Genomic DNA, 576,716 nt, shown 5'->3' with positions numbered 1-576,716 from the left:
GTGCTGGTTCAGGGAGGAAGGAGAAGAAAGGGCAAAGGGCTTTATACCAGTATGTTTATAGTTAGGCAGGATTAACCATTGTCCTGTACATCTGCATTTTGTTTTCCTTAGCTGTGTATATAGTGTATATAAAGGACAAATGAGTCCTAATTTACAACATCTAGTCTTTCTAGATGTTAAAGAGGTTGCCAGTGTATGACAAAAATAGAGTAGTAAACTAATACATTGTGTACACTTTGTGTTTAAATTCATAGGAAAGACTATTCTGAAAACAACCAGAGGAAGTGAAATTGTTAAAATCCCCTCTAAGCATTACAGATGCTTATACTTTCCACTAGGTTGATAAGAGATGAGAAGAGGAAGGGTTCTAGGCCAGAATGTTCTTTCAGTGCTACTATATATGTAGTGGGCAAATTTTTAAATAAGTCCTTACTTGAAACATCTAGTGTTCTGGATGTTTGAAAGTGAACATGTTGGAAGTAGAGAATTAGAGTAACAACACCCTTTAAGTATTGTTAATTTACAGGAATGTCTGTATTTGGGGAATGGAATTGTTAAACTTGATGTCTTGGAGAGTATGCTGAGTGTTCACTGGGTTCACTGGGGGACGGGGCCAGGGCCAGGGCCAGGGAAGGAAGTGAGGAGAGAAGGGTTCTGTGCCCGTGAGTCTTTAAAGTTCCGTATGTGCATTTTAGTTAATATTGCTGTGTTCAAAGGATAAACAAGTCCTAATGCCCGAAGTATATTAAAAGTAGAGGTAGTAAAATAATCCCTTTATGAATGCCCTTTTGTTAGTTTTTAGGAAGGACTGTTTTGGGAGTGTCTGTTAATCCACCTCTTAGAGCTAGATGTAGTCCTATACTTAGTCATTAAAATGGTGGAGGGAGCAAAGGAGGGGTGAAGGGAAGGGCTTTTTGCTAGTATCTCCACATCTAGAAGACCGTTGTAGGTTATAACCATAGGTCTGTATGGGCGTTTTTATTAAGTACCTGTGTTTGTTGTGGACAAGTTTCATTATTTTGTAACATCTAAGCTTTTTGGATGTCCTGAGGTGACAGTGTATGATAAAATGTACAGCTAATGAATTAACCAATTTGTAAGTTTCTTTTTGTTATCATTGATAGGAAAGAAGCATCTTGGATGTGGAATTGTTAAGCTGTCTCTGAGAAATGTCAGGACTTTACTAGGTTGGCAGCAGAGGGGCAGAAGGAGGTATAGAGGGAGAGATGTATGTGGATGTGTTCATATTTACATTGTAATGATAACTGTTAAAGTATGTGCGTCTCTTTGGCTGTACTATAGGAATAAATTGATTCAATGGAAACGTAAAACAACAACAACAACAACAACAAACTTTCCGTCTCAAACCTTCTAAGCTTAGAGTGTTAAGACTGACAGCACTTCTTGAAACTATTCCCTTTTGTGGCTTCCGGATTCCTTCCTCTGGCTTTTCCTCCTACCTTTAGGACTATTTTGACTCAGGATTTCTCACCCGCTTCTCCTCCTTGGTGTGGCCCTCACTGGTTTAATGTTCACCACACTTCCCACTTCAGCTCTTTCTCTTCCTCTCTCCACATGCTCTTGGGGGTGATTCAGCAAGACTCAAGAATTAATTCTTCTTTCTTCTACCCTTTATTCCTCAATGTGTCTGCATGTGTAAAGACCGAAGAAGCACTACACTCAAAGCAGGGCAGGGTCTAGGGTAGGAGATGGAATGTTCAGATGGAAAAACAGATCGTAGAAAAACTTTTTGGTTTTTTAGATGCCCTTTATTACAGATTCATATACTTCTTTGCCCCCTTTGTAAACTGGGCCAAGAGTGGCATCCACTCCCAAGGGGGCTGTGAAGTGAAAGAAGGTGCTAGGTGCCTAGAACATGTAGTAAGGAAATGCTTGTCAGAGGTTAGCTGTTGTCATTAACTCAGTGGGCTCTAAGGGACATATTTGAAGGGGCATGTTTCTTTGGGTGGGGGAGTAGCAAAAGCTTCCCCTAAAGAAAATATTTCTCCTTTGAAGCAAGTTAAATGAAGGAATTCTGACTGGGCCAGAAGGTTTACTAATAAGTCTGAGGACAAAGAAAGTAAGTTATAACTACCCAGTAACATTTAAGCTAGTGATTGGTTCTGCAGAAATAAATCCTTAAAAAAAAAAAAAACCAAAAAACCCAAGAAACAAAACATTTTTTTTAATTTAAAAATTTTTAAATTAAAAAAAAATGGTTTCTATTTCTTAGCTGATCTTGAAGGTAGTTGAGCCGTTCCATGAAATGTACCAAATTCTGGAGTTAAATAGGCCCCTCCTTCTGCACTGATACTGTTCATCCAAGTTGCTCCCATGATTGATCCGATGGGTGGATGGATAACACCAGAGAGTTTATTTTTAAGTCCACCTGCTGAAGGGAACATTTGTTTTGCATTGGTATGCAGCTGAAAGAATTAAACCGATTAAATGATCATTTATCTGGTATCAGATAATGAAATCACATATATACATTCAAAGGAACTGCAGGCAAAGCTGGTGCCAATCTAGGCGTCCTGGGATCTTGAAGCAGGCTGACGGTACCCTATAGGATTGGTTAAATTGATCTTCCGGTTACTCCTGCAAAAAGTTTTTCTCCACTCAAGATATACAGGTGGAGTATCGTATAGGGCTACCCAGAGGATAAGGCCTTGAGACCCATTGCTAAGCACCAAAGTTTAAAGCTAAAAACATTTGTGGGTGAAAGAGAAATGGAGACAAAAGAGGGCTCCTCCCTCCCCCAATAAAGGCTGGGGGTGAGGAGTCTTAATAAGATTCCCTAAGGCAGGGGCGCCTGGGTGGCTCAGTCGGTTAAGCAACTGCCTTCGGCTCAGGTCATGATCCTGGAGTCCCGGGATCGAGTCCCGCATCGGGCTCCCTGCTCGGCAGGGAGTCTGCTTCGCCCTCTGACCCTGTCCCCTCTCATGCTCTCTCTATCTCATTCTCTCTCTCAAATAAATAAATAAAATCTTAAAAAAAAAAAAAAAGATTCCCTAAGGCAAACCATATGTGGAAAATACTCCAAATAAATATTTGGCAAGCCACAATTTTATAGAGCTGGAAGGAATTGCTCTCAAGATATCAAGATGTGATATTTCAGGGAAATTCTGAATGCTCCTTTGTCTTCGATATAATTTTTTTTTCATAATTGAGATCATATATGTAGTCTTCCAGTTTCCCTTAACTTAGAGTAATTTTCCATGGCACTAGGTATACTGTAAGAACATTCCACAATACCCCATCGTATGAATGTAAAAAAAAAAAAGTACACATTTATTTCTCTATCATTGGAGATTTATGTATTTTTACATTTCACCACAAGTAAGGATATGGACTAGCATTGCATTTATTTTTATTTTATTTTATTTTATTTTTTTAAAGATTTTATTTATTTATTTGAGAGAGAGAGAATGAGAGAGAGCACATGAGAGGGGGGAGGGTCAGGGGGAGAAGCAGACTCCCCGCCGAGCAGGGAGCCCGATGCGGGACTCGATCCTGGGACTCCAGGATCATGACCTGAGCCGAAGGCAGTCGCTTAACCAACTGAGCCACCCAGGCGCCCTAGCATTGCATTTAAATATGGATCCTGCTCTCTGATTATTCCCTTAGGATATTTTCCAAGAAGTGAACAAATGATCAAGGAATCTGAATGTTTTTAAGGGCTTTTCGTGGGGTCAAACTGCTTTTTCGGTAGATTTTAACACTCCTCCCTGCAGCGTGAGCATGTTTCTTAACATAGTCTCATAATTATGAGGGTGAATATTAAAACTCTCATTAAAAAAAACCCAAAAAACCTGCTAGTTTGGTGTATATATATAAAAGTTAAGTTGTTTTAATTTGGATTATTTGTATTGAATTTCAATATTTCATATTCAGCATTTGTACTTCACCTTCTATGGATTGTGACATCCTTTGTTAATTTTACTCTTGGCATCTTAATGCTTTTAAAAAATATATTAGTATAGGGGGCTGAGGGGTAATGAGGAGAGACCACACAAGGGTATATGGTTTCTTTTGGGGGTGATGAAAATGTTCTAAAGCCGATTGTGATGGTTCTATTAAAAACCATCGAAGGGTGCCTGGGTGGCTCAGTTGTTGAGCGTCTGCCTTCGGCTCAGGTCATGGTCCCAGGGTCCTGGGATTGAGCCCCATGTCAGGCTCCCAGCTCAGCGGGGAGTCTGCTTCTCCCTCTCCCCCCCCCCCCCCGCTTGTGTCCCCTCTCTACCTGTCTCTCTCTGTCAAATAAATAAAATTAAAACATCTTAAAAAAAAACAAACCATGGAGGGGCACCTGGGTGGCTCAGATGATAAAGCGTCTGCCTTCGGCTCAGGTCATAATCCCAGGGTCCTGGGATTGAGCCCCATGTCTGGCTCCCAGCTCAGCGGGGAGTCTGCTTTTCCCTCTCCCTCTGCCTCTCCCCCTGCTTATGCTCTCTCTGTCTCTCTCAAATGAATAAATAAAATCTTAAAAAAAACCCAAACCATCGAATTATAAACTTTATATGGGTGAATTGTATGGTATATGATTTCTATATCAATAAGGCTGTTTTTAAAACATTAGCATAAATTATTTCCATATTAAGGTATTCAGCCTCCCTCTTTCAAAACTTGTTAGCAAATTTTCCAATTCTGATTGCCTTTTGCTTTCTCATATTCAGAAGATACATACTTTTAGTTAAATCTATAATCTGTTCTGTAAAGAATATGCCCACTGGTTTTATTTGGAAAATCCCATCACATGTGGATAGTCACTGATACGTTCTTCTAGTTTATTTCATTCTTAATCCATCTGGACTTTGGTGTAGGTTATGAAGCTATAATCGATGTTCTCTAATACGTATTTGTTGAATAAAGTAAATTTGCCCTTCCCTTCCTGCGTTCGGATGGTTCTGTTTTCGAAAACGGACCTCAGTGCTTTGGAACCCAAATTTAACGTGAAGACAGTTTGGGATAAAGTGGAACAATAGCTTTATCACTTTGCCAGGCAAAGGAGGCTGCAGCAGGCTATGGCCTTCAAAAACTGCAAGCTGGTCCAGAGGAAAGGGCTGGGGGGGGGGGGCGGGGGCGGGGAGGGGTTATAGGGAAATACAGGATCTAACCAGTTTTGACAGGAATTGTGTACATGGTACCTGCCTCCTCCATCCTTAGGGAGGCTCCGGGTTCCCGAAAGAAAAGCCTAAGAAAGGAGGAGAGGTTGTTTGTGGAAGAGGGGAAGAAGGTTGCTGAAAAATCAAGCTTCACTGAAGCATGAATGCAGCCATTTTTTTTATTCTTATGTTAATCCCCATACATTACATCATTAGTTTTAGATGAAGTGTTCCATGATTCATTGTTTGTGCATAACACCCAGTGCTCCATGCAGAATGTGCCCTCCTCAATACCCACCACCAGGCTAACCCATCCTCCCATCCCCCTCCCCTCTAGAACCCTCAGTTTGTTTTTCAGAGTCCATCATCTCTCATGGTTCGTCTACCCCTCTGATTTCCCCCGCTTCATTCTTCCCCTCCCGCTACCTTCTTCTTCTTCTTTTTTTTTTCCTTAACATATATTGCATTATTTGTTTCAGAGGTACAGATCTGAGATTCAACAGTCTTGCACAATTCACAGCGCTTACCAGAGCACATACCCTCCCCAGTGTCTATCACCCAGTCACCCCATCCCTCCCACCCCACCCCCACTCCAGCAACCCTCAGTTTGTTTCCTGCAATTAAGAATTCCTCATATCAGTGAGATCATATGATACATGTCTTTCTCTGTTTGACTTATTTATGAGTGCAGCCATTTTGATTTTTGTTCAACTTTATGCTTTTAAGCAGTTTCAGTTCCTTTGCAATATTTTACATATACTAACATCTATTTCTGAGTTGTTATTGTATTGGTCTGAGAGTTCAAATGTAAACTAGTAATACACTTTTAAATTTTTAGTTTTAAAACATGGCTTCATATCTAGTATTACAAGAATTCAGGGGCACCTGGGTGGCTCAGTCAGTTAAGTGTCTGCCTTTGGCTCAGGTCATGATCTCAGGATCCTGGGATCGAGTCCCAGGGTGGGTTCCCTGCTCAGTGAGGAGCCTGCTTCTCCTTTTCCCTCTGCCGCTCCCCCTGCTGGTGCACTCTCCCTCTCTCTCAAATGAAATCTTTGAAAAACAAACAAACCCAAGGCTTCATTACTTTCTTTCTTTTTCTTTTTTTAAGATTTATTTATTTATTTATTTGAGAGATCGAGAATGAGAGAGAGAGAGAGAGTACATGAGAGGTGGGAGGGTCAGAGGGAGAAGCAGGCTCCTCGCTGAGCAGGGAGCCCGATGCGGGACTCAATCCCGGGACTCCGGGATCATGACCTGAGCCAAAGGCAGACGCTTAATCAACTGAGCCACCCAGGCGCCCCAAGACTTCATTACTTTCCTTTCTCAAAGTATTCCTAGCTATTCTTTTATTTTTCAAGATTTATTTGAGGGAAAGAGACAGACAGAGCACGAGTGGGAGGGGCAGTGGGAGAGGGAGAATCTGAAGCAGACTCTGTGCTGAGCAGGGAGCCTGACATGGGGCTCTATCCCATCCCCGAGATCATGACCTGAGCCGAAACCAAGAATTGGACACTTAACCAACTGTGCTACCCTGGCGCCCCTCCTAGTTATTCTTGCACATTTTTTCTTTCAGATGAAATTTAGAACAATTTTACTAATGTTTGAGAATACGGTTGGACTTTCATTTAACAGATAGACTGATTTGGGAAGGGCCACGTTTAAAATAATTGTTGTCTCTGAGCGCAATGTAGTTTTCCTCCACAGTCCCACACACATTTTAAGTTTGAACATTTTCTGAGCTTGTTGCCATAAATGCTCACATAATCCCATTATATTGTAAAAGTATTATTTTTTTGCTTGAATATGGAAACCCTATTAATTTTGAATATCTGGATCTATTGGTTAATTAAAAATCCTAAGAAAAGATTTTTTGGGCTTTCTATTTGGACAAACATACAATCTGCAGTAATGAAAAGTCTTCTCCTTCCCAACAGCTATGTCATTTCTAGTTTCAATCTTATTGCATCAAAAAATATTAAATCAGTATTCCGATGATAAGCCCTGAAAACTTTAAGAAAGCACATATTAAAAACTGAATCTTTGACAAGCAAGCTTATGAAGGATATATATTAAAAGTCTCAAGGGTTAGAGAAAGATCCAAGGTTAATCAACTTTGTCACTTTCTGGAGTGTGTTTCATCTAAACTGAAGCCAAAGAGCACCAGAAGGATTTAACAGATCAGGTGAGAGGACATTTGGAGCTGTACTTGATATTTTTGGCGGGGGTGGGGGGGGTGGTTCTTTTCCCTCCACTGCACCCTCCACAGACCACAGCAAATAACAGATCTTGTTAGTATTTGTGGCCATTGAGATGGGACTGACTGGGAAAGTGCCCTTCCCCCATCAACAGATACTGCATGCTTCTAAAGGCCTGGTCTGAATCTTTTTGCATAATCTGTGTTAAATTTTCTACCATTGCCACACCCTCTTCCTCTCAGACATCTCTGCCTGGAGAATTAATGTTTTCAGTCAATACTCATACACAACACTTCTTGGTTACAAAGTACCACACCAGCTACTAAATTTAAGTGCTGGTAGCTAAGGAAAAAAGAGTAATTTGTGGAGACAAGGCATTGATTTCTGAATGGCTGATTTTAATGGTGATAGGACTAGTTACAAATGCATTCAGTCCTGCCCACAATCAAGAGTTAAAACCTATGGTAGCCACATTTGCCACGAAACAGTGTTGCATTTGTTTTATATTTAACATAATGAGAAATAAGTTATTTTTCTAAGCAAACTACAAAAATCCAGTTTAATTGACCCTACAGATGAAATAAAATAAAACATGGAACACGGCTTCCTCCTCCCCTAAATACCTACAAGAGAACATCTACTTACGTTATTTGAGTGAATTGTATTTGATGAATGACACAAATTCATGTTTGGAGACAACAATGCTTCTGGAGAGGGAGCAAATTTTGCTGCCCCAAAATGTGCCTCTTTGGCATATTAATTGTTTCAAGCTGGTTATTTTTTTCCCCTCAAGATTTATTTATTTATTTTTGGGGGGGGGAGGGCGCATGAGTGAGCGGTGGGGCAGAGGGAGAGACAAGAATCTCAAGCAGAGGGGCGCCTGGGTGGCTCAGTTGGTTAAGCGACTGCCTTCGGCTCAGGTCATGATCCTGGAGTCCCGGGATCGAGTCCCGCATCGGGCTCCCTGCTCGGCGGGGAGTCTGCTTCTCCCTCTGACCCTCTCCCCTCTCATGTGCTCTCTCTCATTCTCTCTCAAATAAATAAATAAAATCTTTAAAAATAGGGCGCCTGGGTGGCTCAGTCGGTTAAGCGACTGCCTTCGGCTCGGGTCATGATCCTGGAGTCCCGGGATCGAGTCCCGCATCGGGCTCCCTGCTCGGCGGGGAGTCTGCTTCTCCCTCTCCCACTCCCCCTTTGTGTTCCCTCTCTCGCTGTGTCTTTCTCTGTCAAATAAATAAATAAAATCTTAAAAAAAAAAAACAAAAAAAAGAATCTCAAACAGACTCCCTGCCTAGCACAGAGCCCCAGCCTGATGTGGGCCTCGATCTCACGACCCTGAGAGCACAACCTGAGCCGAAATCAAGAGTCAGACGCTTACCTGACTGAGCCACCCAGGCACCCCAAAGCTGATTATTTTTAAGAGACTGCAGACTCAAAAACTCTGGAAACTGAGTAGAAGTTACCCTTTTATGAGACATTCACATATACAAGAGCAATCTCCATTTATAAGGGTGTCTCCTTCAGTACCAAGAAGAGGGAGAAGACTCTAAATCTCTAGAAACTGTTATCAATGGAAAAGGCATGGACTTCAATCTGTATAGTAACTTAAATCTTACCCTGGTTTATTATGCTTTTTCTGGTAACCTCCCATAACAGACTCCCCACCCCCAACACCTTTTGTCTTTAACTGGAGGTAATGGCTTCAGCCAGGGAGTTATTGCTTTCCTGGGTCTCTCCCATGTACACAGAAGGTATACATGTTATTTATTAGTTTGACTTTTTTTTTTTTTTAAGTAGGCTCCTCGTCCAATGTGGGGCTCAAACTCATAACCCCAAGATCAAGAGTCACATGCTCTACTGACTGAGCCAGCCAGGCATCCCTGTTTGATTTTCTCTTGTTAATTTCTCCTTACTCAGTCTCATGTCAATTTGATTCTTAGACCAGCTGGAAGAACCTTAATGGGTAGAGTAAAACTTTTTCCTGCCTAACGATTCACATTTGCAAAGTTTAACAGTTGTTTAGTATGGTGTGGAAGAGCCTGGGTAACTGCCTAAAAAAGTTTTTATTAACTCTTGCACTTAATAAGTAATGTTATTTGATGCATTACTTCATTAACTAAAATAAACCTTCCATCTCAAAATTGCAGTTTATGTTTTGTGAATGATTCCTAATAATTCCCTACATAAGACCCTAAGTGACAGTAAAAGCAGTGTTTAATAACTGACATATAGAGAACAATTTATATCTTTCTCAACTTGCATTTTTGCTTCCTTTTGAAACCGTCTTTTTGATTTTTCAAATTGCTTGTCCCAGTAGTATGAATTTTATTTTTTAAGAGTTCATTGTTAAGTAATCTCCACACCCAACATGGGGCTCAAACTTACAGCCCTGAGATCAAGAGTCGCATGCTCTGACTGAGCCAGCCAGTCACCCATGTCCCATAGTATGAATTTTATTTGCTTTAAGTTATGCTAAAATGTATAAAAGGAAGTCACAATAAACAGATTTTATATAATTCCTCTAACAGGCATTAGCAATAGGGTAATGTTCAGACATATCTCACCAAGTGCCATTCTAGAATACTGAGGTACCACAGCTATACAGAAGACAGTAGGTCCATAGTTTTAGTGTGGGACTTGGGGAGATGACACTCTAAAGTCTTATTTTTGTATCTATGGTGGAGAAAAATCTCCCAAAACCTAACAGTTTTAAATGTAAATCACTTGCCGTCACACTACAAAGTAGTGTTGAGGTAAATAACCTTGGATATTTGTAAATTAAAAAGATAGATTTAATCTTCAATTTTTGCTAAATTCCAAAATCCATATAATTTAAAGCAAGTGGGACACGATGTTAACAACCAGCGATTCCAGGTGAGGGTGATATGGTGTTCACTGTACTATTATTTTTAACTTTCCTGTAAATTTGCAAATTTTCAAAATAAGAAATGAAAATGCACATAAAACAAGACACCATGAATGAAGTAAAAATATAAGACAAAGTATTTGTCAATGAATACCACTAATTTTAGAGAAAAAAAAAGGACCCATCCACAGGTAAATCCTTCTGCTAAGAGCATGGGAGAAACATTTGACATGCATTAAAAGAACAAACTGATTTAGAAGGCGAGAGACAGCACTATCATCTTATGCCCTCATGGACATCATCTTTGAGTTTTCAGAGTATGTTTTCCTGGTCCAACATTGGCTGCCTTATCTAATTATGCAAAACAGCAATCTACTGACTTGCACGTTTACACATGATGACAAAGCTTTTAAAAATGTGAAAATTTCATTCAGGAGGGTCGGTAGAACAAAGCTCTCTCCATAAAATGAAAATGTTCTCTAACTTTAAGGAATAAAGAATATTTTCTCAGTTGAATGCCTGAAAACTGCTTGTATTATGAATTTCTTCTGTATCACTTAAATTTGCTATGCTTTATAATGAAGTACATAGTTTTGATCATTTAGAGCCTCAGCTAAATGATAAGGTGTCCCATTTCCTGTTACATCTCTGGCTGAACACTATCAGCTTAGCAAAAGAATGTTTTCTTTCTAATCTTCATTTACTTTGAGATATGAGATAGCACAATGGCAACCTGGAATCATCTGTCTTTTGGTGGAAAAGTAGAGCAGACAGACGCCATAGGCATGTGAAAAAACAGCTTATGCGTTCTAAGGAAGAAGGAAACCTACAATCCAAGGGCTAAGGAATAACTAAGGGGCAGGTAACCTGAAGAAACAAGGACAGCAGAAGCCAGCCAGTCCTTTGAAGTGGAGACACAGGTGACATTAAGATGCAAGTCCCTGGGAAGCTGGACCTAAGCGGATCCCAAGAGCAATAGCCTTACTATCTGGCTATAGTTAAGATGAATGACTGCTAGAACATTCATCATAGGCCTCAGAAACTGCCCAAATATGGCTGCCTCTTCTCCTACTCCCCATACCTACTACACCCTTTCTGTCTTAGATCCCCACTCCCCATACACACTACTCCCTTTCTGTCTTGGATCACGTGAAGGGAACTGAGACACTATGAAAACAAGTTTTTCTGTAGCTTGATAGCAGGGTCTGAGGAGACAGGGGCAGGGGTGAGTCGAGACAAGTATTTGGAAAATTGAGTTTCTCTGTAGAGACTATAATAATAAACAAAGATCTCTTAACTTTTTAAATAACTTAAGGTATCTTTTCTAATAAGCTAAGATGATTCATAGAATCAACAAAGCTAGACATTGCACTTCTTCTTTTGTTTTTAAAAACATATAGACATTGTTAGAAGCAAAAATTAGAAATATTCACGTTCAGTCAAGCCCATTTTTTCAAGTTCCCTGAGATGACACATACCGACATGCTACCAACACAATGTTACAGCAGAAAGTAAATTATTTACAAGCACCATTTAAAGTCAAATTTCTATTTCACCACATAAAACCTGCAAGATAAATTATATCCTTACAACTGGTTGTTGCTATAAATTTATTCAAATCAAGAAAATTGTCATAAGTAAAGCTCTCAAAGTAATTTTGGCACAGATGAAATCTTGGTCATTTTGTTAAGTCCCTGAGTTCTTTTAACAGGCTGGTTTTTGCATTCAGCTGCATCCCCAGCTACGTGGGCCACAGTGCCTCCCAACCTACCCTGACCCCAAGCTAACTCTAGGTCAACATTTAATGCTATAACCTTTCTAATCCATGGTGCTGGGCAGAAATCACACAGCTTCAAGGAGGTCCCTAACCCAAAGAGCACCCCCTATAGTTTCTCTGTTTATTACCAGGCAGAAGAATCAGGTAGGGTGCATCTCATGCACACGTCTTCTCATTTCTAAAGTTGACTAAAATGAACCATCAATGTTTTAATGTCTCCAGGGCTTTATGTCTCAGATGCTCATCCAAACACTGGATGGCAAAGAGGTCAATGTCTGTGTCAAACTTGTTGGCAAACAAGTGGTGCTTGCGTAGCATCCAGTTCAAGTCCCCTGCTCCGAACACGCACACAGAACGCACATGGACCCCACTGCAGGGTGGGTAGGGGGCACCCTTGGAAACATCCCCTTCGAAATACTGCCATTTGACAAACCTTGCAATTGCATGCATGTCAGACATGTCATACTTCTGGCTTAAGGACAGTGAGCCTGGGACATCAGGGATCCTCTGAATAGTGGCCCAGAGATACTCATCCGGGCTGTATGTATCTTTAGCCCACTCCATAAACTTTTGGATTTTTTCATTCTCTAGCACATACCCCACGTACATCCTACTGACCACAAAATAGGCACTGCCTGAAAACAGAGGCGTTTCGAGAGGAGGGTGCATTTTGTCAGTCCCCGTGTTTGTCAGCTTCCCATTAACAACTGTATAATGCTTTTTCCACCTTTCTTTTTTATTGGATGGCATTCTCTCAGTTTCTAGGTTGTTTTCACCCATTAGCGACTTGAGCTTCCGGACAATTTCCAGGTTGGTTTTAATGGGAAAATCCATACCGCAAAGATTTATCAAGTACTTCCAGTCTGCACTCATCCTGTAGAGGTCTTGCATGCAGTTGAGGTCGGCCTGAACCCGACTCCACGAGGCATACACCACACTCTCCAGCTGACTGGCCACAAAGACATTACTGAAGCAGGACGCAATGCCAATCACCGCGGCCAAAAAGGAATCCTCTGACTTTCTGTCCACGTGAATGCAGTAGAAATTCTGAGGCATATAGATGGCTCTCAGGAGCCTGTCAAGCATTTCAATTTTGTGATGAACCACTATAGAATATGCTATGGGAAACTCTTCCTCTTCTTTACTAAGGGGTTGCATGATATATTTCCGCCTCTTGATGAAAGAATTACAATCTCTGGTCATGTTTATATAGTCATTGGTTGTCCACCGAGGGCGCTGCCTAAATTTCACTGTGAGAATTTCAAGCTGTACCTTTTGGATTTCATCTACATCCCCCCGTAAAACTTTGGTACAATTAATATTACTACTAGGATTCTCTCCAACCAGCTCCAAATGTCCAACACTTATAAATTCGGGCTTTTGATGAATTCTTAAAACAGAGAAGGTGACTAGGGAAAAAACAAGAAGGAGGAAGAAGTATTTAGTGGGATAAGAGAAAAGTCTCCTCCGCAGCAACTTTCTCAGCATTTCAAACAACAATCAGGGATTTTCCTTAATTAAGGGCAGTCTTCCAGGCTTCAAGCAGTCATGGTTTCTCTACCGTCGTGGCCCTGAGAGTTGTCAGTTCACATGGAGAACAGCACTAAAAGAAAAATAGAAGGAATGTATATAAATACAGTCTTTTTACGACATCTCAGGTTTAAAAACCATCCTCTTTGTTATGAGGTCAGATGTTCAAAACAGAACAAAATTGGTCAATCAGCAGAAAAGGGTAGTGTTAGAGGAAACCCACAGTCTGTAATATTAATGCCAGATTCTTAAAAAAGAATAAAAGGGGGGACTCCTGGCTGGCTCAGTCGGTGGAGCATATGACCCCTGATCTTCAGGTTGTGAGTTTGAGCCCTACGTTGAGTATGGAGATTGTTTAAAAATAATATCTAAAAAAGCAAAGAAAAAAAATACAAGGATGTGCTAAAATATCCTACATTATACCTCTTAGGAAGTTACCTCTCAGGAAAATTGAGGTACAAATCACAGTTGAAGACCTAGGCTACAATTAACTCTCCACAGTTGGTGAGATAAGTTTTTCCTCCTGTGCCAGTTCTAAGGAGCACCCTTTGCCTTGAAATCATTACTAATCTGGGTTCCTCCTGATGCATCCATTAATGTCCATCAGTTGGCATCAGCAGCCCCAAATATTTGAAGCAAGCAGCTTCATTTTGCACTTCACCAACTTAGGACTGGAGGTGCTCTTAAGGAGAAATTCAAAAATAGCTGTGACTTCTAAGAATCTCTGAAGGAAAAGCAAGTCAAGTGAATTTTCAAACTAAACCAGGAAGACCCAGCTGAAACCAGGCCAGATTTGGGTCTGTTTTGAATCTCTCTTAGTTCAGTTCCATACCAGGTACCCCAGGAAGAGAAGACATACACAGTCCAAAATAGAGACATAGCCTTGCATTTCCTACACTGCTTTTACAGGTTATAATAATTAATGCTTGTGAGAAACAACAGTTGTATACAAATTATAATGTATGACACACCTGTTGTCTATATTCAAATGAGGAACCTGACCCATTTTTATTATGTTTACAAATATTACAAAATATATTTTGTTGTCAAAAATCAATTTTATAACTTGGCAATTGGTTCTATAACTAATAAGTGCTACTGTTCTTTTTTTTTTTTTTTTAAGACTTTATTTTAATCTCTATATCCAACTTGGGGCTCAAACTTACAACCCTAAGATCAAGAGTCCTATGCTCTACTGAGTTAGCCAGGCACCCCTAAGTGTTACTGTTCTAACAAATAAAGCCAAATACCATTGATCATCTCCATATCAGATTTATAGAGATTTGAAACTGGTTTTTAATACCAGGAAGGATTAGCACTAGAACTTTTAAATATTTAGTTAGGAAATAAATTGTGAATATTAATAATGCAAATACAAATAAATAATTGGACATTATTAGTATAGAATAATGTTATGAAAAGTACTTAGATTTTTTTTTTTACCATTTAGACTTAAAGAAAGTCTGGCTCATTTAGTTCTTGGATTCCAGGTAACATACTGTGTTTGGAAAATGCCTTTCATGCAGTCAAGTTTCTTATATGTACCAGGCATTCAGCAACAGTGCTGTCCCATGAGGCTTTTAAAAAAATCTGTGAAATGAAAAGGGAAATGTGTGAAGGGATGTAATGCCCATTAAGTATACACACACTCAGAAAGCATGCTGGTGAACTAATCCTAGGTATTCACTTTTTTTTCCTCAAAATTATGGCTGGTTCATTTCTTGCTTTTAAAATTTCCTTCTCTCCAATCTTAACTTGTTTTTCTAATGCTGGTTGTGTATTGTTAAAGGTTTGAAAATATTTACAATTTGGGTCAAGCTTTTCCAAAGAAAACTCTAGCAACATGTCCCAGAGTGGGTGCCAAGGAACCATGTAATGGTCCAGTACTACTGGAAAATCGAATATATTCTATCCCCACTGTGAAGATTCCTGGTGCTCACTGGCCCATTAAAACAATCTTGCAGTTGAGTTAGCTGCTTATCTCATCTTCTTCCAACTATCTTGTCTACCACCCAACTCCAAACCTGTATTAGCAAGAAACGTGGGGAGATTCTGCAAAAATAGTTCAGCATGGCAACCATTTAAACATCAGATCATCATAAACAAAATGATGCCACTAGGCAGCTCCTACTCCTTACTGGTTCAGACATTTGAAGAAATCTCTGTCCAATCATTAAGTGATCTGATCTCCAAGCTAACTGAACAGGGACTTAAGTGGCCTCACACTGCGAAGAAAATAAACTTTTGAAAATTAACCTGGAAAAATCACTAAACAAAGAGCAACACCACCAAACCCCCGGCAGGGTAGGAGCAAAGGTCTGACTTCCAGTTGACATATTATAAAATCTCCCTTTTCTTTCTTTTTTTTTAGAGAGAGCACGTGCGAGAGAGGGGGGGTGGGGGTGTAGGGGAAGGGCAAAGAGAGAGGGAGAGAGAGATTCTCAAGCAAGCTCCACGCTCGGCATGGAACCCAGTGCAGGGCTCGATCTCATGGCCCTGAGCTGAAATCAAGAGCCAGATGCCTAACTGACTGAACCACCCATATGCACCTAAAATGTCCCTTTGACAACAAAAAATTATAGAATATGTCAAGTAACACAAAAGTCTGGCCCGTATAAGGAAAAAAGCCGTCAATAAAAACTGTCCCTGAGGAAGCCCAGGCATTGGACTTAACCAAGACTTTAAGTCAGCTATTATAAATATTTTCAAAGAACTGAAGAACTGAAAGTATAAGAATCATATTTAACCACATTGAGAATTTCAATAAAGAGACAGAAAATGATAAAGAAAAAAACCCAACAGAAATCTGGAATTGAAAGTACAATAAAGTGAACTGAAAAATTATCTAGAGGGGCTCAACAGTAGGTTTAAACTGACAGAAGAAAGAATCAGTAGAATTGAGGACAGGTCAAGTGAGAGTATCCAGTTTAAGGAACAAAAAGAAAAAGAAAACGAAAACTAAGAAAAATGAACAGAGCCCCAGAGACATGTGAGATACCATTAAGTATTATCAACAGATGTATAATAGAATTTACAGAAGGAAAGGAAGCGGGGAGAGGGCTGTATACATGAGCATGGGAGGTAGAAAAAAATATCTGAATAATGCTGCAAATCTCCCCACGTTTGATTTTAAAGAATTAATCTACACATCCAAGAGGAGCGATGAGCTCCAAGTACGCAAAATGGTAGAATCGCTTTGGCGGTGTGGCAGTTTCTTACAAAGCTAAACAGAGGCTATCCTCTCAACACGGCAATCACACTCCTAGGTTTGTTTAATGGTCTAAGATATGGCCTATCGTGGAGAATGTTCTATGTGTTCTTGAGAAGAATGTGTATTTTGTTGATGTTGGGTGGAGTGTTCTACAGATGTCCACTAGCCTAGCTGGTTTATAGTGGAGTTCAAGTCTTCTGATTCCTTTTTGCCATTCCTTATGAAATGTCTTTGTCTCTAATAATTTTTGCCTTAAAGTCTATTTTGTTAGCTCTTAGTATAGTTACTCTAGCTCTTTTTGGGTATTTGTTTGCATGGCATATCTATTTGCATTCTTTTACTGCAATCTAACTGTGTCTCTAAATCTAAACCATTTCTCTTGTAGATATCCTATAGTTGGATCACTTTTTAAAAATCGATTCTGCCAATCCTTGCCTTGTGATTGGAAGTCTTAGTCCATTTACACATAATCTGCCATTTTGCTATGTGACCCAAACACACCGCCAAGCCTTCCCTGCCCAGAATGTACCACAGGACTGGGCAACTGTCTTAGCAAGTATCCTAGAGAAAGTCCCTCCCTTGAACACTGATGCCTTTCTTGAAAGAGAAGACTTTCATGTGGACCCCACCATGAATATTTTTAAGTAGAAAAACCCAACTTAAGGAGAAACGGAAGAAGAAAATAATTCTACCACGTGAAGAAAACAGGGAAAGCCAAGACTTAAAGGACATTCTTAATACGTGGCTTTTTGAAATTAAAACTAAGAAGCACAAGAATACTAAGTTCTATAAAAACTGAAAGTAAACTCTGATCTTTTCTAATTCTGGTACTAAGGAGGAGTCAAGGAAGGGGACAAGAAGAAAAGCATGGAACACACATAAGGTAACAATACAGTCTCTAGAAGTGTTCCAACATAAAATGAGCAATTCCAACTGGTCAGGACTAAGGTGCAGCTGAGTACTCACTGGAGTGGGCGGACAGACAAAATGTCCTCAGGTAGAGTGAGAGAAGAAGCAGCAAGTAATATTTGAAAAGCAGACAGACGAAAGGTAACTGATTAAGCAGACCCAAGAATCCCAGACTGACAGCAGGGAAAGAAAAAACCAGCTCTATTTTTGCTACAGGATCTTCAAAAGGTTCAGGGAAATGGTAGCACAGATTCCAGAGGAGGGATGAGAGTGTCTGAAACAAAAACAAAACGTTATTGACCGGCAGCTTTTTTAAAAGCAGTTGGGTCTCTACCCTGAAAACTGGCCATGACCCAAGATTTAGTCTCTGAAGGCTGGGGCACACCAGGCACAATGGAAAGCAGGGTTTCCAACCAGGAAACAGTGGAACCGAGTGAACCCAGAGACAATAGGTATTGAGGTCTCCTTCCCTATTTGCAGCTATGAGCTCCCAGAACTTCGACAGCCAAGCCAATGCAGGAGTTTATTTACTAGAGAATCAACCAGGCCAACACTTAAATACATTGCTTAAATTAGAAATTTCCCCAAATGTTCAAAGAAACAGATTGTGTACAGGGAGAAGAAAACTAATTATAATAACCTCAGAGAGAGAAGAAAAAATATTGCATTCAACCAATCAGTAAGATTATAGGGCCCAAAAAATAGGCAAGACAATACTCCCATCCCATATGCTCTTTTGCAATGTGACCTTGCCATTCACGAATAAAAAAATAGTCAAAATTTCTTTCCCCTTGAATTTGGACAACCTTATGACTACACTGACCAGTAGAGATCGGCTGAAGTGACGCGATGTGGCCACCAAGACTGGGTCATGGAAAACTAAGCAGCTTCCAACTGGTTGTCTTAGAAAATTTGCTCTCCAGAGGCTTCCTTTCGGAACCAGCTTCCATGATGTAATAAGCCACGCAGAGAGTCCAAGATACCCAAGTCAACAGTCCCAGATGAATCCAGCCTTCATTCATCCCAGCCCAGGTGCCAGACATGTAATTGAAGAAGTCACCAGATGACTCCAGCCGATAGTCACTCAAGTCTTCTCTGAATTCCTGACCCACAGAATGTGGGAGCAAAAAATAAAATGGAAATGTTCATGTTACTACATTTGGGGAGGTCTGCCTCACAGCAGGGACTCCAACTAATCTGAAACAGAACATTTAGCAAATAAAAAAAGCTATTAAAAATTAACGACATGATAGGAAAAACTACAAAACTCAATGGCAGTGTTGGAAAAGAAAGCTGAGGAAAACTCTCAGGGAGTTAGTTAGGCAAACAGGCAAACCAACTGATGGGGAAATTGGAGGGGGGAAAAATGTATCACAAAGAAGGAATAGTTTCCAGGTCGACACTCCTTGGAATATCAATACAATGGGTGAAAACAGATCCACAGCAAGACACATTCCTGAATCATGAAATATTGGAATACTGGTTAAGAGAGTATCCCATAGATCTCCAGAGGGGTAAAAATAAGCCCCACAGACAGGATTCAGAAGCACAGGGTCTTCACATTTCACAGAAACCATCCACAGAAGGCAGATAATGAAGATAATGGCAACAGCAGCATTAACAATGCTAAAGGAAACTGAATTCCAGAGAATTCTTTGAACCACATGAATTGCTAAGTCAATTAAGGGTAAAATAAAAACATTTTACATCTTAAGACAGGTAAAGTCTCAAAATATTTACCTTTGTGCACTTTACCTCAGGAAGCTACTAGAGGATGAACTCCATCAAAACTAAAGTATGGGGGCAGAATTTACTTAAAAAAAACAACAACAAAAAACAACTGAAGTATAAGCTAAGAAAGGGGAAAACATAACAATCAGAAAAGGCACATCCCAGGATGATGGTAAAGGAACATCCCAGACTATATCACAGGCCAACAGGTAACCGTAGCAGGCTGGGGCGGATGAGAAGGCCCCAGGAGAGGGTGGCTCTGTCGGGTCAGTGGGTGAAGTGACTGACTCTTGATTTCAGTTCAGGTCACGATCTCAGGGCTGTGAGGTCAAGCCCCGAGTCAGGCTCCGTGCTTAGCAAGGAGTCTGCAGGAGATTCTTTCCCTCGCCCTCTGCCCCTCCCCCGTCTTGCATGCGTGAGCCTGGGGGCATGCGTTCTCGCCCTCTCTCTAAAATAAATAAATAAACAAGCAAATAAATAAATAAAATATTTTTTAAAAAAAAAGGCCCCAGGAGAGATGTCTTCAAGATGAAACTGATGGGATAAATGATGGGAATAAGCATACTGAAAACTGATTTAAAAAACTGGCAGTTTGGGTGGTGAATTTATAACTACATTGAAAACAAAGCAGATGAGGGCGGGCTGGGGTGACAGTCATTGCCTCCAAAGAAATCAGAGACATGCAATGATGAAAAAAGCCATCACTGTGCTCTGTGGCTTAGCTCTGAAGAGCACTGGTCTTAAAAGCACGATTTTCCCAACAAGATTCACCGACACCTTATTAGGAGGACAGAGCAATGGGAGAGATGGTTGTTGAAAGAAATGGGTTGTGTGCTTTGCCCAGCATCACGTAACTGCCCATGGGAGAGGCTCTAAAGTACGTTACTGCTCCAAGTTAAGGCCTCTGCCTAATTTAATCCACCACCTCTCGTCTTCAACCGCTCACCATGGTAAGGATGGGACAGAAGTAGGGGACTGTTTTCACAAGGATAAATACATGAGGCGATCTGTTTAAGGAAGTCTAAAACCCTAGATTATCGAATCTAGATTGCAGTTTGGAATATGTCAGGACACAGAGGACCTTGCGATATAATAACTAAGACCTAGATAGAACTAGCACGAGCCTCAGTATTTTAAATAAACCGATGCCAAAAGATGACATTCATCCCAATCACACACTAGTTTCAGTGAATTTAGAGAAGTATCACTACAAAGAGAAGAAAATGAAAAAAGATTAAAGAAACGAGCTACCTGTGGCTCAGGCTGTATTTTCCTAAATTCCTTTTTTTTTTTTTTAAGATTTTATTTATTTATTTGAGAGAGAGAGTCAGAGAGAGAGAGCACAAGAGGGAGGAGCTGGAGAGGGAGAAGCAGACTCCCCGCCGAGCAGGCAGCCCGACGCGGGACTCGATCCAGGGACTCCAGGATCATGACCTGAGCCGAAGGCAGTTGCTTAACCAACTGAGCCAACCAGGTGCCCTAAATTCCTTTTTTAATAATAATTTTTAAGAAGGCAAAGCAGGAAGAGGGAGGGAGAAGGGATTAAGACATATTTTATTATAAATTAATAGGACATAAAATATTTAGACCTCAAACTAGGATTTACCCTATTTACATAAATTTGCATATAACGTACATACCCCTAAGAACAATCAGGATTTTCCTGTTCAGCCTCTAATTACTCTCAAGACTCCCAGACAAGGGGCAAGATAAAAAGGGCCCTGCACTGGTTAGCTTCATTAACCTTGGGGAAGGTTAGAGCAGACAGGTGAATCAACTGTAAGAATGAAAGGGTGGACTTCAAAGGGGTAAACTCTTTTCTCCTCAACCATTTCCACCGCAGTCATTCTGGCTTAAGTCCAAACAAAACTATTATACATGGGACTAATTCTCTCTCCCTAGTGCCTATTGTTTCATTTTTAATGGTGGAAATATTTTTTTCTTTAAAAAAAAAATAAATACAGGGGCACCTGGGTGGCTCAGTCGTTAAGCGTCTGCCTTTGGCTCAGGTCAATGGGATCGAGCCCCGCATTGGGCTCTCTGCTCAGCGGGGAGCCTGCTTCTCCCTCTCCCTTTGTGGCTCCCCCTGCTTGTGCTCTCTCTCTCTGTCAAATAAATAAATATAATCTTAAAAAAAAAAAAATACATGCGCACACACACACAGGCAAGCGTAACTGAACAGCCAGACGGCTAAGTCAGGGCTCCTCTGTGACTCAAGTTCACAGACTCCCAAGGACTATTATTCTGTGACCCAGAGGCTGCTGTGCCCGGAGCAGAATACCCACCACTGCGATTGATGCTAAAGCTGCCCAAGCATCTCAGGGGATCGGGACCCCAAAGCACCCTGAAGCAGCCGAGGGAGGGAAAAGGAAGTGGATGAGATCTCAAGGCGACTTCCTACCGTTTACCACCTGTGTGTCTCCATGGCCTCCCCTCATCTGGGGGAACCTGGTCGGTCGCCCGCCTGCTATCTGTGACTCACTGCAGCAAGGTGCCAAGATTTTCTGAGGTGTCACCTAACACAAGCTCCTGAGAGCCCCCCCAACAGTGTCTGCTCCTCCAGACTGGCCAGGAAAAGCGCTTGGAGTCCCCAAAACTTAGGACCGTGATTAAAAACACCGAGCTCCACAGTTTAGGTCACTGTGTCCCAGAGTTCATTCCAGAGTTCCCTTGGGCTCCAGCCACGGAAACAGGGGCGACAGGGAAAACCTTCTAGGACCGGCACTGGACCCTAGTTTCCCGTGCCCTCTTTGGAAAGGGGGCTTTCCACATGAAATAAGATATTACAACTAAAGCCAGATGGTGTGACCAAGGGAGTAGAGGGCTGAAAACACGTGCTCAGTACAAGGCAGACATGGAAATGAGGAAATGTAGGAATATAGCTGGTCACTCAAACAGGATTCCAGAATTATGTGCCCTTCAGACCAAAAATTGTGTTTTCCACAGCAAAAAAATGTCCCACTGATCCCACCCGTTAGTACCTATGCTTTCTTGATATCTTGAATCCTCTTCAAATTTATAATTCAGGGCTAGAAATGCATATGGGGGTGCCTGGGTGGCTCAGTCAGTTAAGCGGCTGATTCTTGGTTCCGGCTCAGGTCATGATCTCAGGGTCCTGCAATAAAGCCCCGAGTCGGGCTCTGTGCTCAGCATGGAGACTGCTGGGGGTTACCTCCCTCTCCCTCCCTTCACTCACACTCTCTTACACTCTCTCTAAAATAAATAAAATCTTTTAAAAAAAAGAATACATATGGATTTACAAGTTTTATACACTCCCTTGAAAGCCAAAAGAATGCCCATAATTGCACAAAAGTACCAGAATTAAGGCATTATATTAGTAGTCAGGAAAAGCAAATGATAAACATGGGGTATACATACAGAGGAATATTACTCAGCCTTGAAAAGGAATGACATTCTGCCGCAAGCTACAACACAGATGAGCCCTAAAGACGTGCTACATGAAGTCAGTCAGTCACAAAAACACAAATATCGCATGATTCCACTTAAATGCGGTACCTAGAGTCATCAAATTCATAAGAGATGGAAAGTACACCAGAGGTTATTAGGGGCTGGGGGCAGTATGTGTGCAGGGGGAGAAGTTACAGTTTATTGGGTACAGAGTTTGTTTGGGATGATGAGAAGTTCTGGAAATGGATAGTGGAGATGGATGTACTTAGTGCCACTGAGTTTTACATAGTTTTAACCTCAAGAGTTTTTTTAAAACCTCTTTATTATGATTTTTTAAAAAGATGCACCTGGCTTACAACTAGACTAGACCTTCAGAGTGGGTGACTACCGGTAGAAAATGTTACTTAGAAGAGGCTTTTGAAATTAAGAGAAGACAGACATTAAAGGGTATTTATTACAAGAGCATTGGGAGGAGTGAACCAGGTTGTCTGAACATGCAAAAAGGGGCCTTTTTTGAGCTTAGTGTCATGAAATTTTGGACATGAAGAACAAAGATCATCTGTCTGCCTCCCTCTCAAAGACTAGTTTCTTACTGCCTATGTAGGTTTCGTGTTATCTCCCGTTTTGTTAATGCACGAGCAATGGAAACCTTGAAGTGGGAAAAACCTGTCCTCTAGGGCAATAGAGTTCATTTGTAGAGGCAGACCTTTGTAGACTTGAATGAAATATATCTACTTCGCGCATACACACACACACACAGTTTTTTTGTTTTTTATTTTATAGATTTTATTTATTTGACAGAGAGAGAGAGAGCACAAGGAGGGGGAGAGCAGCAGAGGGAGAGGGAGAAGCAGGCTCTCTGCTGAGCAGGGAGCCCGATGCGGGCCTCGATCCCAGGACCCCGGGATCATGACCCGAGCTGAAGGCAGTTGCTTAACTGACTGAGCCACCCAGGTGTCCCTGTCTTTGTTTGTTTGGTTGTTTTGTTTTTAAGAAATCTTCAACCTCATTACCACTGCAGGCCAAAAGTGAGTATAAAAGATCTATTGTTCACTTCAAAATTCCAGACTTGAAGAGTAATAAACTTTTTCCTTTCATTTTTTTAAAAACCTATTACTAGGTGGTTTAGAATGCTAAATAGTGCACCACAGTTTTATGGAAACAAAATTTTAGATTTGAAAGGTACTTTCAAGTTTCTTTTGTCTGCTCTTAATTTTGAAGATGAGAATACTAGGGCTCAGAAGCCACGTGTCCAGAACAATTCTTTAGCAGAGACAGTTTAACAGCGGCCCTGGTTTCTGTCCCACCTGCTCATCACACAGCCCATAGGTCCTGGGTTTTCTGAACAACCCCAGTTTTAAATATTCCAGGCTTTAAATGCTTCCTATGTCCCAGAAATTCCAATCCAAAATACCGGATTCCTTTTTGTTTTTAAAGGAAGTCCTAAAATTCCAGGTCATAGCATGTGTCTGGATTTTTGGCTGGTTAAATATAATGGTCAGAGGACATCTTCTCTTTTATTATGCAAAAAATGATAAAGCTAACCATGAGCAAGAATGAGAGGGTGCCTGGGTGGCTCAGTTGGTTAAGCGACTGCCTCCGGCTCAGGTCATGATCCTGGAGTCCCGGGATCGAGTCCCGCATCGGGCTCCCTGCTCGGCGGGGAGTCTGCTTCTCCCTCTGACCCTTCTCTCTCTCATGTGTTCTCTCTCAATCTCTCTGTCTCAAATAAATAAATAAAATCTTTAAAAAAAAAAATGAGAAATGCTTTTTAACATATTAAAATCCGCCTCAACCTCTTGCAATGTGGTCCCTTTCCCGAACCACCCTCCGTGAGCTCAAACCTCACCGTCTAGTGGGAACCACAGCAACAGTGAAGTCAAACAGAAGAAACGATAAATCCTATGTCATGTTCTAATGTAGGATTTCAGCAAGCTTCCTCATCTCTCCGAGCTTTGGTTTCCCCATCTGAAAAGTGGAGCTCCCCGTTGGGATGGGGGTGACTCAAAAACCTGTCAAGCACCTGGCAGAGAGACTGGTATGCAGCAGTTGCTGGATAAACAGAACAGGTGTCCTCACCACCATCTCCCATTTCAGCACTGAATTCCACATAATCCTGTCTAAGCTGTTCCAAAGCACGTCCTCGGTGAGTTCCTGGTAATCTGACCTAGTCTCGGGCTCCTTGCCCACTCCCTCCCCTCACGCTGTTCCCTGGGCCGACCACGGGCGTATTCAACTTGAAAAATGGAAGAAAGAGAGAAACAAAGAGTCCGAGTTGTCCAAAATCCCTCCCTTCCCTCAAAGAAAGGCACAGCGGTACTGTGGTTGCTTTGGTTAAATGTGCCTTCAAGCTCAGAGTGTTTTCCAGCTAAGGAAACTAGAGTACAGTATTTAAATGCTCCCGATTACAGTGTGTTGGGGAGCATACCGTGAATTCTGAGCCCCCTGTGTCAGGTCGGACAGAACGAGTAGCTATCAAGAAACCCCAAACCACCGGCCTCGTACTAGATGGTGCTCCTCCTGTCTTCAGGACTGACCTTACCTTCCTGCGCTTGGGGCTCCTCACCTGTGCACAAGGGCAGTTGGGTTTGGGTCAGGGGTCCCCAACTCCCAACTCATACAGCACTCTGCTACTCCTCAGCGGGCGGATGAAGGACAGGGACGGGGAGGCTGAGCCCTGGTCAGGTTGATTGTCTGGAGTGGAGGACGACGGGGAGGACCCGCTGCAACAAGACAACATACTAATCAGGCTGTACTTGCCTAAGTCTGAGGACTGACTTTCTTACATAACCACTTCTGAAAATTGATAGGCACTTATGCACCATGTGTTCGCTACTATGGTGGGTTTTTTTTTTAATTTCCTTAAAAGCACCTATTAAAATTGATGGTGCTTTCACAATGGAAGTTCTTGTGGGATTAAGGAGATTGTTCAGGTGAAGGGTTAGCAAGAACTTCGCAACAAGCATTTTACATACATTGCTTCCAATTCTCGCAACCCTGGAAGTAGTTACTTTCTCTCTCACTTCACAGTCAAGGAAACTGGGGCTTTAGGCTGCTTTGAATTGGGTCATCTGCTCCTGTTTACCAGCAGGGAAGAGGTGGGAGGGGGTTCGGCCCAGGGTTGACTCCCCAGAGGGTAGAGGGAACAGAGCAGTCTCACTTTCTGGCCAAGAATACCGGGTCCAGTTATTATTAATAGCTTTGAATCATACCTTGCCTTACCTCCTAAACCTTCCAAGGGGCCCCAGAACCTTCCAAATATTCCTGTGGGTGTCAATATGACAAACTCTCCTCCTGAGGGCTTCAGTCCTAAGATACAGGGAACCATTTGTGATCTGAGACCTAACCATTCCCTTGAAGCGGATGCATAAACTTGAGTGGCAAACTTGATCCAACATTTTCATTGTATCTAGATTACATTTAGGTATATACGTTGAATTTCAAAGTACTGCCAAAGCCAAGAATGAAGGAATTCCCTACGTGATGACACACAAAAACGGTTTTTGAGGTGAAACTGCATCCACAGGAGCTGCACTCCAGCTTGTAGAGAATAAACCCATTAAAAAACAAGGCTCCAGGGTGCCTGGGTGGCTCAGTCGGTTGAGCGACTGCCTTCGGCTCAGGTCATGATCCCAGGGCCCTGGGATCGAGCCCTGCATCGGGCTTCCTGCTCGGCGGGAAGCCTGCTTCTCCCTCTCCTATTCCCCCTGCTTGTGTTCCCTCTCTCGCTATCTCTCTCTCTGTCAAATAAATAAATAAAATCTTAGGGCGCCTGGGTGGCTCAGTTGGTTAAGCGACTGCCTTCGGCTCAGGTCATGATCCCAGGGTCCTGGGATCGAGTCCCACATCGGGCTCCCTGCTCGGCGGGAAGCCTGCTTCTCCCTCTCCCACTCCCCCTGCTTGTGTTCCCTCTCTCGCTATCTCTCTGTCAAATAAATAAATAAAATCTTAGGGTGCCTGGGTGGCTCAGTTGGCTAAGCGACTGCCTTCGGCTCAGGTCATGATCCCAGGGTCCTGGGATGGAATCCCACATCGGGCTCCCTGCTCCGCGGGAAGCCTGCTTCTCCCTCTCCCACTCCCCCTGCTTGTGTTCCCTCTCTCACTGTGTCTCTCTCTGTCAAATAAATAAATAAAATCTTTAAAAAAAAACAAGGCTCCAAACATACTATCAATGTGCACTAGAAAAATTTGAGCATAGACATACCCAAAACTATTCAGTGATCATCTTTTTGTTTGGGGGTGGGGTATTGATTCAAGCACTTTTGAAATGTTTTTAATTTCACTTCAGGAATTTCTAAAATTGCAAAGTGAGATAAAATGGCCCCAGTTCTCCAGCATAAGCTCCAATTAAGCATGCTGGCAAAGCATTATTGTAAAGATAATTTCCAAACAAACAAAAAGCCACTTACAGTTCTAGTCCACTTACACATCATTTTCAAGTTCCCTTCTAATGCCTGTCCAGGGATGTTCCTGACTTAACGTTTGTGCAAAGATGTAATAGCAGCTGGGATTCAATTTTCTGTTCTGTTTTTTTCTATTAATGGACATCACAGAGTCTTTATTGTTTTTTACCAATGTTAGTATGTGTCTTGTGGCTGGATATGAAGGATATTTCCAAATTATATTGTTGTAAACATGAACTATGAACCCTTTTGAAGATACACATAATTTGTTTTCTCTTGGCTTTATAAAGGATTTCCAGGAGTAGGATTCTTGAATCAAAACTTATAAATTTCAGGGCACCTGGGTGGCTCAGGCATTAAGCATCTGCCTTTGGCTCAGGTCATGATCCTAGGGTCCTGGGATCAAGCCCCGCATCGGGCTCCCTGCTCAGCAGGAAGCCTGCTTCTCCCTCTCTCACTCCCCCTGCTTGTGTTTCCTCTTTTGCTGTGTCTCTGTCAAATAAATAAAATCTTAGAAAAAAAAACACATAAATGTCTATGGTTCTCGACTGCCTTCCAAATGGACCACATTCACTTATACTGCCAGTAGTAGTATCTGAGCACCATTTTTTCTACATTTACTATATGGTTATCTTAATTATGTACTACATGTTCATCCACTGTATAATTAATTTGTCATCACAACTGTATAATGGTACATCAATGAGGTTTCATTTTGTATTTCTTTGATTACCAGTGGCTCAATATTTTCTCTTGAGTATATTTACATGCAAGAAGGAGAGCTTAGTAGCAATGATTTTAGCTCTGGAACTAGACTGCTCAGCTCAAAAACTGGGCATCATCATCCACCAACTCAAGACTTCGGTACACCCTTAACTTCAAGCTTCAGCTTCTTTGCTGGTAAAAATAATAGTAAATAATAATAACAGGGCACCTGGGTGGCTCAGATGGTTAAGCGTCTGCCTTCGGCTCAGGTCATGATCCCAGCGTCCTGGGATCGAGTCCCGCATCGGGCTCCCTGCTCCTTGGGAGCCTGCTTCTCCCTCTGCCTCTCTCTCTCTCTCTCTCTGTCTCTCATGAATAAATAAATAAAATCTTTAAAAAAAATAAATAAATAAAAATAAAAAATAGTAAATAATAATAACAATAATAATTTTAGGCAGTTTGATTGAATTAGGGTCATGTGTGCCTTAGAGTTTTTATAAAGAATAAGTGAGCCAACCTGTCATATGCTTACACTGTATCTGACACATGGGCCCTTCATTAAGGTTAGCCATTTATTCACGATGATTTATATTTTCTCTTGTCTGGACATGTTCAAATCTTTAGTTCATACCTAGAGGGAACTTTTCTTAGACTTCCACAATCAGAAACTGTATTTCAAGTTTACTAACAAATTCGCTCAATTTAATTCCACACCTAGTAGCTATCATACAGAACAGAATCCTAGGGTCTGGGTTTTGGGGTGGGGGGGGCAAGTACAATCATAAATAAAGCATCTTCCTGATCTCAAGGAATCCACACATGCTTATTTGCTGAGCCTTCTGGGGGAAATTATAGGCTTGGTCAATATAGATAAAAACTATTTGGGGAACAGTGCATCCACTGTAGTGCTGAAAGGAACAGGTGAGAGCATCTAGCCAGACTGGCCAGAAACCATAGCTGAGGGTCCCCGTGGGGGCGGGGGAGGTTTACAGGGACTTCTTCCTGGGATGGCCACACTCCAGAGGCAGCTACGACACCACGTGCTTCGGGAATTCTCATTGTTAGCTAGGTGTTTTGTTAATTAGCAGTAGCGTTAGAAATGAATCTTCCTGAGTGAACTGAATGACTTCGATTAGCATAACATAGGGAAAGAGTAAACGAAGATGAGATCACTGTGCTCCAGATGGAACAGAAACATCCTACAGGCCTCTCAGGCACAAATACCTGAAGGACAAACACGCTGGCCAAGTCGAAAAGCCTAGGATGGTGCCTTAGGCACATTCCTGGGTCCAGCCACTGATTCCAGAAAATTCGTCATTACTTGATTCCAACCCATGATCAGCTGAATCTTACAGCCACCCCAAGTGAACTTTTTGTGGGGGATGCAGCCAGAGCCCCATGATAGAGCAGAGGTGACTCAAGACTTGCTTTTTAACCCTCACCTTTACCTGCAGAGGAGAATGTAGCCCTCTCCAATCTCCTTCCCCAAAAGATCCAAAATGGCTTGGGGCGGATCTCTGTCGACAGCACAGAGGTGGCTAGTGAAGGAAAGAATGAGAACCACAAGGCCTATGTAGAAATGACTTAAAAGCATTTACCTGTCCTGGAGCGGAGCACTGGGCACAACACCCCCAGGAGTTTCTTTTTTCTTTCTTTTTAAAGCATTTTAAAGTGGATTATTTAAAGGAAGTTTAAGGTGCACATTTCAAGAGAAACAACACACATACATTCTGTATTTGTTACTTTTCAGAGTAGAAGCTCTAGTAGCAATTTTATTTTCCAGGAATGAACTATAGGAGCACATCATGGGGAAGAGGCAGTTTTACAGTTTACAAGGAAATCTAGTTCTCAAATTGCTGTACAGGGAGGGGGACACTTTGACTCAGTTTTTAATGATAAGCTTGTAAATTTTTTAGTACAAACACCAAGAGTAAAAGCTTTGAGTAAGTCCCACCTAGACATGTATATTTCTTTAAAAATTCCATGTAATAACTTTTGCACATTATAAAACAAAAAGATGGGGAAAAGAGGAAATAACGCCTATTAGTGTAATCACTTATGGTACAAATACAAATGGTTATTAAATTTGTAACGAAAGCAATAGATTAAATACGCTTTATTTTTAAAAAAAGAGACTTCATTCATTTGAGAAAGAGGAAGAGAAAACATGAGCAGGGGGAGGAGCAGAGGAAGAGGGAGAAGCAGAGAGCAGGGAGCCAGACTCCGGGGTTCGATCCCCTGGGATCATGACCTGAGCCCTAGACACTCAACCGAGCCACGCAGGTGCCCCTAAATACGCTTTATTTTTGAAAACTCTTGGTTAATTATCTTGTCCTAGAGCCCTGTTAAGGGCTGCTTCCAAGTTTCCTGTATCCTAACATTTTGTTTTAATGGCTGTCTGGGGTGACAGGGATCCACTGGAGAAACAGTAGAACACTCTGGGCTCTGCTACCTAAATCTTGATACCTCGTTTTCAGTCCATTCACCAATTACACAAAGTCTTTTTTTGGTGAGATTCAGCTGGTAGTTCTCAATCAATTGTCCTTGCAAACTAGTCAGTAGGTGTCACATTTTTATGAATCTAACAGATGGATTCAAAACCCACTGATATCCTCACATAAAAGATTTTGTCAGACAACTATTTTTCCAAGTTCTTAGAGGTTTTCGGTTTTTTAAGTTTTGATCAGTCACAAATCTACCATATTTCTTGGCAACGTTTACATTACAGTGAAAACATTTCCAAATAGCTCTTTCCAAAATGCGTCTCTGTAGCATGAATTCTTCTAAAAAGCAGTCACCCCCTCTCACTGTGAAAAACATCACAATTACCTTGGATTGTTCTTGGTGTAAACATTTTCCCCAGCACCTCCGTGGGGTCAACCCAGAAGCTCTCCAAATAGTGTTGATCAAGTTTTTACAACCCAATCTCTAGGCATGCCCCTCCCCCCTTCCCAGAGGACAGTAGGTGGGGCTGAAAGCTCCAACCCTCTAATTACTGGTTCTTTCAGGTGACCTCCCCATCCTGAGGCTACCTAGGGCACCCCCCACACCTCAGCACCTCATTAGCATAAACAGGAGTGGAAAAGAGATCCTTCTATGAATAACAAAAGACATTCCTATCATCACAATCCCTCAGGAAATTCCAAGGGCTTCAGAGCTCAGTGTCAGGAACCAGAGACAAAGACCAAACATATATTTATTACTCTATCAGGGCTGAGCATAAGGGTCATCATCATTCATAATCTACCAGTGTTTGGCACTAGAAAATGCTTGAAGAATACTGGTTGACGAAGTAGCTGACTTCTGACAAGTAGCTGACACACCAAACTCGGCAGATGGTTTTGCCTCCACCTTCAGAGAGCTCAACTTTGAGTCATCTAATCCATCCTCTCCCTCCCTCTTTCCATCGAAGACCAATCCCCTCACCTGTGTAATGGAATCCAACCTCTTTCACCTTCCCTCAAAGCAGGCTCAGTCATGGATTTCTCACTCCCACGTTTCACTTCTCCCTCTACCAGAAACTCAGCAGCGGCATTAGAATTTGTTCAAGTCTCTCCAATCTCAAGTGGAAAAGGAGAGAAAGAGCGAAAGAAAGAGAAAGAGAGCGAGAGAGTAAGAGAAAAGAGAAAGAAAAGGAAACCACAGATCCCACATTTCCTCCCTATCCTGCATGTCTATCTGGTTTCTCAGTTGCCTGAACCAGCTGCTCTTCCTCTTCCAAACACAGTGGTCTTTTTCTCCAGGCCAGCCCCCTTCTCTTCTCACCCCACACCCCTCCTCAGATGATCTTTTGGTTATGTGATGATTATTTACATGCAACAGCTCCCAACATGGACTTCCTTCCACCTCACCACTTTCAAGAGTTCCAGATGCCAATTCCTTGGTCTTCACTTGGGTGTCTCCCAAGCAAAACCTATCCCAATGGATCACCTTCCCTCCCCGACCCCAGGGTTCGCTAACACCATAAATGGCCTCACCACCCCATCCCACTCAGTTATTTATGCCAGAAACTTGCACAACATCCTCCATATTGCCCTGTCCATCAACCACATCCAAATAATCACCACTTTCATGTTGACTTTAGCTACAGACTCACCCTCTCTCTTTCCCTCCTCCCCCCAACCCCTCTGCCTCTGGCTTCTACTCAGCATCACTGCACCATGCCCTGGTGATAGCAAAAACCTTTGCACTCTGCCCATACCGCATCCTGCCCCTCAGCAGAGTATGTGTGCAAAGCGACAGGCTGAGGGCCTGAGGCCTTTGGTCTGGCCCAGCTGGGACAAAGTAGTGCATCTTACCTAGTCTGTACAAAGACTTCACACATACCAGCCCACCCTAACCCTGCAAACCATTCTCCACACAGCAGTGATGATGATCTTTTCAAAAACCCAAACTTAGTCACTCATCTCATCTACCATTTAAGGTCCTTCAAAAGGTTCCCATTACCTTTCCGTCTAAGTCCAAAGTCCTGAAAATGACCTGAGAGGCCTCATCCCAAAGCTATATTCCTGGCCTTGGTCTCAACCCTTCTAACATGGAACTCAGGCCCCTAATTCACCTGACTACTTTCTATTCATTTTTCAGGCCTTATTTTAAATACCACTTTCTAGGGAGACCTACCCTGAGTAATCCCCTCCCCTCAGATTAAATGCTCTCTGGATCTTGGGCTCTTCTGGAGTCCCACTGACGACTGGGACAGCCTATGGGACTATGTACTCGTTTATCTCCACCCCCTCCTCTAGGCCCTAGGCTAGAAGGCTCAGCGAGGCAGGGACCCTCCATCCTTCACAGGCGTAGGGTCAGAGCTGACAATGTCTTGTCATGCACGGGTGCTCAGCTCAGTAAGTGGTGGTTCAATGAATGCCTGAAAAAACAGGTCGCTCAGGTACCCAGGCCCCTCATACATAATGTGGCTAACTCTTCAGCAAAAGAAAAAGTATTCATGGGAGTAACTTCTTTTTTATTCATGGGAGTAAATTTATTTTTATTTTTATTATTAAGTTTATTTATTTTTATTTTTTTAGTACTCTCCACACCCAACGTGGGCTTCTACTCATGATCCCGGGGTCAAGAGTCACATGCTCTTCTGACTGAGCTAGCCAGGTGCCCCTTCTTAGTAAATTTAGTGTACTAATTACCAAATACATGTGGACTCCTGATTGGAAATATTAGTACATCCGTGAATCGGAAACTCTCAGTGCTTTGGGGCACCAGTAATCTCGCCTCTGGATTTTCATTAGTGACTGCAATCCTCTTCTGAGCTATGGGCAAAGAGCCAGGGTCAGCTTCATGGGTATGCGACCTATATGCCTGCACGGGGCCCTGTGATGCACTTAATACTCAATCTGTCTGCCGCCATCTTGATATTCTTTTTTTTTCTTTTGAGTTGTATTTAAGTAATCTCTACACCTAATGTGGAACTCGAACTCACAACCCTGAGATCAAGAGTCATGTGCTCTTCCAACTGAGCCAGCCAGGCACCTGGCCATCTTGGTGTTCTTAAATCATTTTTAAACATGGGGCCCCACAAATTATATAGCCAATCCTGAGTCTTACAAATTAGTTTGATTTCTGGAAGGGATCCAAGGGGTAGCCAGTCTCTATCTAAGGATGCATCTTTCAATAACTAGGGCTGTGTTTTCAACCTCCTGAACTTAAGGTCTAAAAAGAGGGTTGGTTATATATTCAGGACATTTTCTTCTTCTGATATGCATTATATTTTATATTATGTAAGGCTCTCTTCCACAAAATTAGAATTTCTCAGACTAAAGAAATATATGGTTATCTTAGCTATTGCTGTTAGGTAAAAGCTTTTTATGTTTCCTAAAACTAAATTCTACTCTGAACATGATCTACATTGAGTCTCATTGTTAAAATTTTTGCTTAGAATTTTTGCTGTGGTTCTATTAGGGATTGTGTCAATTTTCACAAATCAGTAAGCATGGTTCATATTTTATCATCTTAAATTAAAAGACATCAAGTAAACTAAAAGGAGAAAAATGGGGGCCCCTGGGTGGCACAGTCAGTTAAGCATCTGACTCTTGATTTCGGCTCAGGTCATGATTTCAGGTTTGGGGGACCAGCCCTGAGTTGGGCTTCTTGCTCAGTGGGAAGTCTGCTGAATATTTTCTCCCTCTTCCTCTGCCCCTCTCCCAGCTTGCTCTTTCTCTCAAATAAAAATAAATAAATCTTTAAAAACATAAAATAAAAGGAGAAAAATGAAAACCACTCTAGAATTCCTTTTTATCTTCCACTATTTTAAACTTTAGAAATTCAACAACCACATCGAACACCTGAAATTTCCTTGGAGATAAAATCCTGGCAGGACACATGAGGCTGTGCACGAAGAACACTATTTAGTTACCTTTATTATAAAAGTATTTTAAAATGTAGATGTTTGTTTATACATTACAGATAGCTTCTCTAGTCACTAGAATTTTAAAAGTTTTTTTTTTTTTTTAAAGATTTTATTTATTTGACAGAGAGAGAGAGAGAGAGCGCGAGAGAGGGAACACAAGCAGGGGGAGTGGGAGAAGGAGAAGCAGGCTTTCCGCTGAGCAGGGAGCCCGATGCGGGGCTCGATCCCAGGACCCTGGGATCATGACCTGAGCCGAAGGCAGATGCTTAACGACTGAGCCACCCAAGCGCCCCAGGAAGTTTAAAAGTTAATTGTATTTACAGTTTAGTTCATAAACGTCCAGAGCATTTTAAGTGTGGGCTCATTCTTTTCCCCAACCAGGTGACTGTCCTCCAGGGAATGTGTGGCAACATCTGGAGACATCTGGGTTGTTGTAACTGTAGGGAGGGGACGACTGGCATTTACTGGGTAGGACCAGGATGCTGCTACACATCCCACAAAATGCAGGACAATTTCCACAACAAAAGCTTAACTGGCCCAAAATGTCAACATCCATAGCATCTGCCACAGATGAGCGACAAAGAAACAAGACAACCTTAAGCGTTGCATCCGGTGCCAAAGCCATGTGGTTAAGAATACAAATAGTCCCCATGAGAAACACATCTGATTTATATGAGCAGTCATTTGGGGAACTCCTCTTTTAAGTCAGGGAGTTAGGTATTCCACATCCTGATCTAGAACCATGAATATATTTTCATTAGAATGACCATTAGCTGCAGTGACACAATTCCTTGGTTGGCCCATAAAAGACTACTTTCCTCTATGCAGTGGAAGTACTGCATCCTTCATAGAACACAGGAATTGAGAATCAGAAGAAATCATTTTCAACAGCATTAATCTCGGCTTCCCACCACCTCACTTCATGACAAGTATATTATATCTACATCATAGGTCAGAATTTTTCATTCCCCTCGAGAATGCAATCACCAGGTATAGGAGTTTCTAAGACAGATCTGAAAATGAATGATGCGTGAACCAAATAGGATTGGTTCCTGTGTTTTAAAAAAGAAAAAAAAGAGTCAATATTTAAATCAGGTTTTACTTTGTAAAAGAAATGAAAAATTTTCAGCTATTTTGGGGGAGGGGAGAAAGATCTAGACACCCTGGGTCAGAATCCCTGCACGGTTATGGGGAGGGAATGGCCGATACCCACACAGATCATTTTAGCAGGTCCTCCGTAGGTCACCTGTGCCCAATCAGGCCCCCCTTAAATGCCCCATCCATTACCTGTTCAGTCCCTGTAACATAGTTGATTTTGTAGATTGTTGGTAATTCTCGAGGACATTTTTCTTAATGTTAAGCAACTAAGTTACAAATGGAAAAACCAACTTGTGGTTGGAAGTAGTCTTATAATCAGTAACAGTAATGAATTATAATTAGTGAAGGATGAAATCCACTAGAGATTTGGGGCCCAGGCTAAGGAGGTCCTCCCCAGGGCCAGTGAAGGAAGGGCAGATGAGCTGGGGGCAACCTTCAAACCCTCCCCATGAAATAGAAAAAAAAAAAAAAATCAACTTCTTCCATCTACCAATAAAACTTTGTAAAAGTAAATTTACAGTATATTACATTGTTTTTAAAAATTGCGAAGTCAGCCATTTCTAAGAACTCAGTTTCCCAAAACCGCATCTGGAAGGGCTGCGAAAAATCCATTAAGCAATAGCAGACATCCACCGAGCTCAGTGTTTTTTTTTCTTTTTGCCAGAAGTGAAATCTGTTACCCTATCTTCTGGCAGCCTGTCTGGAACTGCCTGGGCTCCTAGCAGGTAATTTACACTGGTCTTTAAAAACCATTCACCCCTCCTCCTCCCCTCTATAAAACAAATCTGCCTTTCAGAACAGCTCTGAAAGGGGGACAGAATGCCCAGAGCAGGGGACAAATCCCCGACCAAATGCCTCACCTACCACTAGCCAAATTCAGGCCACAGAAACTTGTCGCCTGTTCTCATCTCAAGGAACCAGTGCCTTCTGCGAACCTCGTATATCCTTCCCCGTTGGCCTCTTGTCTTACTAGCTGGAAAATGAAGCCTCTCTTCCCTCTAGAAAGGAATCAAGCAAAGGATGCCAGGGTTGCCGGGTGACTACAAAACTTACCTCCACCTGGGCAGCCCATAAGGTCCAGCCCGGATCTGCAGGCGACCTCATCCACCGTGAGAAAGAAGTGTGTGGCCGGCGAGGGTGCCTGGGGCTCGCTCGGCATCGAGAGAAAGCGCTGCAAGGAGACAAAGCTGTGAGCCTGGGAGGCTTTCACTTCAAAAAGCTAATAACCAAAAACTGGAAGAATTGGAGTCAGAAACTGGGTGCTAACAGAAAAGAAAACAAAAACAAAAAAAGTAACCTAGGAGGGAGTACAATCACCTGTTTTCCTAACAGACCCAGCAGCGCGAGTTTCCGACACCCGCGGGGGAAGGACAGAGAGGGAGCAGGAGGAGAGGGAGAAAAGGGGGGGGGGCTTCGAAGCCCCCTTCCAGTCGCTTGCCCCAAGGCGAGTCATTTCTCATCCTGGGGTCGGCTTCTTCATCAGTACAATGTGGGTAATAATGCCTCTTCGCGGGGCTACCGGGAGGAGTAAATGAAGTTAGAGCTGCTGGCACCCAAGGGACGGGTGTTCGCTCTTCCGCCTACCCACGCCCGCAGCCAACTCCTCTGATTTCTCAGTTCCTACTCGCTACCCGGACCAGGGGGAAAGAAGCCAGAAAAAGTGGCGTTCAGGTGACACTGGGCACCGGAGTCCCGGCCCCGGGCTCCACGGATCGGACCAGGAGTAAGGCCCAGGGAAGGCATCCAGAGCGCACACGCGCTCCCGGCTCACTCCCACCGCGCGTCCGCTCCCTCCGGCCCCGGCTCCGCTTCCTCAACCGCAGCGGAGCCCACCCCGCCCGGGGGCAGCGGAGCCCTGGCTGAGAGCCGGCTCCCTCCCTCGCATCCTTCCCATCCCTCCGCCCGCCACCGGGCGCCGTAGCAGGCGATCCGGGTTGCTGCGACCGGGTGCGACGGAGTGGAGGAGTCGGTTACCTGCAGCAAACCTCTGGCCGCCGGGGCGCAAAAGGGCGCGCTACCGCGCGGCACCCCAAACCGCCGCGCACTGGCTGCGCGGGCGGACCGCGCCTCTCGCCTCCAGGCCTCCTACCCGGCGGCCTCGCCCCTGGCCCCGCCCCGCGAGGCCCCGCCCCCAGCATCCCCGCCTCGCCCACCTCGGAGGTTTGCGGGCGGGGCGGGGTGAGGGGGGCGCGCACGCGGCTCCTGGCCGGGGACAGCGCGCCCTCTGGGTCTCACCGCGCTGCGGCCAGAGAGCCGGCGTCCGCGCGCTTCCTCTCCCCGGCTTCCTCAGGTTCGCCCTGGTCTTAGTTCCCCAAATTGCACAAGGGCTGGGTGCGTAAGTGCGGTCTTCTTCAATATTCTTTGTCCTCCTCCGCGGAGGCAGCAAAGGCGACAAGTACAGCGTTTTCTGATTTAAAAAAAAAAAAAAAGCAAATGCCAAGGTTCTTTATATAATGTAAAATTTAGAGATGACCATGCAGGTTTCTTTTTTCCTGATGAGCCTTTTTAAAAACTCACTGCATTCATGTGTTTTTACATAAAAACTAAGAAATTGTGAAACAATCCACAGTGCCGTGCAAAGTAGAAAACACCTCTTTCCCTACCTTATAGCACATCGTACTCTGTCACTTGTAAAAGTTGACACGGTGTTCTTGGTAGCGAGAGGAATACCGTGTGTACCCCCACTGGACTTCGACCTCCTGGGGAGCAGAACAGGTTCTTACTCATCTTCGTGTCCTGTGTTCATTCACCACACGTGTATTGAAGTAAGTGAAGGGTGGAAGTGGAACTAAGAACTCAGTTTCCCAAAACCGCATCTGGAAGGGCTGCGAAAAATCCATTAAGCAATAGCAGACATCCACCGAGCTCAGTGTTTTTTTTCTTTTTGCCAGAAGTGAAATCTGTTACCCGATCTTCTGGCAGCCTACCAGGTCTTGCTGGGGTCGTAGGGCAAATCGGAGGCCCTCTGAGTAGGTAGGTTTCCCTGCCACCGAAGGCTTGCCTGGTGTCCATCATTCTTCCGGAAGGTCATTGCTCAGGGGAGAGGCTTGAACGCGGAGAGCAGGGCCAGGCTGCTAAGTGAACCACCGAGTCTCCGAGGTTCATCTTCTGGGGCTTCGGACTCGAAGAGGTTAAAGACCCCGGTGGGGGGTGGGGCGGGGCCCGGAAGGTACGCGCAGATCCGTATCTTATCAGTGGGACAGAAATTAGCCTTGGTTTCACAGAAAGCAAATTGGTTTCAAGTTAACCCGCCTCTTTTGTGAAGATCCCAGCTTTCTCTTCAGGGCTTTGGAAAATTCTGGGAAGATTGCTCTGGACTCTTCAGCCCCCTTCCCACCCTTGTGCCGGAGTGTTATGGGTGAAGCAGCACGACGTGGGCCCGTTCTAGTGACAATGGCAGAGGGACTAATGAAATATTCCTGGGGGAAGGTAAATCTTGTCCCTTCCCCAAGGACATTCCTCCTCCATGGAGTGACAATCTTGGAACATACTGCTTTAATTTTATTTTAAAAAGTAATTTTCTGAGGCACCTGGCTGGCTCAGTCAGTAGAGCATGCAACTCTTCATCTCCGGTCATGAGTTTGAGCCCCAGGTTGGGGGTAGCGTTTACTTAATAATAATAAAAATATTTTTAAAGTAATTTTCTTATAGTCAATTTATGCAAGAGTGAGGACGATGGAACCACATGAGTTCCTTTTAAACTGTGGTTTATATTTTTATCATGAAAACAAAAGTGGAACCCGAAATATCTTGTGCAGAATTTGCATTTTGGTCAGAATTAGAAAAAAAAGTAATTGTAGTTTGTTTTCTCCATCGATTGCTAACCCAGATGACCTTTTTAACTAAAGAACTTGAATAAAGACATTGAGAAGGTAAATGAGCTGTGAAAACCCTCATAATGAATTATGAAATTAAATTCATAAATTTTAATGATTCAGTGTTTGAAGCTAAACCTGTCACTTCTTTCCACTGGACTAACCATACTTCTTTCATCCCCACTTGATTAGTTTTTGTTTTGTTTTGTTTTTCTGGGCTTATGTCAAGGATATTTTAAGGTCTCTCTCTCTCTTTTTTAAGATTTTATTGTTAAGCTCAAACTCACAACCCTCGGATCAGGAGTTGCATGCTCCACCAACTGAGCCTGCTAGGCACCCCCTAAGTTGTTTTTTAATCAACACTCCTTAGTATGCCTGAAAGAATAACTCCTTTTAGGGCGCCTGGGTGGCTCAGTTGGTTAAGCGACTGCCTTCGGCTCAGGTCATGATCCCAGGGTCCTGGGATCGAGTCCCACATCGGGCTCCCGGCTCAGCGGTGAGCCTGCTTCTCCCTCTGACCCTCTCCTCTCTCATGCTGTTTCTCTCTCGCTCGCTCTCTAATAAAAATAAATTAAGAAAAAAAAAGAATAACTCCTTTTAATTTCTAAAGGAGTAATCAAATTTGCTTGCTTTTGAGTTACCATTAAAGATTTATATCTTAAAAAAGAAAAGAAAATGTGCATATCTTATGACCCAGCAATTCTACTCTTTGGCATCAAATCAACAGTTGTATTGTCTAATGTAGTAGCCACAAGGCACACGTGGCCAGTGAGCCCTTGGAATTGTCCAGACTTCTTTGAAATGTGTGGTAAGTGTAAAATACACAATAGGTTCTGAAGATTTAATATGAAAGAAAAAAGAATTTAAAATATCTCTATGTTTAAATATTGATTATATGTTGAAATGATCATATTTTGGATATATTGATTTAAACATTCAAATAAAAAAATAAAAGGGTGAATAAAATTTGTTACTGGCTTAATAGTTGGAACATTGAATATATGTTGCCAAAGCAATGCTAGTTCTGTTCCCTAACATAACTTGTACAACATTGTGCTTCAGGTATATTATGTGCATTGATGGATTGATCTGATCATCTCAGTTTAATGTGTAATATTGTCTTGATAGGAAGATTGACTTCAAGATCCAACCAGTGGATTTGTAAATTAACTTTTAGAATGTCTTTTTGGTCAGTGGGGTACGGTGGGTATCCCATAAATGTGAGTACTTATTTTTAATGACAATAACATAAACCTATCATAAAGCTACACGTGTAGTCCACAAGGTCTTTCTGGATCTCTTCAGGGCATATCTGTCAGGGGCCTGTCAGAAAACAGGTATCACAGCAGAGATTTTTACAGAGAATTGAGGGAGTTGGTTAAACGGGCGTAAAGGGACACATTGCAGTAATGGGGAGGTAGCAAGGACAGGAAGCAGCTGTCTCAGGGAGAGTTGGAGAGAAGGAGCTAGTATTGGAAACTAAGAGCTGCCTGCCTGCTAGAAGGCCCCTGGGGTGCTGGGACTCTGGCCTCTAAGGAAGGGATGGTACCCAGCTGGTGGTGATATTTCTTGAAGGCAACTGTTGAGGCTGGATCTGAGAGGGTAGATTAATACTAGAAATCAGAACCAACTGCTGCAAGGGGGGGGGGGGGGGACCATTGCTTTGTGACAATGGCAGGCACGGCAAGCAAATGTCAAGGAGCAAGTCCCTTTTCCTTTCTCCTGCCTCCGGGTCTCCTCAAGCACCTGCTATCGGCAAAACCTTAACAGAAAACATGCAGAGCCATAGCCTCAGTGAACCGAGTACCTTAGACATAACTTAATAACTAGCAGAAGGAGCAAATTCATGATTATAAATATCAACTATCCTCATATTACAGATGTAGGGAAGTGGTAATAAATGGAGCTGTTACATTGATGATTAATATGATTGTTACACATTTTTAAAAAATATCATAGGGGCGCCTGGGTGGCTCAGTCCTTTGAGTGTCCGACTCTTGATTTCAGCTCAGGTCATGATCTTGGGATCATGGGATCAAGGCCCTCGTTGTGCTTGTGCTCAGCGGGGAGTCTGCTTGGGATTCTTCCTACCCACCCCCCGCCACTCTCTCTCTCTCTCTCAAATAAGTCTTTTTTAAAAATATATCAAAATAAAACTACAGTTAAAATTATACTCAAATAAGAGAACATTGAACGTGACCCAAAACCTGTGCTCCCAGAAGGCAGTGCTGGTTAAAGAAACTTCCACACCCATACTCCCTTGTGTTCCGGGAGACAGCTTTCTGCAAAGAACCACCACCTTTCCTCAAATGACTTTGGTGAGACTCACAGAGAGTTGTTTATCTATGACGAGGTCAAACACAGACCATTCAAATTCCCTTTGTGTCTCAGAAATGGTTAGCTGGGCCGTTTGTGCCCCCCTGACTAATCAGCACAAAGTGCCTGCTCGCTTTACTTGATGAAACTTTATTCAAGCTTCCCTCCTTCCCCACACCCTCGAGCTTTCATCCATCCTCAGCCTAAGCCAGCAGTGGGATGAGGAATACACCCCTAATGGACCCTACCAACAAACCCCTTCCTAGCTGATTTCAAAGAAACCTTTTTTGACCAATTGTCTGATCCTGGCACCTGCTCATTCCTACCCCTGAGACCTGTTTTTTCTAGCCTTGTTGGCTCCTCCTTATAAAAGAAAAGACTTTTACTGCCTGACCTTTCAGAAGCTTGAAGATCTTACAATCAAACCAGTCTCCCTATTATAATCCCTCTCCCCCAAGTGCAGTAAGCCCCTTCCCCTAGTTGCAATAATTTTTTTGAATGAAGTCTCTGCCTTCCCTAAGTCCAGGTTTGTTGTTTATTGGACAGTTTTCTGGTGCTACGACTTGGCTCAAGAGTAGAACTCACCTAGGGATCTCCACCATCCCCACCAGGTAATGATATACCCTGTCCTGCAATTTGAGGATCTGTCCCTGAGCTCGTGTCTCAAGCTAATGCTCTGGATGTCCTGTCTACTGAAGCACAGTATTGTTATTCTCGGGCTTTGAAGCAAAAAGAGAATCTTTTTCCAGCAAAGATTCTTTCTTTGGTCTTCTCATGAGGCCTCTTCTGTTTTTCCTGGGTTCCTCAACCCAGGTACTGTGGGAGAGTCTTCATCAAGTGACACTTTCAGTTTCTTTACAGTTTATTTCCTCAGGTTAATCCCACAGGTAACTCTCACTCTCTCAGGTACCTTCTCTTCTCTCCCGTGTCATCATGGCACTAGTTCAGTTTAATATCTTCAAGAATTGGCAAAATTTACTAAAGGCAATTTAGAACTTCAAAGGCTTCTTTGGGAAATTTGGGATCTCCCCAAACTGAATCATCTGAGACTTCTCTTTTCCCAGCGTCCCCTCCTCTTCCTTTTTAGCACCTTAACCTTCTCTTCAGCTGCCTTGAATCTTTTGCTCTAACGATGGACTCTGAGAAACAAACTGAGGGTTCTAGAGGGGAGGGGGGTGGGAGGATGGGTTAGCCTGGTGATGGGTATTAAAGAGGGCACGTTCTGCATGGAGCACTGGGTATTATGCACAAACAATGAATCATGGAACACTACATCAAAAACTAATGAGGTAATGTATGGTGATTAACGTAACAATAAAAAATTAAAAAAAATCTTTTGCTCTATCCACCTTCAACACGTCTACCTCCTCCACCCCCTATGCACTGCTGTCAGACCCTTCCCTACCCACTCCAGTCCTTCAGTGCATCATCATCACTTGAGATTTGGGCCCTTTCTGCTCTGCTCACCTCCTCTTCACCCCATTGAAGGAAGAATCTCCTACCCTTAATAGTACAAGATGGCCAAACACATGACATCCTGTACCCGACAGATGAGATTGATAGTTTATTAGTCATAGAGACTCACACCTTGGGAGTGGAGGACACTGCATGCCATTCAGAGCCACACAGGCCTAGAAGGCGAGATTCTGTGTCTTAGCAGAATGATTTCTTTTAAGAAGAAGAAGAAGAAGGTAGCGGGAGGGGAAGAATGAAGCGGGGGAAATCGGAGGGGTAGACGAATCATGAGAGACGATGGACTCTGAAAAACAAACAGGGCTCTAGAGGGGAGGGGAGTGGGAGGATGGGTTAGCCTGGTGGTGGGTATTGAGGAGGGCACGTTCTGCATGGAGCACTGGGTGTTGTGCACAAACAATGAATCATGGAACACTTCATCTAAAACTAATGATGTAATGTATGGGGATTAACATAAGAATAAAAAAAAAAAGAATGATTTCTTTTGCCTTATGTTGGTGGTATCGTGTTCTTGATTATTTAAAGTGAGAGTCTTCACGCTTTTGACAGAGCTCTCGTTCTTTTTTTTTTTTTTTCAGAGCTCTCGTTCTTTACAGTCATGTTACCTCCTGTGTTTACTTTTAAAATCTTTTATTGCCACTTTGATTTTAGGTTGACTTCATTTTTGCAGGTCACATAAACAAGCAAATTTTCTTGCCAGTTGCATTATTTTTGGAATGCGTTCTCAGCAGGTATTTTACTTCTGAAAATCATCAATAAGTTAACCCTGGCCATTCTAAGTGCTTCCTCATCTACTGATAGTTTTTTGTTTTACTTTGATGCTTCCCTGAAAGTGCGTGCAAATCAGCCACAGACAAGAGTACTTTGTTTTCAACAAAAAAGGACTATCTCAGGGTCCCGTGGAAAAGGACTCTGCCCACCAGGTACCCTTGGGCACAACTTCTGATGGCATCACTTAAATAACTTTGAGAACATACTGGTGCTATGAGTTGAGATTTTCTGAACTCTAGGGGGGAAACAGATGCATTCATGAGACCGCCAACCAAGATCAGAAATGAAGTACTTAGGGTGAATGAAGATCTGATGAAGGAGGATTATGAGCTTAGTTTGGCATATCGCTGATGCCTTAATGTTCTGTATTTTCTTGATGTACAAAACCCCTTACTCTTTTCCCTTTATCTATAACTCATGACAATTTAGTAGACTATGCTTTTGTAAACAGAAATGAAACTTATTTTTCTTCCTCTTGCTTTCCCCTTCAGAATTTAGAATCTCTTACTGAGAGGCACCTAGCTGGCTCAATCACTTAAGCACCCAACTCTTGATCTCGACTCAGGTCTTGATCTCACGGTTGTGAATTTGAGCCCCATGTTGGGCTCCATGCTGGGCACAAAGCCTACTTAAGAATATTCAGTAAGAGGGGCACCTGGGTGGCTCAGTCATTAAGCATCTGCCTTCAGCTCAGACCCTGGGATCGAGCCCCGCATTGGGCTCCCTGCTCAGTGGGAAACCTGCTTCTCCCTGTCCCACTCCCCCTGTTTATGTTCCCTCTCTCGCTGTCTCTCTCTCTCTGTCAAACAAAATCTTTAAAAAAAAAAAAAAAAAGAATATTCAGTAAGAGATTTTTTTAAAAAATTGTTATGGCAATATACTTATTTGCTTAGGTTCAGTAAGAGTCTGCCTTCCTTGTTAATAGGCTATAATTGGGAACATTGGTTATTAAACCAAGGCTTTGGCTGGAATGTCATATTTGCAAATACTGCTCATTTACTAGACACTTGTAAGAAGCTAATGTTGACTTTATTGTGGAGCTGATGCTTAAACCCTTTTGGGAAAAGTGGCCTGGTACTTCGCTTACAGGTTTCTAGCCTTACAGATGAGTAGAGAATGTCAATTCCTAGCAGGCGTAGGAACCCTTGAATGATCTGGGGACATTGAGAAGAGAAGGATTGGCCCAAATCTGTAGATACTGCTGGTGAAATGTGATGGCAAGTTTATGGTTTGGCTTTCTAGCCTTCACAAGTTTGTACAAATCCAACCTGAGATTCCTTATAACAAATTCCAGAGAAGCAAACTTACAAAGGTCTATATGCTAAATTAACATTCTTGCTGTACCCGGGTAAATAATCAGGTCAGTCCTAAAGAGGCCAGCCTTATTTTTTGATCAAGAATAATCTTTCTTTAAGGTTACCTTGGATCAAAAAGGATATGAATGTAGAGAGAAATTTTGTGTTTCAGTAAAAAACTACAGTACATCATTCTGGGTGATCAGATTCTGGTTCCATTCATTGAGCTATTTTTCACATCTTGTAAATTGCAGGTCCACTGATGGTTGTGCAAACTCTCTCATCAGGTAGAGATTTAATTGGTTTCTTTATCACTATGGAAAAGCCAGTTCCCTTGCCTACCTATAAATTGGACTAGATCCTGTCACCTTGCACAAAACGTCAACCCTTACAGACTTTCAATTCTTCCACTTTCCTGCAACATCTCCCTCCCTCTTGACCAAGAACTAAAACCTGACTGCCCAGGTGTTTATCAGGATGCTAGGTTGCCTTGTAGTTGGCTCCAGGATCTCAAGAAGCACTGGGAACTGAAGCCCAACAACTTGACTTGGGATGGATTCTTCCCGATATAAGCCATTGCCTGGGCCATGAGGAAGTCTGGCAAAATGCTCAGCTCATACATACCCTTATATGAGGGGAAACCAAGCCTGTGGTAACGTCACCAAGCACACTGTCATTGCAGCTTTCAGAAACTCAATAAGCAGTGCTTGTATAGTAAGAATTTCTCCTACTAATCTCTTAGGCCTTTAACATTAATATTTCTTTTTTCCCATTGTAAAGCATCCCTCTTTTAAGAGCCTGATCTTTGTAACTACCTCTCAACAGATTGTTCAACCGACTTTGCAGGTGTAATACCAACAAGAGGCCTCGAGAAACTATTTCTTAGTCCCTGACTTGCTCTGCTCAGGTTTATGATTGCCTGTGAGTTGTTCAGTGATAAATAATATTCATTCATCTTGAACCAAATGGTAGAATGACAATGCTGAACTTTCTCAGAGCTTGTGCTCCAGAGAAGCAGCGATGATTAAAGAAATCACCCCACAGTTTCGAAATAGTCCCCCTCTCCTTGCAATAATCCTTTTGAATAAAGTCTCTCCTTACCAAAATCTGGATTGTTTATTTTAACAAAAGCTACAAAATTAGTTTTGAATCATTTACAAAATTCAACAGAATTACCTTGGCTGGAACAGGAGAAAGGTGTAAAAGAGTACGGTGTCACTCTCAAAGCATGAAGATGGAGAAAGCAAATTCAATAATAAATGTACTGTTTAGGAAAAAAAGGTTGAGTCTCAAGCATACAAATTCCACACTGAATTAAAACTGAAATTTGTTTTTAAAACTCATAAAACCTATCTTAAAATTTAAAAGAAGAAGAGGAAGAAGGAGGAGAAAAGGAAGAAGAGGAAGAAAGAAAAATGATTTAGGAACAGGCAGCCTTTCTCAGAATGGTGATAAAACTAAAAACCACAAAAAAAAGCTTGATGGACTTCATAGATTAAAAATGTTAAATGTGGGGGCGCCTGGGTGGCTCAGTCCTTAAGCGTCTGCCTTCGGCTCAGGTCATGATCCCAGAGTCCTGGGATCGAGCCCTGCATCGGGCTCCCTGCTCCACAGGAAGTCTGCTTCTCCGTCTCCCATTCCCGCTGCTTGTGTTCCGCCTCTCGCTGTGTCTCTCTCTGTCAAATAAATAAATAAAATCTTAAAAAAAAAAAATGTTAAATGTGTGCCCAGCAAAGGATATAAACAATCTTAAGAGTCAAAAACAAAGGAGAAACTGTATGCAATGGTACACAAGCAAAGTTAATTTTCTTTTTTTATTTTATTTTTTTAAAGATTTTATTTATTAATTTGACAGAGAGATAGAGAGAACAGGTAGGCAGAGAGGCAGGCAGAGGGAGAGGGAGAGGCAGGCTCCCCGCCAAGCAGGGAGCCCGATGCGGGGCTCGATCCTGGGGACCCTGGGATCATGACCTGAGCCGAAGGCAGATGCTTAACCGACTGAGCCACCCAGGCGCCCCAAAAGTTAATTTTCTTAATGGAGACTTCTTTACAAATAAACTTTCCACATAAATAACAACATGCCCCAGGGGAAAGACGGGCAAAGGACATGATTGGAGAATTCACAAAAGAAGAAACCCGTATGTAAAGTTGCTCAACTTCAATCAAAGTCTATGAAATGCAAATTAAAACAAGAAATCATTTTTTAGCTAGCAGGTTGGCAAAGTTGAAAACTACTGATAAGCCTAATATTAATGAGGGCATAGGGATACAGACTTCTATAACTGCTGTTGGAAGGAGAACTTGCCCTCTACTATCCAGGGTTCCTTTGAATGGTTGGGGGGCCTGCAAATTAAGTGACAATAACTAGATTAATAGGAGACAGGATAACGTTCATTTCTAAGAGCCTGTGAGAGTTGTAATGAGTAACTGTCAGAGAGCTAAAGGTTCACCTAAAGAAGGGGCCACATAGGGCTTCAGCGGGAAGGTATGGAAGGTTCAGTTAAGCTTCTGGATGCTAATGCCACTGAATTCGCACTTCCACGTACTAAGAGTCATTCTTTTCCCAATCAGGAAACTCCCTCTGAGGGGGTTCGATGGCAGGTGTGTTTTCCAGAGGCTCTGCTTAAGTTTAGATAATATTTTCTTCTTCAGTTAATGATTGTTCAGATATGTTCAGTGTAAGGTAATTTTCATACCATTTTGAGGGCTGTTACCAATCACTGCTAATGTCACTGCTCTCAGTGGTACAAATTCCGACAAGCTGTCTGGAAGGGCTTTGGACACGGTGAAAACATATAACAATCATTGGTCTAGGAATTTACCCTCTGTGAGGAATTTCACAAGTGCACAAAGATTTCGTAATAAGGACGTTCATTGATTGTATTATAAATATTGGAAAAATTAAGGTTTGTTAAAAGATGATTTTCAGAAAAATTTACCACAGAAAAAGGTAAAATCATGACTCATACAGATATAAAAATGAGGGTGTGTTAAAGAGTTCATTTTACATATATGATGTGAGGGGATCGGGCAAATGTTGTAACGAAGGTCAAAGGAAGAGTCAAAACACAGATTTATTTAGAGTATAAGAATGCTGAGATGAATTACAAATGGAAGACAAAAGTGATTTTTCTATAGGAGTGGGGATAGGGAAGTCAATTAAATCACTACCACACAGGACAGAATTTACATATCTATCAGTTACCTACAACTTTATAAAGAGTAGCAAGTAGCTCAAAGATGATAAATAAATAGAGCTAGAATTTATAACCCAAAGTGGTATGCTATAGACAATGTATAGTGCTTCATAGAAACACTATTTCTTTTTAAGTAGACACCATGCCCAACGTGAAGCCTAACACGGGGCTTGAACCCATGACCCTGAGATCTAGACCTGAGCTGAAATCAAGAGTTAGCTGTCTAACTGAGCCACCCAGGTTCCCCAAAACAGAATTTCATTTTAAAACAAGTTTTGTTAATAGAAAACGGTTGTTAGGTTGCACTGATATCATTCAGTTGTAAAAAAAAATGGTAGGGATATCATGCTATATTGTCATACAAAGTAAAGTTACTGTATCATTAGATTAAAAATAAGAACAATCACTTTGTGTATAGTTATCTCTCATGATCAAAGATATAGACAAGGGGCGCCTGGGCGGCTCAGTCGGTTAAGTGTCTGCCTTCGCCTCAGGTCATGATCCTGGAGTCCCGGGATCTAGTCCCACATCGGGCTCCCTGCTCAGCGGGGAGTCTGCTTCTCCCTCTGACCCTCCCCCCTCTCATGCTCTCTCTCTCTCTCAAATAAATAAATAAAAATCTTAAAAAAAAAAAAAGATATAGACAAGTAATACATAAGCAGTCATTTCCAGGCATTTTTACTTTCTACTTCTTAATGTTTGGGTTAAAAAAAAAATTATGTATGTATATATATACATTTTTTACAACTATCATAGCTTTAAAAATATATTTCTCTTTTGAAAAATAATATAAATACATGATTAAATAAACTAGGCAATAGTACCTTTAACGTTTATGTAAAACAGAAAAAAAATTACAGTGAGAAGAAGCCTATCAGGATGTTTATCAGAAGAAAACAACTTGAAAGAAGTACTTGTCTAAATGGATAAACAAACTGTGGCATATTCATGCAATGGAATACTGCTCTGATCTGAAAATTAATGAAAGGAATCCTCATTTAGAATGAAGCTGGGAGGCCAGTAGAGGAAGCTCTCACAGTCTACCACTTGTGGTCAATTGTAGACACAACAGAAAGAGCCAGGCCTTGCAGGATGAATACCACTTTACCATCCCAGTAGGTGGAAGAAAGGCTTTCCTCCTCCCCTAGTCAATGAGAGATTCAGCCAATGAAAAGCCATCATACTTCCAACTCCCCCTTTACTCCAATGGACATTTTGTTTATAACAGCCTTCTCAACTTCCTCCCCCCACCCCCATAAAAGAGTGGTCATCTCCTTTGTTCTGTGCATCTGCCTGTGGTTTTGCTGTAACTTGCTTGTCCTGGATTTCAATTCTTGCTATTCTGCATAAACCCATTTTTGCTGGTAAAATAAAACTGGCAGTTTTATTTTTATGGTTTAACACCACTTAATTTAGCAGGGGAAATGGATTCACACAACAATATAGATGAATCTCACAGACCTTATGCTGTGATAAAGATGCCAGACACAAAAGAGTACATAGTGTTTGATTCATATTTATATATTTGAAAGCCTGAACAGGTAAATCTATAGTGATAGAAAGGGGAATAGTCTTTGCCTGGGGCTGAGGAGGGTGGGCTTTCTTTTTGAGATAACTGAAATGTTTTTTATTTTAATCATGGTAGTGACTACATGGATACATACATTTCTCAAAACTCATTGAACTATCCACTTAAAAGGGATGTATTTTATTGCCTATGTAGGGGAGGAAAAATAATTTCCTCTCTACCCTTCTAGATTCTTGGCTGAGACACCCCTATAATAAAAGATAGATTAACAGGAGGAAAACAAACAAGTTTAATACTATGTGTATCTCCTGTAGGAGCCATGGGCAGGCTACCCTAAGACAGACCATTTTGGCATGCAGATCATGCTGAGCTGAAAACAATCAAAGCCCAAAAGACTCAGAAAGAAACTTCCACCTACCCCCATACTGCCTAAAAGAATTTAGAGGACTTGCTCCAGGAAGAGAGCTATCATCATAGCTAACTACATGATAGTATGAGCTAGGTATTGCTAGGGAGGAACCTAGCAGGGCTTGTTTGGTCCAAGTTCTCCCCATGTCCCATTGTTTCTGAGGGGCCCAGCAAACATTTGCTTACCAAACATTTACTCTGTTTCATTTTCATGTGAATTCCAGTCCCTCCCTTTGAAGTATCAGATTCCTTTCCCCTTCTTCTTAGTTCAGGGTGACATATATACCTCATTTTGCCTATCTATGTCTATGTGGATTCCCCAGACATACAAATTTAAGTTTGATTTTCTCTGATCTGTCTCATGTCAATTTAATTTAGTCCAGTTAGAGGAACCTTGAAAGACAGAGGAAAAATTTTTCCTCCCTGACAGGAGATACCCAGGAAAATGGGGTAACTCCCTGAAATGGCCCAAGCCACCACTTTAAATGCCATCACCAGCAAAAGATAAAAAGATGTTGCAGGGATGGGGGGTGGTTATGGGAAGTTTCAGAAAAAGCACAGTAAATAGGTAAGGTTTTTAAGTAGATTTAAGTTGCTGCCTTCTCCGTTGCCAGGTTTCTATAGTTTTAGTCATTTTTCTCTTCCTGGTACAGAGAGGGAGAGACCCTTACAGATGGAGATTTCCTTTATAAATGTAAATATCTTTTACAAAAGATAGCTTCTACAGGGCTTTCAGAGCTACTACTGTATCTGCTGTTTCTCAAAAATAACCAGATCAAGATATAATCTTTATGTCTAAGAGGCATGTGTTGGGGTGACAAATTCTGCTCTCCTTCATATCTAAACTATGCCTCAATAAAATTGATTTAAAAAAAAATACCTGGGGGCGCCTGGGTGGCTCAGTCATTAAGCGTCAGCCTTCAGCTCAAGTCGTGATCCCAGGGTCCTGGGATCGAGCCCCACATCGGGCTCCCTGCATCGCCGGGAAGCCTGCTTCTTCCTCTCCTACTCCCCCTGCTTGTGTTCCCTCTCTCGCTATGTCTCTCTCTGTCAAATACATAAATAAAATCTTAAAAAAAAAAAAAACCTGTTTGAGAAAACTAGAAGGGGTAAACAAAGGGGAAAGCATATATTGGGGAGGATCTGAACACAATGAGTTTGCAATGATGATAAACTCTCAAGGAGCAGAGGGGTTCTAGGTTTCTGGAAATATGCCTGGACTCCAGAGTTTCCTACTTAGAAGCCACCTGGAAAAGGATGGTGCAGCCATGACACTAAATGTAATATTTTGGGGGTGAGAGGGCCCTAGGAGAAGTTGTGGGGAATTTTCTTTCTAAGATTTTATTTATTTACTTGACACAGAGAGAGAGCAGGGGGAGCTGCAGGCAGAGGGAGAAGCAGGCTCCTTGCCCAGCAAGGAGCCCAATGTGAGACTCCATCCCAGGACCCTGGGATCATGACCTGAGATGAAGGCAGACGCTTAACTGACTGAGCCACCCAAGCGCCCCAGTTGTGGGGAATTTTTACTATTATGAGGCCCTGGCACATAGGAAGAGGAAAGGGCTGGAGAGCATGTAGGAGAAACCCATGAATGCTGTATCCTGGACATCAGGGAACGGGCTGCTCTGTTAAAGGAGGCAAAAAAATCAGGTAGGCTCACAGCATATTTCAAGCCAAGCACTATAATTTTCATGCTAGATGAACAAGAATGTCCCAGATAAAAAAATTGTTTAATACTGACTTGCTAGTGGAGGTTGACATGTGGCCGAGGTGCCCTCTGGTGGTAGAATCTAAAACCAAAGGTGTAAACATAGAGTAGTTGAGAAATCTGATGAAAATCATCTCTAGTTTTTATGTGTATTAGATGTGAGAAGGAAATATAGTCGATTTTTACCATGGAAAAAAAATCTACACTCAGCTAGTATTATCTAAAATAAAGAGCTTGGTAGAATTCCATTTCCAGTCAAGAAGGAGTAACAGGGATCAGATTTACCTTCTGTTAAAAACACCAGGACCTGAATAGTCACTTATGCTAAGCTCCATGTCACCAAAACAAGACTTAATAACAGTTCTGGCTCTCTCAGAAATAGAATCTTAAACCAGTCAATCAGGAATCACCTGATCAGCCCTAGTTAGGTAATGTGCCTGATAGAGCCCTGACTTCCCCTAAAGGAAAGTAGCCTTGCAATGACCAACCTTTTTTTGTTTGTTTGTTTGTTTGCCTAGTATAACTTCCTTTTCCTGCTCCTTTCTGCCAGAAAAGTTTTTCATTTTGTACAGGTCCTCAGAGATCCTTTCTTTCTACTAGATTGGATACTGTCCTATTTATAAACCATTGAATGAAGCCAGTAAGATCTTTACAATTTACTCAGTTGAATTTTGTGTTTTAACACTTCCCATTTGAAATAAGAAATCATACAAAATATATTAAAATTATTTCTGAAATAATGGTTTTCAGAAATTGGACATCAGGCACCACAGGATAGCGATCTCTGAAAAATGGGCAACAAAGGTGAGGTAAGCCCAATGATTGCCCTGAGAATGTTTCCAGGCCACCACCCAAGGAAGGGTAACTCAGGCAGAGCTCAGCAGATCTCCTGAGATATAGAAATGGATCAAGGAGACCAGAGAAATCAAGGTAGCTAGACTCCACAGGGCATAATACTAGAAAGGGGAGAACAACAAACGGAGAGAACTGCAAAGATCTGCAGAGGGTTTTCTTCAAGTCTTCATCTGAGACTGCATGTTTATGAGAAAACTACCTGAGTACTAGGAAAGAACTATCTGGGGGTAGTAGAGGGAGCAATCTCTAGAGCTCACAAAGAGCAGAGAACAGTGCCTGCTTCCACCACCAGAGTGGAAATTGTTGTAATTCAAGAGACATTAGATAAAAAAAAAAGAGACATTAGATAAAGAACATGGTAGTAGGGCAAAACTATCCCTAGAATAATAGTTGTTCTGGTCCTGAATAGGAAAACTTAAGAGCGAACTTCAAAATCATCGAACTATTTCCAAGTAATTTATCTGTGTCCCAGAAAAAGGCCAAGAAAAAAAAATACATATGCATATATATATATATCTAACATGGGCCTTGAACTCAAAACCTCAAGATCAAGAGTCATATGCTCTACCATCTGAGCTAGCCAGGCATTCCTTGGCCAGGAATATTTGTAGGAGTCAAAATATAACCTAGCCCCCAACAAAGTAAAATTTACAATGCGTGGCCTTCAATCAAAATTTACTAGGCATGCAAAGAAGCCAGAAAATATGGGCAATAATAAGAAGGCGGAAAAATCAATTTATAGAAAGAGATCTTTCTAAATGATCATAGAAGGATATTAAAAGTTATTATAACTATATCCCATCTGTTCAAGAAGGTAGAAAGATTGAGCATGTTAAGAGCAATATGGATCATCTAAAATTGGACTTCTGGATATCAAAAATATCATATCTGAGATGAGAAAATACACTAGCTGGAATTCACAGAAGATTAGGGAGGAAAGAAGATTCGTGTACTTGAAGAAACAGCAATAGAAACTATAATAGGAATAGAAAACTAATCACAGAGAGAAAAAAGACTAAAGAAATGAACAAAGCATCAGTCGGCTGTGGGATCACTTAATAGAATAGTGTATGTGTAATTGGAGTCTTTACTATCTTTTCTATTAACCACTCTGTTTCCAAACTCTTTTTTTCTACTGTGTCCACTTTCACCATTAAAAAAAAAAAACAACACAACTCATCCCTCAAACTTCCACCCGCAAACTACTAAAACTACTCTTAAATAGATCTGCAATAACTGAACACAGTGAAGACTTCATGTAACTCCATCTTCCTATGAAAGCCAATGGCTCTCCAACCTCTTGGCAACAAATAACACTGTTTGCTACCCAATCTTTGAATCCTAATCCTTGTTTACTACCCTCATTCTTTGAAGTTGATAAATTTCCTGCCTTCCCCCAAAACTTCGGTGTCCCTCATCTGATTCCTTCCCTCCTCCGCCCCTGAATTTTGGGTATCCCTAAGCCTTTGTCATAAAGTCACGAAATTTCACGGTTGCGCAGAGATCGTAGACGCTATCTAGTCTGGCCCACTTACTGTTGAACATTTGATTTATGTTTACAATATTTTTATCATATAGTTGTCCAGCTTTTGTGTAAACACCATCATGATGGGTACTTTTCCCTCTCTATTCTATCATCAGCAGCTCTAATCTTTAGACCCCTCTTTCTCATATTAAGCTGAAACAGTTTTCTCTATAACTTCTGCCAAATGGTCTGGTCTTAGGCTCTTAACCTCCCTTCATTTCCACTCTAGTCTAGACCCATTAACACCTCAAGCATGGAATACTTCAATAACTTGATGATCTCCATTGTAATTCTTCTTTCAATTCACTCAGTGCATAGCAATTCCCACCTGACTAATCTTTAAAACAGTTTTGATCCGTAAATTCTTACTTAAGAACTTAATAAGGGCTCCCTTCATTTTTTCCCCTATCAAAACATGTATTTTTTTTCCAATATATTCTTTTTTTGAGTGCCATTCATGCACAGATACAGAATTCAAAAATATATAAAAGGGTATAGCCTCCAGCCCTCCACTTTCCCTACAGAGGCAATCACTGTTGGAAGTTTTGGGGGAGTTGGTTTGGTTTTTTTCCCTCTGATATCTTTCCAGAGATGTTCTGGACATTTTATCAAATGTATATCTTTTGCCTGCTTCTGACGATACCTTTCACCCTTGAACCATATAGAGGTCAATTTAGCAATACCTGTCTAACATCTGTTCTTTACCTACCTTTTTTTTTCACTTAACATAAAATTTTGGAAATCATTCTACATCAGTTTATGTAAAGCCTCTTTTTTTTTCCCCCCCAATGTCTGCACAGAGGAGGGGATGTATCATGATGTTTAAATATATCCTTAATGGGTATTTAGGTTGTTCCCAGTTTCTTGCTATTACAAAAAACGCTGCAATGCAGAGCCTCATACATGTGTGGAATATATGTGTAGGATAAATTGCCAGAAGTGGGATTGCTTGCTCAAAATGTATGCACATTTAAAAAGTTGATAGATACTACCCTCTGAGTTGTTACCTTCAAGGGTGAAGGTGACTGGCAAAAGATAGCATCAGACACAGCAGGGGAAACAAGTTTCTTATGCCTAGGTAAAAGAAGAGATCCCCACCCTTCTGTCGTACTTGAGAACATCCACCCACAATCCTCTCTGCTACAACTCCCTTCTCTTAAGACCTTTTCAAGAGCCCCTTCTTTCTTTAGCCCTTCCTCATGCCTTCATTCTCTCTCTCTCTCCCTTTCTACTTTAGAGCAAAGCTTGGCAAACTTTTCTTGGAAAGGCCAGGTAGTAAATATCGTAAGCACTGTGGGCTGTGTGGTCTCTGTCACAGAAGTGAACACGCGGGGGGCTGCCATTCCTCCGAGCTCCCTGACCTCACTTTCCTGAAGACCAGCATGAGTTCACCCTTGCTCCAGGCGATCCAGCAGGATGTAGCCGCAGCTGTTCCTGTGCCTTGCGCTCAGCAGGCTTCTAGCTGGGATCTCCAGAACAGTGCAGAGGGCCCTAGCGGACATAAACCTCCCCGGGGAAGATGGCAAAGGGAGTTTCTGGAAGAACCTGGCTGTGTGTGCCATCTCCAAACTCTGCGAAACTCTCCCTAATCCAGTTGCTTCCTCCGGTGCCCCTAGGGAAAACCATCCTTGTCAAAGTCAGGTCCAGGTTGTTCCTAAATCCAGGAGGCATTTATCCAACTCATCCGCTGGGTCCTCTCAGCAGCATTTCAGACAATCACTTTGTCCTTGAAATCACTTCTTCAACTGGGCACTGAATCTTCCCTGTTTCTCTCCTGTCACTCCTCCCAAGTCTGCGAGTTTCTCATCTCCCAGGCCTTCTGACACTGCAAAGCCTCCAGACTCAGGCCTCAAGTCTCTTCTCCTTTCTCTCCACGGTCCTTGCCTGTGAACTCACCCAGCCTCAGGCTGTTCAATATACCTGTATTTAACATGGCCATCTTCGGAATTTTGATCACCAGTCTGGACATCTCCTCTGAACTCCAGATGCTTATTTCCAGCTACTCAGTTGACACCTGCCCTTGGAGGCTAGATCAGCATCTCAAATATGTCCAACGTGCAGTCCCTAATCTTTCCCAACCTGCTTCTCTGCTGTCCCCTGACTCTGTTGTTCACAGCCCTATCCACCCAGTTGCTCAGGCCAAACACTGGGCAGTCATCCCTGCCCTGGCTCTCCGTCTCACATGGTGTAGATCCACTTCATCGACCGGTGCCTCCCCCACCCCCCTTCCTTGCTAGTTGTCCCTGCTTCCCCTCCTGGCCATAGCAGCCGGTTAGGTACACAGCAACAAGAGCGGTAGTTCTCAGATGCGGATCAGGGCTCCCGACTCACGGTAAATGCCAGAGGTTTCACAGTGTCCTCTATAAAGCCGGCTCCGCAAACTCTCTCCTGGACTGCCTGGTTTAAAATGACAACTCCCCTCCCCAGTTCTCTCTGTCCTCTTTCACCTTTTTATTCTTCCACAATAGCACCTCTAGCATCTACAATACATAATACGAGTAGGTTTCACTTAATTAAAAAAAACAAAAAACACCTTGCTCCACCTCCAATAAATAGAAAGCTTTTTGTCAGAGTGGAGGTTGTATTTTTTTTTTTAAGATTTTATTTATTTATTTGAGATAGAGCAAGCACGAGCTGGGGGTGGTGCAGAGGGAGAGGGAGAAGGAGGCTCCCCGCTGAGCAGGGAGCCCGATGCAGGGCTCCATCCCAGGACTCTGGGATCATGACCTGAGCAGAAGGCAGACATGTAACTGACTGAGCCACCCAGATGTTCCAAAGAGGTTGTTTTTCGTCTGTTTCATTCTTAGTGTATCCCCAACGTCTATAAAAGTGCTTGACTCAAAGCAAGCGCTCAATAATATTTGCTGAATGAATAAGGGAGTTCTCCAGGGCAGAAGTCTGACATGGGTCTCACTGGTCTAAAATCAAGCTGTGACCTGGGCTGCATTCCCTTCTAGAGGCCCTAGGGGAGAACCCATTACCTTGCCTTTTCCACCTTTGGAGGTCTCCCACATTTCTTAGCTTGCGGCCCCTTCTTCCGCCTTCAAACTAGCAATGGTCAGTCGCGTCTTACATCATTCCCACACCTGGTACCGTTTTCCCATCTTCTGATTTTCTGTCTCCCTCTTCTGCCTTCGTTTTCTTCTTTGAAGGACCCTGTGATGTCACTGGGCTCATCCAGATAATCCAGGATAATCTCCCTCTCCTAAAGTCCACTGATGAGCCACCTTAATTCCATCTGCTACCTTAATTCCCCTGGGCCATGTAATGTAATCTACTAACAGGTTCCAGGGATTAGGATGTGGGCATGGACGTTATTCTGCCCCCCACAGGTGGGAATCTACGAGAATTCCTCAGGATTCACAGCTCATTCCGGATCAACCAAGAGCCCTGTGGATCAGTGTTGCTTTGAGGCAGTGGCTCTGTGAAGGAATCTGTCCTGCCAGGCAGGATCTCCTCCACTGCTTTCTCTGGGAAGTACCTCCCGCTCCAAGCTGATGGTTCCTCTCAGTGACCACTCAATGAAATCTCCCTCTCAGCTGACCAATCATCAGTGCCAATAAATGACTTCACATCAAGGTATGCATAAAAAGGTTTCCTCTCCTCAGGTATTTGCATTCTTTAAGAGGGTTTTTCCAGCTGTAGTTACATTATGTAAACGTATGGTTTATATAATGAAGGGCTTGTCTTTCCTACAGGTAAGATCTCTGGAAGTAGCAGCCGCTGGCCTTGACTTTAAGGACTTGATGTCACCTGCACGGCTGTCTCTACAGTTGTCTTTGCTTGCCCTTATAACCAGGATGGGGCCGCTGCCACCAGGCAGCATCAGATTCGCATTCTGGGCAAGAAGGAAGAGCAAAGATGGCACCGCTAGTCATTCTCTTGCCAGAAAAAAAAAAAAAATCTCTTCAAATTGCACCCCACACATTCTCAGACTTCCCTTAATGTCTCAATGGCCAGAACTGATCACACAGACACTCCCAGCTGCAAGAAGTCGGGGAAAGCAAAGGATTGTATAATCACAGATTGATTTAGACTAATCATGGACGCTCGTATTGCTGCCACAAACAGAAGTTCCATTTGGTCAGCATCGAGGTGTCAGGCTTAGTAAATAAATATGAGATGCCTAGTTCCATTTGATTTTCTCATAAACCACGAAGCTTTTTTTTTTAAGTATCAGTATGTAGTATGTGGGACATAGTTATACTAAAAATCACTGGCTACTTATTTGCAATTGCAATTTAACTGGGCATTCTGTGCTTTCTCTGGCAACCCTAGGTTAGCAAGGAGAAGGAGGGGATGCCGAGTGGGGAACTCACAAGATCTGCTGTGAGAGCCCTGGCTTTTTTTTTTTTCAAGTTGAGTTGCTGGTGGAAGAATTTCAGGACTCAGTGGCAGGCTGGTGGGGGAACTCTTCTGCGACAAAGTCTAGGGGTTTCCATTTTGACCTTCCCTTCCTATAGTTGTAGGATATCCTACACAATGTCCAGATAAAACCGGTTTTCAGTGGGGTTGCAGGAGGTTTCCACTCTAATAATCCCAAATCGAATGGCTTCTCCTTTCCAGCAAGTGTCTTCTATCCTGCCTGTTCCAGTGCAGGAATTGTTCGACTGTGGAAAGAAAACAGGAAAGTGACAGAAGCAACCAAAATACAGGTCTGCTCAAATTAATCCATGGCCTTCTTTTTCACTGGTCCAATGATGGTAATGATGAGGTTAGTAATTTACAACTTAAGCACTCTATCAGAAAAAAAGGTTAATTAAAAGTATGAAATATGGGGCGCCTGGGTGGCTCGGTCGGTGGAGCATGCGATTCTTGATCTCAGGGTTATGAGTTTGAGCCCGGAGGTTGGATGTAGAGATTACTTAAAAACAAAATCTTTTTAAAATATATGAAATTAAATTTAAAACATTAATTTTTAGAATAAAAACTCTATCCCTATCAACCCATTTCCTCTCATACCGTCCCCACTATAATTTAAATATCCTATAACCACCAAGACATGGATTCTGTGGCCTGACAGTGCCTTTGGTCTGAATTTTATGACACTTATTTCAAGCCAGAGCCAGTGAACAAAAGTATCTCTGGAATCACATGGTGTGAATTGCTATGGAATAAGGTTAAATTATTTTGATGTTGAGTCTGACCATATGTGAGCATTTTCCATAGCTCTTTGTCAGATTGTACTACTAAAACCAAAACCAAACTGAGGGTTGCTGGAGGGGAGGTGGGTGGGGGGATGGGGTAACCGGGTGATGGGCATTAAGGAGAGCATGTGATGTGATGAGCACTGTGTGTTATAGGAAACTGATAAATTATTGAACACGACATCTGAAACTAATAATGTACTGTAAGTTGGTTAATTGAATTTAAATAAAAAAATAAAACCAAAACCATATTATTAATTAAAAAAAAATCATGTTTACTTAACCTCTTCAGGCATTAGGTTTCTAGGTATAAAGCCTTAATTCAGAAATTAATGCATGATGATTCCATTCAAATTTCCTGCATCAGCATTAAGATGCTACAGAGTCTTTTGGTCCCAGGAAACCTCAGAGAATAATAACAGCATTTCCCACATCTTATGCCTTAATGGGAACAATAACTGGTAGAAGGTCACACCTTCTGTACCTCCTTCAACAGTTCACCTGTGGCCTTTCTCTTATGAGTCATATTTTTTGCATGTGTCTCAAATTTTCCATGGGCGAAACAGTGTGACACCACTGTAACTCTCAGTTATTTAAAGTGCTTTGAACAAAATGGTTAGAACATCTGAGCATAGTGTGTGATTTTGTAAGCCATTTGGCCAGGGATCCCCAAACTCACTGTCCACAGGAATTCCCTAGGGAGCTTTAAAAATTTCCGGTGCCTGGAGTCTGTACCAAGGATTCTGATTTAAGTGGGGTCGAGTGTGGCCTGAGAATCAGCATTTTTAAAAGCTCCCCAGATTATTCTAATGTGCAACAAAGTCTGCACGTATAGGCATGGCCTTTATTCTCCCTGCTGGGCTTTGCTCCCAATAACCACCAGGAGGGTGCAGAACAGTGAAGCATAGGACCCGAACCACACTAAGGGAAGTGTAGTCTAGTGGAAATAACAGTCCTAGAGGGAACCTGGAATCTGACCCAAACAAACTGGAAACATGACACCATTGTAACTCAGAAATCCTCCCCACCCAGGTGGGGAAATGTAAAAATTGATATTATCCTCACTCAGCACAGCTTTGGTGAAGCCCTGGAACTGGAGAAGCCTTTGTTCACAAAGCAAAGAATGTCTTCAGCCTCAATAAAATTCCTTCTATTTCTTTAAAGTAGGTATTAACTTGTAAGTGCAGTAAATACTTACAAAACTTCTGTGGGAAATGAACTGAACTGCTCTTAGAAGTCAAGGTCAGAGAGAAGATGTGGAGTCAGGAGCAGGAAGAGAAAGGCCACCCAAGAGTTGCCAAGCCAATAAGAGAAGTTTGGGAGAAGAGACACCTTGGGGTGAGGGTGGGGGGATATATTATTTTAAAAACAAAATATGGGAGGTGCCTGAGTGGCTCAGTCGGTTAAGCATCCGACTCTTGATTTCAGCTCAGGTGATGATCTCAGGGTTCTGGGACTGAGTCCCGATTCAGGCTCTGCACTCAGCAGGAAGTTGGCTTCAGGATTCTCTCTCCCTCTGCCCCTCCCTCCACTCTACAATGACTGACTGACTGACTGAATGAATGAGTGGATGAATAAATAAGGTAAAAACAAAATCCTGCTACCATGGTATCCAGCCCCTGTCCTCCACGTCTGCTCTAAAATCTTGAGCAAGATTTTAGTGCACTGCTGCATTAATCCTTGTGCAAGGAGAGTATTGGTTTTTGAAGAGCTCAAAGAAGATGATAGAACATCAGAGTAGAAAGAAAGGGGCACACAGACTTGGGTTTGCCCCTCATCTCCACTAAGCTCATACAGACAAATATTCAAGGATTATTTCCTTGAAGGAATACCAGGTGTTAGCCTGCTTAACACCCTCATGTCTCTCGTCTGCACTGGGCAGAAAAATGAAAACAGAACAAGGAAGTCAAGGGTGAGAAGGTTTAGGGCATCAGTTCTCAAGCTTGAGCCCATATCAGAGTCACAGCAGGGTGATAAACACAGACTGCTGACCCCGCCCGCGGAGTTTCTGATTTAGTAGATGAGGCGTAGGTCTCACATGTTCCCAAGTGATGCTGACGCTGCTGGTCTGGGGATCCCCCTTTGAGAACCACTTGTTCGAAATGCTCTCATAGAAATTCTTTCCTGGTCTAGTGTTTATTATGGTCAGGTCTTTAAAATTTTGAACAGGTTTTAGGGTGCCTGGGTGGTTCAGTTGGTTAAGCGTCTAACTTGGTCTCACTCGTGTCATGATCTCAGGGTCCTGGGATCGAGCCCCGCATCAGGCTCCGTGCTCAACGGGGAGTCTGCTTCTCCCTCTCCCTCTGCCTTTCTCAAATACATAAAATCTTTAAAAAAAATTTTTAACAGGTTTCATGAGAAAGGAAGAGTGTCATTGTCAAATGAGTTGGGAAAATACTGGATTAAAAGAAGTTAAAAGAGGTTTCTTTTGAGAAATTGAAATAACTTACTGCCTACACAGGCAACAGCCTACTGTCTGCATTTGTCTGACTTTCCTATTCCAGGAAATTATTATTATTATTATTATTATTTTTTTAAGATTTTATTTATTTGACAGAGAGAGACACAGTGAGAGAGGGAACACAAGCAGGGGGAGTGGGAGAGGGAGAAGCAGGCTTCCCGCCGAGCAGGAAGCCCGATGCGGGGCTCGATCCCAGGACCCTGGGATCATGACCTGAGCCGAAGGCAGACGCTTAACGACTGAGCCACCCAGGCACCCCTCCAGGAAATTCTTAACCAGAAAAATGAAATGGGAAATAATTTTATTGTTTGTTCCAGGAACTGTCTGAAAACCCATTAATCCAAACATCAGATGATTCAATTTGCCCTCAAAGTAAATATACTTTCCCAGGAAGTTAGATAGCATGTAAAGATTGTTTACTCTTAACTCTCACCTTGGTGTATCCACTCTCTGAAACTATTATGTCACAGACTTGCCTCATCCTGATCAAGTTCTCCATCAAAATAGCCACCTTAATCCAGACCCCCAAAACCTCCTAAATATCCTGCCTTTGCCCTCAACCTCCTGAGAAACTACGAAGAGTCTGTAACAATAGTGAACTCCCTTACCTTGACAAGATTTCAGCTAAGCCTGGCTTTCTCCACAGCCTACTTAGATGGCATTTTGAGCCAGGATTCCACAACCTATTGCTTTTGAAAGTTGCTAAGAGAAAAATCTTAAACATTCTCCTCATGAGGAAAAAAAAATTGTTAAGTATGTGAGGTGATAGATGTTGTCTAAACTTACTGTGGTGATCATTTCACAACATATATGTGTATCAAATCGTTATGTTGTGCACCTGAAATTTACACAATGTTACATGTCAATTACATCTTGATAAAACCAGGAAAAAAAAATTGGTAAGAACAACAACAAAACCAACCTATTGCCTTAACTTCCTACACTAGTTTAGGTCCCCCTTGTTACTCCCTGAATTATTCACAGCCTGGAAAGGTGTCTAGAAGATAGTAGCCTACTAATATTATGTGAGTAAAAGAATGAAATCCTTAGTCTTTTAAAAATTTTTTTAGAGATTGTATTTATTTATTTATTATTTGAGAGATGGAGAGAGAAAGACAGAGCAGGGGGAGGAGCAGAGGGAGGGGGAGAAGCAGACTCCATGCTGAGTGCAGAGCCCAATGCGGAGCTCAATCCCACCACCCCGAGATCGTGACCTGAGCCGAAATCAAGAGTCCGACGCTTAAGCTGACTTAGCCACCCAGGAGCCCCTAGTCTCTCTCTTTTTAAATTAAACTTTTAAATATTAAGTAATCTTCTCTACCCCCAGTGTGGGGTTTGAACTCACAACCTGAGATCAAGAGTCGCATGCTCTACCGACTGAGCCAGCCAGGCGCCCCAAACTTTTTGTCTTTAGTATGCTATTGTGCATTGTGACTTTTTAAGGGGAAGCTGTGACTAACCCAACCTTTCTATTACTTATGGAAGGCTGTGCCTCAGGGACACCCTTTGGAGAACACTACCGTAATTTGTCTCACAGATATCTTTTTAAAAGGTGTAGGAACTACTGATGAGCACTTTGCCATTCTTATTACTAAAGGCAGGGATCTGGGGGCTGAATTTATTGATAAATTTAAGGTCCTCTTCTGTGACAACCCTGATCTTGGGGGCTCTTTCCCACTCATGGTTCCAGTCTTTATCACGGACTGAATGGATCATGGACTAAATGGTGTCTCCCCCCCCCCCCCAAATTAATATGTTGAAGTCCAACCCCACAACGTGACTGCATCTGGAGATATAACCTTTAAAAAGATCATTAAGATTACATGAGGTCAGAAGTTTGCGTCCCAAATCTGATAGGACCAGTGTCCTGCCAGAGCCCTTTCTCTCTCTCTGTACATGCACAGAGGAAAGGCCAGAAGGCAGCTATGTACGAGCCAGAAATGTCTCAGCAGAAACCAACTGTGCTGGTACCTTGATCTTGGCCCCCAAAACTGTGAGGAAATCAATTTCTGTTGTTTCAGGCACCTAGTCTGTAGTATCTTGTTGTGGCAACCCAAGTTGACTAATATAATTTTTTTTTTTCTTTTTTTGGGCTGAACTTGGAACCACTGGGTCATGAACATGACCCCTGACCTATGGCTCAGGGAACTCTCTCTAGCCTACTTATTCCTGACATCATAATTGTGCACTTCACAATGATTAAAGGATGTAAGTTTTATTGGAGGACTGGAAATGGAAGAGTCATAGCCATTAGAAAATAGGAGGGGATGTTTGGCTGGCTCAGTTGATAGAGGTCATGAGTTCAAGTCCCATGTGGGGTGTAGAGTTTACTTAAAAAAAAATAGAAGGGCCCCAGTCTTATGTTATTTAAATCTATCACATGTTATTCTGTCTGGTATGTGAAAGATATGAAAGTAGATACTAGACTTTTTAAAATTCAGTTACTGTTTTTTTCACTATTCAATTTTACTTTCGATCGCTCACATATTTTTTGGACTGATGTAATATATTTTATATTGCATAATAAAAAATTTGTCTGATTTTTGTCCCAGGTTCCTGGCCCAAAGCTTCTGAACCCTTTCCTGAAAGACAGGAGTGTCTTTGTTATGCTAATGAAATAACTCTGGGCAGGCCCTAGGTGACTTCAGGTTGGGGAAGGGTCACTAGAAAGACCAATCACTTGATTAGAGGGTTGGGATTTTGATATCCAGACCAACCTCCTGATCTCCGGAGGCGCTGCATATTGAGTTGAGTTATGTAGCCAGTGATTATACAAGCCATGTCTTCATAATGAAACCCCAGTGAGTACTCTGGCTACAGAAGCTCGTTGGAGCTTCATGCTTGGTGAACACATTGATGTGCAGAGAGGATGATGTGCCCTGATGATACAAGAAGAGGGTAAGGAAGCTCTGTGTTCCCTCCCAGACCTCACCTTATGTGAGTCCTATATAATAAATCTCTAATCATAAGTATAGCTACTTTTCTGAGTTTTATGAATTGATCTAACAAATCAACAAATGTGAGTGGGTTATAGGAACTCCCAAATCTGCATACAATAGGTCAGAAGTGCAAGTAGAACCCTGCTAGGTTTCCTGGGAACCCCACTTAGGGCTGGCGTATGAAGTGAGGGCAGTCTTGTGGAGGACTGAGTCCATTATCTGTGGAGTCGGATGATGCTAACTCTGGGTGGTTAAGTGTCAGAACGGAATTGCAGTACACCTAGTTGGTATTAGTTCATTGGGAATTTTCCCCAAATACTTTAACATGTAAGTTTACTTTCTTAATCTCTTTCTAATAGTAAATAATTTTAGAAAATACAGGCAAGAGGGGCGCCTGGCTGGCTCAGTTGGTGGAGCATGTGACTCTTGATCTGGGGATTGTGAGTTCAAGCCCCAGGTATAGAGATTACTTAAAAATAAAATCTTTAGGGCGCCTGGGTGGCTCAGATGGTTAAGCGTCTGCCTTCGGCTCAGGTCATGATCCCGGAGTCCTGGGATCGAGTCCCGCATCGGGCTCCCGGCTCTGCGGGAAGTCTGCTTCTCCCTCTGCCTCTCTCTCTCATGAATAAGTAAAATAAAATCTTTAAAAAAAAAAATAAATAAATAAAATAAAATCTTAAAAAAAAAATACAGACAAGAGGAAATAAAAATAACCTGTGAATTCCCTCCTCAAATTGAGCTATTCCAATATATGTTCTTCCAGTCTTTTTTCTATGTGTATGTATGTTATTTTAAAACATGAGTGCTGTCAGCAATGGAGACCTCCTTAAGGCAAGATGGAACCAAAGCTGGACACTCAGGTATATTCCACCTGGAGGAGGGGTGGCTTCTCCTGTCCTCAGTCCCTTGATAGATGCCATGGTACACCCCTCCCCCAGGCCCTTGGTTATCTGAGAAGCCTCTTGGGATTAAGTGAACAGCAATGGCAGATGGGGGACCATACTATAATGGGCACTAACAATCATATGTAATGGAGCTCAGTGGAATGTTGCCATTTTTCATCCCTCAGCCAAGATATTCCTAATAAAGGATGGGATCTGAGAAAGGATACACTTGGCCGAACTTCAGGTAGTCATCTTGGCATTGAATGCCTTGGCAAACAAATGATCCCATCTTCACATTTATTATAAACTATTTTTATTTATTTTATTTTTTTAAAGATTTATTTATTTTTTTGACAGAGGGAGACAGCGAGAGAGGGAACACAAGCAGGGGGAGTGGGAGAGGGAGAAGCAGGCTTCCCGTGGAGCAGAGAGCCTGATGCGGGGCTTGATCCCAGGATTCTGGGATCATGACCCGAACCGAAGGCGGACGCTTAACGACTGAGCCATCCAGGTGCCCCTTATTATAAACTATTAAACCATTACCTAAAAATATTCCCCTTCAAGGTAAAATAAAATAAAATAAAACTCTAGGAATCTCTTGCTTAACAAATTCCCACCATTTAAATCAAAAGTACTACTTATACTAACGCTATAATACAAGGTCTTGCCAGAATATGCCTTACTCCCTTCAGAGTTAAGATATTTCTAACGGTAACTAAGAAATACATTTCACTACTTGGCACAGGCAATGCAGGGCTCTTGGAAAAGGCATTTAATAACAAATGTTTGTTTTTTAAGCCACTGAGTTAAAGAATGGTTTATCATACAGCAAAAACTAACTGATACTCAATGGGAGTGTAACTTTAGTGCCACCACTTTGGAAAGCTTTGAAGCAATATAAATAAATATATATAAATTAAAGCGGCATCTATTTAGTGTCCCACAATTCAGATCTTAAATATATACCTTGGAGAAAACGTCACAAATATGCCCACAGAGATATGCACAAGAATGTTCTTTGCAGGGGCACCTGGGTGGCTCAGTCATTAAGCGTCTGCCTTCATCTCAGGTCATGATCCCAGGGTCCTGGGATCGAGCCCTGCATCGGGCTCCCTGCTCCGCGGGAAGCCTGCTTCTCCCTCTCCCACTCCCCCTGCTTGTGTTCCCTCTCGCTGTGTCTCTCTCTGTCAAATAAATAAATAAAATCTTTAAAAAAAAAAAAAGAATGTTCATTGCAGCCTTGCACATGTCATAGGAAAAAAATTGCAAAAACCCAAGTGACTCATCAAAAGAAGACAAATTTATATTATAGTGTATTCATATAATGTAATACTATGTCACAGTTGGAAGGAATGAACTAGAGCTACATGATACAAAATGAATGGATCTTTTTTTTTTTTAAGATTTTATTTATTTATTTGTCAGCGAGAGAGAGGGAGAGAGCACAAGCAGGGAGAGTGGCAGGCAGAGAGAGGGAGAAGCAGGTTTCCCGCTGAGCAGGGAGCCTGATGCGGGACTCAATCCCAGGACCCTGGGATCATGACCTGAGCCGAAGGCAGAAGCTTAACCGACTGAGTCACCCAGGTGTCCCCAAAATGAATGGATCTTGAAGATAAAATGTTGAGTGTTAATTTTTAAGAAAAGTTAACTTTTAGGAGATGAGGATGGTAGTAGAAGAAAAATACTGTTGAAGAAGGGCAAAAAGATCATTCAGTTGGATCTGTAATGTGTTATTTCTTTAATCAAAGCAAGTATGTCAAAATATTAACATTTTCAAAATATTATTCTGTTTATTTTTTGTGTTTTAAAGAGCTCTCAAAACAAACTAATAACTTTATATGTTTCTAATTCATCCACAAAAATAACATTTTAATGACTGCTTAATATTCCAGCTTCAGCAGCTAACATTTCTTAAACTAACCCTTTTATTCTTGTTGTCTAGGAGATTTACAATTTTTCACATGCTTAAAGTAGGCTGTAATGAACATCTCTGTGTAGCACTGATTATTTCCATATGACTCATTCTCAGAAGTATAATTGGTGGGTCAAAGTGTATTCACTTTTTAAAATTTCCAATACTTGTTTTTACATTGTCCTTCAGAAAGGAATACCAGTTTATACTACTGCTAGGGGTGTATGACTGTTTTATCAACACCGGCTAATATAGTTGGTAATTTCTCTTTACCAATCTGAGAGTTATAATTGGTGTTTGAATTTGCATTCTTTTGATTATGGTGATGGTGTATTAGTTTGCTGGGACAACCACAACAAACTACCACAGATTAGGTAGCTTAAACAACAGAAAATTATTTTCTCACGATTATGGAGGCCGGAAGTCTGACACCAAGGTGTCAGCAGAGTTGGTTTCTTCAAAGGCTTCTCTCCTTGACTTATGGATGGCTTTGTTCTGCCTGTGTCTTCATGTGGTTTTCCCTCTTTGTGTGTCTGTTCCAATTTTGTCATATAACGAAACCAGTCTTATTGGATTAGGGCTTACTCTAACGACCTCGTTTTAACTTAACTACCTCTTTAACGACCTTATCCCCACATAGTCATATTCTGAGATATTGAGGGTTACGAGTTCAACAGATGAATTTGGAGATGACGCAATTCAGCCCATAACAGACAGTGAACGTTTTTTCATAAATTTATTATCCAACTGAATTTTTCTCTTGCAAAATTCCGTCTTTGTGTCCTTTGTTTTTGTTTTTGTTTTTTTTTTTAAGTAAGCTCTATACCCAACGTAGGGCTTGAACTCATGATCCTGATGATGAGGGAGCAGAAGGCTAGCTGAGGACAAAGCACAAGCTGACATCCCACAACCCCCGCCTCCCACTCCCAGGTGGGATCTGTGACATTCCTCAAGCATTCCCGGCTGCCCTAAGGCTAAGGGAAGGAAAAAGAAATGGTTAAATAATAGAGATCATACTCCCGCAAGACAGGAGTCTCCCTCAGTTTACAAATGTCTTAGTGATTTACAAGGAAAAAAGCAATCTTATCAATAACCTAACTTCCAGAAGGAAACTCCCAACTGTCTTAATGTTAATGCTTTACTAGAGGGAAAAACAACCTTAACTTGACAATGGCAAGGCTCCAATATCTTGTAGGTCCTCTTTAGCATACAGAAAATCTTTTGAAAACTTCCCTTTCTCCTTAGCCCCAATTCCCAAGTATATAATCAGTCACCCTTCACAACCCCGGTGTAGCAACTCTTTCTGCCCACGGGTCCTGTCCCCGGGCTTTAATAAAGCCACCATTTTGCCCCAAAGATGTCTCAAGAATTCTTTCTTGGCCGTTGGCCCTAGACCTCACCCCACCAAACCTCACCTACATTCAAAACTACATCGGTGAGATCAAGAGTCGCATACTCTACTGACTGAGCCAGTCAGGAGCCCCTTTGCTTTTTTTAATTATCCTGTTATTGGGACATTTGCTTATTGATTTATAAGAATTTATTATATGTTAGACTACTTGTCATAAATCTGCATATTATTAAAAAATTATTAAAGAAGACAATTTAGGTGATGCAAACAAACTTTATTTGGCACTTCATGAAGTAGAATTCTTTTAGAAAACCACAGAATAAAGCAGAAGGCAGGAAGTGTTTATGGGATAAAGAATAAAAAGCAAGGAAGAGAAGAATAAAAAGAATATGTACTTGGCTGGGGCCATATAGTCAACCTTGTTTAGAGTGAGAAGGGACAAAAAGTAAGTACAGAGCACAAAGTTGGCTTGGCATTTGGTAATTGGTTGCCTGGCTATATACTCTGTTTCCGGTCCATCTGAGCATTTACAGGAAAGGTATTTAAGTTTTGACTTGCTGCCATGGCACTCTGGGCAGGACCCACACCCTCCATCTGTTGAAAGATACTTCAACAAAGTGTTTTTCCCAGTTTGTCAGTGGTTATTTAATTGTGAGGTGATAAGGATTTTGTTTCTGTGCAGAAGTTTTATGTAGTCAAATGAAACAATGTTTTCCTTTATAGTTTTCTGCATTGAGGGTCCCAAAAAGTTTTATGAATATCTAAATATCTAATACACACTAAGAAATTTTACTTATAATTTATAGATAAATTTTACCTATAATTTACATTACTTTTGCGGTATTTTTTTTTTTTACGTGTAAACACAACATTTTTTTTTTTACATTTAAATATTTAATCCAGGTTGAATTCATTTAGTGTATGTTATGAAGTCTAGAGCTAAGTTCATTTTTTTCCTAAATATTTAGCCAGTTGCCTAAACTTGATAGCCCATATTTTGGGTAAATATTAAGTATTTTAAAAATAAAATAAAAATAAAATTACTGTCCCTTATTAGCCTTTTGGTAATGTTTTTCGTGTGAACTTTTGTGGTGGTTCAATGAACATTTTTTACTGAAAATTCTAGAAAAGTACATTTGACTGTTGATTTGTCAAAATTTGTCAACTTGTGGGTTGGCTGATTCACTTTTACTGTTTTCTGAGGTAGGATAAATGAATCATGTTTGCCTTAACACCAAGATGTAACTTTTGGCCTTTCCACTTTGAATAGGGTAAAAAAAGAAAGATTTAGCTACCTATCACCCAGGTCTATATTACTCAGAGCACTCTGCAGCATACAAATGCTTTATTTTACAGGTTCTCTTTAGCTTTTGAAAAAAGAACAGACATTTTAAGTATTGAAGTACTGGATACTTTTCATAACACTCAACAAGAGAGTAGAGGCTGATTTTTGTCTTATCATGAGGATGGATATTCGTTTCACAAGACTGGGAAAGCAGCCTATTTTATTCCTTCCCCCACCCCTGGTGACTCCTTAGAAACCATCACAATTAAGAAAATGTTTACGTAGTCAACTGCCATTACCTTTGATTCAAAGGTAAACCACGCTTTGGAATCTGTACCACCTTGTGCCGAATGCAAGGTAGAAATGAAAAATGTCAAAACATAGTTCTAATAAGGTAAATTTCACCGTGAAGGAGCTTGGTCAGCTTGGCTTCGTGAAGCAAGAACAAGCCTTTGATCAGATTGTTTCAGAAAAACAAAAATATTCTATCTCAATAAACTCCTTGCCATTCCACATTGGAAAGTTTAACATTAACAGAGAAATGTCTCACTGACTCATTTCCGTGGATTTCATGTAATTATGTTATAGCTTATGCTATTCTTTTTTTTTTTTTTTTTAAGATTTTATTTATTTATTTGACAGAGAGAGACACAGTGAGAGAGGAACACAAGCAGGGGGAGTGGAAGAGGGAGAAGCAGGCCTCCCGCCGAGCAGGGAGCCCGATGAGGGGCTCAATCCCAGGACGCTGGGATCATGACCTGAGCCGAAGGCAGGCGCTTAATGACTGAGCCACCCAGGCGCCCCTAGCTTATGCTATTCTTAGGAGAGTTGTGGAATACCCATCTCATGGAGGCATGAAAAAAAATCAGGAGCTTTTCTTGTTGCAGATATGCAAGGAACATGTTATTTTGGGGAGACAAATCTAATGATTCTTTTATTCATTAAGTTCTTTTGGGGAGCACCTGGCTGGCTTGGTTGGTAGAGCATGTGACTCTTGACCTCAGGGTTGTGAGTTCAAGCCCCACATTGGGTATGAAGCCTACTTAAAAGAGAAAGAGAGAGAGAGAGGGAGAGAGATGTTTTTGAAACTGGTAATTGTGATGACTTGGAAAAGGAAAATTTGGTGGTGGTTAGAGGCCAGAGGACGGTGGTAATGGTGGAAGCTCACTTTTCACTCTGTATAATTTGTACCTTTCCAATTTTATACTATGTGCATGTATCACATATTCAAATGACTTAGTTCTTTTTAAGCGTTATTTCTAAACAGTAATTTTTACCTTAGGGCTAATTTACATTTGGAATAAATGCAAGTGAGAGTGTAACAATACGATCTGGACCAGATAGAAACAACTGATTTACATTTTAAACAATTTACACTTTAGACAATTTATTTTTTGTTTCATTTGTTCATTCAGCAAATATTTAAGTAACAACTCTGGCAGTCATCAACCAATGATTATGTAAGAAAGATGGTGAAGATCATGAACGGCACAGAGTGAAAAGAGAGATTGCTGGAGTTAGGCAGATTAAGCAGGAACCCACAAAACAGTCACACATGGGAATAACAGGTGAGATTTTTTATAATCTTGCTGGGTTGCGATGAGTTGCTGGGAAAATACTGGGATGAACACTGAGGTGCATGAAAAAGGATGAGGATGCATTTTGTTGAATATCCATCACACTTGACTGCTGCCAAGATGGCCTTTTTCATCCACATGCTACTTTTGCTGTCTCCGTAAATGATAACCCCTGCCTTATAGTTTAAAGAGGGAGCTGAGGGAGGATTCCTTTTATTTTACTTATAGTTATTAAGGCAAATAATTTTATAAACATCATAGTGGCAGAAGGTAAACTGAGGCATAATAAACATTTTAAGGGTTTACTTGAGCAAAAATCAGTTCGAATCAGGCAGCATCCAATCTTGCAGGTAGAAAGCTCTGAGGAGCTGTATGAAATGAAAGACTTTTATAGGCAGAAAGGAGAAGGAACAAGAAGTTATATTGGGCAAAAGGTTGGTTATTGCAAGGTCACTCTCCTTTAGGGGATGGCAAGGGTTTATCAGGCAGATGACCTGACTAGTAGTGCTGATCAGGTGATTCCTGATTGACTGGTTTAAGATCCTATTTCTTTGAGAGCCAAAATTATAATTAAATGAAGTCTTGGTTTTGTGACGTGGGGTTTAGCATAAGTGACTTCATTTGGGGCCTGTTGGCTTGCTTTTTAACAATAGCTAACTATAAATGGTTCCAAAGAAAATGATTTCTTACTTCGTTGTTTAGATTTAAGGCAAGTAAAGGACAAAGTCATGATCACATGTGGTTCATACCTTCGTAATTGCTAAGTATCACAAAAGAAGTGTTCTCATTCTCCTCAAAACTAAAAAGTCTTAATGGTGTCTACATTACAATGTAATCTTAAAAAAAATAAAATAAAAACAGGACACAGGCTTCCTTTTGTAAAGGAAATTTATATTTCTAAAAAAATTTCCATTTGTAAAGATGTCTCTCTCTCCTGTACTAGGAAGGAGAGGAAACTTAAGAACTCTTACCAGTGGGAAGTCATCTATATAACAAGCCTTACTAAACAACCATATATAACTAAACAACCATAGTTTGGAGCTCACCAGGGACTAATCACAGGACCATAGATTGCTTCCCTTCGTTCCACACCTTACCACATTACTAAAGGCCCATTTACAGTGTTTTCTTTTACTCAGTGTATCATGTCTGACTTCCGACAAAAAATTACAAGGAATACCGAAGGTAAAAAAAAAAACACACACACACAGTTTGAAGAGATAGAGCAGGTATTAGAACCAGACCCAGATATGGCAGGGATGTTGGAATTATCAGAAAGTGAATTTCAAACAACTAAGATTAATATGTAAGGGCTCTAATGGAAAAAGTAGACAGCATGCAAGGAAAGGTATGCAATGTAATTAGAGAGATGGGAATTCTAAGAAAGAATTAAGAAATGCTAGAGCTAAAAAATAAAAATCTGTAGCAGAACACCTCTGATGGGCTGAGGAATGACTCTCTGAACTTGAGGATATGTCTATACAGACTTCCAAAACTGAAAAACAGAGAGAAAAGAGGATGGAAAAAATTGGGACAGAATATCCAGTAACAATGGGGCAACCACAAAAGATGTAACATATGCATAATGGGATTACCAGAGAAGAAAGAGAGGAACAGCAGAAATATTTGAAGCAAAAATCACTGGGGGGGCGCCTGGGTGGCTCAGTCGTTAAGCGTCTGCTTTCGGCTCAGGTCATGGTCCCAGGGTCCCGGGATCAAGCCCCGCATCGGGCTCCCTGCTCCGCAGGAAGCCTGCTTCTCCCTCTCCCACTCCCATTGCTTGTGTTCCCTCTCTCACTGCCTCTCTCTGTCAAATAAATAAATAAAATCTTTAAAAAAAAAAAAAATCACTGGGAAGTTCCCCAGAATAATGTCAGACACCAAACCACAGGAAGCTCAGAGAACACCAGGTAAGATGAATGTCAAGAGAACTATGCCTAAGCATATCATATTTAAACTACAGAAAAATCAAAGACACACACACAAAAAAAAATTAAAAGAAGCCAGAGATAAAAACACCTTACCTAGGGGCGCCTGGGTGGCTCAGTCGTTTAAGCAACTGCCTTTGGCTCAGGTCATGGTCCCAGGGTCCTGGGATCGAGCCCCACGTCAGCCTCCCCGCTCAGTGAGAGCCTGCTTCTCCCTCTCCCTCTGCCTGCCGCTCTGCCTACTTGTGCTCTCTCTCTGTCAAATACATAAAAAAAATCTTTAAAAAAAAATAACAACAACAAAAAAACACCTTACCTGTAGAGAAGCAGAGGTAAGAGCTCCATCCAACTCCTCCTCAGAAACCACACAAGTTAGAAGAGAGTGGACTGAAATATTTCAAGTGTCAAAAAGAAAACATCACCAATAGAAGAAGAGTAAGTAAAGTAAAATAAAACGTAAAGACTTGGATTTTTCTTTTTTTTAAATTTATTCTTTTAAAGATTTTATTTTTAAGTAATCTCTGCACCAACTCGGGGCTTGATCTCACGACCCTGAGATCACAACCTGAGCCAAAACCAGAAGTTAGATGCTTAACCGATTGTGCCACCCAGGCACCCCAGAAACAAAGACTATTTTTTTTAAGATTTTATTTATTTATTTGTCAGAGAGAGAGACAGAGAGAGCACAAGCAGGGGGAGCGGCAGACAGAGGGAGAAGCAGGCTCCCCCCTGAGCAAGGAGCTGGATGTGGGACTTGATCCCAGGACCCTAGGATCATGACCTGAGCCCAAGGCAGACGCTTAACTGACTGAACTACCCAGGTGCCCCACTTTTTTTTCTCTTCAAAATACAGCTGTAGTCCAGACCGAAAACAACTCTAGAGAACTTTTCTGTGCAGCTGTTATTTTGTATACTGGGTAGAATAAAACGGTAGTGCCTAAAATTATGTATCTCAATTGTGAAAAAGGAAAAAGGAAACACCAGTAATTGCAGAGACAAACCAAAATGATTAAATATGTAATTCTTTTTGGTAACATGGGTACTTTTGTTATGGTTGTCATGTGGCAGAGGTTTCATGAAGGTGAGAGAACACGGAATAGGAGGTCTCACTGCAGCTGAAGAATGGCTAGTTTTTTGGATGAGTACATCCTGCCCTATGAGGGAGAAGTTTTCGGAGAAGTGGAAATTTACATCCAGAACCTGAAACGTATTTACTAATTATTGTGAAAATATTCCGGGGCCCTAAGAATAAGAAGTGTTTCTTATCCTCCTCTCAGAAATTTTTGGCATATCTTCTGGTTCTGTACCATCATCGTACCAAATACATAATTTCAAATATTTTGTTGATGGGAAAGAAATCTGAATTCTTTCACTGTATAATTTTGGCTTCTTTTCTCCACCTTATACTTCTTAATGAAACATAGATTCAAAGCAAGCTTCAAAAAGCATAACTTTTCAAATTAAAACAATCTGTTACCAGATACTTCTGTGACGGAGGAGACATTACCACGGCCATGACTCACTGAGGAACCAAGTCCAAGTGCGTGAAGCAGTGAGTAAGCCAAACTCTTCTACAGAGTATAGAATTTTTTTTTTTAAGATTTTATTTATTTGACATAGAGAGAGCGAGAGAGGGAACACAAGCAGGGGGATTGGGAGAGGGAACACCAGGTAAGATGAATTAGAGAGGAAGCAGGCTTCCCATATAGAATTCTCCAGGGCATAGTGCAGTTCCCTAACTTGAATTTTTTTGTTTGCATTTTTCATGGCAAACATCTGCGAAGGGAAAAACAAAGTGGTAACCTGCCACCTTGTGGATGCATGTGGAATGGAACTATTCTAGTTTTTGGTTTGGGTTTTTTTCCTCCTGGGGAGAATTTAATACTGTATTTTTGTTTTTCCCAATTACAGAAGGAATAATTATTGACTGAGAAAAATAAAGGAAAAGCGTAAAGAACAGTGGATACTCAAATATGAGTGGATTGTATTAAAAAAATTAGTAATCATCCCAATCTTGATTTGGAGTGTACCCTATTGAAGTAGCATAGTGAGTGAAGGAGTGAATTTTTCTAAGTCTGAGTTTTCAGGTCAGCTGTTGGCCCCCAGGCCTGGCCTGACATTAGGGTCTGACCTTCCAGAAATATTATTCATGTCCCATTTGGCTAGAAGATATAATTATGTTTATGTTCCACAGAGGTATAAAAACGATTTGTTAATACTATTGATAACTGTCCATTTCCACATGAGGGGTGTATTTTATTTTATTTTAGAGAGAGAGAGCAGGGGGAGGGGCTGAGGGAGAAGGAGAGAGAGAATCTCAAGCAGACTCCCCATTGAGCATGGAGCCTGTAAAAAAAGAGGGTGAGGGCTCGATCTCAAAACCCTGAGATCAGGACCCGAGCTGAAACCAAGAGTGGGACACTCAACCAACTGAGCTACCCAGGCACCCAGAGGGGTGTATTTATGAATCAACTAAACAAACATTTCATTATGGGTTGTTATGGGATAGATGGGTCTAGAAGACCAGGAGATGAGTTAACTCTCCCAGAAAGGGTGATCTTAGGTCCACCGTTGAAGACTGAATTCTGGGCTGGATGGCCCTCTGGTATTTCATAGATTCTTTACCTTCTTTCGGGTTTACCAAGTCCCAGGCTCAGGTCTCAGTTTCCCTTTCTACAAAATGATAGACTAGATTGGTTATTTGCAAACTATGTGTTTCAAGAGGTTTCAAAATGTTTCATCCAAATTTCTTTTTTTTTCAAATTTCAATATAAATATATATCTTATCAATTTCATTTCCACAGTGTTATTACAAAAATTTCTGAATTGATCATGTTACGAAAGTATATCCAGGGATACGACCCAAAGTTGAATGTGTTTGAGGCTCTCAGCATGTTTTTGTGCCCTCACTGAGGAAATTTATAGCATACAAAGGAAATTTTCCAAGTTCAAACTCCAAAATACATTTGAGGCAATAAAATATCACTTTTGTTTCTTTTTCATATAAGGATTCCGTGTGAGATTCTACATGTCTGTTTTCAAGGGGGGAATTCTGAAGACACGGTACCCCTCAGCTAGCTCATTTGTCTTATAGTCTGTTTATAATAAATTCTCTACAACAGACCAACAGGTAATCTTAATAGTACAGCTAATACCGAAGCCTTACTATCCATGAAACGCTGATTTACTGGCTTTTCCCCCATTAACTCTTTTCCAATGCTCTATGAGGTGGCCAGTGTTATTACTCTCATTTTACAGTCCGGAATTGGGGTACAAAGAGGTGAATTGAGGTGCCTAAGGAAGTGGTAAAGCTGGGGTCCCCCCTTTTACCTGCTACGGAGCTCTGTCACCTCACATAGAATCTTCCTGCCCTGGTGTGCACAGTGCACATTCCTGCCTCAGCAAGGAGACTAATGCAACTTGCCTCAGCTTGACACCATTCCTTCCTCCTCCCTGTTTAGCCAGTTCACAGCCATCCTGAGGGTCCAGCTCAAGCCTTACCTCCGGAAAGCATGTTCCAATTTGCCTGATTTGTGGGGCTCCCCCGCCTCCCCCGCCTCTCGGGTCCACTGTAGCATTGGTTCAAGCTAGGAAGCCTGTTTGTGCAAAGGCCCAAAAGTGTGTTAGAGGACCTGCAAAAGTTCAGGAGAGGCATGAAGGCAGAAGCAGGGGAGGGTGGTAGGGAGGGATAATGGTTTTGTTTAGACTTACCCTAGGGTAATGAGAAGCATGGAAGGGCCGTTGGTATGGCTTGATCAGAATGGCATTTGAGAAAGGTCACTGAACCTCAAATAACTGATTGGGGTTGACTGGGGTCAAATCTAAGGCTTAGGAGAATAGAAAAGAGGCTGCGTCTAGTGCGTAGGTGAGAGGAGGTGACCTGGATTCAGCTGGTGTGAGGGAGAAAGATGGGTCAGGAGACACTTGGTGACTGCTTAGATATGGAGGCTGTGACCTCTGATGTCAGACTTAAAGATCAGCAATTTTTAGATGCATTTCTTAAAAATAGACTTTATTTTTTAGAGCAGTTTTAGGGTTCCAAAAAAATGAATGGAAAGTAGAGAGAGTTCCCCTATGTGGCCCTTTCTCCACCTCCTCCTTGTCCCGCAGTTTCCCCTATTATTAACATCTTGCATTAGTGTGGGGCCTTTGTTATCACTGATAAGCTAATATTGATAATCATCTTAACTGAAGTTCATAGTTTACCTTAGGGCTCACTCTAAGTGCTGTACTCTTCTATGCATTTTGACACATATATAATGTCATGTACCCTTCATTAAAGTATTAAAGAGTTTCACTTCCGCAAAAAGTCCTCTGTGGCTCCGCCTACTTCTTGCTCCCTTCCTCCTAACCCCTGGGAACCACTGCTCTTTTTACTGTCTCTAGAGTTTAGTCCCCACCAGAATCACATATAATTGGAATCATGTCATACATAGCCTTTCCAGGTTGGCTTGTTTCACTTAGTCTGATATGCATTTAAAGTTCCTCCATGTCTTTTTGTGGCTTGATCCTTTCTTTTTTATTGCTGAGTAACATCACATTATATGGATGTACCACAAGCTTTTATGCATTTACCTACTGAAGGACATCTTAGTTGTTTCCAAATTTTGGCAAGCTGGAGCGGCTTTTTGTGCGAACATAAGTTTCTAACTCCTTTGGGTAAATACCAAGGAGTGTGACTGCTGGCTCATATGGTGGTTTTGTAAGAAACTGATGAACTGTCTTCCAGAATGACTGTATCATCTTACATCCCCCCCTCCCCGCACAAATGAGAGTTCCTGTTGCTCCACATCCTTGCCAGCATTTGGCGTTGTCAGTGTTCTGGATTTGGGCCATTCTTACAGATGTGTAGTGGCATCTCACTGTTTTCTGTTATTTTAAGTTTCATTTGTTTAAGTAATCTCTACACCCAACATGGGGCTCAAACTCAAAACCCCCGAGATCAAGAGTCACATGGTCTTCTGACTGAGCCAGCCAGGCGCCCCAGTATCTTATTGTTTTAATTTGTAATTCCCTGATGACACATGATGTGGAACATCTTTCATACACTCATTAGTCATCTTGATATCTTCTTTGGCGAGGTGTCTGTTCAGACCTTTTGACCATATTTTAATTGAGTTGTTTGTTTACTTATTGTCAAATTTTGAGTTCTTTAGACTCATTTCTTTATTGTTTACTTAGTGTGGGCCTTCTCTCTTCCCTTCACGTTTCCTCAGTTCTGCTCACTCCCGATTCCCACTTGTGATCTTTCTTCCTGCAGAGAGACAACTCACCATCAGAGAAGCAGGCTCTTTGCCCAGCAGCAGAAGAAAGGATGCTGTTAAAGCAGCTCAGACAGGGAAGTACAAGACATATTTTGAATACTTGGTTAAAAGCACTAAGTTTGATAAAGACACACACACACACACTCACACACTCACACTCTTTCAGCTGTAGATTTACACATACAATGGGAACTGTGAATGCCAGGTAGTGTATTTTTGTAGTCAAATGACTGGGAAAAGGGATGTATCCTACAAGGCTACAGAATAATCACCTGAATTGTTGCGAGCCTATCCTTTGGCCACTGAGGTGGAGTGCAGGGTGGGGTGTCAAAATATGGTGTTTCTCCCGATTGGATGGGGGCCCCAAAGGTGGGGCAATGATCCATTGGGTGGAAGCAAGCGGCGAGGGCAGTGAAAGGATTCACCAGAGGCAGAACAAAGGTGATAGAAGCTTACTGAATACACTGCAAGGTAGTGGTGAACAGGACAGCATAGGAGAGAGAGGCTGTCTACAAGGAGGCAGTGGGTTGGGGGCCTGCATTTAAAGGGGGAAGGTGAGGAGGTAAGGTGACATATGGAATTTTCCCTTTTTTGATAACTGTGCCTGGCTTTAAGTAAGTAGACCATCGGTCAGTTAGGGCCTATGGATATTCTGAGGTGGTTTCCTGAGGGGCCTGTCTTTATTCAGCCAGGTGGTCGCTGTGGGCCCTTTCTACATTCCACCATTCATGCCTATTTGTCTAAAAGTAGCCTCTACACAGAGGTCTGATTTAACTAGTAAAGTACTTTAGGGATAAAGCTCAGAATGGTCGATTGAAGGGAACCCTTGAGAGGCTATTTTATTTTAGAGTGACAGGGGAGCCACTGAGGGTTATTGAGCAGGAGTGGAAAAGGATCAGGCGGCTGCCTTCCGTAGCCTATGCTGATTAGACAGTAATTATGCATAGTCCCTGAAATGTCACCAGGGTTAAAAAAAACAATTGGAGCCTAAATGCTCCATCTTAGGAATTCCCCAACCCCCCCTTCCCTCTTTACAAATTGGGGTTAATTCTTTCCTCCAAAACTGATGTGAGGATTATAGGAGATAGTATGTAAAGTATCTAGCATTATCTCATTTAATTCTTTTTTTTTTTTTTAATTTATTTATCTGAGAGAGAGAATGGGAGACAGAGAGGATGAGAGGGGGAGGATCAGAGGGAGAAGCAGACTCCCTGCCGAGCAGGGAGTCCGATGCGGGACTCGATCCCGGGACTCCAGGATCATGACCTGAGCCGAAGGCAGTCGCTTAACCAACTGAGCCACCAAGGCGCCCTATCTCATTTAATTCTTAAGACCACCCTTCCTCATTTATTTCTCATGACTCATTTAATTATTTTATTTCATTTAATTCCGACCTCCTTGGAACTCTGGGGTGTGGAGGACTAGGACCCGGGGCTGCTTTACCAGGCTCTCACCTCCAGGCTTTTCTTATTTGGTCTATCACTGACGACAACCATGACGATAATAATTTTTAGGAGAGGCCAGGCAATTTGTTAAGTGCTGTACATGCATCAGCTCACTTAAACCCCACAAAATTAATATTCCCAATTAGCTGATACGGACACAGATTCAGACAGCGTACTTTGCCCAAGGTCACCCGGCAATTAAATGAGGCAAGCAAGGCTTGTATTCAAACCCTGGCTTATCTAGCTAACACCCGTGCTCCTAACCATTAACTATACAAGGGCGGCTTTCCAAGCACTTTGTCAGGTCTTCTATTGGAGTATGACAGCATAGCACTGGAATCAGGCTCACCAGTTAGTCTCTCCCACTAGACTGAGTCTCTGAGGCCAAGAACTTGTCTCAGTCCCCTTTGCTCCCCCAGCACCTTGCACGGTACTTGGCACACATTGGGCTCTTAAATCGGTCTTTCTGCAAATACTTAGGGCATGTTTGCTATGAACACGTGCTACACTAGTCCTAGGGAAATATGACAGTCTTGCCCACAAAGACCCCTTCAGTACCAATACAGAGAGAATATAATTTTACCATTGGGTAAGCATTATCATAGTTACATGCACGTAAGGTACAAGCGACTGCCAAGTCTGGACAGGATTTCACGCAGATGCATAGAGAAAAGCAAAGAGAACAATTAAAACTTCCTTCTCAAGAACAAGAGGATGCACCTTGTGACTGACCCTAGTGTTTCTCGCGAAAAAGACATTTCCCTTGAGTTACTTCCCTAGGTAATGTTTACAGCTCCAAGGGTTAGAAGGCCCACAAACTGCATTGCAGTAGAGATGACGCCTTTTGTCGGGTTTATTAAATTCTCAAGGTAACACTTCCCGGAAGGAGGGTTAGGTAGGCAGCTGCACCCCTCCTGAAAGAAAACTGCATTTCTGCAACCTTGCACTAGTCACCGGGGTCGCAGCATTAGACTAGGACTTGCTCCCTTGGCGCTGACATTCCCATATGATTTCAGACAGCGGCAGGTGGTCTGGGGGAGAGGAGGACCATTTCCGGCAGATAGTTAAAGCCTCTACGAAGTGTTGATCTTGAGCTGGAATTTGGGAACTTTAATGTTTAAAGAACGGATGAGTGACGAATGACCATCGAGCTCGCGGTTGCCCAGAAGCTAAAGAACGTCTATGGCGTCAGAATCGTAATGAAAAGGAGAAAGGGAAAAGAAACACTCAGGATTGTCGGAGAACGGCATTTTCGGAGCAACCAAGATCGAACAGGGATTCCCGCTCCAGTCTCCAGCGCCCAGGAGGGGCGGACCGGCGGCTCCGGGGCCACGGCTGGGGGCGGGGCCACGGCTGGGGGCGGGGCCACGGCTGGGGGCGGGGCCACGCGGGGGCGGGGCTACGGAAGCCGAGCGGGCTGCGAGGCGTTTGGCTGAGGAAGTGCGCGCAGGCCTGCGGCGCTGGGCGGGCTCAGGCCCTCCCCCGCTGACCCTCCGCTCTCCCCACCCACGCCCGCGCTTATATCCGCCCTCGCCGCCGTTCCCGGGGCGGAGACGCAAGCTTTTAGTCGCTCGGCGGCTCCGGTGGGTTCAGTGGCGTGAGGGGCTCACTGCGGCGTGTGGTCGGCGCCGCCTGGCCCGTTGCGCGCCCACCCCCGCGGCCGGCCGTTGGGGGGATTCGGGCTTCAGCCGAGCTCCTGCGGGTGTTCCCTGGCCGGTCCGGGGGATCCGGGCACCGCTTCGACGGCGGGTTCGCCGGCGCCGCGGACCGGGTGGCAGCCCGAGCCCCGGGCGGACGGCGTCATGAGGCACCTGCCGTACTTCTGCCGCGGCCAGGTGGTGCGGGGTTTCGGCCGCGGCTCCAAGCAGCTGGGCATCCCCACAGGTGAGCGCGGAAGGTCGCGGCCCCCCCCCCCCCCGGCGCACCCGCCTCCCCCCTCGGCTCCCGCGGTTGGGTCAGCTGGGAGCCGCGACGTCAGACGCGGGACTTGGGGCTGCGGGCGGAGGTGACGCCCTCTCCTCTGCGTGGTTCTTGCTTTGTTGAGGCGGAGGATCTTTGTTCGGATTGAGGAAGCGCGTCCTTATCCACCGCTCGGGGCTCACCGGGGACCCGGCTCGAGGGGCGGTGAGGGCAGAAAGCCGAGCAGAGTTCCGGGGATCTCCCTTTCCCGCCTCCCTCTCCAGCCAGGCTGGAGCTGCCAGGCATGGCACGCGTCATCCCGGTTAGGAAACGTAATGTGAACCAGATTGGTTGAATTTCCAAGCCAACTGTCACGGGTTTTTTGTTGTTGTTGTTCTCTTTGTATGTCTTGTTAGCAATTGGATGAGGATCAGATACCTTTTTTGGTCTGTCTGTATTCGGTTCAGTAGTCAGGACCTGACTGTGTGAATAATTCATCCTTAAAAATACATCCCAGGGTTGTCCCTATCTTTGAGTTTGGGACCCAGCCACGTATATTTTGAAAATAAGAATCGTTTCAAGAGATTCTGAATCTCCTTAAGAAAGACTAGGTCTAAAAAGCCCCCGCTGTTCATGCACCTGTTTTCATCTACCTCGAGAGTGTGTCTGTGTTTTTGTTTTTTGTTTTTTTGGAGAGCTTTATACATTTAATTGTTCTTAACCTAGCCACGTGAAGAGGAGAAGAAAAAACCCCAAAAAACCCAAGCCAGACTGTAGAATGGTGAGATTGATAATCATAGGTAGGATTCCGGGAAACTTACGAGCATAACAATTTAGGCTAGCCTTCATGCGATTTTTATAAATATTTGCTGTGAAACTGTTAACACTCGGAATATTTATTTCTGTTATTTAGCTAACTTTCCGGAACAAGTAGTTGATAATCTTCCAGGTGATGTATCCACTGGCATTTATTATGGCTGGGCCAGTGTTGGAAATGGAGAAGTTCATAAGATGGTGGTGAGCATAGGATGGAACCCATACTACAAGAATACAAAAAAGTCTATGGTAAGAATTATATTTAGCTCTATCACTGAAAATGGGATGGTAATTTAAGGTGATATTCAGTATTAGATGCACACAGAAATCATCAGTGGTACTCACAGATTGGCCAAATTACTAGAATTTTTGGCAGTTTTCTTGAAGGATTTTCAAGTCAAGGGTTTAGTTACTGTTTGGATTAACTCTTCATCCTTTCACTTTCAATGTGTTTGTGTCTTCAGATCTAAAGTGAATCTTAGAAAATAAAGTGAGTCTCTTGTAAAAGGGGAAGTATAATTGGATTGTGCTTTTTGATCATTGTTAATCTCTGCCTTTTCGTTGGAGAGTTCAGTCCATTTACATTTAAGCTAATGACTGGTAAGGAGGGACTTCTGCCATTTTGCTGTTTTCTATAGGCCTTACAGCTTGTTTGTTTGTTATTGCTTCCATTACTGCCTTTTGTTTTTTAACCTTTTTTTTTTGTAGTGACACATTCTGATTTCCTTATTTCCTTTTGTGTACTTTCTATAGAATTTTTTTGTGTGTGCGGTTACCATGAGGAGTGCATTTAACTTTCTACAGTTATAAAATCTAATTTGGATTTATGACAATTTTGATAGTACATAAAACTCACAAATTACATCCTTATACATTGTGTGCCCAGTAACATACAGTAATATTTTTATGCATATATCTTTTAAATCACGTAATAAATAAAAAGTGGAGTTTCAAGCCTAATTGTAATAATATTTTTTATAGCTGTCCATGTGTTTACCTCAACTGGAGATAAAAGTGAATTACCTGGGGCACCTGGGTAGCTCAGTTGGTTAAGCGTCTGCCTCTTGATTTCGGCTCAGGTCATGACCTCAGGGTGGTGAGATGGAGCCCCTCGTCAGTTCTGTGCTGGGCGTGGAGCCTGCTTAAGATTTTCTCTCTCCCTCTCCTCCCGCATTCCCCTTAAAAAAAAAAAAAGTGAAATACCTAAGAGCATGTTTGATAAAATTGAGCTTGCTACAGTTAATATAGTTCATTCACCCTTTAATTAATTGCTCATCCTGCTAAGATAGAAATGCTTTCTTCATAGATGGTGCTTTCTAATAAAATTGCGAGGTGATGCTTTTTTTTTTTCCTCGCAAACTACTTTGAGGGTGTACCCTTCTCTTTTCGTAGTACCCATGCCACTTAAGAGCTTAATCTGCTAGATAGGGCTGGATCTTGGTCAGGTTAAGTGTGTGGCAAAAACGAGTAGGTCTGGGGGCGCCTGGGTGGCTCAGTCGTTAAGCGTCTGCCTTCGGCTCAGGTGATGATCCCAGTGTCCTGGGATTGAGCCCCTCATCGGGCTCCCTGCTCGGCGGGAGGCCTGCTTCTCCCTCTCCCACTCCCCCTCCCCCTGCTTGTGTTGTTCCCTTTCTCGCTGTGTCTCTGTCAAATAAATAAAATCTTAAAAAAACAAAAACAAAAACGAGTCGATCTAAATTTCGTCCTTTTTGAAGGGTTTGTAGAAGTCTGTCACAGTTGGAAAACCACAGGGCTAAATCCTGGTACAAACAGAAACGGTGCAGAATTGCTTAACATTGTGTTCAGTATTTCTTAGTTTTGAGTATTAAGGATGTGGAAATTATTTGGAGTAGATAAGGAAAAGAACTAATAAAAGAACACAAAATAGTGTTCTGTAGATGGGGAGGAAATGAAGAGTAGAGGGAAAGCTATTCCGTGATAAATTTCAGGTAACAGGACTATTACTGTAGCGAGCCAGTGAAGGAATGCCTTCCAAGTCCTGCCAGAGTTAGAAGAAACTCAGTTTTCTATTGGTAGGAGGTTCATACTCTTGAGGTTTTCTTTTTCCTTTTCTTGCCAATATCAGATATCTATGATGTGCCTGTTGAAGTCTTTTCCCCTTGTAAAACAAATTGGATTGGCTGTTTTAATTGACTTAAAGAAGTTCTTTAGTATGTCCTAGATCCGCTTCCTTTGTTGGGATATGTATGCAGATATTGTCGCCTTCTGTGTTGCTTTTTTTGGTTTGTTTTAATGGAGTGGTGTCTTTTGAAGAGCAGAGGTTCTTAATGCTAATATAATCCAATTCATCATTTCTCTTTTATGGTTTAGTGCCTTTTATATCCTGTTTAAGGAATCTTTGCCTACTCCAAGTCATAAAGATACCTTTGTTTTCTTCTAAAAACTTGTCTTAAACTTTTCTCATCAAATTGATTTTTGAGTATGGTGCAAAGTAAGGGTCAAAATTCATTTTTTCCCATTTGGATACTGACTCAGCCCATTTCTTGAAATACCATTCTTTCATGACAGCACTGCACTGTCACCTTGGACATAAACCCTGTGACTTTATATGTGTGAGAGTCCAAAATGTGCTCATACAGACTTGGTCTCCTGATCTGTCTTTGGGCCATTACCACATTGTCTTTATTTTCATAGCTTTTGTAATAGGTCTTGATTTCTGACTGTGTAAGTCCTCTACTTTTATTTTCAAGATTTTGGGGGGATAATTTCAACCTTCTACATTTCCTTATAAATTTTGGAATCACTTGACAGTTTCTGTCATTAAAAAAAAAAACAACTAGGATTTTGACAGGGGTGGCATGGAATATGTAGATGAATTTAGGAAGAGTAGACATCTTTACCATTTTTCTCAGTAATGTTTTATAATGATCACTGTTGATGCTTCCGTCTTAAGTATCACTTCATATATTAGATTTTCTTAAGTCCTACACAAAATATGCCTCTATCACTAAGTTTCATGTTTCCAGATTGTTTAAACTTCTCAACATCCAGTGCCACCATCCTAGTCCAGTCTCAACCATCTTCTGTATTTGTTTGTTCTCTTAATTGGCTCTCCTGCTTTTGGACTTAGATTTCTTTGTAAAAGTCTACTAAAAATCAGATTGCAGAACATCATCTACCTCCTCCACCATTTTGCTTCGACATGTCCCGTACCCATTTGTCAACATTGTTCCTTGATCAGGATCCTGCGTTGGCTCTTCTGCCTACATGTCAGTCTTCACTTCTGCCTAACCCTAGGAGGTTTCTGTAATGTGGTGTGTGTCAGGGACACATGGATCCTGATTAACCTTAGAAATGGTTCTTTTTTTTTTTAAGATTTTTTATTTATTTGACAGACAGAGAGAGAACACAAGCAGGGGTAGTGGGAGAGGGAGAAGCAGGCTTCCCCCTGAGCATGGAGCCTGATGTGGGGCTCGATCCCAGGACCCTGGGATCATGACCTGAGCCGAAGGCAGACACTTAATGACTGAGCCACCCAGGCGCCCCTATTTCTTCTTTTTTTTTTATTATTATGTTACGTTAATCACCATCTATTTCTTCTTAAGCAAGTTTTGATAGTATGCCTTTTCAGAAATGTGTATTTTTTTTTTTAATTTTTAATTATTTGAGAGAGAGAGAGATCACGAGCAGGGGGGGGAAGGGCAGAGGGAGAAGCTGACTCCTCGCTGAGAGGGAGCCCAATGCAGGGCTCGATCCCAGGACCCTGGGATCATGACCTGAGCCGAAGGCAGACGCTTAACGATTGAGCCACCCAGGTGCCCCAGAAATGGTTCTTTTAATAGTAATCGCTCTTAATACTTTGCTCCTTACTTGGTGCTGTTTGTTTTTTGTGTTTTTTTTTTTTTTTTTTTGCCTTGATAAGACTTAATTACTCCGCATGTTAGTTTTTTTAAGGATTTTATTTTTAAGTAATCTCTGCACCCAACGTGGGGCTCAAACTCAGAACCCTGAGATCAAGAGATGCATGCTCTACCGACTGAGCCAGCCAGGTGCCCCTGCATGTTAGTTTTTTGGTTTTTTTTTTTAAGATTTTATATATTTGAGAAAGAGGGAGAACACAGAGGGAGAGCGAGAGGCATACTCCCCGCTGAACAGAGATCCTGACATGGGGCTCGATCCCAGGACCCTGGGATCATGACCTGAGCCAAAGGCAGATGCTTAACCAACTGAGCCACTCAGGTGCTCCCCCCCCCCTTTTTTTAATAAACAGCAAATCATACCAGATTTGTGGTATAACATCTGCCTTACTCAGTTACAATGTTTACATGTAAGGTCAGGGGCAAGAACAGGACTGATGGAAGAATTCAGGAAAAAACTGCACTTAGATTTTAACCTGTCTTTAAAAATTTTGTAAGGGTTGATTGTTTCATTTAAATTATCCCCACCATAAATGTGGAGACATATTTCAAATTTCAGGTATTCTTTAATTTGATGGTAACTTTTTTAACATTTCTTAATTCTAGGAAACTCATATCATGCATACCTTCAAAGAGGACTTCTATGGGGAGATCCTTAATGTGGCCATTGTTGGCTACCTCAGACCAGAAAAGAACTTTGATTCTTTAGGTAAGTTCTGTTTAGGTCTTAAATATTACTGCAGCTCCTTCTACTGCTTCTCCTAGTAACAGCGTGGCAGGAGAGCGAACATTTGAGCATTTACTGTGTGCCTTACATGCATTAAGTCCTTTCACCCCCACCAAAATATATGAGGAATTATTTTGCCCATTTCACAGATGAGGAAATTGGCAGAGAGGGATTAAGTAATTTGCTCAGGGTCACATCAGTATGTGATGGAGCCTAGATTCAAACCCAGCAGGCTGGCTGCTTCTCTCCCAACAGTGTGAAGTTAGTGAAATCTTTATTTCCTTTTCATATTTTAAGGAATAAGTGGGAATGAATGCTGAGATGAATAATGGATGCTTTGCAATGCTTAAAGTGTACGAAACTAAATCGATACTTGAAACTAATGGTATCAAGGATGTTAGTGTAGTGTGGTTGTGTCAGTTCTCTAGAATTTGACAAATGTGAATACTGAAGAGGCTTGGTCACGGGTATTTCTTCCATTTGGTATTTGTGACATACCTTTGTGCTAATGCCTTTCTCTAAGAAATCGCGAGAAGATCAGGGACATCTCTTGTGGACCGTTGACTTTTACTTAAGTCTGGAAGAAGGGATAGAACAAACATTTATCAGGCATCTGCCCTGCGCTGAAGACGCTGCCAGCCTTCGGGTTTTCAGGAGTCCGAACAAAGGCGTGGCAGCAGTTTTTCATCATTTCCCTGCTCTCTTCTCTCCACAGAGTCCCTTATTTCAGCAATTCAAGCTGATATTGAGGAAGCTAAGAGACGACTAGATTTACCAGAACATTTGAAATTCAAAGAAGACAATTTCTTCCAGGTTCCTAAAAACAAAATAATGAATGGCCACTGATAAAAAAATCATCTTATTTATTCATTCACGGTTTTCTAATATTTTACTGCTTATAACTCCTCAGTCGTTCTATTTTGAAAATCAAACATTTTCCTACAGCTGTGAATTAGTTTAAACAGTACAGTGTCTTTACCACATTATGTTTCACCCATTCAAATTAAACCCATCATGCTATAGTACTAAAGTGATCCATTTTGAAAATCAAGATTCTTTTTTATGTAATATGTTGATTAAAATGTACCACTAGAAAGGTCTTAGGTGTCTTAGAATGGAAATGAAAATGTATATAAGTATGGGTAAAAAGGCAAGTCACTAGATTTGAGATGAGAACTAATAATTCTCATGGTACATAGTAGTACATCTGTACTTGTGCAGTAAGTTCTGCTAAACAGAGGAGGCTTATGAAAGTAAATGTATTCCGCAGAGGTTTGAGAGTTGATTATAAACCTGAGGGGAAAAATCCAGACTTTATATTTTTGATAATTTGTGGGTTACTATATTATTGCAAACATGTAGACGTGTGAATTTTTTTTTTCCCCTCTCGTGTGAAGTTGCATTGTTGTTAGTCATTTCCTTTATGAGGTCAAATCATTGCACTGTGTTCCATTTTGTTTTACAGCTGCCTCAGTTCTAATTGGAGACTCCCCCTCCTGATCATTTTGTTTACCTCCTGAAGCGGTAAAATGAGTATTTTTCTAATCTCTAGGTCTCATTTTTATGTTGTATAGCACTTCTCCATTTTAGGGGTCGACGTTCATTATTTTTCTTGACTTTGGTTCTTTTTTTCCTTGAAACAATTGTCCGTGGTTTTTTTTATTCTATCCCATTTAGAATACCTTACAACTGTTCACTTAGACAAAAGATTGCATCTATAGCTACCATTCCATCCCTTCACTATATAAGCAGTGATTAAGTGTGTATCCATATTGCATTTTAGGAAAAATATCCCCAAAACTTCATTAGGTTTCCTCAAGTTTAAATGAGCACACAGCAGTTCATTTGTATATACCATTTTCTTAAAGAACACAAAACATTTGTTTTCCCCCTAGGGAAGCCATCTAAGAACCCATTAAGTTATGGAAGTTATTTATTTTTAATGCAATTACATGTTCCTGAGCAAATGTAAACTGTTGTAGCTGTGTACGCACAATGCTAAGCAGTGCTTTGTGGCTTGGGGGAAAGGCATAAATAATAAAGTTTTAGTTACATAATCCTCATACTACGCATTTTTTCTTCCTCCTGATTAAGAAGTAATTTTTGGCGACTTGAGACTCTTATTTGTATTGGCAGGAAGTTGAAATCTTTGGGTATTTAGGAAATTAAGATTACAGATTGTTTGGGTCTCCTGAAACAGTACCTTTCATTATTGTTCACTTAAGCACCAGATTTAGTGTGGGGAAAGGGAGCAGAAGTATAGAGAAGGTAATTTTAAAAGTAACTCATTATAAATCATTTTCCCTGATCTGCATACATAGAGAACAGATATTAAGAAAAATATAAAGTATTTAGAAAAACACCTAAAACATCTGGAGAAAGGGGAAGCATGAATAAATTCAGTTGGATTGTGTTTTACTTCTTGGTATATGAATTTATGGCATACAATGTAGTATGTGTCTTTCTTTTATAAAAAGACTTAGAAAATGTAATTTAATGTTAGAGATCCTATACTTGAAAGAAGCCGCGATTATTAGTGGCTTTTATAAAGCAAAGACAGAAACAGACATGGAAAGTGTAAAAACAGATTTGTGTGTGTTTGAATAGCCTGCTGCTAATTATGTCCTCATTAAGTGTGTGAAGTCTTGGATATTGTCACCTGACAACTTGAAAATCGTATATTGTGAGGTTTAAGAGTGAGTTAATAGTGTCTATACTTCTCTTAAAGTTTTGTATTAAGTATGTATTATAAGAAATGGCAGTAGTATCATTTTTGATTAATCTGATTTCAGGCCTTGAAATAAATCTAAATGATGTTTCTTTCCCTGTGTCAGTTTGAATCTTTTGCCCTGTCTGTGTGTAGGTTCCTCATGTGCCGGCTGGTGGTCCCTTGCCAGTGTGTTCGAGAGTCTGACTGGCAAGTTGCAGTTGGCCGCTCGAGGGGAACCTGCCGTGCAGTGGTAGTTCTAGAACCAGGGGCTTTGCCTTGACAAGCTCCTGTTGATGCCCTGCAGCACAGGTTTATTTGGAGAGCATTCTAATTTATTTTTTTTTAAGATTTTATTTATTTAGAGAGCACAAGCTGGGGGAGCACGGGGCTGGATCCCACGACCTGAGCCAAAATCGAGAGTCAGACCCTTAACCACCTGAGCCACCCCGCCGCCCCTGGAGAGCAATCTATTCACAGGGTTCCCAAAAGTCTACTTCTCTGAGGGTGAGCGTCCCCATTGTATTTTGAGTCCTAAGAGCCAGAGGAATAGAATCTGAGTTCCCTTCCGTAACTCCTGCTCCAAAACGATTCTGCAGTCTCAGTGACTAGCAGCCCCTGGGAAGGCCTGCTTGTGTCCGGCGTATGCAGAGGGACACGCTGCTCTTTCAGCACCTGTCCAGCACTATCCGCACTGGGGGCTTACACGTTTGCAGCTAGGGCTGCTATTGGAACAGCTGGGATCAGGGAGACGTAAGCCGGAAGTTTACCAGAACTCAGGAGGACAGTTTTGCTTTCCTTTTCCTCAAAAGTGCTAGCCTTTTCCTGTCTCCCCGCCCTGTAAATAATAAGTAAAGGTGCCCTGTAAAGAGATGCCATCAGAAGCAAGAGTTAGCAGCAAGGAATTCTAGAACAAGCTCTACAAAGATGACAGATACAGGGATTATCAGATAGAATTTGACATGACTTGAATATGTGTAAAGAAGTGAGTGTTAAAAATGGTAGAATGAGGGTCTATACAAATTGGATGGAGGGGAGGTAGGTGGGGGATGAAGAAATAAAGGGGATTAAGAGGTACAAACTTTCAGTGGTAAGATAAGTCACAGAGATGAAAAGTATAGCACAGGGAATATAATTAATAAAATATGAGGACAGATGGTGACTACACGTAACCGTGGAGAGCACTAGTAACGTACAGAATTGTTGAATCCGTATGCGGTACGCCTGAAACTAATATAACGCTATGTTAATTTAAATACATTATAGCTTTATTAGGGTATAACTGACATAACAAATTGCACGTATTTGAATTGTATGACTTGGTAAGTTTCGATATATGGATACATACTTGTAAAATCAATGTCAGGATAATAAATATCACTCCACCCCCCCCAAAAAAAACCTGGGGAGAATAAGCATGAATTTAAAGTGGTATTCATATCTTCAAATCTGGAATGTCCAGGTGAATTTAAATGTTTACTCTTTTAGTTGGAGGTGTAGATGATTACAAGATGCCAACGCTGGATGGGAAGTTAATTTTTGTGCCCCCCTCCCCAGCTTCATATGTTGAAGTCTTAACACCCAGTGTGTGAGCAGGTGGGACCTTTGGTGGAGGGTGGAGCTGTCATGAATGGGATTGCCCTTATAGAATGTTACCCCAGAGAACTTTTCGTTCTTTCTGGCCCGTGAGGACACAAGGAGAAGTCAGCAGTCTGCAACCTAGGAAGCATCTCATCAGAACTTGACCATGCTGGCTCAGACTTGCAGCCTCCAAAACTGCGAAAAATAAGTTTCTGTCCTCTTTAAGTCACCCAGTCTGGGGTATTTTGTTATAGAAGCCTGAACAGACAGAGGAAACCTGATGTGAAGCTTAAAATAGATGGCCTCCTCCTTCCCTGCACTCCTCTCCCTTCTCCCGTTCCTCCTCCCCCGCTCCTCCTCTGTCTCCCCCTCTCTTCTCTAATGGAAACAGGTGTGAGCCATTGGGTTGGGAGTGAAGCAGGTACAAAGGCATCATCTATAAAATATTTGTAATGTTTTGCTTTGGAACTAGATTTGAGATGTCAAATTGCCGTCCTCCAGGAGATTAGTCCTTATTGTGTTCTTAAAATCAGTGCTGTAAACCAGTACCAGTCCTGTGGGTTACCCAGCACAGTGGGAGAGCAGAGCTGCTGGAGGGTATGGGGAAGGGGTGGGTGCCAGTCCCTGTACAGTCTTGAGCTCTCACTATTGCTATCTGTGGGAGACCCTCATTTTTTTTGCTGGAACTTCCAAGTTTATTAAAGGCTCTCCAACCAGTACGGAATTGCTATCAAATGAAGTTTTTTGTTTTGTTTTCAAACCTCTCCCGAACCCAACAAAACCTAATACTACTACTCTGAGATTTCCACATATTTCAAAACTAGGACTTTCCCTGGCCCATAGCCTGACAAGCTGGGCCTGTTCTCTACCGTTTCGTATAGAACTCGTTTGAGTACTTCTTTCGAGGTTTTAGAAGATGGAAGGAAATGTTATCTTGGATTCCCTCCCCTTAAAATTTCTTTTCTTCATTCCTTTTTACAGTCTTGCAAAAGGATGGATGATAATGAAGTATCTGTTATTGTCACAGCTTCACTACACTGAGGATATCATGGTTTTTGTAAGAGCACAGTTTTAAAAGTCAAACGCAGGTAACTGGGTGCACATTGAGCGTTCAAAAGAAGAGTAAGGACCCAGTGTCTCACCATAGAGAGTCAAGATACGAGTGGTTACATTCCATCTAGGAACAGAGATAAATTTTAGCTCTTGTAGCAACAGGAACTTCAGTGTGCTTTTACTTATATCATTTCAAGGTTCTTCACGGTAAGTCTGAGCCATCTAGCTAGATATTGTTACCACTCTTCAAATGAAGAAATGAAAACATCAACTCAGTCCAACTCAAGCTGTGTAGGAAGAAAGTTTCAGAGCTGGGTGTTGCAGCCCAGCCTATTTCAAGAGGGAAACAGTCTTTACAGACTGAGCCTTATAGCAAGTTATTTTACTTCCCTGTGGCTTAGAGTCTTATCTGTGAAACAGGGGTAAAAACAGTGCCTGCCTCATAGGGTCGTTATGATGATTATAAGGTTTAAACAAACTGATCCATGCAAAGTGCTTCCAATAGTCCCGGAAACCCAGTGCTGGTTACTTTTGCAAGGTGGTTATTTCTTCCTCGGGCCAAAGATAACATTGCAACTTTAAGAACACAGCGAACTCTTCCCTAGATTATATGCAGAGAGTCTACTTTTGGTCAGCGGTAGACAATGCTTTCTGTGAGCAGAAAATGTATGCACAAATATTTATGGAGCGACTACTGTGTGTTGCCTACAGGCAGTCTCCCAGAGAAATTCCAGTTTATTTGACTTTATCATCCTCACCTCCGTGTGGCTCCTGGTATATTTTAGGTCTCTGGGAAATAGGGGATTTAAGTGCATTTCCCAGGAAGGAATCATGGACTCTCCTTACCTCACCCAGTTGCAGTAAATAAAGGAGCATCACGTTCCTTCATTTTTTCCAGTACCTTCCAAATGTGGAAGAAAAAGCAGCCCTGGAGACTTTCCTGCAGATGCCAAAGGTCTCCAAAAGCCAGCATTTCAGGAAAAGATGAATTTGCTCTTGTATACATCCTCTGGTGTTTTATTTCACAGTGTTTACTGAAAAGAGTTTTCAGGAAAAGAACGAGAAAGGAAACAGATGGTGCCAAATGAGAGTGGTGAGTCCGATTTCTCCACTCTGCTGGCTCAGAGCAGCTGAGAAGCCGGCAGGAAAAAGAGTGGGGGATGTGCTGTGCTCTCGGCTCTCCCTTCCAGCATTGCCAGCCCCTCGGCTCTGTAAACAGAGCTCTGATGTCACAAGCCCAGGGAGGTCACGCCAGGTGAGCACAGCCAGCCCTTCCTCCTGCCCTCTCCTGCCCTTCCAAGGGTGACCGAGACTTCTGAGCAGCTGGCAGAGGAAATGAACAAATTGACAGGGTGGGCTCTTTCTTGGTTTCATTTGTAGCCCAGAGGGAGTGAAACCAGGAGGGAAAAAAAAAAAAAAAAGGCTGAGTTGGGACCAAGTAAAGCCCTTCCCTACCCATTGCCTGGGAAGGAGTATATAGCCGCACCCAGGGGAGGCCCCAAGTCAGCATCACCCCCAAAGGGCCAAGAACCATCTTTAAAAACGGCACCAGGAGGAGTTTATACTTCAGCTGGTGCGCAGTTTACAAATACAATCCAGGAGGAACAGCCACGACCGAGACCTCAGATGACACGCCAGCGTCACACAGGCTAAGATAAGAACGCAGATAGCCTCGGAGGGGAGAGCGGCTCTCTTTCAATGCAGCTTCTCATGTCAGAAAAGAGATTCTCCTTCTACACCAAGCCACCTTCCTTGAGGGGTTTCCTTAAGGCTCCGTGTTCTGTAGCTCTTAAAGAGCTCTTCTTCCCTCTCCTCCGACCCTACCAGCCTTGTATCTAAATTCTTTGACCTCCTGGCAGGTGGAGGTAGATGCAGCAACTAATGCATCTGGCAAGCCTGGCATGGCTCTGAAGATACATGGAAATCAGGCTCAGCTTCAGGGGCGAGCCCCCTACGCAGTCACACAGGGCTTGCGGCTTAGTGGGGCAAGGGCCCCAGGCTCGGATTCCGTGCTCTCCTGCTCACTGGAATGCTTCGGTTTTACACCGGGCCCCACAGATTATGTGGCTGCCCAGTTTTGTGAGAAACCCCCTCCAGATGGTTGGCCTGAGGATATTGTTTGATTTCTCCCCGTTTCTACCATGTGACAGCACAGGTGAACAGAGGAACGATAACCTTGGTGTAGCACCTTCCAGCTTACAACAGACTTTCCCATGCATGAGGTCATTTCCTGCTCACCAGCAAATGTACGGAGACAAGCCTATGTAAGGCCACCGGAGATCCAGCTACAGGGGACGAAACTGATCGATTTCACAGGCAAACAGCTCTTTTTTTTTTTTTTTAAAGATTTTATTTATTTGAGAGAGAATGAGAGAGAGCACCTGAGAGGGGGGAGGGTCAGAGGGAGAAGCAGACTCCCCACCGAGCAGGGAGCCCGATACGGGACTCGATCCAGGGACTCCAGGATCATGACCTGAGCCGAAGGCAGTCGCTTAACCAACTGAGCCACCCAGGCGCCCCAAATAGCTCTTTAAAAGTGAAAATCAACAGAAAACCAGGACGGAGAAATTATCCAGATGTTCTACAGCTGTGTTGCAAAGGGAGGTCACGGAGGCAATAAAGGACTCAGCGTGGAGTTTGGCCACAGGGATCACAGGGAATAACAATTTCAATCCCAGGCTGAGAGAGAGAAAGACCGTGTCCGTAGAGCATCAGTCACCAAGATCCCTCAAGGTCCCTCACGGCTCAGGGATGTGCATCACCAAGTCTGGCTGAAAACTCCTTTGTCAAGGATTCTTTGATGAGCAATTAGGTTTGTTTTCTGTGTTCCTTTGTTCCAGGAACAAATCAATACTGACAACACTGCTCAAGCCCCCTTAGAAGCTAGCCGGCCCCAGACTAAATACAATTGACCTTGGGCAGCACTGGAGCTGGGGCGCCCATCTCCCATGCCTTCAGATCTCCGCCTCTGCCTTTTGACTCCCCTAAAACTTAACTACTAATTAGCCTACTGTTGATTGGAAGCCTAGCCCATAACACCAACAGTTGACGGACATGGTTTGTATGTTATATGTGTTATATGCTGTATTACAAGACAGCTCCAGAAAGGAAAACATCATTCAAAAAATCGTAAGAGAAAACCTCTGCACGATACTGCCCTGTACTTAGTGAAAACATCCACATGAAAGCTGGACCCACGCCGTCCAAACCCGTGTTGTTCAAGTATCAGCTGGAGCACCTGTGGACCACCTCACGGCCTGGGGGTCTTCACTGCTTCCACCTGCTTGCCTGACTTTATGATCCCCCGCCCTGGCCTGGCCTGTCACTACAGCCCCAGATGCAAGCTGACGTCTAAGGTCCACACCACTGCTCCTCGCTGCCGGGTGTCAGACGCTGGCCGCCTTCACTGGGGACCAGGATGCCCGCAAGGCCATTTTGGGGACCACAGAGGCAAAGGAGAGGATGCTGGCATGAGTTCTCAGCCCCACCAGCCGTCGGACAGGCCTGCTTTCCTGACTCTTCTCAGTCCACTCTCAAATCCTGTCACCTTTTCTACGTGGAGTCACAAAGTGACCCCAAAACAGACTGCATTGCTGTCCTTCCTGTCCATGTTCTCAGCACGTGCCAAAGATTCCCTGTGGCTTCGTAGGCAAACTCCAACGTGAGGTTTTTCATGACTTGGGGAGAAAGGAGGGGTTTATTGGAGAACCGTGGATTCTCTTGGATAGTCTAGGTATGCATAGGATTTCTTTTTTCTTATGTTTTTCCAAGTTTACTTCTTTTCTTTTTTTTTTTATTATGTTCCGTTAGCCACTGTATAGTACATCATTAGGTTCTGATGTAGTGTTCCATGATTCATTAGTTGCGTATAACCTTAAGAAACTATTCTGGGGCTCCTGCTGGCTCAGTCGGCAGAGCACCCGACTCTTGATCTTGGGCTCGTGAATTCAAGCCCCATGTTGGGTGTGGGGATTCCTAAATACAACAAGAACAGAACACTATTTTGCTGGCGGGGGGGACTGCGGTTGGTTTTTAGAGAGTGAGGAGGTGTGGAGAGATGAACAGATTTCATCAGAGGTCAAGCATTTGACCAACGTGTTTGTTGAATATATGGCCCTTTAACCAGAACTTTCATCACTTCAGTGAGGAAAGGATTTGATTTCCTCCTGGCTTTGGAGCAAATCACTGGATTTCTGAAAGAACAATCTCCTGTTTCCCTACCTGTTGAGAAACTGAGTAAGACAATGCAGTTAATGATATGCTTACTTAAAACCACTCATCCAACGTATTTGCTTTGCTGAGAAGGCATTGTTAAAAAAGTGCTGAGCCGTTGTGCCTTTGCTTCCAGATTAAGTATGTAGAGCAGGTTAAGTCTCCTTTTCTCTCCCTCATGTAATCTTTTTTTTTTAATTTTATTTTATTATGTTAATTACCATACATTCCATCATTAGTTTTTGATGTAGTGTTCCATGATTCATTGTTTACGTATAACACCCAGTGCTCCATGCAGAATGTGCCCTCTTTAATACCCATCACCAGGCTAACCCATCCCCCCGCCCCCTCCCCTCTAAAACCCTCAGTTTGTTTTTCAGAGTCCATACTCTCTCATGGTTCGTCTCCCCCTCCGATTCCCCCCCTTCATTTTTCCCTTCCTGCTATCTTTTTTTTTTTTTAAACATATAATGTATTATTTGTTTCAGAGGTACAGATCTGTGATTCAACAGTCTTGCACAATTCACAGTGCTCACCATAGCACATACCCTCCCCAGTGTCTATCACCCAGGCACCCCATCCCTCCCACCCCCACCACTCCAGCAACCCTCAGTTTGTTTTTCAGAGTCCATCGTCTCTCATGGTTCGTCTACCCCTCCGATTTCCCCCCTTCATTCTTCCCCTCCTGCTATCTTCTTCTTTTTTTTTTTCTTAACATATATTGCATTATTTGTTTCAGAGGTACAGATCTGAGATTCAACAGTCTTGCACAATTCACAGCGCTTACCAGAGCACATACCCTCCCCAGTGTCTATCACCCAGTCACCCCATCCCTCCCACCCCACCCCCCACTCCAGCATCCCTCAGTTTGTTTCCTGAGATTAAGAATTCCTCATATCAGTGAGATCATATGACACATGTCCTTCTCTGATTGACTTATTTCACTCAGCATAATACCCTCTAGTTCCATCCACGTTGTCTTGCTTCACAAATCCTTTCAAAATATAGGTTCGTGGGAGGGAGACTATTAACAAGCTTTCACTGCTACTAAAATGATATGGGAGGAAGTGGGGGGAGTTAGCATTTATAGAACCCCTTCTATATACCGGGCCCATTGCATACGTAATGTCATTCATTCCTCAGGGCAACCTTGCGAGGTCTGGAGTTCCAAGTTTCCCACACTTAGGAATCAGGACTTCAGTAATTTGTTCAAGATTCCAGACAAGGAAGGGTCGGTGCTGGAATTCTATCCCAGGAATCCTGAACTCTCAAACTCGTGGCATTTCTGTTATGCTGAATCATCTTTATAAAAATGAATACAGACATGGTGAGTCTAATCGGGGCATCACCCACCAAGATTTAAAAAAAAGGGGGGGCTTCCTACTTAGGAACAGTTTATGAATGGACAGGATGAGATGTAATTATTGAAACTGAGGTGAGGCCGTAGTTTGTGGAGCTGACACTGAGCCAAATGTGTGGACATTTGTGCAGCTTTCCCACTTAGGCTCGTTGGGTTCTCTGAGAAATAAGAACACGAGGGGGAAATGATGCGAAGGGAAGGTGGGGTCCCCCAAATACAGTGTCTGCTTGCCAGGTCTGCCTTACCTCTCTACTAACCCCTGGTTTGCAGGAGGACTGATACCCTTTATCATAAGTAGCTGAAATAGAGCTGTGAGTTCAAATTCATGTGAGAAGTGCTTATCATTCTATTTTACTTTTTATCATGTAATCTCGACACCCAACGTGGGGCTCAGACTCACCACCCCGAGATCAAGAGTCGCATGCTCTAGCGACTGAGCCAGCCAGGCCCCCCATTGTGCTTGTCATTTTAGAGAGGGCAGGAAAGTTGAGATAGAGACTTAGTACTCCCTCTTACTGAGCTTGGCAGACACTTATTCTCCCAAACACTTCCCTTAGCTTTTCTCCCAAAAAAGCACATAGAGGCATCAATTTTCTTTTTCTTTTTTTTAAAGATTTTTTTTTTATTTATTTGAGAGAGAGAATGAGAGACAGAGAGCACGAGAGGGAAGAGGGTCAGAGGGAGAAGCAGACCCCCTGCTGAGCAGGGAGCCCGATGCGGGACTCGATCCCGGGACTCCAGGATCATGACCTGAGCCGAAGGCAGTGGCTTAACCAACTGAGCCACCCAGGCGCCCCCAGTTTGCTTTTTCTCATAGTCTCTGTGTTCTAATGGTTTGTTTTTTCTTCCCCCTAATTGCATTGCTTGCATTGTCCCTCATTTTGTGGTTACCTGTACACACGTTTTTTGTTTTACCTTAATATTAAACTATTTGGGGGCAGATAATGTTGTTTGTTTGCTGCTACCATTTGTTTGTTACTACCATTCAGATTACATAATCCACATAGGTTTTTAATTTTAGAAATACACTTGAAATGGCAGTGTATATAAACTTTTATATCTTTTTATTTATTTATTTATTTTTAAGATTTTATTTATTTATTTGCGAGAGAGACAATGAGAGACAGAGAGCACGAGAGGGAGGAGGGTCAGAGGGAGAAGCAGGCTCCCCGCTGAGCAGGGAGCCCGATGCGGGACTCGATCCCGGGACTCCAGGATCATGACCTGAGCCGAAGGCGGTCGCCCAACCAACTGAGCCACCCAGGTGCCCCTAAACTTTTATATCTTGCTTATTATTACATGTAACTATTATAACATTTTGTATAGTCTTTTTTTTATTTTGGAAGGGTTTTTTTTTTTTTTTGTATAGTCTTTATAAACTTACTTTTAGAGTACTGTAAAGTAGTTTTAAATTACAAACAAAAGTGAAACTTTTTTTGTAAATGCTTTGGTACTGTTTATATTTCCTGGCAAGGACTCAGTGACTTCAAATAGAACAAATATTGAAAAGACTCAACACGGTTTTTGTTAAATTGATTCCCAAAAGAGTTTTATTGGTTATAGTAGGCAGAGTTGTAGAGTGGCCCCTCGAGATTTCCCATTCAGATCCCCAGGACTGTGCATATGATGAGATCTCATGCCTGTAATTATGCTATGTTAAGGCCAAAGGTAGATTCTCCACGTGGGCCTAATGTAATCACGCCAGCCTTTTAAAAGCAAAGAGTTTTTTCCAGCCGGTAGCAAGAGGGAAAGTCAGAATGATTCAAAGCGTGAGGATTCGGTGCGTGGTTGCTGGCCTTGAAAGAGGGCTGAGCACCATGCACAAGACCAGAGTGGCCTCCACGAGCTGAGAGTGATCCCCGGTCAACAGCCAGAAAAGTAAGCGCGGACCTCCATCCTAGAGCTACCAGAAACTGAATTCTGCCAGCAACCTGAGTACCTTGCAAAACAGTTTTTCTCCAAAGCCTCCAGGTAAGAGGCTTGCATCTTGATTTTGCCCTTGTGAGACCCTAAGCTGAGAACCCAGTCAAGCCTACTTGGACTTCTGGGTTATAAAACTGTGAAATAGGGGCGCCTGGGTGGCTCAGGCGGTTAAGCATCTGCCTTTGGCTTAGGTCATGGTTCCAGGGTCCTGGGATTGAGCCCCTCCTCCGGCTCTGTGCTTAGTAGGGGGTCTGCTTCTCCCTCTCCCTTTGCCCCTCTCCCCGTTCATGCTCTCTTTCTCCCAAATAAATTAACAAAATCTTAAAAAAAAAAACTGTGAAATAATAAATGCGTATTGTTTTAAGCTGCCATATTTGTGGTCGTTTGTCATGCAGTAATACAAATGAATACATTGGCTTACTCTTTACAAAGTAATACACGAGACTGTCCACATCTCTACGGGTAGCAGTGGACAGAACTCCGGAATCATGTGCTGCAATTAAAAGTCTTTGCTAAAACATTATTATTTGTTAAGTTTGTTTTTCTTTGACTGCTGGTGGAAATGAGGAAACAAGTCATTATTTTGTTGCCTTCTGATAGCATTGGAGTGAGGGAGCTAATAAAAAAAGAAGACAGGAATTTCTGGATAAGAGATTTGACAGAGAAAAATCACAGAGGGAGAGATTCTACCTAAAAAAAGTGGTGTGTTGAAGTTGGCTCGTCTGGGCTTATGGAAGCAGTTGTTAATTGTTCAGGAATCTTCTGAGTCAGTTGTTAGACATGGCAATTATTAAAAATTCAGTTATAAAACCTTCAATTGAAGATGTTATATCAGAAACACAGGTAACAAATACCCCAAACTCATCACTTCCTAATCATTTTACATTTTACTGTTAGTTACGCTCCTGAGGCTATTTTTGTCTCTCATGCATCTGTATGGCAGAAATATTGTAAGGGTTTGCTTCTTCACGTTTCTTCCAGGCTTCACATCACAGTCGAACCTTGAAATTGGCCACGTAATACACCATGTGGGTGTATTTACACCACGGAAACTGGCAAATGCCTTTTCCGAACCAATGAGATACCATGAACGTTTTTTTGAGACTTGCATTGTGGGTAAGGTGGTGCCTTTTTCCTATTGGATGTGGAACCCAAGCGAATGCAATGTCTGCCACTTTGAGGGCAGGTCTCCAGTTAGAAGTGGCCAACACAGCAAAAGACAGAGAGGGACAATGGGGATCAACCAGTACCTGGGGCCATGCTTTGAGCTCCATTTCCAGCAGTACCCGATCCCACCCTAGGCTTTTTGATTAAATGAGCCCCACTAAATTCCTTTGGTCTTGAACCCAGCTTGGGTTGACCTTTCTGTAATTTTTAACTAACAGCCGCCTCAAGGATACAGCAGAATTTCTATCAGGCACAGAATCCCACTCCTAGCTAGGGAGCAGACTTCACTGATAACCGTAACGTAGAGAGATGGGAATCCTCCTGACCTCCATCTTGTTCTGCGCTTGATTTATAATTCTCTGCTTTACAAACACATGTTTGCTCCATGGAATGGTTTCATTAGCCTTCTATCGTTTCCCTTGGCAGCAGGGATCAGCTCTTATCAATGAACTCCTTTGTTAGAGTGGGAGACATTCTTATTAGGTTATGTAACAGCTCCACTGCACTGTTCTCCTCTTCCTTGATAACAGAAAACTTTTACTGTGGGTGGCAAAGTCCCAGATGAGTCATGAGTTTTATAAACCCAATAAGGTAATCCATCTCATTACTCTTGATCAGATTTTTGCTTTCAAGCCTTCCTTACAGCTGAGTGTGGCCACAGGACCTAGTTCTGGTGTGTACTCTGAGCTCAGAAGCACAAACATGCGCAATTATTTTTATACCAGGAATTACTCAATGAATATTTGCTTTTGTACCATTGGATGTGTTAGTCACTAAGACAATAGAACTAAACAAGACAGACGCCATCCCTCTTATCTTTCTTCATCTTTATGACTGTTTTTTGGCTTCCCCCCCCCTTCCTTTTTTTTTTTTTTTTTTGGCCTGTGTTGAGAACAATGGAAGGTAGACATAGGTAGGGGCTAACAGATTGGATTGATTTTAGGAAGAAGCTTCATAACTGCTCTATAGCATTTGTGTTGTAAAGACTAAATAAGATCAAATGAAAAAAGTGCCTATGGGACCATGCCTGGCACATAGAAGGCATCAAAAATGATAGTTGTATGATAGTTGTATGGTTATGATTTATTTTTTTTCTCCCCAACTAGATCGCAAGTTCCTTAAGACCCAAGATCTGATTGGTTCCACTTGCTGGTGTTTCCCAGTATCTAGAACAATGTCGGGCAGATGGTCAATTCTGTTTTTCTTTTTTTTAAGATTTTATTTATTTATTTGACAGAGAGAGACACAGCAAGAGAGGGAACACAAGCAGGGGGAGTGGGAGAGGGAGAAGCAGGCCTCCCGCTGAGCAGGGAGCCCGATGTGGGACTCGATCCCAGGACCCTGGGATCATGACCTGAGGTGAAGGCAGACGCTTAAGACTGAGCAACCCAGGGGCCCCACGGGCAATTCTTAATACATACTTGATAAGTTAATATTATCACTACTATCATCATGAAAGTCAGACCAACTACTTATTAACTCCAGTGGGTATTTTGAGGAATACCTTCTATATCCTCTTTTTCAAATCAAGTCAAAGCACAAATCTCCCCCATGAAACCACCCCCTACAGGCTCTAATTTGCAGTTATCTTGTACTCCTCCTGCTTAACTGACACCACCCCTCCTCCCCCTTCCCACTTAACACTGCACTCAGGACCATTATCGTTGTCTAGTTGTTTCATATATGTGAGTCCTGTCTTCCTAAAATTCCATTTCACCAAGAGCTCTTGATTGCTTACCAAGTTCTGGGCACCGTGCCAGCTTCTGGAAAGGAAATAGTAGCCACCTCAAGGAATCAAGTAGCTGCCCCCACTTTTAGTAGATACAGATATATGATGTGAACTGTATGCACAGAGCACCTAGGTGGCAGAGAGGTGAGATTGTGATTCATCTTCAAGGTGGTCAGGGGAGACCTCCCAGGAGAGGTTGTAAGAAGGGAACATGATTTTAAAGGATGGTCGGAAAGTTTCCTATTGGTCAAGGTGAGGAAAGAATATTCTAAGGAGAGTGAACAATGTGTGCGCAAGGACAGGAGATAACAGGATGTTATCCTGGGGAACTTAGAAGCAATTCAGGACAAATGGGAGATCTGGGAAATAAGGAGGGGTAGGAAATGGTGGACGATAGAGGCAGTGGCTCTGTCCTGCAACGTTTTGAATGTCAAAGTCAGCGTGGATGGTGGGGAGCCCTGAACGCAGTGGGCTGGTGGACCAAAGACCTGGTGGATCTTTGATATAGGGATAGAGGGTAAATTGGGAGAAAAAAAGATGGAAGTTCAGCAAAATTCAGGAGGAAGCAGGAAACGTCCAGATGAGAGAGACTGGGGACCTAACGAGTCAGTGGTGATGGGGCTGACATCGACGGATTGGATTGATTTTTAGGAAGAAGTTTCATAACTACTATGACTAGCTCCAGTCATTGGAGGTAGAAAGATAAAAAGAAAAAACAGCGCTCTTAACAAACAGCATAGTTTTGTGTCTCTTACTTGGTGAAGCATAATACCACACATGCAATGTGCTCAGAAATAGGCTGTTAATAAGCCAGTCCCCATTGCCTTCTCTGATCTTGATTTAATTTTGTGTCCAATTTTAAAATTGCTTTCTATGAACTGGAACTTTCCAAGCCCTTGCTCAGCGTCTTGGTGCATTTCCAGGCTATAAGGATCCTCTTAATATTTCCAAGTTATTTGCAAACAGAAAACCAAAAAGGGACATTGTTTTCCAAGCACACATTTATCTGTTTAGACAGTAGGTAGCATAGTATTCAAAAGAAGTCTGAGGATAACGTGGCATGACCAAGAACAAAGAAGGACATGTCAAACTGTTCCAACACACAGCACAAGCCTTTTTTTTTCGGGCTCACACAAGGTAATAACACAATTTTTCTTGGTATTCAAGGTCATCTCAACCTCATTTAATCTTTAACTGTGTATCATAAACACAGATTTTTCTTGGAAAACCATTTCCAGGCTACACAAAGAAATGTCCAACTCAGTCTGTCAGGGCTTCAGAATTATCAGGGAAGAAGAACAACACAGAATGAACAAAATTACTCTTGCATAAGCTACAGTCTGTAATTACACGGCAAGGGATAAGAAAGTCTCTCATTGATATGATGGCTATCCTACATCCATTTTTAATTTCTAAGAATCGAAAAGGGCACTATCAGAACTTCAGATAGATTTGGAAGAGATGATTTTAAATGATCAAAACTGTTGGAAGCATATCAAGTGTGTATAAATACAACATGGGCTCTTAAGGATTTTTTTTTTAAGACGAGGTCGGCAGACTACAGCTGTTGGCCAATTTGGCCCATTACCTGATTTTGTACTGCCCCGAGCTAAGAATGGTTTTACATTTTTAAGTGCTGGAAGAAAAAGAATAAAAAAAAGAACAATATTTCATGATATGTGAAAATTACCTTAAATCCAAATTTCAGTGCCCATAAATAAAGTTTAATTGGAACGTAGCCCACTTATTTGTTCTGGATTGGCTGCATTAGGGCCATATGGCAGAGCTGATCGCTGTGCAAAGCCTCAAGTATTTACTATCTGGCCCTTTCCAGAGAAAAGTTTGCCAACCTTTGTTTTAAGAGCATTCCCCTAAGAAACATGGAGGCCTTCAGTACTCGGAAGGCTTCTTCACAGAGATTTCGTGTCAGTGATACGTTATGTTAGAAGAAAAGCAAAATGCATGAACTTAGTAAAGGTAATATAGTTGTCATATCATGAAATAAAATAATATACACTCTTTTATACTATACTTTGCTTATTTTATGCCAGTGTCGCATAGCTATTAAGAATTTGCACTTCAGGGTCATTCTTTTACTTAACCTCTCAAGGGTCTTAGGTTTCCTATAAAAACAGGGTATAACGGTGCTAACCTCATGAAGTCATGACATTAAGTGAGGTGACTTTTTAAACTAATTAGTTAGCTCGATACCAATTACATAGGAGGTGTGTGATAAATTTTTTAGGATATCTCAAACCCAGTTAAGGACATTTTAACATTGTCATCTGAAAATGTCATTTTTTCGTGATCCCCTCCCAGTGCTGGCTCTAGCTTCTGCTTGGACAAGAAAATCTGCAAAACCCTGCTTACATAATTTCACACAGTAAAAGCCCCTCTCTCTGTATTACTCTTGGTAGAAAATGGCCCTGTGCCCAAATCCGAGCTTGTACTTGACAGGAGAGTGGACCAAGGAGAGCCTAGGATGTCTAGAAATGGATCACAGCGGTAGAGAGTGTTGGAAGGCTGGTGGGCAACTGGATTACGCTCGTGAGCAGGACATTGGGATTTTCCACGTTAGAATCGGCTCCAACTTTTTCTACAGGGAGTTCTCAGCTCCATGACAGGCTGTCAATGAAATCTTTTTGATTTGGTGGCTAAAAACGTTTTGTGTTTTTTTTTTTCCCTCTCGGAGTAGATGCAGTTCTTGTCATTTTATCCCATTTTATGTTAGGTTAACGCTACCATTTTTCTTTTATTACTCAGTGTCTTAGCTGGTGTTTCCCACCACAAAAGCTGTTAGGAAATCATGAGGGTGTAATGCTGCAATTCTTGGAAATGTAGTGATTTCTGTCCTACTGGCTTGCTATCTATGTCCTGCCTGAGCTTGCTTTGTCCCTAGAACAGGATGGCTGTGGATTCTTGCAGAAGAACCAGAGCCCTGGGAGCACATGGTTCCTTGGTTCTAATGCTGGCTCCCTTTTCTTTCCTCACCTCCAAGTAGGGTGGGAACACCCTTAGCACAGGTAGTGTCTTCTGCTCCCCAGGGGCAGTCTGGAGGCGAGTGATAAAGGGCATGAGGAGGAGAACCCTCTTTAGCTGGCCCTAGCAGAACCAACCTTTGCCTAAAGATGGCTGACAGGGGAGAAAAATCCCCTGAGACAAACAACTCTTTTGTCTCCCCATACCCCCAAATCATTTACAGAAATATCAGAATCCCAGAAGGCAGCAAATATCTCCACAAGACAGCTGAGAAACAGGATTCCTGTAGGTCCAATACTTTTTAATCTCATGAAATGTACAAATCTCACTTTTTTCACTTCCTGTATTTTGACTTATTATTTTGAGGGAAATCTCTCTGAATTTTATCCTTGTTCCTCAGTTATGGTTAATTGAGTTTAGCCACTCAAAAGAAGTACAAATTATTTCAGCATTCTTACATACTCTGGTTGGACTCACGGTTAAGAGGACAAAGACAAACACCCACACATCAGCCTGATGTGTGGGGATAAAACTCCAAAACTGTAACGCTCGAATGCATGCCTGTGAGTGGAATGGAGAAGGGTGAGGGGCGGGTGGCCTCTTGTCTACTGGTAGGAGTAGCTCTCGTCATCGTATTCCAGCTCCTCCTCCTCCTCATCCAGCAGCCCATACTTAAATTTCCGGTAAACAGTGCCATCTTGGCCCATGTAGACAATGTCATCCTCATCATCCTCATCATAGTCCCGGTCCCTGTACTCAATCACCTGATCCTCTTCAAAGCTGGGGCTGCTCTTATAGGAAACGTATGACTTGCTAGGGTTAGCCAGCTTCTCATAGCCAGCCTTCGCTACTGGCTGGACTCGGCCCCGAGATTTCCTCCAGACAATCACAGCTGCCCCGAGCAGAAGCACCAGCATAACAGAGGAGGTGATGAACAGGGCTATCTTGGTCTGTTTGCCCGCAGGCCCAATTTCACTTGCTTGAAGGATACACTCCTCTGTTGGAAGAAGACCCCAAAGGAAGAGCGGAGAGGGGAAGGGTGGGAGAGAAGAAATGGAATGAGGAAAATTAGCTTCTGAGTTAAAAAGCTTTGCTCTATCTTTGAAAACGAAAATGGTAGAATCCCTATCTCTGATTTCCCTAGAGGGCACACCACTCGACAGAATTGTTCTGTGGACCCCCTGAGAGTCCCGGTCTGTGTCTGATGATGCCAACAAACCCTTCTAGGATGAAGGTCAGTTTGAGAAATAGAGTCCCCTCATCCTCATACCTCATGAGTCAGTCACCAAGCATCCAACCTGACCAATCGATTTTTCTATCTCCTTCTTAAGAGAAATATTCCATCTTGGGCCATGCTTCAGTTACTGCTAAATGCTCTATTTTTTGTTTCAACTCTGACTTTCTCTAAGACTGATTCCTCTCCCCAGGTACCCTTCAACCTGGTCCAACATTCAAGGTCAGAGAAGATTATTTATAAAGCCATTGACTTTTTTTTTTTTTTTAAGTAGCCTCTATACCTAATATGGGGCTCGAACCCATGATCCTGAGATCAAGAGTCGCTCTCTCTACTGACTGAGCCAGCCAGGTGCCCCCAAACCATTGACTCTTACAGTTGTGTGGGGCCTTAGAAATTAATTAGGTCAGACTCTGGAGAAGATGGTGGAGTAGGAGGATCCTAGGCTCACCTCATCACACCTAGATAACACCCACATCAGTGTAAATAACCCAGGAAATCACCTGAACACTGGCAGAAGAGAATCTCCACAGCTAAATGTAGAGAAAAAGCAAATCAGCTGGAGAATAGGGTTTGTTTTATTTTTCGTTTGTTAATTTTTTAAAGTAGGATCCACATGCCCAGTGGAAATCAACATGGGGCTTGAACTCATGATGTGAGATCAAGACCTGAGCTGAGATCAAGAGTCTGATGTTCAACCGACTGAGCCACCCAGGTGCCCCTGAAGATTTGTTTTATTCTTTTTTTTTTATTATTATTTTTTAAGATTTTGGAACACTACATCAAAACTAATGATGTAATGTATGGTGATTAACATAACATAATAATAAAAAAATAAAATTAAAAAAAGATTTTTAAAAAATTTTATTTATTTGTCTCAGAGAGAATGGGAGAGGACAAGCAGGGAGAGCGGCATGCAGAGAGAGAAGTAGGCTCCCCGCTGAGCAAGGAGCCCTATGCGGGACTCGATCCCAGGACCACGGGATCATGACCTGAGCCGAAGGCAGATGTGTAACCAACTGAGCCACCCAGGCGTCCCTGAAGATTTGTTTTAAATACCAAGTTAACTTACTCTGGTAAATAAGTAGAATTCAGTGAAATATTTAAAAAAAAAATTAATTAGGTCAGTCTCTTGCTTGACAGTTGAGGAAACTGAGGCCCACAGAGAGGACGTGAATAGCTGCCTGTCAGAGGCAAAAGCTTGTCTGTGGAACAATTAAAATTCAAACCCAGGGGCGCCTGGGTGGCTCAGTCATTAAGCATCTGCCTTCGGCTCAGGTCATGATCCCAGGGTTCTGGGATCGATCTCCACATCGGGCTCCCTGCACCACGGGAAGCCTGCTTCTCCCTCTCCCACTCCCCCTGCTTGTGTTCCCTCTCTTGCTGTGTCTCTCTCTGTCAAATAAATAAATAAAATCTTAAAAAAAAAAATCAAACCCAGGAATCTAAATTGCATGCTATGGACTGGAGGTGTTTGGTCAAACACTCTGACAGTTGTGTTTTTGGGGTCATGCATTCTGTAGCCCTAATCTGACAGGAAGAGAGGTAGCTTCTTTAAATTCTGATGACCAAGTTGAGTGATAAGGGACTCTTGTGTCATAATTAAGATTTCTAAAGTTGAGAGCTCTACTCCCTGTCGTTCATCCACCAGCCTCTGTTTTGATGCCTTGATTGAGAACACGGAGTAACCAAAACTGTCACAAAAGGAAGGACCAAGCCACAAATTCAGTGATGAGCTCATTTTTCTTACTTTTCACTCATTTATTCAGGTGGTATGATTTGGGTAAGTTACCCACTTTTTTCCCCCCTATTCTTCAACCTGCCAAATGGAAGCGTGAAAGAGAGTATGAGAACACCAGGGAAAAAACTAGCAGGCTCAGTTGAAATACAGGGTAGTCTTCCATAAGTGGTTTTTGAACCACCTGGGTCTGCCCCCAGGATTCTTTTATGAGATTTTAGGTACATTACATATACTAGCTTAATGGATGTAATTCTGCTGCCAATTATTTTAGGGGCCATTATTTTTGCTTATTACATACTGGCCAATTAGGTTTGATTCATCACCACTATGTATTGCCCTCTCTTTTTGCTAGTGATAAATAAGTTGCTTATTTTATCCAAACTTCCATCCTCATGGGATTTTTGCCCATCAAGCAGAATTTCCTCTTCTAAAATAATAGCACTATCATAATTGTTTTTGTCATTAACAATATCAGCACAGAATTTTTCTCTGGAGGAAATATTAAAGCACCAGAGGGATGGATACGCAATCTGTATGTGGTACTTGCAGATAAATACTGCCTAGGGCAGGAGAATCAATAAAAGATGTTTCGAGATTGTTTCAATTACTAGGGCGCCATATGCAATCATGTCTTACTCTTCTCCAGGCGTAGGTCTGCAGAGTCAGGGTCAGCCTCTGTGATCTGGTTTCTTTAAAGGAGCAGAGTCTCAGTAAAAATATGAGCAGGTAATCAAGAGTATTTAGACTTTTGCAGAGTTGCCCCAGGTGGATCTTCAAGTGCCACAGAAGGCCCAGGAAAGCTGACTAAATAGTTCTTAGTTGGAACAGTCTTAGAGAAACTCTGCACCCAACACACACATACTTCTGGTTTCATTTAAAGCCATTGATGTAATGAGGGTTATTATTCTTAGCTGACATAGCGTGGATATTAGGCAATCAGACCCTGAAGGTGGATACGTATGAGGGGCTGGAGAGACCAGCTGTTTTGGGGGGTAGGAAAGCTAAAAGAAGGAAATATTTCATTTTTGGAAAGATGATATTTAGAATTTAATTGAAAAGGCTAAGAAAAAAATAAAAAAGAAATGGCTAGTAGCAATTATGGGTCTGAGATTTACCTCACTTATACATGGACAGGCTCAAATAAATATGATGTCTCTTTGTCAGTCCACGATACATCTGAACCCCAAGGAAATGATCTGCTTCTGGACTAGAGAATGTATTTTAAGAAAACAAATATCTAATATATAATAAACATATAAATAAAAATATTTTATATTTATGTATTTAAGAAGGAATCACTCCATATGGGATCCTTCTGAGTTTGTGGCCTATGAAGTCCAAGTACCCATATACATATAGATGAGGTCAGGGGTAGGAGACAGTTGGGGGCCTGGGAATTGGTAAAAAGGGTTTTGTTTCTTTTTAGCCTTTGATGAAATTTCATTTTTAAAATGCCTTAAGTCTCTAAGGGGAGTCCTAGAATTTGGCTAACTTCCATAGAATGAGTCTACAGCAGAATCAAGGTAATATTGGCATCAGCTTTTTGGATAGTTGTTTCTTTTCCTTGTTTTTCCAGGAGAGAGGAATAAAAAAGAAGAAAGTAAAGTTATAAAGATGAGATTCTAGGGGCGCCTGGGTGGCTCAGTCGGTTAAGCGTCTGACTCTTGGTTTCGGCTCAGGTCATGATCTCAGGGTCGTTAGATTGAGCCCCCACGTCAGGCTCCACATTCAGTGGGGAGTCTGCTTGAGATTCCCTCTCTCCCTCCACCCTTCCCCCGCTCACTCACTTGCTCTCTCTTTCTCTTTCTCTTTCTCTAAAGTAAATAAATAAAATCTTTTTAAAAACATGAGATTCTAGACAGACTTGAGTTCTTATCTTAGAGGCAGACACCAGTGGAAAGAATGCAGGCTTTGCAGTCCAAAGGGCCTACAGTCTAATTCCAGATGAGCCCTTAACATTGCTATGGACTTGAACATGCTAATCAAACCCTTTGGGTCTTGGTCTTCTCATCCGCAAAAGGGAATTAATAATATCTACTTATAGGGGCGCCTGGCTGGCTCAGTAGGTAGAGCATGCGACTCTTGATCTTAGGGTTATGAGTTAGAGCCCCACTTTGGGTGTAGAGATTCCTTCAAAAAAATCTACTTAGGGGCACCTGGGTGGCTTCGTTGGTTAAGCGGCCAACTCTTGATTTCAGCTCCGGTCATGATCTCAGGGTCCTGGGATTGAGCCCCGAGTCGGGTTCCACACTCAGCAGGGAGTCTGCTTGAAGATTCTCTCTCTCCCTCTCCTTCTGTCCCTCTCCCCACTTGTGCTCTCACACTCTCTCTGAAATAAGCAACTCTTTAAAAAAAATAAAAAATAAAAATAAAAATAAAAATATCTACTTCTATGAGTTGATTGACAGAAAGTTTTAGGTACACAGCAGGCATGCAAGAAGAAGGTAGCTTTACTTATTCTCTGGAACTCTCCTCCTCTCCCCTCTGCTCTCATCCCCCTCCAGAGGACAGGCCCTTCCTCTGCAGGCTGCTCTTCCTCTCTGCTCACCTGTGGTGTTCCGGCAGTCACAGCAGTCCTGGGCGTTGGCGGGATCGGACATGTTACAGCAGTGTAGGCAACGGTTGTCATCCATAAGCAGCACCAGGCTGGCGGGGCACATGGTACAGTTCTTGGTGCCAGGTCCCTTGCATTCCACACAGCTCTCGTGGCATTTTTCACAGTTAAACTTCTCGCCCTGGTAAGAACAATTGGGAGATTCTTTTTGAGTGTGGAGGAATCAACAAGCCACCGGAGTTCCCAGGTGGGAGTTCCATCTTGTCTCCATGAGGGAGGGAGGCATGTGGGGGACAGAAGAAAGATAGCTTGTTCTGGGTCCATTTTAACTGTTCAGGGTGAAAGAACAAACTGTCTGCACTTGGAGGAAACCATCTCTGGGTCTCTCCATCTGAGATTTGCTGGTAACAGTAGTGGGAGAACAGGCTTCTAGAATGGCTCAAGTTACCAACTGACAGCTAATGGGCTGTACCTGGTCAAGGAAAAGTTGTATCTGGCTCATTACTAAAATTGACCTTCATACTTTAAAAAATTTTCAATTCTTTTGCCCACATTTCAAAATTGGGATATTTCACTTGTCAGTCAGTTCCTAGTTTCTCTTTAAAAACTAGACTGTCAGCACGGTCATCACTCCCACATGGCAACATCCCAGACAGCTGAGGGGCAGTGACCCTCTTTTTGTGCTCTCCTAGTTGATAGAATCCCCAGCACTTGCTCCAATGTCACCAACAAATTCCACTTGTCATCAAGTCCTCGCTGGGGTTTTCTTTGACCCAACACCCTTCACTCAGGTACACTAATCAGCTTGGCCTCTGTGGTTGTTAGATGCTTGTGGCCCTGCCCCATTATATTTGTGACTGGTTAGCTAAGACAGTGAAGTAAGAGATAAGGAGAAAGTGGCTTCCTTCCTGACAAGTTGCTGCTCCAGTGATGCTAGAAATGTAGATGAGGGAAGAGGTCTTCCTCTTTTCTGTGTTTTGGAAGGATGGTAGAAAAATTAAGGAATGGAAATTGCCTTTATGGAGCACTTGGGCATGTTTCAGGTGCTGATAAGGTGCTTTCTCAGCTGTTATTATCTTATCAAATCCTGGGTTAGCTGTCAGGATCCCTGGGTTCAGTCCCAGCCTTGTTACTTACTACTCATGTGATCTTTAGCAAATTATCTAATCTCTCTGAAACTGAGGAGTTTCTCCAAGGTGTAAGGATGTGAAGAGAGCTCCTATGTGAATAGGTTGGGTCATGTTAATTTCACCGTGGAGAGATTTACTTAATTTCTACAGTTTGGAAACACAAGAAGTTAGTGAACTCAGAATATCCATGGTTTCTAGGCAAGGAAATGAAATATATCTCTCCTAATACACTGGGCAGGGGTGGAGGAAATGAAAGACCAACAGCAGTTGTGTAGTTTTGACATTATTCAGGCATTTCAGGTTAGACAGCAGAGGGGTAGGAGAGAAGATATTTCTTCTCTCCACGTGCCGGCGCCAGAACTGCAGTCCGACATCATCGCCATCACTGGCCTTGCCGTGAATTTGGATCGGGCCAAGGCTGGCTTGCTGGAGCGTGTGAAGGAGCTGCAGGCTGAGCAGGAGGACCGGGCTTTAAGGAGCTTTAAGCTGAGCGTCACTGTGGACCCCAGATACCATCCCAAAATTATTGGGAGGAAGGGGGCAGTGATTACACAAATCCGCTTGGAACATGATGTGAACATTCAGGTTCCAGATAAGGACGATGGGAGCCAGCCCCAGGACCAAATTACCATCACAGGGTATGAAAAGAATACAGAAGGGGCGCCTGGGTGGCTCAGTTGGTTAAGCGACTGCCTTCGGCTCAGGTCATGATCCTGGAGTCCCTGGATCGAGTCCCGCATCGGGCTCCCTGCTCAGCAGGGAGTCTGCTTCTCCCTCTGACCTTCCTCCTTCTCATGCTCTCTGTATCTCATTCTCTCTGTCTCAAATAAATAAATAAAATCTTTAAAAAAAAAAAAAAAAAAAAAAAAAAAAAAAAAAAAAGAAAAGAATACAGAAGCTGCCCGGGACGCCATACTGAAAATTGTGGGTGAACCTGAACAGATGGTTTCTGAGGATGTCCCACTGGACCACCGTGTTCACGCCCGCATCATTGGCGCCCGTGGCAAAGCCGTCCGCCAAATAATGGATGAATTCAAGGTGGACATTCGCTTCCCGCAGAGTGGAGCCCCAGACCCCAACTGCATCACCGTGACGGGGCTCCCAGAGAATGTGGAAGAAGCTGTCGACCACATCCTCAACCTAGAGGAGGAATACCTGGCTGACGTGGTCGACAGTGAGGCCCTGCAGCTGTACATGAAGCCGCCAGCCCACAAGGAGTCCAAAGCGCCATCCAAGGGCTTTGTGGTCCAGGACGCTCCCTGGACCGCGAACAGCAGCGAGAAGGCCCCTGATATGAGCAGCTCTGAAGAATTTCCCAGCTTTGGGGCTCAGGTGGCCCCCAAGACCCTCCCATGGGGCCCCAAACGATAATGATCAAAAGGCAGAAACCTCTCCAGCCTGCTGCCCCAAACCCCACCACACATGGTTTGTTTCAATCTGACCCAGCAGCTGGACCCTCTGTAAATTGTTGACGCCTCCCCCTCCCCGAGGTCTCGCAGTGAAGCCGGGCGTGCCAGCACCCCGCGTGCGCTCAGGACCTGCTCCCTGACACCTTTGCTCTGGGACGGCTCTCCACTCTTGTGAACACTAACAGAGGTAATTGGACATTTCCCTATAAGCGTCCTGGCTCCTCCAGCATGTCAGTAAGGCTCTGGCCTCCACTGTGAGAGCTGCACAGCTGTGGCTGAGTCTACTTCCTGTGTCATGACCTCAGGAAATAAATTTCCTTGACTTTAAAAAAAAAAAAAAAATTTTTTTTTTTTCCAGCTGCTGGGTCAGATTGAAACAAACCATGTGTGGTGGGGTTTGGGGCAGCAGGCTGGAGAGGTTCCTGCTTTTTGATCATTATCGTTTGGGGCCCCATGGGAGGGTCTTGGGGGCCACCTGAGCCCCAAAGCTGGGAAATTCTTTCTTTTAAGATTTATTTATTTATTTGAGAGAGAGAGAGAGAGAGGGATTGAGTGGGGGAAGGGAAGAGGGAGAAGCAGAGAGAATCTCAAGCAGACGCCACGCTGAGCGTAGAACCCGACCTGGGGCTTGATCCCAGGACCCTGAGATCATGACCCTGAGCCAAAATCAAGAGTCTAATGCTTAACTGACTGAGCCTCCCAGGCACCCCAATATTTCTTACTTCTGATATAATATTCTTTTTTTTTTTTTTTAAGATTTTATTTATTTATTTGACAGAGCCATAGCGAGAGAGAGAACACAAGCAGGGGGAGTGGGAGAGGGACAAGCAGGCTTCCCGCAGAGCAGGGAGCCTGATGTGGGGCTCGATCCCAGGACCCTGGGATCATGACCTGGAGCCGAGGGCAGATGCTTAACGACTGAGCCACCCAGGCACTCCCTGATATAATATTCTTAAGTGGACCTGAAACTTCTAAGGTCACGAGCAATGAATGTAGAGGTAAATCTGGGGTCCTCATTATCTAACTTCCCCATTATTTATCTCAGGTCATCTCAGTTCCTTTGGCTGGGATTAAGGCTACAGATGGGTAACACCATTCTTCTGTGATGCAGTGGTAGAAGATTATAAAACTAGAGCAAGTTTAGGAATTTTAGAACTTCTTGACTTTGCCCAGAATGACCTGTGGGAGCAAGCTCCCATGGCTCTGCAGAAACGGGGGAGGGCAGAGCATGCCCAGCTCTCAGTACCTCTCCCACTCTGTACTCCCCCACCAGACAGTCCGAGATGCAGATTCCTCCCACTAGGTGGTAACTCCACACACAGGATAAGCAATTCAATGCTCCTTTTCCTGAAAGAAAAAAAAAAGAGTGATTCTAAATTATGAGGGCTGACCTTAGATTTCAACCCCTGTCTTGGGTCCAAAACTCTTAAGGAGCAAGGAACATGTCAAGCAAATTGAAGCAGAAGGATGAATTGATTGAGGAGATGGGGGAAAAAGTATCTACAAGACACTGAGTGCAGACCTAGAAATTACCAGTTAGTCCAATCAAAGTAAACTCTCATTTGGAAATTGAGGGTTTGGAAGTGATAGATCTTTTATGACAGCAAAAAGAAAGGTTTTCAGAGAATGAGAAGTCATGTAGAAAGGTTATAAAACTTTTGTCATTCTGCTTGTTGTTTAACTAATATGGAGGAGGAGGATGATACCAGATGATTTGGAGGGTTCTGATATTCAGTTGGTGAGGAAATCATGGTTAGGCAGATTCTAAGAAATACTAGACTTAGAATTTAAAATGCCATGGTTAAAAGAATTTAGCACATCATTTTGTCCAGTTGTTCTTAATTTGGGAAGGGTGGTGGTGGTGGTGATAGATTCCTTTGAAATTCTCTTGAAAGCTAAAAACTTTCTTTTCAAAAATTGGACATACTATTTATTTATTATTATTATTCTTTATTTACTTTTTTTTTTTTTTTTACAGAGGGAGAGAGATGGGGAGGGGCAGAGGGAGAGGGAGAGAAAGAACCCCAAGCAGAATCCACACTCAGCATGGAGCCTCACACAGGGCTGGATCTCACAACTCTGAGATTGTGACCTGAGCTGAAATCAAGAGTCAGATGCTTACCCGACTGAGCCACTCAGGTTCCCTTATTTATTATTTTTTAAATAAATGAAAAGTAAGGCCCAGATATGTCAAGTCATTCATTCAAGGTTACATAGGTAATGGTCAAGATTCAAATTCAGTTTTGTTGACCACACAGTCCAATGCTCTTTCAGTCATACTCTCTACCTTAACACCTTATGACCCACGAAGTAGAGGAGGTCTGAATCTACAGGCTCTGTTTCTGTGGAGGTAATACCCCACTCTCCTAATTCAGAGACCCCAAGAATGACTGACCCAAGTGTTACCTTTTACCCAGATATAAAGGGATAACTTCTGGAAAGGGTTTGGAGACAGGAGACCTGAATTCTCATTCATTCCATTAGGAAGGTCCTGGTGTTTCTGCTGAGAATTTCAAAACAAGAGCAAGGAGATAGATGGCGGGGGTGGGGGTTGGGGCATAGAATGTGCCTAGTATTCTGAGTCAGAACTTGATATAGGTCTAACCATCAGAAGAATACCGTACAGAGTGGTTAGTTGAATTTGAAGTAGATCCATGAGTCCTGTCCTTCACAATCATTATGGAGTTAAATCAACTTTTCATGTTTGGTCTATGAGCTCAATCATTTATTTTATTTTTATTTATTTATTTATTATTTATTTATTTTTGAGCTCAATCATTTATGATGTTTCTATGGAAATAAAATTCTGAGCTCTGAACAACAGTTTAGAGAATAAACCTTTATTACCCAACTGTTTCTTAGATTGGGGGCTGCCTGTAGTGATAGAAATTTAAAGCCATTTTATTATTTTTAAGTTTTCAATTGAAGTGTAGTTGACATAAAATATTATATTAGTTTCAGGTATACAACAGTGATTCAACAGTTATGTACATTATAAAGTGCCCATCACGCTAAGTTTGTCACCATCTGCCCACCATACAAAATTACTACAATATTATTGACTATATTCCCTATGCTGTACTTTCCATCTTGGTGACTTACTTATTTTATAACTGGAAGTTTGTACCTCCTAATCCCCTTCATAATTGTACTCATCGTCCCACCCCCTGCCCTCTGGTAATTGCCAGTTTGATCTCTGTAGTTATAAATTTACTTGTTTGTTCGTTTATCTTTTTTTTTTGGATTCCACGTAAAAGTGAAATCATATGGTATTGTTGTTTCCCTGTCTGACTTATTTCACTTAGCATAGTACCATCTAGGTCCATCCATGTTGTCATGAATGACAAGATTTCATTCTTTTTTTTATGGATAAGTAATATTCCATCGTATAAATATACCACATCTTCTTTAGCCATTCATCTGTCAATGGACACATGGGCTGCTTCCATAATTTGGCTGTTGTAAAGAATGCAGCTATAAATTTAGGATGCATATATCTTTTCACATTAGTGTTTTCATTTTTCTTTGAATAAATACACAGATGTGGAATTAATGGATAATATGGTATTTCAATTTTTAATTTTTTGACGAATCTCCATACGGTTTTCCATAGTGGCTGTACCAATTTACATTCCTACCAATAGTGCACAAGGGTTCCCTTTTCTCTACGTCCTCACCAATACCTGCCATTTCTATTTTCTTTTTTCTTTTTTTTTAAAGATTTTATTTATTTATTTGACAGAGAGAGAGACAGCATGAGAGGGAACACAAGCAGGGGGAGTGGGAGAGGGAGAAGCAGGCTTCCCGTGGTGCAGGGAGCCCGATGCGGGGCCCGATCCCAGGACCCTGGGATTATGACCTGAGCCGAAGCCAGACGCTTAATGACTGAGCCACCCAGGCGCCCCCCTGCCATTTCTTGTCTCTTTGGTACTAGTCATTCTGACCAGTCTAAGGTAGATACCTCATTGTGGTTTTGATTTGCATTTCTCTGATGAGTAATAATGTTGAATATCTTTTCATGTGACTGTAGGCCATCTGCATGTCTTTGGAAAAATGTCTATTCCAGACCTCTGCCCATTTTACAATCAGACTGTATTTTTGTTAAGTTGTATGAGTTCTTTATATATTTCGGGTATTAACCCCTTATTGGATATATCATTTGCAACTATCTTCTTCTATTCAGTAGGTTGTCCTTTTGTTTTATTGATAGTTTCCTTTGCTGTGCAAAAGCTTTGTAGTTTGATGTAGTTCCAGTTATTTATTTTTTGCTTTTGTTCCTCTTGCTGAGAAGACAGATCCAGAAAAATATTGCTAATAAATTTTGCTAATACATATTGCGTTGTTCAAGAGTTTACTGCCTGTTTTTTCTTTTAGGAGTTTTATTGTTTCAGGTCTTACATTTAAGCCTTTAATCCATTTTGAGTTTATTTTTGTGTATGGTGTAAGAAAGTGGTCCAGTTTCATTCTTTGGCATGTGACTGTCCAGTTTTCCTAACACCATTTATTGAAGACACTATCTCTTCCCCATTGAATATTCTTGTCTCCTTTGTTATAGATTAATGAACTATGTAAGCATGGGTTTATTTCTAGGGTCTCTATCTTGTTCCGTTGATCTATGTGTCTATTTTTGTGCCAGTACCATACCATTTTGATTACTATCGATTTATAGTATAGTTTGAAATCTGAGAAAGCCATTCTATTTTTATCTTACCTCTAGCTTCATACAGACTCTTTTACATGTTCTGGAACATAACTGTGGTCTCTGATGAAAGAATCTTCCCCTCCTTCTTTTCTTCCTTTTCCCAACCTACATTTTTCTAAAACATAGCTTAGATGTCTTACTCCAATTTTTAAAATACTAAAGTTCTTTTTTTAATGAAGAGAAATGAAAGGTAGGAAAAATTAAAAGAGAAAAGTGTAGTAGAAAGATTAGGTCACAACATATGTGTGTTAAGATTGTTTCTATTTTCCAGAAGGCCAGCAGCAATTCGGCAGAATCTCATATCATGGGTGATCCCCAAAGGCACTACCTGTCACAAGTTACATCTCCTACATTGATTTATTGCAAAATCTGTACACCTGGGGTACACAGTCTTTTGCCAAAGGCAGTTTGTTAATTTCCAGATTGTTTTCTATTGTTTCCAAGTTTAACAACCTACATTTATCATTGCTTCTAAGGATCTGCAGGAACTGTGGGACCCATAAAGATGGCTTTGATATTTCTTTAGAATTCAGAACTCACTATTGGCTTTCCCTTGGACTGACCCCCACAGGATGAGTTCAGCAATGCAAAGCAACCCCCGGGGACATCCATGTTGTCATTCCACACAGGAAGAGGAAGCTGGAAAGACTTAGGCGGTTTTGGCTACCAGCCTGGATTTTTATTTCAAACAATTTTGTGAGGAGGATAAATAAAAAGTTAATTGTGTAAAGGTAAGGAATGAGCAAATTATGGAGGAACCAACTGCATACAAAGGGAATATTAGGCCTTGGTGTGCCATCTCTGCCCTAGCCTCACCCTGTTCAGTGCTTTGGCCTATTTTTTTTACTACTCTGATACCATTGGGCAGTCAAATGTGAATGAAATACAATCTACTTGGTAAATTGCTTATTTAGGTCGCTAAATTTTCCCTGTAATTTTTGTGCCTCTTCATTTCTTAGTACGACAGCTAATGTTTTAGGAAGGTACCTCGGAATTCACCCTTTCTTCCACCCAGTTTATAACCTAGGAGAAAACCTGCACCCGAGTTTTATAATCTAGATATTGCAAAACTGGAAGACAACACAAAGATTCACTAAGCAGGACAGGACGTGTGTGGCATGGTGAAGGAAGGATGGTAGACACGATGAGCCCCACATGTGGAAAACTTCCACCAGGCACATCGAGGGTTCAAGTCAAATACAGGAGGAGGCACAAGCCTCAGAATGGCTGCAAGATGCACCCAGCTTGGACCAGCCATCCTTTGAGTACATTCTCAGGGAGAATGTGTTGATGCACTTTTTTGGGTAAGACTATTTTTTTTTTAGAGGAGTTTTAGGTTTACAACAAAATAGAGGGGAAGGTACAGAGATTTCCCATGGACTCTGCCCCCACACATGGATAGGGTCCCCTATTATCAACATCAATCACCAGAATGGTACTTTTTTTTTTTAACCAAAGATAAACCTATATAGACATATCATTTCCACCCAAAGTCTCTAGTTTACCTTAGGGTTCTCTCTTGCTGTTGTACATTCTATGGGTTTGGACCAATATATAATAATACATAGCTGTCATTATAATATCATACAGAATATTTTCACTGCCCTAAAATCCTCTGTGCTCCATCTATTCATCTCTACCTGCCCATCACCCCTGGCGACCACTGACCTTTTACTGTCATCACCATAGTTTCGCCTTTTCCAAAATGTCTTATCGTTGGAATCATACAATATGTAGCCTTTTCAGATCAGCTTCCTTCACTTAGTAATATGCATTTATGCTTCCTCCATGTCTTTTCATGGCTTGATAGCTCATCTCTTTTTAGCACTGAATAGGATTTCATTGTCTGGATGTGTTGATGAAATGTTGACACTGGGAATCCTAAGAACCATCATCCTTAATCCACCGGGGAAGTCTCAAACCCAATTAAAGAAATTTATAGTTTTTCAAACTGTGCTTACAAGATCACTAATAATTTCTACAATCCCTGCAAAAAAAAAAAAATCTTAAAAAGCTGGTGTTCTGTTTTGATTGGCTGAGGTTGAGACATTAACTAACCTAGTGATGGTTGCCTGGTCTTGATGAAAAACCCAAGGGCTCCAGCCCACTGCACTGCCCTAGGGCATTGGGATTAGGGTTGTCAGATTTAGTACATCAAAGTATAGGGTTTATCTGGCAATCTTACTTAGAATAAAGGCCCCACACATCTAGTAATGGTGGTATCAGAAAATCTAATGGAAAGCGAGCTCCACATTTACTAGTGATAATGCCAACTTTCCACCACCCTCCCACCCCACCCCCACCCCCAATTCAATGTATTCTCTCATTTATCTCATTCTGATTAGAAGTATTGAGCAGTGATTATAGGTGCCTCTGGAATGAAAACAAGAGAACACAAGTGTATGGTTACTTAATGCAAGTGTGTTCGGAAGGCCAATTCTTTCAAAGATTGGAGTCAATTGCGCAATAGGAGAAGGGTGAGAGCCACTGCATGGCAGAGTTTTCGTGGACTCGCTCAAGGACTGCCTGGGAGTGGCACGAGGGGCAGATGAGGGCATTCTAAGTGGGGCTCTTGAAAGTCCGCCTGTGCTCCACGCTCCAATCTGAGCTGCTCTGTTCTGGTCAATTTACATCATAGGACCCAGCCTAAGACTTTATCTGAAGAAGATGGTCTGCCGCTAAAATCCCATCTGAAACCGTTATTCTAAATTAGACATGTGCTGGCCAGTGCGGTAGCCACTAGCCTCATGTGGCTACTGAGCCTTGGAAATGTGGCTAGGACAACTTGAGTTGTGTTGTTAATGTAAAATAAACATCGGATCGCAAAGACTTCGTTAAGGAGGGCACGTATTGCACGGAGCACTGGGTGTTATATGCCAACAATGAATCATGGAACAGTACATCTAAAAACTAACGGTGTACTGTCTGGTGACTAACATAACATAAAAAAAAAAATTTTTTTTTAAAAGAAAAAAGTCAATTTTTACATTGATTTCATGTTCAAATGATTATATTTTGGATATATTAGCTAAATACATATATTATGAAAATTAATTTTACCCATTTATTTTTATTCTTTAAAATGTGACCACTGAAAAATTAAAAAATGTGTGTATGGCTTGCATTACGTTTCAGTTGGATAGTGCTGATACACCATGTTGTGAGTTACTTAAAAGAAATTCTAGATGTGGTATGAATAGCACGTGACCACTCTCAGGCTGTTTAGATTGTCCACTAGTCTAAGCACTTTGTAGCTAAGAGTAATTTAATGTTTATGTCACGGATAGTCACTCTAAAACAATAAAAAATTATTGAGTATTCCGAGTTTTTTTTTCTCTTCTTGGCATTAAGATTTATTTTTTTGCGGGAGGGAGGGGGTTAAGATTGCAAGCAGCCGAAGAAAGCGGTGGGGGGGGGGGGGCGTGACGTTGACCCCGCATGTCAGAGGAACCCACAGGTGGCTCCGGAGCTGAAGATCAAGACCAGCCACACCCCGCGGGCGGGTATCCTGAGCAGCAACTTCCACTCTGTCAGCTTCGCTTTCTCTTGTAGCTTTTTCTGCTCCTCTGCTTGTAGCTTCTCGAGCTTTTTCTGATTCTGACAGAGGCTTCTCCTCTCTTTTTCTTTCTCTCTCCAATTCTTCTTGTTCTTTGTCTTTCCTTGGCTCTGCTCTCTGCCTCTCCTCTGCCTCCTTTCTCTTGGTGCTTTGATCTTCTTTGTGCTTGCAGCTCCTGCAGTTTCTGCCCCTCGAGCTGCTGTGTCTTCAGCGAGGCGTCCCTCAGGTGTTTGGAATCAAGAGGAACCTTACGGAGCAGGCAGAGTGGCCTGGCGCTCATCGCCTTTCCCCATGAGCTTCAGGCGGCTCAGGGTGCTCTGGGCTTGGATGAAGCCCACATACGTTCACACGGTATGCGACCTTGGCCTGGAAGTTCAAGTGTCCCCGAAACGGAAGGTGTGGAAGTTCTGGCCTGTCATCTCCTCCTGTTGTGGGTCCAGTGTGGGAATGTCCATGTTCTCCATCTCCCCACACCTCTCAAGCACCTTGACCAGGACCTCCTTGCTGGGCTGACTCTTGGGGCAAACAATGTGCAGGGTAGCTGCTCCAGGTGACTCGTGTCTGGCCTCTCTCTGGGCAGCATTTCATTCTCTTCCTTTGTGTCATGGAAGAAAGAGTCCCCTGGCATGTGGGGAAATTGATTTTGAACTTGGTGGCAGCACCTTGAGGACTCCAGAAGCCACCAAGCTTAATGACTTTGCCGTGGAGGCAGGCCAGGAAAGACGTGACCAGATTCTTGCCTACCTTGCCCTCCGAGTAGATGAAGTCCGTGGTGCCCTTGGAAATCCACAGGGTGGAGAACTGGTGATTGTGCACCATGGCCTTAAGCCTTTCCCGCCCCCACCTGCTGGACATGGACTTCCCCTGCTGCTTTAGCCGTGGAGGGCCACGCTGATTGTCACCTTCATGATGGGCTGGAGATAGAGGCCTACGGAGGACAGAGCTCCACTGTCCCAGACGTGTCGTGGACTATGGTAGCTGCTGCCTTAGCCCAGCAGGCATGGATGGCCCCCCTGCCTGGCACCACCACTGTTTGCTGGAGGTGCCCTTGGAGCCACTGGCTGCTGCCACTGCTTGTCCCTGTGACCATCTAAGTGGTAGGGATACAAAGGTGAGTGAGATGGGGCACCTGGGTGGCTCAGTCAGTTAAGCAGCTGCCTTCGGCTTGGGTCATGATCTCAGGGTCCTGGGATCGAGCCCCATGTTGGGCTCCCTGCTCAGCGAGGAGTCTGCTTGTCCCTTTCCTTCTACCCTTCCTACCCCCATTCATGCTCTCTCTCTCTCTAATAAATAAATAAATAGATTAAAAAACAAAAACAAAAAACAAAGGTGAGTGAGACATATTAATTTGTGCCTTTGAGGACCTCAGTCTAAAGAGAGAGAGAAAGAATAAATAACATAAAATATGCCCTCTGGGCTCCAGGGCCCTGACTGCCTTGTTCACAGTTGAATCCTTGTTGGGCCATACTGCAGGAGAAACATTTGTTGAATAACTAAGTAGATGGATGAATTCAGAGTACTAAAGGAGCACAAAATAGAGGGATTAAGGATGGCTTTGTAGAGGAAATATTGACTGTAATGGATTAGAAAGAGGTAGCCATGCACAGTAGGCTGGAGAAAGTATTCAGAGAGGAGAAAGGGCAAGGTTGGCTCAGGTTTACAGAAACTAATTTTGCCTGGATTTAGAAGGTGGTGAAGGTGGTGAGGGGTGAGGTGAGTCCCAGGATGAAGAACCTCATATGCAGAGTTACTAAGTTAAGATTCTATCCCAAAATCAATGGAAGGAGAGTAATTTTTTAAAAAAGATTGTATCATTTATTTGAGAGAGAGAACATGAGCGAGCATGAGGGAGGAACAGAGAGAGAGGCACCAGCAGACTCCTTGCTGAGTCAGAGCCTGATGCAGGGCTTGATCCCGGGACCCTGAGATCATGACCTGAGCCCAAACCAAGAATTGGACGCTTAACTGACTAAACCACGCAGGCGCCCCCAATGGAGAGTCATTTTTTTTTAAGTAATCTTTTTTTTTTTTTAAAGATTTTATTTATTTATTTGGTAGAGACACAGTGAGAGAGGGAACACAAGCAGGGGGAGCGGGAGAGGGAGAAACAGGCTTCTCGCTGAGCAGGGTGCCCGACATGGGGCTCGATCCCAGGACCCTGGGATCATGACCTGAGCTGAAGGCAGATGCTTAACAACTGAGTCACCCAGGCACCCCGGAGAGTCATTTTTAAGCAGAGAAGTATCATTATGGTATTTGTCACATAGAAAGATCAATCTGAGAACATAATGGAGGACTGGTTGGTTATAGAGTGGCTAATACTGGAAGAAAGAAAGTCAATTAGAGATTGGTGAATAACTCAGGTAAGGGGACATACAAGTCTGAACTAAGGCAGTAATACCACAAAGCAAAGAGAGGAGAGAGAGAATTAAGAGATAGGCATGGATTTGACAGGACTTGAGGACAAATCGAATGTGAGGGTTGAGACAGGAGGATAAGAAGGTAATGACCAGGTTCCTGCCTCAGGCAACTGGGTAGGTGGTGGAACCATTCATCAAGATGGGGAGCATAGAAAAAGGTGTCTATGGATGGGGTGAGGTGGGCTGGAGAAAAATGCATTTACATTTCGAGTTTGAGGTGTTGAGCAACTAACTCATTAGATTAACAGGCAATTGGATGTATGGAACTAGAGCTCAGGAAAACCACTTGGGAAAGAAGTAGATTTGGGGGCATTAAGGCATAAGTGATAATGGAAGCCACTTTCAGTCTGGAGAAGACTATATTCCTGTGTACTTGAGAAGCACCTGGGGAGAAGTTATTTTAAAATATCATCAAGATGGTACTTAGGAAGGTCAGTTTAGTGGGTATACAGCAAGGGTGGCTGATGATCTTCTCCCAGTGTGGGGAAGGAGCTGATTTCTCATCTCCATTCTTGATGTTTCTATGTGGTCAACTAACTGCTCCAAGATGAATCATTTTGGAAGGGAAAGGAAGCAAGATTAGAAGCAGGCTCTAACAGGTTGACCTTTGCTTATTTCATTTAAAAGTATTAAGTACCAAAAAACCAAAACAAACACTCTAAAATATACTGACCCCCTAGGCATTTGTATTAGCAGAAGGATAGTTTAGGGCATAATGCTTTTCTAAGAATCTGATTATCCATTATAACACACATACATTAAAAAAAAAATCATATGTGAATTCAGATTTTGACCTAACCCATACACTCCACATATTGAAATGGTAGAATAAACATAAAAAGAACCAAAAATAAATAAATAAAAGGCTAGGTGGGCTCAAAAATAAGATGAAATCGCTTTGGACCAGAAAAGGAATACAAATATATAATAGTTGTCTGATTCATGCTGCTCACCTGCTTTGCTCTGGGTCTAGATATAGGGGATGGTGGCTGTGAGTTTAACTTTTCTATCATAATAGGAACTAAAAGTGTTTCATGTTAGATGTGGGCCAAAATCCAGGCTGAGATCTTAAAATGAGTCAAAGGGGGACACTGCCCCTATAAACCTCACCCCCTGACTAGGAACTCTCCGGGGCTGCCAGTTGGGTTGCTGATGGGATCTTCATTGTCATCAGCATCCCCTTCAGGAATGCTGGGATGTCCTATTTCTGGACTGAGTTTCAGGGTGGGAGGAAGGGGTAGAGTTAACCCAAAATACTGCTAGGCTGAAAGGAGTAAGGATAAAGAGAGAGAGAGAAGGGGGGAATGAAGGATGAAATTTCCCATTCAGAAGGAACTCAGGACCAAAAATCCAAAATATATGGAGTAAATGAACACTAAGATGACAAACACAATCAACAATTAGAACACAAATTTACTTCAAATAAAAAAAAAAAACTTCAATTTTATAGAGAAGCTTGACAAAGTTTTAAAAGTCAGTATATTAAAGATATTCAAAAAATAAAAAGACATAATACCTATAAAGAAAGGGTAAATTAGGTAATACAAATAGGAAGATATGAAACAAAAAGAGATGGGTATAAAGAAATAATTTAAAAATTTAAAAGTAAGTTATTTAAATTAAAAAAAAAAACCCTAAAATAATAGATGGGCTGAACTTTAGACTAAACACAGAGAACAAATTAGAGAAATGGAATAAAGTACTGATGAATTAACTTAGTATAAACCACAGAGAGTCAAAGAAATAGAAATATAAAACAGTAGGTAGGAGACATAGAGATCAGGAAAGTCTGAGTGACATTAAATAAGGAATTCCAGAAAAGGAGATTAGAGGAAAGGGTGGAGAAGCAACATTTGGAGATATAATAATGGAGAATTTTCCAATTTGCAAAAAGACTTTAGGATTTGTTTGTTTTGTGTTCATTCATTCATTCAGCAAACACTAAATGAGCACTCACTATGTGTTACAGTCTAGACTAGAATAGGGTATACAAAGTAAATGTGGCACAATCCTAGCCCTGAGGGTCTCACAATTACTAGGCGAGATGGACATGATTAATTAAAATTAATGTAAAAAGAGCTATGATAAAGCAGTATATTACAGAACCAGAAGAAGGAAGAACATTGCTGGGAGGACTAAGAAAAGCTTCCCGGAGGAGATGACGCCCAAGCTGGGTCTTCTAAGTTGAGAGTTGCCTACGGCGTCATTCTCCAGAAAGAGGAAACACATAGACAAAAGGCACAGAGGCATGAAAGAGTATAACGTGTTTGGTAGCTGCTGAGTGGCTCTAGGTTCTAGAGTACATGGAAAGAGAGGCAAGGTCATAAGCTAAAAGGACTGGCTGGGGAAAGACTTTAATCACCTTTTAAAAATAAGAAAAAATTATTGGAAATTTATTGAAGGACAAAAAGTAAATGCATAGATTGCAGAGATATACCATGTTCATAGATGTGATGACTCAGGATCATAAAGATGGATTTCCCCTCCCCTTATTTGGGGAATTTATTTATTTGAATTTGAATTTATTTGATTCCGTTAAAGCCAGTTAATATCCAAGGGATTATTTATTTATTTATTTATTATTATTTTTTTAAAGATTTTATTTATTTATTTGACAGAGAGAGACATAGCGAGAGAGGGAACACAAGCAGGGGGAGTGGGAGAGGGAGAAGCAGGCTTCCCGTGGAGCAGGGAGCCCGATGCGGGGCTCCATCCCAGGACCCTGAGATCATGACCTGAGCCGAAGGCAGACGCTTAACCGACTGAGCCACCCAGGTGCCCCGGGTTTTTTTTTTTTTTTTAAATGAAATGTGACTGTGTATAAAATTTATATAGAAAAGGGGCTGGAGGGGCGCCTGGGTGGCTCAGTCGGTTAAGTGGCTGCCTTCGGCTTGGGTCATGATCCCGGGGTCCTGGGATCAAGCCCCACATTGGGCTCCCTGCTCAGCGAGGAGCCTGCTTCTCCCTCTGTCTGCTGTTCCCCCTACTTGTGCTCTCTCTCTCTGTCAAATCAATTAATAAAATCTTAAAAAAAAAGGGGGCTGGAAATAGCCAAGATAATTTTGAAAAGGATAGCAGAAATGTACCGTACCAACTACAAATATTAACCTAATAAGTTTTAACAATTAAAACATTGTAGGAGGTATTTCTTCAATGTTGAGAATAATTCACACTGATCATCTTTCCATGCCCAGCAGATGGGAATTTTTGATCACTCTGACTGTACTGTACAGGATGACCTGGGGGTGGCAAGCCCAGAGTTGAGATCACGTTGCTGGTACTTCAGAAAGTTGACTGAGAGATGCTGAGAATGGAGAACGAGGATAGTAAGAATGAGAGAGATCTGAGTACAGAAATGCTTAGGAGAGAAAATCAGCAGATCTTGAAGTTTACCTTTGTTGGAGAGCAGGTGGGTTGGGCAGGAGGCAAGGGGAGGATATCGTTAAGGTATTGGTTGGATAGCGGGTCCATTAACAGAAAGAGTGACTATCAGAGGAAACCCAGATTGTGTTTACTCTGGGACATGTTGATTTTAGGGTTCTCTGGGACAGAGAAGTCGGTCTCAGGAAAGTGAGAATGGAGCTTGGGAGAGCTAAAGACAGACATCTTAAGTAGCTGTTGTAATAACAAAAATAAAACTCCCTAGGCAGATTCCAAGTTCAACAAGCAGAGGACAGAGCAGGTGGGAAGCACCTCCTGGGGGAGACGATGCCTGTGTCTGGGCCTGGAAGGCTGGGAGGGTCTGAAGAGACGGCAGGATAGTGCAGGGCGGCCCAGGGGAGAGGTGCTGATGCTGGAGAGGATTGGCCGGGTTGGCAAGTGAGAGAAAGCTCTATAGGTGATGAAAACAGAGGGGCCAGGCACAAAGGAATCCTCATCTTCCCATCTACACAGGCAAAATGACAGATACACCCTCACCTTTGCATTTGTCGCAGGTCGGGTGGCATCTCTCACACGTCTGTGTGCCTTGCTCCGCATAGTAATGCTCTGGGCAGTTGCGATGACACTCTCCCTTGGAGCGGAGCAGAAAGAAAAACGAATCGCAAGACAGGCAGTCGGTGGGCTGCGGGCCCCGGCATGCCTTGCAGCTCTTGCTGCACCTCTTGCACCGTCCTGTGGAGATTTCTGCGTAGTATCTGAAACCAAGCGGGGAAGCAAAGACTGAATAAGCTTTGCTCTTAAGTTGGGTGTGGTAGAAAAATCAGGGTGAGTCGCATGGGGTGTTCGGTTCCAGGCTGGGTGACTTAAGACTCTACTCGTTAACGTTACTCAGTAGATACGTTACTGTGGGCACACCTCATATTATTGCACTTTGCTTTATTGCGCTTCTCAGATATCGCACATTGGGGCAAGTCTTTCGGTGCTGTTTTTCCAATACCACTTGCTCACTTCATGTCTCTGTCACATTTTGGTAATTCTCGCAATATTTCAAACTTTTTCATTATTATTACAATACTTGTTATGGACATCTGTGATCAGTGATTACTGAAAGCTCAGATGATGGTTAGCATTTTTTGGCAATCAAGCATTTTTTAATTTAGGTATGTAGATTGCTCTCTTAGACATAATGCTATTGCACACTTAATGGGCTACGGTATCGTGTAAGCCTAACTTTTACATATATGCCCTGGGAAACTGAAAACTTCATTTGAACGAGCTCCATTGCAATATTCACTTTATTGCAGTGGTCTGGAAGTGAACTGCGGTATCTCCAAGGTATTCCTGTAATGATACTAATAAATCTAATGACTCAGTTTTCTTATCTTTGAATTGGGCACTACAATATAAATCAGTTTTCTTATCTTTAAATTGGGCACTACAACCCCTCCCCTGCTATTTGTGAATTTTGAATTAGGTAACACACACGAAAGGACTTATCACATGCAGTAGAACCACAGTAATTATTCACTACTTTTACCTTCTCTATACCCATGTGCTTCTCCACTGGAAAATTCAAGCTTCACGTTTTGTTGACTGGGATCAGGGTATGGAAGATGTTTTTGATGTACCTCTGAGTGATTCTTCTAGTTTCGCAATTTTAAAAAACATCTCCTATCTTGAGGGACGCCTGGGGGTGGCTCAGTTGGTTATGCGTCTGCCTTTGGCTCAGGTCATGATCCCAGGGTCCTGGGATCGAGCCCCGCATTGGGCTCAGCTGGGAGTCTGCTTCTCCCTCTGCCCCTCCCCCTGCTTGTGCACGCTGTCTCTCTCTCTCTGACAAATAAATAAAATCTTCGAAAAAATCTATCTTGAAATAGAAAATGACATGAATGATGCTAATGTTTACATCATAATAGATGTAACCTCTGAAAAAATTTTTGGAGGCTAAATATAACCATAATCACTGTTCATTGCCTTTTAACTATGTACCTGGTAGTACACTAGGGACTTCATAGACATTATTTCACCTTTTGAACCTAAAAGGGAGACACTAGAGCCATGCAGTCTGGAGCTTGCCTTCTGGAACAAACTGCATGGGGTCAAAGCCAAGCAATTCCACTTATGAGCTGTGTAACCTTGGCCAAGTGTCACAACATCTCTGTGTCTCAGGTCTGTAATATGCAGCTAATGTTAGTAGCTAAAACTAAACAAGTTATTGTTGAGAAAATTGTTGGAACAGTGCCTGGCATATTATAAATCACACATATTCGTGATAATTATGAATCGTATGATTAAATCTCAAAGCAAACCTCATGATTTAGATATTATCATCCCTATTTTATGTAAGTAAAAATTGAGGCTCAGAGAATTTAGACAATTGGCTTAATGTCAAACAGTTCACGAAGTGGGCTCATGTGATTTGAACCTGTTTACCACTATAACAAAGCAGGGCAAAGCAAATAAAAATATTTCAAGTTAGATAGAAGAGAGAAAAGAAATCTTTGACAAAGATGAACTTCTAGACATCATCTGACCCTTTTTGGCATCTCTGGACCCCGGCACATTGACGCTCTCCTTGAAACTTGACGGTTTGCCCTTGGCTTCTCCGGCCTGAAACTATTTGCCACATGAGGTTCCCTAAAGCTTATTTCACTTCCACTAGTCGTTGGAAACTAAAACCAGAGCAAGGTAGTGCTGAGTCTGCCTCTCCCTCGCCACCTGTCCCCGACCTGAGCGATTGTACCTCAGTGGCCCAGCTTGTGGCAAATCAGGCCTTGTTTTACCTTCTGCCATTAGGTGAGGAAAAGTACTGCCAAGTCAATCAGTAAGCCTGGGGGGTGAGAGAGACAGGGTGATGAAGGGAGGACTAAGAAAGCATCAATTGGGAACTAAAGAGCTGATAAAAGCCACAGAAGACTTGAAAGAGAAAGCCATGGGAAGAGGTAGAAACACACACCTTCCCACACAGACAATACAGGGGCGTGAAGTCAGAAGATCTGATTTCTTGTTTTGGCCCCACTGGGTATGAGTAGCCTTGTGATGTTGGGCAAGTCACTTAACCTCTTTGAGCCTCAATTTTGTCATCTGTAAAATGGGGAGAATAAGTCGATCTCTGAGGATTGTTGGAGAACCAAATCATAATATAAAAATATATTCTGAGTAGAAATACTTTGTAAACTCCAAAGCAGCATACATGTTCTTTACTAATGTTACTAATGTGATCGGTTATTTTTAAGATAGAAGGCCCCTGGGCTCCAGGGTGGCTCAGTCAGTTAAGCGTCTGCTTTTGGCTCAGGTCATGATCCCAGGGTCCTGGGATCAAGTCCCACATTGGGCTCCTTCTCAGCGGGGAGCCTGCTTCTCCCTCTGCCTACTCTGTCTGCCGCTCTCCCTGCTTGTGCTCTTTCTCTCTCTGACAAATAAATAAATAAAAATCTTTAAGAAAAAAAAAACAACCCTGCTCTGAGGTTAAACACTAAAATAATTATGGGTGTGGGTAAAGGGTTCGGAGGATCATATACCTGCCTTTCTGAGGCAAGGAGATTTACCATATGAGATTGATGCAACGCGCATGGAACATCAATTTTATAAAAGGAACCATTGCTGTTAAATATTTCCACTTATACCTCATTAATACCCCATTAAAGAGGTTTATGGCAACCCGTGCCTCTCCTCCCCAGTGGGTAACTTCACATACTTCCCAATGTAAAAATTGTCTTCTTAATTTGATGGTCTACAACTATTTAGATGATAGGATTATGCCTTTTTTGTGTAAAAAGTATTTAATGACTTGATTTGGGGGAGATGGAGATTCCTTTCATTGGATCCAGATCTTTTCGGGCACTTTCTGGAATGAAGGGGAAAGGCTAAGCCAGGTGGCCCTATTCCGTCTCTTGTTGGGTAGGGCTCTTTCTTTGTGGATCCATATGGCTGGTGTTTTTCAGGGCTGAGGTGTGTGACTCTGTGCTGAGCATTGTAGTAAATATGTGTGAAAAATAAGAGGGTTTTTTTTTTTTTTTCCAGGTGCTTATAATTTTCTTGGTAAGAAATATATAGGAAGAATCGATTCTTTTTTTAAAAATATTTATTTATTTATTTGAGAGACATTGAGAGAGAAAGAGCATGAGTGGGGGTGGAGGGGCAGAGGGAGAGGGAGAAGGAGACTCCTAGCTGAGCAGGGAGCCCGATGCGGGGCTCGATCCCAGGACCCCAGGATCATGACCTGAGCCGAAGGCAGATGCTTAACTGACTGAGCCACCCAGGCGCCCCAGGAAGAATTAATTCTTGAAGGTCAAAATCTTTGTATTTTACATCCAGATGCTCTTCATTAGACATGTGTGGAATGAATGGGTGAATGGATGAGGGCCGTGTAAAGCACCACGGTGAGAAATGCAGGCAGGAATTGCTAAGAACCGAAGGAAAGAAATGTGATGTCTCATCTGGGCAGAAGCACTGGGGAAAGGCCAAGGTGATAGCCTTTCATTTTGGCTCTGGAAACGCTCAGTGCCTTAGGTTACTGATTGGGAAGGAAGAATTAGCAATGGGCCTATAATCCATCTTTCTCTTTACTGGGCATTCCTGGCGGGAGAAAAGGGATGACCCACTCAAATCCTCTTTCAAATATGCTGGTAACCAGACCTTCTGATAAATACACTAAAAGTTTTTCCTAGCAAAAAATGATAGAGTTCTTATTTGTGACATGCTTTTAGGAGCATACATCTGTGTATCTAGGTTGCTTATGTAATTAAACCTGTAAGTTGTAGACGTATGGGGGCATGGTAGGTTGGAGTATTGGTGGCATATGAGTGGAAATATTTAATTGAAATTGTTCCCTTTGTAAAATCAATGCTCTGCATACATTGCTTAGACCTCATCTATTAAATGTGATCAGAACAAATCCTAATGCAGAAGAGGAAGGACCTACATTTATGGTCTTAGACTTCTCTAAGGGAAGAATGCTTTGCCTCTGCCTTGGGTTTTCTTGTACCTTAAAATTAGTAGTGAAGTTTGACGCATGATTCTAACTTGATGATCAACCCTTCATGTTTTCTCACTGGGTCACTCTGCCTCTCCTATGTCCTCATCCATTACTATGAATTAGCTGAAATCTTTTTTTTTTTTTTTAAGATATTTATTTAAGTAATCTCTGCACCGAACATGAGGCTCAAACTCACTACGAACCCAGGATCAAGAGTCATGTGCTCTACCGACTGAGCACCCCCAGGTGCCCCTAGCTGAAATCCTTTAGAGATCAGTAGATCTTGGTTGGCCTCTGATCTTCATTTCTTCCTAGCACTGAGACTTCAACGTGGTGTTCTATAACTTAGCTTCCTCATCTGCAAAATGGGTTTGCCGTTCGTGCTGCCTGCCTGGTTTGGGATTAAATGAAGGAAACGTGTGTTGGGCACCTTACCCTTCCAGGCACTGCAGCAGGCACTCTTTTTCCAGCTGGAGCAAGCCTGGTTGGCAGGAGAGGCATTGTGTGCTGTGTCTCCCTTCACACGTCCTGCAAGAGCTGTGGCAGGGGACACATTGGTGGCTGTCCTCATCAGCATAGTAGCCCTCGGGGCAGTCCTGCACGCAGGTCCTGTCTGCCAAGGAAGGAAAAGAGTCTGTCTTGGTATCAAGTATGATGAACGTCTCCCAAACCTCTTCTCTGTGCTCCCTAGGGTGAACCATGTGGGAAGGGAGGATGCAGGAGGAATGAGATGGTGTCCTTGTGAGGGTCTTGCTTCTCAGATCTGTGTGGATTGGGGAGATAGATGCTAACCCTTTCCAGGTCTTCAGCACGTTCATCTCTTCCTTCCCTCTCTCCTATGCCCCTCCGTTGCTCCTTCTTTTAGCTGAGTGCACTTTGTCTCATTTTCTTTCTCACATACCTCTATTAGCCTAATCATGGAATCCCTGGAAACCTGAGGGCATTGCTTCACATCTGTGATAAGATCTGCTGGAGGTGGCCAACCTCAGACCATGCCAGACTTCAAGAAGATTTATTAATCCCTGGATGCAAAATCCAGGGGAAATTTTGATGAGGGGCTGAATCCCTGCATGTTTGTAAAGTGTCTCTCCACAGATTGCTTATTAATCGCAAGGGAAAATAGTAACTAAGCAGTGGAGACATTGGACAGCACTCTGAACAGATGACCACAGTTAGTGTCACCAGTGAGGGGCAGGTGACATCCTGGGTCTCCAGGTGGACATGACATCACCTGTGAAGTATTCTGGCTGAGAATGAATTATCTCTGTCTAATTGTGGGACACCTCACACAGACTTCAGTGGAGGGATAGGGACTGTATTCTTCTAAAATGTCAATATTCTATAGAAAAAAATGTCTGTGGAAATGTTTCAGTTTAATGGGGGCTACAGAGACCTGGCACCTGAAGGCAATACCTGATTGGAGACTGGATTCTGTTCCAAGGAGGAATTGCCAAAATTATAAAACAGATGATATAGTGAAGTATTGATGTTAAATTCACTTGCATCAACAACTGTACCATGGCTATGTCAAAAAGTATCCTTAGTTTTAGGAAATACATACTAAAGTATTTATGCGAAAGGAGTCATGATGTGTGTATCACATCCTCAGATGGTCAGGAAAAAATTTATTGTGGATTATGTAGGCATTACACATTGAGACAGTCAAGACTGAGCACGCGAATGATTAAGCAAATGGGACACCCAATTAGTGGTGGCTGAAGTGGGTGAAGGGCACGTGTGTGGCGTTCTTCATACTTTTTTCTTTTCTATAGGTTTGAAAATTTTCCAAATACAAAGTGAAAAATTAGAAAGACACCAAACATCTGGGCACGAGGCGTCATGCAAGGTGGTTTCCCAGATGGAGGGAAAGAGAGAGCCCTCCTCAGAGGACACGTGACTCACTGAAAAGAAGGTTGTCCCTCTGGCAGGTGTGACACTGGTCCTCGGCAGGCCCCGTGCAGCGGAAGCACTTAGCATGGCAGGGCTTGCATCCCAGAGCCTCCACATCCCAGTACTCAACGGGGGCACATTCCTTGTGAGGCACGCAGTCCCCGTGGTGGTTGACCAGAAGGCCCTCCTGACAGGCCGTGCAAATCCCAGGTGATGAGCAGGTCTGGCAGGACTTGTGGCAATCTGTGGGCACGGTGGGGGCAGAAGACCAAGTGAGAGAGGCCCAGGGCGCCCCTAGAAGATGTGTTTACACCCCTTCCCCTTTTCTTTCAGAGATTTCTAGGGCTCTGGATCCAGGGCATGGGGGCCACTAGTTGGGTAGAGCCCTTAGGCTCTGGGTAGAGCATTCTTGTCAAATGAGAAGAAAAATGGCCATTTCACATTCTCTGTAATATCTAGAGAACCCCTTCTTGCCGCATCCAGAAATATTAGACTCAGTGTGGTTACCAAAACTGCAACAAAACAATAAGCAATTCTGTAGGGTATGGTCATACACTGATCTGTGGCCTGCTTACCCCATAACTGTCACTCTGTGGCCCTCCACTGACCTCCCGGAACAACTCGAGCTTATCACTAACAACAGTTGTTGGGATGTACTGTAATTGCCTGTTGATCAAAAAAAGGCCTCTTTTGTATTCATTGATGAATGCACAGTACCTGTGAGAGGACCTGGCATGTAACAGGCACTCAGTAACTTTTCTTAGACAAATAAAATCGAAACAATTCATCCCTACCTCGGGGTCTTAGCCATTGCCGTTCCCTCTGCCTAGAGTGTATGTGTGGTTCTCCTAGATGTATGTGTGGCTTGTTCCCTCTGTTTTTCTATGAGGTCTTCAGGATGCCTTCACTATAATTTCAACTCCATCCTGTCCAACTTCCTGTTCCCCTGCCCTGACTAACTTTTCCTTTTGACTCACCCGTATTCTGTCTGTATTGTCCCTTGCTTTTCCCTAGGCCTAGAGGAGCACACAGTACATAGGAAGCCCCCAGTAAGTGCTCCCTGAATGAATAGACACATGGCATTATGGTCATCTCATGTTATCTAGATCAGGAAATTGAGGCTGTAGGTGCTAAGTCACTTGGCTGGAAATGGGCAGGGTTAGAAGTTGAACCCAGGAGCTTAATCAGAGCTCTTGCTATTTCTGCCCCAGTGCCTTGGGATAGGCGTGAGATTCTTAGAGGTGCCTATGCTCTCTCATAGAGGATAATTTGGATGATCCAAATGGATCCCAAGCCCTTGTGTTTCTTGGAGGAGATCCTGCTTGGTTCTGGATGCTTCTCCACATCTACCCAAATCTTAATTTTTCAGGTCAGGTTCTTTGTTTCTTCTTTCTGGAAAGTCCGGTGGCCACCCTGTTTCTTCCAGTACCAGCTTCCCTCAGCCTACCTTTGGACTGGTGGAAGGAGCCATCGCCTTGTAGGGAAAGCCCTCAAGTTAGTTCCCTACGGTTGAGTTGGTCTGAGGGGAGCCCAGGCATCTGTACAGTGGTATTTTTTTTTTTTTTTTGAAGCTCTCCAGGTGATTCTAATGGGCAACCAGGGATGGGAACCAGGGGCCTTTCTCAATGAGAAAATTAAGTCAAGTAAATGTACTGTGAGGCCTGCAAAGTTCTCTGTATGGCAAACACCAGAGAAAGGCAGAAATTGACCCTTAGTTCCTGTCTGAGTACAGGCACGACGGCCTTTGGCCAAGTTGCTAAACTTCTCAAGGAAACTGGCCCCAAGCTCACTGCTGCCCTGTCTTCCGCCATGTTCTAGTCTGTGGTCTTTCGGGTGGAACATTGACAGTGAAGAGTACCTTACATAAAACACACAACAAGGTGTGTTGATCATAGTGCTAGAGCAGAAAGCTGTGAGGAGTCAGCTCCATCTTCATGTCCTAGGACATGCAAATCAGTCTCCTGAGTATGTTCTGGAACGTTGGGGGGGGGGGGCGCTGGGGTTTCTCACCCTCAAGCTCTTGCTGCTATTGGGACCACCTCTGCATAGCTGTCTAGTGCTTGCTAGGTGGCGACATGGGGCGAAGTTACCACTGGCCGCCTAGCTGGAGTGAAGCCTGAAACTCTGGAGAAGTTCACCCAGAGTGATTCAGTGGTTTGCGAATTCTCATAATAGACCTGTTATTTTTCCTGTTCTGAGGCCAACAGTTGATACCTAGGGAAAACATAAGGAGGCATAAACGAGAGCAGATCCCTCCTTGAATGGGTTCGGGTTGATGTGCTGAGTGGGGGTCCCAGGGCAGGAGCTGCTGAAGCAGATGAGGAGCCATGGGGTCCGGGGGCAGGGGGGAACCGCAGGGAGAAAACTGATAAGGGACCTAAGAGGCACCAAGAAAATCCTCTGTGGCACGGTTTTCCCTGAGCTGCTGTCAACCTTTAGTAGCTTCAAGGTTTAAGAAAAAAAAAACAACAACCAACTTCCATTTTGGGTGACTTTTGAAGGCTCATCTCTGCTGTGAAACTTCACATGAGAATTCTTTTTGATCAGCAGTTCAGGGCCCATGTTGTGAGGAGGGTCAATCTGATTTGTTATTAAGAAAAATTACATGGTCAAAGCTTATGAATGATTCATTTAAAAAATAAATAATGAGGGCGCCTGGGTGGCTCAGTTGGTTAAGCAACTGCCTTCAGCTCAGGTCATGATCCTGGAGTCCCGGGATCGAGTCCCACATCGGGCTCCCTGCTTGGCAGGGAGTCTGCTTCTCCCTCTGACCCTCCCCCCTCTCATGTACTCGCTCTCTCTCATTCTCTCTCTCTCAAATAAATAAATCTTTAAAATAAATAAATAAATAAATAAATAATGAATTAGAGCAGATTCAAAAATCTGCTTTGTTGAGCAGGAGGGAAACGGATGGGATGACAGCTCCGGGGCTGGAACCCTGCAAACCCCAGCACCTGCTTTGTCTCAGCAGAAACCCATCATTGTGACAGCCTCCCTGGGATGCTTGGCCATACACACGCAAGTCTTTACCTCTGCAATCCTTAGTCTCTTTTTCATAGTAAGTTCCCACTGGACATTCGTCCAAACACTGTCCATCATAGAGAACCAGGGATGGCTCGGCACAGAGGTCACAGTCATCCGCTGAGGGGCCACTACACTCCAGACAGTCTTTGTGGCAGGGGACACACTTGCGTATGTCCACGTAGAAGCCGTGGGGACAGGAGGGATGACACATATCCTGGTACAGGAAGGACCCAGGCATACACTCTGGAGGAAGGAGGAAGCAGCAAGTTACCCCATTGGGCACAGGAGAAAGGAATTTGTTCCTTCTGGAGTGGGCTAGCCTGTCCGGACCACACTGGCTCCTTTGACCTGAGTGTTCCATGCATATGCCCCATGCCAAGCCTGCCAGGGCACATGCCCCACATCTCTAAGCTTTGGGAGGGAAGACCACATACGGTGGCCTGATGACATGGTGCTGGGTTTACAGCCCAAAATGACCTGCCCCTCAGAGGTGTAAAAAATTGCAGAGCTGTGGCAGACCATCTATGGCTGAGATGCTGGAGGTATTGTTGAAAACCCGAAAAGCATGCTCTATTCAGCCCCAAAGCGTCTTAAACATTCTTGCATTAGTTATGTTTTCATTCACTGATAGGGTAGATCAGTGACATAGACATGGTAACTCAGCGTGAGGCATGCGTTGTGGGTTTCTTTCATCTGTATTCATTCTCTTATTTGGGGGGAAACCAAGAAAACGCTTTGGGTCACGCCAAGGGAATCCTTTGATAGAACAGCATCAGTTCAATGGGTTTTGCTCTGGAGAGGAAATTAGCCCTTCTTGGAGATAATTCCAGAGAAAGAATTCCTAGCCAGAGTGCTATTCTGAGTCTTACCGTCTTCGCCTGACCTTCTCTTTCCTATCTTTTGTAACACTTGCAATTCTCTCGCTTCCTCTGTGTTTCATTAATATAAACCTCCCTATAAGATTTTGTGACAAAGAGGCAGGAACTTCGGGTTCTTATCTAGATCTCTAGCAGCTGGGATGGTGCTTGGCGCATCCCTAAGTGCTCAGTACACCTGTACGGAAGAAATCATGCAGAAAAGGGGCTTTCATTTGTCTTAGCTTGAAGAACGCCCTTGATTGCCTCAGTGATGTGCATGAAGATGGTTATATTTCAGGAAAGATAAGGAGACTGGTTCCCTCCATTGTGCATAGCCCCCCCGCCCCCCGCACCCCCGCCATGGTTGGTCCCCAGGGGCGGTAGCCTGGGGGAGCCACACTCTCCCCTGGGATGCTCCCATGTACCTTTGCATGTCTTCTCATGGATGCAGTCCTGACACATCTCAGGGCAATGCTTGCACACCCCCTCCACGGCCACATGCCTCTCGGGGCAGGCTTCCCGGCATGCTCCCTGGTGCAAGATGAGGCTTCCTTGGCAAGAGTGGCAGTTGGTGGCGTTTCCTTCGCATGTTTTGCAAGGAGAGCTACACTGCTCACATGTGCTGTCTTCTGCATAGAAGCCCCTGTGGGGAAGACAGAGCACAACTGGAGATGCTTTCCATCCGGGGAAGTGAGTCCCGCCTGGTGGCAGAGGGCTTGGGACTGAAAGACACTGGAAGGACGGCAGCTATTGTGGGGCAGAACGAGGCAGTCAGATTTGCCGAGGAAGGAGGGGTCAGAAGCCAAATCCAGGAGGAGAAAAAGGAAAGGGACAGGTGTTATCCTTGTGAATTTGGTTGGTTTGAAAACCACTTTTGTTAATGTGTATATAGTTTAGCCACCTTCTGGTTTCCCTATTTTATCTCCCAATTTTTATTCTTTCTTCTTCTTTTTTTTTTTTTTTTAATTAGAGACTTATGTTAGAGTAGAAAGTGCTTTTTATCCAATACATTTTTAATGAAAAATTTTAATTTAATAAATTAAATTTATTACTAAGGAATTTAGTCCTTAATATAAAATGTTCATTCATAATTAAAAACTTATTTTTACAAAGCTCTAAAGGTTTAATGCCCTATAAAATTGGAACCACTTTTGCTTTCGGATGCTCTCAGCCAACCTCTGGTGGCTTTTTTCAAACATGCACATATAATGTTTGCACGCAGCTTCAAACATATTTGCAGTAGCTGCTCATGGAGGATATGTTTATAAGAGTGACTTTCTTCCAGGTGGAATCTGGCGTCTGTATATATATATATTGTACCTCTAGTGATTACATTATCACGCCAGAGAAATCTCTCACTGACTGATGAACACAGTAACTACGAAAACCTCAACCTTTTCAAATAGATTTGGAAGATGGGGGAAATTTCGACAGTTTTTTGAAGAAAAAAGCTGGCGGGAAGAACTGGAACGTGCAGAAGCAGGAAAATCATAAACCGTTGTAGAGAATATGGACTTCTGATGTTCTAGGTATCTTTTTTTTTTTTTTAAGATTTTATTTATTTATCTGACAGAGAGAGACACAGCAAGAGCAGGAACACAAGCAGGGGGAGTGGGAGAGGGAGAAGCAGACTCCCCACCGAGCAGGGAGCCTGATGCGGGGCTCGATCCCAGGACCCTGGGATCATGACCTGAGCCGAAGGCAGACGCTTAACGACTGAGCCACCCAGGCGCCCCCCGATGTTCTAGGTATCTATTCCAGTTGTTTTCTATAATTTTCATTCTATTTGTCAGCTGTTGCCATAATAGGCTGAGAGGCAGGACACTCCCAAACTCATCACCCATGTATCTGCGGGAAGGCAGATCTAGGCTGAGCTTGCGCTCAAAGAGGCCAATGTCATTGTAGGGGCAGAGGTCATGCATGAACTCCAGGAGAAGGAGGCTGGGCCCTGAGATACACACTGGATTCAGGTCTTCTTCCTGTCCCTTTATCTTCCCTGGCACAGGGACCTCCTGGGGCACATTCTTCTCTTAGCCATGACAGAGCACAAGAGGGCCAGTTCATCCAGACAAACAGGTTGTAAGCCTTTCTGCTTCCCTTCTGCTAACACCCTGTTGGCCAAAGCAAAGCAACCCGGACCAAAGTCAAGGGTCAGGGAAGTCCATTCTGTGTCTGTGGAAGTTGCTGCAAAGGGACGAGCAGGGGGCACAGGTACATGGGGAGGTGAAGAACTGTAGCAAATAACTCAGGCTGCTCGAGTCCTTTTTGAATCAATGCCAATAAGGGATCCTATACGGCATCTTTACTTGATGTTTTAATTAACTCATTCACGTCTGTTTCATCATTCTTTCAGCCATTCTTATATTTATTCAGGAAACAAAAATGTATTGAATGTATCAGGAAGAAATGGGACGGGGTGAATAAAGGTTACGTATCTAATGTAGTTTTACGAAAGAAAATTTGGAGAAGGAGCAGATTAGTAGAAGAGAGGAAACCAAATTGTACCCAGATGAAAGCTAAGACCAGGCTCCCTTATACAGTAGTATCTAGTATCTTAGCTTTTTTGGACCAAATGGAGAACCTTCAGTTGATTATAACTTAGCTTCCGATGTCAATTCTTACACCTAGTAGGTGCTAACTATTTATCTGCGGAACTGAATTGAATATGCTTGGCTTCTCCACTGGGCTGGAAGTTTCTTGAGTACCCTGACTTACGTTTTTACCCTATAGGATCTATTTCAGCAGTGGATACAGATACTAATGATCTACCTCTATCATAGATCTTGTAGCTCTACCATCAAGTTCTTTTAATCAGTGGGAAACTTCTAATTGCTTCAAACAGATTCTGTTGGTCACTTCCCCAAACTCCTTCCTCACCTCCCTCTTTCCAGTCTCCCTGCCTGACAGTGTTCTGATTTTATTTGGGTGTGCAGGGTGAATTTTGTGTAGCCTAAACCGATCCTTCTATTTCCGTCCTTCTCGCCAGAGATCATTTTTGGAAGACGGAAGTGAAGCATTCTGGCTAATGAGATGTGAAGGGAAGTCAGAGGAAGTTTTCTTTCCTTTTAAAAAGAGATGGAGGAGGAGAAACGTGCCCTTTTCTGTCTCTGGTTGTTGTCGTGTAGGGTGGTGAGGTTTGGAAACGGGGCAGACAACGTGGCTCAGGGGCTCAGGGGAGGACAAGCTGAAGAAGATTCAAGGACAAAACAGAAAGATTGTGGGTCTTTAATGAAGTGTTGGCCGCTGATGTAACCAATGCTGGGTTTTAACCTTTTTGTTCCATGAGAAAGTAAACCCCACATTGTCTCAGTCATTCTACTTAGAATTTCTGTTGCTTGTCACTGAAGGTTCCCAGATAAACTTTTCCATGTGCTGTTTCCACTTCATTTTTACATCCTGGAGCTGGACCCATTGATGGGAAGAGAAGAGGAATTATAAACCAGAGGACTGAGGACACCATGAGGAATCAATCAATAATTCACCAGGTATGATTCCATATTTATTATTTATACCTCACACCTCACCTACTGTAAACATTTAAGAAGACATTCATGTATTCACAGCCTTAACTTTTGTCATGGAAGGAAGACAACTCCTTGATCATAACCACAAGGTGGAAAAAGAGGGTATTTTCACAAAGGTCAAAAACACGTACATATCACAGTCACAAGGGCCTGGTTTGGCTGCCGTGGCCGACAGCGACTGCGTGTCGAGGGGACAATTCCAAAGGCTCTGTAACCAGGACGGCGTCCTCTGGTGCAAGAAGGAATTGCCCTCCAAGTACAGCAGGAGAATGAACCCGAGTGGGACGTGGAAGGAAGAGGGACACTTACTCAGGGCACCTGGTGTAGCACCTGCCTTCGTGGAGGAAGAGAGGGAAGTCCGGCCCCGTCCGGCACGTTCTGCAGAGATGGGCTCCAGAGCAGGAGGTACAGTCCTCCGTACAGTTCTCGCAGTGGCCACTCCTCGCCGAGGGCCACGTGCCTTCAGGACAGGAGGAGACACAGGCCTGGGCCAGCAGATACGTGCCTAGAAACCCAGGGAAGGAGGCAGAGCAGACCATCAACACGTGGCAGGTCCAATGGCACAGGGGTCCATGCAGAGGACAGGTGCCCCCGGCAGCTTTTCTGAACCTCTGCAGAGACCCGAGAATGTGGAATGCTGCTTTCCGGCAAACCAAAGTATTTGTTAGTGAGGCTCAGTCTTCCACATTGAGTTAAATCTCCAGAAAGGAAATCCACAACAGAGGCTTTTGCCCTGTTTTCCTTCCTTCCTTCCTTCCTTTCTTTCTTCCTTCCTTCCTTTCTTTCTTTTTCTTTTTTCTTTCTTTCTCTTTCCTTTCTTTCTTTCTCTTTCTTTCTTTCTTTCTTTCTTTCTTTCTTTCCTTTCTTTCTTTCTTTCGTTCCTTTCTTTTCTTTCTTTCTTTCCTTTCTTTCTTTTCTTTCTTTCTTTCTTTCTTTCTTTCTTTCTTTCCTTTCTTTCGTTCCTTTCTTTTTTCTTTCCTTTCTTTCTTTCTTTTCTTTCTTTCTTTCTTTCTTTCTTTCTTTCTTTCTTTCTTTCTTCTTTCTTTCTTTCTTTCTTTCTTTCTTTCTTTCTTTCTTTCTTTCTTTCTTTCTTTCCTTCCTTCCTCCCTCCCTCCCTCCCTCCCTCCCTTCCTTCCTTCCTTCTTTCCTTCTTTCTTCTTTCTTTCTTTCTTTCTTTCTTTCTTTCTTTCTTTCTTTCTTTCTTTCTTTCTTTCTTTCTTTCTTTCTTTCTTTCTTTCTTTCTTTCTTTCTTTCTTTCCTCCCTCCCTCCCTCCCTCCCTCCCTTCCTTCCTTCTTTCCTTCTTTCTTCTTTCTTTCTTTCTTTCTTTCTTTCTTTCTTTCTTTCTTTCTTTCTTTCTTTCTTTCTTTCTTTCTTTCTTTCTTTCCTTCCTTCCTTCCTCCCTCCCTCCCTCCCTCCCTTCCTTCCTTCCTTCTTTCCTTCTTTCCTTCCTTTCTTTTCTTTCTTTCTTTCTTTCTTTCTTTCTTTCTTTCTTTCTTTCTTTCTTTCTTTGAGAGAGAGAGAGAGTGCATGATGGGGGGGAAGGGCAGAGGCAGAGGGACAAGCAGGCTCCCCGCTGAGCAGGGAACCAGATGTGGGACTCGATCCCAGGACCCCGAGATCAAGACTGACTGAGTCACCCAGGTGCCCGCGTGCCCTGTTTCTTTTACTTTCCTGCAGGTCACTATGGAGCTTCCCTTTCCCCAGTTGATCTGTCTATTAACACCTTGGTCTGTCTTCGTGTAAGGCCGTTTTACATGTGCAGCTCAACAGAGTCTATTCTTCTGCTTCTGGAATCCTCTCCTGCTAAGACACTAACATAGTGGCAACTCCTCCACCATCCAGCGCCACCTGGAGTGGACGGTCTGCCTACTTATTCTTTTTTATTTTCTTTTATTTTATTATGTTGATCACCATACATTACATCATTAGTTTTTGATGTAGTGTTCCCTGATTCCTTGTTTGCGTATAACACCCAGTGCTTCTTAATTGAAAAAAATCAGATAACATCATTATTGAAGAAAACTATTTTAAAATCACCCTTCACTCCCAAATCCCAAGAAAATTCCTTCAATTTTTGGTTGTAAACTTTTATATTTCGTAGGGGTAGAATCATGGCACACCTGAAATTTTAAACTTTTGTGCCCCATCTCATGATGAACATTGCACCTTCCAACATAATGACCACTTTAATGGTCACTTTTAATTCTTAACTTCTCACTGTTAGTATACCATGTTAATAAAATATCCCCAGAATTCAGGGAAGTTGCTATTTCTGATGTTTTGTTACTGTAAATGATGAAGCAGTTCATCTCTTGACCTGTTAAGTTTGTTGTTCTTGGCTGGGGCGCCTGGGTGGCTCAGTCAGTTGGGCATCTGCCTTCAGCTCAGATCATGATCCCAGGGTCCTGGGATTGAGTCCCGCATTGGGCTCCCTGCTCAGTGGGGAGTCTGCTTGTCCCTCTCCCCTGCTCCTCGCGCTTTCTCTCACTCTCTCTCAAATAAATCTTAAAAAAAAAAAAAAAAGTTGTTGTTCTTGGGTTTTTTTTTCTCTCCTAAATTCAGAAATGAAGAAGGAAAGAATAAGTAGGGTATTTACCCTCTACCCTACCCTAAGTTCTACCCTAAGTTCTCTTGTTTTGGCTAATGCACTTTAAAGAGTAATGGGACCTCTAGAAATGTCAGGTACCCAGAGACCCTAACAAAATCTGTGGCCAGATCAACAGATGACTTCATCATGCCTTTGGATAAGAACATTGGCATTTTTCTTTTCATTCTCTCTCTCTTTTTTTTTTTTTTTGGTCCTTTGAAAGCCAGTTCTGTTTGTTTTTTTAAGATTTTATTTTTAAGTAATTTTTACACCCAATGTGGGACTCGAACTTAAAACCCTGAGATCAAGAGTCACATATTCTACCGACTGAACCCACCATGCACTCCTGAATACCAGTTTTTGTTAGAGGTCACTGTTTGGGTCCCTGCATTTTTCCAGAGTAGCCATGGTGATAGGAACAGTGAGGACTGGATCAAGTCCTGCAAACCTTTTATGTAAAAATGCCAATACACATGAGTGACAGTGAATTGGCTTGGCCACAGCCACTTCTTATCATACTCCATACTGACCTTTCGGACACGAAGTGCACAGGGTCACAGATTCATTGCAGGTTTTACAAGAAGGATGACAAGGCTGGTGTCCTCTCATAATGTCTGTGTAGACAGAAACCAGAAGTCAGTATCCTTTGAACAGGCTCATAGTATTACAGCGTTGGAAAGGATCTCATGGGTAATCTCATCTTCCTTCCTGCCCAGAATAGAATCCTTTCAATTTTGCATTGGCTAAACCTCCACGGTGGACTTTATTCATTTATTCATATATTTCATTTATTTTTTTCTCTTCCTTCCAATTGATTATCAAGACATGGTTTGCAAACTTCCAGTGACAGGATAGTCTTAAATGCAACGGGCCTATTTGAACTAACAGGTGTTCCTTCTTTCATATATTAAAAATCTGTGAGGGTGTGTGCTTGTGTGCATGCATGCATGAAAGTTTTCTAGTTAAAGGTCATCACTTCTTTCACCAAGAGTCTTAGATGACCATTTCTCTTCACTCCAAGAGGATAACAGAATTCATTGTGTCTTTTATGGGGTAACTTTCTCTTTTCCTTCCTTCCTTCCTTCCTTCCTTCCTCTTTCCCTTTTTTTTTTTTTTTGTTCTTTGGAATCAGGTTTCAAAATCCGTCAATGTTTGGGTTTCTGTGTTCTTCAGAGTAATCACTGTGGAATGCAAACCTAAATTTATCTCCTCTCAAATCATCATTAAACATTCACCTAATGGAGCCACCTGTGGGCTTTCTGGTTGGTCAGGTGATAGGCAGGCCATCCCAGGTCAATACACCATTCCCCTGGGAAACATTTGAGGTGTTCCTCTCTCCCTTTCCCCCCAAGAGCATTCCTTTGGTGACCAGGCTTTTCCAGGGAGTCAGGAAGTCCACAATTTCAAAGACCTACAGAATAGCCTTGGTGACATCACTCAATGAGTCCACGAGATCTTGACCGCATCTCAGGAGCTGCTTGGGAATCAGCATAAGTCTCATAGGAGAGAATTAGAAAAAGAAGATCTGGCTCAGGATGTGTGATAGGAATGATCCAGACCCTCAGTTGACTGTTACTGTTGGTATCTTACAATCACCGTCCCTCCCTTGCTTCCTGCTCCTTCCTGCTCTTCCTGAGAGTCAGTCTGACAAAGTGGGTTCTGTAGGCACACCTGCTGTCAGAGCCCAGCTGTGCCACTTATGGGAGGGTAACCATGGATACGGTAATTAAACTCCGAGAGTCCTATTTTCCGTGTCTCTAGAATGAGAGCAAACGATCGTTCCCTTATAGAACTGTCGTGGAGGCTAAATGAAACAGTGCGTAACGCGCACACACAGCAGCTCAGTAAATGCTAGACCTTCTGCTTCCTTCCTCCCAGTTTCCTCCTTGGTTACCATACTTCCCCATTTCCCAACCTTAGGCTTTAGTTCTCTCTCTTTTCCCTCTGTTCCATACCCGGAGTGGCACCGGGAGGGTTTGCTTGGTTTCTCTGAAGGCGCTATGGTTAATAAGCTGCTGAGATTCGCTACAGAGGAAACTAGACTCAGAGGTAGGTAGGTAGACAGACAGATTGGTGTGGATGTAGATACAGATGTGTAGACATAAATGATCATCCTGCCATGCTAAGTGGCCGTTCTCTTCCTAGTCTGGAGAGAGAAATATGCCTTGGTTTTCCAGGAGACTGACTCACTGCTGTACTCTCCCTGGGGGGAGCTGTTAAGAGCTCAATTAGCCTTGTGCGGAGCACTGTCAGGCACAGACGACAGGAAGCTCCACAGGACCAAGGCCTTTTTAAACTGACAGTCTCACTTAATCCAAACGAGAAGGCGGCAGAGATGAGCAACAATTCGGTTGCCAACATCAGTCCTCACTCACTAACCACCTGGGAGATGCAGATCAAAACCACAATGTGAGATCACCTCACACCTGTTAGAAGGTTTAGGATCAAGAAGAGACAGCACGTGTCGGTGAGGATGTGGAGGAAAGGGAACCCTTGTGCCCTGCTGGAGGGGCCATAAATGGGCACAGCCATGGTGGCAAACAGTACGGAGGGGCCTCACAAGATTAAAAATGGAACTACCCTATGATCCAGCAATTCCACTCTGTGTATATAACTGAGGGAAATGAAATCACTGCCTTGAAGAGATACCTGTCCTCACATGTTCATAGCAGCATTATTTACAAGAGCCAAGACATGGAAACCACCTAAGTGTCCATCGGTGGATGAATGGATCAAGATGTGTCATATGTGTATAAAGGAACACTATTCGGCCATAAAAAAAGGAGGAAATTTTGCCATTTGCAACAAAGGGATAAATCATGAGCTTTAGGCTAAGTGAAGTATGTCAGAGAGAGAAAGACAAATACCATATGATCTCACTTATACGTGGAACCTACAAGGAAACCAAAGACCTAGAGTAGATTGGTGGTTGCCAGGTGTCGGGGTCGGGGTGGGGAATGGGTGAAAGTGGACCAAAAGGTACAAATGTCCAGTTATAAGATGAATAAGTGCTGAGGATGTAACGTCCAGCGTGGTGTCTACAGCTAATACTCTATTAGCTGAGAGAGTAGCTCTTAAAAGTTCTCATCACACACATGCACAGACACACAAAAGGTAACTATGGGGGTGGTGGATGTGTTAACCTCATAGTGGTAATCATTTTGTAATATATATGTATGTCAAATCATCACATTATGCTGGTTAAGCCTGACAATGTTGTATGTCAATTGTATTTCAATGGAACTGAAAAAAAGATACGTAACGGCTGAGCGTTCTTAAAAAATAATAGCAAAATAATATTTATCAGAAACACCTTGACCATCTTTAATATTATATGTCTAGGCCAGGGGTTGAATGTTTTTCCCCTCAAGGTTTGAATTTTTTATTTTATCATTTTTTTTTAATTTAATTTATTTATTTGAGACACAGAGAGAGAGGGATGCCTGGATGGCTCAGTCGGTTGGATGTCTGCCTTCCGCTCAGGTCATGATCTCAGGGTGCTGGGATCGAGTCTCACGTGGGGCTCCTTGCTCAGTGGGGAGCCTGCTTCTCCCTCTGCCTGGCGCTCCCCCTGGTTGTGCTCTCTTTCTCTCTGACAAATAAATACAATCTTAAAAAAGAGAGGGAGAGAGACAGAGAGAGAGCTGGAGCGAGCAAGAGCACACGAGTGGAGGGGTGGAGTAGGGAGAGAGGGAGAAGCAGACTCCCCACCGATATGGGAGATGGAACTGGGGCTCGATCCCAGGAAGCTGGGATCATGACCTGAGCAGAAGGCAAACACTTAACTGACTGAGCCACCACTCAGGCGCCCCGATTTTATCATTTTTATACTAAATTTTTTATTTAGAAAGACATGAGCTTTAATGGGTTTTCTCACATTTTTGCAAAATGTATATATCTACATATGTATTTATAATTACGTGTATCTCACATTCTGGCAGTTTGAGATTTTACTGGGATACCCTGGATATAAAATTCTGTAATGTCAGCATATGTCCACTAGAGGGTGCTCCGTACACACAGTTAACAGCAATTAAGTGTGGGCAAGGGATTGTCGTTCCCCGCCACAGCTTTTTATCATAAAAGATTAGTGACTTAATCACAAGTAAATTTTGACTTTGATCATAGTTTCTCTTTTTTTTTCCGCTCCAGAAATTCTGGACTGGACAAGACCTCAAAGAAAAAAAAATCACCTTGACCAAGAAAATATAGTGTCTGTCCTTTAGAAATGACTATAGCTAAACCATATAAAACGGGAGTTTTATTTAAAAAAAATTTTTTTTTAAATAAGCAATACTCACACAGTTAAAAAAAACCAACAAAACTGAAGAAAGGGAATATATCATAAAGTATCTCTCCATCCTTTTTATATAAACTATCTATTCGCACTGTTTATCACATTGCTTTTTTTTTTTTTTTTTTGGTAATAATGTATCTTGGGGCTCATTCTCTATCGGCGCATAAAGAACCCCCTCTTGTTTATGACTCCACAGCATTCCATTGCATGGATGTATCATACTTCATTTTTCTAACTGGTAACTGTTGGTGACCACTTCGGGTTTTTTTGTGTTTTTTTTCCAATCTCTGCTATTTCAAATACTACTACAGTGACTGGGAAGGCCAAAGGTGCTTTTCCAGCCTATTACAGATCTGCAAGGACAGAGGCTTTTCTTGATAGCCTCTCCCAGATAGAACCACTCAGCACATCAGGAACGCCCTTAAATGTTCCAGAAAGCTCCACTGCTGAGTTTCCTCCCGGGTCTTTGGCCTTTGAGCATCTACGTTGTGGTCACCACCTCCTTCTGGTTTTACTTGGGCACCCCCATTTGCTCCTTGTAGCCCAGCTTCTTTGGGTTGGTTTCTACGTCACAGAGGCTTTTGATTCAGTGTGATGATCTTCTCCCTATTTCCCGGTTACCTCTTTTGATTTGAAACTTCCGCCGTTGCTTCTGTGGCAGGCTCCTCACCAAAGATGGGCTTGCAGTGGGCACAGGCTCTTTTTTATTAGAAAAGAAAAATAAAGTGTTTTATTTTTTTAATGCAAGAAAGATGAAGAAGGTCAGTTTCGCCTATCACCTTACCACCCAGAGATGCCTGCGATGTAGACGTCCGCACCTAGATTTCCCATCTTCGTGCTGAATGTGTGAGTATAATCACGTATATGTATTTAATCATTTATGTCTTCTGTGTCTATAATACTGACCCTACGTTTTTTCTTTTTGAATGATTTTATTTATTTATTTGACAGAGAGAGAGCACAAGCAGGGGGTGGGGAGCGGCAGGCAGGGGGAGAGGGAGAAGCAGACTCCCCACCAAGCAGAGAGCTGGATGTGGGGCTCCATCCCGGGACCCTGGGATCATGACCTGAGCTGAAGGCAGACCCTTAACCGACTGAGCCACCCAGACGCCCCTGCGTTTGCTATTATAAATTTTATAGGCATATTCTCTTGCTATTAAAATTCTTAGTAGACACTGTTTTTAATGGATTATGTATTTGCATGAACCATAATTCACTTAATTTTTTTCTTTTGTTACATTTTTAGATTGCTCCATCTTTTTTTTTTTTTTTTTTGGTTATTATAAATAAAGCTGCCATTGACATCTTTATACACAATATTGGCTAAGTCAGGACTCTACTTGGCTCCTAGGCATCCCAGCTGACCACTATTTGCTGCCTTCTTTCTGGGACTATTCTTCCCCAACCTAGGGCCCCCCAGATTGCTTGCTTTTGACAGGGAAGACTGTTTTGAAAGTGAACTAGTGTTTCCCGTGTTAAGACTGGGTCAGGTTAAAGGGCAAGGGAGTAGTTTAACTTTTGTGTCCTCTTCTGTCCTGGGAGCTTTATGTGGGCTCTCCCATTTAATTCTCAGAATGACCTTGGCTGAAGCAGTTCCATGTTCTTATTTTATGGATGAGGGAACTAAGATTCAGACAGGATGAGTAACTTGTTCAAGGTCGCACAGCCAGTAAAGAACAGAGCCAGGGTTTGAACCCTGATATGCTTACCTCTAAAGCCTACATCCACTAGAGAGACTTTTTAGTAATTAATTTGGATTTTAAAATAGTTCGGTCGAGGTCAAAGCAGTGGTATACCAGTAAAATGGCTCTTTGGAACACACGACAAAAACCTTAAATTGTAGTGTTTGCTGATTTCCGTGGTGTAAATACTCCCATCGTAGTTGATTTCAAGCTGCCGATGGTTTAATGATCCCCTATTGAAATTCCTGGATATTTGACAATCAGGGCAAGTGGAGACGCATGGTTCCTTCAGGGATCCTGTGGGCCAAAGGTTTAGTCATTTACTCATCCAGAGTCCTGCGTTTTCTTCACGGAGTGCTAGTTGGTTAATTAAGTAAAAATGAGGTCCTCATTTCTACGCGAGGCAACTGTGTATATCTACAAAGTCCTTCTAAAAATCAGATTTTCGTGGCATCTCTAAAGCCCTCGAAGATTCAGTTACACATAGGCAGCGTATCTGCCCACCGCTGAGATTTATTTTTTACATACGGCTCTCAGTGTTTGTGACTGGCTCTGGGATTCCAGGCTTCCTCAGGGCATAGGAATCAAAATCAAAAGACAGGCTAGTGAGAAATTGGTAGGATGTGGTCAAAAAGTTAATTCCCTGTGTCTGCGCTTTGTAGATTAAACTATCATCAGCATATGTAATTAGAGCCTGCTACAAACACGGTTTTAATCGATGATGGAAATAGGTGGGTAGGGGAAATGTGCAGGAATTATTCTTAGGACTTTCCGGCACTACCAGGGGGAAAACCACTTAAGAAAATCCAAATGATTTAACAGTCATAGAGTAAACTGTTTCCATTCCCAACAATGGTTTCAGGAAAGCAGCCGAACCTGTGGCCTGCCACGCCTGAACATTTTCACCCACGGTGGCTCGTGATGCCTGAGTCCCTGTGGAAGCCATTAGCAGCCTATTTCACATTGGGTCTGTTGCTGCCATACAGGGGCACTGGCCTAGGAATCTTCACAGGGTGTTAGTGACTAGGACAGGGGATCTGGTAGGGATCCGTACTCTGGTGCAAGTGATTCTTTGCTGGCAGGAAGAACAGAGTTGAGCCGCCATCTTTGGAGATGAGTTAGTCTTGGTTGGAGGCTTGGCCAGGCATGGTCCAATGTGTAGGGAAATCTCCATCCTTGGACTGGGGCAGGAGGTGATGCCACTGCGTGTTTAATTAACGCAGAATTACGGTCCTCCCATCGTGAGCAGACCCTTTATTAAGAGAGGGGTTTAGCGAAGTCTAGTTGGATTTTTATTTCAAGGCTCTTTCCCCAACATGTACTGGCACAGACCGTGGGGGGCGGTTGTAGTCTTTGGGTGCAAACAAGCTCTGATTGTTTCCTCTGGGAGGTCATGTGGGTGAAGGAGTGGACTGGAGTTTGTCCCATTTTACCTTTCCTATGTGGATCTGCAACCGTGTTGAAAACCACACCACCACCTTGCTGAGAGCACCTAGGCAGCTCTATTCTTCTAAAATCATTCTGTCCATTGTCTGGGCTCCCACTGAGTTGACCCAGGATGACTGCCACCTGCTTAGCATCATCTTAAAGGGGAGGCTGATTAGTGCCTGTTTTCTGGAAACTTCTGCCCTCCTATTATACCCTCAACCTTGTTGGGATTTTTTTTGTTTGCTTTTTTTGTTTTTGTTTTTGTTTTTTAAGAGTTAGAAGTCAGGGGAAAGATGTAGGCATTTGGCTCAAATACTCCCAGGACTTGATGGAGTGCATTTCCCACTTACTGTCTCCCTCAGTGGTGTCTAAGCTCTGCTGGGGAAGCTGAGCTCCGGCCTCACCTTGCTCAGTGAAGAAAGAGTTTTCCTCACTGTTAATAGTCTGCATGTCTGATTTCCTAGGTCATAGAAAAGTGCAGCCATGGCATTGACTTTGTTGCTTTTGTCCAGCCACGAGAAACATTCTCATCTGCTTCCCAAATCCCTTCGTAGTGCTAACTCCCCAAATGGACTAATTCCTTCCTTTCTTCAAAAACACTATATTTTGATAGTAGAAAATGCAGAGGGGTGGGTGTGGTGCTCTGACAAAGGGGAGCAGTCAAGGCCTGATTTCTGCTTGCAAAGTGCGTAGCCCAGTTGAAAGGGACGTGTAATCATTTGGGGAATCAAATCTGCTCTGACTCTTGGATCCCTGGACCTTTTCATCATCTGGATGCCAGATAAAATACAGATGTTCTGAGCTAGAAACCCAGCACCAGACTATTTTCCTCTTGGCTTGCCCTGCCTCTTAAATGCCTGAATGCCAGACAAGCTCGTTTTCAGCATTTGGGTCCAGCTATAATTCACAGAAGATATCCCAATCTGGATTGAATGATTTTCTTCCCAGCTATGCCTCTGAAATTGGCCCGTGTTCTCCATGGCTTTTGGCTGCTGGGTTTGTGATGGTCTCTGAGCTGCTTTTCCTTTAAGTCACACATGCAACCCTGTCGTGGTGGACGGTCGCCATGGATGTCCCTCGTCAGACCCGGCAAGAGCCTCTCTCCTGCCCGGGATCTATCCCTCGCCCCGGGCCCTTCGGAGACTCATCCTGAGCAGACCTCCACTGCCATTGCACTGAAATGACCTTTTTAACAAATCCTTGCCTTGAAATCAAACGGAGAGCATCTCTTGTTTTCATGAGCATCTCTGCATAGAATGTGAGTCAGATTTTTCCAGCAGGAAGAGGGTTTGGTTTTTTAACCACCAGAGACAGAGAGGTCACTGGAGTTAGTAACTACCTTGCAAGGAAGCTCGTGACTGAGGCTTCAATGTGAGGTCAGTACTGAAGACACAGGTAGGAATGAGCACGCGCAAGCCTTTGCTGTTAGATTGCAAACTACCACACCCTTCCTCCGGCCCCCATCAAAATCCCCACTTTCCCCAACTGCAACTGGAGGGGGACTTTTATTTTATTTTACTTGAGAGCACGAGTTGGGGGGGAGTGACGGGGAGAGGGAGAGAGAATCTCAAGCAGACTCCCTGCTGAGCATGGAGCCAGACTCCGGGCTCGATCTCACAACCTGGAGAAATCAAGAGTCGGTTGCTTAACTGAGTGAGCCGCCCAGGTGCCCCTGGAGGGGATCTTCTGAAAGGCAAGCTTGGATGATGCTAAGGTCTAATCAGCCAGCCGGAAAGATCAGCTGTCTCAGCTTAAATTCCAGTACTTTTAGAGCAGGTCTTCCTTGTCCAACTGAAAAAGCCCACCTTTACCAATCATTTTCCTTTACCTTAGATAGAAGCTATTCTGAAATCTTTGAGAATGGTCGTTGGGCCATTCCCCTACATGACTCTCTTTACCCGATCTGAGGTCTCCTCCTCCCGATAGGAACTCACGGGCCACACCACCCGTAGGCTGCGCTTTGGGTTCCCCCCAGGTCGGATGACAACGAACCACCGCCTCCTACCCTTTCCCACTCCAAGCTTTGGTTCACTGCCCTGCCTTCCTCTCTTTTGGGATATCCTAAAAGCAAGTGTTAAAGCGGGAGGGAGGCAGACAGGCAGAGAAGGGGGCCAGACACCTGCGTTCTCTGTCTTGGGAGGCACGTACCGTTCCAGAATTTGCCTTCCACCTGGGTCTGGGCAGGCTCCGAGCACGTCCCGTGTCGCAGCTGCAGTCCTTCCCGGCAGCTGCCGCACTGATGGTAGCCAGGGCCACTGCAGGTCACGCAGGCTGGGTGGCAGCGCTCACACTGGCCCAGCTCTGGGTCGCCATAGAAGCCGGGACCACATGTGCTCACACAAGAGCCACCTGCAGGGGTACACAGAGAGGGAGCATGAGGGTGGGTCCCCGGCTGGCTTGGCGCGCTCTGCGAGGCCGAGTTCTAAACAGGCTGCGGGGAATCTCAGGAACACTCTTTGTTTGAATTTGTTTTTCAAGAAACCAAACTGCCGGGCGCCTGGGTGGCTCAGTTGGTTAAGCGACTGCCTTCGGCTCAGGTCATGATCCTGGAGTCCCTGGATCGAGTCCCGCATCGGGCTCCCTGCTCAGCAGGGAACCTGCTTCTCCCTCTGACCCTCCCCCCTCTCATGTGCTCTCTCTCTCTCTCTCGTTCTCTCTGTCTCAAATAATAAAAAAAGAAAGAAAGAAAGAAACCAAACTGCCATAAGCTTCTTTCAGCCAAGAAATGGGTCTTAAATCCAACATGTCAGTCCTCTCTTAACCAAGCATTTCAGTTTGCTCAAGGGGTGAAGGGGTGAAGAGCATAAAGAACTTCAAATTCTCAGGGCCTCGAAAAAGTGCAAATCAAATGAATCTCTGTATAGAAGCACTGGAGATCAGTGTGGGCTGATCCTGCAAACATTCGAGAGCACTGGGCTGTGACTCCTTCCACTGGAAGACTCCTAGTATAGTTCTTTCCTAACCATCTGACCAAAACCAAAGACAAAGGATCTTGTTGATCTTTAACACTGCTCAGGAATATATAGCGTGGGTTAAGTCTCCGGGAAAGAGTCATGGTTCTGAATATTCCAGGTGATTTGTTCTAAGGCATTTATCTTCAGCGTTCCCCCCACCCACCCCTGTCACTCTTGTTTCCATCAGCTTGGAGATGTTGGAAATGAATGAGTGACATAGGAACTCTGCTTCAATAATAAAAGCAGAAGGAAGTAGTCCCGGCTAATGTTGATTTTCAAACCAAATTAAAATCCATCCTTGGACAGGAGGCATGGGAAGAGTCGAAAGCCAGTCAAGCCAGTGCTCTTATTTCTGGGTGGGGCTCTGGAGCCTTGTTCTTCCTTTGCACCACGCGGTTCTCAGGCTTACCCAGGAGAAAGAAGCCTTCTTCACACCAATAGCACTGATGCTGGTCACAGTTGCTGCAGTTGGTCTGACACGCTTTGCATTCAGATTCTTCACTGTAGGTCTTCTGAGGACAGGTCTTGTAACAGTGGTGTTCAAACCTAAGAGGGGGAGGAGATGGAGTTTCTTCCACGAGCTATGTTGACGTATTTCTCTTCACCACCATAATTTAATATCCTGACATCTGTCTACACATCATTTTTAACAGGTATAGATATTTAGGTTTCAAGGACAAAAACTTGGTCTATGTGTGCCCACCAAACAAGTCATTAACCACTTCCCTCTGGACCCTGAGGACCCATCATCGGGGCAGCTGTGAAGAGGGTGGGGAGAAGGAAAGGGGTAGCAATATTTATTTATGGAGTACTGATGATGCATAAAGTCCTCATTTCAACCTCCATTCAATTCTCCTATGGTAGCTATAACTTGTCTTTAATTTCTAGATAAGGGGACCGAGTCTTGAGGTAAAATGCTCAAAGTCCCATAGGTAGTTAAAGGCAGGCCTGGGATTTGAACAGACGGTTTATGTGCTTCTGTCACATGGCAATGGGAAGGGGAGGTGATGTGGAGACCTCCCATCTCTGACCTGTAGAGTTGAATTGGAGAACTTTGGAAGGGATTGTTACCTGCGTTTCATTTAATCTAGTGGTCTGTGTCCCTTCTTACCCAGGGGGTGATTCAGAGCTCATAAAGTACCTGGCTTCATCCTGGATTTTCTGACTCCTGTTAAGGACAAGGTCTCCACGCAGACGTTTGGAAATAGCTTGCCTGGGGGCGGGTCTATCGTTAAGGTTTGTCCATGAACAGCAAGGTCTGAATCCTGGTAACCCATGGCAAGATTCCTAGACACCAGTGTCAGGTTGGGTGACTTCCAGGACCAAGAAAAAGAGGGCCTCCTTTGGAGGCAAGAAAACAGCTGGGCTCTTATTGCTAAATCCAAGAATTGTTCTTTAATAGCCTGACAGGGCAGAGTCGCTTCAGGCTGCCCGGCCTCTTTGCTTTAATCACTGGATTTAGGATTAAGTCAGTAATGCTTAAACTGCAGAAAAGTTAGTGCCATGAAAAAAAAACCCCAAAAAACCAAACTTACATGTAATACCCCGGAGTGCATGATGTACAGGTTTCTGGATTATCTGGAAGAAAATTATAATAATGAAACATAATAATTACTGAGAGTCCATCATTTGGAAAAATGGGCTCTGGAAAAGTCCTGGCTTGAGACAAATAATCTTTTTGGGATGTTTCATGAAAGGTACTCTCCAGAAATGATATTTGCACAGATTATACCATTTTTAATTAGTAGCACGATGTATGCTGTGGTTTAGCTTTATCAAAGCTAGTAAAATAAGAGTTCTCAGGAATAACGGTTGGCCCTGATTTTCAAGGAAGTAGAGTCCCAAGCTCCTAGGTCTTCAAACTGCAGATTAAGAACCATCCGCATTAAGCACCTCCTGGCCTCTGTGAGGGAAAGGCATCAAGCGTGTCCACACATGCATGTTTGGAAGGGGCGGCGGGCTCTCGACTCTGAATGGTAGGTTTTCCATGAGCTACCCCCAATGCCTGCCAATGTGAGGGAGTGTCATCTGGGAGCCTCCTTTGAAATCCGGACAATTATTATTTTTTTTCCAATACAGTATCTACTTTGTGTTGGGCACGTCACAAATCTCTTGAAGGAATTGTCCTGTTCTCATTAAGTATAATGATTCAATATGTCCCTGTTGGCTCAGAGAAGGACTCTTTCCTACAGCTTTCAGGGGACTTAATGAGAGAGCAAGGGCTTTGAGAATCACTAATTCAGTCTATTTCCCTTCCTCATAACCCTCTTTGAAAGATGCCAATTCCAGATCCAATTATAAAGGGAATTCTATGATTTCCATTGGCCCGTGATTCCCGTGACTCACAGAGTGACCTCCAGCAAAGTTTCTGTGGTACTCCAGTTCTGTTCTTTTCATTCTGATAAGAGATGGAAAAAAATTGCTCCTCTTTAGAATGTTCCTCGTGGTACGTGAAGGTTGTATGTGACCTTTAACTTTATTTAAACAAAATTTTGCCCTTTGAACTTTGTGCACAGCTTTCCTTTCTAATCTACTCTAGGCTCTATTTTGGTTTTCACAAAATCTGCCCCTTGCTCAAATCTTTAGCCAAATGCTCATCCTGGGTTCTCCTAGGGATGTTGCAAGACAACACTACTGTGTATTACACATTATATGGCTGATGCATTACACCAAAAGCTACTGTGGAAAATTTTCTGTAAGAGGTTCTACCATTTAACCAGAGATTGACAGAACCTTCTGGAAATAGCTTAGTGATGATGCAGTGGAGAAGGTACTGGCCTGGGAACTGGGCTGTTTCTAGTTTGAAGTTTTAACTCTGGCTTAACTGCCTTGTGAACTTGCATTAAATGTTGCGCTGCTTTCTGGATTCTGATTTCTGTAGGTATAAAATGATCTGGTTGGAGAAAGCAGTTGCTAAGACTTCAAAAGGTAAAAATTCTGCAATTGAGTCTAGCAGGGGTTGGCAATGTATGACCGACTCTTGGGCCAGATTCAGCCGTGCCCCTTCCATAGGAAGGATGGAACAAGACTCAAGACAGCCAAGGACGTAGCCAGACCCTTCTGCAGGAGGCCATGATATGCTCACAGTAGGGAAATGGTATTGTGTCTGTTGGTGACAGACCAGAGCAGGATGGTGAAATGAACCATAAAGCAGGCTAATTACATGATATAAGGAATCTGAAGCTAGAGGTGCCTTGAGAAAGAAAAGCTCACAGAAATTCTTAGAAGTTTTGCAGGTGGGGAGGGGTCTTTATGCTTCCGCAATCCATTTTAAGAGGGGTGCAAAGGCCCCGGAGAACACGAGTGGTTCCACTGGGTAAGTATTTCCTGCTACGCGTCTATGTTTTCATCTCTATTCTTTCAGGTCTGTTCCTAAATAAGCTGCTACTACTCAGCTCACAGTTGGGCATCCTACTTTTCCCTGCCCAGCCCCAATGAACATATTTGACTCTGACAGTTTTGCTAATTTGGCAAGGGCTGGGGAAATTCTAATCCTGTTCTCTAATGTTCTGGCCATCCCTCCCATCTAGGAATTTAATGAGTTTGCTCTCTGCTCCTTTAAGCAGGTCATGATGAAAATGTTAAACAGAACCAAGCCTCAGAAATGTGCATACCAATGTAATCTTGAGTCCAGGGACCTTTCCAGCCCAGATGCACAGTGAATTTGGTACCTTTACAATAGTTTGCATAAATGAATAATGCATAGAACAGGAAGTATGTCTTAGAACAGCTTATGAATGCCCATTAGTCTTTCTCATTATTACCGGTTATTCTGAAGAATAAGAATTATTTTAAAAAATTTTCCACCCCAGAAGATCCACAAGTCAGACATAAGCTAAATGGATTTAGCTTGACCACTGAGAGGCAGCTGTTATGGGATTAAGGAAAGGTAACAATCCCAAACCTAGAAGTTGAGTCTAAGTCAAGTTGGCATTTGAATGGTAGGGTAGGAAAGGAGGGTTGGCTTAAGGAGAAAGGTGAATGTTGCTGGCTCTTCCGGTGTGTGTGTGAGTGAGTGTGTGTGTGTGTGTGTGTTTGGGGGTTAGGGGTAGAAGAGTCCAAACAAGCTAGCATTGTGGACTGTCTCAGAAGGTGGTTTCCAAAGTAGGATGTTTGGATAGCTCTGGTTACTTGGTGTTGTCAAACCTTTGAGCTGAGAGAACATAGTTTGAGGGGACGTGGGGCAAGTTCAGTCAGAATTCAGAGAGAGCCTCGCATATTTGGAAAAAAAGGAAAAAAAAGCCTTCGGAAACAGTTCCTGGCTTCCACCTGTTCACATCCCCACTAAGGAGAATGTATGAGCAGATGCCTCGTCAAAATGGGGGTACAGCCTGCCTTTCTTGAGAAAACTCCTGTCTATTGTCTCCTTTCTATGGGGTGGGATGGGCAGGACTTTGGTGCCCCCTCTTTCTGGAGAGGTCTTCGCGATCCTGTGTGTCACTTTCCCATGGTTTCCTTAGTTTTATCAGTGCTGGGGCTCATGGGAAACTCCCTCTTCTCATGGAGGTGTTGACTGCTGCCTTCAACTTCACCTTCAGTGGTCAACGTGCATCCTCTGCCGTGTTGTTGTGTTCTTAGTAATACCTATAGCCTTCACCATTGCATACGGATGGATCAGGGCCACATTAGGAGTTATGGCCATCTAACTTACAAAATGCATCAGGAAAGGGATATTTTAAACTTGAAATGGAATCGAATTTTCAAAATGTGCAGAGAACAAGAATTTGTTGTTTATGGTTTACATAAACTCGGAGTCACACAATTAAAGATATGTATAAGCTAAAATGACTCCAATTTGCTTTTTCTAAAATCTTACTGTACATTTCTTTTTCATTTGAAGGAGACAAAAGACTTGGTTTTTTAAAGAATAGCCTTTATCATATAATATCTAGATAGGCCGGAATTAGCCAGGGATCAGCTATGTTGTTGAGGCAGAATCGCCTCTTTGCAAAACCAGGGGGAATAGTTGATGTCAGGGTGGTATGTCTTTCAAGATTCATTTTCAGGGGCACCTGGGTGGCTCAGTTGTTAAGCATCTGCCTTCGGCTTGGGTCATGATCCCAGGGTCCTGGGATCGAGCCCCACATCGGGCTCCCTCCTCCAAGGGAAGCCTGCTTCTTCCTCTCCCTGCCGCTCCCCCTGCTTGTGTTCCCTCTCTTGCTGTGTCTCTCTCTGTCAAATAAATAAATAAAATCTTTAAAAAAAAGATTCATTTTCAGGCTTCTAGAACTTTCATCCACACCCCAGGCCTCCCTCTACCACTGCCTATTGAAACTGATCTGTTCCATAGTCCTTTATTGCACAGATCTACTAGTTAGGGATGCTAGGCTAATGGGCAGGTTAAACTTATGTTCTTGGGAGGCTTCTAGGTTTTCCCCTACCTCAGTCCTTCCTCAGGTGTCCTAGACTCATTAGGCTCCCTTTGCTTTGACCTCTTAGGCCACATCTGTAAGTGTTCCATAAAGTGGCACCTGCCTTATTGTAATTCATCACGCCCTGCTGGATGCTGTCTTTTCCCACAACTTCAACCTTTTGGCTCTATTACCTTCCCAGTTCCAATCACCTATATTCTAGGTTTGACCAAACTTGGGGCAATGTTTGCCTTCCCAGTGCTTCCCACACTTAGGCAGAGTATGGACCAAACTGATGCTTCGCCCCTTCTTCATAGGTTTTTAGCCCCAAATACTCTATAAGCTCCCTAATTACAGAATCTAAAGTGGTAATGTCCATACTGTTTTGATTGATCACCCTATTGGTTTAAAAATTTAGCATGTGCCTGCAATGCATATATATGTGTGTGAATTATTTATATGTGCTAGTGCATGAATATTTTACATTTTTAAAAATATATAGTGGAAAGATAAAGTAGAAAATTTAATAATAAAATGATTGCAAATACAAGTTCTATCTTTTTCTGTGGGCCAGTGGGTTGTCTTGCATACTTCTCTTTGGAGATGAGGGACTTGGGCCATATATAACAGAATGCCGACTCTGAGGTTATAAATTCATATACTAGCTTTCCAAAAATATGTTTTACATTCGATTGCTTAAAGTTGTAACTGGAAGGAATGGTTCTCTGATGGGCTCACACATCTGTATGTATATAAGGACTTTCTATACCTGGCTTCTAGCCTTTCCATATTTATAGACAAACTCTATAATTCTAATTAACTTGTTCACCTAGCATTTTGGGGGTTGGGAAATAAGTTGAAAATATAGATATAAATGAACGCGTTGGAATGCTATGACTAGATTCCATTTTTCTCATCCTTCTATGACCCTCCATAACTTTAGTATGTTAATGTGTTCCCCAGAGAAAACTTTCTAGATCGGAATAACCAGTGATTATGTCCCTATGAAAGACAATGTGAAAGTTCATCTGCTGAGAAGAGGTTTAAAAAATATGGTACATTTATACGTTAAAATTTTGTTTCTTAAGAATATTTAATGACATGACATTTTCATGATAGGCTATGTGAATAGGGAAGGTAATCCATATCTAGATATGTATGTATTATGTATGCATATCGATCTGTGTGTACAGAGATGACTATCAAAAATCAGAAGAAAAAGCTAAAATGTTAACAGGAGTTATTTCTGATTTTATTTATGTGTATCTATACATGTTTCTATATTAATAAATATGTGCTATGGACTTAGTTAGAAAAAAAATTCTATTAAGGAAAGAATGTGCGTGCTCAGGTTATGAGCTCCAGGGGTCATTTATGCCACATGTCTGCAACGGTCTTCTCCACAGACCCCTCTCCCCAGAGAACTAGTCTTTTGGTCACACTCTTCATTTTCTGTCAGTTTTCTGCACACTTCTGTTTTTCCATCTTTCCATTTTGTTTCTTAGCAATTCCTAATTCTCCATCACCAGGACAAGACCGATCTTCCATGGGGTTCGGTTAAAACCATGGCAGATGTTTACACAAACTCCTTTTTAAAAATTCACTTTTAATTTGAAATATTTTTCTGATAGGATTCCATAAAGGAGGCAGATCACTAGGAAATGGGGTTATTCTTGGCTCGGCCTCAAGACTTGCCAACTGGATGAGGCACTGTCATTGGGCCAAGCGTTCTCAAGCAATTCTCTTTATAAGCACCTGCGGCCTTGCTGGAGCCTCAGCAGAGTGTCCATCCCCTATTGAGATGCACTACTCCCTTTGAGGGGAGAGACAATATTACAAGCAGCCAGTACTTAAATTGTTTTGGGAGTTAATTAAGCATGTTGTCAATAATGCATATTCTCCCAGAGTAAATATGTACTTAGTTATTGGATGATGCTGTACAAATCTGTAAGAGAGGCACTGACATTCTTCATTCCACACAAAAATAAGGACTGGGTAAGAGATTTATATACCCACAGAGTGCAACTAATTACAAGCCCCAAATAGCATTAAAAAGTATGTAATTCAGATAAGCCTTGTACTCAGAATTGCTTCAAATAATTAACACTAGCATACAAAATGGACCCTTTGACCTGCTTTGCCAAAACAGAAGATTTTTCTGGAAGGTTCAGTGGTGCTGGGATACAAAGTACTTGGTTAGGGGGCCTGTTGACGATTTTCAATCCTTTTGTCCTCACTGGTGTCCAAGGACAATGAATAAATATTTGAATTGGCAATAATGTAAATAGTACAGCTGACAATGGGGCACAACCCCCTGGAGGGACACAGTAGTAGAGAGACCAGAATAAATAATCTAAATCATTGTCTACAAATGTTGGCTAAAAGAGGACTCAGTTCTCTATTGGACTCTGGTCTTTACCAAGTCCTCTGGTTCCAACAATAGGATATCCTAATAGGCAAGCTGTTTCTGGATTCCCATTCTTCTCTCAACCAACTAACAGGTGAAAGTGATGGATAAATATACACAGCTGAGTGCCTATGAGGATTACCCACTACAGCTGTTTGTTCACTCATTCCTTCATTCTGGAGCTTACATTTTGGAGAATAGACAATAAAAGAAAAATTAGATAATTATTATAATGCAAATAAGCTGTAAATCTTCAATAAATGCATGAAACAGCTACTAAAATGCAAGCTCCGTGAAGATGGGTGGTTTTGTTTTGTTTTCCTGTACCTCGGTACCATGAGTATTGCCTCGCACATAGCAGAAGCTCCAAAAATATGCGTGAATGAAGAAGAAAAACATGTAAATAAGTACAGAGATTCAGATAAAGGGTTAGAGAGTGATGAGATTAGAATGGAGATGAGACGTCTTAATTTAGATAGGCTTGTTGGGGAGAGAACCTTTCAGGAATTGACCTTTGGAGATGGGAATGGTAACAAGGAGATAGCCATGTGGGCTCTGAGGGCAGTGTTTCAGAGGCTAAGAAAACTTCATCTGTTCAAGGAACATGGAGAAGGTCAGTGGAGCTACAGTGGATAAAGAGAGGGAGAGAGTCAGGAGATGAGGCCAAGGTCATAGGATCAGATCAAATATCATTTTACACGCCAGGCTTAAGAGGTTTGCACTCAATCTAAAAGTAATGAGGAACAATCAAAGCTTTATAAAAAATATCCTATGTGACCTGAATATCTTAAAATGATCATTGTGGGTGCTACATGGAAAATGACTTCTTTAACTGTGGAAACGGTTATATCCCTTAAATCTTGCAAAACCTGGATTCCATGTAACACAGTTGAGAAACACTGGTTTAAGGAATATACTGCAGGAGAAATGGTTGGGCATAAACTCAGACTATGGCTTCAGTAATGAAAAATCAGATTGGAGAGAACCTAAAAAAGATAAAAATTGAGAAGATCAGATGATATGATGTGGGAGGTGAGGAAGTGGGATGGTTCCCTGGCTCTGGCTTGAGTACTTGGGTGGATAGAAAGGAGGAACAGTCAACAGGGGGATGGACGTAGGAGCAATAAACAAATACTTAACTGATCCTGTATGATAGTCCATACACTGCTTTGGTGATTATAAAGATATATACAGACAAGAAGGGCAATCCCTACCCTCATGGAATTTGATGAGGAGACAGTAATTAGCAAAGCTCATTAGAGAAGAAACCACAATGTGGCAAAATATAGACTAGATAAACCTCTAATCTAGTATACCACAGAAATATTTGCTTAGGGCTTGAAAGAAACCAACTTATGATTCTCTTTCTCTCTTACCACTTAATTAGCCTTTATCTCTCTTTTTGAATAGAAAAATTCGGAGCATTTTCATTATAGTTAGGGTTGCCAGACAAAATACGAGACTGAAATGGGAACCGAAGGACTACAGTTTCAGTGTAAGGATGAATGAAAAATAAAATTGTCAGGAGAAGGGGACAACAAAAAACCTCATCCCACTCTTAGCCTTGGCATTGGGTAGATTAAAAAGCAACAACAAAACCGCCTCTGAGAATGTATAACTATAAGCTAGATCTCACCTAAGTTATCTGAATTCATGTTATCTGTGTTGGGAACATCTCAAAAGGAAAATTCAATTTAAAGTAGTCCTAAGTAGATAGCATCCCAAGGCAATTGGTAGAAGCAAATGCAAATCTTCTCTAGGGAAATGTAATCTTGGGGCGCCTGGGTGGCTCAGTTGTTAAGTGTCTGCCTTTGGCTCAGATCATGATCCTGGGGTCCTGGGATTGAGGCCCTCATCGGGCTCCCTGCTCAGCGGGAAGCCTGCTTCTCCCTCTCCCCTCCCCCTGCTTGTGTTCCCTCTCTCACTCTGTCTCTCTCTGTCAAATAAATAAACAAAATCTTAAAAAAAAAAATGTAATCTTAGATCACCAAGTGTTCTCACAGGTAAATTTTCAAGGAAATTTGTCAGAGTTTAAAAGCAAGGAAATTAGGCACTCTGAAAGTTGGCAGAAATAACAGACATCAGAATCAGACCCACAGAGACCACTGATCTTGAAATGATCTGATACAGAATATAAAAATAACAAGTGTTTAATATTTTTTAAAGATTTTATTTATTTATTTGAGATAGAGAGCAAAAGAGAAAGCATGAGGGGGGGGCAGAGGGAGAGGGAGCCCGAGGCCGGACTTGATCCCAGGACCTTGGGATCAAGACCTGAGCTGAAGGCAGATGCTTAACTGACTGAGCCACCCAGGCACCTCTAAAGGTTTAATATTTTTTAAAGAAATAAAAGAACATCTTGAAAATAGAAAAGTAACCAGTTTGGAAAAGAAGCAAATATAACCTTTATAAGTGGAAGACATAAAAATTCAAAATTAAAACTGAATGGATATATTAAACCATAGATTATGCATAGCAGGAGAATCAGTGATCTCAAAGATAGATACAAAGAAAAGATAGAAAATCAGAGGGACAAGAAGGTAGAAAACAGGAAAGAGCAGCAAGAGACAAGGAGGTTAGGATGAGAAGATTTAATATATGTCAAAGTTCCAAGAAGAAATAATAGAATGGGGAAGAGGTGGTAAAAAAAAAAAAAAAAAAAAGGAATGCCTGAGAATTTTCCAGAATTGTTAAAAGATACCAATCATTAGTCCCAAGAACTAACCATATGTATTATTAAACATACATTAAACATATATAAGCATAAACATATATTATTATTTTTTAATCTACAAGAAGATCCATCATAGTGAAATTGCAGAATAACCAAGAAAACAGCTCTTAGTCTATGGAGAAGGATAAAGAGACATAGTCATAGTCTGTAAGAAGAAGGAAAATACTATGAGAAGAGGACTTGGATATTTGGCGTATGAAACAGCATCAGTCCTTTCAAAAAGACACTAACACAGTGGCAGAAAGTTCTTCAAAATTCTGATGAAATACCTGAAATCATAAAATATAAGAGCCAGAAGGGAATTTAGACTTAGGCTCAGCTCAGATGTCCTAAGAATATGAAGAATTTTTAAAAAGATTTTATTATTTATTTGAGAGAGCGAGAGAGCGCACAAGTGTTGGGGAAGGGACAGAGGGAGAGGGAGAAACAGACCCCCCGCTGAATAGGAAGCCCAATGTGGGGCTCGATCCCAGGACCCTGGGATCATGACCTGAGCCGAAGGGAGATGCTTAACCGACTGAGCCACCCAGTCACCCCTGTTTGTTTCTTTTGAGTCCTGTAGTTCTTCTGAAAAAATCAGTGTTTTCTTGTTTTATTTTGTTTTGTTTGAGCTTCTGATAAGCTTTGTGCTGCTGCTGCTGCAGCTAAGGTCAAGTTGGGGTTTGGTAAATGGTGAATGATCTGCCATAGTCAGAAAATATATCTTACTCATCTCAGCAGCCCTAGTGCTATGTGTTATGCTCTTGTGTTATGGTTTCTTTCACAAATATATTTTCAGTCCTACTATTCGCTAGGGCTAAAGTGATGACTAATTCCTAGTACAGTAGGGAGCTTGGGGTGTAGGGAGGAATGCAGCAAGGAAAAGTATATTGCCATGAAAGCTATGTAGTGTTACTAAAGGGATTTTGAACAACTGACTAAGAAGAAATAGGGTGATACCTAAACCGGGGTATGTGTGTTTTGTGGGGAGGGGAATGCGATTGCAGAATGATTCCTTAAGGAAGTGAAGGCTTAGTGAACTTGAAAAATGAGTTTGAGGGAGAGACAGTAGAATTCTTTCCATGTGGAAAGACCTGAAGGCAGAGAGAGCTAAATCTACGGAGATGATTCCTCTAGTAAAAGGGCTCATGAGATACCCCCTTGAAGAAACTACAGAGGGAGAGGCAAGATCTTGTCAGGATACAGCATGGTTGCCCTCACCTTAAAAACACACAGGATTTTAAATAAAAGAATAGGAAAATTACAAAATGGATTACCAAGAGTTTAGGGTAGCTAGAGTAATGAGGAAGCAAGAAGAAACAGAAGGGAAGACAGAAGAGATAAGAGCCTGGGTCATGAAGAAGCTTCTATGTCATGCTTGGGAGAACAGACCTTGTCCAGAGCCATGGGAAATCACTTTAGATCTGTAGATGGTTGTAAATGATCAGGTTTAAATTTTAGAAAGAACATGGTTATTGTGGCATAGAGAACGGGTTTTAAGAGTGAAAGAGGAGGAGGAGGAGGAGATCAGTGAGAAGATGATTGCATTATGCAGGTGAGCTATGTGGGTGGCCTCAAGTATAGTAGTGGAGATGGGTCAAAGTGGACAGAGTGAAAAATATGTGGGAAGTGGAAATGACTTGATGACTGTTGTGGGTTGAGTTATGTCCCCCCAAACCATATGTTCAAGTCCTAACCACTGGGACCCATGAATGTGACCTTACCTGGAAATAGGGTCTTTGCAGGAATATTGGGGGGAGGGGGTTAAATCCAATGACTGATGTCCATAGAAGGTCACATGAAGACAGACACATACACACAGAGGGAAGATGGTAATGAGACCATCAAGACAGAGATTGGAGCGTTGCAGCTGCCAGCCAAGGAATGCCAGGGCTTGTTGGCAACCACCAGAAGCTAGGGAGAGGTGAGGAAGGATCTTCCCTCAGAGCCTCCAGAAGCAATCATTCCTGCTGACTCCTTGATTTTGGACTTCAAGAACACCGAGAAATAGATATATGTTTATTGTTTTAAGCCACTTTGGGGTACTTTGTTACAGCAGCCTTCAGAAACTAATATAGTGATACAACAAGTATTTACAAACAGCATTTTCAAGGGGCGCCTGGGTGGCTCAGTTGGTTAAGCGACTGCCTTCAGCTCAGGTCATGATCCTGGAGTCCCGGGATCGAGTCCCGCATCGGGCTCCCTGCTCTGCGGGGAGCCTGCTTCTCCCTCTCCCACTCCCCCTGCTTGTGTTCCCTCTCTCGCTGTGTCTCTCTCTGTCAAATAAATAAATAAAATCTTAAAAAAAAACAACAACAGCATTTTCCCCTGTGTTTCTGTTTGGATCCTTGAAATATTGGGAAGATAGCTGCTCGTCCTTTCTCATTCACGTATTTCGGGATTCTGGAAATCAAGATGGCGGAGGAATAGGAGACCTTAGTTTCATCTGGTCCCAGGAACTCAGCTACATAGCCATTTCATTCACCTACTTCTTTTTAATGGAAAGAGGGTTGCTTTATCCTCTATGATTCGTGAATTTGAGAGAAGGAACTTTGCGTGCCTGGGTGAGACGGCAAGTTTGATGCAGGACAGGGAGGGTTAGGAAGCTTACTGGTCATAGATCTAATTCACCATTTTAGCTTCAAAAGTACTCAAGTTGATACTTTGATCTTTTTCTGTATGTGCCACCCCACCGCCTCCTTCCCCAGTCTTAGTGCTCCTTGGTTCTCGGTCTTGGAAAGAGTTATTTTTAACAAAGCCCAGAGAGAGAGAGAGGGAGAAATGGAGTTTCCTAGAATTTTGGCTCGAGCAGCTGAATGGTGCTGTATTCTGAGCCATATCACTCAGGAGTTGGGGCTGTTGAGGACACAGGTGGGAGATGACATCATGTAGCACATGCTTGCTGAATTGACGGTGGCCCAACTTCCTCATGTTAAGGATGAGTAAGCTGAGCCCCAAGGGGCCTCAGTCCCTTGTCCACGGTCCTACAGAACAAATGCAGATTTGGAAACTTCCATTCCTAGGAACTCCAAATAATTTCTGTCTCCTCCACACTGCCTCTACCTAAGATTACATATCCTTGCATAAAAATATTTATACACCCACTCTAAAAGACCATATTATGCAGTCTTACCATGCTACTCAAGACCATTGACCTCTCTACTGGTTAGCAAAAGCCCCCATCACATCATCAGCTAGACTGTCCAGGTCATGGGCCTTGGGACACTTAGCTGGGCTTTGCACCAACCATTTACCCAAATCATTCAATTAAGAGCCTTCCACCTCCTACAGAAGGGGTCCCCAGGATATTTGATCATTACAGTTTTCATTTCAAGACCTTGCTTGGAATCTCTAATCTACTCAGGATATTCTGCCAAAGTTGAACAGCCTGGAGCGAAACAGAACAATCCTTTGGATCCTGAAATAAGTGTCCGGGGCAGCGGGAGCCAAGCTGGAGAAGGCAAAGGGACTGGGCGTGCAGTCCCACCAAAGTCATATTTTTTATTACTTCTCCATTTAGACAACAAGAGAAGGTTACAGAAAGCCTAACCTTTCATTTCCTGACTCTGCTTAGGTGCATTTCACATTCTCAGCATCCATGGAAACTCCAACGAAACGTATTGTTAGAAAAAAGAAAACCAAGACAACATACATTTGTCTCCCTTGCTGCCTAAACAGAAACAAAACTGCTGAAAAACAATTTATTCTCCAACAGACATATTTTCTGGTCATTACTTTTTGCCCAAATTGCTGGTTTGTGTAAGCAAACTCAGGCTTGTGTAAGCAAGTCCAGTTATCTGGGGAAACAAACAGCACCATCTTCTGTGATATGCTCTTACGGGGAGGGGGGAAAGGAGCCTCTTACATTTTTAAAAAAGATATTTTAAAAGACTCTGCCTATTCATCATCAGGAATATTTTAAAGAAGGGATGTTTCCTTTTGTGTATCTTCAAGTTGCTATGGTAACTGGATCACTTTTTACTCATTTATCAGGAGGCACCAACCAGAGACTCTCTCCTTCCCCCTAGATTTGGAGGCTTTGCCTCTGATTCTACCTTTTTAAAACTTCACAGATTTTGGAAATCCTTGTCTTCAAAAATGTTTCACTTGATCTGAGAGTTTTGCCGTGTTTAGTGCTTTCCTCACTGCTTTACGTTTTCTCTCTTGTGTGATCTGATGGCTTCTGTGGACCACGAGGTGTGTTTCGATCACTCCTTTCTCTGTACTTCCGTGCTTTTCCTTCTAACAGCTATGGGGGGGGGGGGGGGTTGCTGAGTCTCCAGAGTCAGGTGGTAGATTCTACAGAACCCTTCTGCTTCCTCTTCCTTACACATACCATTGGCCGGAAGGGCTTCTTTACAGTTAAAAATTGCCTTTTGTTTCCTTTACTCATTCTTTCTAAGCTCCTTCTCCTCCTCAAAAGTCAGCAGTCCCATCTGGATGTTCATTAGTAATACTTGAAGCTGCTGAAACAGTGATGAGTGATGAGCACAATTTGTAATCATTTGATGGCCTGAGGAACCCAGTGACCATCTTTCCTGGGGTCCATACGCCCTTCTGAATACTTGGTTTGCATGCCAATTGTTGGATGACTCCAAACATCATATAAAATAAGAAAGAAGGACCTGGTAGGTCTTTAGCCTGTAGGCCAGAAGTTGCTAACTAGTTTGCAGAAATGTTTTGTTGGCGAGCACAATGTTGACCTGTACTCTGTTCAAAGAAGTCAAAAGACTTCTCATGAAAGTCTGGATACTCAGGGTTCTGATTGCAACACTTGATGGGCTGAGCTGCAAATGGCTCCTAGGTGGGAATCTGCTGTGGGCTTGAGTTCCTGGTTGGTTCCCCTGATTCTGGCACCAGTAGGTATTTGAATTAGGACCTTTGATCTTGTTCAATTTCTACCTACTTCCCAATTTTTTTTTTTTTTTTTTTTACAGATTTTGACATCTAGAGTTTTCAGGATTTGACCAAAACCAAAAGATCATTAGTGGTAGCTTGAAAACTAAATCCAAATTTACTGACCACTAGCCTGGTGTTTTAAGTTCTTTGAAGATCGAAACCAGGTGTTATAATTTCTTTGTCTCCTACAGAATGGAGTACACACTCAGTACTCAGGAAATATGTTTTCAACTATGACCCAGAATTGGACAGATGCCACACAGGTAAATGTCACAGCAACTTCCGTCACTAAGCTTTTTGAAAAACACTCTGTGTGTTACTTTGAATAAGAAGGGCATTATTTTTCAGGGATAGAGAAACACATTGCCAGGTGCAGGGTGTGCGTATGTGTGGGATGGGATGGGCAAGAAGAAGGGAGAGACCCTCAGAGCACATTCCCCAAAAGTAGCAGATTATCAAGATGCTTCAAATGGAGTAGGTTGATCTGAGGGTGAGAAATTAAGAGCAAGATGAAAGAATGTTAGAAGCAGTACTATGAGCCCAACACTGATTTATCTAGAAGGTAATGAAACATTAGAAATATTTGTATGTTCTTTGCCCCCCCCCCCCCCCCGCCAATTAATAACCGGCACATGTCCTGGTCTCCAGCCTAAAGGGAGTCTATCCACCCCTCCAGTCCCATGTTAGAACAGTGCTATGTCTATGGTGTAAGCGTGTGTGTGTGTGTGTGTGTGTGTGTGTGTGTGTACCCACAAGCGTGTATGTAGGTTTTGTGAGGGTGGGCAATAAATTACTGAGCGAAAAGGTAATCCTCTTCAAATTTTTGAGAACCCTTTCTCCTGGTAGCCATTCCCAAAGAGAATAAAAATTAATAAACAAATCCTGGTTGTTTGGATGCTGCTGGAGAGAAAGCGAAAAGTTGGCTGTAAAAGAGAACTCAGGCTGTGGTAATACTTAATCTAAACGATTCATGGGGAAATGAAGCCATTATCATAATAAAAATAAAAGCTTGGCACCTGCCAGTGAAGCAGGCCACCACTGAGGCATTATGTCTTGGGGGTTGGGGCTTGCAGGGCTGGAAACGCTCTACCATGGTACCGACAATGGCTTTCGCACAGGAGCTTTGTGATGGCAGAAAAAAAGATTCCACAGAATAGCCCAACACCCAGTCCCTGCAAAGCCAAGCTCTTCTTCCTAATGAACCTCATGTGACCACTCGAACAGCATTCCAGTGGCACTTAGGTCTGAAAACAAGAGAGATTTCACAGGATGATTAAGTCTACACAATAACAAAGTAAAAAGCAGGTTGACGATTATCCACCAAATTTGGGGAGAGCTCTGTCCCACCATGAAATAACTTTGGCTGTGTATCTAGTCTGATTCTTTGGATAATTGCTGGCTCTGTCTTTCACATTTTATGGTCCCGATTGTTCAGCAAGACTCCTCTATTTTTTCTTCTCCATGGCATAGGAACACCCAAGGACTGGTTTGCGGGGTCCACTTAGAATAAGAGCTCTATTTCATCAGGCTGACCGCATTGCGGTCAGCTGAGATTCCTCTCTGAGACACTCCAGAGATTCTGTCTCCAAGGCCATTGTTCTTCCTGTCATTTCGCAGCCCTGCAGGGGCCCTCCATTCATATTGGCAGGTGATAAGCTATTTTCAAGGCATGGGTAATCATCGCAATTCAGCATTTTTCTTTATTAGCCCCCACTGAATGGAGAAAGTGCACGGAAGCTGCTCATCTGTGTTGTTTCTTTTCTCTAGGTTTAGAGCTTTTATGCTCCAGATGGGCTGTGTTGTTAAGTCCAAAGGGATTCAATGAAAGAGCATCTCCCAATTTTTCTAATGGTCACCAATTACACGGATGAGCATGCTCAGCGTTTCTTTCTTCACCGTGAGAGAAGCCACTAACCTTGTAGAAGAGCCACGGTCATTTTCATTCCTGGTTCTTGAGACACTATTGAATGAGACATTACCAAATGCTAGATGCACACATGGGTGCCTAAGTGCGGGAGTGTTCATTGCGGGTGATGAGGCAGTTTTCCCAAGCACTGATACATTTTGGGAATCTCTAGCATTTTCTAAACATTTTGGCACTGATGGTAGGGGAACTGGCCTGACTACAGAAAGCTCAAAGGCTCACATACTTGGGTTAGGTGAATAGAGGAGAACAGAATTCAGTTTCTACAAAAACGTTGTGCTTTACCAACCCTGTAAAAGGTGGAAGGGCTTATTTGCAACGAGAATGAAATAGGCACACATTTAGGAACATTCAGACACACCTGTGATTTACGCAAGCCACCGCGATCCCTCCTTTGGACCCATTATTGTCAATTATGTCTACATATAAGTACGTGCAATTACTTTTGACAATGGACCATTTACTTCATTCATCTAACATTTTTGCTGACAGCCTTGCCACCCAGTTTGGGGAAACATGTTTAATGGGTCTACGATATGAATATTTCTCTGCACTAAGCTAGCGTTCCATGGTCTCTGAACCATCACATCTTAAGGTAGTGGATTATTTGCAAATTGTACTTTCTTTGACCAGGACGTAAGTTTAATCTGCCTAAAGGGAGGCTTGAGGAAATTTTCTGTCTTATGCTAATTTTGGAAGCTATGCATTTGAAACGTCTGAAAAAACAGGCAGTCATAATAAGAGAGGTTCAGCTGGAATGACAAATCAGAAGAAAATGTGGCTTGAATGGGCACTATGTGTTAATGATTCCTTCTCTTTACTGGACAGCAAACTTGACTGGTTTCTCTTGTATCACTTTATTTGATGATAACTTCAAGCTTAAGGAAAAGTTGGAAGAATAAAATCTTTTACCCTTATTCACATTCACCAATTAACTTTTCATCCCATTTGCTGTATCATTTGCTTGCTTGCTCTCACTCTGCCTATGTTTTATATTTATTTATTTTCTGAATCATTGAAAGTCAGATGCATACATTGTGGCTCTTTCCCCCTGAATATTTCAGTGCTTATTTCCCAAGAATAAGAACATTCTCTTGTATAACCACAGTGCAGCCATCAACTTCCAGAAATTTAAGGTTAATAAATACATGAATGTAATCTGCTGTCTATATTCCATTTTTGTTTTCAATTGGCCCACTTCTAGGATCGCATATTGCATTTAATCCCTTTGTCTGTTTAGTCTTCTCTAATCTGGAACGACTCCTTGACTCGTCTTTGTCTTTTGTGACACTGACATTTTAAAAAGGCAACATGTCCTTTTTTTATAGTGTGTTTCTCCTTTGGCATTTGCTTGATATTTCCTCCTGTTTACACCCAGGTTAAGTGTTCCCAGCCAAACTACTCATAGGTCTCATGGTGTCCTTTTCAAGGTATCCTATCCTGAAGTATCCCCTATCCAGCTGTCCCCCTTTAGTGAGTCTAATCCTCACTATTGGCTTTATCTTTCAGGAAATTTCCTCTCACTTCATTCCAGCACAACACCCAGCCTGTGAAGCTGGTGACCAGTTCCCTAAGACAATTAAAAGGAAGCTATTCCAGGAGAGACAGGATGAGGAGTTTCAGAATTCAGAGCTCAGCATCAAGGTGGAAAGAGATTTTTGAGATAGTAAAACAATATCAATAATTATGCCATTAATAATGTTCATAAGAAATGCTGGTGTTTGCTGAGCCCTGGCCATGTGCCATTCACTTCGTTATGTATTTTAAATAGTGTAGCAGGTTTCTATTGCTGTTATAACAAATTACCACACAGTTAGCAGCTTAAAACATTACAGATGTACTATGCTACAGTTCTGTGGGTCACAAGTCCACGACGGGACTCACTGGGCTAAAATCAGAGTTGCCGCAAGGCTGGATTCTTTTCTGGGGACTCTCGCCAAAGATTGGTTTCTTCGGTCATTCGAGTTGTTAGCGGAATTAATTTCCTTGCGGTTGTAGGACTGAGATCCATTCCTTGTGGGCTATCCACGGAGGGTCACATTTGGCTTTTTGATGCCACCTGCATTCAGTTTATGGGAGGGACCCTAAAACCAGCCACGGTAGGTTCCTGCTCTCATCTCTCTCTGCTCATTTATTTGCTCAAAATCGTGTATTGAGCATCTACATGGGGCAGGCAAGATTATAGGTGTTGTTGGAGAAATATAACAAAGTTTCTGCCTGCCCAGAAGTTACATTTTAGGGAAGGAAGAAATACAGCAAGTTTAAAAAGTAAACCAAAAAGAAATTAAAATATCAGCTAATTGTACGTGATCTGCCAGAATTAAAATAAGGTGATTGACGTGGGTGGGGGGTGGGGAAGGGGGCCCTGGGAGGTCAGGGGAGAAGGAGGAAGGGAGGAGGGAGAGATCCTTCTGTCTTTAGATTGGGCGCTGAAAGGAAACTTCTTAAAGGTGATATTTGAACTGAGATGGGACCACGGGAAGGAACTGGCCATATTAATGTAATATCTTGAGAAGAGCATTTTAGGTCAAGGAGAGACAACAGTGAGGGCAGGGGCTGGGAGCAGGAATAGGCTAGAAGCAATCCAGATCAGGGCCCTCCTGTGAGTCTGGAGAGTGAGGGGGAGAGGTCAGTGATGAGGTCAGAGATGTGGAGGAGATTAAATTTGTAAGGCTCTTTTGATTAAAGCACACATCTGTCAATTGTCAAGCATTATCTACAAGTTCTAGCTGGAGCCATAGAATTCCCAAGTAAAGGATCCCTGGCTTGTTGGCAAAGCAAAAACATAATGCCCCATCAGATTTTGTATTTGTTCATTGGACGGGGTTCTAAAGCTTTTTCCCAGTTACTTGCTAAATTCCCAAGTGACCCATCCCATTGATGCACATTTGGGCATGTAATGGGACAGTTGGACAATGGCTTTGGGTAACTGTCATTAGCCATGCATACCATGGTTAAGTTATGCTGTTACTGACTTCATGGTTCCGACTTGCATTTTAACATTCAAGAGGGTAATTACTATACCTAGTCCCAAGGAATAATTGACAGATTTTATGTTTGAAATCTCAGTAGGTCAAACTTCCCATTTGTAAAACTTTTCAGTTGCTCCTTTGCTGAGCACATAAAATAAATTTACTTCTGAACTGAGACCTTATATGCCAAATTTTTATAGCCTTAAATATAGTATTTTATCACTACTATAAATGGTTCTTGACTCACCTCCCACAGACCCATCAGTGCTAAAGGCAAGAGGCCTCCCTAATTCACTTGTTTCAATTCATAGAAGATTTCTAAGTGGAAGCCAGGTCATTTGGATAATATTTCAAATGTACAGGCTGCATTCCGCTAAACATAATAAATCTGCAATTTTACAATTGGCTTGGACAGCTAGTATGATTGTACTGGGCTTTCCAATAAGCATCCCTTCAAAACAACCTCCTTTTTCTTTCAGGACTCACCTTCAGACCTCACCCAAAGGCTCAATGTCATCACTGCAATGCTGGGGACATGGTAATATGGAGATCACAATTTAGGTTGATTTATTTTTCTAGTGGAACATCCGGGTTTCTAGCAATTATTTTAGGGCATAAAGTTCTATCATGATGATAAATCAAGCTGTCAGCTCTTTCTGGTCCAAATTAGAGGTTGGAGAGATTGAGAAGGTTTTCTACTCTAATATTCCATCCTTTGAATCTCCAGATTATACACATTACCTCTCTGGAGGCAATGCTTGTGCTTGGATTTGCTGGTGATCTGTTTGAATGTGGAGGTGGTGGTGTTGGTGGGGCTCCTCAGGCAGAAATGCTTCTCCCCAAGTGCCCTCATGGGCCTCCCAGTCCCTGAATGCCCAGGTTAGGCATCTCTGCATTCATGGGTCTCACCTAGCAGTGGATCGTTTACAGATAGTTGGAACATAGTTTTTATGGAAAAAAATTTGGAGAAAAGAACTTGGCTGCTACAGATGGCTATGGGCATAGCTAGGAGGAAAAAAGGCTCGATTGACCCAGTAACATCACCCGTGGGAACATGACTAGTATTTGGAGATGTCAGCCTGGATACCCCTTGCCTTCCAATACTTTGACTTTGGGTACTTGGCCAAGGGCTGGTAAATGAGGCATGGCCTTGCCCAGACCCTGTCTCTGAGCCCACTGCCTCCTCCAGCATGCTGTGCTGTTTGGTCCCCATTCTGCTGCTCACGCCCTGGGTTGGCCCGTGGTGCTGGAAGCCAAGCTGAAGGCTGTCGGTAGGGCTGCAGCCAAGGTTTGTCTGGTGGGAGTTGCAGGGAGACTTCATGGAAAGGATGAGTCTGGACTCATACCAAATTACACTCCCGCTGACTTTTGGAAGGCTGGAATTTCAGACTCTAGAGGTGCAGAGGCAATTTACTGACATTCACTGTTGGCCTCACTCTTGGTTGGAGACTTGCCTTTCGAGCAGCTGGGTATCAATATGCAGATGCTCCTGCCTCACCCACACTCAGCTTCTCTCTATTCTGGTGTCTGCTCTGTGGGTTAAGTCAATTTTTTTTCCCTCAACCCGTGGAGCTTGAAGCTCTTCCTACCATCTGGTAAAGGACTTGAAATGGCTAGGTGGCGGTGGCATAGGGATGGGACATTGGGTGAAACAAAGACCCCTAACAACAGGCACAAAAGCCACTTGTTTACTGGGTGCCTACCCAGTGAGAGGCAATATACCAAGTGCTTATGACATAGCAGCACACAGGTGAGATGCGCGGCCTCAGATATACCAACAGGCCTCTCGATGATGGCAGATACGGTAGGAAAGAATGGGTAGAAATGGAGAGAAAGCAAATAAAATTTTACTTTGGTTTCTCTCTTTTGAAGAACTAGAGTTATGATTCTCTTTTAGTTTTCATTAAAATCTCTAGGGTCATATGAGAAGGTAGAAGGAAGGTAGAAATGGTTTTTTTCATAAAACAGAATGGAACTAAGAAATGAAAGAGTATACGACTTGCCCAAAGATTTTCACTGTGGTAGGGGAAGGATGGAGATAAAAAGGTACTAAGATTTCAGACCCCATTTTCCACAATGCCACAAAATCAAGTTAGACCCAACCCTCCCAAGTTCTAGTCATTACTGCTGGTCTTACTTTTACTTTTGTTTTGAACTTGATAGACAGACATAGGCTGAGATCTTGACTATTGAGGGATTTTAGAAAAAAAATCAAACATATTTCACCAAAAGAAAGTAATTTGACAACACTTTTCCAACTTATTATTCTTAAACATGCAAAAGAGACACTCTCATTGGTTTCTAGATACTTCTGTAAAGGTGAAATCCATTCTATCAGCCCAACTGCCCTGACTCCCAGTCACTGGAAGTTTAATGCCATAAACCCTACATTGCTCTCAGGAATGGCAGATGGTCTTCTGAAACCCTTTGCCCCATATATTGTGCTGGGCCACACTCTGTGCTTTTTTTTTCACTAGGTTTGTTTTGGAAGTGCTTGGCTCGGTTCTCTTTGTGCAAGCATACGTGATCCAGACAGCCTTGGCTTGCAGCTTGACTTTGCAGGTCAGTTACACAACAAGTAGGAGGAATTTTGATTATACCCAGCTCTGGGGGAAAACAGTGTAATAATACCAAGAGCCAAGATGATGAGCTCATTGCTCTAGAATTGAACTTAGAATACCTCACCACTATTTTCTTCTCCCCCATAACCGTAAGAATGTGAACTTGAACATAGGGCAGGGAGCAAAGGGAAACTTCAGGGATCGCAGATGAAGAGCAAAGGAGTATAACCAAGAATGAAATGAATATGGCAGGTTGACCTTCATGACCGTCATTTATGTTCTTTCAGAAAATGGTGTATGAGTGCATTCTACTCTGGAAAAATAGCAAATATTTGGGTGTCTGTGGGTTTGGAGCTATACAGTCCTAAGTTTGAATTTGGCTCTAACACTGGCTAGTTCTGTGACCTTGGGCAAATGACATAAACTCTCTGGGTCTTGATACTCTCATCTATAAAATGGAGATAAGGATTTCAAACAGAGGGGATAGTACGGAGGATTAAATAAATATCATGCTTGTAAAGTGCCTACCTTGCTGAGCACCTAGCATGAGGTTGACAATAAGTTATAATTATTACAATATATCTGCCTCTGCCTTAGCTTCCATTCTCAACAAAGTATTCTAAACATGTTGAAATTATGTGTTTCTATGCCCATCTTAATCAGCGGTTTGTTTATACCCATCTTAACGCTGATTGCATATTAGAATCACTTGGGGAGTTTTCAAAAAACACTGATGCCTAAGACTCACCCCAGACCGATGAAATCAGAAACATTGGGAGTGGGTCCCAGCCTTGCATTTTACATCTCCCCGGGGTAATGTGAATGTGCGTCTGGGGCTGAGAACCACTGGCCTTCTCCATTTACACGTGAGCCCTTTGAGAGCAGAGAACATGCTTTACTGTCTTTCATATCCCCATCTTAGCCTGATGTAGATGCTCAGCAAATATTTCTTGAACCAAATTTTTCAAAAGGAAAGAAAGTTGTCCAAATTCCCAAGCCTGGGCTCATATGGACACATTCCTTGGGCCGCAGATAAAGGCAGGGGTACTAGCATATTGTTATTCTCACAACGGGGATTTGAAAGAGTGGGGTAAAGAAAGGTCAAGATCCTTTCAGCTGACAGTTCACCACCCACTGACCACATGTCATTTATCACTGGTCCTCTTTTTGACTCTTCAGTCGCCAAGGGATCAGAGAAGTGAGAGCAGAATACTTTGGGAGACTTCGTCAGTTAAAAAAGAAATAGCAACTCCTTCAAAAGAATTCCTTTGATAGAAGGAGAGAGTCAGACACTGCCAAGGGAAGATAATAGGCAAGGCCAGAGGGGCAGAAGAGAGAAATCAGGAAACCACAGCAGGCACATGTTTGGGACAATTTCACATACGGACATATGGTGTGAGACCTCGGCACACACCAGCAATGGTCCCCGTCATCACCATTGTGAGAATGTCACTAGGGTGTTTGCAGTATTAGTTTCTTTTTGGCAGGCACGTGGCAAGATTGCATTTCCCCATCCTGTGAGCTCAGGCATGGCCATGTGACTTGCTTTGGCGAAAATATGTGTGAGCAGACGTTACAAGTGTCACATCTTGGGGAAAGAGTTAAGAGCCAGTGTACTTTCTTTTGCCACGACAAGGTAGTGAGTCCTGGGTTGAGGACCGTGAAGAGCAGAGCTTGCAGCTGATCCACGATGGGCATGTGTGGCATGCGTGAAAAAACACCTTTGTTGTTTTAAGTTCTTGAGATTTGGGGGTCATCTGTGATTGGGGCACAACCCTGCCTATCTTAGTGTGTGCATGTGACAAAGAGCTTCTAAGCCAACAGAGTAAACAGAGTTATGCCCAGGTGGCTGAGGATTATCTAACTACTCTTACTTCCTACATGCATTAAATGGGTCAAGTTTCAACACTTCCTTACTCCTCAATTTCTCCATCTGAAAAAATCGTTGGATTGTAGATGTAAGAACACATCATCTAACATTAAGTGTTTAGCAGTGTGCTGGTGAATGATGATGCTTGATAAATACTAGGTTAAACGGCCCTATTATTTGTGGAATAAACTGAGCAAGTGATGGGACAGCAGCGAGCACAAAAGTGTGCAATAAATATTTGCTAAGTGAATTAATGAGGAAAGTCAGGATGAATAAGAGATCAGGACCCTACAGAACTGCTGCAAACTCTTCCAACATTGGGTTCTCTTTTTTTAAAGGTTTTTCTTTTTTTAATATTTTATTTATTCATTTGAGAGACAGCGGGGAGAAGCAGACGGGGAAGGAGGAGGACAAGCACACTCCATGCTGAGCATGGAGCCCGACAGGGGGCTCGATCTCACGACCCTGAAACCAAGAGTCAGGCACTCAGCCAACTGAACCACCCAGGTGCCCCTAAGGTTTTGTTTTTTTTGAAACCCTCATCTTTGAAATGAGGTATCACTTAGAAAATGTGGGGAGAGGGAGGCTCTGATGAAAAATAAAAACAAGCAGTTTATGTTTTTTTAAGACAGCACTGTCTAATGGAGCTTGCTTGTTTCTCTTTTCTTCAGCAAACTGGTGACAGTGCATTTAGATTCTAATCCTTCTGAAGCTGGATTGTGTTTGGCCTTTCAAAGAGAAGAGACATCCTGGACTATCCATGGAGCTGATGTAGGAAACCACCCGGGCCATGCACTAAGGTTGGCTGGCCAGTGGGTGATGCCTTTGGTTTGGAAGGTGCTCAAACTGTTGGAAACTATTATTCCCCCCGCCACCCCCCCCCCCCCCCCCCGAACGTTTTTGGAAAATGTCCTGTGGGAGATCTGGGTACAAGTGAAATAGAGATCTGTGATCACAATATCTGATTTGAAACACCATGTATGTTTGCCCCATTGGAAAACGAAAACGTGAACTTGTCTCAGATGTTCATTTCTTCTATGAATGAGGTCTCACTCCTTCATAGGAAGATAAAATAGTAAGGGTAAATGAGATTGGTTCTCTAATTCCTGGACCTGAAGCTTGAATTTAATCTGAGATGGGGTGGAGAGAGTTCACCTCATATTCATGTGTAGGAGAGAGGGTTGTATCCTGCCAGTCATACTCTTATCATGGAACCTACTTTCTCAGACAGCAAAGGAGTTTCTGTGGAGGTGAATAAAACTGCAGAGGTTCAGGGCAATGGGGGAATCTGGAGCTAATTGATGCCTGCCTACTTTCGGTTGTGGACTCCCCTGTCTGCTCTGCCCAATGTCAGAACATTCCAGATGTAGGCCCTCAAGGCTGACAACTTCAGGTGAACAATGACCCCAAATCAATCTGCAGGGCTATTATCAACAGTTTCACTGTTTGACTGGTACATTCACTCATGTCATTGGGCATAAAGCTGTAGCCCAATGAAGTATAATAGTTATTGTGTGTAGAGCTGAGGAAGGGGGCAGGAAGTAAGGTTTTCTTTTATCTTTTTATGATTCCATAAAGCCTAATACTCTTTTCTGTAGAATTAGAAGGGAAAAGCATTTGGTGGTATGGATAGAATAGTTGTAAAACACATGGGTTTTGGTCTTGGGCTTTGCAGAATCAGTTCCTGGTTTTAGTAGTTACCAGCCCCATGACCTCATGCAAGTTGCTTGACTGTTTTAAGCTTAATTTCTTCACCTGCACAATGTGAACAACAATGACATCTACTCTTTAGAGTTAAATGAGGTAATATACTTAAGGAATTTAGTATAGCAGCTGGAACATTAGATAAGTGCACAATAAATGCTAAAGCAATTGGGCTACTATTATAGTTAGGCCATGTAGGGACAGGAAAGAGGGGGATTAATAGGTTTACTCTAACGTTGTGCTTTTTAAGTCAGATTTATTGAAATATTTTCATAAGGTAACATTTGCCCCTTCTATGAATTTTGACAAATGTGTAGTCATATAATCACTCCCAATAATCAAGACATAGGACATTTCCAACACCCCAAATAGTTGCCTCATGCCCTTTATTATGATGGCATGGTTATTGTTAACTGAAGTCCATAATGTCCTCAGCTTTCCTTAGTTTTTACCTCGTGTCTTTTTCTATCCCAGGATCCCTTCCAGGATACCACATTTCATATAGCTCTCGTGCCTCCTTAGGCTTCTCTTGACTGTGACGGTTTCTCAGACTTGACCTGTTTGATGACCTTGACAGATTTGAGGAGTTCTAATAAGGTCTTTGACAAAATACCTCTCTATTGGGATTTGTCATGTTTTTCTCCTGATAAGCCTGGGGTTGTGGGTTTTGGGGTAGAAGACCACAGAGGTGAAGTGCCATTCTCATGACATCATATCAAGAGGGTATGTGCTATTTTTTTAAAAAAAGATTTTATCTATTTATTTGTTTTAGAGAGAGAGAGCAGGGGGAGGAACAGAGGGAGAGGGACAAGCAGACTCCACTCTGAGCATGGAACCCGACACAGGGCTCGATCCCACGACCATGAGATCATGACCTGAGCTGAAATCAAGAGTCGGATGCTCAACTGACTGAGCCACCCAGGTGCCCTGGGTATGTGCTATTAATATAACACTATTAGTGTTGACCTGATCACCTGGATGAGGTAGTGCTTGTCAGGTATTTCCACTATAAAGTTCCCCCTCTTCCCTTTCATACTATGCTCTTGGAAGGAAGTCACTCTGTGCTATCTACACTTAGGGGGTGGAGGGTTATGCCCCACTTCCTGGAGGGAAGGGTGCCAAACAAGTTACCTGGAATTCTTTTGCACTGAAGATTCATCTCCTCTTCTCCATTTACTTGTTTATTCAACCATTTATTTATTTATATCAATATCAATTCATGAATTTTTATTTTATACTTTGGGTTATATGCTAATACTATTTTATTTATATTATTGCTCAAATTGTTCCCGCTTTGGCTATTGGGAACTCCTTCAGTTCTTTCCTGTGTCCCTTTGCTATACCCCCCGGCACTGTGGTGTTTTTCTTTCTTGGAACACTTCCTCACTTTCTGTCACTACAAGATGCTGCAGGCTCATCTTATGTATTTCCTGCCCAGACCCAGAATCAGAGAGTTCTCTATGAGCCTTGGTATCTTTTTTTAGAGATTGGTATTAGGAAATCAGGATCTGGACCTGGGCTGTGCTTATTACTACTCGGATATCTTTGCTTCTACATCCTCTCAGCTGACAGAGCATGAGGTACTTTTATTCCTCCAACTTAAAAAAATTTTTTCTAAGCTACAGAATGGCTGATATAGAGCAATGAACAACCTTGTATGCTTTAGCTAGACTTTTTCCCCCCTGAACCATTTGAAAATAAGTTGTAGACATCATGACATTTTATCCCTAAATACCTTTTCATCCATCTCCTACACAAAGGACCAGCTCTTATTTAATACAACACAATTGCCACAGCTGAGGAAATATTAATTCAATTATTCAATTATATTCAGGTATTCTTAATCGTCCCCCAAATATTTTTTAAAACTTTAAAAATCCAGTCTCCAATAAATATTTACACATTTTCTTAGTTGTTTTAGCTCTTCATTCTCTGGATTAACTCCCTTTTTGTTTTTTCATTCTGTTGATTTTTTTTTTTTTTTTAATTTAAGAGTGTGGGTCAGTTGTCTTAGAGATATCCCACATTCTGGATTTATCTTCAGGCTAGTGATCTTCAGGCTAAATAAGGGTTTCTCAACCTCAGCATTGACATTTTGGACCAGATAATTCTTTGTTGTTGGGGCCAGTTCTGTGGATTATAGAATGTTTAGAAGCATCCTTGACCTTTGCCCACTAGATGCAAGTAACAATGACGCAGTCATGACAACCAAAAATGTTTCAAAACATTTACAAATGTCCCTGGGGTCATAGTCACCTCCAGTTGGGAATCATTGGTCTAGACAAGGATACTAGGATACTGGGTAATATTGTGTAATGTTGTCAAGGATACTAGGTAATGTTGTGTACTCATTAATTTTTCACATCAGGAAACACATGGTATCAAGTCGGATGGAACTTATGATACCAAGTATAATAACTTAAGTTGGTAACCAGCAAATCCCTCCATTGTAATTAACTATAGAAGTACTTTGAGTCTCTATGATTATCCTGTTCCCAAATAGTTTTCCACCTAATGATTTTAGCATCCACTGATGACTCTCTTTTGAGTCAATACACTAGGGGATGTAAAATGATAATATTCTACTTGTTTCCTTGCATACGTGCCAGCTAAAACTATTGTGAAGAGCCTTCCCCTTTATTTTCCTCAATTCTTCCTTTCTCTCTTCTTTAAAGATCATTTTGATGCATGTATTATTTTTATTAATTGAATTGATTCTTTATCATCCATATGTTTTGATTATCAAATTATCCCAAATTGGCCAATGGGAACCATTCAAGCTAATTACTGTGTCATTTCCTATGAATATGTAAACCACTTACAATGATTCAAATGAAAATCTGTACAAAGATATACCTAGAGTAGCTTCCCTTCCATCTCCTTCACCTCTTTCTGTATAGGTAACCATTTTCATTAGTTTTCTGATTTATTCTTTTTTTAAATTTTTTAATTTTTTTAAAGATTTTTATTTGTTTATTTGTCAAAGAGAGATATATATAGAGGAGCGCAGCAGGCAGAGGGAGAAGCAGGCTCCCTGCTGAGCAAGGACCTTGATGCAGGACTTGATCCCAGGACCCTGAGATCATGACCTGAGCTGAAGGCAGACACTCAACCAACTGAGCCACCCAGGCATCCCTTTCCAGTTTATTCGTTCTGTATTTCTTATTCAAAAATAAGTAAAAAATGTACATGAGCACACATGTGTATTCAAAAGGTAGTATACCATGTATGTTTTTTTGCACCTTGTCTTCTACTTAATAGTACCTAGTGAAATCACTATCAGTTCATATAGATCTTCTTTGCTCTTTTTATGGCCACATAGCACTCCCTAGTGTATATGTACCTTACTTCATGCAACCAGCCTTCCATGAATGAGCATTTAGGATGTTTCAGATAGTTTACTACCACAGATAATGCCACAAAGGGTTGCATGTGAATATGCTGTTTAGAATTTGTGGATGTGTATCCTCAGGGTAAATTCCTAGAAGAGATGCTATAGGGTAAGGATAAATGCATATGTAATTGTGTTCTCTACTGCCAAATCTCCTTCAACAGTAGTTTTAATATACTGCCTTTCTACCAGTAATAAGTAAGAGTGTTTGCTTTCTTACAGCCTTGCTGTATAATTCATTGTAAGCTTATGAATTTTTGCCAATCTGACAGGTGAGAAATGGTATATCGTGGTAATTTTACTTTGCATTTCCCGTAAAATGAACAAGGTTAAGCATATTTTCTTATGCTTAAGGGCCATATGTTGCACATGATTTTTAAAACCTAGCTCTTTATTCATCATTTCCTGGCTGTTACCTTAGATCAGGCTCCTGTTACTTCATACCCAGATTTCTGAAATAATCTTCTGCTGATTTCTCTGCCTACCGCCATTCTCCCTTTCAATTATCCTGAACACAGTTAACACAGTTACCAAGTTAATCTTCTTAAAACACTTCTTCAAAACATTCTCTGTCTCTTTTTAAAGAACTTTTAATTATTCCCTTTTAGCCACAGAATACTTTTAAACTCATTAGTCCAGAATTCAAGATACGGTTTTCTACCACTTTTCTAAACTTCTCTTTGTTTATTCTCTTATATTTACTTAACACTACTCCCCCTGCCCTTATATGTTCCAAGACTCCTGTGGATGCCTGAAACCATGGATAAAACCAAACACTATGTATACTATGTTTTTTCCTATATGTACATACCTAGGATAAAGTTTAATTTATAAATGAGGCATAGTAAGAGATTAACAAACCTAATAATAAAATAGAATAATTATAATAATGTACTATCATAAAAGTTATGTGAATGCGGTCTTTCTCTCAAAAGTAGCTTATCGTACTTTACTCATCCTTCTTGCGATGACAAAATGCCGTGTGATGAGATGAAGTGAGGTGAATGACAAAGGCATTGTGATGTCTCGTTAGTCTACTACTGACCTTCTGACGTACTGTCAGGACCTCAGGACCTCAGCTGACAGTGAAAACCTAAAACCATGGAAAGTGAATATGTGGATTGGGGAGGGGGAGGGCAACTATACTGTATTCCTTCTGCAAAATTGGTACATTCAGTGTCCTAAAATCTGTGGCAAAAATTCTTCCCTCCAGACTTTTTTCCTGCTGTTTTCCCAGTTTGAAATTCCATGCCAATTCCAATTCCCATCCTCTTGGAAGCCTTCCTTGACTACTTCAGTGCCCAGAGGTTCCCTCCTTTTCTAAATTCTGTTGCTATGAATGTCTATCCCCTTATTTGGTACTTATTTATATGAGCTTTATCTTATAAAAGTGTTTATTATTTAAGTATAGTTATACAATGTTGTATTAGTTCAGGAGCACAACACAGTGATTTAACAATTCTATACATCACACGATGCTCACAATGATATAAAGGTAGTCACCATCTGTCACTATACAATGTTATTACAGTATTATTGACTATATTCCCTATGCTGTGCTTTCTACCTCTGTGCCCTATTTGTTGTATAACTGGAAGTTTATACCTCTTAATCCCCTTCATCTGTTTTGCCTACTCCCCACCCCCTCCTCTCTGCCAACCACCAATTTGTTCTCTGTATTTATGAGTCTGTTTTTGGTTTGTTTGTTTTGTTTTTTAGATTCCATGTATAAATAAAATCATATGGTAATTGTCTCTGACTTTTTTTACTTAGTGTGATACCCTCTAGGCCCATCTATGTTGTCATAAATGGCAAGGGCTCATGTTTTTTATGGCTGAATAATATTCCATTGTGCTTGTGTGTGTGTGTGTGTTTGTATACATCACATCCTCTTTATCCATTCATCGACTGATGGACATGGGTGACTTCCATATTTTGGCTGTAGCAATAATGCTGCAATAAACATAGGGGTGCATATATCTTTACAAGTAGTGTTTTCATCTTCTTTGCATAAATAATAGTGGAATTACTGGATTGTATGGAAGTTCTGTTTTTACTTTTTTGAAGAAATTCCATACTGTTTTCTACAGTGGCTATACCAATTTACAGTCCTACCAACAGTGCACAAGGTTTCCTGTTTCTCCACATCCTCACCAACAGTTGTTATTATTTGTCTTTTTGAATCTAGCCATTCTGACAGGTGTAAGGTAACATCTCATTCTAGTTTCAATTTGCTAATCTTTAATAATTAGGGATGTTGAGCATATTTTCATGCGTCTGTTTGCCATCTGTATGTGTTCTTTAGAAAAATATTTATTCATGTCTTCTGCCCATTTTTTAACTGGATTGTTTGGGGTTTTTTTGGTGTTGAGTTGTGTAAGTTCTTTATATATTTTGGATTTTAATACTTTATTGGATGTGTATGATTTGCAAATATCTTCTCCCATTCAGTAGGTTGCCTTTTCATTTTATTGATGGTTTCCTTTGCTGTGCAAAACCTTTTTATTTTGGTATAGTGCCAATGGTTTATTTTTGCTTTTGTTCCCCTTGCCTGAGGAGATATATCCATAAATATTTTGCTAAGGCTGGTGCCAAAGAGACTACTGCCTATATTTTCTTTTAGGAGTTTTATGGTTTCAGGTCTTTAATCCATTTTGAATTTATTTTATGTATGGCGTAAGAAAGTGGTCCACTTTCATTCTTTTGCATGTAGCAGTCCAGTTTTCCCAGCACCATTTGTTGAAGAGAATTCCCTATTGTATATTTTTGTCTCCTTTGTTATAGATTAATTGCCTATACAGGCGTGAGTTTATTTCTGGGCTCTCTACTCTGTTCCATTGATCCCTGTGTCTGTTTTTGTGCCAGTACCATACTGTTTTGATTATTATAGCTTTGTAGTATATCTTGAAATCAGGGAGCATGATACCTCCAGCTTTGTTTTCTTTCATGATTACTTGGCCTATTTGTGTTCTTTTGTGGTTCCATACAAATTTTACAAGTATTTCTTTTAGTTTTGTTAAAAATACTATTGGTATTTTGATAGGGATTGCACTGAATCTATAGATTATTTTGTGTAGTATGGACATTTTAACAACATTAATTTTTCCAGTCCATGAGCATGGAATATCTTTCCATTTATTTCTGTTATCTTCAGTTTCTTTCATCACTGTCTTATAGTTTTCAGAGTATAGGTCTTTCACCTATTTGGTTAAATTTATTCCTAAGTATTTTTTTAAAATTTTTTAAAGATTTTATTTATTTGAGAGAGCGAATGAGAGAGAGAGAGAGAGAGCACATGAGAGGGGGGAGAGTCACAGGGAGAAGCAGACTCCCTGCTGAGCAGAGAGCCTGATGCGGGACTCGACCCCAGGACTCCAGCATCATGACCTGAGCTGAAGGCAGTCGCTTAACCAACTGAGCCACCCAGGCACCCTAGGTATTTTATTTTTTGATGCAGTTGTAAATTAGATTGTTTTCTTAAATTATCTTTCTGCTACTTTGTTATTAGTGTATAAAAATGCAACAGATTTCTATATATTGATTTTATATCCTACAACTTTACTGAATTCATTTATTCTATCAGATTTTTTGGTGGAGTCTTTAGAGTTTTGTATATATACTATCATGTCATCTGCAAATAGTGACAGTTTTACTTCTTCATTTCTGATTTGGATACCTTTTATTTCTTTTTTCTTGTGTGATTGCTGCGGCTAGGATTTCCAGTACTATGTTGAAGAAAAGTGATGAGTGGACACTCTTGTCTTGTTCTTGATTTTAGAGGGAAAGCTTTCAGTTTTCACCATTGAGTATGATATTAGCTGTGGGTTTTTCATATATGGCCTTTATTATCTTGAGGTATGTTCCCTCTAAACCCATTCTGTTGAGAGTTTTTATCATGAATGGATGTTGAATTTTGTCTTATACTTTTTCTGTATCTTTTGAGATGACCATATGTTTTTTAATCTTTTACTTTGTTAATGTGATTATCAAGTTGATTGATTTATGAATATTGAACTATTCTTGCATCCTCAGAATAAATCCCACGTGATCCTTCAAAAATATTGTTGAGTTCAGTTTGCTGCAACTTTGTTGAGGACTTTTGTAGCTATGTTCATTAGGGATAATGGCCTGTAGTTTTCTTCTTTTGTTTTTTGTAGTGTCTTGTCTGGTTTGGGTATCAGGGTAATGCTGGTCTCATAGAATGAATTTGGGAGCTTTCCTTCCTCTTCTGTTTTTGGATCAGGTTTTTTTTTGTTTATTGCAAGTACTTAAAAATTTTAAATTTGTGTATATTTTTCCCCAAGAGTAGGGACTAAAGCCATTTAAATGGGCAAAAATTAAGGGATTTTTATCACCTACTTCTAAGCCAAAATAAAGGCACATTGACATCTATTTTATGGACAAGGTAAGGAAGTAAATAGATCTTAGCAATTTGATTAAAATCAATTAGTAAGTCTGGGGTTGTAAGTATGGGCCCCAAATCTTAGGTTATAATCAGGTATCATACCTACTACTATAGCCCCTAAATAAAACAAAAAACGTACCTCAAGACATTAAGTAAAAATGACTCCATTTACTTATTCTCTCAATTAATGAAGAAATATAATTTAGAAAACTTTGATTTATCTTAAAATTTCCATTCAAGATACTAGCTAGAAAGACAAAGAATTTCGAATCCAATCATCTTGGAATAAGACGGTATTATATAAAATGCTCTCTGTTTGTTTTCAGCCTAATAAAGAAGAGAAATTTAAGAGAGAACAGATTGGTGGTTGCCAGAGGCAGAGGGTGAAGGATGTCAAAAGGTACAAACTTCTACTTATAAAATAAATAAATCCTGGGGATGTAATGTGCAGCATGATGACTATAGCTAATAATAGTGCATTGTATATTTGAGAGTTGCTAAGACAGATTGTAAAAGTTCTCATCACAAGAAAGAAAAGTCTGTAACTCTAAGGTGACAGCTATTAACTAGACTTATTGTGGTGATCACTGCACAATGTATATAAGTTTTGAATCATTATTTGTACACCTGAAACTAATGTAATTCTCTATGTCAATTATATCTCAATAAAAAAAAGAAGAGAAATCTAACCCCATAATAATAAAAACACCCTTGGTTCATCCTAGAATAGCAAATTCAATATTTTCCTCAAAATACAACAGCCACTTTTGATCATGTTTCCTTTTCTCTTCTCTTTCTGGCAAGCTTCCCTTGGAATAATAAATAACTCCATCCAGGAACTAGACAAGATCAGGGTCAATCTGGAATTTGAGTTCTTTTATATTGGGTATAAAAAATCTTAATCTATAGTTGCACTAACTATCTGGAAAGGAACAAAAAACTCAGAAAAAAATTCTACCATTTTCAACAATTAATCATTACATGGTGCAGAAAAAAATGTCTCAGAGCAACTGATTTCACTTTTCTGTACCTCTTCTAGAGATTGTCTAGCTCAGGTTCAAAGATGAATTTACATTACTAAAATGGAAGAAAATGGAGCTCTTTCTTTCTAAAGGATGATGTCCCTTCTCACAAGAAGAATCTTGGGGAAATCTATGGTAAATTATTCATATCTTTTAAAATTTATATTTGTATCTTAAAATTAAGAAATTTGATAAACCATGTCCCCTTCAAATCTCCCTTATAGTTCTAATATTTTATGAAAAATTATTTATTTCTGTATCATATGATTTATTTCCCCTTCTTGGCCCATAAACAAAGTTTGAATAGAGGAAACATCATATCCAGATCCCTGGATATCCTGAGCCATGCATCTCCACTTTAAGTTTTGGCAACTCTCAAATTCAGTTCAACAAACATTATACATGATAAATTTATTGTACATTTATTATATCCTAGGCCTGCTACTAATTCTTTTGGTAGCACAGAGTATAAGTCATAGAGCTTATTCTAAGTAGTTTAGTGTCCAGGCAGAAAGATATGTATGCACCAAATATTACACAGATCAGCTGTAAAAAGCATTACTGCTGGCCTACAACAAGGGGAAGCAAGAAGAGATTTAACTCAAGTGCAAAGATCAACAAAGACGCAAGAAATAAAGTGATAATTGAGTTCAGCCAGGGCAACATAAAAATACATAAGGTCCAACGTGTAGAGACTTTATAAAATAAGAGAAACTTTCTAATTTAAAATGAGAATTTAGCAGCATTTAGAATGTTCTAGTCACTCTCCTGTGATCCCACTGAACATTGCACCTCTATTCTTGCAGGTTGCCTTGTAAAGATTTAGTTTCAGGTATGTTACTTGTAACAGCCAGAGAGGGCCTTATAGTGGGATCACAACCATATCAACTCTGAATTCCCAGTGCCCCAGTGAGCACTCAACACATTGTAGACCATTAAATTTTCTTAAATGAGTAAATGAACTAAATATTTCAGTAGCACTTTGCAGAGTGAATCAAACTTTCTAATTTAGCTCTTTTTGCAAGTTGATTCTTTGGATTTTGAGTCCCCAAATGGCCTATGTCTGATATGGTTTTATTTCCCAGTGGCTACACTTGGTCTCCTCTGTAGCTAGATCAGCTAAGGGAAGGGTGGGCACAATGTAGATACCTATTGATCATGGTTGTCACTGTTTCCAGGTTTTGGGATTTTCCAGACAGGCAGGCACACACACAAACACTCACACACACACACACACATACAATCACACCCCTCTCTGTGATACACAAAGATGCTAACATGGTCACACAACATACAATAATAGCAAAGGTGCAAAAGGAGACCACAAAAATTAGCTGGAATATGAAATCTAATGGGCAAATATAGTTTGAAATAGGCAAAATGTGAAATCAAGATAGTCAGAACATTTATTCTTGCTCTCTGCAAGAACACCTCCTGTCACTTCAGAAGATACACTGGAATTTGCTTATCTTTTCAATTTTAGTACTTTTATTGCTTCTATTTAGGTCTATTGTTGTTTCCCAGAAAATTAGCATTTTACTCTTAAATCTCTTACTCTAAATGTTAACCCCTTCCTAAGTGTGATTTCATTATTAGATTTTATTTTCCAGTATACATGCCCTATTTCATAGTGGAAAGTAATGGGAGGATGGTATTTAGGTTCCTAAAACCTCTGTTTTGTAGTTATAGATATTATAGAAAATACATCATTTCCATTTAGGGCAGAGAGAATCCGTTACAGCCATCAGATAAATTATAATTCATGTATAATATTTAAGAATGTAAGGAAATCCATTAGGTAAAGCCAATAAAAAGTCTACTTAATCCTGGCATAGCCTGACCCCTTGCAACCTCATGAGCGTTTGATGAAGCCTTGGCTTTACCAGGCAGCTTATTAGAAATGTAATTCTCAGGCCCTACCCAGACCTATGAATCAGAATTTGCATTTTAACAAATCCCCCATGGGATTTGTGTGCACATTAAAGTTTTAGAAGGAGGAGTTAACCAATCATAGAGAAACTTCAGGAATAGAAATTACTCCATCAATCTTTAATTTAGGTTGGGGTTCCTTCCAAAGATCTACAGACCCAAACATTAATTATTTTCAATATCTTGACTAAATTTACATTAAGATACATTCCTGAAATTTGGTGGCCTCCTATATTTCATTTTACATCCAATCCAATGGTTCTGTGTGGTACACACTGTCTCCTCCTCTCCACAAGAAAACCAGGCATGCATGGGGAGAAAGGGGTCAGTGATTTGAATTGGAGAATTAGATGAAGACTGACAAGGACTATTCATTGTATGGTGGGGATTTCAACTCAGTCACCACATTGCTTTCTTCTCAAAGGGTTGTCTTAGGCTTCAACCAATGGAGTCATTTCTGCAAAGGAAAATCCCTAAACTTGGGGGTTTGTGAATCACATGCCAAATGAGTTAGATTAATTAGGCATTTCTTTGCTTGAGTTTCTTTCTCCCACCAATGGTTCATCTCTTTATTTGTGACCTTGAGAAGCCAAGGAGAGGCCACATCCTATGCAACTGGAAACCTGGTTGCTGAAGGGATCCCCTGCCAGATTGCTAACAACCAGAGGAAAAGATGCCTGTCCTTTCCTAAACTTGGGTTTCATGAAGATGAGTGACCCCTCCTTTGCCTCAAAAGGGAGCATCTCTCACCATGACCCTGTTTTCATGGGAGTGAGCCTACTTGATGGGTATGGATGGTGACACTGTTATAACAATGACAACATTCCTGCTGAAACAATTAAGAGGTGTGGGAAAAAAGAAAACAAAGCTATGTCAACTCTTGAAGGAGCAAAGAAAAGTGGCATACCCAAGCTGCATCCCAGACATCCTGCTTCACAAGGCATGCACTCTTCATAGTCTGGGTCTTGAACTTCACCTATACAAGAAGAGTGAGAAACACAATTCATTTTTGCTGAGTGGAGACACATTCATCGCTATGAAAATATGTTGGTGTGGAGCTTATTTTCTGCCCTTCCCCTTTTCTCAGAGACAACAAATTTTAATTCTCCTAGCTGTTTCTTTTAGTTTTTTACCTTCAAACCTCTAAATAGCATGGTTATGATGCTACCTCTTGATTTTATTCTCATGCATTATCTGTAGTGGTAAAGACTAGCTTTGTTTCACCACCATTCCAACAAACACAGACACACTTTCCATCCTCCCAAGTGATAAATTTTGCTAGATTAATATTCAGTATTTATATTGGTATGATTATACTATTATTATTCATATTCTAATGACATTGGGGCTCTTATTCATCTTTTTGTTTTCTCTTGTGCTATTTGTCTGGCTTCTTTGTTTTCTCAATATCTGTCCTTAGGTCATCTTCAACTGTACCACAAGTAGAAATCTTCCAGCTATTGCATTAGTATCTTCTTTACTGTCATCCTGAGGATTCCTTTCATCCCTCTCTTCCTTTGATGCCCCATTCTCTGGACCTTATATTTTCTAATTTCTTGTTCTATTTTTTGGTGGAACATATCCTTTACAAGTAATTTTCCCAATAAAGGATGCATGGGAGGTAAAGTTTTGGAAAACTTGCATGATTGAAAATACTCTTTTTTTTTCTACCCTCACACATGACTCATGGCTTGACTGAATTTAGGATTAAAAAGAGAAATAATTTCTTTTCCCAAAAGTTTGAAGTTTTTGTTCCATTTTTATGTTTTAGTTTCCAGTATTGTTGAGAAGTTCAATGTCATTGTGATAACCAGTCCTTCTTGTATGACCTGTTTTTTTTTTATCCCATAGGAGTTTTTAAGATTTTCCTTTTGCAGAAAAAAAAAATCTATTTTCCAAATTCTTACATTGATATGTCTTGGTATCTGTCTTTTTAAAATCCATTATGCTGGACATGCAGAAGGCTTGTTCAATCTGGAAATTCATGCCTTTCAGTTCTGGGGTAATTTTCTGAGTTATTTCTTTGTTAATGTTCTCTATTCTATTTTTGCTCTTTACTCTTTGAAAAACCTGTATTATTGGAATTCCTGGGTTGACTCTTAATTTTTCTTCCCTCTTCTCCATTTTCTACTTTTTCTTTCGGTTCTACTATCTCAGTGATTTTTAAGTTTTTGTCTTTCTACCCCTCTTCTTCATTTCCATTCTTCTATAATTGTTTTTTTTTAATTTTTTGAAATTAAAAAAAAAGATTTTACTTATTTAGTTGAGAGAGAGAAAGAGAATGAGCAGGGGTGGGGCAGAGGGACACACACACAGAGAAAAGCAGATTCCCCACTGAACAGGGAGCCTGATGCTGGGCTTGATCCCAGGACTGGAGATCATGACCTGAGCTGAAGGCAGATGCTTAACTGACTGAGGCACCCAGGTGCCCCTGTATAATTGTTTTTAAAGACTTATTTATTTGAGACATAGAGAGCCCACACGCATGCACTCACGTGTGTGCATAAGTTAGGGGAGGGCAGAGGGAGGGAATCTCAGATTCCCCACTAAGCATGGAGCTCAACATGAGGCTCAGTCTCATGATCCATGAGATCATGACCTGAGCTGAAACCAAGAGTCTGATGCTTAATTGAGTGAGCCACCCAGGTGTCCCCCCTTTTCTTCTATATATTTTTTTAAGTTTCCAAGATCACATTTTTATTTTCTGAATATTCTTTTTTAATGTATTTTTTAAATTATGTGTTTCAGGTATACAGTATAATTTGATATCTTATATACTGCAAAGTGATCACCCCCAAAAATCCAGTTATCATCCATCATCCTATGATTGGCCACCTTCAGCCCTTTCTCCCAACCCCACACCCCCTTCTCTCTGGTAACCACCAGTCTGTTCTCTGTACCTATGAGTTTGTTTTGTTTCTTAGATTCTACATATGAGTGAAATTATATGTATTTGTCTTCTGATTTATTCCACTAGCATAATACCCATATTGTAAATGGCAAATTTTATTCTTTTTTTAATGGATCAACTTTATCCATTCATCCACTGGTGAACATTTAGCTTGTTTCAGTTTTTTGGCTATTGTAAATAATGCCGTAATGAACACAGGGTTGCGTATATCTTTTCAAAATAGTGTTTTCATATTTTTTGGATAAAAACCCAGTAGTGGAGTAACTGGATCATATGGTAGTTTTATTCTTAATTTTTTGAGGAATACCCATATGTTTTCCATTGTGACTACATCAATTTACATTCTCACTAACAGCGTATGAGCGTTCCCTTTTCTCTGCATTCTCTCCAACACTTACGATTTCTTGTCTTTTTGATAATAGCCATTCTAATAGGTATGAGGTGATATCTCATTGTGGTTTTGACTTGTGTTTCCCTAAACATCAGTGATCCTGAACATCTTTTCATGTACCCATTGGCCACCTGTTTGTCTTCTCTGGACAAGTGTCTCCCCAGACCTTCTGCCCATTTTTTAATTGGGTTGTTTGTTCTTTGTTCTTGAGTTGTATTAGTTATTTATATATTTTGAATATTAACCCTTTATTGGATGTGTATGATTTGCAAATATCTTCTCCCATTCCGTAGATGGTCTTTTTGTCTTGATGATGGTTTCCTTTGCTGTGCAAAACATTTTTAGTTTGATGTAGTCCCATTTACTTATTTTTGTTTTTTGTTTCCCTTGCCTTTGGAGTGTGACTCACAAAACCATTTTTAAGACTGATATCAAAGAGCTTACTACTTACATCTTCTTCTAGGAGTGTTATGGTTTCAGGTTTTACATTCAAGACTTTAATCCAGTTAATTTTTGTGTATGGTGTAATAAAGTGGTCCACATTCATTCTTTTGCATGTAGCTCACCGGTTCTCCCGGCACCATTTATTGAAAAAGACTATCCATTTTCCATTGTATGTTCTTGGCTCTTTTGTCATAAATCAATTGTCCATATATGCGTGGGTCTATTACTGGGCTCTCAGTTCTGTTTTATCAACCTATTGGTCTATTTTTTTTGGTGTGTCAGTACCATACTGTTTTGGTTACTAAAGCTTTATAATATAGTTTGAAATAAGGGAATATGATACCTCCAGCTTTGTTCTTCTTTCTCAAGATACCTCTAGCTATATAGTATCTTTTGTGGTACCATGTAAGTTTTAGAATTATTTGTTCTAGTTCTGTGAAATATGTCATTGAAATTTTGATAGGAATTATATTTAATTTATAGATCACTTTGGGTAGTATGGACATTTTAACAGTATTGATTCTTCCAATTCATGAGCACAGAGTATCTTTTCATTTACTTATGTCTTCAGTTTATTTCATCAGAGTCTAAATAGTTTTCAGTGTACAGGTCTTTTACTTCCTTGGTTAGATTTTTTTCCTGGGCATTTGATTCTGATTGATGCAATTGTAAGTGCAATTAAGTTTTCTTATTTTCTTTTACTGATAGTTTGTTGTTAGTGTATAGAATGCCACAGATTTCTGTCTATTGATTTTGTATCCTACAACTTTACTGAATTCATTTATTCTATCAGTTTTATTTATTGAGTTTTTAGGGTTTTCTATATATAGTATCATGTGGTCTGCAAATAGTGACAGTTTTAGTTCTTCATTTTTTAAAATTTAATTTAATTTTATTATGTTATGTTAGTCACCATACAGTACTTCATTAGTTTTTGATGTAGTGGTCCATGATTCATTGTTTTTGTATAGCACCCAGTACTCCATGCAATACGTGCCATCCATAATACCCATCACCGGGCTCACCCATTCCCCTCACCTGCTCCCCTCTAAAACCCTCAGTTTGTTTCTCAGAATCCATAGGCTCTCATGGTTTCTCTCCCCTTCCAATTCCACCCCTTCATTTTTCCCTTTCTTCTCCTAATGTTCTCCATGCTATTCCTTATGCTCCACAAATAAGTGAAACCATATGATAATTGATTTTCTCTGCTTGACTTATTTCGCTTAGCATAATCTCCTCCAGTCCCATCCATGTTGATGTAAAAGTTGGGTATTCATCCTTTCTGATGGCTGAGTAATATTCCGTTGTATATATGAACCACATCTTCTTTATCCATTCGTCTGTTGAAGGGTATCTTGGCTCTTTCCACAGTTTGGCTATTGCAGACATTGCTGCTATGAACATTGGGGTGCATATGGCCCTTCTTTTCACTATATCTGTGTCTTTTGGGTAAATACCCAGTGGTGCAATTGCTGGGTCATAGGGTAGCTCTATTTTTAATTTTTTGAGGCACCTCCACACTGTTTTCCAAAGTGGCTGTACGAACTTGCATTCCCACCAACAGTGTAAGAGGGTTCCCCTTTCTCCACAACCTCTCCAACATTTGTTGTTTCTTGCCTTGTCAATTTTTGCCATTCTAACTGGTGTAAGGTGATATCTCACTGTGGTTTTGATTTGAATTTCCCTGATGGCTAATGATGATAAACATTTTTTCATGTGTCTGTTAGCCATTTGTATGTCTTCTTTTGAGAAGTGTCTGTTCATGTTTTCTGCCCATTTTTTGGAATTGATTATTTGTTTTTTGGGTGTTGAGTTTGAGAAGTTCTTTATAGATCTTGGATATCAGCTCTTTGTAGTGTCATTTGCAAATATCTTCTCCCATTCTGTGGGTTGCCTCTTTGTTTTGTTGATTGTTTCCTTTGCTGTGCAGAAGCTTTTTATTTTTGATGAAGTCCCAAAAGTTCATTTTTGCTTTTGTTTCACTTGCCTTTGGAGATTTATCTTGAAAGCAGTTGCTGTGGCTGATGTCAAAGAGGTTACTGCCTATGTTCTCTTCTAGGGTTTTGATGGATTCCTGTCTCACATTGAGGTCTTTCATCCATTTTGAGTTTATCTTTGTGTATGATGTTAGAGAATGGTTGAGTTTCATTCTTCTGTATATAGCTGTCCAATTTTCCCAGCACCATTTATTGAAGAGACTGTCTTCTTTCCATTGAATATTTTTTCCTGCTTTGTCGAAGATTATTTGACCATAGAGTTGAGGGTCCGTATCTGGGCTCTCTATTCTGTTCCATTGGTCTATATGTCTGTTTTTGTGCCAGTACCATGCTGTCTTTGTGATCACGGCTTTGTAATATAGGTTGAAATCAGGCAGCGTGATGCCCCCAGCTTTGTTTTTCTTTTTCAACATTTCCTTGGCGATTCGGGGTCTTTCCTGATTCCATACAAATTTTAGGATTGTTTGTTCCAGCACTTTGAAAAATGTCATTGGAATTTTGATCGGGATGGCATTGAATGTATAGATTGCTCTGGGCAACATAGACATTTTAACAATGTTTATTCTTCTGATCCATGAGCATGGAATGTTTTTCCATCTTTTTGTGTCTTCTTCAGTTTCTTTCATGAGTGTTCTGTAGTTCCTAGAGTATAGATCTTTAACCTCTTTGGTTAGGTTTATTCCGAGGTATCTTATGGTTTTTGGTGCTATTGTAAATGAAATCGTTTCTCTAATTTCTCGTTCTACAGTTGCATTGTTAGTGTATAATGCATGGCTTAGGCATTGTTTGTTGCTTTTTCTCTAGTTCTTTAAGGTGTAAAGTTAGTTGGTGAATTTGGGATTTTTCTATTTTTTTTTTTGAGTGAGGCTTGGATGACTCTGTATTTCCCCCTTAGGACCGCCTTTGCAGTATCCCATAGGTTTTGGACCAATGTGTCTTCATTCTCATTGGTTTCCATGAATTGTTTTAAGTTCTTCTTTGATTTCCTGGTTGACCCAAACATTCTTGAGCAGAGTGGTCTTTAGCTTCCAACTGTTTGAATTTCTTCCAGATTTTTTCTTGTGATTGAGTTCCAGCTTTAAAGCATTATGATCTGAGAATATGCAGGGAATAATCTCAGTCTTTTGGTACTGGTTGAGAACTGATTTGTGACCCATTATGTGGTCTATTCTGGAGAAAGTTCTTTGTGTGCTCGAGAAGAATGAGTATTCTGTTGTTTTAGGGTGGAATGTTCTGTATATACAGATATATCTATGAGGTCCATCTGGTCCAGTGTGTCATTAAAGCTCTTGTTCCTTTGTTGATTTACTGCTTAGATGATCTGTCTATTGCTGAGAGTGGAGTATTGAGGTCTCCTACAATTACTGTATTATTATCAATATGACTCTTTATTTTGGTTAATAGTTGGCTTATGTAGTTGGCTGCTCCCATGTTGAAGGCTTAGATATTTACAGTTGTTAGATCTTCTTGTTGGAGACCCTTTTAGAATAATATAGTGTCCTTCTGTTTCTCTAACTACAGTTTTTAGCTTAAAATCTAATTTGTCTGATATAAGAATTGCTATCCCAGCTTTCTTTTGAGGTCCGTTGGCATGGAAGATGGATCTCCATCCCTTCACTTTCAGTCTGGATGTATCTTTAGGTTCAAAATGAGCCTCTTGTAGACAACATATGGATGGGTCCTGTCTTTTTATCCAATCTGCAACCCTGTGCCATTTTATGGGGGCATTTAGGCCATTCATGTTGAGCGTGATTATTGAAAGCTATGAATTTATGATCATCATGTTGCCTGTGAAGTCCTTGTTTCTATAGATTGTCTCTGTAAATTTCTGTTCTGTATCACTCTTGGGGTCTTTCTCCTTTTATAGAACCTGCCCCTCCCGCCCTTAATATTTCTTGCAGGGCCAGCTTAGTGGTCACATATTCTTTCAGTTTCTGCCGGTCTTGGAAGCTCTGCATCTCTCCATCCATTCTAAATGACAGCCTTGCTGGATAAAGTATTCTTGGCTGCATGTTCTTCTCATTTAGTAAGCTGAATATGTCTTGCCAGCACTGTCTGGCTTACCACGTCTCTGTGGATAGGTCTGACATTATTCTGATGTTCCTCCCCCTGCACGTAAGGAATCTCTTCCCCCTAACTGCCGTTAAGATGGTCTCCTTGGTTCTAAGATTTGCAAGTTTTACTATTACATGCCGGGGCGTTGGTCTGTTTTCCTTGATTTTGGGAGGGGCCTTATCTGCCTCTAGGACACGAATGTTTGTTTCAGCCCCAGATTAGGGAAGTTCTCAGCTACGATTTGCTCAAATATATCTTCTAGTCCTCTCTCTCTCTCCACCCCCTCAGGGATCCCAATAATTCTGACATTGGAACATTTCATGGCGTCACTTATGTCTCTAATTCTGCTTTCATAGGTTTTGAGCTGTTTTTCCCAAGCCTCCTCTTTTTCCTTCTTTTCTATCAATTAGTCTTCTGGATCACTAATTCGTTCTTCTGCCTCGTTTACCCTAGCCCTTAGAGTATCTAGATTAGATTGGATCTCATTGATAGCATTTTTAAGTTCTGCCAGTTCAGCTTTCATTTCTGCTCTTAGAGACTCTATGTTGCCTTTAATCGATTTCTCCATTCTAGCTATTGTCTTCATAAACGCTACCCTGAAGTCCAGTTCCGACATCTTGGTTATATCTGAATCCATTTGTAAATCTGTGGCATAAGTCATAATCTCTGAGTCTTTCCTATTTTGGGAGTTCCTCCTCCTAGTCATTCTGTTGACGGGTTGTTGAGGGAATGTACAGAGTCCAAATTATTGACCACAACCCAAACAAGATGCACCTGTTTTATAGGGACCTTAGGGTTGCTGGCCTCTTGTTCTCCCAGCCTGTCTTCTGGGGGAGGGGCCTGCATTGCTGTTACTCAGGCAACCCTGTTTGGGCAGAGTTGCCCTGCCCCTGGGGGGGGGGGTAATGGGCTCAGTGAAAACCGGTTTTGGGGGGCTTTTGTTCTCTGGCAGCTTTTCCTGATGTCTCTTCAGAGCAGAAGAGACCGCTTCTAACCCTCTGCCTCAGGGCAGCGAGATTGCAGTCTGTTCTTCAGTGAGCTCTCCAGGCCACACTATCTCCATTCCTGTCTGTGCTGCTATAAACTGCAGCGTCCTGGGTTGTGCGCCTCTCAGCAGAACTCCAGTCCTCGTCTCCAGGTTGGGGCACAAATCTGCCCTTTGTGCTTCTAAAACTGCCAGCCACCCTCAGTTCGCACGCCTGGTCCCGCTGCTCTAGGTTTTATTCCAGGGGGCTGCCCTAATGTCCTTTCCCCATCGCCACTGGTCTGCAAGTCTGTGCTCTGTCCCCAGCGTGGGAGAATTTTGTGCTCCTGTGTTATTTCACCTTCCCGGCACCAATGCTTATGGCAGCTCCCTCCCCCTTCTGTTTGTCTTCGGATATGTGCCCACGGAATCATGGCTCCCCGCTTTATAACCAACCACCTGTGATATTCTCTTTGTAGAGATCCAGATATATCTTCTTACATCTCCAGCTGATTTTGTGGGTGTTCAGAGTGGTCTGGTAGATATCCAGCTCAATTCCGGGGATCGGTTGGAATAGGGTCCCCTACTTCTCTGCCATCTTTTCCCAACTCCATATAAAACATTTAGATTGGTTGAAATCCAAAACACTTGATAACACAAATTGCTGGCAAGGATATGAACAGGAATTCTATTTCATTGCTTAGTTATAAAAGGATGTGGGAGGGGCACCTGGGTGGCTCAGTCAGTTAAGTGTTGGACTCTTGATTTCAGCTCAGGTCATGACCTCATGGGTTTGGTGAGGCGGAGCCCTGCGATGGTCTCCATGCTGATTGTGGAGCCTGCTTGAGATTCTCTCTCTCCCTCTCCCTCTGCCCCTCTCTCATCCTCTGGTCGTGTCCTCTCGCTCTCTCAATCTCTGTCTCCAGAAAGAAGCAAGGAGCTTCCATGCACCCTCCAGGCACACCACTCTCCCAACACTGCCAGTGTGTTCACCAACCTGGAAGCTCCTAGTTCTTTGTTTTTAATTCGGATGCTTTTTATTCCTTTTTCTTGCCTAATTGCCCTAATTGCTAGGACTTCTTATACTATGTTGAAAAACAGTGGCAAGAGTGGGCATCCTTGTCTTTTTCCTGATCTTAGAGGAAAAGCTTTTAGCTTTTCACTGTTGAGTATGATGTTAGTTGTGGGTTTGTTATATATGGCCTTTATTATTTTTATTATGTTTATTATACCCACTTTGTTGAGAGTTTTTATCATAAATGTATGTTGAATTTTATTGAATGTTTTTCCTGCATCTATTGAGATGATCATATGTTTTTATTGTTTATAAAAATGAAATTTGTTCTCCTTTTTGTAGTTTCTTTAGGTGTAAATTTTTTTTAATTATTGATTTAATCTCCTTACTAGTAATTGGTCTATTCAGATTTTCTGTTTCTTCCTGATTTAGTCTTGGAAATTGTGTGTTCCTAGAAATTTATCCATTTATTCTAGGTTGTCCAATTTGTTGGTGTATAATTTTCTTAGTCTCTTAGATCCTTTATATTTTTATGTTATCAATTGTAACTTCTGGTTCATTTCTGATTTTATTTATTTGAGCCTCCTGTCTTTTTTTCTTGGTGAATCTAGCTAAAGGTTTGTCAATATTTTATCTTTACAAAGAACCAGCTCTTAATTTTATTGATCTTTTTTTATTGTCCTTTTAATCTCTATTTCATTTATATTTACTCTGATCTTTATTATATTCTTTTCTTCTACTAACTTTGGCCTTTGTTCTTTATTCCTAGTTCTTTTAGATGTAAAGTTAAATTATTTATTTGTGATTTTTCTTTTTTCTTGAAATAGGCCTGTATTCCCATGTACTTTCCTCTTAGAACAACTTTTGCTCTATCCCATAGATCTTGGTATGTCATATTTGTATTTTTGTTTGTCTCTAGTTTATTTTTATTTATTTTTAATTTTTTTAATTATAATTTTTTTTATTATGTTACGTTAGTCACCATACAGTCCATCACTAGTTTGTGTGTGTGTGTGTGTGTGTGTGTGTTTTATTTATCCTTTGGTTTCTTTGATGACCCTTTGGTAGTTCAGTAGCATGTTGTTTAATCTCCATGTTTTTCTGATTACTCCAGTTTTATTATTGTAATTTATTTCTAGTTTCATACCATTGTGGTCAAAGAAGATGCTTGATATGATTTCAGTCTTCTTGAACTTACTGAGACTTGTTTTGTGGCCTAACATATGATCTATCTTAGAAAATGTTCCATGTGTATTTGAGAAGAATGTGTATTTTGCTGCTTTTGAATATATATATCTATTAAGTCCATCTGGTATAATGTGTTGTTTAAGGCTGATATTTCCTTATTGATTTCTGTAAGGATGATCTATCCATTGACATAAGTGGGGGTGTTAAAGTCTTCTACCATTATTGTATTGCTTTCAATTTCTCCCTTTAGATCTGCTAATATCTGCTTGATAGTTTTGGTGCTTCTATGTTGTGCATATATATTTATAAATATTATATCTTTTAGCCATATTCATCTCTTTATCATTATATAGTGCCTTTCTTTACCATTTTTTATAGTCTTTGTTTTTTTTTATTTTATTATGTTAATCACCATACATTACATCATGAGTTTTTTATGTAGTGTTCCATGATTCATTATTTGTGTATAACATCCAGTGCTCCATTCAATACATGCCCTCTTTAATACCCATCACCAGGCTAACACATTCCCCTACCCCCCCTCCCTTCTAGAACCCTCAGTTTGTTTCTCAGAGTCCATAGTCTCTCATGGTTCATCTTCCCCTCCAATTTCCCCCCCTTCATTTTTCCCTTCCTACTATCTTCTTTTTTTTAACATATAATGTATTATTTGTTTCAGAGGTACAGGTCTGTGATTCAACAGTCTTACACAATTCACAGTGCTCTCCATAGCACATACCCTCCCCAATGTCTATCACCCGGCAACCCCATGCCTCCCATCCCCCACCTCTCCAGCAACCCTCAGTTTGTTTCCTGAGGTTAAGAATTCCTCATATCAGTGAGATCATATGATACATGTCTTTCTCTGATTGACTTATTTCGCTCAGCATAATACCTTCCAGCTCCATCCATGTCGTTGCAATGGCAAGATTTCATTCCTTTTGATGGCTGCATAATATTCCATTGCATATATACACAACATCTTCTTTATCCATTCATCTGTCAATGGACATCTTGGCTCTTTCCATAGTTTGGCTATTGTGGACATTGCTACTATAAACATCAGGGTGCCCGTACTCCTTCGGATCACTACATTTGTGTCTTTGGGGTACATACCCAGTAGTGCAATTGCTCAGTCGTATGGTAGCTCTATTTTCATCTTTTTGAGGAACCTCCATACTGTTTTCCAGAGTGGCTGCACCAGCGTGCATTCCCACCAACAGTGTAGGAGGGTTCCCCTTTCTCCGCATCCCCGTCAACATCTGTCATTTCCTGACTTGTTAATTTTAGCCATTCTGACTGGTGTGAGGTGGTATCTCATTGAGGTTTTGATTTGGATGTCCCTGATGCTGAGCAATGTTGAGCACTTTTTCATGTGTCTGTTGGCCATTTGGATGTCTTCTTTGGAAAAATGTCTGTTCATGTCTTCTGCCCATTTCTTGATTGGATTACTTGTTCTTTGAGTGTTGAGTTTGATAAGTTCTTTATAGATTTTGGATACTAGCCCTTTATCTGATATGTCATTTGCAAATATCTTCTCCCATTCTGTTGGTTGCCTCTTTGTTTTGTTGACTGTTTCTTTTGCTGTGCAAAAGCTTTTTATTTTTGATGAAGTCCCAATAGTTCATTTTTGCCCTTGCTTCCCTTGCCTTTGGCGATGTTTCTAGGAAGAAGTTGCTGCAGCTGAGGTCGAAGAGGTTGCTGCCTGTGTTCTCCTTTAGGATTTTGATGGACTCCTGTCTCACATTGAGGTCTTTCAACCATTTGGAGTGTATTTTTGTGTGTGCTGTAAGGAAATGGTCCAGTTTCATTCTTCTGCATGTGGCTGTCCAATTTTCCCAACACCATTTGTTGAAGAGACTGTCTTTTTTCCATTGGACATTCTTTCCTGCTTTGTGGAAGATTAGTTGACCATGGAGTTGAGGGTCCATTTCTGGGCTCTCTATTCTGTTCCATTGATCTATGTGTCTGTTTTTGTGCCAGTACCATACTGTCTTGATGATGACAGCTTTGTAATAGAGCTTGAACTCTGGAATTGTGATGCCACCAGCTTTGCTTTTCTTTTTCAACATTCCTCTGGCTATTCGGGGTCTTTTCTGGTTCCATAGGATTATTTGTTCCATTTCTTTGAAAAAAGTTGATGGTATTTTGATGGAGATTGCATTGAATGTGTACATTGCTCTAGGTAGCATTGACATCTTCACAATATTTGTTCTTCCAATCCATGAGCATGGAACGTTTTTTTCATTTCTTTGTGTCTTCCTCAATTTCTTTCATGAGTATTTTATAGTTTTCTGAGTACAGATTCTTTGCCTCTTTGGTTAGATTTATTCCTAGGTAACTTATGGTTTTGGGTGCAATTGTCAATGGGATCGACTCCTTAATTTCTCTTTCTTCTGTCTTGGGTTGCAAGGTTGGTTCAACATCCGCAAATCAATCAATGTGATACAATACATTAATAAAAGAAAGAACAAGAACCGTATGATCCTCTCAATAGATGCAGAAAAAGCATTTGATAAAAAACAGCATCCTTTCTTGATCAAAACTCTTCAGAGTATAGGGATAGAGGGTACATACCTCAATATCATAAAAGCCATTTATGAAAAACCCACAGTGAATATCATTCTCAATGGGGAAAAACAGAGCTTCCCCCCTAAGGTCAGGAACAAGGCAGGGATGTCCACTATCACCACTGCTATTCAACATAGTACTAGAAGTCCTAGCCTCAGCAGTCAGACAACAGAAAGAAAGAAAATCGGCAAAGAAGAAGTCAAACTCTCACTCTTTGCAGATGATATGATACTTTATGTGGAAAACCCAAAAGACTCCACCCCAAAACTGCTAGAACTCATACAGGAATTCAGTAAAGTGGTAGGATATAAAATCAATTCACAGAAATCAGTGGTATTCCTATACACTATTGTCTTTGTTTTAAAGTTTATTTTGTATGATATGAGTATAGCTACACCTGTTTTCTTTTCATTTCCATTTGCACGAAATTTTTTTTTGTCCCTTCACATTCAGTCTGTGTGTGTCCTTATTTCTGAAGTGAGTCTCTTATAGACAGCATATAGATTTTTTTTAATCCATTCAGCTACTCCATCTTTTGAATGGTGAATTTAGTCCATTTACATATAAAGTAATTATTGATAAGTATGTACTTATTGTCATTTTGATAATTGTTTCCTGGCTTTTTTTGAAGTTCCTTTCTGTTCCTTTTCTCTCTGTCTTCCCTTGTGGTTTGATAGCTTTCTTTAGTGTTATATTTAGATTCCTTCCTCATTTTCTTTTGTATATTTACTCTAAGTTTTTTTCTTTGTGGTTACCATGAGGTTCACATATAATATCCCATGTATATAAGAGGTTTTTTAAAGTTGATAACAACTTAATTTTGAACACATTCCAAAACTCCTCATTCTATAATTTTGATGACACATATTACATCTTTTAATTTTATGCATCCTTAATTATTTTAATTTTAATTAATTTTACTATTTTTGTCTTTTGACCTTAACCTTGCTTTGTAAGTGATGGATTCACTACCTTTACTATATATTTACCTTTTCCAGCAAGATTAATACTTTCATATCTTTTCACATTATTAGTGTCTTTTCTTTTCAGTTTAGAGAAATCTCCTTAACATTTTCTCTAAAGCTGTTTTAGTGGTGATCTCCTTTAGCCTTCGCTTATCTGGAAAACTCCTAACCTCTCCTTCATTCTGAATGATAACCTTAGCAAGTAGACAACTCTTGGTTGGAAATTTTTTTGCTTTCAGCACTTTGAATCATGCCACTCCCTTCTGGCCTGGATAGAGTTTCTGCTCAAAAATTTGCTAGTAGGCTTATGAGTTTTTCCTTGTACATTAAATAAATTGTTTTTCTGTACCTCTTTTTAGATTCTCTTTTTATCTTTAACTTTTACCATTTTAATTATATATCTTGGTGTGGTTCTCTTTGGGTTCATCTCATTTGGAATTCTCTGGGATTCCCAGGCCTAGATATCTGTTTCCTCTCCCAGATTAGAGAAGTTTTTAGCTGTTATTTCTTTGGATATTTTTTCTGTGTCTTGATGTGTGTCTCTCTCTTTTTAAAAAAGATTTTATTTATTTTAGAGAGAGAGAATGCAAGTGAGTGTGGGGGTGGGGAGAAGCAGAAGGGAAGGGAGAAGGAGAGAGAGAGAGAATCTGAAGCAGACTCCACACTCAGCACAGAGCCTGATGTGGGACTTGATCTCATGGCTGTGAGATCATGACCTGAGCCAAAACTAAGAGTTGGATGCTTAATGGACTGAGTCACCCAGGTTCCCCTTGATGTGTTTCTTTTATCTTTTGTTGTAGAGGTGCACTTTATCCAGTTCTCAGGTCCATTTTGGAGGAAAATTATTCTGCATGTAGCTATAAAATATTGTATCTGTAGAAGGAGAGGAGTTCAGAGCCTATTTACACCTCCACCATGAATCCCCCTTCTTATCTCTTTCCATTAATTTAACAGATTGTATCAGTTTGATTGGTACAAATAGAACAAGTTGGACTATATGCCATGCAACTAGCTTTGTCATCAACTGGTAGATTTTATTTATTAAAAAAAATGAGTTTTACTTCTGGGAATATGGAATTGGGTATATAAATGAACAGACTCTGTCTTTTTAAATCTGCTTTCCTAAATTTTTTTTTTTAAGTTTTAAATCCTATACTACATTAGTAAACATAAAGCAGAAAAAGGAATGAGTGTTTTAATTATTCTAGAAACATCTTGGAACTCTTTTTAGCACCAGACCAGGCATAATTCTTATACAGAGCAGAGACAGTCTGTAGCATTCTTACATGGAAAAGAACAAAAACTGTAAGTCCTGTTTTTTAATCTCCCTCTTCCCATGTAAGATAAGGAATTGGGCACTAGCAATAACACATAAGATTTGCAGAACACTTAATATTTTCAAGTAGCTTTAGGTAAGCTTTTTCTCATTGCAACAGCTTGGTGCAATGCTCACCCTTTCACACATGAAGAAAAAAAGGCATAGAGAAATTAGACTGATTTTTCACAGGGTCTCATAACTAGTAATAACTTGTAATTGGGAGGGAGAAAATTGTTGGTCAGGACCTTCAGGTTCTAATTTGATTTTCTCTCCATTTACCCTGCCCACAAACCCTTGATTAATATCAATTTCTCTGTGATTAGCTATATTCCTATGTCTCTGGAATGTGTCTGAAGAGACCCAGAGAAAGGTGTGTGGAGGAAGAGAGGAGGAGACATCAACTGTCCCCACTGGACATGCAGTCACACAAAGTCATCCCAGGTGCCAACATTAAAGCCAGGAGGTCAATTCAAATCTTGGAACCATCTAGGCATAGCTCCTCATGCTACCTCCTGATATAAGACAGTGGCCCAGAGCAGCCTTACCTTGTCCACACTCCAACTTCTGGCAGGTATGGTTGGTGGGCACTATGAAGTAGCCGCCCATGCATCGTGTACAGATGTGTGCGCTGTGGCAAAGCTCACAGTTGTCTGAGCAGGGCAGGCAGGTGTGCCCCTCGGCAGGGTAGTGGCCTGTTGGGCAGCTCTCCCAACACTCCCCCTGATATAGGAAGCGCTCCTGGCCATGCTTATCTGAACAGATGGAGGGGTAACAAAAAGAAGGAAAATGTACAAAATTAACTGTGAAGCTAATATAACCTAAGATTTTTTTTTTTTTTTAAAGATGTAAGTAAGTATTTTGGCTGCTAAGGGACCAGGAGTATAAGAATGCATTTCATGAAAATTACAATATATACTTATAGTTGAAAAATTGTCATTGTAGGGAATAATTTTTGACTATTTTGTATATTTGAGTGAGTAGGGACTACCATCTGTAATGTCACTGCAAAAGCAGAAAACACACTCTGTGAATAACTAGGAGTTCTGTTATCAAAATCACACGCTTGTATTAACTGTCCAAAAATCTGAATTTTTGCATTGTTGCCAGCTCCTACGATGACAGCATATTGAAGTGCTAGACCAAGCACACCTTTTTGACTCCTTAAATGGATTTTTGGAAGTCCTGAGCTTCTGTCAACATTGGAGTCTACTTGAAAAGAATTAGCAAGTATGTCTAACATGAGACTATGGGAATATGCTTTTGGGGGGAATAGAAAATTTGAACCAATTATAAGTCACAATGAATGACAAAGGATTATAATCAGTTTATATACACAAAATTAACAAAATGTGCCTAGAGGTCTCCTACCCTCACCCTACTGGGGTTTTCGTTTGTGCTGAGTGTATTTAGGGTATCCATCTTCTCTGGATCAAGTCTCCCATATGCTCCTGCCTCTGCAGAACAGCTGACCTGTGTTTCCCAGAATAACTGGGGCTAGTGTTCACTCGTGATATACCACATGAAGACCCAGAAGCGTTGACCTTCCAGGTGCAAGGCTGCTGAATCTGTGGATAAAGATATCACTAACCCTGTGTTGCAAGGGCAGAATCTTAATGTCAGTATGAATGATCGAACCACATGAAATTGCCAACATTCAAGTATTTTTGTGTCCAAGTGATCCAACCTGATGTTTTGTCCTTAATTAAATCCCTAGTTCAAATCCAATTTAAAAATCAGACCCTTGGATTATGGGCTCTGAAGCTACCTCTTTTCTGTTTGTGATTTCCAACTGGAAGTCTGCTGGTTCTCAGGGGACAAAGCCAATAAAGAGGATTTACCTAGGGTGGTGCAAGAATGTGTCTGCACTCTCCAAGTTTGAGTTGGATGAACATTATCCTTTAAGGGAAGGAGAGTGTTTGGGAGGATGTAATGTGCATTTGGTGATTCTACAGCTGCAGGTTGATATGGAGCACAAACCCCTGATCTGGTGGAACATGGAATCTCGACACCACAAAAGGGTCAACCTTCCAAGCTCTGTTCTTCTCAGACACTTTATGAAAACCCTAGCAAACCCCATTTCCACCAAAACTCATTCAGAAAAGATCCTATTTTTCAGAGGGCTGAACTTCTCAGATATAGGTAGGAAGATTTGAGAACAGTGGGAAGCTACTTTCTCTATTCAGCAGTTTCTATCCATGCCCTATACCCTTCCATGACATCACCTCAGGATCCAGAGGCTTGGGACAGCCTAGGATATATTGAGATCTAAATACATATTTGTTGTATGAATGTTGCATTAATATTTAGCAATATTCCCATTTTTCTAACATATCCAACTGGATCAACAATCTAAAAATAAAATGAACAATGATGGGTTCCGATATCAGAGGAGATGTTCTCCAATCCCATTTGTATTGTTCAGATATGGCTTTATTATTTGAACCACTTTGGGTATTATAATTTGAGTTTAAAAAACAGATTTCGATGGTCTTGGTATTTAAAATACATGGACCCTGTAAAGGAGTTAACTTAGATACCTTGATCAAGGGCAGCTTTTCCCACAGGTTTGGTCCAGAATTACACCAAGATTGGCTCAAATTTCTAATAGCCTGGGTAGTATGGCAGCTCATTTAGCTTTGGCTGGTAATTTGGATACCCCAGTGATTTAAATTATCATGCATAAATTTTTGGCTACTTGACCAGAGTCTCAGAATTTAAATTATTGTGACAATAAATAAGGGAAGCTTGTTCTAGTACCAGAAGGGCTGATATTTTTGTAAGGTGCTAAACCTTTCATGTGATAATATGAGTCAAAGTGCAAGAAACTCTGAGAATGGCTTTCATTTATACCTAAGAGCAATTGGCTGTTTCCAGAGCATCTCTTGTAGCTAACTAATTTCATTAGAAGAGAAGGTGGACTCATGTGAAGACAGCATGCCTTCAGGAAGAAAGAAAGGTTGAGGGTGGAAGACATGAAGGGAAAGGATTGCTGGAAATGATGAAAGAAAGGCTGAGGGGCTGCCTGGGTGGCTCAGTCGGTTAAGTGTCTGCCTTCAACTCAGGTCATGACCTGGGGTCCTGGGATTGAGCCCCGCAACGCGCTCCCTGCTCAGCAGGGAGTCTTCTTCTCCCTCCCCTCTGCACCTCCCCCCGCCCCAGCTCATGCTCTCTCTCTTAAAGAAATAAATAAAATCTTAAAAAAAATAAAGGCTGAGGGATTCTGAAAGTAAACTTTATAAAGTTTAGCTTCAACATTTTTCTTACTGTAGTTGTTGTGTGATTGGTCAAATTTAGCTTTGGATTCAATTTTGTAGAGGAAAATCTGGACAAGAACTTAGAGGGAATCTTCACCAACAAGGCTAGAAGTCTGTATTTTCAAAAGGATTCAAACCTAAATCTTAACAAAATTACAGTTAAGCAAAGGTGGGATTTCTGTGAACTGATGGGAGATGCTTATGTGCGTATTTGGCACCCTGTAGTCAGAGGGTTTTCAGCCTTTTATTTTTTTTAAACGATTTTATTTAAGTATTTGAGAGAGGAGCAGGGGCAGGAGCAGAGAGGGAGGGAGGATGGGGAGAGAATCTCAAGCAGATTCGGTGCCCAACATGGAGCCTGTCACAGGGCTGAATCCCACAATCCTGAGACCATGACCTGAGTCAAAACCAAGAGTTAGAGGCCCAACAGACTGAGCCACCCGAGCACCCCTCAGTATTAAAGCCTGTTGATATGGAACTGCCTCAGGTCAGGCATCCCTTGTCTTTAGCACTGTTTCATGTACTGGCCATGCTCATATATGCACTAGGGGCATTGTGCTCCTAATAGGAGGGAACCCTGCTAATCAGAGCTTGCTCAACAATGCCTTCTCTGGCAAGGCTTTTCTGTTCACTAGAGCTGAAAGTGATGTTTCCTCTCTGACTTGTGGTAGGATTCCTTCCTTCCTTTGGTCTTGAATATTTTCTTGTTTTATAATACATGAGCACGAATCCCTGTTAGGCTGTGAAGTCCTTGAAGGCAAGCATTATACAATCATTTCTTGCATTTTCTATGGCAACTATGTGTAGTAACTTCTACATGTGCACTTTTGTTAAGATATGGAGTAAACATAGACTTTTAAACAAAAAATAGAGAAGAAATGTCAAAGCATCTTTTGTGTGGATTGGCCCAAGTAACTATAAGGATGCTTAGAACATATTAGACATTTGTTCAGTATTCAAGCGAATCCTTAATTTTGGACTATGTATGAAGATTTAGTGTGTTTTAACTGTGAAAGGGATTTTAGATGCTGTCTTGTCTATGTGCCACCTCCACCCCCATTCTTTTTTTTTACAAACAAGGAGAGACTTAAAGAGGTGAAGAGACAGGATTAATATCTTTAGTTCATTAGTCACAAAGGAGGAACTAGAACCCAGGTATCCTGATTGCTGGTACTGATATTCTTTCTACTGAACCATTCATTTATTCAGTTATACTGTGCATGCCGATGCTCTACCAGTGCTCAAAGCTAGTGCTCAGGTAGAAACCATTCACTGCTCTTACAGGACATAGAGTCTTATGGACAAGATAGCTATCAAGTTTGAGGATGACTGTAAAGGGGTAAGCAGAGGCCCCAAGGATGCACATATAGAGAGGTCCCATCCCAGACAAGGAAATTGGGGCAGCCCTCATTGAGGAAATGATGTTGAAACTGAGACCTAAAAATAAATAGAGGTCAGGCAGTGGGGAACATTTCCAGTGAAGTCTTTGAACAGCTAGAGAAATTCACATGCCCACAGGAGTAAGTAGGTACGAACAATAATAGTGGTAGTAGTAGTAGTAGTAGTAAGGGTAGTATTTAATATTTATTGAGTACTTCTTATGTGCCCAGCCCTGTTTGAGTGCTTTGTTATTTTATCTCATTTAACCTCATTTCATTGTCATAATCTTAAAAGTAGAAAACCATTATCACCATCCTTTAGATGAGGAAGGAAACAGAAACGAGCAGGCTACAGAGAAAAATTGATATAGATCTACTTTGTTTACATAAGAAACACAAAGAAATAATTTTAATTTACACAAAGAAATGTGTTATCTCCCATTTTCCTGCAAATGCATGATACTCTCAATTTGTTCTTCATTTTTCTTGGTTATATTACAAGGAAGAATAAAGATAAATAATTCTCTTCCACCAGAAAAAAACCATGTAAGCACGATGGCGGTGGTAACTGATGGCCTTGGGATCAGTGAGACAATAGGGAGTGGTGGGGACTGTGGAGAAACAGAGAGCAGCCTCCTCTGATCTCTAGTCAACCATTTGGGGAATGTAGGCCAAGTGGTGCCCAGTGTTGTGCTCCAAGTTTTCAAAAGAAACCAAACCAAGCCCAAACAAAAACAAACAAAAAAACCAAACCACCCAGGTTTTTCTTCGAAATTTCCCAATTTTAAAATTTGGCTGAAATTTAAAAGGTCAAGTAAAATATGAATCTGGCCCACATGAGGTCAAAGTGGGGAACAGACATATGAGGGGAAGTTGGAAAGGACTCAAGGGTCCAACTGCAGAGGACCTTTGAGATCATGGAATACAATCCAGCGACAGCAGAAACTTGAACTGTTAAAGCTGAGACAAAAAGTAATATTTTTGTGTTGAAACAATTCCTTTGCTCCTACAGTAGGGCTCTGACAACTTCTAAATGGCATAGCTCAGGGCTGAGGAGACCTTGACACAGCCTCTATTTCAATATTTCTCTTGAAGACTGAATGTGTCACCCTTAACTTCCTCGCTTTTCACTGTCACCTCAACAAATCTTAGCTTTCCTGACAGTCTCATGTCTGACATCATGTCTGAATGACCTTTCTTTCTCCTTCTCCACAAGGACATCTCTTAGCTTCTCTCCCATCTCCTTAGGGGCAGTGAGTCTGCGCCTACGATAATGTGAATTCGTTTCCTGACAAGAAGCAGAAACTTCAAGGTGATACACACTCTCCAATGAACAGCTGTCTAATATCTACCCCTTGTCCCCAGAGTTGAAGCTTCTGAGTCAAACCAGTGGGAGAACAGCTTTGAAGAAAGGAAGAAGAGAGCAGCCAGACTTCCTCACCTACTCCACAGGCAGTGCAGCTGGAAGGCTCATTTCCTTGGCATTCTCGGCAGGTGTAGTGGCAGGGATGGCATTCGTTCTGAAATTCAAATTTCCCTGAGGGACATTTGAAAATGCAGCGGCCATTGTCAAAAGTCCTAGAGGAAGAGCAGATTTCAGGGTTTGAAAGGATGACTTTCTGGAATGGCTCTAAGTATGAGAACATGTGGTGTTCATGTTTCAGTGCACAGACTTGGTTTCATTGCTCCAGAAACAAGGGGGATGCCTGGGACTGATCAACTTAGAACATGTGGAATATTAGTCACGTACCCATCCTTGGCCCAAGGTTTGGACCCAACAGCAGACATGCCAGAAACTGGCTCAGGATGCAATCCGGAGTCTGGTTCCAAATAAGCTAACCAGTGCCTGCAGGGATTAAACCCATAGTGTGGGCCCCAGCCAAACACAGTCAACAGTCAGATGGAGGTCTTTAAATTTTCAAGACACTAAATAGGCCTCTGAATCCAGAGGCCTTGGAGAAAATATTCTTCCTTTAGTTATCAGCATATGCACACTTTACAGGGGAAATGTCAACATCAAGGGCTCTGGAAAGGATAGAATAAAGCACGGTCCTGGTGCTTATGTGCTACTTATAAACTTGGCCTATGCATATGGTGATTAATTGATAAAAGTGATTTTGAGTGTCATTTTTGCAAGTGTTTCCTGATGTCTAAAGTACCAACTTTTTTTTTTTTTAAAGATTTTATTTAGTCATGTGAGAGAGAGAGAATGAGAGAGAGAGCATGAGGAGGGGAGGGTCAGAGGGAGAAGCAGACTCTCTGCTGAGCAGGGAGCCCGATGTGGGACTTGATCCTGGGACTCCAGGACCATGACCCGAGCTGAAGGCAGTCGCTTAACCAACTGAGCCACCCAGGCGCCCTAAAGTACCAACTTTTTTTCATCATGTTTGCAAACACCTACAAGGACACCACAGATGAGTTAGTATGGGGGCTTCTAAAACCTTTGATTTTATACACATAAAATACGTATCATAATGTCACTGTTAATATTTTCATAGTTTTGCTTCTTTTCTTCCTTTGCAAAGTAATCCCAAGAGCAAACAGGATTAGGTAAATCGTATCCAAAAACTTCGCTCAGAAAAATACAAAATGTTTACCAAGTGCAAGAGTCAGATAGGTAATGAGGTAATAAAGTGAGGTGTGGGGCTCCACCCCCAGAGTTTCTAATTCAGTGAGTCTTTGGGGGAGAAAGCTGAGAATTTGTGTTTTTTAAGTTCCTGGGTGAAGCTCATGCTGCTGGTCTAGGGAACACATTTTGAGAGCTGCTATTCTGCCTTCTGCTCACTGATAGTATGGATTACTATCAGTAATCCATTTGCTAAATGGATTTTGCTAAATGCGTCCTAAGTTAGCACAGGTGGTGTCAAATTGGGTCTGTTCAAGTTTCCTTACAGTAGTAGCTACTGTCTCAGTTGTGAGGCTAACTGACCATGTAGCACACATGTACCCCCGATGGTATAAGGTTGGCATCCTGGCCTGAGAGAGCGGAGGGCCTGTCAGCAAAGGTAGGGCTCCTTTCTCTCTCTACTAACTCTCTTCCCCCAAGCCGGACATCCCATGGAAGGTCAGGTGTAGGCCTGGGGTGCAATGGTGTGTCTAAATCCCACTGTTTCTATAGCTAGAGCCAGCCCTGAGCTGGGGATGGGCCATTTCAGTCACAGGGCTGTGCAGGTTGGAATGGGAGCAAGGCAGCCTGAATAGGGTGTTGCTTGTGATCGTCCATCTCATCTCCACACCCTGAAAGTCTGTGTCATTTCCATCTGTTAGAAACAATGGGATTGGGGTGCCTGGGTGACTCAGTCAGTTAAGCGTCTGCCTTTGGCTCAGGTCATGATCCCAGGGTCCTGGGATTGAGTCCCACATCAGGCTCCTTGCTCAGCGGGGAGTCTGCTTCTCCCTCTGCCTGCCTCTCTCTCTCTCTCTCTGACAAATAAATAAAATCTTAAAAAAAAAAATTTAATTTCTATTAAAAAAAAAAAGAAAGAAGAAACAATGGGATTAACACCACCAACATAAGACAGACAGCCACCTCGTTCTTGCATTCTCTGCCCTTCAGGTTCTGGTCACCATAGCGAGCACCACCGGAGTGAACAAGCCTTGGTCCCACTGCAGGGCATGAAGTCCTAGCCCTAAGCAGACATGTATGCACATCTGGTTGTCCATGTCAAAACAGATCCCCTGCACCATGGTGTATAATGAGAAGGATGTGCTCCCAGCCCAGATTTTTAGTTGATGGTACTAATGCCAACTGGGAATATCCCAGCCCCACCCTGGCTCTGGTTTCTGAGCTAGAACATTTTTCAAGGAATCATTTGGATGTGACTAGTTAAAAAATACCCAAAACCTCCCTTTAAGAAAAACTGTGTAAGAGCTTTCTGAGGTTTTTCAACAAGGAAGCTACTAGATACTCTGCTGAAGGGAGAATGGGAATGTTTACTTGTGAGGGTTCTTTTTTCCCCCTAAATTCAGTTGCAAAGGGAATGAAAAGTATATCGTCATTTTTTGCCTTTTATAGAAAGAGCTGACGAATTTGCTTAGGGGGAAATAATTTCTCTTGGGAGAGGTGATCTAATACTCTTAATGATGGGAACCGTGTAGAAGCGTCCAGAAAGTGGGGGTGGCAGACTTGGGGGTGAAGCCAATGGTGTAATACTTTTGTGTATTATATATGGATGGGGCTGCCTTTCTGACTTGAGTGCTTGATTTTGAGAAAATACCAAGCACATAATGGTGCTTTAAACCACCTCCCTTCATATCTACCCTAAGGAAAGCATAGGTGAAGTACACAGGTTTTTGGAAGAATGTGATTCTTTCTAAAGATCGAAAAAGAGAAGGAAAACAGTCATGCTTGGGTAAAGGCACTGAATTACATCATCCCCTGCACCCTCCATTCCCCTCAAGGAAAATTGCTAAGGAACTTGAGAAAAGTACCATTTCAAGTGGCACAGATTTCCACTGACACTAACAAATCTTCCCTAGTGGAAGAGAATAGACAATCTTGCTCTGGGCTCAGTGGGGCTGAGGACAATTTCCTGTAAAGCCAACTCAAGCCATTTCTAGGACTGCCAGTCATCCACTCTGGATTTCTGAGACAATTGGGCAAGCTAATCTCTGCAGGGGAGGCATTTCGTCCCCAACTCAGGCATGCTCTTAGCCTTTTCATAAGTAGTGAACAATTCCAGGTCCAATGGGGCTTATGGAAAGGAAGAAGTCGGCAAAACCAAGTGCTAAAGAGCTGGGCAGAGGTAATGTTCTCTGCACTGGCACTAAATTTTCCAGACCCCCCAGTATGTGTGTGTATGTGATACAAACTGGAACATAAGAGATGGCAAATCAGGGTTAGTGGATCTTCTGCTGATTGTTGGTTTGGCCTTAATAAGCCATCACAAGGGTACTTAATGTAATTTCTTGGTACTTTAAATTTTTTTAAGACTTTCTTTATTTACTTGGAGAGAGAGAGCATGAACGGGGGAGGGGCAGAGGGAGAGGGAGAAGCAGGCTCCCCACGGAACAGGGAGCCTGACGGGGGGTGGGTCTCCATCCCAGGCCCCCCGGGATCATGACCTGAGCTGAAGGCAGACACTTAACCAACTGAACCACCCAGGTGCCCCTGGTACTTTAATATTAAATCAGAATGAAATCTGGCAAAAAGTCTTTCCCCCCCGCTGAATTCATTGAAACAGATCAAATAAAACATTTGAGGGAGGGTCAGAATAGAGGTAGCTTTCAATGTTTTTAATTGGTTCATTGACTCTATGACTCCTTCAGGACTGGGTGGGAAGCCAGCTTTGGCCAGGAGGACCATGGGGAGGACCATGAGGATCACGGCATTGCAGAGCTATACATGTTAGATAGCAGTGCTGAAAGATGCTCTTTCTTCCTCCAAGTTTTCAATCATCTCTAAGGAGCTATACCCAAGGGTTAATGGCAATGTAAAGAGAGAACTAGAATACAAAGAGAGGGCTTCCTAAAGTTTGATTTTCTGTAAAACAAGTTCAGGGTTATGTTATTTTTAAAAATTTTACTAAGGAAAAAAAAAATATAAAACAAACACATATACAAGACACAACAGTACCCTTTCCTCTGTATTCATCTCTCAGCTGCAACAATTTCACTGCATGGTCAATCTTACTTATATCCCCACTGATTTACTTCCCTCCCATATTATTTTGAAGCAAACCTATAAGTTAAATATGAATACTTCTCTCCTAGATAAAAACTCCTTTAAGGCGGGGTGCCTGAGTGGCTCAGTCGGGTGTCTGCCTTCAGCTTGGGTCATGATCTCAGCCTGGGGCTCCCTGCTCAGTGGGGAGCCTACTTCTCGCTCTCCCTCTGCTCCTCCTTCCTACTCATGCCCTCTCTTTCTCTCTCTCTCTCAAATAAATAAATAATCTTAAAAAAAAAATCTCCTTTAGAGATGATTTTTTCTGCCATGACTAGAGATATCCAAAAGCTTAAGACCAGGAAGAAACTTGGACAAACCAACTCTCCTGGTTATTCTGTCTGTCTCTTTACCTTTGCCTTAGATCCTTTTTTTTTTTTTTTGTCATTCTCTGTCCTGCCGTGTCCTGGAAATGTGCCAACTAGAACCTGTCTCTCCAAGCTCACTTCCCCCATTTGTAATGGTGTTTCCCCATTGGCCTCCAGTTAATTTCAGACAAGGAAAAACACCAGCAGATCTGTGGTTGGGAGGAGAGGGAGATTGGGGGTATTTATTCCCCCCCTTGGGCTGCAATTCTGCATTCTCCTTCCATGGTTCTAGAGTGGCTGTGTCCCTTACAGCTCCACTTTCTATCAAGCAAGACATCCCCTCCTCCAGGGTTGCAGCTTTTGCTTCAGGTCTAGGGTGTTAAAGCTGCCCCACTTTTGCTGGTCCCTGAGCACTTCACCATCCCTTGACTTTGAACTCCTGAGCTACCTATTAGAATTCATGGACCTTGTACCTAACTCAGAGCTGGACATAAAGCAGGTGCTCAAGACCATCTTGAATGGACCTGATTCCACTCAAGAAAATGTTTTGGAAAATACTTCAGAAAAATACTTTGCTGCCCTTTTAAGAACAAATAAGTCAACACCAACATCTTCCAAAATAGTTTTTATATCTTCATCTTCTCAACCCTGTTCTAGGAAAATGCAGATTAAAAAAAAGACCAAGTAGTTCATTGCCATGATATGATGTCCTTTCTTGGACATATCGGCAAATAATTTTCATCAAGGAAGAGAGATGAGTGAAACGGAGTGCTCAGGGAGATGAGAAGAAAATTCTTCCTGGGAAACAAGATTTCCTTAGGAGGACACATGAGTTCAAGATTCATGAACATGCTTTTCTTTCTTTAAAAGCTAAATCATGGGCTGCTTAAGCCAGTTATACTGCCCCAGTGGCCCAGGAACTGTATCTCTGATCTTCGTGTACCAATGGGATTCATTTTTTTTAATGACTATTTATGGTAGTAGAGTTTTTTCCCTCCCTTTTGATGTGCCTGGGACAACCATGACTTCTGCAGTATACACTGGATGATAATAGCTGACTTAGTAAACAAATGCTAGTAAGTTCCCTTAGTTCAAAGATGTCCAAACATGCAGTGGGATTTAACTGTTGATATGGTGAGGAATTAGGAGAAACGGGACCCATATTCAGAATGATGTCTGTACCTAAGAGTATGTCCTGAGGTTGCTTTAAAGCAAATCCAACATGTAGAGGCATAGATATCTAAAGGAGACACTTGGAAAATGTTACCACAGTTAGCATTGACAATTCTTAGGACTGTTCTTTGGTGTCTGTCTCCCTTCCTCCCTCCATCTCTCTCTCCCTTTTTTGTCTTCCTGAGGAAGCTATTTAGGGAGCCAAGTCCATGATATTAATTATACACTTTATCATTTCTTGAATTATTACTATGTGTTGATCACCGTGGGGGAATAGGGAGACAAACACAACCATAGTTCCTGCTCAGGATATTATAATCCTGAGGAAGAATTAGATGAAATGACTGTTGTACAAAGCAGAGGGAATGTCCATCCTAGGGATTTATTTGCTGCTGAAGCAGCCTCCTCATACTGGTCTGGAGAGAGCCTTCTTCCAATGCACTTTGCAGAGCAGTGGTGGGGCTATTCATTCAAACACTCGGTCAGCCAGCAAATATTAAGTGCACCAATCAGAGGAGTGTCGACTAAAAATGCAACAGGCTTCCAACTCTATATACTAGAAATTCCCAGTGTATTGGCAGATTCTCATACCATTCAGGTACTTATTTCCCCATTCATTCACCTTCCAAACATTTATTGAGTGCCTACTATTTTCCTTGTGCTGTGATAGGTAATGGAGATACAAAGATGAGTATTTCAATGGGCTTACCGAAACATAGCTCCTCTATATAGAGATAGAGATTTGTAAATTAATGTTTTAAAATGTCACAGGTGCTCATGGGAGTTTATACGGAGCCCAGAGGAACATAAAGAGGAGAAGGTTCAATCTGGGAAGCGGTCAAAATGCCTTCATAGAACAGTTCATCCTTGAACTGATTCTAGAAATATGAGCAGATATTTGATCAGCAGATGGAGATGATGGTTGTGCAGAAGGGGATGCAACTGCAGGCATCAAAGGCACCATCATTTTTATTGATGAGGAAGCCCCTCTTGTCCAGGTAACTTTCTCGCAGGGGGTACAGGACATCATGGGGAGAAGATGCTACAGAGGTGGGCTGTAGCCAGCCCACAGAGGGGTTTTGTGTCATGGGAAAGAGTTTGGTTCCTTTTTCTGCAGGCCCAAGGGGGTGTCTTTAACGTGGTAAACACCTCCTCTCTCCATCCTGTCACCCATGAGCTCTCAACCACAGGAGATACTGAGAGGCCACTTACCTTGTGATGGGGCAGTCAGTGCAGTCTTCCTGAGTTGGCCCCCAGCACTTGGCACACGAGGCTTCACAGACGTGGCAGTGACCATGTTCATCAATGTATTCTCCTAGGGAACAAAATCCGGTTGTTTACCTCATTTCTACATGGCAGTGCTGCCTAGGCTGTCAGTCTGAGAGCAGCCAGATCTCTCTGTGGCTGCCTAAAAGCAATGGAAACAACACAGCGAGGAGACCTTGAATGGCTTCAGTTGCCCGTCCTAAATCCTGACCTTACAATAACAACTGCTCCTCTCCCAAGGGCCTTGGAAGTCGGAACCTCAAAACATTATGAGGCAATGACATAATTTTGGATCTAGTCAACATGTGTTACAGATTTTATAAGTAGAGAGAGGCCAATGGGGGCTTCTCAAAGGACCCCTATACTGATCTCCTTCTGACTTTCCTGTTAAAGGCTGAGGGTTCTGGACCCCAGAGACCCCACTTATAGCCTTGGTTCAAGTCAAGCAACAAGCAGGACCCACCCACCATTCTGGGGGTATTGTGGTTACTGGTTAAGAAGGGGAGTCGAAGCTTGGCTAACATTTGACAGATGTGAGCTGCATCTCACCCTGAAAGAGTAACAATGAAGAGATAGCCAGAGAATCCTTCATTTAATTGGAAAGTTTATCTTTCCCAAGGAAAAACACATAGGAGGCCTTTCCACAGAAGTAAGTCCAGCCTTACAAACTCCTTATGACCATTTAAGAAATTACTCTCATAGTAAAGATGGTGGAGACAGGCCAATCTCTTTGAAGGTGATAATCCAGTGATAAACCAATGATGGGTCTCTACTCATTGAATTCAACTCTCTACTCACACTACACATGTCCTCTTCTCCCATTGTCCTAAAAGAAATTGACAAATTTCTTCAGTCTGATCCAAAGAACCACTTGGTATTGTTTGGAAACTGATCATGCTCAGAAAATATAGTTTCAGATTTCAGCAGAATCACCCCACCCCCTGTAAGTATGTCTGAACATAGTCAATCTGAGCTCCAGCCAGAATAGTGAGGTAGCAGTTACTCATGCATGGTTTAACCAAGGCATCTTACTGAAATTCTGAAATTTGCTGCCTGATTTATTGTAGTTGCTTTGAAGTCCTGGAAACACAGACTTGACTGGTGAGAAATGGAGGGAAGTCCACTCCTCTACATTGTCCCATAGCTTTACTGAACTAGCGCAGTTGGGTGAGGTAAACCTTATATACATAAATCTTTCCCTTGCACTAAACCAAAAAAATGAAAATGAAGAGGTAGGTAGAGTTTGTCTTTTGATGTAGAGTTAGTCTATTAGTTTTGTTAACTAAAGGGAAAAGGACATATCCAGAGCAATGCAATTATCTAGTATTGGCACACCCTTCACATCCTAGACTCTGCTCTTCTTCATCTTCCAGTTGTTGCCAAGGAATCTGATATATAATATTTAGAATGGAACCATGGTTCTTAGCTCGGAGTGACTCCCAGGAGCCTGAGGCCCAAAACAGTGCATCCCCAATGGGGACAAAGAATGTAAACATGCAATTCGTTCACTGCACAAGGTGACTGCCCCAGTGGTCAAGTGGAGGTAGAAATCCAGCCCGGGTTTATCTCACCGAGCCATGCACTCTGGTGTTGGCTGCCTCTGCCTCTGTAGGGGACGCCTTTTACTAATTCACACAAAGGTATTAGAATGGACTAGTTGCATTCTTGGTCATCAGAAAAAAAGCTTGGTTTCCAAGGCAAAAAAAGGCTGGGACTTCTGTCTGGTAGGAGTGGGTGATTTCAAGTTGAGACTGTCTGACTCAATATAGGTATCATATTTATGTGGCCTTTTATTTATTCAGGTTCCCCATTCCACTTCTTAATTACTGACCTTGCTGTAATCGCTTCCCCTTCTGGCACAGTGTGACCTTTGCCACAACCAGCTGAGCAGTAATTATCAGTCCAGACACTAGCAAGAAAATGAGCAGGGGATCTAGAACAGACCTGGTAGGAAGAAGGAGGTCTTGCCTACATTGCCAATGCTAATAATTTGTGTTTATGGAGTTGGATGGTAGCTATATATCTTTCAAAAGGTGTGGACTGAGTGGAACAGGAATGAGAGATGGGTTTCACGGAGGCTTCTAAACCCAAAGAAAGTGTATTCTAAAGAAATGTAGGATCACAGATTCTTCATTCATTCATTCATTTATTCATTCATTCTGTTGATATTCTTTGAACACCTAGATGCTAGGTATTAGATGGACTAGATATACTGGTCGAATATACTAATCAAATATATACTAATTGAAAAGAACCTGCTCTTGGGTTCTCAAAGATTTTTGAGAAGAATGATTTGTAAAGAGATAGTAATAATTCAAATGCTAGCAGGAGACTTTGACTTCCTCAGACAGTCTAGATTAGAACAGAAGAGCAAGGGCATACACTGGACTCCCTGCTAGACCTGGAGGCAAAGATGGTTACTTTGCCTTGGCATTCATGCCTATAGGAACTGACACAGTGGTTTGGTTCTCCTAACTCCTGATATCCGTCCACCTTAATCTCCATGGCATCTTAGATCCACTGCTAGGATAGGATTTTAAGCTAAATGCACCCTGCTCTGCTAAATCGAATGCTGTTTAGATGGTTATGGGAATTTTTCCATATCTATGCCCAAAGTGTCCTTTGTAATTACAGAGGATGCATGGCTAGGTCAAGCAAGTGTTATTCAAATAGTATTATGAAAATTTAGAATTCTCTAGATCTCTTGTTTGCCTCCTTATTGGCTTCTATAAGCCAGTAGGTGGCACTGATACCTTGGCTTTGTATTTGATCTGCTCAACTGGAATGCCCTCTATTGGCACTCAGAAAGTGCCACCTTAGATATAATCATCCCTTGAAATTGCCCCATTGCTGAGATTTCAAATAACCCCTCCAAAACACCCTTCTAATGACCCACTATGACTCTAGCTCACCCTGCTTGATCACCCTTTCATTCATCTGTCCAGTTGCCTCTTGCATTTCTTACGGGGGCTAGGCCAAAACTTCCCAAGACCCAAGTCCCACTCATTTCTCAGAAGGTGACCTCACTACCTCATTTGCTGATAAGATACCGAGTTTCTCCAGCATCCTTTTTCTCGATGCCAAAATCCCTATCTTTTCTGTGATTGTTCACTTGTCTCCTCTCTCTGTGGAAGGTACATTGCTCCTGGCCATTGTTGGTTGTCCATCTAATGCTCTGGATCTTTCTTCAGGATGGTTCTCCACCAGTCTCTTTGTCTTCAATTGTTTCTTCACATCTCTCATCATCCTCTGATCTACAAAAGTTCTCCCTAACCTAAGACCTGCCCAAGCACTTTTCTTCCCTGATAACTGACTCTGAAAACATGTTTTTCCCTCCTACCATTTAGACACAAAATGAAGAAAACCCTCATAACCTTGAAGCTTATGTAAGTGAGTCAGCGTAAGACAGCTAAGCTGTGCACCTCTCTCAAGCCTGCATGCCTCTTAACTTTAGAGCAAGGCTTGGCTTTGGAACAGATGAGAATAGAGGGACCTGCCCTGATTTTCATAGTTATGTAGATGTCCAATTAGTTATATAAACAACTGTCCCCAACCCCAGCCCTTGCAGGCCCAAGTTTTCCACTGCACATTTAAAACCAAAAAAAGGCAGATTCCAAGGACATAGTGAAGTTGCTTTTTTTTGTTTGTTTGCTGGAGCAGCAAATTCTTGTCATCTGTCTTCATTGCACAATGAAACTAAATGTTTATGACAAGCGTGATATACAAAATTCTTGGAAAAAAATCACTTTTAGCACAGACTTCAGGGGCCAATATTTTGTTCTCCACTTCATCCTACAAGCTCTTCCTTCTGGTGTCTTCATCTATTATTCAGTCCAAATTATCTTTCTACTGTGATCAAAAAAATTTCATTCCCCTTTTAGTTCCTTTCTCATCTCATCCCATAATAGTTCAAAGGACATGCAGGAAGTGATGTCTCATGGGGAGAGAGGTGATGTCTCAAAAGCTGAAGATACAGCTTAAAAATTAATGCTTGTCCATTGAAAAATTTACAAGTCGCTTGCTGTGCTCGTTTCACCTCTTGATAACATTGCACAATGTGTTTGTGTTTGCAGATCTAAGTTAAAAGTAAGCTTTATGAGATCATCCGGAATATGTACACATTTATTACATCATCCACAGCTACGAAACATGATTGAGACTCATATAATAATAATTTTTAGGCAGATATGATCAGAAGAATTTCCATTTCTCCTGCAGAAATGTTAGGCTTTCTTTTGTACTTTGTAATATCCTTTATGGATTAGAGCCAAATTTGTTATAACATTTGAGCAATACATATATATATATATATATATATATATATATATATATATATATATACTCTAAATAAATGAATAAACACAGAAGTAGATAATGTGAGTATAAAACAACTTTTGGCAAGGGTGATCAGTAAGAGAAAATGGGAAGAGCATTTGACGAGAGATCAGCCATGTGGTTTTGATCTGGTTATTTCAGTGAGCCACCTTGGGATACTGCATTATCTGTAGGCTTCTATGTATGTGCTTTATCACTCAGATGCCAGGAATTACAGAATGTGACTTTCCTGAGTGACTCTACAGCCACAAAGCTAATCAAGTAACACTATTTCTTTGCAAGGATGCCAATACCTAGTTTCCAACTTAAGATACTGCTGTGTGAAGACAGTTCTCATGAAAAGAAATCCATACATTTATTACTTTTCACTAGCTATAATAAGTACTCAGTAGTATTTTCAAGTTATATACTAATGAAATAACTCAGTTTTTAAAGCCTTTTTGAGTGTGACATTTTATAGCAAGGCTCAAAATATGAGGCCATAAAGTGAGACTACAGCAGCTTTACTTATAAGTCTACACAATTATTCAGCCTTAAAAAGGGAGGAAATTCTGACATGTGCTACAACATGGATGAACCTTGAAAATGTTAAGTGAAATAAACCAGTCACAAAAGAACAAATGTATGATTCCACTTATATAAGGTGCGTGGAGGAGTCAGATTTAGAGGGATAGAGAGTAGAATGGAGGTTGGTAGGGGCTTAATGGGCACACCGTTTCAACTGGGGAAGATGGAAATGTTCTGGAGACAGAGGAATGGTGGTATTGGTTGCATTATGATGTGAATGCAATTAATGGCATAGATCTGTACATTAATAATGGTTAAAACAGTACATTTTATCTCATATATGTCCCCCCACCCCACACACACATGTAAGTCTACACACTGAGTTTGTTCCTTACCAGGTCAATACTTAATTTTAACCAAAAAACTCGGGACTGTCTACGCTTTGGGGATGAGTCCAAAGAGCACCAACCACCTTGGGGAGCCAGTTTGTTGAACTGAATCTTGGGAGATGTCCTGTGATAATAGAGATCAATGGATAAATGGATAAAGCTCATGAAAATGGAGACATCTGGTTGATGGATCACTGTTGTTTCTTTTTTTATTATTTGTTGTTTTTTATTTTCATTGGGAACTACAAATGCAGAATAAACATCAAGCAGCTAGAAGGAGGGATCTGTTTCCACAGCCTAGAGGTGTCTGGGGGCCGCTGCTTTTCTATTTTGTCTTCTCAACAGTGACTTCCACTTTTCCTCCCCCACAGGCTTTTCTGATTGACAGGACATCCTTCCTGGTCCCATTGCTTTTTTATTCGCAGGTGCTGGCATTCATCCGTGTAGTTTTGCAGATGCTCTAAATACCACTCTGGTACCCCCGTGGGTTGGCACCCCTGCAAAAAGGATGGCTCATAAATTGTGGATCCAACACACTTGCAAAGGTTTGGTTTCCGCCAGCCTGCACGTTGTCCGAAGAGCAAGGAATTAAGAGCTGATCCTTTTCGTTTCTACCATTGTTTGGGTCCTGACCACAGTTGCTGCTAAAAAAATGTATCCAAAGTGAAGTCTTGGCCAACACACCTGAATATAGTGGTGACGCAGCAATCACCCAGGCTCCCATTCATTGACACCTACCATATTACAAGTGCCATTCTATGTAATGTTTAATCCACATAACAGCCCTTTTATAAATGAGAAACTGAGGCTCAGAGAGATGAGAAATCTTGCATAAATTAATGCAGGGAGGTAAGTAACAGAGTTGGGCTGTGACCCAGGTGTGTCTGAGCCTGAGCTCATGCTCTTTTGGGAGTGTTCTTCCCTGGTATGGATTCATTTCCCTTTTTGGTGTTCCAAGTAGGTTTGCTATTTATTAAAAGAAAGAACTTGAGCACAAGCCTCATCTAAACCACTTGGTGAGGTAAGGGTATCAAAAAGGAATTCACTGGGGAAAAAAAAAAAGGAATTCACTGTGAAAACAAATGAACTTGGAGCAGGCATATTGCACAAAGCAGGTTTACTCAATGATTGAATGTACCCTCCAAATTTATTTTCTCTGATAAAATGGCCACTATTAATTAAAAGGCAATTCTATGTATCAGATTGAGATTTTACAAGCAGTTTGTTCTGTCCACTAGGTTAGGAGCTCCTAAGAGGAAACCAAAAATGGTTTTTTTGAATGGATAAAATAATTGGCTGGGGCTCTGCACAGGGGTTTTCTATACTGTTTAGCTGCTGTCCGAAAACAAAATAAACTGGCTCCTCAGAAATAGTTTATAACTAGAATTATAGCAACCTCTCTCAGCTCCTCCAATTTATATGAAAATCTAGTATAGATGGATTGGTTCCTGTATATTTTTTCCTCAATTAAGAGAATTTTGCATTGCCTCTATGTTTGTGAAAAGTCCTTCCAAGTCCTAGCTTAAGGATGCCAAAATTAAAAAAACACTGAACAGTTGGTTGCAAAACCAGACACAAGAGGGTCAAAAGGCATGAGTGTGATTATTAACTGCAATTAAACAAAATAAATAAAGCCTATTATCCAATCTGTGGAATCACGAATACTTTCCCATGAGCACGGTATGGTAGATGGAAATCCATTTATTGCCCATCTGAGGTGTGTAACATGTCTTGCCAGTCTCCTTTTTGGTGGACTGTCTTTGTTATTCCTGCAAGCGAGCCTAGAATATTTACAGGTTCTCTAGTGCACTCAATCCCCCTACTCCACGGCTGTGATGTTATCCCCCAGTGCTCCTGCCATTTATGGCTGCAGTGGGATTGCTCTCATGGGGGAAACTGTACAGTATCTGATGCATTCATAGTGAGGATTTGGGGTTCGATACACAGTGACAGAGGTAGGTGACCATCATTTGAAAGAACAACTCATTTACCTTTGGAAAACATCACTGATTACCTGAGGCGGGTCACCCTTGGGTGAGAGGAACTGAAACACGCTAAGAAAGTGAATGACTTGGAAGATCAGGCTGTGGACAGAGCTCCTGTGTGCACCCCAGTGAGCACCGTGCTATGGAGCCCAAAGGGCTGTCTCACATCCTCCACTCTGGAGGTGATGAAGGGTGGCAGGTGAACCTATCAGGACCGTTGAGCATTCCAGGTGCTCTCCAACTAAACAAGGGTCCTGACTTGCAGATCAAATCAGTTAAAGCTCAAACGCCTTCCTGAGGAGCTTAAGACCATCAAAATATTCCCTCGGGTGGAGGGAATCCTGAAACACAGGCATAAGGATGAGACTTGTTATCACCCACTTTCACTTCTAGGGTGACCAAAAGAACCTCCCTAGCCCTCATTTATTATTTGCTCTTAAACCCTTCAAAGTACTCGCTGCAGTCCCCCGGCCCCCCTGCCAGTGCCCTAGGAGAGGGAACATCCTCAAATTACCCTTCTTCTCTACCACTGTAGCCGCATGCTGCAGGAAGTGCTGGCTTCATCTTTCCTCTCCCACACTCCCTTAGTCTTTCCTCAAGCCCAGTCTGCAGGTCTAAAACATTGCAGCCTAATCGCTAATTAAGAGAAAAGAGAAGCTCCTGGAAAGAGAAGGAATTTGCATTCCAAGACCTAGGGCTCCATCTGCCCTGTAGCTGGTAATTGACATTCAGTGTTTTATCGGATCATCATTAAGGCTGCCCACTCACAGGCAGCGGAATTTGCCTTCTAGGAGCTCTGTTGGTTTGCCTAGTGACAGGTCTGAATGAAGCACAGTGCCCAGAACACCTCAGTCCCTTAGTGACTGCGTAAGGATTTGATTATTCGGGATGCCATATGTTTAATTGGGAGTAACCAAATTGTGCTTTTTAAAAAGCCCAAGTGTGGACATTAAAAAAAAAAAAAGGGAACAAAGGTTGCATGTGCCTACTGGGTACCAGCATATTAGGAAACACTGGGCTGGGAAAATACACCAATTTTGGAGTCATCCCCACCTGGGTTTGATTTGGGCTTCTTCCTCCAGCTGTCTGACATCAATCAAATCACATATTTCCCTGACATTCTTCTTTCGAGTATTATGGACCGTCTCTCATAATGTGGTGAGGATCAAATGAGAAAACGGACCTAAGCACCTAGCACAGTGGATTTCAGAATATTAGTGACTAATTATCAGGTACTTTAAGTATGTTATCTCATTACGCAGGGGGGCAGGGCTGTCAGCATCATTTGACCAAATGAGGAATTTAAGCGTCAAAATGTTATCTCTCAGAACATCCTTCAAACCTGGTCTGACTGGATCCCGAATTGTGCCTTACCTAACTCCCCAAAGGGACTGGAAAACTGTATTGGCTGCATATGGTGATAGCAAAAGGGCAACCACAGTTACTGACCCTGTGGATCAAGAACCATGACCTCTCAAAGCAACTCAGCTGCAAGATGCCACCCGCGCAAGCTAATCTTTATAAGCAGCTCTTTGGAGACAGCCTCCCTGCATCAGAGCAAAGAGAGGCTGTGTTTCCTGTACTCCGGAGTCACGGCAGTGCCCTTTCCAGGCTGCTGAGGTACCATTTGGTCTGAAGTAGGTGAGCCTCTGTGAGCACACGAGGCAGCTTCTTCCTCTGGAGGAGTTTCACTGAGTCAGGTGCAGAACTTGGGGTTCTGGGCCCTGCTGTGGAGCTGGTACTACGCTAGAACTGACTACCTGCTTCTCCTTTAGGCGAGTGGCCCAGGATGGACTATGCTTCCTCACTTGGGGGGCACTGGGACAAACCACAGTTTCCTGTCTGCCTCAGTGAGGGGGGAAGCACGTAAACAGATGAAAATGAAAACGGGCAGTGTTGTTTGGTTGTGAGTGTGTGTGTTCTGTGTGTGGGGAGGGGGTGGGTGGAGGAGCCGTGGGCAGGAGGTCCCAAATCCCCAGGTGTCAGAGAGAGAGTTTCAGGTGCTTCCTGTCTAGCAACTTCCTTCTACACGGTTTGCATCCTATCAGAGCTTTAGATTCTGTGCAGAGCATGAGACATCACTGGGCCCCACTATGGACAGAGTGCTGCCCCTCCGTTCCTTAAAGAGTCCTCTCATCCCCACCCCCACCCGGCCTTGCTTAGATGACTAGGAGTCATCTCCATGCTCGGGGGAGAAACACGATACAGGTGAAGTGTATGTACCCGGAACCAGATGTCCCACGTGTGAATCTTTAGGGCTGCCTAGTGCTAGTTGCATAACAACTAATCTAACCGCAGTCAACTCATCTGTAAAATGGACATAATCACAGCTGCGTCATAAAATTGTCAGAAGGGTTAAATGAGCTAATATGTGAAATGTGCTTTGAAACGCACCAGCACCCAGTAAGTGTTCAGTGAAAGTTAGCTGTTGCTACCGCAGTGAGCACAACCAGGTCCCTTAGATAAGCAGCCCAAGAGAATGAAAAAAACCTTTAGAGACAACCAAACCTCAGCTCCCTTCTTACTGTATGGATGGCTTTGAAAAATTTATTTAACTTTTCTTCAGCTTTCTAAAGCAAGTTCAGTTGCCCCAAACTTTGTAGCTCCCTGTTTTTTACCTGCCTAAGAGCAGGTAATGTCCTTTCTTCTACTGTGATTGGTTTAGAACTGCATGGTAAATATAATAATATCTAGAAAAGCTTTCCTTCCTCTACCACTGTTCAAGGACCACTTAGAAGAATGGATTCAAATTTTGTTAACCATTTTATTAACTTTTAACAACTCAACAGGCGTGGTCCTGTGTGATTAGCACCAAAGTGCAGTCTGTTCTATTCAGGAAAACGGCAACCCTCCGTCCTTTCACTCTCCACCCCAAATCCACAATTCTAGAACTATCAACTTGCTAAAAAATTGTGGGCACCCCAAACCAATATTTGACAAAAAAGGCTGGTCTGCTATTCCTCTGCCCAATATTATCCCTCTCATTGCCTTTTGGTGACATCACTTAGGAATAACATAAAATTGTGACTTTAACTGGTCTTTACTCAGCTCTTAACACAGTGGTCAGGAATTGGTTATGAATTAATTTGCACAACCTCAGCAGAAACCCAAGAGATGTCTCTTAGGCATTATTAATATCACGAGGGGGTTTGGCCCTGTCAGAACATTCCAGAATGGTATGACTCAATGTGCTCTTGTCTTACCTTGTACCTTAATGCCTTGCTATCTCCTTTAGATGCCCAATATGCATTCCTGCACACCAACCATGCCACAGAGAGCCTGGTTCTGCAGTGAAATTAAGCCTCTGCATCCCTCCACCATTTAGACCTGAGAACTTGCCCTCTCAACCTACTCAGATGGAGAAGTCCTATAGAGAAGAGAGGAGGGCCTTGCAAAAACCCCTTGCATTCTGCCAGAGACTAACAGCTCTAGGAAGTCTACAGGAGCCTTAAGAACAATTCAGCTCCTCTGGGAGAAGAGCCAAATTGGCTGGAAGGCAGACACCTCAGTATTTGAGGTAAGTTCGAAGTCTTGCCCCTTTGGCCTAACCTCTACTCTCTCTTGCCAAGTCCACCCTGAGCAGACCCTTGGCATCTCCCCAAGGGACCATAGTACCTTCCTGCTCTGGTTACTTTGCTGTCGAGGGGGTAGGGGGCTCCTCAACATTTCTAGGGAACAGGCAGTCAAGGCAGAGGTATGGGCCCCGTTTTAGGGGCCCTGGACCTTTAGAGCCCAGCCCTTAGTTCAGGTCTGCAGCCGCCACGCAGCAAGGCGGGGTTCAGCGTCCCACGCTCAGAAAGCCTGAGACTCCCTGGCAACTTGGCTCCCATGAGCCTTGCAGGCAGAACTGGTGAGTCAGGCTCTCCTCCCTTTCCCAGACTCCCCGCAGGGGCTGTCTGACCTGCTTTGACTCCTTTTTGCTTTCAAGGTTGCTCTTGATACTCACCTTAACCTGATTTTACATGGTGTGATGTGCCTGGGGCCCCAAATCTTTCCCAGAGAGGGCTGATTCCTCTCTCCCGCTGTTCAGTTTGCCAAAATGGGCAGGGATGGGCTGCGGAAGAGCTGCCTGGGGGCTTGGGGAACTTGAACGATCTTTTGCTTATGCAATCGTTCAGTGTAATTAGGTTGTAATTTTCTAAAGATGAATTTGTGAGAGGCCCACATTTTCTACGGGATGAAAACAAGCGCTTACTATGGTAGCACGAATGATGGGTGGGTACAGCTGCCAGGAGGAAGATTTCCTTGCAGTGTTGGGAGATTAGAAGCCCAGACCTCGAGTAAGAGATAAGGGAACATTTTCGGGGAAAGCTAGGTGCTTTCTCAGTGCTTCCACATTGAATTCTCAGAGCAGCTTATGTTGATGAGGATAGCTCTCATTTTAAGGGTGAGAAAACGGAGGTTCAGAAAATTTACGTCCTCTGCCCAAGGTCACTGAATTAGTGCTAATCAGAGTAGCTAGCACTTAGTGACGCCCATATGCTATGAATTGTCCTGAATGCTTTACACAGATGCACTCCTTAAAATAATAACCCTATGGGGAGAGAGGGGGCATTGTGGACCACTGTGGCCCTCATTTTTCTGTTGTAAAAGTTGAGGCAATGAGTTACTAAATGAATGATTCTGGGGGCAGAACTGGGACCTAAACTCACGAGGTCACACTCTACTCCTCCAACCAGGTTTTGCTGCACTCCTCTTCACCAGAACGTGGTGGTGATGGGGTTTTATTCCAGGTCTGTCTGACTTCAGGTGTTGTGTGCACCTTCCACTATGCTGGAAATCCAAATAAGTGGTGGTGGTGGTGGTGTGTGTGTATGTGTGCCTGAGTGAATATGGGGATAAATTCAAAATATGCAGTCCTAGACACCTCAATCATGCAACCCCTAACTATTGCTTGCCTACTACTTTCTGGAAGCTGTGTTAGAAGAGCTCTGTGTGTACCCTTCATGAGACAGATTCAGCTCACATAACCAGGAACACAAGCTGATGTAGAATCAAGTATTCGAAATCTAATGGTTGCATAGAGCAGCTGGTTCTAATTGCTATCTTCCCAGAGGACAGGGCCATTTCTTGTTCATTTGAGGGTTCCCATGGCTTTGCTACAGGAGTCGAAAATTGTTCTTAGACTTGATTTGTGTTTTGGGGGAAGAAATTCATTAAAGTTCTGTGTACTGAAACAAAATTGACTTGGGCCTGAAAAAAATGGATATGGTTAGGTGGACAAGGGGAAAGTGGAAAATATTTTAGGAGAGTGGAACAAAGGATTGGAGGCAGAAATAAGCATGATGTCTCTGACCCAGGCAAATGATTGTATTGACAAGCAGAAATGGAGTTTGAGCAAATGAAAAATGAGTTTGGATAGGGATGTAGATAGGTCATTGAACATCAGACAAAGATGTGTCAAATGGGTGTGGTTGGCCAAAGGGAGCCATTGATGATTTTAGAAGAAAGGCAGTGATGGGAACAAATTTGGCAGAAGATCACCCTGGTGAAGTGAAGCTGGATGAATTGCAGGGGACAGCTGGGAAGTCAGCTAGGAGATGGCTTCAGTAGGCCAGAGGGAGGGGATGGAGCTAGAGCAACCAAAATGGTCATGACACTGTAGTTCCCACAAACCTAGTCCCAAGATCTCAGGGAGGGCTGAGCTTTGGAGCTCATCTGCTCTAGCTGCCTCCTTTCCCCTCCCTCCCAGGGATCAGGCTTAATTGTCTGAATGACATTCTAGTCTAGTGACTGCCCAGGGTTTGGATGAAAATGGAGAGGCATGAAGAACTCACTACCTCCCTTTCTGCTTTTGGAGAATTGTATCAGAAATGTCTCCGTATGAAGCCAAAATTGGCCTCCTAGGGAATTTCATACATTGGTCATTTTGGAAGAAAGTAACAGCTGCTCTAAGCGAAGAGCATGATATTTATGGGAATAGTGAAACAAGTCAGAAACTGAGTCCAAGGCTCAGCCAGGATGGCTTTGAGCAAGTCAGGTGAACTCTGTGTGAGTCTTAACTTCTGCAACAGTGGGGACAATACACATATAGCTTCGTACTCTGGTCTATTTGGATAAGCAAACAAAATGGCTTGTGACAATGTTTTAGAAACTTCAAAATGCCTCATAAAGGAAAGGGACGTATGACTTTTAATGCTCCACAGAAGGGAATGGAGTATAGTTGAGTGCCAGAGAAAGCTGGATCCACATTCCAGCTCTGCCACTTTCCGGCACTGTGATTTGGGGCTCCTTCCCCAACCCTTGCTTCCATAGCTGCAAAATGGCACAAATACAGTCCTACCTCGGGAAGTTATTGTGACAACCAAATCTGATGAGGCATTTACAAGCACTTAGCACAGGGTCTGCCTAACCTATAATAAATGATGAATAAATACTATTACTATTATTGATACATGATGACTGCATATAGGAGATGAGTGAAAAAAGAGGAGTCCAGTCCATGGCCTTGAACTTGAGTGAGTAAAGAGACAATGGTCATACTGATGGTCTGAGAATGGGAGGGAAGCTGACTGTGATGATCTGGCAGATGTTTTGAAACGGCAACTCCTGGCATAGCTCTTATGTTTAAGGCACTCTTTTGACAGTGGCTGTTTTTTGGGCCCGCTCCATATCGAGCGGCTGGGCTCCCTCTCTGACACCCACATAACAAGAGTTGATTGACTCAAACATAGTGCAGGCGTTCACAGCCCATTCCGCCTACAGCCATGCCATAAACCATGAGGAGCGCATTGCATTGTTACCAGATAGGGTGTCCTGTTTAGATGCCAAGATGGTGAAAGAAATGTCATCAGCTATGCATTCCTACGGAGGGGCCATCCCATTCTTGGCCAGGACGACGGTTTTGCAGAAAAGTCATGAATCTGTAGACACTCTGACATAAATCCCATGCAGAGGTAACTTGTCACAAAGGGCTCTTATCACAGTGCTTTCAGCTGCTTACTTGGATTTTGTGATCATTCTAAAAACTGTTTTTTTCAGTCAGTAACCAAGTCTTCAGTAAAAGATGAAGTAGTATGATCAGGTTAAAGGTGCATGTTAGTGGAGGCCATGCTACCGGGTTCAGGGAGGAATGACCTTTGAGCAATCAGGCTAAGTGCCTAGTGAGGTAAGGGCTTGAGTTTCATAATTTTTTGTGTTCAGGAGAGAGTGAGCTGTGGAAAGTCCATCTATCCAGAAAGTTTCTTCAGTTGACGATCAGACAAGTGGATTTGCACCTAGGAGTTCCGCTTTCCCAAATGAAGAAGCCAACCATTGTGTTTACACAACTTGCCCCAAATCACACAATTTGTCTTATTCCTTCTTTCTATCCAACTATGCTGGGGGGGGGGGGAACCATCATTGTGGGAATATGTAAAGAAAAATAAAGGCAATGCCATAACCAGAGACCATCGATGATGATGCCATTTCTAACTTGGCAGTGGACTTGATACTAGAAGGATGTTGTAGTAATATTCAATGAACTCATCTCCCATGTTAAATGTCTAGTTCTTTATTCTGAAATTTCTTCTGCTTCCATGTCTTCAAATATTTTCCATAAAGTGGAAATTCCTAATAAGCTCTTCACAGTCTAGATCGGTCTCCTGAGTTCAATAATCCTGTATCCATGGCCCACCAGCCTCTTTACATGTATACTTTGCAGGTATCTCTAACTCAACCTGTTCCACAAGATGAAGGATCTTAATCCAGTACCCATATCCTTCCTATACTCCCCATCTCAGGGAGCGCTTCCAACCATCCACTCAGGAAAGCCAGTGTAGGGAACTCTTCCTCAGCTCCATCTTTCCCTACATCAAATCTCACAATTTCTGTCAACTCTATCTTCTGGACATCTGAGTTCTGTCATCTCTTCCCTGTCTCCAGCACCACCACATGAATCCTATTTCAAGTGGGAGATTATCTTCCATGTTGGTCTCTTGGACTCGTTATCTGCTTTACACATCCTACCCCCATTCTGTCCATTCTGGTTTTTTTCCTCCAATTCAAACTTTGTACTACTCTCCCACCTAAGATCTTCCAGTGCTGCTCCCTCAGTACAGAATAAAGCACCAAAGAATGACTTACAAGTGTCTTCAAATTTTGGCTGTTGCTTCAATTTCTAGCCTATGCCCTGCTGCTCTCAATTTTTTAAAAAATTTTATTTATTTGAGAGAGAGTATGAATGTGAGAGTGAGAGCAAGAGCAGGGGAGAGGGAGCAGACTCCCTGATGAGCAGGGAGCCCAATGCAGGGCTTGATCCAAGGACCCCAGGATCATGACCTGAGCTGAAGGCAGATGCCCAACCAACTGAGCCACCCAGGCACCCTGCTGCTCTCCTTGTAGCTTGCAGCAGACTCTTTTGGTGCATGTATCCTTTGGCTCTACCCTGTCAGTGTGCAGAATCCAGCTTCCAGGGGAGAGCACCTGCTTGTAAGAGCATGAGACCTTTTCCAGTGCCTCAGAAGGCTGCTCTGATGAATACCCATGGCAGGCCAGAAGAACCAGGTTGTGGACACCTAGAAGTTTTCTTCAGCTAGTGATGGGGATTTGGTGATTGGAGTCCACAGCTCCATTGACCCTCCAGGGAGATAACAGAGGCCTGTGTTCTGTATCATTTTCCAGAGTTTCCCCTCAGACCTGAGTTCTCATCACCTCTGTGGTAGTTGGCTTGACAACATAACTTTGGTTGGCTATCTTTCTTTTCTGATCTCACTTTCTCACTCTACCCCTGTCATTTTCTTTCACCTCCCAAACGAACCTCTGTACTTGAATCTTTGTCTCAAGTCTGGCTGGGGAGAACGGGGGACAACTGAGACACAGTGTTAGTCTCCGGCATTCCCATGGGACTTCCAGTTCTCCCTGCCCATCGTGTACTTTCCCACTTAGAATATCCATTTGGTTTGTATCTACTCCCTTCTCTGTTCTCCCAGAAAACTTCTACTCCTTTACAACTCAAAGCTGCCTCCACTATGAGCTTTCTCTGAATCTTTTGTATCACACTATTATGCAGCTGAATTGATTTGTTTTCTGTGCTCTATAGTGCTTTGTACATATATTTTTTAAGATTTTACTTATTTGATAGAGACACAGTAAGAGAGGGAACACAAGCAGGAGGAATGGGAGAAGCAGGCTTCCCGCAGAGCAGGGAGCCCGATGCGGGCCTCGATCCCAGGACTCCGGGATCACTACCGGAGCCGAAGGCAGATGCTTAATGACTGAGCCACCCAGGCGTCCCATACATATTTTTAATTCTACATATCAACTGGTATTTCTGGCCACATGGGTCTCCTCCATGGAGCTAGGTGTTCTGTGAGATCAGGAATAATTTCCCACGATCTGGACCACTAGTTGCCATGTGAAAAAGTGATCAGAACAATTTGGTGAATTAATCGATGGACACATTTGGAGTTAGGAATGCAAAAGAATCACCTGGTAGTTCATAGCTCCATGGAAATATATTCATTAAGTTCAATGTAATTATGTATTTGTTTTTAAAAGCTTTATTTTAGAGTGTGAGCGGGAGGAGGGGCAGAGGGAGAGGGAATCTCCAAGCAGACTCCCTGCCGAGCGTGGAGACTGGCGCGGAGCTGGATCCCAGGACCCTGAGATCATGACCTGAACTGAAATCAGGAGTCAGCTGCCCAACCCACTGAGCCACCCAGGTGCCCTAACTTCAACATGATTATTGAGCATCGACTACACACCAGGCCCTGTTCTAGGTATTTGAGATATGATACTGGGCAAAACACAGGTCTCCTTTCTGGTGTAGCTGACGTTACAACACAGGAGGTAGTACATGATAAATACAATAAACTAGTACATTTTGTATAGTTAGTGTGGTTAGAATCTAATATAAGCCATGGGGAAAAAAGAGGGCAAGCAAATCAAAGTGCTGGCAACGAGTGACCATGTGAATGCAGGTTTTAAGTAGTCGAGTCTAATAGGATCCAGAAACCACAGCAGTAGAACACCCAGAAGAGAGTGTGTAATTCGGCTGGAGTCATTCTGAAGGTTTGTTGACAAGGTTAATTACCAACATGCAGTACAGTGATTTTGCTTCCGGTAGGATAGACATTTGTGCTTCAGAGTACACAAGCCCTATTCTATCTAGGCTTGTAATATCCTTAGTTAAAAATGACTGCTTTCCTAGACATGTGCTCCCCAGGCAGATTGCCTGCTGTGAATCCAATTTTTAATGCAAAATGTCTTTCCAGCCCAGAAGTGCACTACCAATTTATTAAAGTTTGTGGAGAGAAGGATACCGGTAAGACAAAAGCATATTAGAAAGGGCTGCTGTGTTTGAGGAGATAAAGTGCAGGGGTGAAGCAGACTGGGGATTCTGCAGAGGGGAAAGCAGACATTCTCCACTAAGTTCACACCTCCCTTATTCTCAGTCAGCAAAACCATTCAGGTTGAAAGAAAAAATACTACATGGGCGATCACAGTGATTGTGCTGTACCTAATGTACTAATAATACAGTGAATTTATCTTTTGAACGCTCTCAAAAAGAATCGCAGATTGGGGGTTAAATGGGATCCCTGGGTATAAGAATAATTTTAGGAATTAATGATTTAAATAGGAGACTGACAGAGATTCTAGGGGAGATAATGGCTCACCGTAACAAGAGGCTCTAAAAATAAAATTCTGAACATCTATCCACAAAGGGTCTCGGGAAGGAAGGAAAGGCAAGAGATGCTTCAACCAGTACCAGTCACGGAGAACTCTGCCAAGTTTGGTGTCTGTCAGGAGGCTGGAGCCTTCAGGGTCTCCAGCTAGGAGCCTCCACATCCCCAGGAGATGGGATGCCAAGGGGGCTGCTTAAAATTTTTAGGGGCTTCCTGGGCACATGACACCATCCACATCCTTTACATGGTACATGGGGTAATTTGCACTCAACCCTGGGCTGCATTGTTAGCTCGTCTCTCTCACACTGTGCCTCAGCTCTTCGCACCCAGGACTCCGGTAGGGAGAAAGTCCTGGAACTTTCTATGTGTTCTAGGCTATTTTGCACCTTCCGGTCTCTTTCCAGTCCCGTCTTCCAGCTCTATCCTTTCACTCCTGCCTCTTATCCTGAGGACTGATTACCCACTCTGCAACATCCCTACAGAGCATTTCCTCGCCTTTCTTTTCATAGCACATCGGGGCATTTTTCTCTCTAGCATTTGTCTGTTTTAATCACAGTATAAAACCCACACAGGCAGAGTTCCTCCTTACATTATACCCAATGTGCTTAACGCACGACTTGGCACATAGTAAGTGTTCAATAAAAGCTGAGTAGGTGAATAGAGTTAATGAATTAGTGTAATGAAAGAATAGCAGGATGCATTTAACAATCCAATGTACATTTCTTTAGTAATTTAAAGTGTACCACATAGCAACCTCCTCACAAGGGTATATTATTATTCTCTTTTTCTAATGATGGCTCAGAGGGCTAGGTGGTCCATGTAAGGGTGTTATGCTGAATAAGGGCTCCCAAAGATAGCCAGCTCCTCATCCCTGGGACCTGTGAATGTTACATTATTTATGGGGAAAGGGATTTTTTTGCACATGTGATTAAGCTAAAGATCTTGAGATGGGGAGGTAACCTTAGATTATCAAGGAGGACCCACATATCCTTAAAAGGGGGAGGTAGAGGGAGACTTTACTGCATAAGAAGGCAGTGACTCAGTAGGGAGTGATCTATAGATGCTAATGTTGTGGCCCCTTCTTCCTCCCCTTGTGGAGGAAGAAGGGGCCACAAGCCAAGGAATGTGCAAGGCAAACAGTGCTAGACGCTGGGAGACAAGGAAATGTTATCTCTTTTACTCTCTGGAGGGGGTCCGACTGACACCCTGATTTCTACCCAGTGAGACCCATTGCCTAGTCCTGGAGATCAGAAGGAGAATACATATGTATTGTTTTAAGCCACCACATTGTGGTCATTTGTCACAGCAGCTATAGAAACTAATACACCAAGATTCCAAATGTCAGTCAGGAATAGATGTATTGTCCTGACTTGGGAGCTCTGCCATTAAGAGCTGTATGGTTTTGGATGAGTCTCACTTAACTTCTTAGTCTCAGGGCAGAAAGCCAGGTGGGACACTTCTTGCAGGAAAAGTATGGTGTGATACTTGTTACCTGTTTGTGAGGTGGGCTGAGGAGCACCTGATGCTTACCTTAGGACTGTCCTTGTAGGTAGGACACTTCTGGAGAGAGGTTGCTGGAAGCCGAATTCACTGTGCCCTGCCCACCACCCAAATGTTTCATAGCAGCCCTACCAGAGAATCCTGCAGCCCTGGGAGTCACATGGAGAACCCTGCAGCCCTGGGAGTCACATGGAGAATCCTGCAGCCCTGGGAGAGTGGGGGCTGTGGATGGGGCAGAGAAAGGGGTTCCCTCTTATTGAGGGGAGGGGAAGTGCTTTGTACATACATACAACACCTTGCATCATCTTTTTGAATGCTCAGCAATGGTGTCATTATTATTTTTAGAGGAGGAAAGTGAGGATTAGAGAAATTAAGGACTTTATTCAAGATTACATGGTTGGTGGCTGAGCTGGGACTAGAACCCACATCTCTCTAGTTTAATTACTAGGTTTGCACCTCACATCAGTGCTGTGGTTCTCAGGGTGGGATGAGCAGCATTAGCAAGACCTGAGAATTTATTAGAAATAATTTTATTTATTAGAAATAATTTATTCTCAGCTTTCATCTTGAACTTAATCAGAAATTCTGGGGTGGGGGTAGGGAGCAGGAATCTGCATTTGAACAACCTCTCCAGATGATTGTGAGGCCTACTCAAGTTTGAAACTCAGTGCTTTCTGCTGTTCCTCTTGGAGTTCTTGGGAAGGATGATGGCCATCTTGGCCCAGGCTCAGGCTGCTTGCTTCTCTGAGTCACCGCTTAGCATGACCAGTAGTAAGTGGCCAATGTATATGGTGCAAGGACATTCCAGGTTTGCCATCCTGAACAGACTAAGGCATAAGGCCTTTTGATGAAGAGTGTCAGAGAGAGGAGGAGGAATCCAGCACAGATTCAGACATTCTACTGCCTGGAGAGTGAGTTTGACCTGAAACACTTGGTAAGATACAAATACACATCATCTCTCTTCTATTTTAGAGTTGTCTGTTAGGTAGCCTCAGACAACAAAAGGAAACTAATGTTGTTTCTGTTGACATCATAGCTACATTTTTAAAGCACCTGCTTGTATCTGGAATTCTTGGTGCTAGATATGGTCCCTGTGTTCTTGGAGCTTACACACCAGAGAATGAGCTTCAATGATGAGAAGCCTAGAGAACACCTATCACAGAATGGTCAGGGCCTGAATTAGATTCTGGATGAGGGTTTCAGGCCTCTGTGTTCTCCTGGACTCATGAAAGGCTTAGCGACCTTGGACATTCCTGGATGATCTATCTCTGAGGTTCTTTTCTGGCACAGAAATTAGAGGTCACGTTGCCCCAGTCCACCCCTGGAAAGCTCTCCTGGTCTGCAAATGTCTGGCCATCTCCTCACACTGTGTTCTGTGGGAACAGTGTACATGGCTCTCCATTCTAAATCATGGTGTTTTACTCCCACAGAGCTAGAGGGGGGAGACGGCAGGCTGATTAAAAGCAAAGGAACAGCAAGGTCTAACCTGGTAGTAAGATAGTAGTAAACTGAGGTATATATATTTTGGCGGGGTAAAAAAATCCTAAGATGACATCTTTAGGGCAGTAGCCCTAAAGAAATAATAGTGAGTAGGGTGAATAGAGAGGCTGTGTTTTGTTTCTAGTTGTTCCTCTGGGCTCACTCAGCTGCTTCCAACATAGTTTGCAACGTGCAGGCAAAGGTTATATCTGCTCAGTAGTTATCCAACCAGTGACTGAAGTTTTTGATCTGACATCATTTAATCTTATCTTTTCTGTACCCAGGCTGTAGTCAAACCCACGGAAGCACCAAAGCCTTACTTATCCTGCCTTTACGGTTACGCCACAGTATTTTCATCCATCCATTCGTTCTTTGATTCATTCAAAAACTAATTAGGGAGCAAGTACTATGTGCCAGTAACTGCTAAATATGAGGGACACAGTGGGTGAGAAAAAGCAAATGTACTTCCTGCCCTCATGGAGCTTACAGTCTGGGGTGGGAGCCAGACTTTTTAGAGAGAGAGTATGAGTTGGGGAAGGGGAGAGGGAGAGAATCTCAAGCAGATTCCCTGCTGAGCACAGAACCCGACAATGTGGGGCTCCATCTCAGGACCATGAGATCATGACCTGAGCTGAAATCAGGAGTTGGAGGCTTAACTGACTGAGCCACCGAGGTGCCCCAGGGACAGACATTAGTAATCACAGAAGCAAATGTAAAACTGTGACTCTAGGAGAGTTGAGGGAGGAATTAACTGGGCGTGAAGGGCACGGAGGGTGGGAGTAGGGACAGAATCCCTGCAGAGTTTGCACATGAGAAGAGACTTGGAAATGTGAAGGATAGAAAGGCCAGAGTGAATGGAGGGGAGAGAGGGGAAATAGGGAGAGGGATGGAAGGGGTGAAAAAAAGAGGGAAAGGGAGGAGGGGAAGTGGAAAGGAAGGAGAGGGAGAGGAAGGGGGCGGAGGAGGAATGAGGAAAGAGGAGAGGGATGGGGAGAGAGAGAAGAAATTGAGAATGGGGGGTGTGTGGTAGAACTTTCAGGGTATTATAGACCTTAAAGGGTCCCATCTTTATCCAAAAAGCAACAGATTTCAGCAGGAGAGTGTTGTGATCAGATTTGCATTTTGAAAATACCACTTTGGCTTCTTTGGAAAGCCAGGGGCTAAAGAGGGTGCCGGAGAATTGTTTGCAAATTGCTTTTGGCAAGCGATGATGGTAGCTTACCTTGTGTGTTAGTGGGGAGGATGGAGGGAAGATCTATTTGAGAAGTAAAATTAAGAGGATTTGGTGATAGATCAGTTATAGAACAAAGGGAAGGATCAAGGATGAATGTAGCTTTGGGCTTAGGCAATAATAATGACACATCTTGTGTCTAATACACACAGGTACTCTTCTAAGTGTTTTAATCATTTTAAGTCAATCCTCACAATATCCCTAGATGAGAAATATGATTATTATCCTTATTTACAGATGGGGAATCAGAGGCACAGAGAGGTTAAGTGTATTTCCTTAGATCACACAGCTAGGGTAACTGACAGTATCATGATTTGAATCTAGGCAGTCTCCTTCCAGGTTCTGTGATAACTATCTCTTACACTGTAAATATCTCTGGCATTGAACTATCTCTTGGAAAAAAATGGATAGAGACTCCTTTACATAGACATGGATGGAAATTTATATAGTAAATTATCCTAGGTTCATCCCAGTCTCCACTCTTAACTACATCAAAGAGCAGGGACAGTGGGAGATCTACTGCCTGGCTAGAAGGACTTGGAAGGCTGGGATATGGGAAGAACAAGAACAGGGGCAGCTGTGCTGTTAGAGGAGGAGGGATAGAATCAGAGCCAGAAGACTAATCACATGGCGGGAAGAGAGCAATTGACCACTCTAGTCCTCTGATTCCTGACCTTGAAGAGGGAGGCAACCACAATGAATTTCTAAGTAATGAACACAGAAGGCATAGTGCAGTGCCTGAGCTAAAGTAGGTGATCAGCAAATAATACTCATTTTTCTTATTGAAGTATAGTTGACACACAATGTTACATTAGTTGCAGGTGTACAACGTAGTGATTCCACAAGGCCATAGGTTATGCTGTGCTCACCACAAGTGTGGCTACCATCTGTCACCCCACAACACTATTAGGGTGTCATTGACTATATTCCCTACACTGTGCCATTCATCCCCACGACTTCCAATGATAAATTTGAGTCTGCCGGAAGGGAAGCAGAGAAGGATATGGCTCATCCTTGTCTATCTTTCAAAAATGTGGTTAATCATAGCGCTTGTGGAAGAGAACAGGCATGGGAAATGGTCATAAGGACAGAGTGAATCCATCTCAGTGAGTACAAATGGTACTAAGGCAGAGCTTACTGGTGAGCTGGCTGGTTTTTTGTTGTTGTTGTTGTTTTCTTTGATTGAAGTGTAGTTGACATACAATATCCTATTAGTTTCAGGTGTAAAACATAGTGATTCAACATTTATATACATTACTAAGTGATCACCACCATAAATCTAGCTACCATCTGTCACTGTACAAAGTTGTTACAATATTATTGTTATATCCCCTATGCTGTACATTACATCCCTGTGACTTATTTTATAACTGGAAGTTTATACCTTTTAATCCCCTTCCCCTATTTTACCCATCCCCATACCCCTTTCCTTCTGGCAACCACCAGATTGTTCTCTGTATTTGAGTCTGTTTTGTTTGCTTTTTAGATTCCACATATAAGTGAAATCATACAGTGTTTGTTTTTCTCTAACTTACTTCACTTAGCATAATTCCCTCTAGGTCCATCCCTGTTGTCTCAAGTAGCAAGATCTCATTCTTTTTTATGGCCGAGTAATATTCCATTGTATATTTATACCACATTTTCTTTATCCATTTATTCATTGATGGAAACTTACGTTGGTTTCATATCTTGGCTATTTTAAATAATGCTGCCATAAACATAGGGGTGCATATATCTTTTCAAATTAGTGTTTCCCTGTTCTGTAGATAAAGACCCAGAAGTGGAATTGATGGATCATATGGTAGTTGTATTTTTAATTTTTGAGGAACTTCCATACTGTTTTCCGTAGTGACTGCACCATTTTGCATTCCCATCAGTACTGCGTGAGGGTTCCCTTTTGTCCACATCCTAATACTTGCTATTTATTGTCTTTTTGATAATAGCAATTCTGGCAGGTGTGAGGTACATCTCATTATAGTTTTGATTTGCATATCCCTGATGATTAGTGGTGTTGAGCATGTTTTCATGTGTTGGCCATCTGTGATTTCTTTTTTGGCAAAATGTCTATTCAGATCCTCTGCCCATTTTTAAATTTTTTTTTTTTGGGGGGGCTATTGATTTTTATGGATTCTTTATATATTTTGGATATTAACCCCTTATTGGTTAGATCATCTGCAAATATCTTCTCCTATTAAGCAGGTTGGTTTTTTGTTTTGTTGATGGTTTCCTTCACTGTGTAAAGGCTTTTTAGTCTGATGTATTTCCATTTGTTTATCTTTGCTTTTGTTGTCCTTGCCTAAGGAGACAGATCCAAAAAAAATATTGCTAAGACTCATGTCAAAGAGCATACTGCCTATGTTTTCTTCTAGGAGTTTTACGATTTCTGGTCTTACATTTAAGTGTTTAATCCATTTTGAGTTTACCTTTGTATATGGTATAAGAAAGTGGTCCAGTTTTATTCTTTATCATGTAGCTCTCCAGTTTTCCCAACACCATTTATTGAAGAGACTGTCTTCTTCGTCGTATATTCTTGCCTCCTTTGTCATAGGTTAATTGACTGTATTAAGTGTGGATTTATTTCTGGACTTTCAATTCCATTCCATTGATTTGTGTGTCTGCTTTTGTGTCAATACCATATCATTTTGAGTACTATAACTTTATAGTATAGTTTGAAATCAGGAAGTGTGATGCTTTGTTCTTCTTTCTCAAGATTGCTTTGGCTATTGTTCTTTGTTCTTCTTTCTCAGGATTGCTTTGGCTATTCAGAGTCTTTCATGGTTCCATACAAATTTTAGGATTATTTGTTCTAGTTCTCTGAAAAATGCCGTGGGTATTTTGTTAGGGATTGCTTTTAAATCATAGATTGCTTTGGATAGTATGGACATTTTAGCAATATTAATTCTTTCAATCCATGAGCATGGTATATCTTTCCATTTATTTGTATCTTTCATTTCTTTCATCAGTGTTTTCAGAGTACAGGTCTTTTACCTCCATAGTTAAATTTATTTTCAGGTGTTTTATTCTGTTTGATGCTATTGTAAATGGGCTTTTTTCTTTAAGTTTTTATTCTCATTCCAATTAGTTAACATATGGTATAATATTAGATTCTGGTGTACAATATAGTGATTCAACACTTCCATATAACACCTGTTGCTCATCACAAGAAGTGCACTCCTTAACAATGGGATTGTTTTCTTAATTTCTCCTGCTACTTTGTTATTACCATATAGAAATGCAACGAACTTCTGAATATTAATTTTGTATCCTGCAGCTTTAGTGAATTTATTTATTCTAATAGTTTTTTTGGTGGAGTCTTTAGGGTCTCCTATATATCCTATTATGTCATCTGCAAATAGTGACAGTTTTACTAATACTTTTCCAATTTGGATGCCTTTAATTTCTTGTCTGACTGCTGTGGCAAGGACTTCTAATACTATGTTGAATAAAAATGGTAAGAGTAAGCATTCTTGTCTTGTTCCTGATCTTAGAGGAAAAGCTTTCAGCTTTTCACTGTTGAGTATAATGTTAGCTGTGGGTGTTGAGAAATTGTCCCTCTATATCCACATTATTTTTATTATGAACGGATGTTGAATTTTATCAGTTGGTTTTTCTGCATCTATTGAGATGATCACATGATTTTTATCCTTATTTTTGTTAATGTAGTGTGTCATGTTGCTTGATTTGTGGATATTGAACCATCCTTGCATCCCTGGAACAAATCCTCCTTAATCATGGGGTATGATCCTTTTAATGTATTGTTGAATTCAGTTTGTTAATATTTTGTTGAGAAATGGCTGGGTTGTTTACACATGTCTGGACAGACTTTGTTACCTGATCAACTGCTGAAAGCCAGTGTTGGGAGCCTATAAAGAAATTGCTAATTCACATCTTCAGCCTAATAGCTCTGATAGATCAGGCTTACAGGCTGGGGATCAGAACACTCTAGCTGCTCATTAGTTCCTTTTTAAAATTTAAAGTGCTGCTAACTTGCCTCAGCTCTCCTAGTTAATGGCCAGCCAAAGACTGATACTCAACTGCCTAATTTCTGGGTGTCCACTATTTAAGAACATGAAGTTTGCAGTAGTGGCTTTCTCAAGAGCAGGCTTCTCAAATTCAGGAAAGAATTATCCATCTGTGACAGGGCTTGTTAAACTTTGATGTGCTCACAGATCATCTTGGGATCTTGCAAAAGTACATATTCTGATTGAGTAGGTCTGGTCTAATTGTATTAGTTTTCTTTTTTATAATTAAAATTTTTTATTTAAATCTTCGAGGTTTTAATTGACATATTAGCTTCGGGTATACAATATAATGATTTGATATTTGTATATATTGCAAAATGGTCACCACAATAAGTCTAGCTAATACCCATCACCATACGTAGTTACAAAACCTTTTTTTCTTGTGATAAGACATTTTAAGATGTACTCTTAACAACTTTCCAATATACACTATAGTGTTATTAATTATAGTCACCATGCTGTACATTACATTACATCCTCATGACTTATTTATTTTATAACTAGACGTTTGTACATTTTGATCTCCTTCATCTATTTTCCCACCCCCCTACCTCTGGGAATCACCAATTTGTTCTCCACATTTATGAGCGCTCTCTCTCTCTCTCTTTTGGTTTTCCATATATAAGTGAGAATATGGAGTATTTGTCTTTTTCTGTCTGACTTATTTCACTTAGTACAATGCCCTAAAAGTCTATCCATGTTGTTACAAATGGCAAGATTTCCTTCTTTTCTATGCTAAAGAATATTCCATTGTATGTTATACCACATTTCTTTTATCCATTCATCAATCAGTGGACACTTAGGTGTCTTTCATATCTTGACTATTGTAAATAATACTGAAATGAACATGAGGGTGCATATATCTCTTTGAGATAGTGATTTTATTTCCTCAGTTATATACTCAGGAATGGAATTGCTGGGTCATATGGTAGTTCTATTTTTAATTTTTTGAGACACTGCCATACCATTTTCTGTAATAGCTGCACCAATTTACATTCCCACTAATAGTGCATGAAGGTTCCCTTTTCTCCACCTCTTCACCAACACTTGTTATTTCCTGTCTTATTGATAAGCCATTCTAAGAGGTGTGAGATTATATCTCTTTGTGGTTTTCATTTGAATTTTCTTGATGTTTAGTGTTGTTGAGCACCTTTACTTGTACCTGTTGGCTATCTGTATGTCTTTGGAGAAATGTCTAATCATGTCCTCTGCCCATTTGGGGGGCGGGGAGGGGCAGAAGGAGAGAGAGAATCTTAAGTAGGCTCCACACCCCCAGTGTAGGGTTCACTCTCACAGCCCTGAGATCATGACCTGAGCCAAAATCAAGAGTTGGACGCTTAACTGATTGAGCCACCCAGGCACCCCCTCTGCCCATTTTTAAATTAGATTGTGTGGGGTTTATTATTGAGTTTTATGAGTTCTTTTTGGACATTAACCCCTTATCACATATACAATTTGCAAATATTTTCTCTCATTTAGTAGGTTGTCTTTTCATTTTATTGATGGTTTCCTTTGCTGTGCAGAAGCTTTTTAGTTTGCTGTGGTCCCACTTATTTTTTGCTTTTGTTGTCTTTTGGTGTTGGATTAAAAAAATCATTGCCCAGACCATTGGCAAGAAGCTTATCAATTAATTCTTCTTCTTGGAGTTTTATTGTTTCAGGTCTTACACTCATTAAAATCTTTAATCCATTTTGAGCTTTTTGTATGGTGTAAGATAGTGGTCCAGTTTTGTTATTTTGTATGCAGCTATCTAGTTTTTCCAACATCATTTATTGAGGAGACTGTCTTTTCTCCATTGCATATTCTTTGGCCTCTTGTCACAATATTATTGACCATATATGTGTGGGTTTATTTCTGGGCTCTCTCTTCTGTTCCATTGATGTATATGTCTACTTTTTATGGAAATGCCATACTGTTTTAATTATTATAGATTTGTAATAAAGTTTCAAATCAGGGAGAATGATGCCTCCAGCTGTGTTCTTTCTCAAGATTGCTTTGTCTATTTGGGGTCTTTTGTGTTTCCATACCAATTTTAGGATTGTTTTAGTTCTGTGGAAAGTGCCCTTGGCATTTGATAAGGATTACATTGAATCTGTACATTGCTTTGGGTAATATGGTCAATTTAACAACACTAATTCTTCCTATCTATGAGCACAGAATATCTTTCCATTTATTTATGTCCTCTTCAATTTCTTTCATCAATATCTTACAGTTTTTAGTGTATAAGTCTTGGTTGAACTTATTCCTAGGGGTTTTATTCTTTTTGAGGCAGTTGTGGACGGGATTGTTTATTTAAATTTTCTAGCACTTCATTATTAGTGTATAATAATGCAACATATTTATGTATATTGATTTTGTGTATTGCACATTACTGAATTTGACTCTTAGTTTCGAAGGTTTTTTGGAGTGGAGTCCTTAGGGTTTTCAATATAATATGTTATCTGAAAATAGTGGCAGTTTTACTTCTTCCTTTCCAATTGAATGCCTTTTATTTATTTTACTTGCCTAATTGCTCTGGCTAGAATTTCCAATACCATGTTGGATAAAAGTGATGAGAGTGGGTATCCTGTATTATTCCTGATTTTAGAGAAAAAGTTTTCATCTTTGCCACATTGTATATGACATTAGCTGAAGGCTTGTCATATATGAACTTTATTATGTTGAGGTATGTTCCTTCTACATTCACTTTTTTTTTTTAAAGATTTTATTTATTTATTTGAGAGAGAGAGAATGAGAGAGAGAGAACACATGAGAGGGGATAGGGTCAGAGGATGAAGCAGACTCCCTGCCGAGCAGGGAGCCCGATGCGGGACTCGATCCTGGGACGCCAGGATCATGACCTGAGCCGAAGGCAGTAGCTTAACCAACTGAGCCACCCAGGCGCCCTCTACATTCACTTTGTAGGGAGATTTTGTCAGGAATGCATGTTGAATTTTGTCAAATGCTTTTTATGCATATATTGAGATGATACGATTTTTTAATCCTTTGTTTTGTTAATGTGGTGAATCACATCAATTGACTTGTAGATGTTAAGTCATACTTGCCTCCCTAAGACACACTTGATCATGGTGTATGATCCTTTTAATGTATTGTTGAATTCAGTTTGCTAATAGTTTGTTGAGGATTTTTGCATCCGTGTCCATCAGGGATATTAGCCTGTAAGTTTCTTTTCTGTGGATTCCTTGTCTGATTTGTTATCAGCTGGTTTCATAAAATGAGTTTGGAAGTATTTCCTCTCCTACTTTTGGGAAGAGTTAGAGAAGGATTACTATTAAATCTTTAAACATTTAGTAGAACTCATCTGCAAAGCAGTCTGGTCATGTAGATTTCTTTGTAGGGAGGTTTTTGAGTACTGATTCAGTCTCCTTGCTAGTAACCGATCTGTTCAGATCTTCTGTTTCTTCATGAATCAGTCTTGGTAGGTTTTATGTTTCTAAGAATTTTTTCATATCTTATAGTTTGTCCAATTTGTTGGTATATAATTGTCATAGTAGTCTCTTATGATCTTTTGTTCTCTTCCATTATTAGTGTATCACTATTTCTCATTTTAGGTCTGTTAATATTTGCTTTATATATTTAAGTGCTCATTTGTTGTGTACACAAAAATTTACAAATGTTATATACTCTTATTGGATTGACTCCTTTATCATTATGTAATGGCCTTCTTTGTCTCTTCTTATAGTCTTTTAAAATCTATTTTCTCTGACATAAATATAGCTACCCCAGCTTTTTTATGGTTTCCATTTGCATGGAATATCTTCTTTTTTTAAGATTTTATTTATTTGAGAGAGCGAGAGAGCATGAGCAGGGGGAGGGGCAGAGGGAGAGGAGAGAGAAGCAGACTCCTCACTGAGCAGGGAGCCCAAAGCGGAGCTCAGTCCCAGTACCCTGGGGTCATGACTTGAGCTGAAGGCAGATGCTTAACGGACTGAGCCACCCAGGTGCCCCTGGCATATCCTTTTCTATCACTTCACTTTCTGTACGTGTCCTTATATCTGAAGTGAGTTTCTTGTAGGTAGCATATAGTTTGTCTTGTTTTTGTCTCCATTCAGTTACTCTTTGACTTTTGATTGGAGAAATTAGTCTCTATATATTATTTTATTTTTTAAATTTTATTATGTTAGTCACCATACAATACATCATTAGTTTTTGATGTGGTGATCCACGATCCATTGTTTCCGTATAACACCTAGTGCTGCATGCAGTATGTGCCCTCCTTAATACCCATCACTGGGCTAACCAATCCCCCCTCCCCCCTCCCCTCTAAAACCCTGTTTGTCTCTCAGGGTCCATAGTCTCTATATATTTAAAGTAATTGTTGATAGATATATACGTATTGCCATTTTGTTATTGTTTTCTGGCTCTTCTGTATTTCTGTTCCTGTCCTCTCTTTTCTTGTATTATTTGATAATTTTCTGTAGTAGTATGCTTAGATTCTTTTCTCTCTTTTGTGTATATATTATAGATTTTGATTTGTGGTTTTCATGAGGCTTACATATAACAACTTATATTTATAACAATATATTTTAAGTTGATAGCAAGTTAAATTTAAACAGATCCTAAACTCCACGTTCTATCTCCCTTCCCTCCATGATTTGTTTTTGATGTCATAATTTACATCTTTTTATCTTGTGTACCCTTAACTAATTTTGTTATTTTTACTACTTTTATCTTTTAACCTTCATCCTAGCTTTATAAGTGATTAATCCACCATCTTTACAACATTAGATTATTCTAAATTTTACCATATATTTATCTTTACCAATGAGATTTATACTTTCATAGGTTTTTCTGTTTCTAATCAGTGCCCTTTATTTTCAGTTTAACAAAGTTTCTTTAGCATTTCTTTTAAGGCCAATTTACACTGATGTACTCCTTTAGGTTTTTCTTGTCTAGAAAACTCTTTATTACTTCTTTAATTCTGAATGACAACATTTATGGGTGGAATACTTTTGGTTGGAAGTTTTTTTCTTTCAGCACTCTGAATATATTATGCCACTCCCTTCTGACCTATAGGGTTTCTGCTGAAAGATCTACTTATGTCTTATGGGTTTCCCTTGCATGTCCCTTGTTTTTCTCTTGCTGCTTTTAAGATTCTTTCCTTGCTGGGGCTCCTGGGTGGCTCTGTTGGTTAAGCATCTGCCTTCAGCTCAGGTCATGATCCCAGGGTTCTGGGATCAAGCCCCACATTGGGCTCCCTGCTCAGCAGGGAACCTGCTTCTCCCACTCTCTCTACCGCTCCCCCTGCTTGTGCTCTCTCTTTCTCTCTCAAATAAATAAATACATTCTAAAAAAATAAAAAATAAAAAGATTCTTTCCTTGCCTTTAAGTTTGACTCCTTAATTGTAATGTATCTCAATGTGGATCTCTTTGGGTTCATCTTATTTGAAACTGTCTAAGCTTCCTAGATTTGGATGTCTGTTTCCTTCTTCAGTTTAGAGACGTTTTCAGCTTTTTTTTTCTTGAAATATGTTTTTTGGCCCTTGCTCCCTCTTCTGGGAGTCCTGTGATGCAATTGTTGGTCTGTTTGATGGTGTCCCATGAGTTCCTTAAGCTATCTTCACTTTTTTGTGTGTTTTTCATTTTGCTGCTCTGATTGTATGAGTTCCACTGCCCTTTGAGTTCACTGATTCTTTCTTCTGCTTCATAGTCTGCTGTTAAAAACTTCTATTGTATTTTTTAGTTCAGTTATTATATTCATCAGCTCTGTGACTTCTATTTGGTAATCTCATATCTATCTATCTATCTATCTATCTATCTATCTATCTATCTATCTATCTATCTATCATCTATCTATCTATCATCATCTTTATTGAAGTTCTCACTGTGTGCATCCATTCTTCTCCCCAGTCTGGGGAGCATCTTTATAACTATTATTTTGAACTCTTTATCAGTTAAATCCTGTATCTCCATTTCATGAGGGACTTTTTCTGAAATTTTATCTTATTCTTTAATTGGGAACATATTCCTCTGTTTTTTCATTTACTTGCCTTTCTGTGCTAGTTTCTCTGCATAAGATAAAACAGTGACCTCTCCTAGTCTTGAAGAAGTGGTCTTGTGTAGCAGATGAAACTTATCATTCAAGTGTGCCCTAGATCTTCATTGTTTCTCAAACCTTTGTGATTATCCAAGCAGCCCATTTTATTTTTACTAAGCCTCAATAGCTGAGGGTGTGCCAAGAGCTGTCAGGATCCCAAAGGGGAGAATCTCAGTCAGCACATATTGATTGAAAGTCAGACCCTCAGGCAGCAGCTTTTAAGTCATGCAAATATATACAGTCCTTTGAGAATGCAAGCATAAGTGCCACTGGCTACCAGAGCCGCATGATCTAGAGGTGTCTCCTGGGCAGGGGCACCAGAAAAGTGTACAAGTTCCTTTCCAGGAGATACCAGCCATCTGAAGCAAGGCAGAGGGGGAGTGCAAAGATGGCATCCACTAGCTTCTGTCCCAGGAGTGCATCTAAGTAGGGCCCTAATGTGTGACAAAACAGAAGCCTGCCCCTCAGACCTCAGCTATGAAGATACACAAATATGTACTAGTTTTTTTTTTTAAATTTTATTCTTATGTTAATCCCCATACATTACATCATTAGTTTTAGATGAAGTGTTCCATGATTCATTGTTTGTGCACAACACCCAGTGCTCCATGCAGAATGTGCCCTCCTCAATACCCACCACCAGGCTAACCCATCCTCCCACCCCCCTCCCCTCTAGAACCCTCAGTTTGTTTTTCAGAGTCTATCGTCTCTCATGGTTCGTCTACCCCTCCGATTTCCCCCGCTTCATTCTTCCCCTCCCGCTACCTTCTTCTTCTTCGTTTTTTTTTTTCTTAACATATATTGCATTATTTGTTTCAGAGGTACAGATCTGAGATTCAACAGTCTTGCACAATTCACAGCACTTACCAGAGCACACACCCTCCCCAGTGTCCATCACCCAGTCACCCCATCCCTCCCACCCCACCCCCCACTCCAACAACACTCAGTTTGTTTCCTGCGATTAAGAATTCCTCGTATCAGTGAGATCATATGATACATGTCTTTCTCTGTTTGACTTATTTCACTCAACATAATACCCTCCAGTTCCATCCACGTGGTTGCAAATGGCAAGATCTCATTCCTTTTGATGGCTGCATAATATTCCATTGTATATATATACCACTTCTTCTTTATCCATTCATCTGTCGATGGACATCTTGGCTCTTTCCACAGTTTGGCTATTGTGGACATTGCTGCTATAAACATCGGGGTGCACGTAGCCCTTCGGATCCCTACTTTTGTATCTTTGGGGTAAATACCCAGTAGTGCAATTGCTGGATCGTATGGTAGCTCTATTTTCAACTTTTTGAGGAACCTCCATACAGTTTTCCAGAGTGGCTGCACCAGCTTGCATTCCCACCAACAGTGGAGGAGGGTTCCCCTTTCTCCGCCCTCCCCGCCAACATCTGTCGTTTCCTGACTTGTTAATTTTAGCCATTCTGACTGGTGTGAGGTGGTATCTCATTGAGGTTTTGATTTGGATTTCCCTGATGCTGAGCGATGTGGAGCACTTTTTCATGTATCTGTTGGCCATTTGGATGTCTTCTTTGGAAAAATGTCTGTTCATGTCTTCTGCCCATTTCTTGATTGGATTCTTTGTTCTTTGGGTGTTGAGTTTGATGAGTTCTTTATAGATTTTGGATACTAGCCCTTTATCTGATATGTCATTTGCAAATATCTTCTCCCATTCTGTCGGTTGTCTTTTGGTTTTGTTGACTGTTTCCTTTGCTTTGCAAAAGCTTTTTATCTTGATGAAGTCCCAATAGTTCATTTTTGCCCTTGCTTCCCTTGCCTTTGGCAATGTTTCTAGGAAGAAGTTGCTTCGGCTGAGGTCAAAGAGGTTGCTGCCTGTGTTCTCCTTTAGGATTTTGATGGACTCCTGTCTCACATTGAGGTCTTTCAACCATTTGGAGTCTATTTTTGTGTGTGGTGTAAGGAAATGGTCCAGTTTCATTCTTCTGCATGTGGCTGTCCAATTTTCCCAACACCATTTGTTGAAGAGACTGTCTTTGTTCCATTGGACATTCTTTCCTGCTTTGTCGAAGATTAGTTGACCATAGAGTTGAGGGTCCATTTCTGGGCTCTCTATTCTGTTCCATTGATCTATGTGTCTGTTTTTGTGCCTATGTACTAGTTTTTGATTGCTGCTATGACGAGTGACTATTTTGTCATGGCTTAACAAAACACCCATTATCTCAAAGTTCTGTAGGTCAGAAGTCTGGGCACAGTTGCTCACCTGCTTCTCTGCTCTGATTTCACAAGGTTGGAAACAAGGGGTCACAGGTTGCATTCTTTCTGGAGGCTCTGGGAGTGTATCTGCTCCAAGCTCATTCGTGTCAATGGCAGAATTCAGGACTAAGGTCCCTGTTTCCTTGCCACCCATTGGCTGAGAATTATTCTCAGTTTCTAGAGGCCGCATGTATTTCTTGTTTCTTGGCTCCCTTCCTGCATCTTCAAAGCCAGTGACTGTAGGTCATCTCCTTCTCACATCTTGAATCTAATTCTCTCCTCTGCCTTCTTGGTTTCCTTTCACTCCATCCCTCTGACTGACTTTGCCTTGGGCCCACGTGGGTAATTCAGGATAATCTCGTTATCGTAAAGTTATTTGATAGTAACCTTTAATTCCATCTGTAAAGGATCTTCACAGGAGTGAATAACACACAGATAGGAATCCTAGGGAGACACTTCAGAGCTCTGCTACCATACTAACCAACTCACAGCTACTGTTGCTGCTGTACACTTTTAGTGGCAAAAGTCCTAAAGCATTAGCTTTATTGAGTGTGTGCCTGAGGTGTTCCCATGTGTTGTAGGGTCAGTGACAGAATCTCCATGAAATCTCCTGGGATTTCCCTTTCACATTGAATAGAAGGGCCGGAACGGTTCACAGGGATGATGTTGAAGATGGGAAAAACTGAGGTACAGACGCAGAGAGAGCTACACTGATGTAATTCAGAATCACAATTAGGACTTGGTTGTCTCAGTGTCTGGGCCGGGGCTATTTCCTCCCTTGTCATTTACTTATTCTCCTATTTACTTATTCTTGGCTTATTCATCTGTTGACCAAAGAGTTATCAAATACTGACCCGATGATAGATATTCTGCTAGCTTTATGTGCTATAAGACATTTACAGACGTTGCCCCCCATAGAACAAACTTTGTAGTGAGCCTTACATATTTCAAATACTCCTACAATTAAGTAGATATGGGTAATTGATATGAAAGTAGAGTAGAGGCTTCCGTTAGAGCTTATAATAAGGAGATCTTCAGAAGATGAAGAAGTGACATTTTAAATTGAGGCCCAGATAATAAATAAATGTTAGCCAGGTATAGATGATTAGGAATGGGATAGCATTAAAGTAGGGGGAATGGCATGTCGGAAAGTTCTAAGGCAACAAAGCAGAAAAGAAAAATCAGGGAAAGTCAGTGTGGCTGGAAAATATGATGGGAGGGAGAGAATGGCACGAGAAGAGTTTAGAGAAGTGGGATGGCTCAGATTGACCATGGCCTTGATGGCCATAGGAAGGTATTTCACCTTTATCCAAGGTGGAATGGGAAGCCGTGGGAGGGTTTTAAACAGTAGAGTCTCATGTGAGCTTTGAAGTTTTAAACAGAGCACTCTGGCTGCTGTGTGGAATAGATTAGAAGAAAGTAGGAACATGGGGAGTGTGGACACAAGAGGTGCATTAGATGAGGCTAGAAAGAAAGTTTTGCAATAGTCCAGGTGAGAAGTAGCTTCACCTAGAAGTAGCTTGATTAGGTTGGGGGCAGTAGAAGTGAAGGGCAGAAAATGAATCTGAAACATATTTTGGAGGCAGAGTTGTCTTGACTTGCTGATGGGGCAGATGTGGGGGTGGGGAGAGATGGTCAAGATAATTCCTGGTTTCTGTCATGTTTGTGGCTCTTCTCATGACACAAGTCCGTTACAGATCATTTTCTTATACATAACAAAAAGTTTACATTTTCTGACTAGTTCAGGTGTTATAACAGTTATGAGTCAGGTGGCAAGAAAGTCTTGTGTAATACCACCTGGAAGGAATTTGTTTTACCAGATTTGTCAGAGGAGTTCATGGAATTTGTATTATATGATGACTTTAGCATTGCAATGTTTCACTGTGTTCCCCATATCTCCATTCTATTTCTCATTTCATCTGGGGCTAGAAAATGCAAATGATGGCTTCCCAGACAGAGAAAAATTAGCATGAAAGGAGGCATCACATCCTCATTTCTTAACAGCCTCTGCCTCATTTCCCTTAGGTCCATTCTAATTTCTTTTGCCCACATGGCCCACTGGTTGCTACTAATTCTCATGATGATATTGATATCCACTCCTGGCTTGGGTCACACAAAGTGCTATGTGACCATGTGTATAGTCTTGGGTAGAATGTTGCTCTATTCACAGGAGACAGCAGGGGCCCTGAACCAGACATCACCAATGAAAATATATAATCCTCATGTAAGCTCCATGGCCATAACCTGAAGGGGGTTTTGACAGACATCTTCTTTGGCTCTTGTATTTTTCCTGGAGACTCTGATATTGGATTGTCTGGGTTTAAATTAATCCCAGATCTTCCATTTATCAATGGGGTGCCTTAGGCATTTACCTCATCTGCTTTTCTACTTGTAAAAAGAGAAGAAAATCAGGCTATTGGTAGTAATTAGTGGAATAACCCATACAGCATTCAGCACAGAACTTAGCACATAGGAAGTACTCCATATGTGGAAGTTATTGGAGTTATTTTCATCATTAGGGAAGAAAGGTGCTAGGACATCACTTTCTTTCCTTTTGCTCTTCTCTGGTAATGATAATTTAGAGGGCAAAGTTTTTTGTTTTTGTTTTGTTTTGTTTTTTCTTAGAAGGAAAAGAGGATTCTGAGCAGGCCCTTGTCCCCAAGTACAGTCTTGCAAACCATGCCAAATCTGTTGCTCTGGGCACGGGCATCACAGTGAAAAGAAACTATGGGCTGCCTCCTTTCATGTGAGCTATTCTGACATCTGAGCTCTGCTTTAGTCCCCTGTCCTTTTATTTAGCTGGCTCAATGTAGCTAGTCCTCTAGGGACTGAAGCAAATATGCTCTCCTTAGCATTTTGTCTGAATGAATGCTTTCCAAATATGTTGGCAGGAGGCCATGAGTTGACTTGACGGGGTCCTTGAGTAAGTCATTTAGCCTCTCTGGAAAGAAGGCTGATGACTCTGTCAAGGAGATTGAAGGAGGGCAATAGCGCATCCATGGCTTTTATAAGTTGACCTCTGATCTTTCTATCCCCTCCCTCCAGCTGCCTACCCTGCCCACTCATTGCCATCTCTGTCCACAGACCCTTTCATGGTTTTGTGCCCTTGAACCTGTTCTCTCTCCAGAGAATCCTTCAACATCCTCGCCTTCATTGACTTACAAATTCCTGCTTATCCTCCAAGACTCAGGTCAAATGTCATTTCTCACTTAAGCCTTTTTATTCATTCATTCTGCAAACACTTATCAAGCAAGGCACTGTGCTACACATACCAGCTAGAGCTGTGAGTAAGACAGACAAAGCCCCAGCTTTCACGGTGCTGATGTTCTAGTGGGAGAGACTTGACAGTAAACAAGTAAATGAACCATAGAACGTCATGTTGTGAAAGTGCTATGAAAAGACCAGAAAAGGTGTGCAGGTGTGGGATGAGAGGTGGAGGGAGCTACTTTCCGAGGGAGCTATTTTTGAACTAAGACCTACTGGATGAGGAGAAACCAGCCATGTGAAGAGCAGGGGTCTTGATGCATAAACATGTTGATTTTCTTTGAGGTGAACAAAAAGGAAGTTGTTAAGACTGGAGTAAGATTAGCAAGGGAGAAGGGGCATGAGAAGAGATGAGGAAAATCTCAGGTAAGGAGTTCAGACTTGATCCTGAGCAAATAGGAAGAAAGGGGAGAAATCTGATTTTGTGTTGGTTATAGCGCTCTGTTGTCCCTGTAGAGAGTGGATGGGACAGGACAGAAAAAGAAAGGGGAGAGAAGAAGGAAGCCCAGTTGGGGGGCTTCTGCAGTAGCCCTAGAGAGAGAGGATGACCCAGAATTGCAACTGTGGACCATTTACAGATTTATTGCGTAGGTGCGGTTAATGGGACTCGGCTAATGGATTGGATTTGGGGGCAAAAAAAGAAGAATTACTAGGTTTGGATTTGAGCAACTGGGTGGCTGGGTTGTAATGCCATTCGTGGGGTGGGAGATATTTGGAGATAACATTTGGCGGATTGAGCAGTTTGAAATCTGTTTTGGACATGTTAATTTTGAGATGCCTGTTAGCTATCTGAAGGGAAATGTCCTGTAGCTATTTGGAACTATAGGTAGAAATCTTGAGGGAAGAGATCAGGAATATGTGTATATAGAGTGTGTGTGTGTGTGTGTGTGTGTGTGTGTATGTATAAATTGCCCACCCCCAGCATGAATAGTGAATTTCTACCTCCTTTGCAGAGTTATATTAAGATCCCAACAGATCCTAGGTTCCCCTGGCTCTGTAGGTCCTACATCATGTCATACATATTAAAATTCACCTTTATCCTACATTAAATTTAATTATATGTGGTTCCTTAAGAGCTGAGTTGCAATTGACTAGTTTGACATGTTGCATTTTGTAGATGTTTAATTAAAATACCATCTGATTTTGCACATTTCAGAGGTAACGGTATTTTTAATGGAGCACGCTATTTTTGGAAGCCCTTAGAAAGCTCCTAGTGCAAGAGTAGGGAACGTTTAGTACTTAATTGGGAAAGTGCACTTGCTCAACTAAACTGCCCCATGATCTTTTTATGCCCTTTTAAAGGCACTTAAATAGCTTCACATTGCAATCATGTGTCTGTGCCCCCTATTAAACTATCAGCTTGTAGAGGGCAAGAAGGAACTCAGAGCCTGTATATGACAGGGACTTACGTTCATGGAAACAATTAAGCTGAGCTTATAAAGAGAAAAAGCCAAGTCTAGCGATCTTGTGTCTTCTACGTGCAGTTAAGAAAGGACTCATAACCCCTGCCTTGCAGCATGTGTAATATGCACTTGTTTCCCCCCCACCCCGGAATTCTTCAAAAGGAGGCAGTTTTGTGTAGAAGGTTGATGTTGTGGGCTCCATTCCCAACCATACCCTTTGCTAGCTGTGAATCTTGCAACAGGAAGTTAATCTCCATAGGCCTCTGAGTTTCTGTGGGCCAAATGAAAGCCATTTTAGTAAAACTCGGTCCTCCTTAAAATAGTAGATTCTTAAAATCATGTATTATTTCCTAAAATAAAAAAAAAAAAGATCATACACTTTCAGCCTCAGGAAATGTTTCTGGGAATTTTTCAAAGCGGGGAGGCAACATATCTTTTGTTGCCTGATATCTGGCTTTGAAAAAGCAACAATTGCCCCCCCCCCGCAAATTGCCTCATGTAGAGAGGAGACCTTGCAAGAAAATGCTTCAGTAATAAGACAAACATCCTTCTAAGTCCTTTGCAGTTAGAGTGGAAAGAGCTGCCGGCATTGCCAGGTCCCAGACTGGCCCCCTCTGAGACTTTGTGATGCTGCCCAACTGCAGCCTTCTTGCCCAAGAACTGACTCTCAGCCAGGTATTCACCTCTCACGATGAAGACGAGACATGATTATATGCATTACAGCCCCACCTGAATGCCAAGTGTCTCCAACGAGCCACAGCGACATTAAGTCCAGCTTGGCTATGCCCTGCTCAATTTTGTCAATGGCTCCAAAGTATTCTACTTAATTTTATGGGTTTGCAACAAAAATAACATTTGGACATGGCCGTCACCCAGAAGCAGGTTTATACTTTCTGTCATTGACACATACTGATGTGGGGCCCAGGGCCCAGCTTGGGCCAGGTGAGGTCAAGCTGCAGCTGGCCTTTGAGTTCCCGCTACTATTTTGTGTTAGAGGATGGAAGGAAGGAGTGTTGAGCTGGCCAGGCCATAGTTTAACGTTGCGTCCAATTTTCTCCAAATTCATCAAGCTGCTGTCTGTCATTTCTCTTTGCATGAAGCTGAAGGGTGATATGAAAAGAGTTAAGAATACATGCCTACTTATATTTTCACTGCCTGATATTCACTTGCACACAGTTGGCAGGTTCCTCAAAATGAAGAGTAGAGTGTTGAGTGGAAAACAGGGAGTCCGATTAGAAGAGATCAGCAGCATGATGAGAAGCCCCGAACACTGGGGTGAAAAGTGAGGCAAATCTGATCCATCCACAGTTGGACACTGGTGATTAGCAAGGTCTGCCACAGGTGTGGGGGCTGAGGATGGGCACACTACTCATCTTTTGTAGATCTTTCCTGACTAATCCATTAAATGTTGCATCACTGTTCTTTGTAGCAATTAGATTAAACCATTAAAACAATTGACTTACTTCCCTAAACCATCTCTTCTTTAGCAAGTTCACTGGTAATGTTCCTCCTGCTCTTGTCCCATCTACTTAGTTAAGCCTCAGCTCCTTAGCTCCAGAACCAATGCTAGTTCCACTTACTCTAGGAAACTTGCCTTGACCAGTTCAATTCAAAGGAATTTCTGCTGGTCTGAACCTAACAACTTAGTGTCCGATTCATTTGAGATTTAGAATTCACTAATGTTAATTGTCTTACTGTTAAACCTTATTTTTATTATTCTGTCTGGTTATGTAATCCCAGTCAATCTATTTCAAGCCCATCTGCTTCATCCTTGTTTGTAAACAGAAGGTAATGATAATTTGTAAACAGAGTGTACTTCTGCTTTAGAATTTTTTGTGAGAATTAGGAGAATTTACATTAGTATGCGTATACTCTGTATTCCCACATCGTGCGGTACATAGTAAGTGCTCAATAAAATTAGTCCCCCCACCCAATCCTCATAATAGGATTTCATGACAGTGGAGGCACTCGTTTACACCATTTTGTATCCCTAGATCTTTAAACCTAACTGGAGTTCAATTTGGATGTTGCTCTCACTGATTTCTCATTTCTCTTCCCAAAAGGCAGGGTGTTGAACCTTCAGAACTAGTGCCTGCATCTCACGCAGGGTTCACGGAGATCTATAATCCATGGTGGGTCTTTGCCAACTACACAGTCCCCCCACTGTGGCATGTACTAGAGATTTAGTTTAGACAAAGTTACGTTCTAGGCACCCGGGGCTACAGCCACTGTCAATTTTACACAGGACATCAGCAAATTGAACAAAGTCTTCTCCCCTTTCAACAGCTTTCACCACCCCCCACCAGCTCATGCACAGTCCCTCGGTCCCCACCCCTCCATACACCCACTAGTGAGTGTGCACTTGTCCGTATCCCAGGGGAAGCCCAGGGAAAGAGCCCAGATGGCCCAGACCCTGGTGCCGGCATCTGCACAACTTGCTAACCAGTGTGCCAAGCTTTTACAGACTTTTTTTTTTTTTCACTTGCTTTCTAAAAATGGGATCTAAGCTTCGTTCAGGACCAAGTCTAAACTCTTCCTTTATCATACTGCTGTTACTTTGTCTCTCCTTTACAACTTCTTCCTCTGCTCACCCTTTCCTTTCCAACTTAATTCAGATGCTCTATTCACTTTCATCCTTTCCTTTGTATTCAGCTTCTAGGTGGAAACAGAAGTTTCTCCTTCTCTCACCCTTTCAGAGATATTTCCACGGGGGTATGAACAGATCAGATAAACAGGAACTTAGGTTAATTTAATAGAAAAAATAAAATATGGAATAACATTGCTTTTGGCCAGTATCAATTACAACCATTCTACTATATTTTACAAAAAAACAACTGAACATTTTACACATGTACAGTATTTTTCAGTAAAAGTGGATTTGGATTTAACAGTGGATCACTAGTTAAAAATAAAGACAAAAGAAAACAGAAGATAGGACTTTTGTCTCTAGAAGGTTAGAGCATTTGTTAATTCTCCAAACTTTGTACTATCCATTACATATATCTCATTATGAATATATATATTTATACATAATATATAACATTAACTTAAACTTTGAAAGCATTATGTCCTAGTTAATAATATTCTGTAGATGAACGAGGCAGTAACACACGAGTAGTTAAACCAGTATTTCCATGATGTGCGCTTGCATGGTCAGTGGGAAATGGAACACACATTGGTGGACCCCAGTGAATTTGGCTGTCATATTGATGGTTATTTGTCTAAGAACACAGATACCATTTTTATCTTTCCTATCATAGTAACTTTGTGCCTCAAATAGTACGGGCTGGTTCAGTCAAATGGATTCCTTTGCAGGCAAATCTGGTTTTGCCATCTGCTTGACCTTGCTTTAGGCTTGCGCTTACATTTGTCCATTTAGAGATTGTGCCTTTAAATGTGAGACTCTATCTGCCGTCCCCTGGATTAACTTACTTTCCTCAGATCAGGAGGACCTGCACTGTTAGGAAAATGAAAGTTGCTCAGCAAAATCAGTTGAGTCCCTAGTTACTTATGAATCATTATGTGACTCAGTATTACTATAATGCTATTAAAGAGGGTCATTAGACTGTAATTATTCACCTTAGGTCAGACATTAACTTTGATGTCTAGGAATGAATATTTTCAAGGTAGGCTTTTTCCTAGCTTGTTGTCTGAGTGGGGATCTTAGCATCCACGTCCCAGCTCCTTCTCCCAAATAATCTATATTGATATCATCCCTGTTCTCAGCTGTGAGGCCAGTGACATCTTGGAAGTGAGGCTCTCAAAGCATCAAGTCTACTTGATGTGGCTGGTCACTCCCAAAGCAAATGAGGTCACCAATGGAGCTTTGATATGAAAAATGAAGAAACTTGATATGAGTCTATCCTCCCCTAAATAGAGAAACTCAGAATTGGTAAAAAGATCTATCAGGCATCATTTCTAACCACTGACTCAAAACAGTTTTCACATAATTCAGTCTGCTAGGTTCCAGGATGTAGTTAAGAGTCGTAGAAAACCAGTGAGGATAATTCCAAGAAAACAGACGATCTCATTGACATCCAGTGGACAGATGTATCATAGCACGGTTATAGAGGGACAGAGGAATGGGAAATAACAGAACCAGGAGGGTACAATCATGCCACCCATCTTCCATTTCCAGTTTTATTTTCTGAAAATGACAAAATGATAAAACTTCTAATAAGCACCATTGAAAAACGTTGCCCGGCCAACTTGGGCACGAGCTTAAATATTATTTAAATAATTCCATTTCTTAAAAAATACAGGACCTTTTAGAAACTTTTGACTCCAGGAAGAAATTTCCCGCATCATATCCAAAATGCTTCCCATCACAACAACAAATGGAATTTCTGATGGCCTTTAAAAAAAAAAATGCTATGGGGATAATGGCCATATAGCACCAGGAGATCATGCAGGGTCTACAAAGTGAACATTCCAGATTTCAGGGGAGCTGGACCAGTCCCAGCTATTTTGTGTAACTTTGCATTCTGTCGGTCACCAATTTGACTATGCAGAGTGATCCCATTTGACCAGCTGTGTGTAAAATAACCCAATCTGCAAAGCCAAAGCCAGTAGCAGCAAGTCTATCTGATGAAACCAGTGGAGCAGACTTATCAAGTGAGTATAATGCCAAAACCAGCACATAATGCATGAAGTAAATTATGTGTGGAAAGGATCAATGTTCAACTGTGAAAAACTAAGACAAACGACACTGAATACAACTCTGCGGGATGTTCTTAATGCCCTTAGGTCCACTTTTCTGCCATTTCCCCCAACGGTGGACTCAAGCATGAAAAATGACAGATGCAAGAGCTTTCTCTTTGATTTTGACCTATGTCTGCTCTTGTGATGTTTTCAAAAGGTATTTTTAGGCGTCTCAAAGGGGAAACAAGCAAGTAAATGCAAAGGGGAAAAAAATGGACCTTCAAAACCAGGGCAGGAAATCAAATCATTACTTTAACGTCAAATTTTGGCATCAAATGCTTTGGTCATACAATACTGTCTCTGTGGTTCTGGCTGTTTAGCACTAAACACCCAGTTATAAAAGGTAGGCTTGTTGTAGGTTTATTTTTTTTTTTTCCATTTAAGTTCTGACAAAACAGTTCACCATCTCCCTGCACAAATTTGAGAGAGAGAGAAAAAGAGAGCAAAAAAGAGAGAGGTGGCTTGCTTTTTTTTTTTTTTGCTTTTTTTTTTTCTTTTTAATAATAATATGGAGTAATCTATAAGTCTACAGGAACAGAGAAATCTAAGATGGCCGCTCAGCCTTGGAATGTACATGTTTTGCAGCAAAGTTGTTGAAGAACCTTCCTCTGGCACAGATTGTTCTTTTTCACTAGCATACAGAAGCCTCCTTCCGCCCAGGACTCTTCCGTTGCTTTTCCAGGAAGTCAGCAAGACAGAGGGGGAGTTGAGGACGAGAGCAGCATGATGTACACGCGGAAGAAGGTTTTGATTGGCCAGAGAGGCAGATGGGGGGATTGGAAGAGCTCAATGAGGGGCAGTCAACAAGGAGGAATTTGGGTCCAGCCAAAGGGATTTCAGTCAACAGCATTGTTTTTTTCAAGGAGAGAGATTGCGGTCCAGTGGTGAATGGGATTGATGTCCATTTATGAAAGGGAAAAAAAGGATTCGAAAAAAGAATTAGAAATCAATAATAATATAAGCAAGGAATTTGTCTTCTCAGAATTACCTAGAGCAGAGAGTATATAGTCATTTATACTATATTTCATTGAGTCCAAGACACTGGATTTAAGATGCACCATTATTTTAAGTATTAAGAAAAAACATGCTTCATGCATCTTATTACATGGTGACCCAAGAGTCTCCTTAATTAGAATATTAATTTTATGCTTATTTGGAAATATTAGTTAAATATTAGTTATATAACAGGCTGTTTTGTTTCTGTGCTTATACAAAAACTCTTCCTTTGAATATTAAACAATTAGTTTTTGCAGCCATTTCGAGCTACAGTTAAATTCAACACAGGAAGTGGTAACCATGTGTCTAACTCTGACAAAGTCACAGGCAATGACAGCTATGTCGCAACCTATTGGACAGAAGTGGTTGTAAGCTGCCATAAATTATAAGATGCATCTGACTTCAGGGATGTTAAAATGTAAAAAAAAGTATGTCTTAGAATCATTGAAATATGACAGTTGAAAGAATAAATCACAAACCCATAAATGCAATCAATATGTGATTTGAAAAGCCTGGTGGAGCCATCAGTGATCTTAGTATTTAGCTGACCTAAGGTGGGCTCATTACAAATCACGATTCTTCATTTTCTACTCTTGCCCACAATTCTGGACACCCTATTTCTACCAAAGTGTGCCATCTGGCATAACTTATCCCAAGTTTACCATGGTTTAGAGAAGGCAGTTAAAGCACCACAAACATGGCCATGCCTGGCACCAAGTGCTGTGGGTGAAATTTCAAGTGACTGTGGATCTTCTGAGTCTAGAAAATCTTCCTCTGTTTCCTGTCACCAGCTTAAAAATTATGGTCAGATCCAGCTATGGGGGAACCATGTTTTTAAGTAAAAAGTGATACTTACATGGTCCCTGGAGTGCCATCACCCCAACCCTCTATCCCCGTGTTGTGTGGTGAGAACACAGAGCCTGAGTGGGTCTGGCGCATCCCTGCTAAACCAATCCTACAGCCAAGTAGCCATGAAGATGCAAAGTCACCTATGATGCTCTGTGGAAATGAGACCATAGATGATGCTCTACACATGTCATCATGTGCCCTGTTCTTTCAGATGTCTTTTTGAAATTCCTCATAGGAAGTTTTAGAATAACCATACAAGGTCAATGGTATTAGCCTCCTCATTTTTACAGATGAGGGAAGTGAGACCCAGAGAAGTTTATCACCTGCCCAAGACCTGGAGCCCAGAAAGGAACAACAGTATTCTGATTCCTGAATCCATATTCTCACAACCAAAGCACTGTTCTACCTCTTGTGAAATTTCTAGGAGAGGGCCCATTCCAAGGAAGGCAGAGAATAAACCAAGGGAAGTCCCTTGTCCAGGAAGACTGTTCCAAGTGCACTTTTTTATTATTCTATTTTCATAACAGTCCAAAAATATTTAAAAATAACAATGGTTCGAAATGATTTCTTTCTAGGTCACTGAGATGCATGTCTGCATAAAGTTTAGGCTCAAATTTTAGGGCTCCCTCTGTGTGAATTATACCGAGAGTCAAAATTCACAACATGTTAAAGTTGGAATAATTTAATTTCATTCATTTATAAATGGGGAAGCTGAGGCTAGAAAACTGGGAGAACTTAGCATTTGCCAAGTTGTCAGGGGGAATGGAGTAAGGCAGAGATTCCCAAATCTGGCCGCACATTAGAAACACTTGAGAAGTTTCTAAAAATATCCATGCTTAGATAGCACCCCAAGACCAATTTACCATGAATCTTTGGAGAAAGTGTGCAGTCCTGGCATTTTGGTTGAGAACCATGTGTGCGAAGAAAAGAAAAATGGACCAACATTTAGTAGTCGTAAGTTCTACACTTAGGTCTATCGTTAATTCCTTGCCTCTCAGGTTTAATGAAAGATTCAGGTAGCATCTGATTACAATTTACTTACCAAAAATTTAAATAATCTAAATAAAACAAGTGGCAATAAACTGGCATCTTCACATGATAGAATTTTATGCTGTAATTAAAAATGAAGTTTCTGAGGACTTTGTAAACATAGGATGATGTTTATGTCTAATGTTTAGTACAAAAAGCAGGATACAAACCTCCATGTACATGGTATTTAAAAAATCTGGGCAAAAGTACAGACGGCAAAAGATGGGAAAGAAACACATGAAAAAACTAATTGGAAAAGGTTGCCTATTCTATTCCAAGTATATGACATTCTGGAAAAGGTAAATCTATGAAGACAGTAAAAAAAATTAGTAGGTTCTGGGGCTAGGGGGGAGGGAGGGAGGAAGGGAAGAGCACAGAGGATTTTTAGGGCAGTGAAAGTGTCCTGTATGATTATTACAATGGTGGATACGTATCCTCATTCATTCATTCATTCAAACTCCTAGAATGTATACCACCAAGAGGGAACCCTAATGTGAACCATGGGTTTGGGTGATAATGGTGTGTCAGTGAAGGTTCGCTGATTATAACAAATGTAACTAGTCTGGTGTAGGAGGCTAATTGGCGGGGGGGGGGAGGTGTGTGTGTGTGTGTGTGTGTGTGTGTTTTGCTGGGCGGCAGTTGGCATATATAGGATCTCTCTGTAGTTTCTGCTTAATTTTGCTGTGAACCCAAAACTCTAAAGTTTAAAAAAACATAACTGGTGCCATCTCGGTCAATGGAACCATAGGTGGTTTACTTCTTCTTTTAACTAAAAAAAAAAAAAATAAACCCAAACCAAAACCCATTGAGGGTGTGAGTTCAAGATGAATGAATGCCAACGAGATATTGGGCATGTTCTATCTGACTCAGGCTTGATAGTTTATGTGGAAATATATTTGATCTCAACATAAAAAGAGGACCCTGTGTTCAGAGGATCAAAATGAAGAGTTTGTACTCACCGTCCTTGCAGATGGCGCCCATCTGACACGTCCCTAAGTCTAAGAGATAGCCGCTGAGGCAGCTCGTGCAGTTCTTGAACCCCGGACCATTGCATGTCAAACAGGTAGCATCACATCTATGGGGAAAATGTACAGTTCATGCTTTCACACATCAGGCGCAAGAAAAGATGTTTGCGATCAGCCTCTTAAGGACGTTTGAAACTTAATTCCCCCTTTGAAGACGACACAGAAAACTCTTCTTACCATAATTGCTACCTTTAACAGCATTAAAGAAAGCCCAGCGGGTAGACTGATTTTAAATGGGAGAACGCATTGTACTTGAAACTGAAATACTTACTTTCAAGGTTTTCAAGTGCTCCTGAGACAAAAACAAAAAAGTATTCAAGAGAAGTTGGGTGAAAGCAGCAGGGCAGGTTTCTGTTTTCAGCTTTCTGATTTGGAAACGTAGGTCATCATTAATAGTTGTTTTGTTTTATGGAGGCAGTCAAGTAAGGAAGCCAGTGATCACGAGCTACGGCTGGAGGGGCGGATCCACTTACTTTTTGCAGGATTTGTATCCGCTCTCTGAAGAGTGGTCAAAGTAGTAGCTGAGACTGCAGCTCTGCACGCACCTCCCATCCTCCATGAAGTAGCCTTCCGTGCAGTTAATACACCCGTCAGCGCCCGGCCCTGAAAGCAAGACAAATGCGGGAAACAGAAACAAAATCTCAGAAGAGCTTGCACGATGGGCTGCTTCTTGAGTAGGTGGTGAAAAGGGCATGAATAGGTTGTCATGTTAAGAGTCATAATTTCATATTTGTGCTTTCTCTTACGTTCTGTGGGGAAAAAAAAAACCCGCCCCCATTTTAAATTGAACCCATTTGCCAAAACCATCACATCTCTTTGGAAAGAGGAGGGGATCTCGTTGGGATGTTTCAGTGTCGCCATAGGGACAAGAATGCCCATGACTTTCTCTGAGAATCCATACAGGAGTGCGGGAAGAGAATGAGGTTTCTCCAGCATTTACTTTAACCATCTCCGGGGCGTCTGGAGGAGTGATGGCTAACCACAAGTCAACAACCAGCAAACCAGAGCCAGAGAATAGACAGTAGGACTGGGGGACAAGGTACCAGCGCAGGTGGCACAGAAGCGGTGACAGGGCTGACAGTCCTGGCCATTGAAGTACTGCCCGTCCTCACAGGTGATGGAGCAGCGGGATCCCTGCAGGCTGAAGACAGAAACACAGATGCCGTGATCAAGGCAAAGAGGTCATAGCTCCCCAGCTCCATACGCAACAAATAGAGCGTCTCCCAGAGACCCGTGGTTTGGCAAAGCTTCAAAGCGGGGGGAAATCGTCCCGTACCCCTTCTTTTTTCCTTCCCCGATGCCTATCCTGCTTCTCTGCCCCTATGATCATGTCTGTAGCTGTGTGCGTGCTGCAAGCTTCGTGGACCTTCTTCGCTCTGCACCTTACCCACCCAGGTGTCCCTGAAAGTATCTTACTGACAAAACTCATGACCTAACAATACGTCTGACAACTCTGATAACCAGCCCTACGACATAATAAATTTAAGAGTTGTTTTGTAATTATAAAATGTAGTAGGAACACAGGGTAACGAGTTACAACTGAATAAAGGGCACGGTGATCTGTGGCCCGCCCACACTCCCGGGAGTACGTCCTTTTGTTCTTATTTCTGGTTTTAGTTCTACTGGTTCCCATCAGAATCACACAGTTGCCTCTATCTCCTGATTTATTTTAAATGCTAATGAATAATTTCATAAAATGACCTGCCTATACAGCTGATTCCCCAAGCACCCCAACTTTTCTTAATTATATGATTGTTTCCAGGTGTTCTCTCTACCATACTTTCTCTATTTGGCACTCTTGGTATCTATTATAGTTGCCAGAATGTTGAATGAGGAATGCATATTTTTTCTTTTAAAGATTTTATTTATTTATTAGAGAGAGATAGCCAGAGCAGGAACACAAGCAGGGGGAGTGGGAGAGGGAAAAGCAGGCTTCCCACTGAGCAGGGAGCCCGATGTGGGGCTCGATCCCAGGACCCTGGGATCATGACCTGAGCCGAAGGCAGACGTTTAATGACTGAGCCACCCAGGCGCCCTCTCCTTTCTAATATCTATCAATTATGATAGCTTTCATAGTGTATAAAACAATTCTTAAAATTAAAAACCCACAGAACTTAGGACCTTTAATCTACAAATACTCACTATTGGAACAATAGATTAGCACCTGTAATCCTATGTCACCAAGTAGAAGATACTACAAGATGGGTCTCTAAGCAACAGGGTCAAATGGTTTTTATTCTCTTAGACTCTTTATATTGCTCCAAGTCACATCTTAGTTGACTGTGCTTTGTATTTGATCACACTAACTTGGAAAAGTAAAATTTATTTTTCCCTATTGGAAAGAACAAAAACAGATAAAAACGGATCCCAAACAGTCCTGTTAACGTTGTAATCCACTTCCTTCCAGTATTTTACGTGTATGTATTTCTCTTGTTCTTAGCCACTCTTTAAAAATGTATAGGTCTCTTGAGGCAAACTGGTCAACCCTCAAAGCCTCTAAGGAAAAGGTAAGCAGTCTCAAGGAGACAGAGGGCAGCTTAACTGAAGGTGTATTCCATTCACAGACTTGAGTGGCCAGGGAGCGATGTCGTTTAAAAAGCCAATAAAAGAAAATCCCTTCCCTTTCCTTAGAACTGGAAAAAAAGACATTGCATCAAATGGATCCTTTTGTGGGAGGAAAGTTTTTTGGTGGTCCTATTATCAGAGTTAAAATAAAAAGAAACTGCCTCATTTTTCTAGTACAGGGCATTCCTTCTGAGGTTGGCATGTGTTGAGCATGAGACCGAGGCTGCGCTGTGTGAGGAGGCAATGAATGTAAGTGGGTCGTTTAACAGGGAGCAGGCACGGTGTGCACCCCGAAGCCTTCTGCTGCTTCCAAAATAGAGTGGTGGCATGGCTAACACACCTGGGACGGTGGGCACCTGGGTTCTGTCTGTGATCAGTTGGCTGGGTTGGAACTGTGCGGTCCCACATGGTTCAGCACCCGTGGCTCCCGAGCACTTAAAATGTGGTTAGTGTGGCCCAGGAATGGAATTTTAAACTTTAGTTTGAACTTCAGTCTAAATTTTACAAATGGGCCCTTGGTTCAGTTACTGGCAAAATGCTGAGTAAGTTTAGAACCAACCTGGCTATATAAAATCTACTTCGACTAAATTTTGTAAAATGTACAGATCAAGTATTTCTCATAAAAGATTACTGTCCAAGTTGAGATGTGCAATGTGCTTTCTGGGCTAAAATGTACACCAGATTTCGAAGACTTGGTGTAACAACAAAAAAGAATGTAAAACATCTCGCTAGGTCTTTTGTATTGATTATATTTTGAAATGAAAATATTTTGGATATATTTGGTTAGTATTTTTTTAAATTCTACCCATATCTTTTTACTTCCTTTAATGTGGCTACTGGCATGTTTAAAATAAAATGAACATATAGGACTCTCATATTTCTTTTGGAGAGTGCTGGTTAACGTACTCTGTGAAATGTTCCCTAAGAAACACAGTTGACTTAACTCTTCAACAACATGGGTTTGAACTGCATGAGCCCACTTCTAAGTGGATTTTTTTCGATAAATAAAATACAGTACTCTAAATGTATTTTCTTTATAATTTTCCTAACATTTTCTCTTCTCTAGGTTTACTTTATTGTAAGAATACAGTATAGAATACATATAACACAAAATGTGTTAATTGACTTATTTGTAAGATTTCCGGTCAACAGTAGTAATTGGTAGTTACATAGTTAAGAGTAACTTACGGAGTTAAAAGTTATATGCGATTTTCAACTATATGAGGTTGCGGCCTCTAATCCCTGAGTTGTGCAAGGGTCAATTGTATAGAAAATATCATAAATAATCTTTTATTTCTCATGGACAAATTATGTGTCTGATATTGGAGTAAGTACTTTCTAAATGTTATCACAGTTGATCCTTTTCATAATTCAGCAATGTAGGGGTTATTATCTCATTGCATAGATGACAAAACTGAAGTTCAGAGTGGCTCAGTGACTTGACCAGGATCCCACAGCTGATTAATAGAAGAGGGTTTGAACCCACATCTATCTTGTCTCCCTTCTTTTTATTATCCCAATCTGCTCCTTGTCCAAAAAGAATGAGGGGGCTGACTAGACTGATATTTATCAAGACTGGAAGTCTTGAGATGCAGGGTGCTTAAGCAAATTCATAGTGAATGCATTTATGAAAAAAACCCACAGATAAAAAAAATATATTAAAACATCATTTTCATTTATTATTATTATTTTTTAAAGATTTTACCCATTTATTTGACAGAGAGAGACACAGCAAGAGAGGGAACACAAGCAGGGGGAGTGGGAGAGGGAGAAGCAGGCTTCCCGCGGAGCAGGGAGCCCGATGCGGGGCTTGATCCCAGGATCCCAGGACTCTGGGATCGTGACCTGAGCCGAAGGCAGACGCTTAACGACTGAGCCACCCAGGTGCCCCAGAACATCATTTTCATTTTGATTAAGATTTTATTTACTTGAGAGAGAGAGCAAGAAAGTGAGCATGAGTGGGGGGAGGGGCAGAGGGAGAGGGAGAAGCAGACTCCCCTGGCTCAATCCCAGGATCCCGAGGTCATGACCTGAGCTGAAGGCAGATGCTTAGTTGACTGAGCCACCCATGTGCTCCGATGTTCTGATATTAATTAATATGAAGAATCACCTGCCTGGAGCCTGTTGAGTTCACTTCTCCAATTAAAGATGGAAACAGAGGTGTTCTCAATACTTAAAAAGATTTGAGATGGAAACAGAGGTGTTCTCAATACTTAAAAAGATTTGAGTGCTGCAGATTTGTGGCTCTCTGTAAACTCAGGGTCCAACTCCTTACCCAACGGAGGATGGTCTGACATTCTCTGTGGATATCAGGAGGCTACCTAGTTCATTTGAGCTGTGTCTTGTTCTTTTGCAGAATCTATCAGCTATCTGGCTTTAGCAATGAGCAAGTCATCCAGTCAAGAAAAACATCTCCAGGTGTTAAATCTTTGAGCATACCAGAGCATAATGGAACCAAGCCTGAGGTACTTAAGATAAGAGAATGACTGGTTATATGGAGAGAAATAATAACGATAAGGGAAGAGTTTCCGACCATCAAAGGAATGAATCAGGAGGAATAAATATAATTCACTGGTATTACCTACACAGTAATCCTTGACAGGGGCACTGCGCTGGTCAAAAAGCGCTGAGAAAGCTTCTCAAATAGCCATTTTTATTTACGTGTATCAGGGCCATCTTTTCTGAAGAGAATTTCATTTGGTTTATAAGCCTCCCTTAGCCAAGATGGCATTCAATTTTTCACATACAATGGTAAAGATAATGCAAACAGCAATCAAGTGTTTGGGAGTCAAACCAAGGGTGATGGTAAGAGGATTATTTATTTACATATTTTATTTATATTGAGACGCTCCTTGGGCTGTGTGACTTGAAAAGATCCTTCACTCTCTTACCTTAACCCATCCCTACATTCTGTACAGTTGTGGAATTCAGTACATGTCTTGCAGTTTTCACTGCATTTCCGGCAAAGACTTTTCTCTGTTAAAAAAAAAAAAATACAAATGTAACAAGGTTATAAATCAGTTGGTCAGTTGGATTCCATAAAATGTGGAGACATTCTAACGTTTGCTAAGGTACGCGATAGCACACATACATGGCCTTGAGTAGACTATTTCGTGAACAGCCCCGTACCAAACATTTGCTATCACTTTTCAGCAAAGTGTACAGTGGTAGGAACCTGCAGTGATGGGAAATGCCTGATATCTACCATTTTGCAGACAAGGGAACCACAGCCCATTTAACTCTTAGTCGAATAGCTGATTGGCTCTTTCCCCTCTTCTTTTTCTCTCTCCCAAGGGGGGTTATCTAACTTCCGACAATGACAATCCCACTAACAAAGATGCTGGGGCAACGCCCGGATGTAAGGGCGGAAGCAGTGCTTGGGGCTGTGGAATGGAAAGGTGGGCCCCCATGCTCACTCTGATGAATGCGGCCAGAAAAGGGAATCTGCATTTACGATGGCAGGGTAAGGGTTGATGATGTGTTTCTTGTATTGTTTAGAATAGTGTCGCATACTTTATAGTGGCTGTGACATTGATATGTTATTATAGTTTAGATATGTCTGTATTCTGGAGAGTAGAAATATATGGATTAAAACAAATATACCATGAATATGGTTTTCCTGTTTAATACCAAAGACTGATGATCCCCATTGGAAAAAAATGGCAAATGCATGCTTACTCTATAGTGAAAAACGGTGATTTGTTACATTAACTTAAGGCCTTTTACCTGAGGCAAAATTCTTCTGGAGACTCGATACCTTCTCTGAGATGCAAGTGGATTATAACCATATATATGTGTAGGATTGAATAAGCTTTGTTCATAGGCTTCTTTTCCTCCATCTACTCTTTAAATTTTGGTGTTCTTCAAGGTTCCATAGAGGAACATTGCTTTAATGGATTCCTACAGGGACCTCTTGAAGGTCCACTTCCTTTCTCAAGTCTGAGCACCACCCCCCACCATGAAATATGAAGTCCTTTATAATCTTATGGCAGTCTTCACATGGTCCCCTCCTCACTCTGCCGTTTAGACTCCTGGACATGCCATAGGATCTGAAGTCCAAGGAGCTAGATTTGAATTCTGCTTTTAGCATTTCCAGTGGGCAAGTTCAGGGTCTCTGTTCTCCGTTCAATAGATATTTCAGTGATGCCAACCTCTCAGTTTGTCTTGAGGGGATTAGTTTCCCTTGAGGGGAACTATATGAGCTTGAAAGCACTGTAAATGTGTCAGCAGTAATTATTACTAGTCATGATTATATCTGATCACTATGTTTTCAGGAGGAAGATATAACAAAAGTCAGTTACATGAAGGAGAGAGAGGCAGAGACCACTCATATCAGCAAAGCCATTGTTTGAACGGCCTGCCTTCACTACATACCTCCCAGGCTCTGGGGAAACAACTGAGTCTCAATTATCTTGATCCTGTTATATACCATCTCGAACCAAATTTCTTTTCCGAGATCCAGCCTTCTTGATAGAATTTTGAATTTTTTCTTCAAGAAATACTGCTTATTTCTGGGGATCCCTCAGACTCCCCTCCCCCACTCTTATTTTTCCTTTCTCTATCAGGGTGTAGCTCATGTTCCAAATTTGGGGGAAAAAGGAACTACAAGGAAATCCTACCACGGTTCTATAGGGTAAGCTGAGACTCCATCTGCCTCGTGGAGAAATGCCTGCCTTTGAGTCAAGGGACTTGGACTTCTTAAGAAGCAACAGTATCCACTTCAAAATTCTTGCCTGATTTCCAAAAAACAACTCTTGTTCATTTAAACTTGGGTTTTCTTCTTTCTTAGGTTGTGCAGAAACTGGAGATAATCAGTGTCATCATGTATCATGGTGTGACACACTTGTTAATTACCGAGAATTCAGAAATAAAGGAAAAGGGCGCTACCAGAGCACTAACAGGTAGGAATGCCCAAGGATTACTTAATTCTCCAGGGGATGTACCTTTGTCTGTTTCCTAATGATGACTGATTAGGGCCCAAACTCCGCGAAGTGACGTGTTCATTTACAGATTTTTGTTTGGTTCAGTTGCAAAGGATTTCTGTGTGGAAAAAGCCCCCCAAATTCAATTTGTATTGCCATGTAGGAAATTATTCATTTCTTAATTGAAGTATACATAACAATGTTATATTAGTTGGAGATATAGAATATATTGATTTAATGATTCTATATATTACTCAGTGTTGACCACAGTAACTGCAGTCCCCATCTGTCACCATGCAATGGTATTACAGTGTTATGGACGATAGTCCCTAGCTGTACTTTTCATCTCTGCTACTTCCTTATTTCATAACTGGAAGTCTGTACCTCCCCTTTATCTTTTTTGCCCATCCCTCCACCCACCTCTGCTCTGGCCACCACCAGTTGTTCTCTGTATTTTAAGAGTCTGTTTATTTTTTGTGTGTTTGTTAGCTTCCACATATAAGTGAAATCCTGTGGTATTTGTCTTTCTCAGTCTGATTTATTTCACTTAGCGTAATACCCTATAGCTCCATCCATGTAGGCACAAATGGCAAGATCTCACTCCTTTATATGGCTGGGTAATATTCCACTGTGTGTGTGTGTGTATGCCACATCTTTTTCTTCTTCTTCTTTTTTTTTTTTTTTTTTACAAGTTTTTAATTCCAATATAGTTAATATACAATGTTACATTAGTTTCAGGTGTTTAATATAGTGATTCAGCACTTCTTTATATCATCCAGTGCTCATCATGACATGACTCCTTAATCCCCATCACTGGTTTCACTCACCCTCCCACCTCCGTCCCCTCTGGTAACTATCACTTTGCTCTCTATAGTTAAGAGTCTGCTTCTTGGTTTGTCTCTTTGTCCTTTGATCATTTGTTTTGTTTTTTAAATTCCACATGTGAGTGAAATCTTATGGTATTTCTTTGACATTTCACTTAGCATTATACTCTCTAGCTCCATCCATGTTGTTGCAAATGGCAATATTTCATTCTTTTTAATGACTAATACTCCATTGTGTGTGTGTGTGTGTATGATGAATGGATAATCCTTCTTTATCCATTCATCTATCTATAAACACTTGGGTTTCTTGCATACCTTGGCTATTGTAAATAATGCTGCAATAAACATAGGGGTGCATATACCTTTTTTACTTAGGATTTTTGTATTTGGGCAAATACCCAGTAGTGGAATTACTGGATTGTAGGGTATTTCTGATTTTAATTTTTTGAGGAACCTCCATCCTCTTTTCCACCATGGCTCTAGCAGTTTACATTCCCACTGCAGTGCTTGAGGGTTCTCTTTTCTTTACATCCTCGCCAACACTTGTTATAATTTCTTGTTTCTTGATACTGACTGCTGTCCGTTCTTGATAGCTATTCTAAAATGAGTGAGGGGATATCTCATTGTGGTTTTGATTTGCACTTCCCTGATGATGAGTGATGCTGAACATCTTTTCACATGTCTGTTGGCCATCTGTATGTCTTCTTTGGAAAAATGTCTCTTCAGATCCTCTGCCCATTTTTTTTATTACATTGTATTTTTGGTGTTGAGTTGTATAAGCTCTTTATATATTTTAGATATTAACCCCTTAGCAGATACATCATTTGCAAGTATCTTCTCCTACTCACTAGGTTGCCTTTTTATTTTGTTGGTTTTCTTTACTGTGAAAAAGCTTTTCATTTTGGTCAAGTCCCAATATAGGGTATTTTTGCTGTTGTTTCTTGCGCCTGAAGAGACCTATACATAAATATGTTGCTAAGGGCAATGTTCAAGAGATTACTGCCTATGTTTTCTTTTAGGATTTTTATGGTTTCAGGTCTCACATTTAGGTCTTTAATCCATTTTGAGTTTATTTTTGTATATGGTTTAAGAAAGTGGTCCAGTTTCATTCTTTTGCATGCAGCTGTCCAGGTTTTCCCAACACCATTTATTGAAGAGATTGTCTTTTCTCCATGGTATTTTACTCTTTTTGGTGCAGTTACAAATGGGATTGTTTTCTTAATTTCTCTTTCTGCTACTTCATTATCAGTGTATAGAAATGCAACAGATTTCTGTATATTAATTTTGTATCCTGAAACTTCACTGAATTAATTAATCAGTTCCAATGTTTTTTTGGTGAAGTCTAGCATTTTCTTTTCTTTTTTTTTTTTTTTAAAGATTTTATTTATTTACTTGAGAGAAAGAGAATGAGAGACAGAGAGCATGAGAGGGAGGAAGGCCAGAGGGAGAAGCAGACTCCCTGCCGAGCAGGGAGCCTGATGTGGGACTCGATCCCGGGACTCCAGGATCATGACCTGAGCCAAAGGCAGTCGCTTAACCAACTGAGCCACCCAGGCGCCCTGAAGTCTAGCATTTTCTATGTATAGTATCATGTCATCTGCAAATAGTGACAGTATTACTTTTTCCTTACCAATTTGGATGTCTTTTCTTTCTTTTTCTTTTCTGATTGCTGCAGCGAGAATTTCCGATATTATGTTGAATAAAAGTGGTGAGAGTGGACATCCTTGTCTTGTTTTTTTCTTAGAGGAAGAGTTCTCAGTTTTTCTTATTGAGTATGATGTCAGTTGTGGTTCATCATATATGGCTTTTATTTATTTATTTTTTTTTTTAATTTTTTTATTCTTATGTTAATCCCCTTACATTACAACATTAGTTTTAGATGAAGTGTTCCATGATTCATTGTTTGTGCATAACACCCAGTGCTCCATGCAGAATGTGCCCTCCTCAATACCCACCACCAGGCTAACCCATCCTCCCACCCCCCTCCCCTCTAGAACCCTGTTTGTTTTTCAGAGTCCATCGTCTCTCATGGTTCGTCTACCCCTCCGATTTCCCCCGCTTCATTCTTCCCCTCCCGCTACCTTCTTCTTCTTCTTCTTTTTTTTTTTTCTTAACATATATTGCATTATTTGTTTCAGAGGTACAGATCTGAGATTCAACAGTCTTGCACAATTCACAGCGCTTACCAGAGCACATACACTCCCCAGTGTCTATCACCCAGTCCCCCCATCCCTCCCACCCCACCCCCCACTCCAACAACACTCAGTTTGTTTCCTGCGATTAAGAATTCCTCATATCAGTGAGATCATATGATACATGTCTTTCTCTGTTTGACTTATTTCACTCAACATAATACCCTCCAGTTCCATCCACGTCGTTGCAAATGGCAAGATCTCATTCCTTTTGATGGCTGCATAATATTCCATTGAATATCATATATGGCTTTTATTATGGTGAGGTATGTTCCCTTTACCCCACATTGTTGAGAAGTTTTAACATGAATGCATGTTGTATTGTGTTGAATTCTTTTTCTGTATCCATGGAGATGACAGTTTTTTTTATTGTTTATGTGATATCATATAGATTATAGAACCACACTTGCATCTCTGGAATAAATCCCACTTCATCATGCTAAATGATTTTTTTAATGTACATTGAATTCTGTTATTCTTTTAAGGATTTTTGCATCTGTGTTCATCAGAGATATTGGCCCATAGTTTTCTTTTTACATAATGTCTTTGTCTGGTTCTGGGATCAAGGTAATGATGGCCTCATAGATGAATTTAGAAGTTTTACTTCCTCTTCTGTTTTTTTAGCATCATTTGAGAATAGGTATTAACTCTTATTTAAATGTTTTGTAGAATTCACCTGTGAATCCATCTGATCCTTGATTTTTGATGTTGGAAGTTTTTGACTGCTGATTGAATTTCATTACTAGTAATTGGTCTGCTCAGATTTTCTATCTCTTCCTGATTTAGTTTTGGAAAATTGTATGTTTCTGGGAATTTACCCATTTCTTCTAGATTGTCCAACTGTTTGTTGGCAGATCATTTTTCAACATTTTCTTATAATTCTTTGTATTTCTGTGATATTTCTCCTCCTTCATTTCTGACTTTGAGTCTTCTCTCTTTTCTTGTTAAGTCTGGCGAAAGATTTATCAGTTTTGTTTATCTTTCCAAAGAACCAGGTCTCGGTTTCATTGATCTTTTTTTTTTTTAATTTCATTTATATCCGCTCTAATCTTTATTATTTCCTTCTACTGGCTTTGGACTTTGTTCTTTTTTTTCTAGTTCCTTTAGGTTCAAGGTTAGGTTCTTTATTCTATAATATGTTATTTTTCTTGTTTCTTGAGGTGGGCCTAATAGCACTATAAATTTCCCTCTTAGAACTGCTTTTGCTGATTCCCAAAGGTATTTGTTTCCACGAATTTTTGATTTCATCTTTTTTTTTCACTGACCCATTGGTTAATTAGTAGCATGTTGTTTAACCTCCACGTATTTGGCTTTTTTTTCTTCCATTTTTCTCTTGTAATAGTTTCATACCATTTAAATTGGGAAATATGCTTGATATGATTTCAATCTTCTTAAATACAGTGAGACTTGTTTTATAGCCTAACATGTATACCAGAGAATGTTTCATGTGCACTTGAAAACAATGTATATTTCTACCCTGAGTTTTGTTCTTTTCTTCCACTTCCATTTGCATGGTTTATCTTTTTTCATCCTTTCACTTTTAGTCTGTATGTGTCATTATGTGTGAAGTGAGTCTCTTGTAGGCAGCATATAGATGGGTATTATTTTCTTATTCATTACCATATGTCTTTTGATTAGAGTATTTATTTAAAGTAATTATTATAGATAGCTACTTATTGCCATTTTGTTAATTGTATTCTGGTTGTTTTCGTAGTTCTTCTTGATGCCTTCCTTTTTCTCTTGCTCTCTTCCCTTGTGGGTTGATGGTTTTCCTTAGTGATATGGCTGGATTCCTTTCTTTTTTTGTGTATATCACAGGTTTCTGATTTGTGGCTACCATTGGGTTCTATATAGAGTTGAGGGTCACTTAAGTTCAACACATTGTAAAACTACTAAAATTAACTCCCACCTCCATGTTTTATGTATGTGATGTTTTATTTTATGTCTCCCTTGGCTAATTTTTCTAGATTTTGATTGTACTACTTTGTGTTTTAAACTCCACAGTGGCTTTACTCTATGCTTGCCTTTTACCTGTAAAATTTTTCTCCTTTTATAATTTTTTTTCTCTAGTGAATGGCCTATTCTTTCCCTTCAAAGAATTCCCTTTAACAATTCTTGTAAGTCTGATTTATTGGGATGAACTCCTTTAACTTTTGTCAGGAAAACCTTTCTCTCCTGTTTTGAATGATATGCTTTCTGGGTAGAGTATTCTTGGTTGTAGGTTTTTTGGTTTTAGCACTTTGAATATAGCATGCTACTCCCCTGTGGCCTGCAAAGTTTCTGCTGAAAATCAGCTGATTGCCTTATTTGGTTTCCCTTTTATCATTTTTGCCATTTTAATTATTATGTGTCTTGGTGTGGACCTCCATGGGGTCAACTTGTTAGGGGTTCTTCTTCCTGGACCTGGATGTTGCTTCTTTCCCCAGGTTAGGGAAGTTTTCAGCCCCTTCTTCTCCTTCTGGGATCCGTATAATGTGCATGTTACTATGCTTGATGATGCCACAGAGTTCCCTTAACCTATTCTCATTTTTTATTGTTGTTCAGCTGAGTTGTTTTGTTTTCCATTACTGCCTTCCGTATCACTGATCTGTTCTTCTGATCTACTATTGATTCCATTTAGTGTATTTTTATTTCAGTTATTAAATTCATCAGCTCTGACTGGTTCTACATTTTCTCTTTGTTGAAGGTCTCACTGAGATCCTCTGCTCTTTTCTCAAGTCTACTGAGTATCTCAGTGATAACGTCTTTGAATCGTTTATCAATCACACGTATTTTCATTTCATTTGGGACATATTCCTCTGTCTCCTCATTGAGTGTCCTGGGTAGGGTTGAGGGCAGTCTGAAGCAGTGACAGGCTTGGTGAATTGGGCCAGCAGTGAGCCCAGCTGTCTGCAATGAGTCCCTCTGTGTAGATACAGCTACAGGTGCACTGAAGGGCAGGGCTTGCTTCTTGCCCAGCCAGCTATGAGGCTCGACTGCAGGGAGTGCAAGTGTGCTGTTATAGGGTCTTCTCTCCTCGCTCCCCAGGGCATGAGTCACTTTGGAGTGGCACCCTCCAAGTGGGTATGGTGGGACAGGAGCCACTTTGAAGGGAGGACTGCTGAGTTGGATGGGGAAGAGCACACAGTGCTATAGCAAAGTAGATGGAGAGTGTTAGTGCTACCTGTCACAAACATCCAGCTATCTAGGGCTTGGGGCGGGGAGGGGGAAGAGGAATGGCACCTACCAGCACTTTGTTTCTAGAGAAATATCCTGTACATCCCTGCCTGGGGACAGATCTAATCTGCCCAGGACAGATTAGTCAATATATCTCCTTCACATATAACTGCAGGCACTTTTCAAACTGCTGCATCTTTAAGGATGATGGAGACTCAGTTTCCTATTGCCCTCAGGCTCTCCTGGAACCTGAAACTAAGCCCCACTGGAGTTAAGATCTCCTTGTTTCTAAAGCCAGATATTAGGTGGACTCAGATCCTCTTGCTTCCCCACGCTTGTGATGTCCCTCCCGTTTGTAGTTAGTGGCACAGGGGTTTGGTTTCCAACTATGTCTCCATCCTACCTACCCTTTTCAAGGTGGCCTTCTCTCTACAATTAACTGTGGCAGGTCTGTTCTGCCAGTCTTCAGGTGGTTTATCTCAATATGTCTGAGGGAGAAGGTGAGTTCAGGATCCTCCTACTCTAAACTCGGCAAATGAATTTCATTTTGCCTTTCCTAGTGGACTGGAATACCGGATAGTCTTTGAATCCATTTATCACTTTATAGGTTTCCTCATTAATGGCCCTTCATTAGTAGTCTTTGACACATGTCTATTCCATATTCACATCAAAGTCATGTTTTCTAAACTTTCTGAAAAGTTAACACTGATACGTTCCTTTGGTTAGTGTGTAGAAAAGAGCAGGCTTGGCTGCTATCTTTTGAAAGCCTGCTTCTGAAGCTGGTCCATGGCTAGTATCTGGGAATTGGATTTCAGGAGGGTTCCCACCACCCTAACTGGTAAGAGTGGCTCATGGTGCCTCAACTGTACAAACAAGATGGTTTATGCTGAACATCTGCTTTCCTTGTAGGAGCCTGGAATTTTGGTATGTGCCAGGTAGGGGGTTCTTCGTGACCACAACCCTGGGCACTGAGACTCTTAAGGCAGTTCCCTGGTAGCCTACATTTCACACATGTTGTAACCAGTTGTTGCTGGGGGATTTCAATGCATCCTGGGAGAAAACTTAGAAGCTAGTGCTGGTTTCCTGTGGACTTTGTGTCCTATGTACCTTTTCCTGATTTTACTTAATAACTATGAGCTCATGAGTGCAACTATATAGTAAGTCCTCCTAGCAAATCACTGAATCTGGGGATGGGCCCGAGGACTCCCTGACAGTTAGTTACAAGCATTTTTACATAACTGATTTTTTTTTTTTTACAAAAATTGTTAAAATTATAATGTGTTCTCTTAAAAACTGGTTAGATCCTTTGATATAACCAAGGCCTCAATCCCTCCTAATGTCATTCAAATGAAAACCTTCTAAACCCAAATATTTGAAATCAACTCACTGGTGTCCGGGTATAATCCAGCAGGGCAGTGGATAACACAGCTGTTGATTTCTTCATTTAGGAAGTATCCATATTTACAGGACAGGCACTGGTCACCATGGCTCCCAAAGCAGGACTCACAGTTGGGAGCACACTTTCTGCATCGCTTCTTGTCAGCATGGTAGTGGCCAGAGGGGCAGCTGGAGACACAGACCCTGCATTGTGGAAGGGTAAGAAAGAAGGGCAGCATCACTGGAGACAGAGACCCAGGCACTCTTGGAGATGCTCAAGCAAGAGCAGCCTTCCATCTTAAACCACGATGGTAACACCATATCCAAAGAGCCGAATTCTGTTGGTTGGAGCTTTTTCCTGTGTAGGGTTCTGAAGTGGCAAGGCGGCCACCCAATACCAAGTCTGCCAGGTAACGCATGTCTTGGTCCAAACCCCCTCTTCCGGTTCGGGACTAGCTCTTTAAAGGGGACGATGGTTAGAAACTAGAGGCTCAAGAGGAAAGGTTGTGGCATGGGATTGAAAGGAAACTATGTGGGAACCACGATTTTATACAAAAAAGGTTGCTAATAAGGGGTTACTTCTGTTTTTGTGTGTTGTCCTATGGATCCTGTGCACTCTATTGTCTAAGTTAATTGATTTAAACTTGGTTGGTTATGATACATTTAAAAAAAAGAACTTCCTTAACTGAAGGACAGCACTTTGTTTATTCATTCAACAAATATTTACTACTGAATACCAAGTAAAATGTCAGGCATTTGGCTGGTCTCAGCGATGAGAGGTCCCTTTAAGGAACAGAAATTCCAGCATGCATGTAAACAGGAACTAGAACGGGTCTGGGTCTGTCTGGATGGCTGAAGTGTGGACTCACTGTAGTAAGTCTTCCCTGAAGCAGGACGGAAAAGGGGGCAGGGCTCTGAGAGAGATGCCTGGAGCGGACAGCCTCTGAGAGGCCATCACTGTCCCGGGAGCCTCCCTGCGGACAGATCAGCACAACTTGAGACAGAAGCCAGGGGCTCAGAGTTACGGTGACCAAGCAGGAAATAGGGTGAGCAGGGCCCAGCACCTTTGCCACACGGGCACACATCTGTTGGGCTGGATGCTGGCATTTTCATGAAAAGCAAACAGAGCTCTAGAGGAAAGGTCTAGAGGGCTAGTCCAAATGTGAGCAAAGACATTTGCAGCTTGACAGCATACAGGGACACTTAGTATGGGTTTCAGCATTTGGAATGACACCGGGAGGCGGGGGCTGGGGCAGCAGCCTCTGTCCTGTGCTTGGGTCCTGGGAGGAGAACGTCAGCAGACTCTGCTCGAGCGCAGCCCATGGGACCACCCGGAGCGTGCTGTGTGTGTGTTGTGGGGGGGCAGGAGCGCAGGGGGATTGGACTCAGGATCGTTCTTACCTGGTGTTGTTTTTCAGCTTGTAGTAGTAGTTTAAGCAGTCACTGCAGTGGTCTGGTCCTGGCCCGTCACAGCCGACCTCACTGCACTCAGGGTCACAGGGACCTTTTCCAAAAAAAAAAAAAAAATTAAAACAATACTTGGGAAAATATGATTTTAAAGCAGGTCTGTTTTACCTTGAATTTTTCCTCCCTCATGCAGGGAGAGTTTCTTTAAGGTGGAGGAATAATGTGTAACATGGCTCTAAGCACGGAGATGAACTCCTATTACCGAAGTATCAAGAATGTAAATCCAGCCGTGGCCTGGTCTTCAAAAAAGCACATATGGCTGCCTTGTGGGAGATAACACATATCTCCGAATTCAAAGGATGCCACTATGGCAACTGGAAGAGAACTGACGGCAATTAAATATGCGTAATGATAAAAATGTCGGATTTACAGAAAAATGACAAGTTAAGCTGTTGACAGAAAAAAGAAAAAAGTTGATTATTCCACGCCTGGACCAGATTGGCTGGCTTGCCGACGGTCATTAAAACCACGGAATACCTCTGAGATGCTGTACCCAGCAAGAAACATCATTATGGCATCTGGGGCAAGCTTATCAGTATCTGGTCTTGGATTACAAAGCAGGTACCTAAGGCATAGATAATAGATTTTTTTTTAAATGAAATTAAATTTGTTAGTCACCATACAATACATCATTAGTTTTTTGATGTACTGATCCACGTGGTAGGACACAATTTTAAAATCTATTATCTGTGGATCGCTACAGATAATAGATTTTAAAATTGTGTCCTACCCACAGGCCAGTGGGCAACTCAATGAGACATAAATTTTTAAAAATGCAAGCAAGCTTAAAGAATTCCACACCTAGGATGAAAGTTGCTAATCTCTCATGACCTATTCTTTGGTCTAGAGTAAGAATGCACAGACAGGAAGAAAAAATGCCAGAAAGATGGGAGATTTTTATAACTGATAAAAAGCTTTCTAATGACATGGGCTAGACCTTTTACTTGCTTGAACTAACTCCTTTTTTCCTTGTTCTCCATACGTTAGGACATTTGGTCTTGTAATCTTCAAGCCCTTTCCTGTTGAAAATACACATGATTTTAAGTAGTAATAAACATGCACAGAATGTACAAACATTAAATGTTATGTCAGAAATGTCTGAACCATACTGATTGTACTGTTGAACCTTGATCTCCTTTAGTCATTATAGGATTCTGTTCTACAGGTACTGAGTCGGAATATAAAATGGTAGAACCTGGGAGGAATGACTTAGAGAAAAATCTAGTGTTCAAACACCCTCATTTACCTGGTGAGAAAACATACTTTCCAAGAATTAGAGTGGCTTGTCCAGATAATACAGCCCAGGAGCCCTGGGATCAACATGGGTCCCCCTTCTTACTCCAGCTCTCCTACATCGAAGTAGTAAATCAGGTACTAGTGATGACCTTTCAAAATGAATGCAGACTTGAGATCTATTTCTGATTAATCACAAGAGTCATCTGACAGCACTGTTTATCTCTTTGTTCCCCCAAGCCTTAAAACTGATCTCTAAATTGCACAGCGAGTATAACTTGGGACCTTTCAGCTCTCTGCTACGACAGAGAAGGAGAGGGTGTCTCTGTACGTAAGGGCTGGAGCTCAGCCAGCTGTGGGTCCTACAGCCCCTGGAATTTGATGAAACAGTACTAGGGATCTGTTTATGATAATACCATCTGTGCCTTTAGCCAGGCTGACTTCTTCATGAAGGTGAAAATCACAGCTCTGAAGAAAAGGAATCATGGGTGGCCCTAAATTTTCACCAGATGATTTCTGCAATTATCCCACCCACAAAATTATGCTTTATATGTGCCCAAGGGCTCCGTATGGCCAGTTCACATGCTGTGCTGTATCTTAACCTGTCCCAGATGCAGTTTAGCATTTTAGGTTGCAGGGTAATAATGAAATAATTGTCTTTGTTCTCTCTCAAGTGCCAATGTGGACATTTTGGAGATGTTAACGAGAAAAACCAGAGAGATAGAGAACCGTTTGTTCAGAATTTTAAGATTACCAGAATGTGAATTAGAAACCTACCAGAAGGCATATGGCAACAGGTTATTAAGCTCAGTTTATGTTTTTGGATATCCTTTCTCCTATCAGAGAAGATGAAACGGTTTGCTTGTTATACTGTGAATAGTAATGTTACAAGCTCAAAACAAAATCTAATACAATCGAGCTCCAGTTAGCTCAACTGGTTTGAATTATTCCAGCTTAGGATGTATTCTGCTAAGGTGACTAATGAAGTACTTTTAGCTCATTAAGTGGTAGTCAATGCAACAAGACATGTACTACATGGAGCACTGGGTGTTATACAAAAACAAAGAATTGTGGATCACTACATCAAAAACTAATGACATGGGGCGCCTGGGTGGCTCAGTTGGTTAAGCGACTGCCTTCGGCTCAGGTCATGATCCTGGAGTCCCGGGATCGAGTCCCGCATCGGGCTCTCTGCTCGGCAGGGAGTCTGCTTCTCCCTCTGACGCTCCTCCCTCTCATGCTCTCTGTCTCTCATTCTCTCTCTCAAAAAACAAACAAACAAACAAAAAAAACTAATGATGTACTGTATGGTGACTAACATAATAAAATTAAAATCAGAGGGGTGTTTGGGTGGCTCAGTCAGTTAAGTGTTGGCCTTTGGCTGAGGTCATGATCTCATGGGTCCTGGGACCAAGCCCCATGTGGGGCTCCCTGTTCTCCCTCTCTCAAATACATAAAATCTTAAAAAAAAAAAAAATCAGAAATATACTTTGATATGGCTATAAGACCTAAACTACCCCAGAAAAGAAAGTTGAGCAGAATGGCCTGATAAAAGATAAATATGCAACAGCCAATAGATTTCCTAGATACCAGCAGATACTAGTTAGAAAATATGACATCTTTTCCATTATATAGCAACAAGACCCCAAAACACATAGGAATAACACTAAGAAGAAGACTACAACCTAAAATTAAAAGATTTCAGTAAAATGGGACATAGTCTATGTTTTGGATGGAAAGACTGCACGCATTTTATAACAGCAATTCTTACCTAAACAATTCTTCCCATGAGATTGGCATGTAAATTCACATTAAATTCCAATGGGATCTTTAACAGAGAGTAAAATATAGTGTGGGTGTTACCGGATTAAGAATTATTAAAAAATGAGCAAAGGGGGTACCAGAAGAGACCCTGGTGTAAAAATTTATTCTATTGTTATAAAGGAAAGATCCTGGGGCACCTGGGTGACTCAGTTGGTTAAGCATCTTCTCAGGGTCCTGGAATCGAGCCTGGCATCTCCCTCTCCAATAAATATTTAAAAATGAAGGGAAGATCCTAAACTAGTAAAAGAGAAAATGACCCAGCCAATAATGTTAGTCTATTTATTTTATCTCCTACTATATATAATAAGCCAAAATAAGTTCCAGATGAATGGCCAAATGTAAAAAGCAGAGATTAGAAAAAAAGGCATGTGGATATTTAGTTGATTTTGAAGACTAAACTTCTTAAAAACACACACACACACAAGCGAGATCTGAAACTATAAACCCTGCCCTCCAATTTTCTTTTTCCATCAAAACAACAAAACACAAAACAAAAACTACATTTTGGAAGCAAGCAATAACTGAGGAAATGGTTTCAGCAAATACAGTAGTTCTTCCTCCCACTTATCTGCGGGGGATACTTTCCAAGCCCCGCAGTGGATGCTTGAAACCATGGACAGTACCAAACCCTATAGATACTATGTCTTTTTCCTATACATACATACCTGTGATAACATTTAATTTTTAAATGAGGCACAGTGAGAAACTAATAACATAGAACAATTATATCAATATACTATGATAAAAAGATGTGAATATATGGGAATGTGGTCTCTCAAATCTTATGGTATTTATCTGTCTTCTTGTGACAGTGTGAGATGCTAGAATGCCTACAGGACGAGATGAAGTCAGGGGAATGACGTGGGCATGGTAACGTAGCATTAAGCTACTACTGACCTGATGATCTAGCAGATGGAAGGTCATCTGCTTCCTGACCGTTAATAACGGGATACTACTTAGTAGTAGTAGTATTACTACTAGGAAACCACAGATAAGGGGGGAACTACTGTATGGAAAAATGTGAGAGACAATAACATACAAAGAGCTCTTATAAGAAAATTGGTGTCAATTTGAATAGAAAAATGGGTAAAATACAATTATGTTTAATTCCTAGAACTACAGAGGAAAAAATGATTTACTAATAAAGCTATAAAAATTTTAAAATGTTCTGTTCTTTAACTTTTTTCTTTCCATTCAATTTTGGCAGGAATGAGTACAAAAAACGCACAGCTGGTCACAGCATAGACTGGTACATCTTGTCTGGAAAGGAATGTGACAAAGTGTGTCCAAGCTCTCAAACTGATGATCCCTTTGCTGCAGTAATTCTCAGAACTCCATTTTAGGGAAATAATTAAAGATATAAACAAAGACTGATAAAATGATGATGTTCATCCAAACCTTATTTAAAATAGTGTAAAATTCCAAGCAAACTACACATCCCAGATTATGTATTAAATGTAGTACAATCATAGGATGGACTGTCATGCTGTCTTTTAAATATCGTTGTGAGGATATGTGACAACAGGGAAATATGCTCTTAATAACCACAAGAGAAAGAAAAAGGATATGGAAACTCTATATAGTGTGCTTTTGGCTTTGAAGAAAACAGGGCTATCTGAATATACACATGCAAATATTTGGGGGGATAGAAAAGATGGAAGAAACTATATCAGAATATTGGTAGAAGTTGATCTCTGCATGGTGGGGTGATGCACGAACGTTCTCTCCTTAGCCTGTGTCCCTGTTGGAAACCATCTTACCTGCATAATCCTCGGTACCATAGTCATCGGTGGGGTCTTCTACTCGGCTATAGCGGACACGTTCTACTTTAGGAAACTCATTGGTTGGTGAGTACGGCTGCACGGAGGTGCCATAGAGGACCAAAGACCATTCTTTCAATTTCCCTTGAAAAATAATGAAATGATAGCATGACTACACATTCACTTTTGAGCTTTACAATTTAATTCCTTCTCATTAAGAAAAAGCAACAGAAGAATTGTGGCAAGCATATTCATATGAATCAGCATGAGGTGCCTAGCTAGAAACGTACATTTTCCACCAGTTGAAGAATTAACTAATAATTGACATATCACATATTTACTGAGCACCAACTATAGGATAAGCCTTAATCAGCTTTTATAAGAAGACTGAGAAATGAACACCTCTCAGATAGCTGGACCAAGGGCTGAATTTCAAATTATGGATCTTTTAAAAGAGAACCCCAGAATTTTACAGAGGCCTTTGCTTTTCTACATATAAATACCGTATTTGAATTTTTTTAAAAAATTTGGTGTTATCTGACTTGTTTATCAGTAAGACAAAACAACTACTTTGTTCCACCTAACTGAATTAGTCATTTAGTCTTAAGAATACATCACTATTTATACTATGCTATAGACCTGAGCTGTCCAGTGATAGTCCCTAGATATTTGGCTATTTAAAATTTAGTTCCTCAGTCATACCACATTTCAAGTGCTCAATAGCCATATGTGGCCAGTGGTCACTACAATGGATACCACAAATATAGAGTGTTTCTACCACGGCAGAATGTTCGAGTGGACAGTGCTGCAATAAAGCTTTGTCTGGTCAAGAGTGCCTTGAGTGAGACAGGAGCCACGTGTTTTAACTCCTTTGCAGAGAAGGTTCTCAAAGAACATTTTGCTTTAGTCCTTATTTCTTTTTGTGTTAATAAAGCTAAGAAAAACTTCTTACAGGTCCCTAAGCTTAATAAGATTCACATAAAGAATCAACCATAAGCAGAAGTGATTAAGACAAAACCATTAAAAACATGGAAGTATGCTGGCAGGAAGCAGAACCTTCCTGAAGGTCCCTCCTCCACTTAGCCGAATTCAGAGAATCCAGGCATGGTTGGGGCCAGGGTTCTGTCACAGCCCTGAGAGTGGTGAACTTGAGGTGTCAGCTGATCTATTAAGTTTGAATCCATTCAATGTTCACAACAATTGGGAGATAGGCACTTGAATTCCCAAAATATAGATGAGGAAAAAGGCATAGAGGGTAATAATTTTCTCAAAGGCACTAAGAGTACAGACTGCTATTAAAACCCATCTGGGGGTTCCAGTTTAAGATGACGGTGTAGGAAGATCCTGAACCCACCTCTTCCTACAGGTACATAGGGGACAAGTTCCTCTGAACAAGAAAACAAAACAATAGGCTGAGTGGCTCCTACGCAATAGGCAAACAAAAAACCCACAGGAAAGCAGGTAAAAGAGGCCGAGACACAATATTGCAATAAACCCCACCCCTGGCACTGTGACCCACAATCAGGACTCACGACCCCAAAGTTTCTCCCCAAGAAGCAAAAGGTTTGAACCCCATATTGGGCACCACAATTTTTAAGACCTGCGCCTGAGATGAGTCCCCGAAACATCTAGCTTTGAAAACGAATAGGGCCTGAGACCCACAAGGCTATAGTGAACTAAAGAGCTTGCATGTGTGGACCCACCCACTCCGAGGCTCAGGGCAGAGGCAGCCAATTGAAAAGCATGGACTTTCTGTGAAAGAGGCTTATTTGCTTACCGTAACATACAGCTAGGGGCCTACTGAAATACTCTCCAGTGGGCACCATCTTTGCTCTCTCCCTCAGTCTTGCTCCAACTCACTAGTATCTCCCAGAAGGAACCTGTTCTCTTATCTGGGACCCCAATTTTTATGGCTGCCTCTCAGGGCACACCTCTTGGTTGTTGGCACTGGTGGCTGGCAGGGCTTATGTTTCCTGGTAACACAGGACTGTAACAAAATTGACAGATCTATACTTAAGCTCACCTAGGAGAGAGAATCAAAATCAGAAATGAAAGAAGAAGGGGGCAGCTGGGTGGCTCAGTCGCTTAAGCATCTGGCTCTTGATTTCAGCTCAGGTCATGATCTCAGGGTGGTGAGATCGAGCCCCACTTTGGGCTTCATGCTGAGCATGGAGCTTAAGATTCTCTCCCTCTGTCCCACCCCCAGCTCATACACACTCTCTCTCTCAAAAAAAAAAAAAAAAGAGGTTATAACTAAAATAAGAATAAAAACCATGAAAATAGGGGCGCCTGGGTGGCTCAGTTGTTAAGCGTCTGCCTTCGGCTCAGTTCATGATCCCAGGGTCCTGGGATCAAGCCCCGCATCGGGCTCCCTGCTCAGCGGGAAGTCTGTGTCTCCCTCTCCTACTCTCCCTGCTTGTGTTCCCTCTCTCACTGTGTCCCTCTGTCAAATAAATAAAATCTTAAAAAAAAACAACTATGAAAATATAAAGTATTATAAAAGACTATCATCAATTACACACCAACAAAATGAACAACCTGGAAGAAAATGGATAAATTTTTAGACCTATACAACCCACTAAGACTGAATCATTAAGAAACAGAAAATCTGAAAAGAACAATTACTAGTAAAGAGATGGAATCAGTAATAAAAAAAAGAAAACCCTCGACAAAGAAATGACCAGAACTATATCTTCTCTGGTCAATTCTACCAAATATTTAAAGGAATACCAGTCCTTCTTAAACTCTTCCAAAATATAGAAGAAACATTTCCAAACTCATTTTATGAGGCTAGCTAGCATTACCCTGATCCCAAAACCAGATAAGGATGCCACAAGAAAATCCCTGATGAACACAGATGCAAAAGTCCTCAACAAAAAAATTAGCAAACTGAATTCAACAATATTAAAGGGATCATATATCATCAAGTGAGATTTATTCCAGGGATGCAAGAATGTTTCAACATTCACAAACCAATCAGTGTGATTCACAACATTAAGAAAATTAAGGATAAAAAACATATGATCACCTCAACACATACAGAAAAAGTATTAACCTACTTCAACATCTATGATAAAAGCTTTTATCGAAGTGTGTATGGGGGAATAATAAGCATCATAAAGATCAGGAACAAGACACTCACCACTTTTAAGAGTCTCATGCTCTACCGACTGAGCTAGCCGGGCGCCTGGACACTCACCACTTTTAGTCAACATAGTATTAGAAGTCCTAGCCAGAATAATTAGACAAGAAAAAGAAAGGGCATTCAAATTAGGAAGAAGTATGTCACTATTTGCACATGACATGGTACTGTGTATGAAAAACCACAGAGGTGCCACCAAAAACTGTTAGAACTAATCAACAAATTCACAAAGGCTGTAGGATACAAAATCTTTTGCATGTCTATACACTAATAATGAACTATCAAAAAGAGAAAGGAAATCTTATTTATAATTGCATCAAAAAGAATAAAATGCTTAGGAATTTAACCAAGGGGGTAAAAGACCTGTACACTGAAAATTATAACACACATGATGAAAAAACTGAAAACACAAATAAATGGAAAGATATTCTGTGCTCATGGATGAGAAGAATATTGTTAAAATGTCCATGCTACCCAAAGCCACCTATAGATTCAATGTAATCCCTATCAAAATTCCAATGTCATTTTTTGTATAAATAGTACAAACAATCCTAAAATTTTTATGAAACCACAAAAGGCCAAATCACTCTTGAGAAAGAAAAATGAAGCTGGAGGCATCATGCTTTCTGATTTTCAAATATAAAGCTATGGTAATCAAAACACTATGGCTTTGCCATAAAACAGACACAAAGATCAATAGAACAGAATAGCACACAGATATAAACTCATGCATATATGGTCAATTAAGAATACACAATGGGGAAAGGATTTTAATAAATGATGTTGGGAAAACCGGACAGCCACGTGCAAAATAATGAAACTGAACCACTCTTACATCAGACACAAAAACTAACTCAAAATGGAGGCACCTGGATGGCTCAGTCAGTTAAGCATCTGCTTTTGGCTCAGGTCATGATCCCAGGGCCCTGCTCAGCATGGAGTCTGTTTGTCTCTCTCCCTCTGCTCCTCCCTCCCACTCATGCTCACTCTCTCTTTCTCTCAAATAAAATCTTTAAAAAAAAAAAAGAAAGAAAGAAACTCTAAATGGATTAATGATTTGAACATAAGACCTGAAACCATAAAACTCCTAGAAGAAAACATAGGTGGTAAGCTCTTTGCCATCGGTCTTGGTGATAATTTTTTCAGATTTGACCAAATGCAAAGGCAACAAAAGGAAAATAAGTCAGAGCATATCAAACTAAAAAGCTCCGTACAGCGATGGAAACCATCAACAAGATGGAAAAGCAACCAACCTACTGAATGGGAGAGAATATGTGCAAATCATATATCTCATAAGAGGTTAATATCCAAAACATATAAAGAACTCCTACAACTCAATATCAGAAAAATAATCTGATTAAAACATGGGTAGGGAATATGAATAGACATTTTTCCAAAAATGACATATATGTGGCCAAGAGGTATGTGAAAAGGTGGTCAACATCACCAATTAGGGAAATGCAAATCAAACCGCAATCTCACCTTACACCTATTAGAACAGCTATTACCAAAAAGACAAGAAATAGCAAGTGTTAGTGGAGATGTGGAGCAAAGGAAACCCTTGTGCACTCGCAGTGGGAATGTGAATCAGTGCAGCTGTGATGGAAACTGCTATGGAGGTTTTTCAAAACATTAACAATAGAACCACCATGTGATTCAGCTATTCCACTTCTGGGTATTTATCTGAAGAAAATGAAAGCATTGACTTGTAAAAGTATATGTATTCCCATGTTCAATGCAGCATTATTCACAATAGCCAAGATATGGAAACAACCTATGTGTCCATTGATGGATAAATAATAAAAATGTGGTATTTTGGGGGCGCCTGGGTGGCTCAGTTGGTTAAGCGACTGCCTTCGGCTCAGGTCATGATCCTGGAGTCCCGGGATCGAGTCCCGCATCGGGCTCCCTGCTCGGCAGGGAGTCTGCTTCTCCCTCTCCCGCTCCCCCCTCTTGTGCTCTTTCTCTCTCTCACTCTCTCTCTCAAATAAATAAATAAAATCTTAAAAAAAAAATGTGGTATTTTTTACCAGTGGTAATAATACAGTAGAATAATATTCAGCCATAGAAAGGAAGGAAATATTGCCATTTGTGAAAATATGGATGGATCTTGAGAGCCTTTTGTGAATTGAAAAGTCAAAGACAAAAACTATATGATCTCACTTGTATGATGAATTTTAAAAAAAATGATGAAGTAAAAAAAAAAAAACCCTGAGCTCATAAATACAGAGAACAAATTGGTGGCTGCCAGAGGTGGGGAGTTAAGCAGTGGGAGAGATGGGTAAAAAGGGTCAGAGAGTACAGATTTCCAGTTATAAAATAAATAATTGCTAGGTATGTAATGTAAAGCCTGGTGACTATAGTTAATAAAATAGTATATTATATATTTAAAAGTTGCCAAAAAAGTAGATCTTAAAATTTCTCATGACAAGAAAACATTTTTAACTATGTGAGTTGATGCAAGTTAGACTTACTATGATCATTTTGCAATATGTACTAATATCAAATTATTAGGTTGTATGCCTGAAACCAGTATAATGTTACATATCAAATATATCTTAATTAAAAAAATAGAAAATCCATTCAGAATCCAAATGCTGTTCTTGTTGTTGTTGTTGTTGTTGTTGTTATTGTCAGAGAGAGCAAGTGCATGAGCAGGGGTGGGTGGGGAGAGGGAGAGAGAGAGAATCTCCCATCCAAGTGCTAACCAGGCCCGACCCTGCTTAGCTTCCGAGATTAGACGAGATTGGGCGCGTTCAGGGTGGGATGGCCGTAGACGAGAGAGAGAGAATCTTGAGCAGGCTCCACGCTCAGTGTGGAGCCCAAAGTGGGACTTGATCTCACGACCCTGAGATCATGACCTGAGCTGAAATCAAGAGCCAGATGCTTAAGCGACTGAGCCACCCAGCTGCCCCAAATGCTGTGTTCTTAAACTATTATATGAAATTGTCCTCCTGTTTACTTCCAGGAGTTTAGAAACTTGAAGTTTAAAAATGAACATATCCTGTGCCATACTCATTGTTATCCGACATCTGCATGGGCCAGCACATTGGTTTATATGTGGTTTGCCCTCTGCCAGCTTTTCTTTGGGCTTAACTCATTAACGACTATGCTTTCCACAATTAGGGTGCTATTCAGTCTCAGAATTCCAAGTGTTCTACAGTAAGTAGTGGCAAGAAATGAATGCCTACCTGAAATTCATGACCTGGTTGCCTTTACATAGCAATGCAAAAGAGAACACATTTTTCTTGTGGCAGCTCTCAGGTATTCAAGTGGAGCATATAATGCAAGGACACTAGAGGAAATCCAATCCATCACTCACCCTAAAACCTGGCTCATTTAACTTAAGATCAGTCTGGATCTAAAATTTACCCTTGTACAATATTTGGAAGAATGCTGACTCATAATTGACTATTTCCATTCGTGTCATTTCTGAAGTGTCTCATAAGCCCACTGGGGATGTACTTGTTGGGCAATTCATCCTGTTATGTTTTACTTATTATGTAATCTAATTTCCTTAGAATCTGCCACAATTCACATCAAATACTGCCATATTTGGGCCATCATGTTTCCCTTATCATAATGTTTTCCTTTTGCTAAATTACTTAGAAGATTTTGCAGTTGATGATGCAACTTTCTGTTAAGAAATCACTGTGTAAATACAGAATGAGAAAAATCTATTGTACATGTTGGTACATAAATGCAATCTGCCCAAGAATTAAAACACAAGATAGGTCTAATGTGTAACAAAACAAAGACAACAATAAAAAAAACAAAAATCCTTCAAAAAATCCTTACTATGGACTTCTGATTCAAGATGGTGATGTAGGAAGACCCTGAATTCACTTCCTCCACAGACACACCCAATCTATACCTACTTATAGAGCAATTCCTCCTGAAGTAGAACCAAGTGCTGACTGAACAGGCTCTGCACAAGAAAAGATAGACCATGTAGAGAATGGCAAGAAAGATGGAGACATAGTCATGAAGGGACTTTCCCCTCCCCCAACACTGCTGCAATTTAAAAGGCAACTAGAACACAAAAGATCCAGCCCTAGAACTCCACCAAATGGCAGGGGTAGCTGCTGGAAATATCTCTAGGTTGGAGGGGCTGGTGAGTGCCACAGTTTGCATTCCCCCTCCACCTTGATAGCACAGGCAGGAGCAGGGTCTGGAGCCAACGCTGTCCTGCTGCCTCAGTGAGCTCTGGGCCCTTAGCCCACACTTTTAAACGTTTAAAAGAGGAACTGGAATATAAAGGATCCAGCTGGAACTCAGCCAAATGGTGGGAAGCTGCTGGAACGCTCTCTGGCTCAGAGGAGCTGGTGAGTGCTATGGTTTGCATTCCTCTTCCACCTTGATAGTGTAGACAGGAGCATGGTCTGAGTGCCCTCATCAGTTACTACCTCCATGAGCTCCAGTCCCCTAGCCCACATAGGCCCCAACTGTCTCACCAAGGCAGTCCCAGCATGGTGCACACTGGGACATCTGGGTCAGTGCTCACTACAGCTCTAGCCATCTCACCAAGGTGACACATGTGCAAAGTACCCAGGAGCACTCTAGGCCCACGAGTTGGCTCACAACTTGCCAGGACCTCCCTGATGCAGAGCGCCCCAGGATCTCCTGGCCTGAGCCTTCTTAACTCCAGATGGAGCTTGCATCTACTTCAGCTTTAACCATCTGCCCAAGGTGCCCTCAGCACAAAGAGCCCTGGCACCCCCTGCCTTGTAGCCACTTCAGCTTCTCTGCTCAAAGAGTGCTGTGACCCCCCGGCTTACACGTACTTTGGTTTCAGCTGCTCTGTCAGGGCACCCTCAATGTGGAGAGAACTAGGACTGCCCCAGCCTATGTCCATTTCAGTATTAGCTATCTGGCCAGGATACCCTCTGCATAGAGAGTGCTATGATCCCCTGGCTTGCACCCACTTCAGCTTCAGCTGTCAGACTATGGTGCCCTCTACACAGACTGCCTCAGGACCACCATGACACAGCTCAGGCTAGCCCACCAGGGTGGTCCCAGCATGGAGTGACCTGGGACCCCCAGCCAGCCAAAGTCACCAGGAACATACACGGTGGATGACCATACACAAGATCAGTCCTTCTAGTTTAGGATAAGTAGCTGTTCTAATTCTTAGAAACAAACGCAGAAAGCCAAGCAAAATGAGTAGACACATGAAAAGAATGAAAGAACAGACAAACCTCAGAAGAATAATGAAGTGAAATGTAAATAAGCAATATGCCTGATAAACAGTTCAAAATAATGGTCATAAAGATGATCAATGGACTAAAGAGAATAGTGGAAGGGCTCAGAACTTCAACAGAGAGACAGAAAATGTATAGAAAAACCAATCATAGTTGAAGAACACTAACTGAAATTAAAAATACACTAAAGGAATCAACAGTAGATTAGAGGATACAGAAAAATGGATCAGTGATCTGGAAGACAGGGTAATGGAAAGCATCTGAGCTGAAGAGCAAAAAGAAAGCAAAAAATTTAGAGTGAGGATAGGCTAAGGGATCTCTAGGATAACATAAAGTGAACAATCACTCATATTATAGGGGTCCTAGAGGGAAAAGAGAGAGAGAGAAAGGGGCAGCAAACTCATTTGAAGAAATAATAGCTGAAAACTTCCCTAGCCTTGGGAAGGAAACAGATATACAGGTTTAAGAAGCAGAGAGATTTCAAAACAAGATGAAATCAATGAGATTCACACTAAGACAGATTAACAAAATGGCAAAGATTAAAGATACAGAGAGAATATTAAAAACAGCAAGAGAGAAACAATTAGTTATGCACAAGGCAAACCCTATAAAGCTTTCAGCTGATTTTTCAGGAGAAATTTTGCAGGCCAAAATGGAGTGGCATGATATATTTGAAGTGCTAAAACAACAACAACAACAACAACAACAACAACAACACAACCAAAAATACTCCACCTGGCAAGATTATCATTCAGAATTGAAAGTGAGATTAAGAGTTTCCCAAACAAAAGTTAAAGGAGTTCATAATCATTAAACCAGCCTTACAAGAAATGTTAACAGGAACATTTTTAGTTGAAAAGGTCATAATTAGAAGAAAATTATGAAAAGAAAAAATTTCATGAGTGGAAACATACAGCAAAGGTAGTAGAACAATCACTTATGGAGCCAGTATAGAGCTTAAAAGATACAAGCAGTAAAGTCAATGATATGTAAAAAAAATTAGTTAAGGGGAATCATAAAATAGATGTAAAATATGACAACATATACATAAAATGTGGAGGGGGTAGTAAAAATGAAGTTCTTTTTTTTTTTAAAGATTTTATTTATTTATTTGACAGAGAGAGACACAGCAAGAGAGGGAACACAAGCAGGGGGAGTGGGAGAGGGAGAAGTAGGCTTCCTGCAGAGCAGGGAGCTCGATCCCAGGACCCTGGGATCATGACCTGAGCCGAAGGCAGACGCTTAACCGACTGAGCCACCCAGGTGCCCCCAAAATGAAGTTCTTTTAGAATGTGTTCAAACTTAAGTTATTGTCAACTTAATATAGATTCTTATATACTTCAGATGTTATACATGAACCCCATGGTAAACACCAACTAAAAACCTTTAATAGATACACAAAAAATAGAGAAAGTCAAGCATAACACTATAAAGAGTCATCAATCACAAGAAAAGAGAGCAAGAGAAAAGAAAGGAACAAGAACTACAAAAACAACCAGAAAGCAATTAACAAAATGGCAATGAAAACATACCTATTAATAGATTACTTTAAATGTAAATGGTCTAAACACTCCAATCAAAAGACAGAGGGTAGTGGAATGAATAAAAAACCAAGACCCATCTATATGCTGCCCACAAGAGACTCACTTCAGACCTAACTACAGACTGAAAGTAAAGGGATATAAAAAGATATCCCATGCAAATGAGAGCAGGAAAAAAACAAAATAAAAACAGCCAAGGTAGCAGTATTTATATCAAATAAAATAGACTTTAACACAAAGACTATAACAAGAGGCAAAGGAGGGCAAGAAGATATAATACTTGTAAATATCTATGCACAACATTGGGGCAACAAAATTCACAAAGCAAAATGACATAAAGGGAGAAATTGATGGTAATACAATAATAGTAGGGGACTTCAACACCAGACTTACACCAATGGCTAGATCATCCAAACAGAAAATCAATAAGGAAACAGTGGCCTTGAATAACACATTAGACCAGATGGACTTAAGAGATATACAGAATAGTCTGTCCCAAACCAACAGAATATACATTCTTTTCAAGTGTACATAGAACATTCTCTAGGATGGATCACATGTTTTCTGATCACAACAGTATGAAACTAGAAACCAATTACAAGAAGAAAAGTGGAAAAAAACACAAACATGTGGATGCTAAACAACATGCTACTAATCAACCAACTGGTTAATAAGAAAAATACACCAAGACAAATGTAAATGAAAACACAATGGTCCCATATCTTTGGGAAACAAGAAAGCAGTTCTAAGAGGGAATTTTACAGCAATATAGGCCTACCTCAACAAACAAGAAACATTTCAAATACACAATCTAACCTTACACCAAGAGGAAATACAAAAAGAAGAAAAACAAAGCCCAAAGTTAGAAGGAAGGAAATAATAAAGATCATGGTATAAATAAATGAAACAGAGACTAAATAACAATAAAAAGATCAGTGAAACCAAGACATGCTTCCTTGAAAAGATAAACAAAATTAACAAACCTTTAGCCAGACTAATCAAGAAAAATGAAGAGAGGACCCAAATAAATAAAATCAGGAATGGAACAGAAATAACAACTGACGTCACAGATATACAAAGAATTATAGGAGACTACTATGAAAAAGTATATGCCAACAAATTGGAGAACCTAGATGAAATGGATAAATTCCTAGAAGCATACAATCTTTCAGAATGGAGTCAGGAAGAAATAGAAAATCTGAACAGACTAATTACTTGTGAGGAAATTGAATCAGCAATTAAAAAAAAAAAAATCTGGGGCGCCTGGGTGGCTCAGTTGGTTAAGCGACTGCCTTCAGCTCAGGTCATGATCCCAGAGTCCTGGGATCGAGTCCCGCATCGGGCTCCCTGCTCTGCGGGGAGCCTGCTTCTCCCTCTCCCACTCCCCCTGCTTGTGTTCCCTCTCTCGCTGTGTCTCTCTCTGTCAAATAAATAAAAATCTTTAATAAAAAAAAAAAAAAATCTCCCAACAACAAAAGTCCAGACCAGTTGGAATCATAAGTGAATTCCAGCAAACATGTAAACAAGAGTTAATACCTATTTTCTTCAAACTATTCCAAAAAATAGAAGAGGAAGGAAAGCTTCTAAATACATTCTATGAGATTAGGGTTACCCTGATACCGAAACCAAAGACAGTACAAAAACAGAAAATCAAAATCAAAATCAAGAACAGGCCAAAATCCCTGATGAACACAGATGCAAAAATCCTCAACAAAATATTAGCAAACCAAATTCAACGATACATTAAAAGGACATTCACAGTGGGATTTATTCTGGGGATACAATGGTGGTTTAGTATCTGCAAATCAATCAATGTGCTATACCATATTAATAAAGTGAAGGATAAGAATCATATGATTGTCTCAGTAGATGCAGAACAAGCATTTGACAAAATTCAACATCCATTCATAATAAAAACTCTCAACAAAGTGGAGTTAGAAGGACATACCTCAACAAAATAAAGGCCATATATGACAAACCCATAGCTAATGTCATACTCAATGGTGAAAAACAGAGCTTTTCCTTTAAGATCAGAAACAAGACAAAGATGCCCACTCTTGCCACTTTTAGTCAACACATGGTACTGGATGTTTTGGCTGTAGCAAACAGACAAGAAAAAGAAATAAAAGACATACAAATTGGTAAGGAAGAAGTAAAAGTGTCACTAATTGCAGATGACATGACATTATATATACAAGACCCTAAAGACTCCATCAAAACTCTAGAATAAATGAATTCAGTAATGTTGCAAGATACAAAATTAATATTTGGAAATCTGCCTTTCTATACATTAATAATGAAGTAGCAGAAAGAAAAATTAAGAAAACAATCCCATTTACAATTGCACCACAAAGACTAAAACACCTAGGGATAAACTTAACCAAGGAGGTGAAAGATTTAGAGTCTAAAAACTATAAAACACTGATGAAAGAAATTGAAGATGACCAAAAAATGGCAAAATAGTCCATGCTCATAGATTAGAAGAATTAATATTGCTAAGATGTCCATACAAATAATACTAAAATTTGTGTGAAACTACTGAAGACCCCGAATAGCCAAAGAAATCTTGAGAAAGAAGAACAAAGCTGGAGGCATCACAACCCCAGGTTTCAAGATCTCCTACAAAACTGGAGTAATCACAACACTATGGTACTGGCACAAAAACAGACACATAGATCAATGGAATAGAATAGAAGGCCCAGAAATAAACTCACATGTATATAGTCAATTAATCCATAACAAAGAAGTCAAGAATATTTAATGGGGAAAAGACAGTCTCTTCAATAAATGGTGTTGGGAAAAACTGGACAGCTGCATGCTGAAGAATGAAACTGGGCTGCTTTCTTACCCCGGACACAAAAATAAACCCCAAATAGATGAAAGACCTAAATGTGAGACCTGAAACCATAAATCTCCTAAAAGAAAACATAGCCAGTAATTTCTTAAACATTGCCCTTAGCAACATACTTATGGATATGCCTCTTTAGGAAAAAGAAACAAGAGCAGAAATATACTATTGGGACTATACCAAACTAAAAAGCTTTTGCACAGTAAAGGAAACTATCAACAAAACAAAAAGGTAACCTCATGAATATAAGATATTTGCAAATGAAATATCTGATAAGGGGTTAATATCCAAAATGTATAAAGTACTTATACAGCCTGACACAAAAAACCCAAACAATCTGATAAGAAATGGGCAGAGAACCTGGATAGACACTTTTCCAAAGACACAGATGGCCAACAGACACACGGAAAGATGCTCAACAGCACTAATCATTAGGGAAATGCAAATCAAAACTACAATGAGATATCACCGCACACCAATCTGATTGGCTAAAATAAAAAAGACAAGATACAACAAGTGTTGTTGAGGATGCAGAAAAAAAGGAAGCCTCATGCACTCTTGGTGGGAATGCAAACTGGTGCAGCCACTCTGGAAAACAGGATGGAGGTTCCTCAGAAAATTAAAAATAGAAATACCCTACAATCCAGTAATTTCACTACTGGATATTTACCCCAAAAACCAAAAACACTGATTCAAAACGATAGATGGAGGGGCACGAGGGTGGCATAGTCAGTTGAGCATCCGACTCTTAATTTCGGCTCAGGACATGATCTAGGGGTCCTGGGATCAAGCCCCGTCTTGGGCTCTGTGTTCAATGTGAAGTCGGCTTGAGCTTCTCTCTCTCTCCCCCTGACCCTCCCCACACTAGTGTGCTCTCTCTAATAAATAAATCTTTAAAAAAAGATATATGCACCCCTATGTTTATTGCAGCATTATTTACAATAGCCAAGATGTAGAAGCAACCTAAGTGTCCACTGATAGATGAATGGATAAAGAAGATTTGGGGTATATATATAGTTGCATAAGAGCGCGCGTGCACGTGCGCACACACACACACACACACACATTGGAGTATTACTCAGCCATAAAAAGGAATGAAATCTTGCCATTTGTGACAACATGGATGAATCCAGAAGGATTATGCTAAGTGAGATAGGTGAAACAGAGAAACACAAATACCATATGATTTCACTCATAAATACATAGAACAAACTGGTGGTTGCCTGAGAGGAAAGGGATGGAAGGATGAGAAACATCAATGAAGGAGAGTGGGAGGTTCAGGCTTACAGCTTTGGAATGAACAAGTCACAGGGATGAAAGGCACAGCACAGGGAATAGAGTCAATGGTAATGTAAGAGTGTTGTGTGGTGCACATGGTGGCCACACTTGTATGAGAACAGCATAACACAGACTTGTCTAATCACCATGTTGTACACCTGAAACTAATGTAACGTGTGTCAACTACACTTCAATTAAAAAATCCTTAATATATGTTTTAATAATAAACAAATGGGAAGAAACAATAAAGAAATAGGAGCTCAGTTTGGAATCAGGAACCTTTATACTTGGGAATGATTCTACCATTTAATCAGGCTAGAAAATTCTACATCTCCAACTGAATTTCTATTAGCTTACTAAAGAAATCCCTCATTAATTAGAGAAACTTTCCATGGGGCTGTACACCACAGAAACAATGATAGAAACACACACATAGAAGTAGAAGTCCCTTTTCAATGTTGTGACTAATCCTAAACTGGAAGGTTGGTTAAAGGAAGGATATCCAAAGACTGTGAATCTATCAAAGCCTCCTGACCCCAGGCCAGTAATAGCATTAGGGTATCTCTCTTCTGGCAGAAAAGAACATCTGTAAAATGACTAGAAGTGACTGGAATTACAAGTGAACATTTAAATGGCATAAGGAGAGGCCAATGCTATGAAAGAGACAACTCTAGATTATCTGAGCTACTGCTGAGAGCCTCTAACACAGATGATCATCACCAACTCTGGAGGGACTCTGAACTCCTGGAGAGCAGAGAGCTTTACATTCACGGCCCCTGACCCTTGCACATAAGTACCAGGCCTACTAGGAGTGTGCCCCAAGGGGCAGTTTGCTCTTGTGGGGAGGAGCATTTTGTCACTGACATTCTTTAGAGTTGCATGGTGACAATAAAGAGGAGAGACACTTTTAGTCAGTTTTATAACTGTCTTATATTCTCAACAGATAGTATACCCCTATGTCTGTGCCATAGGCTGCACCCCCCCCCCGCCCCCACCCCTTGGTACACAACTGCCACATCTGGAGAGTGATTATTTCCCTGGGATCTCTTGAGACAGAAGAGCCCTTAACTGTCACCTGCCGATGGATCCACTAGGGTCAGGCAGCATAGCCATGTCACCATGCCACCATTGACCCTGTGTGCCATGACCCAGTATATCTCTATCACATGAGCATTGAGCATGGCCTGGAAAGAGAAAGGGAGGGGAGAGGAATTTCCTGAGGACTAAGTAGATTAGGGACCAATGGAAGCATCTAGAAACGAGGGTCTAGTTTATTTTAATGTTTTCGATCAATCCTGCCTTGTTGACAAACATTTGATTTCTCCATCACACTTTGGCAACCATTGTATTCATGATGCATGCTGGAGGTGAGCTGGACCTGGATACTCTTTAACAAATCTTTTATCCTGATTCATTGCCACCTTGCCACCATGCTGGTTTTAACCTCCCTGAGTGTGGGTCTGCTGTGGCAACACAGAGGAAACACGTCACAGAATTAGGGAGAAGAGATCGCCAAATTCGTGGCCAAAAACAGATCTCTAAGAATGAGTACCTTTCCTTGACTGGTGGGCAAAAGTATGGCAAATGCATGCTTCATTCCTGTGTTCTGCTGCGTGCCTCCTTTGCCCTATGCAACCCACTGTTACCTGAGTAATACACACCCTTACAGTGAATTACACAATGTCTAGGTTAATTTATTCTGCAATCAGCAGAGGGCTAGAAATGGATATCCATCAGTCCGAACATGCCCTCAGGCCTGGATCTTCTGCAGGTGGACTGCAGAGAGAGAGCACTGAGAAGCACAGATTTGTTAGATGGTTGCAGATGTATCCACGGCTGGGTGGGAGCTGGGGTGCTTGTCAAACAGATCATCTGCCACTGAGCCAAGTACTACGTAGGGCTCCATTGTGGACAACATAGGGTGCTGTGAAAACCTGTTCAGTCTCCAGCCCCAAGCTACATTTGTACTTTCCCTTACTTTGTGTTACAAACAAGCTTCATGTATTAGCATGAGGATGGAGATAGACCATGTGCTTCTGTTAACATTGTAATTTCCACATTTCACTTATCTAGAAAGCATTCCTTTTCCTTAGCTCTTAGGCTCACATGGGGCAGAATACCATCATTCATTTTCTTTACTGGTAACCAGTTAAGCTGGCACAAGTCAAGCTCAATGTCTTGTGTGCACTGAAAATTAATTTTAGAATAAATTCAGAGGAACAGATAACTAAGGAAACTGTCTCTTCTCATGACCGTGCAATTTAGCCTACCTCAGGTAGATGAGGCTGACTTGCCTCTGGGGGGAAGCTGGTTAGAGATGTAGATCATATATTCTGAAACATCAATCAATAGCTGCCACATTTTATCCCGTACTCATATCAAAACATTTATTCTTTAATCCTTCAATTATTATCACTCAAATGGTAATGCTGAGAACTGGAATACATACAGGTACTCAAACTACAGGATCACATGAAAAAGGATGATGTTGATATATAAATGTAAAAACACTTCCAGGCCAAAATACATTCCATTATTTGTTTTCTGCAGAGTAAACCAAATGATAGAAAAGGGAATTCTTACCTGGAGTCTTGAAGTTCCTCAGCTGGGAGGGGGTATCGTAAACTTCAAGGATCCAGTCACCGGTGGCTCGCTCTCCCCAGCAATGAATGGTCATGAACTCCCAGTTTTTAAATCCTTCCATAGAATGATCAAAGAGCCTACGAGAGAATCAGAAAGCATTGTTTTGTACGTTATTTAGAATCCAGTAAAGGTCAAGTCAAGACCATGACCAGTCATCTTTTTGTAACCATCAGCAGGTTCAGCTCAATACTGGAGGCTGTCTTCCTCCTGGAGGTTGACCATTAGTAGACCCAAACGCATGTCTTTGTTCTACCACAGGCAAATAGGCACAGGGATGGCCTTGTAATAGCAAATCTGGAAGTGGTAAACATTTGGGTATCCGGAAAACCAGGCTGTGACTCTACCCACAAGAGTGATAATATCAAGTATTAAAGATGTGGAGCAACTGAAACTCTCTTACGCTGCTAATGGGAATGCAAAATGGTACAACTGCTCTGAAAATAGTCTGGTAGTTCTTACCATGTAACTCAACAATCCCCCTCCCAGACATTTACCCGAGAAGTGAAAACATATGTTCACACAAAGAACTCCACATGAATGTTCACAGCAGCTTTATTCGTAATCCTTGAAAACTGTTAAAAACTCAAATGTCCCTCAGCTAGTGAATGGGTAATCAAGTTCTGGTATATTCATATGACGAAATACTACCCAGTAATAAAAACTATTGAACTACTAATAAATGCAACAACATGAATTAGTTTCAAAAGCATTTAAACTAAATGAAAGAAGTCAGACACAAAAGACTATGTGCTGTAGGATTCAATTTATATGACATTCTAGAAAAGGAATATAAACAGAAATAGATCAGTGGATGCCAGGGGCTGGGAGGGAAGAGGGGGCATGGTGGAAGTTCTGGGGGTGATAGAATTGTTTTATATCTTGAAAATAACGGTGTATGGTTATACAACAATATTTGTCAAAACTCATTAAGTTACTCATATTAAAAGGTGAATTGTATTGTGTGTAAATTATGCCTCAGTAAAAAGACCCTGCCACTCATCTTAACCAGTTCAGGGAGTCATGCCTGGAAGTCCAGCCTTCATTCTACTCTTCTAGCTCTTCTAATGGTTTTCTAAGCTCTGAATTCCCTATATGAAATCTCTTTCTGCTTGAAATAGCTAGAATTGTTTCCTGTGATACAATCCTGAGGGATATAAAATATGAAAACATTAAATAAAAGAAAACAAAATCCTCATTAAGAATAAAGAGATGTCGGGGCGCCTGGGTGGCTCAGTCGGTTAAGTGTCTGCCTTCAGTTCAGGTCATGATCCCAGGGTCCTGGAATCGAGCCCCGCATCAAGCTCCCTGCTCAGTGGGAAGCCTGCTTCTCCCTCTCCCACTCCCCCTGCTTGTGTTCCCTCTCTTGCTTTGTCTCTGTCAAAAAAAAAAAAAAAAAAAAAGGAAGAAGAAGAAAGAGATGTCAATAGATAATGTATAAAACAAGCACATGAAGAAAGACATATCATTTATATAGGCACATTATATAGAATTGACAACCCAAAGAAATATTAAGAAGATTTCTATAGAGGGGTGCCTGGCTGGCTCAGTCAGTAGAACATGCAACTCTTTTTTTTTTTTTAAGATTTTATTTATTTATTTGAGAGAGAGAGAGACAACGAGAGTGAGAACACAAGCACGAAGAGTGGGAAAGGGAGAAAAGCAGGTTTCCCGCTGAGCAGAGAGCCTGACATGGGGCTCAATCCCAGAACCCTGGGATCATGACCTGAGCCGAAGGCAGATGCTTAATGACTGAGCCACCCAGGCACCCCAGAACATGCAACTCTTGATCTTGGGGTTATGAGTTCAAGCCCCATGTTGGGTGTAGACCCTACTTAGAAAAGATTTCTATAGAGATGGGACATAGAAGGTTAAAAACTAAAAGATGGGGCAAGAAACTGATTTTTTTTTTTAAGAATATTTAAAAAAAATTACGTGCGTCTATTATTTTTGTTGAAAAATAATAAAACTAGAGAAAGAATTTGAGAGCTAGAGAGGCAAACAGAGAGGCAAAAACAACCCTAGTATTGTCTTAGGAGCAACCATGTCCAGTTACCGGGACATAACTGTCCTTCCGTGGAGACAAAGTTCATGGCAACTGGATGTTGATGGCTATTCAAAACATGCAATCAACTCTCCTTGCTTTAATTTCATGCTCACCAAGGAAATTGGTGGGTATAATCTGACATTCTATGTATATCTTCCCATTGGGAGAAAAAGTGCCCTTCTGAAACCAAAAATAAACCAGTTTAATCTCCTTATAATTTAATATACTAGAATTCTGATTTTTTACATACAAAAGCATTCTATCAATACGTTTGAGGATCCCTCTAAAATGACAGCTGGATCCTGAAACTGAAGGGTTGGTTGGCATAACTGGAATGTATTAGGTAAATGGCGGACACTCGGCAGTTTTCCCTAGAGAAACTCAATAAACAGGAAAATCACCTCTATGTGTTCCTCAGCCCTTAGAAGAAGAAAAAGGGCAAGTAGTTATCGGCATTGGCAAAGTGTCCCACGGCTGGAAAATTTGAGAAAGGCCGAGGTCGAGTCGAACAGATCTCTTTACTGGAGAACATCGCAGATCTCTGGGATGTTCAAATACGTTTTGTTAATTTCCATAATGGGGTTAATGGTAGGAAGTAATTTTCAAAGCTTCTATGAGTGAGAAGCCCCTTTTTCTCTTTTTAGAATATCTGTATACTATCTATAAGGGTTAGTTCTGAACAGAGGAGTGTGGCGTTTCAATGAGAACCATATTGGATGCGGTGGCTTACCCTCATGGTAACAGGGATGGAAATAGTGGCTCCTTACATGAATGTCTTCCTGGTATAAAAGATTGATTAAAGAGCTTCATTAGATTAGGGATGGTGCATTTTGTGGAGATCCCATAATGCATGCACTACCACGACAGGGCTTGGTTCATAAGCTTATGGCTTAAAACTAGACTTGGCCAGGAAGAAACTGCTGGCTCATCATATAACTGACTTACATACAGAGAGTCCTTCACGTAAACCCAGAGGGTGGGTATGCTGGATGCAAAGGAGAAACAGCGGTGGGGAAGGAGGAGGCTTTTCAAATCTCCCTTCCTCTCAGACAGATGTTACAGAGGGGAGTATGTTGACGGAGACATGCGTGGAGGCAGAAACCAATCTAGAACCACTTCTCAGCCCACAGAGTTCTGATTTAGGCTTGAGATCACTGAAGCCATTGTGCCTTTTGAGGGCACTGAAGCAACAACTTGTCACATAATACCTTTCCAAGAGTGCCAAACTTAAAAGCAATTCCCAAACAGTTTAGACAGAGCAGTTGGCTCATTGCCTCACGTCCAAAAACTACAAAGGAGACTTAAGGCTGCCATCACATGAGGGGCAGTCTTGTTTCCACAACCGTAGCCAACTTCTAATTACTCATGGGTCAATTATTTGACTGCTGGATTAGCGGACCCTGTGTTTCTCCCCTTCTACCCTTTCCTGTCCACCTTTGAAAATCATGCCATTGCTGCCAATCACTTTTAAATCACATTCGGAACCCAAATTAAATATAAACCGGGTGCCAAGAAGAACTATCCATAATCAGCATTCAAATAAGTGTTTCAAAGCCCGAATATAAATGGGCTTTGTCTATCTGGCTAAGCGGTTGCCCACCCCGGTCTCTTCCCTTTATGCAGAGCTGAATGCTCATTAATTTCATGTGGACATAAAAGTTGAGGAGACGAATTAAAAATGCAGCCAAACACGATCATTGCATTTTGCTAAAGGAGTTGATGGGGAAAGAAATAGACACTGATTACTGCTGTTGTTTCGACTAGCTGGCCATTCACGTTTCTAATCTCACCCCGTTCTTTATTTTTTTCTGGTTCAGCACTTAAAACTAGTCCCGATTTTTTTGGCACCGTAACAATGATCAACCCGGCCTCATCTGTACATCACAGAAGGTAACGCTGGTAGTAGATTCAATTTGTGTTGCAAACAACACCCTTCCTCAAGTCAAGCAAGTGTCAAAGCACTGGACACCAGCTAAAGAGATTCTCATTGTGTGGTCTCCATTGATCAACTAAAAAGTCCAATGCCCAGTCTGAACGTCTGCGCTGGGCCAACGGTGAAGAAACCCAACACATGCTAACATTAGCATGGATAAAATGTCAGTAAAGCAGGGCCAGTGTGCGGAAGGCTGGAGTAATTAACTCCATGGCCGATCCACATCCTCTGTTGCAGCGAAACCCCGTCAGAGTGGACTTCATAATCATGTGCTCGATGAAATGATATATGCCTGTGATAGCACAAATTATGCATTCAATTATTAAAATGGTGCTCCACAGCCCTATCCCTGTGAGCGGTTTTCAAATAAATTACTTTGGATGAAGCCTGGTAGAAAAGACGGCCATTAAGTGCAGTGCATCCTTCTGAGGAATTAACTCAGGAAATAACTCATATAATTAGTGTAAGCTTTCTTCCCCCCTTTCACTTAAAGAGTCTAGCCAATGTGTCAAGGCTACAACATTCTTCAGTGGTGTTATGGCAACTAAATAACAAGACATTTTATAAGTACTGACAGCTATGTGTTATCATATAATTATTTCTAAAGTTATAAAGGGATCTTAATTTCAGAATCATCTACTACTCCCCAAACAGTATTTATGTTCATTACGGAATTAGACTTTAGACAGGTATTTTTAGAAGTTGCCTTTTTCTTTCTTTCTCTGTCTCTTAAAATAATTATTATTTTCTTTTTAGGGCTTTATCGCAATTTAACGTAGTACTTACAGAATGCTTGAAGCGCTCATTTGGCTTAACTGTCATTCAGTTTTTTATTTTCTTTAGCTCTGTTCAGCTTTTGCAAGTTTTAAATGATTTGCTTCTGAAATAGGGTATTTAAAATGCACTAAGTTTTTCTGTCTCTCCTCATCGAAGTTACTTCTTTAAGAAAGGTTGAGAGAGAGGTACTAGTTCTAGAGCTTTGGAATACCTAAAAAGAGGAGTTTTTAAGAAAAAAGGAACTTTCAACCTGCATACTATTACTTACTGACCAGGCCCAAAATGCATTCCTTCTCGTGGATCTATGATGTCGCACATAATCTTGCAGATTCATTCCATTTAAGAGTGGATGCCTTTTATCTAAGTATCTGTTTTCGATTACAGACGCCTTTGTAAATTACTCGCACAGTACCCAGCAGTGTTCTGCCCACAAGTCTTTTAAGGACACGAACAAAACAAGAATGTTGTATGAAAAGCTGGGTGATCTTTTTGAATCGGTGAGATTGAAAATGTGGTCCGTGGACAGGCAGCTTCCGCATCACCTGGGAGCTTCTTAGAAATGCAAATTCATGGACCTCACCCAGACCTACAGGATCAGACTCTGGGAGAGGGGCCCAGCCGTGTGTGTCTGATGGAGTCATCCACCAGGTGCTTTGAGAAGCACTGTGTAAACAAGGGTTAGCACTTATTAAGTGCTTACTGTGTGTTCCAGAAGCGGTGCTAAGGACTTGCTGTATGTGATCCCTTTCAATGCTTGTGACAACCATGTGAAGAGGACACTAACCACAGCATCTATTTTCTAGATGAGAAACTTGCTTTTCAAAGTCGAACGTAAAAATGGGCGAAATCCAGACAGGCCCAGCTCTAACGCCAAAGGTTCTACCTTCCTTTGGGGCAAGGAAGATGGTTCTTATGGTGAGGCCTTATTGGAATGCAGCATTTCCACTGCAGAAGTATAATTTTTACTGCAAGCCACAAATGCACTTAGTTGGCATGATAATTCACAAATGTCAATGGTCTGTCATTGAACATTTGGGCAGCAACAGAAGTGACTCAAATATAAACACCACATTTAAACATATTTAATTATAGAAGCCTATAGGCTTTGCAGACTCGAAAGTTACCTTCTCTCTACTTAAGACCATAATTAGAAGCAGAGATATTTGTCTGTAATCAAATTTAGAAAGACAAGGAAAAAAGGTTCAGCTTTCAGTCAGAAGCCAAAATTTGGAACAGAGGGCCACGACAGCTACATTAAATCTCAAACTCACTGACTTGCGGGGAGGGGGAGGTTCAGGGGAGAAAGACCGCTTTTCATAATTCTAACAAATGCAGCTGAAGGAAGAATCTGGTGAAGCCAGCTTTTGTTGGAAAACTTTTACACAGGCAGAATTTGAATACGTGGTGGTATAAAAAAAAGGCTAAATCTGAAGTTGTGCCTGTCTAAAAACATGTTAAAGGAACCCAAGCCCACCTAGACTCCCCCCGGCCAATGCAAGACCTCCAGATTCTCTCCAGAGGTAAAGCATTTTTGCTGATTATTCAGCATGGCTTTTTGTGAGGCGGGGTGCACAGGCCAAGAGGAGGACCAGGAGGGTGGGAGGGCAGGAGAAAACAAAGGGATTAGAAGAAACTAACCATTTGCCCATTCCAGGCCTGCTCTGTGAACTCAGTGCTCCCACCCACTAAATTATCAACCTGGCTTGCCAGGGGTGCTCGCATGCTGGGCTAATGGGGCACGCTCAAGTTGGACTAGTTCTGAACGCTGCCGAGTGCCTTCCAGGGCCCAGCACCTGCAGATGCTTCCTCCAACAGCTGTTCTCCACGGGAGTTCTAGCAAGTGCCCGTCAGCCGGGACGGGGAGGCACTGAGGGCTTCCAGACGGCCCACACGGGCCAAGTGCTCAGCGACCTTGCGGAAAATCGATTCCCAAGGAATTGTTGTGTTGTGGGGATCAACAGCACTGAAACACATGGGGACAGCTCTCGGCCACCTCAGCTCTACCTCTTCATCTCAAATGACCCCTCACATAAGGAAACTTCCTGTTGTGATCGTTGAGAGGTCTCTTTCAACTACACGCTCTTCTTCGCTTTACCGTGGTCCTCCTTAGAAATCTTGACTTCTTTGAAAGAAAGATAAGTGTCCAACCGGGGAACCATTTATTGCTCTCATTAATAATCTCTGACACACAATTTCCTTCCAGAACCTGACCTATCCACCTTTCCTTGAGGAAGTATTATTGCCTTGCAGGCCAACGTGAAGGACACCAGGAGGGGAGTAGGCCTTCCCTTCAGCCTGTCCCCACCCCTCTCCTATGCTGCTCGTCCTCAGCGCCCAATCCAGGCAAGGGGCCTTGAAACATGGCCAAGGTGAGGGGACACAAAGACTCCCGGCCCCTAGGTCAGAGACTAAAAGGTTCAGAGTAGAGTTCCTCTCATAAAAGGAAAGCTTCAGAACATGCTAGAAGGAAGAAAAAAATGCCAAAAGAAATGGTCTTTCCCTAACTGCTTCGGTTGAAGGGATGCTCCTAGCATCAAGCACAGCAAGGGCAGGGGAGTCTGGCCTCGGACGCTGCATGTGCTTTTGGGACTGGGTGCCACTGCTTTAGGCTTCAGGGGTCCGCTGCTTAGAGTGATGTGTTCGGGGAACGGTGGACAAATGAATTCACAACATCCGTTACACCTCCGGGGTGTCTCCAGCCCTTCTGCCCCCCGGTCCGCCCACCACCTTTGGGCGGCTACTTCCTTTCAGTACTGACATGAAACACATACAAAAGAGCAGCCCTTGGAGAAAACGTTCCAGGGAAGTCACCCGCCGGGTAGCAACTTTATTCCCAGGGGGGTCTTGATGGCCGAGACTGAGGTCAACTTCACCACCGCTGGTCACTGCGCATCTGAAATACGTGCTTCCTTTGTCGGGCACAAGTCAGGCGGCAGTGCTGGGCTGGGCACGTGGCAAAGAGCCAAGCAGGTGTCGGCCCCTGCGCATGGGCGCGGACTGAAGCCCGTGCCGTGGCAATCCACCAAATCCTGCGACGGGGCCACAGCCCCTCTGCTTCCCAGCCTCCTGCCTGAAGTCACTCCGGGGGCAGGCCAACTAGAAACGCTGCAGTAGGCAGGAAAAGCCCAGAAAGCCTGAGGACTCTGAGTTTTCCAAACCCCCAGCGACCGTGAAGGGACGGTTTTTCTAGAACAGAGGAGGACCAAGGGGCCTCCGGCACACATGCGTGAGGCAAACCTTTGCGCCACCGTGTTTCACCCGGATACTCCCTCAACTTTCACGCAGATGAATGAAGGCAAAGGAAAAGAAAGGGCAATGGAGGAAAAGGTCTTCCCTCGCTTCAGTAGCAACAGCTGGGGTGACCTCCTAGTGGCGGAACTGTGCATCGGAAGGCGTCGCCCGCTGGAAAGAAGCACTGACCCCTGCTTGCGGCGGGGGGACGGCATGGGTGGCACGTCCAGGGATCCGAGGCCAAAGCAGCCTGCCCTTCTCTGCACCTGCATCCACTTATTCTGGCAGAGCTGTGCTGCATAAGGCACGAAGCCCACGTTTTCCCACGCCCCAGTGGAGGACGTTAGGTTTTAAAGAACGCGAGTCGGCCAAGCACAGATGTCAAATGTAATGAAAGATTTCGGGTTCTGGACTCCCAGTCACTGTCATCCAGAATTGCGAGTGCTCTCTCTCTTTCTCCCAGTGCTAGAGCAGATGAAGTTGGGGATTTTGCTCAGTCTTGCTTTTGGTTCTGCAGGGTTGCATCAGCCCCTGGCCTCTCAGCCCCAATGGCCTGTTGTCAGTCCTAACAAAGCCCACCACCGCCCCGGCCACCTGGCTATGTGGGCAGGTGGCTATGTCTGCATGAAAGCCTGGCTCTCGTTTGGACTATATATGTCATTCATGATAAGACTTTTGCTCCCAGTATGTGTTCGTCTTGGAGGAAAAAAAAAGATCAAATTGAAGAAGCAATTAGGCTTCTAGCTGTGGTTTATATTTTAGAACCATAGAGGGGACGGAGTGTAATTTAAGACAACCTGACATCTTCCCATTCTGGTCCCAGTTTTTGACAAGCACCTGCTGCCCATGCCCCCAACCATTCAAAAACCTATGGAGCAAAAGAAAACTGGTGCTAGAACATTCTGGCTTTTTAGCAGGATCGTGGCAATACAGCTACCTCCTGGCTCAGTGTTTGGAGGGAGCAGGGAAAAGGCAAGAGGCTAAGAAGAGAAACTGAGTACCCTCTTGAGCAGTAAAGACTAAAGGGCCAACCTTTAGAATACGGGTCAGCAAATTACAGTCAGTCTTCAAGCCAAATCCAGCCTGTTGTCTGTTTCTGTAAATAAAGTTTTATTGGAAAAAAGCCATGCCCATTCATTCACACTGCCTAGGGGCTTTTGGGCTCTGAGGCAGAGCTGAACAGTTGCCACAGAAACATGGCCTGCAAAGCTCAAAACATTTACTAACAGGCTCTTTGCAGAAAAAATTTGCCCACACCTGTTTTAAAACAAATAGAACTTCCTTTAAGGTTGGACAAGGCCTGGGCAAGAGGATTCAGTTAATCTGTAACAAATTCCGGCAGACATTTTGGACAGGGGAGAGAATCTCAAAGGCCTAAGGAGTTAGTGCTCTGCATTTCCTTGTTAGGATAAACAACAACAGGCGGCCTTCAATTTTTCTGCGGCATCCTTGCGATATTACCCGAGTATTAAATGTTACACTGTCCCATTCCTACAGATTCTAGGCAGTTTTACATTCCCTCATTTACTTAAAGATTTTATTTATTTATTTTAGAGAGGGGGGAGGGGTGGAGGGAGAGGGAAGGAGAATCTCCAGCAGACTCCCCGCTGAGTGCGGAGCCCGACATGTGACTTGATCTCAGGACCCCGAGATCATGACCTGAGCCAAAATCAAGAGTCGGCCGCTCAACCGACTGAGGCACCCCGGTGCCCCTGCACCCCCTCATTTATGTATGGGCAGTAAGAGCTCTGACTGTCCCATCCTGACATCTACGTGCCCCCTTAGTTCTTCGTGAGTCAGGAGCAGGTGACGCTTTCTACCTTCCACAGCAGCTGAGTGTTGGTGTTGCCAGAGGCCATCCCAGTACCTGTTGGCCAAAAGCTGGGACCTGGTTCCTGAGGGCGAGGTCAGGTAGATGGCCAGGTCTCCCCTCCTGGGATGGGTGATGGTTATGCGCACAACTACATGCTCCAGGTAGTTGACGTGGTGGTTGGGGTTATCAGAACAGCCCGAAGCTTTGTAGATGGAGCGCACCGCACTGTTGGGGCGGATGGTCCTGCAACAGAGAGAGACAGAGTGTGAGCAGAGCACACGCCGGGGCCGGGCTGGGTAAACCTGCGGGCCCGGAATGATGATGTGATGTACCACAAACCACTGGGGGCTGGATACTGAACGACAGAGTGCCATCACCCAAGGTCACTTCGGGGATTGACCCTGGTTATTAGAGAGTAGGAAAGATGCAAGTGAGAGAAAATGGCGGAATTAAAGTTCTTTCCTCGTCCTGCAGGGAGGGCTCTCGAACTTGAGGGTATCACCTTGTTAAAACGCAGAGCGCTGAGCCCCTGCCCGCAACGTCTGATTTAGTGAGGCTGCAGTGGGGTCCAACAATGTGCGTTTCTCGCAAGTTCCCAGGTGACAGTGATGTTGCTGATCTCTGGAATATCCTTTTCGCACTACTGTTGGAGGGTACGGTGGTATGGGGGAGGCTTGGGGATTGCCATGACCTTGGTTAAATCCCTGCTCTACCACTTCCTTGCTCTGTGACCCAGGGGCACAGGCCTCCTCTGTCCTGAACATTCCTGGCTTCTTCACTAGCTTCCACTGTCCCCCATGAACACTGGGCTCCCGTCACCCTGACGTCAGTTCAAGTTGGGGGTGATTCGTCTCCCACCTCTGAAACTCTGCCTGAATTTTTTTTTTTTTTTTGCTTTGCTGTTGTTCCTAGGGCTGACTCTCCTTCTTCCTTCATGGTCAAAACTTGAATTTCACTCTCTGAGACTGTCATTGAACCGTAGGAAAGATATGCCCCCTACTCATTTTCTATCTGTTTTACTTCCAACCTATCGTTACCTTTATATACTGTGCTAAAAATATAATTCGTAATTACACGTTATAGGGTGCAGTTTCCAGACTATCAAGTTTAGTTTTTTGGCGTACGCTGACTTAGGGAGAACACTTGTACCATGAAATAGAAATACTGGCTGAGTTGAAATCTTAAGAATGCCCATCTGTAAGGGTCCTCCAAATCCCCTGTTAAGAGATGTTTTTAAGGATCCTTGGGTCCTATTATGTGGATTTAACAGCTTAGCATCCTAGACATTCTATGAGAATTTTACAATTATGTTAGAAAAAAAAAAAACCACGACACAAGCTTTCGGCTTCCACGGACAACAAAGGGCCGTCTGGAGCACTTGTGCTGATCTCTTTCAGGAAATTGCTATGCCGTCTGCTTGCCGCGAGCATTACTTGATTTGTCGGTCTGTGCTCTCCACGCACACGTGCTGCTGAGGAACAGTGGTCCACTTCTCTGCTTCCGTCACCATGGCTTCCGCATCCATCAGTCCAAATCCATACAGGTGGCTCACTATGGGAAGCAAGAGGCTGGTCAGCTTCATGGAAGTTAGGATCAGCCTAGGCTGTCTATGTTGAGTTCTGGCCAAGAGCCCAGACACATCCCTATGGGATCCTAGCGTTCTTTCTAGGCATGATTAAAAAACAAAAAACAAATAAAACAACACATGTGAACAAACCTAACAAGATTATAAAACAGATGTCTGTTATTCAGTGATGACGTATTAGGACTAGTAACAGGACTATCATTTATGGATTATTACCACGTGGCAGGCACTAGACTGTCTTTCTCCATGTAACCCCCTCCACGATCTTAAGATGTTGGTGCTATTGTGATCATCATTCATGAGACGAGAACACTGAGGAACAGAGAGAGACCTAAGACCGAGTAGCAATTCAGTGGTTGAGCTGGATTCTAACCCACGGAGTTTTGCTCCAAGGCCTTAATTGTTAACCACTTCAAGTGATGACCTCATCAATTTTGTAAGATAATGAATAGGTTCAAAAAGAAGGGACAGTGTCCACACCCTCTCCTGGTTCAACAAGAACGTACATGCAAGAAATACCAGTTTTCTGACATATCCAGGAGTTAGGCCGAACATCTCGGAAGACAGCAATTATTACCTTTCCTCCAGCATATGAAAAATTGATTAAACTTTATGCATGCAATATTTGGAGGCCTCTAGACTTTTATGCCAGTGTCTTCGAATGTTGTAATCTTTTGGTTCTCAGTAAGAACACCTATTGATCTAAATCTGAATTTGATATAACGGTCTCAGAAATTTCAATCACATATAGGAATATTTTTTAAAATTAATTAATTTTTTTTTGCCCCATCCCCCCACTCCCCTCCCCTCCAGTGACCCTCAGTTTGTTTCCTACATATAGGAATATTTTAACGATGATACGGCAATATCCACATGTGTAGTTCTTTTTAAAAAATACTTTAAAATCCCAGTGAATACTTAAAAAATCTCCACCCTGTATTAAACTGTCTCATATCTTTATATTTAACACAAAGTCACATTGCTACCAGATTTGTTGCCTAAAACATTTTCCTTATAACATTATTTTACATGAAAATGTCTGTCGCTGTCCATGCTTATGGATTATTTCAGTACTTCCGCTTGGAATTCAAGACACTCTATGATATCATCCCATTCTACTTGCACAACAACATCCTCACCAAAACCTGGGCTTTAGAAAGGTCATTCCTTTACAGTTCCCAGTCATACCTTGCTCTTTCTGCCTCACTGCTTTGGCTCATGCTGAGACCTTGGCCTGGAATTCCCTCCCTCCTGCTTTCTGCAGAGTCGCATTCTACTCCTAAGTTCTGGAAGGCTTAGCTAGTCTGTCTTCTCCTTGAAAAATCCTCTGACCAATAAAAGTCAATAGACATTTACTGAAACTCAGCCATCTGTCATGAAGGAACTTTTCTCTTTTTAAGTCCCTATAACTCTAATCAGTTTGTCAGTCCATCTGCCCTTCTGCACATCTAGCCATCCGTCCATCTACCCACACATCCATGCATCTGTGCGTCCATCCAACATTGCGTGAGTGCCTTCTATGTGCAAGGCATTGTATTACACACTGCGCTTTTAATTATGTGTCATTAATTGAATTACTAATTAATTCTGTCAACACATATCTTTGTACCCCAACTATATTGTAACCTGCTTGATGGCAGGAACTAGGACTTATATTTCTTCATATGTTTCATGGGATTTAGCAGAACTTTATACAGATGGGGAAAAAATGATTGCATATAAAAAAGGAAAACTGTGTTAGGGTTTGGAAATACTGCTTTACCTCTGCTAATTTGCTAATTATATAATTCTTGGCAAATGAGATAAAAGAGCTAACCCACAATTTCCTTGTGATATGACTGGCTATCCCGTCACCATTACTAAGCTGATTAAGTATTGTTATTTGTCCCATGTGAGAAACTCTTCATCAAGACCTATACAAATGTAAGGGCTCATTATTATACTATCAGGTACTTAGACAGGACATACTGAGTAAAACTGAATAAACCTACCTAGAGATAGCAAGAATATATGTAGGATTCTTATACTTGTATTTTTATAACTTCTATTATAAACGATTATTTCTTGATTAAAAAGAGATGTATATTCATTGTAAAAACCTGGAAATACATCCAGAAAAGAATGAAGAAAGCGAAACTCATCAATAACCTCATCACAAATTGCTAACTGCATATTAACAGGTCTGTATCAACAACTCTAGATATTTAGTTTTAGTTACAGGACATGATGCGAGGAGACTGCACCTCCTCAGTTAAAACAGAGTCTACAGGTGACCCACGTGTTATAGGAGAAAGGTCAAACGTGGGTTTAAGGAAACCGAATTGTCGAGATCTCTTATGCAAGTTCATGGAAATCCCAGGTTCTCACTTATCACTTAACCATCAATACAGGCAATGATCTGTATCATTTCATCATGAACAGTCCAAGGCACTGTTTTCCCTAGAAGACCTGAAATTATCGCCAAACACGTTTTGCTATGCCAGGCTCTCTAACTCTGCACGGTACCCAAATATCCCCATGCTGGTGTCAAGTGGTTTTAAACGAGCACAACTTATCATTTGATCTCAGTTTAGGGGAAAAAAAGATGAAAGATTTGATTGGCAAGTGGGGGGAGGGGAAAAGGCTGGGTGGGAACTTGGCAGGTGTGTGTGGGGGGGACATGAGGGCTGCCTGGACTCTGGCTCAGGTGCACTTGCGCCGCCCCCCCATCCCCAATAACTGCACCCTAACAACCATTAGGACATAAATTAACACCTAGAGTCATCAAATACAGCAAACACTTCAGGCCTGAGGAACAACCACTTGAGTTAAGTTGAAAAGCACCTTGAGTCTTTATGAAGGCCATAAATTTGTTTCCTTTTCTGAGTCAATCCCTACCCTCCAGAGACGATGTCCATTCATGCAACACTCAAAGGAGACGTTCAGAAAAGAGGCTGGCCAGTTCCAGTTAAACTACAAACTGGCAGGTGAATGGAAAAAAACACTGTATTAATAGAATATTAATAAATGAAGGAATTCCATTCGATGAGTAAAGGCCATTCAGTCATGGAGACTTTTAGTATTTTAAAATACTGGAAATCGTGTATTTGTCCACAATCATGAAACCCAGCCTGAGAAAAAAAGAAAATAAATGTAGATCTTTTTATACATTTATTAATGGGGGTGGTGCTGTTGGCAATATATCAACTCCATTTATTCAGAGTGGCAATTATTTGTTTGGTTTTCAGTAAATACTAAGGAGAAAATAATCACCCAATGAACGCATTTGGCAGATGAACTCTTTTAAAACATGATGTCAACCGGGGAAATAGCTATTAAGTAATTCGGAAGGATTAATATTTTTTTAAAGATACGATTATAACTGACATATAATTTTTAAAAATATAACACAAAGTTTTCATACCCTAAAATGACCTATAAATTCAGAAACAGATCTTTTTTTTTAAAAAAAGTGTTTTAAAGATTTTACTGATTTATTCGAGAGAGAGCACACAAGCAGGGGGAGCGGCAGGCAGAGGGAGAACAGACTCCCAGCTGAGCGGGGGTTCAATCCCAGGACCCTGAGATCATAACCTGAGCTGAAAGGCAGGTGCTTAACTGACTGAGCCACCCAGGCGCCCCCAAAACAGACCTTTCTTTTGGTGACTCTCTGGGTCAAGTCACCTCAGCCTTCAAACGGTTACCGTGATGGGCCACAGGAAGTATGACCAGCCACCAGCATCCGCAAAACACCTGGCTAAGAGGAGACCTTCTGTACGTACGTGATAAGTGAATGAACGCAACTGACAGAAGAGAAATTTTATTTAATTCACCAAGCGGCATAAAGCGTTTACATGAGAATTACAAGGGGAATCTGGAGCTCTGTGCTTTTTATCACTGACTTCTGTAAAGTCTTCATCAATGCACCAAATTTATTTAAGTATAGAGCCAATATTCACATTTTACAAAATTATGATTAGAGCAAATATACCAGGCGAACAATTTGTGCCATCCATACCTAAATGAGTTTTATTTACGCACACTTCTCATGCCAAGCTCAGAGCAAAACCTGAGCCTGAAAACAACCTTATGAAGATCAAGTAGAGCCGTCTCCGGGCAAGCTTTGGGTAAAATGCAAAACTCTATGAAGTTAGATACTAATAATGGTGTGAGGAGGAAACCAAGCATCTCATACGGAATTTTCATTTCTATGAGTGTGGGCGGCAAACATCCAATTAATAGTTTGAACATTAATTAAGATTCAAAAATCAATATTTAGAAAGCTATCGAGGGAACAGAGCATGTTTACAGAGTAATTAAAGATCTTGAGGCAAAGTTATTGAGGTAGATTTCAGGAAGTAGAATGATGCTGGGCAAGTTGAAAAAAGGGAATCTGCAATACTTGAATAACATTATGTTTGCCTCATTAGGCTGCATGGCTGTTTATGCAGATAAGCGGAGAAAAGTGGAATTGTCTTGTGCCAGAAGTATAGCTAGTTTTTACTCTAAGGAATCTGAAGCCTTCCCTGCTTGCACCAGCTAGATGAGTGAGAGAAGGCAAGAAAATAGATAATGTTCTCCAGCAGGTGTATTTCTACTTTCTGATGAGACCAGAAGTGCTGAGGGAAGCTAATCGTTAAGCACGTAAGGAAATGACTGCATAGTTTGGAAGTAGATACACTTAGCTGAAACAATAGCTCTAGCTTGGAGGCCTTAACAATTCCAGAGAAAAGTGAGAAACCTCAGCAGGAAAAAAAAAAATTTTAAGTTCCCGAGCACAGGAAGCTATAACCAGTGAAATTTGGGATACTTTTATGTCTTTTTAGTGGAGCATCCTTACTGGAGCCAGCTATTTTTTTTTAAGATTTTATTTATTTATTTATTTGTTTGTTTGTTTGTTTGTTTGACAGAGAGAGCAGAGAGCATGAGCAGAGGGGAGCAGCAGAGGAGAGGGAGAAGCAGGCTCCCCAGTGAGCAGGGAGCCCAACGCAGGGCTGGACCCCAGAACCCCAGGATCATGACCTGAGTTGAAGGCAGATGCTTAACTGATTGAGCCACTCAGGCGCCCCTGGAGCCAGCTATTTTAAAGCTTTCTTTTCTTTCTTTCTTTTTCTTTCTTTCCTTTCTTCACTTTCTTTCTTCCTTTCTTTTCTTTCTTTCTTTAATATTACACTGAATGGAAAGTTCATGATGACTCTAAAATGAGTATTAGTAAAGCAGTCTATAATAAAAGACTTGGTTGGTTAAAAAAAGGTTTTTGTTTTTTAAGCTTTTGAGCTCTCCCATCTTTTAATACAATAATTGAGTGATTAGAGGGCATACGGGCATCTTGGACTATATTTGTGTTTGTTACGATGCACATAATCACCAAGATACGACACAGGGTTGATAAATTAGATTCCATTATTCGATTATTAGAAAGGGTCAATTCCAACACACCCAAATAATTTATCCCATTAGTTATTGTATCACCCATGGGGGTGTGAAGCAACCACTAGATAGTTACCTCGGTGAGGGTCCAGAAGAAACAGAAAATGGTATGTGTTCTTAGGCAGGCATGAGATAAGAGTAACTTAATGATTTCACTAGGAAACAATTAAAAGCACTGACGAAAAAGATTTGAAAAGAGTACACAAAATCAGTGAAAAGACAATGGAGATGAAGGAACCTGATAGAGCCTGGTGCAGAGAAAGCGCTGGATACATGTGAGTGGACAGCCTCCTAGTTAAATAATCACCAGGTCTGCATGTGGTTTCCTGGGGCGAGGAGGAAACCAGCAGGCCTGGAGTGGGTGGTATGTGGGCTGAGTGGTCAGCAGGGGATGGGCATTCGTGGTAAACACATGGCAGGAAATAAGGGGGTGAGAGCAGACTGCCGGGGAGCTGCGAGCCAACCACAATGGTGGGGTGTCCTGCGCCCTCAATCAGGCTGTTGCTATTCTCATCTACCTGTCAGTAAACCACCAGACTAAAAGGTAGTTACGCAAATTCCTGTCTTGAGGGGGGACTGCTTGATCTGTGTGGGGAGAGACTCCAACCTGAGATCAAAGAGGTCCTGCAGCTGTTGGAGGCCTCGCACCTTTGGGTTCTTTGATCCTCACTGCGCTGAACCACCTGCTCCGAGAGATGCTCCCACAAGGGACCCCACGCCAGTTAATCAAGCCAAGCCAAATGTGTAAAACAGGAGGAGGGGGTGAAACAGGAGAGGACCCGGGACACTTGCCTTAGGTAGCCGCTGAAGTACTGCCCTTTTCAAGTAAAAATAAATAGCTAAATGGGAAAACATAAAATGTAAGATTCCTAAGGATGAAAAAGTGGAGAGTAAAGCTCTTCAGTCCTCCTGTCAGCATTTCGACACCTAAATATCTCGGACAGATGGAAGGGAGATGCTTCCAGAATTACCCACGTCTTCCCTTTTCTTAATCCCTTTCTCCGACATCAATCTCTTCCTTACATACCCTTTTAAAAGATTTCAGGGTGAAAGGCACCTGAGCGTCTTAGAAAGTCAGAACGACAGAGGGCCTTCTTCTGTCCCCATGATGCAAAATGCAGATTCCCCGGGGGCAGGAGAACGGAGCCGACACCTGCCTTACTGTGCCTGGCTTGTTTTTTTATCTTTCCCCTCGCTCTTCCTAAAATCTCAGGCTCTACTCACAACTCCAGCCAGATACAAACATGCCAGCCATCACTGGTGCTACTGAGGACTTGCATGTGGGAAGTTTCCAGACACTGGTACCTGGCTGTCGGCGGGGTCTGCACTTCAAAGCTCCCCCTGGGATGGGTTTGGGCAGGAGCTGCAGGGAGTCTGACAGGCTCATCGTTACACAGACACGAGGTAAGAACAGTTGAGGAAAACACTGGTGAGCACTTCTCCATGTGCGATGGACTTCATTACATACAAGAGGATATACACACGAGTATTATATTACATAGGCATATGTAGAGATATCTTTCTATTAGATTTTTAAAAAATTTACAGAGTTAAGGAGATATACCAGCTTTCTCTCAAGGGCCTCTTTCTATTTTAAGAAGAAAAAAATCAAATTATTTTCTTTTCTCTGGCCGTTCCCTTTTAATTTGCTTCCAATGCGGTTATAATAAGCAAGTCATTTGCTTAAGATAACTGACTAGTATTTCTCGAAGGGAGGTAAGAAAACATGTTACCAGCTTGGGGAGAGCTAGCCATGTATCCCAGGGTCCATGCAGATCACAACTGTGCTTGTTTTAGGAAACTAAGATTGTTGGGATAGAGACGAAAACACGATCTAAAATGTGCTACAAGAGTCTTCAGGTAAAAGCTAACTGAAGATTAGACTGACCATTTATCAGCTCACCAGCCTAGATCTTCTTGGTGTGTAACTTGAGCAAGCAGTTCCCAGCCTGGGATCGGGATGAACCAGCAGTCAAAATTCCTATTTGTGAATCATTTACATATTATTTTTAGGTAACTCTTCATTTAATTTTCCTTTTTATTTGCTTTGTCCTTACATTCTCATAAAAGGCAGGAGTAGACATTCTGGTGGATGTTAATTTCCAGTGAGTGCATTTTCACAGTCAGTGTTATTTCATTGATGGCTCACGTGATAGGCAGCCATTACTCACTGTTGCTTTGATGGTCGCAAAACGCAAAGAAGAGGGACAACTACCACTTATCCTTCCAAGTTTCAAGTACTATATAAGGCTTCTCATGAACTTTCCTTTTCAATTACATAAAACTCATATCATTTTTAGGGACAATAACGTGGAAACTCCTGTAAACTCTCAGAAAAATAGGCCATTAATGAGGACTGTGTATTCTCTTAGAAGAAAAAGACTTGAGATGGTTCTTCAATTCTTAAGTAAGATGTGGATTCATGGAGATATATTTGGGGCTAAGTAATGAAAGCAGAAGATTCGGAATGGTGGCTTCCTCAAGAAAGCCGTGTGGCCCTGAAATCCCATGGGTGGATTTCGACCTCAGGCAGTGAGTAGCCAATGATCAAGGAAATGACATAATTCAATTGATATTCTAGAAGGAGTGATCTGGCATTGGTATATAGGCTATGAAAGGCTAGAAGGAAGCAAGCAGGGAACTGGTTATTTCAAGGGTGCAGGCATGAGGGATCGTAAACCAGGTTATGGACAAACTGAATGAAACAAGAGGTCAGCTAAGGAGGGGGCAATGAAATGTCACAACTCACACATGGTGGGAGACTGAGGAGAGGGAGAGGGAAGACAGTGAACAGGGTGATCTAGAAAAGAGTCCCCCCTGATGACAGAGATACATTTTGGGGATAAGTTGTTTTGTAAAAGATGACTGACAGATCCTGTTTCCAAAGTTTTGAATTTGAATTGACATAGGGGAAGCCCTGCGCAGAGATTCTAGATTCGTAAAGGATGAAGACAACGTTGACGATGTAGAACTGAAAATCACTAATAAGGAGGTGATACCTGTAACTGAAAGAAAGGCAGAGATGTATGTGGGGGGGAAGCTGAGGAATTAAGAGGCTGTGGGGGGGGGGGGAGTGTGTGCATCCCCTCCAGAACTCTTCAAGCCACAGACCTCGGGGAATGGCTAAGGTGAAAGAAGGGAGACAGGCATCATTAAAGTGTCAGAACAAGGGCTCTAGGTTTGCATCACGAAAGGCAAGGCAAGGAAAGTGATCTGGTCTGGGTAGATCAAAAGCAGGAAATCTTACAGAAACAAGAGACTTTTGATTTGGCAAACAGGAGATGGTTGAAAGTCTCACAGAGTAATTTCACTTCAAAGGTGGAAGTGAATTACAGAGGGGCTCAACAGTGAGGAAGTGGAAGCAGCTAATTCAGACTATTTGCTGGGAATTTGTAATTGTATAAGGGAGGACCGAAGGAAGGCAGTAGGATAATGGAAAAGGTTTTTTGTTTTTGTTTTTCTTCCAAGATGGTGGGGGCAGGGGAGGGGGGATACAAAGTTTGAAGACAGAGGGTTATAGTCCAATTGACAGAAAAGAGATTGAGTGTAGCTGGGTGCAAAGGGCCAAGTGACTGACAACAGATATGATGGTTTACATATGTTTTTTAATTTAAATTTTTTTTTAAAGATTTTATTTATTTATTTGAGAGAGAGAGAATGAGAGAGAGAGAACACCTGAGAGGGGATAGGGTCAGAGGACGAAGCAGACTCCCTGCCGAGCAGGAAGCCCGATGCGGGACTCGATCCAGGGACTCCAGGATCATGACCTGAGCCGAAGGCAGTCGCTTAACCAACTGAGCCACCCAGGCACCCTAGATTTTAATTAATTTTTTTTAAGGGATTAAGATGTTTAGAGGGTACTTTTCAAATTTGGGATTCCCTATCCAAACTCTGGATAAAGAAATGATTTTAGACTTTATGTTTTCATTTCTTCTAAGGATGGTACTTGACTGGCCCCACTTAAATGCACAGGAAAAGGTGATTCATTACACGCAACGGAGGACTAGGGTTAGTGGTTCCCAGACTTGTGTGAGCATCAGAATTACCCAGAGGACTCGTCAAAGCACATGCTGCTGGGTCCCACTGATTAGTGGTTTTAAAGTCAGGTCCAATATAAAGAATTTCTGCAACTCAACACCAAAAAATCCCAAACAATCCCATTAAAAAATGAACAGAGGACCTGAATAGACATTTTTTTCCAAAGAAGACATACAGATGGCCAAGAGACACATGGAAAGACGCTTAACATCACTCATCATCGGGGAAATGCAAAAATAAAACCACAATGAGATCACCTTACACCTGTCAGATTGGCTAAAATAAAATAAACACAAGCAACAATAGTGTTGGCAAGGATGTGGAGAAAAAGGAACCCTCGGGCACTACTGGGGGGAATGCAAGCTGGTGCAGCTACTGTGGAAAACACGGTGGAGGTTCCTCAAGAAATGAAAAAAACAGAACTACCCTGTGATCCAGTAATTCCACTACTGTGAGGTAGGATTCCTCAATACCCTTCCCCTCATGTGAGCGGCACAAGAAATGAAAGCCGGCTCTACAGTAGATTGTGCTAATGTCTTTTCATATGGATTACCACACACATTTTGGCTTCCCTTATAGAGGTGTTTTAGGAAGATAAGTTCTCTTAATTAACCTATAGATATCCCTCACTCATTGAGCACAGGTTGGTCTAGATATTTTCTTCTGTGGATGCACATAACTCAAGGAGTTAAAGTTTATTCATTCCTGGCCAGAATCTGGGTTTGACTGACTCGAGATACAGTATCAAGCTCAGAAACAATGTTGAAAAATAGTAAATGCGGGGCGCCTGGGTGGCTCAGTCGTTAAGCGTCTGCCTTCGGCTCAGGTCATGATCCCAGGATCCTGGGATCGAGCCCCGCATTGGGCTTCCTGCTCCATGGGAAGCCTGCTTCTCCCTCTCCCACTCCCCCTGCTTGTGTGTTCCCTCTCTTGCTGTGTCTCTCTCTGTCAAATAAATAAAATTTAAAAAAAAGAAAAAGAAAAATAGTAAATGCTCTAAAAGTTCTATTTAATGCATTTAAATCTATTTTATCTAATCTTACTGGCTCCATAGTCGAAGTACATTTAATGTAGCAAGCACGCTTCCCAAGATAAGATGCCCAGAAGAAAGTTTATATGGGAGGTAAAAATACGATCTTACATATGCATTTTATTACGTATTAACTAGTGAAATCTTTACAACAGTCCTATTGGCAAGATAGTATTATTCACATTTTACAGCTAAAAAATAAGCCTCATAAACATTAAAAGAACTTGCCCAAAGACACACAGACTCAATCACAAGTGTTCAGAATCTCTTTGCATCATGTATATATCTGTCAATTACTGTTGTCTATAAGACACACAGTATTTCTTGCAACTCATTTCTCAAATCAAGCATCATCCTCAGAATAACGAGATGGCAAAGGGGGTGGAGACATTTCAAAAATTTATCTATTTATTACAGATGAACACAGGAACATTTTTATCCTCATTGCCTTTTTCAAGTCAGCTGCATAAAAAGTGCTCTCTTCTTCAAAGCTCATTAAAATATCCTGGGCAGAAAAAGATATATGTGGGGCTTGGAAGGAAAGTTAACATCTGGCCCCCATTAACCCTCTCCCCTGTTCTTGCTGAGGATGATCTTCTTCAGTCATTTCTATCAGGGATTTTCTCTGAGTGCGAAGATACTATTAACATGGAAAAGATCCTTTATTTTCTATTCAAGCCTAGACCATTTTTTTTTTTTATTAGAGCTAGCCAGGCACGTCTAGGTGGCAGAATGGCACTGAGTAGCAAAGAACGACTTCCCATTTTTTAACATCCAGCAGTGATCACAACACCCTTCTTCCCTGGCTCTTGCACGATGACTCTGGAAACATCAGGGTGTACCATGTCTTCTGGTATAATACCATAAAACGAAGCCTGTTGAAGCCATTATCGGGATGTGTGATAGAAGTTTAATTCCTTTGAAATGCCTAAGGCTAGCAAGATGTGAACATCTGTAGAGTCTGAATTGAGATTTTAAGGGGAAAAAAAAGTCTGGATCTATTTATTTCACAGAAGACGTATCCAGATGGATTCTGCAAAGCAATCACCTGGCACGTAACCATACCTTGCTGGATGCACTGGCCTTAGGAAGTTAGCGAGGGCAGGAATCATTTTTGGGATTTCTTTCTGAGTCTTTGGGTCTGGTTTATATTGCAGGGTCTGGCACCAACATAAAGATCTCTCTAGAGGAAAAGGATGGGCTACGCCATCTTTACTCAAATCGTACTTTAAAAAGAGTCACCAGAAGGCCATTTTTTCCTCTTATTTACTTGGGCTCCCTTATGGATCCGGAACTGGTTTTCACAGCTGGTGTGGCACCCATTTACCACCAACTTAATGTGGTCATAGGAAGTTGGATTTGGAGCAGAGAACGGGTGATGCCATCTATGCTGCGAATATTGGTGTCAGCATCCAAGCTGATATGTACAAGTTCCTATCAGTTTCTCCTGTGCACCTCACATTTAAAACTATTTCACAGATGGTAGGCAAGATGGTCCGTGAGGAGCATCTTCACATGACAGCTTGATGATAAGCTTTGAAGAAAGCCTTCATCACTGCTTTATGTCTGTGACCCATATGTCAATATTCAGAAGGATGCTTCACCCCAAATATGAATCTTCTACTGGCCCCAGATGAGGTGATTATACATTTGAATTCATGAAGCATCAATCATTTTTGGTCACGAAGTTGAGAGAAGGTAAAAAGACTATGAAAAGAGTAATAGATTTGTACTTAGCACTCACACTCAACTTAAAATTCTAAGATTTTACTTCGAACTTTGTCTAGACACTGGAAGACTCTATTTGACTCCAGTAACACTGAGCTAGTTTGCTAATGGAGGTTCTGTGAATGTCAAGGTTGAAGCAACAGCTGGAGGTTAAAATGAACAAAACCATCTCTGGATAGGTATCTTTTAAAAGGTATTCATGCCTTCAACAATTCCGAGAGGAATTACAGCAGAATTCTGTGCAACACGGCTGGGCATGTGGGATTCTCCATGAACTAGAGAAAGGTAGCTCTTTTTCTAGGTAGACATTGTCCCCCTCTGGGGCACACAGATTGGTGAGTAGATCACAGGCTGGATTTCCATCTCTACCCAACCCCTCAGTTTGGTTCTCTAGTGCAGTTAATAACCTGTGAAACCAACGATGGCAGTCCAATCAGACAATCCCAGATATTTCTTGCATTTTTATCTATCTGCCCTGATTCCTTAGCCAAATGTGGCTGGAATTCAACGGGGAATTCTGAGATGCACAATATCAAATTCTAGAACAAAGCTGAACACATATCTTCTGCCTTGGCTTGGGGGATACTTCTGAGGAAACAACATGAAAAGAAGCAAATGATTTCCAGACAAAACCATCTCTCACAGTACATTAAGAAAGTATATAGTAGTAGCCTCTGGTGGGTTCAAATAAGCAATGCAGTTTCTTAGGATCATAGAAAATTCCAAGTTTGCTTCATGGCAAAGAAAAAAATATTCACGGAAAGCTTAAGAAAGAGAAAAAGTCATTTATAAACTGTCAATGTTTCTGTCACACAACCTGCAGCCATGTTAGAGCAACTCAAGGGGCTAGCCCAGAATTACGTTGCTTGCCTTAAATTTCTGCAAAGTCGCATGGCAAATACAAAGACTATAACTGCATGTGAAAAACAATTCGAATATTGAAAGTTAAGTGGCTTTCTGAAGGTCACGGCGAACGAGGATGACCAGCGAAAGAACTCTGGTCAAACAGAATGTGTGAGGCCTTCTTGAAGCATAATTTCTGGCCTGACATTTTTCAAGGAGCCATCGTGTCCTCACACCTTTTGCCCTGGGTTTATTAAAGAGTCATTTCAAAAAGCATTTCTTCCCCCTCTTAAAAAAAAAAAAAAAAAAGAATTTAGCAAAGATGATTATATATCTCAACTCTAGAACTCTCCTCATTTAGAAGGAAGGCAAGAGATGATAAAAAAAATTCACTGAATGTCTCAGCCTTTAAGGTCAGGAATATACAATTGCATACTAAAATAATATAAAATGATCGCTGTAAGAGAATTCGTATCCATTTTAGCAAGTCAGTTTCTTTTTTCTTTCTTTTTTTTTTTTTAAAGATTTTATTTATTTATTTGAGACAGAGAGAATGAGAGAGAGCACATGAGAGGGGGGAGGGTCAGAGGGAGAAGCAGACTCCCCGCCGAGCAGGGAGCCCGATGCGGGACTCGATCCCGGGACTCCAGGATCATGACCTGAGCCGAAGGCAGTCGCTTAACCGACTGAGCCACCCAGGCGCCCTATTTTTAAAGATTTTATTTATTTATTTGAGAGAGAGAATGAGAGAGAGCACATGAGAGGGGGGAGGGTCAGAGGGAGAAGCAGACTCCCTGCCGAGCAGGGAGCTCGATGTGGGACTCGATCCCGGGACTCCAGGATCATGACCTGAGCCGAAGGCAGTCGCTTAACCGACTGAGCCACCCAGGCGCCCCTTAGCAAGTCAGTTTCTTACCTACATGTCATTTTGTATGATATATCATAGGGCCAATGCATTTACACCACCAGTTTAAGAAAATAAAACTCTTTCTGACATCAAGACAAGCAACTAGAATCAACTTGCTTTCTCAAATCACCCTCCTGGCTCCAAGACATTTTTCAAATGAAATGAGAACTTGTAACTGTGGGATTCAAGTAGCTTTGCTGTCAATTTCCTTTCAGTCACTTTCCTCATCACACCACACCCGCCCTTTTTACCCATTGGACCCTCTTCCTTTTCCCTAACTGTTGCTCTCCTGATGGAGATCTCATCCAGCTTTAATCCCCAATCCTCTGAGAAATGCAAACAAACAAAATAACACATCTGAGCAGCCACCCTAGAACCTATTTCAGACTAGCTTCTGTTCCCTACGGTAAGTCAAGTTCTCCAACGTCTTCCACCATCTTACGATAGTTATTTATGACTCTGATCGAGTTTATATATGTGACATTAATACAATTCATTAACGATCAGCAGATTATGCTTTTTCCTCAATACGTTCAAGACCATTTATTGAAATCCATGTAGTCTTAGAGAAAAACAGAGCACACAAACAAGGAAGTTAACCCTTTAGCCAGAATCATTGACTAAAATGAAATGAAATGAAAACTAAAATGAAAACTAAAAAGATGTGTTACAAGAGAATCGGTGTGTTACAAGAAATAGGTGACAAATGAAAACTAAAAAGATGTGTTACAAGAGAATCGGTGTGTTACAAGAAATAGGTGAATATAAAGTAGGGAGTCTAGTATTTGAAAGTGGAAGGCGAGCTCATTGCACCTCTAAGCTACCCACAGCATTTCAATGGCTACAGGTTGACGCACGTCCACACACATCTATACTCAGTTTTCATTGTACAAAAATCTCAACAGAATATTAACTGTTTATTTATTCAATGTTAAATGTGAGAATGATGTGTGACCTGCAGATGGCAATTTTACCTGCGTGCAAACCACGAATGAAGAACTGTGCCAAATTCTGCCTATAATACTGTTTTCTTCAGCCTTCCCTTTGGCACACACACCAGCTCTGATGACCTCTTCCCTTTTCCTTGACCAAATCTTTGTCTAAGTTGCCTGCCTTGTCTGATGCTCTACACATCTGGTTAGCCATTTGGGCAGCTCCTCCCTCCTTAGGGTCCCTGTTTAAATTAGGCTTTTTCTGACTGTCTCACGTTTACAAAGCTGTGTCTGTCCACACCCCAGGCTTGAACGTGAATACTCACACCAGCTCAGCTGAACCCCGGATTGGAAACAACAAAGTCATCCATGAAAATGTGAACAAGTAAATAAACTGTGGTATATTCCCACCATGGAATATCACTTAGCAATAAAAAGGAATGAACTCCTTATATACCTAATGATTTAGAGGAACTGCAAAAATATTATCCAGAGAGGAAGAAGCCACTTCTGAATAATTCTACGTATATAAAAGTCTACAAAAGACAACATAATCTCTAGTGACAGAAAGGATATCAGCTGCATCGGGTAGGATGGGGGGAGGGAGAGGGGATGAGAAAAGTGCATGAAAGACCTTTCTGGAGTGATGGAAATGTTCTATCCTTGATTGTAGTGATGGTTACGTGGGTGTATACATTTGTACACTTAAAATGGGGTGTGGTTTTAAGACTTATTTATTTGAAAGAGAGAGAGACCAGAGCGAGCGAGAGAGAACATAAGTGGAGGGGAGGGGCAGAGGGAGAGGGAGAAGCGGACTCTTCGCTGAGCAGGGAGCCCGATGTGGGGCTCCATCTCAGAACCCCGGGATCATGACCTGAGCAGAAGGCACATGCTTAACCAACTGTTTTAGGTGCCCTAAAACAGTGCTTTTTATCATATGTAAACTTACTCCAATAATGTGGATTAAGAATGTACACAGATGGCCAGATATACTATTTATTTGTCTGTCTAGCTACGAATCGGTCCCAGGCTGTTTGACTTTGGAGCCCAGGTTCTGAAGCACTCTGTTGAGTGAGTTTGTTTCGTTTTAAATAAACACAAAACTTCAAATAAGAAAATGACCGTTGAATTTTAAAAGCTTTTGTAAGAGAATGTGTCTGTGGGCGTATATGTATTCTGATAAGATGGTCTTGGCTTAAATCCTCTTTGGGTATCTTATTTTGTAACTGGATTCAGAATCCAATTATTAGCGCTTCACAGAAATCCATTTCATTACTTTTTAGTCACAACACACTTTTGGCCTGAAAATAGCACTGCCCCTGCTTGATCGCCCTTTGTAATCACCAGGTTTAGGACTTGATGATTTTTATCTTTGCCTAAAATATCAGTTGTAACCACAAAATATCAAGATTTGCTGCCATTAATAGCCAAACTCATAAGCTGAAGGAAGACTTTTTTTTTTTTTTAAAGATTTTATTTATTTATTTGAGAGAGTGAGAGAGAGAAAGAGCACAAGAGGGGGGAGCGGGAGAGGGAGAAGCAGACTCCCCGCCGAGCAGGTAGCCCGATGTGGGACTCGATCCCGGGACTCCAGGATCATGACCTGAGCCGAAGGCAGTCGCTTAACCAACTGAGCCACCCAGGCGCCCTGAAGGAAGACTTTTAAAAATACCTGGGGAACTCCAGCCTCATTAGAATTAGTGAAATTGATTTTCATCAGGTGATTACACAAAAGGAGACATCAACTCCCTCTGAAGTGTACAAGCTTTTGCATATTGTTAAAAAATAATATTTTATGCTCACAGCTTGCATAATGTATATTAATGACTCAAGAGTCAGTAGGACATTGATAGCTATAATCTGTTCAGATTTCTATCACTAGTTCCTATGTTGAAGCAATTAATTTCAACTGTTAAGATTTAGTAGGTTGAAGCCAAGGTGACATTTAAACATTAAAACTAATTTGCAAAATAGAATTTAAGTATAGCTGTGTTTGATATATGATTATACTATAGTCATATTGATCTGCGATTATGGGATAAAAATTATATATTAGTGATGATTTTATTACAAAGTCCTAAATTCATTTTTTCTCTCGCCCCACTCAAGGTAATTTAATTAATTCCAACCCCAACAAAGCATTCTAATTCAAGCATAGTTCTATATTTGTATCCTCATTTCAAGGAGCAGGAAGCTGTGCCATACGAAAATATACATTTAAGACTCTCTTTTTAAAAGAGGACTCTTTTTATATTTGGTACTTTCTACTTTCAAAGCACTTTTCATTCAACTCAGCCTTCTCATTATGTTTGGTATGAGTTACCCACATTCTAAAAAACCAAGATACAAAAACTTTAATTGGCTTCCTCAAAGGCCACAGAAAATATCAATAACAGACTGTCTACTAGAATTTAAAGGTTCTTAAGATTATGGCAAAGCCACAAAACTACTCCGCACATAATTCCCTTCATTAACTAATTATATCTGGTAGAGGGATAATAGTCACTTAGAGCAACCATCATTTTAATTCCATTTTGAAGATGGATTTTAAGTGTGAAACCGCATGCATTTAAAACTTATGCACTTAGGGATGAGAAAGCAAAACACAAGTGAACAAAACACCCCCCCAAAATCTAACAAACCTAATGCTACCTTTCAAAGATCAACATGGAGAAAACATTTTTCATTGGTAGAAGGCATTCTTAAACCTCACATATTTAGGAAGCATGAGTGGAACACTCTGATGGGACAAGTGGATATTTTGGAAAAGGACTCTAGATTATGCAGCGATCAAGCGGTTTGCTGTCAGGAGTTACATATTACTGTTCTCAGGTAGATATTTAGGTAAATCATCCACCAGACAAATGGATAAAGACAAAATCCTAAAATTATGTGATTCACATCTTTTTTTGGTAAATGAGCAAGAAGATAAGCTCATGTATTCAATGGTCAGTAAATAGGAAAGGTTTTAAGTTAATACATATTAAATGAAATTGAGTTCACAGAGTACAATAGTATAAAACATGGCATCTTGAAAGAAAATCAGGTGGCATTTCCAATGAGCACATTTTATTCGATAGAATCAAATGTATTTACTCCCCCTTTTTCTTTGCATTACAAGAACTCAATGACTTATTTCTACAGATTGGACAGGGACTGGAATCAAGCAGCTGATTCTAATACCACCCCTGACACTGACCAGGTGAATAACATTTCACTTTGACCTTTCTTCAAAAACATAATGTGCAGATTACCAATTAAAGTAGCTTTAATCATCACTACCAACATCACATCAGCATGCTAAGTGGCAAAGATGAACTATTATTTGTGCAGTGCAATAACATAAAATATAGCTTTACCCTTTCAAATGGTAATACATCAGATATCACTTCACACACTCAAAAAAGAACACATTTCAAAACCTTTAGTTTCAATTCAACACATGGCATGCTTAATGGTTTCAGCACTGCTAATTCTTTTTAATAAGTGTTACAGACTGAAAGCAAGACAGGTAGGTATTAAAAATATATTGGAACATCTTAAAATTACCAGCCTTACCAGTGGAAATAAAATGATGGCAATTAAAGGTAATAAAGGTTATTAAAAGTTAGGGCCTTGGAGGCTAAGAAGTCATGTTAGACTGTCAATTGTTTTCCCATGGTGGGAAATCAGTTAGAAATTAAAAAAAAAAAAAAGTCTAGTAGTTTAGTGATGGTCAAAGAAAGAGTCAGTGGGGATGGGGAGGTTTCAGCAACATGCTGGTAGAAAAAGAGAGACTTACATAGTCTGGGAGGGCAGTGAAATGGAAGGCGTGGTAACCTCGCTCACTTAGTTGTCATTTTTGATTTTCAATGACATATTTTTCATTCTTTCGCCTAGTAAAGATGACAGAAGGTCCTAATTTATTATCTGATGTCTATTCCTGTTCCTAAATTTAAGAGAGTTTAACTGTATACAGTCATATAATCCAAATACAGACACTTTGAAAAAAACTAGAGCACCGACGTTGCATGCATTCAATTGTACTTCTAAGTGCATCCACAAACCACAGGTATGAACTGGGGGGCGGTGGGGTGGAGGGAGGCGGGGGGGGGGAGGATCAGCCTGCAGGGCACAGCCCAGACAACTGGGAGGCGGATGGGGGCGGTGGATTTGCAGGTTCCACAGATTAAAGCAGAACAGAGGGGATCATCACAAAGAGCTAAGTGCTTCCTGAAATGATAGGAGCCATGGATTCTAGAAGAATGAGGAATGAAAGTCCTCAGCATGGTGGGGTTGGTCCATGTATCCTCTATGCACAAACAGAGCTGGTCAAAATATCCGTGACTTGCCCCAAAAGATAGTCACTACATCAGATGCCTTTTCCTGCTGAGGTTAGTTAGGCTGCATTTGCCATGACCAGGGAAATTTGCATCGACACATTTTATAAACATGACCTGGCAGATCGTTTGGGCTTGGAGGAAGGGAAGAAAAGTGCAGTGTAAATTTCTGTTTCTGTACATAAATCACACTGTGGCCAGATCAGAGTAGGCAATGCCATGGGGCCGCCCTGACATTTCCTTTTGCTTCCCCTTTCTGGGTGCACTTCATGTGTTGGGCTGGTGTGCTGAAGGTGCTCAGCAAGTATTTGTAAATAAATAAATGAAGAGACTGCATAAATTAAGTTCTGTGAAGAAAACCACTCAAATGGCAAAAAGCCCTTGCTTGTTCTACAGTTGATTTGTGCATTTCAAGGAGGAGCATGGACGGGGTATTAAAAAGCATAGAAAAGGAAAAAAAAAAAAAACTAGAGAAGACTATTCATAAGAGGGAAGGGAAGGCATCAAAGGAGAAGGAAATAACACTGGGAAAAAACCCAAATAAATGATTTAATGCCAAAGTCATCTGCCGGCATTGCAAATGCTGATCGGTAGCAAAATACGGGAATTCGGATTTCAGTTTTCTAGTGGCAAATATCACATCTGTTCATCTGGCCTCATACAAATACTTTCCTATCCTCATGAATAACCTCAAGGAGATTCTTTGATAAATGCATGATATTTATTCCATTTATTTTTAAAGAAACTTATCTCTGGAGAAAGTTGAAAGTCAAAATGTGTATGAAATTTAGCCAAAATTATTCAATACACAATGAACCATCCAAATATTGTTTAGTCAGTTTCCATACGTATGTACTCACTGGACTATGTTTACTCTGAAAAACGGATCTTCTGCAAAAGACCTTTTAACTATACCAGAAGAGATTATTATTATTATTATTTATGAAGCAGAGAGAATAATCTTAGTTCAATTAAAATTGTTAAAAATTGAGGTATCATTAGCATAAAAATACTGATAAGTAGCTTCCAGCTTTGGGGCTCCCTTCACCGTGAGCTAATCTAACTATCCGATGTTACTATACTGAGAACACAGAAAAAGAGGAGGAAACTCTGTGCACCCAGCTCATCAGCATGCAACTCCAGGGTAATCCCTTCCTTGGAGAAAACACACAGATGAGTCAGCAGAGAGCCACATTCCTTGGGTTTTCAAGGCTAACCTCCGCGCCTGAATGAGAGCCTGCTTGTGCTGTCAAAAGGAAGTCAGCAGCTGCTGCTGGAGGGACTCGCTTACATTTTCCAGGTCCGTAACACATGTGGCTTAGAATGCATCGAGTCCTCCTTGCGGAGAGGCCCCCACCGGTCTAGCTGCTAGATCATCTGGTTCTACTCTCTGCCTGAGCTGCAATACATATGGTTCTGTCTGAAGAAATGTAAGGACAGTGCATGCAGAAATGTCAGGACTTGGCAGGGTCTGGTGAGAAACTGTTCTTCAGGGTGTTGGCTTCTCTGAAATTATCAGTGATGACTATCAAGCGTATCGATGACAAGACCCCCATACTGAATTGGTTGCTACTTTCAGCTGCTTCTGCTTTACCTGATGAGAGAAGGAAATGCTCACGTTGATACTGAGATACCCAGCAATCTGTGAAACTCTTCTCAGGTTTTCTTGTTTGTTTGTTTGTTTGTTTTTTTAAACACTCTTCAAACAACTTAAATTGCTCAACATTAAGGGCACAAAGGCAAGCCCCGGGGAACCCAGATGCGTTGGGATTCCTTTCAGGCACACACCTCACTCTGCATTAGGGCAGAGAGCAGCCACGACCAGGATCATGGGCTCCTGTTCGCAGGCAGGCAACTTCTGGCTTCTCCTGTCTAAGGAGAAGTGTGTGGCCCTGTGTTCCTGCCAAGCGAGGCCTGCAAAAGCTGGCTGACCTAATTTAAAATACGAGCTCTCGCTGAGCTCTCGTTGCATGAAGCCCTTCCAAGCATTAGCTATTTTTGTTTGTTCGTTCAGTTCTTATTTCATAAAAAGTCGCCCATCTTTGCTCTACCCCAGTGACCTCCATCCTCTCCTTTCCCAAAGCACGTGGCTTCTCCTGAGAGCCTCTGCCTTAATACGCTTTTATTTGTGGGACACCAGGGAGGGGATGGTAACGCTTAGGGTAGGGAAGAATATAGCTCTATACAAAATTATTCTTATTATGATCATGTTTAAATGAAATATGGGGCTTGCCATCAACAAAATAACAAAACAATTCCACTGGGAGTCCAGACTGTTCAGGGTAATTCATCTATGAAAAAGCGAACTTTAATTGTTACTCTTGGCAGCAAGCTAAGAGAAGAGTGAAATATTATACTAAATATTGCCACGTGCAAGAGTAAAATGCTCTTTCCTCCTTGCCAGAGTACTGCATAGCCCCCTTCAGACTCAGGTTGGGATCTGGGGAGTTAGTCTAAATCCTCTGTTTCCCCCCTCTCCAAAACCAACAGAGGTTTTCAAAAGAGTTGCGTTTTTTATTGGAACCATTTGCTCTTTTTAACTTGCCAAAAAGGAATAAGTAAAACTAAGACTTTTATTTGGGTTAAAGTTGATTCCTCAGCTTCATGGAGGTCAATGTACTTAGTCTGTGAACCTTCTGCTAAAAAGTTCACTGCAGCGCACTGAACCAGCCAAGGTTATGTTTTGGTTCCTTCTTCCCCCTCCCCAGACCCACCTCCCAGCCGCATGGATTTAGACAGCAAGAGCTGAGAGGGTGCGGAGGCTAAATCAAAATGAAACATACCTATGGCTAAGTACCTCCTGTGTTTTCTCCGACAACTGTAATTTCACATATTTTTGATGCCACGTGTAACAACTGCAATTTTGGGATCCAGTGTCTCGATCTGGGCTTCAGACAATGCGATCCCAAAAAGAATTTGCAACTCTTTAAATTAAAAGCTCATTGAACACTGCTGCATTATATAGTCTAAGAGTAAGGAGAGGGGTCTCATACTACTCAAAGGCAGAGGGATATTCTTCTTTTTCTAAACATGGAGTGAAGTCTTCAGTGAAGATGCTAACCAAAGAAATACTTTATATGACACTGGTTATCTGGTATATTTGGCTAAGCATGAGACTATAATTGCAAGTAATTTTAAAAATTACATTTTACATTTCCAGCATGGATATTTGCATACATTGGGTATAGTTCACTAAAGATATATTAAAATCATACTTAAGAAATCATACGTAGATAATATTATTCAGCTTCTAAAATGTTTAAGGTGGGGAAGTTAGGGCCCCAAATACTTAAATGACTTGCCCAGAAGGATTTGACATGTTACCAAAGATCTGGGGACCAGAACCTCAATTATTAAGTCACTATTCCCTGTGGTATGGGATACTCGTTTTCATCCATAGGGATATATAATGATATGAACATTATTTGGGAGTAAATTTAAATCTGCAGATATGACCAAGAGTAATCTTTGCTGTAACAATATTAGTGGATTAAAATTTAAGTCATGTGAAACTTTAGGACATCTGCCTTATATAAGTATTTTCTGTTTATTATAACATATGTTATGGATGATGATAAACAAACTGCCCACCATTAGTAAGACACTTTGAGGGAACTATAATCCTCAGCCATGGGAAAAACAGTCAGCACTTACGATATGATGTGCATAATTGTATAAAGACTGTATGTTTTAAAGCTTCAGAAGCACTTTTCATTCATATAAAGTAATGTCTTAGAGTTAGGGGTTTGTGGAATTTTAATAAAAAACAAAAACAAAAACAAAGCAAGCATGGCCTAGGAACTAACAGTGAACAAAATACACCAGTCATTACTGAAATGGAAGTAATCACTATAGAAGATGAGGACGTTCTACACACATTGTGACAAACACCACTCAGATAACCAACGACAGCAATCACAAACTAATGAGAAGCCCCATAGGTCGACTATACTTGGAAGTTGGTTGTCTTTTAAGAAATTGACCTATGATGTGGGAAGCCAAAGAAATCTGCCTTTTATGTGCTGTTTGAATTAAAAAAAAAAAATCAATCTGCGTTTTAGTTACTCAAAGAGCCAGCTCTCTGTGTGTCAGCACACAATTTCAAGTTTCTTTGGAGGGATTCTACTTCCGGCTCTCCATTTAAAATGGGGGAAAAATAAAAATATTTTGCCTGTGACAGAATATGAAAGAAGTTCTCACCCTTAAAACCAGCAGCATTGGTTTTCCAGTCATTAGCGTTCAAATGTCCCGCACGGGAAGTCCTGACAATAACATGCTGCACGTCTCTCCAGGTCAGAAACGGACTGGGGAAAGACAAGGTAAGAATCATTGTACCAAAAAAAAAAAAAAGACTGGGGAAGCAGAGAGTCACAAGCAAATTAAAAAAGCAAAAGCAAAATGGCAAAGTACTAAAAACAAAGGGTCAGTGATTTGGGTTTGGGGGTGAACAGAAGCCAAATGCCGCTCTGGTTCTTTCTCAACGTGGAGAAGTGACGTTAGTCTGAGGGAGGCAGAAAATGTAACCTTGAATTTCGGAAATCGTGTGGGATCAGTCGGCTGTCACTCAGTTTTTTAAAAGGGTGAGGATTTCCAGTTTCCTCAACAAAATGGCTCCCCATTCTGGCCTGGTCGTCCTTTGTGTAAAAGCTTCCATCAACATCTGAAAATTACTAGCACCTAAAGTCAAAACCAAAGTCTTCTGGAACACTCCTTGTCCAGCTGTATCACCAGGTAGTTGATTTGTAATTTAACAAAGAACTTGCTAGTATTCTGCGTGTATGTATGGGATACAGAAAAAACCTCAACTGAACCGAGTCCCCAGGTGTCAATGCTCTCAAAGAAAGAGAATTCGGTACAGAGCTCAAAGCTGGTCTCCAAGACACAGCTATGGGAGGACCCTTAATCTGCAATAAGTAGTTATTACATTAAATTATTGGATACCTACTTCTTGTGATTGTTAGCACTGAAGAGCACAAAGACATTGAGCAGAAGTCCCTTTCATTGGAGAACCACAATACCACTCAAAAACATATATAGAAAGCAAATCCAGGTACTGGTGCACAGACTTCTGTTCTCTTTCAAAGAGTACGTATACACTGGAAGGCATTTGACTCAATGCACGCATGAAATGCTCATCAAGATACCTCTTCATTTTAGTCTCGAATGTCAGGTGTTACAGTCTTTTACTTAACTGGGAAATATGGCAGTTATCACGCAGCCTCGGTAGCTAATTCTGTTTCTCGTCGTCCACCTTAATTTTAGAAGGATATTTGCCAAGCCTGGGTCAGAACATTGAAGGGAGGGGGATGATAATTTGCTACCTTCCTTGAGGTATGACAGGAGCACGTGGTAATCCCTATGGCCCCCCATACGTGTGCAGATGGACGTGGGCATCTCCCAGGCAGAGGGAAAACCTGGTATCTTAATTATAGCTGATTTTCAATGATGGAACAGGACACTACTTTACTTTATATTGTGTTTCCCCAGTTTCCTACTTATGTGAAATTGACTTCTCAAGGTTTCAGCTTCCCCATTTAGCATGTGGATGCTAATACCTACTTTACTTCATCGTCTGATTGAATGAAAGTGACGCCATGTACTTAACCTAGTTCCTGGTGCGAAATAAGCCATCAGGAAGTTGTAGACAGTACAACATTCTGCTAAGTTTTGAGCCACGGCTCCCATGTGGTGGCTTGAACATGAAGGAGATGGGGAGAGAAAAGTACTATAGAGTTCTGATACCACTTCGCTTCACTATGCCCTTAGATTAAAAATAAGAGAGACAGTACTGCCATTTCCAAAGAGGGAGCAAGACTGGAGGTAGACTGTTCTGTAAGGTTGCATTCACAATGTAACTTATGCTAAGGAAATTGAAACCCAACCTCACGAATTTTAAAAATATAAGAACAAGGGAAACAGATTTATTTGTTTTGTTTTACACAACACTTGTTAGGAACCAAGTTTAGAACCTAATAACGCACGAAATTCTGGAGAGGGAGGGAGGTTGTGGGATGGGGCCCAGGAGGTGGGTAAGTTTCGCTTCTAAAACAAATAGCATGATTTGGCCCTTTGCTGATTGAAACCGAATCCACAGAATAATTTAGTAGAGTGCTCGCACCATGGTCAGAAAAATTAGGAAAAGAGTCAAGGGATCATTCTGAACACTAAGGTCACCATAAGATGTTTTTCCTGATCTGTCTGAGATGTAATGCTCATCTCCTCTTTCCCAGGGTAATTATTTGGGTGAGGGGCAAAGAGCAACAACAGAAAAGCCCAGTCTTGCAAGACTCTCCAGCCACTTATTTACGGTACAGCAGAATCCTCTCAAATAGACACATGTGCTTTTTTTGTTTTGTTTTGTTTTTTCATGAGCAAACAGCAAGATACGTAAAAGTACACCTGGATTTGATAAATACGTCTAAATCAACCTAGTGAGTTTAAAATAACATTTAACACACAGCTAAAATGTCCACATTTTAAATATTATTCTTTATAGAAAACCAAAAAAAAAAAAAAAAAAGGAAAAGAAAAAGAAATGAAACAAGTTTCTATGTTACTTATCACCAGGTCAAGATTCCTTTGGAAACATCAAGCACAGGGTCTGACCATCGGGAGACCATTTCCCTAGTGACCCTTAGCACTGATAATATAACAATGATGATGATGGTGACAGAACAGGGACCATTTATCTCGAGCCTTAAGCAGTTGTATTCAGGAAGCCTCCGCATTCAAATCAGCCTGAAGAAACGGGAGTTACTTGCTCTCATGCTGGGTTGTAAAAACTAGCTCTTCTTGGAGTACTTGTAATTAGAAGGAAGAAATTAGCTTCCGGAAATTGAAACTGTGCATGGAAAGAATGAGGCATGCAGGTGATTTTACTCTGACATTTGATAACGCACAAGTTCAGAAATCATTTAATTTCAAAATTTCCTGAATCTCGCCAAAATAAAGTGAGGAAGTTAATACAGGAAACCAAGGGATTTTTGCATCCGTGGTGTTTCTACCCGTGGGAGGGTAACTGATTATTGGCTCAGGAAATAGCTGTAGGTTAATTTGCTAGTATCCTGAGAGGACTTGTACTTAGGGGGAAGTCTGATTCACATTTTATGACCTATTTGTACTGATGCTCTCGGGGATGTTGCAGAAGTGAAGCAGTCAGACTATGAAACTTCTGGTATGCCACAGCGAAACACACAGTGAAAGCAAAGAGACGGCTGTATGCCCTGTGCTAGAACTTTCCAGGCCACAGTGGTAAAGTAGGACCCCCTAGAACGGACCCCCGTCTGCTGATTACCCTGGAGCCATACTCCACTGGCTTCTGAACACCAAGATCCCTCTCAGCTCCAAGAACAGAAGACGGAGCACCAAGAGCTTTGGGGGCAAACAATAACCAAAATGCCATGAGTATAACCGACCTGGAGGAAAGGAGCAGCTTCTCTCAATTCTGAGCCTGGGGACCACTGAGCCAATTAAAAGCCACAAGGATTTAGGCCACATACCCCTTAGGTTTCTCTCTGGAATTAATTGACGACTACCTTTAACCCACAATATACACTAAAAGGGCAACATTTATAAATGCCTGCAAAACGTGGCTAGCAAGCTATGACCTTTCAAGGCAATAAAACATACATGATTTTCTGGGGGAGTTCTAGAGGTGCAACCTTTTCCTGTTAGGAAGGTTTGCATCGTTTAGGGACTTCAAGTTAATAACCAACATTAAATGAGCACTTGGCCAGGGCCAGGTAGTGCGTGTTGTACATCATTATCACTGTGTAATCTTAAACATCATATGAACATAGGTAATAGTTTTATTCCCATTTCACAGATGGCAAAGTGGAGACTCCGAGTTATACACGGTAACTCGAGTACACAGAGGTAGTTAGCGGTAGAGCTACAATTCAAACCAGCTGCACCTGGCAGGCTGCAGATCCTATGCTATCACTTACTATTTAACGCCATTTCCGGATGGACCCCCCAAAGTGGAACAGACATACACGCAGTGGTGCATCAGGTGGCTCTCTGACAACTGGATCAGGAGGCCAAGTGTGGCATGTCATGTCCTCGTGGTCACACCATTTTCGTACCTGCTCTGTGTCTCTCAACTCAGTTGGCGGATTTTTGTTTGCCACCGAATTCAGGAGACTCTCAAGTCTTAATTTGGGTTTTAGGTTCCAAAGGCTTACACACTCTATCAAAGGTAAATGGAAAGATACCAAACTAGGACATATCAGATTATTTTTATAACATAGTATCATATGCTTCTACTGTAGGTCATAACATTATATTATTTAACATTATGATTATGAACTTGCCACCTTGCTTTTCTCCAGTCAGGGGAGCTCATCTGAACCCCATCTCAAACAATTCTAGTTTCCAGCAGCAAAAACAGGATAATTAATGACACGACCGCTACCTGGTGTTCTATTTTTGTTCTGAGCCGCTCAAAGTATTTCATGGCCCCAAGAGTAGATTTAGAAGGAGGACGACGTATCCCAAGAGAGACATTTTGTCTAGTACTTCTTGTTGAGCTCCTAAGTGCAACTGCTAGCACTTAAATGAAACAAAACAAAACAAAACAAATTTTCTCCCCATGAGTTTTCGCAGCTAATCCTGCACATGTGTGAGCCATTTGAAATCAATCTGTACTTGGAGGTCCTTAAAAAACAAGGACCAATTTTGGAGCCTTAGTGACTGACTCACCTGCATTTATTAAAAAGAAACAAGAAGGGGCGCCTGGGTGGCTCAGTCGGTTAGGCGAGTGCCTTCGGCTCAGGTCATGATCCTGGAGTCCCGGGATCGAGTCCCGCATGGGGCTCCCTGCTCAGCCGGGAGCCTGCTTCTCCCTCTGGCCCTCCCCACTCTCATGAGCTCTCTCTCTCTCTCATTCTGTCTCAAATAAATAAATAAAATCTTAAAAAAAAAAAAAAAAAAAGAAACAAGAAGTAATCTTCCCCTCCCCTCAAGCCCCCAGATGGATCTATCATCACAGGCAGTTAAAAGGCAACCGATACAAGGGACAATCTTCTTTATATACAACCGGACTATCTTCTTTATATACAAGAGCGATTCTATCTAATGCAATGATGAGCAATTTCATGAACCAGGCCCATGGGGCAACTGCACAACCCATCAGCCATCATCCAACTGACTAAATATTCAACAAAAAAACCCGAGACAAAAACCAGTCTCGTTTTATGTTACTTAAGACTGTGTAAAGTAGAAATGGGAACAAGTAGCCAGAAAATTAATGTCATTGTACAGATGCTAAATAAATTGGCAATTATGGGGAAAGATTCATTGTGAGCTAGAGTAAGAAAGATGAGAAAGTGTTTGAAGCCCGCGGAGGTTGGTAAAAACATTATTCTGACTGTACCCAGTGCATGCCAGTGATGATTCTAGAATAAAATACCGACCATCCAACAAAGGAAACCAATCTTCTTTTGTCAGGTAATGAAGCGGATCATCAGACGGTCAGTCCCACTGCAAAGAGGAGTAGATCTTGCTAATGGGAGTGTGTTTTTGTTCTGTTGTGTCATGTTGGACCGTGTACTCTACATTAATTCAAAAGCTCCAGGCCTAAAACTGGGTGTACTAGCAGAAAACACACCTCCCGATGTGGAAACGTGACTTGTCCTGGTATCACCGGGACACCTACTTATGATCCATCCATCCCTGAACCGAAGTAGAAAAGACAAAAGGAAAGAGAAGACTGGTTGAGGACTACCCAAGCCAAATTTTTATTATACTCTCTTGTATACACCATTCACTGACTACCTGAGGTGAGTATAATAAACCAAAGGTACATTAATTGGGTCTCTGAATAAACTTTAGGGAAGAAAGTCCCTAACTGACAAAAGAAAAACTCTGCCACTGACACTGAATTGTCTTCTTTCCTTTATACATCTTGGCTTATCTGCAGGATTTGTCATTACACCGAAAACACATCAATTAAATTTTCTGCAGCTTTACAAAAAAAATGGTATTTTGTTGGTAAGCTCAATAACCATTTCCCTGAAATGCTTTGCTACATAAACTTTTGGGGAATAAAATTTGATGAATGGTCACACAAAGGTACCCTAACTTGAGATCACATGCACTGAAATCAATTCACAATAGCGGAACTTCATACTACTTCTCCCTATACCTCCCTATACACTTAATTCCCCCCAATGGTATTACCCCAAGGCTGTAAATTCTGGCCATTCTACAAGCCTCTTTCTCTTCATGTACCCTGCAACCTCGAATCCATGTCTGATCCTCATTTTCATCCCCGAGCTTTGAAATCTCTTGAAGTAGACAAAATGTGGCAGAATGAGAGCTTCCCCACCAAGCTCATCCCAGTCAAGCTGTGAGAAACCCAAGTCTGGGAAGGAAACTGGAAGACAGCCCCCACTTTCCCTTTTCTGCTCATTTTGCGGGTTGTCCTGCACTCAGCATGAATACATATGCAGTTGTAAGTGAATTGACATAATCCTGCAGTAAGACATTGCTTTCCACGTTATTTTTATTTCTCATTTAAATTTGTTCTCAAAAATAATAATAAGCATAGCTCATAGTCACATGAGAATGATGCTTTAGAGTCAGGAAGACTTGGGGTAAATCATGACTTGCTACCTGATGCTTCTGAAATGCTAGGTAATTTACTGACCCCCTCGGGGACTCAGTTTTCTCAGCTGAGTGTAGAGACAGTAATACACACTCTGCAGGATGGTTGCAAGGACTCACGGTAATGAATACAGACTGCCTGGCACATGACAGACTCCCAAAGACAACAGTCATCATGATGGACTGAGACGCACAACCTCTCATCCCAAAACGATTCAGAAGGACCACTTTGAGTTTATCCTAACATTTGATGAATCTCCATTTAATTAACCTGTTTTCTTCTATTCCTAAATTTCGATGGTATGTTTTTTTTTTTCTTTTTTTCTTTTATTTATTTATTTATTTGAGAGACCGAGGATGAGAGACAGAGAGCATGAGAGGGAGGAGGGTCAGAGGGAGAAGCAGGCTCCCCGCCGAGCAGGGAGCCCGATGCGGGACTCGATCCCGGGACTCCAGGATCATGACCTGAGCCGAAGGCAGTCGCTTCACCAACTGAGCCACCCAGGCGCCCCTCGATGGTATGTTTTTTAGTTCTTGTAACAAACGAGCAAAATAGCATTTTCGACACATCAGTCTATTTGTGCTTAGTGAAATAATAATGCCACTAAGGTCTGTCAAACAGATCTGGTTTTAACAAGCCCATGGTGTGGGCAGCAAGCTGACTGGTTAGGGAAACAAGTACCTGGACCCACTGTGATTGTAACAAATCCTCTCTCTCTATTGTGGGAACATCTTCCCTCTTGACAGCTGGGGAGGTAGGAGTTACATTTGGTACCAAGAAAGTATAGTGGGAGGGGATGTAGAGGATGGTGGAATGTTCTTTGGGTGGGCATCGGAGTGCCGTATGGTAACAAATGTTAGGAGGAAAGACTGCACATACTTATTTGCTTAACTGAACTGCCAGACTGCAATGTTTTTGAAACTTTTCTACCAGAGTTCAGGGATTTGCAGAGTTCTTGCCTCAAAAGCCAGACGTTGAACCCTTGGACAGGCAACAAAAATACTTGGCTGCATCTCTGTTATTACTGTTATTCTAAATTACAGCATTTTCTCTCATTTTTTCCCTGTTGAATACAAAGAATTAAAGTGATGCTTTTCTGCCTGCTTATCAAAGAAGTATATTTTAAAATAGGGATTTTCAATGCTCACCTGCATTTCAAACTTCAGTGAAAATGAGCCTGCATTTTGGATTCTAGAATTTTAAGTAAATGTTATTCTATTTTAGAAACTCCTGGTTTATCATGTCAACTCCCAGCAGTCTTTCTAATTATTAGATGTCAACGGTAACAAAAAATATTTTTAAAAAGTCTTATGCACTGCACACACACACTGAGGGAAAGATCAACTAAGATTAACAGAAATCTATAACAGAAATTTTGGAGGTATTTCAAGTAACCTTATGGCTGATGTGATTGGAGTAAGGAAAATAATGTTTAACGTTTCCATACTTTACATTAAGAAAACAAAGCTGGCTTGTCACCTAAAGTGGGGGGGGAATGACAAAAGATCCCCCAAAAGTTAAGCCTTGTTTCCCCATCTATCTCCTGTATTAAAGACCCAAAATACTCATGGCCTAAAAAAGTGCACACATGATTCTCTACTAAACACATACTCCTTTTTAAATTTTCAAGGCAGCCCAAGCATTAACTCTATCTCTTCTGTCCCTATCATCCTAGAAATCATGGCAGGAATTAGGGGGTAAATTCCAACTTTCTTTTTTAATGCCTCCCTTACTCTACATGTAAGATGCCAAAATCATGTCCCCTGGACTCCCCAGTAGGGAGGGGGTGCACATGAGATAGAGTTCTGAGTAATAAAACATAAGTGGGAGTCCACTGGACATTTCTGAGAAAGCCTTTGCTTTCCTGTTATAGGCATTCCCCAATTTTCCTCCACTCTTTCCTTCCTCCTTCTACCTGAATGTGGATGTGAGGGGCTGGGTGGCTCAGTCAGTTAGGCGACTGCCTTCTGCTCGGGTCATGATCGAGTCCCGCAACGGGCTCCCTGTTCAGAGGAGTCTGCTTCTCCCTCTGACCCTCTCCCCTCTCATTCTCTCTCTCACTCTCTCTCTCAGATAAATAAATAAAATCTTAAAAAAAATGGATGTGGATGTGATGGCTGGAGCTGCAGCAGCCATTAAGAAAAGACTAAGAGAAAGGAAAGGTGCCTGGGTGGCTCAGTGGGTTAAGCGTCTGCCTTCGGCGCTGGTCATGATCTTGGGGCCCTGGGATTGCAAGCCCCACGTTGGGCTCCCTGCTCAGTGGGGAGTCTGTTTCTCCCTCTCCCTCTGCCCCTTCCCCCACTCATGCGCGGCTCTCTCTCTCTCAAATAAATAAAATTTTTAAAAAATCCTAAAAAAAATAAATACCGAGAGAATAACACAGACCCAGCCTTGGTAGCCTTGACTTTCTGAACCAACATCTTGTGGATTTCCTGCTGTACCCACTATACTTTCTTGGTACCAAATGTAACTCCTAACAGATGTATCTCCAAAAGTACCGAGTATGAGATGGCATTTATTGAGTGCTCACTGTGTGCCAGGCACACTTGAAAAGTACTATATTTGTTATTTCATTTATTTCTCCTGGCAATCTTGAGAGATACTATTACTTTTATCACTCAAATAAGGACATCAAAGCAGGGGAAGTGTCAGGATCCTGCTCAGGGTCACATGATTAGCAAGGGCTGAAACGCACCATACGCAGCCTGATTCCGGAGCCCGGCTCTGATCCACTCCATCACCGCTGACTTTTACTGGAGGAGGGGCCACGAGGGGAAGAGCCAGGTGAGAGCTGCTTGCAGGGACTGGCTGACAAACTTCTGCTTAAGAAATGATCCTCTCCTCATCTGGCATTCCTCACTTTGGATGGATCTCTGCCAGGACCTGAGAACTGACCACGGGGTTTTGTCTATCATCCCATTCTTCAAGGGCAAGTTTGAATAGGTCTGTGCTTGGATGGTAAGCAGAGCAGGGTCAGCATCACACCCTTCCTGAAGCCAGAGTTTCTCATTCAGAGTAATTAAAAAAAAAAAAAAAAAAGGAAAAAGTAGGATCAGAGGAAGAATGAAGGGAAGGAAAAAAAAAGTAAAAGAAACATAAGAAGGAAGTACAGGGACAAGAGAATGAAGAAAAGAGAAAGGAAAAGAGAAGAAAAATAGTATGGAGCCCTTGGAAGACAGTGAACACAAAGGGAATACATCAATAAAGAAGGCGAGTGTAGATGCCAAAATAGAAGCTGAGAGAAAGAAAGACTAGAAGGAGCATAGAGAAAAGCGAAGTTTGCATGAGAGGGAGTCCACTGATATGAATATGGGTCCAACGGAACTGAGAGTGTGGAAAATTGAGGTAATGATGTGGACTACAAATGTAAGAATGTCCCACAATTTTTTTTTTAAGGAAAATAATGAAGTGATGAGAAGGAAAGACAAGACGACAGATCTGGAGGCCAGAAAACAGAAACTTCAGGAGACCAGCTTTGTTTGCCTCTGAGGACCACCATGCACTGAGTCTTTACTACTTATCAGCTGTTCTACTGGGGCTTTGCAGTAATGCATGCAAAACCACCCAGGAGGTCGACAATGTTATTATTCCCTTCTTACAGATGTGGAAACTGAGGCTTAGAAAGGAGACCTATCTTTCCTAAAGTCATGTAATAGTAAGAACAAGAACAGGGCTTTGCATCCAGGTCTCTCAGACTCCAGGGCTCAAGCTCTGAAGCCCATGGTAGGCTTTGTTAGTCATCAAAATCCTACTTGATGAAAAATGCCCAAGGGAGGCTCAAGGGACTCAGTAGGTTTCAGGAAATACTAAGAATTGCATCCCCTACACTCATCCTGATACGTGTTTATGTATGTGTATGTGTACAGAGGTAATTTCAAACACAAATGAAAAGTACCTGAAAAGCTATTTAGGAATGAAAACAAAACAGAATTTCTGTCTTAGGACTCTCTGCAAAGCTCATTTCAGGAGACAATGAAAAAGGACAGTTAAAACAACTGAAAGGAAACAAGCCCAAGAATTTTCTACTATGCTCCTGTCTTTTATGAGTAAATGCAGAAGACACATATTGGTAGGAATGACGAAATCAACTGGCCTACCTCTCTACAAACACATGCTCTGAAAACCAAAATAAAGCAAACAGATAACTTTAAGATCTATTTCAGCTGATGAATACATAAGTCAAAATTAAAAACCCTAGAATGTGTTGTTGTTATGAAAAACCTTCTAATGGCTCAAAAATAAATCAAACACAGAGGGAAGACTTAATAAGTCTTTTAACACAATTCTTCAGAAAAGAAAGTAAAGATAATGGTAAGAAATAAATTAATTAAAACAGCCTGTTGCATAAATCCAGATAATGATATGCAGAAATAAGTACGGTGGGGATAGCAAAGTAAATGTAAGCCAAGTTCATATAGCGAGGAGTCAAAGGGGATAACTCCCTTATTACAAGACATATTTATTTTTAAATATCACCTTTATTTAAAAATGATATCTAAAAATTATTAACATTATTTTAAAATCATTTCTTTAACCTAAGAAAATAAAATGTAGAAACTAAAAAAGAAAGGGCAGAGATTTTTCCACAACACACACACATGAATGTATGGATGGCAAAATTAGTTGCAAACGACATAACATTTTAGATATAAAAATACTGAAAAGCAAAGGAAGTACAATTTAGCTGAAAGATAAGGTAGTCTCTATAAAAAATATCTAACAGGAGGAAATGCTTCCACCAAAATTTATGGATCAAAGACTCTAAGGAAAAACAAGTAACTGAGGGACCCCGCCTACTACTCAGGTAATTTAATCCATTTATTTCAGGGGAAAGAGTACAAAGGATTTGTTTACATAGTAGATATAATTTAATAATATTAAAACATATCTCCTACAAAGAGTAATTTCTTTTTCTTAAGAATTCATGGATCAACTAAAGAGTTTTGAAAAAGTTGCCCATACGCTGAGCCAAAAGGAAATCTCAATTGCCCTAAGGAAAAACAATACTTCACACACCACTAGTGTGGCTGATTATCTAGCTTCATTATCTGACCACAATACAGTGGAAAAAAAGGTCAATAACAAATCTCAATAGAGACAAAGTTTGTTAAACACTGAAAAGTATTATTCTCAATTGTCTTTCTACCAAAGAGGAAGCCCAAACACCCTTAAGTAATGACAGTCAGCCAAAAGTGTGTTCAGAGGGAAATATGCAGTTTTAAAAAAAATCATACTAATGTAAAAGGAAAAATAAATGAACCATGATTCAACCAGTAAGATTAATAAAAGCATGGAGAGTGATCCTAAGGAAAACAGGAAAGATATTAAGACAATAAAAAAAAGGACAAAGGAAAAACAGCATTACTCATGAACAAATCCAAGAACTGGCCTTTTGAAAAAAAGAACAGCAGCAAAACATCTAACAAAGAAAATAATATATAATATATATCTTATATTAATATTAGATACATATTAAAATAATTATATTATGCTATAACAAAATATGCCATTCTATCACAGTTAGCTATATAACCATATGTAATCATTAATTAACAAATTTGAAAATCTTATGAAATGGACATGGCTCTGGAGAATATAGATAAAAATAATTAAAACTGAAAAATTTATCAAAGAATTACTTCTCAGAAAGGCTTTAGGGACAGATGGTCTCATTCAAACTTACAAGGACAGTGATCACAATTGTCTCCAGAGAAGAGAATAGATGCAAAATTTCACAATTTGTTTTGTGAATTTAACATCACTTGATATGTAAAACAAAAACAAAAACAAAAAGCCTGGCAGAGATAGAGGCAGAGGATAGACAGGTCAAATCAATCTGGGTTAGGAGGCTTGACTCTTCATCCTATGCTACCATATACTTCAGGAATAAATGGGAAAAAAATGAAGAACACTTTACAAGATTCTCTTTATATTCCATAAGTATACAATTAATTTTAGCTAGCTGCTGCTGTAACAATAGAGGACACACACACACACATATTATTCAGTTAAAGAAACTATAAATGTCACTCACGAAAATAAAAAGGCATATATAAAATATTCTAATACTAAACCAAAAGCATAATAAAGAAACAAATTTCATTTGTAATATAAGCAGAAATAATATTTAAAAATCTATTATGCTAATGAATCCCATAAATGATTCTAGTATGAGAAACTAGATACTAAAAATCTCAACAGGGCGCCTGGGTGGCTCAGTTGGTTGGGTGACTGCCTTCGGCTCAGGTCATGATCCTGGAGTCCCGGGATCGAGTCCCGCATCGGGCTCCCTGCTCGGCAGGGAGTCTGCTTCTCCCTCTGACCCTCCTCCCTCTCATGCTCTCTGTCTCTCATTCTCTCTCTCTCAAATAAATAAATAAAATCTTTAAAAAAAAATGAATAAATAAAAATAAAAATCTCAACAGATACTGAGAAAAGACCCAAATTCCATTTTTAACAAAACTTTTGTAAAATCAAAAATGCTGCATAGTCACATGAGGAAAAGCAAACATCAACAAAAAGTGAAACAAAGGCTAAAAAAAAATCCAGAGAAAATCAGGACGTAGGCGTGAAAGTTTACTGTCATTCTTGATACTTAATATTTTAAATGGTTAGCTAATAGAAACACTAATCATGATTATATCAGCTTCCCTATTTGTAATACTTTCCAAATGCCCAAATTTATTTCATCCTGGCAACAATCTGGTGATTCTGGGTTATTACCCCAATTTCAGATGAAGAAACTGAAATTTCACAAGGTCAAGAAACCCAATTTTCACTTGTTGAAGGCTACCAGGTAGTAATGGGGTGGAGGAAGAATCGGAACTGAAGTCAGCCTACTCCAAAACCTGAAGGCATAATGACCACTTCGTACAATAAAGATGAACATGGAAAAACCTCAGATGAACAGAGACAAGTATTACTATAGTCAGAAGCCATGTATATACCCCACCCCACACAGCCAAAAAACAAGGTAATCAGTTACAACATAATGTCAATTAAACGGGCTAGAGAAAAGAAAAACATACAAACAAATTGTATCTCTGTTATACATGAGCTACTTAAAGGCATAATGGTAACAGCAAAGCATACAAATATTTGCTATTCCCAAAAATAAATCTAAAGCAAAAAGTGTGGAACTAAGGACAAGCCTGAAATGTTACTTGGCCAATAAAAGAGAGATCTGAATAATTCAGAGGCAGATTTTCTTGAATGGGAAAACCAACTGTTAAAAAGAAGCCAAGATTCATACAGTTGTCATAAACTGTCACTCAGACTGTTTTGGGGAACATGGCAAAAGGGTTCCAAATTTTTCCTGGAAAAATAAACAGGTAAAAATGCTTAAAGGAAATGTTTAAAAAGTGGAATGATATTGTAATGTCAAAAGAACTGACAGAATAATAGAAAACTCAAGGGAGACCTTGATAAATTCAATGACTGGAATGCAAAACAAATTGCTTTTGGAGATGAATTATGTAAGAAATGGCATCGAATAAATGGATCTCTATAAAAATTCAACTTAGATCCTCATACTGAACGCCAAAATAAATTCTACTTGGTTAGACATTAACACTGAAAAATGAAATGAGAAAACCCTAAATGAAAATGGAAGTTGGTAATTGAGACTTTGAGATAGGAAAGGACTTTCTAACCTGAGCTCTTAACTTGGGGCCCATAGATTACCCTGGGGTACAGCAAATCTTCTGCTCCATGTGTGTTTGGGAAAGCATACATAGCTTTTATGAGCATACACAACATTCTCCAGGAGGTACCAAAAGATGAGTCATGACTAACTGAAGAATTTATAAAGGACACAGATAATTGACTAATAATAATGAAAGAATAAAGAAAAAAGTCTCCTCTGTCAAAACAATCTGAAGCCAACTTGAAAGCAAATGACAAATTGATATAATATTTATAATAACTATGGCCAGGGGTAATATATGGAGCATATACTGATAAGAAAAATATTAACAAGAAAGATTAGTACGTAATTTGTAGAGGATTCACAGATTTACATCCTTTTTGAGTGACTTTGACCCATGTTTCTGAAACTCATTTTGAATATTAGTTTCTAGAATTCAGGAATTTCTCAACACCCAATTTCCAACAAGTAGAGACATCCACAATGACCTAAAACCTTCTTGATTCTAATCTTGCTTAACTGCATTGGACAAAGCATTATGTAGTTAAAATGGGTGGTAAAAAACTAATGGAGGAGGGAAGACAAAATGAACAACAGGATCTGAAGGGAAGGTGACAAGCAGATTGAAGACAATAAAGTAGGAGATGTTTTTGCAATAAATACATTGTATATATTAAGAATCTTTGGAATGGATATCATAGTATTAGCAGTTACTGTATTATTCAAGCATAAAACAGTTGCTGAAGGTTGTGTAGGGAGAATTCTGATTTTTGTTTCTATATTTCTATGTGCTTTATATATATATATATATATATATTTTACAATTGGTATGTATTATTTTAGTGATTAGATCTATTTTTTTTAAATGGTTCTCTTGCTAGCAATATTGGTGGTGATGGGTTTGCTCTTCTGGTATCTTTCAGTGTTCAATACTTTAGTGCAAATGAAATCAGTGGAAGACTGTCACTTAATTTTGCCAAATGAGGACAGCATCATTTCATACAATTAAGAAAACTTTATACCAAAATAGTGCATAATTTCCAAATAAGCCAAATTTTTTTAAACTAAAAAAAACCCCTTTATTTTTTAAAATAACTTACATTCCATTACCAATATTATTCTCCTTTGCCTGGTGGTCCTTGAACACTCTCGCTAAATAGCATCTCTACAGACCAGATGGTCTCTGGGCAACCTTCCAATGTTATGATTTCTCAGACAAACTGATCATAAGTATTTTATATTTCAGGTATGGTATTGCCTATAATGGAGAGTTTTAGCACAATGAAAACTATAAAATTGAATACATCTGCTATGGCAATGAGGCTATTAGATGTCAACTTCAATGGCACCTAAATTCAGAGCAATGAATAAGAATACAGCATAACTAATATGATCACTCCTAGATCATGCTCTCTCCAGGAAGCTCCCTCTTATATTCTTTCAAGTCAGTTAAAAAGGTTTCCAATAGCCAAATAACAAGCAGACTCCTCTGAGAGCCTGCCTTAAATTTCCCTCAATTCTCTTCCCTCCTCCCAACATTCCATGGTTGTGTATCAAGTTTTTCAGATAAACTAGCGTGCTCACCAAAAATAGAAAATCGAGGGGTGTCTGGGTGGTTCAGTCAGTTAAGCATCGAACTCGCGATTTTGGCTCAGGTCATGATCTCAGGGTTGTGAGATCGAGCCCTGCATTTAGCTCCGCACTGGGCATGGAGCCTGCTTAAGATTCTCTCCCTCTGCCCCTACCCCCCTCTAAAAAAGAAAAAAGAAAAAAAAGACAATTAAGGCTTTCACTGGATTCTGGATGAACAATTTTAAACTTTGAAGGGATGTTCAGTTTTCAATCATGTATGGGCATATTTCTAAATATTGGTAGAAATAAAAAAAATATGGATTATTTCTCCTTTTCATTTGTCCTTCTGTTACCTAAGGCTTGGTCATGATTTAAGCACCATTGGATAAAAAAAGGTGAAACTCAGTTAATGCTGCAATCAATCGATAACTCAGTAAAAACTCATAAAAACCAAGTATAGGTTGAATCACCTTTATGACTCCACTTTCAGCAAAAATGCTATCATTTCATTGGTGACCCTACCTAATCCTTTCCTTATTTGCTGTTATGCACCCTTCCCTACCCTTAGCCCACCAGCACTTTCTATCCCAGTATCATCCTCTGTTTTTTCTTTCATAGCACTTAATATCAGATGTTAATTAACTTTTATGCCTCCCTTCGCTGGAATGCATGTTCTCTGGGAGCCAGGTTCAAAGCACCATATGCATTTGGGATGACCCTGCTCTACCATTCTGGCAGCTGAGGCATGGAACATCCATGTCTTGCTCATAGACATATTCTAGTTCTAAGCATGGTGCCAGCCACACATGGAGTTACATCAGAATTCTGATGCTAAAGATTGCAACAATGACCGTAAGTGTATTGCAGTTTCTGAGATGGGGAAAAAGGGTTTTAAAACAAAGAGATGATGGTAACAAGCATGACTCAATAAGTATTTCCTGAATGAATCAGTCAACATTTAGAATTAAAACGAAACCTATTGCCATTTATACCCTACTAACTACAGCTACCTTAACAGATACCTATTCATACTTTTCAATAACTAAAGGGAGACTTCCTTCTCTCCACTGATTCATTCTCTCATTATATGAATATCTGATTGCTTACTGTGTGCCCAATATTGTTCTTGGTGCTGCTGGGGCTACTGCACATACTCACTTTCAAGACAGCTGACGGTCTGGGGGGTTTCTTTCCTGTGATCTATGGACCAGTTGTAATCGAATCACCCAAACTATATTGAGGGCTATGTTAAAAAAAAAAAAAAAAAGAAGATAGCAGGAAGGGAAAAATGAAGGGGGGGGAATGGGAGGGGGAGACAAACCATGAGAGACCATGGACTCTGAGAACCAAACTGAGGGTTCTAGAGGGGAGGGGGGTGGGAGGATGGGTTAGCCTGGTGATGGGTATTAAGGAGGGCACGTTCTGCATGGAGCACTGGGTGTTATACGCAAACAATGAATCATGGAACACTACATCAAAAACGAATGATGTAATGTATGGTGAGTAACATAACATAATAAAATAAAAAAAATACAGTAGACTAAACAAACTATATTGAGAGGGCTTCAAAATATTCTTTTTTAAAAAAGATTTTATTTTTAAGTAATCTCGACACCCAACATGGGGCTTGAACTCACAATCCCGAGATCAAGAGTCACATGCTCTACCGACTAAGCCAGCCGGTTGCCCTCAAAATCTACATTTTTAAACAAGATTCTGTATGACTTATACATACTAAAGCCAAAAAAAAAATAATCTTCAGAGTATAGCTTGAATCCCTCTTTTTCTATAAAGTCCTCCTAAATCATCCCTATGCAAAGTTTTGTCACCCTTCTCCATACTCCTGGCCCTTATACTTCATGGCAGCCTTTGCAATTAAGCATGTCTTGTTATAGCTCTTACAGTAGAAAGGTGAGGCGGTGTAACAGTGTGTTCTGTGGTCACATCACCTGGAGTTCCATTTCCAGATCTACCGCTTACCACCTGGATAAACTTCTAAGCCTCTTCCCACATCTGAAATAGGGAGCTAATGCCTACCTACAGCACTGCTCTGAGGACTAAGCGAGATAACCAATAAAAGCACTCAGCTCAGTATTTGGCACAGAGCAAGCATTCGGTGAAAGCTGTCTACTGTTTTTATTTTTCATCATTTTTGGATTTTACCTTTTTGCACTCTGATGCACTATTTCCACACTCAATTGAGGCAAGAAGAAACTTTTATCTCCCATACAGCATATCACGGTCAGATGTACTATGACTTTATGGGTTAGAAAGACACTACCAGGCTTCACAGGAATATTGTTTTTCCGGGATATGCAAAGAACATAAAACTTGACTTCACCTTGGTCACACACATGGTTACTCAGTATGGTTCAGAATCATCACAAACGGAGAAACGAAAACCCAGGATGGCAAGAAATAAGCCAATCTTCTACACACAAAATATCTTTTTTTGTGTGCAGGTTGTATTCCAGGTATCTCAGATTACTTCACTATGAATTTGTTGCTTTGGGCTTTTGACAAATCAAATGCCATCATTGACTTGTTGAGGTCAGCATGAATAAATCTTGCATGCTAGTGAAATGACATGCTTTTCAGTCTGTCATTTCTACTTCTCTTCTTTACATTTCTCTCATACTGATGGCAAAATGTATTATGATTCTTCAGAAACAGAGTAAAAAGAATGCCGGGATCAGCTAAACACAAAATAATAATAGTGTCACTAGGAACAATTATCCTCATCTGAACAAATGACACAAAAACATCCTACAAGTAAAAAAATTATAGGTTAAGACAATGTGACCATATACAAGACTGATTCAAAACTCAAGAAGACGTGGTATAAAAATAGGGTTGAGTTCTAACTGGGTTTCAATATAGAGTTGAGGAATATATCTGAGAATGTTCAAATACAAAGACAGTGATATTTGATGAAGCTATACAGTAAGTCACTTTGCAGAATGTACTGAAATATGCTTAAAGTGATTCAGTTAGCAAACTATGGTGTGAAATATAATGGACCCTGGAGGGGGATAAAAGGCAGCTTCTCTTATTCTCAGCAAGAAAAATTATATTTGATAGTGTTTGGGGTGTTACCATAGACACTATCAAGAACAAAAATTTCCTGGCAATGAATAAAATCCACAAACCCTCAAGAGATTAAATTTAAATACTAAATTTTACATATTTCTTGAAGAACCCACTAACTCATTAGATTTTCTAAGCAATCTTATGGGGTAACTGCATAAAAGTCAATTTGCTATTAACACCCTATTTAAATTAAAGGACATAGCAGATGAGCAATTTATAATGTAAATAAATTCCATATTCTTTATTTTCTCTATTTTAAAAATGTAAATTGCTCAGTCATTTATAGCAACCATGATCTTAGTGAAAAGCATTTTCTAAGAATTAAGTAATAAATTGCTGGGGGAGCTGATGCACCAAAGCATAGTCAGTAATTGTAAGAGAAACTGGCTACTGGCTATGGGTCTTGTTGCAAGACCCGGAGGCCCAGAGATCTAGTCCCATGGGTATTTATGCCTCTTTTAATTCTCAGAATCCCATGGAAAGAATAAAGGGTATCTATTTCAATAAATGGTACACAATCTACCCAAGAGCTCCGCTAAGAAACTAGACCGCAGCCTTGAGTTTTTCTTTCCCCCCCAAAGCACGTTATTCTAATTCATTCCTTGTTTGCTGTACCTGCAAAATGAACAACAGATCTATCCACTTCTTTCTGTCTCCATCATCATCACCCTGACCAGGCTACCCTAATCTCTCCTGAACTATGTTACTAGCTTCCAAAATGGTACCTGCTTTGCTCCTACACCAAGTGTTCTTCAAGGGGAAGCTGGAATGATCTTTAAAAATTTTAATCAAATCATGTCTCCCTCCTTAGAAGACTCCACAGGCCTCTATCATGCTTACTTACTATGATGCCCTATGTGATCTGGACTTTTCCAAACCCTCAGCTCACACTAGCCATGAATATGTTCCTATTTCTCAAACCCAGCAACCATGTTCCAACTATGTGGTCTTCCCAACTTGCTCCTCCCTCTCCCTTGCAATGCTCAGTCCAGTTCTCTACCAGTGAGCCTCCTTATATTTCAGGTCTCAGCTAAAATGTCACTTCCTCCAAAAGGTCTCTCCATTATCACTCTAGATAAAATGGTTCCTTTCATCAAATTACTCTCTCCATTATTCTACTCTGTTTATGTTGTTCTAAGTACTTATCATTTGGTTTGCTGTAGACTGCCTCGCCAAAGAAGACAAAAATTCCATGTCTGTCAACCCACCATTCAATTCACAATGTCTAGTGTAGGAACTGACAACAAGTAGACCATTAATACATGTCTACTGAATGGATGGATGATTCCATCTAAGCTCAATGTTACTAACACCCATATCCTCTTTGCATACCTTTCAGAGATGAGAAAAATGAGATTAGAAGTTTCCTTCCAAAATCCCTTCTCACACACTCCCCCCCCCTCCGCCGCCCCAGGCTTAAACCAAGAGAAGCCTTCTACATTATTTTTTCAAAGTGGTAGCATTGTTTATAGAATTCTCAGGCATAGTGTCCTTTGAAATGGAATTCTTGTCAAGATGGTGGAAAGGGGCGCATATCACAGATAATGATATAATTAGTATAAAATGAGTCAAATCCCAGAGGACACCAAAAGGTCTTTCCCACTTTGAATCTTAAAGTGATCCTGCTTAAGTTAAATCACAAATCAGGTATTTATAACCTGAGACATTTCTAAGGTAACATATGACACCTGGCAAGGAAAAATGCTGAGAATTGCAACTGAACTGAGAACTACTCTTCCTAAGAAGCAATCTTTATTATTACAGCAATATGAGCAAAATATGTTCAGTGAACCATCTGTTTTTGAAAATAAAGCTAAGCCAAAGCAGCAGCTAACAATCACCTGGTTACTTCTCTGGGCGACTTAACTACCCATCCCTTCTTCGTTTCCTCATCTCAGGAAGGGGATAGAACACATCGGGCTAAATCTCAAGACAATGCAAGGTGAAGGAGCCTCTTCACCAGGGCTTTTCCAGCAATACAGGACACCTTTAGAAGCTGCATTATTTTAAGCCATTAACCACTAGTTAGGCAAAAAGTTGAGTCTAGTGAAAATTGGCTTCCACATAATTTGAACTCGAAAAGTGCTAGAGGACACAGTGTATTGTCTGTTTGTGTGTAGACATAACAAAGCTATTTTCATGCACAGTGCTGGCAGAAGGCCCATGGTAACTGCTCTGTGGGTCTGGTTACAATTATTTCACTATAGGGAATCATCCAGGACAGTACATCCCTTCTCTGTCAGCTGGGCCTCAAGTGGAAATGTGTGCTCTTTTTACCTCACAAACCTTTTCAGCTCTCCTCCCTGAGCACATTTTAAGTCTCCCCACCCTCCTCATGCTACAGATCCCAACCCTTCATGCCAGAAATCTCAGTTAAATGCTAAGCCCAAACTACAACATTACAGTACTCAAGAAACTCTGAGAGTAGGGGGGAAAGGGGAGTGTGTGTTAACTCCATCCTTACCCTCGTCATTCTACAGAATCCAGGGCTCATACCATGAGCATGTGCACGTGCTTCTGAAGTTCTAAGTGAAATAAGGAAAACTCTCCTAAAAGCAAAGAGTTGATATGTTCTCTGCTATTTTACCTCAACAACCAAATGCATTTGCCTCCCCGCCCACTGCAGCATTTCGTACAGGGGAATGTGGCCCTTGGGAGAATTTCTGATGGAACATTTTATACTGAAATGTGTTCTTAATTAAAGCAAAACAAAGAAGATAAGAAGAGTTTACAAGATACCAGGCCTAAGATGCTAACCCCAATATTTAGAAATGCTTAGGTCTATCGAGTCCTTCTTATGTGGGCTCCCTGCAAAATGGTCAGTTCTAGAACTCTGAAGCCCCTCCATTAGTTACTTTAACTCAGCTTATTAAAAACTCCAGGCACCATCTCAACTGTCCCAGGTATTAATTTCTCACAATAATATTGAATCTCAAATATTTGGAGCATTTCCTCATATTTTTCCTCCATTGGAAACATACATAGGTAAGACAGAGGTTATAATGAAAGGTAGAGCAAAGGCATAAAGTGGTTGATCAGTAGGAACTGCATAACATTTAGATAGATGGACTTTGTAGGTTTATAAGAAATGCAGATGGTAAGTTTAATTTCCTGAGAAAACAATTTTCAGGATGGTTTTTCTGAAATCAACAGCATATGGTGTGAATCATCTTGTGGCTCAACACATCTTTAATTCTTCACACACTGACCTTTCCATGTCTCCCATTATCCCTTCCACTAAAGATCAAAGGTAGAGGGGCTTCTCTTCGAAGCTAAGGGAGGAAATAACACCATGTCTTTATTTTACCTGAGTTAAGCCCAGTTCTAAGGAACAATAAGTAAACTGGGTAAGGGATGAGTTGAGGTGGTGTGGGGAAGAAGTCACTAATCAACACCAACAAGAGGAACTAAAAGATAAAAATAATGAATATATGAAATTGGGCAATTCTGTTCACCTCATTTCCCTGGTACAAAAAATGAGAAGGTTGGACTAGATGGATTGACCTAATGTTTGTTTGGAAATGACCTTTTGCAAAACACGGTGCTTAGATGTCAAGGAGGATATAAAAGTGTCATGGAGCCAATGTTCCAAGTTGGATCATGGAGGCTGGCCATTTCTATTTTCGGCCAAATCCTGCACGCTCCCCCAAAATGACTGCATTGGCTTTCTTACACAATTTGTGCATCTATGTTAGTGTATGTTTGCCTCCCTTTGAAGGCAAGTGACAGGTTTTACAAATATTTAAATTATGTCCTGCCTAATTCACTTAGCATCTAGCATGATGCTTTAATTTTTTTTTTTTTTATAGTATGTACCAGGTATTTGTTATATGCATATAAATAAAGACTGTAAGGCACAATCCTTAGTCTCAAGGAGTTTAAGCCTCGTTTGGAAGAGAATACACACAAAAACATCTGTAGTACAACAATAAATTAGCTAAGTTACCTAATACTACATCCTCTCTATATACATTCTATAACCTGTGTTCTACAAATACGTATATGATATATTCCAACGGGACATTTGAACTAGGAGAGAACAGATAGGTAGTAAGAAGAAAGTAGATGAGCCTACCTAGAAATGTGTGTATATGTATGCCCATGGGGCTAGCTAGCTAGCTAGCAGAAGCAGCGACTGTTTAATATACTCCAGGTATGTTTCTAGTACAGAGTAACATTGCCACCCCAATTTGGGTATTTTCTGAAGTTAGGTCCAGATACATGAGATGTTCTCAAAGGAAGGTATCCCTGAGGCCCCTGAGATATGACATCTGAGGAAAACGCTTCCAGGTCACTTAAAACAAGGATTTGTGGAATAGTCTGTGTATCAGAAGCCTCCTTCTCAAAGTCCTAAATAATTTTAGAAATTTCTTCCTGACTCAGTCCCTTTTATTGACCATTCACTGTGCAACATTTCTTGATTGCTGAATATATATTATTCCAATTTCCAATGAGAGACCATTTGCAACTTAAGGCCGAAAGGTTTCTTTAGTAACTTCAATTGTGAATGTCCTGAGCTAATGCTGGTAATTGGACATATGAAAGACTCCACTAAACTAGCTTCTCTTTGCTAATAGTTACAGACTCGGGTCAGGGAAACTTTCACTAAAGCATAGTGTAAGAAACTGAACAGTAGGGGCCCCTGGGTGGCTCAGTTCATTAAGCATCTACCTTCAGCTCAGGTCACGATCTCAGGGTCCTGGGATCGAGCCCCACGTTGGGCTCTCTGCTCAGCGGGGAGTCTACTTCTCCCACTCTCTCTGCCCCTCCCCCTACTCATGCTCTCTCTCTCTCTAATAAAGTCTTTAAAAAAAAAAAACCAATCTGAACAGTGTATTTTTATGAACGTCAGTTATATCAATTTTTATTTTATAAGCCATTTTGTAGGAAACATCATTTGCTGACAACTGCCTTTTCTCTTCCCAGGGGGCTAGAGTACTAGCAATAAATGTATATTAGTGTCAGGGTGCAAGGCTCTTTATACACGTGACCTGGTGTTCTTGTAGGCTGCTCCCCTAAATCTATTAGTCATGTTTCACTACTTGCTTCATTTAAGGACACTCATTTCACCAGGGCTTTCTGAGTTATGCCATACAAAAAACACCACTTGAAGTAGCAATGGCCCAAAAGATAATTAGTTCACTCGTAATCACTGATTACATATTCCTTCTTCGCTCCGCCGAAAAACCCCAAAATTCCTTCCAAATCCACAAAACCCAAATAATTGAAATATTATAAACCTCTGAACTAATACACACATGACAAGAGCACCCCAACACAAAAAGTTCTCTGCCCTCTCTTTTAGGAGCACAGTTTTTTCTCTTTTTCTGAAATTGTTTACGGTTTTTTAGAAAGCTAAGAAATGTACCGCTTTCAGTGCCCAGACAACATCTCTGGGAGCAGAAGGCAACTGCCTTATTTACTAGAAAGGCAAAGTTTGCAGTCAGACGTCAGAGGCAGCTGGAGAGAAGAGGCTCAAACCCAGGGAGAGCAGGAAAGGTGGCAGATTTTGAGAGGCACTCAGAATCCCTCCGGTCTTGGGAGGATTCACTTTTACCTGAGGATCTGGGGTGCGCTATAGGGGAGTCTATTACAATACATGTTCTTACACACCCGTGGGAGAAGGATGGGGAGGGAGGCTGTCCTGTGAGCTGTCACGCAGAGTTAACTCAGGACCGAGCTTTTGTGGAGCTGGGATAAGAGATCTGCACGCTTGAAGCTTATCTGTTTCTATGCTTTGTATTTGTTTTTGTTTTCTTTCCTCTTAGATTCCTACCAAGGTGTTTTTTGTTGTTGTTGTTGGTTTTTTTTTGTTTTGTTTTTTTGTTGTTTTTTTGGTGTTTGTTTTTGGGAAAAGCTCTGAGGGGAGGGGAGCGAGAAGCATCAGAATGGCCAGTGGTTGCAGCCGTTCCAGAAGAGGATCTACTGTTCTACTGATGCAGGCCAGCACTTGCGGATGCAAAGAAAGCAGGCTGAGGGGAGCTCGGCAGGTGGGAGCTTTCCCTGGTAGATACTGTAGTCGAGTGACCTCAGGAGAAGCAAGGATGCTTCCCTCTAGGACATGGAGAATGGGGCCGTGCCAATAAACGGGGACTGAAGCTCCTGCTGGTGGTTCTTCACCCCAGCACTGAGCCTCATCGTTCCTCACTGACCTGAGCAGGGGATGCGTGTCTGGAGTGTCCCAGTGTCCTGGCGCCCAACTCTGCCTCCCTCTGCCCTCTCCCCTCTCTCCTTTCAAGGGAGTATCTTGTAGATTGGGATTTTCAGCTTGTGAGAGGAGAGGATGAATCTCCAAATACCAAGGTCCAAGTGTTGTTGAGAAATACTAGTATAAGAGGAGATCCCCGGGGAGGGGCTGTGGGGGCTGCGGAGTGGGTTTAGGCTTAGCGCTTGAATGACCGCAGCCTTGGCGGACTGTCATTTGAGCTCCTGGCTCCAATTTCTTAGTTCCAGATACGTTTTCCTCATGTGGGAGGCCCACGGCTTATTGATCCCAGTGGACCATCCACTTTTAATGCCCCTTCTTTTAATGCTCAGACGTCTTTCTCCTAATCTCCACCTTCACTCAGAGGCAAAGATTGGCCTGTAGGACAAGCCAATGGGGTTAAGAGGCAAGGCTTATCCTTTCTTATTTTATCAGATTACTGACCATCTACTTTGGCCCCATGATCAAACTGTACTGCTGAAAATCTTAATCTACAGTGGATTTTTCCAGGTAGGGTGTATCCTGCAACCTTCCTTCTACTCATCACAGTTGAGGCAAAAATTAGTCTTTAAAAATGCTCAAAATGCAAAGAAAGAGAAAACAGATGAAGAATTCCGGGGTGTTCCCAGCCCCAAAGCGAACTTACCCAACTGAGTGGGCTGTTTGGGCCACAAAGGTAAGGATTTTCCACTTGAGCTTAAACAGTGGTCAAAAGAATTGTTGAAATATGAGTGTTATAGTAATATCCCGAGGAACTGAGTATCCTGTAGGTCTATAGCCACAGATAGGGCACTTGGTTGCAAAGTTTGAGACGACAATCATTTTTTGGTGGGGAATGGGGAGGTGCAGGAAAAATCCTGACTTTTTTTCCCCTTCAGTATTTTGTGCATCGGAAAATATTCCTGAGAAACACCCTAGAATTTCAGGATGAAGACAATCTATTTTCAAAAATCCAAACAACAGTGACCCACTTAACAACAGACAGTTAATGGAGACTTCTGGGGGCAGAACTGCCCAGTGAAAAGTTGTCAAGTGAGAATTTAATAGGGTAAGTACAAGTTTTTTGCTACACCCCAACTTTCACCACTTTAAAAGATACAATACGCTGAAATGATTAATATTTCTCATCAAAAAGGAAGAAATACAAAGATTTGTGGGAAGCTGGGCATCCCTTAGCACCAATGTTTAGGCAAGAGGCCAACAAGAGATACAATACGCATTATGTCCTGAATGTTTCTGTTCCCACAAAACTCGTGTGTTGAAATCTATTGCCCAACATGATGGTACTAGGGGTCTCTGGGAGGGAGGGTGGAGGCTTCATGAGTGGGGTTAGTAGCCTTACAAGAGACCCCAGAGAGCTCCCTTGCCTTGCCCCTTCCTGCTGCCATGGGACCCACCTAAGAAGTGGGCCTTCACCACACACCAAAGCTACCAGTATCTTGATTTTAGACCTCCAGCAAAAGGAGAAATAAATGTGTGTTGTTATAAGCTATCCCATTTATGGTATTTTGTTATAGTGGTCGGAACAAACTAAGGCAGCCCACATGCAGAGCTGTGTTCTTCTGTCTGTCTTACTCCAAGGCTTTCCATGGCTTATAATTTACTTTCCATTTTACATTAAGGCCCGACTTCCTTAATAAAGGCCCCCTGCCTTAAAAAGGGGCAGCTGTAAATGTATTGAGAACGAGCCAGAACCTTTCTTATTGAAGTACCCGCGTCTCGTCATGATTCTTGTATTCTTTTCCTGTCACCTACTATTACTGTACGTCAGGGTACGACTAAATCAAAGGATCTTTCCCTTCCTCCCTCGGGCAGGGGTGCAAGGCTATTTTTGCAAAAACACTTACGTTATTACTCCAGTTGCTTTTATGGTCCTCTTGTAGGAGGGTGTCAGAGTGCAGACTCACAGTCCCTTTTCTAAAATCTTTGGACCTGATGCACTTGGAATTCAAAATTTTTTCAGATATGGCATCCAGAGCACGTATTACACAAAACTTCAGTTGGGGGCGAGGGGTCTGAGCCAGCACCTCATAAACTAATACATTCATATTTCTGCAGTAAAATGTATGAATTTTCACAACAAAGACTGTAAAAGGCCTCAAACCAGTTCAGGGCAAGCTTTGCCATCAGCGGACTTTGTGTGTCAAATTTGCAAAAGAACTTCCAGTTTTCTGGGCGTTTCAGATTTTGAAACGGAGGGTAAGAGAGTGTAGATCCGTATGAGGTTTTGAAAGAATTAAGATCAGTGATTTCAGAGTTAAGACAGCAAAATCTGTTGGTGTTTACAGAAAAAAGAGGTGAGACCTACTGCACATCATCTAAGGGGCCTTTCAAAGGGATCTTTGAGACACAGAATTTGACCACGTTGAACAGGATTAAAGGTAGATGGGTCGTACCTGTCCCTGAGCATCTGTCATATGACCTTGACACATTCTGTCCCCCAGAGGGAGCGCTATTGTCATGGAATCTGAGCTGCCTCACTGTTCCGCAGGGAAAGGGCCCCGACTGCTCTGAGCCTCACAGGAACATTCCCAGACTAGAATAAAAACCTCAACAAGGCAACAGTGTTGGAGCCAATTGGCATGCTTGCGCTATGACTCCATAATAAAGTAATTACACAGTTTGATTTTTTAAGGATATAAAAACCAAAAAAAAAAAGTGTGGTTTTTTTTTCCTTAATATAGGGAAAACAATTCTTTTCAAAACCCTAATCTTTGGTGTTTTATAAAGGTGGGACTTAGAAGGTTCTATCTTGGGTCCTTGCGCTTAGGGATTCTATCGGAGGGGACGGGTAAGTTGTCCTTGAGGTGAGGGGCTGTCGGCAGCGGAAACATAGGGAGATAGGCTTACTTGGCTTCCAGGGCCAACGCAATGATGCCTGCGGCCATGGGGGCCGAGGCCGAGGTCCCAGTGTGGTTGTCCGTGCAACGCTGCCTCAGATCCGTAGTAATCTAGAAGACAGAAATGAAAAATTTAGGCTTCTGGGGTCAATGGGAGTCACATGCAAGTAGAAAGAAAATTCACTCCTAAAAGTAGAATGGAGGGGGCGTTGAAACCGTGGTTTTAAATACCTTGTTCCTGCACTCCTGTAACTCTATCACATCTAGAGAATCGCCTGTGTAAGTCAACTTTGAAAAGAGAAACATTTGGAAATTGGACTGCACTTCTGTTAAAACTGGGGTCAGGACTAGGGTGAGTCTTCGGCTTGGAACATAGGGGTTATGCCTGTGTGCCTTTCAGTTCTACCCCCCCAAACCCCTGCTTGCTTCACCCCAGACCCAGCTCTAGTTAAAACTAAAGTTCTTTCATGACCCTAACATTTTTAATGATCAGATACGCTGAACCGACCACCAGGCACTGAGGTAGGCATTGGAAGCTTGAAAGCACACGGTCTGGCCCTGCCCTTCCAGAACGGATACCTTGGGAGAGGCGTAGGTTTTAAGCCAAGGCATGCTCTGCCATAGATGGAACATCGGTTTTTAGCATCCACAGAAATGGTGCACGGAAGAACCAAGACCTCCTCAAAGATTTAAGGTGAATACCAAAAACAAGGTTGAACCCAGGGTGCTTGAGGGGACGTTACAGCAGTAAGGGCCTGCCGGTATAGTACAGAAGGAGATTCGCCATTTCTCCAGTTTTTGAAAGCAGAATGTGAGAACTAGATCAGTTTTTCCTCTTGGTTTGAATCCAGTTTACTTCAGCTATGGCTGAATAACATTCCCATCAGCAAGAGCGTGCTTTTTAACCTTTCTTTCGCGATCATTTCACGCAGGGAGAAAAAGTTGAACTAAGATTCTCCTTAACAAGACAAATGAGGTAAGATTTTGCAAACCAGTGAAATAGCTAAGGTTTAAAAAACCTGCCCTCCCCAACAAGCGTCTACTTTTGCCTCCTTGGGGCTGATATCGCTCCTGCTGGGAATGCACAAGCCTCAGGAGATGAGCGGGTGCTCTCCTTGAAGTTACTGGAAGACAGTGGTTAAGCTTTGTTTGGCATCAAGACAAATAGGAAAACTGAGGTGGAAGGTCATCAGAAAGGTGTGGGGGGATAAAGGCAGCTGAAAGCAAAGTCCTGTTGTTCTAAGGTGTATCCTTCCAGAGGAGTGTGGAGATTGGTTGATTTGGAAAGAAATCTGATCTTCACAGGAAGAAAGTGCCGCATAACTCCTCAGAAATGAGCCCTCTCCTAAAAGTTTCCTCAGGGTCCCCTGAGGATGTCTGAATGGACTCTTTAATTATCTGCTATGGATCTACATTGACACGCTGGCTGATCTAGTTTCACACAGGGCCATCAGGTCTGTCTTTTGTTCCTTTTGACACTTTGAATGTCACCAGACTATCCATACCAGATAGGCACTGATACCCAAGGAGTGGCAGAATGCACAAAAATATATAGAACCGTAAGACATGGTGGTGGGAGAGAGGAGGCAAGCCTTACCCTCTTTTCTTGGAATAACTGAATGGTGGCCAAGAGCCCCGACATTGTGTTTGGCAAGCAGGGGAGGTTATTTCTTGATTAACAGATCTGATTAACCAGCCATCTTCTGAACCTCCATGTCGGATGCTTGCAAGATGTTTGGGTAAACAGAGCCCTACCCACTTCTACATAAGAAACTTTCTGGATTTTTAATTGTTGACTTTAAAAAGGTATTTCTTTGGTTTTCTTGGTGAGGTAAAAAGCACGTAACACAAATTTACCCTTTTAGCCAACTTTTAACTGTCCAGTACGGTACTGTTAACTATATGCACGCTGCTGTACAACGGATCTCTCTAGAACATTTTTATCTTGTGTGAATAAAACTCCATCCATTAAACAACCCCTCATTCTCCCCTCCTCCCAACCTTTGGTAACCACCATTCTACTTTCTGTTTCTATGAGTTTAACTACTGTAGGTACCCCATATAAACATAATTGTATGGTATTTGTCTGTGTGTGTGTGTGTGTGTGAGATTGGCTTTTTCACTTAAAATAATGTCCTCAAGTCTCATTCTGTTAAAGCACATGGCAAGATTTCCTTCTTTTTCAGGCTGCATAATATTTCATTATATGTATTTACCACATTCCCTTTCTTCATCCATTCATCAGGGGATACTTGTGTGCCTTCCGTCTCTCGGCTCTTGCGAATAATGCTGCAAAGAACATGGGGATGTAAAGATCTCTTCGCAATCCTGTTTTCAATTCTTGTGAATATGTAACCAGAAGTGAGCCTGCTGGATCACTGCAAAGGTACTTCTACTTCATTTGAAATTGCGGTTCAATTCGCAGCCTTGTTTTCCAAAGGCCTGGTCTGTAAGTCAAGGCATGAACACCCCAGAAGCAAGCTGTTTCCGAGTCTCCAGATCCTCTGTTGTTAAGAGATGGCTCTGCCTGCATTCTTCTCATTGTACCTCACCCTCATGGTCACATTCCTTGGCCAAGTTTTCTTTTTTTCAATGACTTGTGCCTGGATTCAAGATTTTTCACGATGTCTTCGCACTTGGCTCCTTTTGCTTGTTCTTCAGATGTACCAGACACTTTCGGTACACAGAAACCCCTCCAGAATAAACACCCCAAGTGTGTGTAACGTCCTGGAGTCGAATAAATAACCACCTCCAACATGAGCCAACCTCAAACGTGAACGATAAAAACTTTATGAGGCCGAGTCCATAACAGGAAGATGCCTCGTCCACACAGAGTCACAGGTAGAGACGTACATGCTGCATGCTTAAATAAAAAGCTGCTCCGTACTTTTCTATACAAACACCAACCACATGTTAAACGCTCTTAATATGGCCACACTTGTGGAATTCCAGATCAGCACTGTGTTCTCATTTATTTATTTATTTTCCAAGCACTTTATCTAAATGAAATGTGAGTAGTGTTGGGGGGGGGTTGGGAAGAGTGCAAAGGTGGTGGGGCAGGAAGGCCAAGGAGAGTGGGAGGGGGAAAAGGGACAGACAGAAAAGAAATAAAAGCAGCCTCCCTCCCTCTCACCCTGTTTTCAGGGGAAATTCCAGCTGGGTCATTTCAAGAGGAAGTTACTGTCACTGATGGAAATATTTAGGTGTAAATGACTGGAAAGATCTAAGGCAGGGTTTTCATCATTAAGAGAAGCCACAGTATCAGGGAATTTGTAGGTCTCTCTTTAGAATGAAAAGGCAAAGACCACCAAGGAGCACACAGTCTTGAAGAAAAATGATGTCCCGAAAACTGGAACCACATGGGGGAACCCCATTAATCACAACACACGCACGCAGGCTCTGACAGCATAATTTAAAAGCAAAGTTGTGTGGAACAGTCGGCCCACGTCATGGAGTCCAGAGGCTCTACATGTGAGAACAGAACAACAAAGCCCTGTAGGTTTCGATTCCGTTTTAAACCAAGTCTCAAAATTTGGTTTCCATCCCAGGGGCGCATCCAGTGCACTCCAAATTCCCTACCGAAATCAGAAACAGAATTCTCCTCCACAGAACTCAGATTGCTCAAGAAAATATCCTCTCTGTCCATTGGAGTGAGGGAAACAGGAGAGGACACCGGGCCTCGAGCCAGATCAAAGCTGTCCTGATCAGCAAATGAGATGTTCGGCCTGTCTCAGGATGAGGAGCAGATGGTTTTGGGGATGCCACCAAGTTAGGGATGTCATCTGTGTTTGGTGAGAAGGCGTGGGCGTTGTTCAGGTCTAGTCACACTCCCTCAGAGCAGAACCCTGGCTTTTTCTCATCCTAAGCTCTTATTTCCTATTATTTCACATTTCATTAGTTGGGCTGATTGGATCTTTTATGCCAGCCTGTTGAGGAAATTCTCCAGGGAACCTCAGCTCAGACTGACTTTGGCCATGAGTAACAAGTCTTAATAGCAACCCTGAAGTTAAGACTTTCTATCTCCCTGATATCTTGTGATCTGTTTTATTTTGAAGGTGCCATATTGTCTCCTATCTGTTAAAAGAGCAACTGAGCAGATATTTTTAAAACATGAAATGATTCTACTGTCTGTTAGGTTGAATTTGTTTCTGGTGTGGAGTTTGATTTGGATTAGAAATGTGCCAGAAAAGCGGTTTCAATACACAGCGATGGGAGATAAAGGCAGAAAATAAATCTTCAGTGTGTCAATGAATAAAACAGAAGAAGCTGATTTATTAAGCACAGCAAAATAAAATGGAATGGAGGACCAATTAATGCTTTCTGGGGTCAACTCGAAGTCTGGTCTAAAATTCAATCATGACCGAGGAGTCCCCACAAAATTCCAGTGCTGTGTTCTATGGGGATCTGTAAATGTGAAGCGCAAATGTAAGGTTTTGCTTACAAATATGAGGCTGCTATCATTGGAGGAGGATGCCATCTTATATCATTTTTGCACTTCCATCACGTTCAGCTCCGAGCTGGGTATGGAGCAGAAGCACAGCATTTATTGGCTAAGTTGGATTACTGATATCAAGCTCTCTCAGAGTATACTTTAAACTCCCCCAATTGGGCGCCTGGGTGGCTCAGTCGGTTAAGCGACTGCCTTCGGCTCAGGTCATGATCCTGGAGTCCCGGGATCGAGTCCCGCATCAGGCTCCCTGCTCGGCGGGGAGTCTGCTTCTCCCTCTGACCCTCCTCCCTCTCATGCTGTCTCTCATTCTCTCTCTCTCAAATAAATAAAATCTTAAAAAAAACAAATAAGTAAAAATAAAAAATTAAAAAAATTAAAAATAAAAAAATTTAAAAAATAAAAAATAAAAAAATAAAAAATAAAATAAAATAAAAAAATAAGAAAAAATAAAAAATAAAATAAATAAAAAAATAATAAAAATAAATAAATAAATAAATAATTAAATAAAAAATTAAAAAAAATAAACTCCCCCAATTATTAGGAAAGACTTCAAGGTTGTTTTTTTTTTTTTTTTTTTTTTTGGTCAAATCTCCAAATAGAACTCACATAAACTCATAACCACCTACAAAAATTACGTACGTATATGCGTACATATAATCCAGGGGCGAAAGTACAGCTATCCCTCACCACTGTTAGTGGCAGCACAAACTGGACGGCTTAGAAAGCTACCACCACTTGCAACAAGTGGGAAAACATGCAACAGGTGTTTACATGTGTGCACGCTCACGTGTGTGTAAAAAACTACATTTAAATCCGCAGGAACTTTGCATGCAAGATACACTATTAACTCAGGAAATAGGAGGCTCAGAGGGACCAACTTGCTTAAGGATGTGTAGCTACTAAAGAGCTGGGTAAGTGGCAGAGCATTAAATCCTGATGTGGCCCCAAAAGAAAAAGCTGAGTTACAGGGGGTAGCCGTCCATGAGAGCCAAGGTGGCCGTTCCAGACCACCACTGGCCATGGTGGTGGAATTGGCCTTGAGATCCAGCTCTGGTCAGCAATTGGGCATTGACATTCTCCTTCAGCCCACAGTGGAAATCAGAACTTTTCAGGGACAGTGTTTTCCTCTTTTTTTTTTTTTTTTTTTGAAGATTTTATTTATTTGAGAGAGAGAGAGAGAGTGAATGAGAGAAAGCAAGCACAAGCAGGAGAGGGGGAGTGGCAGAGGGAGAGGGAGAAGCAGACTCCCCACTGAGCAGGGAGCCCCGACGTGGGGCTCGATCCCAGGACCCCGAGATCATGACCTGAGTCGAAGGCAGATGCTTAACTGACTGAGCCACCCAGGCACCCCTGTCCTTTCCTCTTTTTAACATTCTCAAGAGACTACATGTCCAACTTCCAAACACACTACCCACATCTGGGTTTCCTAGTCTTCTGCTTGAAAAATAATGACTTTTCCCAAATCTAAAGAAGAAACAGAGAGATGACAGAAATCAACCCGGGTACGAATGGTGGCTATGCCTGAATAATGATTTGGGTGGCAGGGGAGGGCTGGACTGGGGAGCAGGATGTTTCTGCAAAACAAGAAAATGTGTAGCTGCTTAGGAACATGGAAAGCACTAAGAGAATTCCTCCACATGGAATTGGTCGCTCAGTCCAAGCCTGAGATACCCCAGGCGGCAAGTTTGTTTTGAACACAAATAAGTAACATGACGTCAGGAGAGGGCTGAGCAGAGCATATATTCTCAACGTTTGGCTCGCAAGACCCCTCCCAGGAGGAATACGATCACCACCATATTCCAATCTTTAAGACAAATTGCTAGAGGAAAGAGGGCAAAGGTTGAACTAGTCCCCAAAGAAAGAGATAATTTAATGATGGGAGGAGCTGGGGAGAGAGGGAAGCTTTATTCCCCAAACAGAACTGGGGAGAAATTTCAGGAGGCAGTGAAGGGTTACAAAGGGGATCTTTAATGCTCTTTGACACACAGAAAGGTTGTAGGTACAGCTTTATCATGTAGTAAGATTCCTGTGGGCCATTTTGTATGTCAAATATTTTACTGTCAAATACGCTTTGCCTTTCACCAACCTATCAGAAGAAGGAGTTTCTCTTAAAGAAATAGAACATCTCCCTGTCTTCCTGTAGCTATATAAACAACTCCTGAAGCTCCCATCCTTCCCAATGTCTGGTCGTGATTTATGCACGAATATTTACTCAGCGCAGGCTCTGGGAAGGAACAAGGCAAAGTCTTCAGCCTCACGTAGTTTCCAATCTAGTTTTTGAGAAACAGTTTCCAATCTGTTTTTTCCAAAACAGACAGCAAGAAAACATGCAATGTGCTAAGTCGCTCTGAGGACAGGAGGAAGAAAACTGAACAATAAAGGGAGTGGGGGAGGGGCGCCTGGGTGGCTCAGTCGGTTAAGCGTCTGCCTTCGGCTCAGGTCATGATCCCAGGGTCCTGGGATCGAGTCCCACATCGGGCTCTCTGCTCCTCAGAGAGCCTGCTTCTCCCTCTCCACTCCCCCTGCTTGTGCTGTCAAATAAATAAATAAAATCTTAAAAAAAAAAAAAATAGAGTGGGGGAGGTGAGATTTTAAGGGAGGTGAGAAAGAAAATCCTCCTTGAGGAGATGCTCGAGAAGAGGCATAAATTAAGTGCTATCTGGGGGAACGGTGCCTTAACAGACGACACTTGTCACAAGACAGAGAGCCGTAGCTTGAACGTCACACAAAAGGCATAACCTGGAGGAGCTCAGTGTTGATACCGTGCCACAGGACCCAGCAACCCAGACTGGCAAAGAGCTTCAGGTTTCTGCAACAGGACTGATGGTCTTAGGGGATTAGGAGAAGGTCTTATGGCCTGAAAATTAAAATAAATCTGCCAGGTAGTGAAAAACAATATACATTTGCATGTGTATACGTATATGTGTATATATGTATTTTATCGCTGCAAAAAAGAACCCCAAAAGGGTAAGAGCAGCACCATTCTCTCAGACGCCTCCAGAATGGGTGTCCTTTGAAAGTACCCAGAACACGACCGCATACTGGTTACAAGACGGGCTTGGGCGTCGTCCATCCTGACTTTGGCGGAAATCCAGGCTCTACCGCTTACTGCCTATATTTCCTCCAAGCACGCTAGTTTCCTCATCTGTAAAATGAGGACAGTGCCTGGTCGTCCTGGGTAGAGTTTTGAGGCTATTATGAGATGATGCATTTAATGTGCACAGCCCAATGCCTGGCACCATGTTAAGATAACCGTGAATGTAGGAGATATTGGACATGGAATACGATGTATGCATTATTATCAATAAAAACATATTATTTGATCATATGGCTTTATAGTAGCCAGTCATTTCAACTGATTTCTATTTAGCTTGCAGGGGAGCTTCTTATTGTAATAATCTTGATATTTTGGATGCTTCACTTGTTGTAAAGAGATATAAGGCCATTACTGATCTGAAACTGTTAAAGCATGAATGAAATACCAACGTCCACGACTGTACTAATAGCAGGGGCAGGAAACCCAAGAGACAGAGATCTGGCTGTTTTGAAACCCAGGGCAAGGTTTTCCTGCTTGCCTACCATGACAAGACATTCTGTTGAGGATGAGTAAAATTTATTCCACAGAAGTGCTTTTCCAGAAGCAGAGGGATCTTTCCTCTCTTCTGAATCCTCAGCATGCACCTGGCTCAAATCACAAAGGTGCCCTACACAAATAAGACACGACAACTGTGCTCTCCTGAAGAAGCTGCCAATGGCACAAGGAAATAGATGACCCGGGGAGGAGAGCCCCAGAACAAAGGGAGATTGACACAGCCATTCCTGCAACACTCCATCACAATGCCACCGAGTGGCCATCTCCGAGGCACCACGGGCAGCTGGTTCAGAGCCTGGTGAAGAAAAGGTCCCAGGCACGATGCAGGATTATTTGTCATTCTGACATCTAGAAGGAAAAGGGGTCAGCTGGACCATAAAAGGCTGACGTCGTTGCCAACTCTACTCATGTTCAAACCATTAACATGTTCACAATCCAAGAGCCTTTCTTTATGGGGTAGGTGGTACAGATGGCAGTATTTTGTAGATGGGAAAGATGGAGGTACAACAAGAGCCCCTATTAACAATAGTTGGGGGGCGCCTGGGTGGCTCAGATGGTTAAGCGTCTGCCTTCAGCTCAGGTCATGATCCCAGGGTCCTGGGATCGAGCCCCGCATCGGGCTCCTGGCTCAGCGAGGAGCCTGCTTCTCCCTCTCCCTCTGCCTCTCTCCCTGCTCATGCTTTCTCTCGCTCTCTCTGTATCTCTGTGTCTCAAATGAATAAATAACATCTTAAAAAAAAACAAAAAACAAAAAACCCCCCAAAAAAACAATAGTTGGAAAAGCGGTCAGCTTTGCCTCGCAGGATGCAGAATGCTACACCGTCTTAGGAACAGTGGTACCAGCTGGTACCGGTCACTCCTGAGCAGCTCGTTGCACCAGCGTGGTGAGAGTCCCTTACGTTCAGCATCTCATCTTCACCAAAAATCTATGAGGCTGGCGAGGGTTTTACCTGCATTTTACAGATGGCGTAACCAAGACTCTGTGAGGTTCACTGAGCCACTGAATGATCTGTCTGAAGCTAGAGACTCTAGCTTGAAAGAGCTACTAAGTTTCCTCTCCAATTTATAGTGATCTGGAGATCCACGCAAAATAAAGAGATTCGAAGGACCGGATGGAGAAAAATTACTAATAAATTGCTGCGATGAAAATGGGAGAAAGAGATCAAACAGAAGGTAGAAACAAGTTGAAGTTAACTATATAAAGTGAGTCAGGAAAGGTTTTGGTATCAGAAGTAGCAAGTAGGGAGAAAGTGAAGTCTGACTGACTGGATTCACCCAGTTGACTGGATCATTCTGTCCGTCCCTGGGAGAATCCTAAATGACCACCTGTCGGGGGGTGGGGGTGGGGGGCAGTTACAGCAGCTCTATTATGGCATCACAGCATGATGAGGGTCCAGGAAGGTCAAGTCTAGGGAGTAAATCTCACATACGGATTTTGAGGTCCCTCTGTCCACACTGCGTTCTCCCATCCAGGACCCAGAAAACCCTTCCTTCTCCTTTGAGATTCTGCCCGCTGGATTATACCTTTCTCTTAAGAAAGGCGTTTATGGAACTTCACAATACCCTCCCCATGGCAACCATCCCACAGGCAAAAACAGGAGTCGATGCGCATATTCACTTTGAAGCAATGGCAAGTTTGCCTTCAGACCTGAGAGGTATAGAAAGAGAACTCTTATTCCAGAGAGTTCCATCAGGATTTTTATGGTGCAGAACTGACGGATGCCACTCAGTTTTAGAGGACCGTGACCCTGAGTACTGAGAGACAAGCAAATGTGAGAGCTTAAGGGGTACTCCTAGATTATAACATTTTCATAATGAAGGTAAAATATCACGGAACATCACTTTCCCATTAAGGAAGCCAGGAAATGGTGAAACTTGTCATCTCTGTATTTTCTCCTTTTATATTTTACTTTGAATTGCAGGGTTATGTTTACTGATGAATGATAGAGGTACTTAAAGGTGGATTCACACATCTATTTTTTTAATCCAGTTATTGTGAAGGAATTAGGGAAGGATAGGGTAGATGGGTAGGCAATTTAATTTATCAACCTGAAAAATGTAACTAAAGAAGTTAGTAAAAAGTAGCTGAGAAGTCACACATGACGATTATATAATAACCAGGAACCGAGAAGAACCAGATGGATGTGGATAAAGCACTACATGAGGGGAGTAGTATCCTATCACTTGTATTTCCACCACTGTGTAAAAGTCAGATGTGACCCAAATTTGCATAAATCTCTAAGACCTGGGAGCAGGCTCTTAGCCACAGGCTAAAAAGTATCAAGGAAAGCCGCTTAGCTTCACTTTAGAAAGACAAATCCTGAGACAGTTTATAAAACTATGACCAAGAAGAAAGCGCAAAGGTGTTTGAAATTTCACATCAGAGGCACACTGCTGGGCACCCCTAAAGCCAGAACCTTCCTTGAGGGGTCAAGTAGTGTGCAAAGCACTTTTTATTTACTTCGTCATCATTTCGGTAGTAACTCCATAAGCTATGTGACCCAAATGCTCACATTTTACGGATAAGGATGTTGAGACAGAAAAATTAAGTGATGGGTCTAAAGTTACGCAGCTGATAATAGATAGCTCAACAGTCAACAAAACCCATGCAAGCCGGGCCTGCAACCCGAACTCTGACTCAGTTTGCTGTGTGCAGAGAGAGCAGGGCGTGTGGGTAAGCAGGTCACACAGGACTTCTCTGCTTTTCATTCAGGCAAGCTGGTGCCTCAGCAGCAGGAAAGCACCTTTTGACAAGGTTAGCTCACACTGAGTTAGCCGTAAGCACTTTGAAACCAAAGCACGGAAGGTTAAGTTTTGAAGACGGTCTGGGGACAGGGTGACAAGGGAACTGGACTGAGAGTCAGAGCTTGTCTCTCTTCTGCCACGAACTCAACAAGGTGAACGTGGACCATTCATCTGTCTTCAACCAAACTGAAGCTTACTCATGTCTAAGACCACATCCAGTGCTGGAATGTAATGACCCGGATAAGCAAGTTTGATGAATTAATAATAGAATGACAACATTTACAAATACTTGGGATTGAGCAAGCAGCTAACTTCCATATATTACTCGTCTACTTCCGTATATTCTTTGTGCATGTTTATGGGTCTTCCTTTGTCTCTCATAGGGAAAGATAAATGAATAGATCGTGACACTCAAGTGTTACATACTATTTTCTTATCGTATGACTCTCCGCTGCTGTAGGTGGTGGCCAGTGTGGACGAACACTCTTCCAGGTACCAAGGCTTCTTCCCACTCTCAGCTGTGCTGCTGATGGAGATGGTGTAAATGCTGTTGGTGTATCCATCACAGGAACAGTGGTCTTTGCTCCTTCCACCGTTTCCCGAGGCCCAGACAAAAACAGAGCCGAGGCCTCTCCGCCCCTGTTCACAAACAGAAAAAGTTAAATGATAGAAGACACAGATCACAGACTCTAGATGCAGAGATCAATAGCAACAGGGCACATCAAATATTTACAGGAGGGGTGTGATGCTATTTTAGTAAGATGCTAGATGTAAGCTGTTTTCTGAGGTAAGAAGAGTTTCTTTTATTTATTTTTAATTTTTTTTTAGTGAGAGAGCATGAGCGGGGGGACGGGGTGGTGAGGCAGAAGGAGAGGGGGAGAGAGAGAGTCTTAAGTAGACTCCGTGCTGAGCGCAGAGCCCAACCCTGGGCTCGACCTCACGACCCTGAGATCATGACCTGAGCTGAAATCAAGAGTCGGACGCTTAACTGACTCGGCCACCCAGGTGCCCCAAGAGGAGTCGTTTTTAGAAACTAAAATAATCTGGATGTGATGTACAGCCTGGTGACTAGAGTTAATAATCCTGCACTGTTTATTTGAAAGTCGCTAAGAGAGTAGATCTTAAAAGTTCTCATCACTAGAAAAAAAAAATGTAACTATACATGGTGATGGATGTTACCTAGACCCACTGTGGTACTCATTTCCCAATATATACAAATACCAAAGCATTATTTTGTACACTTGAAATGAATATAATGTTACATGTCAATTATATCCCAATAAAAAAACCTAAAATAACCCTTTCCACATGTCATAGTCATAGAAGTCACAAGACACCAATGACGACAAGAGGAGGGCTAACATTCATTAGGTACCCACCATTGACCAGGCGCAATTATAATTGTTTTATGTGAATCAGACTGAACTCTTCCAATAACGCTGTGGGAATGGTACAATTTTTGTCCCCATTATACAGATGAAGAATTGAGCTACAGAAATTAAGAAATGTTCCCATGGTCATATAGCTAGGGAGTGGAAGGACAAAATTTGAACCCACACAGCCAGACCCCAGAGTTGAAATAGCATTAGCTGTGATTACTGCAGACCTTTACTAGTGCTATAACTCTCACACGAAGTGGTGCTCTTCTGCTCCCTCAGTTGACATATGAGGTATGGAGAGGTTATGTGATTTATTCTTAAGTCACCTCATTGGTGAGGAGCAGAATTAGGGACAATGTGCCTTCCAGAGCTGTGTCCCCTCTATGTATGGCATGGACACTAATTATGAAGGATGTTAATGGATGCTACCAGAAATAAAAGAATTTTGGGGCACCTGGGTGGCTCAGATGGTTAAGCGTCTGCCTTCGGCTCAGGTCATAATCCCAGGGTCCTGGGACTGAGTCCCACATCGGGCTCCCTGCTAGGCGGGGAGCCTGCTTCTCCCTCTGCCTCTGCCTCTCTCTCTCTCTCTCTGACTCTCATGAATAAATAAATAAAAAAACATTAAAAAAAATAAAAGAATTTCAAGATTAAGTATGTTTGGGAAACTCTAAGCAAAATGAAACAGATTCCCCTACTGTAGAACACAATAAGGGACTGTTCATTGCAAAACTCTATGGGAGGCACAATCGGATGTTTTTTTCCCAAACATATTTGATGGCAGATACCTTCTTCGACCCGATCCGTGAAATTTTTCTTACAAGGCTAGGAGATGGGGTTACATTCTTTATGCCGAAACATTCGCAGAGTTTCCTGAGGTCATAAAATAATTAAGGAGAACAAGCAAAGTAGAACATAGATGTAGTGAAGCATAATGACTATTTGGTTCCGTAAGATAAGATCTTCAGAAGAAAAGAGAGAAGTTAGCCAAAGTGAAGTGTATTTCTCTGAATAGCTAGAGCTGAATACCTCAGAAATTTTACCTTTTTTTTTTTTTTAAGATTTTATTTATTTATTTGACAGAGAGAGAGATAAGGAGGGGGAGAGGGACAGGGAGAAGCAGGCTTCCCGCCGAGCAGGGAGACCGATGCAGGGCTCAATCCCAGGACCCTGGGATCATGACCTGAGCCGAAGGCAGACGCTTAACGCCTGAGCCACCCAGGCGCCCCAGAAATTTTACCTTTTTAAAACTAGAAGTCACACTTAAGGACACATAGGCCAAATCTGTCATTTGGTAATTAGGGAGTGAGAACCAAAATCACTAGCTGGTGATGGCCGAACCTCTTTCTTGCTTCCAGGCCCTAGATTTTATGGTCTCAGGTGGAAGGAAAGTATTTGGGATGCTTGTTTTGGAATTTCTGGTAAAAGAGCCAAGGAAAGAGAGAGGACAAAGAATTTGAAATATCCTTGATAAACTGTCTCTGACCTTGAAAGTTCAAGGAACAGAATATTTATGACATGATTTGACCTGAACATAGATTTCTTTTTGTCTTTCAATGTGGAAAAATGCAATATGATCGCACAGGAATGGGAAAAATTCGTGAAGAGAGAGAGAGAGAAAGTTCTGGATGCTATTGCCACGAGACAGCTGGGTCTGGTTTACCATCCTTCAGTTTGTCATCAAAATATTCAGGAAATGTACAGGAGGATGCAAAAGTCACTAAGCCATCCTAAACGAAGGATTTTATTCAATGCTTTGTAAATCTCTAGAAGGAATTACTCTTCACTATGGTGTGGATGGCCAGATTGAGAAACTCTGGTGACTGACTCATATCCTCACCTCAGAGACAGAACATCATAGCCAAAGAAGGAAGGGTCCAATTCCTCATCAATATGTACCTTCTCTATCACACACCGAGGGGCTGTGTTGCTGGCAAAAAGCATGGTCACATTGGAGCTCTATCTGGCAGGTCAACAGAACATATGACATAATGCAAAAACCCTCCTGGTTTAAACATCACTGGAACAGACAATAGATTAAGAACCACAAAACCATGAAAAAGCCCGTCTGGCATAATCACATATATATACCTATACAAAATCATGACTGGGTGCCTATGTATAAAATTCACTGAAAAGATCTTTAAAAACGTACTTGGTTTTAAAAGAATATTTAATAAGAAAATATTTCAAAGGTACTTTTATGTTCACAATGTAATTACAAATGGAGGATACAAAATGATACAATATGGTCTCAGTTCAGAAAAACAAAATGTTTGTGTGCCTGTGTGCATGTGCGCGCACGTGCGTGAGTAAAGAACTTAACGTGTATAAAGTTATATGCATAAAGCTATCATAAAATGACAATGTAACAGAACTTAATTCTGTTTGGTAAGATTAGGAAAGATTTTTTTTTTCTTTTTCATACCATCCTTCCATGACCATATATGATTTTTATAAACAGAAACAAACACATTTATTCTCCTCTTAAGAGGGGAAACACAGGGCCAATTCTTAAGAGATAATTTTTACTTTATGATCAAGAGGGCTTTTAAACACAGAAGGCTCATTGTGCACTAAAAACAGTAGAGACTAACATTTATAGAAACTTACTAGGCACCAAGCACTGTACAAACATTACTCTGCACAATTCAAGTCTATCTCATCATTTCACAGAGGGGTAAACTGGGGCTCAGAAATGCACATGAACACCAGAACCAGAGCTTAAAATCCAACTGGAGCTAAAGCCTGTGCCCCTAACCCTCAACAATAGTCTTCTTTTGGGCAAAAAAGGCGGCTGGTGGTTGCTGTACTGTTTTTAGCCAAAGCTCCAGTGTCTTCATTGAAGTTTGGCTTTAGAACCTAAGAGCAGACCAGCCTCCAAGTTCTTTCCAGACTTGGTGGCACAATTAAAATGATAAAGAAAGGGTGCATGCATGGTCCTGAGCATTCTCAGGGAGAAGGACGTAGGTTCAGATGCAAAATTCTGCCTAGAAATCCCAACCTGACCAGGGCTCCCTCAAAAGTAGGACCACAAGTCATTCTATCATGGCAGCATCCAGAGGGGACACTGTGAAGGAACTAGGACATTATTATGGAGTCCTTTGTAGATCCGCTGGGTTGACAGAATGAATGGTTGAAAGAACAGTGGGTTGCCATTGCCCTGGAAATGTCCCTTCCAGAAAGAAGTGACATCTGTCTATCAAAAATAATTTGAGGGAATTATTTTACAGCTGGGTATGGTGAAGGGAAACATCAAAGGACAGTATGAGATCAATAACCATCCCAACACCCGTAGGACAGAAAGAAGCTGGGGAGTGGGGGGGGGGGGTGTCACTGGAACTGGAAACAGAGGGGCTAGTACGAGTTGAGATATGACTAGGGGACATACCAACCCATGTTGGCCCTGCTGGGAGGGGGCCAGGGACATATATACTGAGACCCTAGTCTCTTTCTCCTTCTCTCACATCTCTCTCCCAGAAGCCAGAGGACCTGGGAGCCCATAGGGATCAGTATCCCTGAGCATGGAGCTTGAGAAAGAAGGGGAGCGAGGATCTGGAGAATCTCATGGGAGACAACTGGCATTGTCCTTAAGGTGTGTTATGAAGTGAGTTGGGTCCTCCCCCTTCAAATTCATTCAGTGACACCTTAACCCCCAATGTGACAGTATTAAATACAGTGAAGACATTGCAAAAAGGTGGCTTGTCTCTTCAGCTGAGGAGAGAGGTTATTACCAGAACCCAACTCTGCTGGCACCCTGATCACGGACTTCCAGACTTCCAGCCTACCGACTTCAAGAAAATACATTTCTGTTATTAAGCCACTCAGTCTGTGGTACTCCATTATGGTGGCCCGAGCTGAATCATACAAGGGGAGAGGGGGAGATGGGGAGATAAAGGGCGACCTGCCCTCCCCGCCCCATGGAGGCGACAGAATATATAGATGCTGCTGGCACACTATCCACCAGGCATTCTGACCCTTATGCATGTTTATGATTAAAATCCCAGAAACAGGCTAATTTGTGGGCTGAAAACACCATAAAGATCTATGCTAAAGATCTATGGGGTTAATCTGAAACAATTAGCAATTCAAAGATTTATTTACTACAGATGCACAGCAGATTCCCATTAGTGTGTAATATTCAGAAAATCAAAACATATGTGGTAAAAGAGAATCTGGACATTTCTCCAAAAGTCAGAGTAATTTCAGAATTAAATCTTAATGTGGGATATAGGGAGAAAGGAAGGTGGGCAGAGTAGGATAAAGAGTAGAGAATCTTGAGACACATATTTTCCCAAAGTGTAGGAAATGACATTTTCAAGTTTGGTAAAGTATTGTGATTGCAACTGGTTATTTAAATATGGCTTTGGATGAGAAAAGAAAAAAAAAATCCTCCAATTTAAATGAGTACTAAGTTAAAAGTAAACTCAAGGCAAAATATTTTGTGAAATCCATATAAGATCCATTCGACCAAACTCTATTCTTTTTCATTGTGTATTTAATTGTGCATGTGTTTCTTCTCATGTATGCCGTACAAACATCGATTTATAATGTCCCATTGTTTTATTACTAAAGGCTAGAAAGGAACTGGATTTTCTTGTGTTTCCAGAGGTCAGAAAAGGCTACTTTATGCTGCACTACCAATTAAATCCTACGCCCCGAGCCAGGTTTTGAAAGCTAGAGAGTTTGATGGAACTTCTTTAAAATGGTGTGATAATTTTTCAGCCAATGCAGTTAGATTTTATTTGGTATTTTAATATTACTTTCTTTCCCATATCACTTAGAAAATATTCTTAAAGGGGCACAAGTGACCAGAGATTCCTGAAATACCAAAAAAAAAAAAATGTGGCTGGACACTGTGCTGGCGCTTTCACAAATATTAGTTAATTTAGAGCAATACCAGCAAATTAGATATGTATTTTACAAATTAGAAAACCAAGTAACACTAAGTAATAGGTGAGCCATCATATCACCAGAACGTGGTGGAGATGAAGGATGGAGGTCACAAGGAATCTGATCAGAAGGCGCGTATCTGTATGTGTCAACATGAAGAGACAGGGTGATACAACACATGATGAGGAACTTTCCTTTATGTGCGATGTCTTCCAAGCAGAGCCTGTGTACCCAATTACCAAAGCCCTTCACCATTCCGCTCACCATCCTTTTTTTGATATTCGTTCTCTCAGTGAGAAAAGAGCATCACCCTCCAAGGACGCTCTTCCACACTCGGATCACAGATAAAGAGGCTTCAGGCCAGATGAGGCAGGGGAAAGACAAGGACACCCACAATATGTGGTAGCTGAGCTCTGAAGAAAGAACTGCTCATCTTTTTTTTTTTTTTTTTTAACAGAATCAATCATCTTTTTAACAAAATCAATCTGGTTCCTTAACGGAGCAGGTTCATTGACAGAAATAGGTCTGGTCTAGAAACATAATATAAAGGCAAGATGACAACAACATACTTCTGAAAGGCATTTGCAGTTCTCACACAAAATGTTCCAGAATTCTAAAGCATATATTGCTTTTTAAAGCAATAGTTAATAACCCTTTGAATCATCATCATCTGTAGTAGAGATGACTCACGTGAAAACAAAGGCTTCTTAAAGGTGACCTCAAAAGTAATCCAAGAAGAAATACAATCCATAATTGAGGACAGGTCAGGAGCAGATGGTCACACAACTTCCAATGTCTGGGAGACAACTCTGGTGGAACTTGGTGGGACAAAGTCTTCCTTGGGAATGCACCAAGAAAATGCAGTTATGATATAGATTCAGAAAGACATCTTTGGGAAAGACTAAAGCCTGTGACTTGTTTTTTCAATCAGTTCTTTGGGGCAAGATGGGGATTGGGGTAGGAGAATGAATTACAGTTGACCCTTGACCAACTCAGGTTTGAACTGCACGAATCCACTCATATGTGATTTTTTTTTTAAATAAATACAGTATAGCAATGTGAATGTTCCTTCTCTTCCTTATGATTTTCTTAACATGTTCTTTTCTCTAGCCTACTTTAGAAAACAGTATATAATACATATAACATACAAAATGTATGTTAATTGTGTGTTATCAATAAGTCATTAAGTTTTGGGGGAATCAAAAGTTATACATGGATTTTGGACTGTGCAGGGAGTCAGGGTCCCTCATCTCCACATTGGTCAAGGGTCAGCTCTAGGTGAGACTCATCTGGACCCAGGGAAGACAGCCACTCCCCACCAGAACACAAGGGAATCCAAGATGACAGACAATGAGATGTTCTTAAAGGGTAAAAGGAGATACGTCCTCTGAGGATTAGGAATCTGGAGGCTAAACGATGCTCTGTCAGAAACAATCCTATGCCAGGGTGCTAACTTTGCTAGCCTCTACTTCGGTGTCTTCCCTCACCCAGAAAATAGGCACGTGCAACCCTTATTTGTATGATCTACTTACTCCACGAGTCAGAGTGCTGATGTAAAGAGTATACAGGTTTCACTGGATTCTACTTCTGCTCTCAGAATATTTCATTATTGTGCTCTCAGCATTATTAAGTGAAACAGAAGAATTACTTTCAGGAAAAACCGAACTGTCATCAATTATGGTTTATTTGGTAATTTGAGTGCAGCCAACAGCTCACTAATTCCACTTGTTTCTAAGCAAAAGTTCTAGAATTGAAAATGCTTAGCAATGCTTCCCAAAGAGGATTTCTTTTTTTTTTAAAGATTTTATTTATTTATTTGAGAGAGAATGAGATAGAGAGCATGAGAGGGGGTAGGGTCAGAGGGAGAAGCAGACTCCCTGCTGAGCAGGGAGCCCGATGTAGGACTCGATCCCGGGACTCCGGGACCATGACCTGAGCCGAAGGCAGTCGCCCAACCAACTGAGCCACCCAGGCGCCCACCCAAAGAGGATTTCAACAGATAGCCAACACCTGCTGATGTTCAACCTTCCTTGGGCCCAGCACCTCCCCTCACTGCTGTTCTTAATCTTTTCATGCCCACTTTAGCGTGTCTACCACCCAAGCTGCCGTGTAGCCCTAAATCCAATCTGGAGGAAGGACTGTCGAAACATCCATAGACTGACTTACAAAAAATACGCCGTGGACAGGTCTTCACCATTTCATTCTATGCTACTTACCCTGTCCAAGCATGGTTGATGATTGAAAAAGACTGGAAATACACAGGCAGTTATTTTTTTAAAGTACTAAAAGTAAGATAAAGAAGGCTTTAGTGAATGGTAAGCTGTTTCTCCCCATTTTTGTCTTCCTAGCTTTTCTTGTGTGATAGGACTTCAACCTCTCTTTCTCTTCGTCTCAACCTCACCCACCTTTCCCCCCCCATCCCCAATCAGGTTTTCTCTCTTCTGATTTATTATGTACACGATGGGTGGCTAAGCCATGTATACTAAACATTTTTTAAATGTTTTGTAGGCTTAATACAGTGAAAATATTAGATGTAGTTATTAGCAATCATATTAATTTAATGAAAAGCCCTTTTAAATGCTTTCCAAGAATACCGAATGCAGCCAACTTCCCTTTATAAAGGAATAGAGAACCCAATTTGTGATTGTAGAATCGACTATTGGCAATAATAGTTGCAAGCATTTCTGGTGAAATGATACATTTGGGGTCTTTTTACAACCTTGTTCACGATCTAGTACTGGAACAAGCAGCTTGATGCCCTCAATTCAGGGAACTTAAAGTTGACTTTAGCTCAGTTTTCTAAAAGGACATTTGGAATAAATGGCCAAAACGAGCATAAAAATTAACCAATTCTGTAAATTCAGAACTCCCCCAGACTCAGGTTCCTGATAAAAAGCTGCATTTATGTTTATCATGTGAATAGAAAAAAAATAAAAATAAATGAGCTGCTTGTCTACCCTATCCGCCAGAATATAAATTCAGTAGAACATCCACTCGCTAAAAGCTTGGTAGAACCAATTCTGTCCCGGAGCTGCCTTTTCCTCAGAAGGGTTGACAGTGAGGGTCTGTACACATACTACAGCTGCTGACACTTTATCACCAAAGTGCACAATGGTGTGATCCTTGGCTCCCAACAACAGTATTACAATAGTGTAGATATCTTTCACTTTATTTGTAAAGTATAACTGGAAGAAGAAAATCAGTCTTTCATGGAGAAAAGGTAGTAGATCTAGGAGGAACTAAAAACCAGGTGTGTTTACTAGTGGAAATAAATGCATTTTCAAGCAAAGAATTTTATTCCTATGATCCTTTAGATATTCTGTACATTTAGGAACTTTATATAATGAAAATTTGGAGCTGAATAATGTGCTGTGGATATTACTTAAAACTGGATATATGAGAGGTTCATACGTTGAAATTTTAAATTCCTACATCAGAAAACTAAGGAAATGAAGTTGGCAGAGCCAGAACCAGATGGGTCCACTCCCACCTCGACTGAAATGCTGTTCCCCGCGGACTAGGAATGCAATGGGTGTTCCTAAAAGTGCACAATAACATGGGTTAGGGAGACCTGCTGAACTATAGCGGAGCAGACAAAACAAAAAACAAAACAAAAAAACCACTTTCTCCTCCTGCCCTATCTCATTTGCCAAATCAACAATTCCCGAATAATTGTCTGCTATTATTAGTGTTTTCTCTACGGCCAATTCATAACGGTCAATCCTCCATTTTTTCTTCGGCCTTGTCTTCCTCATCTGACTCACCGAACCTCAGTGAACTCAGGTTATTATTTACTTCTGGTCACTCCCACAACCTCCAAGATTTGAGCCCTACTCAAGCTGTTTTCCCACGGCCTGGTGGCCTGGAACGCTGGCTGGGAGGAGGAACATGAGAATTATGTTTCTCAATTCCTCATTCCAGGCAGCTATAACAACACCTGTGGTGAATCTTATATGCTCTCTAAACTAATCACAATCAATAATTTTTAAAAAATTTTTATTTATTTATTTTAGAGAGAGACAGGGAGAGAGCGAGCGAGCATGAGTGGTGGGGAGGGGCAGAGGGAGAGGGAGAAGGAGAAGCAGATTCCCCACTGACCGGGACTCAATCCCAGGACCCCCAGATCATGACCTGAACTGAAGGCAGCCACCTAACCAACTGAGCCACCCAGGTGTCCCAACACAATCAATAATTTTTTTTTTTTAAGATTTTATTTATTTATTTATTTGAGACAGAGAGAATGAGAGAGACAGAGAGCACATGGGGGGGGGGGTCAGAGGGAGAAGCAGGCTCCCTGCCAAGCAGGGAGCCCGATGCGGGACTCGATCCAGGGACTCCAGGATCATGACCTGAGCCGAAGGCAGTCGCTTAACCAACTGAGCCACCCAGGCGCCCCCAATCAATAATTAACAGCACCAATGCACCCATTCTGGGTACACCCACCATTCCAGCATTCCCATTTTGGGAAGCAAAAGACAACATATATGACAGAAGTTTCTATAACTTGGATCATCCCAGAGCAAAGGCAAAATCATGCTCAGGATTGTTTCAGGAGAGGCAAATTTATGAAATTGAGAAGGACATTGCCAATATTAATATTAGTTACCTATTATGAAACTGCCCAGGAAGATACCATGCCTTTAAATTTCTACTAAAGGAGTAAAATTTTAAATATTCCTTTCATACAGAATAAAAAATATTTACTATCAACAGGGGTATGAAAGGAATTTATTGCCAATGTTTGAAAAGGCGTTTGGAAAGGAGGACAGAGGGAAACTCTAGCAGTAATGAAAGGTTTATACTCTTCTCTACATTAGGTTATAGAATGCCTCACCATGGTGGACTGGTCAACATGGAGAGGGCAAGAAAGCTGTTTCCCCCAAAGCCCACCAGGGGGTTTGAATGTCACAGGCCTCTACTCCATGAGGTAACAACCTTGGTCTTTTGTGGAGCAGCCCATAACATTTCTGAAATAGAGAAAATCAGCCCCTCACGGTTTCCTCCCATAAACACATTCCTGACTTCAATGAAAGCAACTCACACTTCTGAAAAGATTATGCTTGGTAGTAAGCTTATGTTATTTACAAGACGTCCTTAAAAATGCATCAAACATGGCCTCTCCTCTGAGGAGAAGACCAGCAATATGTCTGAGCACTGCATATGTGTGATCTCTCCCTGAGGGCTCCACAAAGTCAGCATTATCATAGTCTTTTCTTAGGGAGGAAGCTCTGATAACTTAGTAACTTGACCTTGTTCAAAACACTGGAGGGAAACCAAGAAGATTTCAACCTGGCTCTCTGTGACTTTAACGTCAGTTCTTTCTACATTGTCACAGCTTGCATCGGGGGAGGAGAGAAAGAGACAATACAGTGAAGTTGAGAATATGCCAAGTCAGTTTGCCCCAACAATTTTTTCCAGGACTTCAGGGAAGAGAGAGGTCCCTGTGGTAGCGTCCACTTCCATGACCATAATGACAGCTACCGTTGACAGAGAGCTGAACGGACACAGACAAGCCCATATGACGCACCTGACAGGAATGGATTCACACAACATGGTGGTGAAGAAGACAGACCGAGTCAGGGCCACACTCGTGCTTCTTAATGGTCAGGTCCCCTACTTTGCTAAGACTTAGCTTCCAAATCTATAAACTGGTGAGGTCCTATGAAGATCATCCTTATACCTAACCCAAGTAGCTCTCAGAATTAACAATCATCATAATGTTTACAATCCTGAATATTAAAGTTTGATTGTCCTCCTCTTAAAGAGGAGAACTGTAAGCTCAGGGCAAGTGAGTAAAATCTGCTATAAAAGTCATACATACTTTAAAATCATTTTTTTATGGGCGCCTGGGTGGCTCAGTTGGTTAAGCAACTGCCTTCAGCTCAGGTCATGATCCTGGAGTCCCGGGATTGAGTCCTGCGTCAGGGTCCCTGCTCAGCGGGGAGTCTGCTTTTCCCTCTCCCCCCCACCCCCATGCTCTCTTTCTCTTCATTCTCTCTCTCAAATAAATAAATTAAAAAAAAATTTTTTTTTAATCATTTTTTACTATCAACTCAGTTCAATTTATCCTCGTTTATTTCACAGTGGCCTTTTTTTTTTTTTTTATCCTGGTAACTGCCAAGTTTTGTTAAAGAAAATTTCCACTACCTTTCTTAAATTTATGCTCTGAATCAGAGAAACACAGGATTGGTATGGACCTTAACTTGACCTAATCCAATCCCTGTATGATTTTTGTATTTTCCCTATAAGTTGGGACATCCAGACTGTACTAGGATGATGCCCATAAGGGCTTCACATCCTCCCTTATATGTCACTATATATAGAACAAAACAAATGAAAAGAGAAAAAAAAAACGATTGTTACTGATATCTGGTTAATCCTTAAGTAGAACAGACAGAATTAGAATGGTATTTGCTAAAGCTAATATAAACTACTCATAGAGTTAAAAGCGAATCTCTATAACTGAAAACAAGGTGACAGTAAATATTCGACATCTGTACCTATACAAGGCCAGGAAAAATTTGTGCTCCTTGCCATAGAAATGCATCACCATTCACAATAACATAGGAATCTAAATCTGATACTTGGGTAACAGATAACTTTGTGAAGAGTACAGAACGTGAAACCACATACATACTTATGTATTTACTTTATGTATTTATTTATTTATGTATGTATAAAGACAAACAATTCTTCGTTTCCAAAATGGAAAATGTTAGATTGGGTGCATTGGGCAAATCACTTCTTAGCTTTCTTATAGCCCTAAAGATACAGAGTTTCCACGAGGATAGAGTTAAATACCAATGAAGGATTTTTATTTATTTATTTATTTTTAATTTAATTTTTTTTTTAAGATTTTATTTATTTATTTGACAGAGAGAGAGAGCACAAGTAGGCAGAGTGGTAGACAGAGGGAGAAGGAGAAGCAGGCTCCCTGCTCAGCAGGGAGCCCGATGCGGGGCTCGATCCCAGGACCCTGGGATCATGACCTGAGCTGAAGGCAGACACTTAATGACTGAGCCACCCAGGCGCCCCCAATGGAGGATTTTTAAAACAGACCCCAGTTAAAGTCAATTTTGATTAAGCGGAGCCAGCATTAAATAAACTCTCTTGTCTATCTTTGCCTATCCATAGACTATTCCAAAGTTTTCAAACATTCGCCAACTAATTTAACAGCAATCTGTCATTTATTAAAATGCAACTGGTACCAAGCCTGTTACAGCTAGATGTGTATCAGATAAAAATATATTCTTCCCAAGTGGAATTGGTTAATTTTATTATGATTATTATTACTGCGTTTATTATACAAGCTCATTATACCTCTCTCTCCCCTTCTGGTGAACATATGCCTTTAATTTAAGGGTGGAGAAATATGTGTATGTGCACGTATGTGCATGGAAGGGACAGTGTGTGATTGTAAAGCAACTCTGTGTTTTCATCAAATATTCCAAATATCCAATCAGGTGTAAAATCTGGTAAAGTGAAAAGGAAACTGATGATGGGAAGGGGATATATTAATCGGAGACTTCATAAAAGACTCAACAGCCAGGCATGTACCAAAAGATGTTGATCAAATGTCCTGGTTTCCATCTGGAGGCCTTGAGAAGAACAGAGTGTGGATGGGATGAAGGGAGATTAGGGACCAATGATTTGGATTTCACCTAATTTTGTTTCCCCATCCTTGACATTGGTTCTGTTATGAATGCACTGGAAGGCTTTCGTTGTAATCCCAAAGCCTAAAAATCTCAAAAAAATGATCTGGCATTGAAAGTATACTTGTAGATAGCATGGTTAAGTAAACTCTAGACTCTATGCTTCTACAATATGTGCAATGAGCCACAGGATTTCTCCAGCTCAGAGTAAGATAAATGCCAAATCAGTGCTTGGTACGTAGTGGGGACTTGAGAACTACTTCTTGAGTAAAACAATAAGGGAAGTACTTGTAATCTGAATATAGGGTTTTCTGATTATGAAAAAAAGGAAAAGATTTAGTTCCAATTTTTTGCTTGTTTTCTAAAGGATGTTATAAAATACCCTTGCCAGGAAACTGTGAAAAGCTGCCAATATGTGAGATGCCTGCTGACGAATGTAAAAATGCACCACGTATTAATAAAGTTTAATAACCCAAATGGGGCAAAAAAAGATGATTGCAAGGCAACTAGACTGAATGCAAAAAGTTTTTGTAATCGTGTGCCATGTAGTCTGTCCTTCTCATCGCTTACAAGATTCTAGCCACGGAAGGGACTTGGGGAATTTGCTTGCACTTTATTTAGAACATTTACTCATCATTACATGGTGAGCTTCCCAAAGACAACAGCTGAGTGTTATTCATCTTTCACTACCACCTAGCAAAGTACCTAGAATATTGATAATCACCCAATGTGAATGTCTCCTGAATGCAATCAGGAATAAGTGAATGAATAAACAGTCTATCCAAGAAAAGCTCAGGCAGTTAGCTTCTTATTCTGATACCAAACCTCGGGTCACTTATATCTGAAACACTGTCAACTGACTCATTCATTTTATAAAATCATTTTCCTATTTAGAATCACCTGGGTAGACAAAGCAAAGAGTTTCCCCTGAAGGACGTCTTTGCCCGTCATACCAAGGAGCCAGGCCAAAGGTTCACCATGGTAAGTGGAATCGTGTCAGTTTGAATGAGAGTAACGTTTAAAGGGTGCTTTCCTTTGACGACATGTAAGATTTCGATTCTGAGACCCCTGGCAAGATCGTGAGAGACCTTTGTGCCCTTCTAAGAAGCTTAGACTATTCCTCCTCGGTCCTAGGGAGAAGTGGTGAGTTTCAAAGAGAAGACAAAGGACAAGATTTACATGCAAAAAAATACTTCTTTGGCTGCAGTGTTCATGCTGAATTGAAAGTTGGAGCTCAAGCTAGGAGGATGGAAGCTTTGGAAGGATGCTGTGGGCTCAAGTCTGTCTGAGAGATGCTGGTTCTAATTGTCAGGACAAGAGGACACATTCCATAGACTTTTAGGAAGACAGGAAAGAAAGACTTATTGGAAGAAGAAAAGAAGAAATCACACGTTTTAGGAAGGTAGATGGGGTGACCCGTAGTGACATCAACCAGTAAACAAATATACAAATATGGTAAAAACAATTCAGCCACTCAAACTGTTTGCAGTTCCAATGTTCTGATTCTTAAGGTCTAATGAGTTTAGCTGAATTTTTGTAAGGCAGTTCCAAACAACGTAAAATGAAATTAAATTTAACACCAGTTCAAAACGAGTCACACACAAAAAAAGCTTTTGGGTGGTTAAAGTTTAGAACGTTGAGTAAATCAAGTTACACATATCTCTTTACTGCAGAACTTCTCAGAGCCTTTAATATGCTCTTAAGTTTCAAAAGGGAGCATATAAGAAGTGGTGTTTCTTGAGCCTATTTTTAAAAATTATTTATTTATTTGAGAGAAAGAGAGAGAGAATGAGTGGGGGGAAGGGGCAGAGGCAGAGGGAGAAGCAGGCTCCCTGGCGAGCAGGGAGCCTGATGCGGGGCTTGATCCCAGGACCCTGGGATCATGACCTGAGCCAAAGGTAGATGCTTAACCGACTGAGCCACCCAGGCGCCCCCCTTGAGCTATTTGATAGCAAAATCCTCCACCCACCCCCACCCCTCTTTGGGGCATCTTATTAATTAGTGTTTTATGGAATAGACTTCAGAAAATATTCTCTTGAATATTCTGTCCCATTTATTTTGGCCATTCCTTAATAACAATCTCAAGACTGTATATTTACCTTCTTTAAGGATCACTCAGAAATATGAAATGGGTTAATCCACTAACCCAGAGATTTTGGACAATTAAGACTTTTTACAGTATTCTGCACGATTAATTGGCATTTCACTTTTATTACCCTGGCCTTTTCAGAAGTGATGATGATTAAGACTCGTAACTTAATTAGAGACTTTACTATGTTCCAGAAACTCTGCTGCATACATTACAGGCATTAATCATATAATCCTCACAATAGTCCTATAAAGTAATTACTAGCAGTTAGCTCCATTTTATAGAGGAACAAACTGATCCTGAGAGAGGCTAATTAACTTGAACATGGTAAGAATGTACTGAAACCCCCTGCAGAGTCTGAATCCATAGTCCACCTGCATTAATCACCAGAATATATCATGTACGTTAGTGACTCATTTCCATATTATTAATTAAAAAAACCAATCCACGTGTGATCCTTAAATAAATTCACTCAGTATATGCAGCAAACTGGCATGGAATTCACCCACATATTTGCTCATTCATCACTAAACAGACATTGTTTTAGGTTTTTGGGATCTAGCACAGAACAAAATGCTCCATCTCTGGGCCTTTACGAGGGAGACAATTGATCAACAAGATAAGGAAATACACTAAATAGAAGGAGAAAAGGGTTCTGAAGGGTTGGCGTGTGTGTATTTTATTGTGGACTAGAAGAAGCAGGCAGGCCTCCCTACCAGGACAAATGACATAATGGATCAGAGAAGAGCCCTGGGTTTCACATAAGAAGGTCATCAGTGTGGTCTTGACAAGAACAGCCTCAGTGCAGTGAGGGGTCAGGGCTCTGAGGAGTGGCTTTAAGAAACAATGGAAAAAGAGCTTGTAGAGGACAAGTATGAACAATGGTTTCCAAGGGACAAAAAAGAAATGGAGTCAGTAATTGGAAAAATAGAAGAAAACCGCAGAGAGAGTCTCCCCTCTGTCTTCTCAGATAGAATTGATGGTATGTGGATGGCAGTAACGCAGAGGAAAGGGATGTTTTGATGATGAGAGAAGAGAGAACTGATCGAGCCACGTCTTTAGTGAGGCGAGAAGCTAAGGCATCCAGTGAAGAAATGGAGGAGGTGGATTTAGGTAGAGGGTGAGAAATTCATTCACCACTGTAACAGGAAAAAAGCTCCGCTCTATGGTCACGGATGATACAAGGAGGTCAGATGTGCCAAATAAAGCAGAAATGACGACATGCAGCATAATTTATTAGATTTCTTTGAGGCCCACATTCTGACTTGTTTAGCTCTGCTGAGTATCTATTTTCTATAAAATTGAGGCGAACAGGATCTATCTTATGAGATCATTGTGAAGATTAAAAGTTATCTATTTTGGGGCTCAGAGGACTGACCATATGCTAACAGACTGGCAGATGCTGAGTGTTTTAGTATAATTATTATTATGATTACCCCACTACTATCATCATCAATTGTACACAACTCATATTATGTACCTCTGATTCCTGCATTTAATTTTACAGCTCCTTAGCATCAAAGAAAATGCAGTCTCTGGGGAAAAGAGCAAGTTGTCAATTGTAACATGATTTCTTCAACATAGTTTTGTCTAATGCAACGCTGGCACCTTAATTCAAAAGGCTCTAAATTGAATCAATTCTGATTTTGTTAGTCTTTGAAAAGAGTGTTACATTCTACTGAACCAAATACTTCTTAGAGTAAACAGATAGGCAGCATTTTGACATCCAATATTCGCTATGTTTTTTGATTAGCAAGCAGAAGGAATGGATGTGATCAATACTTGGATTCCTTGAGCAAAATATTTTTCCTTTTTGAAAATCTGTCTTGATACGTAGGCTGCTCCCTCTTTCCCCTCCCCCCACCCCCCCACTTGTCCTGATGTTGCTGCCCCCCACAGTCCGGCTTATCATCACATCTTCCCTGGACCATTTCAACCTTCCACTCCTGCCTCCCCGTCCCTCTCCCACATAGAGTCCATTCCCTGTACAGCAGTGAGCTTTGAAAATTTTGTGTCCCAACAGGCCACTACTCAGAAAACCTCCAAGGGTTTTCTGCAATGGAATAAATCACAAACACCCTCCATGGTTTAGACAGCCCTGCAGAACTGGCCGCTGACTACCTCTCCAAACTATCTCCTACTGCCCGCTCTCCGCCCACATCGCTCCCATCATCCAAATCAGCATTTTGTTCTGTGAGCACAGCCTGATCATTCTCCACTCAGGGTGTTTTGCTCTTGCTGTTCCTTCTGCAGAAAACATCCCTTCCACGTGACTGGCCTCTTACCATTTATGTCCCCATTCATGTACCCCCTCCTCAGAGAGGACTCCCTATCCTCCTGAACTACAGTTCTGTCCTGCCCCCTCACCCATTTATCTCATTTACAACACTTATCATTAGCTTGTCGTCTTGACAGTTTCTGTTTGTTTCCTGTCTTGTTGCTCGAATGTACAGACTTTGATGAGTTGCATATAAAACTTAGATGTCTCCTTCATTGCTTTATCTACATTCTACAGAAAGTGGGAGCTCACTGAATTTAATAGAAAGAATAAATAAATTTCAATTCCTGTATTTTTGTAGGTGATACAGTTAAAACCTTAACAGGCCAGAGTGACTTTAAGCTGTCACATAGGGTTTTATCCAGAACCTGAGGGAGCTATTTTAGTAGTTATTTATTCCTTCATTCCTTAAATCTTGCAGCCAATAAATCACTCATTTCTTAGTTGCACTTTGTAATCTAACTTTGTATAAAGTTTTCATCCGATCATTTCCAAGTTTGACAATGTATATTATATATAGAACACAAATTAGAATAAAATATCGAAGACTATAGAATGTACTGTGCCATTTGATGCCTGATAATAAAGAAGCGGAAGGTTCCTTTCTCCCGGAAGACTAATATGCTGCTTTAAAAATGTTAAATTATATATTCATAGATACTTAGAGAAACATCTCTTGGGAAAATATAAATTAAATTCAAGACTACAAACATAGATAAGTAGAATGAATTTGTGTATCGAAATGGAAGATGTGCTTTTAAGGGCAAATGAAATTGAAGGTGAGGCCAGACATAGGAAGAACAAAGTATATGACATGCAAGAACTCAGAAAGTCTATGCTGATTTCTATATATTGTTTCTAATCCACCACTACAGGAGGCTCAACGGAATCATCTAGAATTCTGTAGTGCAGAAATAGTAGACAAGGATCGGGGACTGAGGAGAAATATAAAGTTTTTTGAAAGGACATGATCTCTTCTTTGAAAAAAAAATGTATGTATATATACATATTGATACCTATATATGCATATGTAAATATATATACATTTATAACCACACACTGATACCTATAAATAAAATGTATTTCTTGAGCACCTATTGCTATTGACACCAGGTACTGTGTCAATAGTTTTAGATGCATTATCATCTCATTTAACACTCATAACATCTCTCTTGGTACTATTATTGGCTTACTTTAGATAAGGAAATGGGAGCAGACGTAATTTGATCTGTATTGGGTCAGAGAGCAGTGAATGACAGATCCTGGACTCAACCTGGCTAAGTCCGAAGCCTGTGTATAGCAAACACATAGTAACCCTATCCTGTTGATCTAAACACATTTAAATGGGTCGCTGCTGCTTTTCCATAATTAATGTGCCATGATAGCAGCCAGAGAATAATCTGTTGTTTTTTAGGAGTTATTTCTTTTGTTACTACCTTAACTCTAAAAGTAAATAGCTAAATTCCCCCCCACCTCTTTTTTTAGATTAAAACCTTGAAAGATCTTCAGTGAAGTGTTGAATAAATTATGGTATCTCCATATTCTAAAAATGGTAAAACATTACAATAAATGAGTTCTATCCTTATGAATTACCCTAGAAGAATGCCCATCACACACTCTTAAGTGAAAACAGCAACATGCAGAGGCATGTGATCTCTGTTTGTTGTGGAAATGCACACAGAAGTAGGGAAAGGTGGAGTCCATACTCTTAACAATGGTTACCTAGTTGTGTGGGGAATCTATTTTTTATTTCATCTTTATAGCATGATTTATTTTAATAAGCATGGGTTACTTTTGTAATTAATAATGAATATAAAGTAATTTTTTTCAAAACTATTTGTTTCTAAATATAATCTTCCTATAAGTTTGAGTAGCTTCTTCAGATGATCTTCTTTCTTAACCTTTTCCTCCTTCAACCAAAGTACCAGATTTTTAATGTTTTACACATTGAAATTCCAGTCAAGATTACCACTGAATTAAAGACTCCCTAGCAGAAATAAATTTGAAAACATCGGTCCCCCATCTAATTCAATGGCAACTACTGAATATGGGGCATTGTCTGTCTATATGTACGCTATTGAGATTACTAATTACTAATATATTATTACTAATGAGAAATTCCAGCCTACTCTATATTATATCAAAAGCCATACAAATACAATTTGAAGACTAAATATGAACTAAGCTTGATTTATTTAACTTGAATGACCATTCAATGGATGGCATAGAAAGAATACCAATCTGCATTCCAGGGCTTTGGTAATGCAACCACCAGATTACTGAGAGTACATTCATTTGGTGTTCAGACACCTTGAAAGGAAAATTCTAGGCAAAACGATTTAAAACACTATTCTATAGCTTTAAAGGGCTTTAGAATAGTTAAAGATTGACAGAACTAGAAAGGATGTCTTAACCAAGCCTGAACTATCTTTCAGTTAGGAAGTACATCCTGAATGAGTGCACAAGCCTTCCCTTCCAGTCTATTTCAAAATAACCAGGAGACAGCTTAGCTTAGTCTTGTGATTACACCCCAACACCAATCCCACAAAGGTGGAAGAAGCATTATTATCTGTACTCCAGCTGCAACATTACATTAACCAACTGCATGCATTCCACCAATCCAAATCAGGGCTGAATATACAACCATCCCGTGGCTGCCATAATTCGTAGTAAATTAAATGAAATTCAACAAACATTAACTGAACAGTCACTAGAGTTCCATGTACCCCATGCATTTTGCAAAGCCCATCAAGATGGGTAGAGCACAAGCTTTGTTATCTTGGGACATAACAATTTAATTAGGAAGATAAAGGCCAGAATAACTCTGATATAAAGCGCAATATGATAATGACTTTATGTAACACCAAGAACAATATAAAGTTTAGCAGGTGCAGGGTAGGGACTGTTGGAGCTTAGCTTTAGTTCGAGCAGTGAGAAGGCTTCTGGGGACAGGCAGCGTTTTAGCTGAGGCTTGATGGTGGAAGATAATCGGCTGTATAGTCCTAGGACATGGGAATGAGGCAAGGATGCGCTGGGAAAACAGTACTAGCTAAAGGATAGGAAGAGCGGAATATGCTTCCATTACAAAAAAGTGAAAAAAAGATGATGAAAAAAGGGAGGATGGCCCCAGATCAAGATTAAAAGATATGCTTTAAATCACCCAAAGTTTCGCTCAGGGGTAAGAAACAGAAAGGAGTTGCTTCTCATGGAATGCTCCTCCTTCCATGATTACAAGTATACGGCCTTATTTTTTATTTAATGAAAATAAAATAGGATTTTTTAAGATCTGTAATTTGAAGGAGACATTTTATTACGTTAGATTATGTGGTCAGTTTTTGAGGGGAGGAGTGGTGCACAGATTTTTAAGTGAAATCAAGGAAAATGACGATGGTTGAGCTGCCTGGTTGGGGAACTTGGGAGCCAGCCTCACAGTAATACTGTCCTGGGACAGAAGTGAAACCTGGGAAGGGGGTACAAAAGGGAGAGGCCCAGAAGGGCACTGCTGGATGACCTCAACACCAACTAGAGCGGTTCAGTATCTTCATTTCTCCTCCATCTCTCAGTGCTGAGAATTTATTGCTCCAATGCAAGATTAACATATTAACGAATACATTTCCTTTGAGCAAATTGAAGCATCCAAATATACCTCTGTTCTTGTCAGGGGCATCTCTCTAGCTCTCAGCTCATTTGCAGAATGGATGTAACACACAAACCTAAAGGTTCAGTGCCTCTTTCTATAAATCTGTCTCCTGGCTCAGCTATGAGCTCTGTCCATTCCTCTAGAGAATCCCATGAGAATCATCAAGAGAGTCATCACTGATCGACAAAGTATGAGCCGAGGTGCTTTTAAAACCTACCATTCTAACGCCGTTTTCAAAGGCCTGTCGGGTGAGTGGAGCCGGTCCATCCACGGTCTTGCCATCATCATCGGGGCCCCAGCTTGCACTGTAGATATGCACGTGCTGAGGATTGAAGCTAACCGATTTCGCTTCAACCATGTCCGTGACATCTCCATCCAGCATCCGAACCCCTTCCAGACAGAAGGGAATTAGCTTGAATAGAGGCTTCACTATATAACACCCAAACAGCCCAAGACATATTTCCAATTACAGCGATTTGGGGGCAAAGAATCAACTTTTTAATCAACACTTAAGTGAACATCTTCTCCCCACCCCCCATGCAGACTCTTCCAAAGCTTTCCTGGAGAGAAAGTAAATTACATCATACGGGAGAGAGCAAAACTTCTTTAAAATCTTTTTTATCCATTATTCTCTTTTTTAAAGTTTCCGCAATCTCTCCCTTCTCTTTCTCCCTGTATTCAGAGAGTACTTGACAGAGAGAGCCTCAAGCAATCCATCTTCCCTAAACTTCCCTTCATTAGGTAACTTGTGTTCATAATTGGTATTGAGCATTCTGACCTTAGTGGGCTCACAAAATTTGGAAAGCCGCCAAGTTAGATTGGTTTAATTTCCTCCATATTTAATATTATCTCCTAATCTGTAAGACTGATGTGAACTTAATACATTATTTCTTTGCCAAGTTATTTATAAGTCAAATAATAAATGAGAATGCTCTCTTTGCATGTCACACATCAAATCAGTCTCCAAGGGTTTTAACAATGTTCAGTCATTAATCTTCATTTAAGCATATTCCCGCCAGACAGACAGGAATTTATTATTAACCTTAATAGGAAAAAAATCGACACAGAGACCCCAAAATAAATTACGTGTCAAATGTCAGGCTTTCTTTCCTTTTATTTTGGAGACTCAGAACAATAATAATACATCTAATTGTGAAGTAACCCTATCTCTCCTTCAGCTTAAGCTGAATAGCATCACTGAGATGCTGTATTATTTTACAATTATATCTTTACGGCCCATATTTACTCCTTAGAAAAACCTTGCTCTCTAGCGGGATTTCAAGTTTTTATGGCTACCAGCCCATGGGGCTTAAATAATAAAACCACTAATCAGGCAGCTTTGATACTATGCGGTTTGAGGTGGGGCTTTTGGTAGAAAATCAACATACTCTTGAAAAAAAACTATACCTTCTTTGTGCTTTGGAAGAATGTTTAACTTTTAATTCTAAAATTTACAAACATAAAAGATAGAAGAAATGACAATGAGCATTGAGACAGACAAAACTTAACTGGTAACATTCTGCCATATTTCCAGCAGAAGCTTTTTAAACTACGTGACAGATAGGTCACTATACCCTTTAATATTTATTTCCAGAAGAACAGTGGAAATCAACACTCAGGACACACTGAATTTCCTCAAAGTGCCCCTAAAGACACTGCACTTGATTATTATATCTCTTGACTGTCTTTTCCTCCAGACCTTTGGATTTTTAAAGGAGATGTATAGAACAGCTGATGTGGATCACAAGGGTTATAAATAAGTTACTTTAAAAATTATCAGATGGAAACTGTACTTAGAAGGCTTTTCAGCACTTTGTTTTGTGGGGGTAGAATGCCCAGCCTGATGCTCTTTGTATATACTGGGTCCTAAGCAGCCATTGGTTTGCTTTAATTTGACATGAATATTCAAAATTCACCTGCATGGTTTTTACTGAAAACAAGATGAACTTCATATGCCTCCATTTTCACTTCTTGCTATTTCAAAGCAGAAAATGGAACTACAGTTGACCCTTGAACAACTCAGAGTTAGATGCACTAACCCTCCCCACCACCACCACCACGAAGTCAAAAATCCACGTACAACTTTGACCCCCCAAACACGTAACTACTAATAGCCTACTATTGCTTGGAAGCCTTACCAATAACATGAGAAGTTGATGAACACATATTTTGTATGATATATGTATTACAGATTATATTCTTACCATAAAGTAAGTTAGAAAAAAGAAAAGGTTATTAAGAAAATCTTACGGAGGAGATAGTCCATTTACAGTACTGTACTGTACGTACTGAAAAAAATAGGTATATAAGCGGACACACACAGTTCAAACCTGTGTTGTTGAAGGATCAACTGTATTTTACCAGTACAAAGAAATAAACACTGGACTATATAACTGTCTGAAATAACCTAACTGGTAATTCTAAATGCCAACACGTAAGAGTATCTACACAATAGCTGAGTGCAGTTTCTAGGTCATGCAACTGATGGAAGTCTAGGAAAAAAAGGCTTGATGAAATCATATCTAGAGGGTAATACTCTTTTTCTGACCAAAAATTAACAAGAATTTTGCTTCCTCAAGTTTAAAGATGAAAGGTTGATTTTTCCTTATCTGACTGCAAGCCTTGATGCTTTGGGTCCGGATGGTTCAGTTTATAATTCAGAATGTTCTTGTTTTGGGGATGAGTGAGACATTGCCATACATTCATTTTCTTACTGAAGTCCTCTTTGGCTAGATCAGCAGCTTATCTGTGAGTTCGTTCCTTCAGTCCCTCAAGGTCAGTGAATGCTGGGTTAGCACAGGAGACTGAGGACCCGGACAAAGATGTGTGCTGGTCTATGTGAGGGACTGTGTGTGTCATGTCTAGGACAGCAAGCAGGGCTGATTAGTAGCCACCATAGTCATTGGATTCTCTTGAGACTATCAGGGGTGTCCAGCACCCTTATCATTCTTCAGGGGAAATTTCTGTCTTTCTTTAGCTCCTTCATGAACCTTCCCCTCTGACGCTCAGCAGATGTTGTCAGAGTATAGCTAATTACTGCTTAACAAGCTGCCATACGCTAAGAATTCGGTGTGAAATAAAGGAGAGAGAGAGGTCAAAGGCACTGAGCACTGACATTCGAGGTAGTGTCGGGAAACCTTTTCTTAGCACCATTACTATACACCCCAAATATCATGTTACAAGACGTCTACATTTACTCTAGAAAGGACTGTTTTTTAAATTTTAGATCCAATTCTATTTACCACTTGGCAACAATAGTGTAGGGAAAACAAAGATGTCAGTCTAGTTACCAGGAAGTTCATTCATCTGTGACACTATTTCGGGGAACCCCCAGGGGACACCTTGGAACCACTAGGATCGATAGTGTGTCTTAGCATGTGTTCGCCCATTTGCGTGTGCCTGGGCACCAGGCTAGAGCTAACGAAGATGATTACAAAGGGCAAAGAGTTCGCTTCTATTAACGCCCAGATGTTACATTCCCTTGGTTAGGTCCTCGTAGTAGGCGTATGTAGAGAGTTTGTGCATGTGTGTAATGTATATACATAATCTGGGATTATTAACAGTAACTCTATCGCTCTATTATGGGTCTACAAAAGGAGATTATACCATTTCCCATTTTAATTTCCATTAAAAAGGCACTTTTGGTAAAACATAAGGAAAAAGGAAAAAAATGGATCTTCTGTTTTGATACTAATTTCAGAATGTCTCTCTCCATAGAGATATTATGGGCTGGTGTTTAGATTATATCAGTTCTTTCCGACCCAGGCAGCCATTGTATAGTTCGGGACAGATGTCAATGACCCCATCTTCATGACTGGACATGTTTTTCATGCCCGTTTTAAAGCAAGAAATGTCTGTGCTTGCACCCCTGTAGGGGTGCTGCTCAAAAGCCCTGAACTATATTTAATAACACACACGAAGATGGTCATTTTCGACAACAGTTGAACGCTACTCTGCCAACACAGCCCTGTCTCGCGCTCAGAAAGGGTTGTCCATCCACCCAAGTCTGTTTCCCGTACCTCCGATCTTGGCATTGAAAGCAATTCCGACTGTGCAGTGAGAGTTGTTCGCTGCGGCTGCCACTTCTCCAGCACAGCGGGTCCCATGCCTGCAGGGAGAACACACACACTTGCTCAAGTAAGATGCTCCATTCCTCCCAACTCACATCGTCATCGCCTCCAGTCAGACTCCAAAGGGGGGAAGCCTGCATCAAGCTGTGGAGGTTTCTGGAACTTCTACTTAAGGAGCCCTTAGCCTGCCCACTGCAAACTCTTAATTACACTCTGTTTTGGATTCTATGATTGATATATATATATTTTATATCTTGCTTTCCCAACTAGAAAATCTCCTTGAAAGCTAAAATTGAATGGTATGTTTCTTTGCGTTCTCTAAATTCCCATTGTCCAATATGGTAACCGCCAGCCATCTGTGGCTATTGGGTACTTGAAATGCAGCTCATGTGACTTTATCTCAACTTTAATTTTAATTAAATTTAAGAACTGGTACTCAATTTAGTTATTACAAAAGTTAAGAACATCAGTATAGGAGAATCTGCTTCTTAAACTATAACTTAAATAGAGATCAAGTATCTCCAGTGAAATCTGTCATCTAAAATATGATGTGCTGTATATATACACTGGATTTCTAAGATTTTGTGTGAAAGAACAATGTGAAATATTCCACTAATATTTGTTCTATGTAAATGACATGAAATCTTTTATTTAATAAAATATATCATCAATATTTATTTCACCTGTGTCCACCTTTTTTTTTTTAAAAAGATTTTATTTATTTGACAGAGAGAGGTATATATATAGAGAGAACACAAGCAGAGGGAGTGGGAGAGGGAGAGGCAGGCTTCCCGCTGAGCAGGGAGCCCGATGCGGGGTTCGATCCCAGGACCCTGAGATCATGACCTGAACCAAAGGCAGATGCCTAACGACTGAGCCACCCAGGAGCCTCTGTTTCCACCTTTTTAAAAATGTGGCTACTAGAAAAGCAAATGCCTATTTCTGAAAAATATTCCTTTTATTTCTCATCACAGTGACTTCATTCCTCAGAAAAATCCTTTACTTGAAAGAACTTCTAAGATCATCCTATGCAAGGCGAGCAAAGAAGTTCCAAGTGCAAAGTACCATCTGTTTAGAAATGTGTTGACCTAACACTGTGTTGAGAAAAATCCTGAGGTCTGGCTGAGCCCAGGGAAAGGAGACTAGGGCTGATGGCTACCATCTGCCCTGGATGCAGAAGAGGACTATGACAACCACTACAGGTGTATTTGTCATTGCTAATGAAGCCCAAGGCTCACCCCCTTGCCCTCATTTTTAGAGATGAGGATGCTTAAGGAGGCTCTGAGATGTAAAGAGATAGGGTGAAGTCAGCCTAACAGTGACTAAGACTTGGGTCCCCCAAGTTCTATGTCATTACTTTTATTTAACAGCATAGACCACGCTCATCATGGGCTATGACTACCATCTATGCAAATGTGAACAAGTTACTACTTACAAAGGATACATACACACGCAAGTTTCTACAACAGAGATAAATCCTGCTCCGTGCACTTAGTAATGTCATGCATATCTTCCTATGTAAGTATTAGCCTGTATGTCATTTAAAAGCTTACTATTACCTCCCGTCATCTTTTAAATGGCATCTTCCCCCACACCCCCACCCCATAATCTCTCTCACAAGTCCTTGATTTCTGGAAATTTACCCAGTTTTTCCACTGAGAGTAACAAGGCTATGAAAAACAATCTTGAGCATTTATATACTTTTATACCTTGAGATAAATTCCTACGAGTGGAATGCCTGGATCAAAGAGCACAGAATATATTTTCAAATTGTTAATGGAAGATTAAAGTAATAAAACTAAACTTCAAAAAACCCCTGCAAGATGGATAAATATTATTACAAAACATATTTTTGTGCACGACCAAAAAAAAGACCATAAGCCAACTCGAATGACAATATGAAGAATGGAGAAAATAGATGAACAGACCCGTGTCTATAAACCCCTATGTATGAGTTTTTCAATCTTTTCATCCTTGCCAATCTGACATGAAAAATGTTATCTCATTGTTGCTTCCCTTTTTATCCCCTCAGATTACATTTGATGTTATCCATCTTTTCAAATATTTATTAGCTATTTCTATTTCTTGTTTTGTGAATAACATTTTCATGCCTTTTGCCCAAATTTCTTCTTGCTTTTCCATCATACCTGTTGCATATACATTTCCACATGTGTTCTTTGGAACACAGCAATCTTATTTATGGCAATTTTAGGTTGTTCTACCCAGTAGTTAATTTTGATGCATTCATAATTATCTTCCCCTTCTGATATTTAGTCATACCACTTTAATCATCAGAAAAATGATCCACTTTTAAAAGAAAAAAAGATTTCTTTTGTAAAATACAAGCTGAACTACTCATTTTACCCCTGAGCCCAGCAAGTATTTACTATGATTCTTCATTAGTCTCTGATTGCATATTACTTCATGGTGTAAGTTACTTTTCTTCCTCAAATGTCAAATTCCCTTTATGAGTCCATTGTTCTTATACTTCATTGTATCTATTATTAATTAAGGCAAGTGCTACAGGAGCATAAGGATCTGATTTTAATTCTCCAATTGTTATTTATGAGTCCATTATGACAAGTTTGTTCATTGTATTGTGGATTTGATAATGTTTTCTGCGGTTCTGTCACTTTTTATTTTATTTAGAATGGAATTATTAAATATTCCTAATGAAACTATTTATGAATATGCAATAAAACTCTGGGATTCCTATAGTAAAAAAAAAAATTAAAGATACCAGGCTAATAATTAAATTGTATAACTTTTTCCCCCTTTACTATCAAACATTGTGTTCATATCAGTTATATCTCTTACAAACATGATTACTTTTTCTGAAGCTAGGCTATCTTTGTCTTTAACTCAAGAATAAGTCCATTTACAGAGACTAGATCCCATTGTAACATGATATATCTATGTTCATTTCTGTATTTTTCTCCCTGTATGAGTATGGTTGTCATACATTCTATCAGCTAATGCTTACTATAGCTATTTGCTCAAGGACACCCAACATCACAAAGTCTAAAAGTCATCAATACTTTTTTCAATTTTTCCCAAATAAGACTAGAATATTTTTATTTTTAAAAGATTTTATTTATTTATCTGTCAGAGAGAGAGCACAAACAGGGCGAGAAGCAGGCAGAGGGAGAAGCAGACTCCCAGCTGAGCAAGGAGCCTGATGCAGGGCTTGATCCCAGCACCCTGGGATCATGACCTGAGCCAAAGGCAGATGGTTAACTGACTGAACCACGCAGGCGTCCCAGAGACTAGAATGTTTTAACTGTGATTATTCACCTTTTAATACATGAAATCCCTGTGATTATAGTTATACATTGGATATTTTTGGAAACTATCATTAGTGTCATTATTTTGAATAATCAATGTTTGCTTTTTTTTTTTTTTTAAAGATTTTATTTATTTGACAGAGAGAGGCATAGCGAGAGCAGGAACACAAGCAGGGGGAGTGGGAGAGGGAGAAGCAGGCTTCCTGCTGAGCAGGGAGCCCGATGCGGGGCTGGATCCCAGGACCCTGGGATCATGACCTGAGCTGAAGGCAGACGCCCAACGACTGAGCCACCGAGGCGCCCCTCAATGTTTGTTTTGATATAAAAATATTCTTCGCTCTATTTGTTCTTATAGTTCATAACTCCTTCTAGGATCATGGATTTTTTTTCTGAAGAACATTCTAATAAATGTGTCCCTCAGAGAGTCTTTTGGTAGTCTCAGAAAATGGCTTTATTTTACTGTTGTTCTTGAAAAATAATTTCACTGGGAATAGAATGCTAGACGAAGAGCTCTTCAAGGATGCCATTCCACGGTCTTCAAGTTACCATTGTTTCTGGTAAGAAATCTGCCATCTTGGCATTCTAGTTCTCTCTGGACACTTTTCAGATCTTCTCTTTGTCTTTTCTACTCTGCAGGTTCATTAAGATGTTGTATGTTTGGATTTTTAAAAATTCTTTCTTGGAATTCCTAGACCTGTGATCTAATGCTTAAATCATCATAAGTTTTAGCTCGTACCTTTGAAAGCTACCTTAATCTTTCAATTTCACCTTCAGATTTCCCGTATCCTTCTCTCCCTAGGCTGCTCTCCATGTAATCTGCTCAGTTCTATATTTTACTTATCTTCAGCCACGCCTAACGTGCTCTTAGCCCATTCATTGCATTACTCCTGTCAAGCATTATGTTTTATTTACTTATTTTTTTTTTGAAGTTCTTTTTCAAACCCATCTGGTTAATTTGAATAATTTAGAAATACTGTTCAATTATATGTATTGGAACATATTTGATATATATATTTCTTGATATATATGAATTATATGTAATAATTCTCAAACATGTCAATCTAATTCTGCTCTTTTTGCTGCTGGATTGTTTATATTGTGATATTTTCCCTGTGTGGTGGGTGAAATGTCCATTTAGGAGGTCATGCTGTTTGGGCTTTTAACTTTGTGAATTCTTTGAAGCTGGAGTGGACGATGCATCAAGGGTTCTGTTTTATGCAAGTCTTTTCTCACCTCACTGCCATCCCTGTGCTTTTAAAAATCCAGCTCCAGGCTGGCTGGGTTTGACTGATCACTCTGGAAAATTCGTAGTGTCCACTTATTGCCTACCTCATTTATAGACCTGAACTTTCGCAGAGAAATACTGTGTCCCATTAGCTCAACCATGCACTAAAAAATTCTTTAATATTTTCCCAAGAGTCTTAGATGTACTACAGTAGGAGAGATTTAATTAAATATCTTTTCTACCATAGTATTTTTAAAATGTAAGAATTAACTTGGCTCTGTATTCCTAAAATGCAATAAAACCCTGCACATATTATGTGCATCATTAATGTACAGTGGATTCTCCTAAGCGATGAAAAGAGGGACTATTCCTTATAAAAACATTTCTTGCAAAGATTTCTGTATATTGCTGTATATCATGAGCAATGATGAACCGTTTTTGGGAAAAAGGGAAGTTATCGCTCTACTGCTGATGCATACATTTTAAATACCACTTAAATAATATACTGTAACACGCTGTAATTGAGGGTCCAAATTGCTAGCTCAACTACATTTAAACAGTCCCCTCTCTTCAGATGACAATGATCATTACTCCGAATAAAGTACTAGTCATCTTTTTATTTTTGTATCTTAGTTGGATTCAATCCTTTGATGGATTTAAAATAGATCATAGAACAATGGATATCATCATGACCTGTTCAAGTATATGAACAAGATTCAATTTCTTCCTTCTCTTAAAGAACAAGGGTGGTCAGCATTAAGTATGTTTGTGATGTCAGTTAATTATAAAAGTCACAAAATAGACAAAAGTCTTTGTTTCAGATGTATTTTTCTTCAGAGAAAACAGAGGATGAGCATTTAGAATATTTTCAGTATAAGGAGAACCATTGCAGTAGATTTTAGTACAGAAAGCAATATGCTCAATGTATTACATTCTGACCTACATGCACCTAAGTATGAATTTACTAGCCACCTTCCACATAACACCCCTTGGAAAAAGCTTCTTTGTATATGTTCATGCTACTGCTAAGACACTTTCTTTTCTGACACCCCACAAGATAACCCAATGATATAAATTATAATGGACAGTTAGACCAGTGGCAAAATAAATTGGACATCATCTAAAATAAAGTAGATGTAGACAAACTAGGAAGTAAAAAATGCATCATTTCTTCTCCAGCTCTCTTAGGCATATTGTCATTGCACCCTAGTAAGTGCAAAATGTTCTATCATATAATTTTTACTCGAATAAACCATTGTGGCTCTTAAAGAGCATCTTGACTGAGTGATCATGACAGTCTTTGTTGTACCATTCCAAGTTTTCTCATCTACTACATGATCTGCTCCCAATAATAAACCATTGAAATTAAAGATCTCCAGAAGTTTTACCTGGGGTGACTGAAAACAAAGAAAATGAGATCCGAGTGTGGCTGCTAATTCGTTTCCATGATTTTGGGAACTCATACAAGCGAAGTGAAGTGAGTACAAAATATGAATTCATAGTTGACCACAAAATACTGCCTTTGTGTATTCTCCAGCTTTCTCCTAGCCCCAGAGTCACGTTGCTTTGTGAACTTTGTTTCTTCCATGTGCATTAGTGGGGATGAAAATATTAACTTACTTGAGCTTTACCGTAGATGTGAAGATGCAAGTGAGCTCTGGAATGAATCTGAGACATCAGGACACGTGGCAAAAGGTCTACCCCCATGGTTGCCAACGCATGGCTCGCAAGTCAAAATTACACTTGTCTGAATCAAACAATGACAAGTTGGAGAAAAACTACTTTCTATTTCATTTCTTTCTTGAAACAAACATCTTCAGCTGTTCATGGATTCAGTCTACCCCCTCATTGAATAGAAATTCCCTTTTGACATCTGGTGTGCCCCTTCTCTTTGGCGTATTTTGGTTTTGTTTAAATCGGAGTGAAAACTTTCCACTTCAAAAGCTCCCTTAGAAAGGGAGAGCAAGAAATAATGATGTATTTGATGTGTTCTCCAAACGATCACTTCGAACCATCAAACACTATTTGATGTGTTCTCCAAACTATCACTGATGTTTCTGACTGCTCACATAGTTCTTGATAATATTCCCACCTTGTGTTTACATCACGCCATCCATTTCTCTAAGTATTTTAATCTCAACTGATTCTCACCTCAACCCTCTGAAGCAAAACAGGTATCACTTCTCTAGTTTGACAAATGAGAAAATTCCATCAGTCAGATGGTGACTGGAAGGTATAAAAAGTGGCAGTGCAAAGACTAGATCCTGCTCTCCTGAATCCTTAGGTGAGGTCTTTTCACGGTTCCAGCAAAAGTCACAGGGACCCATGTCCTTGCCTTTGAATGGCTGCCAAGATTTCATGCCACTTCTTCGCTGGCTACCCTACTTATTCCATGTGGTAGCGGCGACTTTATTCCTTCATTACTATTGATGACAGGATATTTGACAGTATGTTTTATAGAATCTCCCTAATAAATTATTCAGCTTGAGTGAGAAGGAAGAAATGCTGGGAATCTTAAAAATGAAAATTTAAGGAGAATGGAAAAGAGCTGAAAACAGATTATTGCCCTGTCTTAAAGCAAAAGCTTTACGAAAGCTCATGAAACGTTAGGGGGGGGAAAGGTAAACTGAAACTTTTAAAAAGTAAACAAGAAATCACCCATTCCACTTTTCGGTGATGAGTTTTCGTGAGACAATTAAGATACTAGCTTCTGAAGTAACTGCAATTATACACAGTCCCTGAGGCTTCCATAATATTACTTTTTTTTTTTTTTTTTTTTGGTTATACAAGGAAGGAATGCAGAAAAACTCATTCAAAATAACCGCTAAGGGCTGAATGTGCCCATCCTCACCCTCCATTCATATGTTGAAACCCTAATCCCAGTGTGATGGTATCTGGGGCTGGGGCCTTGGGGGGCGGCTAGTAGGTCACACAGGTGGAGGCCTCATGATGGGATTAGAAACAGCAGAGAACATGCTTCCTTTCTTTCCGTCATGTGTGGATACATTAAGAAGGCAGCTTTCTGGGCGCCTGGGTGGCTCAGTTGGTTAAGCGACTGCCTTCGGCTCAGGTCATGATCCTGGAGTCCCAGGATCGAGTCCCGCATCGGGCTCCCGGTTCAGCAGGGAGTCTGCTTCTCCCTCTAACCCTCCCCCCTCTCATGCTCTCTATCTCATTCTCTCTCTCAAATAAATAAATAAAATCTTTAAAAAAAAATTTTTTTTTAATAAAAAAAAAAAAAAAAGGCAGCTTTCTGCAAGCCAGGAAGAGAACCCTCCCTGGGAATTGAATCTTGGACTTTCCAGCCTCCAGAACTGTGAAAAATAAGTATTTATTGTTTAAGCCACCCCCTCTTTGGGACTTCGTTACAGCAGCCTCAACTAAGACAATAACAAATAGCTATATAAAATAAGATATTCAGAGACACTCTGATCGTCTAATATTGAAAGAATCTTCGGCATGAACTTTAAACTATCACAGCTCTTATACTTAGCAACAGCCATTGTGAATCTTCCTCTTGGTCTTCAAGAACAGATACACAATATTTAAAGAAATTAATAAAAGCATTCATCAACTGTTCCGAAGTTGAACAGACATGTTGTAGGCAAGAAAATGAAAAATATATTTTATAATATTAACTAGCAACAGTTAATTGCTATAGTACTACTAAGCAATTAGTAGTAGTTAGCATCTTAGATCTTCGTAGCATCTTACTAAATTAGATGCTTAGTAAGCATCTACTTACTACTACTACTACTACTACGAGTTAGCATCAGATATATCACATGTAAATGACCAGCAAAGCATTTTAAAAAACAGAATATTTCTTCTAGAGGTTTAAACATACTGTGAGTCTGACACACACATACACATGCACAAAGCACACATAAAAACTGGTGAAATCTGAATTAGGTCTGCAGAGTGCATTGATGCCAATTTCCTGGTTTTGATATTTTACTATAATTGCAAAAGTTGTTATCAACGGGGGAATCTAGATGAAGGGTATGGGGGACCTGCACTATTTTTGCAACCTCCAGTGAATTTATCATCTCTTTAAAGTTAAAAATGATTGTAGGTCTGAAGAATCTAGAGTTATTTGTAATACTGACTGTAATTCAAGATGGATAGTTTAGTCAGAACACAAAATATTGACAATAAAATAAAATTCTAGTGGTTAGTATACTGCCTTTTTAAAAATTTTTAGATTTTTTATAAATTTATTTTAAAATTATTTTTTTAAATTGAAGTATACTTAACACAATGTTATATTAGTTTCAGGTGTACAAAATAATGATTTAACAATTCTATACATTTTTCAGTGCTCATCAAGGTAAGTGCACTCTTAATCCTTTTTATCTATTTCACTCATTTCCCCCTCCCTGCTTCCCTTCTGGCAAACCACCAGTTCGTTCTCTGGATTTAAGTCTGTTTTTTGTCTCTTTTTCCCTTTGTTCTTTTGTTTCTTAAATTCTATATATGACTGAAATCATATGGTATTTGTCTTTCTCCGACTTACTTAGCATAATACCCTCTAGGTCCAACCATATTGCTGCAAAGAGTAAGAATTCTTTCCTTTTTATGGCTGAGTAGAATTCCATAGTATATATACACCACATCTTCTTTATCCACCCATCTATCGATGGACACTTGAGTTGCTTCCATATCTTGGCTATTGTAAATAATCCTGCAATAAACACAGTGGTGTATGTATCTTTTCAAATTAATGTTTTATTTTCTTTGGGTAAATACTCAGTAGTGAAATCACTGGATCATACGGTAATTTCATTCTTAATTTTTTAAGGAACCTCCATACTGTTTTCCAGAGTGACTTCACTAATTTTCATTCCCACCAACAGTGCACGAGGGTTCCTTCTCCACATCCTCGCCAACACTTGCTATTTCTTGTCTTTTTGATTTTAGCCATTCTGACAGGTGTAAGGGGATATCTCATTGTGGTTTTGATTTGCACTTCCCTGGTGATGAGTGATGTTGAATATCTTTTCATATGTCAGCCATTTGTATGTCTTCTTTAGAAAAATGTCTATTCATGTCCTCTGCCCATTTTTTTCAGATTATATGTTTATTGGCATTAAGCTTTTTATATATTTTTGATATTAAGCCCTTATCAGATATATCATTTGCAAATATCTTCTCCCATTTAGTAAATTGCCTTTTCATTTTGTTGATGGTTTCCTTTGCTGTGCAAAAGCTTTTGGTCTTGGTGTGGTCCCAACACTTTATTTTTGCTTTTGTTTCTCTTGCCTTAGGAGACCTATCTAGAAAAATGTTGCTAAGGCCAATATCAAAGAAATTACTACATTTTCTTCTAGGAAGTTTATGGTTTGAGGACTCACATTTAGGTCTTTAATCCATTTTGAGTTTATTCATGTTCACGGTGTAATAAAATGGTCCAGTTTTTCCAGCACCATTTGTTGAAAAGACTGTCTTCTCCCCATCTTATATTCTTCTCTCTTTTGTTATAGATTAATTGACCATATAAGCATTGGTTTATTATTTCTGGGCTCTCTATTCTGTTCCATTGATCTGCGTCTATTTTTGTGCCAGTACCATACTCTTCTGATTACTACAGCTTTGTAGTTGATCTTGAAATTTGGGACTGTGGTATTTCCAGCTTTATTGTTCTTTCTCAAGATTGCTTTGGCTACTTAGTGACTTTTGTGGTCCCACGTAAGTTTTAGGACTATTTGTTCCAGTTCTGCAAAAAATGTTGGTATTCTGATAGGGATTGTTTTGATCTGCAAATCGCTTTGGGTTGTATGAACATCTTAACGACATAGGTTCTTTCAGTCTACGAGTATAGTATATCTTTCCATTGGTTTGTGTCATCTTCAATTTCTTTCATCAGTTTTTTATAGTTTTCAGAGTACAGGTCTTTTACCACAAGTTTATTCTTAGGTATTTTATTCTTTTTGGTCCAATTATAAATTGGATTAATTTCTTTTTCTACCCCTTTGTTATTAGTGCATAGAAATCAAAGAGATTTCTCTATGCTACTTTTGTGTTCTGAGACTTTACTGAATTCATCTATCAGTTCTGGTATTTACTGGCAGAGTCTCCAGAATTTTCTATATATAGTATCATGTCATCTGCAGATAGTGAAAGTTTTATGTCTTCCTTACCAGTTTAGGTATTTTTTATTTATTGTTCTTGTCAATATACTGCTTTAAAAGTGTTCTCTTACCTCTGCCATTTTCCCTCTTCTTTACCCTCTCCAGCCTAGACCTTTGACGTCTTTACTTTTCCCCTCTTCCTTCTATATGCCCCAGCCTAGGAAAACAGCTTATTCATTACTAACTGAATTCACTGTTAACTATGTAAGCCTATAAATCAAAGAAAAAATAGCTTGATTTAACAGAAAACCTAGTCTGTTACCTCACTTCTGCTGCTTTCTCAAATATAATGTTGCATGGACTGAAGTACACGAAAGCCCACGACAAGCACGTATGTGTGTCTGTATACAGTTCTGACCAAGATCTCAGCCACCTCCTTATTAGCCTTTCTTCTTACCCTTATCTTAAAGATCAACATCATCATCAAAGCAATACAGTATGAGACATCCTTGTTGATGAAATCTACTAATCATGATGAGGGAATGAGGCCCTTTTCTCGGCTTGCTGGTTCTCTATAGATTTACCTAGCATGCTTTTCAGTTCTTTTTTATTTTAATGATTAGTTTTTCCTGTCATACATGAAATTATTTCTATGAATTCAGATGGCCCATGCTTATCTATACTCCCCAGTGATTCAATGCTGCTATCCCTTCCCCACTGGGTCTATTAAGAGCCCACAACTCTCGTCTTCAAGCTCTCTAACTTCTACTAGAGGGTTCTGTTTACTGTCTGAAACTCCGATCTACTAGTTGCCACTCCATGTAGTTAGAACTTTGGGAACAGCCTGATCTTATTTTCCACCACAAATGGGAGACTGCAAAACTTTCTCCCTTACCCCTGGACTATAAATAGACAGAAATTAGTCATTCCTGCGGATTCATTTTAGGTCTGTTCTCAGTGAGCTAGGAGTCAAGTGTTTTCTCTTATAACTTCATAAATGTGGATCTGGAGGCTCCAACTCTTGCTCAGAACTGGAGGGTACAACGTGATACCCATCTTTTCCACTGGATATCTGTCTGCTTTACTGGGCTAAGTACTACCTATAATTCTGGAAAACAGAACCATAACAACTTTCTTTTTATGTAAAGAATAAACTCTGTCAGGAATGTTATTTTCTTGAAAATTATCAAAGTACCTCCCAAGATTTTAGTTAACAATATTAGTTCCTCCCTCCCTCCTTCCTTCCTTTGTCAAGTCCAGATAATTCACAGCCTATGTCCTAAGCATTTTCTAAGCAAGGGATATACAAAGTTGAATAATCTGAGGCTGTGGTGCTCACAATCTTGGTAGATAAGATTCTGAGTAAAGGATGAACAAAACCTCTTTTCCTTTTCTATGGGAAAGTTACTTTGGTTTAACTTTCTAGCTGTTCCCCTTGATATCTGGTAAAAGTGGGATATCAGCTACCAAGGATCACTGCTTATGGTAAAAATGAGCCCTGGTTGGTGAATTATCAAGCACTGGGAGGTCTGTGGCCAGGATGCTGGATACATGATGAGAAGTCTTGGCTTTGGGCTTCTGAGAGGAGACACTAGAAACTGAGTGCAGCCTTCCTTGTGTGCCACAGGCTATTTATAGGAATAGTATTGTTCCTAATAGCATGGGGCTTTGAAGGCAAAATGACTTTTCTACGCACTCACATGGCTCTTTCTTTTTTTTTTTTTAAGATTTTATTTATTTATTTGAGAGAGAGAGAGAGAGAGAGCACATGAGGGGGGGAGAGTCAGAGGGAGAAGCAGACTCCCTGCTGAGCAGGGAGCCCGATGCGGGACTCGATCCAGGGACTCCAGGATCATGACCTGAGCCGAAGGCAGTCGCCTAACCGACTGAGCCACCCAGGCACCCCACATGGCTCTTTCTTGTACAACTGAGGGGTCATTTGGGCTCTGAGGGGAAAGAAGAGGAACAGGAAATAGTCTGGGGACTGGTGAACACCCTTGCTGAAGAAATATAGCTGACATTGGTCTATGGTACATTATATTCTTATCCTCCTAATTACCACTAATAGTTCTACGAGTTCAACTGACCACCAATTGAACCTACGACCACTGACCGGGGTGTTGTAAGATTTATGCAAGTAATTAACCAAGTACTGAGGTCCATGCGAATCAAGGTTTATATGCAAAGTGTTATAGGAATTTCTGCTCCAAGGGTTCTGACTTGAAGTTGGTGTTTGCGAAAATGCTTGGTATGCAATCTAAACAACTTCCTCCTCCTTACACCTGAACTGATTTTCCTATAATTTTGCAGCATAATTAAAAGGAAATTTTATAATTAGAACTCACTAAAGCATGAAATATGAAGTATATACTGAGTGTGTATGCTGAGAGGCTGGAGATCTATAAAGATAATGAAAGAAATAATGGCCTGTATCAAATTATAATTTTGATTTTCTTGTGGTCTAATTCTTTCGATACATATTTCTCTTCTCCAAATGTATACTGAAAACCACCACATTCCTACAATTCTAAAGTAGCAAAAACAAGAGACCCAAATGCCAGAATGTGCTCTCCCTAGACAATATTTCACCTTTACATACTCCTATATATAGGTAAACCTCCATTTTTATTAATATTCTTATAATGACCTAGTTAACTAGACATAATGAGACCGTTCCCATGTATTGGCCCATAATTTTTTTTTTTTTTTAAGATTTTATTTATTTATTTGACAGAGAGAGACACAGCGAGAGAGGGAACACAAGCAGAGGGAGTGGGAGAGGGAGAAACAGGCTCCCCGCAGAGCAGGGAGCCCGACGTGGGACTCGATCCCAGGACCCTGGGATCATGACCTGAGCTGAAGGCAGTCGCTTAACCAACTGAGCCACCCAGGCGCCCCTATTGGCCCATAATTAACGAACTTTTCTGAATCATTCGTTCAGCAAATATTTATTGAGTACCTACCACATACTGAGGAATGAATTAGTCACTAAGGATTCAATAGTGAGAAAAAAAGACATAATATAATGTAGTTTCAATGAGTTCCATTGGCCTGGAAATCCTGAAGAAGAGGCAATAATCCACAAGTCTCTGTTCATTTAGCAATAATCAACTTAACGGTCCTGCTTCTATTTGTTTTTGCTAAACTATTCAGGTAAAGATATCATTCAATAACTATACGCTGTAAAACAGGCTAAAAATATTTGCTGTTTTGCTCAAAATCTGTTCCTGACTGATAATAAAAGGTGATATTGTAAGTGTTTGACTTCACTTGGCTTGAGACTGCGTCCAGGTCATAAACAAACTGTCAGAACACTTCTGAAGTGAGTCTTACTTTGCTGGGATGAAGGATCTAAAAGAAGTGACTATTACATAATCCTATTTGTCTGAAATACAGGTAAACTGTGGCTCTGGAGTGAGGATCCAAGGGGGCTCCCTTGGTGTTCCTTCTTGCAACACTCAGGGTCTGAGACGTTTGGTGGCACGTGGTCCCAGGGTCCCTTGGCACTCTGAGAAACGGGTCCTGAAGTAGAGATAAGTAGCTCACACACCTTATAGTCACTGAGCTGACCTCATTTCATCTCAGCTACACCAAGCAATTGCTAACACTTCCATTTACTGCTAGCCACTCCTGGATTTCCTTGCGGAGCTCACCTGAGTCATTTCCTTACACACTGGAAGGCTCTCAAAATTATGGTAGTACAAAACCAACAATGAAGGAATGCCTCCCTCCAAAGCATAGATTTATCATATCCCTAATTATCAATTTAACATTTTAGCATATACATATTTTACTTGGGCGTGACATAGAGTGGGTTTTTATTATGACAGTGTTCGCAGGAGTGGGTGAACAGGGGTTGGCAAACATCTGTAATAGGCCAAATATAGCAAATATTCCAGGCTTTATGGGCCAAATACAGTCTCCGTCACATAATCCCCCTCCCCTCTTTTTAATCCTTAAAAAAAATAAAAAACATTCTCAGAGTCACCAGGCAGATCTGACCTGCAGTTACAAGTTTACCAGAAGTTTACAGTGGTTTCTGTGGGCAGAAGTTTACTGTGGTTTCTAAGCATGAAGGGTAAATGCAGTCATAGCTACTTACGACTTTTTGGGAACCAAGAAACATACGCTTCTACCTTTTCTAACTCCCCTTTCTCTGATTTGATATTCATACTGAATGCTGCTTTATGGAAATCAGTCACCTCAACAAATATAACGTACAGTTCATATCCGCTAATGTAATAACTTCCATTTGAAAGAATGCTTAATACAATATGCAACTGAAACATCAAATCAGGTGCACCTGGGTGGCTCATCAGCTGGTTAAGTGTCTGACTCTTGATTTCAGCTCAGGTCATGATCTCAGGGTCCTGAGATCGAGCCCCGTGCCAGGCTCCAAGGAGCTTGCTTAAGAGTGTCTCTCTCTCTCTCTCTCTCTCTCCCTCCCTCTAGCTCTGCCCCCCCTCCCCTGCTCACAGGCACACACATGCTCTCTCTTGGAAAACAAACAGCAAATCAATAAAGGTGATAAGGATCACTTATTTATTATTTGCTAGGTAGTTTCACTTGCCTAGGTTCACATACTTCATTTGCTCTCTCCAAAAATCTTGCACACATTACATGTACCTTTGTCCGCATATTAGAGGTAAGGAAACAAATTCTTATGGGTTAAGTGACTTCACCAAGGTAATACAGCCAGCTTACTGTCAAAGAACGTGAACCCAAATCTCCCGACACCAAGTCCTAGTGTTTCTGCAACAGTGAATGCACTATGTTTCCGGAAGGACGTGCATACATCCTCCGGCATGCATATACTTAGCAGGGCCGAACAAAATAATGACAACTTGAGACCTTTCCTGAGAGAAAGGCTCAGAAGTCGCTTCTTTGAAGCTATTTGGATCGCTGCCCATGAGTTCTTTTTTTTAAAAGGGTATCATAATTATTAGGTTTCCTAACTAAACAAGTAAAAAGATACGACTGATCCCATCACTAATGAAATTACGGCCGACTTAAGCAGCCCTATCTTCTTCCAGTGCCAGAATTTTCTATCTCTGTGTAAACATAAAATGCAAACAATACAAGGCAAATCAATTGCCTAATGAACTTTCAAAAGACACAGGATTTCATGCAATCGGTGAATTTCAGAACAGCTTTAATCACACTGAAAGCTGTGAAGAATAATCCAGAAAAGCGAGATTTAGTAAAAATGGAACAAGGCTGGCAACATGACAGGGGCTCTAAATGAGAATGATTTGTCAATAAAATGATTCCAAATGGCCCTTCAAAAACTGATAAAAATTTTTATAAACTGAGTCTGTTTATGGCTCTACTAAAATTCAAATTTTGTAATATTACAGAAAAACTACAACTTTAAACATGATTCATTTTTGTTTGATATAAGAATGGCTATGGGTACATGTGCTGTTGGATAATAAACTACACGTATTTTCATCATTTGGGTTTTATTGTTTACAATAAAATACCATTTTCATCGCTCATTCCAAGTCTCTGGCCTCAGTTTGAGTGGATTCATTTTGAATGTTTTCTCGCCCCAGCCCCCATTTATCTCTGTAATGAGTCCCTCCCCGCACTGCTTCTCCAGTGCAGTAAAGCTGTGGATTAAGTAAGAGACTAAGGAACTGGCTCCCCTCTCTTGAGAGAGCAGAAGCATTCACAGAGGATACAGAGTCCCTGTCATATCTGGTCTGGCTTGCAATCTTGAACTTCAATGTATATTCTGAGCAGGTTCCTTTCTGTACCCTAAATGCTTCTTTCTCAAGACACTGGAACACACAAGCTGTTTATGATAACAAAACAGTTATCACGGTGATATCCTCCCATGAATACAACGTGATAATAGAAAATGTCAGGCCCTGAACTGCATGCCCAGCATCTGGACAATTTCCCCTGCAGTACTCATGCAGTTTCGCAAGCCTAGGATAAGGATCCTATTTCCTTAGTTGACACATTACTTGCTTTGGCTAGGTGTGAGACCACACTCAGAGACGCAGGGGCAGCATAATGGCTGGAAGCCATTATGTCTGGCTTCCTTTATTAAATTTAGACTTTGGGACATAGAGAAACTCCTTCTATGTCCCAAGAGAAGTACGCTCATAGAACCACACGGGGTGATGTTTAAGAGCTAGAGTCACATTCCTTCTCGATCTAGTATCTAAACATCTTAAAATATAAAAGAAAATACCATGGGTTAGCGTTATTAAAATTTTATCGTAGCATTCACATTGATTCAACTTTTCAGGCTCCAAAAAACAAGACAAAAGAAAACAACTGTATTGATATGCAAACATTTTATGGGAAAGCCTTTGTTATAATATCCTTCACTATTTTCCTCACGGAAAAGTTCCAGAAAATGTGGTAGTTATAGGCGACAACTGCTGAGAAATGGAGAGTCCTGATGGCAAAATTAACTGACATTCTCTCACAAGTGAGGATTTTGTAAAGTGTCCCCCACACACTCCCTCTACCAACAGATTATTTTTGCCCCCGCCTCGGGTCACAGATCACTGAGAACACCGAACTGTCTCTTTCCAACATTTTGACCACTTTCCCGTTCAGTGCGCATCACTGGAACAGCAGGTGGACAACCAGGAAGGCAACTGCAGGCCAGTGAAATCACAATGAGGTAAGGAACTTTGTGAAGGGGGCAAAAGAGATTTAAATTGATCAGCCGCAAGACGCACTACTAGACATTGTCTGTGTCTGATAACGGTCAGTACCTCAGACAATCACCAAATTGTTTCCTTTTCCTAGGAAGAAAAGCAAAATGACTTGGCAATCATTTTCTTTTCCTCTCCCTCTGCCGCTTTAAAATGGAAGAATTCTGGATCCTTGCTGTTAACCAAATGGCATTTACAGCTCTCAGTTGGCATAGGGCAGCTGAGAATCTAAAATGAGGAATGCTTATTCCATTTCTATTTCCATGGAAACTAGTCACCAACTGGTGAAAACAAGGTAGATCAAATTTTTGAACAAGAATGTTGAAATAATCACTCTTTTAAAACTTTTCTCCTGCATCAGGACGAAGCGCAGAGTTGAAGCTCAGGAACACACAGAGGTCTGTGTGGTAAGCAATTCACCACTGGCTTATTGTTGCGCCTCGTCCCATATCACAGTCATTACTGTATCTGTACATATTTTTTGGTCACTCTTTGGAGGATGAATTGCTATAAATCCAATAAATGAATAATATAATAAAATATGAAACTAACTGAGTTTTTAAGGGTGTTTATTAAGAAAAGCTGGGAGTAATCCACTAAATTTAATAACTCCTTTCAAAATTTATGATCTTGTTCCTCTTCTATCCTTTTACCAAACACATGAGGCAGGATATGGAGATTTAGAGAGAATGAGTGTACTATAGTCCATTTTCTTGAAGAGCTTTAGGAGGAGTATTCTATTTTTTTTGGAACTCTGCAATGAAAAATCTGACTGAAAAGACCACTAAGACAGCCAACGGTATCAGAGCAGAAATGATCTCCGTAACTCTTAGGTCCATGTAATCTTTCCAGGAGAATTTCAGACCCATGTCCTCCTCTGCCAGAAAAAAAATCCAGATTCTACTCTCACAGTTTGCACATGTACAATATACATGTTCTAAATTGGGTGGAAATAATTTCCCCCAGACAAATAACAGAATGGAAAGTGTCGATGATTCATTTGACCTGCAGCTCTGTCACGAGGCGTTCTTGGTGACCAAACCTCTACATTAGCTCTAATACCATCAGTTAGTATGTAGGTTAGTAGGGCCTGTGGTATCCTGAACAATCAGAATGCATTATCTCCAATTCTCACAGCAAACTCCAAGTAGCTCATTTTGTCTCCATTTTATATGCAGAAGACAATTAGGTCTCCCAGTGGCCAAAAGACTTGCCCCAAGTTATCCCTAAAATCATTTAGCTTATTTACCTGTATCAGACTTTGATCATAATCCTCCTGTCCAGACACACTTCCCTATTTCTAGCTTGTAACCCCAATTAAAAATATCACCATGTCTATTTCTAATCTCATTAATTCTAATCTCCTCATATTAGAAGATAAATATATGTAGAAATGCCTGACCTCAACCATTGCTATTTTTCTGAGTATGCACAACTCATTCATGATTATTATTATTTCTAAGTTTTCAGCTAACTTCTAGATCTGAAGTTGTTCCTTAAGTGGTTCAATTATTTCTGATTTCTTTCCTACTTATGCTAAATATTTAAGAGGTTTGACCTTAATTTTTAAGATCAACGTTACAGCTAATAAGAATACAATTATAATAAGAAAAGTAGGGGTGTGTGCATGTGTATGTCGGAAAGGAGACAGAAAGAGAAAGAGATTGATTTTCACTAAATTTCAAATCTCTCAAGGAATTATCTTGAAAGTTTTACTGATCAGTAATTGTATGTGCATGGTCCATTTTCACCTTCTCATCCTAAAAGTACTTAGTGAAAATTTTTTTAAAGATTCTACCAGTTGATTTACCTCCTTATTTCAAGAGAGGCCTGCACACAACACCTGAAAGAAAATTAAAACCTAAATCCAAGTTTAATTAATTTATAATTTCCTTTTTGTTGGCTAAGAATAAGAATCAGTTGGTGTTAATGAACACAGCCCCAGGTAATCTTCAATATTTTATTTCCATGCAAACTGCACTCTGTTTCTCAAGTCTAAACAGAAGCTTCTTAATTTTAGCCACAGAAAATACTTGCAACAAGTAGTTGGTATTAAGTTTTTTGTTTGTTTGTTTTTTGTTTTTACTGTTACTGAAACAACTAGTTATTGATAGTTATTTAAAACAAATAGAAACAAAATAAATAAAATCTTAAAAAAAAATAAATAAAATAGAAACAAACCCAAAATGGCAAGGCAATTTTGCACAATAATTTAGATTTTAAGAATAAGAACATGTTCAATTTCATTTAAAGCTTTATATCTGACACTGGTTTTAGATTCTTCATCCATAAAATCTGGTATTTTACATTTCTTGTTCTTTTCTGTTTCCCTGTTTTCTCAAGTGAAAAGGGGGCAGTGATCCTGCCACAGGGCAGGGATGTAGGGATCCTCAGCTTCCAACTGGGTTACATTAGTAATAACCACAACGCGCATCAAGATTACATCTTCCATTTAACAACCGATAAGCATGGTAGAATAATAACAACATAACCACTTATGGAATGCTTACTATTCACCAGTCTCCAGGACATATGCAGCATGCTATTCCTAGAGAGCTGTAAAAAGATTAGTTAAAACTAGAGCGTAATGCAGTGTTAGGTGGTGAGGCTAAGAGACAATGGATCTATTATAATTTCTTTGCACACACCTCATGAACTGGTCATAAAGGTTTTGAAGGTAGAGGAAAAACATTGTTCAGATTTGAGTTTTAAATAAAAGAGAGGCTCTGGGGAAAGTAAGAAATTTGTGGATTTTCCTTTTAACAAAAAAGAAAAAAAAATTGGGGCGCCTGGGTGGCTCAGTTGGTTAAGCGACTGCCTTTGGCTCAGGTCATGATCCTGGAGTCCCGGGATCGAGTCCCGCATCGGGCTCCCTGCTCGGCAGGGAGTCTGCTTCTCCCTCTGACCCTCCCCCCTCTCATGTGCTCTCTCTCTCTCATTCTCTCTCTCAAATAAATAAAATCTTAAAAAAAAAACAACAAAAAAAACCCAAAAACAAAATGGCCAAAGAAGATGACTTTTATCCCAAAGCTTGCAAGGAGCTCACTAATTCAGAGACTCTTTCAGCCAGGACAGACATTCTCTCAGTAATGATTACTGCCTTCTATCAGTCCTTTTCCAAGGCAAAGGTCAAATGCTACCACCTCTCGAAGACTTCCCTACAATTTGTGCCTACTTCCAGTGACAACCCCTCCAAACCCATTCCTCTGGCCCCTAGCACTGGCTTACCATGGTTTGTTTTGTATAAATAGAACTTTTTACTTCAAATAATCTTAGGAGAAATCCAACCATCCAAAATAGATTTTAGTGTAGATTTTAAAAACGGGTGTGACTTAGTTGAGGAACAGAGGGCTCTGTTCATTTCATATAGTCAGCTGAGTGACACTTGGGCAATCTGAGAGATCTATCAACACACTCTAGGGCTCCATGAAATACTTTTGGAAAACCAATGGTCTCCATTTTACATCCTGCCTACTGGTTTACCTGTTGTACCTTATCAGTTAAGTGATGGATCAATGTTCATTGTCTATATACCATAACTCTATCACTAGTTTTATTAAGAAAGAACCAAAAGCAAACTGTCATTCTCCGAAAAGGTATTCAAAAAGTCTTTTCTGAATGAAACTATATGCCACAAAATAAGCACTAAATTCCCATCAACTAACTACCTTTATTTACATGAATTAAGAAGTGCCTATTATTTATGAATATTATATTCAAAAAAGAATATCTAGTACCGTGTTCCAAATTAGAGTATATTATGTGATACAGAGAGCATGAGTTTGGAAGCCAGACTCACTTTCGTAAGTTCTGTGAATCTGCCTTGAATTTTACTTTCTTTCTCTGGAAAGAGGGGGCAACAATAATGAGATTTAATTACAGCTTCTTTACTGTAACTGGCCAAGTGAAGCAGAAAAGTAGTTTATTGGGCGCCTGGGTGGCTCAGATGGTTAAACGTCTGCCTCCGGCTCAGGTCATGATCTCAGGGTCCTGGGATCGAGTCCCGCATAGGGCTCCCTGCTCCTTGGGAGCCTGCTTCTCGCTCTGCCTCTCTCTCTCTCTCATGAATAAATAAATAAAATCTTTAAAAAAAGAAAAGTAGTTTTTATTAAAAGGATATTGGGAAGCTCAGAATTGTTAGGAGCACAAAATAACCAAGATGGAGGCTAAGGGTGAAGAAAAACACAGCTGTTCTGCTGAGAGAGAGAGAGAGAGAGGGACAGGGAGGAGAACCCAGGCAAGTGACTGAGAGCTTGCTTGGCCTTTAGGTCACTAGCCTGCACAGCTGCTACTGATTTAGAATCTAGATCCCTTGGCCTGGGCCCTACTAGAGCAAGGGAGGTTGGGCAAGTGAATAGCATCCACCATTTTCAGCTGCCATACTAGAAAACAGTCTTTGCTCTCTACTGAGACAGAGAATTCTTCACACATAAAGAATTCAGATACTGGGGCACCAAAAGAATTACCTACTACCCCTCTGACACGAAAATTTTATAAGTCAAGTGAGAGTATGTGTAGGCATGCTTTGTAAACTGTAACGTTCTAGATAAGTAATCATTTTTAGGAGGCGGCTCCTCTGTATTTGAGAGGATGAGGTCTGAGATGACTTGGAAGGATTAATGCGATTCAAGGGAACCAGAGAACCTCTCTTTTTCTCATTCTGTCATGGAAAACATATAGTGACCCCGCTGAACTCGATTTAGACTGTGCTGAATTTCTAGCCCAAGGCAAAACCAGTCAAGGGTTTCTGGGGAGACGAAGTTGTTCTCTGCATCCCCACCCAAATCATGTACCAAACTTCTCAAAGCTATAGAACTGCTCACAGGAAGCCAAATAAGCAGTTTGTTTTATAATAATTTTTAAATTATTATTGGAAGAACAACTTTTCCAGTATGAACCATATGCATGTAGTGTTTGTCCATGTCTCTGCATAGGCACGGTTTATAGTCTATGGCTCAAAACCCCCTCTCAGTGTATAGAAGGAGTATTTAATTTTATTAAACAACTTATCTAGCAAGCAGTCACGTGGACCTCCCTCCCCATATACATTTTCCTGTTTTACTCCAAGTATACATCTTAGAAATCTAAGTGTGTTATATTCATATAGATTTCAGAAACCCATGAACCCTGTAAGAAAAATGGGTGAATTTAATATATGAGTAGGATCCTTCATACAGTTTACTTTCTTAGCATAAGAAGAAGTATCTCCCTAATCAAAGACAAAGATAAAACAACAGAGTTATATATATTTTTTCCAACCAGGATGGATTAAACATGAGTTAGTATCCCCTATAACTGAAATAAGTTTTCCAATGGGGATTCTAACAGAAGTTCATAGAAACACAATGAGAAAGTTGGATGATGATAAATGGAATCAATTGATGTAAAATAGTATGCATGATCATAAAACACAGAAGAATGAACATCCACATAATTTGCAACGGCTTACCTGAATACCTTCTCATACTGCATTTGGGCTACAAAGATTTCAACAAATTTGAATGAACACTCCCATAAATACACCAGCGAAAGGGCTCTTGTTCCATACTATCATGCTGTGTGGAACACGGTTCCATCATGATGATGCCTCTAATATTACTCCCCAAAGGGGGCCAAACAATTTGATATAAATTCAACCCACAGAAGAGTTAAGCCACGGTTGCTGTGGCATCTCTGTAGTGGGAAATACTTCAGTCACAACAGGGGCCTCTACTGCCCCAAGTATGGGTGATCAGGCGAATGCACGGTTGTTAGTTGAGCTGCTCCTGAGATTGCCCCTCACTTGAGGACCCCATTTATCTCCATTTGAATTCAATTTCAACAAAGTCAAGGCCTCTAATTCTTTGATCTTCTCAATGAAAACCCCAGCTCCTTCTCACATGCTCCCCTGCCCCATCCCCCCATACTCCCTACATGAGGCATGAGATGGATGGGCAAGAAATAGAAAAACACAATCAAGTGTTTTCGCTGCACATATCGCCACTCCTTTGAAAAGCATTAAAGGGACTTGTCGTTCTGTTACGAAGAAAAATAAATAATTTTTATGAAAGAGTTTGATGTTCAATAAAAGTAACAACAAGGGTTGCAATTAAGAGTGCTGAACAACTTAAGTTCTATTCAAATCACCTCTAGTGCAAACTATGTAAATTGGTGCCAAGACTGGGGCCATTGCTGGAGGCAGATGTGTGCCTACTCTGCATGGCAACAGCATCATGCTGGTGCCTGTGGGAAGCCCAAGGTATCAGGATGGTGAAAAAAGAAAGGGATCTGTAACAACCTGATACAGGTGGGGCTGCAGGGTTGGTGGGGGGGTAAAATGAGTCTCTATTTGGTAATGGGGATGGGGGTGGGAGGCGGGGTGTGACCCTGTGAGGGGGGGGGTGTGACCCTGTGAGGATGAACCTCAGAAGGAGCAAAACTAACCAACAGCAAAAAGGTCATACAAAATCTTTAGCAGTCAGCTAATCTCAGCCCAGGGTGTCACCACAAGGTATTTTATCTGCAATTCATGCAAATTCAAATGCATTTACTAGCATATGTAAATTATATGCAGATGATGTGGGGATATCTAAAAATAGGAAGAGGTAAACTCTCCTAACAAAGGTCAGTCTTTTTTAAAATTCATGAGATGGCAGCTTGTGATGAGAACATGCTACAGAGAAAGTGGGAATTCAGGGGAATTTGCTGGAAAATCTCCAGTAGTCAACTGTTCTCAATTTCTTCAAGCTTTTTTAGGTGCAAAATGATTCACCACAACTTCCCAAAGCAGGACACATCCTCGAGACCCCACACCCTTCTTAGGGTAGGAAAAGGCTTCTGATGTCCTTGGGCTCAGTTTTTCCCTCCTACAGAGAATCTTGCACAGCCCACATTTCCAGAGCACTCTCTGGGGCCATCATTTAAATATAAAAATATCAGGAAAATGTCTGTCAGTTATGTGATTCCAACCTCAAAGAGTCTGTATCTCCACATAGATGTGAAAATTAACTCCTGCCCTCTGTGAATTAGACTAAGACTTTACCTTATTTTTTTAATTATTACTACCTTAATAAGGTCCATTCCTTTGACAATTTTATATAATTTCCCAAAACATTTATTTACACTATAACCACTTGGTTCTCATTCAATTTTCTTTTACAGTTATTAATACACATTAGAATTGTTTGAGAACTAGAAGTGTTTGAGAACTACAATTGTTGAGAACTAGAATTGTTTGAGACCCTAGCTGTGTCTTTCCCATGTGAACCACTGATCAGAACACCTGAAACCTTCCTTTTTTTCTTCTTCTTCTTCTTCTTTTTTTTAATGATAAAGCTTTCCCAGTCATATGTCTACCCTTGGGTCTCCTCAAGTGTTGGTAGCTGAGTCTCTTCCTATAGCAAGCTCTGAATAAATAGCCCCTAGATTCATTTATTTCCATAGAACAAATACCACTGTGAAGTCAGACCTATACAATCATTTTCTGTAATAAAAGATCTCTGTTACTTGTTCAAAGTCACATGTACACAAGGTGTTGGTGACCTTTGTGGCCCAATCCCCTCTCTGTGGAGAAACAGCTCAGACTACCAGCCCTTGGTAGAACCAAGCTACTGAATATTTACTGAACACAGTAGTGCAACATTCCAGTGATTACGGTTTTCCCAAGGTAGTAAAGTTACTAAAGCATGGGCTCAACACAGTAATTAATTTCTCATCTACTTGACCACAGATTAATTTAGCTACGCAGGTAAATAGATGCTGCAGGAATAAATGAGCTCAAATTCTGTCACCTGTGACATTAAGCATTTTACTCCACCTCTCTCGACTTTTGCTCTGAATGTGGGTTGCTGTGAGCAGTAATTGAGAAAGCATCCAGATGTGTTAATTTTATTAGCATTGCTTACAGTACATTCAAATATAGTCGAGTAGCAACCGCACAGACTAATAGGTTTTTTTGGTTAAGTCAGCCAGGGACATTGAGATACTAATGTGACGAGGGAGGCTCTGATAAGATGCTTCTCCAAGTCCACAGATAACAGTGAACGACAAGGCTGGAACTGGTACACAGGTCTTATCCAAAAGCAGGACCTTTTTTTTTTTTTCTTCTTTTACTCTATCACCTTGCCTTCTTTGGTGACCAAAGTTATGAGAACTAATCAAATATATTCTGACCGAAAAGACCTATTTTCTGCCTTTCCACCTTTTATTGAGGATTGTAATTGAAATGCACACCTACTGCTGATATTAAACACACATACTTAAGTCCATTGGAACAATAGGCTTCTACTGTAATTAACCGAATTGCTCAAACATAAAAATTATGACATCCTTTTCAGCTAGTAATAAAAAAGAAATTCTAACTGTAGTCCCTTAACTTAGACAGCGTTTGATCTGAATAGGAAGACAACCAATATCTAAATAATATCTTGTTAATATTAAAATGAACAATTAGCCAGTCTGTAGTTTGATTATATTTTCAGCCTTTTCTTCTAGTATCTATACAGGGAGTGAGATAAGCAAAACATGGCTCTTTTTCTCCTGAGTTTGCCTTCTTTTTCAGCATCTAACATGAGTGTCCATTGGCTGAATGCACTTGAAAGGTCTTGCATGTCTTCTCTATAGCTCTGAATAATACACATAAGGCACTGCTCACATTGACCTCTCAAGGTCTTCATGCTCTAAATTTTATGTATTTCAGGGCATAAAGAAACAAGAGAAAATAGAAAGATCCAAGGCAGAGGTTAGAGAAGAGGAAAAGAGAAAGATAAATAAATATACCTGTCTGGAAACTCTGCTCAAATGCTTAATCCATTATTTAAAAAGGATACTTATCTTTCCCTTACTGCCATTTCCATCTGCTTTAGAGGCCTCAGGAATTTGAGAGTTTGTTTTTGAAATAAGAAATTTAAATTGAAGCACCTATCAATTATTCATGTCAATAGTGCACTCGATTTGCATAAATTATACCCAAACCTCATTTTAACCTATAGCATCTATCAGCCCTTTATTGAAACTGTTACTGAGAACCCCAAGAGACCATGTTCCCAAATCCTGGAAGAGAACACACCAAAATCAACAAAGAACAAAGGGGTTCTGAAGATTGCATTATCATGATTCTAAACCCTAGAATAATTAATGCAGTTTTATAAAAATTAATACTTATACTTCAAGCGACAGGTGTATAGGAATTCTGTATTAGGTAACTATTTTTTGTATTTGTCAGGTCTCATTAAAAAATACAAAGCCATTAACACAACTCCTATGAATCTAGTGATTTTCTTTCTTGGAAGAGTCTGGACATTTTTTCTTTTAGTCTACCAAAGATACCAGGCTAAAAAACTAACATACCTATCAATCAGGGCCGATCAGGAAACACTGGACTTTTTTATACTGGGTAACATGAGAAAAATTTACTCAAGGGACTTAACATAAAGATGCAGGCAGGATTTGGGGAAACCAATAGGGAATAATGTGGTGTTCTAAATCAGAAACACTGGAAAACCCCTAGCTCTAAGGAATCATGGGGAATGAGTGGTTATTGATGCCCATAAAGGAGAGCCCTCAAGAAGTCAGCCTTAGGGCCACCTGATAGTAATTATGATCTTCAGGTATCCAGCTAGTCCCCAGTGGTCCAATAAGGAGGGGGCAGAGAATAAATACTCCTTCTTCACTCCTCGGTATCCCAATAATCTCCTGCTTGAGACTTCCATTGGCCAAACCCAATGGGAAGCCAGAGGACAAGGGAGTCTATTAATACAGTCCTTAGAGGTCAGGTTTCTGGGATACATAGCAGGGAGGAGGATCAAAAAAAAAAAAAAAAAAGATATTCAGCACAAAAATCCAGTATATATATATATATCGTACCTTTTGAATAGTTACTATTTTAGGATACATTTCACAAATTCATCTATATGAGCAATCAAGGTTGATAGTCTTCTAATTACTGTAAGACTAAACAGACATTTTATACCCCAAACTAAACTGGAAATCTTCTCAGTATCTCTTCTTGCCTCTTGCCTCTCTACTCTCTACCTTGGTAAATGCGACCCTGTGTAGAACAGGGAGTTTTATAAAAGCAGGAAATTCACAGGTGCTTTGATAACTCACCGGAGGGTATCCAGCTCAGATGATGGAGGTGAGAGAAGGCATCACAGGGGAAGTGGCAGGAGTTGAAGGGGGAGGAGGGACCACATAGGTGCAGATGGGGGGAAGGTTGTAGAGTTGCAGCACATTAAGGGAACTTCACAAGTCCCGCAGGGCTGATAAATAAAGGGGGAGAGCAGGGGACATGCGGGGCAGAGCAGGCTTAATAATGAGGGAGGAGTGGGCAACAGAGCGTCTTGTACTTTCAACAAAATGTCAAGACATTAAAGGGTTTTTTTAATTTATATATTTTTATATTTTCTATTTATATATTTATATATATTTTAAAATTTTTATTTATATATCACTCGGACAGCGGGATGGGGTGAGCCTGGAGACAGGGAAACCATTTAGGAGATTTTACAAGGATGTCGGTAGGAGAAGGGACAAACCAACAGACAGCTGGAGTGGAGGGATGGATGGGGGTGTGTGCATCTTGGGTGAGCTACTAAAGAGGAGGACTAACATGCTGAGGAGGGCAGGGCTTGAGACCAAGGGCTGGGGAGGGCTGGCTGGCTTCTGGGCTGAGAGGCCTTTTCCTGTTGTATTCCAACTTTGTGTGAGGCCCCAGACCCCAGCCACTTTCCAGAATCTATAAGATGGGTCCAAAATGTTACTTATCTCAAAGTATTGTATTATGATCCCATGTGACAGAAACTGATTTTCTAAAATATTTGTTGTACGTTCTTTCCTGACATAGAATGTATACCTGCATATGAAAAGGGTCAGGTATTTTTCACAACTATCTTCTCTAGATACATTAAGCCTCTAGCATGTAGTCATTGTCACGTGAATTCATTTGATAACCACTGATTAAGTAACTACTGTGTAGTCTATCATAATGCTATTTTGTAAAAGGACTAGAGGAAAAGTGTTGGAAATACTTGGAAAAATAAATCGGCCGCTGATACTGGCCCTTCTTGTCTTTGGCAGATTTTTTTCTGACCTATTTCGCTATAGGATAATTTTATCTGAAGTGTTTGGCTAAATCCTGGGTATAAAGAAATAAGACTCCCATGGAAAAATGTTTATTCAGGTTCTCTGCCTATTTTTTTTTTTTTAATTCCATTAGTTGTTTTTTTGGTGTTGAGTTGTATAAGTTCTTTATATTTTTTTTATATCTACCCTTTATTGGATACATCATTTGCAAATATCTTCTCCCATTAAATAGGTTGCCTTTTTGTTTTGTTGATGGTTTCCTTTGCTATGCAAAATTTTTTATTTTGGGATAGTCCCAAAAGTTCAATTTTGCCTTTGTTTCCCTGGCCTTGGGAGACATACCTAGAAAAATGTCATTACGGCCGATGTCAGAGAAATTACTGTTTATGTTTTTGTCTAGGAATTTTATGGTTCCAGGTCCCACGTGTGGGTCCATTTTGAGTTTATTTTTGTGTTTCATTCTTTTGCATGTGGTTGTCCAATTCCCCCACTACCATTTGTTGGAGAGACTGTCTTCTTCCCACTGTATATTCTTGCCTCCTATGTCATTGGTTAATTGGCCATAAAAGCATGGGTTTATTTCTGGGCTCTCTGTTCTGTTCCATTGGTCTATGTGTCCCTTTTTGTGCCAGGACCATGCTGTTTTGATTACTGCAGCTTTGTAGTATATCTTGAAATCTGGGATTGTGATACCTCCAGCTTTGTTCTTTTTCAAGATTGCTTTGACTATTTTGGGTTTTTTGTTTTTTGTAGTTCCATACAAATTTTAGGATTATTTGGTTTTAGTTCTGTGAAAAATGTTGGTATTTTGGTAGGGATGGCATTAAATCTGTAGATTGCTTTGAGAAGACATACATATGGCCAAAGACACATAAAAACATGCTCACTATCACAAATCATTGGGGAAACACAAATTAAAGCCACAATGAAATATTACTTTATACCTGTCAGAATGGCTAAAATCAAAAAGACAAGAAATACCAAATGTTGGTGAGGATGTGGAGAAACAGGAACCCTTGTGCACTGTTGGTGGGAATGCAAACTGGTGCAGCCACTGTGGAAAACAGTATGGAGGTTCCTCAAAAAAATTAAAAATCAAATTACCGTATGATCCAGTAATTGCCCTACTGGGTATTTACCCAAAGAAAATGAAAACACTAATTCGAAAAGATACATGCACTTCTCTGTCTATTGAAGCATTATCCCCAATAGCCAAGATACAGAAGCAGCCCAAGAGTCCACTGATACATGGCTGACAAGACATGATACATATACACACACACACACACACACACAGAGGAATATTATCCAGCCATAAAAAAGAATGAAATCTTACTATTTGCAACAACTTAGATGGACCTGGATGGTGACTGCATTGTTCTAGGCTTAAAATAGAAAATGCCTCCCTACAAATGAAAGAGTCTCCTGGCATTTCATACCACTACTCCTATTTCTGATAAATGAATTATTGATGTCTGAGTTAGAGCTTCCCTTCCCTAGGTTGACACACACACACACACACACACACACACAGAGGAATATTATCCAGCCATAAAAAAGAATGAAATCTTACTATTTGCAACAACTTAGATGGACCTGGATGGCATTACGCTGAGTGAAATAAGTCAGAGGAAGAAAAATACCTTATGATTTCACTCATGTGGAATTTAAGAAACAAAAGAACAAAGAAAAAAAGAAACAAACAAAAAGCCAGACTCTTAAATACAGAGAACAAAGTGGTGGTTGCCAAAGGGGAGGTGGGTAAGGGGATAGGTGAAATAGATAAATGGAATTAAGAGTACACTCCTCCTGATGAGCACTGAAAAATGTATAGAATTGTTGAATCGTTACAGTGTACACTTGAAACTAATATAATACTGTGTGTTAATTATACTTGAGTAAAAAATTTAAATAAACAAGGTTTCTACCTGTTAAGGTTATGGATCTCAAGAAAAGGTCATTGACATGGATGGAACTGGAGGGTATTATGTTGAGTGAAATAAGTCAAACAGAGAAAGACATGTATCATATGATCTCACTGATATGAGGAATTCTTAATCTCAGGAAACAAACTGAAGGTTGCTGGAGTGGGGGTGGGGTGGGAGGGATGGGGTGACTGGGTGATAGACACTGGGGAGGGTATGTGCTCTGGTAAGTGCTGTGAATTGTGCAAGACTGTTGAATCTCAGATCTGTACCTCTGAAACAAATAATGCAATATATGTTAAGAAAAAAAAAAAGAAGAAGAAGGTAGCGGGAGGGGAAGAATGAAGCGGGGGAAATCGGAGGGGTAGACGAACCATGAGAGACGATGGACTCTGAAAAACAAACAGGGTTCTAGAGGGGAGGGGGGTGGGAGGATGGGTTAGCCTGGTGGTGGGTATTGAGGAGGGCACATTCTGCATGGAGCACTGGGTGTTATGCACAAACAATGAATCATGGAATACTTCATCTAAAACTAATGATGTAATGTATGGGGATTAACATAAGAATAAAAAAAATAAAAAAAAAAAAAGAAAAGGTCATTGATCTAAAGTTTTTTTTTCCCTCTAGAATGGAGTTAAAATATTTTCTCTATAGTTAGAAAGCATTTGTTACAATCATTGGCTTTGTTTTGGAACACTATCTCCTGAAAACAGTCCCCATCTGCAGGGATGAGAAAGAGAAGGCCACGTGCACTTTGGTTTCTACAACATGGCGACATACATTCTTAAAACCAGAAATGACATGTGCAAGGAGACTAAAGAATCAGAAAAAAAATGTGCTTCCATCTACCCTGCTTAAATCTTCCTGAAAATAGAGATCAGAAAGAAAAATGAAAAAAATTAATTCCTTTTGAAAAATGAGTCTTTAACTTATGGATTGGTTCATTTTCAAAAGGAATTAGATTCTGGGCCCACATATCGCCCATTCAAGATATAATGTGTGCTCTCACCTCCCACTAAATATGTTGCTATGACTTTTAAATGGAGGGAACATTTAACAAGAAGCAACCTAGGGAAGGGAAGCTCTAACTCAGACATCAATAATTCATTTATCAGAAACAGGAGTAGTGGTATGAAATGCCAGGAGACTCTTTCATTTGTAGGGAGGCATTTTCTATTTTAAGCCTAGAACAATGCAGTCACCTTTATTCGACAAGCTAATACGAATGGAGACAAAGCCGAACAGAAGGACAGCTTTTATGGTCTCCTCCACTGAGGCCATTTCTTTATGCACCTGTTATGTGGGGGACATGAAAAAATGACAAAAAAGAAATTTTGGGGGCACCTGGGTGGCTCAGTCGTTAAGCGTCTGCCTTCAGCTCAGGTCATGATCTCAGGGTCCTGGGATCGAGCCCCACATCGGGCTCCCTGCTCAGCGGGAAGCCTGCTTCTCCCTCTCCCACTCCCCCCTGCTTGTGTTCCCTCTCTCACTGTGTCTCTATCAAATAAATAAATAAAATCTTAAAAAAAGGAATTTTTATAACTTTTGTACTTCTGCAGTGATTTCTGTCACCCTAAAGTTTTAGCACTAGAAATGTAATCATGTCAGTCTAAGAGAGATGATTGGCATGGAGTTTTGAGAGTGCTTTCTCTCGTAGTACTAAAACCCACCACGCATTAAAGTTTCTCAAGTCATCTACCAATTAAATCCATTAGTTCGGAGCCCAAGTTATTTCATCCCTGTGCCCCCCAAGCATTTAGCACAGAGCCATTCACAAAGTAGGGTCTCGGTGAGTACCTGTGGAATGAATGAACAGACGTAGCTAAGCAGGAAATAATTCCAGACACACTCTCAAGCCTACTGGTCAGATCATACAAAGAGGAGGTTTTCACAGAGCAGACACCTGAGCCGCTTTATTCTGATGAGGATTAGAAATTTCTCCCCTTCACTCTCTTGCATCAAATTCAAAGACTCATGGTTCTGCTCGAGGAGATGGGGAAACAGAACTGCAGAAAAGCAGATTTACTGACTCATTTACTGAATGAGTCCCAGCTCTCATCACCTAAAGCAGCAGAAAAACCTACCAAAACCTCTAACCTTGGAAATAAACAAAGACTTCTAAGTCTTACATTCCATTTGAAATGTTCATAGGCACATATATTTTGAGATGATTGTGATTTTTAATTATTTATCAAGAACCAGAAAGAGGAACAGAACACATAATTATAATAACAGCTGTAATTATAATTATAAATTATCTAGCACCTAATATGTAGTCTGTCGTATGTTTGGTGCTTTAGGTATTTTACTGCTAACCTTGGGAAGTATTATTGTAGTAATTTTAGAGATTAAGACAACAACAACAACAACAAAGCTTTAGTCAAAGTTCAGAGTACTCAGGCCCCAAGATTATAAAGCTAATTGAGGAGAACCAAAACTAACCGTCAACTCTTCTGAACTACAAACCCACTGCTAATTTCCTGATGCCACGTGACTTCTATTCAAACAGAATTATCTCGCTTAAAGACAGATCCATCAATCACATCTATAATTACGGTCTAATGAGCAGAGAGGCTATCTTAACCCCAAATGCCTGAATACATGGCTTGTGTCTGGCCCAGAAAACATCACGCGGCACTCCCGAGAGGAGCTAAAGGGTAATCTGTTGCCCCAGGTCACGCTCATAAAACAGAGGTAGGGAATGCTGCTGTTATGCCTCTGGAAAGGCCATATTTCACTGTCAAGACTACAAACGCAAGCACGTATCTAGAACAATGCCTGTGCGCTCCCGTAACAAACCCACACGGCACTCAGTGAGCCATGGACGGTACTCAGAAGGGGTTAAAACAGGACACACCAGAATACGCCACAGGGAGCAGGACTATGGCGATGCTTCTCAAGAACAGGTCTCGGGGAGAGCCAGGTTTGAAAGGAATACTTGCAGAGGATATGGTTTTTTTTTTAAAGGCAGCCTGTAAAAAGCCATCAAGGCCAACACTCAAAGAGCTTAAGAGCTTAAGCACAGCCTCTGTGGTTAGCGATGTTAGTCACACGTCTGACACACCCTGGAAAACAGTCACCGTCACCACCGAGAGTTTCAGTGCAAAAACTCGCCACATGTGAATTCAGACAGCACTGCCTACAGGGTATGATACGTTTCTGGTTTCTATCTAGAGCCCCTCTTGCCCCTCAATATCCTGCCCCCAAATACTTCGGGTGTTACCATGATCTAGTCTTTCCTGTAGCTTTCCTGTCCCTCTTTGCTCTCTACAGGTGTTGATGGAATAAATCAAACTGATGGATATAGTATCGTACAGATCTCCTATATGCTTGCCTCGAAAACACAAATTTCTTCCGATACCATTGATGTATTGGAGATCACTGTAAGCATAATGTGAAATTTACATGTGTTGATGCACAATTTTTTCCTAGAAACTCTAAGTGAATGTAGAAAACGCATCGCCATGGGAATACACAAAACCCACACAGCTACACACCCGAAGAGCACCACGGTCCACACCTGTCCACGTCTGCCGCCACTACTCCCTGATTTCGAGTACCTCACCTTCCACCTTCAGTAACTGGCAAGTTGCCATGATTCCAAAGGCCATCCTGGGCGGGGAGTGGGGGGCTGGGGGGTGTCCTCCACTCTGCTTAATTTTCCCCTCGCCTCTCAACTGATTCATTTTCCTCCCTATTCTTTGTTCTTTTTCAAAATTTTCATCTCTGTCTTTTTTCCCCCCTCTTTTTTTCTCTTGCACACCGAGCGGCATGCATTCACATGTACGAGCAGACGTAATGTGCACACAATTCCATAAGCAAACTTCGGGTGTTTTTCAAGATAAAGTGGCGCATTTATTATAATTTTACATATTTCGTAACCACTTAACATGGATACAACTGGGCTATTTTTTTAAATAGGTCCCTACCATTTTGTGTGTGTGCATCACCGATGAAGTTTTTGAGCGCTGAGCTCAAATTTCACTGTCTTATTACTTGGTGGTTTTAGATTTTGCGGAGTGCAAGTGTTTTTAGGAAGGCTATGTCGTAATATAGCAGAATGAACTGTATATCGAAATTTATCAGTGGCGACTTTTTGGTATTGAAACTTCAAGATTCTTCATCAGTGTTTCAGGCTAGTTCATAAATTAGGTTAAATACATTAGCTCGCATTGTCTCAAATTATGACCCTTGATGTGAAATTCACTATAACTTTAAGCAGTGTAATCTGGACAGCAATGGCCAGGACTGAAAGAAAATTATCCAGTTCAATTTAGGTCCCTTTCTTTTTTTGTTTAGAAGGCTCTGAAAAATTCTATCGAAATCAATTTATGCATTAATGCTTTCACCATTGAATCTGATCTGTAACATTTACCGAATTATTAGCAAACAGCATGCTTTCCACAGTAACTTTTTTGAGGCTTCTTTGTGGATGGTGAAAAGGGGGGGGGGGGAGAAGAAAAAAACCCATGTGCAGTCACAATTATCTAGGTCAGATGGTTTTATCTAAACTTATTGACTTAATCAAATCATACTCGCTAAGAAATTTTCTCCTAAAGAAAAACAAAGGCTGGAAATAGCATGTAATAAATGGGCAAAACACCTCTTTTTGCTACTTCTGAGATTCCAGACTAAAACACATAAGTAAAAATCGAAATGATAGCATTTAAATCACAGCATTATCCTGGAGGAGTTTTGGAGTAAAAGGAAAAAAGCTAATGTGATCTAGAGATTAGAAATATCTCCTAATCCTTTAAAGAATCTGGGTCATCTTAAGCAAGAAAAACCATTCCCATTTATTTTCTGAAGAATGTTAAGATATTCCATGGTATCAAATGGATGTGCATTTTCATCTGCTCTCACAAGAACTACTGTACTAACTGGAGAGTGGAAAAGTGGTTAAGTGGGTTTCTATGGCTCTTGAATGTGAAGATAAGAAAGGTAATAGGTTCTGTACACGGCAAACCTTATAGGTATTTCACGTGTATTAGTAGAAAATACAATCACTACAGAAGAACAAAGAGGCTAATAAGAAAGCCCCTGGCAGAGACTTCAAGCACAGGGGTCAATGAAATTTGTTGAATTTAACAGAATAAAGAAACTCTTTTGGCATACACATTGTTTTTGCCTTTCCCTTTGACACCCCATCCCCAAAAATGGGTCACCGGCCAATTACCTTGTGAGGGGCAATCCTCCCCAGCTGTGCCCTCCAGATATGGAAATGCTGAGTCATTCCCCAGGGTTCTCTCTGTGACCATTCTTACCATGGAGACCACCCCTTTTTATTACCCAGAAGCTTCAGTGAAAAGACACCTGTTCACCCTGGAGCAAATTTTTGGATCATTTGTTACCAAGGCTTTCTTTCTTTTTTTTTTTTTTTTTAAAGATTTTATTTATTTATTTGAGAGAGAATGAGAGACAGAGAGCACGAGAGGGGGGAGGGTCAGAGGGAGAAGCAGACTCTCCGCTGAGCAGGGAGCCCGATGTGGGACTTGATCCAGGGACTCCAGGATCATGACCTGAGCTGAAGGCAGTTGCCTAACCAACCGAGCCACCCAGGCGCCCTGTTACCAAGGCTTTCTAAGAAAATACTTCCCTCAGCAAGAGGAGAAAACAAAAATCCTTGGCAGCCACAGGCCAGCCCCCGCTCCGCTGGGCCTTACTTGTTCTCGTTGCTTGCGTCGTAACGAGGCATCGGGTCCAGGTCATTCCCATTCACGTCACAACTCGCCAGAGCATCCTACGGCCACAGAGGAGTGAGCAAGAGGAGGAGACAGACATTTAGTAATTAGCCATTAACCCGGAGCCACATGCATTCTTAAACACATTTCCGCAAGAGAGTAATTAGATTAAATAATACATTCATGGTTCGGTGGCATCAGGAGGCCTTGTTCAGTAATAATCACTGTTGTATTTTTCTCCTTAAGGTGAGAAAACACTCTCCACAGACCAAGGAAGAACCCAGACCATTCTTGCCAACATATTTTCCCTCATCTCTGGAACTGACCTCGCATTCACTGCCTCTGAAGAGGTCCCCAGTGACCACCTTTTCGGTGCAGTGTTCTTGGACTCTCTAGAAGCAAAGTGATTTATTTTCCAGGGATTCTCTCTCTATTCCTTACTTCATTTCTGGAGTGTGTAAATTCCTTATGATTCAAAGATTTTTGAAGATAATTCACAAATAACTGGCAAGCCAATTAAAAATCAGTATTAGAAATTTATTATATTAGGTATCGTGGTATCTCTATCAGACAATAGCTGTCTAGTTTCAGATGTTGTATCTACTATAAAAGAGTCTGTAATTCAGACTTTTTACTAATACCCAATGATCCTCTGTCCCAACCAAAATAATGAACAAAGTTTTATTCTAGGTCAAGGCTTCAAAATGAGGGAAAAGCATCTCTGAAGCCAAAGCTGGATCTGTCTGCTTTTAAAAGTGACTGTGAAACATCTCCAAATTTCTACATTTCTTCCTTTTGATTTTCTAAATTTCTGAAAAGAAATTACTGGCTTATATCTTTACTCCAATTTATATCACAGTAGGTAGAACTAATTTAGACTGTTTTGTGTTTTCTGACACTTTAGGGTAATTCCTGATTTCAGTTTTAGTGAAAGCCAACGTGTTTTCTAGCTTTATCAAAGACTCTTGTTTCTGAAAATAATGTGTAGTACATAGAGTCTGATGTCTGGAAAAATTATGCAAAATACACAGGACATATAAAGGTGGTAGGTAAGTCCTTGCTTCTCTTATAAAGGCGGCCCCACAGCCCCCCATACTGGTCACTAGAGCATGAATGGTGTCCATCTAGTATAACTGACTAATTTTACTTATAAGGAAACAGAGGCCCAAGACAGGCTATGTAACTTGGCCAAAGGCATGAAGCAAACCAGCCTGTGGAACCAAGATTGGAACGCAGGCCATGTGCCCCCTGACCCCATCCAATGTGTTCTTCCCTACACTTCACCAGCTCCAACATCAGGACAACTGAGAAGCATCGGTACTGCTCATCAAACAGATGTGTTCTAGAGAATTCTCCTCCAAGGGGGGAAAAATGAAAGAGGCAAAGAATGCAATCATAATTAGGTTAAAGCCGTCTGTGTTTCATCAAATATATTCCTAGCTGGTGGGGGGGCAGGAACACCCCATAAATACCACACTGTGTATGACCAGAAAGACTTCTCTGTTGGGAGAGAGGTCCCCACACTTCTGTTCTTTATACGACCTGGGCTCACTCACTATAGCCTTCAGGCTCCAGCTTCTCCCCTCTTGAAGGAGGAGACGAATAGAAAGTTCTTTTTAGCTCTCAAATTCTATGCTGTGAATGCCTGAGTGTGCTTGGAGGCAGGGTGAGAGCGGCCGCTCAAACGTTTTGTTCAAATGAGAACAAAATGAATCTGCAGTTCCTTCTCTCGCTCTCTTTTTAACCTTCGGGAAAAGTCACCTAATTTGGCGGAAATTGTTTCAATATGTCACTGTAAAAAATTAATTTGTGAAGTTTCTTGGCTGAATGTTTGACACCAAACGGGTGACGGGGGAAGACTGTAAGGAAAGATTCAAGTGTGGGGTGATACTGGGGGTTTGTGTGGGTCAGAAATATGGGTCACTGTGAGCCAGTGGGAGTTTCTGGGGCACCAAGGAAGGGGCTTGGAGGTATTTTATTTGCAAAGATAAAATGAAGTCTCTTCAGGAAAATTAATTTGAGATTCAGTATCATGAAATAAGCAAGACTGAGCAAATAAGAAAAGAACATTGGAGAGAATATGGTGATCACGCTCTAAAAATAGTTTCATGAGAAGCTGGAGCAGTAGGGAAAGGGGGGCAGAGGAGACATGGAGGGGATACCTGTGGTGCCCAGAAACCAAGCCTTCCCATGCTGAGGGAGATGAGAGAGAGAGAGAGAGAGAGATCAGATTTCAAGAAGGCATCATATCCCTGGTCTCTGAAACTTGGCCTTAAGGAAAAGGTCAGGTCCACTCTGAGTGAGCCCAGAACAATGTACCCCAGGGCCGCTCTGTGTCCACTGAGGCAGCAAGCATGCTGGGATGGCAAGTCCTTTGTGCTGATGGGCAGAGGGACCTGCAGGGCAGGGCCTGCCTCATCATTCTCTGGCAGCTCAGGGCACAGGGTGGTGGGCTGGGCTTACTGAAGTGCCTCCTTTAACGACCATGAAATGGAATATAGAAGACAAAAATCTGCGGAGACAGGGTCCTCCCAGTTATATAGCTCAGGATTCTCTGTGGGTCCCCTCCGTGAACACGGGGCAAAGCTTCCCACCCTGGCCCGTGGCTTTCCTCCTTTGGGGTCAGTAAGAGTCCTGCAAGGGAAGTAAAGCAGACTTCACCATGACTTAGAGCTGCTTGTATTTTCAGGGATAGGAGAGGAAACTGTAAGCGGCTAGAAAATCACTGATTCTAAGAGAAATTTTTTTCAATACCAACATGAAATATAATTTAGGGACCCTCGACACGGCCAAAATTTTGGAATTAAAAGGAATCAGGAAGGAAGAGAGGAGGATGAGGGGGAAAAGCGATTGTTGTTTAAGCGGCATGCGGTGATATCAGTGTTCCTGGGTGGAAACAGTCATCACCAGAAAAGAGGTCTGAGGGGAAGTCAGAAGACATGGGTGTGAGTGGGATCCACAGGATTTTCTGCTGAGCCCTCATGGGAATCAGAGTTGTATCTGCAGATAATAGGGGATCGTTGCAGGCTCCTTATAAGAGAAGAAGTATTTTAGAGAGAACACTAAGGTGTTAGGAAACACAAATTTGGAGCTGACAGAGAATGGCATATTGAGAGATAATATGGCCCTCTCAAGTAACCTTAGAAAGGAGAAGCCAATGGAAGGAATGAGCTTGGAGGGGGCAGAGTTTAGAGAGATCACTGGCACATTTCTAGGCAGTAGATACCACAGTGGTAGATGGAACCCAGAGGCCCAAGGGGCAGAAACTGACCCCCATGTTCCGTGGGCTCTGTGGTCTTGGGCTCATCCTACATCCTACCTCCTCCTGGAGTCCTGGAATCACAGTTCCTCCTTCAGAGAGGGAACTGACTGCTTCCTAGGACTAGTAGGAGGCTGATCACTATTGTCCTTTGAAAAAGGGGGAGTAAAAAAAAAAAAAAAAAGAGAAAGAGACCAGTAGAAAAACTTGAGAAAAGTTCTAAGTACGCTTTCTCCACAAGAGAAACAGAGTGTGTGGCGGGTCTTTGTGGATGAGTCGTTGAGAAGAGTGGTCATTATCAGGAGCAGATGGTGGTGGGGGTGGGGTTTCTGCTGCCTTATCACTTGCTTTTTGTCATCAGAACATCAAAGGCACTTGCAAGTTGAAAGCAGTAGCTCACCTCCCTGTACTCAGAGGGTGCAAGGTTTTGTAAGATGGAAGCGGTACGCAGAGCCTACTGTATTTGCTGGCTACCCTTTTCAGTAGTAACCCCACTTCTTGACAGTCCTCACACGCGTCCCCTTACTTCCCAGGATGGAGGGGGCTCCGAGCACAGCACACACTCACGTAGTTCTGCATCAGATCCGGGTGGGTTCTCTCAATGCCATCATCCAGGATGGTCACAACGATGTTCTTTCCCGTGTAGCCTCTCTTCCAGGCTCCTTCGATGTTCATGTCTGATTGGCAGGGATGTGTGTTGTCACTGCAGTGCTGAGGAAGGAGGAGGGAGAATCAGACGGTGCAGATGACTAATGATCAGAAGATGGGCAAATCACCTTCTTGTGCAGATAACGGGTTACGTTAACGGACATGTGGTGGTGGCCTGCAGAGCAGAAGCATGGGTCTCTAGCATAGTAACAAGAGAAGGCAGGAAGGGTGCATGTGGGGAAGGCGAGCAAGCAGAAGTCTTCTGCCTGCTCTGCCCTGTGCTAACTCCATAGATCCTTTGAAAAAAATAGAGTCAAATAAATCCCATCCCAGCAGCACAATAAGGGATGTATCATTTTATTGTCAGCACGTATTAATGACACAGAAGCAAGCATTGGAACGTTTCATTTATAAACCCAAACTAGGCAACTGCAGAACACACACTGGATAATCTCTTAACCAGGCCCCTGGAAGCCAAGCTAGCCCAAACTGAGAACTCAGGCAGCTTTCGGGCAGGGTCAGCCAGAGGGGGTGCTACCAACAGAAACCCACGAAGGAGGAAAAAGTAACAGTTTCATCAAACTTCTTTTGCTGAATTAGCCGCGGCTATCGTACCATGATAGGTAGGGGGCAGGCATACTCAGTCAGCGGTACTCGGAGAAGGGAACGAAGAAGGGAACCAAGTCTGGACAGGAAATGTGTGTGAAGGATTCAGAGGGCAGACTGGAGAAACATCGGATCTTAGCTCGTTAGGGTCATAGTCATGTCATTCCACAATGGCTACAACATAGAAGCATAGCAAGAAATGCACGAACCCATCAGCTCTTCCTGACCTACTCGCATCCATCCAACCCACACAATGGCCCCCTCCAAGTCCATCTCTTTGAAACATCCCTCTGAGCGGTGTTGTTTCCCAAGTTCTTAAGACTTCGTAGAGGAACAAAGGAAAAAAGACGTGCTGTAACATAATGCCATCGTAACATGGGCCACCCCAGATCGTACCATTCTCCATTTTCTTCCTGCCTTTGTAACAGTTCAGCTCTTCAGGAGAGGGGAGAGAATGCGAGCTTTGTAGGCCCTGAGCGTAATGGAGACCCCACTGCCACGGACTCATCTAACGTACACTTTACTGAGCACCTACTACACGCTGGGGCATGACGGTAAGCAGGCAGATAAGGTTCCCGTCCTAATGACCCCTCCGAAGGGGAGACACGGATAATAAACCAACAATACCATTCAGAGTCCTCCTTGGGTTTTTAAGGAATGAAAGAGGGTGACAGGATGGTGAATGCCAAGGGACTGGAGCAGACCACTCTCGGGGGATGGGAGGTGGAGCCTGTGGTCTCCGGGAGTGAAGTCAGAGCTGATGCAGGACTGGTGACAAAGAGCTGCTCTGCCCAAGAGCCTAGAGATGTGTCTTCTTGGTAGAGGACACAGTAAATGCCAGGGTAATGTACGGTGGGCAACAGCTTAGCACACTGAAGACAGAGAAAGAAGGTGGTGTGTGGCTGAAGCTCAGGGAATGAGGGAAAGAATGGCCTGGAGGACAGCCAGTTAGAAGGGGAAGAGAGGTCAGACAGACCATCCAGGGCTTTGTAGGCATGACTGGGCTTTTATTCTAACTACAACCTAAATAAGTGGAAGCTCATCTCTTTCCAAACTTCATCCATCAAAATCCGATGCTAACAAGAGACAGATACCTCCAACAGCCCCTGACAGGAATTTGTAAATTTATTCTCCAAATGAGACTGCCTTTCATTGAATGTTATCAACACACCTCATAGTTTCAAGGATTCATTCTAACAAAGGGTGTAGCCATTTTTGACCACAGGTAGTATCAATTTCATAGAGGATGGGGGCTTATATATTTTCTGAACATCTGTATCTTTTTCTCACCTCCTTGACTTCTTTCTGGCATTTGCGGCCCTGCACACATGCATGCACGCACACACACACACACACACACACAATCTACTATGACACTGACCCAAATTCCACTTTCTCCACCTCTCCCTAGTTTCCCAGGCACAGTTCAGCCCCTACACCTCTCCTCACAAAGACTTCTCATGGCCTTCATCTGACTCATCGGTCTCCTCCCTATCCCTGAACTCAAGGATACAGACAGACAAACACACACACATATTCTGTCCTATACAGTCCAACCCCTACTTAATAAATTCTGCTGAACGGCTCTTGACTGTTGAATCTTGTGTGTGAATCTTGCCCTATTGATTGTAAGCCCCTCTAAGACTAAGCATTAAACCAAGTCTAACCTAAGACCGGCTGACTGATCGATCACATGCGTGAGGGCATATCCTCAACCTCATTTCAAAGGTCACAACGGCTATGATGCTCACTGTTCCGACCTCATCAGAGATATCTAGCCAGCTAATGCTTGGTTAATGGAGATGTTCATGAAAGAAACAGTGTAGATTTCCGAAAGGCCTATGTTTTCCAGAAGTCTCCTTCTGGCCAAGAGTGTGGGCCTCTCCTCACCAAATACTTTGATGTAACACAAAGCAAACTTGACTGGTTTCCATGTCATTTTCCCTTTCTCAGAACCTGTTCTGGCCACCTGTGGTATCGTTTGTGACATCAAGTAATGTTAATGTGGCCAAGAGGTGGGCTGGAGGAAGGAAATGCGCAGGAAATGGGTAACCCACAAATGGGATAACCATCCTGAAGTGGAGGGACGCTTCCTGAAATTGTAATTATGAAAATTGAAGAAAACCAGCTGTCTATGGAAAACATGTGTGTTAAAAGTGAAGCAATTAGGCTTTTTTCTTCCACCTCTGCTTCTGTTGAATCTGACTTTAGCAGATTAAATATTTTTGTACCGTATTTTTTTCTTCTCATCTTCCAACATGGGAGGGGAAGGAGGGGAAATGTCCAATTGATGCTTTCCTTTGGATAATCTAATATAGCAAGTAGCCAACATTCCCAAAGAAAAAGAAATCAGGGCCTGAGGTGTTTTCTGCAAATGAGTAATAAGGCCAGAGGACCCTTAAATCAGAATCCTAAATTCTGAATGTGATCTTTAGAATGTGATCTTTAGACCACATTTCAAGTGGTCTAGGCTTCCAAACATGTTTCTGATGTGGTTGTTTCATACACCCAAGGTATCCAGAGAGCAAAGACTACAGAATATACTGACGCCAGTCAACAATGACCAAAGAGGAGAATGAATTAATCACTTCCTCAACTGCGTCCTTGAAATGGCCTTTAAACTGGGCTCTATTTACTTGACCAGGAACCTATGTTACAGCATCACCCAAAGGCAAAAAGAACATAGCTTAGCCCTGATTTCCTCAGACATAATCAATCAGTGTTGAGAAGATCTCGGCCAGAGCTGGAACTCCAGACTAGTTTCCGGAAATGTGTTCCCACATATGTAGTCCATAGACTGGTATTCACACAAGAGGCCAGTCAGACCCTTCCAGCATATCTGAAGATGATGCAAACCACATACATGCACGGTATGTGCAACATAAATACTTATAGTAAATGTACGTACCTTCGTTTCGGAATAAGGTACTATATTTTCAATGATGGTCTACGCACAGGGGACTAAATATTTAGAAAGGACACAAAATGGAAAATATCTGCAGAAACAATGGTTGCCACCTAGGTCTCCCATTCCTAATCCATAAGAGCTTTTATTCTTTTTAGGAATGCATTTTGAGAGTTTGCTCTGTGGACTTTGGAAATGGCCTCTTCCATACCCAGGTTATGAGCTATTCTCCTTAAGGAGTAGCACAGAGGACCAGAGGGGAATGGAGGGAAAACTGAATGGGAGGAAATCAGAGAGGGAGGGAGACAAACCATGAGAGACTCTGGACTCCAGGAAACAAACTAAGGGTTACAGAAGGGAGGGGGTGGGGGGATGGGGTACCTGGGTGATGGGCATTAAGGAGGGCACGTGTTGTGTAGAGCACTGGGTGTTATATGCAACTAGTGAATCATTGAACTCTACCTCAAAAACTAATGATGTACTATATGTTGGCTAACTGAACATAATAAAAATAAAATTACAAAAAAACCCTTCATAATGTACTGTATGTTGGCTAATTGAACATAATAATAAAAAATTAAAAAAAAAATAAACCACTCTGGGTGTGTCTGCTTTTCTTGTGTCTTCATAAACACACCACAGTGTTCGCTCAATGAAAGAACAGTTGATACTAAAAATAAACACCTTTGTTACATTCTCATGAACCTTTTCTTGAGGGACAGGTGGGGGGTAATTCTCAATGTCATTCTTTTTAAGCATCTCCAAGTTCTGAAGGTCTTCAATGGACTGCCAATTTATACGCTGTCAACAGCCCACTAACATTGAAAACACCTATTGTTATCATCAATACAGTGACTCCTAAGACTGCATCTCTGAGTATACACTGTTAATAAGAATGCAGAATACACAAAAATTCTGTTTTATGGACAAATTAAAAAACATATCTAGTCAACTTAGTATAAGTGTATATATACTTGAAATTCTTTGTAGACTCTGGAGTCCAAAAGATGTAAGAAATTGAAAACAACAACAACAGGGGCGCCTGGGTGGCTCAGTCATTAAGCGTCTGCCTTCGGCTCAGGTCATGATCCCAGGGTCCTGGGATCGAGCCCCGCATCGGGCTCCCTGCTCGGCGGGAAGCCTGCTTCTCCCTCTCCCACTCCCCCGCTTGTGTTCCTGCTCTCACTAACTCTCTCTCTTTGTCAAGTAAATAAATAAAATGTTTAAAAAAAAAAAAAGAAAACAACAACAACAACAAACCAGAATGGATACTCCCCCCTATGGGAAATAGAACTGACACCTACAAGATCCTTAACCATGGCCAAGCCTTGGACTAATTACTTTATGTGGTCTAGCTTCATTTAAGACTCAGAACAACTGTTTGAAGGAAGTACTTTTATCATCTGCTTTTAACAGATAAAAAAAAAAAAAATGGGGCTTAATCAGCTGAAGTAACCTTCCAGAGTTCACACAGCTAGTCAATATTAAAATTAGGATTCTAAAGGAAGCAGTCTGACACCAGACCACAGGGTTATGGAAACTCTTCTGTTAAAAGTTAAAACAGAAGAGGCTTAGAGGAAGCCGTAACATGTGCAAAGTCAGGAGTAGATGTTGGACAATATAGCCCCAATAAAGAAATTCAAATCACAAATCTCACTTGCCTTAGCACTGTAATCAATGCATTCAAGGGATAAGGTAGAATACAGGTGAGTAAGACTTAAGGGACCTAATTTTTCCTAATTCCACTTATTCTAACACATCTTTTAGGAAATTGCAAAGTTTCTATTTTTTATAGTTAAAATAACAGAGAGTTCACTTCTCTGCTAAATAGCCGAAGATGTGCTGGTAAATAAATGTTTTAAAAGATTTTATTTATTTATTCATTCATTCATTCATTCAATCATTCATTCAGAGGGGGAGAGAGAGAGAGACAGAGAGACAGAGAGAGAAAGAGAATCCAAAGCAGACTCCACACTGAGTGCAGAGCCCAAAATGGGGCTCCATCTCATGGCCCTGAGATCATGACCTGAGCCAAAATCAAGAATCTGAGGCTCAACTGACTGAGCCACCCAGGCACCCCTCAATTCATAAAAAAAGAAAATTCCTTTTGGTCACCTGGCTGCCTCATCGGAAGAGCATATGACCTTGATATTGGGGTTGTGAGTTTGAGCCCTACATTGGATATAGAAATTACTTAAAAATATATATATAAAAATAAATAAGCTTTAAAAAAAAAATCCCTTATTTGTAGTGTTTGCCAATTTCCATGGTGTAAATACACACATCATGGTGAGTTTTAAACTATCACACTCCATAAAATTCCTGAATCTGTAATAGTAAGTTCTCATGAGCTCTCAGAAGGCAGATCCAAAACACCACAGGAAATGGCTCACTCCACTGTTAGCCTTGCTCCATTTAAGATGAAGCTGTCCCTTCAAATAGGTCTGACATCTGCTTCTCAGTACTTGGGAACTACTGGTAAGTACCTAGGCTTAGTTGTCCCCTTCACAGTTTCAGTCATTTTAATTCTTCTTGAGTCTATTTGGAAAAGGTCTTTAACCTTTCTTTCTCAAGGCTACCTAGAGCTATTGGACTTTGGGCTTTTGTGAGGCCATAAACTGATGGCTCTTCATGGCATACATGAAATAGAGATTCTATGACTCCAAAACCAAAGATGACTTCATAGATTTTTGAAAATCTCAATTAAGCCAGGGAAGTCCTAACATATTTACTACTCTATTTATGAGTCATTCTGATGGACCTGAAATCCTTTGTTATCACACACATGAAAAAAAAAAAAAAAGATGCCCCTGGTTAAAAGAGATCCAACATCCACTTATTCAAGGATGATTATTCAGTCTGTAGGTTTTCCAGAAATTCCAAGGAAGCCCAGTATGTTTCAATAACACAAAATTCAGCACAGCAACTATTACAGCTGGGAGAACCAGAAAGGTTAAATTCCATCTTTGTTACTTTCCAGTTACACTGACTTTGTTAAGTTCCCTAAATTCTTAAAAACTGATCTGTAGTTTGAATGCAGAGAGAATTGTCATAAAGATTAAAGAAGATAAAGTACATAAGAAATGGCTGTGTTATTAAGTCCTGTTGTTGATGAGAGCACAGTCATAGGAGGCATAAGTGTACCCAATAGTTTACAAAAGAACACTGAGAGAGAGAGAGAGAGAGCGATTACTACAAAATAATAAGATAATGGTTTTCTTCATTGTCTGGAAAGGCAGGTCAGACAAAGGGGCAATTGATCCTTTGTAAGGATAGTTGTGATGACCTGAATATTTTACCTTTGTGGCTGTGGGTCTAGAGACGAGGGATGAGGTATGGGAGTAGAAAACAGTATCCAACTATTCTCTGTTACATTGGTCAGATGGCCTCCTATGAATCATCACACATTTTTTTACTCCACACATTTATACCAGTATTCCAACCCTTCCAGAACCATGGTTCACATCTCCTATAACATAATTTTGACAGAGGATCATTTCTCAGTTACATAATCTCAAGTATGTCCCACATAACACCAAAGAAACATCAGGAAACAGTGGATGTTAGAAGGAGAAAGGCTGTGGGGAACAAAACATGCCCAGATAGAGGAAAATGAGAAGAAATCCAGTTCCTAAAATTCTACTCATAACTGAGGATCAAGAAATTTAGGCAGTGTAGTCAAAAGATCTTTGACAAAGGTGCAGAGGCACTACAATGGACCGAAGATAGTAATGGTGCTGGAACAATGGGACATGCACGTGAATAAAGTCTATCTAAATGCAGACCTTACATCCTTCACAAAAATTCACTTAAATTGGATGAGACCTAAATACAAAATTCATAACTAAAATTCCTGGAAGATAACATAGGAGAAAAGCTAGATGACCTTGGGTATGATGATGCCTTTCTAGATACGATACCAAAGAAATAACTGAAAAGCTGAACTTCATTAAAATTAAAAACTTCTGCTCTATGAAAGATAACATCAAGACATTGAAAAGACGAGGCACAGACTGGAAGAAAATATTTGCAAAAGACACATCTAATAAAGGACACGTCCAAAATATACGAAGAACTCAAACTCAACAATAAAGATACAAAACAACCTCATTAAAAAATGGCCAAAGACCTTAACAGACGCCTCGCCAAAGAAGAGATACAGAGGGCACATAAGCATACAGGAAGATGTTCCATGTCATTGGTCAGCAGACAAATGCAAATAAAAATGAGATACCACCACACACCTATGAGAATGGCCAAAATCCAGAACACTGACGCTACCAAATGCTGGTGAGGTTATGGAGCAATAGGAACTCTCATTCACTGCTGGTAGGAATGCGAAATGCAGCCACTTTGGAAGACAGTTTGACAGTATCTTACAAAATTAAACAGGCTCTTGCCATACAACAGTTACACTCTCCGGCATTTACCGTTAAGTTGAAAACTTATGTCCACACACACACACACACACACACACACACAAAGCTTCATATGGATGCTTATTTATAGCACCTTTATTCACAAATGCCAAAACTTAGAAGCCACCAAGATGGCTTTCAGTAGGTTATGGCACAAACTGTGATACGTCCAGACAATGGAACATTACTCAGTGCTAAAAAGAAATGAGCTCTCAAGCCATGAAAAGCCATGGAGGAAACTTAAATTACTAAATGAAAGAAGCCGATCTGAAAAGGCTATACACCATTTGATTCCAACTACAGGACACTGTGGAAAAGGCGAAACTATGAAGACAGTAGAAAGATCAGTGGTTGCCAGGGGTTGGGGATGAGAGGATGGATAAGTGGAGCACAGAGAATTTTTAGAGCGGGGAAAATACTCTTTGTTATTTCATGGTGGATCCATGTCATTATATGTTGGTCCCAAACCACAGAATGTACAATACTGAGGGAGACCCTAATGCAAACCATGGACTTGGGATGATTATGCATCAGTGCAAGTTCATCAACTGTAAGAAATGTACCACTCTTGTGGGAAATGGCAAGAACGTGGGGAGCTATGAGGGTGTTGGGGCAAGAGGCATATGGGAAATCTCTGTAACTTCCTCTCAAGTTTACTGTGAAGCTAAAACCACTCTAAAAAAATATGGTCTTGGGGAAAAAAAAAAAAGAAGAATTGAGGCAGAAGAGCCGAAGGATAACTGAACGGTCCGTGCCTTTATTTGAGTGGACATTTCTTTCATGTGTAAATTGTGGGATCCTCTTCACATCTTTAGGCCCCCGACACGTCTTGAATTAGAAACTTTCAGTCCTAAAAATATTTACCCAAGAAGCCAACAAACAAATGTTTTCTCCTTTACAGAATGTCTACATGTCCTATCTCAGTGTTCGGAGAACTCGTTTCAGCTCTATCATCCGGTGTCGTAGCTAAAGGGTAACCTGAATCCCTAAAACTCACTAGACATTTCCGAGACACTAAGACCAAGTTTCACTTGACGTGTATAGCCCACTGCAGTGCCAGGATTCACACCATTCTTGAATACATCAGGTCTAAAGACAGTCAGGTTTTGGAAGCCTGGATCTGAACCCTCTGCCCCTTTCTCTTTTCTTCCTATCGTTAGGCCACATTGCCTCCAATTTTCACAGAGCCTTGGCTGTTGGCCCCAATCCATGACTTTTTACCTTTCTAACCCGTCTTATGCTTCCAATCTAACCCCCTGTCATTTAAATAATATTTTTATCAAGCTCCTACTCTATTCTGGTCACTCTATGGGTTGGACACTGTTCCCTGCCCTCAAGTCCTTCAAGTCTTGTCTGTGTGACTGACAAGCAATTTCACAAGACACCTGTTTAGCATTATAACAAGAGTTGCCAGGGTATGGTGGGAACATGGAACCTAGTTAGGGGCAAGAGAAGAAAGGCTGAGCGCACTTCCTAGAGAAAATGGCATTTCAACTGAGCTCCCAAATAGGAGCTCACAGAGCCAGAGGGCAAGCAAGGGGTGGAGAGGATGTGCTCATTTGGGGGGAGGGTAAAGAATAATCAAAGAGAGATTCGAGCGGTAAAGGAACTTAAAGAAATTTGGTACCGCTGGAGGATACAGATGGGAGAGGGGACAGGGATGAGAAAAAGTGGAATGAGATAAGAATGCAGAGGTACGCTGGGGCCAGACCATAAATGTTCTTACAAGCCATGTCTGTTTTGTTTGAGCTGTATCACAATTCAATGTAAAATCATTGAAGGGTTTTAAGATAGGGATTAACATGGTTTGGATGTCTAAAATGCATCTCAAACTGGGGGGAGCCTGGGTGGCTCAGTCAGTGGAGCATCTGACTTTTGGTTTCGGCTCAGGTAATGATCTCGGGGTCCTGAGATTGAGCCCCGTGTCAGGCTCTGTGCTCAGCACAGAATCTGCTTGTCTCTCTCCCTCTGCTCCTCCCCATGTTTTCGCTCTCTCTCTCTCATAAATAAAATCTTAAAAAACAAAAAACAAAAAAAACCCTTATCTCAAACTGAATTCCCAAGAAAAACACTTGATTTCTCCCTTCTGGCTCCTACAAAGCCGTTCATACCCAGGGTTTTCCACATCCCCCACGCAAGTTCATAGCATCTGTGGCTCCTCTCCTTCTCTATAAACACCTGTCAGCAGATCCTTCAAAAGAACTCTGAAACCTCACCTCTTCCCACCATCTTCAGGGCTACACAGTGACTCAATCTACTATCCCCTCTTATTCCTCTACAGTCTGTTCTCTATATAGCAGTAAAGTGATCATTGTAAACTAAGTCAGATGTATTCTCAATAAACATCCTCAATCATTCTCAAGTTCCAGTGACTTTCCCTCACAGTTTCAATAATATACCCAGTCCATTCCATGGCCTAACGTGAAACCATCCCCCTGATCTCTTACTCATTCTATTCCACTAAACACCCTTTTCCATCCCAATCCCACTCCTATCCCAAGGTTTTGCTACTTGCTCTTCTCTGACACTTCCTCAGATATCCACACGGTTCCCTCTCTGATGTTCAACTATTACCTCCAGAGAGAGGCTGTCCCTAATCCATCTATCTGAAATAGCATTCTGTGCCACTCTCTACCCTTGACTCTGACTTCATTTTCTTCATAGCACTCCTAACTACTGTATCATAGATCAACTCATCTCTTTAAAACACACGTCTCCCACACCAGATGATAAAGGTCCCTGAAGGCAGTCATTTTGCCTTATTGATTTTTGTATCCACGGAATCTAACACATAGTAGAAATTCAGTCATTGGATGCCAATTAAATGAACATTTAGTTTTAAGAAGTCACAGGGGGTCCTACAGAACATGAAGGAAAGCATGAAGACCAATTAATTGGGAGACAGCTGTATGAAGGAGAGAAGACAGTGGTCTAGATTAGCGGGAACAGGAGAAACTACAGGATGTGATCTATAATAGGCATCCTAAATATTTGTTGTTAGTAACAATGAGTGAATATGGTGAGAGAAGAATCAAGAACCATCAGATGTGTGGCTCAGACTACACAGCAAATGGTAGGATCATTTCCTGAGAAAAGCAGGACGGGAAGAAATTTGGTTAGGGAATGAAAATACTGACTTCAGTTCTAGAAATATGGAAATTACAGTGACATCCACATAGGAGTAACCCGTAACAACTGGATGTGTGGATCTCAAGTTTCTTTCTGCTCAGACCCACAAGTGAATTCTTCCTACAATTTTTGCATCATCTTATTTCCCATCTCAAATCTTTTTCATGTCTGTAAAACGCTAACATCTTCACCCCTCACGTCACTCCACAATCTGGCAGTGAACACTCTATCTGGTGCCATTTGTTACCCCAAAGTTAAACAATAACTAAGGGCAGCATATACTGTGTAAATCTGACAGTCTTAGCAAGATTTGGGGTCATTAAACAGAGGTGTTTGAAGCTAAAATGGACACAATTCTCCACTGCTCCCTACACCCAGGGCACTTGGAATTCCTCCCATCAAGCTATGAGGTTATTCCTTCCCCCCTTCAATTTCCGGCTGGCTTGGTGACTTGCTTTGGCCCCTAAGAAGGTAAGAGAAGTGACAGCGCTCCAGTCCCACACCTCCCACACTCTTTCTCTTGTCATCCTTCCTGGTGGCCATGCGAAAAGCGAAGGGGACCTGTTACAAGATGAGTGACCACATTGAAGACATCAAAGCTGTCCCAGTTAAAGCCACGCCAGACTCTCCAGCCCCCAGCAGACCCAAAACGGTTCACGGAGGCATGAGTGACCCCACATGAAACCAGAGAGTGGCTCAGCTGGGCTCAGCCCCAACGGAGGACAGGGAGAATCATAAATCTAATAAATAGCTGTGTTTTTAAACCACAAAGTTTTGAGAGTGGCTTTTAGGCAGCAAAAGCTAACTAACAGATGAAGTTATCAGTCTGAGGGAAGTAGGCCAAAACCAGAAAGGTAGGAAAAAATCAGAGCATTCGGTTGGCAAAACTTAGGTGGAGGAGAAGAAGGGTTGTCTGTATCTTCGGGGAGGAACAGCCGCGAAGCTACATAAATGTATCACATATGGGATCCTAACATGAATCCTGGGATCGCTGTGCATTTGTTCGAACTTTCCCTTCACAGAGGCCAGCATTTCCCTGCTCCCTCTCTTCAGCACTCACACCAGCAATCTCTGATTATATAGGGGTTTTCTTTTCACAGTGAAATGACAAGACTCTTGAAGTACTGGAATCTGTATTCCGTGTTTTTATAACCTCTAGAGTTCACAGTAAAAATACTCAATAATTTGTAAGTTTGTATTTATTGAAGAGAGAAGGCAGAAGTAAACTCTGGATAAAATGCAGCAGATAATCTACATGCTTAAGACATGTTATGCAGGTAGCAGGTAATAGAAAAGGTTCAAGTGGGATCCAGACACCTCTGTCTTCCGCACACGGGCTCCTAATAGGGCACAACTGCTGATTCACCTTTGCCAATGGGAAGATTCAAGAAACAGCACAGGAAATGCGCAGGGACTGAAGGCTTCATGAGGAATCATAGGAGAAGAGAAGAAGACATTCATGTAGGGGCGCTGGTTATGCTAATGGGCCACTGATGATGTTCAGTAGTCCTGGCAGAAGGATTCAGAAGAGAGACGACACAGGGACAGGTGTGCTCTTGTCCTCTGACAGGCCCGGCAGGAGAGGAGCTGGGGGTGCAGGTCCGTTTCCTTCCGACCGACACATGGCATAATGGAAGTAAACACTTCTCGACTCTTCTCTGGTTTTTAGTCAACGGCTCAATTTTATTTTATTTTTATTTTTTTAAGATTTTATTTATTTATTTGAAGAGAGAGACAGCGAGAGAGGGAACACAAGCAGGGGGAGTGGGAGAGGGAGAAGCAGGCCTCCCGCCGAGCAGGGAGCCCGATGCGGGGCTCGATTCCAGGACCCTGGGATCACGACCTGAGCCGAAGGCAGATGCTTAACGACTGAGCCACCCAGGCACCCCTCAATTTTAATATTGTCTTACTTTCTGGTCATGAGGTAAATTCTTCCATGAGTTGAGGAAAAACTCAGTTTTACTAAATGACTTTCTTTCTGGCTGACTGTGAATCAAGAACCCGGGATTCGTGATACACTACTCTTTCCCCAAATGGCGCAATTAGTAAATTAGTAAGTTATGTGTACTTAAGGATGATCTCAATTATAATGTTTTCCCTAAGTGTCTATAAAGCCAAGAAACAATTCCTACGTTGGAGCTCATGAAAATGAACTTTATAAGCAATGGGGTTGCATTATTTAGTAAGTATGCAAACATCAATAAGAAGCAAGCCTCATTCTTTTCTAAAATGTAATTTCTTTGTTTACATTATGTACAAAATTCTGCTGGCATAGAACTCTTCACCCTCTTAGTCTCTATGCACAAATCTGGCTCAGAAACTCCAGACTACTTTTTTTCCACCAAGATCCCAGGAAGAGGAGTTAAGAGATTGCAGGACTTTTCCCCCTGATGTGCAGAATATAGTATGGCTTGGATAAGCATAACCAACTGACTTCAGAACTCAAGTGCCCCACCCCTTCTATCTTTTCAAAAATCACAAAAGAAATTTTGAGGAAAAACAGAATTATTTCTAATATTGGGGTCAGGGAAGAAGAATCTGAATATCATCTGAAGATATTTAAACACAACCTTATGCATAGGTCATGTCTCTTCATTAATATTATTTCACGAATGGCAATATTCTCAGGAAAAATAAAGGCAGAGGCAGCTATGTTTAAAGTGAGGGAAAAAAAATCCATTTTTCAATTGAAAAAAATAATGAAGAACCGGGATAAACTTATACAAGATCCTCTCAAACCCTCGGCATTCTGCAGTGAGGTTTGACATCATCAGTTTCTCTTAAATAGATGTGTGGATGTATGGATGGACAAAGGATGGACAGACAAGAAAACAAATAGACAATACACGCAGGTGACCTTCCAAGTCCTACCACACTTTGACTTCTGTCCAACTTTTAATGAAGGCTGTGCCCCTTTCCAGGACTCTGCAGAACTCTGGAACAGTAAAAGCTACTTCAACTTCACTAAGCTCCCCAAATTCTCATAGGTTAGATGCTCCCAAAGGATGTTTCTCAATCAAGACTGAGTCACCAAAATGATACATATGTAGAAGGAAGAGGATACAGAAGAATGGGAGAGGAAGAGAGAATCAAGTCCACACAATAGTGAAGCCACGTGTATTCAATTGATGTCTAGAACTATTATATAAGCCCCTCCCCTTCCAGAGTAAAAACCCCTTGAACTTTCCTAATAAAACCCAAGCTTAACTTGTTAAAATTTAACATACAGACCAGCAGAAGTTCAGTCTTAAACATTAACGGCGGTTCGTTGCCCTAATTTTTGTCTCAAGAAAAGGCACCGAAGTAGAAGCCGTTAAAGGACAAGTAAGACTTGGTCATCTGTGGCCATAGAAATTAATAGAAATTAATGGGATGTGGAACTTCAAACAGCCTTTTTGGATTTTTAACTTTGTTTCTCTCTGGATAAGAGATTACTGACTGAACTTTCTGAACATTCTCAAGTCTCTGAAGGGTTTCGCCACACCCTTTAATAAGTCCTGACCTCAAATACATTTATTTCTACAAGAAACCTGCAGTAATTGTGGTATAGAAACTCTCAAAAGGTGGAATAATAATATCAGTGTGTCAAATTCTTATTCTGAAAAATCAAGCAATCATATCAGGAGAGAGAGGGCGGTCAAGACCCACATGGTCATAACCAGTTGCTGACAAAAATCGCAATTCCCCTTTGCTTTCCCACTAACAAAAACAGCGCGTGTTGACACCCACGCATCTTTTCTTTTTCCTAGTAACATGAATTCTCCAAGTATAATCTAGTCTTTATGCGTTTATATAATCAAGGAATAGGCTTGGTATATACAATGGAACCAAAAAAGTATGCTCCTTAGGGAAAGAGAAAAATCGTTAGTATCAATAAATGTAGGTTGTATTGTCAACTTTTTCTTTCTCCTACACGGTGTAAACCAACTACCCCAAAACTTAACAGCTGAAAACCTAACTACTACAGCTCATCACAGTGCTGTGTTCGATGAGGGTCAGCTGGGTGGTTCTCACCAGGGCCTCTCATTCAGTTGCCGGCAGATATCCCTGGGACTAAAGGCCCCTGAAGGCTCGACTGATGTGGAAATTTAAGATGGCTTCCTGATTCACGTGAACAGCTGGAGAATCTTCAATCTTATGTGCAAGATTTAGTTATTAAGGTCTATTTGTCCCAGTTGGGTTATCTCCAAGTCCTTCTGAAGGACATGGATCTATTGTATAATGATGCTATCCCATAATAGCTAGAGGAATGACAGATCCATGATACCATTTCTCTACAGCTGTAAACTGTCAAAACATTTCTTTCATTCACTTATGTTCTATTAGCTTGTTTTTAACTTTCCAACCAATCCTAACTAAATGTTTTCTGGATGCTGAGTCTTCACCAGTGAATGAGAAAACAGGGTCTGGCCTTCACCAAGTTTCCATTCAAGTTGGAGTAGGCAGATTATAAACAGACAAATGAGACAAACAGCATAATTAGAGATTATGGTAATAGTTACAGAGGAAATAAAAGATTTTGGAAACCAAGGGAAATGTGCTATTAAATGTATACACTCAGTTTTTTACAGTTTTGCTATTATTGAGCTGACCTTCACTCAATGAACACAGAAACTTCATTTTGAAAAGAGACGTTTATGAGGATGAGGCAATAAACCCCAGCCTTAGAAGAGCAAGCGAGAGCAAAATTGAGGTTCCAAACCTATTGCCATTTAAAATTAAAAAAACAAAAGCAAAACACAAACCATTTCAAATACAAATTTAAAAACAAAAAATTTCCAAAGTCAAAGAACCCCCAGCAACATAGAGTGTGAAATGCTATTACAGTGATGGATCCACAGAAAAATACATCTATTTTTACCGCCAAGCAAAAACAATCTTGGCTTTGACAATCAACAAAATCAATTCAGATAGCTACCAAAAAGCCCACTTTAATATCGTTCCTTCTAGACTGAGTAAAAATAATTGTCCAAATCTACTTGACATCTTTGCTTTCAATGTCCACTTAAAGACATAAACTAGAATAAAATCTACAAAGTTGCTTGTAAGGACCATGAAACACTTTGCTTGGACAGGCCAGTAATATATCTAGTGCTTCCTCCACTGTGGCAAGCAGCAGATGCTTCAGAAAAGATGAAGGATTCCATAATATATTTGATGAGCTACTCAGTAAAGAAACCCACAGAAAAGATTGCTTCTTCGACCTGATGAGGATTCTCTCCAGACCCTGAAGTATAATGAGCAAGAAAACAAAGTCATTTTTATCCTACACCAGCAAGTGTAATTGCAAATGTTTTTCTTACTAATAAAAAAAAAAAAAAGGTCGAATCCTTTCAAGAATCTAACCAAGCAACTTGCTTTAATAGCATCCCACAGAATTTCTTCGCTTGGAGAAAAATAATAATTCTGGGAAAGCGCTATACAAACAGAGTAGTACATCTTCATTTTCAGGGCATGGGCACCAAACCTTCTCTGTAGCAACTCTTATCATGTAACACAGTGTCCTGTGTATCCTGTAACACAGGTCACTTTTTCTCCCCATTTACTAATGGGAGGAATGTTGAGTCAGTTAAATTCAACACGAGTGTTTGCACTTTGCATGGACACACACGCCAGGACTACACAACTCATAACACAGTTTCCCAAACATCTGTTGTCATTTCTACCTACCCAATTGGTCATGGTCCCAAACATCCCGATGTCCAACAGTGGTATGTTTCCACCTTTGATTTAGGGGAGAGATTTCCAACGTTGAGAGAGTAGAGAGAGATCTTGAAAGATGTTGAATTGGCATTGAAGAGATTCAAACAGCTGCTCGACGGACAGGACAGAAAACCTACCCCTGTCCATAGTTTCAAGTAGGAGGGAAGAAAAGGCCAATAAACAATAAAGTGACAGGTCACAGTTCCCCAAAGCCTGGGAACTAAAACAAACAAAAAATAAAACTTCCTATAAAAAGATGGGTTTAACCTATAAAATTCCGGCAGTTACTTTCTAGTTGGAATGAGTTTCTATTAACTTGGAATTTTTCAACTACAAAGAACACCTAATGAATCATAGTCAGAAAGGTATTTATTTATTACTCAAGCAATCAGGTACTAGGAGATTCCATGTTTGGTGTAGCAGCTTAATGGTATCATTAAGGAACCAGGCTCTCGCCTGCTCAGCCACCATGCTTAGCTGACCTCTGCCCCCTGAAAGTGCCTCCTGGTTGCAAGATAACTGCCACAGCTTCACATCTGACATCCCTCACCAGCATCCCATGCAGGAAGGAAAGAAGGAAGTCACAAAAAGCTTTTCCTCATAAGAGAAAGAAGCCCCTCAGTATCAGATCCATCCTTTGGCCCATCCTTAACTTGACATACTAAAAAGTTATTCACAATTTATCTGAATTATTATTTATCAAATTTCACTAGGTTTCCTATATTTTTATTAGCTAAATCTGGCAACCTTTAGTACCACAAGTCTAATAGAAGGAAACTCTGTGGAATGATAATAACTTGTCTCTTACTGATTACGACGTCTCCTAGTTCAACCAATTGCCTCTGTGTTTCCTAGAGAAGAATTGAAATTGCTAGAGTAGCATTGCAAAGAGAAGAAAAAATACAGTGTTCCATTTTCTTCATATCCAGAATAGGCTCTGAGAATCTAATGCTGGTTTGACTAGGATAATGAAAACCACCTAAATTGTAATCTCTTCATGCTGTCTTCAAAAAACACATATGTATCAAATAGAAATTACTGAAATATTGATAATACAAATCGACATAATTAAGAAAAAAGGAATACAATGAACCCCAAATCACACATAAGTAGAATACTCGAATCCAGCAGAACCAGCTCTAGAGAATGCTCCAGTGCAGTCAGGTGGAGACCAAGCAGATAAGTAAGGAGGCAGCAGAATCCCAATGTGGTAGATAGAATTACCACGTGACGAGAAAGCTCCATCTTCAGCAGAGGAATACTAACAACAGATCTGAAGCCTGGATAGGGCTCAAAGTGCAAAGAAACAGAGATGGCAGTCTTGGAAGGCATCACTTCCGAGTGCTAGGGAGCACCTTGGAGGGGGCACTCTTTGAAGACTTGATGGAAAGAGAGATAAGAAAAAGATAAAAAGAGGAAGGAAATTAAAAAGAAAGAAAGAAAGAAAAAGAAAGTCACAAAGTCAGAAGACCAACTCCCTCTAAAAGCTATGATCAAAACAGATGAACAAAGCCCGCAAAAGGCCATTGCACTCTTGAACTGCAGACCTCAACTAGTCATCCAAACTCCCACCTCCTTCTACACGCAACTGCTACCAATGATCTAAGAAAATAGAACAGTTCAAAAGGAGTGGAAATCAGTAGACAAATATCCATGCAAGGTTTCTACAAGAACAAAATAAGAAGTGAATCAAAATATTCCAGCTTATAGAACTCCTGCTCAAAAATCTGCAACAGAACAAAACTGTAACACCTGAACCCAAATGAAACACACTAAAATAGAACCTGCAGATATGAGACTATAGCTCAAATTAAATTTAAAAGCATATGGACAGGAAAAAAATCCAGAAAGATGTGAAACTAGTGTTGACTAAAACCCTGGAAATAAATCAAAGATGAAACTATATTAAAAATAATAATTAAATTACAAAGTCTCAAGCAGAAAATGGATTCAACTGAAGCTATAATCAGGAGCACTGAAAAAAAAAGCATAAATATATAAAAAGAACAAAACAAAGTCAAGGTCAAAAGGATCCAAGGGCAAGTAACTAATAAAGAAAATAGGCAAAGAAGATCCAATATATTTACAATGGTGTCTAATTTTTAACAATACTCTAAAAGAAAAAATCTGTGTCTCTGGATCAAAAAAAAAAAAAAAAGAGAGAGAGAGAGGGAGAGAGAGACAAGAGTCACTAGCAAGGTAAAAAAAAAAAAAACCATCAAGGTGTCCTTCAAGTATCAAGGCTACAAAAACTATTTTATATAATTAAGAACTTAGGGAGTACTACACTAATAATTCCTTTCTAGGTAGTGTAGCAAAGGGTATGCTTCATCCAACCAAAACACGATTGGCAAAAGAACTGATGATGAGCATGAAATATGTTTAATTGTAAATATTACACTAAAAGCAAAGGTAGGAACAAGGATGGAAGAAAAGTAATTTTATGGTACATGTTCTGACAAAGCAGGAGAAATGAACTTAGAATGGAAGAAGAAAAAAATAGAAACGGTAAAATAGAATAAGCTAATGAATAACTGGATAGGTAAGAGTTGAAGAATATCCTTTAAAGCAGACAATCCAAATATAGAAGCCTAAGTGAGGAAAAAAGGAACTGAGAGCATATACACGTTATTTGTAATAATCACGAAAATAATAGAAACCTTCCCCAAAGCCAGAAGAAGTTATTTTAAAAGAGCAAAAACAAACCATACAAGGAAACACAATAAAAATAACCCAATACAGATTAAATAGATATATATATGTATATAATATAAAGTAACATACATATATGTATATAAAATGTATACATGTAAAATATATGTGTATAGAAATATATACATATTATATACTCACATATGTATATAAATGTATATGTATATAAAAATATGTATTATCGATATATAGAGATATATATAAAATAGTATGACAGAGTTGAGACTTTTTGGTCATATTTATAAATGTCAATGAGCTTAAAGGTCGCCACTAAAAAAATGTTAAAATTGGCTCATAAGGCAGAATCTAACTCCTAAAACAGAGTACTTCCAATGTCCAAGAATAAGGGATGAGGGTAATGAAAATTTTGCCAAAGCAACCACTGTGATCTGAATATCATACACCATCCACAAAAAAGCCATTTCCCACCTACCAAACTAGCCCAAATCACAAGTGACAGCACAGTCAGGTGAGGGGGGCAGGACTTCCTAAACAGCACTGAGGGCGACATAAACTCTGCTATCCCTGGCTCGGGGCGGGGAGGGGAGAAGAAGGGCAAACTCTAACCCTTGCTTCTGCCTTTTGACTGAGCAATCCCGCAACTAGGAATTTACTCTGAAAACAACCTCTAATAACTTACGTGCAAGGTTATCCAATATGGAGTTATTTGTAAAAACAAAATACTGCAAAGAACCGAACTGCATTCATTGATGTCTAGTTAAATAAATTATGGTAACTCTCCTGCAACACAGCTTTAAAAAAAAAGAAGAATGATCTCTATGAACTAATAAGGAGTGATTTCCTGCATATACGACTTGATAAAAGCAAAAAGAAAAAAATGCATGTATGTATCCTATGCATTTTACTTTGAACCATATGTTTTACGAATCCCAAAAGAAAATAAATGAGTAAAGTTAAATACACAAAATATACAGAGATGGGGGAGAGAGCTCTAAAATGGAACAAAACAGAAACAGATTAACCTAGCTATATATCACATTCATGACCAAATCACAGAGGAGAAAAGTAATTATTCAAGCAACTTTTGAGTCAAGTAGCCTGACTGTATTGCCTCTGTGGGATTTATTCTGAGAACAAAAAGAAATCTTGAATTTTACTTAAGTCTGTCGTTGGCAGTGGTATTGGTAATGTAATTCCAGTACCATTTGTCTGTACGATAGTACATTTATTACACTGATGAGAACCAGAATTCTCACTGTGGGAGGGAGGGGACAGAATCTGAAATGGGTTGACAGTGGGTCTAGTTGTGCTACTGAATCAAATCTGGGGTGATACAGTGAACTCCAGATATAGATCTCTAGGCTCTGTCCATTGAAAAGGGGCCTAGAATGAAGGACCCCCTTCCTACCAAAATCTGGACTTTAAAATACCATTCCTCAACAGGAGGAACCATCTACTTGGGAGAAATGGGTCTCTCTAGGTCGGAGGTGGAGAAAATACAAAGTGAACATTTTGTTGTTCTGTTCAAGGGGAAGTGCTGCAAACCTGATGGGGGACTTCCCAAAAGGACACAGGAGTCAACCTGAAAAATCACCCACTCATCAAACTTGGCACACTTTAAGAACCAAAAAGAAATAATGTCAGTAATGAGTCATTACATTTAGAAAGAATCCATGCGCTCCTAACAATATTGAAAAGGAAGAGTAATGAAGAAGGAGTTACAGAATTAGAAAATCCTCATCTTGGGGCACCTGGGTGGCTCAGATGGTTAGGCGTCTGCCTTTGGCTCAGGTTATGATCCTAGGGTCCTGGGATCGAGCCCCGTATCGGGCTCCTGGCTCAGCGGGGAGTCTGCTTCTCCCTCTCCCTCTCCCCCTGCTCATGCTCTATCTCTGTGTCTCATGGATAAATAAAATCTTTAGGGAAAAAAAAAAAAAGAAAATCCTCATCTTGCAACCACTGATCTAGTGATCAATTTAGGCAGGAATCTTCAATGGATGCTGAAATCTTGGGGAGAAGTTGACCAGCAACATGATATTCACAACACTTGAAATACCACCGCCCAAATTTCTGATTAATTAAGGAGACAAAACATACCTTTACAGTGGAGAAATCTAGCAGAGACCTCAAACAACCAAGTAAATAAATTTACCACCATCAAAACTAGGACTTCTAACCTTGTGACATGAAGCACTGAAAAGGGTATAATTTCACCTGAGTCGTTTTTATACCAAAAATGGTTAAGCCTCCCTATAGTCCTGAAAAAAACCACCAAACCAATCCCAAGTGTGACTTATTCTACAACCACCAACCTGGACTCATCAAAATCATCAATATGAAAGCCCATTCCCCACCCCCAGTAAAGGGAGGGGGAAACCTTCTAGATTGGAGGAAATAAAGAGATGAAATGAATAATGGGAATGTAGGATTCTGAGTTCTGGATCAAAAGGAACAGTTCAACAAAAATATTTCTGGTGACCACTGGGGAGATCTACAGATAGTAAATTGGATTAAGATCACTTTCATAGAGGTGAGAATGATGTTTTGGTTATATGGGAAAGTAGTCTTAGGAAAGGCATCTTGATATATTGATGGATGCATTTTTATAATGTCTGCCACTTTCAAAATTCAGGAAAAATGTGTGTGTGTGTGTGCGCGCACACGCACGTGTGTAGAGAGAGAGACAGAGTATTAACTTCTGGTAAATCAAGGTGAATGAAATGTATGCGTTCCTACTGGTCTTTCAACTTATGTGTAGATTTCAAATTTATCAAAATGAACCAGCGGGGGGAAAGTACTACAGGCACAGTTTGTTTGTTTTTTTTTAAAGTACCCAACAGTAAAGCCCGGAGGGGCATAAAGCAAGGAGTCCATGCCATAATGACAGACTTCCAGATGATCCAGGGAGAGGCAGAGGGCATCTAGTGGCAGCAGGAGCCAAGTGGCTGGGACCTCAGTGGCCTTGCCGACCACCCACCGCCCTCAGACGCTGTGCCCCCGCTGAGGAGGCCTGTCAGCTGGCTCTTCTTCAACCTGTCTGCTGAGGGATTCGTATCAACAGCTGCCTTCACGTGGGCATGAACATGCATGACCAGGGTGCCCGCCCATGCCCCATGATTTCTGTCACGGTGGAGAGACTGCCTTCCTAGAGCGTCACATTCGTTACTCTCGCGGCTTAGTTTCTGCTCTCCCTCTAAGTCCCTTTGTCCCAAAGGTGTGTGACAAGGCGGATGAGGCTCACTGGTCCGAAAACAAGAACAGAATAGGGAAGGAGGTAAGGAGAGAAGGACAAGAAGATGTGCGCCCCCCAGGAACTTTTCTCAGAATACCAGAGCAAAAGCTTTTGTTGTTCCAGTAGATTTGAACTAGGAGTTACTGACAGCTATCTTGTAACCATGAGCAGAAAGCTTGGTTGAGAATGAAACCAAGAATTGGAGAGATCAGAGCTACACCGAGTGGCAGGAAGAACCGGGCATCTAGAGAGCCGCTTTATCTCCTGGATCAAGGGAGGCGTGCCAGTCCACAGTTACATGAGCCAATCAATTCCCTCTCTTCTATTACTTTTCCTTCCCCCAGTCTGGACTGAATTTTCTGGTAACTTACAATTCACATAATCTCAAATAAAACATTTCATTAAAAATATATTGTCTTGGGACAAATAGAGAAACAACCATTTATTTACACTTACATCCCTCTGTTACCAATTCACAAAGCATATTAGGATAATAAAGGCTCTGAGAAGTCCTGCAGTTAAAGAACCGTTTTTAAGCTTGTTCAAACCAGTATGTCCCAAGCCACCTGACTTTGGAGATAACAATGAGCCATCCTTAAAAGCTGTGTTCCATCAGGAATAAAGTTTGTAATGACTGTGGAAATCATTTATTTGTCCGAAAAAGAAATCCTAACATGTGCTATCACTTAATTTCAATCACTTAATTTCCACATCAGACATTTGAGACCCAGACACTCAAATGAAAGATTATAACTCAGTATCAAAATGCTTAAAGATACTTGCAAGGGTCCAGAGTATTCGTGTGTGCCTTCACCACATTGTTAGCACAGAAAGTCAGCGATTGCTTAGCCTGCTTACGACCTGGCCAGGGAGCAGAGCACACAACCGGTTCATATTGGTATCCCCCACAGGTTGAATTATGTCTGATACATAGGAGGAGCTCAATAAATAAATGTTGTTGAATGAATAAAATCATTACCAACTCACTTTCTTCTGCGGGAATTACTTTCCTTGTTGCTTTCCTTCATTTTCCCTTCTGTTACACATTGAATTAGTGCTTTTATTGAACGGTCTGTGGTAACTCCTAGTTCTTAAGTCCTGGGAGGAAAGAACTAATTCAGGGCTCATTAGTGTGTACAACCAGTTTAAATGATTTGTTCATTGCACCTTCCCTTTTTCTTGTCCAGACTGAATCAGGTTTGATCATTACGGATCTCTTTAATCTTTCATTTCCTTGGACAAACTTCTGCAATTAGAAATGTTTCTAGTCCTGTTTTACTTCATCTTTCAAACTAATAAAGAATGGCAAGTTTAATATACTCTTTTCTAAAGTAGGCACATTAGGGGAAATAATTATATGCTATTGTGCATAGACCTAGTGAAGTTAATTTCATCCCTTCAAAATAGAATATTAATTCCCAGGCATCAGGTTGCTGAAGCAGATGGTTTTACTTCTCTCCATCTATTGTCTATACAAGCTAGAGAAATGCATGTCTTTGTAATATTTCCTGTTCTTCCAATGGCAACACAGAACGTGAAATAAACTAAAACATGTTAATAAAAAACAACAACAACTAGGATGGCAGAATAGATTTAAAGCAGTGGGGAATTTGGTTCGCGTCACTGAGAACAGACTTGTCAGCAAGGGAAAAGATACAGATTTAAGACTAATGGGGGTGGGGCGCCTGGGTGGCTCAGATGGTTAAGCGTCTGCCTTCGGCTCAGGTCATGATCCCAGGGTCCTGGGATCGAGCCCCGCATCGAGCTCCCTGCTTGGCGGGGAGCCTGCTTCTCCCTCTCCCTCTACTGTTCCCCCTGCTTGTGCTCTCTCACTCTATCAAATAAATAAATAAAATCTTAAAAAAAAAAAAAAGACTAATGGGGGTAAAGAAACTCTGTAGAATGGCTTTCAAGTTGGATATACCTGTATAAACTCATGGTATATTTTATACATAAAAATGCACACTTCCAACTCTGTTTACCACAAAGGCCTCAAGACTAATCCAATAACAGTGAGAATCTGAGCACTCATATTGTGGTCTCTAAATATCAATATAATAAAAAAGGGGGGGTGCCTGGGTGGCTCAGTCATTAGGCGTCTGCCTTCGGCTCAGGTTATGATCCCAGGGTCCTGGGATCGAGTCCCACATCAGGCTCTCTGCTCAGTGAAGAGTCTGCTTCTCCTTCTCCCTCTGTGATCTCTCCCGCTTTCGCACATTCTGAAATAAAATCTTTAAAAAAATTAAATTAAAAATTTTAAAAAGGGGGGAGCAAGGGATCTTTGGAGAAATGGTTGATTCCATGTCTGGAACAGGAAATACACAAGATGAGTACAGAACAGCTTGTCATACCACAGAGAAAGAATACTGGGGTCATATCAAAAGGACCTAGGGGCTAACTTGATGGGCTCTCACTGACCAAAGACGGGGCACCTTCAGCAAGAACAAGGTTCATAATGTCAATGAAATAAAACACATGAAATATACTTATATCCATGCATTTATAATGAAACTTAAAAAAAACAACCCAAACTTATTGGTAGTTTTGGTGAACACTAGGAAAGTAATCTCCAATAATGAGAGAACTGTAGGAACTGTACCTCATGACGCCAAATAATTGATGAGTAATCCCTCTCTATTAAAAGCATTCCAGCCAAATAAGTGAAGGAATCACAGAAAGAGAAGATCACTATTTTGCAAACTCCAACAAAGAACGAAAGGATCTATGCGATGGTAGCTGCTAGGATCACAAAGCACCTGTTGAGGGAGCAAACACACCAACGAGGTAACTAACGTGCAGTCTCATCCTCACACTCTCGAAAATAAATTTGAACTTGAATCTGATCGAGCCTTTACCTCCCTCTTACTACCTAGCGAGTTAGTGATAAGATTAGGAACAGAATATACTAAAGGACCCCACGAAAATGCAATCAGCAAAATCTAGACCACAGTAAGCTCTAAATAACCTAGATTCTTCCACCGAAAATTTTCAAAATGGAAGTAAGCTATAGAATAAAAGAAATCTAAGAGAAATACCAACCCATCACAAGGTATGAGCCCTATTTGGATCCTGACTCAAACTGCAAAGCAAAAACTTATGAGACAATAAGGAAAATTTGAAACAGACGGGGTGTTTGGTAATATAATTACTGTCAATTTTTTATAAGTGATAATGACATGATGATTGTATTGTGGGGAAAAAAATGGCCCTTATCTTACAGAGATACATACTGTAATATTCAAGGGTGAAATGAAGTGTATGAACTGCTTTAAGATAATCAAGTAGAGGGGGGCAATAAATGAATGAATATTGGTCTTGAGTTGACCATTATGGAAGTTGGTGATGGGGACATGGTGTTCATTATATTATTCTCTCTACTTTTGCTTTCAATTTCCAAAAAGTTTCTGTAATGTTTGCAGTGAAAGCTGGGGAAATAGGGATCAGATGTGATCCTCAACCTGAAATTTTGACCTGGAATTTAGGAGTGCGTAAAGCGACAGGGACATAAGTTTCTGATCAAGTACAAGGAAGGGGTTTTGAACTAAATTGTTCATTACAGGAAGAAAGGGCTATCTGAGGAGAGTATACCTCTGGCCAGTGAAAATATACAAAGTAGGTATTAAACATGAGCTGAGGGCTTGCATGAAGTTATTTTTCAGACTCATTCCAATTTGATGGTCTACAAACTGCCTCCCGCCCCGTATCTTCTTAAAGACCACCTGACTCAGAGTACTAATTGCAAAAACATGCACGGCACCAGTTTGTGTTTGTGTGCGTAGGTAGTATGCATGCATGTGAAGCAGAAGGGCCTAGGATTCAGCGCACAGGCATGAAAGAAAAATGAGAACAGGCATATAAAACATTTCAGCAGAACAGGAATGATCTAAAACCACATTTACGGGGCCCTGCTATGCTTAACTCACTACTGCTGAGAGTCGCAGTGAATTTCTTTTGGTTCCCTGAAAAATAAAAATGGTTTCTCTATCACTAGGTAACAAACCCAAACATCAGGCTTTAAAACACTAATTTAACTCGGTTTCCGGAAACCATGCAAAGAGATCATTAAAGAACTCAATCCTGTGCTACCTGGGCATAATTTTCTTTACTTCAGACGTGCTAATTCAGTCTGTTTAGATCAGAACTTCCATCCCAATAGGCTTTTTACAAGGGTCAAAATTCGACTCACCAAGAAACTAAAAAAGACCGACCAAAAAAAAAATAAAGCTACATTTCTTCCAAGTAGTCAAGATTATTCTGTAAATTTTGTACTAAAGATTTGAATAGACACCATCCAAACTGACTTTTTTATTAAAGATTTTATTTATTTGAGACAGAGAGCATGAGAGGAGGAGGGTCAGAGGGAGAAGCAGACTCCCCGCCGAGCAGGGAGCCCGATGCGGGACCCGATCCCGGGACTCCAGGATCATGACCTGAGCCGAAGGCAGTCGCTTAACCAACTGAGCCACCCAGGCGCCCATGACTTTTTTTTTTCTTAGCGTAAAGGAAGAAATTATCAGGCTCTTCTCCTTTTAATCAAGGAAAGATTAATCAGTGAACGCATTCTTTACTTGGTCCACATCTTCTCCCATCGTGAAGAGCAGCTCCACATTACAACCAAATTTTGACTCTGACATACGCGATTAAGTAATCAATCCTCTTTCTGGAATGTCTAGGTTCAATTTACCTCTCTCCCTGTGATTTACCTTCATCGGTTGTACAGTGAGTCTCTCAGTGTGTACCATTTGCATATTGGATTATCCATTGCTAGCCTAGAATCTCATCCCTAGGCTGAGACAGTCTACCGAGGATTTTCTCACACTTGAGAAACGGGAAAAATCACATTGATGGGCATGTGCATTCTATTTGAAGACAGTTATTACTTTCTCTTCCCCAGGCAGCTGGGACGTTTTGATTTTTCTCATCTCCGCAATGCTAAGAATCATTTCTTGTACTCTACTGATTTCCGGGCCAAGTTCACTGCTAACCAAAATTAAGGAAAAACAGCATTCCAGATGCCTCAGATAATTGTAGCATTTGACTGTTCAACACAGGACATTTGAAGGCATCATCATGTTTTAGGAAGAGCCAACTCAGTCCTATGAATTTGGAAAATTTCAGATGAAGGCTGAACCACTGACCCTCTCCTCACTTTCTAACAACATTTATTGAGTACTTACTAAGAGAATCCTACTTATTGGCAGAGAGAGGAGTAAAATAAGCCAAAAGTGTGCTTTAATCACTGGAACGAGCCCTAACATGGGGTGAAAAGTAAATGAGAAGTGAGGAATTCAGAGAAACTGTTTGATAAAAGAAACTGTCTTCAACATGTTAAGAAGACAACCACAGATTAAGTGAGCTCAAGGGTCGGTGGCAATCCGCTAACAGAAAATGAATTACTAATTAAAGGTTTGACTACAATCTTGATAAACACAACTTTGTTAATAGATCCTTCATCACCTTAGAGTGGGGCCCACAGGACTAAACTACCCACGTATTTTTAGTCTTTGAAAATAAAGCTGAGAAGATAAATGACCAGTATGGGCTGAGTTCTAGCTTGCTCATGGAAATTCATCAGGATTGGCATAATTTGCACCTGGCAAGAATGAATATTATCTGAAGTGATTTTTTTTCAAGTGGATCATCAATTACTGGCCTCTTCTGGAAGCACTTTGACTAGTTAATTATAGGTTAACTTCATATTCCTAACATAGTGACTTCTATCACAACCATCATGGGGGAATAGTGAAATCACATGAAGTCATCACAATCATGATAATAAGCAAGAGAGTTCTGCCAAGGCACTTTCAGCAGACTACCATCAACTGATTAGGCCAAGTAAAAAAATCCAAATTTCTACCCATAAAATGTTCCACTTACTCTTCATTAAAGAAGGCACTGTGGCCAACTTATTTACCATTTGTTCCTTGGTACTGGAAATATTCTAAGTGCTAGGAAGAAAGTACATCTCTGCTAAATAGGAATGAATGAATGAATATCTGCCTAAGAAGAACTTTGATTCAGGTGGATTTTCCAGTCTGTAAAACAAATATGGACCATACTGGGGATTTAGGTTGCTCTCTGGGAGGGAATACTTAGTATTTTTCTTTAGTGTTAATTTATTTATTCAGTGAACACAAAGTTCTTATAAAGCTGGAGCTACTCTTCAACCCAGCCACTTGTGTGCTTGGCCCCCCTAAATACACTTGGCTGGCATCTGGGAACTTGGATTTAGGTAGAGTTCTCACCATTCATTCATCAAAATGTTTCATTTGCCTAAAGTGTTTATTCAAACATTATGGTCTATGCTACATACCTTCTGAAAACATGGAATTTGGGTACATGGGAGGCACTGAGTTTCTATACAACCATCCCCAGTAAATATCCTGAACATGAGTCCCTAATGAGTTTCCTTGGTAGGCAGCATCTCACACATGGTGTCACAATTCATTGCTGGAGGAATTAAGTGCTTCCTGTATGAATCCACTGAAATAAGTCTCTTGGAAGCTTAAGCTTGGTTTCCTCTGGACTTTGCTCCATGTGGCTTTTCTTTTTGCTGATTCTGTGTTGTACCCTTTCACTGAAATAAATTACAGCCATGAGTGTGACTATATGCTGAATCATGTGTGTCTTCCTCATGAATCACCAAACCTGGGGTGGTCTTGGGGAACCCCCCAACACAGGGGACGTAGTGAATCTGAAGTCACCATGAAACCAAGGGACGTTGCGTAACAGTTGGGAGCTCCTGGGATGGGTCTGAGCTGTAAATCAAGACATGGGCCCACGGGTGGTGTGTAGTCTCCCTTGAGCCCCGATCCTGTTGAATTTGCCAGGTGGAACTAGAGAATGTTCAAGCAGGAATGAACTTAAGACAGTATTATCTAGTCCAGATTTCTCATTTTTTTCAGATGGGCTAAGGTTGGTCACAGAGCGAGTTAGAAGTAAATTTTAGTACACCAAAATCGTGTCTAAGCCCCCACTAGTTCCTACCAGTACCTCATGTGTTGCTTGGCTGGAGCCTGTCCTTTCTCAGAAGACCTCCTGTTTGCATCAAGATGCGCCACATGGTCGCAGATTTGCACCATGTTGCATTTTCAATTAAACCCGCTAAATGGGGTGTTTTAAAAGGATGATTTCCAAGCTGCCAGGACAATAATGCCACAAACTCCACCAGATTTTATTAGAGTCAAATGACAGTATAAATCATTAGGAAAATGTGTGCCAACCACAGAAACAGCAATGTCTCAAACTCTTGGAGCGAACACCATCCAGTTGGCTGAGAACAAATCATGTGGCTTAAAATCATTTTTCACAATTACTATCCTAGTTAGTTCATTGTTTTTGGCAGATCTGCCCCACATGCATAGCCGAACTCGGCTAATTTTCACTCTGCTGATCGACAAATATAATTTTTTCCCCTCAGAAAAACCACCCAGAGAGCTTTCATGAAATCTTGAGGTAGTACGTCAAAAAGTGAGCCCATTTATTAGAGCCTGGCTTGAAATATGCATATTAAATAGGCCACCCTATATTCATCACAGAAAATTCTACTGTGCTAAGATGACGAGTTCAGAATATCAGTCATACTACTAGAGTCTAAGAGTCAAGGAGCAAGATTTCACAAGCCCTTCTTTACTTTTCTCTTTTGAACTGAGCTTGCCTTCCATAAGGCAGAAGTAAAAAAAAAAAAAAATTATTTACTATGGGCTTGTCTAAAATTATTAGTTCTTTTCTTTTCAAATTATTAGTTCCATAAGTTAGACAAGAGATATCGTACGCTACATCAATTTCTTTACACAATAAAATATTTACATGACTAAAATGAACAAAAGACCTTTTCTATCAAACTTAATTTTTCACCCAAGTTTCATTTCCAGGTGGTCTTCTGGGGACTGTTCGTCAAGAGCCCAAGTGTCGAATTCTATCCACGAATGGGTGTTTTAGGATGATTTCAAATAATGTTAATCTGCTGCAAATTGAATACCCTTCCCACAAAGAGAAGCATCTGCCAACAAAGGGCATCTCCCCCATGTACTTCAAGTTGAGCATCCGCGCTAACTCTGTAGAGGATGAAGGGATGTTATTAGGATTGAGCTCACAAGGGACTTCAACAGTTTCATGTTCTATTCCTTAGTTTGGGAATGAGTGGATAGGCACTTGTGGTATTCTTTACAATTTCTCTATATCTGAAATATTTTACAAAACTTAAAAAATATTTAACCCCCTGGATTTGTTGGATTGGAATTTCCAGACTCTTGGGGAGGCACCTTACTTAGTCTTGCTGTCTCTAGACTCCCGCTGAATTTTCTTTAGTAGGATCAAAATGATCTATGATACCAGCTGGGTACATTAAAACCATTTCTGGGATGCCTGGGTGGCTCAGTGGGTACAGTGTCTGCCTTTGGCTCAGGTCATGATCCTGGGGTCCTGGGATCGAGTCCCACATCGGGCTCCTTGCTCAGCGGGGAGCCTGCTTCTCCCTCTCCCTCTGCCGCTCCCCCTGCTTGCACTCTCTCTCTTTCTCTCTGACAAATAAATAAAATCATAAGTACATAATAAATTAATTTAAAAAAAAACAACACATTTCTATTACACTGAGTTCCCAAAGACTTGGCCAAATCTTCACGACCTTTCCTGTCAGATAATCTTTGTCTGGGGAGCATCTTGAAAGAATATATAAGCCAAGAGTATTTTCAATCAGTGCAAGCAAAGTAAAACTATCTTCTTGTATTAAAGCTGCCAGCTTCCCAAATAGAGAATGCTGAAGGAAAAAGGTAGAAGATCAAGAAAAACAAGTTAAATTGACCAAGTGTGCTTTAAACTGTCCCTTAAGAATGAGATCTTGCCATTTGCAACGACGTGGATGGAACTGGAGGGTATTATGTTGAGTGAAATAAGTCAAAAAGAGAAAGACATGTATCATATGATCTCACTGATATGAGGAATTCTTAATCGCAGGAATCAAACTGAGGGTTGTTGGAGTGGGGGGTGGGGTGGGAGGGATGGGGTGACTGGGTAATGGACACTGGGGAGGGTATGCGCTCTGGTAAGCGCTGTGAATTGTGCAAGACTGTTGAATCTCAGATCTGTACCTCTGAAACAAATAATGCAATATATGTTGAGAAAAAAAAAAAAAAGAAGGGAGGAGGAGGGGGAGGGGGAGGGGGAGGGGGAGGAAGAGGAGGAGGGGGGAGGAGGAGGGAGGAGGAGGGAGGAGGAGGGAGGAGGGAGGAGGAGGGAGGAGGAGGGAGGAGGAGGGAGGAGGAGGAGGGAGGAGGAGGAGGGAGGAGGAGGAGGAGGAGGAGGAGGAGGAGGAGGAGGAGGAGGAGGAGGAGGAGGAGGAGGAGGAGGAGGAGGAGGAGGAGGAGGAGGAGGAGGAGGAGGAGGAGGAGGAGGAGGAGGAGGAGGAGGAGGAGGAGGAGAAGGAGAAGGAGAAGGAGAAGGAGAAGGAGAAGGAGAAGGAGAAGGAGAAGGAGAAGGAGAAGGAGAAGGAGAAGGAGAAGGAGAAGGAGAAGGAGAAGGAGAAGGAGAAGGAGAAGGAGAAGGAGAAGGAGAAGGAGAAGGAGAAGGAGAAGGAGAAGGAGAAGGAGAAGGAGAAGGAGAAGGAGAAGGAGAAGGAGAAGGAGAAGGAGAAGGAGGAGAAGGAGAAGGAGAAGGAGAAGGAGAAGGAGAAGGAGAAGAAGAAGAAGAAGAAGAAGAAGAAGAAGAAGAAGGAGGTAGCGGGAGGGGAAGAATGAAGCGGGGGAACTCGGAGGGGGAGACGAACCATGGGAGACGATGGGCTCTGAAAAACGAACAGGGTTCTAGAGGGGAGGGGGGTGGGAGGATGGGTTAGCCTGGTGGTGGGTATTGAGGAGGGCACATTCTGCATGGAGCACTGGGTGTTATGCACAAACAATGAATCATGGAACACTTCATCTAAAACTAATGATGTAATGTATGGGGATTAACATAAGAATAAAATATTTAAAAAATAAATAAATAAATAAATAAATAAACTGTCCCTTAAGTTTGAAAAGCCCTCCTTACACCAGCTGATGATGGGAAGACAGAAGCCAGCTGTGTTCATAGAACACTCATGTTTGAGGTAGGGTAGAGCAAAGAGGTCTCAAAGGGGCCCCGGGACCCTAACATCAGCACAGATTGGGAACCTGTTAGAAATGCAGATTCCCAGATATGGGCTGGGGGTGTGTGGGAGAGGTGGGCAGCAATCCCTCCAGATGATTCTGACCCCTGCCAGTGTGCGAACCATGGACGTCAAGGTTGGAAGTCCAGCCTCTGGGGTCAGAGTCACCGGGTTTTGAATACCAGGGCTTGTCCCTGGTAAATAGGGTGGGACTTGGGACAACTTTCTTAATTTGTCTCTTCTTTAATTTCCTCAGCTGTAAAACGAGGACAGTGCTAGTCCCTAGCTCACTGGAACACTGGCGGGAAGACGATACATGTAAGGTTTGGCAACATGCTTAACACATACTAAGCACTCAATAAATGTGAGCGATTATTTTCTCTACTATGGAGCTCATCACAGATTTGCTTTTCATTCAGTTTACTCAACTACTGATTTGATTAGCATTTATTGATCATTTACTCCATACCAGACTCAGGGCACCGAGTCACACAGCATTCAGTCCTGAGTTAGTGCCGATGAAATCCCACCACCAGTGCCATACTCCCCAAAACATCAAGAATCTCTGATGGGGGGACCCCAAGCTTGGATAGGTTTTAAAAAGCTACTCAAGAGCTTTTAGTTTCTTCCAACGGAAGCAGCAGACCTGCAAGCAAGAATTACAAAGCCCAAGAAGCAGAGGCTGGATGTATGTACATGACCCCAGAGAAAGTTCTGGAAGGAGTCCTTTGCCCAACACGCTTTTGTTTGTGCTTACATATTCCTCCCCTGCTTTACTGATCTTCTTAGGAAGCACAAATCATGTTTTCGTCAATCCTCAGTGCCTGCCCCCTTTGCCAGACAAAGAATTCCTACAGAAGGAAGTCTGTCAATGCAAGAAGAATGAGTGCTGTTTTTAGGATTGGGCCCTCCCGACTCCGGGAAGCCTGAGCACAGTGTTTCAGGACAGAGGAGTAATTTTATGGCCACCGTCTCCTCCCTAACCAACTCCTGTAGATGCAGATGTACATTTCCCTGGATAAATGGCCCAAGCCCCAAGGCCAGACATAATGGTTTCACACACCAGTTTCCAAGGGGAGGAGCAACAGGGGCAAAGCTTTTAAGTTAATTAAAAGAGACACTCAGGCACACTTCATGCCATTCTTTAATCTCCACTCTCCTGTGATAAATATAGAATGACAGGCCCGGGCCCAGACTAATGAGTTGAAGGCAGGACCCTATGGAGACTCGCCAAGCAGCCCTCAGAAACATGGCAGCAGGGCCCGGGGCTCAGAGAAAGGGAGAAGAAAATCAGCACCTTGCCCCAGCTGGGTCACTGATTTGCCACCAGAATGCTCTGAAGCGTTCCCACTGGACATATGATCCCCCTCTTCCTTGACCAGCGATGGTTTAAACAACAGACAGAAGGAAACAGCATGTATTGCAGTAAAAGGTCAGAGAGAAATAACAGTTAAGATTTACTGACGGTTTTCCAGTGTCAGAAAAGGCACTGTGCTAAAGCCTGTTCAGGTAGTACTTCATTTAATTGTGGTGACCAGCTTCTCAAACATTCCTCACGTCTCCTAGCATGCACACCCTCTCCATACAGTCCCCTCACATGCTGAATCCGAGCTGGCACATGTGACTGATAGAAAATTCCAGAAGAAACGGTCTGTGACTTCTGCGCTTAGATGATAAAAGGCATCACCACTTCTAACATGAGCTCTTGGATCACTTGCCCTGGGGGAAGCCAGCACCATCTCAAGAGAACATTCAGGCTGCCCTGTGGTGAGGCCAGTAACTAGGTCACTTGTAAGTGAATCCTCCAGCTGCAGCCAAGCCTTTGAGTCATCCAGCTTAAGCCCCAGACACCACAGAAAGAGAAGCCATCCTTGCTGGGCCCTGTCTGAATGGCCTAACCCACAGAACCCATGAAGTAATGGTTTTAAAAACTAAGTTCTGTGATTTGTTACACAGCAATAGCTAACAGATACATAAGAACCAGATACAATTAGTTTGCAGTTGAGGCGAGTTACAGTGATCCACTCATGGGCACAGTAAGTGAAGCAATGGGGATCTGCATCCAGGTTGGCAGATTTGAAGTTCTAGCTCTCATCCTGTCTTCTTACTCCTGACAGATAAACTTGAGGTGTGTAACTGATTTCCCATCCCTTTGGTTAAGGGAAAATCAACTACTTAATAGGAAGCTCTGAAATACTTTAGTTGTTCCAAGAGACCTTGTTCATCCACCACGGCACCCACACCATTCTGCCTTGAATTTTAGCCATTTCTCCATGGGAAGAAGTTCCTGGAAGGTTGGAATAGAAGGTCTTTTTCTGATAGTGCTCGTAAATAGCAGAAGGGTGGGGACAGGATGCCAGGTCAGTCCCACAGACACCATCAACCCGCCTAAAGGTTTGGCAGTTCTGCTCTACCACTTTCAGGCTGGGTGATTTTAGGCAAGTTGTCTAAATTTCAGGAGCTACCGATTCCTCGCTCTGAAAACAACCAATATTCATATACACACTTTTGTTCACACTACATTACAAACATACTCAAAGTATTGAGCATATTTGCCTGGCACACAGGAAGTCCTCCGTAAAAATGTGACCTATTTGAGTTATCAAAAACACCCAACATTTTAAATGCTCAAGCAAAAGCTCTTCCCTCAACCTTTTCTCATACTGAAAGGGAATTTCCAAAGAAACAGCAATGGTTCTTGGGGGTAGAGATCTTGCTCTACAGGCTGGCCAGCATGCTAATGTCATGGCCATGGTGCCTACCAGATCCCAGGCTGCCCTTCTGGAGTGAGGAGAGGGTCAGGGAAAGCTGCCCTACATGTCTACCAACCAGTGGGACAGGTGCAAACAGCAGTCTGGCTCTTTCTTCCAAGAAGAAATGTAAGGCAAGGAGGAACACAGGTGGAGAGGGACTTTGCTTGCATCCTATCTCTTAATCCCATTACACACTCTTACCATTTTGTCAGCCTGGACAAAGCTCCTTGGGTCCTGCCAACACTCATTCTAATGCCTTCCCATGAGGTATGCCCTTCCTTGGTCTTAGAGCTAAGGAGCTGTCAAGTGTCTTACTGTCTCCTCAGGTGTTTTCTACTCAAAGGCTATTTAGAGTCCCACCTCCCCTTGAACTTAGCTTTATAGCGCGCTCTCTCTCTCTCTCTTTTTTGTTACGCCTTAAAGAGTTTTCTATGTAAAATTCTCTCTGGGTCCAAAATGTTTCCACAACCTTCCACTTCTGGGTAAGGCTGAGAAAAGGGAAACTGGGGGAGAAGCCAGTCAATTTCACCCATCTCAAAATAAGCACAAATTTCTGGCATTGTGAGGTGCTAGGTCAGCTTCTCCGGGGGATAGAAGAGACCCCATGCCTCGCCCATGTAACAGGAGTATGATTAAAATATTGACAGATAGAAACAAAGAGCCAAGGGAAGGATGCCATGTGTAGCAGAGACACAGGGCCGTGGACAGAAGAGGAAGGAAAGAGCTGATAGGGGAGGACAAGGGAGACCTGAAGCAGCAGGCCTCAGGCATGGGTCCTGAAGAATGGGCGAGTACCCCCTAAGGGGGGTGGGGAAGGGCAGGAAGAGCCCCTCCCCCCACCCCAGGCGGAAGGAATGAAAGGGAAAGCTTAAGACAGGTTTACACAATGCTATGGATTTGCAGGGAAGCAGAGAAAGGGCTGCAAAAAATAAAATAGATTAGGGGAAAACCCCCTGGCAATAATGAGCAATAAAGGCTTCCAAAAAAGGTAAAAGTATCTTTGTAGATTACAGAGCAAACTGGAGACATGGGGATTTCTTTCTTTTTTTTTTTTTTAAAGATTTTATTTTTATTTATTTGAGAGAGAGAATGAGATAGAGAGCATGAGGGAGGAGGGTCAGAGGGAGAAGCAGACTCCCCGCCGGGCAGGGAGCCCGATGCGGGACTCGATCCCGGGACTCCAGGACCATGACCTGAGCCGAAGGCAGTCGCTTAACCAACTGAGCCACCCAGGCGCCCGAGACATGGGGATTTCACGAAGAAGAATAAGTAACATAGTTCTCCAGGATCCTAAAACCCTCAGACTAGAGAAACAGGTTTGCAGAGGAGGCAATGTCAAGCGGACAGGTGGAAATCTCTTCCCCACACTTAAATCCCCTCACTGCAAGTTTTTGCTTGAACCACTGAACACTCACTGTCCAATTACTTTTGTCCTTAGTTTAAAAAATTATTTTCCCTAGTTTTTTAAAACGATTACCTCAGGTGAGCAGGCACATATTAGATGACGAAAGTCAGGAATCTGTTACTTACCGGCAGGCTCATTGTAGTCATTTCCAAGAGCCAGTATCCACTACCCAGACTGGTTTAAAGGCGGAGGAAATGGGTATCAAGAGGAACAGGATTATTGATAGGTCTAAGGGTGTCTGTCTGCGCCTCAGTGTATTTTTCTATCCTCTGGCTCAGATTTAGAAAGCCACACAGAGTAAGCCCTCAAACAGAAATTCTCTAAGTCCCAAATCCCTTTTCTTTTTCCTTAGAACCAAAGAACTAAGTTCCAAAAAGAATCAGAAAATAGCACAGGCCATCAGGCATGGTGGGTCCCTGCTCACTGCTTCTGTGTCCTCCCAGGCCCCAAAGACGTCTCCTGCACAACACCGCCCCAGGCCAGGCCTCCTCACCATATACCACATGCTTGGCCACTTGGGATCGTTGAAGTAAGTTGGCTGGGCACGACTGAAGTCATAATCCCTCTTTGTCCGTTTTTTTACCACTTGCTGTTGGATCCACTCCACCTGCCAAGAAGAAGGACATTTGGTGAGTGTTCAAGTTCCACCAGGGTTAGCACAATATAAATGACGGTCAGAGGCAGGTCCCGTCCTGAGCCAATGTTGTTCAAGTCACAGACTTCGAGCCGGCAACTCGACGCTGAGTCAGGGGCTCCAAGTCTCTGGAAACATAGTTCTCCCTTATTTTCAATGCAGGTCAGCATTCTAGTCTTTAATGGACAGGTCATCCCCATCTCTCAACAACATGCTAACTTTTTAGCTTCTTTGGAACGCCGATTTTACTCACAATTTTTTGCAAATTGATCGTGTTCATTTTTTTCGCCCTTACCTTCTATCAAGAGTCAGTATACTTTTTCTATAAAGGTCCAGGTCATAAATATTTTAGGCTTTGCAGGTCATAGGATCTCTGCTGCAACTCCTCCTCCTGATGTCATCCACCATAGACGTACATAAATGACTGGGTGGGACTGTGTCCCAGTAAAACTTCATGTAGAGAAATAAGCAGCAGCCTGGATGTGGCCCATGGGCCACAGTTTATGACCCTTGCCTTATACTACACATTTTTTTTTTTTTTTTTTTTTAATGCTTGGGCTTACACAGCAAATTTTAAAATTATCCTGGGATCAAATGCTCTAGGATCTTTTTTTTTTTTTTTTTTTTTTTTTTTTAAGAGATGGCTTTCTACAATTTTAAGATTTTATTTATTGTCAGGAGAGAGAGAGAGCACAAGCAGGGGGAGCAGCAGGGGCAGAGGGAGAGGGAGAAGCAGGCTCCTAGCCGAGCAGGGAGCCTGACACAGGGCTCGATCCCAGGACCCTGGGATCATGACCTGAGCTGAAGGCAGACGCTTAACCGACTGAGCCACCCAGCTGCCCCAAACATGTTCTATGTTGACCGGTGCACCTGAAATGCAGTATCAGCCCTGGTGGCTTTCTATAATTTGTTCCTAAGTTCTCCTGTGTTCGATCTCTCCTGCTAGGTCAGCCTCAATACTCTAAAATGTTCTGTTCTACCATTTATCCCTACTCTCCACAAAGGATTAAAAATTGAGGGAAATCTCTAGGGGAAGTCCACTAGAGATTCCATATCCATCCATTCAGTAAAAATCTCCAAACCACTTCTGCCTACTTGATTCAAGGTCGCTGGAGGGGAAGGGCTACCCAGGTACTGATTAACGAGCTCAAAATGCACTGCTATATACAAGGTACTAAGGCCAAAAGCCAAACCAATAAATTTCTCTGATTCTCATATCAGGAAATATATTCAACAAGACTATTGGTATGCAAGATGAATTTGAAGAGTGAATTCCCTAGTTATAGCGCTAACAAGGCAAATGGAATTTCACAGCCTCCTAAATAAATATAAACTCCATTTATGATTAGGATCACAGATAAGCATCATCTATGTGCCTTCTGTGACAGGTAATTTAGGCAAAATTATCAGTATGGCAAAAAAGCCAATAAATGAAAAATAATATTCTAGAATGAAAGGTGTTTCTGCTCCTGTTTTAATGAATGTGAACTAAGTGACTCTCTGGCCCTGAATCATTCTCCACCCCACCACCCCCAACACACATATCTGTGCACGCGGGGGGAAAAGGGTTTGTGTATCTTTCTATGATCTACTGGACAATGGTTGTCAGGGAAGCTAAAAAGGATCTTGTTTTTTTTCTTTGACTGCTCTTTAGAAATCACATCAGAAACTAACGTGGCATTAACAATGCGTGTACATTTTTTTTAAGGAAGAGGGTAATTTTTAAGTGATCGGGTTTCTAAAAATACAGGGGAAAAAATCAATTTCCTTCTCAATCAAAGTAGAGCAGTAAGCATGGGCCTGCATGTGCTTTTTCTATTTCCAGGAAACATTTTAATCTCTTCATTTCAAATAATCTTGCTAAGGAAGGAGTTTCATTCGCCCACATGTTCATTCAATGAGCATTACGTGTCTATTCTGCACCAGACACTGTGCTGGGAATATAAAGATGAGCAAAAATAGTCTTTGGCTTTGAAGGACTTCCATTTTACCAAGAAAGACTTAGCAAGTATTCCACAATTCTCCACTTCATAAAAATGTAGTTATCACCATGCATGACACCTATCACTCTATCAGAGCATTTGTGAAAATTTTGACTATGCAGATTATCTATGTGCAATCCTTACATTGCTGTGTGAGGCGTATCCCAGTTAAGTGTCTATTTAACTCATACATGTTTGCACGCTTGGTAGAAGAAGGCTTCAGATCAGTCTAGATGGAACGCTTTCCAAACTAATCTTATATTGGCAGTGACTTTTCCTAACAGAGCCTCCATCAATTCTAAATTGCCACCTATATGTGTACGTAAACCAGAAAGTGTCAAACCCCCCAGTGTTGTCTCAAACATACTGCTGGAAAGCAGAGCAAGTCTACACTGGGGTGGGGGCGCATTGTTGTGGATCACTGTTTCTACGACAACACCGTAAGTCTGCTCTTCCCCTAAGCACACGCGTCCACACAGACAGACAAATGTGGGATAAGTATGTGAGAAAACCAAGTGGCAGCCATTTTCCTAGATGAACTGCAGGTACAAAAATAGAACAAAATATCTTATGGAACAGCATCCCTTCTTTAATTTTACCAAACAAAAGTGCTTAGTTACAGGCTTGGTGGCTGGAAGGTAGCACTGCAAGTTGGCATCTAGATTTGACTACAAGTCACTCTGTCTGATCACAGGGCTGAATAGTCAAGAAAAGTACAGTGGGTTGGTTTTTGTTTCTTGTTTTTTTGTTTTTTTTTTTTTAGTGTCAGATATCATGTATTTTGTCTTGGTCCTTTATGAGTATGAGTATATAGCCCTACATTTTTTGGAAAGTGGGAAAAGCACCTTTTGGATAGGAAGATTTCTAGGACTGGAAAGACCAGATTTATATTTTTAAGCCATTATCCATATGTCTATCCTTGAGCCCTTTAAGAAAAAGCTCAGAGGTAATGCATTACACAGATTTCCCTTTTTGCCAAGAAGCCCCAATGCATAGAAAAGATGCTTAGAAATTCATTTTCATAAAACTAGGGCCAGCCCAGGAAAAAAGGAAAACTGTGTGCTTTCCCTCACTGGTTTAACTTCTGAAGGTTCTATTTCTTATATATTAAGGAACTACAGTGAATCCAGACTATAAAAAACCACAGGACTTTGAAGTCATCGGTGTATCCTCCATTAATTTCAACTTATGTGCACTCCATGGTTTTAAGGACACTCCAATACAGCTCCCCTCCCTATTGGGTCCAAGCTAACAGTGGGCATCTGCCTCACCAGAATCTTTGTCGAAAGATGTTCTCTTTCATCAGATTTCACATGTCAAGCAAAGCACATTAAATGATCATTCTGGGAAACCTACCTCCCCCAACCATCTCAGTTGAACTCCTATCCCATTATTTTGCAATTTAACAACTTTCTGAAATAGGATAAAAAAGTTATATGAATACATATTATGGAAGTTATTATATAAATATACTTGGAAAACAAATTATGATAGCACAAAGAAAACAAATACTGCATGGCATCACTTATATGTGGACTCTTTTAAAAAACAAAACAAAACAAAAAGCCAGACTTGTAAAAACAGTAGAAAAGTGGTTGCCAGAGCTTGAGAGGTGGGAGAAACAGAGGCAGGTTGGTAAAAGGGTACAAACATTCAACTGGAAGATGAGTAATGTCTCAGGATCTAATGTATGACTGAAGATCGAATGTAATGGTGATGATAGTTGATAACACTGTATCATAATTGAAATCTGCTAAGAAAGTAGAACCTAAATGTTCTCACCAAAAAAAACCCTCATATATTATATACACATAGACATATATGTATATATATAAATATATAAATATATACACACACACATATATGGTGATGAATGTCAATTAACTAGACAGAGGAAATCCTTACATTTTATATATATATAAAATCATATATATAATCACTACAATGTACACTTTAAATATCCTACAATTTTCTATGTTGATTATGCCTCAATAAAGCTGAAATTTAAAAAAAAAATTAAAGGTCTCACTTTAAAAATGTGTCTCACAGTAGGGAGGAATTAGCCCTTTAGATATTAAAATATATTAAAACTAATGATTAAAACTTATACTGGTAGCAAATGTCAACAGATTTTAATGGAATGGAAAGTCAAGAAATTGACCCCAAATATATGAAAATATAGTATATGATAAGGGTGCTATCCTAAATCATGTGGGGAAAAACAGATTACTTCGTAAGTGATGTTGAAACAACAGCCAACTGGGGAAAAAAATAAAATTGAAATCATGCTAACATCTTACCTCAGGACTAATTCCAAATGAATGATATTTAAATGTAAAAGTAAACAAATAAAACCATAAAAGTACCCTGAGAAATATGGGAGGTTTAAAAAAATAATCTTAGAGTGCAAGATGTTTGTCCAAGTATAATGTAAATCAAAAAAGTGATTTAGAAAAAGTGATACATTTAACAACGTAAAAAAATAAGGTATGGCAAAAAAAAACTTCAAAAGCAAGGCAGACGACATACAAGAAATGTTTCCAGCTCCTACTACAGACAAAAGGTGATTTCCCTAATATATGAAGAGTTTCCACAATCAATAAGAGAAAATTGCAGTAGGAACACAGGCAAAGGACAGGAATACAGTAATCTCTGAAAAGACAAACAGGGAAAGATTCCAGCCCTACTACAGACAAAAGGCTATTTCTGTCATAAAGAGTTTCTGCAATCAGGAAGACAAAAATTCAGTAGGAAAACAAGCAAAGGATAGGAGTATAGTAATCTCGGAAAAGATAAAGTTTCTTAAACATATAAAAATATGCCTAACTTCATGCAGATGAAGACAGAAGTAAATGAAAGCCACACCAAGATAATCACTTTTTCACCTTCAGATATAAACAATATAAAGAGAGAACATCCTATTAGTGAGGGCATGATATGACAATCATCCTCGCATGATGATGATGGGAATGTAAATCTGTCCAGCTCTTTGGACCGTAATTGGACAATATCTTAAAAAATTCTACAAGAAGTCATTCTACTTTTAGGAATTTATCCTACATATTTATTTACACACGTAACTATGCAAGGCTATTTACTAAAGCACTGTTACTAATAACTGCAAGTTGTAAACAACCTGAATGTATACTGATAGGGATTAATAATGACAAAGCAATACAATGGAGTACAACACAACCATAAAAGGGAATGTAACTGACTAAATTATGTACAGAGAACCATCTCCATGATACAACTTAAAATTAAATGAAAAGAAAGACACTGTCTATAAAGAACACTATGATCTCTACATTTCTCTGGTGATTACACACAAAACCCCTTGATATATAGGAGGGAAACCTTTACTACATGCCCTTTAATACTTTGTTACCTTTGAACTACATGAATATGTTACCTATACAAACAATTTAAAATTTCTTTTAAGTTAATATGTTCCATTGGGGGCAACCCTCTCAGATCCCCTCCCTCTTCAGGAGCTTTGTATTATCACTCAATAAACTTTGCTTTGCTGCCCACCCACCCCCCCCAAAAAAGTTCTATTGGTTGATTACTATCACATAGTCCAATGATCTCAAATGTGACTGAATGTGTGAATTACAACATGTTTTTTTGAAGAAATGAGAAAAATAGTATATAAAAAACATCTTAGATGGCTTTGTATAATGTTTTAATATGGTGAGTATTGAGAAAATGTGGATAACAAAAAGAAGTGGTTAGAATTTGGGGAAATTGGTTTATACTGTTAGCTTTCCCACCAGCCACCTGTGTGACCTTGCAAAATCTTCGTGGGCTCTTTTATCTGTAAAATGAGAAAAGACAGACAAAATATGCCCTCTAGTCTCCTTCTAGCTTTGAAATTTTATCTATATATTCTATTCTCTGATTTGACTGGGAATAAAATGTTTGTGCTAGAAGCAATAGAGGTACATAGGTGCTCCAGCTGATAAATGATCTTAAGTCATTCCATGAAGATGTGAGATTAATATTTAGAAAGGAGTGTAGTAAATTATAGTATTCCTTTCATGAGCTGATGAAGCAGTTGCCAGGAAATAAAATATGTAGGATTCCATAGTTTATCCTTTTTTGAGTACCATTGACAAAATGGGGGGGGGGGAAGAGCAGATACAGATTTCTCCCCTCCTTTTTCTTCTCTTTGAGAACAAAATACACAGAGCTGCCTTGATTAAAATATATATACATATATCAGTTAAGTGCATGATGGCTGTGTACTTGTCAATGAAGACAATTTAGTACTGACAAGTCACTCCCAAACCCTAAAATCTGAAGCTAACATATTCCAAAAGTTTTCTAAAACTCTGATCCAGAAAATAGAGTTAACCAGGGAAAGAATCAAAGAATCCAGTAAAAGTATGTGTTTAGATCGAGGGTATTGCGGTCTTTAAACCTTACCCCAGTTAGTAACTAACTGGTAATGAGCAAGTTACTCAATATTGACATTGGTATTTCATTCGAGCCATGCTTTAAAAAGGAAAAAAAAAAAAAAAATTGGAGTCTGCTTATTTCAGATAGCTACTTGGGAACAAAATAAGCATTACTGTTTATTTGATGGAGGATTTTACTTGATGTGCTTGAGGTAGGCACTTTGAATCCTATCTAATGACTGCAAACATCAGAGGCTTATATTAGAGAACCATCTAGCCAGGAATACGAGGAATCACACCATTTTTGGAAGGTCATTGAGAAGAAAGTTGTGAAATAAATACTGCGTGTGCAATCAGAACAGTGTAATCGAAGACAATACAGGCCCAAGTGAAAAACTTTAACTGCTGTTAACATTTTCGAATTAGTTGGCTTTCTCCAAAGAACCAAACTTTTAGAAGTGGGTCATCAATTTCACCACCCTCTTTGTTCAGTGGAAAACTCATACCATTATTGGTCTAACTGCATTCCTTACTTTCAGGGAATTCCAGTCCTATTTCGCCCCTTAAATGATTCCACTAACATGTGCATGCTTCTAAACATCTAATTTCTGTAACGTGTTGCGAGTTTTTTTCTCTCCTCACTTCTGATAAGATGACATGTGAAAGGAAAATATAAATGTTGCATACAATTAAAGCAGTAAAATTTACTCCCACCCTCAAGGCACTTTGTCTATTTACTCCAAAAATGTTATATAAAGTATCTACTATGCAGTGGGCACTGTTCTGGATGCTATAGGATGGCACTGAACAAAATAACCAATTTCCCACCTTCAGGCAGTTTCCATTCTAATGAAAGGTAGACCATAAGCATGTAAATAAATAAGAGATTATGTAGGGCACCTGGGTGGCTCAGTTGGTTAAGCGACTGCCTTCGGCTCAGGTCATGATCCTGGAGTCCTGGGATCGAGTCCCGCATCGGGCTCCCTGCTAGGCAGGGGGCTTGCTTCTCCCTCTGCCCCTCTCTCTCTCTCTCTCTCTCTCTCTCTCGCTGACTCTCATAAATAAATAAATAAAACATTAAAAAAAAAAAGAACAAGGCCTAGATGTGTGTGTGCCCTGACTCTGTGAGAAAGCTGGATAGGGGGCGCCTGGGTGGCTCAGTTGGTTAAGCGACTGCCTCCGGCTCAGGTCATGATCCTGGAGTCCCTGGATCGAGTCCCGCATCGGGCTCCCTGCTTAGCAGGGAGTCTGCTTCTCCCTCTGACTCTCCCCCCTCTCATGCTCTATCTCATTCTCTCTCAAATAAATAAATAAAATCTTTAAAGAAAAGATTATGTAACAGACTTTCATAGCACAAAAAGTAATTAACATATGGTGATGGAGATTGTGAAGGAGGGGGGGATACTATAGGTAAGGTGGTCGAGAAAGACCTCTTTAATAGAATTCTGAGGGGTGCCTGGGTGGCTCAGTTGGTTAAGCGACTGCCTTCAGCTCAGGTCATGATCCTGGAGTCCCGGGATCGAGTCCCGCATCGGGCTCCCTGCTCGGCAGGGAGTCTGCTTCTCCCTCTGCCCTCCTCCCTCTCATGCTCTCTGTATCTCATTCTCTGTCTCAAATAAATAAATAAAATCTTTAAAAAAAAAAATAGAATTCTGAGTAATAAGGACCCAGCCATATAAATGTCTCAAAAGAAGGATTACAGGCAACATGAGTCGTTAATGAAAAAGACCTGGAACGACCAGATGTCTGTATTTTTGTCTACAGCTCATCCATAGGCCACAGATGCCTAAGGCAATCCCGCAGGGCCTAGGGCTGGGTATACCAGTCATGCCTTGCACCCTCCAGTGGATAAAGAAAGAGGCTCTCACACATCATGGAAGCGGATTCCCAGACATCTGGTCAACCAGTTCTGGGCTCCTGGGTACCAAAAATATGATCTGGAAGTGACACAGAGTCAAGGTGGGCATGTCCCCAAAGACCCACCACCTTCTCAGCTGATGGGAACAAACTCAGCTGAAAGAAGGCTAAACGAGGTCCTCGGGAGGGGACCCTCTTGCCCATATCTATGGGTGGTACCCTTGTGATGCTCATCACTATAAACTGGTCTAATAAGGGGCTTTAAGGCAAATTCTGACCTTTCAGTTGTACAGTAAAAATCACAAGTTCAATGTCATCTAAATAGCAGAGAAACTATTAAATCATTTCTAGGGCAGAAAGGCTCCCAAGTACAAAGCATTCAAGTACAAGGGAAGGGGAAGAAAGTGCTAGTTAGTATAGGAGCAGGTTTAGAACATTATACCAGGTAGCAGAAGACATAGTGACTTCAGCCGGCGACTTCAGACATTATCAATGACTCATCACTGCAACTCTGTGAAAAAGGATAGAGCATAGCTGTTGGACAAATCTTGCAAAACAATTTAACATTGAAGTAGGCTACATTAAAAACAAAGTAATTATTTCTGGGGCTCTATGTAGAAATATCTAGTGTGTTCTTTATATATGCAGCTGTACTAGCCCATGCCACAGATAGTTAGTGCAGAGTCCTGAGACGGGAAGACACGCCACCTGAGTTCTTGGTAGACCACCAACCATTAGCCTCGCCACTCTGGGCAAATCACATAAATGCTGGCATTCTATATTTTCGTACGTAAAACGTTGTAAAATTGTTGGGAGACTCAAAACAGAATGTGTTCTACAAATGGAGGCCCTGCAGGACTTAGTACTTTGTATTCTGACTGCATGTTTCCTCCCACCTCCTTGGGAGGAAAAGGAACTAGGTCTTAGTATCCCTAGTGCCAAGGGCAATGTTTAGCAGTAAATAGTTGGAGATGGATGGACAATATTTTTACATTGCATCAATACATTTTTTTCAGTAGGTGTATCTAAGTTTTCTAGTTATTTAAAAAAATAGCAGAAAATTTTAAACTGGAGAGAGCACAAAAAAGGGTATCTGTTTAATCCTACCTAGTATAATAGGATATTTTGTTTTTCAACAACAGTAAGATGGTAGCACAAGGATGATTATGCTACCAGGAATGAAGAGAATGTTAAGGTATTACTGAAGGATGCGTTCTTTCTGTATATAATTCTATATATTTTTCTTTTAAATTTCATTTTATTATGTTATGCTAGTCACCATATAATTCTATATATTTTTAATATATCATGGAACCCTTCTTGGTTTGACGACCATACCCGCCCCCAACTTGGAATCTACTGCTCTATAGATTTTGATCTTTTGAGATGGGATCATTTCCCCCACCTCCCCAGTCTAAATCTCAGAAGCAACAAAAAGCAGTATCCACAATTAACATGGATAAACACAAAATAATTAAGTAGTTGTTGACAAAGGTTGAGAACCTGGAACATTACTGTGGATACCAGTTGTCATTCAATAACCTGCAAGAGCCAAAGGTTCAATAAAGTCGATGGATCCCACAGTGCTAGTGATACTTTCTCCCAGTGATAAAGAACATCTCCCACATTTTGGTGGTCAAGGACTAGTCCATAATCAAAGCACACAGCAGACAAAGTGTGATCTTACAAGCATTTATGGGGGCGCCTGTGTGGCTCAATTGGTTAAGCGTTCAACTCTTGATTTCAGCTCAGGTCATGATCTCAGGGGCATGAGATCGAGCCCCAGTTTGGGCTCCATGCTCAGCATAGCGTCTGCTTGAGATTCTCTCTCTCTCCCTCCCTCTGGCCCCTGTCCCCACACACGTTGGCTCACTTTCTCTCTCTCTAATAAATAAATAAATATAATATTTAAAAGCATTTATGGAGGGAAAAATATGAAGATCAAGGCAAGGACTAGAGACCAACACAAAGTTAAGTGAGAAAAGGTGCCAACTGATAAGAAAATATTAGGACCTATTTCTTTAAAGAAAGCTTATTTTTAAACATTTAAATTTAAGGTTTTGCCCATCCTGGTCACTAGTAATAATACCCATCAGCAAAAGTTTCTTGCCGACTTTCAATGCAAGTATATTATTTTTGTTTTACCTTTACCTTTCTAGGAAAGCTAATCTCAGAAGATTTCAGATTCATTTCCCCCATTGATGTGTTACTCTTTAAACATGCTTAAAATCCCTTGAGGGCAAGATACTTATATTTGTCTCAATGCATTTGTTTCTTGAGACAAGTTTAATTTGCCCTCTCAAAGAAAAAAAAAAAAAAGCTTCCTATTCCTAGTCATGCCAAAATGCTTTCTAATAGGTAAAACAGAATTCAATTTGTTTAAAAAGAAAAAAGTGTGGGGGCGCCTCGGTGGCTCAGTTGGTTAAGTGACTGCCTTCGGCTCCGGTCATGATCCTGGAGTCCCGGGATCGAGTCCCGCATTGGGCTCCCTGCTCTGCTTCTCCCTCTGACCCTGCTCCCTCTCATTCTCTCTGTCTCAAATAAATAAATAAAATCTTAAAAAAAAAAAAGAAAAAAGAAAAAAGTGTGTGTGTATGTATGCCCAGATACACCTAGCACGTGGTAACGTGAATTCATTAGAGTACTGTTGAATGGCACGATTATATCAAAAGAATCTTGCATTTTCTAACTTGGATTTCAGTTTCTTGTATTTTAAACTTTAGGACAATTAATTTAAGCAACGAGAGGAAATTTGAAAACAACTTTGATTGCTTAAAAGTATTAAAAGGAAATAGAACTCTAAAGTATCTAAAATTAATCCTACTTGTCTGAAAGCCACCTGGGGTTAAATTCACACTTTTGATTAAATGCAATCTTAATTCAGGGATTAAACTGGGACAGCACATAATTCCCACCAGCTTCACTCTGGGATCAAGATTATCACTGCCCTAAAAATACAGTGGCATGACTTCATTCTGTATGTGTTTTTTGAATAATCATCCTCTAAGCAATTTGAAAGCCTAGGCAATGGAATAAAACCTATTCAACATGACAACTTACATCTCATTCTGTCCTTAGTACACCTGAAGTTGGAGACATCTGAAAGAGGGACAATTTTACCTGAAAACCAAGTGTTAATCACTTGACAGATTTTGGTTCTCTTTGACCAATCCTGCAACTCTATGTATCAATCATTCATGATATTCCCAGACCCACATTTGCAAAGACTGGATGCCCTTGCCTACCAAATGAATACAAAGATGAGCATTATTTTGTACAGAGTGGAGAAATTGTTCGATTCAGCTGAGATTAATGGAAAAAAAAAAAAAGAGGCAAATTCTGGCAAAGGAAAGGGAGTCATTCTCATTATCTCTCCATGCAGAGGACATGGGGTGATCTGCTAAACCTCAAAAGTATGTCAGCATCTTGCTTCTTCATTCCATGGCTCACAAACAATCATCATCAAAGTTCTATTCATATGGGGAGAAATACTCTTCCCTAGTGACTAATTCAGCTCCAATGCACAGGCTGTCTTATTCTCCGAGCTATTTAAATATAAATAACAATGGCATTTGTTTCTAAATTTCCATGGACCCTACTGCTACGATTTGGATCACAGTGGAAAGACCGTTGTAGGGGGTGGGAGGGTGAGTCCCCTAACTTCACCATCGGGTACCCGAAGTTTTCATTTCATCCACTGAATTCTTTTTTTCAGTGTGAGGCCTTCTCAATATTCCGGTAGCTTTCGATTTTTAATCTTTCTCTTTAAATCTCTTCATTGTCAAGATTTCAAATCTCAGAAATCAAGGAAGTACCAATTGTGATGTTGGCGAGCTATGAATCAAATGGGGGGTTGGATTAAAAGTCAATGTCTTTTTTTCTTCTTGCTGCTAGAAGATAAATACACAATTTTAGGGGCAAATGCGTGAAGTCTGCACAAGTGCTCTACGTTCTCTTGAGGTTCATCTACATTTTTTAAACCTAAATTGAGCTCAAAATTCTGTAAGTAAGTAAGTAGTATGAAGTCACCGGTGGGGAGAAGTCTAGATGAAGACCCCCACGGTGGGCCCCCCCGAACAGCGGAGAGAAATGAGAAAGGTCCGTCTTTGGAGTGGGTCTCTGACTTGGGTTTCTATTATATTCCCTTTTTTTTTTTTCCGGAACTCTAACCTTATACTTGGCAGGGAGGGCAGGGGTGTTTTGCAATGAAAACACTGGAATTGTGGCAGCTCTTAAACACCATCATCACCCTCTGAAATATTTAGCAAACAGCTACTTTGGTCAGGGTGGGGGAGAAGCATGCCTTTGAGCCTCAGGGAAAAATACTGTCCAAAATCCCTGGGCCAAACGGGAAAGGGATTGGCATATTCCCACCTAGATCCCACTGCCTGAAGCAAACCAAATGTTTTCTCAATTTCAGTGCCGTTCCCTCACCTCAGAAACCACCGATGAGGCCTCCAGCAAGGTGGTACTTGACAAAACCTGCAGGTCAGAGCCCAGAAAAATCTGGAGCAGGGCGTGACGAAGGAGGGCACGGGTGGGGGTTCTGCCTGCCCTCCGCGAAGGCGAGGCAGAGCAGATCCCGGCTCCCCGGTGGCCTGCTTGTCACAGCAGAGGAGTGCCAAGTCACTCCAGCGGGCCTCCCTCTCTCTGAACTCGTAATTCATACCCACGCAGTCAATTACAGGAGCCCCAGGGCTGAGGCTGGAGGAAGGAGAGAGAAAACACATTTTCATCACTGTCATCAAACCTGACACATTTTCAGTGTGAAGACCCAGGAGCTGAGGCTCTCCCCGATCCAGCTTCCTTCTTTCCTGCTGTGTGTTTTGGATGGCTCACCCCAGAGTCTTTTGTGTCAATGTTCATGGAAATCGGATGCATTTACGGCACCCGAGGGGCTGTCAGCAATCCTCTCTAGGCGCACCCCCCTGGCGGCAGCCGGCCTGGACCACAGCTCCCAGCAAACCCTACAGAGTCTTGGCTACTCGGGAAAGGACCGTCAAAACTACGCACCTGCTGAGCACGCTCCTGAGACTTCGCTCAGGGTAACACTTAGCAGCTCGGTGTCCAGGTGAAGAAAGGCAGAGGATGAACAGCGATATTACAAGCCAGAGACAGTAGAAGATTATTTCGTGAAGGTCCAAGAGGGCGAAAGCAGCCTCAGACTGTCTCCAACCCCCACAGCAGCCTCGCTGTGCCTTGCCCAGAGCAGGTACCCAGTAAGCGTTTACAGAAGGAATGACTGTATTCACTACTCTTACAGGAAACGGATAATTGGTGGTCCAGCCCCACACACGTAAGGGAAAGCAGAAAAGTAAGCTCTAGGTTACTCTTACTGGAAAGAGGAGGAAAAAATTTTATGTCATTTTCAGATAGGATTAGACTCAGGAGAAACCAATGAAGTGATCGTGTGCTGAGCAATCAGGAATAAATCACATAGGTGGTGGTGTGCTTTTCCAGTCCTTTGATTCCCAATGGGTCTAGAAAGCATTGGCTATAATGATTTGGGAAGCACAACTCTTTGATTTTTTTGTTCATGGTCTGTGCAAAATAAATTCTACCTACTGTTTCTTTGATACCACCCAAATGTCCCAGGAAAAGATCATCCTTTTACCAGTGCGGATCCTGAGGAACTGGGAAGTCAAGTCACGGGATAGTAAGGGACCTGAAACCATCCTGATTAAGTATATCCACACCCAGGTCAGTTTCCATAGAGCACAGCAGCTCCCTTCTGAAATATCCTCTCAGCTGATGGAACAGGTTGGGGGGTGGGGGCACATTTTTTTCTCTCCCTTTGGCCCATCACAACATTTCTATGCCTGGAGCTTAGTCAAAGCTGATCCTGTTACTATACTAGAAACTTTCCTAGGTGAAGGGTGAGGGAAGGAGGGAAGAGAGGACAGAAAATGCAATAATGCTGGAGCTTTTATCATCTACGCAAAGAATTTTACAGAGGTCTTCAACGACTCAGCTGGAAGCCTTGGAAAATGGGTTAAGACACTCACGGAGTCTGCAAATGGCAGGAGAAGTGTCTCATGAGTGAAAAATAAAAATCTGAATCAAGAAGAGAATTCTTAGCCCAGCCCTGGCAATGACGACAGAAATCCTTTTTTCCCCTCAAGGGCACCTTCTGACTTGTAATTTAAGAGCACATAAAGTTCAAGGTCTGAAAACTTCCCAAATTAAAAAAACAAACAAAAACAAAACGAACTCACTCATCGGGACTAAAATCCTTAGTTACCCAGCTGCTCTGAATTAAACGGAATTGACAAGATGAGAAAAGGGAGACATGATGGTTACTGATTAAAAGTCGGGTCTCTAGAGTCCAAGGAGCCTGTGTTTGAGAATTCTTGCTCATCCCCTGAAAAGCAGGCTAACCTCAGACAAGTTACTTAACCTCTGGACGTCAAATGGGGAAGGTAATTGAACCCGAAGAGTAAATGAGGTGATTCATGTCAAATGCTTAGCACAGATCCCGGCATGGGAATACCCACCATGCAATCATGGTGTTGTTATACCAAACGATGCCCATGGAGAAGCTGACTGCTTTCATTAGTCCAAGAGCTGCAAGCTTCGGTTTAGTCCCAAATGACCGGAGTGTGACACTGAGCATGAAAGTTTTATAAAGGCACACTGGACCAGAAATCAGGAGATCTGCTCTTATCCAGCCCTGTTACCTCTCTGATTTCAATTTCCCTCCCTACAAGTTTACAGGGTTAAGACCAGATGAGTGATTTGACCCCAGGGGTCAGAAAGTTGCCACCAAGGCCAACAGGGGAGAATGGGGGTGTTAAGCAGTGAAGCCAATCAATGCTCTGGGCTCCCTCCTGGGGAGGCCACATCTCAAATACAGTGCTCTGCTTCAAACCAGAGAAGAATCTCAAAGGATCGGAGATCCCATGGTTAGTAAAATTCTATGCAATCTCTGAAATTTTTAGACTTACTTTTTGTCTAGCATTAGGACAATCTGCATTAACCTTCAAGAAGTGGCACTCAGATCATTAAAAAAATAATTAAAGCTGTTTTAAGAATTTTCATTGTTTTATGCAGATCAATTTCTCAATTATTTTCTTTTTTTCCGTACAGAGTAATCAGCAGTAGACTTGAAGACTCGACCCAAGAAAAGCTATGTTGATACCAGAACTCCACTGAGGGCAGCCATAATGTTTCTCATCAAAGTGGATTTCCAGACCCTTCGTAGAACAATTCTAATGAACACTGATGTCTTAGAGTTTTCCAAAGCCATGTTCAAAGAAGTAATGTACATAATGAGGTCTATAGTAAGTAAGTAAGCTCACAACAAAGAAGGTCACAAAAGATCCACAAGCCATTTCACATGGCCCCTACCACTGACAAGAGAGCTGCTAAGTCTGTCTCTGTGAGAAAGATCAGATCTGACCACTTTTCAGCATTTCCTTCACCATTAACCCTCAGACCCCTCACTTTGTCTTATCTTGCTCACTGAAATCCCTAATCATCCCGTTGGGATTTCTATCAAGTTTGGCCCTTGTTACTTGCATCTTCCAAGCACCTGCCAGAGGCCTTCAGTAAGTAAATTCTTTCATCCCAGCACCTTCTTTGGTGAGGGTGTCCTTCCTTCTATGGCACTTTCTGAGCACCTGCTTATCTCTCCCACAACTACAATTAAAAAGCATTTTATGAAGGGGGGGAATTGGAGGGGGAGACGAACCATGAGACTATGGACTCTGAGAAACAAACTGAGGGTTCTAGAGGGGAGGTGGGTGGGGGGATGGGTTGGCCCAGTGATGGGTATTAAAGAGGGCACGTTCTTCATGGAGCACTGGGTGTTATGCACAAACAATGAATCATGGAACACTACATCAAAAACTAATGATGGAATGTATGGTGACTAACATAATAAAATAAAATTAAAAAAAAATGTAACAAAAACAAATAAAAAGCATTTTAACGGTTTGCCAGGCTTCTCTGTGAAAGCACACATTCCTAGAAGGAAGAGATCGTAATTTCTGTATCAGTGTCCCTGGCATTTAGCAGCTTACCTGGCCGACAACAGATGTGAAGTGCCTGCTAAGTGAATTAATCTGCCTGTTAATACATGAAGAATACAGAGGACTTTGTAACGTATTTAGACTGGCGGTCAAGGCCACGTCCTGAGAACTGGTGTAGTTCCTGGGACGGACTTCAACCCTTGATGATATAGGTAGTCCTTGCTCAACTTTCAAATCAGTTTGATTCAACACTCCTTCACTGAGCACCTATCAGATGCCTGGTACTGGTTTTATCAGTCACTCCACCAACAAGCCTCTGACTTCCCGAAGCAGGAAAGACAATTTAGTTCATTGCTGGCAATTAACTGAAAGGCTGGTCTCTGCCCTCCATAGCGCACAGCCCAGTGGGTGGGCTTACTGTAACACCAAGGGACACATGTCCTAGCAACAGAAGATACCCCTCGGTCCCTTCCTGCTCTTGAATGTTCGGTCTTACAGCCTTTTGAAAGCTTCAGCATGTTCTTACACTGTGCTGTGGGCAGTGGGTCAACCATACAGAAACCTGGAACCCTCATCCTAAAGTGGTGTCCGTAAAATCTGTACATCTAAGCACATCGTGGTTGCTTCGGGCTGCGGCTAACACCTGACACCTTGTATTTGTAAGAAGACTCAAGAGAAAATCCCCCCTTCCCCTTGGAGTTTTCCTGTCTACTGAGACGGACTATGACCCAGACCGAGAGGACCAGAAGCCAAATAGGGGCAGAACTAGTTTTCCTTTACATAAAAGAAATTGCAGCAATGAGTGGTTTCCCCATATTTGTTGTGTAGAAATAGGAGAGACAAAACTAGATGGCTCTAGATTTAATTCTAGGAAGCAGCACTTACTCTGTAACCAGCTTGAGGGACGGGGCCTATCTCACTATTAGTTGCCTCATCTTCTTGTGACCCAACGTGCAGGGCACACAGTAGGGATGATAGAAAATAGTTCCTTTCCAACCCCCACCCCCATCAGTCTGGGGCAACATTGTCTTAGGTTTATCGACAGGTCAGATGAACACACTGGGGGTTCAAACAAGGGTAGGTCCACCTGCAATTAACTAAATTGTCTTCAAATCCATAAAACCACTACAAACATGACCGTCTCTATAGCAAGAAAGGAGATTTTTCAAGAGCACATTCCCACAAGGTTGGGATGGTCAGTTGTCTGGTTCTGGGCGGCGTACCCAATAAATACCCTATCTTAAGTAGGTATTTAAAAAACCACTGTCCAAGGAAGTGACAACTGTGATGTCATTTTTCACTTCTGAGCTACCCCCAGACCCTTCAGAGTATGAGTCAATTGTCAGAGTTTTGTTCCCCAATCATAAGCCACCTGCTGAGACAGACTTCCATAAAAAATTCTAGGGAGATTCCTCCTTTCTCTTTCTCTCTCCAGGGTGAGGAAACCATGGCCCTTTCCAGTCCTGCTTCAGTCCTGGCTGATATGCCCCCAAAGCATTCACCCTGGAGTAACTTCTAGATGCACTAGCTGATACAAGGGCCCAGGGCCCTGGGCAGCCAACATGGCCGCACAGGGCAAACCCCCTTGAGGGCAGGGCCTGGCTCCTTGTTCCTATATTTGTCATGTACCCCCTGCCGGGTCTCTCTAACAAGCCCTCCGTGGCTCACCTGCTGGAGTCTGCTTCCTAACTATAAACCGCATCACTGTTGGGAATCCGGGGCCCTCAGGGGGCAGTTGGGACGCTCAGGATATTGTTCTTCCCAAGAATTCCCTCCTATTCTGGAATCGGTGGCTTAAAAAAAGCAAACAGCTAGCTTTCTACATCTATTAGCCTTTGATTCATACACCTAAGGAAGGGGAAACTAACCTTACCAAAGAAGTCACCAATAAGCACAAGACAAAGGCCCACGGTATGCTTTATTTAGTTCAATTCTTGTGTTCCACCACAGGCCCTTTGCCATTTGGGCAGGGATCTTAGAGATGATCAAGCTCAAACCCTTCATTTTACAAATGAGGAACTTGAATCCAAGCGAGGTTACACTTTTTTTTTTTGTGATAAGAAAGGTCTTCCTCCTCTTAGGCCTGCCTTTTGACCATCATTACACAGTCGAACATTTGATGCTTGGCTTTTAGCCTCACTGAACCAATATGGATAAGGACATTCCCCTCCAATGCAGGCAGGAAGAGACAAAGGTGCGCTTTAAAACAGACTTTTCGCTTTCTGTAATTTGCCAATGAACTGCTGATTTGGAATATGGGCCTACAAAGAAATTGCCTTGTTACACACAGACAGTAGGTATGCAATGAGGACTTAATTAATATGTGAAGTGGAAATGAACCATGAATTAATAATGGCATTCATCAAACTGAAATTCTACTGTTATTAGTCACACATTGGTATTTGTGGGCTGTATTCCCTCCATCATTCGTAAACATGCACACACCTAGTAACCATCCAACATCAAGGACAAACAACCCAGATCCCTGGCTTAGCAAAGCAGCCAGGCTTTGGCGGGGTGATGCTGCAGGTCCCCTCCCCGCCCAGGGCCCAGAACTCACTCCACTGTTGGCATTTTTTTTGTCAACTGTGTTCTCAAAACAAGTGTTATGTCATTGTTTTTATCTCAAGATGTGTGTAAAATATTCAGGAACACTGAGATAATGTCAGGCAGAGTGTTCTGAGAACACGCTCACTATTCTCAATCACGTTAGCCCAGCAATAAATGTTCACGGTCTTGAGGTAAAAAAAATAATCAAGAAAAAGAAAAACACTGCGATCTGAGTTCTTAGAACCCCAACCTGTTGGTATTCTTGCCAGAGGACATTCCCCCTGTGATGAGGTGACCCACCTAGGAATGGAATTTAGATTTTCCTGGTATCCTGGCCCATGCCATCCCACCCCAGGCACTGTTAAGCGTGTTCCCTTGAGAGAGGAGAACGCGGCCTCCAGTGTCCTCAGACTTGCTCACCAAGATCCACAATGACAGTCCCAGGCACTCGACCTACAAAACCTCTAATCCTTTCAACAAAAGGAAAGATGTTAACACCCATCTCTCAGACTGGAAACTGAGATTCAAAAGGCCAAGCGAAGTGTCCCAAGTTACCCACGAGGATACGAGAGCTGGGATATCAACCTAAAAGCCCATGCTTTTCCACTACAGGATACACAATCGCTGAATTATTCTTTAACCAAAAGTAAAAATGAACTCAAGCAAACGCTCATACATGAGCCGCCCCTTCCTTGCCTGGCACGGAGTCTACGCCTCTTTATGTTGGCTAAGGACCACGGCAAAGCGAAATGTCAGGACGTTCCGTGTAGCAGACATTGTCAACAAAATGATTCAGGTGAAGATGCCCCTCTACAGTTCCTCTTCCAAGTTGCTTAAGCACAAAAGCTCCTTAGATTTTCACTGTAAATTGTGAGAACAAGAAATGCGAGAATAATTGCAGAGGAAAGCTGTGATTTCTGTGGGTTTGCCAAAGTCTGCAGCCCAGAAGAGCCAGGATTATAGGCTTTTTTTCCCCCCAGAGTGGGGTTAGTAGAGTGATCTCTCCGATTGTGTCAGATCGAGTTTCCCCAAATGCTACCCTGTGAGTCATGGCCTAATCGCACCTTTTAACTTTGCTTTTATTCAGTCATGTTTTTAAAAAAGAGGAAGGTGAATAATGAAAATAGTGCCAGTAACTACAGCCACAATTGACCGGGCACCTTCTGTGAGTAAGACACTGTGTATAAATCTCGTCGTGTAACCCCCATAACAGTCCTAGGAGGTGGGCTGCCCTCGTGGAAGCAGGGAAACTGGGACTCAGAAGTATTTAGTTCTTTGCCCACATTCCCACCGCCAGTGAGTGGCAAAGCCAGGATTCAGACCCGATCTGCCTCCGGAACCCACTCCACGAACCCCTCCACACACTGTTTCTTATGAAGCGAGACAGGACCCACGCCGGATCTGTCAAGAGGTCCATTCAGAACTCAGTTGCCACTCATCGCCTCTGTTGGTCCCTTTTCAGCCCCAGCCAGCCTCAGGGGTGAGGACTTACCAGTTCCCTGACACCCACTGATAGGGCCCCTCTCGACACACGGGGCAGATCCTGTGTGCCCATCACAAACGCTGGTTCTCGGTTCGCTTGCAGATCTCCGCTGAGACCTCCAGAAGCGGAGAACAACGAGCACGAATCCCAGGGCGTCCTGTCCCTTTCCCAAGTTCGGTGGCACGGTGGAGCCGGGCACACACCCCCAGCACCATTTAAACCTGCTCTGCCTTCTGCTGTGAATACCCAGTCATCAAGACGGGAAGTGTGCTGATCCCTATGGAAGAGTCACCCTGGCACATTCCGAGCCCCGACCGTCCAGCGGGCTCCAGGATGATGAATCTGCCAACAGACTCACCCCATGTGCTGGCTGACTGCCTGGCCCCTGGCCCAGCTGGAGCTGAGCCGCCCGACTTGCCAGGCCTGGTCACAAGCCAGCAGCTTTCTCTACATCCTCCTTTTGACCCGGGAGCCCAAGGAGGGTTTCTGAATGAGCTAAGGGAAGCACAGTAGGCCCACCCTTCAAGGCTCAGATCGAAGACCTCTTTTAAGAACACTTATGATCTCCCCTGGCTCTCCCTCACCCTCCCAGGCTCAATCATTACTTTATTCTAGGAGCAACCCCCCTCCTGCCACCAACCACACTCTCCAAACATGGCGTCCCTCCTCCCAGTGCTCGAGCACCTCCTGCAGAGCTGCTTCCCAGGACTTACCACAATCTGAACACAGGCTGATTATTTATGTGTATCATCCTCCCACAGGAACACCCCCATGCTCTACCGGGGCTGGAACCTCACGACCTTCGTGCTTGTTCTCTGTGCTGAGTGCAGCGTGGGAGATAATGCAGGCAACCAAGGCCCGAATCAGGACTATCCAATAAAAAGAGGATGCAAGCCACATGGTGTTTGCCTAGATTAAATTCACCAGTGGCCACATGAAAGACGCAAAAAGAAACAGGTGAAATAAATTTTAATATTCTTTAGCCTGGTTCATCCAAGCTGTTATCATGGCATCACGTAAGCAAAAGAGAAATTATTAAGGAGCTATTTTATGTTCTATGTTTCGGTTCTAAGTCTTTGAAATCAGGTATGTGCTTCAGACAACACATCTCGACTTGGATACCAAATCTTCACTGGGAATACCTGATCTGTATTTAGATTCCATAAAATTGACCCTTGAAAGAGTAGATTCACCTTTCCAAATTGTATCAAACGCACATAAACATTTCCTAATAACTGAGTCAAGGGTGAGTTTTAAAATTGAATGTTAATAAATTAAGGAAAAGAAAAACTCCAGGTCCACAGATGTAGGAGCCACATGCCAAGGGCATCAGGGCCACACGTGGCTGGTGGCTGCCATATTGGAGAGTCAGATTGGAATGATTAAATGAGAGAATACATTCTAAAATAATGATTGATTGGTGGTACTCATCAGTGAAAGGCCTTACATTTTTTGGATTTTCTCTGGATCTTAAATCACTTTCTAGCAAGTCAGCGCAATCCTGAATCACTTCCATGTGGGGGTAGCCCAGCCCCACCGTCTTGCCAGGAGAAGGAGATGAGGCCACAGGATGAAGTTGGGAGGCCTGGACTTCAGGCTCAGCCCGATCACAAAGACTCAATTCAGTTCAGCAGCAACACTAACTAGTCAAATCAGGGACACTCCAACAAGTCACACAGCTCTTTTGTTTCGTTAGAAGTTGCTGCCTGATCCAGTCCTTTGGCACTGTACTACTTTCCACTTTTCAGTCTAACTGATCATGTACATATCTCAGTTTCCCTCATAAGCCAGCCAGCAATTTGGGTGGAGATGGCTTTATTCATCACTGAACAGGGAGACTGGAGGTACCCGCTGGACCAGCACAACCGCAGTTCAAGCCTGGGGTCCTGGTGTCATCTGCACCTCTTTCCACTCTCAAAATTCTGGAAGATTATAATGTCTCATGGAAGCTCCCAGAGAACTGAGCTCCTAACAGGCACTCGGGAAACAGCTGTTGGATATTAATGAGCAGAGCATGGCTGGAGCCCCGAGCGCACCTGATGCTCACCTCTGACCTTCTTCTCCTCTCTAAATGCAATTTAGGGGGCGCCTGGGTGGCTCAGATGGTTAAGCGTCTGCCTTCGGCTCAGGTCATGATCCCAGGGTCCTGGGATCGAGTCCCACATCAGGCTCCCTGCTCCTTGGGAGCCTGCTTCTCCCTCTGCCTCTCTCTCTCTCTCTCTGTCTCTCATGAATAAATAAATAAAATCTTTAAAAAATAAATAAATAAATGCAATTTAGGGGAACAACACACAAACAGAACCCTGTGATATATAAAAAGCATAAATTGGCCTTTATACTAACAAAATTCAATTTGCAGTCTTGAGTGTTTTAAATTTCCTTTTGCTCTTCTGCAGTCTTTCCTTAATCATGTCTTTCCCCCATGATCACATGCCCTTTATTTCCCCTGAATATTAACATTTTTCCCTGATACTTTCTATTGCCTTGCTTTTTCTTTTCTTTTTTCCATTTCGTTTCAGTGATTAGCTGCCCACAGAGCTTTGGGAGATCTCTCAGATTTTTCCAATCCCACATAAATCTGGCCTATTGAGCTTCCCTGACCTCTGGTTGTTTCAAACTAATCCTGTTCCTCCCCATGCTTTCATTTCCCCCAACTCGCTAGCTTGTTAGAATGTGACAATTGCTCTGATCGATTCTTCTGACCTGATTTAAGAAATAAAGAAAAGATTTGTCAGTGTGATTTTGATTTTACAGTTGAAAAAGGACCCTAGCTCAAGCCTATATAATTCTTTCCCACAACCTCCCTCCCTCTCAGCCTTCACCTTCTATACAGTTGGTCATATACACGTCTTCCTCATCCACCAGAAGCAGGAGTTGGAGCATGCACTTTGCTGCTGGGCGTTGTGAGCCCGAATCTCAGCTCCTCTACAAACTGACTGTGTGTACAAAAGTGCTCATTTCAAACTACATAGAATAGGGATTATGGCACCCTTCTCAGAGGGCTTTGCAATGTTGAAATGAGTTAATACAAGTAAAGCACTCACAACCACACCAGACCCATACTGAGTGCCTAATAAAAGGCTGTTGTCATTCCTGTAAGTCTTTAACCTTATCATACTCATTCTTATTTCTCCCCTGCACTTAGCCCGGTGCTGAGCCATGCACACACCAAGTGTCCAATTAATGGCCTTTTGAGTTGAATGTTTATTACTGCACATGACACCAATGGGGGAGGACTCTCATCAGGATTAAGTTTCACCTGGCAAATAGCTCAGTTTGTCCACAGCCACCGAGTTGGCCCCAAGACCACTGGAATGTGTACCACTGCTGGATGTGGAATACCAAACAAGAACTTGACTGGGCGAGCGCAAATCCTTCGATCGGTAGGAGGGTATCAAATTGCATGCACAGCTCATGGTGACTCAGTAGCATCACCTCTTAATAAGAACATGGAATTCTAGAATCGCATACATACAAAAGGACACCCCAAGGCATGCAAGATGAAGCCTAAACTCTTCAGCACTGAAGAAGCAGTGCTTTGAGACCTGGTCCCTAGGGTACATACCTTATCAACCGCTTCCCCTCCCCACCCCACCTGCCCCATACACACATACCTAAGCTCTAGCCAAAATGAAATGGGGCCTAAATAATGACATTTCCTGTCACACATCTGAAACTCTGCCCATCCTCTCCCTTAGAATGTCCTTGTGCCACCGAAATTTTCTTGTCCACCGGCCAACTTCTAAACCCTTAAGGGTTGGCTCAAGGGTCGCCCCTCCCCTGGGAAGATATTCCAGATTCCCCAACTCTTCTCTGAATCTTCCTGCATGTTGTGGGCATACCTCTATCAGAGGCCTAACCGCACCCTTGTTGTCACTGTCAACTTCTTTCTGTGTGTGTCTGCCCTCTAGATTGCTAACTCCTTGTGGGCCAGACTCCAAAGTGTTGACTGGATCAACAAATGAATGAACACATTGCTTTCAAATTTACAACAGGCCTTTTGCATAAATTAACCTCTGTAATCCTCATATCACTCTGAGTTCTTATTATTACTATATCCCTTTTATACAGAAGGCAACTTTTGCTCACAGAGCTAAAATCATTTGCCCACATGTTCATTGTCAGTGAAACGGAGCGACAGAATTATTTCTTCTGACTCCAAATCCAGTCTTCCACGGGAAGACAATGCCATGTCCATTATTTCAGTTCATCTACAAAACAACCCTGAGAGACAGAATAAACTGAGGCACACCTTCAAGCTCATGAATCGTACCTAGGTACTGGCCACAAGTTTTTGGCCTCTGAAGTTCATGCCTTTCCCCTGAAGCAAGGGGTCTCCAAGCTGCGTGGTTCATAGATACGCACGGGTACTCGGAAAGCAGAATTTCTTCCAGCTGTCGTTCACCGTCAGGCTGGGCAAACCACTGCTAAGTGAACAGTGCTGAAAATGTCCCCATAATCTGGGTTCGTCTCCACTCCTGAATCTCCCCGTATCCCCACTGAGGCCGGAGTGAGCAGTGGGCAGGTCCTGAGCACCACTGAGCCTGGACTGGGGCCAAGGCTGATTTATTCTAGGCCTGTTTCAAGGGGCTTGATCTCACCCAGGCATCACAGAAAGCAAAGTAGGGCTACCCCATTTAGACCTTACACTTTACCACTGATAATGTGTTGCTTTTACATAATAATCTCGAATTTACCAAGCAGTTTTAAATCTCATCAGAACTTCACAACAGCCCAGTTAGATAGACAGGGCAGATAATAAATGACCATACACGGCATGAGAGAAATCTAAGATCTGGAATTCAGGGATGAAGTCACTGTTCTTGCTTTGGTTTCATAAACTCTCACGCTCAGCTAAGAGAGGAGGATGTTTGCCAGCTCCTAGATCCTTGGTGGGATGCTAAATGGGAACAGAATCTCTCAAAACAAAATTACCTAAGAGAAACAGTCATGCCACACAACCACCAGCAAGCAATTGTCACTCTGTATTCATATGATTGTTTCCATGAGGAAACCAGACTATTAAAACAGAGATAGTCTCCTTTCTTCTTGCCTAACAGAAAATGTTAGCAGTAATATTACAGTGTATTTCAATAGAATATTTTAAATGTTAAAAAAGTGGGCTTTGTAAAAACTAGAATGAGAAAACCAAAAAGTTAGACAGGTTAGAACCTTTGAGGCAGATAGCAACAAGCCAGCTAATTAGCTGGATTCTAGACTTGAGTGGAAACACCATGTCAGCCTTCCATAGGGAGAGGCAGGACTGTGTTTCTCAGCAAATGGTAGCCAAAATCCTAAAATTCTACTTTTGTAAGAAGATAGGAGGAAGGGTATTTTTTTTTTTCCCAGAGACAATTTCTGATTCTTTGGTCCACCCATAAGTCATCAAGTGTAGGAAATTTAAGCTGGAGTCACTAATTTGCTATTTATTGTAACAACACTGCCTAATGTTTATACAGCACATTCCATTCTGTGATCTCCAAGAATGTGACAATCCTTTCCACAAGAACAGATGGAGAAACTAAGGTACACAGGACCACTAACACAGTCACCCAGAGGAGCCAAGACCAGAAACCGTATCACTCATCACTCGGCCCACATACTTCTGCCGGGACTGAGTCAAGATTTGGTGTCAAACAAGACACTGCAACCAGAAGAGGAAGGTGGACCTCCCTGAGCACAGGAGCTCACATCTTGGGAAAGGTGGGGATATAGGAAATCCCATGAAACCAACACTCAGTGTGACTTACATCCTGAGGAACAGCCCTAGGGCAAGTCTGTGGACAACAGTCATCCGGTAGGTCCTCCCAGAAATTTCCCCGCTCCGAGTCTCAATTGTCACCCTTAATATTTGATCCCCTAAGCTGTAATCTCGGCCAAACTGCAAACCCTCTGGGGAGAAAGAATACTTAAGTTATTAGTGGTCTTTCACAACTTCTTGTGAATGAAGGCTTCCAAAGTCCATCTGAGAATTGCCGAGGAAGACAATGCGAGCACGCTGAGAACAGAAAGATAAAAAGGCACAGAAGGGAGGGAAGACCAACGAGAGGCAGGCCACCAAGAAAAAAATAGTGCATCTGTGTTGTAATCCTGCCCAAGTTCCAAAGTATTTTGTTTTCCTTTCTAATTGACCTCCACGCGGCAGTGCCTTCCAGCCAGATTTCCAAAACTTTTTTGTAGTTTGTACCTTCAAATATGCACAATTCTATGAATCGCTTAGATTTCACAGAAGATTAAGTCTGAGTCACTCTGTTTTGTCCATGAATCTAGAATTATCTCAAAGAAACATCTGAAGCATGTGAACGTATTTTCAAATGTGTGATGAGATGTCGAAAGCCCACCCAGAGCTGAGGGTGCACTGGAAGAGGATACAGAAGTGACCAAAGAGACACGTGGGCTTTGGAACAGGACCAGTCTGCATGGCTTGCCCAGGCCAGGAGTTTCCTGACCATGGCTGTGAGCAGCTTCCCTAAGCGCACGGCTCCTCCTTGACTTCTCTGTAAAATCAGGGTATAGCACCCACCACTCCACAGCTTATCAGGAAGATCAAAGTAGAGAATATCATGAGGTACTTAATAAAGGGCTGAAACTGGGTGAAAAGGAAAGAGTTCATACTGAGAATCACAAAGTATGCCAAGGCCAGAATCCAACTGTATGTTAACAGGAGGGACACACTCAGACACACTTGATCATGTTGCGATCAGATATTACTGTTTTGTAAATATAGCTGTCCCTGCTTGTCCACGGTTTTGCTTTCCCCAGTTTCGGTCACCCACAGGCAATGGGGGTCCAGAAGCAGATGCTCCCCCTTCTGAGAAATTGCCAGAAGGTTAGGAGTAGCCTAACGCAAGGCACAGCGCCTACGTCATTCCCCTCCCTTCATCTCACCTGATAGGCATTTTATCATCTCATATCTTCACAAGAAGGGTGAATATGGTACAAGATCTTCGGAGATCTTGAAAATTCAGGTAATTTTCATTCTAATATGTTGTTACAATTGTTCTGTTTCATTATTAGCTATTGTTAATCTCTTACTGTGTCTAATTTATAAGTTAAACTTTATCATGGGTATGTATGTATAGAAAGAAACATAGTAAATACAGGGTTTGATACAATCTGCAATTTCAGGCATCCATTGACGGGGGTCTAGGAACACATTCCTGGTGGATAAGGGGAAACAACTGTATAAAATGTGTTTGCAGATGGGTCGCCGCCTTATGCATGACTAAGGAGTTAAGAGGCAACATGGTGCAGTACTTAAGAACGTACAGACTGAAAGCTTTAGCTACTTATTAGTAAATATGCTTTGAGCAAGTTACTTAACCTCTCTGGGTCTTTATTTTCTCGTCTGTAAAATGGATAGACTAATTAATAGCATCTAATTCTCAGGGCTACCAGAGCATCAAATGATTTGAGTGAGTATATGCATCCTCAACAAGAGGGATATTACCTTGGATGGTGAAAAAAATCTTAGAAAATCATAATGATCTGTGATCCTCTAAAGCTCAACCTTGACTGACAAACACGTATCCCTTAGTATTTAATTTTTCTCATTATGGAGAAATTAAATGTAATTCAAATTCAATTTAATTTCGTTCATTTTAAATTAAATTAAATTTTTCTCCTTAGCAGGGCAATAATGAAACAAAGGTTGAGAAACACTGAGTTAGTATATATAAAGCACTTATTAACACGTAATAAGTATGCAGGAAGTGTTTATTATGATGATTTTTATTCTGATTTTTGGTAGAAGCCGTGTTATACCCGGCTCCAATTAAATGCTATTGTTAAATTAATTGGAAGCTCCAGTTTAAAACTAAAGTTGAAGTGTTTTAACCTATTTAACATTAATTAAATCATAAAAATGACTTTAAAGTATGGGTGTTGGTGAAGGGGCTATCAAGACTGGGAGAAGGGAAGCTAATTTTCAGCCATGCTTGAGAGTTCCAGCCTAAACCATGTCAACTTTTCTTAATAACTACTCTTTACCCTCGTACTTTTTATCTTTGTCAGAAAGAAGAAAGACAAAGGCAGGAGAAAGCATGGTGCAGGAAAACAGCCAAAGCTTTGGTGAAGTGGCCTAGTCTTCCTGGGTCTGCTCACTGGAAAGAAGTGCCCCTTTCTCAGAAGTTTGTCAAGAGCATCAAATGACAGTTCTCGGGAACTGCATGACCCAGAGCTCAGCATACAGTAGGGCTTGATAAATACTAGCTGTGGAAGCAGTTATGTATTTTGAATTACTATGAACCATAAAATGGAGTTTTGCCTTCGGATGCAGTCAGTATTCAGTGTAGAACTTAAAACATATTTGGAAGGAAGATGTCTATAGAGAGAAGGGCAGAAGGGAGAGAGGGAGGATGGAAAGACAGAAAGAAGGAAGGAGGGAGGGAGGGAGGAAGGGAGGGAGGAAGGAAGGAATTTCATTGTTCTGATAGAATGTGAAAATAGCATTTCAAAGATGTGTAGTCAACCGCTACTGAGTAAAGAACTATGTAAAGTACTAAGTAAAGTGTGCTCTCTCATAATTTTCCTTTCTCCCTGGAAAGTGCTTCACCGATCTGGTCTCCTGTCAAGAAAGCTCTAGAGCAAAAGAGCAGGGCAGCTTTTGAGTCACACTCCCCGTGAGCTGGCTTGATGCGGTGGTTGCGCACTTCCAAGGGGCACGCGCGTATCCCCTTCGGTCTTCCCGAGTGCTAAATCCACTTGATCCATGCAGCCAAACCCCCACTTAACTCTCCTTAATAGTGACGTTCTGGAGAGCCAAGCATTTTAAGTGTAACAAATTGCCATTGTACCAGCTGCAATTATGAGTAAATTTGATCTTGAAAGAACCCAAGGCACTGTAACTCAATAACTTTGTAACAAAGCTATCGTTCTAATAAGGATAAAGTGCCACAGTGTTTTCCCCGGTGCTTCATCAGCTTCCTTTAACACCAGGAGTGGGGGAGGGAGATGTTCAAGGATGCACCGCCCCTCCCTCCCAGGAGGCTCATTAACCAACCTGTGTGCTTATAAATTCGTAAACCACATCAAGGTTTACAAACACAGACAGATGATTGATGTCAGCTGAGTGTTAAAAGTGACTGATGAACCTAATCTGAACAATAATGTACACAGAAAGAAAAATGCTTCTCTGATGATAATCTCAGAAACTCTCACGTGGGAGAAAAAAAAAATCGGCCTGTTTTTAGAAACAATACACCAGGTATGTTGCAAAATCACTTGGTTTTTCTGTGTTCCCATGTACTGTTTAGCCACACAATTCTGATGGTCTATAATATCACTATGTTATTATTTGAAGTTTATCAGCTTAATAGCTTCCAGGGCAATGCTGAGAAGAAGTTTTCTGCAGCACCATCTCCTTCTCCACCCTTGGCTTAAAGAGCGGAAGGAAGCTTCCCATCCCTCAGGGCTTTACTAAAGCTCCTGAGTAAAATTCCATCTCTACCCTTAACTCTTATCACAGTGATACCACCACATCTTTTTTTCTTCTGTTAAGGTCTCATTATTCTGATTTACAGTTTCCAAAGACAGACGCTTAATCCATTTCTGTTGAATAATTGAGTAAATGGATAAAGCAAATATTTTTTGTTATTCCCCAACTCTATTATAAACGGGCATATGCACATACACACACGCGTGCGTGTGCATGTAAATAAAACTACCAAATTGTTTCTGCTTTCACAGAAAATGCGAGAAGCAAGAAGAGACAAGCAGGTCTCATCCCAGTAGGCACCTAGCAGTGGCGTCTTACATTTGGCACCGGATTTCTGGCCAAAACAAGAGCACAATCCTATGGTGAAACGCATCCCCTCAACATTCTCTCAGCTCACTAAACCCTGCATCAACCTGACTTAACTGTTAAGCAATCTGACCTGGTATAACCACTACTACGTAGCAACCCAATGAAATATTTCTTCAAAGATTTTATTTATTTTTTAGAGAGTGAGCGAGAGAGAAACAGCATGAGAGGGGAGAGGGTCAGAGAGAGAAGCAGGCTCCCCGCCGAGCCGGGAGCCCGATGTGGGACTCGATCCCAGGACCCCGGGATCATGACCTGAGCCGAAGGCAGACGCTTAACCAACTGAGCCGCCCAGGCGCCCCACCAATGAAATATTTCTTGATGGCTTCTTGGAGTCCTCCCCTCTCCCATATCCTTTTTTCCCCAGTCTCACTTTTCTTGCCTCCTCGCCATCAAATCTTGACCTTTAGTGCTCAAAACAGAAGGGTGGATTATACATTCTTGCTCCTGAGATGAAACTGCAAAATCAAAATATGTGCCCTGCCCAGCAAAGAAAGATACTCAAAATCCACTTGAAAAAAAAAAAAAATCACCCATGAGACAGATATTTTAAACTATGAAATTCAAAGAGTTACTGAAATGTTATTCAGGTTCCCAAAGTCAAAATGTCAACTGTAATGCATACTGATAACTTGGGTTTACAACTGCAGTGAGAGAAGTAAATTTTCTTCCAAGTCATACAGTGCATATTTCCAGCAACCCCTGATTGTGCACTTGTCTTCTGTCTGGGAGTGGACTGAGAATTAACAAATACTAAAACCTGTGTAGTGGCAAATCTACCTCATTCCAGACTTAAAAACACATTCCATTCAGTTGATCGTAGCTTTACTCATAATCACTGAAACCTGATATAACCCAAATGTCCTTCATCTGGTGAATGGATAAATTGGGGTAGCAATAAAATGGAACAAACCAATAACACACACCCTCAAATGCATTGTGCTAAGTGAAAGTATCCAGACTCAAAAAGCTACATATTATATTATTCCATTCATAGGACATTCTAGAAAAGACAACTATAGCAACAGAGAACAGATCAGTGCTTGTCAGAGCTGGGGATGGGAGGAGGGGTTGACTATAAAGGAACCCAGGAGAATTTTTGGTGGTGATGAATTTTCGGCGTTCTAGATCTTGACCCTCGGGGTGGTGACATAACTATATACGTTTATCAAATGTATAGAACTGCACCCCATAAAAGATAAATTTTACTCTCTGTATATTATGCCTTAGTCAAAAAAAATAAGCCCTTCAAAACTAATTTATGGTGGGGAAAAAAAACCAAAATGGTGGTTGCCTCTGGGGGAAGACAACTGACTGGAAGGAAAGGGGCTTGAGAGAAGCTTGTGGGGTGATGGGAACAGTCTATATCTTACAAGGGGTTCCGGTTATGTACGTGTACACGCTGGTCATACCTCGAAGACTCTATGTTGAACACCTGTGAGTTTCACTGTACGCAAATTTTATATCAAAAGAAAAAAACCTGAAAATAATGACATGCCACCTGAAGTATTTAGGAGGAAGAGGCGGATGTCTGCAATGTACTTTCAAATGCCTCGAAAAATTAGATGGATTAACAGATGAATAAAGACGGGCAGGTGCAGAGACATGAGATGAAGGAAGTATGTAAATGGTAAGGCTGGAATCTAGATGCTAAGTATAGTGGTGTTCACTTTGAATTCTCTAGTCTTGCTGTGCGCTTGAAAATTGTGGTCACGAAATAGGAAAAAATCCATTCTAAAGAACTAAAATATACATATAACCTAATGAGGATTTTAAAGGACTTAATGACAATGTATGCCATTAACTCTTGAAAAGATGTGAGCTATCATTTTTCTTATGACTATCCATTCCCGTCCTATAACATATTGTTCAGACTCAAAGCCCGTAAACGATGCCACAAATGCACAGCTGTGCCTGTCACTTCACAGGGTTTGTTCAACTACAAACTTGAATTAGACACACAAGGCTGAGCATGGGCTCTACTTATCCACTGACGATAGGAGAAAAGCGACCCTTACAGAATCCTAATTCCCTCCCACTGAATTCACTCACAATGCAGGACTGGTGCAGAGGGAAGAAGGGTCTATAATTTTTTTTTTTTTAAAGATTTTATTTATTTATCTGAGAGAGAGAATGGGAGACAGAGAGCATGAGAGGGGGAGGATCAGAGGGAGAAGCAGACTCCCCGCTGAGCAGGGAGCCCGATGTGGGACTCGATCCCGGGACTTCAGGATCATGACCTGAGCCGAAGGCAGTTGCTTAACCAACTGAGCCACCCAGGCGCCCCAGAAGGGTCTATAATTTTATTCCCAATGATGTAAACCCAGTGCTCCCCAACTTTTGAGCTATGGAATCATGAAATAGAAAAAGGTCAACTTACTGACCGGTGATTCATCTTGCTATCTTCATTCATCTTGCTATCAAGTCTACATGGGGCATCTTTGCCCTCTCGGGGTAATTCAGCATTCTCAGATTCATGCCAGGCTGGACTTCTGACCCTGTTCCTATCAGTTAATTCCATACACTGGTTAGAGCTCCTTCCTATGAACCTGGAACTTTTCCCGTGCAGGGATATTTCCACAACTACACTGCTTTGACATTTCCAAAATCTAGAAATCTACAAATCGTGTTGCTTGGCTTACAATCACACAATTCAAAAGCTGAGAGCTGATCAGAAGGCTGATGCTCTCATTTAAAATGCCCTGGTAGGGGTAGCTCCCAGGTTAGCCGCAGCGACCCTCTACCCCAACACACACAAACACACACACTCTCTCTCTCTCTCCATTAGAGAGGTTTATGGATCAGTTACACAAAGCTCAGGCTCTGAAAAAATTGGCTTTGTCTCTTGGAATCAAGAAAAGTTTGTGAAATGTTTCACAAGGGGCTGAAAGAGTTTGCCTTTCTACTAAAAAACAAAGAAGCGATCATCACTGGGCCGGGGCAGCAGGGAGAATTTGAGGGCTGGATTACAGATACTATTATAAGCTGGGAAACTAATCGAAATGCCCCAACATACTATTGTCATGGGATACAGGTATCCCCGGCTTTTCAAAAGTTTGCACTAGGGGTGCCTGGGTGGCTCAGTCGGTTAGGCGTCTGCCTTTGGCTTGGGTCATGGTCCCAGGATCCTGGGATCTAGTCCCACATTGGGCTCCCTGCTTAGCTTCTCCCTCTGCCTGCCGCTCCCCCTGCTTGCGCTCTCTCTGGCTCTCTCTCTCTACCTGTCTCCAAAAAAATAAAAAAATCTAAAAATAAAAATTAAAAAAAAAATTAAAAAAACGTTTGCCCTACACTCCTTCACTTTTGCAAAAGACCTATGTTCGAACCTGTTTTTGCCAACTGGAAGAAATCCAAAGAGTATTTTTGCTTTTACCAAAAAAGCAAAAACAGAGCTCCGCAGTGATTTTGCAGTGAGCCATTATAAAGGCAGAGCATCCCCCCAAGCCACAAGCCCGGCACCGCCGAGCTCCTTCCCGGGGAACCACACTCAGCACCTCCGCATCAAGCCGGCCACCAGAGCTTTGAACTGTGTCTGGGAGTCCCTGTGCTTTATGTCCATTTATTCTGTGCATCCAGTAGCAAGACACTTCCTAAGGTATCAGAAAAGCCTACGAAAGGTTGCTTGTGGGGTCTGGAAATGCTCAAATATTTTTTTTTCCCATATAAATGAATGGTCACCGGTTCTCCGCTTTATGCCATTTTGTTCCTAGGAACGCTCCACTCAGACACAGAAGGAACTTGTACTCGGATTTCGGTCAGTCTCCACTGACCTTAGCTGTGCCTCACTATGTCTCAGTATCACTGGGTTTTTTTTTTTCCTAATTGTGATCTCAAGATGATTTAGATATAAGTTAGGGTTGCCAGAGTAAATAATAACACAAGATACTCAGTTAAATTGCATTTCAAGGAAACCACAAATAATTTATTTTAGTGTAAATATGACCCATGCAATATTTGGGTCATGCTCATATTAAAATGTGTTCTTTTAATTCTGGCAGCCCTAGGTGTAAATATAAACTTGACATGAGTTAGTGAAAAGCTTTTAAAAGACTTAAATGATGCCTTCAGAAGTCTCAGCATTACACTGTTGCCAGCTTCTGGGATAGAAACTGAGGCTGAAAACAAAGTTTTTGGCTTCAGGCCTGGACTCCAGGTTTACTAGATGGTAAGCTCCCTGAGGGCAAGGGCTTCATCTGCTTTTTTAGTTTTATCTCTGATGTCTGGCCCAGCACCTTGTACCCAATAAGCTCTCAAAATTATCCATGGGGAAAGGGAACGAATGTGTGACATCTGATCTCTCTCTCGTGCTACCTCATTCCTAGAGGGCTTGTTTTCAGCTTTGTGTTAAAGAATGACCACATTTTCCCCCCAATCTTTCAAGAAATCTCCAACTTTGTCATTTTCTCTCTGTGCATAGATGGGTTGAAAAGGGGTTTCCCCTGGTTCAAAGGGTAAATCTGAAAAGCATGTCTACATCTTAAGACACATTACTAAGCTTGAGCTGGGGCTGAGCAAATTTGTTCTAAGGATACAGTCTTGTTATTCAACTGTTCACTCTGCTGGTCTTTCATACTTGGGTTTTTTGTTTTGTTTTGTTTTTCTGGAATAGCAGCTTGGGCCTGACAATTCATATATAAAAATGCTTGCTTAGCTTTGCCAATGGATTAAAAAACAATCTACATGTCCACCAACAATTTTCATTAATTGCGTCCACCCTTGATTCAACCTGATCTTATTTTTGGCCTCTTCTGTTTCCCACCTCCTACCCACATCCCCACCACCACCCTCCGAAGATATTGCTCATTTCTCATTTGTGCGGCCAGGCTTTTAAAAATTTGTTCTATTGTGTTGTCATTCCAGAAGTTATTCCATTTTCCTTTAGAAGAACTTGTATTAAGCAAGATGTTTTGCTATCTGATACAGCCTTCTTCTGAAATTCATGAACATCAGTAATAATACCTACCGTTCTTATTATCATACTCTTGTATGAGTGACAGACGTGTACGATGACAATAAAGAAGCAACATTATTTGTTCCTCATTTATCTCGTGCATTGCCTCAAGACTAACCTCAACGCTCATCTCAAGTCTAATTGCACAATCCGCTCTTTCAGGTAAAACAGTGTCTTGGAGGAGGACTAAATGTGCTAAGAAATACTCTAAGTACTGGGGAGAAATGGAGAAGGAGAAAGTTTGGAAAGACTAGAAAGAGAATATGAAAAGGGCACATGGTGGGCACTGTGGACCAGCAGTAAAATCCCAAGTGACACTGGTTCAAGATGGTAATTAATGGATCGGAATGAACAGGAGAAAGTAGCTCATCTGCTCCATGATTTCATAAGTGAAATAAGCTCAATGGGGAATGACATGCTAATAGCAATTCTGAGCTAGTAGTAAAGCTGAGACCAGAATCCAAATATCAGAAGCCCGGTCAATGGCTCTGATAACACAGAGCCTGTCCAGTTGGTGGCTCCCCTGTGTGTAGCAAAATGAGAGAGTACTGTGCTGGCCGCCATAAGAGGATTTAAGTTGTAGCAAAGTTAAGAGAAAATCACAGAAGATTATAGCTTTATTATTGTCTCCATCATTGATTTCCCATAAAAATTAATGTTCAAATATCATCCGTCCATTCATTCTTCTACTGATGGGTCTTCCATGCGCCAGATACTATGCTATCAAGAAAATACCACAAGATTAACAAGATTAACAAAATTAACAAGATTAACAAGATGTCTGGGGTTCCTACCTCCACAGACTTTATATCCTGGAAGGGGAAAACCAACAACAACCAAATAAAGAAACATAAGGGTTCAGGTAGATAGCAAAGAAGAAAGTCACATGTCAAGGCTAGACAGTAGCTGGGCAGATGAGATTGAGGGTCTACTTTAGGATGGGGGGCTGGGGAAGGTTCTTCAAAGGAGGTGACCTTTGCTTTGATATGTAAAAGATGAGAGATATCCATCAGGAAAAGCCCAAAGGAAATGCATTCCAGGGAAAGGGAAAAAGAGGAAGAGTTTAGTGTTTTGAGAGGTAGAGAGGCCAAGGTGGCTAAGCGTAATAAGCAAAAAGGGGGCATTTCAAAAACTAGCTCAGAGAGGTAGGAAGAGGCCAGATCATGATGCCCTTTGAAGATCATTATGAAAAAAATGGATTTTATTCCCAAATCAATGGGAAGTCATTGAAATATTTGATCCTTGTACATCTTAAGAAGCATACTCTCGGGGGAATATGACCGTGGAGAAGAACAAGAGTGGAAATAGAGGCATTTGATGTGGTTCAGGTCAAAGACAGAGGGATTAACCAGACCCATGGCGGTGCAGGAGGGGAAAGTCCACAGATCGCAGACTGCTCTATTTCTGCTTGAGCAACTGGATAAATCACGGTACCATCTGCTGGGAAGAAAAGGGCTGAAGACAAAGGTGATGTGTAGGAATTAAAAGTATCGTATGTGTCATACTGTGTTTTATAGATGCTTACTAGACATCTAATTTGAGATGTCAGGTAGATGAGAGAAGGAGATATAAATTTGAAGCAAAGACACCAGCATAAAGGTAAGCCCTGGGCTCTCCAAAATTGATAGGTGAGGTGGAGGGGGTGCCATTGACGACCAAGACAGAAGGTGGAGGAGAGGCAAGAAAAACCTGAAAGAATGTAGTCTCAAGAAACAGAGTCATTTTTCGAGAAGGAGCAAATGATCGATCACTGTGTCAAAGGAAAGGTAGAGTCAGATGAGGACAGAGATATACCCATGGGATTTGAGATACCAAAGCATTGTGGATGTCAACAAAAGCAGATGCACTATAGTTTTTTAAAAAAAATCATACGGTGTGGAAGGTAACTATTAAGAGTCATTTTCACATGTTTGTCTAGCCTTCCAAAACCACCTTGCATGAAACTTCACCCACATACACACACAGGTCCTTTTTTCGTCATGTGAACCTAAAACATAAATGAGAACACCTCTTATATGTTCTTTTTATATCACTTATTTTGAAAAACTTTCCTTATCAGTATGTATAGACTTAGAACATCATTTTATTGGCTACTTACTACTTTGTTACAAGGGTTCAAGCCGTGCTTTTGACCTTGCCTTGCCTTGTACAATTCATTATACTGTGTTGGACTCTCTACTTCTCAAGTGTATTGTTTGTGTGCATTCATGAACACTGATGGATCTTCGAATGTGGGGGAGAATCAGACAGTTAAGTGATGACCCAACAGAGATCAGAGCTGGAACCAAAACTCAAAGATTCTTTCTGTTGCACCACATTGCCTCCTTTGATGTTGCAAGAACTGACTGACATTCGGTAGGACTGAGCACAAAAACAAAATTTACAAGCACTTATTAACAAATTAGGCCTTTTCAATGGTGATGTTCTAATTAGATTTCTTAGTTACTCTTGCATTCATTAAAATAAACACATGGATCAGTATGATTTCTCTTCAAAGCCAGACAATTAAAATTGCCTTTGGGATTTTGTGGTTGTTGCTGGTTTTTGTTTGCTGTTTGCTGTTTTCACTTACTCCTTAGCTTTGCTTCCTAATTTCATCCTAACCTGCCCCATGGTTCCAAAATTCCCTTCTTAAGACCTGTTATAGACTACATGTTTGTATCCCTCCCCCCCAAGTTCATGTGTCGAAACCTCTAATATCCAATGTGATGGTATTAGGAGGTGGGGCCTTTGGGAGAACAGGTCACAAGGGTGGAGCCCATATGAGTGGGATGAGTGTCCTTATAAAGGAGACCCCAGAGAGCTCCCCTCCCCCTTCAGGAGGGGCACCACAGGAGAACAGCTGTCTGTGAACTAGGAACTTAGCTCTCACCAGACACCGACTCCACCAGCACCTCGATCCTGGACTTCCCAGTCTCCAGGAGTATAAGAAATAAATTTCTACTGACTAAGACAAGACCAATCTAGAAATTTAGAATGGTGTCATCACCCGACATTTTCTAGCTCCAGCATCTACTTTTTTAGAAACAGACATCCTAGAAATACTATCTAAACTAAGAAAATAATAAAGATTTCACATTTTTACCCTTCCTTCAAGTGGCTGACATGACTTCCGCAAATTCCTTGGCTACCCTACTCTGCCCCATCAAATCTCTCTTCCTGTTTTCACATGGCCATCACTTTATATGCCAGTTGTTCTCTTCTTTGACTTACCCTGTTTCCTCCAACCTTCATTCCGTTAAGACTGTTTCTCCCAGCACAGTTACAGGTGTCAGCGGAAAAGGGGGCAAAGCTTAAGCGAAGCTAGAACGAGCCCTCCACCCTGTCCTCGGCAGTAGGAGCCTTTGCTACAGAACTTAAGTGACCTTATGCCCAAAAGATCCTCGTATTTCAACTTGGAGACTAAGACACAGAGAAAAATCACATTTGAGCCACTCAGGGGAGCATGACACTGGTGTTCAGGTGAGGGTAAGACCCAAGCAAAGTTACGAAAATGCTGGAATCGTCCACACCTTCCTCCCTTTCTCCCAATACAGCCTACTCAAGGGGTCACAAACAGGGATGTCTCTCGGCCACATTATCTTTGACCTACACAAATATTTTCAAACTTTCCAATTATTTGCCAACATTTAAAATCAGGAAATGTGGTGGAGCCATCTAGACTTGCCGGTTCTCTGGAAGGGGCAGAACGAGCCAGCCTGCCCATATGACAAGTGGCTATAGCAAAGGGGTGGGGGCCCCCCTTCCGCATAGCAAGGGTTCTCCATTTTACTGTTTGCCCAATTATTTTCTATCTGGCCCATCTCACTCATTCTTGTTATCTGCACTCCCACTGTAGGCATGTGAGTTTATAACCTTTGAAAACCAAGTGCTCTCTAATAAAGATCTGGCAACATTTCCAATGTAGCTGAGAATTTTATTTTATTTTTTTAATTCACCCCTGCCTATAAGGGATTTGGGTCATGACCGAAACCTTCTCATCAGATAACCCAGCAGCATACAATCTGACTCTCCGGTTTCTGGCCATCCAGACATCGGGGAGACCTGGAAACAAGACAGGAAAGAAGGGGCAGTGGGGAACACAGTGGACTCTGCACCCACCTACCTCCTTCTGTCTTCCTCATACTCCCAGCCACCCTGCCACCATAATTGTACCAAAGGTTGCAAACTTGTGAGTGGAATGCTTCTGCTAAGAATATATATGCCTCCTAGTAGGGTTTTCAAAGACAAAGAAATGCCACCAAAAACCAGACAGGACTTCACTATCATGGTTGCATGTCACGGCTGAAAAGGTGGTGACAAAGGCAGTCTGGAACAAGACAGCCCCCAGTATGCCCCCTTGACCGCCACGCCCATGTCCTCCCTGTGCATCGTCGGGTGCAAGCCCACACTGCTTCCAGAGGAATTCCTTCTCAGGATACTTAGCAACTGCCTTTCCCTGGTGAGATGCCGAGAGGCTTATGTGCAATGATCACGGTTATGACATATGCTGGGAACACAAGGACTCAGGTCCCTGCCTGAGAGAAGACCACTTATCACATCACCTCACCACGCCCGGGATCACCCCACACGGCTGGATGAGCACCCCCCAGGGCTGTTAGATTGCAAAACTGCACCTTACAGAAGAAAGTCAAACCATAAAGTCATTATCGCGTTTAAAAGCAAAGAGCAGAAAATTAACCCGCCGAAGAAAACAGTTCGCAGAAGCAGCCTCTGGAATGAGGGCAGGTGGGGCGAGAGGAAACAGAGCATGGCCCGAACAGGAAGCACCCGGACTCAGGTGAAGCCATCCCACAGCTGTGGCAGGCCAGATGGAATCTTCTGGGTAAAAAGGCGTGGTTGCGATTCATGCCTGGGAGCCAGGTAAGATGGAGTTCAGACACTTCTGAGCATCTGTTTCTCACTAAATGAGCTTTCTTTGCTTCCAAGGCTCTGCTAGGAGATCGGGTGCATGTGAACGGCTTCTAACTGGCTTGTTCCCAGAGCTAAGAGCAAGAGGAAACACAGGTGCTGTGGTCTCCATGGATCAATTAAAGATCCATCCCGAAGTGGAGGTAAAATATTCCAAAATTACAAAGTGAATCCATGGGGGAGATGGGGTTCGACTGAGAAGTGGATTTGTCCAGTGCCTCAGGAACATGGCAGCTAGGTAGGGGGAGGGTCCCTGTATACTTCCTCCATCACATGATTGCAGGTCTTTCACTCTTGAGGCAACAAGAGAAAAAGGCTGGTCATCTGAAAACCAAGTCCTGGCCACTAGGGGTTCCAACCTGGGTTAGTAAGGAAACGCAACTTCCCAGTCTTCTTTCCCAGGGCTGATTTCCCTCTAGTCCTGCTAACTACCTCCAAGCACTTCCTTTTCTCTCTTCCTTCCTTTCCTCAGATCCCTTTGTCGTTGTACAATACTTGAATGCTCTGCCCGAAAGTTCTCTTCAGACGAAATGGCTTTCGGATGAACGTCATGAATGGGCGCTCTCTCTGTGAGCTAAAGCCTTGCACTTAATTCTGGGCTGCATTTACAGAGGGACAATTGCTGCTCCCAGAGAAGAAGCAAAGGGCTCAGATATTTAATGAGCTGTTACGTATACGTCTGGAAGGCAAAAAAGAGATCCAACGGGTAGACGTTACAGGCAAGCTGGTTAGAACGCGACAAGTTAAATCTCTTCAATTACAGCAATGTTTGCTTTGTCCAGTACTGAACTCTGTCACTGGGCATGCTTAACAGATCTGAAAAAAAATCCCTCTTAAGAGCACACTGGATGGTATGTCAGCCCTGGACAGGAAAGAGATAAGTCTCAATCTAAGGATCCTACAATTCTGCAGTAAATAATATCATAGGAATAGTTTCTCCATAATGAGATACATAGTCGTACACATCCATGCGATGGGGCAGTTTAACGAACATGAGCTTCAGGGAGAAACTAGACAGGGGAGGCGCCTATCCCTTACTCTGTAGCAGAGGGTGATTCTATCCTAGATTTGGAGAAAAACTGACCAGTCAACAGACTTGAACTCAGAAAAAGGGCTGGAAAAAATAAAAAGACTCAAAGGCCAGAACTTTCAAGATCAAATCTAACGGGCAAAAGGAGCTATGTTGTAAATTACACATGGATAAGATAGGAGGACCGAACTTAATGGCAAGGGTTTTTTGGGGGATTTTTTGTTTTTACGTTTTTTAGATTTTTAATTGCCTACTCTGATAGGAAATTTAGGATTCTGGTTTTTCTCTTCTGGGTAGGAAGGAGGAGAATGAAAAATCCCACCTCTGCCCCAGCCCGTGTCCACATGGGCAGCACAAAAGCTATAAAGAATTTCCATCTGGGGTGCCTGGGTGGCTCAGTCAATTAAGCGTCCAAATCTTGATTTCAGCTCAGGTCATGATCTCAGGGTTGTGAGATCAAGCTCCAACATCTGGCTCCACACTCAGTGGGGAGTCAGCCTGAGATTCTGTCCCTCCCCCCTTAGCCTCTCCCCCCACTCACATGGCAACTCTCTCAAATAAATAAATCTTAAAAAAAAAAAAGAACTTCTATTCCAAAGCTCTCTACAGATGACAGCCTCCTTGACCAAATGCCACAGGGCTGGCAAAGATTTCTAAACAGATTAATGAGAGGCTTCTGAGAATGTTAACTCAAAACCATTGTTTCTGAAATTTAGCTTGGGTCTCTTGGAGTAAAAAGCTGGTCTGTCAAAAAGAAAGGTATGGATATGAATATTGCAAGACTCCCTGGTCCAACTGCTGTAATACGGTACCAATGTTTTCTGCAAAACTGTTATTACTATACTAGTGACACTGACTTAGAAGTCTGTGCATCTCTGTCATTTAAAAAGCTAATCATAATATAATGTTAACATATGGAAATCAGGCTATTCTTGTTCTCTGGGCTCAATGTGCCCCAACTGACCACAGCATTTTCTTAGCCCCAGAAGGTTGTTCTTACAACCCTCCTGGCCTCTTGTGCACTTCCTTCTTTAGAACCCTCTAAATAAAAACAAAAGCAGAAGGGGAAAAAGAAAACGTGCAATTTACTACATCAAGTAAAAGCCAGAATCTGTTTAGTGTACGTATTCCCTGCAATTCACTGGTATGCCCTTTCTTAAGAAAATGACAATCAAAAGTAACTTCGATGCACCACCAATGTTTGCCACCAAGCCATTCCACGTGGTCCCATCACCCAGATCACATATGCATCTCCACTCCAGCACACTAACCATCTACCATACATACACCTAACAGTCAAGAAAAGACCTTCCAAGTCACACGGCCACTAGCTTTATCCCCCCAATGCAGGCTGCCGGGAGTGAAACATACAAAGTCAGCCCACACACATTCACGCGGTCTCAAAGTATCTTCCCATCAAACACTTATTCATTAGAAGGGGGAAACTAGGGCACCTGGGTCGCTCGGTTGGTTAACCGTCTGCCTTTGGCTCAGGTCATGATCCCAGGGTCATGGGATGGAGCCCCACATCGGGCTCCCTGCTAGGCGGGAGGACCGCTTCTCGCTCTCCCACTCCCCCTGCTTGTGTTCCTGCTCTTGCTATCTCTATCTCTGTCAAATAAATAAATAAAATCTTTTAAAAAGGGGAGGGGGAACTAGTCATTTTATTTTATTATTTTTTTATTTTTTTAAAAGATTTTATTTATTTATTTATTTAATTGACAGAGAGAGAGAGAGAGAGACAGCGAGAGAGGGAACACAAGCAGGGGGAGTGGGAGAGGGAGAACCAGGCTTCTGGCCGAGCAGGGAGCCTGATGCGGGACTCAATCCCAGGACTCCGGGATCATGACCTGAGCCGAAGGCAGACGCTTAACGACTGAGCCACCCAGGCGCCCGGAACTAGTCATTTTAACATAGAGAAGACTGGCAGATGCTACGTGTGTCACCACCAAGGAACCAAAGTTAAAATCATGACTAACAAACCAAGTCAACATCACGCACTTCCTGATCTGAGGCACTAAGAACCCAGCACTCCTCTGGTGTTTTTGCTAAACCTGAATTAATCATGATGTTAGATAATCTACAAAATAACCGGCCTGTAACCTTCAAAAAGACTTTTAGCTGTCGGAGCGCCTGGGTAGCTCAGTTGGTGAAGCATCTGACTTTTGATTTTGGCTCAGGTCATGATCTCTGGGTCCTGGGATCGAGCCGTGTGTTGGGCTCCACGCTCAGTGGGGAGTCCACTTGAGGATTCTCCCCCTTTCTCTGCCCCTCCCCCCACTTACATGTGCACATGCTTTCTCTCTCTAAAATAAATAAATTTTTAAAAAGAAAAAAGTGCTAGTGTTGAAAGAAAAAAAAAGAAGAAAAGGGAAAGAAGTATGACACAATCTACAAAGGGGACATGGGACAAATGACAGCTAGATGTGTTCTTGGCCCCCAAAAGAGACAAGTGGAAAAACTTGAATGAAATCTGTAGATTGGATAATAATATTAAATCATTGTTAATATCCAGATTTTTACCAGAATGTTAACTGTCTGTACTTCCAGTTATAATAACAGAATGTCCTTGGTTTGAGTAAATACACAGTGAAATCCATAAAGTCATAGGAGCATCATGTATGTAATATGCTCCCAAATTTTCAAAAAAAAAACTTATATATATGGATTTGTACACATACATATATGTGTGGGGGGGTGTGTTTGTGTATAGAGAGGAGAGAGAGAATATGATCAAGTAGGTATGGTAAAATGTAAAACATAAACATTAACATTTGGGGAAGGTGGGAAGCTTACATAGGGATTCCTCACAACATTTCTGTGACTTCCCCAAGTAAAAAGGTTTTCAAGATTAAAAAATAATAATAATGACCCAAGTGGGCCTGAGCTCTTCGAGGACAGAACTAGAGAAGGAGGAGGAATATAGTGCACGTCCATCCCATTTGCTCCCCCCATCCCCAACACCTGAGAAGCACTGGATTGTTCTGGGTTTCCCTGACAGCCACCGTGGAAGCCTGCAGTGAGCTCCCCTTGGGCACCACTATGTCTCCAAATCCCCAGAGCCAAACATAAGGCCTGCCATATACTACTGGCTCAAGAAATGGCCAATGAATGAATGAATGAACTGTAAGAAGTATCTAAAAGAAACTGTGGGCAGCGCCCATCATGGTGTTCCAGCTGCAAAGTCGGTAGGATTATGACCCTCTTGTATAAATGGCTGCGTGGTAATGAGGGGCAGGAGGCATCCAAATAAAAAGTAAGATATGGCTCTCCCAAGGGGGATTATTTTTATTGAGGAGGAAGGGTAACCGAGCATGTGCCCTAGAAGTGTCCTGAAATGGCCCTACTCTCTGGACTGGGTGAGGAAGGGCATACATTCCAAGTATGATGTGCACCAGCATCCAAGGTCTCTGTGGGATGCTGCATAAGCTATCTGATGCACCAAGATGAAAAGGAATGAAGACCAGGGAGGGGTGCCTGAGTGGCTCAGTCAGTTAAATGTCCGACTCTTGGTTTCAGCTCAGGTCGAGATCTCATGGGTTGTGGGATCGAGCCCCACGTCAAGCTCCACGCTCAGCGGGGAGGCTGCTTGAAGGGTCTCTGCCTCTGTCCCTCCCCCTACTCTCTCTCTCTCTTTCTCAAATAAATAAATAAAGCTAAAAAAAAAAGAAGACGACATGAAGACCAAGATTCCCCAAGATGGCATTAAAGACTGAAGCAACTCCATATTCAGTAAATATTTCATTATGAACACAATGCCTCATTACATTCTGTTCTTACCTCCCAAACCAACTAGTACTTGGTTTCTCAAATTCACACTGACTACACACATGAGGTATGAAATTGGAATCATTTTAATTACCAAAGTTCAAGAAAGCTTCAAAAAATGTTGTTTAGCAGATGAAAAACGTGACTTTGCTTCAAAAATTTAGCTAATTCAAGAACATCCCAACAGATTGCTTTTCCAGAGACATTCAATTCTGAATAGAGATGAAGGGGAAAAAAAATACAATCCTCAGGCCACCGGAGTGTAAGTCTTAGGGGATGTTCCTATAATCCAAAATTGGGTTATAGAAAGTTGGGACCTACAAGAAATGTGCTTTCTTGAATGACCAAGATAACAATTTCACAATCATGAACAACCGTGTGATAATATTCCAGAAACAAATTAAACAAGGCAAACCGTGGCACATAACAGAGGGCAGCACTCCAAACTGCAAACCTGATTTGCATATTAATGCAAATAAGGACTTTTTGCTTTAATGAGGAATACAATTTTCGTGGGATCTCTAGGTGAGATTGCCATGCTCACTTGTAGGGACTTGTTCACCAATTTATGTGAAGATGAGTTCATATGGCAAATCCAAAACATAATGGGGGTGGAAAAAAACCCCTCCTAATCAATAAGTAATCAACAGTGAGTCCACAAAGGAACTGGGGCAGGCTGGTACAGCTGTCTTCTCCGTTTTACTTGCCACATATGGGGGGCCAAGGAGGTCCCCCTCAGAGTCCGTGCCTCCCTCTAATTTAATAAGGACATGTGTGTGTGTAACTCACCCCCTGACTGTTAGTTGCCAGTTACTGGTTGGTTTGTCCCTAACACCCTTCAGCTTCCTATCTCCCAGTCCAAAGCTGTCCCACCTCTCCAGAATGGAGCGGGAGAACGTGGATGTATCACATCTCCTTCTAGGTACTCCCAGGGAGATGTTGTCTATATAACCCCAAAGGACATGGAGTAAAGACAACATGCAAGAAAATTACCTGATGAGCCCTACCTCAAAACCAGGAGCCAGCTTCTATCCCTTCTGTATTCAGTATCCCTCCTGTCCCAGACATGATCTAGTCCTCAGGCTGCCAAAGGCATGGCTCTGTCAACGTCAGATGAAATTGCAAGGATCCATGGTGCCCTGACGCCTGGCCTAAGGATTTTGTTAGGGATCCCTCTATGGAGTTTGGCTAGAACCTCAGATCTACATGCAAATCAGTAAGATGGTGTGGTATTCTTACCATTTCAACACTTCTGAATCAATCAGTATCTCCCCTTGCACACACTCCTTCCTCCTTCATGAGAACCCATACTTATGATACCCCTGGACTGTCGTACCAGTGGGATGATAATGGTAGTTCAGTGAAAATCAAGTGATCATCTATTTTTGTCCAAAGCAGAAGCCAAGACACTAGACCAAAGGATAATAGGACGGCTTCCCGAAATGTGAGCCTTCACGCTGGTCATCAGTTCCTAGTGTGCTATTACCAATGAAAAATGCAGAAGCTTTTGCCTCTTGGTCCCCACCCAACTGGTTCTTCTTACCTTTGGTTCCATTGAAATGAAACTGTGGGTTCCTCTGCTCGAGAGAACTGACCTTTTAATCGTCCTGCTATGGTAGAAGTGGTAGTAGTCCTTCAGGGCCCCGATCTGCAAAGACAGGAGGGAAGCACAAGGGGAGTTAGTGGGACTTAAAGGGAGCCTTCTGTTTTCCTGTTTCATTAAAATAAGAACACAAAACAAAACAAAACCAAAAAAAAAGGTCCATAAATTATGCAGTTGCCTCTACGCTTAAATGTTACTTGAACCTTGGTGATCACTTTTCCAAAGAAGGACACGTGACATGAAATGGAGGGTCCTTGAGGCAGTGACTGTGGAACTGAAGATTATAATGGGGCAGCTTAGCCTCTCCATATCTCCCTTTTAATGTTTAATTTATATGCAGCATTTTAAGTAATTCTATATCCATTTATATCTAAATGTGGGAAAGAGAAAAAAAAATCAAATAGCTAGCTGGTTATAAAAACACACTGCATTCTGTTTGCTCTGAGAAATGTACAATGAAGGACCTTGTTAGATTATTTATATCATCAATTTGAAACAAGTCCTGAGCAGTTGGTCATTCACAAAGAAAACACTACTTAGTTTCCCGACTTAAGTCGGCAATATAACTACATGGCAGTTATGCATTTATCACAAACTAAAAGTGGGACGGCGGTGTCTGCAACGAGGCGAAGATCACATATCCCCCCTATCAACTAAGCATCCTGTATAAAAGGAGTTCAATCCACTGTCTTCGCGGCCACCTCTTTTAACAGACTCATCTTCTCATCTGTGCACCCCTCTCTTGCGTTGAAAGCAGTTAGGTCTGTTTAGGATAGCTTTGAAAATAAGTCACTGGCACTTCCGGAAAACAAACAAAATCCCAGATAATCATACTGTCTCAGCAGATTATCAGATGTGGGTCACATGCATGGAAATTGAACAATACACCAAGTGGAGACAGAAGAGCCTGGTTCTCACTCCGACTGACACTGTTCAGAAGTGGCTTCTGGGCTAAATCCCACATGTTTCCATTTCCATTCCTATAAAACCAGGCGTTGGGCTAGTTAACTTCTAAGATCATTGCAGCCCTCAAATTCCATCAAATTCCCTTCTTTGACACGGACTTTTTTTTTTTTTTTTTTTTTTTGCTTTGCACAAGTACATCAGATGGACTATTTCTCCAGAACACCATGGCTCTGCCCTAAAACAGTGACCATCAACAGGATGTTTTCCAATTGGGACAATTCAAAAGTTGGCTTTCTTAATTAAAAAAAAAAAAAGTCATTGGCCCATTTTCATTTTCCAGATAAAAGGTTTATTTTTTTAGTTCTCTTCTTTCCATCAATTCTCAATCATCATCCCACACCTCCAATGACAATGATCAACCCAAATACTGTGCCACTGAAAAGTGACCCCCCTCACTGGGACTTTACACTCTACATGAATGTCTCTAATCATCATTAGATCTGACAATCGGAAGTCACACGTTTTTAACTCAAGTGGAAATTGCCCAGATGTACACAGAAAAGATCGGGAACTCCGAGACAGCAGCAACAATGAGGAAGAGGACACAGATGCTAGCCTCAGGGTCCAAAAGAGCTTCAAGGAGGGATTTACAGGACAATTTTAAGATTCCAGAGGACTAAGGGTAGAACTCACAATAGGCTGCGTCATCCTTTATAAGAAAATCTTAAAATCCCAAGGAGCTTACAGCTTTCATCTCATGTAGCTTTTGTCAAGAGTGCTCCTTGGGTAAACACAGTAGTTTTTGTGGAAAGGGACATAAACTCTTTGGGGAAGAACTTTATACAGAACCTATTACCAGCATGAAAAAGGTCCGTGAGTTTCAGACCATGTCCACGCAACTATAATGGAACCTCTTCGATTATAGGAAATAACTGAATTCAACTGGGCCATTAAACTCAAATGTGGATGAAATATGCCCTGGAGATAGAATTCTGATCCTTTGTGGCCTCTTTGGTAAAGACTCAAATCCTGGACTTATGTAGCATGTACGAAGGTGGAAAACAGCACCCTTGCCCTGACTTAGCATGCTTTGGGATGTTGGATACATCACTTAAGTATTTTGGGCCTTGGTTCCTTAACTGTAAAATAAGGACACAGAGACTGGGTGTCAGAGTCAAATGGGGGGTAAAAATGTGTATGGGTGAATGTGGTTACAAGGACTGAACATAGTAACAGGTGCATTGCCTGGTCAAGTCCTTGCCGGGCACAGAGTGTCAGATTACTGGTTTCCCTTCTAAATTTGAATTTCAGTCCTACTTTCTCTCACCTCCTATCCTGCAATCCCTTACCTCCATCCCTCGATCAGAATTTCTCTTGGTGTACCCTAGTATCACCTCTTAACTTCCCTCATCTTCACTGACCAAAGTCAGAAAGTCTGATGATACACTGTTGGGGAGGATGTATGCAAAAATGTGGCATACACAGCGTTGGTAGAGGGCATTCCCTGGAACAACTGCTTTGAAAGCCATTTGGTAATATCAATAAAATTATAAACTGGACCTAACCTTTGACCCAGCTTTTCCACTTCTAAAAATTTATTATACAGATACAGTCACTTCTGTGTAAGAACAGGTGTTAGAGGAATTTTGTAAAGCAGAATCATTCAAACAACTAGCTATAATCAGTAGGCGTTTGGTTCTATATGAACTAAAATAAATTATCTCAAAGGAGAGGAAGGGAGGGAGGGGGGAAGGAAGGGGAGAGAGAAAGAGAGAGGAGGAGGAAGGGAGAAAATATGACCCCATTTTTGTAGGTGAGCAAAGAAAGAATCCGTATTACATATATGCTTATATGCATAGACATTTCAGGAAGAATACTTGAACTACAAAGAGAGCCTTTCTTTTCATTGTTTATGTGTATGTATTATTTTTTAAATTAAAAAAACTAATTAAAAATGAAAGAAATAACAACTAAATGAACTAGCATGCGCACACAAATCCCACATACTCTTCCGGGGGCAAATCTGCTTCCCAAAGTCCGTGCACCTGGTACAGGGCCACCTGTTTCTAGGCCATGAAATCTCTCTAGCAGGAAGCTCTACTTTATCTCCTCCTTACAGGGATACTGTTTCTTCTATAGAGTTGGGGAATGGTGTTCTGTGACTGACTGATGTCTCATTGACTAAATGTCTACCATGTGCCAGGCATCTTACAGCTCTTCTGGTTATCATATTTAACTTAATTCCCCCAGGAACCCTGGAAGATAAGTATCATTACCTCCACTTTGATAAATGAAGTTATTGAGGCTCAGGGAGTGCCCACACGTACACAGCTAGTATGGTGACGGGGGGAAATGTAAATCCCTGCTGAATGGCTAGCTAGCATCTGAACTTAGGTTGCATGGTGCATCCTACAGGTGGGCTCGTTCCAGCATCCTTCCGGTGAACTTTCCTGCACTGCAGAGCTAAAGAGCTCAACTCTCTGCAGCCAGGGTTCTGACGTGATTAAGGTTCTGCCAAACAAAGGCAGACTACAGCATCCTGGGCCGGGTTCTTAGAGGCCTTCATGTGCTTAGTGGTTGCGGTGGTAGAGGTCTTAATGCTGGCTGCTAGCTTTCTGCGCATTCGTTTTGCACATCCTGTTTTGTTGATAAATTGGCAAGAGATTATCAAAGAGCTATGGGGGCAACAGAGGGTAGCTTCCTCATTCCTCAGGTTTTTGCTGAGGACGAAGCAGCAACTCTTGGGAAGGCCCATGCTGTGATGTGGCGTTGGGGAATATTTCTGAAAGCTTTGCCTTCTCGAACGATTCTACAAGCTATTTAATAGTCTATACCGAATGCCTTCCAAAGTAGAATGACTAGTGGATTCTGCAGTAGGCTCCCTACTAAATCTAAAATTGGATAGCTCAAAACTTCTGAAAAAGTAGCTACACATTTATACAATCTTACACAACTTCGAGATCCTCCAAGTTAGGTATCTCCTGAGTCATGAACGGTTCTAGGCACTAGTGAGGCCCAGGCCCTGGGTGACTCACTGTGTTCTGACCACCTGTTAGATGAACACACTTGCTTCTAGTCTTCTCAGAGCCATATGCACCAGCCTCCTCTCTCAAATCTGTTTTCTACACCACAGCCAGAAAAAGGCCACAAAATGCAAATTTGGTCATACTCCTGCCTAAAATTTGTCAGGGCTTCCCTCTGCTCTGAAAAGAAAGAGTAATAGTTAACATTGAATATTACTTAATACTGTAGTTTATAACTATAATATAATATCATATTAACATCGATGCTATGCCAAGAACTCCCCTACAGGCTTTACCTAAGTCATTGAATGAAGACCATTATCCTCCTCTGACCCACGGCACCTGCAGAATCCGGCTCTCTGGGCTCACTTCAAATCACACAGACTCTCCATCCTTCAGAGTCTGGCCTGGAAGAGTTCCCTGACTCAGACCTGCTGTTCCCTTTACCTGCAGGACAACCTCCTTCCCCGCCTCCGCCCTCTCCACCTGGCTTCCCTCTTCCTTGTCCTGTATGTGTCGCCTCAAGTAGGAAGTCTTCAAACCCCCCAGGCCAGGTGAGGTTCCACTGCCTCACAGAATCATTAAAACATAGGCCTGTGGTTATACTTCGATCAGTACAATGATCTGTTTAATGTCTGCACCCCCACCTGCATGCCTGTATGTTCTGATGAGACAGAGACACATCTGTCGTGCTTACACTTTATTTCCAGTTCCTACTATATGGCTCAACACGTAATAGGTTCTCAGCAAAGACTGCAGAGTGGATGCTATGAACATCAGAATCCTCAAGCTGCTAAAATTGCATACGTTAGACCTACAGAGGATTCAAAATCTCTGGTGTGAGTATAACAGGACTATCCAATCAAGGTTAATTTCAGCAAAAATAGTTTAATTCCACTTTTACTGAAGTACCAAATCTGCCAGGGTTATGGTTCAGAAGGTTGTAGGCAGAGACGTCGTTATTCTTTTCTTTCTTTCTTTTTTGGTACAACAGCTAAGGAGTAGCGCGTGTTAGTTCCATCATTCTACATCATTCAAACAAAATAATCTGTCACCTTGCAGAGTTATAGACATTTTAATATCTAAATATATATATTTAAAAGCATGTTTATGTCCCTTGTCTATTAATATGCATGTCCCTTATTGGTGAGAATTGTGTCTTTCATAGTCTTTCAACAGCACTGAGCATGCTGAGGGCATTTAATAGACATTAAGAAGAAAAATGTCATAACATGTTGAGAGCTATTCAGAAGAAAGACAGGGTATGAAAACAAAGCAGTAATATTATCTATAAGCAGACATTCCACCCAGCTCCTCCAGGGTAATGTAAAACAAAAGATGACTGTGTTTATATGTTACCCAATACCAACAAGGGCTAAAACAAGAAGCAATAGGTAACTAACATAGGGAGGTTTTATAAATAAATCAGAAACCATAGGCATATACGAAGTATAAAATCAATAGAATAGCCATAGCTCAACCTTTCCCTTAATCCCACATAAAGGAAGGAGAGTAATTCTTTCCCTCTTGACCCTCTTAAGCTCCTTTTCTCTATAGTCATGCACAAAACACTCTTCCCTGCCTAGCAACACAACTCTATACAACACTAAGCCAATAAATTTCATCTTTTGCTCCCAATTCTGTCAAGCATCTGTGCCTTTTCTTCCTTAGTGGTAGCCTCTCATCCTTGCACCCAGAATTTTCCTATCATGACCCTTTCTCAAACCAAACTCTTCTTTTTTTTTTTTTTAAAGATTTTATTTATTTATTTGAGACGGAGAGAATGAGATACAGAGAGCATGAGAGGGAGGAGGGTGAGAGGGAGAAGCAGACTCCCTGCCGAGCAGGGAGCCCGATGCGGGACTCAATCCCGGGACTCCAGGATCATGACCTGAGCCAAAGGCAGTCGCTTAACCAAGTGAGCCACCCAGGCGCCCCATCAAACCAAACTCTTCTTAGAAAAGTTTTTTTAATGAACTATTTTATACTAAGGTGTAAATGACTGGTGAGACTCAATGTCTTGGTTCTCCCAGGAACAACTGCATTTGATCAGAAATTCAAAACTTAAGCCAAATAAATGAGACCATTGTGTTTATAATTTCTAAAAACAATCACTGTCAGAAAACAATTATTGGAGGGTTTTTGCTTTTGGTTTTGTTTTTCTGCTAGTAAGAGGGAACCTTCCCTGTATACCTAAATTCTTATGTCACAAGGGAGCTATTGACTTCTGAGCAGAGTTAGGAGCCAGAAGATTTATGTTTTGCAATGGCTTTGACCCCAATGAGGAGCAGTGTGGCCTTCCTGAATTCATTCACCACCAACAGTCTCACCAATGCTTGCGACTAAAATCCCCTCCAGTCTAATGACTCCAGGCATATAGGTGGCAAATTTTTTATACATAGTTCTATAGGGTGATGAACTATGTTGGTTTTCCCAGGGCTGAGGTGTTTCCAGAGACACAGAACTTTTCAATACTTAAACTGGGGCAGTCCCCATCAAATTTGGTCACCCTGATTATGAAGCAGCAAGGTCAAAGGCCCTGTGGCCACCTCAATAAAACTTGTCTGCCTTGTTCTCCCTCCTGCCCTGTCCAATTTATACATTTATCCAAATTCTGAACTCCCTTTTGAAAAGCTATTTATCTCCACTCCAGAAATTTTTTTAAATGGGCAAAAATTTGAAAAGACATCTCACAAAAGAAGATATACAAACAGCCAATAAGCATGTAAAAAGATGCTCAAATGCAAATTAATATCATAAAAACACTGTACACACACCAAAATGGTTACAGTTCAAAGGATGGACAATACCAAGCTCTGATGAGATGGTGGAGAATTGGAGGTCTCACACATTGCTAGCAGGAGTATAAAATGGTTCAACATCTTTGGAAAATCGTTGGTAATTTCTTATGAAACACACATCCTCTTCATGACCCAGGCACTTCATTTCTAGGTATTTACTCGAAAAAAAGGAAACCCTATTTTGAAACAAAACGAATACACAAATGTTTACAGCACCTTTCTTAATAACAGTCCCACACTGGAAACAATGCAAACATCCATCAACAAGTAGATGGAAAAATAAATTGTGGTATATCCATACAGTGGAAGGAGCCGCAATAAAAAGGAACAAACTACTGATAAAGGCGACAACATGGATGAATTTCAAAACATCATGCTGACGCAAAAGAACGCACATGGTGTAGTTCCACTGATATGAAATCCTAGGACAGGTAATCTATGATGACAGAAGACACATCAGTGACAATCTGGGTGTGGAGTGGGGATTGACCTGGAAAACCTGGAGAAATTTGGAATGTTGGGAATATTCAGTATCTTTATTATAGTGGTAATTACATGGGTAACAAGTGCTTCTGTGACCTAGAACCAGCTCATCATAGGCTTACGAGATCCATTTTCATATCTTCCCAACAGCCTGTCCAATGACATCACATTGAGGACTTGAAATCAACAACGACGGAAGTATTAACATATCAAGAAAAATTGGCAAAGACTACAAATTAGGGCTTCTCTCCCTCCTGATGAGTCACTTGTTAGTATTTATCATTCCACCCTGGGGTATAGAGATTGTTTAACACTCCTCCCACCTTCTACAAAAATGGCTGCATCTGGAGGTATGTAAATTAGACATTAATAACAGTGACTTGGAAAGTTATAAATTCCCCTCTACTGTCGTTCTGCAGAATGACACAGATTGGAAAACTTAAGAACCCAGTTACCTGGGGCTGGAATTTACCTTCCAGCTCACACCTCATCCCACCGCCTCAGGTGAGATGGGGAAGAACCAAGTCACCAAGGCCATTGTTCTTGCAGACCAACCTCTTCCAATTGCTGAATTCCATTAGCACTTACAGACACAGCACCTGGATAAACTGCTTCTCCTTCATTTAAATGCTGACTGTGATGCCTCTTCTGTGCTTTCCCGAGAATATTAAAACCACTATAATAATTTGCCTTCTGTGTTCCAGACTCTATAACATTCAAAATAGAAGCAAAGAGAGGTTGGCCATGACTGCTTTCAACCTTAGGGTCTCTGCACCTGATTTTCCTCTGCCTGAAATACTCTTCTAAATCTCTATGACTCACACCCTCTCTGCTTTCAGATCTTTGGTCAAATGTTCCCTTCTCAGGGAGGCTTTCACTGACCTCCCGCATACCATACCCCCCTTCCCTGATTTATTTTTCCCTGTAACACTTCTCACCATTTGGCATATATTATTTTTATTTATCCCATTTATTATTGGTCTTCCCCCATTAGAATGTTAGCCCCATAAGGGCAGGGATTTTTATTTGACTCACTGATGGATTAGTCTTAGCTCCTCTTCATTTTTTTTTTAAAGACTTTATTTGAGAGAGAGTAAGAGAGAGAGAGCACATGCACAGAAGGAGAGTGAGAGGGAGAAACAGTGCCCCATCTTAGCTCCTCTTAACACTGCTAGGCTTACCCAACAAACGTGCAGAATGAATGACCCCTGCCCAAGGGGGAAATCAACACAATCGTAAGCATGTCTCTATGGGAGACCTTTGGCAAAGTTTCTTGCTCATTTCTTTATGACCCTTCCTGGGACATAACATTAACATATAAAGTAACATATGCTTTATGCTTACTAAATGTTGAATGAATAAAGTCACCACATATAAACATGTCCGAAAATTAAGAATCTACCACCAAAGTCTGCCTTTATGTTTCTTAGTTCCCTCCCTTGTCCCTTCATAGTCAACGACCTCTTGGAATCACTGAACAAAAATGATATTTATAACAAGCCTGTTGAGTTCATTAAATATTAAATGAGAAGGCAAGTCAATGCAGATATCTGATGAACGGCTAATATTTACAGAGTACAGACTAAGTGCCAGGCATTACTGCACTGCATTCTCATCACACAACAGACTGAAGTAAGTATCATGATTTCCAAGTTACACACAAGAAAGCAGAAGCTCACAAAATTTAAGAATTTGACTTAGGCCACACAGCTAGCAAAGGGTGAAGCTCAGGTGGATCCCAGGAAGCCTAACTCCAGAGCATATGTTCTTAACTACTCTAAGAGATGTTTAAAATAAAAGGTTTCTCGGGGCGCCTGGGTGGCTCAGTTGGTTAAGCGTCTGCCTTCGGCTCAGGTCACGATCCCAGAGTCCTGGGATCAAGCCCCACATCGGGTTCCCTGCTCAGCGGGGAGTCTGCTTCTCCCTCTCCCACTCCCCCTGCTTGTGTTCCCTCTCTCGCTGTCTCTCTCTGTGTCAAATAAAATAAATAAAATCTTTAAAAAAATAAAAAATAAAAATAAAATAAAATAAAAAGTTTCTAAGGATGAATTTAAAACCACAGCTAACGAGGGGCGCCTGGGTGGCACAGCTGGTTAAGCATTTGATTCTTGGGGTCCTGGGTTGGAGCCCTGAGTCGGGCTCCATGCTGAGCGTGGAGTCTGCTTGAGATTCTCTCTCCCTCTCCCTCTACCCCTCCTGCTCGTGCACACTCTCTTGCTACAATAAATTAAATCTTAAAAAATAAATAATAAATAAAACCACAGCTACTCAGAGATCTCAATTACCCAGAAGACTGTATCCCTAAGAGCTGTACAGAGAGGGGATGTTTTCTAGGGATAGTTTTATCTACTTTGAGCAGATGCAAAAGAAACTTTCTTTAGTGTCTCCATGTGAGAAAGTATCTTTAAGGCATATCTTCATATGTTCAAAGGGCATTCCACGTTAAACAAGTAATATCTGGCCCCACACATCTTAGATACCATTGCACTGGGCCATGGAATGCTACAAAATAATATGAAGACTATCTTTTCTAGACTTTAGTCTCAATCAGTCGCTCATAGAATACTTGTGATTTCTTCCTAAGTTCCTCTAAGTTCAGACTCAACATATGAGCTCTTTGGAGAGGTTTTCAGAAAAGGCATCAGAGTGCGTAAATTCAGAGCAAAAGCCCTATGATAACTTTTTCTTTAAATCAGGGTACTCAAGGAAAGATGTCTAATCTGTGTGATTTCAGAGCAATATTCTGACATATGTAGGCATGTGATGGGTTGAATAGTGACACACCCCCGCCCCCCCGAAATGTTCACATCCCAATTCCCAGAACCTATGACTACATCACCAGATATAGCAAAAGGGACTTCGCAGCTGTGATTGAGGAGTTTGAGATGGGGACATTATCCTGGATTATCTGGGTGGATCCAATGTAATCACAGGGGTCCTTATACGAGGAAGGCAGCAAAATCAGAGAAGATGTGATCGTGGAAGCTGAGGTCAGAGAGAGAGGTGGAAGCACAAATCAGAGATGCAGGGTGGGGGGGGGAGAAATAAAGAGAGGAAAAGAGAGAGAGAGAGAGATTTGAAAATGCTATGCTGCTAGTTCTGAAGGTGGAAGAAGGAACCACAAACCAGGGAATGTGGCCATCCACATCCTTCTCTGGAGGCTGGAAAAGGCAAGGAAATGAGTCTTCTCTAGACTCTCCAGAAGAAATACAACTCTGAGGACACCTTCATTTTAGGCTAGGACTTCCGGACACCAGAACTGTAAGATAATAAATTTGTGTTGTTGTAAGCCACTAAGTGGGTGGTTACTTGTTACAGCAACAACCAGAAACCACTAGAAGGTAGAACTAGTACCTCAGTAGACATCTGTGAGAAGCAAAGGAAACGAAATTGGACTATTCGTATTTGGAGCCAATTTATATTTCATTATTTTCATTATTTTCAGGACCCTCTGGGTATTCGATGATCAATTTCCAAATAACTGTACCAATATAATAACAGTGTTGAGTATTGGCCCAGCACTCTGCTAAGCTCTGTATTAGCATTATCAAGTCTAATGCTCAAAAAAAACCCCGAAAACCAAGATTTGCCCAGCAAAAGAGAACTAGCAAATGGCTTGTTTCTTCAAAGCCATCATGTAGTTAACACTACTAATAACCAAAGCTACCACTTACTGAAGTTTTCCTACATTATCTCCAATCTTTCCAACAAAGGAAGAAGTATTTTAATTTTAGGGAGAAGGAAATGGAGTCCAAACATGAGAAAAGGTAAGTTACATGCCCAAATGAGAAAGTATCTGACTCCAAAACTCTAAGCTTTTCTATAGCACTTTGACTTCTGCTTAAAATGCATTCAAAGGGTTTTGGTTCACCATATGTGATCCAATGGGCACACTCAAATATTCCCACCCCAACCCACCTCCTTGCCCTCACTAATACGAGGCCTCATTATTTCATTTTAAAGCTACCTGATCAGCAGGGTGTGGGAGAATCTAGGTCCCTGTAGTTCACATTAAAAGCGAGTCATCAAAAACATCCTACTTCAAATCCCAAGCAAGCAAGAAACAGATACAATTTCACCAAGGAAATGTAAGACAGAGAAAACAGAGTAAGCAATAATCTTTCCCAATTTCAAGTGAGAAATCTACAGTTTGCCCCACTATTCACATGGGACATGAGACTTGCCTCAAAGCAAATCACAGAATATCAGAACTGGAAAAAAAACTTTAGCAGGATTTTAATCTGACTCACCCCATTGGATGCAGAATCCATTCTTCAGATTGGTATACAGCACTGCATTTCCTGGGGTAGCCCATTTGTCAGAAACTTCTCCCAGATAATTAGCCTAAATCCACTTACTACTCCTGGTTCTAGCCTGTGGAGCCAACCCAGAAGAGTCAATCCCTCCTCTATGAGTCAGCCAGCCAACACATCCCTACTAGGTCTTCCCTGTTCTTGGCTGAACATCCAAGTTTTTCCTTTTTTTTTTTTCTCATGCAACAAGTCTTCCCAAGTCTTGCTTTCCCTAGACAAGCCAACATGTATAATACCTCTCCAGAAAACTTGGAGCCTAGAACAGAACACATGTTAATTCCAGGTATGATGGAGCCAGGATGCAGTCTGTGACCCCATGACTTCTCTTGGTGATGTTTTTCTAATTGAAGAAGTAGCTTAAAATTGACCTGTTCGTAGCAGAATGAACTTGGCCAACTAAAGAGTCCTCAGAAACCCTTTTTAATGTGATTCTCCTCCAGTCTATATTTTTGATTTCTTAAGTGTCAGTGTCAATGTGAATATTAAATGTCATTTTCTATATTTTACTCTATACTTTTACAGCCTTCCTAGATATTAAGTATTTACTGAATGTGTATGATATGCCAAGCACTGATCCAAAGATGCTGCAGATAAAGCAAACAAAACAAACTCTCTACTAAAATGCAGAGAATTTTCTTTTTTTTAAAAAAGATTTTTATTTATTTATTTGACAGAGAGAGAGAAAGCACAAGCAGGGGGAGCAGCAGTGGGAGAGGGAGAAGCAGGCTGCCCGATGAGCAGGGGGCCTGATGTGGGGCTCGGTCCCAGGATCCTGGGATCATGACCTGAGCCAAAGGCAGATGCTTAATGGACTGAGCCACCCAGGTGTCCCTGCAGAGAACTTTCTGACTTGACTCTGACAACCCCACTGTGTCAAGTGCAAGTTTGAAAGTCATGTCTTCAGTACTCAATCACAATATTTCCCCCAAAGGAACTCAATTTTTCCTATTAGTATATTAGAGATAACGACTGGGTTCAGCATCCGACATAAACGCTATGTGTAACAGTTCTTCAAGAATGAGCTGTAAATGGCATTAGGCTTTTATGTTCTTCAGTCCCTTTTTGTCCAAAACGAATAATTATGTCCTTCATGTAAAATAATCCTTGTATATTCCTCCAGATAAGAACATTCACTACTGCTACTTATAATCAGCTATTCTTCTACAAAGTTCTTAAAAACCCATCTGTAAGTAATTTCTGGAGAAACTAAAAGAAGTTATTGTTTAATATTTAAGCTATTCCACCTGCTTGTAAGACACACATCACACTCCCACAATGGAAATCGTCCAAGAGAGGCCGAGGGAGAAGGAGCACACACAGCCCGCGTTTAGGTCTGTATTCTTTTCCTTACTGATCACCTTAGCAACTTGAAGCATTTCCACATATATGGAAACAAACAGAGAAGAGTACGTATTTTGATAGGTGGAAATGTTTCTGGAATTACTCCTGGAATGGTAGATCTTCTTTTTAGATTCAGTGATTCTCAACAACTGTCATACATTAGAATTATATGGGCACTAAATAAAATACTCATGTTTGTCCCCCCACACCCACCCCAGGGCTTCTAACTTAAGCATCTGAGTTAAGGCCAGGGTATCAATATTTAGGTGATTCTAATACAAACCAAGGTGAAGAACCACTGTTCTAACCCATCCATCTCATTCTGCAGAAATAAAACAATTTACTCTGAGTTTGGCAATCTCCATTCAGATATTCCTATCTAATTAATTAAGATACATTTAAATGAGAAAAATCTCTAATTTGACTTTAGTACTAGTGTAACTGGCATGCTTTGCTCTTTTATTCATTTCTTTAATTATTCCAAAGCCCTCCTCGCCTTCAAAAAAAAATTGGAAAAATGAATTTAGTTTAACCAGATTTAGAAATCTGAATATTTTATCATATTGGTAAACAGAGGCTATTTCGAGCTTTACAGCATTTGAAATGACATATTTTACTCTTAAAAGGGAAGATTCTGGGTGTAAAGGCTGTGAGCATTCAAAATGTGTGATAGAGACGAAGTGTATTCAGGAAAGTTGATGGCTTTGTCATTCTCAACTAAAAAAAAAATAAAACACTTACTAGGAAGTGTCACGATCCCAGATTTCAAGACATACTACAAAGCTAAGTAATCAAAACAGTATGATGCTAGCTCAAAAACAGACACACAGATCAATGGAACAAAACAGAGAGTCCAGAAATAAACCCACAACTATATGGTCAATTAATCTATGATAAAGGAGGTAAGAACATACAAGGGGGAAAAGACAGTCTCTCTTCAACAAATGGTGCTGGGAGAACTGGACAGCTACCTGCAAAAGAATGGAATTGGACCACTTTCTTACACCATACACAAAAATAAACTCAAAGTGGATTAAAGACCTGAAGTCATAAAACTACTAAAAGAAATCATAGGCAGTTATCTCTTGGACATCGGCCTTAGCAACGTATTTCTGGATACAGACTCCTCAGGCAAAGGAAACAAAAACAAAAATAAACTATCGGGAATACATCAAAATAAAAAGCTTTTGCACAGTGAAGGAAACCCTCAACAAAACAAAAAAGCAACCTACTGAATTTGCAAATGATAGATCTGATAAGGGGCTAACAGCCAAAATAAATAAAGGACTTATACAACTCAACACCAAAAAAAAAAAAAAAAAAACAATCCAATAAAAAAATGGGTAGAGGACCTGAATAGACATTCTTTCCAAAGAAGACATACAGATGGCCAAAAGACACATGGAAAGATGTTCATCATCACTCATCATCAAGGAAATGCAAATCAAAACCACCATGAGAGATCACCTCGCACCAGTCAGAATCAAAGACACAAAAAATAACAAGTGTTAGCAGGGATATGGAGAAAAGGGAAACTTTGTGCACTCTTGGTGGGAAAGTAAATTGGTGCCATCACCATGGAAAACAGTATGGAGCTTCCTCAAAAAATTAAAAATTGTACCACCATATGATCCAGCAATTCCACTTCTGAGTATTTATCTGAAGGACACAAAGAAACTATCTCGAAAAGACAGATGCATCCCCATGTTCACTGCATCCTTATTTAAAATAGCCAAGATACGGAAGCAACCCAACTGATGGATGAATGGATAAAGATGTGCCATAAGAAAGAATAAGATCCTGCTACAACATGGATGGAACTAGAGGGTATTATGCAAAGTGAAATAAGAGAGACAGAGAAAGATACATACCATATGTATTCACTTATATGTGGAATCTAAAAAGCAAACAAACGAACTCTTAAATACAGAGAACAAATCGGCAGTTGCCAGAGGGGATATAGGTGGGGGATGTGTGACATAGATAAGGGGGATGAAGAGATACAAACTTCCAGTTACTAAAAAAAATTATTAGGAGGATAAGCTCCCCCATATCTTTGTAATGGCTGTTCAAAGATGCTTTGTACATTTGTCCCCATCTTGGTCCTTCCTGGGGATTAACAGAGGTAGCCCTTGCAGGATAGTGCCCCCCAAACTGGACCCAGAACAGGCGATAAATGACCACAAGATACAACATAATGGCAGAGGAAAAGTAGTTGAGGTTTCCAGCCAGATGGGAAGTCCTGCATCTAGGCAGATGGGAGGTTGGGTCCTACTTTTATAGCTCATGAAGCTCTGCCACTCTGGGCAGGTACTGGCCAGTTGTATGAATTAAAGATGCCATAGGTAAACATCTATTAAAATAGAGAAAATGAGAAAAAATGCCAATACCAAGTGATAGTGAGGATGTGAGTAAATAGAAGGCTCATACATGGTTGCTGGGAATCCTTGAAAAACAGTTTGGCAACTTCTTGAAAGATTAAACATTCACTTACTAGATGACCCAGAAATCCCACTCCTAAATATTGTCCCCAAGGAAAACAAAAACTTATGTTTACACAAAAACTTGTACATGAATTTGTAGTGGCTTTAGTCATAATCACCGACAACTAGGAATGACTCAATGTCTTACAACTGGAGGAGGAATAAACAAACTTGTACATCCATACAACAGAGTATTTTTCATCAATAAAAAGGACCAACCTACTGATTAATTAATCAGGGATGAATCTCAAATGCATTATAGCAAGGGAAAGAAGCCAGGCTCAAAAGGTTGCATACTGTATTATTCTATTTATATGACATTCTAGAAAAGGCAATACAGACCAGAAAATACATTAGCAGCTGCCAGGAGTTGGGGGTAACAGCAAGAGGCTGATTACAAAGGAGTACGACAAAAGTCTTCTGAGGTGACAAAATTGTTCTCTATTTTGAAGAAGGTTACATGACTACATGCATTTGTCAGAACTTATAGGGCCGTATGTGAATTTTACTGTAGACGAGTGGTATCTCAATAAACCTGATCCAATTTTTCTTTAAAATCCGTAAGGAAAAGCTCAGTCATCAAAGTGAGTTTACTGGAAAGGTGATGCAAATGAAAAAGCAAAAAGTTAAGAAGTTGCTTGGATGAAAATACATTATCAAATTGACTTTCCTCAATTGAGAAGCTTCCCTAAAGCTATGGCAACTGTTTCAGTACTTGGAATTACACAATGCAAACAGCAACCCTGAGAATCACTCAGAAGATACAAAGCTTTATATCAAAGGAATGAAGTATTTCGACATTTCTTAGTAAAGTACTGCTTTCCACTAACATGGCAACCTCAGTCACAACAAAATATGACTGATTGTGCTAAATGAACTACGACTAGAAACTCTAAAAATATGGCTGGCAATTCTGAAACAAAGATGAGGACACAGGGGCACCTGGGTGGCTCAGTTGGTTAAGCGACTGCCTTCGGCTCAGGTCATGATCCTGGGGTCCCTGGATCGAGTCCCGCATCGGGCTCCCTGCTCGGCGGGGAGTCTGCTTCTCCCTCTGACCCTCCCCCCTCTCATGTGCTCTCTCTCTCTCTCATTCTCTCTCTCTCAAATAAATAAAATCTTTAAAAAAAAAAAAAAGATGACACATAAATGGCTCAGGGGCTCCTAAGTGCTGTTAACCTCACACTTAAAATAAGTGGTTTGAAAGTAAATAAAAATCTGTGACTCAGTGATTCTCCAAGCGTGGCTCTGGGACTCCAAGCATCAAACCCGTAGCACTGGTAACACCTGCAAACTTAGTGGAAAGGCACACTGACGTGCCCCCCGCAACCTGAATCAGAATCCAGTCATCGCCCCGTTCAACGAACTCAAGAGGAAGAGACAAGGAAATGGCAAACGTGCAGGACTGATGAAGCAACATTTTTTTATTAAATATTTTATTTATTGGGACACCTGGGTGACTCAGTCATTAAGCGTCTGCCTTTGGCTCAGGTCGTGATCCCAGGGTCCTGGGATCGAGCCCCGCATTGGGCTCCTGGCTCAGCGGGGAGTCTGTTTCTCTCTCTCCCTCTGCCTCTCCCCAAGTTCATGCTCTCTCTCTCTTTAAAAAAAAAATTTTTTTTATTTATTTAGACAGAGAGAGCTTGCTTGCGCATGCGCTAGCAGGGGGAGAGGCCAAGAGGGAGAGCGAATCCTCAAGCGGACTCCACGCTGAGCATAGAACCTGACTCGAGGCTCCATCTCCCAACCCTGAGATCACGAAAGGAGCTGAAATCAAGAGTCAAGAGGCGCAACCTACTGAGCCAGCCAGGCACCCCTAATGATGAAGCAACATTTAAAAAAGGACATGAGCACGTTGTTGTCCTTCATGACCTGCGCATTTAAGATGAAGTCCAAACCCAGCCTTCCACATGCCCACACAACCTCTGTAGTTAAAAAGGGGGTTAGTTCTAGGTTTTACCCTTTTATAATGCAAAGAGCCCAATCTCGGTTTACAATAAAATTGGATTTCAAGTAGAATTTTATTCAAACTCAAGTCTGGGAGATCATTAAAAACAGTAATAATGTTCACAGCACTAAGAGAGGTGTAGTTACCTGTGATAGATCCATTCATTTCAGAACCAAGTGAGTAAAGTTTCAGAACTAAAATTTCACAGGTGATATACATGTTAATAATTATAACTATTAAAAATTAAAAGTTGTCCTCCAATAACCATTAGGTCCTGCCATATTCTACTTCACGTGGACTCTATCTTCTTAGCTTCTGCTTCCCATACAGGAGGATCAGTAACGATTTCTAAATTTTCAATACATGTCTCAGGCATAAAGATCAGGTCTTTCTTTCTCCTCAAGAGAAAGGTTTTGCTATCTCAACGGATGTCTTTGTAGCAAAATGTTATTTTCATCTATCTGAATGAGGGTTCATTAGGCACAGAGAAGAGGATAAAGTCCCCAATATGGCCACAATTATATCCACAGATATGCTCCGTTTACAAAACAAGGCTTTACTTCCATTAAATTATCAACATCTCCTCTTGGGAGTCCTGCTTTATTCACGCTATCTGTCCATGATATTCAAAAGCTACAAATTCACAATTTTGCATACACGGGCCATCTAGCCTTTCAATCACCTCAGGGCAAAATATTTCACACCATGTTCGTTCTCAGTTGAGAACATCCAGTTCTTCAGCAGATGCATGGGTCACAGGCAACAAAATTTGAACACTGGCTTAAGCAAAATACTACCAGGGTAGGTCTACTGCCTCTCACCTCCACACACATACTTGGCCCCAAAACATGTAAAAAGAATGCCGGTGTTTTGGATTATCTGTGTGTTTTAGCCCCACTGCCCACTTTAAGAATTTCACAAACTTATAAACAGGATAAATAATAACTCATTGGGCCACGTGTTTTTGTCTTGTTCCATGCCAGGTAACAATTGCGTATATTCACATGCTGTTTCCATCTCTGAAGTGCTTCTCCATACATCGTTTTATATGAGTAATTAAGATAATATCATACCTCTTGGTAAAACTGGCCAGTTACTTCTTGTTAATTTCATAGTAAAATCAAAAATGTCTGTTTGGCCCATGAGGAGCTATCAGATCTGCCTCCTGTCTACCTTTCTAGCACCATTTCCTAACACCTCTTCCTCATTCACTGGCCTTCTACCTAGCCTCAGGATATTTGCACTTGCTATCCCATCTGCCTGGGATTCCCTTTTTTCCAATCTCCTATTGCCTAATCCTTTTCTTTTAGATCTTAGCTCCAACATCACTTCATCAGAAAAAGTCTTCTCTGAGCTCCCTACTAAGTGACTTTCCCAGTTACTCTCTCTCTGGTCAAGTTGTTGATTTCTTCACTAACTTCTAAAATATCGCAATATTGCCCACACCCATCATAGTGCTTATAAGCACTTATAAAATGAATGAGTGAGTGAATGAATACTGTGAAATAAGAATTACCATCCTGATTTTCCAAATAATAAAACTGAGGCCCAGCTAACTTCCAGGATTTACCCAACCTTTTGTGACGGAAACCAGATTTTTCTGACACCAAGCTCAGTGCCCTTTTCACTATCCTATACCAAACCTAAGTAGCCTAAAGAATATCATAATTGGTGCTGGGAGTCATATTTTCAATTTTCATTAAAGGTTCAACTCCAACCTGATTAACTTTAGGATTAATATCTTTATCTCAACAATTCCTGAGCCTGGCTAAAGTACCAAGCCTTAATTTTTTTTTCTTACCGTAAAACACCCATTGACCTTTATCTCAGCAGCCTGCTGGGTCTTAAATATATGTCAAATAAACCCAAAAAGAGAGTTTAAATAACCATTATGCCTACCAAGTAAATGTTTGTATCCATAAAATAGACAGTTAGAAGGGATGTTTAAGAAAATGTACTCGGTGCAGTAGATTGAGTTTTAAGTTCTCTCTCTTCTATCATTCCTAAGTACTTACTGTTGACATAAAAGATAAACCCAATATAATGTTTTGCCGAGAGAATCATTGCAATGTTTACAGATTTTTGCAGGAACTGAAGACATACACTTATCTGGACAAATACCTCATAGATGGATAAATGAAGAAAAAGTATATTTGATATATATTCACCTTCTCTCTGAGGCTACCATGAGACTGAAAATTAATCCATGAATTATTTTAATATTCCAAACACTGGATCCTGCCTGATTGCTACATTTGTATAGTTCAAACAGATGCAGGCAATTTAGAAGAACAGGGCTTCACGGTTTTCCTCCCTCTTAGTTCAAACATGCCAACATTCTGTAGCTAAGTTGTGAAATAGGTTTAAAGCCCCAATAAACTGAAGTGATAAAGACCCAGGGTGGAGAATGGTCTGGGAGGCCACAAGCATTTACTCCCATTTCAAATGTATCGTGTTAATTTCAATTCTTACCATGGCTGCAGTAGATATGCTGGTATGTCTCTATTCTGTTGTTTTTGTTACTGCATAACTTCCAGAGATCTATAAAAGGAACTTATATGCTCAATGCGATGGATGCAGCAATTCACCCCTCATTGCACAGTTTAACAAAATTCCATAATGAAGTCAGGATCAGCCAAGGAACTCGGAGTTTAGCTGGCAGGCATGGGTAACAGCACCCCCATAACCTGGCCATATTCCTACTTGCAAAAGTGATTACTACACGTACCATTCCCCAAATGAGCCTTCTGACTTTACTCAGCAAAGGGTTCTCTGGTTCCAGGGACCCACCAAAATGTTCGTGCTTTAGCCATTAGATCAATCATTTCCCTTCCTACTCAACAGCCACAATGGTAAAATTGACATTTTGCCGTATCAACAGCAGGAAAAAATATCCAACATTTCCCTTCAAGGTAGTTTAATAAAAAGGGTTGAATAGTCAGATTTTCACAGAACTAGAGAAAAAGAATAGTGCCCCCCAAATCGGCTTATTTGTTCATACACCACATACCTATATATTCAAACTCCCTTAACAAAATTTTTCCATATGCCTATCTCCTAAAGACGCACAGTCCCTGAAAAATACAAAAATTATTAGCAATCATCATTAAAGAAATGTGTAAACATCCTACAAAAGATCAAGATGACTAGAAAAGCTTCTCTACATTATTAAGGAACTCTCATGGGGTCACTTTTATAATTGGAGCTTGAAGACGCTAGAACTCAGGTCTACTGAATACCTGGTCCAGTGCTTTATCCATGCCTCTTCTTCTTGGGCCTCAGTTTCTTTCATCTTTATAAAGGGGGGGGAGGTGATGTGAGGTGACACCACTGCCCACAACTCTACAACCCAATGGTTCTAACTATCTAAGGAGCATTCACAGCTTAGGGGACATTATTAGGACCCCTCTCAAGCCAAAGAATGTTGGAAGTGGCGTTTCCTTCAAGAGAAACAAATTACCATTGATTAATACGCCCCCTATGTCCCCCCCTCACACTTTCTTCCCAACTACAAGGAATAACCAAATACAATATGGTAATGTGGGGACAAAGGCAATGCCTTAGTGGAATGCTGGATCCAGCAAGATCCAAGCAATAAATTTTATGGAACCTTACCATCCTCTCTCATCACAAAGTCCTTTATGATAACACTCAAGTAAACCCATCTGGTTGAGTTAATAATTAGTTTAAATCTGTTACAAGTTAATGGTGCACAGACAAGTCATTCCGGGTACATCATGATACAGCGAATTTGTGATACAATTTACAGATAATATTTTGCACAGCCTTTCATTTTTCTCTATTTCCTACTCTGATTAGAAAACAAAGTCATTAAAAAACAAGCAGGACCTTCAAATAAGACATATGTACCTATTGGCTGATTTCAAAGGGAAAAAAAAAAACATTCTCAGGAATCCCATAGGGTTTCAGAAGGACCTCTCTCAAAGGCTGAGACAGATCCCAGGCCATTTCCATATTTTGACCTTCCTGTTGTACTATAAGATAAAGAAATGCTAAAATGTGTAGCATATTTATTTAATACAAAAATACTATGCTATTCATCGGATAGTTTCAGAATGTTCAATGCACACTCATTCGTAGTGTACTTACTATAAACAGTGTAGTAATGAGACAAGGGATGGAAGTTTTCAAATGGACATTGTATTTCAATTCAACTGGAGCACAAAACTGTATGTATAAGCTCACTGGGAGTTGTTCTGTAAATATCAAACCTGGAGCCAAATGATCTTCCAGCCCATGTTCCTGGGATCCTGTCCCTTGGGTAAGATCCTAGAGTTCACTTAAAGGTCTGTTATGTGCCCATTGCCTCTCGATATCCATTACACCAAAAAAAGCACAAATATGGACACTCTATGTGGAAGCTATGTATATGTGAATCTATACAAAGATCATCCCCCTCTCCAAACACATACATTGAAATTTAGCAAAATCTGACTAGTGAGGCTGGAATCACCAAAATGCAATGGGGGTGAAAATGAGCTAATGATTCATATGTTCTGATGGAAATGAAAACAGAGAAGGCTGAGGCCAGAGTTGGGGGGAGGGGCAGGTAGAGAATGGATCCCTCAGGGAAAGAGAAGCTCTGAGTGAGCTCTGGGGGAATCTACCAACATATCTGGTGCCCAGGAAGAACAGAGCACAGTGGTTGTTCTCAACCCTGACGGCATATTGAAGAATATTGATGCCCAGACCCCACCTAAGGCCAGTTAAAGATCAGTAAAGGCTCCCAGGTGACTAGAATGTGTAGCCAGGGAATGAGAACCACTGAGTCAAGAGGGCTGAGGATCAGGAAAAGAAAGGGCCAAGTAAGAACGGCTCCAGTAATCAGGATTTGGGTGACTGTAAGGAAACAGAGCCAGTTTGTTCTAGAACAGATCTGCGATGGGAGTGGGAGAGGGTAAGAGGTGTCCAGAGGTAGATCTCTTGCTTACTTACCAACAGAGTGTAAGGACACAGCCCTGGAGAGGGAAGGACATTCAGATGATTGAAGCTATGGCAAGCTAAATTCAGACAGCATTCTCCTCCACATTGGGCTGCATGATGTCTCCATCTCCTAGCATGGTACGTATGTAAACATTTCCTTCTCTTATCACGTAGTAGAGAACAGGTCACAGCTCTGCCAGAAACTGTCCGACGGCCTTCCTATCCCCTCAGAGAAAATCTGCTTACTTTGCTTGGCCCGCAAAGACCTGCGGCCTCGCTCAAAGTGTGGTCCTCGGGCCAGTGGCAGCAGCGGGTAAGAACCACAAGAGCTTATTAGAACTACAGAACCTCGGTGCCCATCTTGGACTTACTAAATCAGAATCTGCATTTTAACAAGATCCCCAAGAGACTTCCATGCACATTAAAATGTGAGAAGCACCAATCTATAGGATCGACCTCCCCAGCCCATCTGCTACCCGACTCCGCATCATTGGTCTTCCTACTCTTCCTTCAACGTATCAGGCTCTCTCCTGTCCAGGGCCTTTGCACTGGCTGGGTCCTCTACCAGAATGGGTTTCCCCCAGATAAGTGTAAGGCTCATTTCTTCACCTCACCTTCTCCAGCTCCTTACTCATGTCACCTTCTCCATGAAAACTTCCCTAGCCATGGGCAGACATTCCCCCTTCCCTGCTTTCTGTCCACAGCACTTGCTACCAACAGACATACTTGTGCTTTTCTTTTCAACTGCGTATCAACAATCTCCCTGGGGTAGATTGCAAAATATGGCCACATTCTTTGAATCTCTTCCTATGAAGGAGTGAAGTTTATGTCTCCACCTCTTGAAGCTGGGCTTGGTCAACGTGGCTTGTTTTGACCTTGGGAATGGTAGTACAGAAGAGACAGGCAGAAATTTGCAAAGGGCTCACGCTGGAAGGATTCCTCTCTCTGGCTGCTGGGGTACCTACTTGTCCCAACGGGAAGAAGCAGCCCAAGCCAGCCTGGGATGGATAATGGGAGGCACACGGCCAGTCACCCCCACAATCCAAGCCAGCAGCCAGCACCAGCCGCTAGGAACATGAGTGAAGGCATCCAAGACAAACGGGGCCCTGGCTGACCCACCAGTTGCCTGAAGAACCGACCGGTCCATTCACAGCCTCCCAGCAATAATGAGTATTTGTTCTGAGCCACTGGGTTTGGGGTGATTTGTTTCGAAGCACGCCGGTACACTCCTCCTAGGAGTATTTAAATTCCCAGAAGTAGAGATTTTTGTGCCCAGCTGCATCTCCAAGGCTTAGCAGAGTACTTAGCATAGTGAGGATATTCTGAAATATTTGCAGTGAATGTCAAAAGACAGACTGATGGCAAAGGGAACAATGACAAGTGAAGGAAGTAAATGTCCGGGATGGCTTCCATTGATGAGAGATTAGGAGGCAGGAGAAGAAGGACCTTCTGGGTTCATGACAACCTTGGTCTCTTCTGAGGTGGCGTGAACTAAGTAAGATTCTGACTACTTTAGTAACAGACTATTTGAACAAAAATAAAAAAAAAAAATTTCACATGTTCACATGCAGCGTTTCAAATTTATTCAAGATAGTTCTAGTGTCATGGTGCTTAACTTGTCTGAGACCGCACAACCATGTGACCTTTAGAATATTTTTCACATTATGCAGCACTTACTCTCCTCGTTGTAAGTTATTCTGATTTTTAACAGCTCGCAAATCAGCGAACCAAATCACTGCATGTTGCTTCAATGCTGTCTTGCCAAAGAAGAAAAATCTGCTGCTTTGGATTCCTTTCAACAGTTGGAAAATTCAGGCCATAACATTTTAAATCTCAGATGTTCCCCGCTGTGTCCACATCACATAAATCAGTAAGCGCACAGACACCACATATGTGAAGCCAGTTCTCTAACAACTAAGGCATCCCGGCCAGAGGAATGGGGTGGCAAATTTAAGTGGACTCTGCAGCAGTGGGTGTCATAATTCTGAGAGCAGTGTGGCCCTCCGAGAAGGCAGAAGCAAGCTCAATTGGCCAGCAGAAAGCACGTTCCCTATTAAACAATCATTCGCAGTACAAAGGTAGCACATTGTTTTCATTTCACGGGGAAAGATAAAAGACAAACTGCAATACGCTAAGTTTCTATCTTCTTGGAAAAGACCAAACCTTCCATTTTCTAAAAGAGGCTTCCAGGTCCTGAACAGGGACATCTGAACCCACAGAACGAGTTTCATCCAGAGACCTGGAGAGGCCAGACAGAAGCAACTTGGTGCAATTAAGCTCTGGTACCTTTAGGGTTTCCTTCAGGAAATGCAAATCTCTAAGCAACAGAACCGCATACATACATTTGGAAATACCTAATAGCTGGCTTCTGACTTTTTTTTTTTTTTGAACCCATCTAATTATCACTTGCATAATGAAGAAAACGTAGACGAGACCACTGAGGTCTTCCTAGTAAGTCACAGGGTTCTTATCCAGAGTATCACTTTATCTTTTCTTCCTCCTTCCATCACATACATTAGCCTATGCTGTGTGCAAGGCTAAGGAGAAAAGCTGTTGTATTTTTGCCTTAGTTGGAATGGGCAAGGTTCCATGGCAGGGAACAAATGAACCCATGCATCTCAGTGACTTAAAACAACAAAGTCTTGGTTCTAGTTCATATTACATGTCCATCATGCTCTGGCTGGAAGTGCTGTTCATCAGATCCCATAAGGCCCCTGGCTAATGGTGCATCCACCACCTGGAGCTTTGCAGATCACAGCAAATCACACACACGCTGTTGAAGAAGGGACACATGTCACTACTGCTCACATTTTCAACATTTCGATGTTGGCTGATGGAGGTTACATGCCCCGCCCCCCTTGACACCAAAAATAGGGAAGTACAATCCTATCACACAGCTAGGAGGAGAGCCAGAAATATTCAGTGGAACATACTCATGTCTGCTGCAGTTTTGATTTATCCTCCAACTTTATTTACTCACAGCCATTTATCCATTTCAGAATATTTTTCTAAGGGTGTTTTAACGGTAGAGTGCACTCTTCTAGGCGCCATATGCAAAACAAAGATGAACCAGAAAAAAAAATCCTGTCTTTAAGGAGATGGCTATCTAGCATGTGCACACACGCACACACATACATACACTGAATACAACCTAATATGTCAAATGCCAGGGAAAAGCAGCACACAAATTTCAATGAGAGTTTAAAGGAAGGAGGTTTTTGCCACAGGCAGTTTAACTCTAGGAGATACCATCTGAGAAGGGCTTTGCAGAACGAGCCCTGCACATGAGGATGTCCAGGCAGCAGGAATGACATGAGTCGGGGCAGAAAAGTAGGGCATGGCAGTTCATGTGCAAAGAATGGCAAAGTGTTTAGGTTGAATTATGTTTTGAATAGGGGAGGAGGAGAAGGAGGAAGAAGGAGGAAGAAGGAGGAAGAAGGAGGAAGAAGGAGGAAGAAGGAGAAGGAGAAGAAGGAGAAGAAGGAGGAAGAAGGAGGAAGAAGGAGGAAGAAGGAGAAGGAGAAGAAGGAGAAGAAGAAGAAGAAGGAAGAAGAAGGAAGAAGAAGGAAGAAGAAGGAAGAAGGAAGAAGGAAGAAGAAAGAAGAAAGAAGAAAGAAGAAGAAGAAGAAGAAGAAGAAGAAGAAGAAGAAGAACCAGATTGGGTGCTGAGAAAATGTGGCAAGCTTTGAAGGAGAAGACAATGGGGGCAGGGTAGGACTGGTGCAATAGTCCAAACAAGAAGTAACAAGGGGCTTAGCTACAGAAGACCATCCCAATTGAGAGGAGAGAAGAGTGCTACCCTAGAACTGTATACAGCTTGAGAACACCGCACTTTCCCATTTCCCTTTCATCTGACCCAGAAAATACAACTCACCTTTCCCTCTGTCTAGGTCTGAAGGACTGGTCATTTGAGGCTTAGATCTGATCAAAGTGAAAAGGTCAGATAGGGAGACCCATCTCGATTGAGAGACTGGCTTCTGGCCATGTCACCCAAACAAGAGAGCATTCGTTTTATAATGGAGTTAATTCCCAATGGACATTTGCTCTATTTGTCTTGAGTTTACTTCCTATCTCCAAGGATATTTCTGAAGCCACTCCTTAAGGACTAAGCCGAAGGGCTTAATTTTATGTCTGTTTGTCCCAGAGCCTGCAATCTCTCCTTTCGTGCCAATTTAACTCCTGCATTTCAGTCCTTCAAAATGGCCAATCCAGGTGAACCCTGCCACGAGCCTTTGACCATCACAAGATTCTACTGCTTCCATTATCCTGAGTTTTAGGATGTTCATAAGCACCAAACCTGCTTATTTTTGCTACGGCCCGCTGATTCCACACAAACAGTAAAATTTGCCTGCGATCTGAAAACAACTCTTAACAACTGACCCATTTTTTTCACTGAGGGAACTTTCTGCGCTGTTCTCACTGCTCCAACAGACACAGGACTTCCACTGACCGCCCCCCCCCAGGAAGATGAGCACAGGTGGCGGGGTCCTTGGGGTTCCCTGGGTTCCATGAGAAGTGGTCGTAGGATGACCTGAGACTTAGCTCTGCGTGGACAAAGTCACACTGTGTACTCTGTGCCTCTCACACCAAGAATTTGCATGGAAGTCAAAGTCAGAAGGAATGACCTGGCTGGTGATGCCAAGGTCTGAAACCCTTAAAGATAAGGGTTAGGCTAGTTCCCAGGAAGCCCAGGACTTTAGAATCCACACTCAAATGACTCATCAATTCTAGATCACTGCTCTTTACCCATACATACTCCTGTATAGAATATACCATACACTGTTAGCCATCTTTATTGACTGGATAGAATTCTTTTGTAATTTTTCTCCAGTGCTTAGACTGTTCTCTTTATATACATTGCATGTCTATAAAATACTTCAGGATTCAACTGATATTTAATGATTATTTATATAGAATGAGGCCATCTGAGATGCTACAGAATAATAATTAAATCCCCCAAAGGAGGGGGAAAAAAAAAAAAGAAAAACTAACTAAATTTCCTAAGAGAATTTTGGGCAAACTATATCTACATTTTACCTATACTTTCAGAGCAAGGCATAGCAAAGAGGTGACACCGAGATGTGCCTTCAACTGGGCCTGGGGCACCTGGGTGGGGCACCTGGTGGCTCAGTTGGTTAAGCGTCTGCCTTTAGCTCAGGTTGCGATCCCAGGTCCTGGGATCGAGTCCCACATCGGGCTCTCTGCTCAGCGGGGATTCTGCTTCTCCCTCTCCCAGCTGCTTTGCCTATTTGTGTTTGCCTTCTCTCTCTCTCTCTCTGACAAATAAATAAATAAAATCTTAAAGAAGAAGAAGAGGAGCTAGGATTTCCAGAACAGCAAGGAGGTCAGGTGAATATTCCAAGTGGAAAGATCGGCACAGAAACAGGAAAGCACTGAGCATAATACCTGGGGAACAATGGGAAGTCCAGTTTGTCTGGTTTAAGGGACAGAACAGGAAAAGATGATAGAAAAAGTATCTCAGGGAAAGTGGGTAGAGGCCTTTAAAAGCCCAGAGAAGAAATCTGTGTGAACACAGTAGGAAATGGGAGCTACCGGTGGTTTCTCAACGGGGACATGGCAGCACTAAAATAAGCTTTAAGATCATTCTCTCTAACCTCAAGCTCAACCACTTTAACTAGACTATTGACACCAGCAGCTTTCTGTTCCTCAGGAGCATTGGCCCTGGCTGTCTCCTCTGCATGGACATGACCCCCAACCCAGACCTCCATGTAGCTGGCTCCTTCTTAATATTCAGGTCTCTGCCTCAAGTGTCTCCTCCTCAGTGAGCCTCCCTGACCAGCCTGGTCTATAGAACGCCTCACCACCCTTACCATTGTGTTTTGCTTTCCAACAACACTCACCATAATTGATATTATTCTATTCATTTCATTACTGGCGTAAAGCTTGTCTCCTCCCACTGTCATATAAGCTCCATGTGAGCAGATATTATCCATGACAAGTACAGTGTCACCATGCCTATTAGAATGGATGATAAACAATATGTACTCTGTGACTATTTTTAACAGCTGAATTGAGACCTACTTCCCATACTATACATTTCACCTATTTAAAATAAACTATTTAAATAGTTTAAACATTTAAATATAAATGTTTTTATATTTCTACAGAGTTGTGTGAAAATGACCACAATTCATTTTAGAACATTTTTTTCTCACCCCCAAAAGAAACCCATACACCTTACCCTATTCCTGTCAACCCTTCCAGCCCGATGTGATTAATCTACCTTCCATCTCTCTGGATTTGCCTATTCGGGACATTTCATAAAAACAGAACCATACTATCTGTGGCCTTTTATGACCGGCTCTTTTCACTTAGCATAGTGTTTTCAAGGTTCACCCATATTATAGCATGGATCAGTACCTCATTCATTTTTATTGCAAAATAAAATTGTTTATTTTGTTTATCAATTCATCAGTTGAGAGAATTTGGGTTGTTTCCACTTTTTGGAGTTTTTGCATGAACAAAGGTTTTCACTTCTTTTGGGTACATAGCTAGGAGTGGAATTGCTGGCTCATATGGTAACGCTATGTTTGACATTTTGAGGAACTGCTAGAGTGTTTTCCAACAGTGATTGTACCATTTTATGATTCTACCGGCAACGTATGAGGGTTCCAATGGCTTCACATCCTTGCCCACACTCATGATTATCTGTCTTTTTGATTATAGCCATCCAAGTGAGTGTGACCTAGTACCTCACTGTGGTTTTGATTGGCATTTATTTCCCTGATGTTATACAGAGTTTTAGGTGCTTATTGCCCATTTATATATCTTCTTGGAAGAAATGTCCATTCAGATCCTTTATGCCTATTTTTCATTGGGCTATTTGTCCACTGAGTGCATCTTCTGGATCTAACTCTCTTATCAAGTATGGTTTGCAAATATTTTCTCCCATTGGGTGGTTTGCCTTTCACTTTCTCGGTCGTGTCCTTCAATAACTATTTTTTAAATAAAGCCATGAATAAAACCAACCCTTTAAGACAGAGAAAGTCTCCGACCAGCTCAGACGTGTGTGGCAAATTAGTGGCAGGGCGGGACCTAGAGGGGAATGCAAGTCACCTGTCTTCTGTCTTGAGTTTGGTTACTGGTTCTCAGAGCATTGTCCAACCAGCCCAGAAGCAACGGCATCACCCCACGATAATTCAAAGAATGTAGCATTTGGCAAATTGGCTCGGGAGCACTAACCAAATAGAAAGATGCCCCACAGTTTAAAAAAAAGAAAAAAGAAAAGAAACAAAGAAAAAAGGGTTCGCGGGGAGCTGGGCTGTAATAAATCCTAAGTGGCCTACAATTTACTTTTCTCTTGAAAAACTCTGAAATTGATGAATGGGGTTGCACACACACAGGAAAAAAAATAGGTATTAGTTAAGTGCAAGTAAGTACAATAGGCCCAGGATTGAGTATGCAGTAAACTTCTAAACTTAGAGTTCTGGACATCTGCTTACAAGATTAAAGACCCTGGAAGGGTCTCCCCCTGCACTGCATTCAAACTAGTGAGCACTGCCCAGTTTTATTTTGGTTGAGAAACATCAACTAGTGAAAACAAGGTACAAGCCTGGGAACAGTGACATGGAGGGAACCGGGATATTTTTACAGCTGGAAGAGCTTCTCAGAGTAGAGAAATACCAGACCTTAAGTACTTATTACAAAAATATCAGACCTTGGGTACTTAGTACAAATATAGATATATATGGACCATATATATATATATATATATATATATATATATACACATACACACACACATATACATACATATATGTGTGTGTGTATGTGTGTATATATATATATATATATATATATATATATATATATATGGAAAGGCAGCAGGGAGGGATTTGCTTTTAATAAATCTTAACCAGTTCCAATGCTGGTATGGGACCCACACTGTAATTTTCCCAAGACAGAGTTAACCTCTTAGATAATGCACAGATTTAAATAGAAATTTAATGCTTCCTTTGTGATGTTAACCCTAAATTAACAATCAGATTACATAGGAATGCAAACAAGATTAAGCTAATATACATAGAGCAATCTAAAAATATTATATATTAAATAGAGAGCAATCTATAAATAATTTTTAAAACACATATTTAAAAATACGTCTATTCCTATAGGGCACTAAAGTTTGGACTAAGAATAAATTAAAGACGTGTTCAGAACACAGCTTCATTATACTCTATAAATTAAAAGGGCAGAATACATGACATGTGAATAAATTACAGGTATAATTATTTATTATAATGGAAGTGGGTTACATGACAACTTAAGGTAGAGGCAAACATAAAATGTAACAAAGTATATACCATTTAAAATCATCCTTAAATATTATTTCTGGTTTCACATTCTCTGTTTACACTCTTTCCTCTATAGTCCGTGTTCAATGCAATCTTCAGTTTTAAAATCAAATACAGGAAGACACATTTGGGAGTTGAAAGCAATCACCCAGGTGTCTGTCTTTTATCCCTTAAGTTGATACAGGACGTCCAGTGCAAATAAGAGCACACAGATGGGTAAAGGAGACATAATACCTAAATGTATCCAAGGAGAATCGCAGTGTGAGTCAAACGTCATGTTTCCCTGCCTCGTGAGTGTGCCAGCACGATGACTTGGAATCCTCATCTTATGCAAACTGATAAGCCTTCTAATATCCCAGCCTCACACTCTCTTGACTCTGTCTAACCCACTGGCCTTCACCAGTTCTCTACCTGATCAGCTCACCAGCATGTCTACTCTGGAACCTTGTCATGATGCAGAACAGCTCTAATTTGGAGCTTACCAAAAAAAAAAAACACACACACACACACACACACAAGCACCCTCTGGGATGCCTCCATCCCATGTTTTCACTTCTGCTACTGCGGTCTAACTGGCCCTCCATTTTGATTTTGTACTCACAGCCCCTGCACCCGCCCCATTCCTTTGACTCACCATGCCTATTTTGGCCCCTCTACCCTCCTCAAAGCCTAGACACTGTGCTGTGTCCTTTCAGAGGTACTCCCCCTCCTATTCAAGAGTCACTGATGCCATCCACCCCCACCTTTCCGCCCCTCCCCCCACCCACAGCTTCCCACCCATCTCTTCCCTTCTCTCTCACCCTGGCGAAAGCTAACTCCCTGTTTTGCCCTGTTCTAATCTCAGGTTTCTGAGCCTTAGTGACAGAAGCACAAAACAATACGAACTGCTTCATCTGTTCCCTCATTAATAGTCAACCACTACTTTCTGAGTGATAACTCAGTACAAGCAGCAAACACTCTCATTGCTATTTGGCTATTCGGCTGTTCTTTTCACAGTCATTCATCACCGATTTATTTTTTATTTTTATTTTTTTTAAAGATTTTATTTATTTATTTGAGAGAGAGAGAGAATGAGAGACAGAGAGCATGAGAGGGAGGAGGGTCAGAGGGAGAAGCAGACTCCCTGCTGGGCAGGGAGCCCGATGTGGGACTCGATCCCGGGACTCCAGGATCATGACCTGAGCCGAAGGCAGTCGCTTAACCAACTGAGCCACCCAGGCGCCCCTGATTTTTTTTTTTTTTTTTTTTTTTTAATTTGAGTCTAGCTGAGACATGATGTTACATTGGTTTCAGGTGCACACTGTAGGGATCTGACTAGTCTCCATGTTAGTCTGTGCTCACCACAGGTGTAGCTACATCAGTCGCGCGCTGGGTCTGCTTTTTGTTTGTTTATTCACTGTTTTTTTTTTTTAATTTCATATATGAGGGAATCATACGGTATTTGTCTTCCTCAGCTGGACTGATTTCACTTAGCATGATACCCTTCTGCGTCCATCCCCATTGTCACAAATAGCATGATCTCATCCCTTTTTATGGCTTCTTATCAGAATTTCCTTAACATGTGTCAAACCACTGGAGCGCCTGGAAACCAATTTCACCCAGCTCTGCCCAGTCTCTGCAGGTGTCCTTCACCTCAGAAGTGACTCATGAGATCGAGCTATTTGACACATATGTTCCTTTCCCCCTCACCTTGAACTCCCCTGCATCTCCACTCACCCTTCATTCCTCTTTAGTCTCAAGGAACCAGGGAGTGCTCTTCTTGCCTTCCAAACCTATTTCTCTCCATGTAACGCTTCCTATCCCAAGTGCACACCGTGCTAGGTGCTGAGGACACAAACAAGATAGAGGCATGGCTCTGGTTCCCAGCTAGTGAAAAGATGTGCAATCACACACTCACACACACACACGCACACACAAATACGCATACAATTGGGGTAACCACATCATTTCTCTTCCAAACTCCCAGACACGTCTGAAAGGAAAAGAGGATATTAAAAAATACTTAATGGAGGTAACGCATAAGCCAGGACTATCCCAGGCAAAATAGGATGTACAGTCACACTAATTATAACATAGTAGGATACCTTCAATTATGCAGCCATTAAAATTTGTCTACAATTATTTAGTAACCCTGGAAAAGGCTCACTAAAGTGCAAACAACAGGATGAAACTGTATATAGAAACTGAGCATCACTTGGTTAAAAATAAAAAACAAGCTATAATAACGGACACCCACTGAGAATGTCATACGTGCCAGGCACTATTGCTAAACTTCTCACTGATTCTGTGAGGGAAATACTGTTGGAGCATCTTCACACGGAGAGCTTAAGACGCTTGCCTACAGTCCCCCAGCTCAGAAGGAGCAGTGTTAGGATTCAAACCCTTTTGGTTCTAGACCTGCAATCCTAGCTACCGCAGGGCATCCATGAGACTCAGAGGGCAAGAACATAGGGAGGTAGGTAAATGTGTAATAAGAACCTTCTGTACTCATTTCCTCTCCTGTCCCACATCCCCGAGTTCCCCCTCATTATTCAACCAAGCTCTGGCACCAAGATTGCAGTTAAGCTCTTCATCATCAAATCTTTATGCCACGTTTCAGTTCTCATATGCCAGATTCTCTCTACAGCTCTTCTCACTCATGTACACCCGAGAAAGGGAACACCCGTTCTCGTGGCTTCCAGGCTCTACCTTCAGGGCCTCCATGACCCTCAACAGTCCCTTTATCCCTTCACCCCTAAGTGGAGAGATTCCCATAAAGCCCTATCCTCAGCCCCCTCTACCCTCCACTCTTCATGCTACATCCCTTAGCAATCCTATTCAATCTGCGTGCCCTCCTCTGGAGCAACAACATGAAGCCTGAACCTATCCTTTTGTTCTCAAAGCGCTCCAGCAGACTGCCCTGATTCCATAAATGAGTCCACCATCCTCCTGGTCCCGTGGCCATAAACTTGATACTTACCTTCACTTTCACCCTCCTCCTCATCCTCCACCTCCACTTAGTCCCCGAGCCATACTGAATCCACCTCTGCAAGAATCCAAAGCTGTTCTCTTCCCATTGTCTCAGCTTCTGTTTCATTACCACTGACCCTTGCCAACACAAGAGCCTCTCTGCCTCCTCCAGCTCCTTACACTGAGGCCAGCAGATTCCTCCCAGGCGAACCATACTGTGCAGCCTGTGACCCCATTCATATCTGTCCTGCACTGAATGACAGTTATGAGTAAAAATGTCCTACCTCCTGGAAAGCAGAGAACGTCTCATGCATTACTTGTTGGACTCTCATGTTGGTTGAGTCGGTAGGTTTTGCCTCTTCTCAGGGAACTTCCAACATAACTCTTTATCTTACATGATGAACTTGAAACTCCCTAGCCTAAGCATTTAAAGCCTTGTATAACCCAATCTGTAGGAGAAAGTTTTCATGTCCCGCATCTGCTTTCCCTCATTCCCCAGCTACAGCACCCCCTTCTCCCTTGGGGGAACTGTCCCTCCCATCAATGGTCAATGTCTCCCTCACTTCAAAGGTGAACATGTGACCCAAGGTGACTCACCCACATGTGGCCATCCCCGTGGACAAAGTCAGTGGCCTATGAGTAGAGAGATGACCCTATCAGGAAGACAGTCACTGGAGTCTTTTTCACTGGTTAATTTCAACAGCAGGTAAGGGAGGTACTAAGAATTGTAGGAGCTTTGCTGTCTTGGGGAAAGGGCCTGTGTGAGAATAAAGCTCATACAGGGAAACAGGGAAATCCCTGACATTAGCACTACCTCTGGACTTGCAGCTGGACGGACTCACAATCGCCTTTTAAAAACTCTTGGATCTAGAAGTGTTGCAGAAATCAGAATTCATCAGATGAGAAACATACAACAGGGTCCATACTGGAGTGTATTACATACACCTCCACCGGCCTCAAGGACACCATCCTCGTAATCAAACTCATTAATGTATTTCTGCAACAACAACAAAAAATTAATGCCCTAATTAGTGCCAGTCTAGGTCAGGGTAGGTTGTGCCATGAAGAAAGTACACATCAGGTAAGGCCTGTTTGCACCAAGGGTTCAGCTCCTGTTTTCAGAACCACACCTAAAGGCATGCAGATCTGTTTAAACCAACAGTCCCTGTTTTCTTTTTTTTTTTTCTTTTTTTTTTTTTTTAAAGATTTTATTTATTTATTTGAGAGAGAGAATGAGAGACAGAGAGCATGAGAGGGAGGAGGGTCAGAGGGAGAAGCAGACTCCCTGCCGAGCAGGGAGCCCGATGCGGGACTCGATCCTGGGACTCCGGGATCATGACCTGAGCCGAAGGCAGTCGCTTAACCAACTGAGCCACCCAGGCGCCCAACAGTCCCTGTTTTCTTATCTGATTGTTTATTAGTTTTATTTCAGCAGTAGGAGATTGGGTTTTCAACACCTGCACCTAGAAGAGTCCCATCTGTATGCCTATATTCCTATATTTCAATTTTATTTTCCATTACTCCTCCATGCGTATTCACATCTGAGTCAAACGCAAAAGGATAGCATAGGGAATACAGTCAGTAATATTGTAACGTCGTATGCTGACAGTTGGTGGCCACGCTTATCAGGGTGAGCACTGAGTCATGTATAGAATTGTTGAATCAATATGTTGTACGTCTGAAACTACTATAACAGTGTATGTTACTTATACTTCAATAAAAAAAAAAAAGGACCGTGTTTTGACTCTTTTGCATCCTTCATGCTGTCTATGCTTTATAAACAAAGCTGCCCGACCTAGAGATGGGGAACCTTAGCTGGTTGATTTTCTTGCCTGTCCTCCCGGCCCTTTACCTCTGTCCATGGCTCTCAGGGAAAAAGTATAGCTATCACTGTCCTCTAAAGGGAGGATCAGGAATGACACTGACTCCATCCCCCTTTAGCCGCCACTAGATCCCCAGGGGCAAGCACGAGAATCTAGAAAATCACAAGTCACTCCACTTACAGAAACATGCCTCAACCATGGCATTCTCTTATTTTCTTTCTTTTTTTTTTTTTTTAAAGATTTTATTTATTTATTTGACAGAGAAAGACACAGCAAGAGAGGGAACACAAACGGGGAGTGGGAGAGGGAGAAGCAGACTCCCCGCCCAGCAGGGAGCCCGATGCGGGACTCGATCCCGGGACTCCAGGATCATGACCTGAGCCGAAGGCAGTCGCTTAACCAACTGAGCCACCCAGGCGCCCCTTCTCTTATTTTCCTTCGAGCAGCCTTTGCATCTCCTTGGAGCCCCTGTAGATCATGTGATGCTTCCTCGTCTTATTTTCTTTATATATTCGTGTTCATTATTAGGCACTTGACTTCTCAGCAACCCCGAAAGGTGGCTCGAGCAGGCATCAGGGTCCCCTCTTTGAAAAATGAGGCAATGAGGGTTGCGTTGGCTAATGAGAGAAAAAGCCCTCAAATGTGCTGACTCCCACTCTTGTTTTCTTCTTGATCTCATCTCCCTGCAGGGATTAACCCACAGTGAAGAGTTTATTGGCACTGACTGTCCTTTCTTGCTACCTTTAGATGTAGACATCTAATCTGTTGAAACTCGGAAGAATACTGCATGAGCAATTTCACTCATTATATGCATATTTAACTTCGGTAAAAATATAAATTAACAGATATATACATATGGATATACACACGTCCGTATATCTGCATACTATCTTCTCGCATGCATGAAGGTCTATAAGCATTCATTTTTCCCATCCAGGAAGCCAGAGCCTTCTCATCCCACCTGAATTAGCCAAGCGATAAAGTCCCAAGGCACAGTGATGCCTAGAGATACTTCAGCCTTGGGGAAAACCCAGACACTACTTCAAATCACTAGAACAGACAAGACAAATACCCCTCCCTGCCCAGGGGATGTTTCTGGGTCAGGACTCCCTCCCTTAACCAAAGAGTCAGACATCGCTGGCCATTTTCCCAGCACGCTACCCTGCTTCTCTGGCTGACCTTTAAGGTTAAGACCTCTGGACAGAAGCTCATGAAAGACAGTGATAAGGCAAATTCAGCTGCCTTTGGGTACACAAAAATGCAGTTTTTCATTTCCAATAGACCCCAAAAATCCCAATGGCCACATGCAAGCCATTCCTGGCCTATGAGGTTAATGCAACAGAGGCCAGTATCATCAGGCCAAGCTCTCCGAATTGCTTTTTTTTTTTTTTCCAGTAAAGGTTCTCCTGCTCATGAGAACGAGGCATGTGAGAGCTGCTAACGGAGGTCAGCGCTGAGGTTCTTGGGCGTGAAGAGCTGTCCTATGCAAAGCCAGATGGACTCCCACATCAATTTCTTTTGCTATTTACAATGTGCCTAAAAATTCAACTAGGGGAGCACAGTCTACTCCCATTCTGCCCCGCAGGCTAGCCACGTCCCTACTTGCAATGCCATCCATCCGTGCCCAGAACCCACTGGCCACTGTTTATCAACATTTCAATCATCTCAAGTTACCCGCAGGTCAGAATTAATCAGCAGAGTGGGAGGCCTTCGGCAGGTCTCTGAACAAAGTTCTTCCTGCTAAAGATCTCTGGGAAATGCTGCTTTTAACTTTCCTCATACATACTACATTCAGAATTAAAATGTAAATTCAAATATGATCTCACGTAAGATGGTAAGATGCTTTCTAAAATAATCAGTCTTCAGATATTTTTCTTCCCTGTCTTCCATCTCTGGCGAGCTTATCCTATAATATTTAATGGGCTACAACAAGGATCAACCAGGGAGGAGGGCACCACCAAGAGAAATCAGCCAGAATTGTTTAGAGTCCAACAGAAACTATTTTTAAAGTATTTTATATTGTTAGTTGAAATGGAAAACCATTTTCCTTGTCTACAAAGCTCTGATTTAGCTCTTTTTACTCAGCCATTGAAAATTTATTTTCCTGATCTTCACATTTTGCCTCTCCCATTTAAAACAATGTCTTCCTTTCTCCCTATCTAAATAAAGTTTGAGCCTCCCTTATTTCAGATTCAGATTCAACAAACCTTTCGCTGAAAGCCTAACTATGTGCTGAGCAATGCAGAGTCAACTCGGCCTATTATCTAGAGATTTATCATTTTACAGATGGAGGAGTAGGGGCTCCATTAAGTTCACTGACTTTCCTGCTTTCAAAGACCTTGCAAGGGGCATCCCTGGAGTTTCCAAGTCTCTGCTTCCAATGGGAACTCCAGGTAAAATACTTCCCCAATATTGCTTGCATCTGGCTTTATCCTTCCGGAATCTTGCTCAAGATAAGTTACATGGTTTGAGGAGAGCTTTTTGCTACTGGTAATCTCAGCCTGGGATCCAGGATTGTATGCAATTCACAGAAGGATAAATACAACTCTTGCACATTGCAAACAACCTTCACAAGGGACCTTCTCCCTGAATTCAAATAACCAGAAATTAAGCCCCCTGGTTTGTAGAGTTAGTCCAAACAAAGGTTCACAATTAACATGATGTCAGGTCTTCATTCCTTTCTGTCATTGCTCCCCTCTGACCACTACTCTGTTAGTTCAAAGAGTCAGAGCACCCGATTGGGAGGGGGCACCAAGGCCTCCCTTCCATCTGCGTGAGGCCAACAGGCAGGGCATACCGGAGCCTAGGAGGGCTGGTAGTCAGGGGTCGCAGGGGAAGAAAGACAGGGAATTCTAGAGCGGGCACTCGTACCAAGCAAGACGTGATACACACCAACATGACGACAACTACTACTACCGATGATGGTATCATTTCAGATTTTCAAGGCATAGCCATTCACAAATACTAACATTATGCAGAAAACCTACCAAAACATAATGCTATCTCTGTAGCCAATAGCAAGATAAGCCTCATTCTTCTTCCCTTCCAGAAGTCGAGCATGCCCTCCTTGCCCGTTTGCTCGCTTGCTCTCATGTAACTCTGCATATCCTATTTTTCATGAACACAAGAGGCACACCTATTCTTTTTCTGTAGAAAGCTCGAGGCCAGACATTTTACCTCTGGTGGTTCTCAGTGCTAAGATGCTACAGAAAGCATCACACGGAAATTCTGAGTAGTCAGAGCTGTACCTTTATGGTGGTGAAAAATTCACTACCTTATCCCCCCGAAAAGATTACACTCAAGATGTCAGACCCACCACGAAGATAATGAATGACATCAGTCGCAATAAGAGATCTCAGTTCCAATTTGTGACCCATGAAGGTGGGACCCCAAGCTCAAATGGGTAAAACCAGGAGAACATTCCAGAGACGTTCGCAAATGAGTCAGTGGAACCCTGACTGGTTTACTGATGGAAAGAAAGAACAAGAGGATGCCTTAAGTGTTAAAAGGTCAGAGCAGTAAAGGAAGAATAAGATATACGTTTGGCCCTTAGAGTGCATCGACAGAGCATGTGTGAACTCAATTTACCAGCCCAAAGACTTAGCGTAGGGTTACTCCCCTTTGATCTACAGAGCAAACACCTCACACTGTAAGACTCACTGACAGTTCAAGGGGTCCTCCGTAACCTTTGAAAGCACTAAATTTCTTCACTGGCATTGTAAAAACCACAGTAGCGTTTGGGGTCATCTGCACGGAAAGTTTCTTTGCGTTACTTTTTAGATGAAAAGCCACGGCTCATCATTAGAAGGCCCCCTGTAAACAGAGTCAGGTGAAGTCACAGGACCCTGCAGTGTCTGCTTGTTCAAAGTGGGCTCAGGGACAGAATCTCCTCCCTCACTCTGCCAGGTTTTGCAATATCTAAGTTCTATTTAATGAGTTCGTTAAGAAACAGGTATTTCTGCCCTTGTGAGTCATGAAGCTTCTTAGAGTCAAGAAGTCCAGGTCTGTTTGAACTAAGAATCTGTGAATTACTACTGAATGTTTGCTTCCAGTCTACGAGCCACTAAATCAGAATTCAGGGAATTGGGGCTGTTACTTTGTGCCTCCTTCCTTCTATGGGATGGGGGGATACCCTAAAAGGCGAGATTCATGCAGGAGGAGGCCAGGGCCAGAGAGTCCTAGGTTTGAACCATGGCTGTGCCACCGTCCAGCTGAGTGATCCTGTGCGGGTCAACTTCTCCAGGGTCTTGGCTTTCCAATTTGCTGAACGTGGGGGAATAGCCACCCAAAATGGTCATTTCGCAGATTACAAAAACAAACAAAAAAACCGTGTATGATCAAGAACTTATTTTCCAATTACGTCTCCTATATGGGAGATGCTCCCTGTTAGCTGAACTTGAGAGATGCATCTCTAGAAAGATTATTAACATTCATTGTTAGGGTTCCCAGTTACGTTTCAGGGTCACACCAGCACCCAACTTTAAGCTCATGTAAAAGGAGAAAGAGACTGTTTTCTTCTGATGAAATAAGAAGCTAGTAGAATCCTAACAAACCATCAGAATGGGACTCTCCTGAAGATGACAGGCATTCAGGCAACAAAATCTGGCTGATTTCCCTTCCGTCCTTCTGGGTGTGAATGTTAGATGCAGACCTTGCTCTGTGTGTGTGTTCTGGGTGTGTATGTTAGATGCAGACCTTGCTCTGTGTGTGTGTTCTGCGTGTGTATGTTAGATGCAGACCTTGCTCTGTGTGTGTGTGTGTGTGTAGGGGGCGTGGCGGGAGTGGATAAAGACCTTGCCCCTTGCCCTGGTTTCACCCTCCACGGGACTGGCTTCTCGGGGACACGTCCTCCCTCTGGACCCGCAAAGCCCCAAACCTCAGGCTCCAGCTCCTTTGAACCCCCCAGAGCTCCCTATCTCCCTCCAGTGCCGCAGCCCGCAGGAAGCTGAGGGTCCCAGCGCTCCGGGGCTCTCCTTCCTGGACGTGGAGCGCGATGGCATCAGAAAGCGTCTGTACTCTCTTGGACCCGGCTGCACCAGCAGCACCTTCCTCTCCCTTCACCCCTGCAGAGCACGCAGGGCACGTGCATCCGGAGCAGTCCCCAAAGCTCGTCGGCTGCGAAGGTGCCCTATCACCCTCGCCTCTCACACCCCCCCCCGCTCCCCCCCACCCCCCCGCTCCCGGCAGAGTCAGGCCAGGGTCTGGCCAGAGCCCCCTCCTCCAGCCAGGCCTGAAGAAGTGAGTGAAACGGGTGTGAGTACGGAGTTGCGGGGGGTGGGGAATGATCGGGTCACTTTCTGGGGCCCGTGCACGCAACCCTCTCCACTCCCATTTCTTGCAGGAAGGAGAGCGAGGAAACCAACACCGTTTAGCTCAGAAGCACCTCCAAATCTGTTGCGCTTCCAATCATCCCCATATCACCATTTAATTCATTGTTCCCCAGCCGGGCAGTTCTGCCGGAAGCCCGGGAGCGGCACCCCGCAAAAACCCCGCGCCCCGCTGCCGGTCCAACTCTCTCCCCACGGCGCCGCCTCTGGGCCCCGCAGGTCCCTATGCGCGGGGAGGCTTGCAGTTCTCCCAGAGCAGAAGCCAGTCAGCGGGGCTCGGAAGTTTCCCACCTCCTTTTTCTACCCGGCTCCGAGAGCCCCCCACGCGGATCCCAGGAGAGAGACGAGGCAGCCGGGAGGTCTCTCCCCAGATCTGCGCTCACGCCGGGTCCGGCCCTCTCTTCCCGTCCCTCCGCCTCCCTCCTCTCGTCCAGCTCCAGTCCCCGCGCCTCCTGCGCCTCCAGCGCCCAGCGGTTCTCTCCCCCAAGAGGAGCAAACTACTTTCTGGACTAAATTCAGGTCCGAGCAGGAAAGGCTTTCCCTTCCTCGCCTTCTCCTTACCCTGGCTCTCAGAAACCGCAAGGAGCGCCCTCACCCTCCCCTACCCCCCAAAAGAGCTCAGGCTACCAATGCTCCCCGACTTTCCAGGTCAAAAGATCCGGTCGGGTCTGAAACCACCACGGGGGTATGCATACTCCGGATTTTTCCAGAGACCCTACCTGTCCCTCGTGGCTTGCAAAACAAACAAACAAACAAACAAACAAAAAAACCACGAGTAGACAAAACCAACCCCGGTAACTTTGGGGAGTGTGTGCGTGTGTGTGTGTGTATGTGTGTGTGTATGAAAAAGAGAAAAAATCGCTCAAGAGTTAGGGCAACAGCTGCAAGAGCACATCTGGAAGAGGGGAGAGGGAGTTGACAAGGAGGGGGCAAGAAGCGCGAGGTCGCGGGGGCCTCCCCCTGCCCCGGCAGCTTCAGGGCCAAGGACTGGGCCAGCCTGTCGTTACCTGTCCCATGTTGATGAATCCGTACTTGCTGGCGATGCGGTTGGCCTCTGGGAAGCCGCCGGCGATTTTGACCGCCCAGTGGTTGGTGTAGACTCGCGTCCGGCACACGGGGAGCAGGCAGCCCCCGAGCAGCGCCAGCACGCACAGCAGGTCCAGGCGTCCCGGGCAGCAGCAGCGGCTCCCCCAGCCCATGGCCCCGGCGCCTCTCTGCCTCCCTCGCTCGCTCGCTGACTCCGCGCACGAGCGGCGCGCACAACTAACTTCTCCGGGCCTGGGCCGCCCCGGCGCGCAGCCCCCCGGCCGCCGCGGCGCGCAGCCCTGGGCGATCCGCAGGAGGCGGCGAGCCCCGGCTGGGAGCAAATGGCGAGCCTCGCGCCGGCTCCTAGACCATCCCTGGGGCTGCGGGGACCTGTGCTCCCTGCCCTCCGGCCCGCAGGGCGATCGGCGGGGGCTCCCCGGCTCGGGCGCAGGAGGCGGCGGAGTGGGGCGGGCTCCCTCCTGCAGTTGCGTCTCGCCGGCTCGGCTCCCGACTCTCCGACTCGCCCTCGCTCCTCCCCGGGCCCCGGAGCGCGGCGGAGGCGGCGGTGCAGACAGCGGCCGGGCGCCCCCTCTGCTGGCCCGGGCTCCGAGCGCTCGCTAGCTCGCTCCCTGCGCTCCCTCCGGCTCCGAGCAGCGCGCGGGCAGTGTGAGTGGCAATGGCAGCAGCGCCTGCTCTGCATAAATGACTCCCCCGCCCCCCAACACCCCTCCTCTCCCACAGCCCCCTCCTCCTCTCCCTCCTCCGCCCGCCGGAGCGCGGCCGCAGCCAGGCACCAACCAGGTCCTAGCGCCGCCGGGTTCTCCGGGCTGTAACCTCCTAGGGTCCCGGGCGGCAAGAGCGAGTCTTTCCAAAGGGCTGGGAGCAGAGCTCCCGGCGTCGCGGCTCTGCCCGCTTCTCTTCCTTTCCTCCTTGGATTCGAATCAACTTACCGCCCCCTTCCCGAAAGACTACGGAGATCTACACGTTGGTGCGAGTCAAGCGCCCCGAAGATTCATTCATCCTAGCTCTGAACCTCCTTAAACAACGAAGCATTTAGGAAGGTCACTTGCGTGTCAGTTGCCGAACAAATAACCCGAGATTTTCATTTCGTTAATTCTTCATGCTTTTCAGCAACTGTTTATTTTACACACTCGGCTCCCGGGAGAAGCTACCACACAGGACCGTAGGGCGCATCGACTCTTAAAAGCCAACCACCGTGACTCCAAAGCCAAGTCTGTTGCCTGCTGACTGTCGACATCAGTGCGTCTGATACGAGGCAACGCCACGGGAGAGTAAAATTCCAGTCGCAGAATTGAGCAAAGATGTTTCTATGAGTATTTGGTATGAAAGGGGATGGAGACGTTGGGCCAAGGGAATAACTTCATTCATTCGTTCCACTGAGTCTGATGAGGGCGGCTTTTTCTCCACCAAGGGAAAAGTTTTCCAACTTGTCCAAGCGCGGCCCTGTTAACAGTGAGAGACTTCAATCTAAAAAGGACCACAGAGGAAGTTCAGATGAAATACGGGCCTGCGCCGGCTTCCTTACCGTCTCCAGCGCGGTGACTGCAGTGGGCAGGAGTGAGCTTGGATTAACCCCGTTTCTGCTGAACAACCTCCCTCCCTCTTTTGGTGGCATAGGATGATTTCTCCTGAAAAGAAAATGTATCCTTTATGTAAATAACTCCACTGGCCTCTGAAATATTTACCGATACCCCTAACCCCCACCGGCCCCTTTTTTCCCCTCCTTTGCCCAGCCCCTCTGATCTTTCTTCTTAAGCATTGATTGGTTAAATGTATCTGAGATTAATTAACCTATCACATCTCTAGCTTTGGGTAATGATTCTTTTATCTGCCTAGGGCTTCACTTTTCTCCCTTCTTCCCTCAGCTGAACCATATCTGCAAACTCAAAATTCGTAAATTTAAAGTTCATAAAATTCAGAAAGTGAAATTGGTAACTCATGAAGTTACCACTTTATGACATTTTACACATTGCATAAGGTATGCCATGTTATCTGATCTTGAAACCAGACTCGGCAAATAGCATTATCCCCCTCCTTAACTGAGGAAGAGGTGGAAGGTCAGAAAAGCTCAATCGCTTGCAGAAGGACATATAGTTTATGCTGTTTATTTGACTGATTTGGCACATCTCTTGAGCACCTAGAACTTGCCAGGCATTGGGCTAGACACTGGAGAAAGAGGAGGAGGGGGAGGAAATGCAGCACAAAGGATTAGTGGAATTCAGGCTCTGAATAACTCTAGATGTGGTTTATTTACTATTGTTGTCATTGTTACTTACAGGCGGAAAAGCATAAGCACTATACATGGGCTTTCCAGTTTCAGGACAGTCTTGCTACTGGCCAGTCCCTCTGCACAACCACTTCTTCGGCTCCCTCTCCGGAGTCCAGAAAGTTTACAATCTATTAGATCACTGTTCATTGCCACCCAGGCCACCTGCATCCATCCACAGGACATTGGATGATTCTTCCAGAAGCCGCTGGGTTTCAGATGGGACGGGAAGAGCTCAGTCAAAATCCAAATCTCAATGGACATCAGTCAGTCATCCCTTCAGAACTGGGGGCATTAGCTGTCAGAGGGTAGGGAGAGCCTGTCTGGGAATGATCCGCAGGAGGGTGGCCCCTGTGAGGACCACACAACGTACTCTATGAGTCAAGCCTGAAGCATGGCCCGTGGTTTTCTCTAGGACTCTGGGGTCATTACTGTTTAGGACCACAAAGACAGCACAAAATACTTCTCTTTGAAAGCCGTGTTGCCTCTGGGCTTCAACTTTTGAATGAAATGAAGAGGGAATCCCTGCACCTGGTCTCCTGAGGCCTGGACGTTTTTCCTAAGAGTAGCAAAACTACTCATTGGTATTTTTTTTCTCCATGGTGTCTTTTCCTTTTTCTTTCCAATGAACACTCTTGCCTTCGGTGAGCGTGCGCTGCTTGGCATGCACACACAGCATTCACTGCGTTGAACGTGAGAGAGAATTGGAAAATGAGGTAGGAAACAGGCAAACCACTTTTCTGCTTTGTAAACCAACCCCTGGGCCAGCATTTTAGCTTGCTCAAAGGGTATATTCTTTCGTTTGGGCACGTATGCATTTGGAAGGGAAAATCCTAGCTCTGTTCAAGAAATAAACAAGACCTGGGACCCCATACATCTGTCAACTCAAACACGTGAATGTAGATTCATTCATCTTCTTGCCCATCACTTTTGTAGCTCCCTTCACTGAATTCACTTAAGAAGAGTGTGATTCTTAAACTTTAGTGAGACCAAAGAAGCCCCTCTGCGATTAATACGAAGGCTTTGGGATCTGCCTTCATGAACTCATTAGCCTCCTTGATTAGAGCCAGTTGGCTGCAATGAAGCTTCCAGATAAGGATCAGGAGCTACAGCAAAAAAAAAAAAAAAAAAAAACATCTTCTTTCAGGACGTTAAGCTCTGCTGGTTCTCACGGTCAGCTCTGCTCACGATGCCTCAGTAGCCAAAGGAACAAGGAACTAATAGAATAGAAGTGGTTAGTGCAAAACCATCCCTAACGTTGGGAAAGAAGCTAAATCCAAGATTGGCACAAATGCTTCCTTTTTGTATGCAAGGAGTAGCTCTGCAAGTTTGACCCTCTGCTCTTCCTCCCGAACGTACCATATGGCAGGAAATCAGGCAGTTTTAAGCTTTACTCTGCCTTATACCTAGCAACATATTACTAGATAATGAGGCCCCACTAGTGTTTGGCCTCTCTGCCAAGGTCCCTCAGAGCTTTAAAGGAAAATTTCAGTGAAAGGCAATGAACAGAAATCCAGACAGTTTTTTAGGAGAGGTGAACAAGAACCCTATAAGAATTCATCTTGAAATGGTAGAAACGAGAATTATTCTGGGAAGAGTTTGCCTGATGAGACACCTCATTTCTTCCTCTGCTACATCCTTTGCTGGAAATTGACCTTTAAGAGTCCCTAACCTGAAATTCTGTGAATCAATAATAAATTGGTAATGGACAGTTTGGAGCTGACTAAGAAGGGAAAAAATGCCACTAGGAATTTCATGGCCCAGGAGAAGAGTCACCAATATTTATGGAGATTCTAATCAGTTTTCCAGTATATCAGATTCAGAGTTGGCAGTGGAAAATTTGTCAGATTTAATGATAATAATAAATGGTAATAATAACTACCATTTATTAAGGACTGGTAATATGCCAGGCACTGAGCCAAACACATTTCAGGCCTTAATCTCATTCGGAGAGCATCAGAGCTGAAAGAGAACTTACATATCAGAGAATCTAACTTCTTTATTTAATAAAGAAGAAAACTGAGGCCAATATAAAACTAAATTGGAAGACAGCAATCCTATCATGGGAAAATAAGTTCACAATGCGTGAATAATATAAATAAAACAAAGGAATGGCCGCAAGGACCAAAGATGATAGCTCGCTATGAACGTAGGATTGACGTTGATCTGACTGGCAGACCGGGGTTAATAAAATAAATTTCAGTAGAATGAACACTTGACTTAACATCCCCAATTTCATAGATGTTTAACCGCCACCATTTAACAGTATCATCCATGACACATAGGAACGGGCGCAGGAGTTAACTCAGGGCTCAATATTGCCTCTATGGCAAAATATGTAGCTAATGGGATGCTAACAGGTGACT

The 576,716-nt window shown here is 41.6% G+C and overlaps 3 protein-coding genes, 4 long non-coding RNA genes and 1 pseudogene across 14 annotated transcripts; 5 read left to right on the top strand and 3 right to left on the bottom strand.

The window, feature by feature from the left end:
• Positions 1 to 11,563: 11,563 nt before the first annotated feature.
• GCNT1 (glucosaminyl (N-acetyl) transferase 1) lies at positions 11,564 to 37,407 on the bottom strand. Of its 4 annotated transcripts, XM_064578932.1 has the most exons (6): positions 37,271 to 37,407; positions 36,350 to 36,467; positions 25,299 to 25,455; positions 18,417 to 18,696; positions 14,917 to 15,063; positions 11,564 to 13,546 (listed from the first exon to the last, which is right to left on the bottom strand). In XM_064578932.1, exon 6 carries the CDS (start codon positions 13,429 to 13,431, stop codon positions 12,145 to 12,147), a length of 1,287 nt encoding a protein of 428 aa, XP_064435002.1. In that variant the 5' UTR covers positions 13,432 to 13,546; positions 14,917 to 15,063; positions 18,417 to 18,696; positions 25,299 to 25,455; positions 36,350 to 36,467; positions 37,271 to 37,407; the 3' UTR covers positions 11,564 to 12,144. The 4 variants fall into 4 exon arrangements, with proteins under 4 accessions (XP_064435002.1, XP_064435003.1, XP_045738230.1 ...); XM_064578933.1 differs by lacking the exon at positions 18,417 to 18,696; XM_045882274.3 differs by lacking the exon at positions 25,299 to 25,455.
• Positions 37,408 to 81,820: 44,413 nt separating this feature from the next.
• Positions 81,821 to 90,520, top strand: RFK (riboflavin kinase). Its single transcript, XM_045882273.3, has 4 exons — positions 81,821 to 82,264; positions 83,193 to 83,344; positions 87,580 to 87,682; positions 88,416 to 90,520. Exons 1-4 carry the CDS (start codon positions 82,183 to 82,185, stop codon positions 88,544 to 88,546), a joined length of 468 nt encoding a protein of 155 aa, XP_045738229.1. The 5' UTR covers positions 81,821 to 82,182; the 3' UTR covers positions 88,547 to 90,520.
• Positions 90,521 to 106,460: 15,940 nt separating this feature from the next.
• PCSK5 (proprotein convertase subtilisin/kexin type 5) lies at positions 106,461 to 572,740 on the bottom strand. Of its 5 annotated transcripts, XM_045882270.2 has the most exons (38): positions 572,045 to 572,740; positions 530,322 to 530,426; positions 483,934 to 484,047; positions 446,413 to 446,556; positions 442,569 to 442,645; positions 406,612 to 406,700; positions 402,810 to 402,982; positions 381,088 to 381,300; positions 369,885 to 369,985; positions 342,117 to 342,220; positions 318,559 to 318,676; positions 317,180 to 317,368; positions 307,268 to 307,404; positions 290,675 to 290,818; positions 285,792 to 285,894; positions 284,401 to 284,594; positions 274,811 to 274,895; positions 270,398 to 270,495; positions 269,828 to 269,957; positions 269,289 to 269,404; positions 221,716 to 221,818; positions 214,802 to 214,938; positions 209,273 to 209,479; positions 193,816 to 193,884; positions 157,296 to 157,338; positions 156,170 to 156,306; positions 154,955 to 155,155; positions 150,318 to 150,395; positions 145,930 to 146,013; positions 143,121 to 143,316; positions 139,713 to 139,930; positions 138,437 to 138,673; positions 135,419 to 135,649; positions 133,952 to 134,129; positions 129,076 to 129,293; positions 115,726 to 115,826; positions 111,935 to 112,121; positions 106,461 to 107,408 (listed from the first exon to the last, which is right to left on the bottom strand). In XM_045882270.2, the coding sequence occupies exons 1-38, from the start codon at positions 572,234 to 572,236 to the stop codon at positions 107,017 to 107,019; spliced, it is 5,643 nt and encodes a 1,880-aa protein (XP_045738226.1). In that variant the 5' UTR covers positions 572,237 to 572,740; the 3' UTR covers positions 106,461 to 107,016. The 5 variants fall into 5 exon arrangements, with proteins under 5 accessions (XP_045738226.1, XP_045738227.1, XP_045738224.1 ...); XM_045882271.2 differs by lacking the exon at positions 150,318 to 150,395; XM_045882268.2 differs by lacking the exons at positions 106,461 to 107,408; positions 111,935 to 112,121; positions 115,726 to 115,826; ... (13 more) ...; positions 214,802 to 214,938; positions 221,716 to 221,818 and adding an exon at positions 263,485 to 266,128.
• On the bottom strand, positions 122,623 to 123,844 carry LOC135362740 (A-kinase anchor protein 17A-like; annotated as a pseudogene).
• On the top strand, positions 140,409 to 150,543 carry LOC135362708 (uncharacterized). Its single transcript, XR_010407701.1, has 3 exons — positions 140,409 to 140,816; positions 142,635 to 142,772; positions 150,445 to 150,543. It is a non-coding gene; the product is annotated as an uncharacterized LOC135362708 (long non-coding RNA).
• LOC135362706 (uncharacterized) lies at positions 230,258 to 276,320 on the top strand. Its single transcript, XR_010407699.1, has 5 exons — positions 230,258 to 230,605; positions 232,221 to 232,502; positions 274,276 to 274,384; positions 275,214 to 275,382; positions 276,194 to 276,320. It is a non-coding gene; the product is annotated as an uncharacterized LOC135362706 (long non-coding RNA).
• On the top strand, positions 276,421 to 286,108 carry LOC135362705 (uncharacterized). Its single transcript, XR_010407698.1, has 4 exons — positions 276,421 to 276,552; positions 276,709 to 276,820; positions 284,462 to 284,609; positions 285,991 to 286,108. It is a non-coding gene; the product is annotated as an uncharacterized LOC135362705 (long non-coding RNA).
• On the top strand, positions 286,118 to 290,761 carry LOC135362707 (uncharacterized). The gene is made up of 3 exons (XR_010407700.1): positions 286,118 to 286,418; positions 290,122 to 290,194; positions 290,647 to 290,761. It is a non-coding gene; the product is annotated as an uncharacterized LOC135362707 (long non-coding RNA).
• Positions 572,741 to 576,716: the final 3,976 nt, after the last annotated feature.

Source organism: Mirounga angustirostris, unplaced genomic scaffold, assembly GCF_029215605.1.
Source record: "Mirounga angustirostris isolate CCGP_5_RB_7025 unplaced genomic scaffold, mMirAng1.0.hap1 SCAF_15, whole genome shotgun sequence".
NCBI lineage: Eukaryota > Metazoa > Chordata > Mammalia > Carnivora > Phocidae > Mirounga > Mirounga angustirostris.
Note: the sequence above shows the minus strand (reverse complement) of the source record. Positions and strands in the feature narration are given on the sequence as shown.

What these genes read in the sequence shown, in the direction of transcription:
- GCNT1 (XM_064578932.1), bottom strand. Translation starts at nt 13,431, where the DNA reads ATGCTGAGAAAGTTGCTGCGGAGGAGACTTTTCTCTTATCCCACTAAA.
- RFK (XM_045882273.3), top strand. Translation starts at nt 82,183, where the DNA reads ATGAGGCACCTGCCGTACTTCTGCCGCGGCCAGGTGGTGCGGGGTTTC. An exon ending in AGAATACAAAAAAGTCTATG is followed by an intron (nt 83,345 to 87,579) that starts GTAAGAATTATA and finishes TCTTAATTCTAG; the next exon opens with GAAACTCATATCATGCATAC. An exon ending in AAAGAACTTTGATTCTTTAG is followed by an intron (nt 87,683 to 88,415) that starts GTAAGTTCTGTT and finishes TTCTCTCCACAG; the next exon opens with AGTCCCTTATTTCAGCAATT.
- PCSK5 (XM_045882270.2), bottom strand. Translation starts at nt 572,236, where the DNA reads ATGGGCTGGGGGAGCCGCTGCTGCTGCCCGGGACGCCTGGACCTGCTG. An exon ending in GGAAGGCAAATTCTGGAACG is followed by an intron (nt 150,396 to 154,954) that starts GTACGTGCCTCC and finishes CTAATAAAAAAG; the next exon opens with AGCCTGTGCCCACTGCAAGC. An exon ending in GAGGGACAACCTTCTTTTCA is followed by an intron (nt 134,130 to 135,418) that starts GTGAGTCACGTG and finishes CTTCCTTGGCAG; the next exon opens with ACAGGACCTGCGTGCAGGAC.